The sequence below is a fragment of the Peromyscus californicus genome, unplaced genomic scaffold (genome assembly GCF_007827085.1).
Source record: "Peromyscus californicus insignis strain IS unplaced genomic scaffold, ASM782708v3 Scaffold_23__1_contigs__length_62951481, whole genome shotgun sequence".
Taxonomy (NCBI): domain Eukaryota; kingdom Metazoa; phylum Chordata; class Mammalia; order Rodentia; family Cricetidae; genus Peromyscus; species Peromyscus californicus.
The window spans coordinates 57,283,742-57,847,303 of record NW_026294534.1 but is presented as its reverse complement, the minus strand read 5'-3'; the positions used below and the strand labels follow the sequence as shown (position 1 = coordinate 57,847,303).

General features: G+C 42.7%; 3 protein-coding genes, 1 long non-coding RNA gene and 1 pseudogene across 20 annotated transcripts; 1 reads left to right on the top strand and 4 right to left on the bottom strand.

Annotated features, from left to right (window-relative positions):
* Positions 1-10,230: 10,230 nt before the first annotated feature.
* Positions 10,231-34,611, bottom strand: LOC128119176 (uncharacterized). Of its 2 annotated transcripts, none has more exons than XR_008221486.1 (3): positions 33,252-34,611; positions 18,260-18,551; positions 10,231-17,597 (listed from the first exon to the last, which is right to left on the bottom strand). It is a non-coding gene; the product is annotated as an uncharacterized LOC128119176 (long non-coding RNA). The 2 variants fall into 2 exon arrangements; XR_008221487.1 differs by lacking the exon at positions 33,252-34,611 and adding an exon at positions 32,145-33,245.
* An 11,848-nt stretch (positions 34,612-46,459) lies between these two features.
* On the bottom strand, positions 46,460-76,530 carry Ints10 (integrator complex subunit 10). 13 transcript variants are annotated; one of them, XM_052752425.1, is made up of 19 exons: positions 76,336-76,530; positions 75,843-75,910; positions 74,119-74,222; positions 73,323-73,462; positions 71,451-71,532; positions 70,845-70,985; positions 66,340-66,511; positions 63,804-63,973; positions 62,831-62,964; positions 60,650-60,803; positions 59,314-59,396; positions 58,270-58,422; positions 57,168-57,276; positions 54,943-55,022; positions 53,209-53,371; positions 51,944-52,037; positions 49,856-49,948; positions 49,007-49,084; positions 46,460-46,849 (listed from the first exon to the last, which is right to left on the bottom strand). In XM_052752425.1, the coding sequence occupies exons 1-19, from the start codon at positions 76,462-76,464 to the stop codon at positions 46,693-46,695; spliced, it is 2,304 nt and encodes a 767-aa protein (XP_052608385.1). In that variant the 5' UTR covers positions 76,465-76,530; the 3' UTR covers positions 46,460-46,692. The 13 variants fall into 13 exon arrangements, with proteins under 13 accessions (XP_052608385.1, XP_052608375.1, XP_052608376.1 ...); XM_052752415.1 differs by lacking the exon at positions 49,856-49,948 and having other exon boundaries at positions 60,650-60,806; XM_052752416.1 differs by lacking the exon at positions 49,856-49,948.
* Positions 76,531-131,853: 55,323 nt separating this feature from the next.
* Csgalnact1 (chondroitin sulfate N-acetylgalactosaminyltransferase 1) lies at positions 131,854-466,742 on the top strand. Of its 4 annotated transcripts, XM_052752407.1 has the most exons (12): positions 131,854-133,140; positions 214,542-214,656; positions 284,963-285,112; positions 285,418-285,494; positions 311,877-311,965; positions 373,761-374,682; positions 423,426-423,642; positions 437,086-437,187; positions 451,549-451,727; positions 452,583-452,677; positions 462,142-462,223; positions 464,869-466,742. In XM_052752407.1, exons 6-12 carry the CDS (start codon positions 374,055-374,057, stop codon positions 465,156-465,158), a joined length of 1,593 nt encoding a protein of 530 aa, XP_052608367.1. In that variant the 5' UTR covers positions 131,854-133,140; positions 214,542-214,656; positions 284,963-285,112; positions 285,418-285,494; positions 311,877-311,965; positions 373,761-374,054; the 3' UTR covers positions 465,159-466,742. The 4 variants fall into 4 exon arrangements, with proteins under 4 accessions (XP_052608367.1, XP_052608369.1, XP_052608368.1 ...); XM_052752409.1 differs by lacking the exons at positions 284,963-285,112; positions 285,418-285,494 and adding an exon at positions 250,844-250,995; XM_052752408.1 differs by lacking the exons at positions 284,963-285,112; positions 285,418-285,494.
* Positions 185,644-185,984, bottom strand: LOC128119174 (60S acidic ribosomal protein P1-like; annotated as a pseudogene).
* Positions 466,743-473,792: 7,050 nt separating the features above from the next.
* On the bottom strand, positions 473,793-540,670 carry Sh2d4a (SH2 domain containing 4A). The gene is made up of 9 exons (XM_052752406.1): positions 540,299-540,670; positions 534,569-534,966; positions 523,924-524,080; positions 521,996-522,167; positions 501,078-501,189; positions 498,953-499,154; positions 495,073-495,203; positions 478,478-478,698; positions 473,793-478,062 (listed from the first exon to the last, which is right to left on the bottom strand). Exons 2-9 carry the CDS (start codon positions 534,747-534,749, stop codon positions 477,970-477,972), a joined length of 1,269 nt encoding a protein of 422 aa, XP_052608366.1. The 5' UTR covers positions 534,750-534,966; positions 540,299-540,670; the 3' UTR covers positions 473,793-477,969.
* Positions 540,671-563,562: the final 22,892 nt, after the last annotated feature.

Sequence of the window (563,562 nt, the reverse complement as noted above, 5' to 3'; positions counted from 1 at the left end):
TTCTTTGACCTGACTGAAAGATGTCAAAGGTACAAATGAATGTATTTAGCCAGTTTCCTGCAAGCCTAGCCCCCCATCATGGTTGTGTTTGATTGGGGCTGCTGAGTGTGGTGGATTGTGAAGTTATGGTGTAAAATGATCTGTACACATCCTAGGGATTTTGTTTTCCTTGAGTTGTGGATAGTCATGCAATCTCCACTTCCTAAAGACAACAATAATAGCAAATATATAGACATAAACACATGTACACACACATAATAAGGAAGGATATCAGTACCCAGTTTTGTTTGAATAAAGAATAAACGTCTATTTTTAAAAAGAGAACAAAGCTTCCCCCAGAGCCAGTGTATTGCAATGGTGCTGTTAATCAAGGCTGTGTGGTGGGAGAAAGAGGCAGAACATTCCAGATAGGGATGATGCAGCCTTTCCTAGGAGACAGTTCATAAGAACTGAAAAGGATGTCCCACTAGTGACAGCTTCTAGCCCATGTCCATTTATAATCAGATTCATTCTCTTTTCTGAAACTCAAAAATTAAAACAAAAATAAATCTATGTAGGAAGCCTAGTTAATAATGTGAATACACAAAGTCACAAATGCTTTCTACAGTGATGTCACTGTTAGAGATAGCATTGGACCCCACCCAAAACCCTGGCCAGCCAAGCTTGGCTTCACACAGCAAAGGAGGTGTTTGTGGCGCCCCCTGCTGACTTCATGGTTACACTACCAAATCTCAAAAAGTAAGTTTAGAACTTTTGACTTGATTATTCTACATCTTTAATTTAGAATACAAACTAATGACTTTTATTATAGAGTTTTAATACAAATGTGCCATTATAATTTGCTTCAATTTTTCTTCATCCTCACTGCTCTCCCCATCTTCCTTGACCCTTTGCCTCTTAGTGGTCTCTTCCCCCTCAAATGATGCCCCCTTCTGCTCTCATCTCTCATATACTCTATTACCCTCTCTTTTCCTCCCTCCCCACTTCCTGAAAGTCTCTTCCTCCCCTCTAATGATTTTCTTTCTCAGTTAATGATACACACACACACACACACACACACACACACACACACACACACACACTTAAAGCTAGATTCTGAAATGAAACAAAACACGGTGTTTGTCTTTCTAAGCCTGGCTTATTTTGTTTAACATAGTGATTTCTAGTTCCATCCATTTTCCTGAAAATGTCATGAGTTCATTGTTTATTGCTGAGATTCTGATATATATCAAAATATATGTATGTATATATAAAAATATATTGTAGTTACTTGCAAATTTTACAGAAAATAAAGCAAAGAACAATATGTAGAATGCCAACTAAAGACTTCTTAGGAACAGAGGATTTTATTGCCACAGTTCAAAGTGTAAACTCTTATATATGTGAAGGGCAAGGGGAACACATTTAAGTGGCAATCTTGTTTAAAAAAAAAGGTTTTTGCTCTATGATTGAAATTTTAGCATTGTCAAATCAGAAGTGCAATTTAAAAGATTGCTTGAAGTAACTTAAGCCTTCACAGAAATCTTCTAGTAAACAGGGAAAAGTAGCCTCCAGTATCTTAAAACAGAATTATTCCGACGTTCTAGGGCCTCTTACAGTTTGTGAGGCTCTCTCTCATCATGCACTGTTCCATCAGCCCTCTGTAATAGTGAGGACCCGAGACTCTCTTTGTGGCATGGCTCCATCCTACACTGTGATGCTCAGGACTTTTGGTATACTTGTGGAGTACGTCTATAGCAGTGTCAACTCCACCTATCTAAAAACAGTGACTGCCAAATTTCTAGATGATATCTGACCAAACTTGTACATTCAGAAGACTTGAGGGTGCTCTTAAAATTCTTAAAATAGGGCTGAGGAGATGGCTTAGTGGGTGAGGTGCTTGATGTGTGGGCCTAAGGGCCTGTGTTCTGATCTCCAGCAGCCATATAAAAAGTTGCTTGTAATGGCACACACCTGTAACTCCAGTACTGCAGAGAAGGGGAAGAAGCAAGGGTGACCTGGGAGCTGCTGGCCAGCCATCCTAGATGAAACTGAATTCTGGATTCAGTGAAAGACAGTGTCTCAAAAACTAGTAAGGTAGAGAGCAAAGGAGGAAGATGACTGTTCTATTTGTGCCCTTTGCTTCACAGGCATAGGCAAGTGCACCTGCACACACACACACACACACACACACACACACACACACACACACACACACACACACACCCCCACATGCATGTGCACAGACAATTTACATATAATATTTAGTGCTACATGAAAATAATAAACTGAAATATATAACCATAATAATTCAGTATTTGATTTAACAAAACTTGTTTCTCTTAACATCTATAACTTCTTGCAACACAATTGTGATGTCTTCCACAGGATAAGCAGAATCCAGTGTTCTTACTGTACAATTAAAGGAGGAGTTGAGAATGAAAGGTACACATCATTGGTGGTTTTTGTGGGGATGACAAATAGATCTGACTAAAATACTAGTGTAGGGTAACCAAGTCAACACAACATTTTCCTCTTTGCTTAATATAGACACTGATTTGTTATTTGCAATGATGCATCAGGAAAACTGGATGACGCCAAAGCATGGATAACTCAGACATCGTCATGAAGACAGTTTGGGTAACTGCAGCACCCTGCTGGTCAGCTGTTACATCATCGCCACAAACCCAGCCACAGAAGGAGTCCTTTACAGCTTTGCGTCGTATCACTCATTTGGAGAAAAGCTTGTTAGGGTCTCGAAACAATGAATGTAGATTGCCATTGAACATGAGGCCCATGTTTAAAAATTAGTCTTCCTATATTAGCACAAGACATTATGTGTAGTTGTTCAGCTTTCTACAGTCCCACATTGGGTGCCAACTGTTGTTGGTTGTTTTTTTTTACTCTTTTGGGGGGCCTGCCACCCAGCTATCAAATAAATCACACACACAGGCTTATTCTTAATTATAAATGCCTAGCCTTAGCTTGGTTTATGCCTAACTAGCTTTCCTTAACTTAAATTATCCCGTTTTTCTTTTACCTCTGGGCTTTTATCTTTCTCTTACTTCTGTAAATTTTACTTTTACTCTTACTCTGTGACTGGCTGGGTGGCTAGCCTCTGATGTCCTCCTCCTTTTCTGGCTACTTTCCTCCCAGATTTCTCCTTCTATATATTCTCTGTGCCTGCCAACCCCACCTATCCTTTCTCCTGCCTTGCAATAGGCTGTTCAGTTCTTTATTAAACCATCAAATGTTTTAGATAGGCAAAGGATCACAGCTTCACAGAGTTAAACAAATGCAGCATAAACACAAGTAACACACCTTCAAATAATATTTCCCAACTGTAGTCTGCTAATAATGTTCAACATTAAGCAGCTATAACTGATGATGCAACTACTCTCTTGTGTATTTCAGCAAACAATAAACTTGTCAGTGATATGCCCATAGTGAAAAGTGGATAAATTAAGTAGCTATGTGAAGGAACGGTACCTTCTGTGTCTCGGGAATCTATTAACTAGTTACAGACACCAATAGCTATTCAGACACCACTGTAGAAAGCATCCTGAAATGTCCAGTGGCAGGCTTCCAGCATGACAATACCCTGTAGGTCTTCTCTCAAAAGCCTTGAGATCTTCCACTTGCTGCAGTGTGTCTGTGTCAGGTTACCATGCTGGTCACCACTATGGCCCAACCTATCACAGCCCTCAGGTCCTGGACACCAACGTCTAGTATTGGTAATTGAGCTGTTCTCTTCCCTTTGTTAGTTCATAAGTGATAAGAAGAGAAATATGTCTGGTGAGGTACTTATCATAGCGCTGAAGGGCATGTGGAACATTAGAAAATCCTAGTCAATGTGCGAGTCAGTCCACTGAGGAAAGTGTGACCAGATGCCAATTCATTTGGTTTGAAGTTTTGCTAACCTCAATTCCTTTTCTTCTTTCCTCTAATATATTTTCTAATTTGAAAAGTAGTGTTTTATTGGGGATGTGGATGTAGCTTAGTTGACAGAGTGCTTACCAGCAAGTACAAAGCCTTGGGTATCATTCCCAGCACCACATAAACTAAGTATGGTGACATATACCTATAATTCCAGTACTCAGGAGGTAAAGGCAGGAGGATCAGGAGTTCAAGATCCTCCTCAGCTACTTGGTGAGTTTGAAACTGGCTTGAGCTACATGACAATTTGTCTCAACAAGAGAAAAAGTAGTATGTTTTTTATTAAAACCAAAATTTCAAACAGTATAAAGCAAGTAGGATCAAATGAAAGTCTTTCTTTGGCATGGGATTTCCAGTCCCTACTAATTCCTTTTTGTTTCCTTCCACAAATTCCATGCAAATAAAAGCATAAATATGAATGTGAATGTGTGTGCATAAGCATCTATCATCACATACATAAATTACTTTTTGCAGTAATGTCAGTGCACCATAGTCTTATAATTTTTCTTAATAATATATCTTAAAGGTAAGTTCATTGTACAAAGTCCCTGTTTCCTTTTTATAGCCTCGAAAGGTTTCCTTCTGTGACTGCACAATCATTTATTTAACCAGACACATATTAATAATTCTTTGGGCCTTTTGGTAATTTAAACCTTGCCAGAAGGAGCAGAGAGAAATTCTCTTAAATTATTGAACCAAAATATGAATATTTATTATTTGATAAGTAAAGCCATGAGACAACACAATTTACATTTCCACGTGCTGTGCAGGAGACTCCAAGTACAGATATTCTAGCCATGACTGCATGTTACTGAAGTATTTAATATTTCCTAATCTAGCAAGTGAACAACGGTCTCTTGATTTTATACGACATCAATAATAACAAGCCAATCTTCAAGCAGCAGTTATGGTGTGCCAGACATTGTTCTGAGAGCATTGTGTAGAGGAACCAGTTGCTACACAGCAGCTTTATGCATTAAGATTATTCTCACACACAGGTCAGCTGTTTAAAGTGTATAATTATGCAGCTGTGGAAATGACTTAGTGGATAAAGTGTGATGATGGGAGCCTAGGTCTCCAGAGAACACATGCCTTCAGGTAGACATAATGGTTGCCTGTAATTCTGGGGCTGGAAGGTGGAGACAGAGTCTCCTTAGAACAAGATGACTAACTAGACTATGCCATATCTGTGAGTTCTGGGTTCAACCAAGAGATGATGCCTCAGTGAATCACATGGAGACTGATCCAGGAAGATTCCCAATGTCAATCTTGGGCCTCCATAATCATGCACATACAGTGCACCCACACATGTGTGAATGTGTATAACCCACACACAGGTTTCCCCCCCATACATATAAAAACAGATATGAAACTATATAACTATGGAGCTGGATACGGTGGGATACACTTGTAATCCCAACTAGTCAGGGTTTCAAGATCAGGCTGGGAAACTTAGCAAGACCCTGTCTCAAAATAAATAATAGAAAAAAACTGATGACTAAATGGCTCTTAGTATATTCACAGAAATGTGTGTGCTGGCTAGTTTTATGTCAACTTGACACAAGCCAGAGTCATTGGAGAGGAGGGAGCCTCAATTGAGAAAATACCTCAATAAAATCAGACTATAAGCAAGCCTTAGGGAATTTTCTTAATTGGTGATTGATGTTGGAGGGCCCAGTCAATTGTAGGTGGTTCCATCTCTGGGCAAGTGGCCCTGGGTTCTATAAGAAGGCAGGCTGAGCAAGCCATGGGGAGCAAGCCAGTGAACAGCACCCTTACATAGTTTTTGAATCAGCTCTTGTCTCCAGGTTCCTGCCCTGTTTTGAGTTCCTGTCCTGACTTCCATCAATGATTAACAGGGATGTGGAGGCATAAGCCAAATAAACCGTTTCCTCTCCCAGTTTCTTTTGATCATGGTATTTCATCATAGCAATAGTCACCCTGACTAAGACAATATTCAATTGTCCTTGGCCTTAGAATGAATAATTTAGTCATCTCCGGGGAAATGCCATAAACAATAACTGTCAACCACTTAGTACTCTTCCACTCAGAAGCCTTAGTCAACTCTGCCCATAGATTTGCCTGAGTTAGCCGTCTTGTGGACATGAGATTTTATATATACATATGTATATATTTATATATGTATATATATAAATGATATATATATATGTGAGTTTTGTAACTGACTTCTTTTACTGAGTCAAATATTTCCAACTGAAACATGCATCAGTTCTTCTTTCCTATAGTAGTCTATTCTTATAGCACCTCATTATTATAAAAAAAATGCTGTGTTGTATTGACTCATAAGTTAAGGGACATCTAGGATGTTTGGGCTATCTAAATAATACTACTTCTCAAGTGTAGTGTGATCAATGTAGTTCACTTGTCTGCACAGCAAGGAGGAGTCACTAGGCTATAGAGTGAGTAAATGGAAGTTTAAGTGAGTGATGACTGCCAAGGCTTTCCCCCTGGAATTTACGGAAGTTCCTTCTGAGAGTGTGTTATCAGCCCTCATTCATGAGCGCTGCACTTATGTATCGTTTCGTGTTTGTCTACTTCATGACATTACAATCTCCAAAAGTAGAGACTGACCCAGTCTCCATGTATTCATCACCACAGAGCTGGTACAGAGGATGGAACTGGGAGGAAGGGAGCTGACTTCTTTCACTTGGCAAATGAAGCATTTAAGAGATGGAAGCAGACATATGCGACAAGGTAGTTAGTTCATCTTTAAAATAATGTCATGTTGTAGTTTCCTTGGCAAGATAGTTAAAATAAAAGGCCAGAATGAAAGAATAAACAAAACTCATTGCCACCCTAAAGAAGCTTAGGTATGAATGAAAACAGCAGTGTGCTCCTACTCATTAGTGAAGTCAGTGTAAGCAGGTAGAAACCAGTTAGGAACTCCATCAGGTCCTTACATTGTCATAGGCATATGTGATTACACCAGCAATACTTTCTAACATCTAAAAGCTTTTATTGGCATATATTAACTATACATATAATAGGTTTTATTATAACATTTTCACACAGCATCTGATATACTTCCACAGGCATCATTCACTTCTCTTTGAATAGGTGTTTGAGTGAAACATTATTAAAACTTACCCTTTTGTAAGTGTTTAATGGATTTTTGTCATCCTTGGTAAAGCCAAAGCATTGTTTTGTCAAAATTATCTCTATATTTTACAGAACCAACTCCCCACACTGTCCACTCACATATTGAAATAGTTTAATGATAATGCAATGCATTGCCTGTGATCAGGCTCCACAGCATTGAGGACACAGGCCTCCAGCTCAGGGCGGAGCTTTGCCTACCTTTGATGCTCAGCCCCTCAGAAACATGAGCACACGGGTGGATCTTCAGAATCATCCCTAAAGACCCTGCTTTCTGCTTCTGCACCTGCATCATTACATTTCCTTCCAGAACACAGAGACAGGATTGGCCCATGTCCAGACAGCCATCTCAAGCCTGCCACACATGCTCTCCTCAAGACCTCTTCTTTGGACCATTTCATGCTACAGAAGCTCAACCCAGTTGACTGATTACTCAATAACAATGTAAGAGGGGCAGAATCTGCCAAGACCTTCAGCCTACATGATTAAGAGTTTTCTCTAGAGGCCTTGAACTCAATTTGTTAGCTTAACTGGCCAGGAGAAAATAAGCAGCCTCGTGAGCTCAGTCCTGCTGGAATCAAGGGGTGGATGGGTGGGGATATGTGTGTCTTTTCCATTTCAGACTTGGGCTCTGGAAGTTTCTGTGAAGAAAAATTCAAATGAAAAACACATCTGGTTAGACCCACGGGGAATCCTGAGAACAGGAGGCAAGGTCCACAGTTAATGGAGACCATGGAAGTTGGAGTTTTGGGTCCAGGGATCATGCTGACATCAGTAGCAGCAGATATTCTAGGATAGAATGTTCTCTCAGAACGCTCTGCCTTATCTGTAATGTGCTGGAGCTGGCTAATGTTGGCTAGTAAAAGTTGGCTGTTAACTCCATGGTCATTTTGCAAGCCAGAATGACAGTATTAGTAGGCACTGAGGGAGTATTTACGCCATGCAAATCAACAAGCATTCTAAACAAAGGCTTTTGGCCCCTCTAAGGAGCTGGCTAGCTAAATATTTACTATTAAAACCATTTATAGCCACTTATAAAAACATACATATAAACTTGTAGTTCTCAACCAGAAGGGTCTAAGTATCCAAGTGACATTTGGGTTCAGACATAATTGGTTGTCAAACTGAAGGAAGAGGTATGTTGTGGTCTGAATACTAAATGTCCCCATAGGCCCAGGTATTTGAACAGTTGGCTCCCAGCTGGTGGTGCTGTTTTGAGAGATTCTAGAATCCTTAGGAAGGGAGCCTCACTGCAACCACTGTCTTAGTTAAAGTTTCTATTGCTGTGAAGAGACACCATGACCACTGAAACTCTTATGAAGGAAAACATTTAACTGGGGGCTAGCTTACAGTTCAGAGGTTTAGTCCACTGTCATCACAGAAGGAAGCATGGTGGCATGCAGGCAGATATGGTGCAGGAGAAGTACCTGAGAGTTCTACATCTAGTTCTGAAGGCATCAGGAAGAGACAGTGGCACTGGGCCTGGCTTGAGCTTCTGAAACCTCAAAGCCCACCCCCAGTGACACACTTCCTCCAACAAGGCCACACCTACTCCAACAAGGCCACACCTACTCCAATAAGGCCACACCTCCTAACAGTGCCACTCCCTATGGGCCTATGGGGGCCATTTTCATTCAGATCACCATAGCCTCTGTGGGCCATGCTTTAGAGGTGTTATAGCCTGAGTCCACTTCCTAGCTGCTTTCTACTTCCTGGTTGCTACAGGAATGTGACAGGCTACCTCATGTTCTTGCTGTCCGGCCTTCTCTGCCATGATGGATTATGTCCCCTCAAAGTGCCAGTCAAAAGAAATCGTTCCTCCCTAAGCAGCTTCTTCTCAGCTATCTGGTTACAGCATAGAGAAAAGTAAGTACTGTAGGGTGCGCCTGAGATCTCACGGGTAGAAAGGAGATCCCACTGAACATTGCAGCAGGCGTACACGCACACACACACAACAAAGGGCGAGAAGTCTCCAGCTCCTTGAGTCATGGTGCTAAGGCTGAGAAAGTTAGTGTAAATATGAATGAAGTGGAGCTTCTTGATGGGCCCTGCTTGTTCAGACTAAAATAAATCCCTGGGGGAACTGATAATCTCTGTAGCTTCTCTCTCCGTCCCTTGAAAAGTCTCAAAAGACCACATTGCAGCCATTGCTAAAGCTCCTACTATTGAAAGTCCGCCTGGCAGGTAGTCAGTCCTTCATACCTCTGCTTTTGGTCATCCAGTACAATTCAGATTTGCAGCCCTGCCCAGCACTTTGTGCCATGTGCTGTATCCTGAAGCCCCTTTCTCTCTGCTCCAGTGGCACAAGGCTACCATAACCAGCTCTCATCCACCTGATCTGCATGCAATTTAAATTTCCCTCTCTGTCTCTGCTTCTGCCTCTGTCTTCTCTCTCCCTCCCTTTCTCCCTCCATTCCTCCCTCCCTTTCCCCCTCCTGTGTGTGTGTGTGTGTGTGTGTGTGTGTGTGTGCCATGTGTGTACAGGTGCCTACAGAGCTCAGAAGAAGAAGTCATATGCCCTGGAGCTGGAGTTATAGGCAGCTGTGAGGTACCCTGCATGAGTGCTGGGAACCAAATTTGGGTCCTCTGCAAGTAAAGTACGTACTCTTAACTGCTAAGCCATCTCTCTACCCCTGCCCTTTTAAAATACTTGATTGACATATGGACATATCATTCCCAGGAACCATTTATCTGCTTTCTGTCTTGCAGTTGGAGCTTTCCTGTGTCCCGCCCAATCTGCAGCCACTCAGACCCAAGTAAACACACAGAGGCTTATATTAATTAAAACTGCTTGGCCATTAGCTCAAGCTTACTACTGACTAGCTTTTACATTTAAATTCAGCCAATTTCTGTTAATCTATATGTTGCCACATGTTCTGTGGCTTTACCTGTGTGCCATTACATGCTGTTCCCTGGACGGCGGGCTTATGTCTCCTGACTCAGCTTTCCTCTTCCCAGAATTTTCATTGTCTGCTTATCCTGCCTATACTTCTGCCTGGCTACTGGCCAATCAGCATTTTATTTATCAACCAATCAGAGCAACACAGTCACAGCATACAGAACATCCAACAGCACTGTCTCTATAGATTTGTCTATTCTGAACATTGTGTATGAATGGAAGCTATATATATATATTTTGTTTTGTGATTAACTCTTTACAGTTAGCATGTTTCGAGATTCAGCCTGCTGAACCATGTGTCAATTCTTCATCCCTTTTTATTGCCAAATAATATTCCATTATAAGGATATGCTACCTTTTATTTATTCATTTTTCAGTGGATGAACAGGTGGATTCTGCCCCACCTCCTTTTAAACTACTATGAAAAATGCTACTGATGTTCCTGTACACATGTTTTGTGTTGATTGGTGTTTTTTTTCTTGGTGTTAAAAGTGAGCCTAAGTTGAATCACTTGAGGAATCACAGAGTCTTTTCCAAAATGACTGTATCATGTGCCATTCCCCCACCCCTGTTTGAACATTCTGATTTCAGCACATCCTCACCAATACTTGTTATCACCTGTCTTTGATTATAGACTTCCTAACTGGTGAAAAATGAAATAGCATTATAATTTTGATTTACATTGACCTGAAAACTGACATTAAGTTGCTTCAGTGTTATTTGTTAGAAATACACCTTTCTGGGGCCAACAAGATGTCTCAGTAGGTAGGGGCACATGCTGTTCACATCTAATGACCTGAGTTCAATCCCTAAAATCCATAGTGGAAGGAGAGAACCAACTCTCAAAAGTTCCCTTACCTTCACACACAAGCCATGGCATGTACCCACATTCCCCCACCCCAGAACTGCCCCCCCACATTACACTCACACACAACTCACACATATGTACACACATTACACACACATATACACATCATACACAATAAATAAGTCTCTTCCCTCCCTTTCTTCATTCCTTCCTTTTCTTTCTTCCTTCAATTCTGAATGTTATTTTCTTATTTATTTTGTAATACTTAATCATATGTTTCATTGCATATATAACTTAGGAAAGAAGAAAGATTATATACCTATCTCCCCACTCAGACATGACTACTAACAGCACCTGTGTGCATTTCCTTCCGGTCTTTTTTCTGTTTGTTCGCGTCTAGAGTGACACTTCTATACCCAGGACTTGGAAATCTGACAGCTCTGCGTGAACCATCTTACCTCACAACACGCTGCTTTCTGTCAAGTTTCCAAAGAGTGTATTTCCTTTCATTATGTATATTTTCTCTTTTATTATATTTCATTTATTTATTTGTGGTATGTGCATGTTAGTATACAGGTGTGTGTGTGTGTGTGTGTGTGTGTGTGTGTGTGTGTGTGTGTGTGATGTGTATAGGTATAGTGTGGGTTCATGCACACCACAGTCAGAGGACAATTTGTGGGCATCTGTTCTCTCCTTCTACTATGTGGGTCCTAGATTGACTTGGTCATCAGGGTTGGTGGCAGATCCCTTTACAGGCCGAGTCATCTTGCCCACTGGCTGTTATCCTTTCTTGCTTCCCTCTCCTTTCCTACTTTCGTGACTTCTTTTTTCCTTGGGTTTAAGTAGGCGCTTGCTTCAGTATGGGTAGCAGGCTATTTGCTGGAGCATGGACAACTCGAAGTGGTTACACCACACCACAGAAGAAAATGCCTTCCTGTAACCACTAACCGCTAACAGGTCCTCAGGAGGTGTGGTGTCCCGTGGGCACTGCCTCCTCTCCCTAATGGAGTGCTGAATGGCTCAGTCTTGTGCAGGTGTGCATAGCCGCTGTGTGTGCATGACTGCAAAGGCCCTGTTGACTCCAGACAGAAGTGTTATGTAGCACTTGTTCACATCCTCTGACTTCTACATTCTTTCCATTCCTTAACACTCCTGGCCTCTGAGGCACTGATCCCCAGAGTGTTTTGTGCTGGAGACTTGTTCTTCCTTGAGGTGATGGAAGATTAGAGACGTTGGTGGGAGGTGGTCAGATCATTAGCAGGACTGTCCTTGGTAGAGTTTAATGCAGTTAACCTCGTGACATGTCTTTTTCAATATACATTCCCCTCATTGTGATGTTATCTGCTATAAGGCTTTACCAAATACCTTAGAGATAAAAAAAAAAAAATCCTGATATTGGCCTTCACTTTCTAATACTATGAGCTAAATAAAATCTCCCTTCTCTTTTGTTATAGCTATAGGAAATGGACTAGCTCAGAAAACTTTTATCAAGATCGAGTTGTTTGCTCTAGCAATGCCCTAAAGTGTGGACTCAGATTTCTAACTAGGTAATGAGCAGGCACAGGAAGAATTTGAGAGTTGGACTTTTAAGAGCCTAAATAGCTGCACATGGAGTCTTATAGATGCTTTTGGTGGGGCCTTAAAGAGCAAGACTAAGAATTGAAATTGGAGGGGAAAAAAATCACCATATAAGGTGATTTGTTATAAATTTATAAACAAACATTTATTTATTTTAAATAAAGCAATGTAGAACATAGCTGAAGTTTGCATATGCTCAGGAAAGATGAAGTTTAAGAGTGCTAAAAACCTAGTGGGCGAAATCTCTAGCCATCCAAGCCTTGAATTGGCTGCTTTGTTACTTCTTACTGTGTGCGGTAGGATTTGGGAGCAATGTCCTGAGGCAGAGGGAAAATGAAAAAGAACACAGCAAGCCCGGCAGTGGTGGTGGTGCACGCCTTTAATCCCAATACTTGGGAGGCAGAAGCAGGTGGTATAAGGATTATGTCCTTAATTATGTCACCAGCCTGTGACGGCGTCCCAGCCTAAAAAGCGGGCGTGCCCTCTCTGTACCCTCTCTTTCCGCACTCTCTCCTTCCATATTCTCTCCCCTCTGTGCGGTCTCTCTCTCTCTCTCTCTCTCTCTCTCTCTCTCTCTCTCTCTCTCTCTCTCTCTCTCTCTCTCTCTCTCCTTCTCTCCCAGTAAAGCTCTAGAAAGGTAACCATGACTGATGAGTCTTCCGCCACCACAACATCTGTTGGCATGCCCACCGCAGGCGGTGCCGCTTAACCAACAGGTGGATCACTGTGAGTTTGAGGCCAGCCTGGTCTACACAGCGAGTTCCAAGACAGCCACCCCTACACAGAGAATTCCTGTCTCCAAACAAACAAAAACAAAAAAGAACACAGCAAAAATATTTAGAAAAATCACAGCCTATCCAGAAAAGGCCAAAAAACAGATGCTGAGGAGAAAAGAGTCTGGTCAGCAGTTGTTCACTAAAGAGATTAGCCAAGAGAAAGAAAGCCAAAGTCCTGAACACAAGAAAACTGGGAAAGAAAGATGCCCAGCTGTCACCCCGGGAATCTGTGAGGCAGCCTTGTCCATAACAGAGCAGGGGCCCAAGTGTTTCAGAGGCCGGCCTCTGTGCTGTCCATGGGCTCCCTGCCTGATCCCTCGTGTCCAGCAAGGCACTCGAAGGCTACTCCAGGGTGGCTGATGTTACTGCTCCAATGGGTGTCTTCAGTTAGCTTTGGCATCTCCGAGTGCCGATTCTGCAAGCAGGCGACACACAAGAGTTACAGGGTCAGAGTGGTTCACACTGAGATTTCAAAAGAGAGCCTGCTGGGCCTGGAAGAGGTCTGCTTCAGGGGCAGAGTTGTTCTCCACAGGGATGCCAACTGCAGCTGAGCGCCATTGTTATTCTCGAGACTCCAGGAAGGAAGAGCCACCAGCTGTATATAATGTCAGCCTCTGAAAGCCACAGGTGTCAGTGTACAATTGAGAAAGCTGCCACACAGGTCGGCCAGCATTTATGGAGTGGGTCCTTCCAAGGCCTCTGGGCCACGCCCACCTTGGTGTGCACCATCGGATGCTGGAGGTCGAGCTTCACTGTCTCTGCTGCTGGGCTTCAGTCTGGAATTATACACAGTACTCTTCCCTCTTTTGAAATAGGAACGCTTGTCCTAGCCTTGTCTCACCTTTGAATTACAGAACTAAAAAGAAAGGAAGAGAAGAGAAAAGAAGAAAGGGTCTCTCTCATACCATAGCCCAGGGTCTCCTAAAACCTATCACTATGTAGCCCAGATTGGCCTGAGATTCACAGCAATCCTCCTGCCTCAGCTTCCCAAGTGCTGTGATTACAGGCATGAGCTACCCACCCTGCTTCAGATTTTTCTTTTGATTCTACTGTCTCACAGATCAAAGGAGTTTGCCTTGAGTTTCAAATGAGACTTTGGACCTGAATGTTGAGAGATTTCTTCATTCGGTTGGGACTTTGGGGATGGAGGTGAATGTCTCTTGTGTGTGACATGGATGTGGACACTGGGCTAGTGGAGGTGCTTTGGAAATTTGGGGATGCTGGTTTTAGAATAGATTGACATGTTCTCTCCGAGCCCTGGGGAGTTCCTGCAGAGTAAATTGCTCTAAGAAGACTAGCCTAACAACAGGTCTCTATCTTCCTGCCCTCTTCCTTCTATGGAGAACTTCTCCTTCACTCAAACCCGTTTTTCAGTCTGTCTTTACTGACAGTTTTTTTTTTCCCCTAATAATTGTTTGAATGGGCATGGTTCAGTCCCTTTATCTCTCTATTAAGTTCTTATCATAGAAATGACACAGGCTTTCATGGTTTTTGTGTTTTGTTTCATTCTGACGCTACTAAACATGTTTCCTATTTTAACAGACTTCATTGCTGCTGCCGCTGCTGCTGTGTGTTACTGTCCTCTCCACACTTGATCATGCCCTCTGCAAGCAAGGATAATTTTACTTCTTCCTGTTTTCTTGAGAGTCATTTTTTTTCTTGCCTTGTTGCTCTGACTAGTCTCTCTAGCACTGTGTTGAGCAGGAGTAGTGAGAGTAGAAGTTATCACCTTGTACTTAGAGAGGAATGGTTCAGATTCTCTACTGTAGTTACATTGTAGTTAGCTGTGGACTCTATATACAGCTAGTATTCTGGTGAGGGGAGTTTCTCTTATACTTACTTTGTTTGGGGATTGTGTTTTCTTATCTTGAATGATGTCTCATTTTGTCATTGTCCTGCACCTACTGGGATGAGCATCCATTCTGCGAAGCTATCACGTTTATGGATTCGTAAATGTTGAACACCCTAATGATCGGTTCTCGTCAGCCATGGCTTGTAACACTTCCAATGTGCAGCTGGGTTCTTGTTTCAGGATTTTCTTGGTTTCAGCATCTATATCCATTAGTGATACTGACTGTTGGTTTCCTTGTGGTGTCTTCCAAAATCCCTACTCCACACTGAGTTCGTAAATCTTTGCTGATCACATCCTAGCTTGTTTCCATCTAGTCATTGATTAACAGGGAAATCACTTTCCCTGTGGTTATCTCTCTCTTCCTCCTCCCCCCAAAACAAATACACAGAATTCCACAGGTTGAGGCAACTCAACCAGAGCACTATATTCCAGCCTTTTCTCATTATCTCTTCAAATTTTTTTCCATTGTGTCCTTTACAAACCTTTCCCCTAAAGCCACCTCCCCCTGTGAGCATTTAGAATACCTTTGTTCTGTATTTCTCTTTATGAAGATTGGTCCTCTAGAAGAACAGAAGCCACCACAGAGCTGACATTTTTTTCATTGTACTCCTTAAAACCTGCTACTGCCTGAGAGTGGCCTTGCTGTCATTAAGAGTGCATGGTCCTCTATTGTCCCTCTTGTCAGGTCCCCCCTTCCCAGTAGTTGCCCTGTTCCCTAGACAATTCACTCTCCTTTCATGTCATCCACACATACATGATTTTATGTATCTGTCTGCAATCACGGAACCACATGAAAGAAAACATACAGTACCTGGCCTTCTTGGGTCACCTTAATTCAGTCATCTGACTTAATGCAGTCATCTCCAGTTGCATCCACGTCCCCACTTCTCTCTTTCTGTCATGGCAGTATACAGCATGAACACAGAGGAAGCCTGTAGCCACATGCTTATGTATTCAATGGATGACTTTCAAAAACAGTTACTGACCATCAACTAGTGATTAACAATAAACTTAAATTTTGAGTTAAGTATTGAAAGGGGCTGGAAATACAAAAAGAAAATCACTGGAATTGATTTTCCAGCTCTTTGACTAAATGAAGACAGAAGTCAGTCTCATCCCTGAGTGGATGAGAAGGCTGGGTGAGGCACGTGCCACTGGGTGAGGCCCCCAGAAATGTGAGGGAGTAACTTACATTTGAAGAGGGAAGCTGTTGGTTATGTGTGCTAGGCCCAGCTTCTGTCCCTCTTCCCAGTTCTGTCCCTCTTCCCAGTTCTGTGCTTCCTGCCTCACCTAGTAGCCTTGCTGATTGGCCAGAATGTTCTAGAAATGGCTCATGCTGCTGCTATCATTATGTGGCCACTGACAAGGAAAGACCACCACACCTGTGCTTTGCTTGGACGAGACCACAGGGCAGCTGTAAATCCCAGTAGGTGTGTGTGGGGACTGGGTAACATAAGCCAGAAGTGTGTTAGCCAAGGAGACAGGAAAATTGGAAGAAAACAGTAGGCATTGCTCACTTCTCCTGCCCCATAAATGACTCATTTCAGATGCTCCCAAAAGCAGTGATTTTATATTCTCAAGAGACATCCTTCAAGCCTAAGCAATCAGCTTATCAATTACACAGTGCCCAATTCACTTTTTGTTACACTTCCCGTTTTTATTTCCCAGGGACTATCCAATCACCTAGCATCAAAGTAACAACACATATGTTTTTGTCTTACACATTGTTTTCTGGGGCAAAGTCTTCAGGGAATTCATGACCCATCTCTGTAGGGGTAGAAATTATTCTGACATTCATTCAGCAAAGCAGGCACAAAAGAATTTCATTTCTAAGTTTCCCACTTTCAAAATGTCATCTATTGCAGAAGTAATAAAAAAAAGAAAACTGTGAGACTGTGTTTCTGGCTTATTGCTACTACAGAGATGATTAAAAAGTAGTGTTTGTGATGAGGTATCAAATCTTATTCTTGCCTTACAAGGGAAATCCTCTGCCTTTTTATATTAAAATGAAAAGGCACTCAGTACCAGCACAGCTGTATCCAGACTGTTCTTTCAGTGGATTTCCGGAATGCTGAAGAGGAAGCATCATGTTGGATGATGGCCAAGATAAGCAAGCTTCCACCAGTTCAGGCACAAATACCACCGAAACACTTTTTCTATTTTCCTCGTGTGTGTGTGTGTGTGTGTGTGTGTGTGTGTGTGTGTGTGTGTGTGTACACGTGCATGTATGTATGCATATTTTGCATAACGTGAGAGCACCTGTATGGGAGGTGCACATGTGCATGCATTTATGTGGATCCTTGATTGCTCTTTCATTAAATTCACTGAGGCAAGATCTTGGCAGTCAAACCAAGAGTTCACCTCTATGCTACCAGCTTGCTCAGAGGGAGGATCTCCTGTGTCTTCTGACGTTGGAACTGCAGATGGACTTCCATGCCCACCTAACATCTGTGTGGGCTCTGGGGATATGAAAAGTAGTTCTCACACCTGCACTCCAGCAGATCCCAAGGAGTTGATGTCCAGTCGGCCTGGCCTAAGTGGTGAGCTCCAGGCCAATGAAGAGTATTTCAGAAAAAGAAAGAAAAAAAAAAGAAAAGAAAATGAAATGAAAACAAAAAAGAAACCCAAGGTGCTCTCTCTCTCTCCCTCTCTCTGTGTATATTTGAGAGAGAGAGAAGAGAGAGAGAGAGAGAGAGAGAGAGAGAGAGAGAGAGAGAGAGAGAATATTAAAACATACTATGGACAAATTCCCAGGACTGGATTCAAACCAGGCTCTTTACATATAAACTTAATAGTATGAGGTTCACTGTGAAATGCATATATCAAGGTATCAAGGATCTCTTTTCTTTAGGTCAGTTAAGTACATTGAGATAAGTGAGATCTGCTAGGCCTCAGAGGACCCTACCTTTGCCAATAGTGAGGTAGGTCTATGTCTTCCTGAACATACTATACTGAGTTATTACTGTTGTATTTCCTTTCTTTTTAACAGGTCAATCCCTGAATTTTTCTTTACTAATTTTATTATTACCAAATTTTTATTTATTTTCTTTTTTTTTTTTACATCTATTTTATTAGTAGTAATTTTCTTTTAGTAATTCTGGTAGGAACATCTCCTTTTTTAGACTGTCTCAACATGGGTCAGTGTTTGAGGGTAGGATAAGCCCTCACTTTTGGGTCTAGGGACAGACACTAGACGAATATCTAGCCAGTTAGTATGTCTCATCCCTTGGTCAGGGTGTCGTGGGGGCTGGTCACATGACCTGAGTGAAGCCAATGATTATTGAGTGTGGATGGCTGAGGAGGGTAAGTGCTACCTGAACAAACCCAGCACAGAAGGAAGCCAAATCAACAGGTGGTCACAGCTGAGGTCCTGGGCTCTTCCTGCATTCCTGGGTCTGGCTGTGAATTTACCAACTCTGTAGTTCGATCAACTCCAGTTTGTTGCTTTCGTTAGAAACGATGGAGCTAGGCTCCCTCTCTGCATCCCAGAGTCTTGAGGATTCCCGGAGGTGGGGCACGCGGATGACACAATCCCAACTGTAGATTGTGGACGTGACCAGGAGTGACTGTCATGGTGGTCACTTTTCCATCGCAGCAGCAAAATACCTGATAAAGTCAAATACGGGAGGAAGTGGTTTCAGAGATTTCAGTCCACAGCCACTTGACTCTGGTGTTTTGGGGCCAGTGGTGAGACACATGACTGTAATCGGGGTCTGTGTTTGTGTGTGTTTGTATGTGTATGTGTGTTTGTGCATGTTGTGTCTTGTGTTGTATTTACGTCCTTGTGTGTGTTGTCAGTGTTTGTCTTTTTGTCTTGTGTGAGTTTATGTGTATAGAGTATACTTGTGTTTATGTTCCTATGTGTATTATGTGTATACATTTGTATAAGCTGTCTTTGTACATATTTGTTTACCTTTGTGTGTGCTCATGCATGTTTGTATCTGTGACTGTGTGCATGTATGCATGTGCATGGTTTTGTTTATGTGTGTGTTTGTAACTTTGTGTGTGTGTGTGTGTGTGTGTGTGTGTGTGTGTGTTGTTAAGTAGGCAGGCAGGGTGTGTGAGATGATTGACAGTATCCTTCAGTCACAGGCTGCCAGGCCATGAGTTCCCATCCTGACACAGCAGACAGGAGGAATATCTGCCATTGGGAGCAGCCAGGTATTTGCAGGAGAGCCCTGGTGTCCTGCTGCTCGTGGGTCACTTTCAAAAAGCCCATTGAGTGATAAGCCTGTTTGGTACTTCCCCCTCTGTAATGGTGAGGGAACTGGGTAGTACCGAGGGAAGACTGTCTGCCCTGTGGCTCTGTGTGAGGCAGGCCATTTTCAGGCTTTCCTTGACACTATTATCTTTTTCAAGTGCACTGCAGCATGCATCCCCCAGTGTTCTTTCTATCATATGAGACCTTTAGTGGGAGGGTAGGGGATGGGGAGCCCAGGACGATTCTCTTCTTCAGTCTTTCTATGTAAACTGGGAATACATCTGAAGGAAACGTGAAAGCAAATGTAGTCACTGATTTGGGTTAGCTTTCGATGTTGATACATAAATCCACAATTGTTCTATACAATTCTCAGGTTACCATTCCTGTCATTAGCCACATTAAAAGCCTTTTACTATATCCAGGGCAGAGACATCAGGGAAGGGAGGCAGCTTGGAGAAACAACTGAGACTAAATGTATTGAAAATACCATATGGGAGCTTTTTAGTTGTATGTTAATTTTAAAAAGTAAATAAAAGGGGGAGAGCCATCAGAAAATGCTTGCTGATTTTGCTCTGTGCAACATTTGGCTGAGGAAAGAAAAAAAATCATACGTTGCTCTTCTAGGTCTAGTCTGAAGTGGACTGCAGCTCACTTGAAAGGCACCATGAATGGAACAGGAGACAGTAGGTGGTTCCCAGGGCTGCTGAGGAGGGGAGGGTGACCTTGGAGACCTGGAGTCTACAATTTCTCTAACCAGTCCAAGTCCCTAAGTTCCTTCCTCTGTAAATATGACAGAAATATCCTCCTTCTTATATCACAGGGCGTTTTGAAATCAAATGGAATCCTTGTGTGTATGTATGATGAAGGCACACGCGTGCATGCAGAGACACAGATGGATGTACTGGTTCATGGAGGCCAGAGGAGGTGTCAGGTGCTGTTCACTGCCCTAGTCCCTTGAGACAGGGTCTCTCACTAAACCTGGAGCTAGGCTGGTGGCCCGAAAGGCCCAGTAGATCCTCCTGTTTCTGCCTTCTCCAGCTCCAGAATTGCAGGTGCTTGGCCGTTCCTAGTGTTTTACATGGTTGCTCAGAGTCTGAACTCAGTCCTCAAGCTTGCACAGTGAGTGTCCTTATCTACTGAGCCATCGCCCCAGCTTTGGGCATCATTTTTGAAAGGAATTGGTGACCTGAACATATATAAATGCTGGAGTTAGGGATTGTCTGTCCCTTCTTAATGATGTTGTTTCCTACCCAAGGCATGATAAAATAGTGCTATGAAATGTACTTTTGCTTCCCCCCAAACCAGTCTTTGGGGCTAATGATTTAAAAGGTGGAGAAACCAGTTGCACTGCACATTTACCCAAATAGACTATGTTTCTGAAACTGTGCTGACGTCTGAATGAGAACTGTGTTTCACGCAATTTCTTGGCTTCATTTCTACTGTGGTGACATGTGAGAGCTTTTCCTAATGCTCAGAATTTTACCCCTGAAAACTCACAGTTCTGAGAAGTGCAGCAGGAAATGGCTTTGGAGCCCAGAGTCAGGAGGTCTCTTCCCTGTGTGGGGACTGAGAACTGAGACATAATGTGTCCTGTGTATTCGGTGCCAATCACCTGGGGGGGGGGGGGGGGGGCTGGCCCTTAAATGGAGCCACTTAGGTGCTGGTGGCTTTCCTGGATCCTGGCATTTGCAGGAGAGTTCTGGTGTCCTGCTGCTCTTGGATCACTTTCAAAAAGCCCATTGAGTGATGAACCTGTTTTGTACTTTACCCTCTTTAATGGTTAGTAATAGTTTCTTTTGAGGGTCTTGTTATGCAGCTCAGGCTAGCCTAGAACACAAGATCTTTTGTCCACCATGTCCCTTCCTAAATGGTGGGTTTATAGGCATGTACACCCTCCAGTTAGTTTCTTATGTACTGTAGCTAGAGTTTTCCTGCCTGGCCCACAGTCATGAAAAATCTCTGTCACCCGCCAGTCCCACAGCCGCTCAGATCCAACCAAGTAAACACAGAGACTTATATTGCTTACAAACTGTATGGCCGTGGCAGGCTTCTGCTAACTGTTCTTACATCTTAAATTAATCCATTTCTATAAATCTATACCTTGCCACGTGGCTCGTGGCTTACCGGCGTCTTCACATGCTGCTTGTCTCCTCCCACCTTCCTGTCCTCTCAATTCTCCTCTGTTACTCCCGCCTATACTTCCTGCCTGGCCACTGGACAATCAGTGTTTTATTTATTGACCAATCAGAGCATTTGACATACAGACCATCCCACAGCAATGTACATTTTCTTTAAGATGCTCTGAAGATATCTGTTTAGCTGGAATTGACAATACAACTTCAGCAGGGCGGTGATGGTGCATGCCTTTAATCCCAGCACTCAGGAGGCAGAGCCAGGCGAATCTCTGTGAGTTTGAGGCCAGCCTGGTCTACAGAGCGAGATCCAGGACAGGCACCAAATAGACACAGAGAAACCCTGTCTCAAAAACAACCAAAAAAAAAAAAAAAAAAAAAAAGAAAGAAAGGAAGAAAAAAAGAAAGAAGGAAAGAAAATACAGCTTCAGAATAATTGACAAGTGGTTGGTGGCCACTAGTCTTTGTCTGTTCATTTTCTTGGCAGCTTGATGTCTAATGCCCAGTGATCTGGGTGATGGTGAGACATGGTGCCACCTGCACTGATTGCTAAGACAGGCTTTGTCAGTGCCAACCCGCCACTGCTTTCACACTGTTTGCTTTTTCTTACAAACCAGTTTGTGGATATAAATGATCCAAACCTTAAATTCCTTGAACAGAGTCACCAGGAGAATAGAGCTGGGAGGTTTGCGTCCAGAGAGGACTACCCTCTACTCCCAAGTCTGAGTTTTCAGTCCTCAGTGATTCTTGCATGACTGTCCATCTCCTAAGATCATCCTGAGGAGAAAGCTTCCTTTCAAAGAGCTGGTTGGGAAGGAATAGAACGGTCTGCACTATTTAGGGTTTTCCTCTAGTTTAAAATGGGATCAATATTTGGAAGTCAATAGTTTTATTAGATGAAAAAAATACTACTCTGGTTTGTTTTGTCTTCAAAACTCAGAGTTGGTGCGTTGTGATGGGGTCTGTCCATGGCTTTAGTTTCTGTTTAGAATTCTCAAAGGGGCACTCATATTTTCTAGGTTGATTTTGCTGTGGCTATGAAATCATTTTGTGCTTTGAAATATATTTTCCTATGAGAATAAGTAGATATTTAGTAGAAAAAAATTGTTAATTTTTCCAAATACTATAGAGTGAGGTGTTTTGTTTTTTGGGTTTTTTTTGTTTTGTTTTTCTTTTCTTTTTCTTTTTTTTTTTTTTTTTTGCTTGTTTGTTTGTTGAGACATGTAGTTCCAGCTGTCCTGGAACTCACTATGTAGACCAGACTGTCCTCGAACTCACAGAGATTTGCCTGCCTCTGCCTCTGCCTTCCAAATGCTGGAAATAAAGGTGTGTGCCACAATCCTTAGCCTGAGTTGACTTTTCAATGATTGGAATTTTTTTTTACCCAAAACTCCCCTGAAGATTTATTGCATTTGAACTTAACATACAGTTTTGAACCAATAGTTTTGTGAGGTCTCTTCCACTTAACACTCTTCAATAGGGATCATCACCTTTGTTTGGAAAGGCAGGCTCTAGGGCAGTGGTTCTCAACATGTGGGCCATGAGCCCTTTGGGGGTTGCATATCAGATATCCTGCATATCAGATATTTATATTGCAATGAATAAGAGTAGCAAAATTACAGTTACAAAGTAGCAACAAAATAACTTTGTGGTTGGGGTCACCAGAACATGAGAAACTATATGAAAGGGTCGCAGCATTAGGAAGGTTGAGAACCAATGGTCTAGAAAGATGGGAATATCAATGTTCTTACACAATATGTTTCACTGATTACACGATGGTTTAGAGAGATGGAATATTAGTGTTTTTATACAATATGTTTCATCGTTTACATGTTCACAGGTGGAAACTATCTGCATTATACCAAATACTTGGATATTTGAAAACTTTCCAATAGCTTTGAACTGTAATCAGTCTTGAATCAAGAAACAACATATTATAGTGAACCCAACATTGAAACCCTGATGCACAATGAAAATTCCTTAAATAATAGGGATGTGTTTGTGTGTAGGTGCATGTGAGAGGGGTGTGCACATGTGTAGACGTGCATGTGAAGACCAGAGGACAACATCAAGGGTTGCTCCTGAGGCACACCCCACCTATGTTTATTTGGGGAGGGTCTCTAGCCGGCTTGGAACTCAGGTAGGCTGGGGGTCCTCTTGTCCCCGGCTTCCTGGTGCTGGGATTAGAGCTGCACTCACCATAAACTTCTAGCTCTGCCTAACTGCAGGCACACTGTGCTTCCCTTACACACTTTACCACCACTGCCCCCATACACTGTGCTTCCCTTACACACTTCACTACCGCTGCCCCCATACACTGTGCTTCCCTTACACACTTTACCACCACAGCCCTTACAATCACATGATTGTCAGTGAGGCTTGGATAGGCATCTTGAGGAAGTTTCCAAATAACCAGAAGCATCAAGTGAACCAGTTCTGAGTAGACTTCAGGTTCATTTTCTGAGAACTTCTCTTTATTTTCCAATTACTTCACCAGGATCCATGCTTCCAGTCTAAGATGATGAAGAAAATGTGAGGAACTGCTCACCATCATATAAAGGTTTCAGAAGCTTGTTGCCTATCTATCTTCATCCCTACTGCTCTACCAAAGGTCTCCCTCACTTTAGTCTCTAAAGGAAATTCAAACTTTAATCTGACAGAAACTTTATGAGAGTCCTTCCTATGTGCCTTCCCACAAGCTGCCCTCTCATATAAGCCCCCCACTTAATTATTTTTAATTATTATTTTAAGTGTGTGGGTGTTTTGTCTGCATGTATGTCTGTGTACCCCATGAATGCAGTGCCTGAGGAGGCCAGAAGAGGCATCAGATTCCCCTGGAATGAGGGATGGTGATGAGCTACCTTGTGGGTGCTGGGAATTGAACCTGGGTTATTAGGAACAGCAGCCAATGCTCTTAACTACTGAGCCATCTCTCCAGTCCCCAATAAATTATTTTTGTGACTGGCCATTTAGAAATAGTAACTTTTCCAAGAGTGATAACACATATATTGGCATATTGCTAGAAAGTTGAGGATTTGAGAATGGCAACGACTGTGGAAAGTTGGCAAAATGAGAGTTTGGGCAGCAGGGAGACCAAAACATGGTCCCTGTCCTCGTGCTATCACAGAAGACTCTCTGTGTTAGAACCACAGTCTATTTGTCTTTCAACAAAGCAAATGATTAGAGGAACCAACTAATGTAAAGGAACCCTGCTGCTCCTTTGATTCTAGGGCTATAAATATACACTTCCCTTTCTACAGTGCAAAGACCACTTATAATTTCTATACTCGTCAAGACCTGTTAAAAACGGGGCATAAAGTAATGACGTCCTCCCCTGACTGTCCTGGTTGCTGGGGTGGGGGGAGGTACGTGCAGATGTCATTCTCCCCTGCATCGAGTGCTATGAAAGCAAGCCCTCTTCAAAGGTTCATGTGCTGGGCATAACAAGGCAAAGCTTGGTTCTAACTCATAACCAACTTGGAGGACTCTAAGCCCACCCTCCCCACCCGACCCAAGGAGTGACTGGTAACCCAGGGAACCCATCAATGCTGGTGAGGGTGGCACAAGAGGCCTTAGGAATGAGGGCTCCTGTCCCTTGCTCTCCTTTCTCACTGAAGTTTGAATTGTTGTTTAGAGCTCACAGAACATTCCTGGATCATCCTCTTTGTTCTCACAATGCATTCAAGAGCAAACAAAATGTATACGGTGCATTCATTTTGCATGGTAGCAAAGTGAAGATCATCGATGTTCAGGATTCACTTAAAACCATTGCAAGGTGGCTAAACACCATCTCTTTTCTCTCCGGGGCTGCTTTGGGGGATTCCTCTTAGAAACACCTGAGGGACTTGAATCAAGACTTTGGAGAGGCATCCACTAAAGAACTCCAATGCTGGGGTAGGGACTGTCTGGATCTGTTTTCTGTTATATGTCTGACACTGGGGATTTATAATGGAAAGAGGTTTGTTTTGGCTCACATTTCTGAAATCTCAGAGCATGGCATTGGCGTTTATTCAGCTTCTTGTGAGGGCCTCCTGCTGCTCCATGTGCAATGGAAAAAGAGGAAGGAAAACAGACCCACGTGAGACAGAAGCACAGGCTGGAGACAGAGGGAGCAGGGGTCCAAGCTCATTTTGTAACAGCCTGCTCTCGAGTGACTAATGAAGTCCCAGGAGACCTCACTCACGGCTGGAGATGAACCCAGTCTCTCAAAAAGCAGGAATCTACTCATGAGATCAAATGTATTTTATTTTTTTAAGTGGCACCAATTTTATTATTTTATTTATTTATTTGGTTTTTCGAGACAGGGTTTCTTTGTGTAGCCCTGGCTGTCCTAGAACTCACTTTGTAGTGAATATAACAGAGCCATCACTGGGATCAAACTCACAGAGATCCACCTGTTTCTGCCTCCTGAGTGCTGGGATCAAACTCACAGAGATCCACCTGTTTCTGCCTCCTGAGTGCTAGGATTAAGGCATGTGCCACCACTGGTGGGCTATTTTATTTTTCAAATAACTTTCACTAAATGTTAAAATTATTTCACTTTCTCTCCTTTTCTTCCTCCTCCCAGCACTTTCCAGCTACCCTTCCTCAAGCTCCTCCCATGCCCTACACAAGTTAATAGCCTCTTTTCCTTTGATTATCGTACATATATGTATCTATATGTGTATACACAAATAGTTACATACATATTTCACACAGTTAAAATATGCTGAAGGGGTGACGTTTTAGAACAGTCATGATGTTTGAATTATGCTGTCTTCATGTAGTCATAACTTACAAGGCCAGAGGGGCTCATGACTACTGTCTGCCTAAGTTCCATCATTTTACAGAGCTGGAGACTGAGGCCCATGTGATGGCTCTGTTATATTCAAGCTGGATCCTTCTATGCCTGCCTTCTTACTCTTTGTACCACACCACAGCAGGCTACGGAGGAACCAGAGGGATGGCTGACAGTGTGACGGAGTCAAGCAAACAGAGGGGCCTTGCATTTCAGGGCCTGGCTTGGAAGCCAGGCCCCAGTGGTCCATTATTCTGCTGTTGCCTCTGGTCTATCTGCTGTTCCACTTGTTCATCTTTATGGCTACTACCACATATCTCTCCTCCAACACTTCTGATTTTTGCCTTAGGTATTTCTACTAGTGGATATGTAATGCTGTAATTATGAGGGACATTAGAATTTGACACCTCAGAGTTAAAGAACAGTATGGATGTTACTTCAGCAAGCTACGTTTCTGGGGAGCCTTTTCACTCATATTTTTATTTCATCCAAACCGTGTTTTATGGGTGGAGAGTGGCTAGGCTTGCTTCATTCTTTGGACCAGACAAAGTGTGGCTCCGGAGTTCACATGACCAAATGCAAAAATACCCAGGCCACACTTATATAACAACCTCCCTTGCAAAACAAGCTACAGTCATCAATCAAATGCTCAGACTCGGTATAGGCCAAGGCCAAGTTAGGGGCTCCTGTGAGCAGAAAGGTGGGCAAGAGCCATGACAGGAGCCTTTGGAAGCCCACTTCCTTTTCCTTCTTTTGCCATTTGAACCAAGTACATCTTCCCCATCTCCAGTGAGTTAGAAGGATTTCCTATCCTTCTCTTCTTTCTGACAAAGTCCTGGAAGAAGGGTCTCTGCCCTGCATTACCTCCAGACCTATGGTGCCTGGTTGGGGCCAGCACACAGTAGGACATCAGTAAACCTTGAATAACTGTTGTTAACAATATCTTATATAAGAGCAAACAGTCTCTCAGAGCTCTGGCTTGGAAGTGCAGCCCTCTGATAATGAAGACCTCATTTGTCCTCTGACCTCTGGACACCTATAACGGACGTGCACCTGAACTGGAGTCTGTCAGTTGATTCTTTCTGGGTCTAGGAAATAGGAAGGTGGCTGTCAGCTGACCTCACAATACACACAGTCACGTGCCCTGTAGGGTTTTTGTTGCCTTCTGTGACCTATGGCCATTGCTATCGGTAGGATGTTGGGACAGGTGCTTCACCGGGTAAGACTCCCCTACCTACCTCGAGGTTCATGAGTCTCCAGACAATGTATGAGCATGCTTTTTCAATGATAGAGCAATAGAGGGAAAAAGCACTGCTAATAATGGTTAATAATAATAATAATAAGAAGAAGAATAGATAAGAATAATACATCATGAAGCTGATTTGCCCTTAGGCTTCTGTGCTGTTCACATACGCCATAGACTCACCAAAAGAGCTCCCACTTCCTTAGTTCATGTTGGAGATTTACATGTTTGTGCCACCACTGGGCTCCAGCAGACGCTTTTTTCCCTTTCATTTCAGAACTTCCTGGGTTCAGATAATTGCCATATGTGCCTTCGTGGTTTGGAGAGGAAGAGTCTTAGGCAATTTGTTCCTCTTATTTAACCTTTTCTACGACTATTGGGAAACTATAAGAAATGCTTCTCTGCTGTTTCTCAGTCTTCACAGTGACACAAGTTCTATGGGGCAAGATTGTTCTATTTTAAAATAAGCCCTTATCTTACTCAATTCACAGGGGTTGCTGTTTGCCTTATTGGCGAGGCACTGGAAGGCTGGGGACAGCATTTTCACAATGGTTTGACATTTCAAACTCCGTGCGTGTATTGAAAACGAAGAAATTGCCAGACGACCCCAATGTTGGAGCAAAATTTAACGTAAAATACTAACATACTAGCTCCAGAGCTGTGACCAGGTTTATCCCCAAATCCGCTCCAGGACCTTGAATGTTTCTCATGGCAGGTGGGAAGGAAGGGAGTTTCGCAGAGGCTGTTTAAGGTCATGCCCTCAGGTGCAAGGAGAACCCTGGAGCCCTGCCTGACTCTCTCTGAGTACTGCCATCTGCCCTGCAGTGACCTGGGACCCTGCAGTTGCAAAGAGCGCCCAAGCCCGAATGTAGCAGGTCTCTGTCGCCAAGCACGGGCCTAATCTTAAGTCTCTTTCTGCACCGGCGGACTTCATGGCCGGTTCTGAACTCCCGTTTGGTTAGACTCTGAAAACTTCCAGGGACTCATGTCCCTGGTAAGTCCAGGCCTGACTAGGACATCTAAAATATACAAATATAAAGCAGAAGTTCTATTTCTTGCTTTTTGTAATCTTTTACAATTTAGATGAATTTCCTTCGTATACTCTCTAACCAGAGAATAAGAAAAAAGGAAAACAACAACAAAAAACCCACGCTGACCATTTGGGAGTTGTTTGGTCCTGGGGATCAGACCCAGGCCTCCCATTTGCTAGGCAAGCACTTTATCATTGAGGTACATCTCCAGCCCTTTTGTTTTTATTTGTTTGCTACATAGCCCAGGCTAGCCTAGAACTCCAAGTCCTTCTGCTCAGCCTGGGATTACAGGCCCACACCACAACACCCAGATAATTTAGGTTCTTTTGACTTGTAATAGCTTTTAGTAACAGTGAAACTTTGTTTGAATATATTATTAAGTTGAATATATTGAATTATATATCATTCTAGAGACTTTATTTGAATATATGAATTCTAAAAAATCCCTCATATAAGAAATTCATTCCTCAACATTGTCTGTTAGTATTAGTTAGAACTTCTTGGCCATGAAGGAAAAGTGAGCAGAGGAGGCTGAGTAGGACCAGAAGGGCAGGGGTTCCCTAGCTGCCCACAGTGCTCTGTATTTGTAAACATCTCCTCAGTCTTCCCACGTCTTTGGGCAAACTCTCAAGTAAGTCTTATTTGGGACCTTCGTAAATGCCATTAAAGGTGATTTGGAACTACTCTGCTGTCTGCGTAAGCCACCCTTGCTCCACTGGGCACCTGGTCCACCCAGGGGCAGCAGTGATTCTGAACTATTTCCTGATGCTAAAATCTAAGTCAGTTTTCCTAGTGTTATTTACTGAGGAAAAGAATCTATTGTGGCAGCTTCTAGATGTATAGAGAGCATCTAATTATAGAGGTCACCAAAATGCTAGAGATGATGAAATCGTTTCAAATTCACCAGAAGGTAGCAGGTCTGGGGTGGTCTGAGTTTCTAAGAAGATTTTTGGTACATGCCTTTAATCCCAGCAGACAGAAACAGGCAGACCTCTGTGAGCTCAAGGCCACTCTGGTCTACATAGAGAGTTCCAGGCCAGCCAGAGCTACATGATGAGATCCTGTCTCAAAACAAAACACACACACACACACACACACACACACACACACACACACACACACACACACACAAACCAAAAGGAGTCACATTCCAGCTTTGTGCATTGGTCTCGCCTGGATATAGAGAACCAGAGGAAAATAGGCGCTTGGCCCTGAGACCAGCTCTGCTCCTGCATTTGATGTCATGTTTTCTCTCACTCGGCCCCTGGATTTTCAAACAACTTTGTTATCGTCATGGGATCCTAGAAATTTCTGAAACCAAGTCTTGGCCATAAGATCAGGGTAATAAAGTCTCTCAGGCATCGTGTACGGAAGAAATGAACTAAATGTGGTAAGGCTACTGTGTTAAAGGACAAAAGCAAGAATATATAAAGCATAAAGTAGGCGAGCTGTAAAAATCAGATCAATAGGCTAAGAGCTGTCAGCTGTGGGGCTCAAACAGCTCAGATGTTCTTAAGGAAGCTCAAGAAATTGTTGTATTTTGAATGCATGGGGAGGTGCTTAGTCTTACTGCAACTTGATATGCCATGTTTTGTTGACATCCATGGGAAGCCTGCCCCTTCCTAAACAGAAACAGAGGAGTGGATTGGGGGTGAGGACAGAAGGAGTAGAGGGAGGTAAAATTTAAAAAAATTATACACATACACATATATGAAGAAATTGTTGCATTTTTAATCCTTATTCCTCTTGTAAGTTTCAAGCCATGGAAATGACAAGTCAGGAAATGCCTATAAAACCTTTGGTTGTGTTAGAAATCTCAACTAGATTATTAAAATATATTTATTTTATTATATGTGTGTATCTGTGTATAGGTATGTGCTTGTGGGTGCCAGTGTTTGCTGAGGGGGCCATAGGTGTCTGGTCCCCCAGTGCTGGAGCTCTAGGCAGTTGTGAGCTGCCCAAAAGGGATGCTGGGAATTGAACTCAGGTTCTCTACAAGTATAGTCAGTGCTCTTGACCACCCTGCTTGCTCTCTAGCCCCTTAACTAAATCATTCAAAGCAGGTATTTGTTACATTCTTGAGATGTCTTTGAGTTCTGTGTTACCAGAAACAGAGGGAAGGGTTTGAGTTCAAGAATTGTTGGGAGATGTGCTAAGCTGGATTTCAAAGACAACACCCCAAGATTTCCCACCCTGACCTGTGGGGCAGAATACGACGAGGGAGCATGATTGAGAGTATGCGACTCTATGACACTGTAGAAGGGGAGGAAAAAGTCAGTTGGGTTTAATCCAAAGAGCAGGATTACTCAAATCAGTTTAATCTAATTACACAAGCCCTTTAATAGTAGAAAGTTTTCTCTAGCTCTTGGCAGAAGGAGATGTTACACAAACACCAGTGTTGAGAGACTTTAGCGCAGGCTTTGAAAATAGAGTTAGGTGGGAAAGAACTGTGTGTAGTGGGTGGGGACGATCATGAATGAGCGCTGCCTGAAGGCAAAAGGAAGAGGGGTTGTTTACCAGCAGAAAGGTGACCAGAAAGGGGGCTAGTGGTGGGGATGGGGTGCTATGGGCAGAGGCGGCATTTGGAGAAGAGGACGAACAATTATAGAGTACATTGTTTCATCCACATACCAGGATACATACACACACATAGCATATGTCATGAGAAACCCATTAATTTGTATTCTAACTTTAAATTGATTAAAAAGAAAATAAGACCTGGGCATGGCTTTCAAAAACTATGAACAACCCTAGCTGACAGTTGATTTGCAAGGACTTGCCTATCCAAATGGTGTAGGCTCATATTTCCAGCAACTTGGGAGGCTGAAGGCAGAACTTACAAATTTAAGGCCTGTCTGGGTGCAGAATTCAGTCAATTCTACCTGACCTCTGACTTACGGGTAGGTGATTACTTTTATTATAGGTAATAAAGGTTTGGTGACAAGTTGGATTTGTTATGCAGCAATAAAATCTAATACAGGAAGGGGCCTCAGGAAGTAGAGTAAGGGGTGCAAGGGGAAGAGGGAAAATGGAAAGCAAGAGTGGGAGTGGCCAATGTAAGGCTGTGATTGGACTAAAGAGGGCTCTGTTGTTCTGTGACTTCCTAGGATCATGTGACAACAGCCAGAATCATCACCACAAGGTCACAGCATCCACCTGCTTACTCCCTTGGGCTAGTTCTGCTTCCAAATGCCCTTCGTTGGGGGCTCTAACTTATCAGCATTTCAAGGATGTGATAGTGAATACTGTCAGCTTGGCAGGATTTGGCCTCACCTGTGAAGCAGGCCTCTGGGGATGTTTGGGGGAAATTATTTAGAGCAGTGGTTCCCAACCTTCCTAAAGCTTCCACCCTTAATACAGTTCCTCATGTTGAGGTGACCCCAACCATAAAATTATTTTGTTGCTACTTCATAAGTGTAATTTTGCCACTGTTAGGAATCATCATGTAAATATATGATATGCAGGATATTTGATATATGATATGCAACCCCTGGAAAAGGGTCATTCAACCCCCAAAGGGGTCATGACCCACAGGTTGCAAATCACGGATCCAGATTAATCTCTGGACATGCCTGTGAAGGATTTTCTTGATGACATTAACTGAAGTGGGAAGACCCATTTTGGACGTGATGGTACCTTCTGACAGTGAGGGGCAGGGGATAATTGTGGAGGCAGATGTAAGAAGGTCGAACAGCAACTTTTCCTTTTGAACTGCTGGTTTTCATGTCTTACTGGGAAGTTCATCTGCCCTGTTCCTGAGTTTATTGACCCTCTGGCTGTCATTAATGTCACCCCTTGATGACATTAGAACCCACCTTCTTCAATGTGGTAAAGGAATCCTCCAGGCCTTTGATGCAGATTGGGACTGCAGAGGCCTCCAGCATCATGTATTGAGCAGTTACCATTTCCAGCTTCTGGATATAAAGACAGCTGCTGTTAGACTGCCCGGACCATACTGTATAAGCTAATCTAATAAATCTTCTTTTAATCTAATAAATCCTTTTAATATAGGGTTCCATTCCTCTAGAGAACCTTGGCCAATACAAATACCTTGCAGCTTAGTTTAAGACAGTCCAAGGTGGGCTAGAGTTAGGCTCTGTGGCAAAGGGCAGAAAGGCGTCATAAGCCTTTTGGTGTGAAAAGCAAGTCCAACAAAATGAGCCTGAGCTTACACTGGAAATTCTAGAAAGCTGTGGTTGAAAGCAAAACTAAGCCAAGGAGATGAATGTGCATTCACGGTCAAGTATAGTGATTACAGATAAATGGTGATCTTCTGAGTGTCTGACGTGAGGCTTAGGGAGGGAGGGATATCTCAATGGACCTGGGAGTGCCTGGCAGGGTGGGAATAACTGCAGAAGTCTCACAGTCAACCCCGCAGCCTCTCTCTGCCCCTTCTAGTGCTGCTGCCCTGCTGGCCGAACAGTGTTAAATCATGAACAGAGTTCTCAGTGACTTTCTAAATTCTACCCACGACTTGAGCCTATGTACCAAACAAAACTACAGGGCCACGTCTGTCTTAGCTAATTTTAACCCCCTTAGCATGAGGAGCTTTAGATAAGCAATTAATGTCAGCAAAACAAAACAAAACCACCCTGTAGCTCAGGGGTGCTAGGAATCAACTACAAAGTTAGCTGGGAAAGGTTGACACAACTGATATTTTCAAGCTTGGAATCTCTCTGCAGCTGATTTTAAAAATACTGTTGCTTTTCCTGACTTGTGTATATGCATGGATATTTTCGCTCTGCCTCTGCCTCATTCAATAGGAACTGAATGAGAGATGAATGAGCAAACCAACCCCATCTCCAGACTTCTTGCTAACATCTTGTTTCCTGCTCTAACACAGTCATTCTGATTTCCATGTATTTCTTAAAGACACAAATCTACTATTTCTAACAGCTACAACTTACGTTTGAACAACTGACCTTGCACAGCTGATAAGGATTCTACCAAGTTCCTGATACAGACTTGGTTTTTACTGGGAAAAGGCAGCTTCTGAGCATCTTTTCATTTCTTTTTCAGTCTCAAGGATTTAGACTTGGGTTTTGGTGCTCCAATGACTTTTCATCTGTTGGCCACACTGGGCAAGAATTCTCAGCATATTGGAACTTTCACTCTAAGTACCTAGATTTATAACAAGGGGAAGTAAGGAAGAGACAGACACTTCTCAAAAGAAGGGACAGAGGGAACTGAAGCTGCACCCCAAGTGAACCGACCCCAAACATTCCATATTCAACTCAGCATCTAAGCACGGCAACTTACTAAGTCCAAATCCTACCCTTTCTATGTTTCAACAACTCTGAACTCAGGATGCCTCTTACAGTGCTAGGGAACATTTGTGATATATTTAGTTTCACGTACACATGTAACTCATTTCAAAACTACCAACACCCAAGAAACTCACAGCGGCTCCCGTAAGTAAGCCTTGCACGGCCACACTTCAGTCTGCTCCCTGCCGGTTTCTCCTGCATCTCTCCCTTTGTGAAGCTGCGCAGAGCTCCAGCTTGTCTGAAGCTGTGAGTCTCTGGCTGGGCATGAGAGCATTTGTGCCACTAATTCAGTTTGCCCAGAGCATCCTTTCCTCCAACTTCAGAAAGATTACCATTCCTCTTCTCAGTCAAATGGCAGCTGGAAGTGTATCTTTAAATACCTATATACATAAAATAGCTTCCAGTCATTGTGAATCTCTGTTTACTCACACTAGCTGCATTTTTCCTCATTGGTTTGCTTATTGATTTATCAACTGATCAACTGATTATCTTCCCTTCCCCACTTTATAAGGTCTGTACCCCTGACACACAACATGGAGTAGATGCTCAGTATGTCGAACAATGACTATATGACAATGTTACTTTAATCTTGTAATACACAAGGTTGGTATTACCAATACAAGTTTTGTCCAAAATATTTTATTATACTGAGTGAAAGAAAGGAGGAGGCATAAACAGTAGCTGGGATAGACCTGGCTGGTGCAATGTGCTATGTTAGATCTCAGGGTTAGAAACCCCATCCCCCACTCTCCATTTCCAGTTTTCAAGGCTCTAAATTGGCGCTAGTTTGTTAAACCCCTCTCTGCTTCATGAAGCAAGACAAGAAGTGAGCAAAGTACCTGCACATTTATTATTACTGTGTGTGTGTCGGGGGTGGGGGGAAGAGCACACCTATGTGCCGTAGCGCATGACTTAAAGGCAGCGGACAGCCAGCAGAGGTTGGTTCTGTCCTTCCACTGTGGGGTCCGTGGCTCAAACTCAAGTGGTCAGGCCTGCACTGCGAGCGCTCCCAGCTTCCAAGCCATCTCAGCAGCCCACCACAGACTTGTTTTTTTTTTTTTTTTTTTTTTTTTTTTTTTTTTTTTTTTTAGCATGAATAAGTGTATCTTTGCTAAGGAATGACTTAATCATCCCACACATTGTGACAGGAGGAAAAAAATGCAGAATTCCAAACAACCCTCTGGATCAACTCCCTTCTTTCCTACTATGTTATGGACTCCTCAATTTTATTGTATTGGTACAAACAATGCCCTTAATTATCTATCACATCCTGTCAATCACTGAGCAAATGCCATATCAAGTTCCTTTCTTCCCAGACTCTCTTTATTGTCAATTTGCTTAACAGAACTGTAAGAACTGTTTGATAAAATTAGAGACCTTAAAAACGGACAAGGAACCCTGTTTAGTGCTAGGGCTCCAACATGGATATTATGGTGTCTCTTTTATAGAGAAAGACATTGAGCTTAGGGGGAAGCAGGGAGGTCCTTGGTCTCATAAGTCTCTACTCTTTCATTCCAATCCCAGCTGGTGCTTTTCCAGCCTGGACTATTGAGAGATGGGACTTGTCATGTTCAAATCTCACTTATGCTGAGAGCATGGTAGACCTCTGTCATTGCCCAGTTGTTTAAAAACAGAAAATAAAAACTAGTTTCTTTTGGTTTCTATACTCTTCAAATGTCTGGTGTGCACACTGTATTAATATTCATTCATTAACTCTTTCCTATTTTCAGTGTTCTACTGTATAGCCTCTCTCTGTGGGAGGTGAAATGTTAGCACTGAACTCCCAGAAAGCACCAAATGATACAGAGAATGAATGGAATAGTTTGGAGTGTTCACTAACAGAAAGGCACACAGGAATCCTCACTCACTTCTTAATCCATAGAACAAGACTAAGACACAGTTTCCCACATAGAGGAAAGAATGGACTGGAAGAAAAAGTCAGCAGAGGAGTTCCAGCAGAAACAAACCATCTGGAAAAAACAGTTTGCTAATTGAAGTCAGGAGTGGGTGAGACAAAGAAACTGACGTGAGTGGGTGCATGGGAGGTAACATTCGAAAGCTGTCACGGGTGGGTGGGAAGATATGCTGATGGGCTCCTGAAGCACAGAGATCCTAAGACTAAGAGTAAGCGTGGGCAGGGGGGAGAGACAGCCGACTTCAGGGACCAAAGAGGAATTGAGAAGGCCATTGTGGGTGAACGAGATTTAGGAACTACTGTGCACAAACTCATTCCTTAAGTTGCTGCACGAGCCAAACTTGAAGAAAAAAGGGCTGTGGAGATGATTCAGTTGATCCTGAGTTTGATCCCAGCACCCACCTAAGAGCTCGGTGTGCCCACAACCCCAGTGCTCAGAAGGCAGAGGCAGAAGGATCTCTGCTAGTGTAGGCAAGTCAGCAAGCTCCAGATTCAACACGAGACTTTGTCTCAGAAATAAAAATGAGGTGGAGTTAGATTGAAGAAGATACCAGATATCAACCTCTGGCTTCCATACACATGTGTAGATACACACAAAAACCATGCACACACGTGCAAATAAACAAAACAGATGTAGGTGGTGGCGACAAACCTACTCAGTCCCTTTCTCCTGCCTAGAATCAGTGTCTATTCTGTTCTCATAGCCAGTAACCTTTGTGTTTTCAAATGCTGTACATTTAAACAAGCTCCCAAAAGTCAGTAAGTAAATGAGCTGGCTCTGTGGCAATGTGCTGGGCCTTCCTGCATGCAGGGACCTCTGTGGAAATGTGCTGGGCTGTCCTGCATGCAGGGACCTCTGTGGAAATGTGCTGGGCTGTCCTGCATGCAGGGATCTCTGTGGAAATGTGCTGGGTCATTCTGCAGGCAGAGATCTCTGGGAAAGAGAAGAGCTTAAGTAGTTTACCTTTGCTTTACAAACAAATGCCCAAGAAAAATGGACCATATCAGAGAATTTGATGATTTCAGTTTAGTGTGGCCAGTATGGAGCTATTTGTGGTTACGAAGACTCTGCAGAAATAAACAATTTTCTTGCTAAAGATCGATCCACTTGAGCTTCTGGTCCCTGAAGAAAAACACTACACCCAGACCCCAAGTGGGTGAGAAGAGCCGGCCGGCTCATGCTCTGAGAAGAGGATAGTGCCACCTGCTGGCAGTCATACAACTTCTTTAAGTTTGCCTTTAAAGGCAAGAAGAGTATTTAAAAAATAATTTTTATTTAAGTTTAAAACTAAAAACAAAACAAGAGTGCGTTTAAAAGCTGCAAATAATCAATGACACATGACACCAGTCTGCTCCTCTCCTCTTCTCCACATCCCCTTGTTTCTACAGGGAAGCCATTTCTACCCTCTTTCGGCTGTTGCCATGTATCATTTTGGAAAGGGATTAGCCTGCTTTTGATCAATCACTCATAGGCTTTTCACTGGAGAACTCTTAAGTATGAATAGCCCTGTCTTTTCTCTTGGCCACTCAGTGTCCCCGGAGACAAACTCATCACTTTCTGACATGTGGCGGGGCAGCTGTCCCTCCTAGACCAGGATTATAAAAGAGCTTGGAATGTCCCAGTGGTGCAGTATGAAGATTCACGTAATCCTTTCTTTAAAATTAATTTTTTATATCAGCCTACCAAGTAATGGGTTTCAACATGGCCTCCTCATGCATGCGTGCCGTTATCCTTTGCTCTTATTCCCTCTCCTGACCCTCTTCCATCCCCCCATCAGGCCCCTTTCTCTCCCTGTTAGTCCCCCTTGTTTTCTTTCACACATCTCTACCATCCTCTCCAATTCCCACCTTCCGTAAACACACACGGACGGTTACATACATATACACATAGAAGCATAGGATTTGGAATTTAGGTTCCGAGTATGAAAGAACAAATTCTGTTTGTCTTTTCGAGCTGGCTTATTTTGCTCAACACAGTGATTTCTGGTGGTAGCCTATTTCTTGTAACTGTCATGATATCCTTTTTCCTTAGAGTTGTGTAAAATTCCATGTGCGTCTGTACCACATTTTCTACAGCAACCACACGGTCATCTAGACTGACTCAGGAAATCTCCAACAAACTCAATCTCCTCTTGTGAAGAAAGTCCTGAAGAAACTAGGAACAGAGTGCACATGACTCAGTACAAGAAAGGACATACACAGCATGTATACCTGTAGCCAACGTTATCTTAAATAGGGAGAAAACTGAGAGCTTTTCTTCTAAAATCTAGAATACAAGGGTTCCCACTCCCTCTGCTCCTATCCAACATAATGTTCAAAGCCTTGCCTAGAATAATAATGGGAGGAAACAAAAGATAAAAATAGGAAGGAACGAAGTCAGATTATCCTTCTTTGCAGATGACATGCTCTCACAGTTAAAGCGTTTAACTATTCTGCCAGAAGACTCTTTCTTCTTCTTCTTCTTCTTCTTTTTTTTTTTTTTTGGTTTTTGAGGCAAGGTTTTTTTATGTAGCACTGGCTATCCTGGAACTCACTCTGTAGATCAGGCTGGCCTTGAACTCAAAGATCTGCCTGCCTCTGCCTCCCAAGATCTGGGATTAAAGGTATGTGCCACCACTGCCCATTTTTTTTTCCCAGAAGACTCTTAAATCTGATAAACACCCTCACCAAACTAGTAGAATACAAAATCCATACATAAAACAATAAAAACAACCAGGGAAATTCCTTTTCTTTGTAGCTTCAAGAAATAATAAAATACTAGGAATAAACCTCTACAACAAAAACTTCACAATACTGGTGAAAGAAATTGAAGACACCATTAGAAGGAAAGACTTCCCAGGCTCACGGACAGGCATAATTAGTACTGTGGAAATGACTATATTACTGAAAGCAATCTACAGATTAAGGGTAAGCTCCATTAAAATGCCAATGATGTTCTTCACAGACCTAGAAAAAACATCCTAAAATTTATAGGGAAGTACAGAAGTCCTGAACCTAAAGCAAAACTCACAGAAAGAGAAAATGTTATAGATATCACAAACCTGATCTCAAATTTTATCATGGAACTGCAGTAGCAAAAACAGTATGGTACTGGCATAAAAACAGACCCACAAACGGAATAGACTCGAGAGCCCAGGATGAGCCACAGCTACAACCCCTAATTTCTGATCGAGTCCTCAGGAATGTGTTGCCCCTGTCGGCTTCCGGCTCTGACATGAGTGACAGAAGCTTCTCCTCCACGCCTTCCTCAAGACACCCTGGATCCTCGGAAGCCATCAGCCATAACGTGTCTTTCTTCCCTGAAGCTGCTCCTGTCAGACACTGTGTCTCAGTGACACGAACGTAACACATGGGTCAAAAACAACGTGTCACTCTACAATCATGTTAACTAGCAAGAACTGGTTGTGTTCATTTCTTGGCCACACTTCAGTCAGTGTCCCTTGGGTCCTGCTGTCTCCACTAGGCCTTGGACTTAGTCTGCTGAATCCAGATTCTGAAAAGAACTTCCCTAGGCCAGTTTTCTAAAATCTACCCCTGGCCTCAGTATCTAGTTAACCCCCCACCCCCACCCTGACCCTAGTTAACATGCAGTCAGTTTGCTCTGCTCCACCTCAAGCCTCATACCTAGCCCAAGTTCCTCTTAGCTCCACAGCTTCCTCACTTGCCTACTGGTTACCATCTCCATTTGAATCCAATCTCTTCCACACTGCAACAGGCTTGAATAAAATCTGTCTTGCTATTTTTAACAAGTACTGAAAAATAGGCTTCCCAGAATAGTACCCGGGGAATTATTTCTTTTCTAAAGCTCAGTAGCCCTCACAAAATGATGAATAGAAATAGAGTTTTAAAGCAGAATAGACCAAATGCCTAAAGGATAATTGCTTCTTTTTGTTTAAAATAAACTGCACCTTGTGAGAAATGAGGATGCTTGTGAGAAACCTGTGAATCCTGAAATGAGAATAAACTTCCTGGAGATAAATAAAGATAATTTACATGAGGAACTGACATAATTTCTGCTTCATCTTTGCATTCTAATGGCAGAGTGGAGTAAATACAGTGAAAGCTGAAATGTGCGCCCCAGAAGCTCCAAAGATTTATCACTTAGCCATTTATATAATAAACACTTCCAAATGTACAGTATGAATGATATTACAAGACAAAATGCAGACAGGGAGATCAGAAATTCAGGAAGGTGGAACTAGGCTGTGTGTCCACAGTGAGAACTGTGGCTGGCTTTGGAACAAGACAGCAGGTAAGAGAGAGGCCTCCGCGGAGCCAGGGGTTCCCTTTGTGACAGGAACACTGAATTCATCGGGTTAAATTGGAAAATCCACTGTGTCATAGATTCATGATGTACAGTTTTGAGTTCTGTATTTTAAATTTACTTTAAAAACTCACGTGCTGGAAGTTCTGAAGTTTAAGTAAAAATCAGAGGTAGAAATGGTGTCATCAGGTCTTTAAGTTTTCCAGGATTTTCGGTCCCCATATGATTAAATTCTTTTTTGAACAAGGGGTATTAGGTATCTAAACCTAGTATGAGAAAGAAAAAAAAAAATACCGTTTCAGGCAACTTTGTAATTCTTTGAGGCCGTTAAAACAGTATAAATCAGTTGACAGCCCAGGGCACTTGCGTTGTAGTATAAGCATCACAGTGGCTGGAACTCCCATTGCTTCCACAGAAACTCTCACCGTATCCGCAACGACGCAATCTTTCCTGCAGAAGGAACTGAACGTGTGAGCTGCTGCAAAGACCACTTTACATGCTCACACAAACAGGCTGGCACACCTTGTAATTAAGGACTGTATGTCCCCGAGAGTCACAGCATCGAGGTTGAAATCATTAGGTGAGCCTGGTAAATGGTTTTCTTCAATTTTCAGCAGAAGGAAGACAACGTCAACCCTTCCAATTTATTGTTGTCTTTTTTTTTTTTTATTACATCTAACCTCTTACCCTTTTTTTTTTCACATAGTAGAGTTGGGATTTAAATAATTTTAATATAGGCTTAAGCACGAGAGTTAGAGAAGTGCTCCAAGAGTAAGGCAGACAGGAGAGCGCAGGGCTCTCCAAGAAGAGTTTTCTTCAGTTTCATTAGCAAGTTCTTAGGTTTAATTGGTGGTGGCAGCCCTGGGGAGGTGTTTTGTTTTCTGATGCTGCTTATCTCCTAACTGTTCCAAAATCTTTGCAATTTTGGTCTTTGGTTTCAACTATATACACAGACTTCTTGGAAAGTAAAGTAAGACAAACTTCATCATCTAGTTCATAAAGGAGGATCCAATTATTCATTCAAGGAGGAGGCTAAAGTTTTAGAAAGGCCAGTTAGAAATGTATCTTGGACTGACGAGGAGGCTCAGCAGTGAAAGCCCCTGTCACCGAGCCTGACAAATAGAGTTTAATCCCCAGGAGGACCCACGTGGTGAAAGTAGAGAAACTACCCCAGCAAGCTGTCCACTGATGCCCCATGTATGCGGTGGCATGTGTACACCCACACACATAAACAAATATAATTGAAAACTTTTTTGTTTTGAGGGTTTCACTCTGTAGTCTTGGCTGATCTGATACCTTGTTATATAAACCAGGCTGGTCTTGAACTCACAGCCTCTGTCTTCAGAGTGTGCTGGGATTAATGGCATGTACCGCCACGCCTAATATGATAATTTAAAAAAGAAGTTAATCTTGTGCCTTAAATATGCATGTTAAATAAAAATATCAACAATCACCAAATAAATAAATTCTGACCACTTACACAATCAGTTGTGATAATGTGAATCAATTGCCTTTTTTAGCAACTATAAGTAGATTACATCTACAATTTCTAAATACTCTTTATAATGCTTCTATGAGATAGCATGATAAATGCTTTATATTACACATTCTAAAAGGTAACAGCTCTATTACTTTATGGGTAAGGAAACCTGTAAGGAATGGCTTGTCATTGCTCTCAGGACACTCATATCATCTCTGCCCCCAAATGTCATGCTTTCTTTGATTTTCTGCTGAGTGACAGGGAATTTGAATGGACTCCTGATCAACAGTGGCTATCCTTCCTTAAGTGATGTGAAGGGTCCAAAGAAGTTCTGTCAGTTCCTGCACTGCAGTGTCTTAGGGTAATGAGTGCTAAAGACATCCTTCCCCTTTGGTGAAGGAACATGGTGGTGAGATCAGTAGACATCAATACAGCTTCCACTTGTGTGTGTCCTCATTCCTCTTTCTACGGCAGTCTGGGATCTATGGGAGGTCAAGTCTGGCCGGTATAAAATAAGAAGACAATCTCAGAGTCAGGGAATGGGCTGACAAGGGCTGAGGAAGTCATTTGAGGGGACAGTGGATTTAACTCGGAATGTCTCATTTGTATGTCTGTTGGATCCTGTCCTACCTCCACATGCAAGCACCACAGCCATAGCCTCTTTGCTTATAGAGGACACAGGCTGCAGAAGTACTTATTGCCACCTGGAAGCCATCAAACATTTCTTGCTTACTGGCCCCTTTGCAATGCCCCAACTCTAAGTAAATAATTGATTTAAAAAAACTTACATTGTTCATTTCTTCCATTGATCACGATGTACCCAATGGATTGCCTGCCAATATTTTTAACAAGTCCATTTGACCATTACAATTTTGCCTCCTTAGTTGCTAACAAAATAAACAGAGTCAAACAAGGTGTTTTAAGTATAAGCTTCAATCATTAAGGCAAAGAAAAATCTATTAAAATCATCATATTCTTTTCCTTAACTCATTGAAATAGCTTTCAGTTTCCAAAGGTGTTATAAGAAACAAAGGTAGCAATTATTTTATAAGGAGAACATCTCTCCCTAGATAATGGTTTGATTTTTAATCATGAGCTAGAAATACTTCATTACCTTTGTCTTTACTTCTAGGAGGTATCCTTGAGGGAAAATGATTAACATGTCAGTCTAAATTTACATCCTCCCACCCTAGTGAATTTATATGTTGGTCTAAAGTGAGACATAGGGCACCTACAGTTGTATATTCAAGAGAGATATTCAATGCATAAATTCTCTAAACGCAAGCTCTTGCTTCTGCGTTGTGCTGTTTGCCTTATGTGAAAACTTATAGACTACAAGTAGACAGTGCTAAAGAAGCGAAATGTCTTTGTGAGGCATAGGAGAGCATATATTCTGTTGTTCAAATAGGAAATTTCTCCCAGAGGTTCAAGTTGCTTGCACACTGGCCCAGCTGGTGGTGCTGTTAGGGAAGGTTGTAGAGCCTTAGGATTTGGAGTCTCACAGAGGAAGTGAGGTCTTAAAGCCAGGCCCCATTTCCGGTTTACTGTTTCCCATTCCTGCTGCCATGCTTTCCCTGTCATAAGACTGTATTGCCTCAAACTTTAGGTCAAAATGAACTCACCTCCCTTGTGCTGCCTGTATCAGCTATTCTGTCAAAGCAATGAGAAACATAACTAATACGTCCTGAAGATGATACAAACAGATACCAATGAAGATCATCCCGGGGTTCCTGGGCTATTATTGAATTGTTTCTCCCCAAAATGCATGTTAAAATCTCACAGACCAGTTAGTTTTGGTGAGGTCATAATGGAGTATGACTGTTGTCCTTCTGGAAGGGAATATGTCAGGAGACAAGGAGAGACTAGGAAAGTGGGGATTACTGTTCGCCAGATGCTCGTCCAAGGCAAAGGACTCAACTGTAAGTAACAGGAGAGCAACCCTGAGATTGGATCTGTATCTCTACAACTGTGAGATAATAGACTTCTGTCTTTGACACCCAGTTTGTTATCCTGTTATAACACTCTCGGATGCAAATACCCAGGGTCTGAGCAATGTGTACAGAAGTGATTTAAAAAAAAATCATCTGAGCAATTTGTGAAGTGTTAACAATTTCAAAAAAAAAAAAAAAAAAAAAAAAAGCCCTCACGAGGACGGGATAAAAAAGGGAGGTTGAAAGTGGGATGAGGACCATTCTGCTGGATTCCATCTATGTGGTATGACTACAGCAGACACATGGAGCTGCCATCTGTTTGGAGAACTCCCCATCAGGGCACTGGAATTTCACCATGACAAGCAGATGGTCAATCATCTTTGGAGAGGCAGAAATGAAGCCCCTTTTACGAAGATGTGTGAGTCAGCTACTGGTTCCTTCTGACGGGGATGAGCTCTGAGCCACCACAGAAGCTAAAGCCAGAAAGAAAAAGGGGTTGCGGGGGAGGCCAAGATTAGAACTTTGAGTCTACGGAGATGCAATGACCATGAGCTGTTAACTCGGTGAATGTAGGAATGGAGCCCGTCTTGTTCATAAGCACGCATCAACAGCACAACTAAAAGCATTTCTTCCACCATCTTTGTACACATATGTAACTTGCATTGATCATACTCACCTTTTCCGCAGTGCTAGGAATCAAAGCCAGGGCTTTTGAAGATGCTAAGCAAGATTCCACCACTAAGTGAGGTCCCCAGTCCTTTGTGTGTGTGTGTGTGTGTTATTATACCTCTATGTGCCTGAATGCCTTCTTTCTACAAGCATACAAGAGGATTTGATACTTCTCAATCCAATAAAGTCAACTTCATCTTTCTGGGTCTAATAATAACCTCTATGTACCTGAATGTGTTCTTTCTACGAGCATACAACAGGATTTGATACTTCTCAATCCAACAAAGTCAACTTCATCTTTCCGGGTCTATTTAGCAGGTCCTGTCTCTGGAAGGCCTCATCAACACCTCCCTCCGCTCTTCTTTCATGTTTCATCTCTAAATATCATTGACTCAGGCTTTTAGTCTCAGGGATCTAATGGTGGTCTCCCACTTGTCAAGCTCTGTAGGTACAGACAGCATCCTTAGTCTCTCCTCTTCTCTTTAGATAGCTATTCCCAAAGCACAACACAACACCAGCATGGGGAGCTCTCAGAGAAGGCAACAGAATGGCCGGGTCTCATTCCCACACCAGAAACACGAATCAAGCACAGATCACAAGTCCCGTGACCTCAGTGCGGAGACAGAACCTAAGTCGCAGGTCCTCACCCACTTATTAAACCCACTTCACAGTTTTGTCCTGAGAAAAATATATGTGAGATACACAGCATAAAGCCTAGAATAGAGCTAGCAAATGTTAGTACTATTTATTATGATTAAATTAATAGCTGACCAATGAGACTCTGAGACATTAAAAAAGCTAACAGCCGCTTCTACAGCTTGGCCTATCAACGTTAATTTTCACCCAATTTGTGGTGAACTGATCTCAGCTCCAGCATGACCCTTACCTCAGGTTCCAGTTCTCGGGAAAGAGTCACTCACAGCATCCTGAGTCACAGAAGTGTATTCCAGGCAAAAAGCCACTTCAGGGCTTAGATTGGAAGGGAAGTAGGGCCAGGCTGTGGGAAAGGCCATCCAGACCCTATTCCTTTTACTTTTGCTTAAAACCATTGAGGTACTCTGTTTAGTATTATCTTGAGTTCCAAATTTAACAAGAAAACAAACAAGAACTCTAAGGAGTCAATGCTGTATTGAATTGATGACATAACTTTCTGCCATACTGGGCTAAGCAGCATTCCAAAGCATGGCAACAGAACCCCAGGACAGACGCTGGGCCACAACATGTGGTTATTGACTGTGCCCTAAGAAGTTAACTCAGGCTCTTGGAGGCCTGGCGCTACCTTCCTTGACAAGCAAGTCTCTGGGCAGCTGGCTGGTTGACTGAGTTCTGATTAAATAAAGACCTGTCATATCCTTCTTCATCAGTCAGTTTTCTAAGGGGTAACTTACCACGAGGTTGCCCCTTGACAAAAGGAAAGACTCTCCACTGTGCTCAAGGTGACCCTGAAATGTCGCTCAGATCTTACCTTGGCACCCCATTAGGAATGTAACTTTAAATACAAACTATTGCATGACTGTGGTCCTTTTTTTTTATCCATTTTTTCACTCCTTTTTATTCTTTTTATTAATGGAATATGGACAATGATACTCAAATCACGAAATCACTTTATTTTTCTCCCAGATTACTATATTTTAAAGGTACTTGCTGGGACCCATAAAGGCTTTTCAACAGGAAATAGTTAAATGAAATAAAAAATAGAAACCTCTACTGACAGTCTATGAACAATCACCTTTAACTGTATGAAACACTAAATTAACACAGAGTTAGAACCCGTGTGAACATAATGAATGATCTTTAGGTGACACTATTCAAACCATGATAGTTGATTTAGCAAGAAAATCCCTTATGCTTCAGTAGCTTGTCGTTTTTAGAAAACACCTGCACTGGGCAGTGGTGGCGCATGCCTTTAATCCCAGCACTCGGGAGGCAGAGCCAGGAGGATCTCTGTGAGTTCGAGGCCAGCCTGGTCTACAGAGCGAGATCCAGCACAGGCACCAAAACTACACGGTGAAACCCTGTCTCGGAAAACCAAAAAAAAAAAAAAAAAAAAGAAAGGAAGAACACACCTGTAAAACCACCTACTCTGTGGCATTATACAGCACCCAGGAAACGTAATTCTGGATATGAGGGGTGTGTCTGTCTGTCTGTCTGTCTCTCTGTCTGCACATCCAGGGCAGGGCAGGGGTACAGGTGACTGCCAAGCAGTGTTGTCTGGCTCCGAAGGGCCAGGAGGGCCCACTGGGCCACAATGACTTCCTGAGGCCTCAGCAGAGCCCCACACCTTTGCTCTTCTCCCCTATTTCCTGGCCTAGCTTTTCAGAGACTCTGGAGCACCATACCTTTAGTGGACTGTCAGCAGGCACCGGACAGGCTCGAGTTCAGTTTTGCATAAAACGAAAGGTCAAATGTTATCTTGTATGTAACACTTACCCAAGTGTAGCAATGAAAACACACCTGTGGTCATGGGAGACATCGTCCGTTGTGTATATAATAAAATGCATTCCTCCATTCAGTTGTAGTGGATTTCTGCCCCCTTGCTGTATGCTTAGAAAAATAGAAGACAAATGTACCCTACTTGAAACTAGAAAAAAGTTTTTTTTAAACTTCAAATTTTAGGATTTTTTATTTACAAAATGGATTGATTCTTGTTTTATACAAATTAAAAAACCTGAACTCTTAAAAATAGAACTAATTTCCCACACCCTTGAGATAGACTTCTAAGCAACCCAGGAAGTTAGAACTTGGTGTTTTCCTTCTTCATCAGTCCTGGTCAGGCAGCACTTGTCACAGCTGTGTCTTCGGGTCACACAGCTGAGCTGAGGGCGGCCAAAGGTCTCTCAGGTCAGGGTCTGAAGGAGCAAGATCTTCTCATTAATGCAGAAGCGATGCAGGACCACCATCAGGTTCTCACCACAGCGGGAGACCTGGCGCTCCATGGCCAGGCGGAAGTCCTCCTTCACGCCTTTGGTGATGCCGCGAGTGACTGTGTGGTGCCTGAGGTCAGCGACAGGGAAACAGAGAGAGACCCCGGTTAGAAGCAGCAGCATGGCCTACTGTTACCTGGGTAGGAATCAACCTGCCTCACAGCTAAGTGTAGTCACACATTTAAACCACATTTAAAAAGAAGAGCTGCAACCAGATAACCACTCCTGTCCATTCTTCTCGGTCTCAACACTACGCAGATATCTTTCCTGCCCTAGACTAGGTCATTTTACACAGCCAATGGTCAGTGAAATGTCACCTGCTTCACCTCTGAACTCCTGAAGCTCACACAATTCAGTGCCCCGGGTTGCTTTAGGTTCCATCCTGACTAGCCTCACCGTGCTGGAGACCAGGCCACAGACCACAGAGAGGCAACAGTAGGAAGAGGGACCCAGCATGTCCTAGCCACCAAGGAGCTCTCTGGCAGGGCCTTGGTCCAGAAAAGCTCAGGCTTCCACACAACTGCTGGGGTCCTGAGTCAGGCCTATCCCCATGGAGCTAGGACAGGGCAGACCCATGAGTGCTGTGTCCATCCAGACTACTGTAGAAAAAGCAGGGGGACCTGGGACCCTGACACAGAACTGTGTCACAGAAGAGTAGAGTTGTTGAGGTGCTTGCTAGTCTGTGGGTGGGTTAGTGGGAGCAAAAGCCAAGAGGTGTCTAACTGGGCCCCAAGAGCCGTGCGTTAGGACAGAAAGGACAAACAGAACCCCATAGAGTGAGGACAACAAAATGAACAGAGGAAAAGAAAAGTCCAGCGAAACTCAGTGGACTCAACCACAAACAGAGGAGTTTTGGCTGCTAGTTTGGTAATGTAACAGTTTTAGATGAACAAAACCCACCTCTGTTCCCCACCCCCACCCCCTAACTCTCCTGCAAGTCACAAGGTTTTCATGTAGTGAGAAAACAGAGGCTGTGACTATCACCCTAAATGCTTCTGTTTCTAACACACATTATTATGTAGAAAGTGATCAGGAGTCACCACACTGCAGTGCAGTAGTAAAAGATGTCATGTGACATCTTCTTTTGGACTAATGAACACAGAACAGTGTGCAACAGCCCACAGCCACTGTAAAAGGCTGTAGGAAGCCAGCAGGGACCTGAGAAAACACAGTTCTGCGTGGACGCTTTAAGTCTGGCTGGTTAATTCAGTTAGGTGTCAGTAAGGCTGACGGGCTGGGTGCTGCTGGGCACAGATAGATGCACACTGCTTTATGTTGACTTGAGATACTGCTATTCTGGGTTCCCGGGCTGCAACCCAAGACTGGACCAAGTACAAGTTACATGCAACTGCAGGCCATATTTCAGAGGACAAATTCTCCCCTAATACTACTAAAGACAGTTAAATGTTATACTCTGCTTGCCAGAGGATTGTTTCTGTACATTCACAGATGCACAACTCAATTATATATGCATCAGAGTCCCTCTACGCAGGTCTGGATGATGTCAATGACAGTCATGCTCCACACGCAATGACGGACTGCACTGGTCCCCTACAGCCTGGGTACGTAGCAGATAGGTTTGAGTAAATGCACACTATGATGTCCATGCAATAGCACAGTGCATGACATGTGTGTCCCTGGTGTAAGTGGTACATGACTGCAGATAGCTCTTGTGGTTTAAGAACAGGAGAATCTAGCTAAATAAAATGGCATCATTTTAGCTCATTAAATATTGCCAATTCAGAAGGTAAGGTCTGAAACTAAGCAGCCTGCTTTAAGGCAGGGAAAACTGTGTGAATGTCTGTTTAGAGCAAAAATGTCCTGATCATTAATATGGAAATCCACAATAAAAGTTTACTTGTGGTACATGTATGTCAACGTATTTAAATATTCATGACCCCAAACCCTGAATTTTATCCCAAAAGAATCGCAGCTTAGCACTTCCTCTAACATTCACTTAGTCTAATTCAGTTTTAGCAAACTTGTTTCTTCCCCCCAGATCCATAATGATTTTTAAATTCGACACAAACACACTGGCAACTCATGGAAAAAATTAAAAATGTTACAGTATTTACAACCAGATGGTTTGCCAAGGAATGCAGAACAAATTAAAAACAAATAAATAAAGCATGAAAAAGAGCACCGAGGGACAACGAGCTGAAAACCATGGGCGGGAAAGCATGTTGACAAACAGCACACTATGAGCAGGTGTTTTTCCACTTGGTACCTGTCAGCAGTCTGTATGCTGGGCTGAAGCACAGGTAAGAATTCCTGCTGCAGTAACCCCATGGGAGGGCTAGAAGGCCTTTAAAAAACAGCAAACAGCAGCATTCAAACACCCACACCAGCTCACCCTGCACTGCAAAAACAACACTCCGGAGAGGATACACAAGACTGGAAAGCGGACTGTACAGAAACTTGGACCTCCACAAGCCCCTGGCCGTGCTGTGTCTTCAGGGGGACTGGGAGAAGCTGAGGGCCCCACCGCACCCGCTGCTGGTGCCAGTCTAGAGGCATCTTGGCTCCTGGTCCCAGAGCTCTTCCCACTTGTGATTTGGAGTATAAAGGCATCAGTGAGGAAGATGGAGATGAGATGGTAGTGGGGAGGGGTAACATCTGAGAAGATAGGACTCAAAATCCAGCCTGCTTCACTCACTCTTCTCCTGCCCACGCCGGTCCCAGAAGCACACCTGGGGACACTGGCTAGCCGCCTTAGCAGGACTGAAGCCCCAAACTGAGAGGCCCTTCAAAGAGGACTCAGAAGGGCTGGCAATGTTTTCGATAAAGAAAGGGTGTTTGAGACTTTGGGGAAAACAAGGCTGGGAGCCATGGTTTTGCAGAACTCTGTAATGAAGATTTAGTATGTTAGCTGGTAATGCCCAGAGATTTTTTTCCATTTTGATCCAGTCTAGTGCGACTATGGTTCTGCGGCTATCAGCATGGAAACAGTTCTCTAATGAACACACGTCAGAACAACATATCTAGCGAACAGCGAAGACCTCTGTCTCCTTCTGGCCTGGCACCAGGTGCCGTGCTGTACTGTACCTGCTCGCATCCGAGATGGTACAGCTAGGACGGTCTCACAACCTTACCCCAGGGGAGGAGAGGCACACTGCTCCCAACATCTCTGCCACTCCTCTGGAGGGACCACCCAAAAGGTCTGCAATGGCTTCAGAGAATTTGTTTGGAACCCAAAGGGAAAAGGAATATAGATAGTTTTATTCAAGAGTCTAATCACACCTCAGTCAGTCAAATCTCTGTCTTACGCAGTTTGATTCTCTTGGCGTCATTTAGATAGAGGTTATCTGAAATACAGATTCAAATCCATGGTGAGACCCTCACAGAGAACATTCCTACAAGGTCAGGTCACTAGTTAACAATCCCTAATACTTTTTCCAAGCTGAATCAACCATGGTTTTTTAGGAGGCTTATCTTCTACAGAAAGTTCAAGGAAGTTCAAGTTAGGTTGATCAAGGTGGGAGAGCCCTGGAAAGCAGGACGGATGCCTCCTTGGACAAGCAACCTCTTCCAGTGCCATTATCTGGGCAAGTGATAGGTCCTCATTTTAAATTCCAAGTCCTAGGGACCATGAGCAAGTTAACACTATTCAAGTTAAGAAAATATGGACAAAGAAGAAAGGCCTAGTTACACTGAAACCAGAGATTCAACTGCTGAGGACTGTAGATGCATTCCTTATACTGCCACAGACAGCTAAGCATTCTGTAAGTCATGTGGCAATCCTCTGCAGATTGATCCCTCTGTTGAAAGAGTTTGCCTCTAAGACCATATATATTATGACAACTTGAATGGTCAGCTTTTAATGAACTAAAAAGCTTTCTTAAAGATATGTTTGTATAATCAATTTTGGGACCCAGATGGCCCTATCGAAAACGGTTTACATGGGTTTCCATATATAGAAGCAATCTATTCTCACACATGGTTAACCACACTTGGAAGCATGTAGTTACTATTCTCCATGACTTTGGTTCATAGTCAAAGTAGTCGATGGAGAAGTGGAGAGGACAGTGTCTAGGACATCCTGATTGAGCAGTCTACAAAGGGCCTCTGATGCTCCTAAACACCACCTCAGTTCCTTATTGGAAATGTCTAAGACAAGCAATATCACTTAGAAGATAGGGAGGGGATCTTGTGTTCTTTAGGGCAGATTCTACTGGGCCCTACTCTTGCTAAGTCATAATAAGGAAGGAATGCTCACCATGGGCCAAATTCCTGAGCTACAGAAATCCAATATAAGCATTTCTTACCTCACTCCTCCAACACCCTTAGGAGTCTACAAAGGCAGAGCAAAGTAAGGGCTATCTATGGCTTTTAAAACCTAAAAAACTTGCTTCTGCCAAAACTGAGGGATGACCGAGAAGATTTCCAGTCTCAGCAATGCATTCTTCCTGCTCTGGGTTCAGTCTCTTGGCCTAACTCTGACACTGACTTACAGACACACTGACTATGCAGGAAGCGAAGAAGGAAGTGTACAAACTGCACATGGCACTCACAGGAGAGAGGCTCCATGAACCAAACTGCAATGAGGACTGAGGATAGAAGCAAGATTTATGAGCTATTTAAAAATCATGAATGGTCGCTAACTTGGTACTTCCACTTGAGACAACCTGGGGTTTCTGTAGTGTCCTACGGGCTAGGGGCACACCCGGGACCAAGCACGCCCACAATCATTTTGGGGGGCAGGTGTGTTTTAGAGGCACTAGAACCAGCTAATTCACTTTGTGCTACATAAGCCACGATGAAGCTTAGAAGGTTTTAAGACAGAGTTCTAAATAAAACCTGTACGTTCCCCCAATCCAGTACAATGTTAAGCATGGCTGCTTTCAATTAAAATCTCTTTATGCCTAACCAGAAATGAATATTAAATTTTGGAAAGGAAAAAGCATATAGAAAATTCTCTAATAAAGGATTTCAAAAGTAACAAAAATATCCCAATTGTAGCAACATTTTTTTTCCAGAAATGTAGCTAAGAAATGTAGCTAAGCTTTTAAAAGACACCTCGAATCAAGCAGCCCTTCTAAAACAGAGACCAGGTTTGGATTCCTTTCCATTAAATTTCTGAAAGGTACAGAAATTTACAAATAAATCATGCAAGCACATGAAAGGGGAGCATACAGCTTCAAGCAACAAAAGAACATCTGCTTACTTGATCAGCATTCCTTGATTTGGGAGTAATTCCAGGTGAATCTTCCCTCCTTCCTGGGTTCTTAAATAAGCAAATTCCTCCAGCATATCAATGTCTTCGGCCACATTCAGGTCAACCAACATGTAACAAGTTGCCCTGTTCTCCCAGGTGAGGAAACAGGCTCTCAGCAGATGAAGGACCTGCCTATTATTGCCCTCCAACTAACAACCAGTCAGTTCTGGAACCAGGTACTGATCTTTACATTAACCAACCTGCCCTGTAAAAAGAACTCTTTGCATGAGTTCCGACAGTTACACAGCGGGGCTGGCTGTGTAACTCAGTGGCATCAATCTCCAGGCCCATCAGACTGAAAAGCATTAGCACATGATTTTCCTACGGAGATAGTTAAACAGATTCTACATGGCCGTAAGAGAAATTTCTTAGTAAAAAATCAGAGATAGTAGGAGTGGGGAGGATGGTCTGGCTGACAGGACATGAGTCATAAAAAGAAAGATTATTTCTTCAGACCCAGCACACAAGGTCTTGCAGATGCTTCAAGAAAGGTAGTGTCTGAGAACTCAGAAAATTCCATATGAAATGTAGATGATGCATCCTTCTGGGGGAAAGTTTTATAACTTTCATTAACCTTAAAAAAAAAAACCACTGCTCAGGCACTGGGATATATATAGTACATGTACCCTGAAAACTGAGAGGATGTATTATGAGAGGCAATGAAATGAAAGCCACCAAACTGGGGTGCACCCTCAATTCAAAGGTGGTCTGCCCCTTACAAACATGTGAAGTCAGGTGCTGCCCATCTCACAAAGCACCCCTGCCTCCTTAGCATAACCTCTGGCAGCTAACCTCATTAGCATAACCTGATGGCACAGGCCCAGCGCTAAGAACTGACCCCAGGGGCAGCCTCTGTCCAAGGAGAGGCCACAGGGGACACTCTTTCCATAGACAAAGGCCAAGAAACTATGGTAGTCTGTGCTGAACCAACTGCTCTAGGCTTGGCAAGAACTTGTAGGCTATTCTAACTGGAAGCTTCTAGGCTGCCTTCTTGGAAGTCAGCTAGAAGTGAACGACAGCCCTGATTCCTTGAACTCTTTGAAACGTCACTGACTTTCACAAAGCAACTGCCACAGCTCCATTTCTAGTGCTCAGTCCTTCTCCTTTCCCCACAAACAGGAAAAGCAGTATCTCTACTGAGAATGGTTCATCCTGTAGGATGCACTCGTGCTAAACCTTCAGAAGGGGTTGTGCTTCATCCAGAGAAAGGATACTTGTAACATAGCTGAAGAAGTTCTCATACTGGAAATTTCCTTGCTGGCAAATCTTACTGATGGCTTTCAGGAAAAGACTCTCCCCCCGCGGCCACTCCTGCTGGAGAAGTACAATCACGTGGCCCAACGCCATGTCATCTCTGTTGTCCGTAAAAGCCCTCAGCTGTAAGAGAAAATTTTATATACAAGAAATAAATCTAGGAAATCTAGGGCATACCAACTATCACTTCCAAAGAGGGGCTCCACATGTCAGTATATTCTATAAATCTTTATTATTAAGACAACAGAACTGTTGGTGAACACCATACCCTTCTAAGGAGGGTGGATTCTAAGGAAGCCCCAGGTTCCCTCTGAGGGCTCGGCACATGAGGCTGACAAGTCTTTAAACCAGAGCTGGACAAGAATAGGTGAGCTGGGAGTTTTTGAGTTTGAGAATGAGGGATAAAGTTGAGTATTCCTACACAATGAAGAGAATAAATAGGTACTTCTTGTTATTTTATTCTTTTTCTGTTCTATTCATCAGAGACAGGGTCTCATGAATCATAGGTTGGCCCTACATTTGTTAGATAGCTGAGGATATTCTTGATCTTCTGATCTTCCTACCCCTACCTCCCAAGTGCTGGGATTATAGGTATGTATCACCATGTCCAGTTTATGCCATCCTGGGAATTGAACCCAGGGCTCGTGGGTGCTGGGTAAGCACCCTACCAACTGAGCCATATTCTAACCCTATTAGTGATATCTTTTAGGAAACAACTGTGAGTAGAAAGATGGGCAAGAAGCTGTAACAGAGGGGCTTGAGAAGATGGTGCTGGGAAGGAAAGACAGCAAGCAATAGGTGTGAACTACAGGAAAGGCTAAAGGTCTGTTTGCTAGGACAGCTGCATAAAACCACACTTCAGATGGCTTCTTCGATGCCAGCAGCTCTAGCGCTCAGGTTAGTGTGGGACCATTGCATAAAGCGGAACCCAGCACAGTTACCTGTTGCACACAAGCCTATGAAACAGCGACAAGCCCACCCCAGGGCTCGACTCCACTGCAGCCAAGGCTTGCGGTGTCTTCAAGAGTCTCGGAAGCTTCCCCGTGCTACTGGGCCTTTGCTGGTGCTGACCCTCATGTCTAAAAGAATTAATTCCTCATACATTTACGACCCCAATATTTATTTTGCCTTCTTCTGTAGCTAATACATTCTGATTTACACGATGTCAAAAACTTTTTACTGTATACCAGCCGTAACAGGCAAGGGAATTTGTCTGTCCTCCCTACTACTTACTACCCATATCCTTCTCAAGGATGGGTCTTATTTTCTATTCACCTTTGCCTAGTGCAGTTGAACTAAAGAACAATCAAACAAACAACAAACAAAAAAAAAAAAAAATAAAAAACCCAAAACCAAAAGAACACTTGTTAATTCCTAGCCCACAAAATTTTCCCACCTAGCCGGGCGGTGGTGGCGCACGCCTTTAATCCCAGCACTCGGGAGGCAGAGCCAGGCAGATCTCTGTGAGTTCGAGGCCAGCCTGGTCTCCAAAGCGAGTTCCAGGAAAGGCGCAAAGCTACACAGAGAAACCCTGTCTCGAAAAACCAAAAAAAAAAAAAAAAAAAAAAAAAAAAATTTTCCCACCTGCCTGGTAAATTACAAAACAGTTGTGAGCAAAGCTCTTAAGTCATGCCATCTCATCAGGACATATTTCAGAGGGAATGTGCTTCCTGCTGCTCCCATTTTAAGCTCACCTTAAAGCATGCTAGCATCAAGTGCAGGCAGTACGGCATAATAGCCTTACTGGTACAGGGCAGAAGCTTCAGATCCAAACCTAACAGAAGGCCAGACTGTTAGTGACTGTTACCATCAACGAGAACAGCTTTGACAAACAAATGTTTCACTTGCTTCCTCAGGAAGATAAACAAGTTACAGAAATCGTGACCCAGCAGACAATTATATTGGTGATGAGGACTCTGGTTTTTGGTCTCTAGATTTCATTTCTCAATTTTCTTTCCTACCCTACTAAATAATTATTATACAATATTTCAAGTATGTAGAATATTACATAGAGGGAATCTCACAAACCCAATGTGCTTGTCACTCAGCTTGTGTGTGTGTATACATAGCTAGCCTGTATGTACACATGGGCATCACATGTGCAGCACCTGTAGAGGTAAGAGGGTCTTAGATCCCCTGGAGCTAGAGTTACAGATGATTATAAGCTGCTATGTGGGTGTTGGGAACCTAACCCAGATCATCTGCAAGACGCTGAGCCATCTCTCCAGCCCTGTCCCTCAGTTTTAGAAAATGCTAACATCTGGTTTTAATTTTTAAAGATTTTAACACAAATTATCACAAAACCAGTAGAAGATCCTTATAGCGTCCTGATGTCATCCTCTTTTCCTGCCCCGGACAGACACAATTCTGAGCGTGGTGATGGTCACTCCTGTGCAGTCTGCAGGCTACTGCCACAGCTGTTTGTATTTACAGACACCACACAGAAATGTTCGGCATGCTTTCAGTCTACTATGTCAAATGGTGCCATAACGGATGTATCTTCTGCTAACTGACTTGTGTACTCCACCTTCTGAGTTTCAGGTTTGTCAAAAATACATGAAGCGCTAGACAAGGAATTTCCAAGATTACATGGTATTCTATTGTTTACACACACACACACACACATACACATGCATACATAAGCACACACAAAAGCTGGTTCATGAGATTTCTGATTTTTCACTTTAAACAATGTTTTATCAAACATGTTTACACATGACTTCATGTGTACTTGTAGGAAAAACTTTAAGCAATGACTTCCAAACTAAGATGTCAATGTTTTTCCTCATGGCCTGTGCTCTTTGTATCTTAAATATTCCTCTCGGCAGAGGTAAGAAGTAGCAAGAAATCAATGCCTTTCTATACGGATCCCCCTTAACACATTGTACATCTAAAATGAAACGTTCGTTTACTTTCAGTATCTATCCTTCGTACCTTAAGTACTAGAATATTCCATTCCATCAAAAAGAACATTTCTGTTTGGAAGTCAGGACCCAGTGGGCAAAGGCCCAGTCTGGAAAGGCAGTGGCTCGGGAGGAGGCACGGCCGGGCAATGGGGTGCTCGCTCTTCCTGATAATGCTGACTTCTAGCATTTACTCACTTTCAGAAGCACAGCAATGGTGTGCTCCTTCGCCCTCACTCAGGACCACTGCTCAACAACTGCGCTTTCTGCAGTCTGTGCCTGTTTTTGCCTTTTTTTTTTATACCAAATTTAATGTCCTTTTGTTATAATAAAAGATTTCTATTTCATTTTGTCTTTTTTTAAAAGTTGTGCTTATCGAAAATTTTCCCACTGCATCTAATTTTTAAAACTTCTTGACATAAAGTTGTTCTCTTATTGCCCTTCTGACGTAACCAAGATTTGTTGTGGTGTTACCTTTTCATTCCTGATCTTGAAATTTGTGGCCACCGCGTTCGAGATCAGGTTCATTAGGATTTCGTCCATTTCATGCATATTTTCACAGAAATAACCTTTGACTTTTACTCATTTTCCCTACTGTGTTCATTCTGCTCTAATTATTCTTAGTTCTCTCCCACTAGCTTGCTTCATATTTAATTTGCATATCTATTTCTAAATCTTAGGTGGAAATTTAGATTACTCGCTATGCATTAGTTTTTCCAAGCAATGTGGAATCAGGTGAAGCTCAAAATGGCCCCAGGGGAATAGGGTGACATGGGGTCATGCTGATTAGTCCCTTGTTTCCCTAGTGCTAGGCAAAACAGGGAAGATGCTCTTCAGAGACAACAAACTCATGAAGTGGAACTCAGGGTTTGGAAAAGATGCAGATTGACTTAGGAACACAGCCTGGAGAGGGAGTAGTTTTCCACAGCGCACAGTGGCATGACCTCACTAGGAACTGTGACATCTTAGCCACAGGTCCTAAAACGCCTGTGACAAAGAACAAGACTTCATGGTACCTTTTCTAAACTTGGGCTTCACTTTGGAGGGCTCTTCCTGCGATTTCCCTCCATCTTGTATGGGTAGCACCATGTAGCACATCAGGTCCAGAACCTTCTCACATGTCATCTACGGGAGAGAAGACCACAGGACTAACGTGAAGCTCTGAACGGCAGCCGTCTACAGCGGAGAAGCAGACAGTGTGTGTGCATAGAGGGCTGTATTCCTGTGACCATCGCTGAGCACTCAACAGTGACCACAGGGAAAGGCACGGTCAGATGAAGTCGATGAGAAAGAAGGAACAACAACCTATTCTTCACTGTGAGAAAATACCCCGAATTTGTATACACTAATAAACATACACAGTGCCTATCTCAAACCACACAGCAAATTCAAAGACAGTCTGGGATACATGAGACCTTGTCTCAAAAAAGAGAAGAATAAGGAAATAGTACTGACGCCTAATTTCAGGGAAGTTACACTACAGAAACATTAAGTAAAACAAGATCATTGTGTTTTTCAGCAGCAAATTAAGTAACAGATCCAAGTGGTACGGTCAATCAAGGAAGCGTGCATTGACTTGAAAAATCACTACAGGAAAAAGACATCCCAGGGTGCCATGCAGCCTTCGAGAATGCACGTGAACCACCTAGCACTCACTCTATACGCCCCCAGTACAAACCCAGTACTCACTCTATACGCCCCCAGTGCAAACCCAGTACTCACTCTATACGCCCCCAGTGCAAACCCAGTACTCACTCTATACGACCCCAGTACAAACCCAGTACTCACTCTATACGCCCCCAGTGCAAACCCAGTACTCACGCTATACGACCCCAGTACAAACCCAGTACTCACTCTATACGCCCCCAGTGCAAACCCAGTACTCACTCTATACGCCCCCAGTGCAAACCCAGTACTCACGCTATACGACCCCAGTACAAACCCAGTACTCACTCTATACGCCCCCAGTGCAAACCCAGTACTCACTCTATACGCCCCCAGTGCAAACCCAGTACTCACTCTATACTCCCCCAGTGCAAACCCAGTACTCACTCTATACTCCCCCAGTGCAAACCCAGTACTCACTCTATACTCCCCCAGTGCAAACCCAGTACTCACTCTATACTCCCCCAGTGCAAAGTGACAGGTTGCCAGCTGGATGAGCGCCCTCTGGTGTTCTAACGTCCCCTGTCCTGTGATCTGTGGCTGAGAAAGGGATCCTTGGAGAGCTGCTAAGTGATGCAGACTGGCTATTGCCTTCTTATATTGACCCTTGGAAAGACACAAAGGCAAAGATGGAAAAGATCGACATTAAAATACACACACACACATACACAGCACAGAATCTCTGACACTTTAGATATCCCATTTCTATAGAACCAGCTCGGTACTTGTGAAGGACAGAAGCAGCCCGCTGTCCCTGTCCGCATCTTGGTAGCAACTGTCTGCTCTCCCATTCTGGCAGCTACAGAACAGTGCGCATGCTGGAGGGCAGCGGAGCAGAGGGAAGGAGGCTCCAGAAGGTCTTCATTCTACTGAAGGAATGCTGCTGTTGTAGGCAGCCCCTACTCAGCCAGACAGACACTACACGCTCTCTCACATGTGGATCCGAGCTCGAATGTTTCTACATGGGTACAACTGTAGGCAGACGAGAAAGGGGACCACAAGTGAGGAAGAAAAGGAGAGTTGGGGAAGGGAGGGTAACAGGCTTTTATGATGACAGAGGCAGAGACTGCTGGAGGTGGGAGAGCACAAAAGGGGGCTGGTGGATGTGGAGGATCAACCAAAGCAAATTATATTGAAATGCCCTAGGAAACCTAATATTCTGTATTGTAACTTTAAGTGGAAAATATTAATTAAGAAAACTGAGACGTATTTATGCTATCTTTAATGTGCAAGAGGGCAGAGATAAATAGGGGTGTGTGGGGTTTTACTTCTATACACAGGGAAAAGCAGGAACATGACTGGACACACTGAAAGTCACCAAGAAAGTGAGACACTTGGGGATGAAAGTGGACCTTAATCTCACAACCACAGAATACTCCAAGATGTGGATAGGCAGTGGACTAGCCCCCACGGAGCACAACACTTCTTATGCTAAGACCAGTTTGCAACAATCCCACCCTGCACAGACACAGCAGCTGGAAATGCCTGTCACAGTACCTGGTAGATGATCATATCTGTGAGGAAGATTCTTAGCCACAGCCATGTGTCCGTCTTCCAAGCCAAACAAATTCTTGTAAATTCTGTGTGAGAATGTGAAAGTAAATTCACTCCAAACTGGTGAACACAGAGGCAACGAAGGGAAAAACACACACATTAAAGAGAGATGGAAGGTGACCTTCGCCGAGGCGCTAGGCTTTCTGGTAGGTAGTAAAGCCAGGGATGCTCATCACTGATATGTGAGGATTCTTTTTTCACAGTTTATTTATTTTAGGTACGATTGCCCCATGGTGCAGGTGCGGAGGTCAAAGCACAACCCAGCAAGAGTCCCAGGTCATCAGGCCTGTGGGCAAGTGCCTTTCCTCACTGAGCCATCCCACCAGCCCACGAGAAGGATTTTTATACACCGTAAAAGTAAAAGCATATATTATATGCCAAGAACTACACTTTCCATGAGTTACTCCATGTATCTTGTCTCGTTTTTTAAGACAAGGTCTTACGTTGTCCCAGCTGCCCATTTACTGTTTTTAAAAAGGTCGATTTATGACTCAAGAAAATTTCTTCCAAAATAGTCCCATACATATCCACAATAAATACAACAAAAGAAACTGAGGCTACACTCCCTTAGAAAAGATAATACAGCACACCTGACCCGGGGCTGTCTGGCCATGTGATAGGAGGTCAAAGGATGCACGCTCACTGCCTAACAGGAAACGAATGGGCCCTGATTCCACAGGAAAGCAAAAATGATTGGTTAGCAAGAGGGAGTGAGTTCTAGAAAGCAGGCGCATGAATCATTTATGTCTTCATTCAAAAGGGAGCAGCCAGGTGTGGGCGAGGTGATGCACACTTCTGATCCCAGCACTTGGGAGGCAGACTCGGGAGGGTCTCTGAGTTCCAGGCCAGCCTGGTCTACACAGCAAGTTCCAGGCCAGCCAAAGCTACATATTGAGATCCTGTCTCAAAAAAGAAAAGAGGCCTTCTCCATTTCCAGGGCAACAGAGTTGGTGGCAGACAAAAGCCACACTGCCTATTGCAGAACACAGGCAGCTTGAGGAAAGGAGAAAGGGTAAGAACAAGAAAGGGGCAGTACACACACATGAGAAAGAGCAAGCGGCATCCTTCCCACACTGCCCCAACACTGACGGTCTAGGAGCAACTCAGAGATGAATGGTTAATTGATAGGCTTCCTCATCACAAGAGAATCCTATAAAACGCGTGATGGCTCGACCTGATTCAATAAGCCACGAGAGCTGACATTTCAAAGACCACACTGATCTTTCAGAGTTGATTTTACATGATTAAACAGTGTCAACGACGACGAGCACATGCTCACCTTTGTCAAGGAATTCCAGGGAATAGAGCAACTCCCAGCTCTCCCTGGCCAGTTTGAAGCTCTCCAGCACTTCGATGGAGTTGCTGAGCTCAGCTTTACTGACCACAATGTGCCGATTCCTTCCTTTTGCTGAACATTCTTCATCGTCTGAACTCTGCTTGAGGGATGGGAAAAGCATGATTCATTGAAGGTGATAAATGCCATCACGGACTGAAGCACTCAGTCATTGTCTTCTATAGAAGAACTCTGTCTCCTATAGCTTTTATATCAAAGAATATTATATGGACACAGCTTTTCCTATTTAACATTGATCAATATATGATTTTCATCTTGACATTCTCATGTTGTCAATCTGTACCTTTAAAATTAAGTTTGCTGGTTTCTTACAAGTTCAAAACACATCATTTTAATCAAAGTCAAATCAAAACAGATTTTTACACTGAGAGATATTGTGTGAGATGCACTCACTTTGGTTTCTCATTTCCTTACTATGTGACATTCATTACTTTGGTTCCTCACAGCAGTCTGCCACACAGTAGATAAACACAAGTCCGAGGCCCCTAAGACACAGAAGCAGCTGCCCCCCGTGAGTGCCCCTTTTGTTCTGTATGCACCTGTCCGGGGCCACACCCACCCCACCTTCAGCTCTGCTGCTGAGGTGTGATCTGGAATGCCCTCCGTGTTTCACAGTACAGACTTCTACTCTTCCCTTCATGTCATACACAGCCAACGAGAGCTGCAGAGAAAGGCCACTGCTGTGTATGTCACTGGGCATGTCTAGAGATGCTGCCAAACAGTCAAGGTCAAACAGGTCACTAACCATCATTCTGCCATGTCACTAGCCCCGGTGAAATCGCCCCTCACTTTCACCACACTGGGGTCACTGGAGTGTGCTCAGAGGTTTCAGTGAAGCATTTCACCCCCGCACTGATCTCACAGGACACTCTGCCTTGGATGCCTCCTTTCTTTAAAATTAAATACATAAAGATTTTCACTATTTTTAATTATGTACAAGTGTATAATTATGTATATGTGCCAGTGGGTACAGGTGCTCTCAGGTGACAGAACTGTTGAGTTCCCCAGGGCTAGAGTTACAGATGTTCTCCTGATGTGGGTGGTGGGAACTGAACTCGGGTCCTCTCGAAGAGCAGCAAGTGCTATTAACCACTGCGCCATCTCTTCAGACCCAGGCGCCTCCTTTCTACCAGCCTTCCTTCCTGCCTTCAGACCTCCTGCAGCCTCTTGTACCTGGAGAATCTACCCTACCACACTCAGCCACTTCAGGAGCGACACACACACAATCCGCTGGACATCCTAGTTTATCAGAGTTCTGGTTCATAGCAAGCAGTGGTGAACTAATACCCTATTTACTGTTGTAAATGGCGAGTTCATTAGTGTTGCAACTTATGGAAAACAGTTCTGCTTCCAATTTAGGTCAGACATGTATCAAAGAACTCCAATTTTCGGGGAAGACAGTATGGCATTCCCAACAGCTTGCAAAAGTTTGAGAACTCCATCTTGAAACACACATGGACACTGAAGCTCTGAGAGGAGGCTCTGATGGAGCAGTCATAACTGGAGGGAACACACACGTGTGCGTCTAAGAGGAGAGGACCACCAGTTGGTCAGCTCCTAGGCAGAGGATATGAGCTCTTCAGTGGGGCTGAGCGGAGACCTCTTCTAAAGCTTGACGAAAGCCTTCCTGTATCTTGTGGGGTGACCAGGCTGCCCTTTCCATCCTGAGGCCAACATCCATCACAGCATCCTACTCCAGCCAACAGTTTCCAGGTGGTTTTGTAAATTTATTCAATACCAATCAGTCAAAACATGGTTAAGGAACTCAAAACAGGGTTCATAGACCTTGACACTCCTGGGCTGCTCGGCTGTTCTGTATGGTGTATGATGTTTGGCCCTGTCCTGGCCTCTACCCACCAGATGGCAATTATCAATCCCTGCTCACAGAACCACAGCTGTGACAATAAAAATGTCCCCAGACACCATCAAATGAACCAGGGAGAAAGAAGGGTGCAAAGCTGCCCCCACTGAAGGCAACTAACTTATACTTTATTATACTGTCACCTAATAAGTTTTACTATTTTAGCTCTAAAATCACATTTTACAAAGATTCATCTCTGGTAAATGACATACACAATCTGTCAGTAATTAAGTGGAAAGGGTTACCATGGTTTTTTCTCTTCCCTCAGCTAGTTTCCTCTTCTTGTGTATGTGTTTACTGCGATCAATTTCGACATCACCATACACATTGGCTACATCTTCCAGAAGAACTAGTGGAACCTGGCTTGGGGCGTTAGGACCTACACAAAGAAGGACACATGAACATTAAAAATGAAGTAAGAGAAAGAGTAGTGAATATGAGCAGGAGGTAGGTACAGTGTCACACGAAAATAAAGTTCATAAAATGCATGCCCAGCGTGACCCTGACTAGGTAAACAACAGCATATACACACACAGGGAGAATGGCCAGATGAAGATCTACTGAATCGTTTATAAAGCCACCCTTTCAGTGTTGAAAATGGACAACTGTTCCTTTGCATTTGTTCTTATGTATCTGTAAGTGTTTAAACAATGACCACGAGATATAACATGATCATGAACACTACATGCTTCAAACAAAAGCAGAACATATGAAAACCCTAAGTCAGCACGCAATGCATATAACACAGAGCTTATTTAAATCTTTGTCTATTGTGCTGTCTTCATAAAATCTACACTTTCGGATTTTTCCCTTGATTTTGTGTTTCTGGTTTTTTTGAGAGAGGGTCTCATGTGTATCCCAGGCCTGGTCTCAAACTTAACATGTAGCCAAGGCTGTTCCTGACTGAACTCCTTAGCCTCCCTTCTCATCCTCCAAAGTGTTGACTTCCTTTTCAAACAGAGGCATTCAGTATCCCTATTTAATTTTGTATGACAACTATAGGTCTTAATACAGGAGTTCCTAGTGAGAAATAGTCACATAAAAACTTAACCAATCCAAACCAAATTAAATTATCAATGACAAAGCGCCCTGGTACCACCCTATAACTTTTTAATCCCACAGCAATGGTGAAAGTTGAATATTATAAAATACTTTTGTCTCCTTTTTATCCACACTAAACTAATAATCTGAGTTTTATACAAGACTATGTGCGCTAACCTTGGAAGAGAGATGGCTGTATGCTGCTGATGTACTGGAACGCACTCTTGAAGAAGACCAGCATCGTGGAGTAGAGCACCTGGTTCTTATAGTTGGCGTGAGCTTCACTGTCGAAGCTGCTCATGTACCTGCTGAGCTCCTTCATTCGGTGCAGTAGGTCGCTACAGCTTCTGAGGGGAGGGGACAAATTCACCTGACTGCCTCTCAGCAAAACGATGAAAGAAAAGGTCTGGGAGAAGCATGCACTTACCAGAGGCAGCTGTAGGTGTCTGGGTATATAAACTTCTGTGGTTTAAAGTAAAATGAAGCTTTAAAAATCATTTTATGTACATTGGTGTTTGGCCTGCATGTATGTCTGTGTGAAGGTGCCAGATCCCCTGGCGCTGGCATTACAGACAGTTGTGAGTTGCTATGTGGGTGCTGGGAATTGAACTGGGTCCTCTGGAAGATCAGCCAGTACTCTTAACTGCTGGGGTATCTCTTCAGCCCCTTAATAAATTATTTTAACTGTACAAATTCATACAATGCACTGTGATAATCTAATACAGTATACGATCAAATCAGGGTAATTAACATTACTATCTCCATAAACATTAAAAAATTATATATATTCACAAATGCCTAGTGTAACATTTTAATATATGTGTACCATATGCAGATCAAATCAGGGTGATTAAGTTTCTTTTTGAGACAGAGTTTACTATTATAGTCCTGGTCTGGAACACACTATGTAGACCAACTTGGCCTCAAACTCACAGAGATCTACCTGTTCTGCCTCCTGAGTGCTAGGACTAAAGGCGAGTGCCACCAGGCCTGGCCCTAGGGGAATTAAGTTTCTGCCTCCATACCATTACTTTGGAAACTTCAAGCTCCTCTATTCAAATTATGTGAGTTAAATGTATAATAAGCTATTATAGGGCTGTGGCTGTGGTTCAGCAGTGGAGAACCGGCCCATATAAGCAGAAGCTGGGTTCAATCTTCAGCACCACACACAAGGTAACTATGGGGTCAGCATGCACCTTTTATTCTGTAGAACACCAGAAGTTATTTCTCTGTAACAGTTATATGGATAGTGTTAGCTAATGTTTCACAACTTCCCTCCCCACCACCATTCACAGGCTCATACAATCACCATTCTACATTCCAAATGGCATTTATTAATGTCCGTGAGAGGGATCATGGCGAATTTGTCTGTGTCTGACTTACTTCACTTACGTCATCTAGGCCCATCCATTTTGCCAAAAATGATGTAATGTGATGCCTTATGGCTGAATAATATTGTAATATATCTGCATCACACTCACATTTTCTTTATCCATTCATGGGCATCTAGATTGATTCCATATCACAGCTACTGCAAACAGTATAACGAACATAAATATACAGAGGTCTCTTTGATATGTTAATTCCCCTTGGAAACGACAGCTGGCTTAGAACGTAGAGCTACTGTCGAGTTTGTGGACCCTGCACACTGCTTTGCATAATAGCTGCACTAATTTACATCCCTATCAACAGTTCAGTGTTAGCTTTCTCCACCCCAAGGGTTTATTACTTCTCATCTTCTCATCATTGGGTAAGTCACTTAAGTTCTTCTGAGACATGTTTATTCACATTAAGTTATTCGTTATTGTTTGCTTGACTGGTAAATTTCCCCTTCTGACCTGGAGCTGAGAACACAGACAACCTAAAGACAGAAGCATGCCAAGTCAATTTCTCTTTTCTCTGTGTGAAGAAGAAAGGGTCAAGATCTTAACATCATCTCTTTGTAAATTTATTTCTTTTATTTCTTTTTCACTTTTTTTTTTTTTTTGAGACAAGGTTTCTCTGTAAAGCCCTGGCTATCCTGAAACTTGCTCTGAAGACCCTGGCCTCAAACTCAAAAGATCCACCTGCCTCTGCTTCCCCTATGCTGGGATTAAACGTGTGTATCACCACACTCAGCACTGTCTTACTGTTTTTAATGTGTGCGTGCGTGTGTGTGTGTGTGTGTGTGTGTGTGTGTGTGTGTGTATGTTATGCACATTTGTGTGTGGCACACTATATTGTGGTACTGGAGTCATATACGTGCATGCACATGTGAAGTTGATGCCGGAAGTCTTTCTTGATTGCTTTCCACATTATTTATTAAGAAAAGAGCTCTCTCCCTCACTGAATCCAGAAAAAGCTGATTCAAGCTTGTCTAGATGGCCAGCTTCTCTGCCTGCTGAGTGCTGGGATTACAGGCAGCTGGCACGACTGCCCAGCTTTAGCCCTCTTCCTCAAACTTGTGCAGCAAACCCTTATCCATTGAGCAATCTCCCCAGCCCCACTCAATACCATTTTAGGAGTTTACCCTTCAGTTAGGAATCTTTGGATAAGATGAAGTACCCTCTTCTCTCGCATAAATGGTGACTATTACAAAATCCCCACTCCCAAATAAGGGTATCTATACATGATACTGATTTTTAAAAAAAAAATGGTTCTGTTTTCTACAAGGATTCTGAGATGATACAACCAAAGATTTAATAAGCAATTCTGGAAATAAACTACTCCTTACCGTCTCCCTTTATCCATCTGCCATTCGCATCTCATTCCAACAACATTCAGAATCTTAAACAACCTCTCCCAAGGGTCCACAATCTGGGATGACTTCTCAGTCAGTCCTTCTATTATGTACTTCTGGGAGCTACGTTTGCTGGGCGACATTAAATCAGATGAATCTTGTGCACCTGAGATGTGAGAAAAAGTAACCTACAATTAATATCACTACTTATTTATATGGTACTTATCAGAGAAAAAAAATCTGACTCTTCATTCAAAAGACAAAAGTACTGACCCTAAAACATCACAATAGAAAAAAAAAAGCTCAAAGGAATATTAAAAAAAACCAAAAAACTGCAAGCTACATTTTTTACTACTTAATTACATAGCACTAGATAGAGGAGACAAACATCTAAATCCTCACTCACAAGGATATGTACCAACCCTGGCACATCAGTCCCACAGTGCCCTGAAAGGGGCCCCTCAATGATGCCACTGCTTATACAACTGGAGCCTATAACGTCATGTGGGAACTGTAAAACTCCTATCGCCCAGGAGTAAAGAGCTACAGAAAAGATGAAGCTGCAGAAGAACCCCAGGACAGTTCACAGTGAAGGCCACAGAAACCTCAATGACACCCCACAAAGTCTAGAAACAGACACCAACACCCAAAGGTCCTCATTAGAGCAGAGTGTGATGAATGCTTGAGGTAAATCAGGGATTTAAAAAAAAAAAAAATCCCAGCAAAGCACCAAAAGCACAGTCCTGGGAAGGTAACAGTCCCCCAGGCACCCCAGGCAGGCCCTTCAGGCAGGATCTGGCAGTGTTGCTGGGGGCTAAAGACTCAGGAGGACAGGACCTGGGGGTGGAGGACAGTTTAGGAGTAGATCACGGTACATTTATGTTGCAAGTCACAATAATATGAAGCAGGATTTCCGCTGACTATGACAAGCTAATACCTGGAAGAATCCAAGGGCCTTTGTACCCCATGTGCTGCAGAATATTCTTTCACATTGTGAAGGTGTGTCCTTGCCAAGGCACCTTCTGATTGGTTTAATAAAGAGCTGAAAGGCCAATAGCTAGGCAGGGAGAGGTTAGGCAGGGCTTTCAGGCAGAGAGAAAAGAGGAGATGAATCTACACAGAGAGGAAACATGATGGAAAAGAAGTAAAAAGCCATGAGGCAAAATGTAGATTAATATAAATGGGTTAATTTAAGTTATCAGAGCTAGTGTAAGCCTAAACTATAGGCCAAGCTTTCATAATTATTAATAAGTCTCTGTGTTATTTTTGTGTGTGTGAGCTGGTGGCCCAAAGAAGAATATGTCAACATGGCGTCCAACATGGGGGCTCGAATATCCAAACACAGGACCTGAGAAATCTAAGAAAAGTTCTGGACAAGGAGCCGAATGTAGCTTCCTCGTCCTGCAGTCTTCTGGCTACAGGCTGCTGCCTGTGGGCTGGAGCCAGCTGCAAGCGCCATGCGCTAAGCTGACCCATGCTGCAGCTGACATGGCAGTTTAAGATTTGTCTTGAGTGGTCAGAGAATGCTGCAGGTGCTCAGTAAAGACAGATCCAGGTGGAAAAAAAAATTAACAAAACTCTAAACAGGTTACAGTGGATTTAAAATATGTGTGCAGGCTTGGCAACGAAAAGAAAATGGGTATAGACAGTCAGAGAAAAAGTTGATAAATAATAAAGTCTTTAAAGAGAAAATAAAATAATATAAAAGGATAAGCCATGTAAAGATGGAAAATACACAGGGAGTTTGGATCCTATATGGTGTCCTGTTGACTTGGAATTTTTGATTACTGATGAGTGAACAACAGCTGCTGAGAGACATGGGACTGTAAAGAGATTGCTGAATGGAGTTGATCAGGGGAGAGACCCCTAAAACTCCTGACTACAGACATAAAAAATAAACCTAAAAAAATCCTACAAGACAGGTGACATATATTTTACCTGCTCAAACATAAAACAAAAAACTCATCTTTGGCTGGCTTGTGTACAACACACAGTTCATACTTGTGTTAATGCAGATATGTACGTTGCCTTTGAAAGTGTGTGTGTTTTCGGAGTAAGGGGATGAGACACCAATGAAAATGGGTGGCCTAGGTGATCTAGTCTCTCAGAGCGCCTCTGTTGCAGTTTCCTCAGAGTTCTACATCCAGAACAGCTTCAAGGCAGTTAGTCAAGATGGTCCAGCCTCACTGACTATTCCAGCCAGGACCACAGATAAGCCTTACACTTTCCCATTACACAGTGACTGGACAACAAATGTTATGGCTAGTTTTTCCCAGGACTCGACCATTATCTCAGTTTTCTCAGGGTTCCCTAAAGATGCCATCACCTCCAGACAACAGGAAGCAGTCTAGAGAACACGATGCCCACATTCCCAAGAGGTGGGGTGGGTAGTAGTTCGGTGGGTTATGAATGTTGGTCATCATTTAGGGTAGTTGGTTATAAATTGTTACTGGTCATGGTCAGGGAGAAAGCTAAACAAAGGAAAAAGGAGATTAGATTCAGGGATCTCTTTCTGAAGGAAAAATGGGGGGATACAGTATAGAAGTGATGGGATAAAAAGGTAGATTGTTGAGTCTATTTTTGAACAACCACTAGTCTCAAATATTTTACATTGGTATGGATTTTTGTATATTGATACAAATTTAAGTTTATTTTTGTTATACTGTATATATGTTTCTATTCTTGCTTAAGGTATTGTACCTATGCAGTTCATTTAAAAAGGCAATGCAAAGTTTTAGTCCTTAAAAGCTATTTAGGATAATAAAGAAATACAGGATAATAGTTAGTCATCTATAACAATCAAACTTATAGTCATGTTAGGTATGTTTTCAAATCAAACAGAGATATATTTTAAATAGATAGATGGTTTTCAAACACTTCAAAGACCTACAGAATGTGGCATTTAAAATGTTTTAATAACCCAAGGCTTTTCATGACAATGAGACATGTCTGCCCCTAGCAGCACCAAACTACTTCATGAAAGGATGATAGGCATTGAAGAAACTCCATAGAGAGTTTCCTTCATTTGTGGCAAGGTTAGCCACTAGGCAAAGAAACTGTCCTTGCCTCAACTGCTCACAGAATGCTGTCCAAACTGGACAAGCAGGACACAAAAGAAAGTGACTGGCAAACTTTGCCAAGACAAGGTAGGACAGTCCTTCAAATTCCTACTTCATAGAAAAGTCTGTCATATATTTTAGGCCTATAGGCCAAAGATGGATGCCCCAATGTTACAGAAGAAACCTTGGGAAAACTGTCCTGGCAGCCAGATGCCTCTTCCATTTCTTAGTTTTGGAAGTTGTTTGCTCTGCACTTCCTGTTTACTCAGGTAATATATCCTTCTCTGGTCTCTGACAGAGTTGGAGGTGCAATAGTTACAGTTACAGTTTTCTTTGTTACAAAATTCAAAAAAGAAACTTACAAAAGAGATGTAAAATGTAAAATGTTGAGAGACATAAAAGCTTAAGTTGTTTATCTAAGAAAATGCTTTAAGGTCTAAAGTGATATTTCTCCAAATTTTCCAAATACATATGGACTGGAAATTGTAAATGTAATTTTTACTTAAAAATTGTTCTCACTGTATATGGTTTTACTTTGTTAAAGTTATAACCTTCCCTTTCTATTTGGTCAATCCCTGATAATTGTTCTTATTGTATACAGTTTTACTGTGTTAAGAGTTAAAACCTTTTCTTTCATTTAGACAAAAAGGGGGAAATGTTGTGGACTATTCCTTTACACTGTGAAGATGTGTCTCTGCCAAGGTGCCTTCTGACTGGTCTAATAAAGAGCTGAATGGCCAATAGTTAGGCAGGAAGAGGTTAGGTGGGATTTCCAAACAGAAAGAAAAGAAGAGATGAATCTAGGCACTGAAGAGACACCAGAGAAGACAAAGAGGAAGCAGGGCATGCAGGAGGAGAGGTAACAGCCATGAGCCACAGGGAAGCACATAGATGAATAGAAATGGGTTAAGTTGTGAGAGTTAGTTAAAAACAAGACTAAGCTAAGACTGCGCTTTCATAATTAATAACAAGTCTATGTGTCATGATCTAGGGGATGATGGTCCAAGGAAGTCTGCTACATCTACAGGCACTAGGCTGTACCATATAGACTTAATGAGTGGGAGACACCATCTAGCTTGGTATACCTACGATGTTCATACAGTAAAACTGCTAACAGCACACGTGTGAGATGACTGCGCTTGCTTTGCTCAGGGATCCATGATTGGTGGCTGGTCAAAGTGGCTTCTGAACTATGGCACCTGTGTGTTGTTCAAAGTACCTGTATGATGTTTAGGAACTGGACTATTTCAATCAAGGGGTAGAACTGATTACAGAAAAATCTCAACTCTTAATTATATACTTTTTTTTTCTTTCTAGAGGCATCTTTCGGGAAAACTATCAAACGAGCACACATCCAGAGAGGGACAGTCAATGTAACAAGCGACTTCGGAATGACTGTAGCAAATCCAGTCTGAGCAGGTGTGGGATGCTCCCACTTACCTTGATGCTGGTTTTCCAACTGTGTGGACCGAGTGACATAGTTGATGTAAAATTCAGCTGCTTTGTTCAAGTATTTATATAACAAGTTGGCAGGCAATCGAACATCATGGTTGTTAATTATTAGAGGAAGGACATCACAAACTGTTGCAAGGAGAAAACAAACTGTTCAGGTGTCTGTACGAGAGCTCTGACAGAAACTAATTCATCTTCCAGTTCACTGAATGTGGCATCTAAAATATAGGGGGAGTCGCTCTGGCACAACTCCTTAAACCAGCTATACAATCAGTGGAGGGAGGCAGAGAGGAAACATGCCTGTGGATCTGACACCATGGCTAGAGATCTGCTGGCCCTGGGAGGAGGCTGGAGTGTCCATGACTACATACAATTCATGTGTACACACATGCTATACACATTGTATCAGAGGTATCAAATGTTAAATAACACATAATTAATAGATTTTTTTGAATTCTTTGTAGGTAAAATCAAGATTAAATTTCATAATATAAAGAGTTCCTTTGCTTTGTACAAGTGACCTTACCCCTGAAATGACAATCCCAGATACTCTCCTTATCCCAAAGAAATAATACAAAATGCAGTGTTTCTTACCAAATAGCTTTCGAAAGCAGTTAACTGGAGACTCCTGCTCTTCAATGGTCTCAGCTTCTAGCAGTGCCTCCCCAAGGCCAACCTGTTTAAAAACAAAAATCACTTACTGTGCATAGTGTGAGACGTCAGAATCGCAGGAACAAACAGTAGTCCCTTATTTGTCACACAGATTTCTCAAAGAAACAAACAATTCCACTTTAAAGACTAGAAACATCAGAGTACATCAGCGACGTTGCCCAGAAGATCAAGTTCCCTGACTACCTGTCCACTCTGGTCTCATTCTCCTCTGAACTAGCACAGTTAAAGGGCTAACAAAATGTCTACAGAAACTCCAGCACGGCAGTGGAGGGACAGCACAAACAATGATCGCTGAAGAGATTTTCAAGAAACTGGAAACCAACTTTACACCTGTCAAGATACACAAGGACAACACTAACTCTCCAGAGTCCCCAGTGGATAATCACACAGTTTGGGAAGCACTGGGCAATAATGTCTGAGTTTTAAGGCCACCTTCCCTCACTGGTGTCCTGGCACAGCAAAAGGTCTCTAAACAAAATCCGCCCACACATTTATTTTATTCTCTTCGCAACACTGTAGTCTCGTTAGAACAGCATAAAAGATCACAGGACACACAAAGTTAAAAGCCACTGCAACAATCAAAGAATGTAAGGTCTGAACTGTGTCCCCCAAATTCATATCCACTGAAGACCTCAGAATGTGTCTGTATACAGGCATGCACGGCTTACAACAGGGAATGCATCTGTTGTAAGTATCACAGAGTATGTATCACAAACCAAGATGGCCATGCTGTCACTGGACAGTATGCCCTCATGGGACCACTATCATGTACAGTCCATTATTGACAAAATCTGTTTAAGGGCTGCATGACTGCACAGCTCACCTTTAAACAAGAGCACTGTCTATCTACATAGATAAAATTAGTTAAAATGAGGTCATTTTAGAGTAGGCCAGATGCCGTGACTGGCATCATAAAGAATGTGAAGTAAAGACGGAGATGTAGAGGAAAGGACCCTTTAACAACAGAGTTAAGACCTGGAGTGAAGCAGTGGAGTGACACCCACTGGAAGGAAGGTGTCCTAGAGCCTCTAGGGGGAATGCTCACACCTTTGTTTAGAACTGTGAGAAAACACCCCACTTCTGGTGCTCTGTAATGACAGACGTAGAAAACTAATACAAGGAAGTATGGAAAAAGTTAACTAGGCCAGACACCAGAAAGATGACATGGAAAAGGTAAGCAATAGCCTTTGGATAAAAAGAACCAGTCATTCGAATCGCGACTACCCACTGGCTACAGCAGGTTACTAGACAGTTAGAACTCGGTTTCTCTAGGGTACCTGACACCAACCCACCAACACCCGCCCACAGCACTCACTAGTCCTCACAGATTCAGAGATGGGACAACAGGGTGTGCAGGGCAGAACATTTGAAAATCTATCTGTTAAGACCATACACTATGACTCTTAGTTTCTTTATTTTCGATTTATTTATGTATGGGGGAGAAGAATATGCTCGGCACTCAAGTGGAGGCCAGAGGACAAGTTGCTGTAATCCGTTTCCTTCTCCCATCACGTGGGACCTAGGGATGGGATTCAGGTTGTCCGGCCGGGCAGCAAGCACTTTTACGTACTGAGCCGTCTGGCCAGTCCTCTGACTCTCACTGAAACTCGAATGCATTGTCAAAAACACCATGGAAATAAGCGACTTTCTACTGAACACCACTGTCAATATTTGGGGGGCTATAACCTTAGGTTGATAAGATGACAGCTCCTAGAGATGTGTAATCAGTGCCAAGGCATCACCTGATAAGCAACTGTAGTCTTTTCTTAAAGAAAAGGGAAGCGGCAGCCCTACCCCATGTTGCACCACTGTCTCAGGGAAGCGCCTCAGAAGCAACAGCAACATCTCTGATCGTTCCAACGTGTTGAAGCATTGTTCCGTCACCTTCAGTAACATCTCACACTGGACCCGACCCGGAAGAGTTTCAAATAAGCCTGGAAACAACATTTCATCTGTAAAGTTGTTTTTTCTTTCCCCCCACAAAGAAAATGTTGACCTGAAAGTAGTAAGTAAGGTATTTTCCATTCATAAAACTGTAAACACTCAGAATTCACCTGCACACTAGCAGACTTCTGAACTCCAGGGCATTTGGCATTTAGCTGTTTGCTGAATAATCATGAAACATTTGGAGGCCTGATGATCCAGAGGGCAGCGATGACCCATGTGATTTATCACCACAGAGCTAGCTACACTAAGATAAAGGCATGAGCTTACTTAAGTTGAAATAACCAAAATCATCTGTTTGCTAATTATCTAGAATTATAAGTCTTTGACTGGCTATAGTAACCAACACAGAAGTTTGAAGTTTTTCTCCTATTTGTGAAGATCTGGTTTATCTATAGATGCTTTCTGGTTATTGTAAAATATATCCAAAATGCAATCTCCCAATGACAGAATGCCATCCCCTAGGGACACTTAGAGTGTTCTAAGTAAATTCTGAAGGGACCAAGTGACATCACTATGGACTTTCATTGCCTAGAATAAAACATAATGTGGGTACCACTATGACAGGTGTGACTGAGATGTCTGTGACAGATAGGACATTCCAGAAGTGGTCATTTATAAACTATTCAACTGTTACTATACTCACTCCTTAAAAACTGGGTTTGCTTATCCTGTGAATCATTCCTCAGTGCTGATGTTATGATACTGATTTCTCTCCACACCACCGGCTGGTCTGGGAAATTCACAAACCTATTTTTAAAATGAATGCATTAAAGTAAGATGTCAGATCAACAAAATAAGAATGCTAGCTTTTAGAGAAAACCACTTTTCTTTAGGTGAATGTTTATATACATCAGAACAAACTGAAGTAAATACACAAAAATAATTTATTAGTAAAAGTAATTGAGAATACTCATAAAAGTCTTTACATCTTTTTATAATTGAGGGGCTGGGGATGTAGCTCAGTTGTTTGTAGAGTGCTTGCTTATCATGCACAAAGCCTTGGGTTCCATCCCTGTACCCCATAAACCAGATGTGGTAGTGAATGCTTATAATTTGGGAGGTAAAGGCAAGAGGATCAGAAGTTCAAGGTCATCCTCAGCAATCTGGATGAGAAACAAAAAGCTTAAGAAAACAAAGCAAGCTGAGAACCATCGTTCATCTTCTGCATGCACGTTGTGACCGGCCACCCAGCTCCTGTTGCCAAGCTTTCCCCACCAAGATGGACTGTATCCTCAAACCCAGAGAAAGAATACACTCTTCCTTTCTAAGTTGCTTTCTATCAATAACAGCAATGGAAAAAGTAAGTGATACAAGTAATACTCTATCTAAAAAAAAAAAAAGACAAAGGCAAATCACAGACCACAAATAACCAAGGAGTACAGTTGCAGTGATACTCAACATCGTTGGTAATATCAGGGACACAAACTTAAGAAACAATACAGCAAGATACGATTTTTCCCACATAGGCCAGGTGTGGTGGTATAGCCTGTGTCCCAGCTACAAAGGAGTCTAAGACAGGAGGAGCATGTGAGTCTTTTGGGTTCAAATCCATCCTGGCCAATAAAGTGAGAATCCTTTGTCTCAAGAGAAAGAAAGAAAAGAAAAAAAAGGGGGGGGGGGGGAGAGAAAGAAAAGGAGACAGAGAAGTTCATATAAAGGTTGGTGAGAGTGTAGAAAACTGGTACAGAATTACTGACATTCCAAACATAATTTAAAAAAACTGGAAATTAAATCTGCACCAAGAAAGGGGAGGCTGAGAAGTGCTACATGGGGATGAAGAACGACATCCATCTCCACAAAGTAGACATGGAGGGGTCCATCCCAGTGGGTGATGAAAGCAGGTTTCAGAGTAAGCAGAGCCGGGCGGTGGTGGCGCACGCCTTTAATCCCAGCGCTTGGGAGGCAGAGCCAGGTGGATCTCTGTGAGTTCGAGGCCAGCCTGGTCCACAGAGTGAGATCCAGGACAGGCACCAAAACTACACAGAGAAACCCTGTCTCAAAAAACAAAAAACAAACAGAGTAAGAGCAGAATGCCCTCACTTCTGTCAGCTCCCCAATGTACTGACGTGTTTACATAGAGATGCACAGATACACACAAAACTTACACCCTGGTTCAGAAGGGATTCACATTTCATTCTATCAATTACTATCCGAATGCTTGTAGTGAACGTATATTTCTTAAATAAACCACGGAATACAAATTTGGAGATTCAAGAATAAGTCGTCTCTGCAGAAGGTGTGTTGGCAATTAAGAGTTCTGGCTACCAGGGATGCAGAGTCCCAACTCCTATCAATTGTTGATCTCTGACGAGCCCCGTTAGGATGTCGACAAAAGGTCCTGGAAGGATCCCCAAACAGTTAACTCACATGTCATACAGCAACCTCCCCGCAGTGGCAGTCCTCTCTGCATTCCGTTCGATGGTGTACATCTCATACTGAAACAAGGCAGACAGGGTCACCACCTTCCACCGTGGTAGCGGATCCAGCTCCAGCCCACCTGCAGCACCGCTCAGAGCCGGGCCTTCACTCAAAATACCCCCAAATCCCCCAGCTCAGGACTGGGACTCTGGGCTCCCTCCATCCGCGGGGCTTCTGGGATCAGCTGGGATAACGCTTCAGAGCAGCAGGCATTGAACGGGTAGCTACCACCATGATCAATGAATGAGTAGTGGCCTGGGCCCTAATCTCCTGTGTGGTCTCCGCCTTTGCAGGCGCTAGGGAGAAGGATGGTCAACTGTGCAATGTGGAGCAGTGTAGGAGCGACGTGGGGACGGAGGAGCGGCCGTGCACTGCGCCCCGGGCCACCCTGCTCAGCTAAACGCTCCCTTCCGCGCGTGGGGACGCGTCGGGTCTGACTCACCTGGATGTTGAAGTCGGCCGGGTAGAGGCTGCGGGCCGTGATAAGCCACGCCTTGGCTGCCCACAGGTCCTGGGGCACGAGCTCCCGGGCTCGCTGCACCAGGAACTCACAGTCGCCCTGGGCCGACATGCCCCTCGGTCACTAAGCCCTTCCGGCAGGGGGACTCCCAAAGCCGCCAACACCCGCCCCCCCTCCCGCGGGCGACTACTGCGCATGCTCGGAGGCCAGCCAACCACAGGGCGCAGCGGCCCCGCGGAGTCCTCTGGAAACTGCGGAGAAGTGGATTTCAATCCCTCGGATTGCTTTCCCATGCGCCGGATCCCGCAACCCTTTGCTCCAGGTTCTTGCGTTCTCCTTGGACCCAAATGCGGTTCTACGGGTGCCGGATCGTGCAGACACCCGGCTGTGGCCCCCGAGTGTCCACAAGTTTCGTGCTCCAGGCTAGGGTGCAGTTGGAGAGAAAGCGCCGAGGAGTGCTGGGCTGTATGGTGCCGGGATGTCCTCACCCCTGCACACGTGAAGACCCAGGCTTGCCTATTGATTTTGAGCTTTGCTAAAGGCTTGTCTAGCCGCTCCCGCCTCTGCTCTGTGTTTGTTTCTCCCGCATCTATTACTTTTCTCAAATACTGAGCAATTAGCATTTAGAAAATACTCAGCTATGTGTCCGAATCGTCCAGCCAGTGTTAACATCTTTGGTTATTTGACCAACGGAAAAAACAGCTGCACTATAAATCGGTGACACTTTAACGAAACTCCGGCTTTGTTTTGCATTTGAGCCAAAGAAAAAATTGTCTTCCTGTTCTGTTGACAAGGTAATAATCATTTGCTGAATTGGAAGAGTGTCCCGAAAGTGAGTTTTCAATCTAAGTGCCATAGTATGTAATCTATCATCTATCTATCTATCTATCTATCTATCTAGTATGTAATCTATGCCTGTCTATCTATATTAAGTATCAACTCTTGTCACCAATTGCCACTTAAAACAAGGAGATAAAAGATTCAAAGCTGACTAAATAGTTTCTTTTCTCTGTTTTTCTCTGAGACACATTCTTCCATAGCCCAAATTGGCCTTAAACTTTGTAAGTATGTGAGGATGACTTTGAACTCCTGATCCTAAGCTTACATCTCCCAAGTGCTGGATGTGTGCCTGACCTGACTTAATTTTTTTAAATAAAAGAAACTGGCACATACTTATATAAGTATTTAAAGTAAATATGAATATATACTTTATAAGAGTGAACTGCAGCAGTTCTTGGATGAAGCTTTGTTTACATTAAAGATTCTGCAAACAACATAACTTTGGATGATTAGAATATTATTGTGGAGAGACGGAACATAGGCTGAGAACCAAAATTATTTGGGGCCTTTAATAGACATTTGCCTCAGCACTGATATCTGGCCTAACATTCTTCTAAAAGATAATCTTTATAGATGGGATCACTAAGCCTCAAAGACTCAAGGATCCACCAATCTTAAAGCTAAGAATGATATAACATCTGGACACCCAGCCTTAGTGTAGCCCAGGCACCTGATGCCCTTACAATGTAGCTGGCAAATACATTGTGCTATAACTCCTGTTTTTCTTCTGTGATTCTAGAAGCTCAAGTGCCTCCTCTACAGTGAACATGTCATTCAAAGCAAGGTGAATCCTTGCTCCTGGCCAAAGATGCCTCATTCATATTAAGCTCTGAATAAACTTTCTTTTAAGTTCCTTTATTGTTTTATGTCAATACTATTTATAGAATTATGAAAAGATACAGAATAAGCTAAATACAAATACAAAAAAGCTAATGAATAATTTATAAACAAGTAGTCAAAGTTTATGGTGAATTAGTGTGCTAATTAAAAAAGTGCGGAACAAAGAGACTATTTTCCCCCCTTTGGCTCAAATGCAAAACAAAGCCAGAGTTTCAGTAAAGTAGAACTGATTTATACTCCAGCTATTTTTCCACTGGTCAAATGACCAAAGATTTTAATAAAGTAATAGAACACTGTGTAAGACAGAAGTTGGTACCAGGAGTAGGATAGTGCTGTGACAGACCTGACCATGCTGCTTATTGGTGGAATATGGACTTAGGGACTTAGGACTAGAAAAGCAGTTGGACACTTTAAGCAGGGCTCAATGGGCCATACAAGTAGGATCATGGAAGACAGTGGTGTGGAGAGTGATGTAGATTATGACAGCCTGGCTCAAGAGGTTTCAGAGGAGAAGAATATTAGTAAGTGGCCTAGAAACTGTTGTTGGTGAAGAATGTGGCTGCTTTTTGCCCTTGTCTGAAAAAGCTGTCTGAGGCTAAATTGAATAATTTTGGAATAATGGTATTGGCAGAGGAGAGTTCAAGACAATGTATTGTTGTGTGGTTATTAGAGATCTTATGCAGATCTATAGTGAAATGGACCAAGTTGAGAAAGGAAAAATACAACATGTACAGTTTGAGGAGAAAAAGAGCATCAGAAAGTATAATGCAGCTAAGTCCAGTGCTCAAAGAGATAAAAAGGTTAAAGAAAAGTTTGATGCTAAATGGAATAAAGGGAGTGGTGACCTTACAGTGTGATTCCCCTGCAGGCTTTACAGCACACAGGGAAAGAACGATCCATGAAGAGAAAAGAATGAAACTCAGCTCAGCCCAATTTTATTGTAGCCAGTGCTGGACCAGAACTTCTAAGTTTGGTCCAGATCATTTTAATATAGTCATATTTAAGCACAGCATGATTTTGAAAAAAGTATTCAGATAACAACTCAGCCCCAAGTGCAGAACAATTCAAGGCATGTTTACATTAAGATTCCTTACAAAGTACATCTGGCTTCTTTCGTAAGAACTCAGAGATAGTGCCCAAGATTTAGGGTCTAGGAAATTTGACTGAGGTAAACATAATGGGTGTTAGGATTGGTCTGACCCTAAGATAACATAGAAGTCACTTAGGCTATAATAAAGTACAAGTGACCTCTCTCATAAGACTGGGTTTATGGTCTAAAAGCAATGTTCAAGATTTAGGTAAAAAGGTCTTGGATAAGTAAAAGAATAAATTCTGGGAGATAAGGAAGAGCCTGTCTAATCAGACAGCACAGGATCACCAGGTTGTATCACCAGGTTGTAAAATGACATCCTTCCTAGCATTCCAGAAGAGCAGCTTCCACCTTATTCCTTTGAAGAAGTGAGCTGTGTGTTTAACTTTCCTGGCTTCTTCAGTGCTTATCTGTGTGCATAAGGCCCTTTGCTCTCTAGATCAGGACAAGACTCCACCCACCTGAGCTTCCAACTTGTGAAATGTAATGTTAAAAAAGCATAAGCAGTGAAGGAAACCATTAAAGCCAGGAAGCTATTGAAATGTATTTGAACAGGGGAACCAACAAGCAGAAGACCTTGGTAGCTTTGGCCATGTGGTTCTGGCTTTAGAGTCAAGTATACAAGAAAGGGTCTGTAGAATCTCTCTCTGAGGTGAAGGAAAGCTGCTGAGGCCAGACATATATTAGGGGTGTCCCTGAATGGAGGCCCAGAGAGACCATTGTGTGAAGTGGTTTAAGTGAAGCCTGGATTTCATTGGAGACTAAGATGTTAGAGATTCTAGAATTCTCGGATACCTGCCAAGGAGAGTTGCTAATTGTGTGGAAACAGACCAAGAGAGCGAGGGAAGTATGTTGCAGTCAACAAAGTTGAAAGGAGTTGGAGATCTGAAGACTTCTTTGCCATCAGACATGGAGATGCAGAATTTGTTTGCCTTGATGATTTTCAGTCTTGCTTTAGTCCAGGATTTCCTCAGAATGCTCTCTTTCCTCCCCTTTGGAATGGTAAAGTATGTTCTGTGCCATTGTATGTTGGAAGTATGTGATCTGCTTTTTGATTTTGATTTTACAGCAGTAACAGTTAAGAGGTTGCCTTAAGTTTCAGAAGAGAGTTTGAATTTTGGACTTTCAAACAGTGTTGAGATTGTGATAGACTATGGTGACTTTTGAAGTTGGACTAAATGCATTTTGAATTAAGATATGGCTACAAGCCTATGAGGACCAGGCAGTGGAATGTGGTGGTTTGAAAGAGAATGGCCCCCATAGGCTCATAGACTTGAATCCTTGGTCACCAAGGAGTGGAACTATTTGAAAGGATTAGGATGTGTGGCCTTGTTGGAGAAAGTGTGTCAGTGGGGGTGGACTTTGAGGTTTCAAAAAGCCCATTCCAAGGCCAGAGTCTCTATTCCTGCTGCCTGTGGATCAGATGTAGAACTCTCAGCTACTATGACTCTAGCACCATGCCTGCCTGCCTGTCACCATGCTCCTTGCCATATAGACTAAGCCCCTGAAACTGTAAGCCAGTCCCAATTAAATATTTTCTAAGAGTTGCTGTGGTCATGGTGTCTCTTCACAGCAATAGAATATTGACTAAGATAATGCATAAACCCTTTCTGCTTTACTTGGATATTTTTCAGACTTGACTTAGTTTCATTAGCATCCTTCATCCAGAAGTGAGCTGATGTTAGCTATAGTTCACTGTGTTAACATGTTCACTCTCTGATGTATTGTGTCTGTTGGGGTATCAGTGTTTCTGAACCTTTATCGTCCTAGGGACGTTGCTTATTTTCTCCAATGATGCCAGGAGCAACCAAATTATGTGATGGCTGTGCAGGCCAATATTACTCAGTGATGGAGAACTTGGGATGTTGTAGAATGGACTAAAGCAGAAGACTGAATGTAGGTGGACTTTTCTGTCCCACCAGCCAGTTCCCAGATAACCACTTATATTAATTATAAATGCTTGGCCAATAGCTTAGTCTTGTCTTTAGCTATCTCTTATAACTTAAATTAACCCATTTCTATTAATCTATATGCTGCCTGAGGCTCATTTACCTCATCTATCTACTTCACATCCTGCTCACTCTGCATCTCATAGCATCTCCTCAGACTCCACCCTTCTCCCCTGCATTCTCTCTGTGGAGGCCCAAAGAGGCTTCCTAGTAAGACCTTCCTCAAGGTCAGAATCTGAGCTTGCTTTACCCAGCAGGGCTGCATAATGGGATGATTTGGCCACACGTATGGTTACCAGGTGTTTTGAAGGGTCTACACTTGGCTGTACATTGTGCTTTGATCTTGAAAGGGGAAGGTCTTTTGCCTTGCCTCTTGGCATTGTATAAAGAGCCCTTTGGAATAAACCTTGAGGTGACTGGGTATTGACCTAGGACCTTCCAGAAGCTATCCTGTGTCTCTGTCTTTTTCTCACCTATATTTCTATCTAATGCTTCCTCATTCCTCTCTCCTCTCCCCAAGAATGTTTAGAAAGGTGAGAGCAGGTTGGAGCTGGTCTCCCACGGACTCCAACACAAAACAAACAGTATAAGAGTCATATTATTACTTAGGTACCTAAAATTACATGTAATACATATAAAGTCTATGTGTATACACATATACATATATAGTTTAAGTGAAGTTATTCCATCTGGGATGATGTGGTGGTCTGAAAGAAAATGGTCCCCAAAGGGAGTGGCACTGTTAGGAGGTATGGCTTTGCTGGAGTAGGTATGGCCTTGTTGGAGAAAGTGTGTCACTGTGGGGGTGGACTTTGAGGTCCCCTTTACTCAAGCTACGCTCAGTATGACCCACAGTTGCTTCTGCTTCCTGTGAATTAAGGTATAGAACTCTCAGCTCCTTCTTCAGCACCATGTCTACCTGCACACTGCCATGAAAACAATAGACTAAACCTCTGAAACTGTAAGCCAGCCCCAATTAAATGTTTTTCTTTATAAGAGTTGCTGTGGTCATGGTGTCTCTTCACACCCTAACTAAAACAAAGCTCCTGCCAAGGCCATAGACTAACAAAATCCCCAATACTAGGCATGTGAAATGCACTTTCATGTTAGGAATCAGGGAAGCCTAAGAGATTCTCAAAATAATATAGGCTATTGCCGTTGCTCTTAGTTGCCTCCTGGAGGTTAAAGGTAAGTCTCTATTGCTGAAGACACCATGCATGTCAGACACAGGACTCAGAGGACTGCAGCTGGATCTGACCTGAAAGCTTCCTCCCTGTGGACTAGCTTTCATAGTACAGGAAAGTGCAATGCAAGCTTCTAAGGGAGGACTGATATTCCTATTCAGCTGTGACACCTATGAACTACAACAATGACCATCATGGCACAATAGCCTTAAGGGTACAAGAGTGGCACTCATATCAGTAGAAACCACCAACTGTGTGATTGGACTTACAGCTTTCTCAGCAGGTGGGAAATCATGCCTGGTCCTGGAAACTAGCCAGACTACTCAGAGCTAATAATGTCAAGGATCTTGGAGAAGAACCTACTATAGTCACTTTACTAAACCACCATAATTCTTAGCTGCCTTCTAAATACTTATCCTTATACCCACAGAGAACTGGAACTCTCACAGTCCATCAAAGGAACTTCTTTTAGCAATAGAAGCAGATCGTTACAGATTACAACTGGTCAAAATGCAGAGAATGGGATGCCTGGCCACAGTTAATATATCTGCAAAACAACACTGTACCTAGAGCTCAGGAAACATGGAGGAAGATTTTTAAGAGCTAGAGAACCAGGCAATCTGCTGTGAGATTGTCTTCTTGACAGAGAAGCTTCACCCATGATGCCTCAACAGTATAGCTGCCTAGACTAGACCCAAACAAGTACAGCACCAACAGACATGCTAACATGGGATGATTCCCCTCCCTAGACAAAGGACTATAGCAACTAGGAAATGATAAAAAGAGAAATAGTCTATCCTAGGGATTATCGCTAACTGTTTACCCAATACCAAGTGGTTGGCCCTGAAATCATATACAGATAAGCAACACTATATAGACTCAGCAGTTTGTGTTTGTATATTTAGAACTCTCTTTCTCTGGAGAGAGAGAGAGAGAGAGAGAGAGAGAGAGAGAGAGAGAGAGAGGAAGAAGAAGAAGAAGAAGAAGAAGAAGAGGAGAAGAAGAAGAAGAAGAAGAAGAAGAAGAAGAAGAAGAAGAAGAAGAAGAAGAAGAAGAAGAAGGAAAGAAAGAAAAAGAAAAAGAGGTTATGAATTCAAGACAGCAGAAGGTAGGAGGATTGGAGGAAAGAAATGGAAAGGGAAAAATCATGTAACTATATTTTAATGAAAAATTTAAAAATCTCTAAAATCAAAAACAAAAATACAGAAGAGAAGTATCAGTCAGTAAGAGGGTCAATTACCATAAAAATGACATAAGAAAGCTCCTTTGTTCTATAAGGTGAATGACTGAAAGGAGTGATCTGTTTTCCATTCCTCATTTCTATTTTCTTTGGATCCTTTCAGCCTGTGAAGTCATGGAGTCAGCTCCCTCTGCTAGGCTAATGGGAACACTCATTCTATTCTGTACAACCAAATGTTGCCCACTTTTGAAATCTCATATAAAAGTCAGAGCCTTGATCTATGTGCATCACCATTGTGCTTTTCAAAGTTTCTTAGAGTCCCCAGTTAAAGGTAGAAGGGCATTAAACAATGAAACCATGGTGGCGAGAGTCACGACCATGATTTCCAGCCTCTATCTGCCCTGCTGTGGAGTGTCCAACAGTGGTCAGAGCTCAGACCTGCCATTTGGAGAACAAAGTCTTTATCGCCCACTCTGACTCCTGTAAACTGTTTTAAGGACACTATGGCTGCTTGCCATAGGGCTGGGGGTTGGGGTGGGACTCTTCATAATTTCTCTACAGCATTAGCCTGAAATTTATCAAAAGCTGTAATTTACTGGCCACTCTCCTGGAAGCTGCAAACTTTTGAAGCAACCCCAGAGTTTCACAATTCTTACAGATTTTTTTTTTTCCGAGACAGGGTTTCTTTATGTAATTTGGGTGCCTGTCCTGGATCTCGCTCTGTAGACCAGGCTGGCCTCAAATTCACAAAGATCAGCCTGACGCTGCCTCCTGAGTGGTGGGATTATTGGCGTGTACCATCGCTGCCAGGCATGAGTGTCACAATTCTTAATCCAGACAGATCCTGCTGGTTGGCCTCACACTGTTACTTTCCTTAACACCCTAAGATCTTGCAATTCCGCTACAGTTTGTCCTAAATACTCAGTGTCAAAATTAATTTAACATTTATGAAAACTGACAGCAAGTTGCTGTGTGGAATTTAGGATCGTGAAGAGTCAGCAGGAAATGAATTTTTAATAATATTTCAAGGACTTCTTCATGGTATATTCTGGGTTATTCAAGGACCTCAGAAGGTGTAGTTTTGTACATAAATGAAATCTAGCTATAGAATCACACTGGAGAAAAAAAGTGTAAAAGTTTTGAGATTTCCTTACATCATACTAAAAGTAAAAAGGTATAGTATATTTAGATTAAACATTTTTTGATCTAGAAATGCAGCCCAGTTGGTAGAGTATTTGCCTAGAGAATACAAAGCCCTGGGTTCAATCCCCAGAACCATATAACAGAACCAGAACCAGAGACAGGCAAGAGGATCAGGAATTCAAGACTATGTCCAGCTACACAGCACATTTGAGGCTTCCCTGTGCTATATGAGACCCTTACCTTGCTGTCCAGTGCTTCTGTTGCAATACTACAGGCTCAAGAAGAATAATGGGAAAGAAATACCCAAAGTTTATGTTCTTTTGTATCAGGCTTCTTTTTTAATGCTTTATCTTCTTAGGTTAACATTTATTAATTTATTTATCTATTGATTTGTTTGTTTATTGCCAGCAGCCATTTATTAACATTTATTAATGGCTCAGATTCCAGACATACTTTAGCCAATCCTTACTTTGTCTTTTAGTCGGTCCAGTGATCTTATCTTCCTTATTTATCACAAGCATCCCAGCTTCTATACCGTGGGTTGTCTGTCTCTTCATTCTACCTCATTGATAAAGTATGTAAAGGGCCACAGGACCCTTTTCTAGACTTCTCCAGCAGTCTAGATCTCATAAAATCAGCTCCTCCATGCAGATGAGGCCATAGTTACCATGGGATCAACCAACCAACAAATTACCTTTTTAGGTAATTCCTCCTTACCGATTTTGCCGTCACTGTGTGTAGACCATTTCATTTATGGACTTCAGGCTCAGGCACACTGTATGATTTCACTCCAGCATCTTACCTGAAGCCTTGTTGAGCTTAATAGCACTGCCATCGAAGGACAGAGAAGGTGAAGGAGCTGCAGGGCCCATACCACAGATAGCTTTGGTTCTGATGACAAAGGTCAGCCTGGGTTCTGCAGTATGGAGATGCTGCCAGCTCGCCATACTGTCTTGGCCATTCAACTCTTAGCTCTGTAATTTGACTCTATTTCCTGTAATAGTGCTCAGCTTTCTCATAGACAAGCTTCCTGCTTGCCCCTTTGAAGCATCTTTCAGCCAGACTTTTTTGAAGTATTTTACCTTCTACTCTACACAATTCCTTCACCTTTTCATAAGGTTTCCTGCCACAGAACTACCTTTTTCTTATATGGTTCCATCTGAAAGAGGCCTTTAGTTCTACTTTTAATAAAATCTGTTTTATTCTATCCTTGACTAAGTCTGTTTTATTCTCTGAATCATCAATACGTTTAGTTTTTTTTTTTCCAAAAAGCCTTTTGTTTGCACCATTTTGTGTTGATGTCACAAAATACCTGGTGTGGAGTAAGTTATAAGCCCAAACAGCATGATGCTGGTACCTGGCCTGGGCCTGTTTCTGTATCAGTGTAGCAAATGACACTGTGATGCATGTATATGTAGTGTAGGAAATGACACTATATAGTGAAACCTGTGCTAGAGCATGCAGAAGAGATTGCATTATTATAAGGAGTGACATGAGAACAAGCTGAGAAGGTTGAAGTCATTTAAAAAAATCAATTTGTTCAAATAGCAAGCAAACTGTTGGGCCAGGCTTGATTATGGCATTTCAGCGTAGTTTGCGTCTGCTCGCCTCCTCCTTTTCCTCTGCAGTCCCTCGCCCTACTGTAGGTTCCCTTCCTTCCCTTGAGTTGTCCCCACGTCTACTTTGATGTCATATGTAGGTGATATCACACACACACACACACACACACACACACACACACACACACACACACACATACACACACACACACACACACACACACACACACACACACACACACACACACCTTTAAGTCTAGATATATGATCAATCATAAGATATTTGTCTTTCATAGTCTGGCTTGTTTTGTTTAGTTACTGACCTTCAATTCCATCCATTTTTCTGTGAATGAATTTGAATGAATGTGGATTTTATTCTTCTTTGTGGGTGAATAGAAATACCTACACATGCTAAAAATGAGGATGGAACTCAATACAGAAAGTGAAAAGAGTTGGAAAACAAAGGATCACTGTATGAGTGTCTAATAGAGTGGCCATCAAGCCAAAATTAACCATAGGAGATAGTGAAAGCACCCCTTAGGAATAAGGAGAACAATCCAGGAAGCAGATTTTAAAATATCAACAAAGACACTTCAGAGTTAAATGGCACCTCAGAGCAAATGGACTTAGCAGATATCAATAGAATATTCCACCTGATATCTGGGGAACACACATTTCTCTCCAAAGCTCATGAACTTCCTCTAAATAGCTCACCTTTTATAGTGTCTATCAAGTCTCAATAAAAACAAGAAAATTGAAATAATTTCTTGTGCCTTACCAGGTAAAAACGGAATGAAATTGAAATCAATAGCAGAACTCAGAAGCTGTACAGACACATGAACATGGAACCATCCACCACAGAACCATAGAAACTAGGGAGAGAATTTAAACATTACTAGTTTCAGGTGAGACTGAAAGAACAGCTGCCCACAACCTTGGAGCGAGGAGGGCTGGCTCCAGCTAGGAGTGTTCACATGAACTCCCTTCAGCACAACCCATTCTCCAGGAAGCTAACTCAGTCCCCCATACCTGCCTCACTCCTGGGAGACAAGACTAATGCCCCAGGCTCTCTGCCTTAAAGGTCTCATCACTTTCCAGCACTGTTACATTAGAGACTGAGTTTGGGGACAACCCATACCCAAACTACAGCAGTCCTATGTCTCCAAGTTCTTTGAAGTCAAGCATCACACTTAAAAGTCTTCTTAATGCTATGCACTTTTGAGTAGAGTTGTTACTTGACTAGTATTTGTTAATTATTTGAGATATGAGAAACCTATGACTTTTAATTTGTAATAGATGGATAAAGGGATTCTTTTATTTTAGAAGATGCTGTATTAATAAGAATTCTGATGGGACTGAAAGCTGGGATTTTTCTTGGTGTTCTTGTCCAAATTATGGCTCAAACTTCCTCCATAACTTTTATTGCTGCCAGAACCTGTTTGGCATGTTAATAATTCATTGGCATGTGTATAGGTTGATAACTTGGTGTTTCACATTTGGTTCTAAGTCATTAAACAAAATAAATGAAACTTTCAAATAGGAAAAGGCCACTATTACTCAATTTTAAATGTAGAGCACCTTGTAATAGTTTGTGAATCAGTACTATAAATCATCTAGATATCCCATAAATTTTACAGTTCCGCATTCAAATTTTATTCCCCAGGCCTTTGCAAAAGCCATTGCTTTTATTTGCCAGAATCAAGCAACGCTTAACTTTCCAAAAATAATTAATAATCATTATGGTAAATTAGAAAAGTGCAGAAAAGCACATGAAAGAAAATATAAATCATATCTCAGTCATTCAGAAATAAGCCTTTTTAACCATTGTAGATTACCATTCAGTGTGTGTGTGTGTGTGTGTGTGTGTGTGTGTGTTGGTATGTATGAAGGTCAGAGGCTGATGTCTGGTATCTTCAATTGTCATCTTATGTTTTGAGATGGAGCCTCTCACTAAACCTGCTGGCTAACAAGATCCAGGGATCTGCTTGCTTCTACCTTCCTGCTCTGCAATGATAGACTCATGTCTTCATCCCAGGCATTTAACACATGTGCTTGGTATCCAGACTTAAGTTTTGGTGCTTGTAAAGCCACAACTTCACACATGGAACTAGGTCCCCTCCCAAGATCCCCTCCCTTGTTTACTGAGACAGATTTTCATGCAGTTCAAGCTGGCTTTGAAATCACGACATTGTAGAGGATGATGCTGAACTCTTGATGCACCTGTACATCAGATACATCTTACATTGCTCCTAAATTTGAGACTTAAATTTATACTTAAATATTTCATATTGACTTTGAAAAGATAATTAAAAAACAAAAATATAATATTCTGATGTAATATTCATATAAACATAAAACTTTCTCTAGAGTACTTTTTATTTATATTTCTGATATTTTTAAAAATAACATCTTTGTTGTAAAAGAAATCATGACTATAGAAGATCACAAAAGGACTAGAGAGATGATTTGGTGGTTAAGAGCACTGGCTATATTTCCAAAGGACCCAGGTTTGATTCCCAGCACCTAAATGGTGGTTCAAAAATCATCTGTGACTCCAGTCTCAGGGTATCTGATGTGCTCCTCTGGCCTCTGCCAGCATTGAATACTCATGTTCCACAGACAGACATGCAGGCCAAACATCCATACACCTAAAATAAACATAAATGTTAAAAAAGGAAAGAAAACTGTCCACTCCTGCCAGAACCAGGTAGGCTGAGTGCATATCTTCACCTCTCTCTCAGCTTCTCCAGATCCAACCCTCCAATCTCATATCCAGCTCTATGTCAGACCTTTTGGGGTGACCTCCCTTCACAGTCTAACCCCCAATCCAAAGAAACTAAATAATCAGATCCTGTGGAACATCCTCTTCTTTTCCTTGTGAGTTCTTCCAGACCCCTATCCCCATTCCTTTAGGATTTTTACCTAAAGGAATTTTACCTGGAAGGCCCAGTGGCCAAACCTATCAGATCCACAGAAAAGTTCCTACCAGGCAACACACAGCCATTACACTCTCTTAAAACAGAAACAAAGGAACAAACACAACCCAACAAAGACAAGTCTAGAAATCAGCACCTAGAACTATAATCATCCTAATCCCAGATGTCTAGATGCCAGTATAAAAACACAACCAATAACAACCAGGACAATATGTCTTCATGAGAGCCCAGCTATCCTACCATAGTGCCCCACCCTGAATATTCCAACATAGCTGAAGCACAAGAGAAAGACCTTAAAACAGTTTATATGTTGATTAGAGATGATAGAGGTCTTTAAAGAGGAAATGAATAGATCCCTTAAAGAAATCCAGCAAACATTCCCCCCCCCCCACACACACACATGGGGAAAGGGGTGAATAAAACTGTTCATAACCTGAAAATAGAATCAATAAAGAAAACTCAAACTGAGGGAATTCTGGAAATGAAAAATATAGGAATTTGAACAAGAATTACAGAGTCAAACTTCACTGACAAAATACAGGAGATGGAAGAGATAACCTAAGGTATTGAAGATGTGGCAGAAGAAATGGATACCCTGGCCAAAGAAAATGTTAAGTCTAAAATGCTCCTGACACAAAACATTCAGAAAATCTGGGACTCTATGAAAAGACCAAATATAAGAATATTAAAAATAGAGGAAAGAGAAGAATCCTAGCTCAAAGACCCAGAAAATATTTTCAGTGAAATCATAGAAGAAAATTTCCCTAACCTAAAGGAGGAGATGCCTATAAAGGTACAAGGAGCATTCAGAACACCAAACAGATTGGATCAGAAAAGAAATCCTCTTTGCCCATAATTATTAAAACGCTAAATGAACAGAACAAAGAAAGAATATTAAAAGTTGCAAAGGAAAAGACCGAGTAACATATAAAGGCAGACCTATTGGAACAGAGGTTCTCAACCTCCCTAATGTTGTGACCCTTTAATACAGTTCCTCATGCTGTGGTGACACCCAACCATAAAATTATTTGTTGCTACTTCATAACTGTAATTTTGTTACTGTTATGAATTGTAATGCAAATATCTAATATGCAGGATATCAGATATGCAACCCCTTTGAAATGGTCATTTGATTCCCACCCCCACAGGGGTCACAACCCACAGGTTGGGAACTATTGTATTAGAATTACACCTGACTTCTCAATGGAGACTTTAAAAGTCAAAAGGGCTTGGACAGATGTGTTGAAGACTCTAAGAGATCACAGATTCCATCCCAGACTACTGTACCTAATAAAACTTTCCATTCCTCATAGATGGAGAAAACAAGATATTCCATGATAAAGCCAAATTTAAGAAATATTTATCTACAAATCCAGCCCTAGAGAAGATGCTAGAAGGAAAAATCCAACTTTTAAGGAGGTTAACTACACCCATGAAAACACAGAATAATAATCTCAGACCATCAAAATAGAAAGAAGGGAAACACACACACATACCACCACCACCACCACCATCACCACAAATAACAACAACAAAAACAAAATAACAGGAATCAACAATCATTGGTCATTGATATCTCTTAATATCAAGGGTCTCATTCCCTAATGAAAAGACACAGACTAACAGAATGGATGCAAAAACAAGATCTAGCCTTCTGCTGCATCCAAGAAACACACCTCATTATCAAGGATAGATATTATCTCAGTGTCAAGATTGGAAAAAGATATTCCAAGCAAATGGACCTAAGAAGCAAGCAGGTACTAGCCATTTTATTATCTGACAAAATAGACTAATATGACAAACTAAATCTAGTCAAAAGAGATAGAGAAGGATGCTACATACTCATCAAAGGAAAAAACCACCAAGATGACATTTCGATTCTTAACATCTATGCCCGAAACGCTATGTGTACAAGTTTGTGAAAAAAAACACTAATACAGCTTAAATCTCACATTAACCCTCACATACTGATACTGGGAGACTTAAATACCCCGCTGTCATCAATAGACAGGTCATCCAGAGAAAAACTAAACAGAGAAATGCTGGAGTTGACAGACATTATAAACCAAATGGACCTGACAGATATTTACAGAACATTTCACCCAAACACAAAAGAATATACATTCTTCTCTGCACTGCATGGAACTTTCTTCAAAATTGACCACATTACTTGGACACAAAGCAAGTCTGAACAGATATAAGAAAATAGAAATAACTCCCCACATCCTATCAGACCACTAGGGATGAAAGCTGGGTATCAACAACAACAGAAACAATGGAAAGATTTCAAACTCATAGAAAATTGAACAACTCACTATTGAATGAAAATGGGTCAAGACAGAAATAATGAAGAAATTAGAGAAGTTCTAAAATGGAGTGAAAATGAATATGCAAACTTATGGGACACGGTGAAAGTGATGTTAAGTGGAAAGATTATAACACTAAATGCCAACATAAAAAATTGAAGAGTTCTCATACTAGCAATTTAACAGCACACCTAAAGGCTCTAGAACAAAAAGAAGAAATAACACCTAAGAGGCAAGAAATAATCAAACTGAGGGCTGAGATCAGTAAAATAGAAGCAAAGAGAACAATACAAAGACTCAAAGAAACAAAGAGTTGGTTCTTTGAGAAAATCAAGATAGACAAATGCCTATTCAAACTAACTAAAAGACAGAAAAAGAATATCCATATTAATAAAATCAGAAACAAAAGGGGGACGTAATAACAGACACTCAGAAAATCCAGAGAATTATAAGGACATATTTTAAAAATCTGTACTCTACCAAATTGGAAAACCTAAAAGAAATGGATAATTTTCTCAGTAGGTACCACTTACCAAAGTTAAATCAAGATCAGATAAACAATTTAAATAGAATTATAACCTCCAGTGAAATAGAAGCAGTCATTCAAAGTCTCCCAACCAAAAAAAAAAAAAAAAGCCCAAGGCCAGATGATTTGGCAAAGAATTCTACTAGACTTTCAAAAAAGAGTTAATGCCAATACTCCTAAAATTATCTGGATATCAGCTATTAAATAAATGATAAGCAAGCTATAATCCATAGACCCAGAGAGGTTAGGTATAGAGGAACAGACTTGGGGGAGGGCCACATAGATCTCCCTGGGAAAGGGAAATAGAATAGATTTTATGGTGAATAGGGGTGGGGGAGACAGGAGCAGGAGGATCAGGTGGGGAGGGGAAGGGGAAATAGGGTTGAGTGAGGGAATGAGGGGAGAGACAGCTAGAACTGAGAGGTATTTGAGGGGTGAGGTGGAAACCTCCTGTAGTGGAAACTTTCTAAAATACATGAAGGTGATCCTAATGAAGTCTTCAAATAATGAAGGAGGAGTCCCAACTAGACATCTCTTGTCACTAAATGAAGCTTTGAGTACCAGGACTGGGTTACACAGAATTGAATATTTGGCTAAATGGGTCCTATGGGAATCTCCAAACAACCCAGGCTGTTGTGAAAGCAATAGATTACTCTCCACAAATTGACACCAAGGCCCCATTGCTGAATACATCACCCAAACACCTCCATGAACATGGATAAGTTGAGCTGGTGACTGTGTAGAACCTTCATCCCTACATTCTAGTGTCTTTAGTATGGAAAGGTACTCTGCAGGCTACTAAAAGAAAAAGGTAATCACCAGTCCAGCCACAAAACCTTTGATCTACAATCTACCCTGCTTACAAAATATGCTAGCACAAAGCTTGTGGGAGTAATCAACCAATGCCTGATTTGACTTAAGGCCCAGGCCACGAGATGGAACCCATACCCAGTTCTGCTTGGGTTACCAAGATCCAATGACTAGATAGCCCAGGGACCTAGGATTAAACCAAACACTACTGTATTTTTTGTTAAGTAACAATAAAATAACTCCTTTTAGTGCCTTATTCAGTCTTTCATCAGATAAGCTGTCTGTTGTTGTTTTTGCTTTTTTGGGGGGCCCGGCACCCAGTTCCCAAATAAATCACACATGGAGGCATATTCTTAATTATGAATGCCTGTCCTTAGCTTGGCTTATTTCTAGCCAGCTTTTCTTGACTTTAAATTATCCCCATCTGTCTTTTGCCTCTGGGCTTTTATCTTTCCCTATTCCTGTGTACCTTTCATTATTTCTTACTCCATGGCTGGCTGAGTGGCTAGGTGACTGGCCTCTGATGTCCTCCTCCTTTCTCTGGCTACTTGTTCCTCCTCCCAGATTTTTCCTTCTATATGTTCTCCCTGCCTGCCAGCCCCATTTATCCTTTCTCCTGCCTTGCTTTTGGCCATTCAGTTCTTTATTAGACCGGCAGGTGTTTTAGACAGGCATAATAACACAGCTTCACAGAGTTAAACAAATGCAACATAAACAAAAGTAACACATCTTAAAATAATAGTCTACAGCAGCTGTCTCTGCCAGACATTATACAGCGTGAGAGAGAGGTGGGAAATCACAGCTCTAAACAGGATGTCTGTCTCAAATCCCTCCCCTCAGAGCTCAGGGATCCCTGCAGAAGAGGAGATGGAGAGAGTGGAAGAGTGGGTGGAGGACATCAGGAGAACAAGGTCCTTTAAATCAAATGAGCAAAGCTCACATGAACTCACAGAGACCGAAGCAGCAAGCATAGAGCCTGCGTGGGTCTGCAGCAGGTCCTATGTATTAGAGTTTTCAGTTTAGTATTTTTATGGGACTCCTGAGTATGTGAGCAAAAGGGTCTCTGATTCTTGTGCCTTCTCTTGGATCTCTTTTCCTTCTGTCTGTTTGCCTTGTCCAACTTCAGTGTGATGATTTTTGTTTTTTCTTATTATATTGTATGTTGTTTAAATAAAGAAAATCACGTAAAACAAAATTCAGTCTTGTGATTTGTTCTAAAATCAGCATTCTGGATGAGGGGATAGTGGGCTAGAGAGATGGCTTGGCTGTCCAGAGGGCCTGTTGTGCGAACATGAGACCTGGAATTCTGATCCCAGCACTGATGCAACAAGTTGTAGGTGTTTCCTGCAAATGCCTGGATCCCCAGCTCCAAGCAGGGCCAGACAGGAGGACTTCTGGAGCTTTCTGGCTTCCCCCTGACTGGACACAGTAGTCCCAGGTTCTTCAGAGGAACAGGTGGAGAGTGATGGAAGAAGAGACCCAATACCCTCTTCTGGCACACACAAATAAATATATAAACTGTTTTTAAAAAATGAAAAAGCTCATTCACTGGCCCTTGCCCCATGTGTATTCACTATCCTACTTTTGAAAACAACTTCCATGTGTGTGGGTACAGAGATAGTATCCAAGTGTGTACTCCTACACATTGTATGGTCTGTTAAAAGTTAATATCTCATTCATTGTTATTTTGAAATTGAGGTGTGCTTCACCTGACATAAAACTCCCCCCGTGTGAAGTGTGCAACTTGCTGGTTTTGGGTACTTTCTCATGGATGAGCACGTAGGGTTAATATCCAACTCCAGAACACCTTAACCCTGAAGAGACGCTGCAACCGTTAGCACTCACTTCCTGATCCTTTCCCAGCAGCCTTGGCAACCACCATCCTATTTTCTGTTGCTATGGATTATCCTGCCCTCCACATTTCACATACATTGAATCAAAATGTGGCTATGTGTCTGGCTTTTTGCCCTGTGTATAATTTTTGCAAGTTCATCTATCTTATAGGGCATATGTTTTTAGTATTTCATTCCATTTATTATGGCCAACGTATAATCACATTTTGTTTATGCAGTCTCAGTGGCTTGTCACTCGTGTTGTTTCTGCATGTGGGCAGTATAAATGATTTTATTACAAACATTCTGGGCAAGTGTTTACGCGAGCATGTGTTTCTGTTCTCTTGGGTACATGCGTGAGAGCTGGAGTGCTGGATCACAGAGTCACTCTCTGCTTAACTTTTTGATGAGCTGCCAAATGGTTTACCCTAGCAGCTGCGCCATATTACATCCTCGCTAGCATAGGCTTAATACTCCTGGGCTTAATTCCATAAATTGAGATTTTCCTTAAAAAAAATCATTTTGAGGACAAAGGTTTTCCAATTTTCTTGTCAACCCTCATTATTCTGGAGTGCTTTCTACCCTATTTCTTCCTTCTCCTAACAATTTATCTATTAATAAAATTAAACTGTTCGACCTGGAGATTTTCCCCACACTTGGATTTTGCCGAATGTGTGCACAGTGAACACTAAAACATCATCTCACTTATGCAAATTGGTGGCTGTTTCCAAAAGCTGGCTCACTCTAGATTTGGTTCATTTGACAAGTAGAAGACTAGGAGGTGGAAATACAGGCGTGGTGGTACATGGCTGTAATTCTGGAATTGAGGAGGTTAAGATGGGAGAATTTCCAAAAGTTCAAGACAAGCCTGGGGTACACAGTGAGACTCTGTCTCAAAAAAAGGGGGAGTTGGAGAATGAGAGAATGTCAGTCCAGGGAGATACTTCAGTGGGCAAAGGTGCTTGCTGTAGATGTAACCAACCGTCTTATTAAATAAGAAACACAGAGCCAATTCAGAGAAGAAAGCCAAGAGGTCAGAGCTAAGAGCCTCACCCTTCCTGCTTCAGCGATCCTCTTCAGTCAAGAGAGCTCTCCGAAAGGGGCCTACTTCCTGTGTGTATGTCTTTATATACTCTAGCTGTTCTGCCTTCTCATTGGTTGTAAACCCAAACATGTGACTGCCTCATCACTGCCTGTATATACCGCCCTCCAGGTCCTTAAAGGCGTGCGCCACCGCCGCCATGCACTTGCTATGGCTCTAATAGCTCTGACCCCCAGGCAACTTTATTTATTAACATACAATTAAAATCACATTTCAGTACAAGTAAAATACCACCACAGCTTGCTGCCCAGCCTCATGACGGGCGTTCAAGTTCCTCAGGACCCACATGTTGGTAAGAGAGAACTAATTCCTACGAGTTGTCTTCTGACCTCCAACTTGTAAACAGCTCATGAGCAGGTGCATACATGCACACGAGAAATAAATAAACAGGTCTAACTTTTAAAGAGAAGGAGGCATATCGTTTCTTATTTTCTAGTGGTTGTCCTTGGTGTCATTTTGGGTTTTGACACTGTCTCATCTGTAATGCCAGCTGGCCTGTAACTTGCAAAGTACACTTGTCATTGGTAGTTGGGGTCTAAGTTGGGTGTTTCCAGGTTCCTGAATGAGATAAAAGCCCACAGAGAGAGCAAAATAGCCAGGAAACTTCATTCCAAGCAGAGTGATAGTACAGGTCCAAAAGTACACCACAGGAGAGCAGCAGGCCACGTGAGTGACAAAGCTTCCAGGGCTTGATTAACGTTTGGGGCTTGGTTTTATGGGGTTCAAGGGAAGAGGAGTTTGGTTACAAGGAGTAAAACTTCAGTGGTTCTCTACTCTGACTAATGGGCTTGGATTATGTAAGCCTTGCTCACATATGTTCTTTCCCATAATGCATCTGATTTTAACTATGTGCATACCCAGTTACTTATAGGTTTAGTTCTGTAAATTGAGATTTTTCCAAAGATTCACTTTGAGGATACAATTTGCCTTATCAGAGAGTGTATCCCAAACTAGTTTAGACAGAACTGCCTATAGACCCCAAATTGTCTTCTAGGACGTGCCTAAATGGAAACAGGGTGTTGTATTGGGGAGTAACCTATTTCTATTGTTTACAGCAGGAATCCATGCAGCTCTGTGCAGGTGGGGCTCCTAACAGGTTGCTAAGTGCATAGTATATGCAGGTAAAGGATCTCACGCTGTGTGGAGTGTGCATACAGCCAAAGTCATGTAGAGGCCCAGCATGCTAAACTATGCCTTATGCTTGCCTGCCTCAGTCTCCGATCAGCAGTGGTCCTCCTGCCTCTTCCTCCAAAGTATTGGGATTTTAGGAATGTACCTGCATGCCAGGCTCTGATGGTCTCATATGATGTGAAGTGACTTCAGACACCAGCAGCCGCAGCCGGTGCTTCCTGTCCAGGTATACTGGTCCACTGGGGGTTACAAAATGACAATATTCTAAGTCTAACATCTGATGTCACTCATTGGTTGGAATAGTTTGGTAACTATGGGGTATTTGTACACTGTGTGATAGTGTATTGCTGTGATCCGTGTACTAAAACACTGAATGGCCAATAGCTAGGCAGGAGGTATAGGCAGGATTTCTGGGCAGAGAGAGGAAGTAGGATGAGGAATCTAGACACGTGAGAGAGACACGAGGAGACATGGAAGAAGCAGGATGGGTGGTACACTACAAAATGTAGATGAATAGCAATCAGTTAAGTTATAAGAACTAGTTAATAACAAGCCTAAGCTAAGGCCAAGCTTTTGTAATTAATAAGTCTCCATGTCATTATTTGTGAGCTGGTGGCCCAAAGAAAAATCCAACTACGTTATAATTCAGTTCATATAGGATATGGTTTATGCTTGAGAGGACAAGTAGACAATCAATTTCTGTTTGTCAGTTTGTCAAGACACTTAGTAGCTTTCTTGTGACCTTTTAAAACTCACCACTTTCATTGGCTCTCTTAAAATATTATTTTGTAGTGTTACAAACTCTTGTGTAAGTCACTTTGTTGATTTCAACCCACTGAAATTAGGAACCTTAGTGAGTGTATATTGTCTCATCTTTGGCAGGTGGCTGCAGAACTTCTCAGTAGGCTGCAGTGATGTTCCCTCGTGACCTGAGGAGTCTTTTACAGCATTCTTTCTGCCTAGTGTAACAAAGTCCACTGGGTGTGTCCTCCGCATCTTCTGTTTTCCACCTTCCAGTCCTTGAGAGGCCTTTGTGGCTCTTCGTTTGTTCTGCTGTGTGGCGGACTGCCTTCCAATTTTAGCTTTTTTCTCCGAGGGTATCTACTGTGCTGCCTCACCTGTTGAGTATTTCATGGTAACTCCTTTTTCTCATCTGCCAGCTGCTGTGGTCCCTCTGCCTCCTCCCAGGAAGATGCTGGGAACCAAGCAGTACCGTAACCAAGGAGTGCTTATCCCTGGACGGACTACTGTGCATTGGGGCGGTGGAGATGCCTGTCTCCCAGAACCGCTGAAGACGTTGCCTGTGATTTGTTGTTGTTGTTTTTCCCTTTGCTGTGGTTTCATTGTCATTTCATTCTTTGCAATTCAGCAACTTCGAGAATCTGTTATTTGTGCCACTGATGTCTTCCCATAACCTTTTATGTTGTTTTCTTATTTTGATCTGCAGAAGTCTTAAGTTTCAATGCTGACAGATTTATTAATATTTAATGTTATAATTTTATGTAGGTTTCATCCTCATAAAGGCTTCATCCATTCTAAACTCAGAAAAGTAGTCTCTCCTATATTTTTAAGACTTTACTTTTGATTTTATCTTTTGTATATTAAAAACCAGAGTCAGACATGGTGGCTCATGCCTATAATTCTAATGCTTCAGAGGTCATGAGTTTAAGGTCAATTGGGGTACAGAATGAGACCTTGTCTTAACTATTTAAAAAAAGAAAGAGAAAAAGAGAAAAGAAAAACAGAAAGAATGCATTTGTAATTTATTTTGGAGTTTAGTGAAATTTAAGGTCCTGCATCTATTTTTCCAAATAGCTATTTCTAAAACCTATCATCCAGTGACCTAGGAACTGATTCAAGAGACCTCAGTTATCATGGAAGGCATTAGTTATTCTTCTGTTGCTGTGATAAAACGTCATGACCAAAAGACAACTTAAGATGTAGAGTTTATTTTGGCTTGTGGTTCCAGAGGGATGGGTCCACCTGGCGAGGAGGCATGGCAGCAAACAGAGCAGGAAGCCGAGAGGTCACATCTTTAACCTCAAGTCAAGCAGAGGCCAAACTGGGAGTAGGGCAGGTCTTTAAACCTTAAAGCCCATCCCCCAGGGACATACTTCCTCCAGTATGGCGGAACTTCCTCCTAACCTCTCTAAACAGAGCCACCAATTGGGGATCCTGTGCCTGAGCCAATGGGAGACAGTCAAACCATTCAATGGAATAAATAGTCTCTGTAGGTAAGTTTTTTATGAGACTCTGTAACCAATTATGTAAATATGTCTATTTCAGTGTCTGCATCACACTGCTTCAATAATCAAACTTTATTGGTGAGATGCCTCAGTAGATAAAGACAATGAATGGCCACTGAGCCTGGTTGACCTAAGTTCCTTCCTCATGGTAGAAGGAGAGAGCAGAATGTGACAACTTTTCATCCGACTTCCACATGCATGCTGCGCCTTTCACTCTCTCCTCCCTCCAAAAAAACGGAGTTTTCTGTACACACTAAGTTAAGAATTGTCCTTTTATTTATCACCCTTGACATTTTCTTAATTATTCCTTTTCACTTGTTCTTAATTATTTGAACAAATTTCATCAGTCTCATAGGTATTTTGACTGGAAAGTTGCCAAGAAGTTTTAGTCTTTTTTTTTTTTTTTTCAAAATTAAATTTATTTTACTTATGTAAATACATAAACACAAAAATTATAAAGATTTATGGGCTTCCACATGATATTTTGACACCAGCTGATAATGTTTAATTAGATAAATCTACAACCTATTTTTTTTTTAATTTATTTTGCAATACAATTCAGTTCTACATATCAGCCACAGATTCCCTTGTTCCCCCCCTCCCGTTCCCCTCACCTTCCCCCCAACCCCCCCCCCCCATTCCCATCTCCTCCAGGGCAAAGCCTTCCCCACAGACTGAGGTCAACCTGGTAGACTCAGTCCAGGTAGGTCTAGTCCCCTCCTCCCAGGCCGAGCCAAACAATCCTGCATAGGCCCCAGGTTTCAAACAGCCAACTCATGCAATGAGCACAAGATCTGGTCCCACTGCCTGGATGCCTCCCAAACAGATCAAGCCAATCAGCTGTCTCACCCATTCAGAGGGCCTGATCCAGTGGGGACCCCTCAGCCATTGGTTCATAGTTCATGTGTTTCCATTCATTTGGCTATTTGTCCCTGTGCTTTATCCAACCTTGGTCTCAACAATTCTCGCTCATATAAACCCTCCTCATTCTCGCTAATTGGACTCCCAGAGATCCACCCAGGGCCTAGTCATGGATCTCTGCATCCAGATCCCTCAGTAGTTGGATGAGGTTTCTAGCACAACAATTAGGGTGTTTGGCCATCCCATCACCAGAGTAGGTCAGTTCGGGCTGTCTCTCGACCATTGCCAGCAGTCTGTTGTGTGGGTATCTTTGTGGATTTCTGTGGGCCTCTCTAGCACTTTGCTTCTTCCTATTCTCATGTGGTCTTCATTTACCATGGTCTCCTATTCCTTGTTCTCCCTCTCTGTTGTTGATCCAGCTGGGATCTCCCGCTCCCCCAAGCTCTCTTTCCCTCAACCCTCGCCTTTCATTACCCCCACTCATGTCCAGGCTGTTCATGTAGATCTCATTCCATTTCTCTGTCATTGGGTGATCCCTGTGTCTTTCTTGGGGTCCTGTTTTCCAGGTAGCCTCCCTGGTGATGTGAGTAGCAGACAAGTCATCCTTGTTTCATGTCTAGTATCCTGCTATGAGTGAGTACATACCATGTTTGTCTTTCTGAGTCTGGGTTACCTCACTCAGGATGATTTTTTCTAGATCCATCCATTTGTCTGCAAACCTCATGATGCCATTGTTTTTCTCTGCTGAGTAGTATTCCATTGTGTATATGTACCACATTTTGTTTATCCATTCTTCAGTTGAAGGGCATCTGGGTTGTTTCCATGTTCTGGCTATTACAAGCAATGCTGATATGAACATAGCTGAACAAGTGCTCTTATGGTGTGGTTGAGCATTTCTTGGGTATATGCCCAAGAGTGGTATAGCTGGATCTTGGGGGAGATTGATTCCCAATTTTCTAAGAAAGCGCCATATTGATTTCCAAAGTGGTTGTACAAGCTTGCATTCCCACCAGCAGTGGAGGAGAGTTCCCCTAGCTCCACATCCTCTCCAGCATAAGGTGTCTTCAGTGTTTTTGATCTTAGCCATTCTGACAGGCGTAAGGTGGTATCTCAGAGTTGTTTTGATTTGCATTTCCCTGATGATTAGGGATGTTGAGCAGTTCCTTAAATGTCTTTCGGCCATTTGAGTTTCCTCTGTTGAGAATTCTCTGTTTAGTTCTATAGCCCATTTCTTAATTGGACTGTTGGGCATTTTGATGTCTAATTTCTTGAATTCCTTATATATTCTGGATATCAGTCCTCTGTCAGATGTGGGGTTGGTGAAGATCTTTTCCCATTCTGTAGGCTGTCGCTTTGCCTTGTTGACCGTATCCTTTGCTCTACAAAAGCTTCTCAGTTTCAAGAGGTCCCATTGATTGATTGTTTCTCTCAGAGTCTGTGCTACTGGTGTTCTATTTAGGAAGTGATCTCCTATGCCAATGCGTTCAAGACTACTTCCTACTTTCTCTTCTAGCAGGTTCAGAGTAGCTGGATTTATGTTGAGGTCCTTGATCCACTTGGACTTAAGTTTTGTGCACGGTGATAGATATGGATCTATTTGCAGCCTTCTACATGTTGATATCCAGTTTTGCCAGCACCATTTGTTGAAGATGCTTTCTTTTTTCCATTGTGCACTTTTGGCTTCTTTGTCAAAAATTATATGTTCATAGGTGTGCGGATTAATGTCAGGGTCTTCAATTCGATTCCATTGGTCCACATGTCGGTTTTTATGCCAGTACCAAGCTGTCTTTATTACTGTAGCTCTATAGTAGAGCTTGAAGTCAGGGATCGTGATGCCTCCAGAAGTTGTGTTATTGTACAGGATTCCTTTGGCTATCCTGGGTTTTTTGTTTTTCCATATGAAGTTGAGTATTATTTTTTCCAGGTCTGTGAAGAATTGTGTTGGTATTTTGATGGGGATTGCATTGAATCTGTAGATTGCTTTTGGTAAGATTGCCATTTTTACTATGTTAGTCCTGCCTATCCATGAGCATGGGAGATCTTTCCATTTTCTGACATCTTCTTCAATTTCTTTTTTCAGGGACTTAAAGTTCTTGTCATATAGGTCCTTCACTTGCTTGGTTAGTGTTACCCCAAGGTATTTTATGTCATTTGTGGCTATAGTAAAGGGTGATGTATCTCTGATTTCCTTCTCCGCTTCTTTGTCCATTGTATATAGGAGGGCTACTGATTTTTTTGAGTTGATCTTGTATCCTGCTATGTTGCTGAAGGTGTTTATAAGCTGTATCAGTTCCTTGGTGGAATCTTTGGGGTCGCTCAAGTATACTATCATGTCATCTGCAAATAGGGAAAGCTTGACTTCTTCCTTTCCAATTTGTATCCCCTTAATCTCCTTATGTTGTCTTATTGCTCTGGCTAGAACTTCAAGTACTATATTGAATAAGTATGGGGAGAGTGGACAGTCTTGCCTCGTTCCTGATTTTAGTGGAATTGCTTTGAGTTTCTCTCCATTTAATTTGATGTTGGCTGTTGGCTTGCTGTAAATTGCCTTTATTATGTTTAGGTATGTTCCCTGTATTCCTGATCGCTCCAATACCTTTATCATGAAGGGGTGTTGGATTTTGTCAAATGCCTTTTCTGCATCCAGTGAGATGATCATATGGTTTTTTTCTTTGAGTTTGTTTATATGGTGTATTACATTGACGGACTTTCGTATGTTGAACCACCCTTGCATCCCTGGAATGAATCCTACTTGATCATGGTGGATAATTGTTTTGATGTGTTCTTGGAGTCTGTTTGCCAGTATTTTATTGAGTATTTTTGCATCAATGTTCATGAGGGAGATCGGTCTGTAGTTCTCTTTCTTTGTTGTATTCTTGTTTGGTTTAGGAATTAGGGTAATTGTAGCCTCGTAGAAGGAGTTTGGTAATGTTCCTTCTGTTTCTATTGTGTGGAACAATTTAGAGAGTATTGGTATTAACTCTTCTTTGAAGATCTGGTAGAATTCTGCGCTGAAACCATCTGGTCCTGGGCTTTTTTTGGTTGGGAGACTTTTAATGACTGTTTCTATTTCGTTAGGGGTTATTGGACTATTTAAATAGTTTATCTGGTCTTGATTTAACTTAGGTATGTGGTACCTATCCAGAAAGTTATCCATTTCTTTTAGGTTTTCCAGTTTTGTCGAATAGAGGTTTTTGAAGTATGACCTGATGATTCTCTGGATTTCCTCAATGTCTGTTGTTATGTCCCCCTTTTCATTTCTGATTTTGTTGATTTGGATGCTCTCTCTCTGTCTTTTGGTTAGTTTGGATAAGGGCTTGTCTATCTTGTTGATTTTCTCAAAGAACCAACTCTTTGTTTCATTAATTTTTTGTATTGTTCTCTTTGTTTCTATTTGATTGATTTCAGCTCTCACTTTGATAATTTCCTGGCGTCTATTTTTCCTGGGAGACTGTGCTTCTTCTTGTTCTAGAGCTTTCAGGTATGCTGTTAAGTCTCTAGTGTGAGATTTCTCCAACTTATTTATGTGGGCATTTAGTGCTATGAATTTCCCTCTTAGTACTGCTTTCATAGTGTCCCATAAATTTGGATATGTGGTGTCTTCATTTTCATTGATCTCTAGGAAGTCTTTAATTTCTTTCTTTATTTCTTCCTTAACCCATTGGTGATTCAGTTGGGTATTATTCAGTTTCCATGAGTTTGCAGGTTTTCTGTAGTTTTTGTTGTTGTTGAAATCCAACTTTAGACCATGGTGGTCTGATAGAACACAGGAGGTTATTCCAATTGTTTTGTATCTGTTTAGATTTGTTTTGTGGCCAAGTATGTGGTCAATTTTAGAGAAGGTTCCATGGGGTGCTGAGAAGAAGGTATATTCTTTTTTGTTAGGATGGAATGTTCTGTAGATATCGATTAAGTCCATTTGAGTCATGACATCAGTTAAGTCCTTTATTTCTCTGTTAAGTTTCAATTTGGGAGATCTGTCCAGTGGTGAAAGTGGGGTGTTGAGGTCTCCCACTATTAATGTGTGAGGTTTTATATGTGATTTAAGCTTTAGTAATGTTTCTTTTACATATGTGGGTGCCCTTGTGTTTGGGTCATAAATATTCAGAATTGAGACTTCATCTTGGTGGATCTTTCCTGTGATGAGTATGTAATGCCCTTCTTGATCTCTTTTGATTGATTTTAGTTTGAAGTCTATTTTGCTGGATATCAGGATGGCTACACCCGCTTGTTTCTTAAGACCGTTTGATTGGAAAGTCTTTTCCCAGCCTTTTATTTTTAGATAGTGTCTATCTTTGAATTTGAGATGTGTTTCTTGTATGCAGCAGAAAGATGGGTCCTGCTTTTGTATCCATTCTGTAAGCCTATGTCTTTTTATAGGTGAATTAAGTCCATTGATATTGAGGGAAATTAATGACCAGTGATTGTTCATTCCTGTTAATTTTTGGTGGTGATGTGTGGGTACTTCTATACGTTGGGGTTTACTGCTGTGGCTTTATCTGTTGCCTGTGTTTTCGAGGGTGTATCTGACTTCCTTAGGTTGGAATTTTCCTTCTAGTGCTTTCTGTAGGGCTGGGTTTGGGGATAAGTATTGTTTAAATCTGGCTTTGTCATGGAATGTCTTGTTTACTCCATCTATGGTGATTGAAAGTTTTGCTGGGTATATTAGTCTAGGTTGACATCCATGGTCTCTTAGTGTCTGCATTACATCTGTCCAGGTTCTTCTGGCTTTCAAAGTCTCCATTGAGAAATCGGGTGTTATTCTGATGGGTTTGCCTTTATATGTCACTTGGCCTTTTTCCTTTGCTGCTCTTAATATTCTTTCTTTATTCTGTACGTTTAGTTGTTTAACTATTATGTGGCGAGGGGACTTTTTTTGGGGGTCTAGTCTGTTTGGTGTTCTATAAGCTTCTTGTATCTTCATAGGCATTTCCTTCTTTAAGTTGGGAAAGTTTTCTTCTATGATCTGGTTGAATATATTTTCTGTGCCCTTGAGTTGGTATTCTTCTCCTTCTTCGACCCCTATTATTCTTAGGTTTGGTCTTTTCATGGTGTCCCAAATTTCTTGGACATTTTGGTTCATGAATTTGTTGGCTTTAGTGTTTTCTTTGACTGATGAATGTATTTCTTCTACTGTATCTTCAACGCTAGAGATCCTCTCTTCCATCTCTTGCATTCTGTTGATTATACTTGCATCTGAAGTTCCCAATCGTTTTCTCAGATTTTCTATTTCCAGCATTCCCTCTGTTTGTGTCTTCTTCATTTTTTCTATTTCCCTTTTCAGGTCTTGGACTGTTTCCTTCATTTGTTTCATTGATTTTTCTTGATTTTCTCTCAGTATTTTATTGTTTTCTTCCAGGACTTTATTGATTTCTTCTAATTTGTTTGCCCTTTCCTCTAGTTGTTTACAGCGTTCTTCACATTTTTTTGTCTTTTCCTCTACACAAGCCTCTAGCTTCTTCATGATGTCATTCATAAGGCTGTTTTCTTCTGCTTCTTCCAATTTCTGATGTTCAGGTCTAGGTGTTGGAGGAGGGCTAGGGCCTGGTGATGCTGTATTGCTATTCATTTTGTTGTATATGTTTCTGCCTTGACGTCTGCCCATCTCCTTGTGGTTCGTTCTTGGCCTTATCCGCACACTTGGTTCAGACAGACCAGTGTTCCAAAAGGGAAGTCAGTGTTCCAAAAGGGAAGTCCGGAGCAAGATGGGAGCTGGGGGCCGGCCTCTAAGTCTCAGGAAGAGGCTTGGGGCTCAGGCGGATGGGCGTGGGGGCAGGGCGTGGAGACTCAGTTTTAGTCTTAAAACATGAGAGTTTTTCCATTCAGGGAAAGAGTGTATTTTTTCTGTCTGGTTGCCTCTTGTATTCCAAGTAAAGCTGTCTAAATTTTTTCCTGTCAATTCTCCAAGTCTCTTCCTAAGAGAAGGAACTCCATCTTAAACTTCGAGGACTGGTTCTGGAAGACACACAGCTGACTCCCAAACAGGGTTAAAATTCGTATTGCTCCCAACCGGAAACCTACAGAATCAGGGAGTCAACCCAGGGTGTCCATCAAGAGTGAGTGCACAGCGCTGTCAAATTCCAAGAGCCTCGCTGTGCCGGGGCAGGAGTTATCAGCCTCTGCTGCCCACCACAGCATTTGCAGGAGGCCTCACTTCCCTCAGGGAGCAGAATTCGATTTGATAATAAGAGAAATAACCGGAGTTGGGCTTGGTGCTTTGTACCTGTAATCCTAGCACTAGAGAGGCTGAGGCAGGAAGGCTGCTGTATGTAAGAGGCAACCTGGGCTACAGAGTGAGACAATGTCTCAGAAAGAAAGACAGTGGTGGGGGCAGTGGGGGTTGGGGAGAAGTCACCAGAAACTATCAAACCAAGGTGTACAGGCTTTACCTTTCCTGTATAGAAAGAAATTCAAATACTATGACTCCTGGGAAGCAGTCAGGTTTTCTTTCTCTATTTTCTTTGCCTTTTTATAAGGTCCTAATGACTCATAAGCTTCTCAAGTCTTCAGCTTTCAGGGGTGCACCACCAAGCCTGGCCTCAGAGTTTTTACACTGGATGTTTTTTTCGTTGAATTTTTTTCTTTTGACAAAGTACAGCTTTCAACAAAAACAAACAAACAAAACCTTACGAAGCCAATCTACCCTGGAAAGGATGTTGCTTTTTTATCTGATAGTTGTTTGAGGCTGAGGACCTCAGTGTTTCAGGTGCTGATGCTGACACTCCCAGCTGGGTTATGCGGTCACTGAAAAAAAGGCAGAAACAGAACTTGGAGACTCCTTCACACTCTCCAAGTTTCCTTTTTTAAAAGTTACATTTCCAGGTGTGGCAGCTCCCCCTGGCTTAGAACTAGGGAACCATCTAACCCAACCAAGGCCATGCCTATCTCCTTCCATCTCAGTTTCCTATGTATCGGTAGAATGCATGTGATTGGCTGCAGTCAGTTGTTTCAGAAAAGCCTTGTAGTATCTTGAAGGTTCCCGGCAAACAGTTCCACCAAACTTTTGTTTTCTTGACTGGGTTATACAGGATTAATGTTCCATTTTTAAAATTATTTATTCATTTTCATATGTGTGCGGAAACCAGAGGTCAACATTAGCGTCTTTCTCAGGTGGAGACCTTCTTCTGTTTTGAGACATGCTATCTTGCGGAAGTGATAGGTACTGCACCTGGCTTTTTTACACTGGTTCTGGGGATTGAGTTCAGGTCCTCACGCTGGTCCATGCCCTGGTTAGTTCTGATGGTCAACTTGAGACAACCTAGAGACACCTGGGAAGAGGGAACCTCAAATGAAGAAGTGCCTTAATCAGATTGGCCTGCGGGAATGTTCGTGGTGCCATTGACTTGACTGATGATTGACGCGGGAGGGTGTAGTCTACTGTGGGCGGTGCCATCACTAGGCAGGTGGTCCTGGACTGTGTAAGAAGGTAACTGAATCTAAGGCAGTCGAGCCAGCCAGTGGTTTTTTTTTCCCCATTAAGTTCCTGCTTGAGTTCCTGCCCTGACTTCACTCACTCAATGACGACTGTGATCTGGAAGTGTAAAAGGAACTGATTTCCCTTTCTCCCCTTTGTTGCTTTTGGTTGGGTGTTTTATCTCGGCAACAGAATACAGATTAGGACATCCAGCTAACACTTTACTGCCTGACCTGCCTCCTTAGCCCCAGTTTCCCATTTCAGACGCGGCTGTTGGAAATAGACTCGGGCGTGGAAGGCGTTATTCCATGAAGTCAGACTCTTCCCATTTTATAGCTTTTATCGGTGAAGTTTTATTCCTTTGTGTTAGTGGTTTTGGCACTAGGGACCTTTTCCCCACTCACTCTGGCTCAAAACTAAGCCACCTTAGATTGCGGCTTTGGAAATGGGGGCCTGTTGCAGGGTCTTTCATATGACTATGCTAAGGGAATGAAGCCTGCAATATAACAAACACTCTTGGTTTATAGTATTTTAGTTCTTTTGTTGGGGATTCTATCCTTTGTTATGTCCATTGGTGTTATTTTAATGGCTCGTTTTCAGAGAGATTAATTATCCCCTTGGCACATCTGCTTTCTCATTTTACATTTTTTCTTTCTGTGGCAGGATTGGAAAATAATAGAAAGCAGTTCCCACAGCTGCCTTAGTTACCAAGACAACAAAGCGATGCAGTAGGTGGCTACTTGAATGCCTTCCCTTTTTCTGTTATCCCTGTCCTAAAAGCTGCACATGTGTTAGAGAGGGCTAGCTGACAATTAATGGGTACGGTAATTTTCCTTTCTAGCAAGAACCTATATATCCTCATTATGGCTTAAGAACAAAGTCTTTTTAAAGAAATTCTTTAAGTTTTCTTTAGAATTATTTTTGAAGAATACCTACACAGGCGACACATTTATAAAAGTTGAGTAGAAGAATGTAAAAACTTTGGGGAGGCTGAGGCAGGAAATTCTTGCAAATTCCTAGGCCACTGTAAGCTAGGTACTGAGACAATGTTCTGGAAAAATAAAAACTTTAAACTCGAGAGTCTATGCCTATAATCCCAGCACTTGGGAGGCATGCACAGTAGTATCAAGAGTCCAAGGCTATCCTTGGCTGTATAACAAGTTTGAGGCCAGCCTGGACTACATGAGACCCTATCTCAAAAAAGAAAAAAGGACTGGAGAGATGCCTCAGCTGGTGAAGAGCTTTCAGTGCATGTATGAGGAGCTGAGTTCTGACTCCCAGGCACACAAGTAAAAGCTAGGTGCAGGTGTGCCCTTCTGTGTCTTAGTTATTTTCCATTGCCATGGTAAAACGCCATGAGCAAGGCAACTTAAAGAAGAAAGCATTTAATAGGGGCTTACACTTTCAGAGGGTGACTCGGTGACCATCATGGTGGGGAGGATGGCAGCAGGCAAGCATGGTGCTGGAGCAGTAGCTTACATCTGGTACACAGCTCTAGGAAAGAAAGCTAACTGGGAATGGCATGGGCTATTAAAACCTCAAAGCCTGCCCTCAGTACACACCTCCTCCAACCAGGTCACACCTCCTAATCCTTCTCAAACAGTTCTACCAACTGGAAACAAAGCATTTAAATATATGAGGCTATGAGGGCCAGTCTCATTCAAAACACCACATTCTGTAAACCCAGCTCTGGGAAGGTAGAAATAGGACAATCCAGGGAGCTCATTGGCTGCCCGTTTTAGCCAAATCTGTGAACTCCATCTTCCAAGAAAGACCCTGTTTCAAAAGCCAAGGTGAGTGACTGGGGAAGACTCTTGACATTGACATCTGGCCTCCGCACACAGGTGCCGGCACAAATGAGCATGGACACACATGCTCCCACATGGAGGTTGTGCATGTATAGTATAAAAAGTACAAGTCTCCTGGGGAGGAGCTCATGAAGCCCCACCCATCCCTGAGGACATTGTGCAGCTAATGGTTTCTGGAGAAGGAGAGACGTTCTGTTTAGTGTTGTAGCCACTGGTAAATTGCCCATGGTCCTGCAAATAGACCCTCCTTTGTGTTCCTGTAAATAACCCTCATTAAACACTCCAGCACAGAGAAGGGAGTGGTTCACAAGGCTCCACTGAGGAACCATTGGCAGTTGATGGCCTCTGTGGGCACCAGCATTTATGTGCACATACCCCAGCAGAGACACACACATACACACATAATTCAATCTAGTAAATAAACTACTAGAAATCAAGAAAACCAAATTCAACCGTTATACAATAAGAGAGCAACACGTAGGTGTGAGTTTAATTCCTATGCAGTGACAGTGAGCGATCGAAAAGGAGGTGAAGGAAACAGTTCTGGTTACTACAGCACCCAGGAAAGAAGTGCTTAGGTGAAAGCTTTATTAGAAAGGCAAATCACACCTTGTCGTTACAAAACTTTGTTTTTCTCCTTCCCCATGGGTCCCAGGGACTGAACTTAGGTGGTCAGGCTTGGCAGCAGGTGCCTTCTCACCCATGCCCTGTCCTCCTTTCCTTGCCTAGCTGTGCTACCAAAGACTTCCTACCACGGGAGATGTCAGACCTGTCTTACTCCTTTTGAGGAAAAACCTTTTAGCCTGAGTTACATTACTTGTAGGTTTTGTTGTTTTGCCTTTATCATGTCGAAAAAAAAAATGACTTCCATTCCTAATTCATGGAGTTTTTACCATGAAAATGGGTGAATTTTGTTAATAGCTGCTTTTTCTGCAGCTATTGAGATAGCTAGGTGGATTTCTCTGCTCCCTCCAATTAAATTGATATATTTAATTGATTTTCATAAACAAGACGTAAATATGATCAAAATATGTTTAAGTATGGCATGTTACAATGAAACTCCTTATTATATGGAAAGTGTGTGTGTGTGTGTGTGTGTGTGTGTGTGTGTGTGTGTGTGTGTGTGTATTTACAAAATCTTTCCTTTAAGGTAAATATCCTGCACAGGGTGGTGACACATGCCCAAAATTCCAGCACCTTTCCGGGGGAGGCAGGAAGATCAAGAGTTTGAAGCCATCTAGCTACACATGACTCTGTCTCAAAAAGAGGAAATATTTTCCCTTCCTTTGATTTGAGGAACACATCTGGCACAACCCTTTAATGTGCTGCTCAGTTTGGTTGGGTTGTATTTTGCTGAGGGCTACAGCTTCAGTATTCAAATGACATGTTGTTGGATAGCTTTCTTGTAATATCTCTGTCTGCCTTTGCTGTTGGGTTGACCATGGCCTCTACAGTTAGGAAATATACTCTCTCCTTTTTGGGTTTTGGGAAGAGTTCAGAAAATTGTGGAGTTAATTTTTTAATCTTTGGTAGAATTTATCAGTAAAACCATTTGGTCTTGGGCTTTTCTTTATATAATGTCTTTGATTTCTAGATCAATCTTACAAGTTGTAGGTCTGTCACTTTTTAAAAATTTCTCCTTGGGTCAGTTTTATTTGTTTAGAAAAATCTGTCCATTTGGTCTAATTTGTTGTCATATCATTTGAAAGTATTCTCCTACAATCCTTTTTATTTCCCTAATGTCAGTAACAATGTCTGTCTACTTGCCCCCTTAGATTTCTACAAATCTAAGAACATGGATAAGTTTTAAGAGGGAGACTATTGAATTTACATTTCTTGTTTTTGCCTTTTTGAGATGAGGTTTCATGTAGCCCCCACTGGCCTTGAACATGCTCCATAGCCAAGGATGACCTTGCATTTCTCATCCTCCTGCCTCGACATTCCAAGTTCTGAGATTATAGGTTCATGCTGCCACTCACAGCTCCCAGACCTCTTATTCTTAATCTGTGTAGTTTATGTGTCACGAGGACAATCTTAGAACCCAAAATTTAGAACTAAAACTCTTGAGTCTGGTTTGAGTCAGAGACAATGGCTTCAGATCTTTCTCCAAACCGTTCAGTGTTTTTGGAACATGGAATTCCCAGCACAGGAAGATTTGATAGGAGGGTTGCAATAGCATCCAGACCTGATGCTCCTGTTTTAGTAACGACATCAGGTATATAACATCCCTCGATGCTACAGTACTGCAGTCAGAGGAGTAAATGACAGCATCCCCAGTTCATGCTTCTGAAACTGCACCACTGCCCATTGTTGCTATTTTCCAGTTCATTCTATGTGCATACCTGATTCAACCTCATGGAAGATGTAAGTTAAACAAAAATCATAAAACAAGATTTCTACTTTTTAAAAGCAAGAATAGTTTCTAGAAATTAGAAAGCATTACAAAGTATGGAGAAGCCAATATCCTTTTTTTATTTTATAATTTTTTTATTGATTTTTATATACCAATCACAGTTTCCCCTCCCTCTCCACCTCCTGCTCCCCCAACCACCTTCCCCAACCCACCCCCATCCACTCCTCAGAACCACCCCCATCCATGTCTCAGAAAGGGTAAGACCTCCCATGGGGAGTCAACAATGCCTGGCATGTTCAGTTGAGGCAAGACCAAGGCCCTCCCACCCCCATCAAGGCTAAGCAAGGCATCCCACCAGATGAAATGGACTTCAAAAAGCCAGCTCGTGCACCAGGGATAGATCCTGTGGTCCCACAGAATAGATTTGTGGTCCCACTGTCATGGGTCCCACAAATAGACCAGACAACAAAACTGTTGCCCACATGCAGAGGTCCTAGTTCAGTCCCATGAAGGCTCAGTATGGTGACTTCTCAGAAAATTGGGAATCAATAATCTACCTCAAGACCGAGCAATATCACTCTTGGGTATATACTCAAAGGATGCTCAATCATACCACAAGGACACTTGCTCAACTATGTTCATAGCAGCATTATTCATAATAGCCAGAACCTGGAAATAACCTAGATACCCCTCAACAAAAGAACATATAAAGAAAATGTGGTACATTTGCACAATGGAGTGTTACTCAGCTGTAAAAAGCAATGTTATCATGAAATTTGATGGCAAATGGATGGAACTGGAAAATATCATCCTGAGTGAGATAACACAGACTCAGAAGGACAAACATGGTATGTACTCACTCATAAATGGACACTAGATGTAAAGCAAAGGATAACCAGATCACAATCCACAGTTCCAGAGAAGTCAATATCCTTTAAGATGGACAGAAATTTTATTGTTTCAATGAAGAGTCAAGACAGTGTTTCAAATGAGAGATAATGCTGGTATGAATTGGTACATTTAGTAATTTGCCAATACATTCATAACTTTGTGTCAATAATTGTTGATAAATACAGTCTGGGAAATAACCAATAAACATGTAGAGTTTTTTTTTTTTTTTTTTTTTTTTTTTTTTTTTTTTTTTTTTTGGTTTTTCGAGACAGGGTTTCTCTGTGTAGCTTTGCGCCTTTCCTGGATCTTGCGCTGTAGACCAGGCTGGCCTCGAACTCACAGAGATCCGCCTGGCTCTGCCTCCCGAGTGCTGGGATTAAAGGCGTGCGCCACCACCACCCGGCTCGAGTTTTTTTTTTATGGAAAAAAGAAAGCCTTTAGAATATACAGTAAAATAGATTCATTTGGCAAGATAGGGACGAAGTATAAAGAATAATTTGACTGTGGAGTATCTAGGTGTCGCTTGCATCAGGAATGTCCCAGAACAGTGTTTCTCAGCTTGTGGGTTCTGACCAAAGGGTTATTACTCGTGGCTATATCTGAGGACAGTTTTGATTGTCCTGACGGGGGTAGTACGTGGGGACGTGTTACTGACATCTAGTGGTCAAGGTGAGAAAGACATCCTGCTGACATTGCCCAGGCTTCTACCTTCACAACTGCTACTGTATGTAGACAAGAGGAGTTAAGAGCAATAGGTCAGTGTACCCATGCTTTGATTAGAGAATAAAATCACAAACGTACTAAATTTGAGCTGCAAGAGAAGAGAATTACATAATTACCACGTTCCGGGGACACATTCTATTCTCTTAAAGAACGTATAATTCTAATCCTATCACAACGTTATAGGGCTGGCAAGATGGCTCAGATGGTAAGCTTTATGGCTGGAGTTTAACACTTGGAACCCACATGGTGGGAAAAAGAAAAACAACTCTACAAGTTGTCCTCTGATTTCCACATATGTGTTATGGCCTGCGCGCGCGCGTGTGCGCACGTGCACACACACACACACACACACACACACACACACACACACACACAAATTAACAAATGTAAGTTTAAAAGAATTATCCTAGAAATGTAACAAGAAATCAAGATAACTATGAAATGATATGTTAGTACCAGATAGAACTATAGAAAATGCATTTTTATAAATTGCCACCAGGTGGCAACATCTGTACTCCGAGCATCTGGGATCTTGAGATTGCCACAAGTTCAAGGCCAGAGGTGTTATGGGGTCCCCTTGGGTCCAACACAACTCAACCACCAAGTCAATGCAGAGAAGCGAAGTTTATTGTAATCAAGCTGCTATTGGTCGATCAAGGATGCAAAACAGACTCAGGAGCTGAACAGCGACCCCGAGTCAGAACACTACGGAGCTTTTAAGCACAAAAGTCACGAAAACCACAGACATTGGTGCCATTTTCCACCAATCAGGTTTCAGGAATAGGGGACCTTCCTAGGGACATTTCTTCGTGTTACATTTATTCTGTTCTCATTGGTTGGCTTATTCAGCTGTGACTGAGCAGCTTGTCCAGCATTCACGTCTCAACTTGCCAACCAGGATGTCGGTCACCCAGGGAGGTCTTGGAAACTTAAGCTTTATTTGACCCATATTCAAAGTGGAAGTTTTACTCATGATAGCTTCAGTTTGGTTCCTTCTTACAGTGGGACTACATAGCAAGAACCTGTCTCAAGAAACAAAAGCAAAATGTGTCATTATTAAATTGTCACTAATAAATATAACGGTATCAACAAAAAAACTTTGTAATGACGGTGTGTAACATACCTTGATATATGTAAAAATTGTACAATGATTAAATCAATCTAATTAGCACACTCGTCTTCTCATATAACTAATTTATTTTTCTCTTAAGGCCACTTAAAGTGTAACCTCTTAGCAATTTTCTATTTTGCAACACATTTACCACATTGTACAGTAGATCTCCAGAATTTGTTCTTCCCAACTGAAACTTTGTACCCTTTAGCCTGTAACCTTTCACTCATCTCCTCTAGAACATTTTTCTTAAAGATGCTGAGGTCCTTCCATACATGTCAGGGAAACACTCTCTAAAACCAATAATATTTTTATATAAAATATGTAGGAGTAGTTATGCACAATACTTTACATATGTAAATATGATGATGGTAAAAATTCACGTCAACAATGATGTCTTAAGGAAATCCCCTGAAAATCACCACCAAATTATGACTAAGAACTTAACCGATACAATGGGCTCCTCCTGAGTTCCATGCCTGGTGTAACCACTTCTTTAAATAAGTATTTTTACCATATTTGTTTATTTTATGTGTGTATGGGTTTGTGTGTTGGAGTGTAAGCCCCAACATGTGTGGAGGTCAGAGGACAATTTGTGGGAGTCAGTTCTCTTCTTCAACCGTGGCGGTCCAGCTGACTGAACTCTGGTCATAAGGCTTATGGGCAAGTGCTTTTGCCACTAAGCCATCTTACTGGCCTTTTTAAAACCTAGCTTTGTCACTTTCTTGCCTTTTAAGGTAATGATTTCCTGTGGACGTATGTTGTTCTTTTAAGTTTCTTTCCTACTCCTATCTATATAAAACATCATCATAATTAAGGCTGTCCCACGTGACTTTGTTCTTTTTACTCAGTACTTTTCATCTCGTCACATGTGATCTATTCATGTTACTGCTGTAAAACATCCTTTGAGGAATTATTCCAAACGTTGTGAATGCCTGTATATTATACATGAATGTGGGGTTGTTGTGCCTTTGTAGGTTTAAGTAAGGTAAAACGAAGTCACTGGAGTGGACTCTACCCCCATCTGTATGCTTTAGGATCCTGAGGCCCTACATCATGGCTTTCCTTGGAGGCCTTTGTTTTACCTTCTGTTGTATCTCAGGGGATGCTCCTAATCCTGACTCCTTCAGAGGACTCAGCTCAGTGCTGGAGTCTCAGGTAACTGTCCAGACTCTGAGTCAGTAAAGGTGTCATCTGCTTCACCGTGTGGGTCTTTTGACTGTGATTTTGTGGTTTAGTGCTGTGTTATCTGGTAGACCCATGTAGGATTGTTATGCGGCCACCACAAACCTACCCTTTTCTTGGTGTAGCGACCCTCTGTGTCTCTAATAATAGTCTTTGTTCTAAAGCCTACTTTGCATATTCCAACTTGCTTTTGTGCATATTTTCCTACACTTTGACTTTTAACTTACCTGGTTTTTCTTTTTCTTTTCTCTTTGTTTGTCTCTTCTTCCTTTCTGGATGAGACTTAAGGTCTTTCTAGGTCAGTATTAAGTGCGTGTGTGTGTGTGTGTGTGTGTGTGTGTGTGTGTGTGTGTGTGTTTAGAGAGACTCTTAAACAGCCAGTCTGGACTCAAATTCACTAAGAATAACCATGAATTCCTGATTCTCTTCCTCAGTTTCCCTGGGGCTGAGATTGCAGGCATGTGCCACCATGCCTGGCTCTTATCTATGTCTTTAATGTTGGCTTCTTATAGAAAGAATTATTATTGCTTCTTGCTTTAAAACTTATTCTAATCTAGCAACTGCCTTTTAATTGAAGTTAATAGTTGAAAGTTAGACAAGAAGGTCCCAAACTGATCCTAAATTGAGTATTTTGTTATCCTTATTGATATATTAATAATGGGATGAATGAAAAATACTGAATTATGCCAAATACAAGTGGACTGGACATTGTGAATATAATTCTTTTTTTTTAAATTTATTTACATTTTATGTATGAGTGCTCTGCATGTATACCTGCATGCCAGAAGAGGGCATCAGATCTATTGTAGATGGCTGTGCACCACCATGTGGTTGATGGGAATTAAACTCAGGACCTCTGGAAGAGCAGCCAGTGCTCTTAACCTCTGAGCCTTCTCTCCAGCCCTGTGAATATAATTCTTACTAGATAATTGTTCTTATTGTATATAGTTTCACTTTTAAAGTTACTACTTTTTCTTTCTATTTAGACAATATCTGATAATTGTTCTTATTGTATATAGTTTTACTCTGTTAGAGTTAAAATCTTTCCTTTTTGTTTAGACAAGAAGGGGGAAATGTTGTGGAATAATCTTTTTTGTTTGTTTGTTTGTTTGTTTATCAAGACAGGGTTTCTCTGTGTAGCTTTGCACCTTTCCTGGAACTCACTCTGTAGCCCAGGCTGGCTTTGAACTCACAGAGATCTGCCTGACTCTGCCTCCCGAGTGCAGGGATGAAAGGCGTGTGCCATCACCGCCTAGCAGAATAATCTTTTTGTACACTGTGAAGATGTGTCACTTGGATTGGTTTAATAAAAAGCTGAATGGCCAATAGCTAGGTAGGATTTTGGGGGCAGAGAGGACACTGGGAAGAAGGGGGAGATGCCAGGAACATAGAGCAAGCAGGATGGACACTATGGAAATTAGGTAATAAAGCCACAAGACAGAAAGTAAATTAATAGAAAGTAAATTAAATCATTAAGTTATAAAAGCTAGTTAGAAATAAGCCTAAGCTACTGGCTGAGCTTTTATAATAAAAAAATACTAAATTATTTGAAATCATTGTTGCCTTGTACATGATAGAGATGTGTTTAGGGTTACCTAGATTCAGAAAAATGTGTTCATTGAATTTTTTCTATTTTCTAAACTCTATATAAGATAAAACAAAGAGAGTATGCTGTCAATTGGTGTGATTTCACCCTTTCTTATTTTCTGTCTGAAGTGACCGAGTTGCAAACAGTGACTGTGTGGTGCTTTGAAAGAAAATGGCCCCCCTAGGGAGTGGCACTATTAGGAGGTGTGACTTTGTTGAAGTGGGTGTGACACAGTTGTTTCTGCTGCCAACAGAGCAAGATGTGAAGCTCAGTTCCTTCTCCAGCACCATGTCTGCCTGCACACTGCTGTGAAGATATGGACTAAACCTCTGAAACTGTAAGCCAGCCCTAATTCAATGTTTTCCTTTGTAAGAGTTGTCATGATCATGGTGTCTCTTCACAGCAATAGAAACCCTAACTAAGACAGGCTGCTTTCCTCAGGCCCTAATCTGTTATTACTGAGTTTTTTTATTTTCCCCAATGATGTTTGTTCCTGGTTTTGCATGGAACTAAAAGTAGGATATGTTTCGAGTACTGAGGCTTGACTGAGTAGGTCTCCACCCATCCTCTGCCTCTTCTCCCAGCTCCTGTCCAGGAGAGGGGCAGCAGACCCTTTTGATGCTTAGTGTAGCTGAAGTGGCCCACAGGGACCTGTCGTCCAGAGGCTGTAAGAATCCTGGCTTAGTCACTGTATTTCTCTAAGACTGAAGTAGATTCAGATTCCTATGCAAACAATGTATAGTAAATCCCAATTTCTAACCTCTTGCTCCATTAAAAAAATTTAAATCTCAAAGACAATGTAAAACATTTTTAAGGACACAAAAAAAATCCTAGATCATTAATGACTTCCTCTTAAGATTTTTTTTTAAATGTGTATGTGTGTGTATCTGTGTGTTGGTGCCCATGTAGGCTAGAAGAGGGCACGAGATGCCATGGACTTGGAGTTATAGGTGGTTGTGAATAACAACACCATGTGGGTGCAGGGAACTTAAATCCTTTCTGCTCTTAACCATTGAGCCTTCTCTCCAGCCCCATTATTCATGACTTTCTAAGGTATTTATAATATGGAAAATTTCAAATGTGCTAAAAAATGGAGGCGATGTTACAGTAACCCCCTGTGTTCTCATTCCCTAAACACTTGATCAATTTTTTTTTTTTTGCTTACCTCTGAACCTAACTTTTTTCCTCTTTCACTCTCTGAATCATTTTAAAGAAAATTAGGGATACCAGGTCATTAAACCTATAAATATTTCAGTATTTAAGTGAATCTTTAATCGTTTCTTAGTTCTGCTCCCTCTTCATAAGATTAGGTAAGAAGTTAATGATTTGTCCAAGGCCATATGAGTGGCAGAAATGACATGAGAATTTCGATGTTCCTAATATTTAATGTGTTCTTTCCTTGTAACAGGCTGCCTTTAAAAAATTGTATTTATTAGCCTGCTCAGTCTAGGCAGGCTGCTATAACAAAATTCTATAGACTGGACAGCTTATAAACTATCGTTCCTGACAGTTCTGAGGCTGGGAGATCCAAGACCAAGGTGCCATGAGATTTGACATCTGATGAGGGCTGCTTTTTAGTTAATATGTGGCACCTTCAAACTGTATAGAGAAAAGAGCAGACGGGCTCCCTGCTGCCTCTTAAGGGCACTACCTCATTCATGACCTGGTGGCTACTCAATATCTCAGCACTCAAGACTATGTTTCAATGTATGTCTTTTTTTTGGGTGGGGGGGATGTGAATATTCAGACAATAACAACAACTTGAAAAATTAATGTAACTAGAAACACCAGGTGTGGTTGTGTACATCTTTAATCCAATCCCAGCACTTGGGAGGCAGAGACAGGTGGATCTCTGTGAGTTAGAGACCAGCCTGGCCTACACAGTAAGTTCCAGAACAGCCAGGGCTCCACAGAGAAACCCTGTCTTGAAAAAAAAAAAAAACAATAACAACAACATTAATCTAACTAGAACTTCTATCAGTATCTTAAATCAGAACCATCTAGGGAGATTTTTAAAATGCAAACTCCTGAGTCCAAAACCTAGAGGATTTTATTTCTTAAGGCTGGAGTGGAACATGCAGTATATATCTCTTCTTGGGAGCCAACTATGATATTTCAAAGAATTTTATTAGCTAATTACCCCAAATCATTAAAAATTAAATTGCATAAACTTATAGTTATAAAATTACATAAAACAGAGAAAACCAACATTCACGGTAGAGCATTTCTTGTGAACTTTTCTGTTCTTTATTGTTCTCTATACTGTTGAGGTTAGTCTGTTATGTATAAATGTTGGAAATACCCTAAAGATTTAATTTTTGTAGCTTGTCTGTTTTGAGTCTGGGTCTCACTTTGTAGCCCAGGGTGGCCTGAAATTCCCTGTGAAGCCCAGGCTGGCCTTATACTCACGGTAGTTCTTCTGCCTCCGCCTCTCAAGTGCTGGCATTGCAGGCATGCCCAGCTTGCGGAATGTTCAGGGCTGACACTGTGACATGATATCATTTACAGTCACAGCTACGCTGGGGCAGATGAGACCCAAGCATATATGGGAGGCAGGTTGAACACAAGCATGTGTGGTGTACCTCTATACATACAATACACAGAACACATAAGTTGTATTTATTTCATGTGCTCACATGTCTGCGTATGAGTGTGCGTGTACCATGGTGAGCATATGGAGGTCAGCGGGCAATTTTCTGGAGTTGGTTCTCCCTTTTCACCAGATAGGTCTTGAGGGGCAACTCAGGTCATCAGGCGCCTTTATCTGCTGAGCAATCTTGCTGGTGACCAATCTGTTAAGCTTTGGCTTGTACACTTTTGTAAAACAGTCACCCCCATCAAGATGTGAGCATACCCATCACCCCAAATGTCTCATGCCTATTGTAAGCCTTCCTTCCTGTCCTCTCTCCATCCCACACCAAAGCAACCACTGATCTGCTTCTGGTCATGGAGTTTGCATATGTTTGCATTTCCTGGAGTTTTACACAAATAAAATTAGCATTGCTTTTTTTTCTGGGGTGTTTTCTTTTATCCAGCATTGCTATTTTGAGATTAAGTCTTGTTGCTCAGTATCTGGGTTATTTTGTTTTATGATTTTTATTTCTTTTAGTTTTATTAGCATTATATTAATTATACGTAATAGTTGATTTAATTTTCATACATGTATACATTGCATTTTGAACATATTCACCTCCAGTTATCCTCTCCTATCTCTTTCTCCCTCTTGCTAATTCTCTTCCCTTACCCAAATGTTCCCTTTTTCTTCTTTCATGACTTTTTAAAAGTCTTACTTTATTTTACGTTTATGAATGTTTTGCCTACATGTATGTGTATGTACCACATATGTGCCCAGTGCCCATATGACCTCAGAGGTCATCAGGAGGTTTCGGATTGTTGGGGACTATGATTTTAAGGTGTGTTACTTTTGCTTATGTTCCATTTGTTTAACTCTGTGAAGCTGTGTTACTGTGCCTGTGTAAAACACCTGATGGTCTAATAAAGAGCTGAACGGCCAACAGCAAGGCAGGAGAAAGGACAGGCGGGGCTGGCAGGCAGAGAGGATATACAGGAGAAAACTGGGGAAAGAAGAGATGGAGGAGTAAAAAGAAGAGGTAGCCAGAGAAGGAGGAGGACCCTAGGGGCTAGCCACCCAGCTACCCAGCCAGCCATGGAGTAAGAGTAAGATTTACAGAAGTAAGAGAATGGGAAAATCTCAGAGGCAACAGGTAGATGGAATAGGTTAAGGAAATCTGCAAGGAACTAAGCGAAGATAAGGCCGGGCATTCATAAGTAAGAATACGCCTCCGTGTGTGATTTATTTGGGAGCTGGGTGGTACCCCCCCAAAAAAAAGCAAAAATAAACAACATCAGATCCCAAAGATACCCTGAAACTGGAGTTACAGAAGGTTTTGAATTGCCAAGGGGATGCTGGGAACTGAACTTGGGTCCTCTGCCTGAGCCATGAGTGTTCTTATCCACCGAGTCATCTCTCCAGCCCTTTTCATGACTTGCTTTTGGTACTCTTTATTTTGAGATTATAATAAAACTACAACATTTCTCTTTTCCTCCTCGCAGACTCTCCCATATAACCATCCTTGCTCTCTTCCACATTCGTCCTCTTTTTTTCATTAATCCTTATTGCATGCGTATATTTATATGCACATATGATGTGTTCCTAAATATAACCTGCTTAGCTTGTTCATGACTTTTTAGATTTTTGGTGAACTAATGAGTCTAGTTAAGATAACTAAAGCTACAGGAGCCATTTACTAGTGGCTACAGCAGTGAAGAAATTGTTTCTTATTCTTCCAAGCAAGTCTAAACTGCCTATGGATTCTCAGGGACAAGTGGGGCCTCACCCCCAGTCACCATTAGCACCATAAGTTCTTTATCCATTCAACCGCTGTGGACATTTTGTATAATTCTTTTGTATATATATTTACTTCCTTTTTTCCTAGGTCATTGATGGCTGGATTAAATGGGCAAATACTATAGGTTGAACCTTATAAAAGCTCTCACATTATTTTTCTGAGTAGTAGAGATTTATTTCCCCCTCTCCATCCTTTTCTTCTTCTCTTTCATTCCTCAGCCCTCTTTCCTCACTCCTTCCTTTTCTCTCTCAGTTCATTCTTTCCCTTTCTTCCTTTGACACGGGCTGAGGAATTTCATGAGAGCACCCCAAGCATGCTAGCCATGTAGCATAGCTCAAGTCCTCTTCTTTAAATGATTCCCCAACACTTATTTGGTGGCGATGGGGAAGAAACTCATTGATATCAAAGGCCTTTCCAGCGTTTGAATCGCTTAACTTACCTTATCGGCTGAAGACGAATTTGTTTTCCAGTTTTTCTGTAGTCTTTATTTGCAGTTCTATTTTCCATTGTTGGTCTTTTAATTTAGGCAACCTCTTAGGATGTATAGTAAAAGTTTTAAATTTATGTAATAAAAAGACATCATTTCAGTAAGCATTATGCCATACACTATCTGATTCCAGAAGTCAAGCAGATGCAATAATTACTATTTAGTACATACGTATGCATTGCCAGATCCGCAGCAGAGCTGTTTATGTGTCTGTGGTACTTGTTGCCAGCTCCAAATTATCCGTTTCCCGAATGTCTGTTTCAAAAGTTGTGAGGCCCATCACATTTTACTCAGCTTAATTGTGGCTATACTGCTAGTTTATTTCAATGATATGGTAGTTTCTTGTTCTAAATTGTTGCCCTTAGAAGCTGCTTGGTGGGCCTCTCAATTAATCTGCTCTGAGTGGTGTCATGGAAGGAGGGTCCAGCTAGGACTGGGCAGGCTTCTGTTTGTTAGTAGGCATTGCACACCTCCCGTCTCCACAGTAGAGCAGTTAACTTCCCACTACCTGCAACTAAGGAGTCTGAGCTGCACTGGGGTGTCAGGAAGGACATGATCTTGAGGACTCTGACTGAAAACCATTCTCTGTGTTCATGTGACAACTTGTATTCCAAGAAGTGGCTGCTGAGGCCTGATAGACCCTCACTGCCTAAATCTTGCGTGTAGATTGATTGATGGCAGGATTGGAAGAGAGGCTGAGTCTAGCTAATGGCTGATACACGGGAGCTTCAGACAGACAGACTTCAGAGGGAGTTGCTCCCAGAGGCCTCTTCCATATCTAAGAAAGAGGAAAAAGTGAACGGAAGTGTGCCCAGTTTTTTGGATGAATCTACGGGGCAGTATTATTACCATATTTACTTGGCTGCTTTATCATCACCATATCGCAGTGCAAACACAGAACTGTATGTGGAGTGACGGAGCTTTAGGATTTCCACCTTCCTCCTCGGCATTGTTCTCCAGAGCATGGCAGGAGTTCCGCAATGCTCTTCAAAAAAGTGCCTTACCAATGGGAGGGTGATCTGTCTTTCTCCTTCCAATCAAGATAAAGTCTGTGTCTGAAGGGAAGCCCTGTTTATACATTCCAGGACTGGTAGTCTTCCAACATGCTAGTTAAAAAAAAAAAATAGGTCGGGCGGTGGTGGCGCACGCCTTTAATCCCAGCACTCGGGAGGCAGAGGCAGGTGGATCTCTGTGAGTTCGAGGCCAGCCTGGGCTACAGAGTGAGTTCCAGGAGAGGCGCAAAGCTAGACAGAGAAACCCTACCTCGAAAAACCAAAAAAAAAAAAAAAAATAGGAAGGAGAAGCCTGTGCTCTGTGGGAGGAAAAGAAAGAAAGCTTCTTCATAAAGTTACAGATCTAGTTATGTAAGCACTGTGTGACCCTAGATGCTGGCTTAAGAAATTGAGAATACATTGAGGACATTGACTGTACCCTCGAAGCACAGAACATGGTACGATGAGATAGAAGAGGGGGTGCCTGAGGAAGTACTCACTCATTCACACCTGCGTGAACTTGAACTTTTCATTGTAATTCAGTCATCCCTCAGTCTCTGCGGGAGACTGGGATAGGGCACCCTGCACTCACCAGAACCCAAAGGGGCTTGTGTCCCTTGTATGAAGTTGGCAGAGAATTTGCATCGACTAACAAATGTCCTTCTGTGTGCTTTCAGTCACCTCTAAGTGACTTTTGGTGCCTATGTGACATCATTTATTGTACTATTAGATTGCTTAGAAAGTAATGACACGACATATGTCTGTATATGTTCAGTATAGATACACTTGAACATATTTTCTATTTGAGGTTAGTTGACCCTATGTATGTAGACGTCACAGACATAGACAGCCAGATATCCTGTTTCCCATAACATGAGTGAGACAAGGTGGAGAGTGTTGCCAAGTCACTAGAAGAGCTCGTGAAGTAGACAGCAGAGCACTGGTCTGGGAGCTCTGTGGGCTGCAGCTCTGTCCTGGATTTATCTTATTTTAAGAGGACAGCATTGGGGAGACAAATGGTTCTCAGATTTTTCCATCGTTAAGAACCCATTTGAACCTTGGATGGTGATCTATGCCTCTAACCCCAGCATTGAGGGAGTTGAGGTAGAGAGTTCAAGGCCAGCCTAGGCTACATAGTGATTTCTAGGCGAGCCTGGGCTGTCAAGTGAAAGCTTATTTCAAGAAAACAAAACAAAACAACCAAACACAGAAGCCAGGCTTGGTGACATGGACCTGTGAGCCCAGTACTTCGGAGGCTGAGGCAAGAAGATCAGGAGTTCAAGGCTAGCCTCAGGTACATAGTAAGCTTGAGGCCAAGCTGGAAAGGAGAATTGGCAGTTAACAGCACTTCTTGCTCTTTCAGAAGACCGGAGTTCAGTTCCCAGCACCACGTCAGGTGGCTCACAACCACCTGTATCTCTAGCTCCAGGGGGATCAAATGCTCTTTTCTGGCCTTTCTGGCCATGTCCCAACATTTGTGTGCAAATACACACGTGCACACACACATAAATGAAAAAAAAACCAACAACAAACCTGTAAATAAGCAATGTATACAATTTTGAAACAGAAGAACCTGTTTTGTTATTTTGGTCATATAGATACACTATTTTGAAAGACTTCGTGAGTTCTTTCGATTCCTTTATCTTTAGCTATAAGATATGGAAAGCCCAAGGGCATCTGTGGGAAGAAGTTGCAACTAACTTGAGTGTCAATATTGGCCCTGGGATGGCTGTCTCTGCTAAACTGTGGAAGCTATATGACCTCTTTGAGCCTCATTCCCTCCCCGCTTTCTCCCCCATTCTTTGCCCGTCTCTGTCTCTCTGTCCCTTGCTCCCATGTGTGTGTGTTTCAGACAGGGTCTCGTTCTGTAGACTCCGCCGGCCTGAAGCTCAAGCCTCAGTTTCTTCACAGAGCTGTGACAGAATTGTCAATGGCCACGTGACGAGAGCAGTAACATGGTAAAAACCAAAGGCTTTAGTACATAGCAATGGTGGTGATTATAACGAGAGCGCTTCCGCAGGTTGGGGACTAGAGTTAACAGCACAGAAGCACTGGCCTTTCTGGAGTCGCGGAACAAACTTGCCTCCAAAGGGATTCAGCAACTGTCGGTGTGAGCAGTGTTGCTGTAGTGTTGAGGGGATGCAGGAGTGAGAGACAGGTTTTGGGGGGCAGAGAAGATTCTGAGTCTTAGGTGTAGATGTAACCAACCGTCTTATTAAATAAGAAACACAGAGCCGATTCAGAGAAGAAAGCCAAGAGGTCAGAACTAAGAGCCTTACCCTTCCTGCTTCAGCCAAGAGAGTTCTCCGAAAAAGGGGCCTACTTCCTGTGTGTATGTCTTTAAATAGTCTTTCTGTTCTGCCTTTTCATTGGTTGTAAAACCAAACACTTAACTGCCTCATCACTGCCTGTATGTGCAGCCCTCCAGGTCCTCTATGGTATTGAGATTAAAGGCGTGTGTCTCCAATGTTGGTTGTATCCTTGAACACACAGAGATCTACCTAGCTCTGTCTACCAAGTGCTGGGATTAAAGGCGTGCACCACCACCGCCAAGCTCTTGCTATGGCTCTAATAGCTCTGACCCCCAGGCAACTTTATTTATTAACATACAATTAAAATCACATTTCAGTACAAGTAAAATACCACCACACTTAGGTGCAGACCTCTGTGTTAATTTTGTTTGTTGAGGTGAGAGCAGGGTTCAGGTGGGGAATAGTAGTAAAAAGGGGGATGAAAGTCAAGGAAGAAAAAGACACCAGGGCCAGGTTGGAGAGTCTAGAATTCAATGCAGAGATTGTTTCTGGATGGGAAATCTACTGGCAGAGTGGGTTGTTAGAGCTTCCTGAGGTAGGAAGGAGATAACAGGGGGTGGGGGGGGTGGGGGGTGAGGCGTGGGGTGGAGGGGGTGGGGGTGAGGGGTGGGGGGTGTACAGCTGACAGTAGGCGGAGACTCTGTGCGGGTCCAGACTGGGAGTACACACCCTGCTCCTAGGTGGTACTGTGGTTCTTAACATATGACTAGATGCATTTAGGGTAAACTCCAGACTTGTCATGGTCCTAAACTTACAGAAAAGGAGGAAGTGGCGTGAGCCCCAGTGTTAGTCACTGCACTTCCTGACGGCAGATGCAATATGACAGTTGCTTCAAGCTCTTGCTCTCAAGGCTTTACTGACCTCATGGACTGTAACCTTGAACTGAGAGCCAAAATAAACTTGGAAGTTTCTTTTGTCTGCTACTGTATCAAAACTGGGATGGGTGACTAATACAGCCCGAGACAGCCCTGCGGGTGGTTAAGGAAGGGACCTACCAGAGTTATTTTTCCCTATTCCCATTATTCTTCTCTTAAATCTCGGATATATGCAGATTTCAGTCAAAGGTTTAGTAACATGAAAGGCATATAACAAATTAGTGCATTGCTGAAATAGTTATTGTGCTGAACGCCATCAAAATAAATAAAGATTTAGTTTCTTATGAATTATTCCCTGCTTCTCATTGCTTATTTCTGGTTGCTATTGGTTTTCTAGGTCAAGACTGAAGCATGCCTGGAAATCTGTACGCAATGACAGGGTCACCACTCATAGTCCAGGAAGTCCTATGATTTCATTAACAGCAAATCAGGTTGGGCTCCTTGTGAAATGTCAGTGTAACCACACAGATGTTTATGACTGTAAAATTCAGAGCAACTTTTTCTGTAGTTAACTTGTGCAGCCACACTGTGTGTATCTGATGTGGCTTTTTGGAGGTCAGAAAAGGATGTCAGATCCTCTGGATTGGGAGTCACAGGCAGTTGTAAATCACAGGATATAGGTGCTGGGAACCACAATTGGGTCCTCTGCAAGATAGTATGTGCCCTGCACCATCGCTCTAGACCCATCTAGCTACAGAATGTTATGCTGTGACATCTCCCCACCTTCTGAAACTTCGTGGCTTCTAAGCATCTCACTTTTTAGTTTCCCTCTGTCCTTCCACTTTCCTCTGTGGAATCCTCTTTTTCTCTGAGCTGTGATGCCCATAGATTCACCCTCATCTTCCTCTGTCCTAGGATTCTCTTAGCTCATCTTTTCACTTATTGTTTAGATGGTATTTTGTCCGTGGAGGGTTTCCCATTCTTACTCTTCTCTCTAACCCTGGCCTTTCCTGAACTCATTTCCAACTTATAGCCATACCTCTCCTCTGAGGCATCCCACAGATTCTGTAAAGGTTTAGTCAGGTTTTCACACTGATTTTCTCTTTGACTTGAGCTAATCACGGTTCACCTTTCTCTCCCCTTCTACAGTCAGTGACATTTTTAATGATTTATTTTTAGAATTGTGTATATGTCTATGTGCCTCAGTGTGTGTACATATGAGTACAGAAGCCCATGAAGGCCAGAGACATTGAACTTCCCTGGAGCTGGAGTTATTGGCTATTGTGAGCTGCTTGCTGTGGGAGCTGGGAACCAAACTTGGGTCCTCTGCAAGGGAAGTAGGTGCTGCTGTTAACTGCTGTGTCGTCTCTCTAGCTCCAGGTGGTGGCAACTTAGACCTTCTTTTTAAGGCTTCATGGAGATGTGCTCTGAGTAAAAGCAGGACTCTCCCATCAATAAAGAAAGCTGATTAAGCAACCAACAGTATCCACTTCTAAGTATATATTGGCACTCCACAAAAATTCATATAATAAAGTCTTTATCTGGCAGTCAGAGTTCCACATAATCTAGATCCTGGCCACCGAGACTCTTCTCTTCTTTCTCCCTAAATGTCCCATATGTCCTGGTCATTTGGAATATTAATTATTTCCAGGACTTGCTCAGTCCTTTCTCTACTCTGCTTTATAGGTCAAGTGTGTCTTGGAGGTTGTCTCCCTCTTTTTTTCCTGCCTACCAAAGTCCTACATATCTTGTAAGGTCCCTCCAAAAAATCTATTCCTCACAGGAGGCTATCCAACTGCAGGTAACTCAGGGAACAGGCTTTCTTTTCTCTCCTCTGAACACTTAGATGCCAGGTTCAGACTGTTCCACTAGATGTAAGGTTCCTTGGTGAGGACGATGCTTAGTCACTGTGTTTTTCCCACAGTGGACGGCACACAGTAACTGTCTCACTTGCTGTGGGTAACTGAGTAATGATTTGACTAATGCATTTCCTGCTAAGTGTGTCTTTTGAAGTCAGGGAGACAGTATAATATCCTCAAGTTTGAAGGCAAAGTCCCTGCTGGGCTCCCTTTGTGTGTGGCTAAACTCGGTGAATTGTAGCTGTATCTAGAGCTGAATAAACAAGGAAACCAGAAATGGATGCTCTTTGCTGTTATCGGTAAAGCGTAGTCTCCTCATCTCTGCCTCTTTCATTTGGCACAGCCTCCCACTTGTTGCTTTCCTTAGGCTGTTTTTCTTTGAGGGGTTATTGATTCTGAACGTGCTTGCTCTTCCTGTCTCCAAGCTGCTTCCTCTGTTTAGTGCTGACATATCCTACAGTCGCTCTCCGAATATCCTCGAGCACTCCTCCACGTATCCTACTTTTCACTGTCAGTAATAAAGATCCTTACAATAATGTGTGTCATTGAAGCATATTTTATTAATGGAGAGTTTGCTACAGTGTATCTTTAGGCCAGTGGAAGGGTACAGAGTAAGGTCTTGAGAGCAGGACAGGGGTTTTATAGACATTGACCTAAATAATAAATGATCTAAGATGATGATAATCGTTAGAAAGATGATAATAATTTCAAATAAGCCTATCCACCAGTTTAAAACAAATCAGTGCTGAAGTGAGAGTTAGGGGAACCTTTCTGTGACCTTTAGAGACTTGAGTTACTAAAGGGAAAATATTTAATATTTGAAAATGACGGTTGGCAAGATGGCTCAGCCACTAAGCTTGATGACCTGATTTTGGTCCCTAGGACCCACGGAATAAATTGAGAGAAGTAATTCTATTAGGTTGTCCACAGATCTCCATACAAGTACTGTGGCTCACATGCACACACATGTACACAAAATAAAATTGTAATAAAAATTAAAAGGAAAACATGCTCACAAAGTAGCTTAAGATGTTATATGAAATTTAAAAGAAAAAAAAAGAAAGAGAGCGAGTGTTTGTAGTTGAGATGAAAGGCCTTGGGCGAGCTAGATCTCCAAACACTGGTGAGCAAATGCACGTAGCTTGACACGGGAAGGCCCTGCTTTGAGCAGCCCTGTGCTTGCCTATCTGGGTGATGGCACAGGGATACAGTCCGCTGTGGACCGCTCTCCGGCGCTCCACTCACCTTGTGTTTCTGAACGACCTTCTGCAGCTTGTTAACGTCCTCCAGAGTGAGAGGCCATGTAGCGCACAGAGATAGGGGTGGAAGAGCCACCCCTGAAGCACGGGCTGTGCCAGACAGATTTATTTGAGGTCTTAGCTGCACGGGTGGAAGTGTCACTTCCGAGAACGGCTCCTGCCTGTCATGTGGAGAAAAGATTAAAACGGAAGGGATATTTCCTCCTTTCAGACCTCCTGGATTGCTCTAGAAAGAAAAGCATGAATAATGTAAATTTGAAAGTATTGTAAAACAGCCGATTAACTAATTGCTGGGGGTCAGATCCAGGGCCTTGCACATGCTGGGTAAGTACACCCCCTCTAAACTGCCTCCCAGCCCTTGTTTATTTATTTATTTATTTTTAATGCTAGGATCTTACTGTGTAGCTCAGGCTGGCTTTGAACTTGTTAGGTAGCACAGGCTGGCCTTAAAGTTAAGATCCTCTGCCTTGTTCGTGCCCAGTCAAAATAAAAATTGTGATAAGATGTGCATTCAAAGATGTAAATATGGAGACAGCCAGAAGAAGTTCAAAGTATCCCTCATTCAGTTAACAGATATTTAGTTAAGCCCCTATTGTGTTTGGGTTAAGGAACATTCCCTAGGAAAATAAAATCTACTTATTTGGTCCATACATTATTTACTTTATTCATTTCACATGAAAAAGTACTTAGAATTCTATTTTATATTTCCAAGGTTGTTAAAAGTAGATTGTATAGAATATAATTAAACCCCATCTTAATGACTACCACCCACAACACTCTCTGGCTGATCTTTAATCTCTGCACAGAAACCCCTTGCACCTAATGACGCACCTCTGACTACACCGCCCATCTCTGTGATCTGAGAATCAGATAAACCTGATAGTGGAACTGAATTTAAAGGGAGAGGCAACACGACTTCAGTGTATCTCTGAGAAAGCAGAACAATTAAGCTTTAACGAATGAGTTTCACAACTGATGCTTCAGCTCCTGGATGGCCTGGCTCAAGTTTCTCAAGGATCCTGGTGAAGTTGAGACACCCGATCTAGAATTATGTGAAATATTCCTATACTTGGCACCTGACAGCTAAGCAGTATCTATTTAAGACAGGTGATCAGTAAAATGATGCTAGGTGTGATGTTCACACTTACACTCTCACACTTTGGGTGCTAAGGCAGGGGGGTTGCCACAAGTTTGAGACCACTCTGTCCTACCTAGTGAGGTCCAAGCCAACCTGGACACACATGGATATAATATTCACACTTGCCTTTTGTAACTACAAAGGCCTTCTACTTTGTCATTCTGCTATTATGTCTTCACTTATTTCTAAAACTGTCTCTGTATTTCGTTAGTGTTCCTATGTTGGCAACATGACACTGTTATATTTTTATTATGGCCTTGGAAATTCACACAGCTTAATTTAATTTCTAAATCATGCTTGTGAAAGATGTTTAACACTAAAACATTCAGGTACAAGCTAAAACTCAAGTAGTAGTAAGTTTTTTTTTTTTTTTTTTTTTTTTTTTTTTTTTTTTTTTTTTTTTTAAAGATTTATTTATTTATTATGTATACAGCATGTATGACCGCAGGTCAGAAGAGGGCGCCAGATCTCATTATAGATGGTTGTGAGCCACCATGTGGTTGCTGGGAATTGAACTCAGGACCTCTGGAAGAGCAGTCAGTGCTCTTAACCTCTAAGCCATCTCTCCAGCCCAAGTAGTAGTAAGTTTTAAAAATTGGTTTCAGCCAGGTAAGGCCCATGTCTATAATCCTAGTATACAGGAGGCCAAGGCAGGAGGGCTGTGAGTTCAAGGCCAATCCGGGCCACATATCAGGACTGTCTATAAAAGAAAACAGTTTTTGTTTACTTGTTTGTTTTTTGGCTTTCCTTATTCTTCCTTTTTTTTTTTTTTTCAACACAGGGTTTCTTTGTGTAGCCCTGGCTGTCCTGGAACTAGATCTATAGACCAGGCTGGCCTCAAACTCACAGAGATCTACCTGCCTCTGCCTTCCAAGTGCTGGAATTAAAGGCAAGTACCACCACTGCCTGGATGTTTTTACTTTTTCATCAAGTACTGACCTCAGTGGTGACTGTCCCTCTGCACTCCCAGCACTCAGGAGCCTGAGGCAGGAGGATCATAGGTTGAAAGCCATTCTTGGCTACCATGAGTTTGAGGTCATTCTGGGCTCGTGAGACCCTGTCTCTAAATAACAAAATAAAACTATGTTTAGGCTTAGTGTTCTGCTTATCTTTCTGGCCCTTGGCCCTGGGGTATGAGAACCCATCTTTCTGCTATTCTCACTGCTCAGTTTTGCAGGGCCTGCCTCTCCTGACGATGGAGACAAAGTGTGACTGTGACATCACCCTGTAAGAGAAGCTCCCGAGGAGACACGCCATTGTCAATCTACTGTCTTGTTCATTAGGGAAAGGTATCTTTTTTCAGAGATGTTGTTACTTGATTTCATAGTTTCATCACTTTCTCAGTTCACTTATTTTTCATATATTATGGATATATGAATGTAGTATTATAGTATTCATATAAGAACTGAGGGACACCAATCCCTTAAAACTGGATTTGGAATTGATGTGCAGCTATGCAGTGGCATCATATCCATTGGTATCCATTGCTGTGCTCGAGAGTCAATATCCAAACAGGAGAAGTTGGAAAGTGGTAACCCGAGGAGGTACCTCCATATATGAAGCACCCATAAAGTAACTGCAACCAACCCTGAAATGATTTCATTCTTTCTTTTACATAGAGTAATAGAGATTATTACAGCTCTAATGAATTTTCTCCATCTTCCTCCTCAGGCCTACAGGGCACATCTGTCGTGGGCCATGGCAACCTGTACTAAGTTTTCTAGCCCGTTTTCCAAACTAAAGTTTATGCTTTATTGCATGATTCTGGAGACATCATTGAATAGAGAGATGAGGGTTGCTTCAGTAGTCAAAAGCAACCAAAACTGTAACAACCTATTTATCACTAAGGCTCTGAAGAAGTTGCTTGGCTACCCACAGAGTGACTGAATATGAAATCGGAAAAATCTTAACACAACCTGTAACTAACCTAACCTCCATGTAGTGACTTCCATCTGCAAATGGAAGTTGCAGTATGATTGCCTTTTGAGGCTGTTAGGAGATAACCTGGGGGTAAGGACTTGTGTCCATATAGATATGCACATATGCATGCAGTGTTAACTGTTTATCATCTCCCTATCAGGCAGTGCTTTGATGCAGTCAGAGAAATTACACTGTATGTTTTGTTTGGTTGTTAAACACGGATTCTTTCTTCTATTTTCCACAAATCTTAGCTGAGCTGATGTGGTGATATGGCCACCAGAGGTCCTTGTAGGCATCGCTTAGCCACAGTGGGGCTGAAGGGTTAAAGGGGTTTCTGGTCTTCTGTAAATAAGAGCTTCTTAATGAAGGCATTATCACCACCACCCAGGGCAGTAAAAACAGCGACTAGCTTATTAATTCTCTCGAGGACAGTTTACAAAGTTTTGGATGCAAGCCGTCTTTGGAATTAGAGCAGTTTTAGCAAAGCAAATGACACAGGGGGATGAGTGGGGGAGTGGGTGGGGGGAATGAGGCAAACTTATAGGACAGACACTGAGCCACCTCTCCCTTGGGGCACAGCCTCCAGCAGTTGTCCCTTTCACCAACTTCTCTGGATGTCAGTGATCAGTTTAGGCTTGAAGGCTCCGTGGTGCAGAAGACCCTGCTCTCCACGCATGGTGTCTGCAGTGACAGTGCCCTGCTCTGCTCAGGAACCGGACGCACTGCAGAAGGGCCCTGGTGGAATCCGGTGACTGCAGCCAGGCGCGACCCCAGCCCTGAGGCCCACGCTGCCTCCACTCCGCGGGCTCGGGGGCTCCCACCCCGAGGCGGGCACTGTGCTTGGCTGCTGTTCAGTCGGCGCTGTCCCCCCCTCCCTCCCTCCCCCAGTCCCTGGAGGCTCCGTGGCTGCCGGAGCAGGAGGTGGAGCCCAGCCCTCGGCCGACTGGTAGAAGGGAAAGTTCGGCAGCAGCGGCGGGAGTAGCTTAGCAGCGGGAGCCCGGTCCGGCTGTCTGCGGGGCTGCCTGGGGTAAGTAGGGGTCCCTTACCCGGAGCACGGGCCGGGCGTGGCCGGCTGCGTGCGGCTGTGTTGCTGCCGCTCGCCTGTCCGCTCAGCCCAATGCCACTGCCCGCGCGACCTCAGGGTTGGCTCTCTGTCAGTGGCAGAGGACGACCACACCGCTGGTCTCCTGTGGATCACTGTTGTTATCCTAGGGCGGAGGACTCCGTGATCACTACCCGCTGTAGCCGGTGCTAGGTGGGTGGCGGGATCGGTGCCTCTAGATGGACACGCGAGCGCAGCTCTGAGAGAGGGTCCCCAGTGCCGCACCCCGTGGTCAGCCCGGCTTCCCCAGCGCTTTTGGAGTCCAGAGCTGCTGGCTTACTATCCAGAAACCCCCCTTCTTCAAAGTAGCTTTGGCAAGTGCTGGCACCCCTAGTTAGCTGTTCCCGGATTATTTTTTTTGCTGTGATGGAGAGGGTGGCCGGTGGGCAGCACGATCTCCTGCGTTGTACCAGGGCAATGGTGACTCTCTGGATCCCGAGGGTCTCCACCATCTGAGTGTGACCCGGTGCAAGTGTGTGCGCCAGGAGTGGAGGGAAGCTCTCCCGGGGCACGGTCTTGGGGGGCAGTGGGGCGTTCCGAAGGCTGGAGGCAAAGGAAAGCTGTGCTGGGCGAAGGCAAAGTTGTTTGTTTCTGCCACACTTCCTGCACCTGTACCTCTGTCGTCAGTGATTTTGAAATTATAGAGGAAAAGACATTAATAATACTGTACATACCCAAACACTGAGCCTTGGTGGTTGCTAAAATGAAATAGTAATGAATGATAAGGTGGCTGGTTTTTTTTTTTTTTGCAAACTCCATTTTCATTCTGATTGTAACGTCTTAGCACAATTTTCACTTAAATGTCATTAAAGATAACTAACTTCCAGTTCCATGTTTATAGGGAATTTAAATGTCTAGTAAATCCCAGTAATTCTACAGGGTTTCTTGGATTGTGTTAACACTTTTCATATAAGAGAGTCCCACTTAGTGTGAACTGTGAGCATTAATAAACTGTGGGGTTTGGCCACGTGGAGAGAAGTCTTTCAAATGTGGAAATAGAAGTATAAGGCAGAGAGTAACTGGTGCCCTAGGCATAAAAGGTCACCTGAACACACAGAAGAATGATTACTTTGATAGAGGGATCATGCGTTGAGCTTCCAGAAAGTGCCAATTCTGGGGAAAGATGAGATGGGCCATACCCACTGTAGGAAATTAATACCTGTATAATCATTTCCTCTGCATTGAGCTACCTATTGGGTGTGTCCAACCTGCAGCCTATGGTGTGCCCAAGACAAAATCATGAATTTATTTAAAACACTAGGGGTTTTTGTGATTAAATTTTTTTCAGCTTGGTGCAATTGTCAAGCTTGAATTTTGCAGCTTAGGACACACCTGCTGCCACTCCAAATCAAGAAATTACTTATTTTTTTTTTTCCTGAGACAGTGCTTCTTTTTGTACTTCTGGCTGTCCTGGAATTCACTCTGTAGACCAGGCTGGCCTAGAAATCAGAGATCTGTCTGCCTCTGTCTCCTGAGTGTTTGGATTAAAGGTATGTAACCACCAAATCATGATAACCCAATATTACTTTAATTCTCTCAATTTTCCTGTCTCAGATCTCATTGTAAACCATATTAGGGAACTTCAAAGAAATTATCCAATGTTTGGATTCACCTGAAGCGTTTATCTAATAATTCTTTATCAATAAAAAGCTGGGAGTCAGATATCGAGGTAAGAACCTGAAAGATCGGAGAACAGCCACCAGAGACTTCCTATCTTTTCTGTCCTTCCATCCAAAAGAGCCAAGATCCTCTCTAAGCCCCGCCTTACTACTTCCTCAGTCCTCCAAAACCTCAGCTAGCTCCGCCTTCTGATTCAAAACAAACTTTATTGTCAGAAAGCAATCAGCATTCACCCATTTATATTACTGTGAGATTGTGCTTTGCTGTTCCTGAAAGCTTTCCTCCAAGAGACTTGTCCTACTTTTTAACTGCCTGACCCTGGGCAAGTCACTTGCTCTTTCCAATACCAGAGTTCTAATGTGCAAAATGGTTGCAACACTCCTCACATGATAGAGATATTTGGAGAATTAAATAACATTCTTTTTTAAGTGCTCAGAACAGTTGACCCTTTCCTGAATGCTATCTCTTGTCTTTCTTAAATACTTTTAGATATGTTTTGACACTTAAAAACTTTAAAATTTGTAATTCTTCCTTTTATGTGATCTTTTGCCCATCCATCCATCCATAATACATCCATGAGGCTATTTCTCACTGAAGGTCATTGAATGTTGCCCTGCTTGGCTGTTTGAACCTAGGAGTTGGTGCTATGGAGGATGGTGGTAGGCAATACTTCAGGGGTTTCTTTTGGTTGAGAATCCATCATGAGGATGTGGGATGATGAACTGGACTTTCCAGTCTTCCTGTTTCCCAGTTCTGTGCTTAAAAAGAAGGTACCACACTGAACAGAAGAAAGAGCAGGCCGTGCATGACTGCTGCTTCTCCTGCTTCCCTTTGCCATCCAGCTCCATATTGGCGAGTAGTAAGGACTTAAGTGATTGTTGGTTTGAAATTCACAGTGTAATGAAGTTATTCTTCAGGTCACATTCTTCTTTTTGCATTCTTGGTGAAAGGACCTTGGGCTTGTAAATTATGGCCCTACCATATATTAAGGCTAACAGAGGTACTAAAGAGGCTGAGCTCAGGTAGACTTTATTGCCTATTGATTTTGGCCTCATGATAAAGTGGTCTTATAAAACTTATAAAAGCCGAGGTCTAGCAGTGGCTCCGCCACTAGGGGCCTCCTCTGCACACTGGATCACCCTGGGCTGTCATTTGCTCCCATCCTTCTGTCCTTTCAGACAGCAGAGAAACTGAGGTTCCTTCACCAGAAAAGAATACGTATATAAAAATCTTTAACAAAGGACTGAAAAGAAATGAAATCTCTCTTTGATGGATTCAGTGGGCTTTTTAAAAACAACTTTAGAGACTTAAATTTTTTTTTTACTTTATATATCATAATATTCAAATATGAAATTTCTTAAATTTAGAAACTAAACACATGATTCAGATGTAGAATTTTAATGTTTTTCTTTGTATACGTGTGTGTGTGTGTGTGTGTGTGTGTGTGTGTGTGTGTGTGTGTGTGTCTGTCCATCTGTTTTTGGTGCAACATTTTTTCTTAATCTTTTAATGTATTTAAAATAGCTTTTTCTCCTAAATGGATACTTGTTGCATTATGTATATGTCCTACATATACATTGTAATGTATTAATGTATTGTAGTAATATAAATCGCTTCTCAAGGGATTTTATGTAGCCAGTTGAAGCCCACCCGCCCCCCTTCTCTGCCTCTTTTTCTGTTTGGCACTGCATTAAAGCTTACCTTTAACAATGTTTTGTTACATTCTACTGTGCAGCATTAAAGGGCATCTTTCTTCTGTGTGAGCAGTGTTGTTTAAGGTAGGGCCTCATTATGTAGCAGGCTGGCTTCAAATCTTCAGTGATCCCCCAAGAGCTACCATACCCAACTATGAGTTTTGAAAAGCTCTTTTACTTGTAAATTCTGATTTTAATAAATTAGTCAGGCTTGAGAATATTTGTTGAACAACTTGAAGGTGCTTTTGTTTCCTAGACATAACTTGTTATTTGGTAGAAGCAATACTGACAGTGTATGTAAACAGGCATTATTACCCCCAATGTGGCCATATTGTTTGCAAATAAATAAGAGAATATTTTCAGGTTTCCAGTGAGATTTAATTTATTTTGGGAAACTAAACACCTTTATTCTGCACAGAAAAGGCAACTAAGGTAAGAGAATCCAACAGACTGAGACCCCAAACCTTACAAAAGGGTTTCTCTTCTTATTTATCAGAGCCTTTCTGAATTCAGAAAAATTTCAGACATTCGGTTCTGATTTCCACACGGTGTGATTCGAAAACAAGGAAATCTGATTGTTGTTTTTCTATGAAGGGCCAGCCAGTCCATGGCTGAGGCACAAAATAAGAGAACTAACTTTTATTGTGAAGGCCATAGATAATTTTTATTATCATTTCCCCCCATTAGGTGGAATTCTTTGGATTGCTTTTAGGGTTCTGGCATATCAAAGAGTTGTGCAGATCCTGTTTGTACAAAGGAAGGCTTTTCTAGAACCGGAAGAGGTTTTTAACCTCCGGCTAGGGAAGGGCTTGGCACCTCTAGCCTCTCCTTCCTCTTCCCAAGGCGGAAGTTGAGCCTCAACCAGAATGGCAGACATACAGCTTGCTGCAGGCTGTGATTTAGTTTGGGCAGGAGCCCTGAGCTGACAAAGATTATGGATGCCTGCCGGAGGTGCGGGAAATGGATGGCTCTTTATACCTGGGAGTCCTCTATAGGGACCTGCATTTGGGAGGAGCCACCTGTATGGAAATGACAACCGTGAGCTAGGATTCTTTGAACCTATCACTCAGCACAGGGTGCATGGATGATTTCTGTTGTTTTTAGGCAATGCAAAAACCAAACATTTGGTTATCCTGGGGTCACATTTGCTTCTTTGTTTTATTTGCACACATCAAGGACGTTTGAGTTCATGAAGTGGGAAGCAGGAAGCACAGTAGGGAGGTGTGAGCTGTCTGTTCATACTGAGCATTGGGATAACCTTGATTTTTGTATTCCCAAGGCATAGTTTAATTTGGCAATCTTCACCGATGGTTTTGGGAACGTCATCTATTCTGTTTCTGAAACTGAAGCCCTGGGTGCCCTCAAAAGTGACTTTTTTTCTTGTCTCTCCTTTGTTAGATACTTAAGAAAGTGTTCTTTAGAAAAAGTCTCCTAGTGCAGCTGAGGCTGACCTTGAACTTGTGAGTCTTTTCCTGCCTAAGCCTCCAGAATGCTGGGATTCACACACTGAGCTTAGGTACTTGCTATTAAATTGGCCAGTATGTTTTCATGGTGCTGCTGTTAGCCCATGAGTTGTCCTTGTACAATTTAGTGCTAGGTACTCCTTTCATGTGTGATTGACCATCCTGGGCTATGCCTGGTAAACACATAGCTCGTTAGAGTTCAGAGCCCCTTACCTCCCTGCTGGACTCTCCTGTGGCACATTCTACACCGCCATGTGTGAAGTGTTGTCTGTAGAAGTGCTGAGAAGAATGCCTACCACATAGTAAGTTGTATATGTACATGTGAATGTATCTCTGCTGGTGTTTATTATAATTATTGCCTAGGTTGCTTTTAATGTAGATCAAGATCACTCTAACCATTGAAATACTCTGACAAAGATTCAGTGAATTTAGTACCTCTGGTAATGCTTTCAAAGTCAGGTACTTCATTGAAGTTTTCTCATAATACTTCAGTACAATGTAATTCTTTCCATCATAAAACTGGCTAATGCTATGTTAAGTATGGGGCGTGAGATGCTCATTTTAGCTTGCACAGCCACTTTGAGGTATGGTCACTGTTATTATCTGCACATTACAGGTGAGAGTACTAAGGTTGTGGAGATGATACTTGTGTAAGGTTGGGTGGTAGAACTGGGTCTTAATCTATGTCTGCCTGGTTCCCACCTAGAACCCCTGCTGTTCCCAGCACCCCTCTCCCCGTGTGTGTGTGTGTGTGTGTGTGTATGTGTGTGTGTGTGTGTGTGTGTGTGTGTGTGTGTGTGTGTGTGTGTGTAAATGTGTGTAAGCCAGAGGTTGTTCCTTAGGAACCATCAAGCACTGGTTAGGCGGGGCTGTCTGGCTTGTGAGTCCTAGGGATTCATTTGTCTGTGTCTCCCCAGTACTGGTGTTACTCGTGCACACCACTGCACCCTGTGCTCTGTGGCTGCTGGGGACCAACCTAAGATCCTTACACTTGCATTGTAGGCAAGCTCTTTATTAACTGAGCAATTCCCCCAGCCTCTGCTGTTCCTTCCCCCCAGCATAAACTCCCTGAATTGGCAATTGGGAAAATGTCTTAGGGTTCTGAGGGTCGATGAAACACTAAGACATTGATTTTCATTAGGTTATTGTATTGGTATCTATTTCTGGACAGGCTAGAGCAAGATAACAAATGCAGTTTTATCAGTGTGACTGCTTCAGCACTTTTTATTTATGTTTGTACATCCAGGGATCTTTTTTCCTAGTAGCTTAACATATATTGTAGGTAACATTCCTATGTGATGGTGAACTTCTTCTCTTTCTTTCTTTCTTTCTTTCTTTCTTTCTTTCTTTCTTTCTTTCTTTCTTTCTTTCTTTTCTTTTTTGTTTGTTTGCTTTTTTTTTTTTTTACTTGGAGACAGGGTTTTGGTTTCTCTGTGTAGCTCTGGTCATTTTGGAACTTGTTCTGTAGACCAGGCTGACCTCAAACTCTGAGGTCCACTTGCCTCTGCCTCCCCAGTGCTGAGATTAAAGGCATGCACCACCTCCACCTGGCTGGCTGATGGTTAACTTCTTATCAAGGCACTTTGTAGGCAAGTTATAAGAAGAGATATGGACAAAAATCAAGTATGTGGGTTGCAAAATGCAAAGGTGTCAAGGCTGGGGCCAGCCATTCATGCATTCATTGGGCAAAGTGCTCATGTTCACGTTACGTAAAGGCTTCCCACCAGGCAATTCAAGGAATACAAAGAAGAGGTGAAAATGCAGTTAGAGGGTGTGTTTTGCACCTTGGAGCTGGGCAGTGCTGGGTTTGTTAGCCCCGCTGTATCTCTTCTTGGTTGGGGTGCCTGGACCCCCACCTCTTAGTTTCCTTGTATGAATTTTGCATGCATAATGGAGACAATGCATTTTGAACTTACTGCAAGAATTAATTGAAATCTCAGATAAAATGTCATGCCACTGTGTACCAATGACAGTACCTCCCTCTTTTCCCTCCTTAGCTGTCTCCTCTCATGGTCTCCCATCCCTTCCTTCTTCCATCTGGTCCTGACTGTTCAGGGAAGCATGAAAATAATAATACCTGAAATTCAAGGTAGAATGTAATCAACTCTTGAAAAATAGGTTCCTCTCTGGTTCCCTGCCACGAAGCTGGGACAGACTTGGCAATGGTGTCAAATGATCTGTGAACTGGCATTAGCCTAGGGTTCCTAGGCCATGTTGTCATTTTCTGAGCTGACCAGAAGAGGTGGATTTCTAGCAGCCCATGACAACTTAGTGCTTAGTGTAGATGCCCATGATATAGAAAAAGGCTGGGGCTTGAGGGCAAAAGAGAGAGTGTTTAGGGAAATTGGAACAAGTTAGGCATGAATTCGAGGTAGGCTAAGTAGCAAATATTCAGGTTTTAGGGGTGAGCAAGGCTGACTCTTGGCAGCTTGTACCTGAGGGCCCTGGGGCTGGCTTGATGGCTCTGAGTTACAGAGCTTACAGTCAGGCTCTGCTCAGAAGCTCACAAGAGAACGGAAGCCCTTCTGCACCCCCAGCTTGTTGTATCGACTAATAGACATGTCTACCTCCCTAGGTTCTGACTGTGGGGCTTTTCTGAAGGTGGTGCATCCTCTGCCAGCAAGAAGCTAAATCCAAATTGTTAGCTCTCTGCCAGTTCCCACTTGAGATTTCAAGGGTTAGTTGATATCACAGAAGAAATGAGCCTCTTGTTTTTTTTTTTTTTTCTTTTTTTCCATTTGGAGATTTGGTTAGAGACACCCATGTCTGCTTCACTGTGTGGCAGGGAGCCAGACCCACAGGGGCCTCTGGGTGTGTCTTCTTGGCACAGCCTGTATAGTGGGCTGTGTTGTAGAGCAGGGTGGGTTTTACCAAGATGTGCCTGGTGGTTTTATGATAATGAGCCACTTTGTTTGGTTTACAGAGGAGATGCTGTGTGTGGTGGGGCAGGAATCTGGGTTTTACAGCATCATTACAGTTCAGGACCAGCTCACTCAGCCACGGAGCAGGAGGCCTTGAGTTATTTATTGTGTGATGGCACATAGGCATAAACTGACCCTTCTGTGAATAAGTAAACAGGACCTGCCCAGGTGGGAGTGAAGCTTGAGTCAGGAGTTTTAAAAATTGGGGGAAAAATAAATGCAGAATAGGGTTGGAGAACCATTTATTTAGAGCAATTTGCTGTAATTTTCAAAATCCCATTTTTATGGGATTCATAGAGTGTATTAAAATGAAAGCAACAAGCCAGCTTTAAAAACACAACAGAGGGAGAGCTTTGAAAAAAAGATGAATAGTCCTTAAAGTGAAATTCAAGTTAGTTCACACGGGTTTGGGGAAGATTATCATAATGAAAACAATTGGAGACAGGTGATAATCAGGAATCATGGGAAGCAATGTCTGGAATGAAGAAGCAGTGTCCTTAACACCGAAGCTTTGGAACGTGGAGTGGGTTGCACAAAGCTCAAATTTGAACTGTTCGTGTGATTTTAGGCAAGTCAGTTCTTTAGGTTCTAGTTTCTCATTTAGAATATGAATCAGCTCGTCATGGTTTTCATGATGGGGGTTTGCTCATTAATGGAGATGTATGCAACCTTGGTTCTGCATGGCAGGTGCTTCATACATGGAAGAGATAAGAACTATTCTCTAGCTTTATTTTGGAGGAAATTTGGGAGACTAGAAGGAGACTGCTATGTTTGCCCTGGATCTTGAGTCTCTAAATTCTACTCTTGGATAGTTTTCTTATTGTCTTCAGTTCTTAGATTACTATAACCCAATATTTTTTTGGATTTCCACCAAGCATATGCTACTGTGATAAGTGAAATGAATTCCAGAAAACCATACTGGGTACCAGGATTAGTTACTTCCTTGTTGTTATGACAAGATACTATATACAGCACAAGGAAGGAAGAGGGTTTCTTTTGACTTACAGTTTGAGAGAAGAGTCCGTCATGGTGGGGAAGACACAGTGGTGGGCACATGTGGTTGGCTGGGCACCTTACACTTATAGTCAGGGAGCAAAGAGACATGGATGCTGATGCTCAGTTTATTTCTCCTTTTCATTCACTTTGGGACCACAATACCTAGAATGTTACGGGCAACATTCAGGGGTATTTCCTACTAAATTAAATTTTCTGGAACATTCTCACAGATATACCTAGAGGAATGTGACCGTGGTGATTGATTCTAAGTCCTGTCAAGTTAAGAGTCAAGATTGACCCTCATAGTATCGTTACACAGTTTTTGATTGACGGCAGTGGGACCAGGGCTTTCTGTTCAGCATCAGATGTCTAATGTCTCCTGTCAGTCTTTAGACTTCCATGGACATAAATAACTCAGATTACTCACAGTGCCTTTTGGTAACCCGTGTACCTAGGTTAGCATTCAGTAACCTCATGAACCAAGTGTAGAATTTCTTTGCTTATTGAGAATCAGGGCTGCATTTCTCCAACTTCTGCTCATCATTTCAAAATGGTGAATTTATTGGTGGTCAAGGGTAACAAGAGAGTGTTTTCATTTTTAACAAGGGAGGTGCAGTAGGGAGGTAGATATGAGTGGTTTGTAAATTTAATTGCCTGAAAGCATGAGAAAGTGTGTGTTTGATGTGGTGTTGGCTGGGCTTGGGCTGGAAAGAGCACTGAGAGGTGTTGTTGGCTACTCTTGGGGCTAGATGACAGTGCAAATAGCCAGGGATTGCAGCTGTTCTTCGTCACCAAAGAATGAAAGTTAGGGCATGAGCAGAGTAAGCTTAAATGAAGTTGGCTTTGTTCATTCAGTAAATTCATATGGATTAGAAATATTTGGAATGGCCACGCTGTGCATTTGAAAGAGTTGTTTTTCTTCCAGAGGGCTTTCAGAGTCCACACAACAGTATTCTTGAAGCTAGAGGTATTGAGAGACCATTGGTTAGTAAAACTATAGCCATTGAGACAGTAATATTTCTGAGATCATTGGTTTCATGTCAGTATGTTGCAGAAGTCCCAGCTCAATGGAGACATTCTGCAGACTATTGCTGCGGATATACAGAGAGCCAGGAGGGACTAGTCTAAGATGACTCAGCTACCAAGCAGCATGATGTTGTTAGGAACAGACCCAGGTGGTTTGCTTCCATCATGCTGTTACTGACGAGAATGCAGCATTATTAAGCATGGTGGCTGGTTAAAGGTAATTCTAGGTGCTCCTACAATAATGCAGCAGACAGAGCTAACTGTCTGCCCTCAAGTTCCTCGGAATCTTGTTACAGATGCGAATTGTGTGCTGAGTGTTTTGGTGCTGACACAGACTAACAAAGGGGGATTTCTGGCTTTAGAAGTTCAGAGGAGCAGAGTTCTACAAAGGAGGGGCTTCGTGCTGCATAGAATGTCTTCTCTTGGATGGTAAACACTCAGTGTCTGCATCAAGGATCTGTTTTCATTTCTTGCCGATTTCACAACATCAGAAGTGGAAATGGAAGGCTGGGGCAATGGTTAGTGAAGTGCTTGCTTGGCAACCATGAGGACCTGAGTTCAGCTCCCAGCATTTACAGAAAGCCCAAGCATGGGTACTTGTGACTCAGCTCTGGGTGACAGCGCAGATCTTTGTCATTCAGCCAGATTAGACAAACTGGTAAGCTCCAGATTTAGAGATTGATGGATTTCAGTTTTGATGACAGGACTTGTCAAACAAAAAATAAGCTGGGGAGAAATAGAAGAAGAAAACTAATGTAAACCTTTGGCTTTACGTGGTACCTGTTCTCACATCCTTATGTGTGTGTGTGCTTTAAATACTTTAAAATTACCCCTCTCTCTTTCTAAAATGAGCATGGTTTCATTGGTACAACTTGTAGTTAGGTGGTTTAAATGTGAAACCCTTTGTTCTCTGCACTGCAAATCCATGATCTTTCTGAAAATAACGAGATTTTATTTTTAAGAATAGTTCTGAGGAGTTGTTTGGGGGAAAAAATGGAATGCACATATGGAAAGACATAGATTGTGTGCCACTGGGGATTGTCAGGGCTTGAAGACTGGGCTTTTCAATTAAAAATAAGTCTCACTTTTCTCCTGATATACGGAGTGCAGAATGATCAGAGACATCTCCTAAAACCTAAGTACCATTGAAACAATTATTGTAGAATTCATTTACCACTGAGAAAACAGTTTCTGACAATTGGGTCTGATCACTGTGTAGACAGAACCTAGATTTGAACACATCTGCCTAGAGAAATTTGATCTCAAGTTTCCCATACTTAAAAAGTGAAAATAATGTTCTGGGCTGGGGGATGTAGATCAGTTAGCACAGGACTTGCCTAGCATACACGAATCTCCAAGTTTTGTCCCTGTATAAAATTAGAGATGCTGGTGCATGTTAGTAATCCCGGCACTAGGGAGGAATAGGCAAGAGGATCAAGAGTTCAAGGTCAGTAAATTCAAGGTTAACATACATTGATAAGCCTTATCAAAAAACAAGCCAAACCAAACAACTAACCGTGGTCTAGGACTATGGATACTTGAGTTGCCTTTATACCATCATTAGGTCAGTCTGTAGATTCCTGAGTGTAGGGACCATAGTTCAGTCCACCACCCCATTTTCGATATATTCTAATGCCTATGGTACGGTTAGCACAGAATGTCCACACATGAGGCTCTCCATAAATATAGATAGGTCAACAAATGCAGCAATTCCATCATCAACAGGGTTAGTAAGGAACTGTGCTCGTGAATGGGCAGATGACTCTGTAGGATCCCTGTATCTGATGTAAAGCTGAGTTGGGTGCACAAAGCAGAGAACCATGCTTATAAGTCTTTTATTATTACGTACAGCTTGCAACTATGCCTGTTTTCACTCTATCTCCACTTACTGTGTGTTTTCTTAAGGGTCACCTATGAGCAAATTATGTATTCATCATCTTGTGGCAGGCTGGATCTCATACAGTCAGGAAGGCTTCCAACATATTAAGTGCTCTTGAAGGTAATAAAAAAGGAGGGCTAATTACCTGACTGAAGTGATTACAAGAGAGATGTTGGACATCTTGACTCTCTGGGATTGTGACATCAGCAAAAGTGACTTACAAAAGACTGCTTTGAGAAACAGCCAGGATATATCGCTTTGAATGAAGTTATTTTACTAAATCCATGGTGTGGGTGTATCTGTAGTTGACAGAGCATGAGGACTGGACTAAATAATGCATCAAGTGTCTGTGGGTGAAGTAATTTTAAAGTATGTGGCTGGTGTTCACAGTTGGAGCCTGTGAGATTTTACATTTAATGATTATACCTTTCCCATGGCCATCTGTCTTTCTCTTTAATAAGCAATACTCCTTATCAGGCCTGATTTGTGTACATTGATTGCGCCATTATACTTGTTAAATATTAAAGCATTTTTCCCCGTGTGAAGTCTAATTAGGCAAAGTGTTCAGTGCAAGCCTGGAATTATCATTCAGAATAATAGCTCAGTCATTACCTGTGACACATACCTCAGTCTGCTGAATTGTGGACCTTTTATTCACCCCCTAAGAGAACACCAGTGTACTGATCTCTCACTCTCACTCTCGCTCTCTCTCTTTTTGGTCCTCGAGATTGAACCCAGGGCCTTGTGCATGCTAAGCAGGCACTATGACACTGAACTATATCCCCAGTCATCTTTTCACTCTTTATTTACTTTTTTATTGTAATATCTGTTATTAGTATTTTTGGGTGCATGTATGTGTGTGTTGGGTGTATGCATATGTATTTGCCTGTGTATTTGCATGTGTGTCGGCATTTGTGTGCTTGTGCATACAGAGACCTAAGGTTGATGTTAGGTGTCTTTTTCAAATGCTCTTCGCCTTATAATATGCTGAGACAGAGTCTTTTGCCAAACCTGGAACTCACCATTTTTGGCTAGCCAGCTTACTCTAGGAATTTCCAATTTCTGCCTCTCTTTAGCCAGGACTACAGGCAGCTGTCATATTCACCTGGATTTTATATGGTTTCTGGGGGTCCTAGTTCCAGTCTTCTTCCTTGCATGGCAAGCACTTCATCTGCTGGGTCATCTTCTGGTATTAATTAATTGACTAACAGGGCCTTATGTAGTCCAGGCTGACCCTGAAACTGCTGTGTAGCCAAGGATGGCGTTGAACTCCTGATCTTCCTGCTTTGCCTCTTGATCCCTGGACTCTTATACTTGTATCAACACACCTGGCTCTCGTTTCTTATTTACAATTCAGAAAACTACCTGTAGACCTCTGTGAAACTGTACATATAGACAGGTGCACACATACATGTGTCATATGAGGCTGATGGGTCTGAAGCAGATGAGGCCCAGCTTGTGCTTTGTTATTCTCTGAGAGGGAAGCTTTTAAGCCACAAGTTTCTTGCAATATCTGGTTATCAGGCTGATAGGTTCCCTCTCGGTGGTCCCAGTACATGCTGGGGTATTCGAAAGTGCCCGCATCCTTCAAAATTGCAAACATCAGCAATGTCGTGTTCCACTTATGAATTATGGGAATCAGTGTGCCTGAATCTTTAAAGTGAAAATTTATTTCCATTTGATTTTGAATGTGGTCAGATAAAAATGAAATTTGTCTCTCAATTAAAATATGGATATGAACCTCAAAGAATGGAGCAGTGACTCTAAATTTCCTCCTTTACAAATGGAGATGTGGAAGATCGGAGGACATGTGGCACACTGAGGTCCTCATGGGTGCTGGAGGTCGGAGCAGACCTGGGGTCCTGTACACCTGCACTTCCAACAGGGAGATCCCTGCCAGAGTGTGATGGGGAGGTATAATAGTATACCACATGGTATAATAGTAGCCTGGGGAGCTTGGGAAGTTTTTGAGGGCAAGATTCCTGCCTACAGCCAGCTGAAGACAGGGTCCGTATCATTTGAATTTATCTGGGTTTACAGAAGAATTTGTATTTTGTATTTGCTAATTGGCAGATTGCTGGGAACTGGAACTCAATGATTCAAAATCCAAGTGCAGCCTTAGAGAGTCTCAGTGTTCTGTAGCCAGTTAAATGAGCAGCAACAGCTGTCAGGCAGTGATCCCAGGGAGTGCTGGCTGCATCTGGCCAGTGTCAGGGCTCAGCTGGGGAACTGGGCTTCGATGACAAAAACCTCAGTGTCTTGCTTGATTGTTCACAGCCTGAAAGCACACTTCCTAGTTCTGCATATCTAACCTGAGATTGAAGAGGATCCAGAAGATTCATGGGCCAATTTGCCTTAACAGTCACCTGTTGGTTTATACAGTACAATGCATAAGCCCTTGAGCTCTGAGGTGTGATATGTCTGGGTTATACCAGCTGCCATTTACTAACTGTGAAACTATTACAGTGCCACTCTGCCCTGTCATCCTGGTCCCATTCTTTTGTCTGCAAAGCAGGAGCAATAGCAAGCATTTATGTTTAGTTTGCTGTGTGCCAGGGGCTATCTCAATGCTATCGGGGCAGAAATCATTCAATCTTTACAGCACATTGTTCTTCAGCTTCTCCTCTTCTCAGTGGGGGAAACTGAGGCCCAAAGAAGTGTAATGACTTGTTTAAGGTTGAGCTGGCATTTAAGTCTTGGCAACTGCTTCTCTTTATCTGCAGATAGAATTAAAATGACTGTCAGGATCAGATGGGATAAATGAACCAAAAATATGAGATCTCATCCTTGTTTGTTATCACATGCCCATGTTGCTTTCATAACAACTGGCGAGACCCTCTGAGGTAGCGTTTTCTCTTTTCATATGCAAGCTCTGTAAGGAACTGGATCAGAAACTGAGGGTTGCTTTGGCAATTTTAAAATCACCATAGAAAGAATCTAGCAAACTGTTGCATGTCCCTGGAGCTGATGGGACAAGTGGACCCTGCCCCAGGACAGGCACATCTGAGTCTGTCAGTCAAGGCTCCTTGTCTGCTCTCAGGGCTCCCCATGTGTTTCCTGGCAGAGAGTCTAAGGATCAGGTCTCAAGTTGGCTTCTCCCTCAGACAGTTAATCTTGTTAGCCATGTTCACACTGTTTCCTGTGCCCTGTAACCAGACACACCCCAAGAGCAATTCCCTGATGTCTTCAGGAAAGCTTGTGACTTTCTTGGATAGTTATTTTTCTATCCACTTCTTTCACTCTGTTAAGTCCACAGCCCAATTCACAGAGCTCAGTCATGGTTCCAGGTGATTTGGCCATGGAATGTAGGCATTGTCTTGTGCCTGTTGTTTTGTTTACTTCTAAATTAATAAATCATAAATACATATGTGTAGATGTAACATGCTCATTATACATGTTGTTACAATAATAATGCCAGTATTCCTCAGCATCTAGAACATTCCCTCGCAAGCCCTGGGCATGCCCTTCTGGTCACATTTCCTTCCTTCTTTTTCCTCCACTGCAAGGGCAGCAGATCTCTCAACACTATAAACTCCTTGCTGGATTTTCTTCAGCGCTCTACCACAGATGTACATTTCAAAGGAGTTCATCGTTTCTGAGACAGGTCACTGCAATAGGAAGTTTGACTGACACCTTAAGATAGACTAGTGAGAAGTTACTAAAATGAGTAGTGAGAAAGAAAAAAAATGGAGACTTTTCAGAGGAAGTAGTGAACTCCATCTTCACAGTCCATGAAAATCCTCCATATTCTAGAGGCATAAAATGCATCGATGTGGGATTTGTACCAGAGTTTGTGTGAAGAAGCCTGGCCTGTGAGGCTCTGCCAATCTGTCTTCCCAAGGAAGCTGTGTTGAAGTCTTCTGGACATGCAGTGCTTCATGGGTGGACGGACAGACAGACGCTGCACAGACAGCAGGCTCTGTGTCCCTTCAGGCTAGGAACCAGAGGGTTCTGTTGGTAGAGTCACAGAGCTGGTAGGAAGTGTGGTGACATGGCTTGTGTATGTGATTTCCCTCTCTCTCATTGTGTGTGTGTACTTCCTGGAACCAGACCTGGCCTTCTATGGTGATAGAGAAAGCCTGGAACTATCACCTCTGCCCAGGGGCTCCATGTTCAGAAGGCAGGGGAGTAAATTTCAGGAAAGGGGAAGGTGGGATGATGCAAAGGGAAAACTTGATTGTGTCACCACATCCCAGGGATGTAGGTCAGAGGGTCCCAGTGAGGGATCCACCAGAAACCTACAAAAGTGTCCAGGAGAAGGAAACAATCTTGGTTAAAATACGTGCTGGTCTAGAGAAAGTGAAGGTTTTTGTAGGAGTGAGGATGAAGTCCGCCTTCATATCAACACAGGAAAATGTAAAATAGAAGTTTCTTTCTCTCTTAGATAGAAGTAACCGAGTCATTCAGAGACGGAGCTTTCTCAAACAGGCTCCACGAAGAAACTGCTTACTTCACTGCGCCCATATCCTGTGTGCAATCCTTGGAAGAAATTTCTAGAGCTCCAGCAGTCACATCACACTCCAGGCACAGGAGGAAAGGAAGGACAGAGGAAGGGTAGGCCTCCTCCCTTTCAAGGAGGCCTTTAGGATAGCCTACCAGGTTTTTTTGCTTATATCTCATTCATCAGAGTTGAGTCACATGGTCACATTTGGCTGCAAGATTACCTAGGAAATGTAATGAGCCTGAGCCTGGGTAGTGGTGAGCCCAGCCAAACACTGTGATTCTTGTGTAAAATGCCAGAGGCAGTCAGTAACCTCTGTCACTCCATTTTCATGACACTGTCAAGAGGTCTTTCTCCATACCTGGAGGGACCAGTGCAGCAACTATGGAATGGAGACGGAAGTGGGTGGACAAGGAGGACGCTCTGGCTTGTCTGCGTAGACTCGGCAGGGTGAGGAGCTGAAGCCAGAAACTTGGTGGTCAGGATCCTCTTTGAAGGTCAGTCTACACGTTCAGCTTTCTGCTTGCTGTATTTTCTGACACAGCATCCTTAGGGACTTTCTACCCCAGGGACTTTTCAACCTTAGGGACTTTCTATCACCTCCCAGTGGTTGGTGAGTTTCGCTGCCTTCTAACCCTTTCCTTGCTTTTCAAGGGGACACGTGCTGCCAATAGTGAAGGTATTTTAACTTACTAACTTGACATATAGCTACTGTGCAATTTTAACAGTTCATTTTAATAACTATCCTTTAAAATGAGCCTGATAAGAACCAGACCGGGGTTACACTTTTGTTAGTTATCTCAAGAAGTGTCTGCTGGAATCAGGGTTCATAAGGGGTATTTACTTACGTTGAGCGGGTTAATCAGATCGAGTTTTTCTTCTCCTTTCCGCCGTATACCCGCCCCTTTCTGTTCCTCTTCCCTTACACCCTCCTGCCGTTGTACCAGTTTTGGAAGTGAAATGTTTCACTCTCTCTCTCCTGAGTTTGTCTTATAGGATCTTTTCCACATGTTTTGATGTTAACAAAATCATTAACCCGTATCTCCTCCAGCCTCCCAACCCCCTTTTCTTTTTAAGATAGAGTTTGCCACGTAGCCCGACTAGCCTGGGACTTGCTATGAGAATCAGGCTCAGCTTGAACTGGCAATAGTCCTCTTGTCTTCCAACCGCTGGGATTACAAGTGTGAGCCACCACATTTGACCTCATGCTGGTGCCTCTTCCGAAAAAACAATATGGAATATTTAAAAAAAATATGATCCTGGCTGTTTATCATTTAACAGTGCTGTTTGTTTTACAAAATTATCAAATTAGGTGCTATTGTATTTTGTAGTGAGCATTCACATATACTTGCTGCATTTGTGTGTGTGTGTGTGTGTGTGTGTGTGTGTGTGTGTGTGTGTGTGTTTTCACTCACTGCTCTTGCATTTCAGACATTCTGGGATGTATACACTTCTGATACATTATCTCAAGGTTCTTATATTAAGAGTCTGTTAGCAGCAAACTACCTATGATTTGAATGTGATTTGGATCCCAGCTCTTCTATGCCATTTGGCCTGGTTGACAGCAGGGGGTTATTGGGAGTGAACTTTGAGGGTTATAGTCAGCTCCTACTTCTGACCCATATTATCAGCTTCCTGAACCACCAGTACATGAGAAGGGGCAGTTCTAAACTCCTACCTTCCAGAGCCAGCTGCTTCCCCATGCCTTCCCTCCATGAGGGACTATATCCCCTGGAACTATGCACCAAAAACAAACAAACGAACGAACAAACCAACAAAAACAAAAAAAGCTCTCCTCCTTTAAGTTACTTTGTAAGGCTTAGAGTGGCGAGTAAAACACATGCTCCCTGGGTTTATTTTGCCAGTGGTGTGGTTTTATTCCTGTTTCCGAGGCATAACTCCATGAGGGACAGGGTTCTAGCCTGATGTTAGACTCTCCGGACTTCAGACATCATGTTCACTGGCTTTTCGGAAGCCAGTTGCAAACCGTTTTCTTTGTAGAGACACACCCTCTTCTCTGGGTGCTTGAAATGCCTCTCTTTTCCGACCACCACCTCTCGCTCCTCTTGAAAGTTTTGATGGTAAGGGAGGCTTCATTGTGTGGATTTGTTTAGCATTTTGTTGCTTTCTAAACTCATGGTAAATTGTTTTTCATTAACCCCAGAGAATTCTCAGCTGTTATTTCTTTGAAGAAAACCTCTTCTAATATTGCTGACTCTCTTCTGCAATTCCAGCAAAAAACACTACAGATTTTCCTCTTTCTTCCTTAGTCTATTTCCACCCCCTCTGAACTGTCCTCAGAGTCTTCTCTTTTAAACTAGAAATAGAAACAGTTTATTAAGAAAGAGAAAATGGCTGGGGGTGGTGGCGCACACCTTTAATCCCAGCACTCGCAAGCAGAGGCAGGCCGAGCTCTGTGCGTTAGGGACAGGACAGTCAGAGGGCTACATAGTGAGACCTGGTTAAAAAAAGAAAGAAAGAAACAGAGAGAGAGAGAGAGAGAGAGAGAGAGAGAGAGAGAGAGAGAGAGAGAGAGAGAGAGAGAGAGAGAGAGAGAAAGGAAGAAAAGGAGGAAGGAAGGAAGAAAGAAAGGAAAGGAAAGGAAAAGAAAAGTATTCTTGAGACTAGAAGGACCAATGAGCTAGGGAAAGGACTAAGCATGAAAAACCTATGGTAACGTCCTTAGTTCTGTCTCCTGTTTTATAATTCCTGTCTTAACCATATTTAATATGATTTGACCATGAAATATCCCCCATAGGCTCCCGTTTTGAAGCCTTGGTCTCACGTTAGTGACATTAATTTGGAGGTAGGTGGTGGGGTCCAGCTGGAGAAACTAGGGTACTGGGAACATGACTTGAAAGGTTATATGAGATCTCCAGTCTGCCTTCCCTGTCTCTTTCTGCTTCCTGGCACGAGCTTCAAAATCTAATCTTCCTGCTGGGCAGTTGTGGTGCACACATTTAATCGCAGCACAGCACTTGGGAGGCAGAGGCAGGAGGATCTCTGTGAGTTCGAGGCCATCCTGGTCTACAGAGCGAGATCCAGGACAGGCACCAAAACTACACAGAGAAACCCTGTCTCGGAAAAAAAAAAAAAGAATCTTCTCTTTCACATATGACCACTATGTTCCACCAAGTTCATGGGGATGAGCAACCACAGACTGAGCCTTCTGAAACTGTGAATCAAAACCAAATTATTCCTTTTTTTAAAGTTGTTCTTGAGTGTTTTGGTCACAGAACCTATAAAGCACAATGTCTAGATCATCAATTAGATTTCTAATTAGGCATGGATATGCTATGCATAAGGGTTGTCCAGTTAACAGATTTTGGTTCCATTTTTTTTTTTAGGCAATTCCTTTTTTATCTTTGTTTTTGAGCCTCTAGTGACTTTTAATCTGCTCCAAGCACACACAATGAACCTGCACGAAGTGATGCATGCACACTGTAATTGGAGGAAAAAGTCACAATCACTAGTTTACTCAATATAATAATTTCTAGCAAGACCACCCTGCAGTAACCTTTCCTGTAAAGGACTGTATGTTGACTACATTAGACACTGTGGCTAATCTGTGGATGCTGTCATTGTTTAACTGTGCGTTACGTGGTAAAAATCAATCACAGATAATATATAGGGATTGAGCCTAGCTGCATTCTAATGAAACATTATTTATAAAAGCAAATGGGCTCCACTTTTTGAATCCTGGTATGGAAATTTGAATTCTTCTCCATGTTTAGATGAATCAAAATATTTTGCACTGTAATTATTTTAATCAAGAGAAATTGCTTTTGTATGCTCTTTAGCCAATTTTATTTGTACCATTTCTATAAATCTCAACCATTATTGTTTTGTCTTAAAAATGTTTGTCTGTGGGGTAGGGGAAAATGCCTATATTCTGATGCCATTTTACACGAAGATGAGTGGAAAACACTCAACATTAAAAGTTGATAAAGAAAATTTTACAAAAGAGCAAGTTTTTGTTATACTGCATTTTATCTACTTAACATGATTTCTGTATTACATATTTACTTGTTTTCTAATTTCTCCTAAGTGTCAGGCTGCTTTTTGTTGTTTATCTCTCTCTCTCTCTCTCTCTCTCTCTCTCTCTCTCTCTCTCTCTCTCTCTCTCTCTCACACACACACACACACATACACACACACACACACACACACACACATTTATACTTGTAATGATGAACTGTCTTATGGTTTTTCTGTGACTAAAGATTATTCATATGAAATTGCTAATTGGGGTCTTTTTTCCTTCTTATATCTTCAATTTTTTCTTGTTCTCTTAAATATTTTTCCGAATTTTTGACACTTTTTTTCGTTACACTCTTGTATCTCTAAACCAAACATGTATATTTTTTTTCATGATTCTGATATGTATAACTTTTGTGAATAGGATTTTGCAAAATTTTTCTGTTTCTTGCTCATTGCAACTTTTCCCTTTAAGTGTTTTGTGGTATTTTAATTTGAGTGTTTGGTCACACAAACATTATCTTTGAGATTTTTGTGTGCATGTGGTCTATGTGTATGTATGTGTTTACGTATATATGAGTTTGTGTATATATGTGTTTGTGTGTGATATATGCATTTGTGTGTTTACGTGCAGGTGGGTTTGTGTGTGCTTGTGGAGGCTAGAGGTCAAGGTCAAAAGTCTTCTTCAGTTGCTTGTCTATCTTATTTTCTGAGACACCGTCTCTTGCTGAGCCTGGAGTTCACTGATTAGGCTGGACTGGCTGCCAGAGGGCCCTAGGAATTCTGTCTCTGCCTCCCCGGCTTTTATGCAGGTTTTGGGATTCTGAAGTCAGGTCCTCAAGTTTTTGAAGTAAGCCTCCTGACTGAGCCATCTTTCCAGCCCTGAAATGTTTTTGAGGCCTGTATTGAAAAAAAATTTTTTTCCAGAGAGAACTTAAAATGATTTCCTTTTTTAATTTTTATTTTATGTATATTGGTGTGAAGGTGTCAGATCCCCTGGAACTGGAGTTATAGATAATTATGAGCTGCCATGTGGGTGCTGGGAATTGAACACAGGTCCTCTGGAAGAACGGCCTGTGCTCTTAACCACTGAGCCATTTCTCCAGCCCTTGAAATGATTTCTTGGAGGAATCTGTGTTCTACCATTGTGTTTTGGTTTCAGTGTAGTCTGAAGATGTTCCTCAAAGGTTCAATGTTAGAAACCCATCTTTAGTCTGTGATATTGGTTTAAAAGGTAGGGCCTGTGGGGAGGCCATTAGACCATTGTGTGCATGCCTTCAGAAAATGTAAATACTGTTCTCACTGAATGGGTGTGTTCCTTTAGGAGTCGATTAATTTTGTTTTATTTATTTATTTTTTCTAATGAAGATCTTATTTTTAATCTTAAATTTGACTCAGAGGTTCATCATCTACAGAAGTTATTATAGTGTGCATCCAAATCTTTTTTTATGTTGTATTTTTTTATTTTATAATATAATTTAATTTTACATATCAGCCACGGATTCCCTTGTCCTCCCCCCTCCCACACCCACCCCCCCCACCTTCTCCCCAGCCCACCCCCCCATTCCCATCTCCTCCAGGGCAAAGACTCCCCTGGGGATTGAGTTCGACCTAGTAGATTCAGTTCAGGTAGGTCCAGTCCCCTCCTCCCAGGCTGAGCTGTGTCCCTGCATAAGCCCCAGGTTCCAAACAGCCAGCTCATGCACCGAGGACAGGTCCTGGTCCCACTGCCTGGATGCCTCCCAAACAGTTCAAGCTAATCAACTGTCTCACTTATCCAGAGGGCCTGATCCAGTTGGGGGTTCCTCAGCTATTGGTTCATAGTTCATGTGTTTCCATTCATTTGGCTATTTGTCCCTGTGCTTTTTCCAATCTTGGTCTCAACAATTCTCGCTCATACAAACCCTCCTCTTTCTCACCAATTGGACTCCTGGAGCTCCACCTGGGGCCTGGCTGTGGATCTCTGCATCCGGTTCCCTCAGTCATTGGATGAGATTTCTAACAGGACAATTAGGGTGTTTGGCCATCCTATCACCAGAGTAGGTCAGTTCGGGCTTTCTCTCACCCATTGCCAGTAGTCTATTGTGGGGGTATCTTTGTGGATTTCTGTGGACCTCTCTAGCACTTTGCTTCTTCCTATTCTTATGTGGTCTTCATTTATCATGGTCTCTTATTTCTTGTTCTCCCTCTCTGTTCTTGATCCTGCTCCCCTAAGCTCTCTTTCCCTCGCCCCTCGCCCTTCATTGCCCCCATTCATGTCCAGGTTGTTCATGTAGATCTCATCCATTTCTCTGTCATTGGGCAATCCTGGTGTCTTTCTTGGGGTCCTGTTTTCTAGGTAGCCTCCCTGGAGTTGTTAGTAGCAGTCTAGTCATTTTTTTTTACATCTAGTATCCTCCTATGAGTGAGTAGATACCATGTTTGTCTTTCTGAGTCTGGGTTATCTCACTCAGGATGATTTTTTTCTAGATCCATCCATTTGCCTACAAACCTCATGATGTCATTGTTTTTCTCTGCTGAGTAGTATTCCATTGTGGATATGTACCATATTTTATTTATCCATTCTTTAGTTACGGGGCATTTAGGTTGTTTCCAGGTTCTGGCTATTACAAAAAATGCTGATATGAACATAGCTGGGCAAATGCCCTTGTGGTATGATTGAGCATTCCTTGGGTATATGACCAAGAGTTATGGTTTCAGCACAGAATTCTACCAGATCTTCAAAGAAGAGTTAATACCAATACTCTTTAAATTGTTCCACATAATAGAAACAGAAGGAACATTACCAAACTCCTTCTATGAGGCTACAATTACCCTGATTCCTAAACCAAACAAAGATGCAACAAAGAAAGAGAACTACAGACCAATCTCCCTCATGAACACGGATACAAAAATACTCAATAAAATACTAGCAAACAGACTCCAAGAACACATCAAAACAATTATCCACCATGATCAAGTAGGCTTCATCCCAGGGATGCAAGGATGGTTCAACATACGAAAGTCCGTCAATGTAATACACCATATAAACAAACTGAAAGAAAAAACCATATGATCATCTCACTAGAGGCTGAAAAGACGTTTGACAAAATCCAATACCCCTTCATGATAAAGGTCTTGGAGCGATCAGGAATAAAGGAAACATACCTAAACATAATAAAAGCAATTTACAGCAGACCAACAGCCAACATCAAATTAAATGGAGAGAAACTCAAAGCAATTCCACTAAAATCAGGAACAAGGCAAGGTTGGCCGCTCTCCCCATACTTATTCAATATAGTACCTGAAGTTCTAGCCAGAGCAATAAGACAACATAAGGAGATTAAGGGGATGCAAATCGGAAAGGAAGAAGTCAAGCTTTCCCTACTTGCCGATGACATGATAGTGTACTTGAGTGACCCCAAAGATTCAACCAAGGAACTGATACAGCTTATAAACACTTTCAGCAACATAGGAGTGGATTAATTTTAAAGCAAGGTCATCCCATACACATGCTTGGATTCTTCTTTTTTTTTTTTTTTGGTTTTTCAAGACAGGGTTTCTCTGTGTAGCTTTGCGCCTTTTCTGGAACTCACTTGGTAGCCCAGACTGGCCTCCAACTCACAGAGATCTGCCGGCCTCTGCCTCCCGAGTGCTGGGATTAAAGGTGTGCGCCACCACCGCCCGGCAATGCTTGGATTCTTCTAAATGTGGTCCTTCCCCTTTCTGTTCCTCTGCCACACTGTCCCTCAGCCAACATGATGCCCACCAGAGGCAGAGCACATGGGGCTATCTCATCTTGAATTTTCAGCCTCCAAAACTGTAAGTTAGAAGAACCTCTTTCCTTTATAAGTACCCAGCCTCAGATTCCTTATTGTAGCAACAGAAAACAGCATTACGACTTTCAAAAGTCCTTCAGAGCAAAATCTTTGGTATTTGGAGTGACAGTCCATCACTGTTTGAAAGAACACTCTAGTTAGGCATCGAGGAAGGGTGTCTTCTCACTTTTATATCTGGAGCCATAGGTGAGCTATGCAATATTCTATATCCTTCATTTAAGCCACATTTTTCTAGTTCAGTTCTTAACACTGTGTTTTCATTGAGGGAGGGTTCTGTGCATGGAATCCCTATGGCAACTTTTATGTCCAGTGTATGACAAAAGTATTGTCTCCTGTCCCATCTACCTGGCTCACTAAAACAGATTTCTAGGCTGTAAGATTGGTACATGCCCCAATAGCAAACCCAATTCTCTTATTTCTTTGGATCCTTGATTTCCTATTGTTTTGAGGCTCTGAAGATCTTCCTATTTTTCCTATAATGGTACCACAATTCAAATGTTCATTATAATACATAGAATATATATATATATATACACACATATATACACACGCATATATCTACATATACATACACATATAAGTGCATATGTTGTGTTTGTGTTTGTTTTTTAAACTTCAGTAACTAGATATTTTATACAGATTATTTTTGCCTGTCTAGTCTGCTGTATTATTGGCAATGGGATTCTGTGTTTTCTTCTTCCCCAGATATTCTTGTGACCTCTCAGACATTGAGTCCAAAGTAACACTCATTGAGAGAGGGTCATTTTCTAACTCTCTCACCTGTGTCAAAAGGCAAGATGTAGACAGGTTAAATCTAGCAGAATTTATTTGAGCAAAGAATTATTCAGAGTCAGTCAGCATCCTGGATCTGTGGAGGTTCAGAGAACTCCACCTAGCAATGGTGGCCAGCAGTGCTCATAGCTAGAGAAAGGTGACATTCAGGAAGAGCTTAGGTGGGTATAACTCAGAGAGTTCATTATTTGGGTATGGCCTGATTGTTTGGCTGTCTGTAAACGGCTGAGGCTCAGGTGCTATGATTTCCTGAGACTTGGCTATTTGCTGCTAGAATCACCCTTAAGTTGGGTTGCATGTTGTTTCAATAGGAAGTTGCCACGGCAACATAGTGACTCAAAGTATGGAGGTAGCTTTAGGCTAAATTTCATTTAGTTTAACAGTTGATAGGTACCAAGGTGTGGCTTTCCTGTGTGGGGCAGAGCCTACTACAACTTTTGGTACTTTTTAATGTCTTTTTGATAGAGAAAACGTTTTGATAGAGAAATGTTGATACTGAGTTAGAAAGGACTCAGGTGGTTATAGTTCTGAAGTCCTGGCACCAGCTTGGTCCCAGGCTATCACTTGAGTGTGTGGCCCCAGGAGCAATTGCAGAGGTGGGCATATGGACCTGGATCCCTGGTGTTCCAGTGGAATTGACACAAGTGCTTTTTAGAGACATTCAGGCCTCCTGCATGGCTTGGGTGTGCCCTTCAGATTTGGGCATGCACACTGTTATGCTGATGCAAGGGGTATCTAGAGTGATAACTGAGGTTCCTCCCCAGTTACTTCCAGGTGCATTAAAATAAATTGAAAACTGATGGTCATTAGTGACGACAAATAAAGCTTAGTCTTTGCTCACAGTGGGGAAGCACTGTGTAGAATTCTCACATCATCTCAGATTGTCGCTGAAGGTCAGTGTGCACGCAGGTGCATAAAAATGACATGCATAATTTAGCACAGGATGCTTCTGTGTCAGCAGAAGGATGTAGGCTGTTCAGCACACACAGTCCGTTGTGCAGCACCATTGTTACCCTTTGATTAAAATTCTGTCTTAGGGACTCTGGGCGGAGGTGAGTGATAATCCACATTGGCATCCAACTTCACATGTCATACAGCTGCTGCCTCCGAACTGAGAATTTGAGACAATGGGGTTTGATTTGGTAGTTATCCTAGAGAGGGAATTGATTTATTCTTTCTAATGGAAAGTACAAGGCTTTGGAGTGGGAAACAATGGAAACTCTTTTACACCTAAATAGAATTTCACATGGACAGTGGGTGGCATGTGGGCTACAGATATGGTCATGGAGTGGAAGTATGTTGCAAGGAGCGTGTGCCAGATGGCCAAGGTGCTTGTTAAAATTGTGGGATTAAAATACACAGATACGATTTTATGTATATTTAGCTCACACGTACTGATATCTATCCTAAAAGCATTTCAGAGCCAAAGTACAAAACTCTGAGGTAGGTGGTAGTTGAGTATTCATTTGTCTACCCCAAATTTCTATTCTTTATCCAGCTAGCTATTGATCTCACACAGCCTTCCTTTTTCAACACTGTTGGAATGGTCTCCAACAGAAGAATGGGGCACTTTGGTAATATAACCATTGGAAAGTATAAGCATCACATTTCCTAGTTGACATTTTGCCTGCCCGTTTTCCAAAATGTATTTGTGATGGCTACTTGTTTTACTTTCAAAATGGACAAACTGACAATAACAAATGTGCATCGAAGTTATAAGATAGCGTGTTAGGGAATTATTTCATTGTATGCGTATACATGCGTGTGTATGTGTAAGCATGTTTGTGTGAAGCTCAGAGGACAACTTGGCTGTTTGAGACAGCATCTCTCATTAACCCGGGGCTCACTCCATAGGCAAAGCTGACTGGCTAGTGAAGCCTGCGACATAATTGATAAAGCCATTAGGTTATGCCGTACGCTGCCCTCTGACCATAGTTGCCAAAGATAAAATTTGTGCATTTTTTGCTCTTTCATTCTAGGTTTATTATAAAGTTATGAACCGTAATACTATTTTACCTGGTTGTTCTTTTAACATGTCACATACATACACACATACACTCACATGCATGCATACATGCACAGCCTCCACAAATGCAAACACTTGCTCCATATGCATCATGTGTGTGCGCGCGTGTGCACACACACACACACACACACACACACACACACACACACACACATGAGACAAGTCCTTGCTGGTGCTGGGAAGAAGTCTCATGAAGGTCCGGCTGCTTTTTATTTAAATTTTCAGTCGTTGGAGAAGACTTAATATCAAGTGAAAGGTCAATTACTAGTGAGTCAGAGTTTGTTTGTGCGTTCTTATCTTCAAGAGATGGTTTCTGAATCTAGCTACTGGTTCTGGGATGTGCTTCATGGCAGCTGATAAATGACGCTTACCATAGCTGACATTTATTGATTTTAAATGGATGTATTTTGTTGCAGGAATGCCGTTAAGAACTCTTCACCCCTGCAGCTATCAGGAAATTAAAAACAATGTTTTTGAGTGCAGATCTTTCTTGTTAGTAAACATCCATCAAAGACAGCTTGAGGAATACAATTAGCATTGCACTAGTTCGTCTGAAGCCATACCAGCGGCAGCACGTTAATTTCTAGAAGGAGAGAACTGAGTCAAGACAGCAGATTAAGACTGCAATGTTCGCGGGGCTGGAGAGATGGTTCAGCGGTTAAGAGCACTGGCTGTTCTTACAGTGGACCTGGGTTCAATTCCCAGTGCTCATATGGCAGCTCACAACTGTCTGTAACTCTAGTTCCAGGGGATCTGACACCCTCACTCCAATGCACATAAAGTAAAGTTAAAAAAGTATTTTTAAAAAGACTTATTTGTTTTTTTTTTAAAAAAAGACTGCAATGTTCACTTACATTACCTGATTCTTTCAACTCAGAAAACTTAGAATTGACTCTAAGGAAGCATCTGGCGAATATACTGCATTTCCAGGAACAGTCTTGTTTTCTCTGTATTGTCCACGTATTATGGTGATCAAAACCCCTATCAGATATAACTAAGATGCCAGGATGGAATCTGAGCATAGCCTGACCACTCAGCTGTTCCTTGATACAGCATTTTAATTTGTTCTCTAGATGTTCATTTTATGGGACTAGGGATTCACTCCAAGACCTTGTGCATCTAGGCAAAGTCTAAATCAGAGATGTATCCCTGGCTGGCTGAGCTCTTAATGTAAGATTACAGATATGAACAGGAAAACACCGAGAGTTGCTTCATTAAGAAGTAAACTTCAGCCGGGCGGTGGTGGCGCACGCCTTTAATCCCAGCACTCGGGAGGCAGAGCCAGGCGGATCTCTGTGAGTTCCAGGAAAGGCGCAAAGCTACACAGAGAAACCCTGTCTCGAAAAACCAAAAAAAGAAAAAAAAAAAAAGTAAACTTCAGCAGAAACTTTAAACATTTTTATTTTAGTAAAAAAAAATACATATATATAGCATGTTTCTAAAAACCCAAATAAAATAAATTTATTAACAAAATAAATTCCCACTTGAAACAAAACAACCTCATCCATTTTTTCAAAATAAAAGTTTTTTAATTTAAGTTTTTATTTTATGCATATGAGTGTTTTACCTGAATGTATGTCTATGCAGCATGGAAATACAATGCCTTCAGAGGTTAGAAGAGGGCATTGGATCACCGGGAACTGGAATTACAGATGCTTGTGAGGCAGCTGGCATGTGCTTGGAATTGAACCCAGGTCCTCTAGAAGAACAGTAGTGCTCAGATGAGTCACCTCTTAGCTCCTCACCCATTTTTTTAAGGGTCTCTGAACCACCCTCACAAGGGATCTGCTCCACACCCCCATGGAGGAGACCTATCTAATCCTGGGAGATATCTGCCCATCCCCCAATGCATCAAGTCATTCTTGTCTTCCCTCCCTGGACATTTCCCAGCTGTCCTGGTGGCACAGAGAATGCAAGGCTGGGGAAAGCTAGTGTCAGCCTTCCTGGGGAGCAATGACTTGGGGTCAGTGGAGAAGCTTGGGCTTGCAGGTTGCATTCTGGTTTGCAAGATTTCTACATGACAGGACACAGGAAAATTATATCAGTGTCACTGGCCAATGAAACCCCAGGACAGTGTCAAAGCACACTTGGCTCTAGGAAGACAGTCAGGGACCATTAGGGATCAGTTTGCTCCAGTTCTAGGGCTGTTTAGTTCACTGGGAAATACCCATGGCTTTGCATTCATGAACAGACAGCACTCTGCTGAGCACGATGACCTACTTATTCCTTTCTTAGACATTTTACTGGTTTTGCTCACCTTTGAGTTGATTATTTTAAAAGGCCATTCAAAATCGCAGCCTGCTTAGATATTATGACTCTGATCTTAGCACACACAGGTTTAACCCAGCAGAATGTTTTCAGTCACCCAGTGTAAGCAGTTTCTTTACGCGTGCAGGTGTGCGAATTCTGTTAGCAGCAGCATTTTGTTTGTTTGTTTGTTTTTCTTAAGTCCCTTCTTCTTAAGTCCCAGGCTGGGATGGCATATGGGTCATGTGACCTAACTCCCAGGATTTGTTCTGTGCTTGCCACCGTAGTCCTTTGGTTGGTCCCGGGAGTTGGGGTTCCAGGGTGATGACAGTGAGATTTTGAAAGAGGGAGCATGGGGACTGTTAGTGTAGGTATTTTATTTTATTATTTTTTTATTTCTCAAGGAATGTGCTGTTCCTTTTCTGTCCGCTGTGCCAGCCAGAGTTTTGATGAGGTTAGAAGTCTCGCCATTTTGTGTGGCTCAGCAGGATTTGGAAGACTTTGACAGCTGAACACTTTGATGAGCCCTATGGACATTCTTTCTTTTGGACTTTACCTCCCCTGTACACAGAAGGAACGGTGGGTGACATCACCCTCCCTGCTCCTGCTTACACCCTGATGTCTCCTGCTTGACAGTGTCAGCAGGAGACACAGCCCAATACAGTCACCAGTAATCTGAGGAGTGCCCTGCCTCCCTTTCAAGCCTTTTGATCTGGTGAGAATATTTATTTCATTTATTTTTTTCCATGACAGGGTCTCATTCTTTAAGCCTAGGCTTGCCTTGAACTCATAGTTATCCTCATGTTGTAGCCTCCCAAATGCTGGGATCACAGATGTAAGTTGGTGGCCAAGCTGAGGATTTTGATGATGCCACAGGAAGAAATGTCACTGAGAGTCACTAGGAAGCATAGTAGAGCTCACAAGCTAAAGACAGACAAGAAGATAGTACACACTTTGGATTTAAGTATGGGTGTTGAGACAGAGGGATGTGCTCAAATGTCTTGACAATAGCTGTAGTGTTTTGTGACTTTTGAAGTCACATTGTTCACTGAACACATTTTAGAACCAGGTTTGAGGATTAAGCAGAGTTTACGCATTAAGTGAGCTGATTTACTTGCTTTCCTTATCTAGAAGAAACTCCTTTGTAGATAAAACTGTACAGTGGGTTGTGAGGGACATTGTCCAGGTTTGGGGATGGGAGAAAGGTGTTGGCAAGGCTGAACTCAAGGTCACACAGGTTTCTGCTTTAAGCAACTGTGGCCTACTTGTTTTAACATTCTTGGTGGTGGTATTGCTCCAAAAAGCGAGTAATCTCTGATTTTCTTAGTTTTGCTGAAGTTCTGGACTAACAGTCAAAGAGATATTCAAGCTAGATCTTGAGGCGTCTTTCCTTTCCCAGGTCCATTTACTTTGTGGTCTTTGTTCTGCCTTGTGCTGATGGGGAGAGGTCTTGGGGAAATGAAGAAAAGATGCTTTCTCACCTGGACGGAGCTGGTGCTCTGCTGTTAGGGAGCTTGTGACATTCTTCCTGGGACTCTAGACCACCCGTTCTTCTAAGTAATGCAACCTGTGTGAAACCAAGGATCCTCCCAGCATTCTTCTCTGTGTGGCCAGGATAGAGGACCAGGAAGGGGACAGACAACTCTTTTCACAGTCTTCATCCTATGACTCGACTCCTGTAACCAGACGCTGTAGGAGAAAACAATGTTAGCGTGCCATGAATTGAGTGTAAGTCTGTGATGTGTGGTGACAAGGGCTGAGGATCTCCCATTGGATGGTGTCTGTTTCTAGTCTAGCTGGCCGTCTGGTACTTGAAGTCTCCACAGCATCCCAGTTTGCCCACCTGTGCCTGGACACTCCAGGAGTCAGCAAACTCCTATTTTACAAGTCAGGCAGCTCAACGCGAACCATTCCCTATGATTTCTACTGCTTCCCCTTGTTGATCTTCAATTCTATCCCTGAGACAGTTGAACAGCACTGAAATGAGTAAGGGGTAGGTAACCACTCCCACAAAAGCATTGTCTACAAATATTCATGAAAACACGTAAGAAGCAAGCAAGCAAATGAATAAATGTATAGAGTGAGCTCAGAGGCGCCTTGAGCTCTGTGTTGTTTAGTTTCCTTGGCTTCTCATACCTAAGGCCTTGCTTTTCAAAAGATATCATTGGTTGTCTTTGCCAAAGTAGTAGATTTCAAAGGACGCAAGTGAGTCACATTTAACTGTTGAGATATCCATGGGATGTCTTGGGAGAGAAAATGAGAGGACATTGTATTCATTGCCTTTGGGAAGTCTATCGGCTAAAAACAAAACAAAACAAAACAAACAAACAAACAAAAAGACCAAAAGAGAAGCAGATAAAAAAATTACCATTTTCTTCGGTAAATTTTTTAGGAATCTATTCTGTACCTCAAGACTCTAGCAATCAGGTTGCTTGCTTGGAGTTGATTGCGTTTTAACTTCCATTTCCATTCATCTCTCCTTGAATGGCCCAGGATTCTCCCTGGTGAGCAAGTTAAGTCTTCTGGGGGTGAGGAAAGGTTTAGATTTTTTTTTTTTTATTCCCATAGTGCAGTAATATACACCTAAAAGCATTTCAGAACTTTTGGTAAAAATTCTAAGAGAGTATTAACACTCAAGAAGTGAATTAACAAGCCACCTTTTTATGCAGCTTGTGACATGCCTCTTTAGTGAATGAATAGTACTTTATTCTGTCAAGGCACAAATCATGGGCTGAACTATGGAATGAGCAAGGGGTACCTAAATCATTGAGTGTGTGTGTGTGTGTGTGTGTGTGTGTGTGTGTGTGTGTGTGTGTGCTCAGATTAGAACGAGCCTGTGCAAATAAGATTAAGAGTTAGACCTAAACTCACAGAACCTGAGACAGGATGGAATTCTGACTTTAGCTCCCACCAGTGTGGGAGTGAAAGAACATCTTTGGATTTGTCAAACACATCATTCTGGTGATTGTGGCAATAATACTGGCAGCACAAACCTCTGTAGCCTTGATCCTAACTTGCCATTTATTTTTAGGGCTGATCTGAGTGTGTATTCATTTTTTCCCAATAGCTGAACTATGACTGTAAAAAGCGAGACTTCTTTTGAAATGATGTAGAAATTACTACAAGGCTTCCTGCCTGCAAGTTATAAGGAATATTTTCCATGGACACATCTTTTAATCCTCATGACCACCCTGTGAGATAGGTGCTGCCATTAGCTCAGTTTTACCAATGGGAAAACCGAGGCAATGAATGACTAAATTACCCATCCTGATGGTGTGGCTGGAAAGTGCTGGAACACAGATTTAAGAACCAGTGTTTGGTCCCTAGGTGTGGGCTCTGAATCAACACGTGACACCTCTTGCTTCACTTCTCTTAAGACAAAGCCTAATAGGGTGTTACAACAAAGAGACTAGCCAGTTTCAGAGTCTTAAAGAAGTATACATTAATTTCCCTTCTATTTGATGTCCCTAGAGCAGGCAGGGTGAAGGAGGTCTTCCAGGAAGGCAGGGGTGGGCAGGGCAGTGTGCTGCACGTCTTCAGGAAGCCATGTGGCAGTTACGAGCAGATTTCACCTGTAAGGAGGGCAAGGAAGTAGAGTTGGTTCTTTTGCCCTCAGCCCCCCTGGACTTACCACACAGTACTTTCTATCACCTTCTACCAAAGAGAACTTAGTTCCGCCCACCTTGGTTGCACTGTCACAACTTACCCGCAGAGAAGAATGGGAGGAATCCATCATTGGTGTTAGGGAAAAGGGAGTGAAGTGGGTAACCAGCGCTCTCTACCATGTATGAAGGAAAGGAGAATACGGTTAACTTGGTAAAAAATAACCTGTTGTCACTACAAGAGACCTGGGAGAAAATAGGAACTTAAAAAGTGGAAGTAAAACTCACACAATTCTACTGATTAGGGCCTGCTTTTTTAAAACTGTCAATCATCTCCTTCCCCTAAAACGTTCAGTTTCTGTCGGGGGAACTATGTCTCTCTCCTGTCAGGTGGTGTCTAGCAGGACTGAGAAGCAGGTGTTGGTTCTCTCTTGTCCTCCAGATGAGTGCCTGGCCCAGGCTGGGCCCACAGAGGACCTCCTTCCGAGGATCTCCAGCAATTAAAAAGGCTGACAGTCATTTCCCCCTTGTGCTAGCACTTGGCCAATATGCCCACCTGTGTGAAAAAGTTCTTGAAATTGCTGCCTAAGAGTCTTTAGAACTACCAAAGTTCTAACTTATTTTGAAACTTGGCCTCTTAGCTCCCAGTCTCCTGAGCCCCTCGGGGTCCCAATGAGACTGCTCCTGTTGAAGGAGGTCTGCCCTGGCTCCCGTGGTGTTCAGATAAGGGACCTGTGACAACTGCAATCCCAAGGAGGCCTCTGCCAATGAGTGACATACTTTCCATCCCCTGTCTTTTATTCTGTTGTTTTCACAGGGTATTATACGGTTCATACAGTTTCATACCGTTCCAAACTGTTTTTACACCATGACTATAACTAATAACAGTAATATATTGGAAAATTACTAGGAGACTAGTTGGCAAATGTTCTTATAGGCAAAAATATGTAAGCACGCGCAGTGATTAAAGAGGTTGGTTATCTCTTAAAAATTAACAGAAATTGTACGTGTTCATGTTGTGTTATGTGGGTGCACATTCGTGGGGGTCAGAGGACAATCTTGTGGCACTATTTCTCTTCTTCCACTTTTTTATGGGTTTGGGGGGTCAGACTTGGTCATCAGGCTTTGCAGAAAGTGCCTTTACACACGGAGACACTTGGTTGGCCCAGAAAATATGGTAATCTTGATGTAGTCACTCCACAATATATACATCTATCAAAACATCATGCTGTGCATTCTAAACGTACACAAAGGGAAAGGACTTCTTCCCTGAAAAGAAAGTATTTTATCAATTTCATGGGAGTGGTTTTATAATATTAGATTAAATGAGTATTTCATATTTATTAATCTAGTTATTTTTGTCATAATTAGCCATTTTTTCTTTCTTAGATATCATTTTAGGACAGCAGGAATATTTGATTTATTAAATGTTGTAAAAAACATTTATCGGTCTGTCTAGCTCTGTGTGTATGTATGTGCCTGTGTGATATGTGCACATGTGTGCAGGTGCCTGTGGAAGTCAGAAGAGGGCATCAGAACCTTCTGGTGCTGGAGTGACAGGTGGTTGTGAGCTGCCTGACGTGGGTTCCAAGAACTGAATTTGGTCTTTCTGCAGGAGTGGCAAGTGCTTTTAACTGCTGAACCATCTCTCCAGTCTCTAAAGATCTTATATTTCATAGAAAAAAGTCCACTTATCTTTCAGTTTCAATCATTTACAATGCATTTAACATCCATGCACTTTCTCTGCTTTCTGACTTCCAGGTATATTGGACAGAATTACCAGTATTTTGTTGGAAACTTTCAATTCCCACACATTCCCCAGGTGCTCTGACTTGAATCTGAGGTATTCCACCCTGGCTCATGCTTTGGGTACCTGTTTCCTGGCTGGTGGCTGCTGTTGTGGCTGCAGAATCATTAGGGGATGAAGCCTAGCTGGAGGAAGTGAGTCACCGGGGCTATGACTTGCAGGTTATAGTTTGGCCTCTGGTTCTGGTCATTCCCTGCCTCCTGGTCCACCACTAAATGCTGCCAGGAGCTGAGCTGCTCTGGGTCCATTCCTTTCTCACTGTGATGGACTGACACCTCTAAAGCCATGAGCCAAAGTTTATACATGTGCACACACACACACACACACACACACACACACACACACACACACACAGACATGCACACACATAGAGAAACACACACAGGCACACACACACACACACACACACACACACACACACACACATCACAGTCCATTGCATTAGTCACCCTTCTGTCATTATAATAACACACTGAAGTCCTCTAGTGAAACAGTGTATCATGGCAGGGGTGTGAAGCATAGGCAGCCTCTACGATCTGGAAAAGGCAAAGGAATGGATGGATTCCTCTTTCAGCCTTCAGAAGGGAAATCTAGCTCAGACAGAGCAAAGCCATTCACCCTATCATCCAGGAAGGTACTAGGGTACAACCCCCTTCAATGCCCTCCAGAACCCAAGAATATCCCTGAGGCTCACCTCCTACAGATACACAGCAGCTCTTAATAATGCCACCCGGGGGAACAAAGCCTTTAATTCACAGATCTGTGATTGACAATCCAAACCATAGCACCAATAGGGTGTTCAATACTGAGACTAAGTTTTAATATAATGTAGGCAGTTTGGTTGATTAAAATGTGTCAGAGTGTGTTCATCAGTTGTCAAAAGCATAGCACTCTAGTGGGTGATAATGATAATGAGGGAGGCTGGGCATATGTTGACTAGGGTAAGTGATATGCTGGAAATCTCCATACTTTCAATTTCCCTATGAACCCAAGTCTGCCCCCTCATGAACCTTAATAAATTCAGAGATTATGGCGCATCATCTTAGGCTTGTATCAAGCTGCTTTCCAGCAGCACCCCTGTGCGTTGGACGTGCAGTGGGCAATGATTTGGATTGCTGTGCATTCTGGAACTCACCCATCTCTAACTGGTTTGGAATATAGATTTCATTAAGAAATTCCTAAAGCTTAGTGCCCAGATTTCTGCACCAGTGATACATGGTCCATCCTATTAGAACTCATTTCTGCTCTGAAGTAGTCACCTGGATTAGGATGGAATCAGGGTCAAAACACACAGAAGCAAACAGAGATGAGTAGATGGAGTGTGAACAAGGTTAGCATTTCAAGATACCTGATTTTACACAGGTGCAAATGAGGAGACCCACGAGAGTCCAGCATCCTGCTCATGCAGACTGGGTCTGGAAGGCTGTCTATTGCTAGCTAAAGGATACAACATGGTGTGACACAGACATGCCGCACAGGGGACAGTGTATTTCTGTACATTAAGCCCATAAGACTACAGTGCCTGGAATATCAGAAAAACGCTGTCTCTGTGGCTTGTTTTGAACCCTTAGCTCCTTTAGTGCATTTTATGAACACTTATTTATTAGATGTCAGTTTTGTGAAGGGCAGAATCCTGGCCTCCCAGTGATGGCTACACCCTAATTCTCATAATCTGTAATATTACTTTAGGTATCAAAAGAAATCTTTCAAGGTGTGACTGGGTGGGAATGGGATAATCACAAGACTTCTAAAAAGAGTCAAAAGAAGACAAGATGATGAAATCAGAGAACAGTAGTGCTGTAGGGTGAGAAAAATTCAGCCCGTCGCTGCTGACTTTGGGAAAGGGGTGATGAGTTATTGGCCAGGAAGCATAGGCAACCTCTAGGATCTGAGAAAGGCAAAAGAATGGATGGATTCCTCTTCTAGGCCTCAGAAGGGAAATCTAGCTCAGACAGTGAGACCCACCTTAGACTTCTGACCTCCAGAATTAGAAGATAGTCCATGGTTTTTTGTTTGTTTTTAAGCTGCTAAGTTTATGGAAATTACTACAGATGTGCTTTTGGATAGTGGCTGTCTTGGATCCTTGGGCAGTTCTTGGTCAGTTGACTGGGAAATGCCAAACTAGCATGGAGGTATATGCAGAAACCCCATTTTGGATCAGGTGTGGTGGTGATGTGAGCTTATAATTCTAGCACTCAGGAGGCCAAGACAGGAGCTTTGTGAGTTCAAAGAAAGCCTGTGAAGGCTACACAGTGAAATCCTGCATTAGGCACAAATAGCCAGGAAACTGTACAGTTTTTTTAAATGGGACATTGGAGTCCTTCCCTGAAACAAAGAGAAGGCAGTGTGTTCTTAAGGCCTACTGCTTGAAAAATGTCTCTTCCTTGTTAAAGATAGAATCTGATTACAAGGGAAAGTATAGGTTAGAGGTCTATTTCAAACTAAATGTTTATGTTTTCACTTAAATTTGGAGCCAGGACTGTTTATGGCTCCTAATATAGCCACTTGGACTTTCCAAAGTGTTTTTAGAATTTTCTCATGTAAGGTACCATTCAATGATGCAACTGTATCATTAAAATAATTATAAACTTTTCAGAAGAGGCTCTTTTTCCAAAAAGAAGGTTGCAGTGTGCAAGGAGCTAGCTGTGACCTTTGCACTCCTTCAGCAAAGAGCGAGATTGTTGGCTCACCTTCCCAACCCTCATATTTTCTATCATGGTGGCACTTTATAAGTCAGCGGTGACAGCTTTATAAGTCCTGTTCCATTGTCTACTCTCAATGACCTGAGAAATAATTGTCACCTAGTCTTGTGGTTTATAGATAAACATTTATGCACACCATTTACCGTATACTACATGCATTCGGAGAGCATAAAAACAAGTCGCTTCTCAGTGAACCCAGCAATAATGAGACCTTTCTTAATGCCATCATGTTAAAAAATTTCCTGTTCTGGACCACTACTCTATTGTTAGCATGTTAAATATATTAAACACATACGATGTTTTCAACTCTTTAGAATTATACAAAAAGACCCCCTCCCAATTAGGAGGGCTTGAAAAATAAGGGAAATAAGATTGACCTTGATCTCTCTGTGTGTGTGTACATGGGTGCATGTTTGCGTGTGTGCAGGTACATATGTGCATTTGGGTATGTGCACATGTGTGCATGTGGGGGCCAGAGGTCAACCTCTGGTGTCACTCCTGAGGAGCTCTCTACCCTGTTTTTTTATTTTGAGACACTGTGTTTGGGGCTCTCACATTTGTCAAGGCTGGTTAGCCAGTGAGCTGCAAGTAACCTCTTTCCTCAGCCTTTCCAATGGTGGGATCACAAGTGTACACCACGGTGCTGGGCTTTTTATGTGAGTGTCAGGGCTTGAACCCAGGTCCTCGTGCTTGTGTGGCATGTGCTTTACCAGCTGAGCTATCTCCCCAGTCCTTGATCTTAAATTTTAATCTTAATTCATTCAGCCTTTGTCCAGAACACCTCTCCCTTTAAAGATGGAGGGTTCCAGAACGTGGGTTTGAGAATAACTCAATTAGTTGGATATTAAATTGATATACACTGACATTCACATGAATGTGAATGGACATACACACAGATGGGCATGTGCACAAATGAACATGCGCATAGATGGATATGTGCATAGATGGACATGTGCATAGATGGACATGCACATAGATGGACATGCGCATAGATGGACATACGCATAGATGGACATGCACATAGATGGACATGCACATAGAGGTTTTTTCTAAAATAGAGATGATGAAAACCATTCAGCTTTTAGAGGTTGGAATTTCCCATTTAATTTTTGTCCCCAGAAGAGAAGCCAATGGCAGATAGTGGCAGCCAATAAAACCTAAATATTCTAGTTGCTTTGAAGAGCTCTGTAAAATGGCGTCACCTATCCTCATTCTTCTTTTCCAATCAGTGCTCTCATATTGACTTGGTTTCCCATGTTGCAGATCCTGCCCGTGGGAGAAATTGCTCCTGTGATGTTATTTACCACAGAAGCCAGACTTAAGTCACTGAGTGACAATTTTGAATTGTTGAGAACACAGGGCCAGTGTTCTTTCTACCTTGCCTCTTGACTGTGAGAAATCCCTCAGGACCAGAGAGACTGATGCTAGGCAAAAACCAGATTTTATCAGGTGCGTGTAGATACCTATGTGCACATGTTCCAGTAATCAGCCTTGGGAACTAGGCTGGAGAAGTGCTGTCCAAGTAGGGTTGGGTAGCTTTGTAGCTATACCAGCATTTGTATTTTGGCCCTGCTATCTATCCACTGTCCTCACTGGCTTTTTTTTTTTTTTTTTTTTTTTTTTTTGTAGACTTTACACAAGTTAGGATAATTTGGGAAGTGGGAACCTTAATTGAGAAATGTCCTCATCAGACTGGCCTGTGGGGCATTTTCTTGATTAAGGATTGATATGAGAGGGCCAGGTTCACCATGGGTGGTTCCCGCCTGGGAAGGTGGTCCTGAACTGTATAGGAAAGCAGGCTGAACAGGCCATGAGGAGAAAGCCAATGTCAGAGTGTTTCTATGGCTTCTGCCTTGAGTTCTTGCTCTGACTTCCTCCAATGATGAACTGTGATGTGGAAAGGTAAACTGAAATACACCCTTTCCTTCTCAAGTTGATTTGGTTACGATGTTTAATCACAGCAACAGAAACCCGAATTTAGACTCTTTATTCTGGGCTTGTAAGCTGAACTTATCAGGCCCTGTTTCCTTAGCAGTAAATGTCCAAATGCTTTCAGTTGCTATTATTATTTTAATTAGCTAAAGGCATCATAAGATATTGCAAGCAGTTAATCAAATAATTGATTTATTTACCTATATAAAATGTCGATTATGGCCTTCTGTGTCACAGGCACTGTATTGTGTCTTCCTGGGAAAGCAATAGTTAACAGGGCAGGCAGAGCTGCCTCAGGCTGTATTACTTTTGCTGCCTTCTTGGTTTTTATGTTCTTCTCACATCTAATTATGAAACAAGTAGATAAATAAATGCTCATTTTAAACCCATTTGAAATGTAAGCAAATTACTTTCATTGAACTGAACTTAAGGCAGACTCAATTAATCAGCTTTAAATTATGGGTAAAAAAATCAATGTAGAATTTCTATCTTTGCTTGCATTCAAGAGTTACTCTGTACTGGTAGCCAGTGTCTGAAGACTGTTAACTATAACATTTTAGATATGTGTTTCTTCAACTCACGTGTGCCAAGAAATTTGTTTCTATAGCCATTATGTTTTCTTTTGAAATTAATATGCCAAGGGATACATTGAGTGATCCATGGAAATATTGACTTTATGCAAAAGAAATAGACAAAACTAAGTTGCATATATTAATTTATGTGTGAAGCCCATCTCATTAGACAGAAATATGTTTTCTTTGTTATGATGAGAAGATGTGGTTATCTTTTCAAATTTAACCTTTTAGATTACAGATGTTGAATTCAGTTGATTTCTTGTGGTCCGTTTGTTTAAGGTTAAAGCATTTTTTTTTGTAGTTATTGATTTTGCAATGAGAATGATGGTTTCCAACATGTTGACTGAAGTCCAGGGATCAGGATAGGCAGAGGGCTTCAGATTCTGGAGGGACTCAGGTGTGATCAACATGTCCTCAGGACATGATCTCCTGGGTGTTGTTTACAGGGAAGACCAAGTAGCCTTTGAAGAAAGGCTGCAGATCAGGATAGGTGGCCCTGACGCTGCCACAGATGCTCATATCTTTTTTAAAACATTAACTTATAAATGCTTGGCCAGTAGCTCAGGCTTATTACTAACTAGCTCTTGCCCTTCTTTGAGGAGGAAGGAAAAGTTGACAGCCTGATTCTGTGGGGGCCTGGCCTGGTGAAAACAACCCAAGTCTCCCCAACCATGATGTGGACTCATGGATAGCCTTACAGGGGTTCTGATGGCATGGGCATTCTGCTTTGAAGCCTGTGTGGTTTCAGCAGAATGTGAGTTTGGCTCCTTCAGTTGAAGTGACTGGTAGTTGGGGACTTGAAGTGTAAGAGGGAAAGAGGTCAGCATGCAGCCAGCAGCAGGTTTTCGAAGTTTAGTCAGCAAGCAAGGCCTAAGATGAGGAGTTTGAAAAGCAATAATACCCTCTTCATAGTAATAGTACTGGAACTCAGAGTGCTGAATGGGAGACAGATTTATTTTGAGGTCTGAAGAAGTTGGGTCAGCCTGGACAAAAGGCAAAAGTGGCTGGCAATGAATTTTATGTTCCTGATTGCACATCCCTGTCCCCTGAATTCCTCTTTGGCTGAGTTGTTCAGGGAGGTATGATCTCTGTGTCTAGTGATGCCCTCTCCCCAGCTTTCCCATCCTTTAGTTCAGGACACCAAGGTTTATCTAATAAATACCCTGGGGCTCGAGCTTCCCTCCTTTTCTGATACTTGTGCTCAGACACTCAGACTGCCTGTACCATCTCAATCCCAGGGTGAACCGGGAGCTTGTCATCGACAAGCAGGCACCAGCCGCCAGCTAGGAAAGACAGGGGTTTAGTGCCCCTGCTTATTTGTGGTTCTTTAATGAGCTCTCTAAACATACCTCATAATGAAAATGGCCATAATGATCTATTTCTTATGAGAGGAAGACATGGCAAATATCCCCCACATAGCTTTTAGGTGCCATCCTTGACTGAACAACCCAATGGGGACTTTTATATGGTGGCAGGATTACCAACAGAGTGGGAAGAGGCTAGCTGCACTGTTTGATTGATGTATCTGATGATTCATATTTCAGACCTTGGCCTATTGTGGACCAAAAAAAAAAAAAAAAAAAAAAAAGGCTGCTTTACAGTACTGCATGCTTCCTTGGCTCTGCAGGCCCTCTGTATAGCCATTCTAGGACATGAGGTTTGAGGTCTGAGGCCTGGATGGAGGTCTGCTCGCAGCTGCTATTCTCATTGAAATGGAACCATTCAGGACAGGCCCTAGGTCCAGGCTCCTTACCAAATCTTTGACTGCATGGTTTAACCTTGTTACTCAAACTCTGCTGTGTGATGTTGCGTGGCTCAGGGTACCTAAAGGCATAAGCCAGCAGCATCAGTATCTCCTAGAGAGAGATGGAAGAAAGCCTTTCCTCTAAGGACACTAAGACCACATGTTTAGGACATTCTTTGAAAGGAAGGGAGAGAAGCGTCAGGGAGCGGGAATCCAAATGAAACATGCCCACATCTGGCCCAGCTGCTCTCTCCAGCCCCATGTGGAGAATGATAGTAGCTGCTTGACAGGACTCCCTAAGATGTGTGTTTTGTAGAGTTCTCCCCACAGAGACTTACCCTCTTAGACTGCACAGTGTCTCTCCAGGTGGGACAAATGTGGTGTTTTCCTGCCATGTGGCCCAATTTAAATGCTTTCAACTCCACATCATTTCTCCCCCTTTTAGTCTCCCTTGATCTCTCCAGCTATGGCTCACGCACCTGTCACGTCACATTTTGAATTATGAAAATTACTCTTGAGCTTCTTATCACCATTCATAAATGACAACTGTTACAGACTTGGATCATGTCTTATTTATCTCTCTCATTACCAAGCACAGACCCCCGTCATTGCTAGGGATGGAGGTTGGTTGTGTACAATGCTAAATCTAAACTGTTGAGTGGAAATCCAGGGCTCTTTCCCCCCTGACTGTGGGGGATACTGGGTGGTGGCCTGGCTCCAGTGCAGCAGTTTTTCAACATCATCAGGTCCCAGGATCCTTCTTGTGTTTGCGCTGCATTCTTTACCATCCACCTCCCGGGTGACATGAGTAGATACAGGCCAGTGCCTGTGTTCTAATTGTAGGACAGGTATCCTTTATCCAAAATGTTTACGACCAGAAGTATTTCAGACTTAGTTTGTTTTAGATTTTGGAATAATAGTATGTTTTGATGATTTAAGCAATACTTTTGTATTTGTGTTTGCTGTGTGTGCATGTGGTGTGTGTGTGTGTGTATGTGTATGTGTGTATCTATGTGTGTATGTATGTGCATGTATGTGTGTGTATTTGTGTGTATGTGTGTGTGTATATATCTATGTATGTGTGTATGTGTGTGTGAAGGCCAGAGGTTGATGTTGAATGTCTGCTACTATCTTTCAACCTTATTTTTTTAAAAAGTGCGATTATTTATTATGCAAATGCATGTATTGTGTGTGTGTGTGTAAAGGTCAGCCGCTAGCTTGTGGAAGTTGATCTCTCTTTCCACCATATGGGTCCTGGGGATCAAACTCAGGTCGTCAGACTTGGCAACAAGCCTCCTTAACTACTGAGCCATCTTGTCAGCCCTCCATCTTATCCTTTGAGACAGGATTTCTCACTGAACCTAGAGCTCACTAGTCAACTAGATTGGCTGGCCAGTGAGCTCTGGGCTGAGAATTCACCTGTCTTTGCCTCTGTAGCATCCAGGTTATGGAAGTGTGTGAACACACTTGTTTTTATGTGGGCTGGATGTCTGAATTGAGGTTCTCATATTTCTGAGTCAGGCACTTTACCAACTAACTGAGCCATCTGCCCTGCCAACTTTTCAATAACATCTTTATACCCTAGAGTAGAGACTAAACAAATCAAAATCAAACCAAGCCAGGACACCACTCTGAGTGATGTACATAGAGCCTGGCCCTGACCTTGTACAGGGTATTATGAGGAGCCTGATGTTGTTATATGGTCCTGAACACATGCCATTTTATTACTTTTTGTGGGTGTGCATATGTATGTGTGTAGGGGGAATCTGGACGTATACAGAAAAGATATATTACAGTCATCGAGGTCTGGGAGATTGCTTTTTTTTTTTTTATCCAGAATAGTAACTACATTGTTTTAAGCCTGCTTTTTGGATTGTGAAATTTTATACTCATGTCACATCAGTATACGGTTTAAAAAGCTTTAGGATTTTGGAGCATTTCAGATTTCAAAGTTTTTGATAAACAGTGTTGAACATTTATTGGAACATTTATTGTCTGAAGGTCCCACAAAGGAGGCTTCTGCAGATCATTCACTGGCCAGAAGTGTGGCACATGACCATCCTCCTTGACAGGCCGCTCTCACCTGCAGAGAGGAAGTGTTCATTGTTGTTAGGATTTTATTATGTATTTTTATGTTTTCGCATATGCATGTGGCGTGAGTGTGTGTGTGCATGTGTGCGTGTGTGCGTGTGTGTGTGTGTGTGTGTGTGTGTGTGTGTGTGTGTGTGTGTGTGAAAGCCAGTCTGCATGTTTGGGGGCACATGTGTATGTGGTCATATGTGTCCATATGTGTGTGTGGAGATGTGTGTGGATGCCAGGGGTTGATGCAGGATGTGCTCTATGATTGCTCTCCACTTTCTATGGGAATGCATGGTCTCTCATGTGAACTCAGAGCTGGCTTGTTTGTTTAAACTAGCTGGTCATCTTCTCTAGGGATCTCATCTTAACCTCCCAAGCACTGGGTTGTAGGTGTGCTGTCATACCCACTTTGTATTTACATGGGTGCTGGGGATCTGAACTCTAGTCCTCACACTTGTTGCAGCAAGTACTTAATGCCCTCAACCATCTCCTTAACTCTTTCGTATATTTTCTTTTTCAAAGGGTATATTGCTGCCTGGAGCAAAGACGCATTCTCTTGGGAAAGAAGGAAGGGAAACACCGTGTGGGATTCTAGCATTGTATAGCACACTCCCACACAGAAGTGACTCACATCAGCCCATGCAGTTCGAACAACAAGCTTCACTGTCGTTGCTCACAGGCAATGCTGAGGTCCCTGTGAGTCAGGACAGCGGTGGCCAGAAGAACTTGTGAATCCTTCTAGGCCTCTCTTTCTGTAACAACAACCCCCAACATGTGAAGGTCTTTCTTGCCGACTTTGCATCCAGGGACTAAAAGGCTGTCTATGCCAGGAATGGTTAGGAATGAATGGAGCTTTCTCTTACTGCCTCCCTCCATCCAAATAAAAATGCAAGCAACATAGCCAGAAAAAATATATTAAGTCAGAAAGACATGTGAGTCAAAAAGAAAATAATGTGGAAAGCTATGATAAGAGCCAGGATTGGAGCTGAGGTTCATTATAAATATGTACTGTCAGGTCCTTTACACTTCCTGGGAGTAAGATGCGAGTGAAATTCTCCGCTTTTTAGCAGTTATCAGGTAAAGGAAAGAATCCAGCTTAATGTCTGCTTGTCCAAAGACAGGACACTCAGGAGACAGCACTCTTTTCAAACCTGAGATTTTGTCAGGTGGAAAGAGAGCCTGCTCATAGCCAGAATAGCCAAGGACAGCTTCTGATACGAGAAGGGTTTCAGGTTCTAGGAAACCAAGAGACTTAGCAAATTCATGGTGGTCTGAAGGGGTTCACGGGGCCCAGGACACTTACAGGAGAGAGCAGAGATGATGTGACACAAACAGGTTCTGACTTGGTTTGTTTTGTTTGTTTGGTGGTTTGTTTGTTTGTTTGTTTATCACCTTGACACAAACTAAAGTTATTTGGGAAGAGGAACCTTAATTTTCTATATACACATACTATATATATATATATATATATATATATATATATATATATATTTTTAATTTAAGAAATTTTTTATTCATTTTACATACCAACCACAGATCCCCCTCTCATCCCTCCTCCCATTCCTCCCCAGCCTTCCTCACACCCCAGTCCATCCCCATCCCCTCCTCCAAAGGGGTAATGGCTCACATGGGGAGTCAGCAAGCCTGGTACATTCAGTTGAGACAGGACCAAGTTCCTCCCCCTGCATCAAGGCTTAGCAAGTCATCCCACCATAGGTAATGGGCTCCAAAAAGCCAGTTCACACACCAGGGATAAGAGGGACTTTTCTTGATTAATGATTGATGTGGGAGGGCCCAGCCAAATCTGGGCCATGCCATTGCTGGGTTGTATAAGAAAGCAAACCGAGCAAGTCAAAAAGCAGTGTTCCTCTATGGCCTCTGCTTCAGTCTTGCCTCTACGTCCCTGTCTTGAATTCCCAACCTGAATTCCCTCCATGATGAACTATACTCTATGAGGTGAAATAAACCATTTCTTCTCCAAGCTGCTTTTGGTCATGGTGTTTATTACAGCAATAGAAACTTACCTAAGACAGGTGCTGCGTGCCCACGTGCTTGAAGTGAGGTAGTGTGAAGGGGGTTGAGGTGGGATGGCAAGTCCTGGGAGGAACTGGGTAAGTTTAGAGATGGCTTAAACAGTCTGGACGTTATCAGGTAAATGAGGTAACAGGGTCAGAACAGTTGCTTGTGGAGATTACTAAGCACCCCATATAATAATGATTGCTTCATACAGAATAGAAACAGAACATAGATTGCCAAACTAAAAGAAAAGAAAGCGTCTTCACCGTCTGGTTCTTAAGCCATAGTAGTGCGGCACAGGGTGGGGACTGCACACACTGGTTTCTAACTTCAGTCTTGGGCGTCAACTCTTTAAACAGGAAGATGGCTATAAGATAGGAAGCATGTTGCTTCAGAACTTTAGACATGGCAGATTAGAGCTCTCAGCAGGGAGCTCTAGCACTCCAAGCGGAAGGTGTGCAGACATCCACCCATCAAGGGCAAGCCTTGGGATGGGAGTGTGGTGCTGGCAGATGTGTGAATGGGGGGCACTTGTCAGGCTTCTTAGTCACAGGAATACTTGGTGCCTGTCTCAAAGGAGTCTCGATCTGACTGGGGCTAAAAATCAAATTACAACAGACTGGCCACTGAGTCAGTCACTGGGGCTGTTGCTGAACTGGCTCGGGGACTTGGGTCCTGTGGAGTTAAGTGTGTTTGCTCTCTGGTCTGAGCCTCATTCCCAAACCACACAATGTAGGAGCAAAGGGGAGGTTGGGAGCAGGGAGCTACTCTTGGTGACTCTGATGTGATCGTCCACAGCAGTTGGACAAACTCAGGCTTAGGATGTAGCTCAGTTGGCGGAGTGCCAGTTGGCAAAAAGCCCTGGTTTAGTCCCTAACACCACGGAAAGTGGGCGCTGATAGGTCCAATTCAAAGTCACCCCCAGCTACATGATGTGTTTGAGGCCAGCTTCAGATCTGTGTGATTCTGCCTTAAACAACAGCAGCAGCAACAGCAGAAACAAACCCCAACCCCTAAATTTAAATTAAAAGCGCAAGTGTACATGCACTCTGAGAGCCAAGGGTGGAGGCCTGGCAGGTATTTACAGCCTTGGAATGTCCCCGGGCTCCCATCTCTCTTGGTAACATTGTAAGTTATGGATTTTAACATGGGTAGACAATGTAGGAACACTGAGCCTGGTACACGGGACTCAGTGAATGCTAATCCCTTTCCTTCTCTCTGCCAAAAGCAATTATTTTCAAGTGATACTTATAAAAAAAAAAGCCAATCTCTGCACAGTGCTTAGCATGTACAGTATCTCAATTAATCTTTACAGTAATCCTGTGAATTATTATTTTTCCTTCAGTTTATCCCCACTGAAGCTTAGAAGTTTCAGTCTTGTGCTTGAGGACACAAAGCTACTAAGAGGAGAATGAAAGGTCTAATGTAGGACTTCTGACCTTTAGTTGCATATAATTATAACTATGTTCTGATGATGAGTGCCATAAGAGGGTCCAGTTAATCTTTATTTTCATTCCTTTTTGGGTCTTTTCTGTGGGATGAGAATATAGGAAACTGTAAATGTGAAATATTAATCCTTCAAAAGGAAAGTCTGCTATTATTGAAGAATAAATTACTTTGCTTAAGGTACAAGGTAATAATGCATAACAGTTACATAATAATAAACCATGATTGACATAATAGGAAAACCTTGTATTCTGTTAGGTGAGGTGAAACATATTTAGAAATAGACTACCTTCAAGACAGGACAAACCCTGTGCAAAGAATGACTAATCAAGCAATACTCTGGGCATACAGGAAAGAGGGCTGACCTAAAGGTGAGGAATGAGGAATACTTTAAATGGAGTGCTGAGATTTAGGCTCCACTGAAATAAAAGACAGGCCCTCAGCATTACCTCAGCTGAATGGCCCTCCACCAATCACAAAGGGCTGCAACAGGATTTTGAACATTCTCTCCACAAAGAAGCAATACATGTACAAAAGATGGATGAGCTGGTTAACCTGCTTGGATCATTACAAATCATATACGTGGATTAACGTATCACAGTACAGCAGGTCCAATCTCTAGGCACACCCACACTCAGTGACCCCCAGTCCGTTGTTTCCTCTTTTTCCTGCTGCTCATGGTGCACACCCCCCCCCCCCCCCCCCCCCGCGCTCCCCTCATCCCAGCGGGCTGGTGCCTCCATCAGGGTTAAGAGATGAGATTCGGGGAAAGTAAGCTCATGGCTGTGTCTGGCAGGTCTGTGACACCACACGTGGTTAATTTATCACTTTCTAGACTGGAGAATATGGGACCACAGAGCAAAGAACAGGAAAGCAAGCCCCGTGGGCACGCCAGTTTGTCAGCCTGCTCCACAAGCAATCGGTGTGGTCTGTCAGGACCCTGCACGTCAGCCGTTTAATCTGCAGGGTGCGAGGCAGCGCTTTCGCCTCCATGTTCGTTCTTTTTATAGCTTATGACACATTTGGCAATTAAGCTTCTGAAAAAAATGTGAATTTTTAAGTGTGCTAGTATTGCTGATTTGGGGTTTATGCTGGAAAAGCTTCCAGATAAGGTTAAGCTTTATTTGGCAGTATTCATTTCTTTAAATAGAAGCCATAGTGTACACTATTTCTTGTCAGTCAGCACACAGGATTCAATCTACGGGATCCCATCACAGCAGCTACCTCTCATGCAATTTATTACTGAGTTGCTTAAAATGCCTTCCTCGGCCTCTTTTTCTACGTCTTCTCTGTCCCACCTTCTTGAAGGAGAGAAATATCCATGAGTGCTATGAAATTGATTGATAAACATTATTGGGTAAAAATATGAGTTCTTGAACTTACAGATTCCATCTCTTTTTCATTCCCTGGAGCACAACTCAGCTGTGTTACTGGATGACAATGTACCTTGTCTTGGGCTAGACGTAGTACGACTGTCAGTTGTCTTTTATAGAACATATAAGAACCAAATATTGTTACCTATTTATGCCAAAAACACATATTAAGAAGGAAAAGGACTATATAAAGACTGCCTCCACCCTTCTTGGATACTGGCAGAGATCTGAAGGAAGCAGAGCCCCATAGCCAGTTTTCCTTGAAGATAAACAGTGTCTTAGTCCTCTGTTTTTCTGGAAGTATTTCTGGGAACCAAATTCCACCCGATAGTGTAGCAATGGAATAAGGGAGGAAGCATGCGATAGATAAACCAGAAAGCATTTGACAGCACCCTGGTTGGTTCCCCAGTATTAATAAAACAGAACAAACTCTGAGGATGAGTTCAGGAGAACTGCTTCTCAAACTGGCAAACAGCACTGTGAAGAAGTAATTATAGGCCTCCTACCCAATTTAACACATTTTGCAAGAAATGTTAAATGAAGCATTTCCCACCCTCCAAACAGTTCTCTCTTCTTGGATTTTTTTCCCTACAGAAAAGCACAGAGAAAGACAACAGATACTCATTTTCCCCTCCCTGGACTTAATAAGTACTAGTGTTGTGCCCTTCATTTCCAGATTGTTTTAAAAATGAAAGGAATAAAATATCTCAGCTAACTGGACCCCTTGCCCCGCCTCCCTCTTCTGAAGAAGACTCGGTGGTAAGCTTGGTGTGCCTCCTGTCCCCAAGCATATTATTGTTAAGCTGACCTATGTCTTTTATGGGAGCCATCCTTCTTAGAGATGATCTTACTGCCTGATGATATGTGCCATAAAGTACACCAGATGTCAGGCTGCAGCAGCCTTGCTGAATGGACTCTCAGTGGGTAATTATATCCTGATACATGGATTATAAACCCTGCCTACTCTTCCTATATAGTCAAGCTGTGTTAATTTTTAATTATGCATTTTATAGAATGACAGAGACAATTATATCAATTTATAGTTTTTCTTGAGGTTTTTAATATTTCATATCGTAAGTCACAGATCACTTCCAGGGATATAGATTAAGCTGGTTAATTAGGATATTTTCCCAGAAGTACTCGTTAAGGAGGAAGAATCCAGGCTATGGGAATGCACAGCTTGTCTCCATGCAGGCTGTGATGTGAGAATGGAAGGAACTGGTGTATGAGTCAATTGTGGACCTAACCAAGCTATGAGCATATGTTTGGCCAGGTTGCTGACTTGAGTGAATATTCTCTAGCGGTCTTTGGAAAATGGAAGGCCTTCACTCTGAATTACCCCAGGGAATCCCCTAGTCTCTATGGGCTGACACCTGAGATAAACATCCCAAATACATAGAGAACCTGAAGAATCCCCTGTGCCTAAGCCCTCCAGATCGCTGCTTTAGAATGTTCTAAGGCAAGCTGAACCTTGGAGGTCCAATCGTCTCTTAGTGAGAGTGCTGAGCCCCATTGGGAAGCTGTGCTTTGAGCACCCAGCCCCTCCTCCCCGAGACTTCTTCCTGCTTCACAAGTTCAGCGCATGTTTCCCAGCTGCAAGGGCACTTGAACTTCCCTTGCTATGGGACACACATGCATGTGCATACCATACCCCCCCCCCCACACACACATGTACACACACACACATTTGCAAAGAACTTGACAGACAATGTTGAATAACTCTAGTACTGGGAAGGCAGTAAGCAGGAGTCAAGGCCATGATCACTTCAGTGCAGGGTGGGGAAAATTTTTGATAGTTTTGTTTTTTTTGAGATAGGGTTTCTTCATGTAGCCTTGGCTGCCCTAGAACTAGCTCTGTAGAACTGGCTGGCCTTGAACTCAGAGATCTGCGTGCCTCTGCCTCCTAAGTGCTGGGATTAGAGGCATGCACCACTACCACCTGGCTTATTTTGGGGAATATTTGAAAGGGACATTAAGGAACTTTTTGAGATGTGGTTTGAACTAGGAGATTCTAGTGTCCCATAGCAAGGGTAAAAGAACATGAGGGTAGATTGTAGGGAGGTAGGGGAGGATCCAGGAAGATTTAGCAGAGGTGAAATACTATAATCCAAATATATTGTATGAACAAACTTAAAAATAAATGAATGTAATAAGAATAATTAAATACATAAAACCAAGTATGGTGGCATGCACTACACACATGCACATGTTCTCTCTTCCTTTCAAAATAAAACAAAAACCAAACAAACAAAAATACCAAACCATAACAACAACAACAAAAATAATGTTTTCTCCCATGGAGCAATACTGGGTGTAGCAACCACACTCCAGGGCAGGCGTCATGCTCAGGAGTGGTCGATGAACACAAAGTGACTTCATGCTTATGGGGTGATGGTGATAGTTTCTTAGTTTTGTTTGGATCCTCACACCTTCAAGGCAGGTGTTTTACTGACTGAGCCATCTCCCCAACCCCTGTTTAGGTTTTAGTTGTTTGCTCCTCTTCCCAGAGCATGAGCTCATTGAATGCAAGGCTTTGCTTCCTATCACTGGACTCCTTGCTCTGAGGATGGTGCTTAGCATGACAGGTGTAGTTAAATGCCACAGCATGATCTGTGGGTGAATGACAAGCTGTGTGTGTGATGATGGCACCATTGAATTCTGTCCGTAGCAATGGTATAGCTGTCTTAGCTTGTGCAAGTACACAGTATGATGTTTCTACAAAAATGAAGTCACCCTGTGAGGCTTTTTTGGAATGCGTCCCTGGATAAGGGACCCATGATTGTAGAAGTAAACATTTGTTACATGAGAATGATTAAGAACATCAAGATTCTTGAATTGTCACTAAGCAGAAGGTTAAGTCCTCTTCCAGAGACTTAAAGATGGAGTTAACATCTCTCCTTAAGAATATACGTACTTGTCTTCAAACTTTTCATCAGAACACAAAGCAGCATCTCCTTGAATCCAGGCCTCACTCTGTTTCCTTAACAGTGTCTTAAAAATATTGAAAATAGGACCAAGCAAATTGGCATAGTCAGGAAAGTGTTTGAGGTACAGGCATGAGGCTTGGGTTTGGATTCCTGGAACCCATGTGAAAAAGCTGGGCATGGTGGCATGTGCCCATAGTCCTAGCACCAGGGAGGTAGATACAAAAGATCCCTGGGGATTACTGGCCAGTCTGTCTACCCAATTTCGTAAGCTCCAGGTTCAGTAAGAGATCCTGTAACAAAAACATAAGGTACAGTGTGATTGAAGAAAACATTCTACATTGACCTCTGGTCTTCTTCACCTGCAAGTACACACACATACATATGTATACACATACATGCATACCCACATACACCTTAGAGAAAAGAATGATAACAAAAATATTGACAAGCATAAATCCAACAACAGTCACCTTCCCCTTGACTCAGACAGAGTTTTTCTTGAATTTGTAATCCCCCTGCCTTAGCCTCCTAAGTGCTGGAGTTACAGGCATGCAAACAGCATACATGGTTAGCTTTAATATATTCTTGTATTGCCATTTGCTCTTTCCTGAGGGACGGAGATGACCAGGTATAGATGAGGAAACAAACTCAGAGCAGCTAAATAATGACATGTCGGTGGAGTCTGCATATGTGGTAGGTGATGGGATCAGATATTATGCCTTTGTTTGGACATCATGAGAGTGGAGGGGTCTTGCCGCCCCCCCCCCCACCCAGTGTTATTGCTGTGCCCATTCTCCCTGGGAAAGAATTTTAGTTTGTTTCACGATTCTAGAAGTTAAAGGGCATGGTGCTGGCATTTGCCTGGCTTCTGATGAGGGTCACAAGTTGAGTTATAATATTGTGCAGGGCAAAGGGGCCACAGAAGAGCTGAGGAAGCCGAGCTCATCCTTTTTAATATTAAACATTTATTTATTTGTTGATTGATTATGTGTACATGGCAAGTGCCACGATTCTCGGGTGGAGGTCAGAGCACAACTTTCGGGAGTCAGTTGTCACCTCCACCTCATGGGTCCCCGGGGGCAAGCACCTCCACCAGCTGATATCTTGCCATCTCTCAATCTGCTCTTTTAGTAGCAGAACCCTTCCCAAGAGAACTAACTCACTCTCGTGAGGAAAACATGAATCTTTCCATGACAATGAAGCCATGTGGCCCAGGCACCTCTCAACACTATAGCATTGAGGACCAAATTTCAAAATGAAGGCTTTTTTGTGTGCATTTTTAAAAACCAGTTTCAGCTTTTTATTGCACATGTTAACAAAAGATTTAGTCAAATAGACCAAAGCCCATGTCATCATCAGATTCCTCAAACTCTTCCTTCTTTGCTTCCACCTTCTCCTCAGCTGGGGAAGCAGCGGTGGAGCCGGCCGGACCACCTACTGGTGCGGCTCCAGCTGTGGAGTGGGCTTACCAGCCCATAGGTTGCAGATGATGCTTCCAATGCTGACGTTGGTCAGGGCCTTTGCAAACAAGCCAGACCAGAAAGGTCCAACACTGACACCAGCTGCTTTGATGAGGGCACTGATCTTATCCTCCATGACCCTCATCTTGTCCTCGTGCAGGATGAGGGCAGAGTAGATGCTGGCCAGCTCAGAGATGGAGGCCATGTTGATGACTGCCGGCACGTGCTAGTTGCCCGGGGTGAAGTGAGGGCCTCATTCAAATGCAGCCTTGGCTTCCTCGGAAGCACTGAGCACCATGGCGGCAGCTGAGGGAAAGCCAAAATGACGTTTTTAAGGGTGACAAACTATAGCAGCGCCATAACTCATATGCATGTACCTTGCATGGAGCACACCGTTTCATAATTCAACTTTTAAAATCTAAAAATGAGGGCTGGGGTAATAATAACTCTGTGGTAAAACACTTGCCTAGCATGGGTGAACCCCTAGGTTCAGTCTCCAGTACTAAACCAAACCAAACAAAATGCCCTAAGAGAGGACTGTGACTAGTTAGTTTGACTTCAGAGCCAAAGTGACCTGCTTCCTTCCTCCTCAGTCCCTTTCTCTGCTTATCTTATCTTATCTCAGTACGAAGCTGGATTAGTTTTCTTTTTTGTTGGCTGTGGTTAAAATTCTCTGGCAAAAGTAGCTTAGGGAGGCATGGTTCAGTTTATCCCATAGTTCACTGAGGAAAAGTCTTTTCACTACGAGGTCCTATAAAATAAAAACCTGTATACTTCTAGCATGTAATAACATTCTTATTTTAAGAGGGAAAATTTTGGATAAAACAATCATACCAGTGCAAAACCAAACTCTGGCAGGGTAAACACCAAATCCTGTATCTCTACGGCAGAGTATTTGAGATTGTAATCTGTGCTGCAAATAGCTGGGGTAGTCATATTCCTCCAGCTGGGCTACCTACAGCAGCCACAGTTTCTCTCTCTCTCTCTCTCTCTCTCTCTCTCTCTCTCTCTCTCTCTCTCTCTCTCTCTCTCTCTTTTGTTTTTTTGTTTTTTTTTCAGACAGGGTTTCTCTGTGTAGTTTTGGTGCCTGTCCTGGATCTCGCTCTATAGACCAGGCTGGCCTTGACCTCACAGAGATCCACCTGCCTCTGCCTCCCGAGTGCTGGGATTAAAGGTGTGTGCCATCACCATCCAGCTTCATAGTTTCTCTCTTAAGGCTAGGTTGGCTCTACTCCACAGCTGAGGTTCTCTTGGATGGATGTCCCATGGTTCTGGACTCTCCAATATTTTGGGGTCTCTTCTGTAGCTTAGGCCTCACCTTTACAGCTCCATACAATAACCTCTCAGGGTCTCTTTGTGGAGACTTCAGCTCTGCCACCCAGAGCCTGGCCCCAGCTGCTCTTCATGACCCCCTCAATCTTAGATCCTTCATGTCTTCAAAACCAGTACGGCATGGGTGACTCTTAAGATATCGCCAAGTTGTGCTGCCAGCCTGGGATGTAGCTGGCCCCCACCCCAGCTGTATCAGCTCCTGTGTGTTGATCCTGAGGAAACACAGGCCAGTTGTCAAAGTGTAGTGTGGAAAGCCCCTTTGCAATAGTGTTGATCTGTGAATTATAATTGTTTCTTCGGCACTAGCTTGAATATCATTCTGCCTTAAAATTTCTTCTGCCAAACAAATCAGTCCATGATCTTTAAATTTACCTTCACATCGTATCTCAGGAGGTGGACAGAATGAAGCCAGGTTCTTGGCTCAAATATCACACAAATGGCTCCTATCCAAGGTCGCGATAGAGTCCGTGTCCCTCTTTGCAGCATCATGAGTCAGGCCTCCCCTGTCCTTCTTTCTCTCAGCATTACTGTCTTCAAGCTCCCACTAGACTCCCCCATTAAACCCTTCTTCCTGCATTTAAAAGCTTCTCTAGCTCAATGAATCAAGCACTTCCCTATTCCTTTAACAAAATAGTTCCCGAGCCTTAGTTCATCATGGCAGTCACCACATTCCTGCTACTGCAATCTGTGTTACAGTTCTTAGAGGACTAGAACCCATAGGATTAATAGACATTGTGAATTAGATTGGCTTACACGATCCAGTCTGGGTAATCCGACAATAGCTGTCTCCCACTGGAAATCCAACAACTGGCAATCCATCAATAGCTGTCTCACACTGGAAAGGCCAAGAATCCAGTAGTTGCTTACTTCACAAGACTGGGTGCCGGGCTGGAGGGATAGCTCAGCTGTTAAATATACAAACACCAAATATAAATATAAACAACCAAAAATATAAGGCTGGGTGCCTTAGCAGTCTCAATCTAGCGCCAAAGGTCTGGAAAATTCCTTGAGAGGTGCAGGTCTTCAGTCTGCACTGGGAGCCTGAAGGAGCAGGGATTTGGGATCAGGGAAGGAATAGAGCAGCAACAGAGTAGAAGAAATTGCCAGTAAGTGTGAAGGCGAGCAGGCATGAAACACACATTCCTTCTTCCGTCTCCTCTTACCTGAGATGCCACTGGAAGGTGTCACCCATGTTTAAGGTGGGTCTTACCACTCCACATAATTTTATCAAGAGAACCCCTCACAGGAAGGCCCAGCTGCTTGCCTGTTAGTTGGTTCCAGATTGAGTCAAGCTTAACTATCACGGGATCTGTGAAAATTTTTATCACTTACATCCCTCACATGGTTTTAAGATCATTTTGAGACCTATAAAATCATGTTAGTTAAGCTTGTCTAGTTCTCCATTACAGGTTTTGTTTTTTAGGTAGCACTGGAGAGGGTGCCTTTACACATTATTTGTGACAGTCTCATTTGTACTAATAGTATCAGTACAATGATTAACAGGGACTTCTTTTAGAAGTATAATGGTTTTATAATAATTGCAGAGTCCTCCCTCAACAAACACCAGAATGAGCCCTATTCTGTGAGTATGTGCATTTTGCATATGTGTTCATATGGGTGTATGGACATGTGTGGAACATGTGTCTGTGTTGCCCATGTGTTCATTTGGGTGAGTGGACTTATGTGGAGGCCAAATTTGAAAGTGGGTATCTCCACTTATTGCTCTCCATGTTATATTTTGAAACCAGGTTGTCACTGAACCTGGAGCTCCTTAGTTTGATGAGGCCAGCCGACAGCGACTTCAAGGGATCCTCCTGTTTTCACCCCTCCCAGTACTACTAGGGAAACAGATGTGCTGCTGCACCTGGGTTTTAAGGAGAGTGCTAGGGATTTAAACTCATGCTTGTTCAACCGGCTCTTAACCTACAGAGCCATCTTCCTATTCACTTATCTGCCTTTGATCATTGCCTAAAGTCAAAATGACTCCCGCCTCTGAGACATGCATTAGAAAGATGCTTCCTCCTCCTTCTGACCTACTGAGCACGTGTGTCCTTATTTTACATTGGGCAATGTTAAAGGAAGTAAGGGGTAGATAGGAAGCCTGCTGTAATTTTATTGGGTCCCTGAGTTCACAGACTTATTCATTTGGATTAAATATTGTAATTTGCTATTCTTAATTATACAGTGTTTTTGGACATAGAACCAAGAATTTCCTGGATTCAGCACCAGTATTTTCATTGACATTCTTGTTCTTAAATCCAATTTAACCTTTTGATATTTTCTCTTGAACTGCCTTCTGGTTTCCTGATGGGTTATTTTGGGTCATAGATGAAAACATCAGTGACCTCATATCGAACAGTCCCCTTGGTGCCGGTAAGATTTCTCCTGCCTCCTCTTTCCTGTTTCTCATACATCTTTAGGGTTGCGAGTTTTCCTTTTGTGGAGTATTTTTAGCCGATGGCCTGTCCTTGTGTTGAGAGGAAGGGGAACTTAGCTGCACAATGCTTTTGCTGGGGCTTCCCACTCTGGGGAAGCCCTCAATCCCGGAATGGCCTGCTGCCCTCTGCTGACATTGGCGACTGATGTTTACACTTCCCAGTAAAAATGCTTCCTCCGAGGGTAAACTGAGGTGCGTCTGGGTTCTTTGTGGACTCTGAGCTGGGGAAAGACACTGCTTTAAAGCTGATTCAGTGTCTTCCAGCTTCTGATTTGAGCACCTGCAACTTTCAGCTCCACGGCTGCCTGCACTGCAGTGGCTGAAGTGCTCCCCGAGGATTCATTTGTCAACATTGCCACTTTCCTCTTAGGAAGTAACACTCCCTTGGAGGATGTAGAGGGATTTATGCTTTGACAACAGAGACATGCACAGAGCCAAGCTTTTGTCCTATACTGCAGGGGTGACAGTTCTTAGCCCTCTGGCAGAATCCCTTTAGAGCATGAAACAGCATTCTCCTTAATTTTAATGAACTAAATTGTTAAATGGAGAAGGGTTGATGGTTCATAGACAAAGAGCAAAAGCTACAGATAACTCCCCAGTTATTCTCGCATGCTCTTATTTATTTGTGAGTGTCCCTTATGATTGGTGTAGAGTCAACCATTTTTATTTGATTAAAAAAAAACCCCAAAACTTCCATGTCTGAGTTTATTTGCGACCACTGTACTCTCAAACCTATGCCTTCATCCTCATGTTGGGACTTAGTTCAAAGTAGTCTCTGACCATTTAAGGAAATGGTAGAAAATGAATTGTCATTCAACATTGGGCAGTGTCAACAAAGTGGCATCAAGATTAGATTAGGGTGTGTGTGTGTGTGTGTGTGTGTGTGTGTGTGTGTGTGTATGTAGTAATAGTAGTAGTAGTAGTAGTAGTAGTAACTAGTAGTAGTAGTAGTAGTAGTAGTAGTAGTAGTAGTAGCTTGTTAGTGCATATTAGTCTTTTGTGTTTGATATTATCGACTTGTAAGTGCCTAAAAGTAAGGACTCTGGTCCCATACCCTCCAGATTGAAAGGCCAGTTTCATCAATTAGAGATTATAGTGCCTTGGGCAAATTTCTTAAATTTTTCAGCCTCCCTCCATGCATAACATCTGGGGTATCAATATCTCCTCCTCCTTTTCCTCCTTCTCCTTCTTGTTCTTCCTCTTGTTTTTGCTCTTCTTCTTCTTCTCCTCCTCCTCCTCCTCCTCCTCCTCCTCCTCCTCCTCCTCCTCCTCCTTCTTCATCCACTGTCATTTATTTATAACAGATAATCTCACTTTATAAGATACAGGCTCTTTCCTGTATCTTCAGTATTCTTTCATGGGGATTTGTATTTGGCTTAGAACAATAGACCCTCTACTACTACGGATTCTTATACTCCTGAGGAATTGTTTTTCAATAAGATAAGGGGAGAGAGGCAGTTTGGAGGCACTGCTTTATTTATTGTCTTAACGATACCAGGGTAATTGAAATTCTTTTGGGCTCCTTTGTGCATGGGCTCAAGATAACCGAGCTGGTTCCAGCCCCTTGTTTCAAAGGTGAAAAGAGGAGGCAGGTAGATGATCACATGGGTTCCTGCAAACTGAAGAAACTTTTAGCAAAATTCCTTGTTTGGAAAGCTAACTGAAAGGCTTCTACTGATATGTCACTAGTCAGTCCTGTTTTCTTTTCTCTTCTCCTCCTTCACCTCCACCTCCTCCTCCTCCTCTTCTTTTTGGTTTGGTTTTTGATATAGCCCTTTTTTGCTGTGTAGCCCTTGCTGCTCTGGAATTCACTCTGTAGACTAAGCTGGCCTCGAACTCAAAGATCTACCTACCTCTGCCTCCCAGAGTTCTGGGAATAAAGGCATGTACCATCATCCCTGGCCCCATTTTCAGTGGATCTTGGGAAAGGAAATTTTTCTCTAGGAACTTTTCTTCTTTCAAAAGTATAAACATTCTGTCACTGAAAGGGAGAATAGGTACCATCCTAACAGCAACTACTGGTTTTGGCCACAGTGAATCCTACCTTTGGGTTTCAAGAAATGTTTATGTTTTGTTTAACTCAATTTTTAAATTTATCTTGTATGTTTGTACACATGTAGCCACACATGTGAAAGAGGGATATGTGCATGCCAGCTTTTGGGAGTCGGTTCTCTCTTTCCAGCATGTGGGGCTTGGAGATCAAATGAGGTCATCAGGCTCAGAAGCAGGCACTTGTACCTGATGAGTCACCTTGAGATGTAGAGGCAGAGGGTGATTTACGGATGGGAAAGAATGCCGAATGCCACATTAAGTTGATATTGACAAAAGAACATCATGGCAACAGAGCACCAAGACTTGCTGTCCTTGAGTTCAGTCAGAGTGGAAAGCACACCTCCCTGTGAGTCTGAGGTCTAATACCACAACTCAGAAGCGGAAAGATGCGCTATCAGTGATTTATAGAAGAGGAAAAATGACTTAATCTTTTTATGCTTCATTTACCATTTTAAAATAAATTATATCTATCAAAGCTTTTAAAAATTGTGATAAAATGCCTTCAACATTTACCCGGTTAGTAGAGAGTTCTCTGGCATACTATATATTCATGCTGTCCAGTGATCATTACCACCCAATCTCTAGAAGGCTCCATCCTGGAAGACTGAAACTCTGTCCCCATTCAGCAATAATTCTCTCTTTCCCACCCCCAGCAGCCTGGCAACCACCATTCTACTTTTGGTCTCTCTCTGACTGTCCATAGTGCCTTATATAAGTGGGGTCTCCCAGCATTTGTCTTTTTTTTTTTTTGACCGGCCTACTTCATTTAGCACAGTGTTTCCAGGGTTAATCCACATTGTAGCATGTGTCAAAATATCTTTCCTTTGTAAGGCTGAATACTATTTTGTTGTGTGTCTACTATACTTTTTATCCTTTATTGATAGACACCTGGTTCGTTTCCACCCTTTGGCATTGTGAGTAGCACTACAATGAACATGGGTGTTAAATATTGTCTTCAAGAGTCTGCTTTCAAACAGATGTGGGTGGAATGGCTGGACTCCCGATGTTGCATATGCTCTTTTCTGGCTACATGTTAAATGTTACTCTTTCGTAGTGAACAGTGAGTCCTGGAGAGCAGCCTGATTTCAACTCATTCTCACACCGTTGGTGTGGTCACCCTACTTGTCTCCTCCATTTCCTCATGTTTCCATGAAGAATGTGTCACATAGCGCACACAAATATTCCTAGAAGGAATGGCTGAAGGAACATGATTATGTTGGTGGATGAATGACTACTGAAAGAATCTCATAATGGTCTAAAGCAGTGGCCAATAAACTACATGCCAGACTTGTCTATCACCTGTTTGGGGGTGTGGCCAGCTAAGAGTGGTTTTTAAGATGAACATTTTAAGTCTGACAATAAGGAACACTAATTTTGAACCCCAGTTAAGTGAGATGTTGTCTACCCCCAAAAAGCAGTCTTCATTTGTCCTAATTGAGGTGGCCATTTCTGGCATTTCATCAACAACATTTTAGGAAATGGTTTGCTCCTTTTTGTCTGTAAGTACCTATATATTTGCCTAGATTGTGTTACTTGGTCCACAAGCTCTGCTCATATTAAGCACCTAACAAATGATGCAATTTTCCTCTCTTAAACTTAACTCTTCCGTTCCTAAACTGAATTTCATAGAAAGAGTAGTCAATTGGATTAAGTAAGGGTACTGGCTTTAAAAAGAGGCTATTCAATGACTTACTTTACTAGGTTATACATAATAGGAACTGTAATTTGGGTTGGGGACAAACTTATTTCATATTTCGAAGTCTCCAGATTCCCTATGACAGTGACTTGGGCCACAAGCTGACTAAATTTGTGGTGTCTTAGAGAAAAGAAGACTCAATATTTGCCTTTGGCAGTGCTTTGAGCACATTAAAAACAAAGCCTGGGCCTACACACATGTTTTTCCTACTGGTCTTGTATCTCTAAAATCTTTAAAATTTTATGTTCAGAGTGTTTTCCTGTTCATTTTTCATTTTATTAAGAAGAAACTATAAATGAAGCATAACAATGCCATCATTTTTCATTATTGCTAATGGTTTCATGACAGGATGAAGTCTTATGCAATATAATGCTTTTTTTTGGTGCCTCAAATGTTGGCAGGAAAATCATTTAGAAATATTACTGAATTTTCTCTAGCAAAAGAAAAAGCTTTTGACTCCACAAATTTTTCAAATATGAAATATGGTGCATTACATTGTGTGAAATCTCAGTAATTTTTGGAGGCAATCCCACACCTCCTACATTTCTGTCCTGACATTGTAATTCACAATCTCTACCCCAAAGTGCAACACAGCCTTTAAAATACTAGGAGTCTAAAAGCTAATTGTTTTACTTTTTCGTGCTTCGATCATACCCTGAGTTAAATCTGCACTTCTTAGGTTATTGTGGAATTAGTATGTTATTTATTTGTTTGTTTGTTTGTTTGTTTACTGCATTTATGCTCTTATGTGTGCTAGTGTACTTGTATACAGGGACATATGGAGGCCAGAGGTGATGCTGATGGTCCTTCCTTGGGAGCCTTCCATCATGTCTTTTGAGACAGGGTCTCTCACTGGTCTGGAACTCTCCAGGTAGGCTAAAGTGACTGGCCAGCAAGTCCCAGTGACTTTATTCAATCTAACCTCCTCACTTTAAAAGGAGAAACTGAGGCCAGGAGAAAGGAGTCAGTGTCAAAGCAGAGAAGGAACCAGGATGACTTTTGAGCTGTTTTCCTCTTGGATGTTTTCAGTTAAAGGAAAATAAATACAGTGTGTATGACAGAGACTCGGGTACTGCCGACTTCCCATTCCAGACCCACGAATGGAAGAGCTAACAGGAGTCAAAAGTAAAGTACAGTGATTCAAATTATCTCTAGTTGTGTAGAAGCTTGAGCTTAAATGAGCAGTGTTAGGAAACTAACCATCTCTTTAAAACGTGCTGTAGTTCACACTGTTTGTATAGATGGGCTTTTTTTGTGGGGGAGGGGGTTTCTACATCATGGTGGATAATGCTGAAATAACAGAATTTCTCAGCATACAAACCTAAGTGACCAGAGGAGCAGCAGGCTTTAGGTATCCTAGGGCACCTCTGTGTCGTCTTGGGGCCCTTTGTACTTATTTTGTAGACCTGGTAACTTTGGGTGCCATCTCTGCTGCCCGGGCATCCTGGCACAAACTCTTGGCACTCTTGGGTATTTGTACAGTGGATACTTTGGAAAGGGACCCAGCTAGCCTTTTTCTTTATTTTATTTTTAATTTTTACTAATGTCCTTTTTCTTAAGATAGCTGCGTGAATTCCTGTAAGGAAAGACTGAGAATAGTTGAGCAAGAATGGAAGATTTCAAAAGCCCACATTAAGACAGTTTAATCAGTTGTTTCAATTTACTTCACATTCACAGAAACCCATGTTCATCAGTCTGTAAGATCTCACGAGCACTAGTTGAGTATTTCTAGAAGCCTCAGTGCAGACCGAAACATGTACAAATCTATTGTTGTGTGCTTAGGAGCGTCTTTGCCCTAGCGTGCTGTCTCCAATCCCAAGTCAGCAGTATCAGAGTCTTCACTACATGCTGTTTCTTTAACTTTTAGAACACTCATTAAGAGCCAGATGTTCTAAGCTTGGTTGTTAAGGATAATTCAGTGATTTCTTCTGAAATGCAAGTCATGGCATGGGGTCAGTCTGCCTACAAAATGAGAAGCACCGAGGAAGGAAGGCCTGTTGTTACACTGTCCTCACTGCACTCATGTGGGCAGTTGTCCAAAACATAGTCATTTTCTGGAACATTGTGTTCTGACTCTCGATTGTACATCTGTTGTGTCTCTGTTGCCAAAAGGAAACCGAGAGTTGTGAAAATATCAGGTGAGTTTGGAGCCAGTTACTTAGGGATTTTAAACTTTATTTTTGCCTGGTTAGCTTAGACACTCACTTAATGGCATATACCAAGTTCAGGGTGAAGTGAACTGCAGATACCACAGGGACCAGCTAGTCCTAGAAGATCGGTAGTGTGGTGGGTGGTTGGGGCTTGAGCTGGTACTCGAGCATAGTTGCATGGTCCAGTGTGTGAACTGAGGATGTAGATGTGAGCAGGGGCTCCTTGGAGGAGAAGATGGTCAAGATTGAAGACATGAAAGGAGGCTCATGAGTCATGGCCTGCAGAATTAAACAAGAATGTTAAGACAAGGACTTAGATAGGAAGATCTTTGGAGGATGTGAAAAGCCAAATAAGAGATGATGAGGTCATTCAGAGATTAACAACTGAAACTCCCCATACCACAAAGGCTGGTGGAACAAAGGAGAGATGCAGAATAGCTAGAGAACAGGAGCTGTGTGACAGCTCCCAGAAGCACCTGGAACCACAAATAGAAGATGCCTGATAAAAACGGAGCCACAGAAAGCATAAAGCCACATGTCTTAGTCTCTCTTTTGTGCTTGGGTAACTTATAATGGACATCATTTCTTTGACGGCTCTGGTGTCCAGATAATCCAAGGTCAGGGAGCTAGTATCCCATGATGGGAAAGAGAGGGAAGGAACTGAATTGGACTCCTGTGGTAATGGCATTGATTCATTCATGAGGGCACTGAATGAATCACCTCTTAGAGATATCCTGCCTCTCAGCAAATGCAGCACGGGAGGAAGTTTCCCATGCCTGGACTTGACATTCAAACCTTAGCACCACCTCTGGTGAGATCATCTACAGCAGAGAGAGGAAGGGGGTTTGGGGGGAGGGGGTTTCTACATCATGGTGGATAATGCTGAAATAACAGAATTTCTCAGCATACAAACCTAAGTGACCAGAGGAGCAGCAGGCTTTAGAAGACTAGAAGATGAGTTCTGTCTTCTTCTGACCTCTCATCTTCTAGTCTTCTACTGAATATGGCTGGAGTTAGTTGACAACTGATACTGGAAAAGGTAGTTTTTAGATCAAGGGCAGGGGTGGATCACAGAGTGAATAGGTGCATGACTAGTGTGTAAGCATGGAGTAGGGGCAGGACTGAATATACTCTTGGCAAGTGTACTGATGGGAGTCGGTGGCATTACAGAGCCTCCTGGTGTTAAGACCTTAGATGTGGCATCCATGGTTTCCAAGGCATAGGCTTAGGTCCTAGCTATACAGAGACCGGTGTTAGGTGACTGCCTATTCTCAGGCCAGTTAGAAGGTGAGCCAGATTTTAGGATTCTGGTGAGTTCTTTTTGGAATCCAGGTATTCTTGTTAACATCCTCTTGTCAGAGCTGACCCCTCAATCCATTTTAAGTGACTGAACTTTTCTAGATGAGCAATAGAAGATTCTACTATGATAAATGTAAAATAAAACTCTCTCTCTGAAAAGAAGCTCATCCTAATGTTTCAATGTCCTGAATGGCTGCAAAAGTGACACTTTTTTCTGAGTTAGTCATATAAACTCTAAACCAGGAGTTAGGGCATCTTCTGGCCCTTGTCCCCCTTCCAGATGGTCTAGATAGAAAAATTTCTACTTGAGTCATCCCCATTATTGTGATGGCTGTCCTCACAGCTGTATCATGGGTACAGCATCCGTGAGGAGAACACTGTGTTATCTGCATTATAGAGAAGAAACAAGGTAAGCTGTCTGTAACAATGCTTTCAGCTGCTCAATGGTCCTCAAACTTTTGGGTGACTCACCCAGAGGGCCTGTTAAAATGCAGATGGCTCTAGTCCCCAACTTCTTGCACTCCGTTTATGATTAAGCATGTCTCAGTGGGCCTAGACATTTGCATTGCCTACTGGTTCCCAGATGTCATTGTCACTCAGGAGATATCCTCAGAGAGTTGCTACACTAGCACCTTGGCTAGTCACTAGGTTCCAGGCAGGTATTCTTATTTCCACCCTTCCACAGCTGAGGCTTCCAGAAGCCAAGTCACCGGTTCATAGCCACATGGCAAGGGAGAAGTAGTGGAAGGCCTTTACTGGGTGCTGGTCTTATCCTCGTTCATCTGTGTTTGATTGTCAAGCCTGGACCACCATCAGGACGACTATGCTGCAAGACTGGGTAGACTCCACCCTCTGGGCCTTCTGTGGAATGTGTGGTTTTGTCTTAGCCCTAAGGCATTATCCTTTAAGAAATGAGACGAGGCTACATATTTTAAGGAATTTGGCCTTGTTCATGTAGTGGGCATTGACTTTTTGGTGCAAATGCCCCTGCTAGCTGATGCTGGTTGGGCTGACAGAGACTGTGAGATGGGGAAGTCCCAGTCACCTGCAGTCAGGGAGAGAATTCATGCATGACTGGCTAAGCTGTTTGGGGCACTCCCAAGGCTGGACTGGACACCTGGGACTACCTCATGCACGCAGTGTGGGACATTTGCCTTCACAATCAGCCCTGTATATTCCTGCTCAGAATGTGCCTGTTCCATCTGGTTCCATAAGAAGCCAATAGGATTATTAGTAAATCAGTTGTTTAGTTTGAGGGCAACTGTGGTCCAAACCAATGATCTTGACAGAGGATGGAACATGTCTTCATCTTCCATCACAGATCTCTCACTTACAAACTCTACCTAATTTCCCACATCACCCATTGAACAAGGATGATCTAAGACTTGGTAGATAAAAAGGGCAGCTTTGCACAGCTTGCTACCTTCTTCTGCATGAATTTCAGTAACATATTAATTATTGATCCAGAGTATCTTTATTGTTCCATCTGCAAACTGCAAATGTGAATTCTAGCCATGTATTTTTAAACATCTCTATTATGATCAAGCAAATTTGAATATCACAATGTAGTTTATTACAAGTGAGTTTTGTTTACAGAGGAAAAATCTGCTTAATATATGGTTTCTAGATTTTCATTTTTGCTAACTATAGCCAAATTCTGACTTAGGAGAAACATGAGCTATTTTACTACTTAATAGTTCCATATATCTTATTTCCAGAAGCTTCTATTGTGTTTGCTTTATAGAGACAGAGAATTAAGATTGAAAGTAGAAAAAAAATCTATGTTCTGGGACCTGGAGTAAATGATAGGAAATCAATAAATTTATAATGATACAACTAAATCATAGATGATTTTACCTGGATAATAATGTTTGTGTGTACGTGTTGTGTGTACAAGTGTGTGCTTGCCTGTGTGTGTGTGTGTGTGTGTGTGTGTGTGTGTGTGTGTGTGTGTAGGACAAAGGTTGATTTCAGGTGATTTTGCCATCACTTTCCACCTTCTGTTCAAGTTCTCTACATTTGTTTGTGTGTTTGCATGTGGAGGGCGAGGACACTTGCAGGAGTCCATCCTTTCCTTCCACTCTGTAGATTTCTAAGGATGGAACTCAAGCCGCCAGGCTTGGTGTTAACTGCCTTTATTGCCGAGCTACTTCTTCAACTCCACGTTTTTTGAGACAAGGTCTCTCACTGCACCTGAAGCTTGCCATTTTTGTTAGACTGGCTGGCCATCAAACCCTGGGAATCTGCCTGACTCTGTCACCCCATCCAGGCCAGTCATGAACCTCCATGCATGGCTTTTATGTGGGTGCTGGGGATCTGAGCTCAGGTCCTCATGTGTAAGCAGTGAGCATTTTACTCATGGAGCATCTCCCCTGTCTTCCTGGATAATAACATTTAAAAGCAGCTTACATGGTTATAAATTCAATTAGCACTGCCTTCTGAGAAAATAAAATTATAAGCTTGCATGTTCTGAAAACAAGTCCCCAAAGTCTTCATATACTAATTGTCTAATCAATATTAGGAACTCTTTTAGAAATATACTTGCAACTTTTTGCTGCAAGGTACCATTCTACAATTCCGTTAAGTTTGAGACTGCACTTTTCCAGTCAAGTAAAATATATAGTATTATATTTCATATATTGGCTTTGTTAAAAAACGAACTTTCAAGAAGAGATGGTAGTATATACTATAATTCCAGGACTGTGGTGGCATGTAGGGTAGGGGGTTGTGAAGTTGAGTGGGGGAAGGGGACAGCAGAGGCTGAGGCAGGAGGACACTGAGTTTAAAGCCAGCTTGAGTTATATAGTGAGGCTCTTTGTAAACAGAGGCTTTTCTGTCCTGCCCTGTCCCGTAAATAATCATTCAGAAACTTAATATTATTTATAAATGCTTGACCTATTGCTCAGGCTTATCATTAATTAGCTCTTACAACTTAAATTAGCCAATTTCTATTAATCTATGTATTGCCATGTGTCCATGGCATTACTGGTCTGCTGGCATCTTGCTACTTGGGTGGCTGGATGGCATCTGTCAGACTTCGCCCTTCTTCTCCTGTATCTCTGCTTGGATTTCCCATCTGACTCTATCCTGTCTTGCCATAGGCCAAAGCAGCTTTATTCATCAACCAATGATATCAACACATATTTACAGTGTACAGAAGATTGGGTGCCAGGTGAAGTGAGAACCTACAAAAGTCTGGTCAATAATTAAGGAGTGCAATAGAAAAACAGACTCAGGAATACAGACAAAGTGGACAGCGCTGCTGATCCACCTGCCGTTGTCCTGTCGTTCTGACCAAGGGCAATGAGGACCAACCGCAAGCCATGCTCCAACCACCCGAGAGAACACATGACCCCTTCCTCAGTTTTATCCAGTCATGTATCCAGAGAAAACCACTCTCATAGGACTAGTCACCCCAAATGTCATTGACTAAACAGATTAAACTCCTACAACAGCTCTTCCTTAAAAAATCCCAAAACAGGTATGCCAAGATGATTCAGAAGTAATGGAGCTTGCTGCCAAGTTAGCTTGTAAGTTGAGTTTGATCCCTGGGATTCAAGTAGTAGAATGAAGGAGTGAGCCTGCTCCTGCAAGTTGTCCTCTGACATTCCCATTCACACCATCACACACACACGCACACACACACACACACACACACACACACACACACACACACACACACACTAAAGTGTACAAAACAATCCCAGAACCCACTCCCCACTGAAAATCCCTTAACCCACACATTTTTGTCAGTACAACAGTGTACTTTGCTTTGACCATGAGTGACTTGCGAGTTGGAAGCATTTCATCTGTAGCAGAAAGAAAGGCAATCTCTCCTGGGCAGGGCACAGTGCCATTTGATTTTTTCATAAAGTAGCCTGAGCAGGAACAAGGAAACAAAACAATACAAAGATTCAAGAACTGGATGGTTGATATCTGGTCATCCCAGCCTTCCTTCCATGATAAAATCAGCCAGTTTGGGGTTGATGTCTCCTGGGTTCTGGGAAGGTCAGAAAAACAAGTTAGTTTGGATTTGGTTGTAGCTAGAGTTTTCCTGCCTGGCCCACAGTCAGGACAAATCTTTGTCACCCACCAGTCCCACAGCCGCTCAGACCCAACCAAGTAAACCCAGAGACTTATATTGCTTACAAACTGTATGGCTGTGGCAGGCTTCTTGCTAACTGTTCTTATATCTTAAATTATCCCATTTCTATAAATCTATACTTTGCCACGTGGCTCGTGGCTTACTGGCATCTTCACATGCTGCTTGTTATGGCGGCGGCTGGCAGTCTCTCTGACTCAGCCTTCCACTTCCCAGAATTCTCTCCTCCTTGTCCCACCTGTACTTCCTCCTGCCTGGCTACTGGCCAATCAGTGTTTTATTTATTAACCAATCAGAGCAACACATTTGACATACAGAACATCCCACAGCACTTGGTGACATGGAACTTGAGCAGTTTTTGTTTGGTCTGTTGGGGTCTTCCTAAAGAAGTCTGTCTAAATCAGGGTCTTCCCATAAGTCTTATTCAACAGTTTAGCATGTAGAAAACTCTTGGCATGCCCTTCCTTTCCCGATTACGACCCAGAGGTAAGTAGACTCTAGCTGTCGGCAGAGTTTCCTGCTGTATAGTCAACCTTTCCCAAACAGTGGCTTGACACCGAGTTAGGTATTGAGCTCAGGACAGGTGACTAGGACACAGCTTGGCTTGGAAGATTTAGGTTCTTTGTATAGTAGGCTGGAAAATCCAATGGGGTGCTAGATACTCCATTTCTAAGATGGCCACTCATGTGACTATTTGGTCAGCACTATATTCAGACTAGAAGCCCAGGAAGGACTGATAGCCATAGGACCAAATAGATATCCCTCCAATCCCCCTTGGGACACACTGTGGGCTGCCATGGTAGCTGGGCTTAGCGAGGATCTATCCTAAAAGAACCAGCTGCAGAGCTATATTACAGCTGTTTGGACTGGGTCTGGGAAGTTATCTAGTGTCACTTCTGTAGTTTTCTATGGGTCCATGTATGCACGGTTTGTGCCTACCTGAGCACACAGATGAACAAACATGAACATATACATCTCACACAGAGAGATTAAAAAAATAAGAATTTAGCTGAGGCAAAAAGATAAGAGCAATTACAAGAAGGAAGGAAGTGGGTAGACACATATTGATGTTCTTTTCTTTTTCTTCTTTCTTTTTGTAAAGAGAGTGAGAATAAAGTCAGTATGAAGAAGAACATGGTGTTTTCCCCGTTCACATATGTGACCTAATTTCCTTTCTACATTTTCCAAAGCACAAGTTGTTGTAACGCCATATACAAGATACTTGAATAATCCTTTTCTGTACAGCCAGGGAATCTCAGTATGGCTCAAGGGATTGCCTACCCTCTGCTTTGCCTCTCTCCTTCTTTGGGATGCCATCTTGTTTCCTAATAAACTGAGAAGATTTGTACATTAAAGTTGGGAGATGATATGACTGTCCCCAGTGGCATCCATATGGGAACAGCTTCTTCCCACCATTCTGTCCCCAATTAGAACTGTCTTATCATCCAGCATCAACTGGCCACCTACAAACTGAGGCACAAACTCTCAGAGGGATGTTGTAAGGTGAGTATTGTCAGGTCCCTCACTCTTGAATTCTTCTCACATGTTCTAAACTGACAAAGTTGTCAACAACAACACATGGTAGAAATGCAGGAGGTGATCGCCTGTAGCCTTGCTGGCTGGCTCAGGCTCTACCATAAGCCTGAGCTTTCTCTTAAAGGTCACAAGAATCTCCTGTAGTCATTTCCTTATGATTTTTACTAAACAAGAAATTGGTCTGGAAGTATCAGTGACTGAAAATGCATTTTTTTCTCTTCCCGATCTGACGCTGTAATAGAGTAACAGCTCTCTCTCTCTCTCTCTCTCTCTCTCTCTCTCTCTCTCTCTCTCTCTCTCTCGTTGTTTTCTTCTTTCTAAGAAGTGAAAACCACTGGTTAGATTAAACACTAAGCGAGTGGTGCTTCCGTTCTCTGACACATGAGAAATGTTGGACAGTCTTTCAGGAAAATTATTCCCATTAGCATGGTAATGATCCAAAGCTATAACATACAGAGAGAGTAATGGTATCTAGTTTGTAATTTGTGCTAATTAACTGCTACAGAAAGAATTTCAGCTTAGTTAATTTCATCTTTCAATAATTTGTATCACATTTGTGCCACCCAACATAGCACTGTGCATGAAGATTATTGCCATGAGATAATCAAAGGGGACATTCTTTAAGAGGGACTTGCAACTTGCATTTCTAAAGCAAAACTTTTAATTGCCACAGAGGGTAAGCCTTCAATTGTGCATGCATTTACCAAGTTTTTCTGCTTTAAATAGACTAGCTATGGACCAAGTGTTCAAATGTACAGACAAGCTTGTGGACAAAATTTCAGATTTAAACCACAACACTAGTATGCTGGCTTATTCATTCTATATGATTTTGTCTTAGGTGGAAATCATGTGCCAAATCTAAGAGGTAGGTGTTCAGCTAACTAGTTGGATGCAGAGTCACTAAAGGGAAAGAGATGTCTATTCTGATGACCATGATGACTTCTGGAACATTCCCTGTTACTTTCCCAGGGTAGTTGCTGAATTAATAGCAATAGGGGTATAGAGTTGTTACTTCCATGAATGTTCTGGCTGTGACCAGCTTGTCTTCCCTTAGGCAGAGGGGATTAAAGCTCCACCTAAGCTCCATGTGACAAGTGTGTCCACCGGAACTGAGCACAGCATGCAGAATATAGTAGACTACTTCTGCTCTACGTGTAGGCTTGTCAGACATTCCCTCTGATGAGTCAGACACACTTCCTCGGGCAGTCAAGTCAGTCCAATGTACCTCCCTGGAGTACTGGATCTTGAGCAAGCAACACACACACAAAAGATGGTTACAAGTTACTTGCAGCAGCAGCAGCAGCAGCAGCAGCAGTAGCAGCAGCAGCAGCAGCAGCAGCAGCAGCAGCAGCTTCCCCTGTTATTTCTGAGACTGGTGATCTCCCTTGATCCTCTGGAGTGCTACCTCTGGGGATAAAGTGATGGTCATCTTTGCCTATTCAAAATGGTGCCAGAGGAGGCAAAGATTAGTTCCATCCCTTATTCTCAAAGGAATCCTGACCAGATAGACAACTTCATACTTCATAGTTGTCTCTGGGCTGCCACTTGTCTCCAGCTTTCTCTCGGGTCCTTTTTGTCTGGTCATCTTTGTCAGCCTCCTGGGTGAGTGCAAATCTAAGTGCTGACTTTCCCACTTTCCATTAACCAGGGTTGGTGCCCTGGTGATAAAGAGTGAGCTGTGCTCTTGTTTTTGTTGTGTGGCATTCCTGGAAAATCTGCATCACTGTAAGTTTTAGGCCTGTGGCACACACACACACAGGGTATGAATGGCCATGCTAACTTTGATGAAGGAGCATGGGTGGACCTTATTACCAAGTATTACCAAATAGCCTCAGTGTAGTCAGGTGAGTTGCTCCGGGTCACCTGGCTGTTAACTGGGAACGCAGAGCTTTAAAGCCTGTGCCTCCTGCCTCTAAAACCTCCTTCCTTTCCTGCTGATCTGTGTGTCAAAGTCAGCCTATCGTGAAATACCCTCTCAGAGATGTCACACCCACCAGATCCAGAGTCTCTGCAGAGAAGGCCTGCAGAGGACCAGCGGTGCTATGTGCCTCTGCAGATGGTCCTGAGCTGTTAGAGGCACAGGTCACTCATTCCCAGTTCCACGGCTTGAAGATCCTTGTCTCACACCTCTATCGAGACCACACTGAGCTCAGCAATAATGATGGTACCCAACTTACAATTGTAGTGTTTTGACTTAACAGCAATGTAAAAGCAGTACACATCTGCTAGACAATGTACTGCAAATGGTTTGATTTTGGCCTTTTCTCTGATTAGTAATACGTGTTCTTTCCTATGGTACTCGACTGCTAGATGCTCTTCTTAGCATGTTTCCATATGTTATCTTAAGTTATCTTAACTTCAAGCCTACTCAACCCTGCCCTGCCCTGCTCTGCCTTACCCTACCCTACCCCACCCCATCCTGCCCTTTCTTTCATTCACATTTTGAGAGTCTCATTATGCTCCCCAGGCTAGTTTTAAACTTACAATCCTCCTGACTAAGCTCCAAGAGTGCTAGAATTATAGACTTGTATCACGATGACTAGAACTTGAATTCAAAGCTTGTGCTCTGAGTCGTCACACTAAGTACTTGCTCTTATTTGCTATATATGATGTTATTATATATGATTACATGCAGAATTATTTAATGAGCACTTACTGAGGCTTCCTTCTGACTATGTTCCTTCTCGTCGGGTAAGTTGTATACAAAACGTATAGTGTTAGAGTTGAATACGTAGGGGGAGGGATGGAACCAGTTTGTGGGGCATGAAGTGTAGGCAAATTGGCTTCTCAAACAAGCAAACAAGCCCAAACCACACACACATGAGGGATAGGCAGAGTTCTCAGGGAGTAATAGCACTCGCCTTGTAAGCCTGATGACCTAAGTTTGATCTCTAGCTGCAGAACCACAGTAGAGGAGAGAACTCACTCTGGAAAGTTCTCTGGTCTACTTGCATGTGCCCATGACATATCCATTCCCACAATCACACACATACACATGAACACACACACACACACACACACACACACACACACACACACACACACACTAAAACTTAAAAAAAAGACACAAATATGAAACTAGGTATTAAGTGAAGAGAAATCAAAACCATATCAAGGGTTTGAAGAAATTCTTGAAGTTTGGAGATTTGGTGCCTTCTTTTTCTTCTGAGAGCTTTCTTCGGCAGTTACCAGCATAACTGATGCAGCAGGCTTTCAGACAAGAACCTGGCTTTCCCTCTCTTTTCAGAAGCCTAAACATTCAGAGGGGCTGTTGCAAGTGGATGGCCTTGCTTTAAGCTTCTCCAGCCTCTAAGAGGAGGGAGCAAACAGCTGGAGTCTACAGGGGACAGACGTGGGGTCTAGGGTGGAGCAAGATGCCCTGGGATTATGGAGAACCACTTCCCGACATTTTCCTCTCCAAATGTTATCATTTCTTGCCCTGGGTTTGTTAGAGCTACAGTTAACTACAGTATAATCTTGTAAATAGAGTAGTGATTTCTACTATAAGATTTTTTTTTTTTGCTTTAAATAGCTGATCCAATGCCATTTGTTAACCCACCCAGATTTCTCCATTAATTTGAAATTATTTCTTGGATTTGATTCTTGGTTTTTAATTCTGACCCACTGATCTTCCCGTCTATTGCTGAGCCATTATCCAATCACTGCACTTTCACGTGTGTGTTTTTGCTTGGCTTGTTTGTTTGTTTGTTTGTTCTAGTTTCTGAGACAGTGCCTCACTCTGTAGCTAGGTTACCTAGAACCCACTGTGGAGCTCAGGCTGGCCTTGAACTCATGCTTGAACCTTCCAAGTGCTGGGATTATAAGCACACACCACCATGCTCAGCTCAATCACTGAACTTTATTATATATTTTTACATGTGATGGGAGCCAGCCTCTCTCTGGGTAGTTTTTCCTTTTTTCTTTTGAAAAAAGTCTTAATTTTTCTCTCAAATTTACTAATCAGAAGCTCATAAGGATGATTTTTTTCAAGTTCTAGAAAGGAAATTCTATTGGGATTTAATTGGCTTGATATCCATTCTTGATTAAATGTAAATACTTAGTTTATAAAGATCTGAAATCTGTATAGTATTAAGTTACGTCTTCAGAAATATGGTGTGCCTCTACAATCTATTTTTGTTGGCTGTTCAGCATACTCTTTTGGTCTCCTTGTCAAAATTTTTATGTTCAACTTCATGCAGTTACTTTAGTGTTTGTTATGAAAGGCATCATATACATTTCCCCCCTAATCTTTTCTGACTGAATCTGCTTAAGTATATAGAAATGATCTATTTATACATACATGTAGAGATGTACATATGTGCATATTTCAGTACTGGATTAAATCCAGGGCCATGCACATGCTAGGCAAGTTCTCTACTTCTGAACTACATCTCTGGCCCTAGAAAGACTACTTTTGAAAGAATTTAATGTCTTCCCCAACCAAATACTTTTGGTATTTGATCACAAACAATCAGGCCCCTTTACCTTTTCCTTCCCTTTTGAAACCCATTTTTGAAGTGGTTTCTGGAAATAAAATCTTGATACTATAAGAACTGGATGTTGTCAATGGCCTTGGCCATTCCTGGTAGAGTTTCTCATCACAATGATTGTGATTCAGGGAAAGCAGGGTAAACCAAGGTAGAGATGCACAGTCTGCAAAAATTGTTATTGAAAGCCAAAGTGTGAATCATAGAGCACAAATGTGTCTATGGCATAGATCTGACTCTGTAACTTGATCTCTCATTGAATTTGATAGCTGCTTATCAGGGGTGTCTTAGGGGATGCTGTCTTCATAGGAGACTAACTGAGTTTCACTGTATGACATTCACAGGCAAGCTCATGAACGGGGGATTTCCTTGAGGTTTGCATGTTTGCCTGGCAGCCTTCTACTGTGGACATGGGAGGCCCTCCTGCATCCATCTGCAGAGCAGGCTTGTGCTTATCCCTACCTGTGTTTTCAGAAAAGACTGCTTAAACCACATCCCTACTGCGGACAGAGTGGCATGTCTTGGGCTCAGCTGCCACACTCAGGCTTTGTTGTGGTGTGTCCTTGAATCACACAGAAAAACCGAATCTGCATCTGTGACTTATCCAAGGTCCAGGCTGCTCTTGCTTGAATATGGTTTTGCATTTCAGTAGTGTGATCTGTGGGTTCTCAGCCCCAGGTGTCTTAATGAGTACTTCTGTGAACTCTCGGGCCAGCGCGCTAAGTAAGGAGGGCTCAGAAGGGTGATCCCAGGTCTGAGGTGGTGAGAGCAGTATTCTTCTGGATCTCCTGTATGGGTGTGGAACACAAACATTATTCCCAATGGGTATAATACTGCTCAGTACTGGTTGACAGCTTGTTTCTAGTTAAGAAGAGTCTTTGGAGAGGGAAGAATGTTAGTTTGAGAATCCATTACCAACTTTCTGATTCCTTTCTTGGCATACTACTCAGAGATGGGACCACCCCTAACACTTGCTCCTATTTAATCTCTCTCTCTCTCTCTCTCTCTCTCTCTCTCTCTCTCTCTCTCTCTCTCTCTCTCTCCCCCTCTCTCCCTCTCTCTCTCTCTGCATGCATGTGCGTGGGGGAGGGGAGTATGTATACATATCTGTGACCATAGGTCCCCAGTTTACGTACATATGATTCCAAATGGCTCCCCTTTCCAACCCGATGATGTGGTTTAGGCCTCAAAGAATTGGCAGGTGCTGTAACAAGTATTAGGGAGGGTAATGTGGCCTAGAAGATGGAGTGGAATCTGCTGGGCTCATCCCGAAAGCTCTGTACATAGATATGGTATAGCTGGAGGAGGTATCAATGGGACCCATGATGCCTGTTGCCTAGAGCATGGGCATAGCCTCTTGGCCAACCTAAGATATACAGATTAGTGTCTCTATGTGAGCGGAGAGAGCAGGTGTGAGGTTGGAGCTGTGTCTGGGAGGTGAGAAGCTAAAAGTAGTGAGGTCCATCGCTCCAGACTTGAGAATGGTGGAATGTGCCAAACTGATTTTAGGTACAAACTTTCATGGTTCTGGATTTGGGCTATGTACTGACAAATTTATCACTTATCTCATGTAGGCCGAGAGGATGCATCCTATATCTTTCTTTCTCCCCTCTCATCTCTGTCTCTCCTGGGCCCCTCATGCCTCCTGCAATGCTGATCCAGTGGTGACAGAGTGCTGCTGTGATGGAAGGCCTGGGGAGCACCAAGGGCAGAGGGCCCCCCCTTCCTCTCTGCACATCTGTTGTCCTCTGAGTCGACCTTCTGCTCCAGGCAATGCCATCTTTTTACTCAGTTTCCATTCTCATTTGCTGGACTTCCCTTGCCTGAGAGTTTCTTTCTTCAGCTGCCCTGGCATGGGCAGTAGAGGTCTTTACAGGGAGGTGGGGGATGCTTGCCTCGTTAGGTCATTGCCATATCTGGATCCTTTAATGGTAGAAAGAATTCTGTGGGTTCACACGGAAACTATCTCCAACAACACTTTCCCTGGAGAAGGCGCATGTCTAGTTTCAAATACCTGATTTATGAGCGAGCTTTGGAATAAAACGCGCTTGCCATTGTGCCGGTGCTTTTAGACTATTTTAGCATCTGCGAAGGTGCTCGGCATACTCGGGTTTCATAGCTGCACTAAGTCTGCTTTGAGTTGGAGACGCCTGTTCCAGCTCCAAACACCTGAGATTTTAGTTCACCTCTCTCAGTTTTACAGGTTAGGAAACAAAGATCAGAAACCACAGAACGTCAAACAGAATCATCTTGGGAACCAGCTTTCCAACCCCATCGTGCCCCTCGTTATTACCATCAGACTCCAAGGCTGCCATTTGGGTCTCTTGAAGGGTCTGTGTGAGGCCCTGTTTGTGGGTCAATAGCACAGGGAGGTGGGGAGGGGGACATGAAGGCCTGAGCTGCACACGGGGATGCCCAGGGCTGATGCTGGGCTCATCTGTGTGTGAGGGTGGAGGGTGAAGGGTGGGGAAGTGCCATCAGAAACAGCTTCTTGAGTTTAAATGTGGCCTGTGGGCCATTTGATGAGTCATGCCATTCTTGTCAGTATATTAAAATGAGAGTCTTCTGTCTATGGAGTGAAATTGCTACAATTTTTTTTATTGCTTTGCAGCACTTTTGCATATATACCTGTTGTGGAATATTTGTTTAATTAGGCAAAGATGTGTTACATTTGTTTATGTTGCAGAGTATTACTTTAACTATGTGAGGGTGTGTTGTGTTCGTTTGTGCTGCATTTGTTTAATTATGTAAAGTTATGATGCATTTGTTTCACCCCGTCTGCTTAAAGCACCTGATTGGTCTAATAAAAAGCTGAACAGCCAATAGCTAGGCAGGAGAGGGATAGGCGGGGCTGGCGGGCAGAGAGAATAAGTAGGAGGAGAAATCTGGGCTTGAGAGAAGAGAAGGAGGAAGAGAGAACAAGGGAGAAAGAGAGGGACATGCCTGGGGCCTGAAGCCAGGCAGCCGCCAGCCAGCCAGACATGCGGAGCAGTGAAAGTAAGATACACAGAAAAAAAGGTAAAAGACAAAATGTAGATGAAGAGAAGCAGGTTAAGGAATAAGAGCTAGTGGGACAAGCATAAGATAAGGCTGAGCATTCACAACTAATAAAAGTCTCCTTGTCATGATTTGGGAGCTGGTTGGTGGTCCAAAAGAAAGTCCGCTCCATATATCATTACTGGGAATGACAACATCCATTCCTCTGAGCTTTGTGGAATCATTTCCCATGCTTCCAATTGCATAACATCTATGTGGTTGTTTCCTCCTCTGTAAACAGGGATAATGAGAAGGCCTATTTAATCCGTTTCTCGGGACATGACAGTAGAAATGGAAGATGTCCAGCTCTAGACTGGTCCCTAATAGGCAGGCATCCCTTACCCTGTGGCTTCTATCAGTGTTGAAGCTGTTATTGTAACCAGGGCTTCTTGCTTACTGCCAGGAGTCTCTCTCCACTCCCTCACAGGCTTCCTTGACTCCCTGGAACCTCCTCAAGCATTTGGGGGTATTTGCTGCTGTCCCAGAGGAATGTGTATCATGTTCTGAAGTTCTTTTCTTCATGGGGCAAGAAGTATAGAAGTTTTCCTTTTTTTCATTTGTCACAAAATAAGACACAGCTGTGATACTTCCCTGTTGCCATGGAATCCTATCATCAGGCTTTTATCTTGATGTATCTTTTGATAGTAGAAGGATCTTCCTTGACCTCACTTACCCTCTCCATTGAGTGCCTTATTGGTGTCTACTTCCTCCAGACATAACCAGTGACTGCTTACCCATGAGCATGAGATGAGGTCAAGCTTTACAGAGGGGGCTGCCTACCCTTCTTAAACATTTGCTGAGCTAGGGCCAGAGATGGTTAGAAGAACTTTCTGTTTTTACAGAGGACCTGGGTTCAGTTCTCAGCACCCACATGACCACTTACAACCATCCATAACTCCAGTTCCAGGGGATTCAGGGTCCTCTTCTGGCTTCAGTGGGCATCAGGCACACATGTGGTACATATACATACATGCTGGCAAAACATTCATATGCATAAAATAAATTAAGTGGATTCTAAAAATAAATAAAAACACTTACTGAAATGAAATTCTTTTTTAGACAATTTGAATATTTTGGTCATCTGTAAGTTTTAACATTCCATACAAAGGAATCCTACCTAACTCCCATCAGTTGGCAAGGCCCCAATGCTGAAGAAAACATCTACATAACTCATTGACCATTAGGATGTAGAGTTGGTGCTTACATAGAGCCTTCGCTCCCTATGTTTTAGAATCTATGATACACAAAGGTACTCTGCATACTACCAAAAGAGAAATTTATACACCAAACCAGCTATAAACCCTTTGATCTACAGTAGTGTCCCGCCTGCAAGATATGCTAGGGCAATGGTGGCACAAAGCTTGTGGGAATCATCAACCAATACATGATCTCACTTAAGGCCCACTCCATGAGATGGAACCCATATCCACCTACCACTGCTTGGTTGACCAAGAACCTGAGACTAGATAGTCCAGGGACCTAAGGTAAAATCAAATACTACTGGTCAAACAATCAAAACAAAACAAAAACAAGAAAAATGTAGTAATAAAGTGACTCCTAATGACATTTTGCCATACTCATAGATCAGTGCCGGTTCAGCCATCATCAGAGATGCTTCCTCCTGAAGCAGATGGCAACAAATGACTTGGAGCCAGACAAAATACAGAGAGTGAGAGACCTCAGAACACATAGCCCTACATAGGATATCTCCATCAAATCCCTCCTCTCAGAGCTTGGGGAAGCCCACGGAAAAGGAAGCAGAAAAAGTGTAAGAGTCAGAGGGGATGAGGACACCAAGGAAACAAGGCCGTCTAAATCAACATGAGCAAAGCTCATAGGAAATCAGAGAAACCGAGGCAGCACGCACGGGACCTGCATGGCTCTGCACCAGGTCCTCTGTATATATTTTATGGCTTCCAGTTCAGTGTTTTTATGGGATTCCTGAGTGTGCAAACAAGTGGGTGTCCGATTCTTCTGTCTTTTCTTTTTTCCTCCCTTTGGTTGGTTTGTTTTTTCAATTCTGATGTATTAGTTTTTGTTTTATCTTATTTTATTTCACTATTGGCCCCTTAGAAGCCTGCTTGTTTTCTAAGGGGAGACAGGAAGGGAGTGGTTCTGGATGGGAGAGGAGGTTGGGGGTGCTGGGAGGGGAACCAGAATCAGAATATATTATTTAAAAAAAAACTACTTTCAACAAAGGTAAAAAAAGAAAAATGCCGTCAGTTTTCCAGTCTAAACACTGCCACACTTTGTGACTTCTTCCTCAAACTGTCCACATCTCACCACCCTCCACGTTAGTGTGACTTCTTCCTCAAACTGTGCACATCTTACCACTCTCCATGTTAGCTGGTGGCCTTGCTTCTTACTTCACGGATGAAGAGAAAACATTCTGAAGACTCCAGTCTGTCCAGGGAACGCTAACTCACAACCCATCCGTATCCCTCCTGCCAGACACCGATTTTCTCCTTGCCGTCTTTTCTCCCCCCTCTCTGAGCCCACCCCATCCTGCTCGGTCCTCTCCCCTCACACAGATCCCTCTTACCTTTCCACCATTGATTTTCATGGTTTTATGGATCAGTCTCTTCAGAATAAACAAATAATTTTCACCTTCAAAAATAATTCCATTTGAGTGAAACCTCCATTTTCTTTCCTGAGTTCCTAGTCAAAATCATGGGGAGGAAGATGATCCTGGGGGCACTCACCATATTGTTCTGGTAGCTTCAAAGTTGATACTTTCTGTTTAGACTTTTCCCCAGAACTCAACATCTTCTGCATGTTGAATATGTGTTTCAACTTTCTATGTCCAAAGATGAATTCTGTTTTCTTTTTTGCCAGCTCTTGTGATGTGAGCCTGGCTGGCTTACCTGGTACTCCCTTTGTGGTCCGGGCCAGTCTCAAATGCCCAGCTGTTCTCCTGTCTACCAAGGGCTAAAATATAGGCATGCACCACCATGCCTGCCATCCAAGGATAAAAGCTTGTTTCTTGACTTTTACTCCCTCCCATGGTGTGTTAGTTATTTTTTCCCATTGCTCTCAAATATTTGACAAAAGCAACTTAGGGATGAGGAGTTTATTTGGGCTTACAGTTTGAGGGTACAGTCCAACCTGGTAAGAAGTTGTGGTGACAGGAATCCAAGGGAGCAGGTCACATTGCATCTACCAGAAAACAGATATAGATGAATGTTGTGTGCCCAGATCCTTCCTTTAAATGTAAAGGATGAATGCAGTCTGGGACTCCAGGTCATGGAATGGTACCATCCACATTTAGGGTGAGTCTTCCCTCCTCAGTAAACCCAGTCTTGAAATTTCTTCACAGACATCCTAGAGGATTGTCTCCTAAGTGATTCAAGAGCCTGTCGAGTTGACAATCAATTTTAACTATCACAGGTGGTCTTTTCCCATCTTAGCAATGGGCCCTGCCATTCCTCCACTGTTTAGGACCGGAAACTAGGAGTCATCTTTGACTTTTCTCTTTACCTTACATTTCATTTCCAATCCACTAGCAAATCTTGGTTGTTTTTTCAAAATATGTATCTAAAATGTGTATTTGACACACTGTCATTTTCTTTTACTCACAGAGCCGTAATTGCTCCTACCTGTCCCCTGCTTCCAGTCTTTCCCTCAGTCTGTTCTTCCCTCTGCAGTCAGCTCACATCAAACTTTATTTAGCCCTCTCCCCTGCTGATGACTTCTCTCCCTGTGTAGAGAGGTGAAGTTGCCACAGTGCCTTGTAGCGTCGTTGGAGATCTCTAGCCATCCCTGTTCCCACATCACCCCATTTCTTATCTTCCTCATTTGACTCTGGTCATAGCGCTCTAGCCATTCTTTGACTCTTTGATTGTGTCCCTGTAGGTTTTTGTCCATGCTGTTCCCCTAACTGTTTCTAAGGACGTTCTGCCAGCTGTCTGTAGGGCTGGCCCTTTGACCTGTCTCCTAATCTCTGCTCAAACATCTCCACAGAAACCCTGCCCCTCCCTTACTCCCTTTCTTCTCTTACTTGTCAGTATTCACAGCACTCATGGAACTTGCATTGTATATGTTTGTCTGCCTCCTGTTATTAACTCTTTGATAATAAGCTATTTGAGTTTCTTTATTCAATGCTGTATTTTGGGTTCCTAGAATAGCACCTAGTATAGAATAGACTGTACATACTTGGTGAATGAATGACCTGAAAGACAAATGGTATAATCTTAACCAAAGGACAATGGTGCAGTTATTTCTAATCTTTTCCAAAACACTGTATTTTAGGAGGAGTGAAGACATGAATAATAACAAGTGCCCTTGGGGTTATCACCATAGGTCTGCCTCTGTAGTCCCCAGTAGGAACCACCTACTTGAAGGAGATGAGTTCATTTCTGGCTCCTACATACTTTAACTTGGTTGTTTGGGTCCCATAAGACCATTTCTAAGGATAGATTTGAAAATTAAAGATGGGAATACCCAACTTTCATTCTTGTGTCCCATAGTACATCTTGAAGGAGGTTAGGGCAAAGCAGTTCTGAAGTCAGTGTGGACCACATTGTCCATAATGAGGATGCTCACTGTATTTTCTCTTAATCACGGAGCCATAACTGTTCCTATCTGCCCTTTTCTCCCAGAGATTCTTCCTAATGCTATCTGTTTTATTGTGAACAGGTCCCTTGAGCACGAATGGCAGATTGAAGAGTTGTCATGTGAGAAACTCTAAACAATCGTTTCTGTGTCTGGAATCCTCAAATCTTCCACTTCATTGCCTCTGGAGCATAACCAGGTTGGTGGTGAAGGTTTTGTCTTCATGGTTTTTCTCATTGGTATGACAAAGTACCTGACAGTTTAAAGGAGGAAGCGTTTATTTCAGCTCACAGTCTGAGGGTACAGTCCACCAGGACAGCAAAGTAATGGCAGCTAGTCACTTTGCATCCACAATCAGGAAACAGTGAGAAAGGAACCCTACACTTTCCCTTTTATTCCAGACAGGCCCCCAGCCTGTGGAATGGTGCAACTCATACTGATGATGGGTCTTTCCACCTCAATGAATGCAATCTAGAAACTACCGCCGAGGCATATTTAAGAGTTTGTTTCCATGGTGATTCTAATCCTATCCAGATGGCAGTCAATATTAATCATCATAGATTTAGTAGATACACAGCTAAAAGACTTAAACCCAGATACCCAGTGTGGACTCTCAAACCCTCTTTATCTTGTAGCTAAGTCCATTTGCAGTGAGTGTGTAAATTGACCAACTGAATCATCCATAGAAAGGACAATTGGCCTGCCAGGGTCGGCTTCTCTGTACTTGGTCAGGAGGATGTTTGCTTCCCGCCTCTCCTAAGGCTGCATTGTACAGGAAGAAATAGTTTCAGAAGGCTTTTACTTCCAGTTAGCACTGGACTGGAGGGTTCTGACGATGTTAGAAGCATGAAAGGCAGTACTTACAACTCAATGTCTCCTATTGCCTCCACAGAGAAGCTATTATTATTCAGTAGCATGTGCCCATAATGAACCATCTTATACGACAAATAAATGCTGTATTCTGTTGACATTTTTCTTTTTATTTTTGGAGTGTAGACTTCTCTCATTTGCCAAGCTTTGTACGAGTCTTATTTAGGCTTTCTCTTTTTTTTTTTTTTTTTTTTTGGCAGTATAACTTGTTTCTTTTAAAAATAAGAAGTTTAATAATGCTACGACTAGAATTTAAGATGCTTAGTTTATAAACTATTAAAATCTATTTCTCTTTTAGATTTCAAGACCAAAGCATTATGTAATTGTCACTTTCACATGACTAGGAAGAGGAATGATAATGAAAGTGTTTCCTGTATTGTCTCTACAGGCTACTTAGCATTTATTCAGATATTCATAGTATTCTTTAGCTATACAGATTGCATGGTGGTTTCCGTATCTTAAGGCATTAAGAGATGCATTGCCACCTTATAAAGAAGGTGCTAAATATGTCTGAGATATGACTCACCCTCTTCATAGAAGGAAGCTTCAGTGGGAGGAAATGTTTCCAGGCATCTCTAAAGCTGGATGGAAGGCAGCATTCTTCATGAACACCCTGCAATTTTTTGTTATTTATTAACCCAGTGGGTAGTCATGGTTTGTTCCTCTTTGTACCAGTCTGTGTGCTATGCAGGCACTTAGGGTAGACTTCTCTACTATAAGGAGTATTTCTGCTACAGAAAGAAGCCGATGGTAGAGCAATGGGGAAGCCAGAGCACTTCTGTGGAGGCTGATGAAAAGATTGTCATGTGTGGGTGGTTGAAAACCTTCACAGGAGAGAGAGAGAGAAAGAAGTCTGAATTGGAGCTCATTTGAGAAACTTCTGACTTGTGTATTAAAGTATTGATATACGTAACTCCATGCTCCTGAGTTTGTATTAACTCACATCTTTACTTTTCTCATTACACACACACACACACACACACACACACACACACACACACACACTCAAAAATAAGAAAAATCTAATTGCCTTGTAGAGCAGAACAGTTAAATAATATTGTGTGCTTATGAAATGGAATTCTCCAGAGTCATTAAAAATCATATTGTAAAATAATATTTAATGATTTGGAGATATGATTACCGTATTTTAAGTGCAAAATAAAAAGTATGACACAGAAATAAGACACCGGTTTGTTAATGTTGTGCTCTCAGTTTGTCTCACTGAATACGGTAATAATCTGTGCTTGTCCTTCCCGCTGTTCCTGCACCCCCAGTGCGCCTGTCCTGCCTGGCCCTTCATCTTCCTGCAGTATCTACCACGTTCTAACAAGCTGCCAAGTTCACTTGTTTCTACCAATTTTTACCATCTTTATCTTCTGATGGAATATAAATTATTAGAGGCAGAAGTTTATATATTTTGTTCACAGTGACTCCCCCAAAGCAAAGGACAGTCAATGTCCTATACATAGCAGCTAGAATAAATATTGATGAGCAAACTCACGGAGGAAATGTGGTTAAAGTATAATATGATTGGCCATACTTTCATTTTTCTGAATTTTACATTTTCCTATGATAAGCATTTTTTTCTATAATTAGAGGGGAGGAAGGCTACACATAAATTCTTCATATAGATCTAAAGAGGTAGTTTTTGGGAAATGTCTGAATGTATGATTAAAGATGGCAGAGTCAAATCCTTGGATGCAGAGAAATTTTAGTACCTTTTGTGTCAGGTCTGGGTTCTGGGCTTGTCTAGCCACCTGGTCTTAAATCTACCTCTGTTTTCTCTATCCACCGCCTCCATCATCTCCCTCTCCTGTGCCCACATGCAGGTCCTTGGACCCTCTGCTGAGGCCTGCCCCTAAACCTTTGTCCATGCCTTCTCCTTCCTAGGTTTTTGTTGTTGTGCTAATTATCATTTCACTTTCTGCATTTTCTTCGAATGTCAGTTTGTATCCTGCTCTTTTTTTTTTTTTATGTCTTTCTGTGCTGATTCTTGCTTCATCAATTTTTGAAGTTCCCTGGCAGCTGTGGAGTATGCCAGGCCCTCAGAGCGATGCCTCCAGCTGTAAGGCAACCATGTTTATCACCGCGTTAGCTAAAGAGGCCAAAAATCTGCCACCAGTGGGAGCCCAGTGGAATCTGGCTCCATCTATTTTAAGCCAGAAACCAACCATAGAAACACTTAGAGCACATATGCTTTTCTTGTCTCATGTGTTACTTTTTATTTTTTTTTCCCTCGGTGAGCACATGACAAGCTGTTTAAGAAAAAGCTTTCTATTTTCTACTTTTCTTGTCTTCAGGAGTGCGGAAGCCCTTCTGGTCTCAGAGTTACTTCCATGTGTTTTAGTTAGTGGATACTTGGATTCCCATATAGAAAATAGACGTTGTTTCTGACCTTTCTCAGATGGCATTAGAGTAGTTTAGGGGGACTTGAGTGCCTTTGGAGACTGTATATATATACATATATATATAATATCAGATTCTTATTAATATTTTAAACACTAATAAACTAAAGTGAAATATTCAAGATCAAACTTGGTTGCTACAACCTCCTATTAAAATTGTATCATTTTGTTCAGAGGTATAGATTGATTTTGAGGAAGAAGGATATTACATAACAGAGTTCTCAATTGAATAAGGACTTATTGAGATTCTGCTGTTTATTACTGCAGCAGGCAGTGAAGGAAATTGTAGAGATCAGCTAAAAATGGTCCACGAACAATACAAGCAAGAAAGATCTATTGTTGAATATTTCAAAGAGGAAGAGATTACTCAGGTAAGCGTGCGTGGATGTTGTGATAAAGACAGAATTATGAAAAGGTTAGTAGGTGTAGGCTGTAGACTGGAGGAAACAAAGGATTCCACATGTGGATGAGGAAATCAAGAGAGGAGGGGAAAAGGGCATTCATGGGAGGCGGCCTGTTGCTCGTGGGCAGGACTTCAGGGAACAGGCAGATGAGGCGGAGGGAGATGAGATGGAAAGGCAGGTTTCCTAGTGTCATCTCTGTTGCTATGATGAAATACCTTGATCAAAAGCAACTTAGGGGAGAAGGGGTTTATTTTATCTCACAATTCCAGGCTGTATGCTATCACTTTAGGAGAGTCACAGCTGCAGGCGCTGGAAATATCACATCATATCTAATGTCACCAGCAGAGAGAATGCATGCACACATACCTAGTACTCAGAGTCTTTTCTACTCTTATACAATACAGTGCCCCAAGCCTGGGATAGTACTGCCCAGAGTTGGCTGGGTCTTCCCACATCAATTAAGGAAATCAAGACAATCCCTCGCAGATATTCCCATGAGCCAAGTGATCTGGATAGTCCTTCATCAAGACTCTCTTTGGAAGTGATTCCAAGTTGTGTCAAGTTGACAAAACTAACCATTTCCACAGAGTTAGGAAGCAGATGGAAGGAGGGCTTTCAGGCTGAGGAAGCACCTCTATGTTCAGCCTCGTAAGGGACCTTTGTAGGTTCAACACCAGAAATGAGGTTTGAAAGAGAAGGTTTACAGGTTTCACTGTGTTTGACAAAACAGCTAGAGGCTCAGTGTTGTTGGTGTTTGACAGTGTCTTTCACCTCATAATTCAATTATTAAAGGAAGGCCCAAAACCCGAGGGCAAGAGCTGTTCATATTCAGCATTATAAGGCTTCTCCCTGCCTTCTGTGATCCTGATAACACAGTCAGACTACAACCTGGATCCGCAAATTTACTCAAACGACTATTAAGAAAGCAGGCATTAATTTTAAATGGCTGTTTTATCAAAGCTATGTAGTAAGAAATCAATATGCTTTTAACAAGAGTTGGTGAATCTGGATGCTAAAAAATCCACTAGAGCTGGGACTATGTGGTGATTTCAGAATGGTGTCAATATGATCAATAGGGTATAGATGTTCAGCCAGTGTTCTGATATGGACGCTACTTTAGTGTATTTCTTTGTGCACAAGTTGTTTCATAAGCAATAAATAGTCATCTGCACCATTTTGAAATGTATTGATGAAAGTCTAAACATGGTTACTGGAAGAATATAAATTAGGTTTATATTATTATTATTATTATTATTATTATTATTATAGTTTTCATAGTATTTCAGTAGGGTATTCCTGTCAAAGGTTATTTATAATAATTTTATTATTTCAAGTAGATTAGCCACTTAGATGTGTCGAAGTAAGTCTCTGAATTTGGTTTTATTCATGAAGTCATGTGTCAGTTAAAATTTTCTTGTATTATTTAAAATTTGACCATATTCATTACCTTTTTAAAAATTCTATTTGAAAGAAGTGTATTTTAGAATATTTAGTGGTATATTTAGAAAAATAATTAGGGGACTCATGTCAAATGATGATTATCTTTCTAGAAGTGTGTGTGCATGTGTACATGTGTACTATGTGTATGTGTGTGTGTGTGTGTGTGTGTGTGTGTGTGTGTGTGTGTGTGTGTGTGTGTGTGTATCTGAGATGGGGACTGAGTGAGCAGAAAAACAGGCTGAGATGTGACTGACCCTATCTTAGGGTAGTTCTAGAGAAGAGGTGACATTGAAGGACTGGAGGAAGGGTGACTTCCTACTACTTTACAAACCTTGAGAAGAGAAGCTGGACCAGCAGTGGCCCAATGGGTAAGAAGATACTGCTTCCAAGCCTGATGACCTGAGTTCAATCCCCAGAACCCATGCGGTGGAAGGACATAACCAATTTCTTCAAGTTCTCCTCTGACCCCCACATGAGAACTTTGCTACACACAAATAAGTAAGTAAGTAGATAAATAAATATAATAAAAATGAATGGTGGCCTTTTACCATACCGTGTTTGTAGTTTTAAAGAAAGATAGAAAAGTGTGCTCGTCCAAACCACTTTTCCTCATGTAGGTTAGCATGTGCACACCCCGGTTAGTTTTTCCTCTCTTACAGTGTTTCCAGATTCCATTTCTAATATTTGAAATTTAAAAATTTTTTACTTCAACTTTACTAGTTCCATTTTCAGAGATTTTTCACTCTGATCCACACTTTAATTACATTTGTTTTAAATATTTAGTTGGAGAAAAGTCCCATGATCACTCATAGAGTTTAATACTTTTTTCACATGTTTTGTTGAATGTTTGAATTCATGCCCATGCTTAATGCTCCTGTAATGAAAATATATGGATGGAATAATCTTCCATTCCATGCTCTGTTCTGTGAGTTATCGTGATTTATGGCCCATGATTTTCACATTCTGTCTGATGAGGCAGTAAATGATCTTTTCAGCTTTTTGAAAGTGCTCCTCACTCGAGGGGCAGACATTAGGTTTTGAGTTTCAAATACCTTTTCCTTACTGTCATTTAGTGATTGTGCTGCCTGAAAGGCCTTGACCCCTTGCTGTATCAATCATACACGGCTCAAGGGAGGTGTCACAGACAGAAGTCTTTCACTGTCGTTCATTATTGCTCTCGCATTGTGTCGATCAAAAGTTAAATCACCCCATTCATAATATTCTGAAGTAGGCTAGAAATTAGCACACTTTGGAAAGAACGTTTTGGCAAATGGAGTGAAAGGCTGAGTGGAATAGGGAGAAGCATAAGAAATTTTGATGTTTTTCATGGAAACCGGAGCATGTTATTTAACTTTTCTGGGGTTCTCTTCCCGTACTGTGAGGTAAAGGCAATAGATGGGACACTTTTCATCCCCACCAGATCTCCAGCTCTGCCATTCTGTGGCTGCTGACAGCTGGTGGTGGTGGTGGGGCTTTGAGCTGTGGAGAGTCCTAGGCATCTTCACTGCCTCCAGCTTGGAGACATGGCTGCATAAGCCTCAGAGGGCAGCAAGAACTTCCCGGTATTTGCAGGGACAAAGAACCGAATTTTAAAGGCAGCGGAGTTATACTTGTGAAACAACTTGAAGTAACTCTAAAAGGAGTTAAAATAACCTAGATATGGACTGCCACACAAGAGCCATCATGAAAAAAATACCTAAAGTGGAATCTTCAACCAGAAAGATGAAAAGTGAAGAAATACAAAGTCCTGGAAATTTCTGGAATGTGGTTTTATGAGCATGGGTGCTGTTGACCTTGTCCTGGGGAGGGGGTAAGATATGGGGAAGTTGAAGTCTTGTATTTGATTGGACAGTGGGGATGTTCTTTCTACCTGGCAATTATTCATTATCACCAATGCAACAAATCCACTGCTTCATGTGATATGTTGAACTGGTGCATTCGGGACCATCCATGTCTTCTGTGGGGAGAACAAGGGCTGCGTCTTCTTAGGTTCCTGGTTCACTCTTGGTTCTGGTGGCATATGGAATTCTGTGCTAGACTGCAGTTCTACCCCTATGTTGTAGCTCAGTTGTGAAGTCTGGAAGACATTAGACTCAGGCAGGGGGATTTCAACATTGGCCATGAGAAAAGAACAAATGTCTACTCAAAGTCTGAGCATCTTTCCTTGTTCCTTTCTGTTGAGTTTTTTCTTCTATTTGTTGTCTTAGGAAGCAAACTGTTTATAAACACACATCTTATAAGCAGTTAAAACACTATATTAAAAGCGTGAAAGAGCCATTTTGTTTTTAAAAGCTCAATTCAGCAGTGAATATTTTACAAATAAATTTGCCTTTTATTTCCACAAATCTTCAAATTGATCCATCAAGGTGATTTGAAGCAGAGTAGAAACGCTATTTCTTTATCTAGGAATTCCATAAAAGCCAGTGATATCTTCATTCTGCTCTTAGATTTACAGCTCTGAAAAACGTTTTCAGTGTAAAATGTCAGTGGGAGTTACTTTTGGGGCAAGCAGATAAGTTTCAAGAACGACTGGGATAAAATAGCTTCATTTCTGAGAACCTAGACTGAGCCATTGTGCAGGTACCTGGCAAGGTCCAGCCTGTGACCTGGCAGTGACTTCCTTGGCCAGCTAGGAGAAGTCCTTGAGATGAGAACTGGGAGTCTCAAGAGTGAGTAGTATCAGTTCTTGTCTTGTATACAAAGTGACATTGCCCATCATTTTAACATTGCCAGGATCTGCTCAAATCTGAGCCTGGAAATGATGTTTAGGACCATAATCAGAATCAGACGGAGAGAGCTGATCCATGGTAGGAAGAAAAGGAGGATTAAGAGCAGAACAAGGATGTGGAAGGAGGGAGAGGCGAAGGAGAAGGAAAGAAAAAAGGAGGAGGAGGAGGAGGAGCTTTGTGTCTGGTGCTCAATCAGTTCTCATATCTCAGATTCCTTACTCAAGGACTGAAACCTTTCACACAATAAAAATACAGCAACACACACACATACACAGACATACACATACACAGACACTCACATACTTATGCACACATACAGAGACACACGCTTGCACACACACAGACACAGACACACAGACAGACACACACACACACACACACACACTCACACACTTCCCCCTAAGGCTTCAGACAACACACAGGTTCCCTACCTTCCTCTGATTCCAACTGGGGACCAGGCCTCATCCTTTGATCCAGGTTAGAGCTGCAGAAGCTCAGGGGAGTGTGGCCACCCCAGGCACACCATGCCTGGTGTGTCAAGAAAGCTTCTGCATTCTTCAGGACACTCTCTCCCCAGCCTGCGGAAGTGTGTACTGTGCCATTTGGAAGGGAGTTCAACATAGGAACCGCTCACTTGAGGGATAAAGAAAAATTAGGATGTTCAGTAATCAGCTGTTTTAAAATTTAAGATTTTCTCTGAATATATTTACTTGTAATGAGTGATTTTCAGTAATTTTTGTTTTTAAGATTTTTAAAGATGGGAGAATTAAAGGGAAAAAAAACCACCCAAAGGAAACAGTTTTTATAGCATCTTATCCTTAAACTACATCAGAAAAAAAAACTTTTTATTACTAGTTTTTAAAATTAGCATATAAAGTGATGGATTTCATTACAACATTTGCATATATTCTTTGTTCCTGTTGATTACCCCTACGAGCCTCCCCTGTTCTCCACCCCTTCCCTCTGGTCCCCTCCTCCTTCAATGACCCCTCTGCTTTGATGCCACGTGTATTCTATTACTCCTCCACCTTTATAGCCCTCCTCCGCCCGCTTTCATATCTCATGCCCCATATATATATATATATATATATATATACATATATATATATATATATATATATATATTTATAAAGCACAAGCTCTAGGATCCCCACCCGAGGAAGTGTGTGAAACTGTTCTCTGGAGTCTGGCTGAGTTAACATAATGATTTCCAGGTCCACTCACTTTTCTGCAAATGTCATGATGTCATTTTCTTCACGGCTTAACAAAATTCCACTGTGCACGTGTACCACATTTTCTTTATCTATTTATGTGTTGATAGACCTCCTGGCAGGTTCCATTTCTTACCTATTGTGAAGAGTTCTGTAATAAACATGGATGTGCAAGTACTCTGTGGTAGGTCTGAAAACTTCTTTGGGTATATATCCAGCAGTAGTGAGCTGGGACATATGGTAGTTTCAGTTGAATTTTTTAAAGAAACCTCTATACTAATTTCCACACTTGGTGGAAATTACACCAGTTTATACCCCGACTAGCAACGGGTAAGGGTATTCTTTTCTAGCAGCGTTGTCAGCATTGGTTGAGATTCACTAGGAGATGAACATAACCTATAGTAAGTGCAGGCCTCATCTTAAGTCATGGAGGATAGAAAACAAAATCTGTCTTCAGGATGCCGTTCTCTTTTTAAGGTGCTGACTTGCCTGTGGGGAGGAAACCGCGATGAGTCACGGGAACCTTAACAGGCTCAGAAAGCACATCCCTTTGTTCTGTGCTTCCCTTTCCAGGCATCTGTAGGACTGGGATGTTTTTCCTTTCCTCACAGTACATGTGCCCAACACAAGAGTTTCTGCCCCTGGGGTCACCAAATTCTCTCTTGGGAGTGGTCATGTTGTAGGGGGGAATGACATTAATTGGGTGGGGGTGGCATGGTAGCTCCCTCACTCCACATGAATAACCTCATCAGCTCCCATTTGCTCCCAGTGGATGGCAATGGAGCCAAAGGAGAACATTGCTAGTGTTGGCCATTGTCACTGAAGGGTGGTAACCAAACGAAGGGCTCCAGATGTGTTTATTGCCGTACTTCAGCGGCCATCTGCAAAGGCAGCTGCTTTCCTTTTCACTTACGGTTTCCTATCAGGAAGCAGAAACTCAGAGCTCACTAGTAGGCTTCCTCTCCGAGGGCAGTATTGTCCAGAGCAGTCCTAGCTGTCAGCTGTTGAGGATGATGTGAACCTTTTAACCTCGGTGTCACACCTGCCATGTGGCTTTGACCTCTAAATCAGCAAGAACACCAAGGCCAGGAGGTGATGCTGCAATTGTTTTGGTTGATGAATCTCAGCAAAGAGCTGGGGTTGGGGAGAATGGGGAAAGGTCATTTTAAAGTAACAGTAGAAAGGAGGTTGATATTATGGGGGACAACCTCAAAACACCTAACCTCTACTCCTAGAAAGTTAGAGTGAAAGTTAGTGCTGTGGGATGTTCTGTATGGCAAATGCGTTGCTGATTGGTCAATAAATAAAACACTGATTGGCCATTGGCTAGGCAGGAAGTGTAGGCGGGACAAGGAGGAGAATAAAGCTGGGAAGTGGAAGGCTGAGTCAGAGAGACACTGCCAGCCGCCATGATGACAAACAGCATGTGAAGATGCCGGTAAGCCACGAGCCATGTGGCAAGGTATAGATTAATAGAAATGGATTAATTTAAGCTGTAAGAACAGTTAGCAAGAAGCCTGCCACGGCCATACAGTTTGTAACCAATATAAGTCTCTGTGTTTACGTGGTTGGGTTTGAGCGGCTGTGGGACTGGCAGGTGAGAGAGATTTGTCCTGACTGTGGGCCAGGCAGGAAAACTCTAGCTACAAGTTAGGAAGAAGAGTGAGGACTTATTTACTAGACCTTGAAAGATCAGGATGAAGTTAATTATGAAGAGACATATCCCACCAAGAGGCCCAGAGCTGGCCTATGAATGTTGAAGAGGGTCAAGACACGGCCATGAGTTTATTTGTGAGTGACAGATGCATGACTCCTGGAAGAGGCATGGATGCACCTCTCAGTTTCATAGAAAGTGGTTGCCAGATAGTTTCTCTTGCTAACAGAATCTTCCATGTGTTTATCACATTAGTTTTATAGAGTGTAACATGAGAACAGAGCACGAACATCCCTAGACTCCTTACAGTTCAGGCTGCATGTGGCTGTAGCATCCCTAGCGCTATCTGAAAGGTTGTTTGGAAAGTCCTAACTGAAGCATGAGCCATGGTCCTGGCCCTTCTACATATACTATCAGGCTGCTGCATTCCTTAGATGCCAGGCAGATTTCCACTTTCAGTTTTTCTTTTCACTTTATAAATAACTTTTTTTGGTGCTTCATGGCAAGCATGCAGGAGACTTTTGCAGCATTTTATTGAGATTCTGGGCTGGGTGGTAGATATCAGGAGGGACCTTCCACTCAGTGACGCATCTTCATATTCTCTGAGCAGAGTCTTTACCGGCTCTCTAGGCACCACAAGGCCAATGGAATGAGACTCCGTGACCTCCAGCTCTTGATTAGCAGAGTGACCTGTGTTCCCTCCCTGGGAAATGAAGACATTGCACCATGTTGTGGGGAAGTACCCCACTCTTTTCCTGCATGCAGAAGGGAGAATTTTCTTCCGGGAAAATAACACATGGATGTCTCTGGGCTCCTACTTCTCATCTCCATTGCCACTCCAGGTGACATTGAGTATACAGGGAAGACACAGTTGCCTTTAGCTACCTAGAGCCCATCATGAGCAAGAGGAGGGCCTTCCTTCAATACCTACTATGCCCTGTATGCTGACATATCAATTAATTCAGAATGTCAGGCATTTTAGGTATACTGAGACCAGGAGATTCTGGTTTGTTGTACGGTGACCCCTCTACAATCAGATGGCAACTGGGAAGTGTTGGCTTTTCCCACAGTTTTGAAAGATTGTAATCTTCAGGAGGATGTGGCACCGTGGTATTACATAAAGATTATGTAGCTGAACCCTCCTTCTGCCTCTCATCAGCAGTAATGGAAGGCTATAATTATCCCCAATTTATAGATGAAGAAATTGAGGCTTAGGGAGATTGAGTAATTTGCCTGCAGGTTCCATAGTTAATAGCTAGGTCTGTAACTCCAGTTTATCTGGTGCCCAGACTAGATAGACTCTTAGATCTGCTGAATCTTCTCATCTTTATACTCTGTTTCTCTTTGGCCCCACAGCAGGATGTATTGGATAACACAGTAGGTCCTTTAAAGATGTCTGTATGGAATTATGGGTAGGAAGATGAACTTCAGAGATCAGCAGATTGACCAGTTCCTAAGCCATCACCTGGCTATCCCAGCTGTAAGATGTATTGTCTTGTGACTCAATTTCTCCATCTATAGCAGAGGGGCAATAACAGTGCCTACCCTAGAGTTAGTTGTTAAAACATTCAATGAAGTTCTACATAGAATGCAGTTAGAATGAATCAAGTTTTTGATTAACATTCAATAAATGTGAGCTATTATTGTTATTTTTTTTAACCATAGTTTGTTGTCATCTCAGGCAAGAGAATAGGTAGGCACTTTGTGGATGGTAAGAAACACAACTCTGTCCCCTTCTGAACATGCAGTATTGGAAGGTCATGTTCTCCTGGTGTCATGGCCAGGAAGACAATTCTCCAAGCAGCATATTAAGTAGGTGCCCTGATGCCCTCAAGTCAACTACAACAGGAGAAGCTGAAGGACTTGCCAGTTTTCAGCCCACAACTAAGACATAGATTAGCTTGGGGTGTGTGTGTGTGTGTGTGTGTGTGTGTGTGTGTGTGTGTGTGTGTGTGATACTCTTAACATGAAAAAGGAAAATTATCCTTAAAACCAATACCCAATTTTGTTGAAAAAGACCTTTATGGTAATTTATAACATCCAGGAAGATTTTGTTCAAAGATTTTCAGAGTCATTGCCAGTACAGTGATACAAGTTCTGGGAATTCATATGACGAATTGTTTATTCCTAGCAAACATTCAATTTATTAGAAGTCCGATTTGTTGGAGAAGGCTTCATAAGAGGTTGAACTGGCAAGGAGGATGAATGACTCCTGCTGGCACAGCAGAGTATGAGGACACCCAGACAGCGCGGGGAGCCCGAGAAGAGTCTGGCCGAGTTCGTTCTCAGCGATTCCTCTTCTTGGCTTTTCTTGGTAACTACTACCTTGAAACACATCTTAAAAAAAAAAAAGTATTGTGAGCTGAGTGTGGTGGCGCATGGCTGTAATTACGGTACCTGTGTGCTAGACAATGAGGAAATCAAGTCAACCTTGGCAACATAGACAGTTCCAAGCCAGCCTGGGCTATATAAGACCCTGAGACAAACAAATCAAAACAGCAAACAAAGTATTAAGAATAGTTTTATGAATCATTTCTGCTGTATTGAACATGGAGTGGCTGAAACACAGTTTGGAGGCCAAGAAGCATATACCTAAATGCTGGTGGTGGACTCTGTCTGGTAGGGCTCTGATGAGTGCTGTTAGTGCCTACAGAGGAGATGGCTTGCCAAAACATCTGTCCTCTCCTGATAATGCCAGAGATGAGTGCTGCAGAGGAAAGGCTTTCATTTATTCCAGGAAAATGATTTCTACCAATCATTATTTTTCAAAGAGATTGAACCATACCGTTCTATAAAAATCATTGCCCTGAAATTTATTTGATTCTTACTCAGTGTATTTTATTCAATTTGTTAGCTTACTGAAGACATGTCATACTTTTTTTTTCTTTCTTTCCAATTCCTCATACTCAGATGATTTTTAGATTTTATTTTTTCAGAGGAACTACAGAAATAATTTTTTAAAAGTCTCTGCCTTGGGACTGGAGAGATGGCCCAGGAGTTAAGAGTGTGTACTGCTCTTGTAGAGGATCTGAGCGCAGTTCCCATCACGCATATCAGACTGCTCAGAACTGCCTGTAGCCCCAGCTCTAGGGGATCTGATCCCTCCACAGACACTTGCACTCAGGTGCACATACCAACACACAGACCAAGCTATACACATAATTAAAAATAAACTAAATTAAAAGTTCTCTACCATACAATCATTCGGTCACATTTGATGGCTGTAGAAAACAAATTGTCTACTTGACACTTTTCATTTTACATTTAAAAATTATCTTTCGTTTTACATTTATGAGTGTTTTGCCTGAATGAATATCTGTTTGCCACTTGCCTGCCTGGTGCCTGTGGAGGCCAGAAGAGGGCATTGTATTGCCTGAAACTGGAGTTATAGAGAGTTGGGAGCCACCATGTAGATGCTGGGAATTGAACCTGTGTCCTTTGGAAGAGCAGCCAGTGTTCTTACTTGCTGAACCATTATCTTTCTAGCCTCTGTTCTTGGCACTTTCTAAAAATAAGTGACTTGATTTAAATATTTGAAGATTATTTACATTTTCCATTTTAAAGATGGAGACACTGAGGAAAAGTAACTCCTCCTGGTTGCTTAACCCTGAGTGGGTGGGGTCACTGTGATTGGACTTAGGTATGTGTGGTGGGATGTTTTCTCTCTTTCCACTGAGCCATAAATTCATGGTATAAACTGGCTCCCATTTCAGTGTTAAACATTTAGTATACTTAAATGCATTTCCCTTTTGTTTTCAATTCAAAGTTCACTACTGTATTAACAGAACACGTCCTTGTAGGAAAATGGTGAGCATGTCCGGTTTCTGTTATTCATTTTTCATTTGGAGGAACAGCTGGGAAACATTATGTCCAATGACTGCCTCTGACTTAATGACTCAGGTTTGTGTCATAGTGTGGGGCTTCTCACACCCTCTCCAAGCCATCACGAGGAGTGCTTTTGGAGACTGCTGAAGAAGGCATGTTTTTGTGAGAGGAGCACACCAGGAATTTCAGAACTCACTGCTCAGGAGAGGAGCTTATATCCCTGTGGGAGGAACTGAGCCTCATCTTGTGTGAACCATCTAGACTGATTTCTCACAAGGAAGCAAAATTCCCCTAGAGAGGAAGAAGGAGGAATCTGGGTTACATGTCAGACTATCACAACTACAGCCGTTGTGATGGCTATTTTTTCGTGGTCAACTTGAGTACATCTGAAATGAACTAAAACCCAATTATCCGGGTACACATGTGAGGGATTTTCGTCTTAATTTAATCATTTGAAGTAGGAAGGCCAACTTTTAATCTGGACCTTTGGAGGTATGAAGATACACCTTTAGTCCAGATCTTTTGAGGTGGTAAGATCCACACCTTCTGCTGGCAGCCTACATAAAGGACGTGGAAGAAGGAAGCTTTAGTTCTTGGATTGCTCTCTCGCACTCTCCCTTTCAAGTCCATTCCTTCACTGGTATCAGAGCCTACTTCTCTGGGATTCTGAGGTGTACTGAAGACTAGCTAAGATGTCCAGCCTTGTGGACTGAACAACTCCTGGATGTTTGGACCTTTAATTGGTAGACAGCCATTGTTGGAGTAGCGGGACCACAGTCTATAAGCCATTCTAATATGTGTGTGTGTGTTCAATATATATTTATACTATAAATTCCATTTCTCTTGAGAACCATGACTAGTACAGCCTTTATTATGTTCTTAATAACTACATGGAGATATGGGTGAGCGACTGGGTGGAAACATAGAAGCTCTAGAGAAATGTGTGGCGGAAGATCTCATTAGATTCTAAAATTGTTTAGGTGGAACATAAAGAAATGGGGCTGGATGAAGGCCAAGAGCAGGACCCCGAGGCACACACAGCCATAAAAATGGAGACTGCAAGGCAAAGAACAGGCCCCAAAATTCAGAGATGAGAAAGTTACAGCTGAAGGAACACCCATAATGTTCATGAAGCAAGATCCTCAGGCCCTAGCAAGCAACAAAGTATTTGTTAGATTCATTTATAAAGATTTCATAATATGAAAACCGACAGAAGATGACCACTGACTGGAATTGTAGGTAAAGGAGGAGCAAACTAGAGAAGTGTTTTGATTTGGCTGAGGAGGAGGGCTCATGGTTTCATGATGTGGAGCAACAGATCTGGGAGGTGGGACATGTTAGAAGACTGGAAGGCTTCAGCTGTCATCAGGTCATAATTCATTTCTATGGTTGTAATAAAAAGGGTGAGCTTGGGCACTCTCTAAACTATCTAGAGATACCACATCTAGAGAGAGGAAGCTAATGCAGAGAGCTGGTTGATAGAAACTGTCAGAGTTCCTGCTCTGTTGCTGTGATAAAACACCATGACTAAAAAAAAAAAAAAAAAAAAAAAACAAAAACAAAAAAACCTCATAAAAGAAGGCATGTAACTTGGCTTGTGGTTTCAGGGGGTTAGAGTTCATGATGGTGGAGTAAAGGAAGAGATACGAGTTCACATCTCGATCCACAAGCAAGAGTCACAGAGAAACACGGAGCATAGTGAGTCTTTTGAAACCTCAAAGCCCATTCCCAGTGATATACCTCATCTAACAAGGCCACACCTCCTAATCCTTCCCAACAAGTTCCACCAAGTATTCAAGCATAGGAACCTATAGGGGCCATTCTCATTCAAGTCACCACAGAAACATTTGAGGGTACAGGGACACATAACTAGAAGGCCATGGGTCAATAGACATTGACATCTGGTTAGCTGAGTGGGGAGCATGTTTGAAGGAAAACCAGGACTTTTCTTTGCTGAGAAAGGGGTCAAGGGTCCACTGATTTTGCTTAAGATTATTACAATAAATGAATGGTAGATACCTAAGTACATGGTCAAAATATGATGGAAAGAGGGAATTGAGAGAAATTAGAGAGGAAAAACTGAAGGAGTGAGATTCCGAAGGGGTATATGAGAGGAGTGAAGCATCCTATGAATTAGCCAGGATGGAATCAAGACTGGTGAGATGCATCTGCTTCTAGAGATGTGCAGATGGTCACAGTCAGGGAATACTTGATTTGGTACATAATGGCCCATAAGTTATATCAGCTCACCCACTTTGACCTAGAGCTTTGAAATATGTAACATTGGAAAGTTCCTGCTGGAGTTTGATGTAATTTTTATTAGAACATTATCTGTGTGTGTTTTGGGTTACAAGAATAAGACTAAACTTTTCATCCGGTGGACCCTAGACCACCTGATAAAACTAAGACAGGGAATGGCAGCTTCAGAGTACTCCACCCCTGTACTCTGTCTAGCCCTGGGACCATGTTTCCCTCTGCATTCCTTGGTATTCTGGTGCTGTTGATTCTTTTAGAATCACTTAGTAACTCCTTTTCTCAAGGATTTTCAATAGTCCATTTTTAACATACAATTGGACATTTACACAAACTCACACCACTTGCTGCCCAACTTTGCTGAAGACACACAAGCTAGGCACAGGGATGTGCATTGTGGTTTTCATGAGTCTTTACTCTCCATGTCCCAGAAGGCACAGGTTTGCATTGCTTTACTTATATGGAGTTTCTTTATCTGCACCCCAACTTAATGCTTTTATTAATTATTTGGGGATTTCATACAATGCACCCCAATCACACTTGCTTCCCATTCCTCCCAGATGCACCCACCCTTGTGACAACCCCCCCAAAAAAACCCTCCCAAGTCCAATTTGTGTTTCCCATATACTAACTGGATCATGGTCAAACTCCCAGTGGCCAGCACCTTAAAGAAAACTGAGTGTCCTGTGCCCCACCCGACCCCCAGAAACCATCAACTTGGAAGAGCTGCACTTTTGAATCTTTATCACAATTTTCAAGGACGCTCTTCAAAAATTGTCATGTCTGAACTGTTTCTTTTTGGGGGTGAGAATGGGTGAGAGGTTGGCACAGAAGCCTTCACTGTCTCTCATTCTCAATTATGAGTCTGCAGTCATGAGTACCACCGCAAAAGAAGTTCCCCTGACCACAGCAGCATGGCCTCTGGTGGCAGCACAGATCATGAACTTCAACATGGTTTCCATTGACATGGTTTCTGGTGACAGCATTGTAGTCGGATGGTTTCCTGTGTCCCCACCTGCTGGCGGTCAGTCAGGACAAATCTCTCCCACTTGCTTCCCCCAAGTAAACACACAGAGGCTTACATTAATGCACGGCCATGGCTCAAGCTTTTTGCTATCTAGCTCTATATCTTAAATTAGCCCATAACTATTAATCTATGTATCGCCACATTTACCATGTTGCTCCTTGAGCGGATTGCTGGTGTCTCCCCTCGCCTTCTACCTGTCTCTCTCTTTGAATTTCCCGCCTGCCTCTAAGCTGCTTTGCCATAGTTTATTTATCAACCAATCAGAGCAACACATATTCACAGCATACAGAAAGGCATTCCCCCGTCACAGCATGGATCACAGAAAGTCTTTCGAGTAGGCTTAACCCAGGAAAGGAACCATTCTTCATCTTGGATATCTTGCTGTTGCTCAGAGTCAGGGTGATTATGTGGTTTGGTCAGCATGTCCAGGGACTGGATGTTCTAGAGCTGCAAGCTGCTCTACACTACCTGACCCTTGGCCCTGCCAGTACCCCAGGCACGGCCAGTATGTTTGCAGCCTGTGGGCAATGCTGCACCCCATGCTCCCCTCCCCCAAGCAGGGCAAGTGGTGCAATTATCAGCAGCAGTGCCAGCTCCAGGAGGGCCTGGTGGTGGCCCAGGCCTCGCAATGGCTGAGGACTGGCTCTACCCAGTAATGACATTCTCTTCCCCTCTCCTCCACTCCCACCGTACCTGTCACTGCTGCCACGTCCCTGGTTCCACCTGCCACATCTCTAGTTCCACCAGCAGCAATGGCTCCATGCTGCAGGCTTGGACTGGGGGCTGAGTGGCACGCTGACATTCCCGTCACTGTCTTGCCACTCCATTCCACCATCTTTTCCCCCTCTCCTTGTTTTTATTTTAAATTGGGGTCTCACTATGTATCCCAAGCTTGCCTGGAACTTACCTCTCCTCCTTCTTAGTCCTGACTCCTGAAATTCCAGGTGTGTCCCAGCATGCCAGCTACAGCTCGTGTGTGTGTGTGTGTGTGTGTGTGTGTGTGTGTGTGTGTGTGTTCTTCACCTTTTCTAAGAAGCCACCTCTCACTTCCACTCTGAAATCATTATCCGCACCCCCCCCCCCCCCCCCCGCCACGTGTTCCTTGTTCCATGTCCTGTGCTTTAGTCGCTTTAATGGGAACTTCCTCATTGTTTCAGTGTGTAGTTTTCAATCTTACACGCATTTTCCAGTATAGCCTGTCTCTACATCATGGTGCAGATTTCACGAAGGCCACCAGAGGACAGGGACAACCCCACTGACCCTGTCTTCAACTTCTTATGTTTTACGATTCCTAGCACGCTGTTTATGCTCATCAGATGAATTTTAAGTTAAAAAATATAAGTGCTTCAAAACTGCTCACTCATACATACAATGATAGACTAATTCCTAGGCCTTCTAAACTATTCATGAAATCAGAACCCTCCTGAATCTTTTGAAAACTATGTGGAGTTACTTTGGGTTATTGTTCAGATTTGAAAGCAAAGGACTCACAGGCAACTATTCTCCCCGAAGCTCACACTGCTCAGTTTCTAAGAGAAAAATCCATTTCCTTTCCTGCCTTTGAAGGATCACAACAGTTGCAATTTAGTTCTTCAGCTTGATTCCTCAGAGTTGTGTTTGATTAGACATCATCTGGCATGTTTCAGTTCAGGCTGTTGCCTGTCACCATTGGTGTCTCAGTCACTAGGGAGCTTGTGAGAAGTGCAGAATCTTGGTGCACCTGCTGAACCTGTGCATTTGAACAGTGTCCCCAGTGCTGGCTCATGTCCAGACTTCACAAGTTCCATGCTGTGCTATGGATCTTGTGTTACAGAAGAGTACATGTACATCACAACTCTATGGCACTCTTCTGTGTTCTTCATATATTCTAATGATGTAACTTCTGTATCTATAAATATTTTACATAAAATGTTGTATTTCTCTGTTATTGTTGGTAATAGATGGGGCAATGTGCTTTTATTTTCACTACCTGGAATGCATTTAACTTCATCCTTTATGTAGAAATAAAGTAAAAAGTTTCTACTGTCCTGATTAATCTGTAGTGGATAAACAACCTCAACCCTCACCTGTAGCAATAGGCATAATGTGTGTGTGTGCATGTGCATGCACACATGTGTGCAACATGTGTATATATGTATGTATATGTGCATGTATGTGTACATATGCATATGTATATGGGTGTATATGTACATATATATATGTGTGTATGTACGTATGTGTATATTTATAAGAGTGTGTATATTTTGTCATTTCTCTATGATTGCTTTGGAAATTTCTCATGCTCCTAACTATGGATTCTGTTTACAATGAATTGTATTTTTCATTTTCAAGTCCCTTAAAAAAACAGAGGGCTTAATTATACAAGTAAATATGGGAATAAAAATTCATTTTGTTAAAAATGCATTATTCATATGTGGTGCAGTTTGCATGGTCCTTCTTGACAATTTATTCAAGCAAACAATGACAAGTGAGTGGATTATTAATTTTAGACAGCTTATGCTTATGACAGAATTCCAAAGATTTGGGTAGAAGTAAGTCTTTTGCCTCCACCTTCTATCCATGCTGAACTGACTCTCCTCTTTTAAGGTGGCTTTCCCTTTTTAAAAATTTTTAAATTAATTCTATTCTCATATATTAGATCCTGATTGAAGTCTCCCCTCCCCTCTCCGCTCCAAGTCCCACCCACCCATCCACCTCTCCTCCATTGTTTCTCTTCAGAAAAGGGCAGGCCTTCCATGGATATCAGCCAGCCAAGGTATATCAAGTTGTAGTGAGATGAGGCACTTTCCCTCATATTAAGGCTAGATAAGGCAACCCAATAGGAGAAAAGGGTCCCCAAAGCAGGCAAAAGAGTCAGAGACAGCCCCTGCTCCCACTATTAGGAGTCCCACAAGAAGACCAAGCTACACAACTGTCACATATATGCAGAGGGCCTAGGTCAGTCCCATGCAGGTTCCCTGGTTGTCGGCTCAGTCTCTCAGCCTCTATGAACTCAGGTTAGTTGATTCTGTGGGTTTTCTTGTGGCTCCCACAATCCTTCCTCCCCCTTTTCCACAGGATTCCCCAAGCTTCACCTAATGTTTGGCTGTGGGTCTCTGCATCTGTTTCCATTGGTTGCTGGGTGCAGCCTCTCTGATGAAAACTAGGCTAGGCACTGATCTATGAGTAGAGTAGAATATCATTTGGAATCATGTCATTGACTTTTTTTTTCTCCAGTCACATTTGGTTCTACTCTAGGTCTCTGAGCAATCCAGCGTCTGGGTCCTGGCCCTCCAGGCAATGTCTGGGTGGGCTCTCTCTCATGGCATGGATCTCAAGCTGGACCAGTCGTTGGTTGGTCACTCCCACAATCTCTGAACCACCTTTACCCCAGCACATCTTGTAGGCAGGACAAATTGTAGGTTGAAGTTTTTGTGGCTGGGTTGGTGTCCCAATCCCTCCACTGGAAGTCTTGTCTGGTTACAGAAGATGGCCAGTTCAGACCTCCTACCCCCCACTGCTAGGAGTCTTAGCTAGGGTCACCCACATAGATTTCTGGGACTTTCTATTGCATTAGGTTTCTAGCTTGGCCCAGAGATGCACCCCCACCCCCAGTTCTAGTTGTTTCTCCAAGTACTCTCTCCCTCCATCCTTCCCCGACCTGATACCTCCTGTTCCCATCCCCACACTCCCATCCACTCTAGATATCTATTCTATTTCCCCATCCCAGGGAGTTTCATGTGTCACCCCTTGAGCCCTCCTTGTTACGGAGCTTCTCTGGGTCTGTGGATTGTAGCTTGGGTATCCTTTACTTTGTAGCTAATATCCACTCATAAGTGAGTACATACCATCTTGTCTTACATACCTAACTCAGAATGATTTTTTTCTAGTCCATCCATTTGTCTGAAAATTTCCTGATGTTATTTTTTTCACAGTTGAGAAATACTCCATTGTGTGAATGTATCACATTTTCTTTATACATTCTTTGGTTGAGGGACATAGAGATTGTTTCCAGGTTCTGATTATTACAAATAAAGCTGTTATGAATATAGATGAGTAAGTGTCTTTGTGGAATGATGGAGCATCCTTTGGGTATATGCCCAGGACTGGTATATAGTTGGGTCTTGAGTTAGGTTGATTCCCAATTTTCTAAGAAACCACATATTGATTTCTAAAGTAGACATACAAGTTTGCACTCCCACCAGCAATGGAGGAGTGTTCCCCTTGCTCCACATGCTTTCCAGCATGAGCTGTCACTTGTGGTTTTGATTTTATCCATTCTGACAGGTATAAGATGGAATCTCAGAGTCATTTTGATTTGCATTTCTCTGACAGCTAAGGATGTTGAACATTTCTATAAGTGCTTCTTAGTAATTTGAGATTCTTCTGTTGAGAATGCTCCATTTAGATCTGTACTCCATCTTTTAATTGGATTATTTGATTTGTTGATGTCTAGTTTCTTGAGTACTTTATATATTTTGGAAATTATACCCCTGTCAGATATAGGGTTAGTGAATATCTTTTCCAAATTTTATAGACTGCCATTTTGTCCTATTGACAGTGACTTTTGCCTTACAGAAGCTTTTCAGTTTCATGAGGTTACATTTATTAATTGTAGATCTTAGTGTCTGTGCTTATTGGTGTTCAATTCAGGAAGTTGTCTCCTGTGCCAATGCCTTAAAGGCTATTCCCAACTTTCTCTTCTCTCAGGTTCAGTGTTTTATGTTGAGGTCTTTGATCCACTTGGACTTGAGTTTTGTGCAGGGTGGTAGATATGGATCTATTTGCATTGTTCTACTTGTTGACATCCAGTTGGACCAGCACCATGGTTAAAGATGCTTTCTTTTTTCCATTGTATAATTTTGGCTTTTTTGTCAAAAATTAGGTGTCTATAGGTGTGTTGACTTACATCTGGGTATTTGATTTGATTCTATTGAAAAACCTGTTTTGTTTTAATGCAAATACTATGTGGATTTTATTACTATAGCTCTGTAGTAGAACTTAAAATTAGAAAAATTTTTTCTAACCCTTTACTCTGAGGTAATGTCTATTTTGTGTTAAGGTATGTTTTTGGAGGCAGCATAAAACTAGATCCTGTTTTTGCATCCAATCTATTAGCTTGTGTCTTTTTATTGGGGAATTGAGTCCACTGATGTTGAGAGATATTAATGACCAATGATTGTTAATTCTGGTTATTTTGTATTTTGTTGTTGTTGTGTGTGTGTGTGTGTGTGTGTGTGTGTGTGTGTGTGTGTGTGTGTGTGCATGTGTATGTGTGTGTATGTGTATATGTGTGTATGTGTGGTGTGCTTCTTTTAGTTTTGCTGGTGTGAAATTATTTATTCCCTGTGTTTTCACAGGTGTCGTTAACCTCCTCTGGTTGGAATTTTCTTTCTAGTATTTTTTATAGGGCTGCATTTGTGGATAGATATTGTTTTAATTCAACTTCATCATGAAAGTTTGATGTAGTCAGGGCTAAGATGGTGGGCTCTGAGACCATGTAAGACTTTGAATCCCAGCCAGTTGCTCTGTGGAGAAGCTGCTAGACTTCACTGTGCCTTGGTTTTGTCACCTGAAGAGTGGAAACCACTGAGAGTAGGAGTTCCTGAGAGGAACAAATAAGATAACTCATGTGACATGCTGAAAATCAACTCTTGGCATGCAACAGTTAACAAGTACAAGTTAAACTGTGTGGGTATTTTGTTAAATCCTTGTCATTTTCATTCATAATAGTAAGTAGTATTTGTTTAAATCTGTTGCTTTTAGAAACCCAGGAACATGGAGATTGTTCACTTTAGCATATGGAGATTGGCTGTCTTATGGATCAAACTGTCTCATTTTTTGGCTCCAGAGCATTCAACTTTGTGGATAAAGTTATTAATTCTGATATACAAATTTTTATTATTTGTTGAATTTATATAACTTTAAAATACTTTAATGTAAAATTTTAATATGAATGTATTTGATTTATATAATTCACATATCCAGGTTTCAACTGGTGGCTAGTCAGGCTGCTTTTATTCTTAAGATATGAGGAAGCCCTGGAAGTAAGCTGTGAGCCCATGCAGTGCAGTGTCTGACCATAGGTTTCTAGAGACAGAATCAAATCAAATCAGGAAATGGTCACAGCATAGGTTCCAGGACAATGTACTTCATCTACAAAGTGTGAAAATGCTCACTTTTGACCGTCACATTTCAACCTAATGTTCAAAAATTCAGTTTTCTTTTCAGGTGTAATAAGAATTCCTATTTGGAAATTGGATCAGGATTCCTAGGTTCTCTGGAACAGTTAGTGGGTAGAGGCAGGGAGATGGTGCTTACTCCTTAAGTACTGTTAGAAGGGACAACAGATTTCTATGGGAATTCCTGTGAAATCCACAGCACATTGTCCCCATAGTCACAACTGCTAAGGATTCCTGAACTATGGGGAAAAAGCAAAGAGTTTGGGAAGAGAACATGAACAACGGTGCATTTCATTAGTTTGCATCAGAGCCTGGCCTCTCTCTGCCCCTTGAACTTGTCTTGGCTGAGTAGAGCTGTCTGTTGGTCCAGTTTCTGAGAGAGCCTTTCTCGTTCCTTTGCACAAACAGGCCATTGTGCAGATCTTATTGCTTCCCAAACGGACCATATAGCTCTTGTCAGGAGGTAGGTGGGCAGCTTTCTCTGTTTTCAGATAAAATCTCTCAAGTAAGACGTGTTGATTTCAGCTTCCAGTATCTTATATTATATGACCTTCAGTAGTACTTTTTAGACAGCCTAAAATATTTTCAATGCCTTCTTACATATTTTATAGTTTATAATAAATTTAGCCACTGTGTTTTATATACTTCATGACACACTGCCCTTCTGACACATAACTCTAGTCTCTGGTGAGAATTAGGATTTATAATGAAATATATATTTTTTAGTCCATTTGGCAAGTGCTCAAGGCTATATTTGCATATACAAATGAGCTGAGGAAGTGAAAACTGAAAAAACAAAAAAATTAGCATTCTAAGAGGAAACAAACACTTGGACATTTTTTTGGTTACTGACATTGATCCAAAAACACTTGTTGGCTATTCAATGTGTTGATCATGACACACTGTCAAGGGTGAAAGCAGTGCGGTGGCTGACCTCTCGGAACCTAGTAGAAATGTCCCTGATGCTTCAGAACACCTGGTCTGTGAGGCTGAACTTGGCAGTCTTGAGCTTGTGCGGGGGTTGTTCTCTGCCCAGACGGATTCTTATTAAAGGACCAGACAGACAAGGTTCACAGGTGCTTGGGGTGAGCGAAGTCACTTAACTGCCTCCCTCCACTTACCATTTTTAAGGACCAAAGGAAACTTTTTGTGTATTTCTGAGGAACTGAGCACCAAACAGTACTTGCCAACATTGTGGTCATTTATTGTTTAGAAATTTGATAGCATCTCAACCGGCAGTGGGAACTTGTGTCTTTTCCCCTTTCTTTAGAATCTACTCAAAACAATTGATGCTATCATGTATCAAATAGCTGTCGTGGATAGCTCCTGCTGTGTGCTGTCTTTTGTCAATTAACTATGAATAGTCACATGCGTCAAGAATAGAGATATTCATGTATTCACTTATCTTCTACATATCTACGTGATTTAGATAAAATAGCAGTAGAGAATTTAAGTGGTATGTAAGGGACAACTGAAACTCACACCCATGTCTTTCTCTCTCACTCAGTACAAAGGTGCCTTTACTAACATAAACATCCACCATGCCTGTTACATACATTTTTTCTCAAAATAAGAGCTCATTATTACTCCAAGTTCAATGACCCTTAATGTTAATTATGATCAATTTTAATGTTGCTATTGATTCTCAGTGGCTCTGTAAATTGTCTTTATTACTTCTCTGCAGACTGAGACTTTATGACTTCTCTGCAGACTCACTGGCAGGTTGTCAGAACTGCCTTTTCTCTTTCCTGTGATCGCTGGTAGCCACAGAGTCTTTCATCAGCATCTGGTGATGGCCAGAACTTAGCATGCCTGCTTCTTCCCGCAAGGTCATCGTGTAATTCTCTCAGCATCATGGTACATGCCATGTGGCGCCCACTTATTACACACACTTACCTTGTGTTTCTAGCATCTGTCTCTTATCTTGTTACTGAGTAATATTGATTTCTGTCTTCATGAATTCTTCCCAGCACTGCCAATTTTCTTCCCTCTTTGTCTTTGACATCTCTTTTAAAGTCGTGTTCAATAGGCTTATCCTAGATTTGCTGAGATCTCACTGAATTTATTTTCCTTTTACTTAGAAGTTTTATTGAATTTTCTCTGACATACTCCCCCACCTTCTGTGGTTTCACCAATCCTGCTCTGACAGGATTTTTTTTTTAACTTTCTTTCATCCCCAATTTTATGCAGACTCAGGGCTTGGGACATAGTAGGCACAGTGTAAGCCAACTCTTACACTCAGTCCAGACACTCATTGTCCTGGGAGCTGTACCTCGGCAACACCCACATCATCAGTTAGGTTGCTGACCCAGCATTTTTTTATGCCTCTTCCAGCCTCCCCCTAGCATCAAGCAAGGCCTTTCCCCATGCTTTCCATTGGGCCAGAAAAGCAAAAATGATGCCCACGGCACCAGAGACACTGGTGACTGGCTTTTCTTCATGGAGTTATTGGTAGTTCAGCAAGTTTTCCATTGCTTTCCATGAGATTATTTCCCTTGGCTCTAGGTAAAGAGGGCAACAAAAGATCCAAGAAACGATTCCCCCAAGTCCAGCAAGATGAACCAGTGAGTTCATTTGGGTTGCTTACAGGAGCTTGGATCTTTGTTTATTTACAAGAGGATGGGTGTCTCGAAGGCACCTGCATCACTAAAAGGCTCATGCCATCAGTAACAACATACAAAAGTCATGTCCTTTGTGCAACTGCGGGGTGCCTCCTTGCTGAAGAATCTCCTCTCTCACAGCAATGACTTATTGTTTATATAGCCTCAGTAAGGGGATCTGTGACCTTCATGAGCCTCTTGAATCTCCCCACTCACTGTAGAAGGTAATGCTCCAATCCACAGGACACAGTTACAGAACGGAAATCTATGATTTTCATTGTAAGACTTTGAACCAGCTGTCCTATATCTATTTTTTCACTCCACACTCACCCTTCAAGGTTAGCTGCTTCTGCGCTTGATAGTGGAGAAGGAGATGGACACCATGGGAGGTTAATGATCTCACACAGTTTGTAAGCATCTGTACTGGGTGGGTTCTACTCCTAGTCTCTGGGACAGTCTAAACTAGTCTATACCAAAGCTATTCAGTACTAAAGTATGTTTTATCGCTTTGGTCTTCTTCAGTTGAACCATCTCCTTCATATCTTAATTAGAGGGTTTCTGGATTATTCCCTGCTGTTATATCTTAATACTCTTGCATCATACTCCATGGGGTTATTCATTTCCCCCAGATGATTTGTTAATAACCCCAGTATATTATTTCCTTTGTTCATTATATTAGAAGCAAGTGACTAGCAAGTCCTGTTTCCCAACTTCCTGCTCTAATAAGGACAGGCCCCCATTAATTATAGTGTTTTGCTCTAACAATCTAATAATGTCCAAATCAAGGTTATTGATCTTGTTTCTTTTAGTGAATCTGGCTTTGCTGTTACAGAATATTTATTGGATCTTGTCATTTGTGTACAAACTGTGTATTTACTCTTTAATGTGGATGAGCATTGTGCTGGTGTTTATGCCAGCGTATTTTTAAGAAATGTCTGGCTCATGTTGGGATAAGATCATGAGAAATTAGGGCTGGAGAGATGGCTCAGCTGTTAAAGGCTAGGCTCACAACCAAAAATGTAAGAGAAATTTAGGATATGTCTTAGTCTCATAAGATACCATAAAATATGTCTTGCATGTGCCCATGTGTGTGTATGTGCCTTTGGAGGTCAGAGGTCAATAGGTGTCTTTCTACATCGCTCTTTATGTTATATTTTGAGACAGCATCTCTCATTAAACCTGGAGCTCACCAGTTTTGCCAGCCTTGCCTGGCTAGAAAGTCCTAGGATCTGCCAGTCTCTGCCTTCAGAACTGGGATTATAGATGTGAACTGCCACACCTGGCTTTTATGTGAGTGCTGGGTATCAAACTCAGGTCCTCATGGTTTCACAGCAAACACCTTGCCAACTGAACCATCTCTCTAATGACTTGATAATGATTTTTAATCTGCATTATGAAGTCTTATATTACATGCCAGAAGTCATTATCAGTTGTGTTTTCTGGTTGAGAATGAACTTCGGCTTACTGAGCCTCAACATTTTGCTTTCTTTGTCTTTTTATGAGAGGTTAAGGGTTGTCTTCCAAGTTTGTTTTTTCTGACTAAGAAATTAGGTATTGCCAATGGTGGAAAGCATAGAAAAGTATTTAAATAATAAAATACTATAATCTATCTTCTAGGGAAATTATAGTGATGATCACTAGTGACCATTTTGGTATATTTATTTTAAATCCTGTATGTGAACACACACACACACACACACACACACACACACACACACACACACACACACACACGTTTCCTGAGCTGGGAAGCTGGCTTCGTGGGTAAAGGGCACTTTATATGCAAGCCTGATTGAGGCCTGATGATCGAGTTTGATCCCAGGCACCTACAGTAGGAGAGAGACAACAAATTGTCCTCTGACCTCTACACATACTCACGGCATTTGTACACCTGCACTCATACTCATACTATACAGATACAACTACCCACCACAACAACAATATTAAACAAGTAAAAAGACACTTTTGCTAGGCATAATTTAAATAGGAATGTAGAATATTGGAATATGGATTTGTCATAATTTATCAGCCATTCCATTCCTTAGAGTTAGGTATTCAAACCCTGCATTATGTATCATGGCCCAGTGTACATCTTAATACACTTACATCTTCATATATACATTCGTGACTGTTTTGTCTAGATTTGTACTTTTAGGAATTGTATTTATTATTGTGTGTGTATGATGTGTGTCTGTGTGTCATGATGTGTGTGTTGTGTGGAGGTCTGAGGACAACTTTGTAGGATTGGTTCTTTCCTTCTACTGCAGCAGGCTTTCTTTTGGGTCACCAACCAGCTCCCAGATAATGACACAGAGACTTATTATTGGTTATGAATGCTCGGCCTCATCTTAGCTCTTACTTTAATCTGTTTCTCTTAATCTGTATTTTGCCTTGGGGCTTTTACTGTTCTTTCTTTCTGTATGTCCTACTTTCACTGTTTCTAGTGTTTGCTGGCTGGTGGCTGCCTGGCTTCCGGCCCTGGGTGTGTTCCTTTCTTTTTCTCTCTTTCTCTTCTCCCTCTTCTCTATCAAGCTTAGATTTCTCCTACTTATTCTCTCTGCTCACCAGCCCCATCTATCCCTCCCCTGCCTAGCTATTGGCTCTTCAACTTCTTATTAGACCAATCAGGTGCCTTAGGCAGGCAAGGGGAAACAAATGCAACACATCTTTACATAATTAAACAAATACAGCACAAACAAATGTAACACGTCTTGACATCATTAACAAAGGCAACAGAAACAAACATAACACACCTTCACATAGTTAAAGTAACATTCCACAGCATAAACAAATGTAACACTTCTTTGCTTAGTTAAAATAATATTCCACCACATTCCACTGTTCTGTGTGGTTTGGGAATCACACTCAGGTTATTAAGTGTTTACCCACCAAACCATCTCTCCAGCCCCTACATTGACTTTTCTGAAGGAAAATTGTTCAATCAAAAATCAAGGCCACTGGAAGTATGCTTGATATAATTTACAGAAGGGAAATGGGTCCATTTTTGTTTCATTCATAGATGAGTTGGAACCTGTATTGTGTACTCAGAGGGCTAATTTGATCACCTAAACCTAATGATGCTGTCTTCATTTGCAAACTCCAAAAGTATTTCTTACAGTCTCAAAGCAGTCATTGTTGGCTTGTAAATGGCTAATTTTATTTAATATTTAAAAATACTATATAATAATATTATATAATAATATGCTTACTATATTAACATTATAGGTAACATATGATTGTAAGTTTAGAAGGCTGAGCCCAGGGCCTTGAGACACACTATCCAAGTGCTCTACTACTGAGCTACATCTCTAGCCCCAAAATTTATTAATTGAATTTATTAAATTTATTTTCAAGTATTCATGTATATTGTATGTGTGTGTGCATGTATTAATACTATGGTTTTAGAATGCTGTTCCCCACAAAGGGAGAGGAGAAATATTTAATTATGTTTTCTATAATAGAATTTTTAGAATTATTTAAGAATATAATTTATTCTAAATATTACAAAATACTGAACTTAATTTTTATCCCACAAATAATCAGTTGGCCTACAAATTCTTGTTAATTGAGCCTTTCTGTACCTCTTTCCCACACACTTTTTCAACATTTTGTCATGTGCTAATTTCTTATATGTATTAAGATCTCCTTCAGTTTTCTGTTACTTTGTGTTATTGGTCTGGTTTAGGTTTATTCTCTCTCTCTCTCTCTCTCTCTCTCTCTCTCTCTCTCTCTCTCGTGTGTGTGTGTGTGTGTGTGTGTGTGTGTGTGTGTGTGTGATGCTCCTCAATTTCTATTGACCTTGGTTTTGGAGACAGTATCTCATGGCCTGGAGCTCATTGAGTTGTCTAGGCTTGCTGGCCAGCAAGTCCCAGGGCCCTGCCTGTTTCTGTCTCCCGAGTCCTGGGGATTAGAGATATGTGCCACTATGCCTATTGTTGTTTTAAAAGTAAATTTTAGTTACTGTGTGCCTAAGTATTGTCTAAGTATATGTGCAAGTGTGTAGGCACCTGTGTGGGCATGTTCGCATTCGGAGGACAGAAGAGGGCATCAGATTCCTCAGGGCTGAAGCTACAGGTGTTTTCAGGATTTCTGACTTGTTACATTGGTTCTGGGATCCAAACTCCGGTACTCATGATGAACTGCCAAGCTATCTCTAAACTTTTCCTTTTTTTTTTTTTTTTTTAAAGTGGATTCTTAGGGTCAAACTCTGGTCCTCATGCTTTCATTAGAAACAATTTATCCTTTGAGTCATCTCCCAAGCTACTTATACTCCTAATTATTATAGCTTTCACAATTTTTTGGGGGGGGATTTCCCCTTCTGACTTTTTTCAAAAACTCTTTCATGGTCTTTGTATGGATCTGAATAATTCACCAAATTCTTTAACCCTATCACCTTTACCTCCGTTTTCTTACTGTAAATCAAAGACAAAATAAAAACAAACAAAAGATACACAAACAGCTCTGGGCTTTTTATTAGAATTGTTTAAACCCAGCCCATTGACTTGGGGCAGATTAGAGCTCTGCTTACTCCCTGTCCACCAAGGTATTGTCCTTTTCCACAGAAGGCCCTGGGTTTTCTCTATTTTAGTAATTTTGTCTGGTTGCATGGCCAGTGCGCTTGGCTCAGGCAGGGATGTGGCAGAAGCAGCCTGTGGGACAGATGCTGCCAGCGAGTGGTCCTCACACACAGAATGGATTTCACACTCTTAAAGGGCTGCGCAACGCCCTTTAAGGAGGAGAACATACAATAGAACCTGCATAGCACACAGTGCCTGAACTATTTCACTCTCTTATCCTTTTCTTTGCTTGGAGGCTGTGGCCCTCGAGAAATGGTTTCACTGTACAGTCCAGGCTGGCTTTGAACTTACAGTCCTCCTGTCTCAGATCCCTGAGTGCTGGGATTACAGGTTTGTATTACTAAGTGTAGGTTTTATCAAGCCCTTTTCAGGAAAAGTGTGTTCAAGGCATGGGGTCCTCAGAGCAGTGTCATAGGTGCAGAGGGCATTTGGAGGTCATAAATGGATGATAGTCATCATTTCCATCCACTTTCCACCTCTTCAGCATCTTGTCTAAGAAGCTGTTGCTTGTTTAATGCGTTGAAGGCAATGTTTTAAAAGATATGGGTGAGTGAATGCCTGTGGGTTTGTTTCTTCCTAACTGTGCTTTCTTCTCAACATTTTAAATGATCTTTTCATATACTTAAAAAATGCCTTGAGTACACATTGTAAAATTCTTTAAAAATGTTTTCCATTTGGAAGGGGCCTGTTGACTCATGTGAAAATCTCGTTTTCATCACCTGCCCCATGCAGCTGCACTGCTGTTAGTCAGCATCTGTCCAGATGGAAGGCCTCTCAACAGGAAGGGTTCTCAACGTGGTTTCCCACTCTGCCTGCTGCACCCAGTCCAGAGCAGGGTTGTGTCATAGACATCGTCTTAATTACACTGAAGTGTTTTTGAAACTTGATGTGATCTGGCCTATTATCCAATTAACTTCCATCTGTTATCATCAGACAAAACGCCAGGCTCCCAGGAATAGGATAATATGTATGTGTGTAGAGGGGGAGGGGTTTAGGGAGGTGAAATCAGTGGTTTCACTGTGGGTATCCTGAAGGGTCTTGAAGACTTTTCCAAGATCTTGTTGGAGGGAGAGTCAAGATAAAGTTTAGGAAAAAATAGGCAAGTTTTTAGGTAGCCAATACCAATCACAGGGGCCATGGCCTTTGGGAGAACCCCACAGGAGGGGAGATGTAAGAGATAAGCAGGGAAATGCACTTGTTTCACACTGAGATTTCAATCTTGAAGGATGGGTCCACCGTCTAAGCAGTTTCATGCAGGTCTCTCTGCTGCGTCTCAGAGACTGTGGTTGTTCGTGCACTTTGGATAACATGGGAGGAAAACATCCAAAGTTTATGTCTTATGTCCCCAAGTTTACTTTCTGAAATATTGAAAACATTTTCTAGAAGTTTCATAGTTTCTCTCTCTCTCTCTCTCTCTCTCTCTCTCTCTCTCTCTCTCTCTCTCTCTCTCTCTCTCAAGTGTATAATTATTCAAGATGGACATAAGGCTTTGTAGAGTCTGGCTAGTAGAACTGATAGCCTACAAGTTGGCAAAGACTTGAAATTTCTTGAAAAACTTCTAAAGAAAAGATACTGGGATTAAATTAGATTCACAGGTGACAGATCAAGTATTGAGAAACATGATGGCACCTCACTGTTTAATTCTGTTGGAATCTGCTTAAAATTAATAGAGATTTTCTGATGCAGCTGCGGACTGATTTGAGTTTTGAGTCCAAGTATGTACATTTTCCAGATGTAATCATTTTACCCAATAAATGAAAGGATAGCTGTCTCCAAGAATCAAGCCATCACATCAGGAATGTGTCTGGCTGTACTTGGATATTCAGTAAAGAACATTCTAGTCACTCAATTCTGAAGAGTTTTTAGGGAATTTCCTATTTAGAAAAAGTTAGTTTTAGGAATGAAGGGGAAAAAATGATCATTTAAAATTGGGAGATTTACATGCATGCATCATATACATTAGAGTCTTCTTTTTTTCTTCCAGATATACTTAACATTTTTTTTGCTAAGGCAATCTCAGTTTATTGAACATAAATAATAATGACCAAATAGCAATTAATACAAAAGTTTTAGTACATAGTGCATATAAGTATATATATTTCATAAAGTAGGCTTGACATATAAGTATTTCCTACTCTATTATTTCACAGCTAGCAAGTTCCATAGGATGTGAGGTAAGGTGCTGATGCTAAGTAGCCATCAGTTTGCTAAACTACCATGGTAGGATTAGCATCCTTGTGCATCTTTATTCTTTCACTCCAGTGCACTGACCTCTGGATGCTCTCATTAGCAGATGATGATGATGCTCTCATCATCATTGTCCAGTGAGTCCTATGGACAGAGCAGAGGTCTTGGTAGCTTCTGGTGGGTACTATGCTACCTTACCTCCTTGCTACATGGTATTCCATTCCTTTCCAGGTCTCTAGAACATAGCTCTATGTATTTTTGAAGAATTGTACCTGGGCCCTCCCAGACAGTACATCTCAACCCTTTGAAGGGCATTGCCTGAATCTTGGTGGTATATGAGTTACTGTAACATCTGACATCATTAGGTCATCAGCTCCTTGTACTTCATCCTGCCCATGGTGGACCCTCAGCCCATGTTTGTTGAGAGAACTACTGGACAATCAAGTTGGCACCTTGTGATTATGACCTTAATTGGACACTGCACAATGATAATAAAAGTGATGACATTTATGAATTGGTGGCTTCACAAGAACTTTGTCTATTTGTTTTTGTTTTTCTAGACAGAGTCTCATGGCAAGAACATCTTACATAATGGCATTTAATTTCACACAAACACTTGAATTACATTAGTCAGAATATGCCAGGCTGTGCCTCACTGTTCCCATGTCTGTACTCCACAGATTAGACAAGATGATTGGAGGCTACTTCAAACTCATCATGACTCTGTTTCTCAAGTCTAGGCAAGATCATAGGGAGGACAGAGCATCATATGTGGACTTTTCATTGTCTAGACCAAGTAGTAGCAAGTCAAATACCGGTTCCTATTTCAGTGTCAGAACCAAAGAGGAGGGACATTCATCAGCAGGGGGTCTGAGGTGGTCTTCCGTGTCCTGGAAAGGAGAGGAAGACTAAACATTGGTGTGCAACAATGATACTGGCTATTGCAAGTTGTACAATGCCATTATACAATGACTCCCACTTTATAGATAATAAAGCTAAGGCCCAGGGCTGAGAAGATAACTCATCTGATAAAGTGATTGCTTCACACATATGAGGACCTGAGTTCATTCTGAGTGATGATTTACATTCAGATACCAAGCACCTAAGTGAAAAACTGGTGTGCTAGCACATGTTTGTAACCCCAGGGATGGGGAGAGGTGGAGGTAGGCAGACTCACAGGGCTAGCTGACCAGCCAGTCTAACCAATCAGTGGAGAGACCTTGTCTCAAAAAATAAGGTGGACAGCAGCTGAAGAAGATTGAACATTGGCTTTTGGTACACACACACACACACACACACACACACACACACACACACACACACACACACACACACACTAAGGCCCAGAAAGTTTATGCTACTTGTTCAGTGTTAGACTACACACATAAGGCAAATTAAGGTCTGGATTTTCAGATTCCATGATCCTAATAAACCACGGAGCATTCCTTTTAAAAGGAAATTTATTTTTTTTCTTAGAATAGCCTGGCTTTAGTGAGGACGAGAATAATAGCAGCACTGGGTTTGGGCTTGGAGAAGCCAGTTTTATAAGACCAATTTCTATCATTCACTTACCAGTCCAGGTATGAGAGTCACTTCTCTGGGATGATATCCCCACAGGGATAATGGCTGTGATGGCGATGTGAAGTGGTGTATCTGTTGGTACCTTGAGAGGTGTGATATATAAACATAATGTCAGTACTGAATGACACCTGCTTTCTGAACTGGCCCTGTGCAGATCCCTCAAACATCACCATCCATGCTACCTACAAGAAAGTTTCTTCTCCTGTAAAAAATAGAACCTGTAAAGTTATTATGGCTCATTTAGTTATTTCCCTTGTAAAAGTCTACACCATATAGAGTGTAACAGGAACGCTCACTTCATTGGCACGAGCTCTTCAGTGGGCAGCAGCGTGGAATCTTGACAGGATTGATTAACTCTGGCATTCATTTCCCTTGCCCTATTCTTGAAATCATACTTTGTTTTGAAGATAAATTTATTTTATGTGTGTGAGTGTTTTGCCTGCCTGCATGCATATACGCCTGCCTGGTGCCCACAGAGGTCAGAAGAGGGCAATGGGTACCCTAGAACTGGAGTTGCAGAAGGTTGTAAATGACATGTGGGCACTGGGAGAGGAACCTGGGTCCTCTGCAAGAGCAATAGGTGCTCTTAAGCCTTGAGTCATCTCTCCAGGCCCCTTGAAATCACACTTTAACAGTCCATTCTTGATAGTAAGTGTTCCTGTGTGTATTCTCTCTGACACACATGAATATGTCACTGTGAATTCAGGAAACGCTTCACATTGTTTCTGTGGGTCAAGCAGCTGTGTGTTGCCTAAGACTTAAGTGAAGGAGCCCTTTCCTGGAGGGGGAAGGAAAGGAAACACTTGTCAGGTCTGCCGTCAGCAGCCTCGGCTTTCTGCCTGCCAAAGGACTTGTGAGGCTGGACTTCCCAGTCTTTGTCTCCTGATTTGAGAATCTCCCAAGCTCTACAATTTAGGTGTGCTCACTGTGTCTCCTGAGCCTGCCGAGTGCCTCTCACTTAGGCAGGAACTGGGGAACTGGGCCTCTAGGGTGTTTTGTGCAGTCCAGCCTCCACATTGCTTCAGATGTGATGACATAGGTTTAATAGCCCTTTGACCTCCTCTTTCCTGGCACAGGTTTCTGCGCAATAAATTAATGGGATCAGAAAGGAAAAATATTTCTGTGGCAATTTGTGAGTAAAAACATTCATTCATTAATTAAACAAATAAACAAAAAGGCAGCATGTTTTCCGCAGACCCTGTCTTTTGGGTATGCCTACCCCTGTTGTCTCAATATGGCCCCTACTAACCAAGGGCGAGCATGCCACACCTTCCTCCTGCTCTCCCGTTTGGATGGACAGAAAGCCTGTTATTATTGATAGTTCAGCAGTTGGTCCTCTTGAAAATGAGATTTCATTTAAGTAAGACATTTTCATTACTGGATAGTGGGACTCTTTAATTTTATTCTTTTAGGGAGGCTAGGAAAACATTTACATTTGCTCCCATTTATTTTTCCTTTTCAGAGTCATAAAGAGTCATAGAGAACTCATTAGGGAATGGACTACCACAACAGCCTTAGGGAATGGACTACCACAACAGCCTTCTTTACTGCTTGAACCACAAAACTCGGGAGGAATAGGTGGACATTTGTTGTATTAGAAGCTTTCGTCTAATTGTAAGTGGTGCTTTTGACTGACCTTGGAAGTTACCTGTCTTTTTAGTGCTCTCATGCCAGCCTGTGGTCCACAGAAGTGTTAATAATCTGTTGGATTTACACAGTATCTTCCCAGAGGCTTGGTTGGACTCCTTTGTAATGGGGTTGATGGATTCACCCTGTACCTCTTGGCTTGCACAGGTAGCATTTCTTCTCTGTCCTTTCCCTTACATAACCAGCCTTTGCATAGGTCTCCTACAGCTATTTGTGTTCCAGTTCTTTTGTGCATTTGGATTTCCGTGCCAACTGCAGCTCCAACACTCCTTTCCGCTTCATTGTTCCCCCTCTATTGTTCCTGCTCCTCTAGTCAATGATTTACTCTGGGGTTTGATAACTTTCCTTGTGCTATTGAAAACCATAACTAATTAGGACAATGAGCTAGTTTAAAATCTTACAGCACAGAAAGCAGAAGGGTGGGTCTGAGGTGCGGTTGAATCTAGAAACAAGTTAGAGGCATTGGTGGGGACTGACAGGAGAGCGGGGCCCTGTCCTCTCCTCTGCAGATGGTCTTGCCTGCTTCTGTTTTCTGCCCAGGCCTTGGGAATCCTGGAGACAGTTCCGGCAGAAGTTGATCCCGGGGTGCCTTTCTTAGTTGAAGCCTGAAGGGTGTGGTGGATGAAGTGACACAGAGAACCAGGGAAGGGGCCTGCAGGTGGCTCAGCGCATGCTAAAGCTGGGTAGCTAGGACTGAATCCTAATGCAATGATTCTTGGTCTCCAGTAATTAACAGTCTAGGCTGGCTGTCAAGGTTTTCCTGTACCTTCTTCTCCAGCTTCCTCCTAAAAGCTGACAGAAGGCAGTGAGTCCCATCTACTGACACTTCCTGTGACCCTGTCTAGTGTCTGCCTTCTGTTTTAAACTGATAGCCTGCAGGGGGGCTGTATAAGCATCCTTTTGAATTTAGCTAATATTTGCATCAGGCACCTGGTTTCTGGCATGTTATACATGAATAACAATATAATGTCTTCTAGTCTGTCCATCTTGTTATAAGTGACAAGATGTCATCTTTTTTATAGCCACGTAGCTTTCCATTGTGTATATGTGTACCATACACCATTAGTGGGTCCTTGGGATGACTTCATCCAATAACTGTAAACAGTGATGTCATAAACATGAGAATGGGATCTTTTTGAGATTTGGTTCAGGTATTTGTTCACTTTTGATTGACTTAAGTTTTACAACTACATTATAACTCCTGCACCTGAAGCTCACAGATCCCTGTGGGAAAAGGAGTGGAAAGAGTGTAAAAGCCAGAGAATCAGGGAGTTTGCTATGGGATTGTGTCTCCTAAAATGTCAGAAGCTCCACCTGTGAAGTCTCATCAACAGGGCTGTATAAACATGACCTGAATAAGGATGACACCAGTGCACATGCAGATGTAGAAGGGGAAAGCTCATGAGATCTTAATCCTACACAAAGAACTACAGGCATCTAGGGAGTGCCAAGAGCTGGAGAAATAGTCTTCCTCAGGGAAGAGCACACCACTTGATTATCCAATACCAAACGGTCAGCTCTGAAAAAACATACATGCAAGTACCATTATACAGACTGAGCAAATTGTATTTATGTATTAATGCATGTGTGTGTGTGTGTGTGTGTGTGTGTGTGTGTGTGTGTGTGTGTGTAAGAAAAGTTAAAGAAAAAAAGAGGTCATGAATTTGAAAGGAAGCAAGGGGGCAGGAGACACATGGGCAGGTTTAGAGGGAGAAAGGGTAGGGGAAAATGATGTAATTATAATCTCAAAAAATAAAATATTTAAAAAATTGTACACAAAGTACACATGAATCAAAACATCATTTTGTATCCATAAATATGTAGTTAGTATAGGTAATTGACAAAGCAATGAAGACAAAAATAACAGAATTAATTTAGACTTGACTCTTTCTTTCTCTTCTTCTTCCTTCTTTTTTTTTTTTTTTTTTTTTTTTTGAGACAGGGTTTCTCTGTGTAGCCCTGGCTGTCCTGGAACTCACTTTGTAGACCAGGCTGGCCTCGAACTCACAGAGATCCGCCTGCTTCTGACTCCCGAGTGCTGCGACTAAAGGCATGCACCACCACCGTCCAGCTTAGAGTTGACTCTTATATAGTAGGTGTAATACTTTGGTTGTTATATTTTCTGTTAAATGCAAATGACCCTTAGAAGTTAGCCCTGCCCTGACAGTGATAAGCTGAATTTCCCATCCTCTTATTTATTTTACCTTTTAAAAACCAAAATCTTAGCCTTACTATATAGATCAGCCGTTAAAGGGATGCTGCTAGCTGGATGAGCTGCATTAGACTTAGTGTGTGTGTGTGTGTGTGTGTGTGTGTGTGTGTGTGTGTGTGTGTGTGTGTGATAATATTAACAGTGTCTGTAGGCTTATTTTCCCTTCTATGCATACAATCACATAAAGTGTTATGCTAACATAAAGTTTTAAATGCTTTTATTTTAAGTATCAGCCTGTGGGGGAATAATCAAGACCTAACAGAAGGGAAAATGAGGCTTATGACATTATCATGCAAAAAAGGAACATTATCATAGACTAGAGAGAAAAGCCATAAAAGAAGAGTCCTATCAACTTCATATGGTAAATAAAAAAGAACAATCGCTGCTATTAGTAAAGTACTAAAGTCGCTAACTCTAAATGGATCGACGGAAGATTGTTGAGTGGAAAAGGAGGTGGTTTGGTTTATCTGTTGACCTGGAAAATGAGTTTTCAGGGAAGAACATTCTGCTGAATGCTTTGAGAGCAGATGGCATGAACTGAGAAGTCATTGCTCTCCCTAACGGACGGCACACTGGGAATGTTGCTCCCAGGACTCTGGTTAGCTGATGACAGCATGGCCACAAAGCATTTCATAATCAAGGAAGGACCGTAGAAAACTCTGAAGAGAGAGACTGTAATTACATATATTCAATAGAGAATTCTAGAAGAATTCTGCCAAGTTCTCAAGGTGAGGATGCCTCTGTCGTCTGTGTGGATGTAACATAAGCAAACTTCAGAAGCTGCGGTTGTGGCCTTGGGGAAAACAAAACCAAGTGTATAAAACCTGTAAACCACGGGCTGGGAGATGACTCAGGTGGTAAAGTTCTTGTTGCACAAACCTATGGAGTCGAGATCAGTTTGCAGAATAAAGGAGAAAAGCCGTGTGGGCAGCAGGTACCCGTAATCACAGTGCTGGGGAGTCAGACAGGAGGATCCTGGAGCTGGCTTGATGACTAGCCTAACTGAATTGGTGAACTCTAGGCCAATGAGACATCATGTCTCAAAACATAAGGGGGAGTGACTGAGGAAGACACTCAATGTCGACCTTTATCCTTCTTGTGCACCTGTACACACATACATATACATGTGTATGCACACCAATTGGGTCATATGGAACCTGTCAATACTTTCAGCCATAGAGGAACACAGAACTTAGAGATCAGCCCTTCTCTTTGAAGTAACCCCAACGTATCAAGGGGGTCAAGATGGTTCCAGAGAGTCTTGCAGCTGTGCAGGTAGGAGTTTTGTCTACCTGGTGGTACCAAAGATCAGAGGACATAACAAAGAAGGGGAAAAGGGAGCAACCTAGATCCACTGCTCCACCGTACTCCCCTCCAACCCCAGGGAACTTGCACATTGTGAGGCATGCTAGATGTGCTGATTTTCTCCGGACACAGGCAAGTAGAACTTGCCATCAGAGCTGGCAGCAGTAGGAACATCTGGAGGTATTAGGGGTGAAAATGGGCATCGGGGAAGCTGAGCAGAGAAGCAACCTGAGACCACCCTGCCCCTTGACTCCAGCAGGCTTTACAAAGGCATGAACAACCTTGGGGTTCAGGCAGGTGCTTAGTTATAGCCCCTTGCTTTCCCAGCACCAGAAGACAAGAGAACTCTTTACCCTCCTCTCCTGTTCCCAATTTTCAGGCAGCCAGGCACAGGAGGAATCACATTGCCATGAAATGTGAAGTAAACTGATTTTATTTATTATTGAATGCAAAAGAGCACAGCTACTTCACACAAATGTAATCATGTAAACATTTTGTGGAACTTGAAACATTTAGTTTCCAGAGAGTAAAGTCCTTACGCAGATGATGACTGATAGCCCTGTCATTAAATTGCATATGTAAATTCCTTCATTTACATATGATGGTTGTTCTAGTCAGCCCAAACAAAATACTATACATTAGGTAACATAAACAATGAGCATTCATTTCTTCATAGCTCTGGAGGCTCTAGATCACAGTTCTCAACCTGTGGGTCACGACCCTTTGACAAACATTCATCTCTAAAAATATTTACATTACGATTCATAACAGTAGAAAAAGTAGCAACAAAAATAATTTTATGTTTGGGGGTCACCACCATAAACATGAGGGACTAGATTAAGGGGTGCAGCATTAGCAAGGTTGAGAAAACACTGTTCTAGATAAAAATGTGGAGTGATTGAGGTCTGGGTGAGGGCTCCCTTCAGGACCACACATGGAGGTTTTCTCTTTGTGTACTCACATGGCTGGAACAAAGAACAAACTCTGTGGTGTCCCTCCTCACAAAGGCTCTGATCCCTTCCTGGGCACTCCACCCTCATGACCTCACTGAAGCTGCCTGCATCCCTGAGGTCCTAATTCCATCTCACTGGGATTTCTTCAAGTGAGAACTTGGAGAAATAACTGATTCATCAACAAATGTCATCTCAAAGCTGTTTCATACAGACATAAATAACAAAGTTGTTTTAGGAATAATAAATAGGACATAAAGCATCAAATGCATATTTTAATTTTAAGTGAAATCGTAATGTCCTAGATCATTTTTTTTTTTTTTTTTTTTTTTTTTTTGGTTTTTCGAGACAGGGTTTCTCTGTGTAGCTTTGCGCCTTTTCCTGGAACTCACTTGGTAGCCCAGGCTGGCCTCGAACTCACAGAGATCCGCCTGGCTCTGCCTCCCGAGTGCTGGGATTAAAGGCGTGCGCCACCACCGCCCGGCTGTCCTAGATCATTTTTATAGTCATTAAAATGAGATAAAAATAAGCATTTCTATTTCCTGAAGGGGCGCCCACAGGTCATGTTCCTATGTCTGTAGAGTTTTGGGCAATATCCCTAGAGACTGTGCTTCTGCCCAGGGAAGTGTAGGGACAAACAGGAAGGTGTTCTTCCAGTGTCTGGGCAGGATGCTGTTTCCTGAGTATGATTTACTACAGCACGGCAGGGTCCCCAACCCAGGGAAGAGTAAACCCCCCTTAGAGTTTGTTCAGTAGCAGAATGCCAAACTCCGACTCCAGCACCTATTTTACAAGACTACTACAGCGATTGCCACAACCTGAGAGGATTAAATAATAAAAGTGTGTTGTTTTTAGCCAGGGAGATGGCTCAGCGGGTTAAGGAATCTCCCTCCAACACCAACAACCCGAGTTCAGCTCCTAGGTCCTCCAAAATGGAAGGAGAGAACCAAGTCCCTCAGGCTGTCCTCTGACCTTGACTCATGGGCCTTGGCCCATGTGCGATCACACGCATTATAAACACACAAACAGTAAGTAAGTGTAAGAGTGTATTATCTCATGGATGTGAGCGTTAGATGTCTTAGACCTGAGAAAGTCTGAAAGGTGAAAACAGGCCCTTTGAAAACTACAGGGCAAAACCATTTCTTGTCTTTCTAGCTCCAGGTGGTGGCTGTGGGTTCTCAGCCTTCCTTTGATTGGGGCAGAGACTGTAGGGGTGCTGAAATCTCCAAACCTATGAACTACCTTTCCTTTTTATAAGTCTTAAGTATTTTGTAACAGAATGGAAAGCTGACTAATAACTTATGAGGATACCAACTATAAAAGTTTAAGGAACCCTTCTCCAGTATGGCTTCATATTGGCTAATTACGTCTGTAACCATCTTTATATCCTATAAAGTCTTATTCTGGGATACCAGAGACTGGGATTTCAACATATGTCCCTTTATAAAAAGATTTTACTTTATCATACAGAATTACATAAGGGCACACACACAGACACACAGACACACACACACACACACACACACACACACACACACACACACACACACACACACACACATATTTGAAACAATCTATCCCCAAATCTGGCTCCCCTCTCTTCCTTGGATCTTCCTGCTCCTTATTGCTCCCCTGGACCATCTCGTCTGATTGTATCTATAAACTCTAGGATCCACAAATGATCTTTCAGAGACTGACTTAGTTGCTCTGTGTGGCTACCTGTAGTTCCATCCATTTTCCCACAAATGACATGCTTCATTCTTCTTTACGCTTTATCCCTTATCTGGTCCTTCATTGATGGACATGTAGTTTGGTTCCATATGTTAACTGTTGTAGGTCATGCTACAATCAACATTGATGTACAAGTGTTCCTGCTTTTTTCAGGGACACCATTCAGCACCTGACAGAACATTATACAACTTTATATCTTTGGTGAAGGTTGGGACTTTTTTTCTTAAGTTTTCTCAGTCTCCAACTCCTTTTAAAGGAGGCCCCAGCAGAACAAAGATCACTCTGTGTGGATCTTTGAATAACAGGGGTGAGAATTTCCTTAGTGCTGGGGAGGCTTGAGTGCTTTGTTTTGCTGGAAGCTTCTTACACCAAAGGAAGTTGCCGTGTGAGATACAGGAACACCTAGATGCATTCTAGGTTAAAAACAGAAGCACTGGAGGGTACTCCACACAATGCAGCCATCAGAACCAAAGAGAAGCTATTCCAAATGCTATGCTTATTTCTGCTTGGCGCTCTTTTGGGTTTGCTTTGCCATTCGGTTTGGAAAAGCTTTCAGGCATCTTTGCCACCTAATTATGGACCACTTCCAAAACCTTTCGGGGAGCTGTCATAAACAGCAGATATGCAGTCGAGGAGAAAGATTTGCTTTATAGGGTTTGATTTTTGCCTGTTAAGAATGAGCACATAAAACAGGCCATTTACAATGGCAAGAACTTTGCCAGTATTCTTTTCAGGGTAGATGTGTTATGTGACTTTTGATTATGTTAAGTCTCACAGACATGAAGTCATAACGATGGAAAGTTCACATTTAAGAAAAATGTCAAATGGAATGGCTGCTTTTCAAGAACCTCTCCCCTCCACTCCCGCACATTATTGCCTGAATCTTTATGGAGTTAACGAACATCAAAACCACCATGTAAACATGCAGGTGTGAAATGTAGCTCTGAGAACCACTAAGAAAACATTACTATTTGAAAAATTAAGCCACAGCAGGTGTGGTAATACATAGCAAAAATGTTCTTCCCATTATTCTGTTTCTCCAATTTCAAAAAAAAAGGTGTTAGAATCTGGATATGGCAGTAAGAGAAGGAAAACCCAGACCCCGCCCCCACCCCTCCACACGGCCCCACTCCACATCTCTTTGTGTCCTAGAATAGTGTGAACTAATTTAGGGTGCCACAAATGCTTGTTTAAAGCCGAGTAGAGCTTGTAAAACAAAGTCCAATCCATAAGTGTCAAGTGCCTTGTGAAACTAGTTTTTAATCTCTGTGCCTTAGGTGTCTGCTGCCACTGAAAGCTCTTTAGTGTGTCAGGCGTGGAAGGACAATCTTGATCTGGCTCTCTGAGGCTCCCCATGCTTCAGTCCTGCCTTTAGCACTATGAATTAATTGATTTAAATAAGTTTGCTCTTTTGGGAGAGATGGGGTTTCCAAGAATGATGATTATGGGATGAATTTAAAAGATTGTCTTTGGACAGTTGAACTAGCATGCTTTAGGAAAGATACATTTATTTAAAACAAGATACCACTATAACCCTATGGCAGAAATCTAAGTACTGACAATGTCCAGTTCTTCATGGATATGGGGCAGGATGCGCTCTTGTTCACAGCTGGGGGTGATGGAAAGTGCACAGCTGCTTCAAATGTAATCTGTCCCTCCTCTGCTCTCACTGGCTCGCTTCCTCCCTCCCTCCCTTCCTCTCTCCCTCCTTCCCTCCATCCCTTCCTCTCTCTCTTCTTCCCATCTTCCTTCCTTCCTTCCTTCCTTCCTTCCTTCCTTCCTTCCTTCCTTCCTTCCTTCCTTCCTTCTTTCCTTCCTTCCTTCTTTCCTTCCTTCCTTCCTTTCATTTTTTTGAAATAAGGTCTCATATAATCCAGGCTGGACTTGAACTTGCTATATAGCCAAGGATGACCATCAACTCTTGGTCCTCCTGTCTCTACTTCTACGTGCTGGGATTACAGGCATGTATTGCTATCCCTTTCTAATTTGGCAGTTTCTTACAAAACCAAACACAGTCTGAACCAGTAACTGTGATCCTTGATATTTATACAAACATGTTAATGATATGTCTACCCCCAAGCTTGCATATAATTCATAGCTTGTACATAATTCATAAATAGTGATATTGGGAGCATCCAAAATGTCCTTTAGTATGAGAGTGGATACATAAGTAGTGACATCCTCCCTCAGTGGAATATTAGATAGTAATGAATTAAACCTGTAACCCTGTATTTATCAAATCTCATTGAGCCTGAAATAAGCTATACACATTTAAAATAGCAACATATCAATATTGATATATCCACTGTAAAAAAAAAAGTATACCACACTAATGAAGATATAACCCCTGGGTAAATATGTGTGAAGAGAAGGGACAAGTGAATATTCTATGCTTTCTACTCAATGTATCTAACAACTTAAAACTGCTCTTTGGGAACGAATGTCTATGAAAGAAAGAACTATGAAGCCATAAGAAGATATAAAAGAAACTTAAAAAAATATATCTGCTAAATGAAAGAGATCAGCCTGAAAAGCTATTTACTGTGTGATTCTGACTGAATGAGAAAACAGGAAAACAAAACTATTTTGACTAAAACATTTGGTGGTAAGAGGGATGGCTGTGGGAAGTACAGGGCAGTTGTAGGGCGGTGACACTAGCAGTCATCATGGGGACATGCCCTTGCAGCAGAGCGCATGCGTCTGCTACAAAGAGTCCAGACTAGAGTGTGTGCTTTGTGAATTCGAATGACTTGACATTGGCCTGTCAATTGTAATGAATGTCCTAAGCCAATGGGATATATGAATAGTAATGAAACCCAGGGGAGGTGCTTGGGAATTTATGAAAGCTTTGTCGTTTCTGCTCAGTTTTTCATAAACCTACATGTCTAGAAAAGTCTATTTTTCACTTAAACATTTAGCAAAGTCATATGATCCCATTTTAGTTTCCACAAATACAATTTCAATAGAGTACACAAACACCCCACTTGGAGAACTTTGGTGATAGCCCTTTTCTGGTGCTTTACCCATCGTTATCTATAACTGTCCGCATAAGCTTAGTCTGGGAGGCAGCGTCCTCTTTTGGATCCTGTTGGCCTGGATGGGAAGAGCCCTTCCTTCCCACTGGTATACTTACTGTTTCGCGGCTTTCTCTGTACTGCTCTGCGTTTGGTTTTGAAATCTCCGGAGGCTGGGCTGCTCAGCAGCCCAAGTCTTCTTTCACGCTTACTCAATGTCTACTTTATACCTGGATTGCTGGGCAACTCAGTGTTTCCCTCTATAAGAAGGGGGCCCTGAACTTCCTCTTCCTCTTTGGTTTCTTCTAATTGCATTTGTCATCCCCTTCAGGGATGTTCAAGGGAGGAGGATGCAGTAGAAACAAAGGTGAACTTGCTGGACCAAACAGAGTTCCCTTTAGAATAGCCTAATGGAGATGAGGGCAGGAGTTGGTGTAAAATCTGTTAGTGACGCTGGCAGGTACTGATATGTCTCCACCTGGAAGGGAGCGCATTTGATCATTTGATCTGGTCCGATGCTAGTAGGTAGGGGCCTCTGCATACCCTTTACTTTATAATTTTTATAGTGAAAAGGTCTAAGAGGTAAAGGCAGACAACAGAGGTTTGAACCTGTTCCAGGGTGGGTGACTGGGTTGTCTTAGGTAGGCCTCACTTCACGCTCCTTAAGTGTAAGAGAATGACCAACCTCATCTGCTCTACGTTTAGCTACAGGGATGGAGCAGCTAACACACATGAAGCACCTTACATGGGGCCTAGTCATGTGCTGGCATGTGCCATGCCTTCCCCGCTGGTTTAATTTCACTCTTGGCTTTTTTTCTTTTAGTGATGGGCATCAAACTAAGGACCTTACTCACGGCAGGCTTCATTCCCAGTGCCCACCCCTGACTCTGTTTTTCCTTTTTATTACCTCAAAAGGAAGAATATAAGCCAGGCAGTGAACATTCCTTTCATCTCAGCACTCAGGAGGCAGAGGCCAGTGGATCTCTAAGTTTGAGGCCAGCCTGGTCTACACAGAATGTTCCAGGACAGCCAGGGAGACACAGAGAAACCTTGTCTTGAAAAACCAAAAAGAAAAAAAAAGAAAAAGAAAAAGAAACGTGTAATGTGTCCCAGTTTTATTCTTGCTTAGAAGGTTATAAAAACACTTTTTAATGTCAAACTAAACTCTACTTTTTCAATTCAGTTTCTGTCACTTGTCCTATATCCTCTGGACATGCTCTCAAAAGCTGTCACAAAAGGTGGCAATTACAATCCTTCCTGACTTGATTAAATAGCCCCAATTACTCTGACCTATTCAAAGAGAAGCTGCGAGCATCCCTTTGAAATGGTCCTTACCTCTGTCAGCGCTCTTCTGCCTTTCAGAACTGCAGGTTGCTGATCAGCATGCATGCACTCTGTGGCTTTCCTGTGGGACTGACTGATGCAGAATGTGCTAGAATGATTGCTTCCTAGCTTTGTGCATGCCCTGGTTCGTTCACTCCAGCATTCTGTAATGTCTTTCTTTCCCTCTATTTGACTGCTTCTGAGTCCTACCCTTTCTTTGTTTTTCCTAAAACAAACAACAAACAAACAAACAAACCAAAATATTACTTTATTCCAGGCTTGGTAGTACAAATCCCAGCACTCAAAAGGCCGAGACAGGATTTGAGTCCAGTCTTAGTTTATGGTAAGAGTCTGTGTAGAAACAAACAAACAAACAAACAAATACTTCTTGTTAAGATCAAGTCTCTGGAACTGGGATTTCCGGGTGTGACTACTATGTTATCCACTTAGCAACGGTGTCCTGGCCCACATTTCTTCATTTTTCTGAAACTTGGTTTCTTCACCTGTTAAATGGGTTGAACACAGAATCGTCTCTAAAGATCTAGGGATTTAATGTGTTGCTAGATACACAGTTCTCTGCCGTGTGGATACATGGAACACACAACAAATATTAGTTATTTAAAAATCTTTTTATTTTGAAATTATTTTAGACTGTCAAGAAGCTAAAAATACCTACTTACATGTACCCCAAGATAGCTAAGAATGCAGCCCACCACAAAATTATAAACTTACTTAAAATGGTATGAGAATTTGTTTGAATGATATTTTTGTAACTTGATTGCATAGTTCTTGATTGTGAATTTTGAAGATGACACATGGAAGAAAATTGGATACTAACTCCATGAGGTCATCTCTAGATGATATATAACACCTGATGTGATAGAAGTACCCTATAAATAGTTGTCACATTGTAATGTTTAGAGAGTAATTACAAACAAAACATTTCTCCCCATATTCAGTTTGGACACAACCACCATAGACCCAACTATGTAGCAGAGGTCAGCAATAATGCAACTCTTCCCCCTCAAGCATTTTGGAGTGCCTCCTTATTGCATGCGAAGATGGAGACCATTAGATCTGGAGGCCAACTGTACTTCCAAGATCCACTGAGCTTACATAGTGTCATGTGATTTGTTCTGGCCAATTACAGTGGAGTGGAGCTGACATGTCATTCCTACATTGAGATAACTGAGTGATTCTCACAGTGCTCCTCTGTTTCTGCTGCCCAAGTGACATCACATCAATTCTGAAGCCAGAGGAAAGCAGCCCAATGTCCCTAGTCATCACTTCAAACTCTATTAACTGTTAGGTTGTGATTGAAAGAAGTAAAGCTTTCTTGTGTTAAAGCATTGGAATTGGGGGATGTGTGTCAAGGCACTTAGTGTTAATTATTCCAATAAGCAGTCAGTTGCATTTCTGAAAACGAATCCTTTGATTCACAGTCTCCAGGAAGCATGTGAAAGCATGTAAGCAACTTCAGAAAGCAAGAGCATGAGGAAAGCTTCATTTCTGGTGTGCAATAAATAAATGAGATAAAATAAATGTGGGTATTATGTGTATAATCTCAAGTAGCAGAGAGGGTCTCTTCATCTTATTCGAGCCTGAGAAGGATTGTCAGCAACAGATGTGTCAAAAGATATAAATACAGAACCTCAGAGGGTCTGGTCAGTTGAGGGGCTGTCCCTGCAGTGTAGGGTGGGTAAGCTTTCCCCCATTGGGAGGGTAGAGCCAGACACTAGAGGAAAGGGTCAAGGGTCTGTAGCATACAACTACTGACTCCATTTCTCACTATGAAATAGAATACTCTTGTGTTCAATGAGGTAGTTTTCCAGGACCCAGATTTAAGATATTTCACCATTTGCCTCAAATGACCTCTTAGACCAAGGAGCAGGTGGAAATCTTCTGTTTTGAAATGTTTTATTCATTTTTTTAATTGTTAATTTTTAGAATTTTTATCAAAATGTACTGTGTGGTGGGGGGTACATGTGAAGGTCAGAGAAGGACTTTGTGAAGTTCTTCCCTCTCGTCACCTGCCTTTATGTGGGCCTCTAGGGATCAAATTCCGATTTCTAGGTCTGCGTGTCAAACACGTTTACCCACTGAGCATCTCACCTGTCCTCAAGGTCCCTTCAAGTGAATGCAAACTGTCCTTTAATGAAAGAGGACGTATTTCAGGCCATCCTAGAGCAGTGAGCATTCAGCAAGACTCTTGGCTCCAATGTTCCCTTTTGAAAGGGCTTCTGTTTTTATTGACTCCAAGTTCTTAATAAATAACTGTAGACTCACGAATCATTTAAACATTCATTGGTTAATACCCATCACCTGGGGACATCCTTTTGTCTTTTCATTAATTGATTATTGGCTTAATTCTACTGAGTTCACAGGGAACCCCCTCTGTATAAAGCTCAGTCTTTAGAGATTAATAGAAATCATTCTGATCCTACAGATAGTCAGTTGCTGTGAAAATTCTTGTGTCCTTGAACGTGATATAAATACAGTGTACCTGTATATGAAATTCTCAAAAAATGGTTTACAAATTTTAAAAACTGTGATTTCTTTTCATCTGTTCTCATGATTTTTTTCTTTTCTTTTTTAAAAAAATTTAATTAAATTCTGAAATTCATCCTTCTCCCCAAATGTGATTGTACTGACCTCAGGGTAGAAATTCCAGATAATGAAATTAATGCTTCAGAGTTTAAAGAAGAATCTGAGGAATAAAAATGAAACACATCAGCGACGGATTTAGCTAAGTCCAGTCACCCCAGAACTAGTTAACTGCGCTGTCATGTATTTTTGTCTGGTATCAAAGTAATTACTGTGGTGGATATTTAAAATGAATGAGGTAGCCAGGTGGCGGTGGTGCACACTTTTAATCCCAGCACTCTGGAGGCAGAGCCGGGTGGATCTCTGTGAGTTCGAGGCCAGCCTGGTCTACAGAGTGAGATCCAGAACAGGCACCAAAACTACGCAGAGAAACCCTGTCTTGAAAAAACAAAACAAAACAAAAAAACAAAACAAAACAAAACAACAACAACAACAAAAAGAATGAGGTGACTTATTCACACAACAAAATACTTCCTGTGGGAAAAATGTTGTGTTTTTAATATACAAGTTTTGTGGAATATGTTCTGTGCCCCTAAAAAGCCCACAATCTAATGTGCTAGGTACTATTCTTTTAGTGAATAGATTTTTTTAAAAACATAATACGATAGTTTCTTTTTCTGGGATGAATGTTCTTGCATTGTTCTAGTGACTGGTGAGCAGGTGGTACCTGTTACATCCATGCACCTTCATAAAATTTATTTTTAAACAATGGTTAGCATTAAGAGCTATTTCAGGAGTTGGGGAGATGGCTCAGCTGTTAAGAGCACTGGCTTCTTCTATAGAGGACCAGGATTTTGCTCCTAGCACCCTCATGGTGGTTCAAAATTGCCTATAACCCCAGTTCCAGGGGAATCTAACACCTTCTGGCTTACCAGTAGCACCAAGCATACACAAGAGGCACACATACATGCATGTAGAAAAATATTCATATACATGAAATAAAGATAAATCTTAAAAAAGGCCTACTTCATATGTAGCACTGAATGACAGAATTTCATAGAAATGTATCCAAGTTTAATAACAACAATAATAATGAAATCTTCGGAATTACTTCCCAGACTGTATACATGGATATTTAAGATCTCTAAATAATAAAAGGCCATGTTTCATCCAGTTCAGTACACAGGAGTATATCTGTCCGAGGGACACAAACTAGGAACTGGGAGGATGTGTCAATAAATGTACCGCAGGGAGGTACTTGGAGGAAATTCTGTTTAAGGGTGTGCTGCTACTGTACATTTCCCACAAGTTCAGTGATAAGCAGTGATTGTGCTACAGCCCAAATTAGGCCACAGTGGACTGTTTACCTCACATAGTATTGACTACATATCAAGACTTGATTTATTGTTTTGTCGTCTAGACTTAAGATGATGAAGATTGAAGGTTAAAGTGGATCGTGTCTTCTGTCTGCAGCACTATGTCATGAATGGTGCAAGCACTTCACTGAACAGTCTTCTGATACTGGAAAGTGATCAGGCCTAGAAGGGTCGGTCACTCAGCAACCTTGGGTGAATGACATGCTTTAGTGTCAACATGAAGGAGAATATCAGAAAGCATTCATGTCTGAACTCTACTCACATACTCATACGTTCATTTCAACCATGGGCTTTCTGTTGGTAGAATGTGGCAAAAGTTAAAGAATCAAAAGGCTATTCAAATTTAGGATAAATATATTACATGTTTTGTTATTCATAAGTTGTGTGCAACACATAGGTCCTATCAGTCAGGTTTGCAGAGAGCCTATGTCGTGCTGGTAGATAAGCATGTTTCCTTCTCTGAAGAGCCGGATGGTCCACATCCATCAGGACACCACCACTCTCCTTCCCCTGGAACTGCAAGGAGATGGCTTGTTATTGTATCTATGGACTTTCTGAGAATCTTAGGTTGAAACTTAACAATTGTTCCTGACTTAAATATGACAATGGCTTCTTTATTAATTTCTCTATGAAAGTTTTCTTACAACTTGAATTTTTCCTCTTGTTGTTCCCATAAAAGCTACCGGGCCTCTATTTTTTCACAGAATTTTTACCTCTTTAAGAGTTTCTCTGTCTTTTTATAATACCACATATATTGTTCTCTACCTTTGGCCAGAAAGCTTTTCTTATTAATGTGACATCCCCCTTGAAGCTCCTCCCAGGGTTCTTCTGTCTGATTTGGGTACAAGAATGTCTTGTACTCTCCATCTGAGGTACCTTTGCTCCTCCTGATGATCCTGGTAGGAATTGAAAGGAAACATCTGGAGACACTCTTCACCTCCCTGGGTGTTGCTGCATTGATTCTTGCCCAGTACTCATAACAGAGTATTTTCAAAACAAAATTAATATTTTAAATTTTAAATCAAGGCTTTATTCCTTTTCAGTGCTACAAATAATCTTACTACATGAAAATAGAATTTATCTAGTGAGTGCTTAATGGTTGGGTTATACACAGCCATTTGCATTATTTCCTGATACCTCATGTTTGTGTCAGTTTCTTTTCCTCATTATAAAGGTTATGTAAGACAAGGAACTTGTAAAGAGAAATGATTTACTTTGGTTCACGTTTGGGAGCCTCCAGTCCATGATTGGTTGGCCCCGCATCTTCGGTTTGTGTTGAAGCATCACATCGTGGCGGGGCACCCAGTAGAGCAAGGTGACTTTCTTCATGGCCAGGAAACAAAAGAGAACACGGAGGCGGGGAGGGCCCCACAATTCCCTTTAGTGCCACGGCATCAGTGAATGAAAGAGTACCCACTAGGTTTCCTGTCTGAAAGGCTTCATGGCCTCTTCATAGGAAGAGAACGCCACTACCTAAGCAGTAGCTGCACTGTTCTCTGAGGTTTACAAAGAACACACTGAGAAGGAAAAGACTGCTTGCTCAGAGTCTCAAGGGGCCAAACTCAGACTGAGAGCAAACTCATCTGGCGCCGTGAGTGTCACATGGTACCTATTGTCCCTCGCCAAGATCTTGTGCTGTTTTCTTTTGTGTCGACTCATTTGCCTCGACTCCAGTTTTTAGTATCAGTGTTTCAATCGTTTTCCTTGAAACTGAGTCTGAAGTCAGGGCTGTTTTATCACTATGACACTGAGATAATGTGTTTTAAAAATAAACAGTAGTGAAAGGATCCTTGGGCTTCTCTCAGCCCATGTCACCATGGCCACCAAACCCTGACTCTAGTCTCTTCATCTTATCCCTCACCTAATACTCGGATTCCTCAGGTCAGGCTCTCCCATCTCTATTGGTTCCATACGAAGTGACTCTGTCACCTTTAAGATGTAGCTCCTTCTTTGCCAGTAGGTTTCCCAACTTCTATGTCCCCACAGGTGTCTGGAGCTCCAGCCACACCGAATGCCTTACAGGTCCCGTCATGATTTCCCACAAGCTCTCTGTCTAGAGCCCTCATTCCCCATCTCTCCTTTCTTCTCTCATCTGTACTTCCACCTGTTTGCCCTGACTGCTTTTGAGCTGGATCAGCCTGACCAAGTTAGATGCCCTTCCCATGCCCATGACTTCTCAAGGCCCATGGTCTTCTACTTTGAGCATTGTAGGGATAGTGGTGCTTTCTTTTTCTCTATTTTCAATGGTGGGAGGTAATCCATGAGCTCTGGAGAGGGAGAGTGACTGAACACAACCCCTTTAGAGAAGGTGACTCAGGACATTTCTGTGAGATGAATAAGGTTTGCCTGTTCAATCACTCACATCGACTGTGAAAATTGTCTGTTCTTCCTTAGAGGCAAAGAGTTCTGTGGGTAGAAGGAAATGGATGGTGGTGATAATTACATTATGAAATGCAGCAGCAGGGAGAAATGTCGAGAGTAATTACAGATGCAACTGTGCCAGGAAAAAGTACCTGCTGAGAACTTGGGCATTCTAGTCCTTTGGACCATGCCTTCCAAGAAAATGGAAGATTGGATATTAGGATCATCCTTTCAGGGCTGTGTACCACAGAGTTTATTCACACTTACCTGTATTATCATTCTTAACATACTTTCATATAGTTCTGAGATATAGAGGCTCCTGGAAGATCTGATTATTCCCCAATCATAGTAATATGTGTAAATTCATTTTAAGAACATAGGTGTAAAATTATTTTAAGATTTTATTTGGAGGCATATCATTATTCTTCCTACCAGGAAATAAATAAATGAAATGTTAACATAAGGTAATGCAACTTTATTTGCAGACACCTTAACACATAAAAAAATGTAAGTCAAAATGAATGCAAAGTAACTCAGTGAAGGAACTTCAGGAAGCCATTCTCAGGAGGCTGCCTGTGTTTGAAATGTCTTTGGGACTTCTTATTCAGAATTATCTTGGAGCATGTGGCATAGAATTTTTACTAGCATTGGCAAATTGATGTCTATGTACAAAGGTCTGTGAATAGAATGAATATCTGTCTGAACTATATTATTGCCCTCTTTATTTAATGTGATCATTCTATTTATGATAGAAATTTATGTTCCTTTGGAGGACAGAAAAGACTATTTTAAAAATTTCACGTAAGTATTCTGTATCTACATCTTTTGGCCCCTCCTCATCTCTCTAACCCCTTCTGAGCTTGGCATCAAACTCATGAATTTATGTGTTGTTATTTCACACACACACACACACACACACACACACACACACACACACACACACCATATATATATAAACATTAACATAAAAATATATAATATTAATCTACTGAGTCCATTTAGAGTTGCTTCTTTGTATATGATTTTAGGGTTGACATTGGTATTGGATAATCAGTTGGGGGTTGATCCCTGCGGAAGATAAGTTCTCCCTCTCACAGTAGTGGTTAACTGTCAGTAGTCTTCATTTAGGGGAAGGCCTAGGGAGATTTCCCCTTACATGTTGGCATGTCAACTGGTGGTGTCATTGTCCAGGTCTTGTTTAGGTTACCACATTGTTGAAGTATCATGGGAAAAGCTTCCATGTTGTTACTAGAAGATAAAATTATATATTTATATATATATATATATATATTTACTATCATCTTTATTAGTGAGATTTCAGACAAATGTCACAGTGGATTTCCTGGTCCTCTGGCTCTTACAGTCTTTGTGCTCTGTCTTGTGAGATGTTCCCAGAGCTTTAGGTATAGGAGTTGTGTTGTAATGTATCCTCTGGAGCTGGGCTCCCCATGATCCCTTGTTCTCTACATTTCGACCAGTTGTAGCTTTCCGTAATGATCTCCATCTGCTAAAAGAAGCTTCTGTAAAAAAGAATATTAACACGGTCTGTCTTTTAGGTTAGTAAGCATTCTTGGAAAAAAGCAACCAACCAAACAAACAACAAATCACGTGGGTTGAGAGCCTGGAGATGATGGAAGGTTAGGAATTCTCACCCAGTGACTGCTCTGAGATTCATATGTCAGTTCCGTGGGGTGGAATTTCCCCATTCCCATTTCTGGATCCTGTAATCACTTGGGGGAAGCTGTGGCTTCAAAGGTTATCTTTGATTTATTTTAGACTTCTGATCATCCCCCTTTCTAAGTAAAGAAAAGTAGCACAATGATTAACCAAAAAATATCCCTTAATGTAAGTAGAATATTACTTTAAAATGCCCCTTTTTCCAGTGTGAAGAAAGCCATAGAACAACTTTTTGAGCTGAAAACTAATCAAAATAAATGAAAATCATTCTATATTACATTTATAGAACCTTATAATATGCTATAATATTTTACTATCTTCTATATTAGTGAGAATATTTCAGGCTAAACCCAGTATCGTGAATACAGTGTGTGATATTTTATGTCAAAAAAGAACCACACAAAACATGGAACCTCCCTTGATGGTCAAGGAAAGAGAATATCTCATAGCATGTGCATATTACACTAAGATGAAATTCTATTTTATGTGCCTTATGCTTTACCTGTTTGTACTTAATATCACATCATTAATACATTGCCATTTCATTAAATATTTTATTACATTTGAATATTTTATTGAGAATTTCATGCAATGTGTTTTAATTATGCTCACCCTCTTCCTCGACAACTCTTCAAGACCCAACCCCCTTCCCTCCTCACCCGTCCCATCAAGGTCAATTTATATTGCCCAAATATTTCTGAGTATGTGGCCTTCTACTAGAGTATGCTCTATTTATTAGGGCTTAGCTCTTAGAGAAAAATTACCTTCCCTCTCCCAGAAGCTGACGATGTCCAAACTCTCCTTGGTTAGGGGTAAGACTTCATTCCCTACTCCCCTTTCCTTTTTTTAAAGTTGTTTTATTTTATATTTTATTTGTTATTTTATTTTAAATTTATTAATTTATTTAATTACACTCATGATATTAATTACATTTATAGTATTCATTGATTACATTCACAGTATTCATTCAATAATTACATTTATGATATTCATTAATTACATTAATTGCATTGATTTATTACATTCATGATATTATGTCCTGATGCTACTGTCTATTTGTGGGGTTTTTCCATCATACAAAACAGAGATTCTGTATGTACTGTATCAAGCTGATGAAAGAAAATGCTGGCTGTACTTTCAGAAGGGGAGGCTAAAATCATTTTAGATTATGGATTAGCCTATAGAAAAATGTCTGCCATAAATCAAACAGTGAAGGGGAAGATGAATAGGAATCTCACTTATACAACTTAAGTAAAACATAGCTTTCTGAACAGATGAAGATAGGTTTCATCTGTATCCCAGAATTTAATCAATATTTATATGTATAATTCAGCTATCATTTGGCTTAAAAGGGCTTATTAGGAAATGTTGTCATTTTTACTATTTTCTACAGAGAAAATATTTTACTGTTTAAAACAACCCTGGACTTTTGAATTATAACCTGTTTTTATGTTCAAGCTATCTGTGTATTATTTCTCCTGAAGTTGTACATAAAATGTTTTTACATTTAAAAAAGGACAAATACTATAGAATTGTATTACATGAAATATATAGAATATACAAATTCATAGAGACAGAAAGATTAGACGTTATCTCAAGATGGAGAAGAAAGGAATATAGAGCAACGATATCCTCCTCCCCTTTCCATGCTGGGGTTTGGTCTGGCTTAAGCTTGCACAGATGTTATACATGCTGTTGTAACCACTGAGTTCGTATGTGCAGCTGCCTTGCTCTGTGCAGAAGATACTCTTTCCTGGTAGTCATCTACCTCTTCTGGCTCTTCCACCCCTTCCGCCCCTTTTCCACAATGATCCCTGAGCCTTGGGAGGAGGGGTGTGGTGTATATGTAGGGCTGAACAGTCTGCCATCTTGTCTTTTTCTCTGCACCTTGACTACTTTTGGGTCTTTGTATTAATCACTCTCTACTGCAAAGCTTCTTTGATGAAGGTTAAGAGATCCCTTAATTTATGGGTGTAACGATGACTCATTAGGAGTTGGTTTAATACTATGTCCATTTGGTTTTCAGTGGCTGCATTCCATTCCATCATGTATATCCACACTGTATGGAGGGCTTCCCTACTCACAGCAGATAGTACGGCTGCACCCTTAATGCTAAAACTATCATTAAAATGAACTGCCCAGTTGTGGAATGAGGTTTGTATCTAGGTGAAGTTGGAGAGAGGTGGTGAATATCATTATGAAACAATGTACAAAATTCTTAAAGAATTAATAAAAATATTATAAAATGAAAACTACTAAAACATATTGCCCAGGGCTGGGTTGTAGCTCAGCAACAGGGATTTCCTTAGCATCTGCAAGGCTCCGAGTTCACTCTTCAGCACCAACCACCAAAATAAATCAACAAATAAACAAAAATTTACAAAATTTATTGTCTATGTATGCTAATTCACTAATATTGTAAGCGTTCACATAAAACACATTTAGCCAATTTAAGGTAAACTACTTTATTAAAAAAAATGGAATTTTTACTTTTAGCAAAGTTGACATTTTTCACGTATTTGTCATGCTATTTTCTTCAGTCTCAAATTCTGCTCTATTTAATATAAATATTGTCCCCTAAATGTTCTGGTCATTCCTGTTTTTCTAGATATATTGTCTTCTCCTTTTTTCTTATGCTTTCAAGCCATGTGGTTGTAGGCCTCCCTATAAGCAGCATGGAACTTGGTGTCCAGAAGTTCTGTCTTTCACTGAGGTGTTAACCTGTTGACATTCATCATTATGCTTTGGTCTTTCAAAACCTTTTGACTTTAAATGTTTCTTGCTAGTCTCTATTGCTCATTACCTAGATTATATTTGTGTTTCTTTTTTTTTGGTAATGTGAAAGGTACAGAGATGATGCTCAATGTAATGGTGTTAACTTACTGTTTTAAAAAGTAAAAATGGAGTTGGATGTGGTAGTACCTGCTTATAATCCTCTATTTGGGAGTGATGAGAGAGGACTTAGAATTTCATGGCTAGTCTTGACTACACAGTGAGTTTGAGGCTGGCCTGGGCTATATGATACCCCCCCCCCCCCCATCTTACACCACAAAATAAACAAAAATTGGATTGACTCATATTAGCTCTGAAGGTTAATCTCAAAAAAGGAGTAAAAGAAAAAAAAGCCAAAAAACCCAGGAGCATTGCTGGAATACGCACTGATTGTCACAGAAGTCTGCTCTAAAGGTCAAAACTCATTTGATTTAAAACTGTTGACATTTTTATGTAAAAAAACATAGGGGTATATATCAGGCTTCTTGAAATTTTCCTACTTAGGTCTCCTTTTCATCCCATAAATTTTTACATGACTCCAGGTAAACACATGGATAACATAGGCATGCAAGCAAAATGTTATTGGTGATTAATCATAAAGAAATGTGGTTTAAAGCAATTTTTGGTAGATCATATAATTTTCCAAAATGAGATGGCTGTGCTTGTTTATATTTACATAACAAATTAAACCTTTAATGGCCTTAGAAAGTCTTGAACGTTTTTCAGTTGATTGATACCTTTATAATTGGTAGTGCTGAGAACAATGCTCTGGATATACACACAGTAAAAAGTTATGGTAGTATGAAATCCTTTTCCAGTCTCAATCAAAATTATTTTAGCAATTTGTTTTCATGAGCCTTAATTCAGCCATTCAAACAACAGTTTTAAAAACCAGACATCTAATGCATATGCTTTGGAGATATATTGACTTGATGCTTACATGCTGAGAAATGACAGTAGGAAAATATTAAAAGTCTTGCTTTCCATAATTAAACCATTATGTTTCCACATGAGCAAAAATATTTGATATGTACAATAAAAATCACTGCAATTCATAGCATACTACAATCTTAAATCTAGTTGAAGTTGTAGGCAGAAGTTTCTGTCCCTCCAGCAACTCTCAAATACCCAGTAGCTGCTTCCCAAAATACCACACAGAGGCTTGTATTAATTATAGATGCTCAGCCAGCAGCTCAGGCTTATTACTAGCTCTTACACTTAATTGACCTGTAATTCTTATCTACGTTTAACCATACTGCTTGGCACCTTTTCTCAGTACACATTCTCATCTTGCTTCCTCTGTGGCTAGCTGGCGACTCCTGACTCCACCCTTCCTCTTCCCAGTATTCTTTTTGGTCAACCTGCCTGTACTTCCTGCCTGGCTACTGGCCAATGTTTTATTAAACCAGTTCGAGTGACAAATCTTTACAGAGTACAAGAGAGTTATTCCACAGCATGAGGTGATTCAGACAGTGTTTGTTGGCAATGTTGGGCTTGAAGGAATCCACTGTACAAAGTGCTGAAGCCCTGTGCTCAGAACCAAGGTTCCAGTGAGGTCATGCCAGGGACACTTCAGATTCACTTTGGGGTTGATTTAGAATTAATTTTTGATTATTCTATATTCAGAAACCTTTTACAGTTGTCAGATTTTGTGACTTGTATTCAGTGTCATGACCTCATGTAGGGTCACTGTTATTTACTAAGCTGCGCAATGTTATTCATTAAGCAGCGCTGTTTACAGTGTGAGAAAAGCCATGAGGTACAATAAACACACTTAAGAGTTTATTAAGGGGAGGAAATAAAAGGGGGTGCTTAGGCCTATGGGAAGATCATGCAGGAAGAGAAGGAGGGATATGTGGAACCCGCTTTTATAGGTTCCCCCTGCACATGCGCATATGGGCTTAGGTAGCTACGCCATGCATGTGCATAGATTGCATGGTCATGTTGCGTGCAAGTTACATGATCACACAGTGCACAGATTACGTAGGACATAAGGCCCTGGGATGACTAAGCATCTTGCCAGCACATGCACAGTCATGGAGGAGTGGCTAGGAATTCTAACAGTCACGATGCACAATTTAAAAAGCGGTGTATATTAAGGTCATTTTAAAAACATGTGGCTCCACCAATTTGACCCCTTGTTTACTTCAGAACTCTAAAATGAAAGTGATGATTATGAAACCCTTTTCCAGGCCCCTGTCTCTGCTGTGTACCCACTGACCACTCGATCATACAGAGATGAACAGTAACAATGAAGGACTAGCAAGGACATTCATTGGCATGTTAGACCTTTCATGAATCATTTTTCTTCTTGGATTCAGTTTCTCATTTCAGAGTTTAAGAGTGTAGGACATATCTGTCACTTATTGTGTCACAGAGGTTTTAATCTTCTGGGATGAAAAACATTATTACGTATGTATTGGAACAGCTTTGGGATCAAACCTCATATAGAACAAGAAGCACAAAGGCAATATAATGCATATAAATTATTTTATTTTAAATGCGTGTGTGCGCAGGCAGGGGAGTGCAGGTGCCCTCAGAGGCCAGACATATCCGATCCCCCTGAAGTTAGAGTTACAGGCAGCAGTGGATCACCTGACATAGAAATCTGGGTCCTAGACAAGAGCAGTAAGTCTGTTAAGTACCGAGACATCTCTCTAGCCACTCCAATGTTTTAAAAGAAAGGGATGAAAGAGTGTGAGCTGACCCAAGACTATGTGTCTTGATCCAAAAGGTGGCTATGCACTTATAACAATGCGTAAAATGCCACTAAGCTAAGGAGGTGTGCTTTATAGACTCATGCTAAAAATGAATTGCAAGGTGTTGAAGGTAGTGTTTTGAGGCTGGATGGTACCATGAGAATCCCACAGGGAAAGGCTGGTAAGATAGCAGCCCTTAGTATACTTGGCTTCTCAGCTGGTGAGTTACAGTTGTAAAAGATGAATTTATCATATCTACTTAGTGAAGCCGTAGGGAGTACTGAATGAGTGACAGGGTACAGAGAGCACCTGGTACTAAGTGATTGAGATTTACTTTTAAAAAGAAACAGAAAGAGTATCACACAGGTAAGTCAGTTTCAAGGAACTTAGAGACTCCCATCACTCTCTTGAAATCACCCCATCATCAATAAAGTATAGACATCTCAGTGTTAGAGAGACTGGAGGAAAAGGCAGACGTATTTTATTGATGATATCGCAAATTCTTATTTTTTTTTGAGAATCACCTGGCAATTTGTAATAAGTCACATAGTTGATTATGGTTTTTAAGTTGCTAATTCCCTACTTCAGACTGTAGACTAAGGAAATAGCTCAACAAAACCCACAAGATTTATTTACTTAAAAATGCTTGACTGGGTTATGATAAAGTATGGAAACAACTAGCTGAAAGACGGCTAATTAAACATTCTTTTAGCAACATGGTGGGATATTGCTCCATTGAAAATGGCAGATATATGGACTAGGTAGATACATAGTGAAGTCCAGCAAAAAATTAGGAAATAGCGTGCCTATGGTGAATGTTGAACACATAAAACATATTTACACCATGATAAAGGTTGGCAGTAAACTGTCAACCACTGCTGTAATACAGGAAAGATGGAATCTACATTTTGAGGGTTAGTTCATAATAGTATCATGATTGCTAAATAAGCCCATCAAGGATTGCAAACACATAAATCATATATTCAGAGACAAAACAGTGTTTATGAAAATGGTATGCAAAGGACAGAACAAGACATCTGTGTAGGTAGAGGATAGGACAGAGATTATGTTCCTTGTGATTTTAGAGCTTGAGCAAACCGTGTGTCGTGAAAGTAGTTACCACACAGAAAAAAAAATGCTTTTTCCAAGAATAATTTTCAGTTTGGCTAAATTCCCAAAATAGTGAAATGAAAATTCATGAGAGAAGTTCTTCCAGAGATAGCAAGTTCCTAGTCAGCTGCTCTGTTATTTTTTACTCAAGTTGTCTTTCCTTCTTTCCCCCTTTTCATGATGAAAGGGAAGGCTTTCTACATGCTGAGATGTTTTACAACCCCCTTATTTTGTCTGTCTCTCTCTGTCTGTCTGTCTCTCTCTGTGCCTTTCCAAAGGGCCACAAAATCCATTCACTTTAAAAGAGAAAATGATTCATTTTTTCATGCAAAGAGCAAATGCTCATGTTAGAGCCCCAGCAGGACTGGAACTATAGGGCAACCATAGCCACAATCCCCCAAGCACCAGTGTTCTTTCCAGATGCAGGGGGCATGGGATGAGCTGGCTGGAGTGGTAACGGGGGTGGGGAAGTGATGGGTGTGGGGTGGGGTGGGGTGAGGTGTGGGATTGGGTTCAGGTCAGACTTTTCTTTTTTTCTATCGACAGAAGGTTCAAATCAGCACTTGAGTGATTTTGAAATGAAAAATATTGTGAGGGTATCAGAATAACATGGCAGCCCCTGGATGGGGGCCCCTCTTCCTTTTGGTTTGTTCATGGGGAACAGACTATGTTTGAAAAATGGTGAGGAATCTTGCTAAGTTTGAGAGGGCTCCAGGTCTTTCAGGGAAGGGAGAAAGCTTTGAACTTGACATGTTATGTATTGTTATCCTGGTGACCCCAAAACTTGTTGACTCAAGTAACAGAGATAAGAAGGATTTCCTGAAGAAGTCTTGAACTGTTAGTCTAAAACTTTAGTTTTGCTAAAGAGAAAATAGATCCAAGGATGAAAATTGGCTTGCCCACATTTACAGCCACTAGATCGGGTGTGGCCCAGAGCGTTTCTGAGGATTTCTGCCCATTCTGTTGCCTCCGCTCTTGCTGTGGCCCCCCAGTCTTCCAGGATTGCTTCATTGGTCTCTTCGAGAACCACACAAATGACTAACGTCCAACTTTGAAGTGTAGCTGGTGGCTATTTGGTGCACAAAGAGCCTCTTGAAGCCATGAGAGGCATGAGTCAGCAAGTCATAAAACACAGCACCACTCCAGGATCCCATGTGTGCTCTCTTTGATTGTCTACCAGAAGGCAGAAGTTTCATCACCAGCATCCCAACTGTGGCGTCATACTACCTGGGATGGTGTGGGACCCTATCAAGCTATTTGAACTCTCTGAACTGGAGAGTCCTCCCCTGCACCCTGGAGTTCTGTGTCTGTCCCTACTTTCTAGATTTGTTAGCTGAAATTATTAGAAAAAAATCTTTTTTGATGGGGCCCTGCCTTATCAAAAGCATTAAATATAAATGCTAGTTGCTGTTTCACTCAAGAGGGCAGTTAGAATTACTTAGGCCTACGTCTTAGAAAAAAAGGAGCACTATATTTTAAAAAAGTTATTATATTCACGTATTATTGGAGGGGGTAGGAGACCACTTGTCATAGTGGAGGTCAGAGGACAAATTGCAGGGAGACAGTTCTTTCCTTCCACCAAATGTGTCCTGAGGGTCACACTCGGATCATAAAGCTTGGCATCAAGAACTTTTACCCACTGAGCCATCTCAACAGCCCCCAGCTCTGTACATGTTGTGGGGGCAGAGTATTGTTTAGGCACAGTTAGTTGGTGCTTTAAAAGACTTTTCTGGGGTTCCCTCTTACCTCATATTTTTAACAGGACACAGCAAGGACTAAAAGCATATTTTAATGATTTAAAAATGTATTGATTAAGCATCTGTGGTCCCTGCACTTATATGTAATTTCATTGCTATCTTCTATGCATAGTAAGCAGTATACAGAAATTATAGATTCCCTATGGCAATATTCATTTGCATTTTGTGGGCAGTTTTGTTAAATGATGCGTATGTATAAGCAATATTACTGTTTATTTATTTGAAACTTGAGATAAATATTTTTTTCTGCATCTCTGGTTTAAACTCTACCCCTCTATAAGTCCTTCCACCAGCCCAATCCAGTGGAGTAATTGAATAAATCTATTACATAAACATTTACACAAGGTTTATATTTTCATGGTGGAATATTAATTTGTAATGTCACAATCCGTATCTGAAAATGTGATGGTGTGTTCTCAATCCTCGTGTAGTGGAACAGGGCCTGGAATATACTGGGAAATGGATACAGCAAATCTAATGCATGTTCAGGATAATGAGGGCTCATCAGGATGCAAGTATATTGCTGCACGGACTTGTTTGTTTCTTCTTATCATGGTATCTCTCAACATGGACATTCTCACATCTGGCAAGATGACAAAATTGCCACTCCCCCGCCCCCCAAAAAATGTCTGTTCTGCTTTGATGAAAGGTGGAATTTCTTCATCTATCAGTGTCACAAGCCCTGTGAGTACAATAGATCAAGCTTCAGTGCCAGCCATAGAGTCTTGGCTGAAACCAGACAGAATCATCAAGAAGCCAGAGAAAACAAACTTTATCCGTTCTACCTCACACTCACGTTCTGGGCCCTTGTCCCGAGTGCTCCCACCTGAGAAGGCTGGGATTACGGCATCTGGAAGGCACGGCACTGATGGAGATGCCTTCATTGCCGTGATCGGAGCGATGCGGCAAGGACTCCAGCAGCAGATGGACTTTATGTGGAGTCATAAAGAGCCAGTGTTTTTTCTGTCCTGTAAGGGAATTTGAGGATGATCTATCTGATTCCAGTTGTAGTTTGTAGGTGATTTACTCAATGTCGTCTGATGACCTAAGAGCCAACCTGAAAATGCTTCGACTTCTAGCGTTTGTTTCATGATTTTATGTGTCTGGTGTGTATGCACGGCTGTTCAGCTGTCTGTGGAAGGCAGAGGTCAATGCTCGGTGTCTTCCTCAAAACCTCTCTCCACCTCACTTTTTGAAACAGGGTTTCTCATGGAACCTGGAGCCAGCAAGCTGCAGGGCTCTTCCTGTCTCCGTCTCACCAGGGCCAGGATTATAGGCATATACGCCTCCCCCTCGCTTTTGTGTGTGTGCTGAGGAGCTGAAGTGGTCCTTGTGCTTCTGTGGCGAGTACTTTGTCAACCGAGCAGTCTCTGAAGCCCAGGCCTGGTGGACTCCAACCACAGTCCTGTGCCCTCTCCCCATTGTGCCCCCTTCTGTTTTAGTGCCCTATCTGGGTGCATTGTGTATTTTGTTTTCTTTGGGTTGTCTCTGTTGCCTGGGTCTCTGCATGCCCCATGAACTGTTGTTGATCGGTGTGTCTTCTGTGGGATGACTTGTCTTTGTGACATGGAGAAAGTCCACCCTGAGAGGTGTATTTGGTCAATGGAAAAATGTATTAGAATCGCCTGCTCTGCATTAGTGAATCTGAATAAACTGTTTTACTCAGAAAGTCCATAACCTTAGATTTTCTTCAAGCCCCTCCTCTCTCCTAGTCTTCACAGCTAAGCTATACTGCCGTGCATCTCTCTTGTTCTTTCAACTTGTTCCCCTCTGTAACTAATCTTAGACAAGAATTCTCAGCTGGGCGGGGGGTCAAGAGTCAAGGCTCACACTCCCTCACTGAGAACCACTGATGCCCCACCCTTCCTTTCACAGATCCTGAACTGGACACCCATAGATGTTTAGGACTTGCAGGAAGCCTTAGTCACCCACACAAGAGGACAGGCCAGATTTCTTATTCTGTATGGGATTAAATGTTGCTGACTCCCTGGGGCATTGTTCATGTCTCATTGGCATCTTGGATGCCATCAAGCTGAGCAGGGCCAGCCCAGAAGGGTTCCCTGGAAGAGTGTGTCTAGTACAGTGAATATATGTGAATATAGCTATGTTATTACAGACTGTCTGCTGGGAAACAGCTCTCATTAGAAGGAAGGGCAGTCTGTACTTACACGTCTCTATCTTAACTGACTTGGGAGAAAGATTGTGTTGTTGGTCTTAACTAAAGCAAGCAGAAAAACTTAAGTTTCTTGAGAAAACTAGTTATAACTCCAACTCTGGTTTTCATTAGTGTCTCTTTCTTTATGCACCCCCCCCAAGCCCCACTGTTTGTGTTTCTAGTTGTCATGTGATCTGAAACACTTTCATTTTCTACACATTCATGGTTTGTTCATACATTGAAAGTATGAAGATAGTTCACACTCGGGGATTAAGGGATTCCCATGCAACTAATCATGTACATTTTATTATTTTATTTTTAGATTTACTTACTTTATTTCATGAGAATGAATGTTTCGCTTGTGTATATGTATGTGTGCCATATGTATGCCTGGTGCCTGCAGAGGCCAGGAGAGGGAATCAGATTCTCTAGACTGGAGTTGTGAATGGTTCGGAGTCACCAGAGAGGTGCTGGGAACTGAATGCAGGTCCTCTGCAAGGGCAACAAGTGCTCTTCCCTGCCAGGTATCTGGCTCCTAACGCTGTGTGTACTAAAGGAACACAGATGATTAGACAGCGTAATTGTGTAACACACGGTATCTCCATTGACCAAAGTGAGAAGCTGAAGTGAAGAAATTAAGCGTGGCATACTTCAGCGGAAGGATTATGAAGAAGATATTTTTTTCAATGTGCATCTGTGCTTTCTGGACTAGGGACACAAAGTTCATCCTGTTTTTTTATTTCACAGAATGACAAAAAAGTAACCTCTGGGATGGGGATCATGGCTTTAGAAATCAGTTATGCCCTAAAACACTATTTACAGTCAAATTATTCAATGTGGAAGGAATGCAGTTAAGAATATGGTGGCATGCTTCTTGCAATGCCTAGCGTCCCAGCGTGCTTTCTTTTCTGAAACATAGTGTTGAAAAAGATGATAATTTTAGAAGCTGGACACACAGTGCTGATCCTGTTCCCAGCTCTGGCTCTCAGTACCAACAGGCAGAGAACTCCACTGACTCATATTTAAAAAGTTGTCACTCAGCCGGGCAATGGTGGCACACGCCCTTAATCCCAGCACTCGGGAGGCAGAGCCAGGCAGATCTGTGAGTTGGAGGCCAGCCTGGTCTACAGAGTGAGATCCAGGACAGGCACCAAAACAACACAGAGAAACCTTGTCTCGAAAAAAAAAACAAACAAAAATAAAACCAAAACAAAGCAAAAAGTTGTCACTCAGGATTCAAAGTGTATGCTTTTATCTACATGTGTGCAATGGAAATCTCAGTGGGATGCTTGGGTGGGTTATTGGTATGTGTGTGTGTGTGTGTGTGTGTGTGTGTGTGTGTGTGTGTGTGTGTGTGTGTGTTTCTGCTATATTGACCATGTTTAGGGAAAGAGGACTAGAACTCCTTCGTCCTTATTGTACCAATCAGTGAGTCTAACATCCATGATTGTTTAGATGAATAGAAGGTGTGAATATTTAATTTGAGGGAAGTGCAGATGTCTTATAGCTTCAGGCATCTACATTCTTGAGCAAGTTGTGTTTTCGCCCTTGGAAGCAAGTAGTGGGATGAACATTGTCTTGGGTATGATGTATTGACTAGCCTGGTTCCTAGGTTATGAAGATATTATTGCTTTCAATGTATTCAGTGTCACAGTTTTTAGGTAGTCTTCTTGTAACAGGACTAAAAGCTAGCTTATTTCAGGAGATGTGCTAATGAATGGATGCCAAATTCTACTCTTTTGGTTGAGATGGTAGATATCCTGATCTGTTAGAGTCCCAGATGGAAAACCTCTAAAATCCACATACATGTTTTTTTCTGTGATTTCTCCCATCCACTCTCAGGTACACCAGCTCTTTTCTACCTTCTTCTTAGCATCTCTTAAGCAACTGAGGCCACAACAGGTCCGTGTTAATCCTCACTCTCAGTGCCGAACTGTCCAAAACACAGTGAGCTAACAACTGATAAGGAAGGGAACCTGAACCGAGACAAAGGTACTGAGACTCAGGGATATTTCCTTGCAACTTTCATGAATGGCATAGCAAGGTTCTGTATCTGTACTTTTCAGTTGTTAACTGGATTCCATTTTTTGCTTTTAGTATATTCTCATCCTGTCTTATTCTTTAATAGTCAGGAAGACTTACCCAAAGATTTATTTTTGTCATTGAGATTTCCATCTATTTATTTTTTTGGTTGAGGAGGGCAAGATCTCATGCATCACAGGCAGGTGTCAAACTCACTATGCTGAGAAAAGCGGGCCTGGAACTCCTGCCCTTCATGACTCCGTGTCAAATGCTATGTCATTGATATTTCTTATGAAGAAAGATCAGGTAGATCCAGGGAAGACTGTGTTCTAACGGCCTCGGTGACAATCTTTGGATGCTGGTGGCATATCTACTTGGTCACTGCTCTTCTACAACTACTAGTCTACAGACCATATCTCCATTACTAAAGACCCACACAGGAGACTAGTGTCTCAGTTCTTTTCTAGTTCCTGAGGTAAAACGCCCTGACAGAAGCAATTTAAGGGAGAATGGTTTCTTTTGGTTTGTAGTTCCGAGGTACTACATGGAGTCATCATGGTGGGCGAGTCATGACAACAGGCAGAGGAAACCTGGTGGTAGGAGCTAGCTGCTAGCTGGTCACATTTCATCCACACTAAAAAAGCAGAGGGAACAGGAAATGGAGCTGGGTCATAAAACCTCAAGTACCATACACAGTGATCCATTTCCTCTAGTGAGGCCCTACTTCCTGAAAGTTCCACAACCTTCCGCAATAGAGTTGACAGCCGGTATTAAGTATTTAGATATGTCAGCCAATGAGGGGGCAGTTCATGTTCCTCTCACAGCCAGGACCTTCATGGGCAGGGTCAAGTACTGGAAAGAGGGAGCTTTGCTTTTCTCTTCAGTGTTTTTGGGTTTGAAAGTTAAAAAAACATAACAAAACAAGACAAAACAAATAAAAAACCCTGTCTTTACCATATATTAGCCATGGAGATTTCTGAACCTTCTTCCACCACCCCTCTGTAAAAAATAGAAACTATTAATACGTGTGTCCTTAGTGTTGTTGTGGCTGTTGAACAGCTTCCTAAGCAATGCAGAAGTGTTGCAGAGGGCCCGTTGCCTGGGTCTGGTTGAACACACCCCTTTCTCTTCAGCATCTCTACTGTTTATCTTCTTAAAATTTTCACGATGCTGCTTTGTTTCCACCCTGGTCACACTCTTGGTTTTGCTGGCGATTCTGCATTCTTGTGTTGTCCTTTCCTTTACCAGCTTGAGAGGGCTCATCTTTGGAGGAACAAGAGGTTGGGATTACTAAGGGGACTATGCACTTCCCAGAGCCCAGGAGCAGAGTTTTAATGAGTTCTTTGACTGGAAGCGGAGGAAGGAGCTGAGCTGTCCTCCAATTCCAACCTGCCTACTACCAGGGTCTCAAAGCTGGCTGAATGTGGATGGCTGTGTGCATATGAAATGACTGAAGGTTTCTGTTCTAGCCGCTGGCATGAGAGAAGAATGACTGGGTTTATTAATGATCTTGCAGAGCTATGAGCTGACAGTCTATTTGTTTTCATTATGTAAACCAGCGTGGTTTGGGATTATGCAGATTTCTACCTTTTTACTTAGAAGCCAAAGAATATTCATTAAGGATATCAATAAAGACCAAGCCAGTGATTGAATCTCCAAAGCTGTCCCCTGCATGCTGAAAGACAGAAAACTTAAGGGTTTGAGAGGATGAGAGATTGATTGGAAGGCAAATTATAAACCCATTTCAGCTCTTGGCCTGCAGGCTGGGAAGTAACATTATTTGTTGTCAGGGATGGAAAACAACCCAGATTCAGGTCCAAGCGATTATTCCACGTTGACACTGCTGTCTCTCTGCCAACTGCGGCTCCGTTTAGACATAGATTAATTAGGCTGGCAGAGGGGGAAGTGGGCTGTGAGAGCAGGGCTGAAGCAGGCTGCTCTGCCATCGTCTCCGCTTTGGAGGTCTTTTAGATGTGCCCCCCAGGAAGACGACAACCCACTTTCATTGCTAAACCCACAGCAAACCCGGGTGAGAGAGTGTGGATGGCAAACACTCTGAACTTCTATAGTAATACACTGTACGACGTGTCTACTGACTTCCTTAATGCCAGAGAGTCAGAAAAAAAAATCTCCAAACTTAGTTACTGGCAGGCTGTCCCCATGGAGACAGGGGGACCAGCTAGCAATCTGTAGACTTGAGTGGCTTATCCATCTTTCCTCTGGCCTTGTATAAACCATGCAGGACTTTTTATTATTCCTGCATGTGAAATAGAAATGGTAGTGTATACACACACGTGGATATATTATGCCCATTATCTGAATTATGGGACAGATGGGATAAAAATAAGGAAAACTCTTGGGGGGAGTGAGCCCCGAGTTAGTTCATTGAAAACAGTATATTACAGACTTGACAAGAGGGCTTTAGTTCCTCACCGGCATCCTTCTCAGCGGCTTTCTCACGGGGAGTCTTTGACCTGGACGTCTTTCATATTCTGCTTGTATCTCAGCTGACAACATCTGCTTCCTCAAGGGCCGGGACAGTGTGGGGTCCCATTTGTAACTCACTCCACCACCACCTACCTTAGTGAGGGCAAGGTTAGAGTGGAGAGCTGGGGGCTGGGCAGGAGTTCCTGCCCTCGGGTGGGGGTGGGGAGCCTGGAGATTATCAACAGCACCCAGTTCATCCTCTCCAGCATTCTGGGCACCGCGGCAGGCGCCCAAACCGCCAGCATAGCATCCCCCGTGGGCATTCTGCAGCCACAGCAGCCTGTGTTGGTGCTGCTCGGGGCTGTGGTGAGCGCCGGCAATACGCCTCCAAGAGGGAACCCTTGCAGTGTGTGGATTCTTGCCTCTCCACGAAAACTCAGACGAGGAATTTTCTCTTTTACTGTTAACACTTCATGGCACGGATTTTTCTCCCCCCCAGTGGTGGCGCTGAGCTGAGCGCGGTGCTAGCAGAAGGGGGCGGTACTTTCCGTCTGGACCCTGACTTGGAAGCCAAGTGCGACTCCAGGGCAGTCACCACCAGAAGCAGATGTGCGATCGGGAGCAGCTGTGTGCCTTTCTTTCTGCGGAGGTTAGCTTGTTTGGGGTTGTTCTTTTCCACGTGGAAGTGCGGTGTTTGGCCTTCCTCCTTCCTCAGCGGGGCTTTCGTGCGTTTAAATATTGATGGTTTCATTTTAAAAGCACATATTTTGCATTTACTTATTAAAAGAGGAAGGGGAGATACTCTACTGCTTTGGGGTGGGGTAATAATGTTCAGATGAATTGTGAATGATATACTACATCACATGCATTTTACCGTTATTAAATCTCACCTACATTTAAAGCATGGAAATTTACAGGGGTTACCTCCTATTTCTTTTCCTCTTACCATTTTAGACTCTTTTCCATTACAAGAAGAGAAGCCAAGATCGTTTTTAGCCACTGAAGGACTTATGTAGCACTTATTCTTACAGGTAAGTGGTCTGTTTATCACAGGTGACTTAGAAAACTTACCTGGTCTGCTCCGTTCGACCTCCCCAGCTACGTATGGCACGTGTTCAATTCATTTTACTTTTAATAGTTATAGTAATGAAGTTATTTCAAGGTATTAATATTTTTTAAGTAGCTCAATTGCTTTGCTTTGAATCTTCTCACCCACTGGCTACAATCTCTATCCCACTATCAAGACTCTCAGTATTTCTGTCTTCTTAGAATGTCAACCAACAGCATAGCTGAAAGGCTTTGTAATTCTCTCTCTCTCTCTCTCTCTCTCTCTCTCTCTCTCTCATATATATATATATATATGTATATATATATATATATATATATATATATATATATGTGTGTGTGTGTGTGTGTGTGTGTGTGTGTGTGTATAAAACTGTCTACTTAATCAGGAACAAGTTGAGGCAGAATATTAACCTTTCTGAAAGATTCATTCTGCTACCAAATGGGTACAGTGATTTTTTTGATCAAGCTACAAAATAGTTGTTCAAGCAAAATGGTTTGGGAAGATGAATGCCCCCTTGTAACACCCCAAGGGTGTTTAATTGGAACTATTTGAGAATAGCTTCCTTATGAATATATACTGTTGGTTTAGGCCTTGGAATAAGTGTAAAATCTCTGATAGCTTGTTTTGCTCTTATATCCAGTAATTTTGGGTTTTTTTGCTCTAAGATATTTAACTACAACTGGGAAGATTAATGTTTAAAAATGTAATTTCAGAACTTCAGAAATGAAGGCAAGAGAATTAGAAGTTCAGGGTCATCCTTACCTACCTAGCAAGGTCCAGGGTAGCCTGGGCTATAAGAGATCCTACCTCAATACAAATAAGAGCCTATGAGAAATTGTTAATGTTGGAGAGTGAATGGGGAGTTGTACACATGAAACCTTTTTTTTCTTCAGTTTTCTCTAGAAATACAAATGAAAAGTAGACAGAAATGAAGACACCTGTCTTCTGGGTGTCTTTCAAAAAGAGCTGTTTCCTCTTAACACATTTTAATAGAGGTTTTGTTCATGATTTTGCATTATTGAGAATGGGGGCAGTGTTCCAGCATTTTTATCCTGATTAAGATAAAAAAGTAGAAGTTAAGTTACATGACTTAATTTTACATGAGTGAACTGCCTTGTATGAAGATGATAGGAAATATGGAATTTTAACAGGGACCACATTTGAATTGTTTATAAAGAAAACATATAAACAACCTCAGCCAAAAGTGAGTAATATGAACACAATAATGGAGATTACATCTTCACAAACTCTTCTCTGAGTAGCAAGTCAAGCAGCTATGAAGACTGATTGGGGCCAACTTCAGGGCACAGAGAATGGCTCTCATCTTGAGTCTTAGGATGCTTAATGTTCTCAAGAATGACTTGGAGGATGTAAAAGAGAACACTGTCATTTAAAAATCACATGTGCCGTAACTGCTAAAGCCTTAAGATGATAGTAGAAAGGAGCCAGGGTGAAAATTAGCAGGAGAATTAATCAAAAGCTGATCAAAGTCTATGTGGGGAAAATGCAAAGTCAGGGGGTGTTTGTGTTCTAAAGCTGTTGGGGTAGTAAGACAGGGCAGTGCCTGGGTAGTGGAGGGCAGGTAGTGTGGGGCATCCATTGGATATGAATACCAGTTATAGTTCTGTTAAAACCTAGGACAGCACCAGGAGACATGGCCCTGGAGCCAGGAGGCTTGCTAGGTGGGTGCTAGCTTGGGAGAGTTGCCAACTGCTCTGTACTTCACTGTACTGACTCAGGCTTAGCATCTGGCAGCAGTGATGGACAGGTCCTCCGCATAGCACAGGGCTGCTAAACATGGACTTAACCGTGTGTGGAAATGTCTTGCTTCAGACATTTAATAGCAGTAGGCTCTTCATACCTTACAGTACAAATACCCTTGTGTCCTGTATTGTTTTTCTTGTTGTGATGGAGTAACTGTCCAAACATCTTAAGAGAGGGAGGACTGGTTCTGGCACACAGTTCTGGACATACAGTCTGTCCTGCTGGTGAAGGTGGCAGAAGCTGCTACAGCTGTGGCGGTAAGAGTGGGAAGTAGATGGCTGTGTCATGGGGCAGTCAGGAAGCCGAGAATGGGGGCAGGAACTCGAGAGATTTATAACCCATAAGCCCCATTCCCTAGAGATCCAAATCAAGAGTCTGTAGCCAAAAGATCCCAAACCTTCCATAATGACAGAGTCCTGGAAGGAAGAATAGTGTGGAGGTGAACAGCTTCAAGCAGTCGTAGTGAGTTGAGGAGGAATGGACAGGAACAGGGATCAGAAGGCGTGACCTTACTCGAAGGGTCAGATTAGTTAAGGACCAAGTTTTCAGACACACGAGCTGATGGGGGCCACTGCACAGTCAAACCGTGATTAAGTCCGACATGCCTTCATCCTGGAGGCTGTCCCAACATGGTCCCTTCTCGGTGAATTAACCCTTGCCACAGTTTTATCCTCACTTGGTGCTTGCCACAGCTCCTGACATATTCCCTGCATCTGCATTTCCATACCCATAATTCTCTCCTTAAGGAAGAGCTTTGCTCTTCCCCCTGAGTGCAGCCTCTACCCCTCTTTACACCTTCACGCCCTTGGTCACACTGGTCTGGTCTTCCCACCTCCTGACCTCTTGTTCATCCCTCCCTTACTCACTATGACTGTCTGAAGCTGTTGACCTCCAGACTATTCTTCCTGCCAGGATGCTGTCATCTTGTAACCCCTCAGGGAACTCTTACTCACCCTTCAAAGCCCAATTCCACAGCAGTCCACATAGCAAAGCACCCTGCATTGACCTTGCTTAGCTCTGGCAACCAGGCTATAGGTTCTGTGTGGAGTCACGTGGAAAGGGTGAATGAGTGAATGGAAGAGTTAATGAAGGGACAACTCATACCTGAAAGTGTCTCCTCTCATTGTATTCCCTGGACACCTTTGTCGTGACTTTTCCTGGGGAGACATTAATAAACACCTGTTCACCCCAGGTGAAGCAACAATGGCAGAACATGTAGCGGATTCCACTGAAGTCCTGCTGGGTGAGCCAGTGAGTTTATCGGGGACATTTACAGGAATAAGGATGAGAGGTCACACACATGGGTGACTCACGTGGAGCTACATCACCAAATAGGTCAACCCAGTAAGAGTGGTGACTCACGGAAGCTACATCCGGGGGGTTTCCTGCACAAGTAGCAGTCGTCTCCGTGGAAGAGTCTCCCGTCCCTCAGCATTTGCTTACTGTTTACATAACCTTATGGAGGGGCACTTGTGAATTTTATTGACTTTCCCAAGGCTGGTAAGTGTTCTTAGTTTTCTGAGTCTTCAGAGCTCCTCTCAGCCCTCCAGGAGAGAATGTTTCAGTTCAGAGGAAACATCTGTGTAACATCCTTTTGCATTCTGTTCATGGGCATGTCATCTCCCTGCTTCACACAATGCTGTTCTCAGCTCACCCTGGCCTTTCTCATTTCAGTGGTTCGGCTCTTCCGGCAATGTCTTGGGAACAGGGATTCTGTTTGTAGATATCTAACTTGTAAGTCTTTGCTGTTCTTCTACAAGTTCAAAAAAACACAACTGCCATGTAGCATAAGGTGGAAAACAAATCGAGTATCAGAAGTAAGCATAACTGCATTCTTCATGATGACATTGTCACTAATGACAAAGGTGGTCCTGGGAGATTACTTTACCTGGGGGCTGGGAAGATGGCTCAATGGGTAGAGAGGGCTTGCGGCACAGGTATCCCAGTTTGGATCCTTCGCAGCACCCACATATGAGTCAGGCATGAAACTGTGTAGCTCTAACCCCAGGACTTTCTGACTAACAAGTCGAGCCAAAAGAACAAGTCTCTCGGTTTAATGAGGTACCCTGTCTCAAAAACGAAAGGAGAGAACAACAGAGGAAGATATTCAAAGTTCAGCGGGTGGGTTTGTGGAGATGACGGGCATCTCCTACTAGACGTTCGTTTATTCCAGTTGACACGTGATTGGGTCCGGCTTCTCACCTTTCCTGCTCTGACTGGGGACTGCTTCTTGAAGCTCCATGAGGATAACTTCTGGCTTCAAGGTTGTGCTTCACGCTCATCTTCAGGGCGTGTTCTGATGTCTCCTGTCTGTGGGACACCCCTCCCTCTTTATGCTTGTCTCTCTCTAGTCTTTCTTAGGAATCAACTGATAAGGAGTGACGGAGGTTGTAGCAGGAGCGTTTTCTGAATCCTCTGTGGGTAGGGCTGTTGTGCCTCTCTTATTTATTTTTGTTGCTGCTATTCATCTACTCATTATATACCATAGTTTGGACATCATTGACCTCTGAAAAGACATGGTCTCTGTTTTTAGGATCTAGTAAATATCTGTTGAGATCTATCTTAGAATGATTTATGGTACCTGAAAATTCTTTTCAGCTCCTAGCACCGTCAGCATTTTTGATTGCTCAGTTTGGTACTGTGCCCACCTGTCCTCTTCCATTCTTTTTTTTTTGGTTTTTCGAGACAGGGTTTCTCTGTGTAGCTTTGCGCCTTTCCTGGAACTCACTTGGTAGCCCAGGCTGGCCTCGAACTCACAGCGATCCGCCTGGCTCTGCCTCCCGAGTGCTGGGATTAAAGGCGTGCGCCACCACCGCCCGGCCTCTTTTTTTTTTTTTTTTTTTTTTTTGAATCCCTCTGTGAGAGTCTAGTTATTTGAACCAGGCAACCTAACCCCAGCCCCAGAGCTTCTGAGTTAAACATGTTTGAAGGGAAGTCAAAAAAGTGGAGGCAACCCCAGACCTATTTTCAGATAAATAAAATATGGTCTGCCCTCACATTGGAGTATTATCTAATTTTCAGAGGGGTAGCCACATGCTATTGATGAGCCTTGCAGACATTATGTTAAGTGAAATAAGCCAGAAAGAAGGCAACAGATTCTATATGATGCCACACAGCTTTGAGGTACCTAGAATAGCCATATTGACAGGAAGTAGGATGTAATGCCAGAGGCAGGGGAGAAGATTGGTTACAGTGAATGTACTGGGTACCTTAAGTTGTGGATGTGGTTTATAGTCTTCAACTTACAGATGGCTAAAATGATCAGTTTTATGTTGTATACAGTTTGTCACAATTAAAAAAAATCAAAGAACCTGTTTCCACAGTGATACCCTTTAAAAGGAAAAAAAAATGAAAGGAGTTTCTTTGATGTAGCTCCTTTTTTCCCTTTTAGTTTTATTCCTTTATATTTAAGCAAATAAATCTATCTTTGAATTGAAATATATTACATATTTTTTCAAACCCATAGTTCCATGGGTAAGATCTTTGAATTTTATTTTAGATCTTGTTCCTTTTCTTATTGATTTTTTTGCAGATAAGATGTGATTGTGATTCATTCTCTCGCCTCTTTTTCTTCATCAAAGATAATAGGGTCTCAGTGCTCATCTAGAAATACTTGTATGACACCTTAAAAATTACTTTCAAGAGAGAAATAGTTGGGCGGTGGTGCACACCTTTAGTCCCAGCACTTGGAAGGCAGAGGCAGGTGATCTGTGTGAGTTCAAGGTCAGCCCGGTCTACAGAGCAAGTTCTGGGGCAGCCAGGGCTACACACAGAGAAACCCTGTCTCAAAAAACCAAGAGGGAGGGAGAGAGGGAGAGAGAGAGGGAGGGAGAGGGGGAACCAGGCTTAGAAAGATAAATACCACATTCCCTCTCATCTACACTCTAGATTTAAACTTACACACAAGTATGCATGTTTATATGGCAGAAAAATAGAATGAAGAACAGAAAATGGAAGGAAGAAGTCTTCAGCATGTGTGGGGGGAGTGGTAGAAGTGTGATGTGACATGAAAGCCAAAGAGGGGACCCCTGGGAAGGGAGAAGGGGACTGGCAGGGGAAGGGCAGGGAGGATGGGGGCTGCATAAGAACACGCCCATATATTTATGTGTGCTTATATTAAAATATCACAAGGAAGCCCATCACTTTTTATGGTGACTAAAGATGAGAAGGCATAGTTTGATGACCAAGAGCAGAAGTATTTGTTCTGTCACAAGTAGGGAGCATGAAAATCACATTTCAGGATGTGATTTAACATATCACAAGAAGCCGCTATTTTAGTCTTTTTCCCCCTATTTCCCCCTCTAATCACATTAATATTCCGTCTTTGTGGAAAACCATGCGTTGAAAGTGTAACTCACTCCGAATGCCCAGAAACCCTGAGGAAGCTGTTCTTTTTACTCAGTTTCTGACCTACTATTTTTCCTGCAGAATTTATAGCAAAGCCAGAATCCCATCAGCCGAGGAACATGTTATCTAAGAAGGGGAGGAGCATCAGAGTGTGATGGAGTGGTGTAGACGGGGCAGGAGTGGGGGCGAAAATCTGAGCGTGTGGGGTGGGCGAGGAAGGCTATATTTTTCTTGCTGAATGTTTAGGCTTTTTCATATTACAAATATGATTGTGAAGTCAATTCCTCCTTCCCAGAAATAATAAACAAACAAATAAATAATAAAGAAATCCATCTCTTCTACTTGGCAAAACATCCAATCCGAGGTGAGATTTAAACTCTTTTCTAAAGTTCCTTAAAAAATATACTGCAAACAGAAATATGATTTACTGTTTCGACTTCAGTGTTTCATGAAGAGTCATACATGATCTACTCAACCAGTACAGAGAGAGGCCTACTGTGTGTTTGGCTTTCAGAGCCTGTTCTGGTCACCCAGTGCTGGTTCCTGGACTCGAAGCCGGTCTGTGGCGAAGGTCTCCGCCATAGCGGTTGATGAGAAAAGTGTGTGCTGTTTACCGAAAGTTGGTGTTCCTTCCATGGAAAGCCTTTTACCCTGAGGGTCTGGCTTTTCCTTTCTATTAATCAGCATTTGAAATTTCTTTTAGGGTCACTCATTAATTGCATCATGATGGTCCGTTTTCATTTTTTATGCTTTGGAATATAAAATATCTAATATCATTTAGCATTTTTGGTTGCAAGAATCAGAAAATGAATTTATATTTTTATTTATTTTCCAATTTTTGTTCCATTTATTTACTGTGTGTGCGTGTGTGATTGTGTCCATGTGTGTGTCACAGGTGTGTGAAGGTCAAAGGACAACTTCCTGAGTTGGTTATAATCCTCCACATGGGGTCTAGGGATCAAAGTCAGGTTGTTAGGGTTGACAGCTGGTGCCTGGGCCATCTCAGGAGAAAAGGAATTTATTAGGGAAATACCCCCACAAAAGCGGTGGGAAGTTTAAGAAATCACAATCTCATACATAATCAAAACTTAAAGCAGGAGTGACTTGTCCCATCAGATGTGTTTGTAACTTTTGAAAACATGTCAATAGTCAACCTTGTCCTAAGTGTGTGAGATGATCTTCCTTATGACTGGGGGTAACTGACTTAAACACTATCACTTGTTTTATAATATTTAACTTTTATGATAATTTCCTTGCCATGAACTGAAATAAAGCCCTTCCCTATAGCTTTGGAAAAATTGTTTCTGTCCTAATTTGAGTCACAGCCTGATGCTGGATTGAAGGCTGTCCCTGAGTGTATATTAGCTGGGTGCCACCTTCCCAAGAGACAAGACTGCTTAGGCTTAATCTTTGAGAAATAAGTAAGAAATTGTCGAGTCAGTAAACTGAAAGAAGTTTCCATGGAAAAGCATTGGCTGGGGGTGGAGGACAGTGTCAGGGATCTGCATGAGATTTGATGTGATGAGCACACAGGAGCACAGGGATTGTGTAGAAGACAGGCCTCAGAGGTAACCCCAAGGGTGAGGTTATGATATCTGACCAAGAGCGGCATGAACCAAGGCCACTGTGACAGCAGGGCAGAGGAGGGAGCACAGGGATTGTGTAGAAGACAGGCCTCAGAGGTAACCCCAAGGGTGAGGTTATGATATCTGACCAAGAGCTGCATGAACCAAGGCCACTGTGACAGCAGGGCAGAGGAGGGAGCACAGGGATTGTGTAGTAGACAGGCCTCAGAGGCAACCCCAAGGGTGAGGTTATGATATCTGACCAAGAGCAGCATGAACCAAGGCCACTGGGACAGCAGGGCAGAGGAGGGGCCTGGAGAGTAGAGAAACATGATTACAGGAAAGAGGAGTTGAAGAGGATCTTGCCACATGCAGCTCAGAGCAGTAAGGACTGGAGTGAACCAGCAAAGAAGGAGAAGACAGGAGGCACGTGGCAGCGGACTTCTAGGCTAACTTGCCCTCTTAAGTCAATTGCAAAGTCAGTTGTGCTTTTAACATCATTTGGTTTCGCTGTTGTTTTGTTTTCTCTTTTTTATTAGCTGTGAGCTCTTGAGGGTGATGGATCCTGTTGGTACAATGCTCCATCATTAGAGCCTAGCATGATGCCTGGAACATAGGAGGGGTTTGCCAATACTTCGTGTATAATGCTAACTAGGGATGGGCAATGAGTGGGGCCTTGTGCTCTTCTAATTGGGATGGTGGCAAAATGCACAACAAAGGATGGAAACTTCAATCAATGTCAAGCAGTGTCTGTTTTCTCATGCTTCTTTTGATAATCTCTTTCTTTGTTCCTCTCTCAGGAGGAATGTGACATACTTGTCTTGAAGGAGCATCCTAGAGGGAGAGACAGAGAGAGCTTAGTTTCAGCACAAGGTGGAGAAACCTGGAGGGAAGAAACTGGAGGGCTCAGTTTCCCAGGGTGCTTACACCAAATTCCTAGGAAGTGTGTAGTAATGAGCTATGTAGACCAGTAGGGGCTGCAGGTAGCTTTAACTACAGGTGTCATTTTCTCTGTGGTGGGTCCTAACTCTCTTTGTCCATAACCCATAAACAAATATAGAGTACTTTACAGAATAAACCATTGTCCTTTAAGTACAACTTTGTGGCTGCAGTTTCCCAGGGTGGAAAGGGCCAGCTGAAAGCAGCAAGCCACAGAATGGCCCTTTGACCAACTTGTAGCTGTCTTCAAAGGTATCAGAGAACGTTGGGAACCCTTAGCTGCACTCACCATCACAGTACAGAATCACTGGGAAGTCATGTGGCCCTGCCACAAGGCTACCAGGATGATTCTGACTTCCCTTCCCTGTGGCAAGCCCCATCACTCATGGCTCCTGTCAGGGTGGTTGGTAGGATGGCTCTTTTCAGGCTTGACATCATTAGGTGTTTTCATGAGTTCTGTTGGCTATGCATTACAGCATGTGCAGCAGGCTAGGTCTGACAATCTGCTCTGTATGGTTTGGTACTACCACAGTGGACTTTTTGGCGTAGGTGGTGTAGTTAAGATCCTGTTCCGTTAAGCGTCTGGCTTCTTGCGCTCAAATGCAGCACGCACGACCCTTTGATTTTGAACCTATTTTCTTTGGATATAGTTTCAAAGTATAGGAAAGCTGCAAATTAGGACTAGAGCAAATAATTTTCACACACCTTTTGCCCAGGCTAACCCACTGTTAGCATTTTGTGTCCATGTGTATTCTTTCCCCAGCGCCCTGTGTATAACACACACACACACACACACACACACACACACACACACACACACACACACACACTATAGATAGTATTTTAAACCACATGAGAATGAGTGTTTACATTATAGACCTTTTACCCGAAATATCCAGCATGGACTTCCTAATTCGAAGGCAAGTCCCTCACGTAACAACAGTGCAGTTTTAATATCAACAAACCTAACATTTCTTTAAACTTGCCTGACTTACTGTCTGTGTTCTGGGTTGTAAATCAGTGCAGTAATGACCTTTTTTTTTTTTTTTAAAGCGTGTTTCTCTTCAAGTACCAGCCTGGGTAGGGACTTTCATCATTGTGTCTCTGTGCTCCTTTAATCTGAAACATTTTCAGAGCCTTTCTTCATCGTTGTGGAGATGTTTTTGAAGAACATAATCTTTTGTTCTTTTTATATTATGTGTCTACCTGCAGAAGACCTACAAAAAACAAAACAAAAAACGAATGCCAGGGGGAGACTGACTGTGAAGAGGAAAGGGGTCAGAGGGAGAATGAAAGGAATGAGGAAGGATAATTTTGGGGGTGAATATTATCAAAACGTATTGCATACACACATGTCAAAAGTCACAAATGAGAAAATAAAGTTAAAGAAAGAACATTCCTCGCTTTTGCTTAGACGTGTAGGACACATTATTCCATTTAGGTCCTGCATTCTAGCCAGAAATCTCATTGGCAGTGATACCTGTTAACCAGCCGCCACACCTAAAGTCACGTGATGTCCATCTGTCTTTTATTGTGATATTCATTTTCCTAATCCATGCCTGATTTCTTCCCCATATAGTCACCATTTCCCCCTTAACTAATAAGAAACAGGTTGTTTTTCACACCCCATCTGTTTTGATACCTATCAGTCAGTTATTGCCCCACAGTGAAATCAGCATTCTTAAAGCCTCCTCTTTACAATTACCATGTCTGGCTCAGAGCGCAGCTCCCGCCTAATCTTATTATGTGGTGAGAGCTCAGGTGGGGAAACAGAAGATGAATGAATGTAAAGGGCTGAAAGGGAGCTAATGCAGCTATCACGAGCTGCACGGAATGCTTGTTTGCTATCATAGTGAGTGATTCTGAATAGCCCGCACTTGGGAGTTCATAATGAAGATTTGCAGTTTCACAACTACGAAAACATCCTTTAGCTGGCAGGTTGTCATGAGTGTGTATTTCAGTCTCTCTCCTTCAACCCTCGGCACCTCCCGCAGCACAGGTGGCCGGAGCCACACACGGAGACACAGTGTAGACTCACAGTTACAGGGGCTGCTCTGACTTCATGAGGCGCAGTCCAGGAGCAGGTGTCTTTGGCAAATATCTGCTCCTTGAAAAATGAAGCTCTCTTGTTCTTTGTCCTGTTTTGAGGATGAATCAAGAGGTTTCACAGGTTGGACATTCTGAAATGTCTTGGTTCATGCTGCCACTAGCGTCTCACTGACTTTCACAGAATCTCTCAACTAAAAGAAAAATCTGCTTTTAAAATTGTGTGATCAAGTCTGTCAGGCAAATGATTTTATGTCCTAATAACTTAGTGGCTGTTTGAAAAAACAAAGGAAAGTTACCCGCCTGAGCTCACTCTTCTCTAACAATTCCTTAACAATGGGAGGTGGCAGCCCTTAGGGATGGTTCATCCATGGAATACCCCCACCACCTCATTGTGTGTGGCAGTTTCTTTTTATTACAGAAACTTCCCAGCATTGTATGACAAAATGTTTCCTGGGGAGATGCAACACCTATGTCTACTCATCCCAGACAGTGATTCCCATGACAGACATGGGATCTGTCTGTCATGGGATCATGGCGGTACAGATACCACCGGAGTCCAATTTGGTGAACCATTAAGTTTTACTAGGGTTACTTACAGGAATATTGATGAGGGGTTACTTACAGGAGCAGAAATAATTCAAAGACAGCTGTATCACCAAGGGCTATCCCAGGATGAGTGACAGCTCACAAAGCTGGGAAATGCGGAGCACACTGAAGAGCCTGTAGGCAGCTCAACAGGGTGGAGCCTGTCTTTTCCAGGGGCCTCAGTTGCTCTAAACCTCTTCCAGGCAGCTCAGCTGGCTTCTCGTTTTTTTCCATGCAGCTGATGTGCTCTCAGAGTCTTCTTTGCAGATTTTCTCCTTGAGAGTCCTTGCTGTTTGACTTCACTGCCTAAGGGAAAGCCTCCCAGTTTTTATTGCTTAGTCTAGCCAGGAGGGGCCTAGTGAATCTGGTTAGTTTCAGGGACTTCCTGAAGCTATTTTGAATTGTTTACCTTCCTGCTTAAGGCGCTTCCTGTAGGATGGAATCTCTAAAGAAACTGTTAGACTATACCCAGGAAGCAATTTTTCAAGGCTCTAATGCCATCAAAGGGAATGTAGTTTGCTGTAACTTCAGAGGTGTGAACTGTCCTAAGCCAGTAGTTGTCATGGTGTCCAACAGATGTCCAACATCGCTACATTTTGCTCAAAATTCAAAATATCCTGAAGTACCTTTGTGGCACTCCATTGATGTCTCAGGTACCTTAATACATAGTTGGGAGCCACTGTTTAGGTTAAAGAGCGTTTCAGGGCAGTGCATATTCTATCATCCTTCCATAGCTTTCAGACAGCCCAACATGTGTGGTACAGGTTAGGAGCAAGAGAACTGTCAGAAGAGGTAAGGCCTCCGTGCATGGGTAGGAGGCAGAGATAACGGTATAGGATGATATTCCCACTAACTGACAGAAGGTAGAAATTCCTTCTTCTGTATATGACAGATGTCAGCTAACGGGGCCTAACTGCGGCCTCCTGGGTGATGCTCCATTGCATGCTGCTGAGCAAGAAAGAGAATGATGGCTGCTTTGCTCTGTTGTTGATGAGTTGAGATGATCTTACTTAACAGTTTTTTGTTTGGTTCGGATTTTAATTGGCCCTTCCCAGAGGTACTTATTTTCCTTGGATTAGTGATTTGTTTGTAAAACATTTCAGCGTCATCCGCTTCAGACTTTGGAAGAATGCTGTCCATTTTCAAGAAACTAGGATTGTAGAAAGATTTATGCCTTTTCCATTACAAGATGCAATTGCTGCAAATTAGCTGGGTTCCAGCAGCAGTCTGATCTGCTGATGCGATAATTTTGATTTTATGGATTCGAACATCAGCTATGGAAAGACTCCTGAGAGGAGACTTTTGAACATTTTAGCAGCTTTAGCGTACTACCTAGGCATGGCTGCTTTACCTGGCCTGCGGCTTTTAGAGGCAAGGGTTTTGGCAGATGTTTTTCCTACCAGAGCAGCAGTGTGCATGAATATGGGAACAGGAACTCAGGTCGCATGACACCTAGCAATTCTTCTAAGGGTGAGGTGGCTTGGCGTTCAGAGAAAGGGTTGAATGTCAGCAGATCTTGGCTCTCACAAGGTCCTGGATACCAGCCAGATCAAGTGTGTCCCTGTGGCATGTAGGGTATTCAGCCCTTCTGATCCACTCCAGAAAGGTCACAGAACACCCTTTCTCTCCCATGAATCTCTGGGCTCCACTTCTCCAGCCTGTGCTGGATTCAGAGTCTGACTCCATCCTTGTTTGATGATGAGGACAGTGAAGCTCAGAGACCTGAAAGAGTGGGTCATCTGAGGTTATATGGATCGGTACATGGGGCAAGGAAGCTGGCCCACACCACACACCAAGCTGCCAGAGCACTTCCTTTCAGCTCTCAACAGTTGAAGGATTTTTGTGACCGAAGAGACAGATGGATTATGACAGTGAACTTGCAAGAAAGTTGAAGTGGCACTTGTTAAATATTTGGATTCATCATAGATCTGGAATGAAAGATTCATAAGGACAAAGCCTTTTAATCTATTTGCTGCCCAGGACACAGTCCGGTGTTTGGGGAACTCCGTGAATTTGTCAACAGAGAACATAGTGGACTATAATTTATGTTTTTGAAAATTATTTACACTTACTGTATGGAAGAAGTACTAAATTCTTTCTAATTTTTTGTAGATGAGCTTTATTTAATAACTTACTAAAATCAAGTAACAAACCAAAATGTTAATGTTTATAAGAATTCCCAGGGGCTGGAGCAATGGCTGTTGTTGGTGGTTTTTACTCCTTTTTACCCTTTTGGGGGGCCCACCACCCAGCTCCCAAATAAATCACACAGGGAGGCTTATTATTACTTATGAATACCTGGCCTTAGCTTGGCTTAGTTTCCAGCCAGCTTTCCTTATCATAAATTATCCCGTCTGCCTTTTGCCTCTGGGCTTTTCCTGTTCTCTTACTTCTGTAAAACTTACTCTTACTGCATGGCTTGCTGTGTAGCTGGGTGGCTGCCCCTGGAGTCCTTCTCCTTTTTTGGCTCCTAGTTCTCCAATCCTTCTTCCCAGATTTCTCCTATTTGTACGCTCTGCCTGCCAGCCCTGCCTATCCTTTCTCCAGCCTTGCTACTGGTGAATTCTTTATTAAACCATCAGATACTTTAGACAGGAACAATAGCACAGCTTCACAGAATTAAACAAGTACAACATAAACAAAAGTAACACACCTTAAAATAATATGATTCTACAGATGGTTCAGCGTTTAAGAGCACTGCTTGCTCTTCCAGAGGTCCTGAGTTCAATTCCCAGTAATCACATGGTGGCTCACAACCATCTGTAATGAGATCTGTTGCCCTCTTCTGGCCTGCAGGCATATATGCAGGCAGAACACTGTATACATAATAAATAAATAAATCTTTAAATAAAAAAAAAATCGTCCCCATCAGCAATAGTTATACTTCGAGTGTAATCATGATATCAATAATCTTGTGAGACATCTAGCTGTTATTTTTAGCTATGTATATGTATGTGAGGCTGTATGAATTCATGTGCATCATGTGTGTGCAAGCAGCCAGAGGGCACTGGATCCCCAAGAACTGGAGTTACAGATACTTGTAAGCTGCCTGATGGGGTGCTGGGGACTGAACCCCAGTTCTCTACAAGAGAAGTATGTCCGGTTAACTGTTGCCCCATCTCTCCATGTCCCAATAATCTTATTGTCAGTAACTGAATACCTTGTCTATGGTACTTTGTGCATGTCTGTATGTATACATTTTAATATAATGTTTTTTATTTATTCTTTGGAAATTTGATATATACATACAGTGAATTTGGTTTACTTTCCTCCTTCAAATCCTCCCTAACTTCATGTGCTTAAAAAATAAATCACCCTTTGAGACCGATTAGAGCTGTCCATGCAGGAGTAGGTATGGTGCTGTCCACTGAGCATGGTCAACTTACTGTGTACTTCACCCTTAAGGAAGCTGACTCTCTTTTCCATTTTGCTGTATGTTTTTAATATTGGTCACGAATGGAATGCAGATACGAAATGGATTGTAGATACAACTTTTACTTGTGTTGAACATTTAAAATTCTGACTCCCCCAAGAGGAAAGCATGAGAGGATAGCCTGTCCTTGATAATTAGGGCATCAAACAACCTTCAGGTTGGAAGGTACCATGCCTTCTGGCATTCTGTTGTGAAGCATGGACAAGAAATCATTGCTTTTAATTAAGATGTACAGCACGTGGGGCTTCTATATCTCCTCTATGTCAAGACCGAGCTACTGCTGAGAATATGGATTATCTGGCAACACTATCCCATCAGTAATATGTGTCCAGTTTCATTTTATTACTTGTGTTTGTTTCTATGGGGAATAAATTAGGAAAGTGCTGTGGGGTTTGGAGGACCTTCACAGGTGGGTGATATGAGAAACTGGATTCTCACCCCTTGGTTCTGAACTAGTCTGCAAATGGAAGTAGTTTTTTAGCAAATTGCTCTTGGGATCCTACAGCGCATAGTGAAATCCAAAGGTCAAGAACATGAACACGGTTTTAAACGAATATTTTCACTGCACTGTCTTTCCAGGAAATCTGTAGAGGCAACTAATGAGGAGTCATTACATTATATTCCCAAAGGTGTCCTCCAGGGATTGCCAGTGTTGTGGGAGCATTCCAGAGCTTTTATGAGCAGATGAACTTGGCAATAACTTATGTGGCATACCTTTAGCCCATAAAAGTTTGGAGAATTCTAAAGGAAAAGTAGACACATTGTTTAACTGCAGGTTCTCCAGATTTCCTTAGCGTCTTTCTAGAATGATGTCTGTTTCTTTACTTGTTAGTGAATCCCACCCCACCTCAGCAGCCTTTGAGCAATGCACCGGGGGGATCCAGGCTCTGATCACCTCTCTAGGAGTCGTAAGCTGAAAGTGCTTCCCTCTGACTTGGAGCTTTAAGAAGACAGGGATGCAAAGGTGCACCCCCAGAGACTGTATGTATGTCTAGGGCTGGTGCTACCTGCAGCTTTGGTGAACGCAGCAGATGGTATTTTATGATCTAGAGCCGAGAATTACTGCATTTGGAAGAGGTTTCTAGGGACCATTTCATTCCTATAAGACTAAGACAGGCATCTTCATCTTGTAAGCCTCTCTCTGTGTGTGGGTGTTTGTAGGGGGTTCAAGTGTGCACTATATATAACACGTGTGCACTTGTACGTGGAGGTCAGATGTCAATTTCCAGTGGTCTTCAGAGTCCATCTACCTTGTTTTCTAAGACATGATCTCTTGTTGGTCTGGTACTCACCTGCCAGGCTAGGCTAGCTGGCCAGTGTGCTCCAGGGACCTGCCTGTTTCTCCCTCTTCAACATTGAAATTACAAACACACACCACTATATCCATTCCCCTCCTTTCTTGCTTCCTCCCTTCCTTCCTCCCTCCCTCACCTCCCCTCCTTCCTTTTTTCCTATCTTCCTTCCTTCCTTTCTAACACAGGTTTTGGGATTGACCTCAGGTCCTCACGCTCTCATGGCAAACACTTTACTGACTGAGCTGTTTTCCGGTGCCATCTTGTAAAATCTTTTAGATACCAAGTATATTTGCTAAAGGGAATTGGCCTTTGGGTGGTAGAGAGGTCCTCTGCCTCCCCGAGCCTCTCCGTGTTCTCTAGTTGGGGCTCTGGCATAGCTCTTTGGCAAGTCTGGACTTGAAGGCCACCAGAAGGCTGTAAATAAGTAGTTAAGAATGATACCAATGCCAAGGGGCTTTCCAAAGCCAGTGCAGCTGAGGCCTGAGGCTCTGCTTTGTCAATACAACTGGGTGATTGGGTAAGGCATAGGCAGGTTGAATGTTCTCTTAGAGAAATGGGCTTTGTTGTGGTTCTTTTCATCTTGGACTTCATGTTTTACTGTTCTCTAGGATCTCCCCCATTGGCCTGTTGCCATGAGAAACCAGGTAGGAAACAGTGTAGCTAATTAGCAGGTTTTCATAGTCACCTAACAGGTAATTGATACAAAGACAGCAAAATGTTGATCTTTTCCAAGAAGGCTCACAGGTGGGAATACATACTCGCAGTGGTTACAGGGATTGACTTTAGCTGCAAGACTTTTGTTAACATTTTTAGAAAATGCACAAGCAGCGAAATATTTTATCAGAGGAAGGAGAATGAAGTTTGGGTTTATGTGGTTAATAATGTGCTTTGATGAGGGCAATTTATGTTTAGCCTGCGGTCATATGTGGTCACTAGCTGCCACTGTTTCCATGTGTCCCTAAAAGTTCACATGTTGGAAACACAGTCCCCCCAAAAATCATATGTTAAGGATATTTTTGCAAGTTATAAGTTGTTGAGTCTCAGGTATTTTGTTATAGCAATAGAAAATGGACTGAGATACTAACTAACCTTGGAAGCAGCCCCTTCTTTTAAACATGAGGCTGGAAGAGAGACCCTTTGCTGGTCTGCATTCTTTTAGTGGAGTTATGGAGTGATTGGCCTTAGGGTAGGCCAGAAGAAAGGAAGACAGTCAGTTGCTGTAGAGTGTTCCAAGTGCTGTGTGACCTATTTTACATATAACTCCCTCTTTATGCTCTTCTACAGCCCTTGAGGGATAGTTCTTACTCCTTAACTGAAGATGAGCTATGGAGACCTGAGATAAAATAGCTTGTCCAAGGGTACATAGCTAGAGAGTGGTGGGAATAGAATTTAAATTTAAATCTACTCAGTTCCAAAGTCTACTTTGATGTCTGCTGCTCTGTCCTGCAGTCAACGGCTGTCATCCATCTTCGTGGCTGCCAGTCTTGCTTCAGAAGATCTTTGCAATAGAATGGAGTGGTAAACTCATAGTTCTGATATGAAAAAAGAAAGAGCTGCCTTATTATAATGCTTGACTGCTGATTATATATAGTGACTAGCCATGAATGGAGACTGAGTTATGGCTGCAGTCATGATGCATCCCTCTGAAAGACAAAAATGCAGTACCACATCAGAGGACCTGGTTAGTTTATCTCATTTAGTTTATACTTCCTCTGATTTTCGAATAGGCAGTTAATGGTGTTCATTAGCTCTGTGTCTGAAGTCTAGAATTTAGTGGCATTAACTAGAATTTTATAATGGTGTAAACAATTCCTTGGAGGAGATAAACGATCGCTGTGTGACATAAAGCTAATATCAGTATAATAAATATTAATTTAGTAAGGTTAAGTGTTATGTTAGCCTAGGCTTTCTGGTAAGTCAAATATCCAGGTAATTCTTAATCTGTCAGAAGTATTTTATTTTAACCTTGTTTGTGCTTTAATGTGAAAATAAACATAGACTTGTGTGGAAGCCCACAAAGGTCCCTAGTGAGATCTGAGCTTGCTTTACACAGCAGAGCTGCATTAGAGGATTGCTTGACCATATGCATGGTTACCAGGTGATTGGAAGGGTCTACACTTGGCTGTGTGGTTTGCTTTGATCTAGCAAGGGGAGGTCTTTTGGTCCACTCCTTGGCATTCCTTTAAAAAGTCCTTTAGAAGAGACAGAAGGGGCTGGTGGATGTTGATCCAGGCCCTCCCGAGCCATCCTGTGCTTCTATCTGTTTCTCTCCTTTCTCTCCTATCTAAATATTTCTCACTTCTCCCTCCTCAAGAGTACCCTGGGGTAAAAGTGGGAGTGGGTCTCCCACAGACTTGAAAATCATGGTATGAATAATATTAAGTATCTCCAAAGTCTAATTACAAAATACCAAATAACATTACTTAGGAGGCACATGAATCTAAATATACCAGTTTAGAGATCACAAGACTTCTCAAAAGTTAGCTCTGAGAGGTCACTATTTGGTTTGATTCTGTCAGGTGGACAATCTTCAAATCTTTCACAGCTAGTGGATGGGAGACATGGACTCCTCATTGTAGATAGTGTCAAATTACACTGGACCACTGTGTGTGCGTGGGTGTATGTTGGTATGGTTGTGCATGTCTGAGAGTATATACAGATACTGTGTTACATTGGAGCATTGCGTGCGTCAGTGTGCTTATGCGTGTGTGTGAGTGTATGTAGATAGTGTTGATTATATTTGAGTGGTGTGTGTGTCCAGTGTGCTTATGCATGTGTGTGAGTGTATATAGATAGTGTTGATTACATTTGAGTGGTGTGTGTGTCAGTGTGCTTATGCGTGTGTGTGAGTGTATGTAGATAGTGTTGATTACATTTGAGTGGTGTGTGTGTCAGTGTGCTTATGCGTGTGTGTGAGTGTATGTAGATAGTGTTGATTACATTTGAGTGGTGTGTGTGTCCAGTGTGCTTATGCGTGTGTGTGAGTGTATGTAGATAGTGTTGATTACATTTGAGTGGTGTGTGTGTCAGTGTGCTTATGCGTGTGTGTGAGTGTATGTAGATAGTGTTGATTACATTTGAGTGGTGTGTGTGTCAGTATGCTTGCATATTTGTACATTGCATGTGAAGATCAGTGGATGACCTCAAGTATTATTCCTCAACTACTGTCTACTTTTATTTCTCTAAGACAGGGTCTCTTACTGGCCCAGAACTGATCAAGTAGGCTAGGCTGGCTGGCCAACAAGCTCCAGATATGAAACCATCTCTGCCCCCAGTACGGTGATCACAAGAGTACGCCAGCACACCTGGCTTTTTTTTTTTTTTTTTTTTAACACAGGTTCTGGGGAATCAAACTCAAGTCCTTCTGCTTGTTAGGAGAGAACTTTACTGAGTAAGTGCCCCCTGCCCCATGGAGCATTTTAAAGAAACAGTATAGTCAAGCCTCTCCTGTGCAGGCTGTTAGACTTGACCTGGTTTATGCTTCTAACGTGTCAGCCAATCACAAGCAAGGAATACAGACACACCCTGCGGGCTGCAGTGTGGTGGTGGCTCATGCTCAGATCACTGGCCTGAGTCCTTGCAAACATCTTTTTTTTCATGTGAGCCCAGCCTTTAATGGCTGAGCCATCCAGCTCATGTTTTCACAGACTCAGTGCAGAAGCAGGTGGCCAGCTGATTCCGGAAGCATTTGATTCCCACGATTGAGTTATTGCAGAGTAATGATCAGTTTAAACCCGAATGTGGAGGCTCTGTGGCTTGTCCCCAGGCAGTCGGGGACGCCTGAAGAAGGAAAGAAGCCGCTGCTGAATGACTGCTCTGGAGTATAAACTCAGCAAGGCCTGTTATCAAAATTATAACAGAGAGTTGTAACAGTTGAGAGTCTTAATGAAAACATAGCTCTCTGCTGAAATATCTGTTTATCACTACTAGGAAGGTCTGAGAAAATTTGGTATCTTGGTAAGTTTATGGAAAGGATCACTTGCAATTGTGTCCGGCAGTTTTATTTTTTATTATCATTCAGGCTGCTCTGGCATCATATATAAACAACACTTTTCACTGGATACAGCGTAGCTCAGACTTGACCCATCTCCAAAACACATACATCACTGTCAGCCGTTGCCCTCCAGCTAGAATCTAGTTCCTCATTCCAGATTTCTAGATGGGAAATCGTTTGAGGCGATTCAAAAGGTACCATAATGATGGCAAAATGATAGCAAAACATGGTAGTCATTTTTGTTATGATGCTGCCATTCTCCAGAGTTAGCATACACAGGGGGACTCATTTAGTGATAAAGTGTTAAAAAATTTACCACTTACCAGGTCAAGAAAATAAGGGGAAATACTGGCTTATATAAACAAACATGGGCCACCTGGCTTCTGGTGTGCCTTGATCTGGGAACTCAGATCTCATGGCTCTCTCCTTCTTGTTGTTGGCTTCACTTTAAGGAGTAAAAATGCTATAGCATCTTAAGACTTGGGTGAAAAATGAGCATACTTCTTTCTCAGTAGTCCTTGCAGAGTTCAAGAATGACTCCCCTTGGAGGTGACTGGGTCATACATCCATTTCTATGCCAATCACCACAGTCAGGGGGGTCTCATTACTCAGCTCACCAGGGCTGGAGGTGTGTGTCATTCCTGAAACAGATGATTTCCTCCGAACAGATGCCATAGAAAGTTGTGAACATAAGAGGTGTTTCCAGGCTCTTCAAAATGCCCACACCTTAAGGAAAACAAGACAGAGTCGCTAGTGTACATTTAGGGTCTGAATGGCCTAAGCAGTCAGTCTTGTAGTAGAAGTATTGATTTTCCTTTCATAAATCAAATCTCTAGCTTTTTATGAAACTTTAATCTTTTCTTTTATTCACTAGAACAGTATCTAAAATGTCCCCAGCCCCCAGATGAAGGCATATGTAGTACCTGATAACAGCCATTGTCTGAGGGCAGTGTTCTGGCACAGATGTATTTATTATTCTAATTATTTTAGTCCTATCATTTCCAAGACATGTTTGGATAACAGAGAGAACTGAAGCAGAGCTTGGACCACTAAGCAGTAACCTTTAAACATAGTTATGTGGATGCTTTTCCACTTAGGCTCTTTTTCTGTCAATAAAGATAAATAATGTTCTAAGCTGAGAGAAGCATAATAGACTGTGGAATCATTTGAAGTTATAAGCTAAATGCCTACTGTCTATGTGATAAGAAATCAGTCTAACCATACAAGATAATGGTTGACTTTTATTTCCTACCTTAAGGAGCTAGAGTTCTAGAAATTGAAATGATGAATATGGATTGCTGTGTTGTTGGTCCTCAGCAAAGGTTGCATTTTCTAGGTTCATTTTCTGAGTTGAGGGGTCATTAGATTTCAAGATAATATTTTCCTCCTTATGCAATGAATCACAGATTTCTAAAACAGAGCAAAAAAAAAAGATTTTGTATGTTAAAACCGATATCTAGTAGAATTTTTCCTAAATTGACATAACATTTCGAGTTGGGGCCTTTAGGAGAGACTCACCTGCACTGCACTTTTGTCCTTACTTGAATCATAGCAACATGGATAAGAGAGGCTTCGTGTTTCCACAGTGGAGCTTGGAGCTCCGAGTCAAGCGTGAACACGCCATTTCCCCAACCTGCCGCCCTCCCTTTCAGCTCAGCTGTTCTGTTATTTGGGGAGGGGTATAACTTTGATTTTAATGTTAAAGTCCTATTCCTTTTTTTATTAAGAGATTTTCTATTCGTTTCACATATCAGCCACAGATTCCCCTGTCCTCCCTCCTCCCACTGCCCCCAGCCTTCCTCCCCAACTCACCCCCCATTCCCACCTCCTCCAAGGCAAGGTCTCCCCTGGGGAGTCAGCAGAGCCTGGTACATTCAGTTGAGGCAGTTCCAAGCCCCTCCTCCCTGCACCAAGGTTGAGCAAAATGTCTCAGCATAGGCCCTAGGTTCCAAAAAGCCGGTTCATGCACCAATATTTTTTTATCTGAATAGTTTCCCCTACCTCTACACCTCCTGGTTGCTGGATATCTCTCTCCTATTCAGATCCACTCCCTCTCTGTCTCTCTTTGGAAAAGAACAGGCTTCTAGGAGATAACAACCAAACATGACAAAATAAAATAGAGTAAGATAAAACAAAAACCATCGCATTAAAGATGGACAAGCCAAGCCAAGCCAATAGAAAAATGAAAGATACCCATGAGAAGGCACAAGAATCAGAGACCCACTTGTTTGCATACATGGGAGTCATTGGAGTCCCATAAAAGTACTAACCCAAAAGCTATAGTTTATGTACAGAAACAAAAACCATCACATTAAAGATGGCCAAGCCAAGCCAACAGAAAAATAAAAGAACCCCATGAGAAGGCACAAGAATCAGAGATCCACTTGTTTGCATACATGGGAGTCCCGTTAAAGTACTAAACCAAGAGCTACAGTATATGTGCAGAGGACCTGGTGCAGACCTGTGTGGGCCCTGTGCCTGCTGCCTCAGTCTCTGTGAGTTCCTTCCCCTCTGGCTCTTGCCCCCTCTCTGTCTTTTCTTCTGTAGGCTCCCGGGGGGTGAGGGCGGGATGTGATGGAGACATCCCGTTTAGAGCGGTGTGTTCTATGGTCTCTCTCTCTGCACCGTGTCTTGCTGTGGGTCTCTCTATTTGTTCCTATCTAGTCCTAGCTGTTCTTGAGTTGTTTTTCTTTAGGTAAAATACTCACCTTAAGTTTTTCTTGTAATTGTTATAGCTCCCTTTGATTTTTTTTTAAGATACAGATGACTAGTATCCGGTACAAAATTTCCATCTTTATTTCTCAAGCATAGAAATGATAGCATTTGATTTTGGTCATTGCGACACATAGGTCAGCTGTGATCCTCTCTTGCCTGTCTTCCCTCCTCTTGCTTTTGGCCATTTGCTCCCCTTTGTTGTTGTTATTTGTAATTTTTTAATCAGACATTCTACATTTTATATATAAAATTGTAGAGGGCTATAGAGGCACGGCTGGTAGGAGCACTGGAGACCTGAGCTCCATTCCCAGGTCCACACGGCAGCTCACAAGCATCTGTAACGCCGTCCCCGGGTGTCTGATGTCCTCCTCTGGCCACGGCACAGGCGCTCCATTCACATGGCACACAGACGTACCTGCAGGTGAAGCACCCATCCATACACATTAAAGAACAAGAGAAGAAAAAGCAGAAATAAAGGTCGAGTGCCTGCATGCCGGTGTCCTCCTCGGGAAAGGGTTTAATCTTTCCCCGTGGAAGACAGCAGAATAAAGCTGTTCATTCAGAACCATTCAGTTATTTCAAAGATCAGAGGAGGAATTTGATTTTGATTTCGGTCTTGTTTTCTTGACTCCCAAGGCACAGCCCATTGAGACCTTGCCTGAAATCACAGGATGCTTACTAGGGCCCTTTGTCTATGGTAGACCTTAAAGTTCAACTCCCAGGTAGACTAAGATAGCCACAACTTGTCCTTGGGGCTTTCGACCCTTGACAGCAGCTTTCTCATAGCTTTAGATTTATCAAATCCTTTAAGTCAAAGGTGGAGACGAAGGCTCGGGTTGTTTCTAAGGGTTCCTTTAGGTCCTCAGCACTTCAAGTCCTTGTTGAACTGGCTGACCTCAATTTCACTTTGGTCTCCTCAGCTAGGGGAGGCTCCTAAGCTACGGGCCATGTAGAAATTGATTGATGAAGGAAGCAAGAAGCAAAGGGAGAGCTCTGTGCTCTGTGTTTCCTCCGTTCCCTCAAGTCCGTTTGTCTTGATTGAAGATGAGGTCTTGAGCCAGCACTTCCTCCTTTTGCTTCGGCTTTTCCTTCTCTTTCATCCGACTTTTGTAATTGTTCTCAGTGGATAACTCAGTGGAGTTTTCCAATTATAGTTTGGAATTACGCAATCTAAGGTTTTCCATAACTGCAGGGTATGCGGGAGTATTATGTGTTTGTAACAAAGGTTTACTTTAGGAATGGAAGGTATGTGAAATATTCTAACTCTATTCAAGTTAAAATCATGATATTTTTATTTAGTTGCTGTCTTTTTCTTCTTTGTAGCTGAATAGGCTAGAGGTTGAGATAATGGTAGAATCCCTACCACTGAGGACATCTCTGTCCTGTAGTAGAGATACAGACCTGTTTATCACTTATCTCCATCTATATGTACACCTCCCTCTCTGTGGAATTACAGGTTGTCCTAAGTTCTTCAGAGGGAAGTAAAGGATGTTATAAAAGGGAGTAAGAAAACAATGCAACCAGGAGAAACAGTTTTAGAGAACGTGTCCACTTAGCAGTGTTGCCCAAGAACTAAAGATTGGAAGGAATTATCCAAGCAGAGAGGGCTTTCTAGAAGCAATGGTCCGTGCTCAGGCTCAGAAGCAAGAACTTGGTTTATGTGATAACTGATAGCATGTCAGTGTGTCCCTGGCATTTCTGGAGTGAAGAAGAGGGACATGTGGGCAGTGGGGGATAGAAGAAAGGAATGGGGAGGGGGTGAATCTGAGCCTTTATAATTTCTCCTAAATGCAGTTGCAATCACTCCATGCTTGGGTGCTCAGGTTCTTCTTCTATACCTAAATCACTCCAGAAGCTATGTGGGCATTGCAAGACCAGAAGAGAAGGTCCATTTAGGAATTTTTAATAGAAAGAACATGTTAAGCTGGCAAGAACAGGCTTGATCCTAACTGAAAGGCAGAGACATAAACAATAACATAAAGAATGTAGGTGGTGGTTCAGTCTAAATGTGAGAGGCACTGGCATGAGAAACATCTTCTCCCTCTTGGGTGAGATGGCTGATTTATAAATATAGGGAGGGTCTCAGGAAGCTCCTGAGTGTGATATGTGCTTCCTGCCCTGGATTATCACGGCCCTTGCTGCTGACCACATGCTGGCCCAACTCATGTAACATGGCTGGGATGTTAAGAGACATTAAAAAAAAAAGTCTATATGATAAATTCTTGCTCTAAATGCCAGTGGCAAACTATTTACCTATAGGCAAATACAATTTAGCAGGCATCTATGGCCTGATTGTTGCACTGTGCCTCAGAGGTGGCCTCTGCCTGCATGCTGCCCACACCTGAACTTGAAGGCAGTATCTGATCTGGAGGCAGGCACCAGCCCTTTGCTGAGTGGAAGCGAGCTAGCACACTGCGTCATTTTTTCCGCCGCTCCGCTCTGTGCAGCCACACCTACACGATCCAATGGTGTTGGACTCCACCAGGCCCTTTATTTCACATTTGAACTGTGGCAAGGGGCTGGGTAACTGCTGTGAGCCCATACTAGCAGCTTCATTTAGCCCTTGGCTGTGAGTGCTCCAGAGGAGCTGGGAGTCATCTCAGCCACCTCTCTCGTTTTACAGTTAAAGTCACAACAGCTTAACTCCAAACACTGTTCCTGTTTCTCAGTCAGATGTCTGGGAAGTGGCAGGGCCTGGCCCCATCCCCATTCCATGTCATTTTTAAATCCAGTGGGGGTGTGTTCTGTTTGATTTAGTGTTTTCCCTGCCTAAAGCAGAAACCTGATCCCACACACACAACAGGATGGCCTGTGCTGCTAACTGCCTGCTTTAGCGAACTCATTGCCAACTTCTCGTTGCTGTGACCAGATGCCTGACAAGAAGCAGTTTAAGGGAGGGTTTGTTTTGTCTCATGGTTGGAGGGTACCATACCGGCCTATCATGGCGGGAAGGGCATCTCAGCGGGAGTGTGAGGCAGCTGATCACCCTGTGTCTGAAGTCAGGAAGGAGAGAGATGAATGCTGGTGCTCAGCTTGCTTTGTGTGTGTGTGTGTGTGTGTGTGTGTGTGTGTGTGTGTGTGTGTGTGTGCAAAGGGTAATCTTTGGCATCACCCTATCTCCTGGAGCTTGCTGATTACTTAGACTGGCTGGCCAGTGAGCCCCAGGGATCCTCCTCCCCTGAGCTGGGCTTATAAGCACCCTGGAGTAAAGATCAGATGATGCTTGAGAGGCAAACTCTTAACTGAACTGTCTCCATAGCTTAATTTCCTTCTTTTTTCTTTCAATCTTGGACCCCACCCCACAGGGTCCTGTCTATACTCAGGGTGACTTTGGCTCACCAGTGAAGCCTCTCTGGAGACACCCTCATGAACATGCCCAGAGGGGTGTCTTCTAGGTGATTCTTCATCTGGTCAAGTCTTTGGGGAAGCATCACATCACTGTCAGGTCATTCCGCACCCCCAGCCCTGAGAGTAGAAATGGTGTACACTTCAGCAAGGCTGGTGACAACTCCAGAACTATTGCTAGGTGGAAAAAAAAGCTTAGCCAAACTTTTCCTAGTTAGAAATAGAAGGAAGCCCTAGACAGAGGGGGCAATGGGCTTTTTCTTCTCAGAGCAATCTTTGTGAGTGAAGTTTACCCCTCTCTCTTTTCTACCAGGAACTGCAGAGTTTAGTAGAGATTGGATGGTCCCAGGCTTCTGACCTAAGTAAAGATGGAGGACAAGTGGATGTTCACATAACCCACGGGTAAGTGAGTCGGTTGTGTATTCTCTAACTGGATGTCAACTCAGAGGTTGTGTGTTCCGGCCTGCCCCAGTGTGGATGGAGCATGGAGAGGAACGCTGATGAGCGAAGCTGTGGTGATTGCCAGTGATAGAGGATAAAACCCAAATGCATGGGCTCTGGGAGAGCCGCGGATGGCATCCCACTCATTGACATGCCCCTGCATTGCCCTTGTTTGGTCAGACTAGCTTGCACTCTTTAGCAGGTGAGATAGGAAGATGCTTCTGTCAAAGTGAAGGGGCTTCTGGCTGCCAGCTGGAAGTGTGCTGGAAGATGCAACCAGATGTGGCAAGAGATCATCACAACTTACAGTGTGGCCGCTCAGGATTGAGATCCCTGCCAGCAAGACTTGCTGGGTCCCTCTCCATATCAGTTGTGTTAACCAATGGACAAACAGTGACAGTCTTACCGTGTGGAGTAGTGGCCCGTCTGATCAAAGAATGGGTCACAAGGAAATGACTCCTAACAGCTGAGGTTGGGATCTCCCCAGGCTTGGCTCTTCTCCATCATCAGAGAAGAAGAAGAAGTACCCTTCTTTTCCCTCTGCCCACCTCCTTCTGCCCACCTCCCTCTGCCCACCTCCCTCTGCCCACCTCCCTCTGCCCACCTCCCTCTGCCCACCTCCCTCTGCCCATCTGGGCCCTTAGCTCACTAGTCTGAGATCCCTACCAAACAGAAGTGAACAGTCATGGGCATGACATTGACATATGGTCCTTTATAAAAGAAAAACTTATTTTTATTTATGTGAATATGTCTATATGGGTATATGCCATATGTCTGCTGGTGTCTATGAAGCCAGAAAAGGCATTGGATCCCCTGGAGCTGGGATTATAGGCGGTTATGAATCACTTTACGTGGTGCTTGGAACTAAATGTGGGTCCTCTGAAAGGGTAGGAAGCACTCTTTATCCCTCAGTCATCTCACAGAACCGGGGGTTCTTTTTTCTTCTTTTTTAGTTACTTAAAAAATTACCTTTATTTTTTAATTAAAATCTAATACCTCATTTCTTCATTTCCAGTTCCTCATCAACTCTTCCCACATACTCCTTTGCTCCTTTTTGAATTAAAGGCCTTTTTCTTTAATTATATATGTATATTACATGTAAATATAACATACATTTACATGTAATATACATATATGTGCCTAAATGTATAAATACAACCTGCTCAGTCTGTTTAGTGTTACCTGTGATTTCAAGACTGATAAGTTGGTATTGGATACCAAGTGGAGGCTCATCCCTGGGGAACACAGTTTCTCCTATTCCCAGCATTCCTAAGTTTCCTGTAGTTCTTTGTCTAGGGTTGGGTGGGGCCCCATGAGATTTCCTACTTCCACATTGGCATGTCTGTTGATGTTGTGCCTATTTGGGTCTCTTTTAGGCAGCCAGATAGTTAAGGTTTTACGAGTGAAGCTTCTTTGTCGTTTTCAGGATACAGTCAATGGTCCTTATGAAGACTTTTGATTCTTAAATTCTTCCCATCACACAAATAAAATCTAATGAACTTCCATGAACCTGTCACCCAGCCCCGATGAATACTGACACTTTGCCAGTCTTACTTCATCTGTCCCTTTCAAGCTCTCAGTTGTTAAAAACATTTGTGTGGGGGGTCTTACTTCAGGGGCCCAGACGGACTTGAACTCAAAGCGCTCTTCACCTACCTCCTATTCCTAGCTTGTCTTCCTGAGTGCGGAGGCACAGGCATGTGCCACCATCCCTGGCTATTTAAAAACTTTTGTAGAACTACTTTAAGGCAATTATCAGGCATTATACCATTTCACACATAAATACGGCCGTATACATTTCTAATTGAAAAAGACTTTTATTTTCTCAACCATTACAGCATTATTGTTCCCAAGTGTATTGGTTCCTCATACCGTGCAATGCCTAATCCATATTCAAATTTCCCCAGAGGCTTCAAAGTTATCTTTTTATTGTTTCTTTTCAAATTCATATGTGAACACAGCCCTCACTTTACATTTTATCACTGTATCTTGTAACTTTATTTTATTATGCATTCAGACTCTCATTCCTCTTTCTTTCTCATGGCTTGCTTTGATGGAGATGTAGTTTCATTTTTCCTATGGCAGTTCACCCTTTTGATGGATAGCATCTGAAAGGAATCCTGTAACTCACTTCTCTGTCTTGGGTATAATCTGTGAGTTGTCACGTTGTCTCAGCAACCTGGTTAAATTCAGTGTAATTTCTGTTAGACAAGAGTGTTTAAGTAACAGTGGTGTGTGTGTGTGTGTGTGTGTGTGTGTGTGTGTGTGTGTGTGTGTGTATCAGGCTATTTTAATTATCAATATGGATTAATATTTTTGGATGCACTGAAATTAAGGTCCTTCACTTTCCAAGGGGAAAGGATATCCAGAGTGTAGCCAGGGGTAACAGTTACTGGAAAAAGTAGAACCTCTGGGTTTAACAGTCAGCCGAGTCTCTTGGGCTGCTCTGGCTGAGGTGTAATGGAATTTCTCACCAGGGATCCAAATTCAATACATGTGTGAGTTGGCAGACAAGATGGTTTTGAAAATAAGCCACAAGCTCTGAATGATCAGACTATGGACAAGAGGCAGGGCTGTAAAGAGAAGATTCTGGACACAGCCTGGCCTCTTATCCTTAGTCTTTCTGGGACTTCCCGGGGATGTAATTGTGCTGGGCTCCCTCAATTGCGGGGAACCAAGCAGAGGCTGGAATCTTGTAGTTCAGGTGGAGATTTGTGCATGGCTGCTCTGTGGATTCTGGCGCCATGAGCGAGGCTTTCCTGTCAGAGTCTGCCTGCCCTGCCAGTGTTTGTGAAGAAAGTGAAACTAAGTGATTTCTGTTTGTGTGCCAGCGATGGACTGCCTCTGAGAGCAACTGGCATGCTCTCTTTGCTCTGTCTAGTAAATTGACCTCTGTGGAAGGGACCCCTGTAGTTTTTTTCTTTCTTTTTTACTCTTTGCTCTTTGGGGCCCTGCAACCAAGCTCCCAACTAAATACATGGAGGCTTATTCTTACCTATGAATGCCTGGCCTTAGCTTGGCTTGTTTCTAACCAGCTTTTCTTAAATTATCCCATCTACTTTTTGCCTCTGGGCTTTTACCTTTATTCTATTTCTTTCTTTTTTACTCCATGACAGGGTGAGTGGCTCAGCAGCTGGCCCCTGGCATCCTCCTCTCCTTTTCCTTTTCTCGTTCTTCCCTCTTCTCTTTTTCTCCTTCTATTTATTCTCTCTGCCTGGCAGCCCTGCCTATCCCCCTCCAGCCTAGCTATTGGCTGTTCAGCTCTTTATTAGACCAATCAGGTATTTTAGACAGGCAAAATAACAGAGTTATTAGAGTTAAACGAATGAACATAAAAGAATGCAATACATCTTTGCATCATTAAACAAACATTCCAAAGCATGAATGAACGTAACACATCTTAAACTAATATTCCACAACAGACCCCAGGAGCCAGAAATGGATGCCAGATTCCAAGGGCTATAGAGGTGGTTTTAAGACAGCATGGCCTTAAACTGCATTCACCAAAGGCCTGGGGATTGGCAAGAGAGATGCCTCCTGGATTGGAAGAGGATTGTTTTGTTTTGTAGTGATAAGGATGGAATCCAGGTCCTTGCACAGGCTAGGCGAGAGCTAAACAACTGAGCTACACCCCAGCTCCATCTCCAGGATGGAGACACTCTTTCAAGGCTACTATCCAGCAGCTCACGCAGGGCGGAGCAAGCATTAAGCACTCTGGGCCCATAGAATTGGTTGACAGAATTGGTTGCCAGCTTTTTTTTTTTTATTTATTTTTATTTTTTTTATTTTTATTTTTTAATTTATTTTGCAATACAATTCAGTTCTACATTTTAGCCACGGATTCCCTTGTTCTCCCCCCTCCCGTCCCCCTCACCTTCCCCCCAACCGCCCCCCCCCCCCATTCCCATCTCCTCCAGGGCAAAGCCTTCCCCACAGACTGAGGTCAACCTGGTAGACTCAGTCCAGGTAGGTCTAGTCCCCTCCTCCCAGGTTGCCAGCTTTTGATAACATCAGCTCCAGTAAGAGCTGTTTCCTCCTCCTCCTCCTTCCTCTTTCCTTGAGTATTCAAAAGCCTGTGGGGATTAACAGCTGTTGAAGGCAATCCTGATGCTCAGCCTACTTTAAGGCTTGGTCCGAAACCCATCTAGACTTGGAAGGAAGAGTTGGAATTCTAAATATTACTATAAAAATGGTTGGAGTATTTAATAAGTTTAAGTGATTCCTAATGACCTCAAGTTGAGCAGGAAGGTCCTGGCACCTGCTGAAGTTTTCATACAGAACAAAAGAAAGGTCACCTTCCAACCCCTCCAATGGGACTCTTCAAAGAGCAAAGGGAACATAAGATGTTTTGATCATGTCCTTGCAGCCTGTTTGCCTAGCTTTCTGGTAGCTTAGCTGGTTAGTGCTTGAATGATAAAAGTGGCAAAGGCTAACGTGCTGGGTGAGGAGAAGGTGAACCAAGCTGACTTCATCTCTTTCCTGCGTTCAGATCAAAGGGCAGCCTCAGAGCTCTGTAGCCAGGGGCACAGATCCTTCAGACGGCCTGTCAGTGCCAAGTGGAAAACTGGCGTTCAGTCATTTCAGCCTTGTTATCATCTTGTGACATTCCAGCTGGCTAAACAAGTGTGCTTTTGACTCAAAATGCCTCATGCTGTCTTCTGATTCTTTCAATGTGACTTTCAGGGTCACGGAAATTTAGTAGAGAAAAGTACTCCAGTATGTCTTTAGAGGGTATTCACCTTTACTGAGGTAGAGTGAACCGCTGCTTCCTTTACTTCTTTGAGAATGATTATTATGATGAAAAAATGGCCACACATAACAAACTTTTTCATTGCTGCACCCAAAATATGTGATAGGAACAAGAAAAGAAAATTTTATTCTGCCTCATGGTTTTAAAGGTTTTAGTCCTTTATAGAGGGGAAAGCGTCCAACAGACTGGCGTGGTCTGTGGTGTCGGGAACATGGATTAGAGGCTCTACAGTACAACAGGAAGCAGGGACCAGGCTAAAACCTTTAAAGGTCCATTCCAGCCTTCCACAAGTGAGGCCCCAAACCCTAAGATCTTACAGCCCCCCAAATTAGCACCACCCACTGAAGAACAAGCATTCATGAAATGAACATGGCCAGGGGAAAATTTCAGATTCCAGCCACACAATCTATAAGCATTTAATAATCCTACTTCTGCTGGTTTGCTTTGTTTTAAAACCCAAAGCCCCTTTTCAATGTTATCTAACCAAAGGGCACAATACTCAATGATTTTATTTACAGTTGGGTAAACAAAGTTAGCACTGTAGGAATACTATACTGTGTGTGCTGAGTGAGAGGTTGTTCGTCATGGGTAGAGCATACGTGACTCTTCTGCTGGTCCAAGTAGCTTCAGCTGATTTGTTGGTGTTTGAGCCTTAATTATTTTTCAGATCAGGTTTTCCCAAGAAACTCATGAATATTGATGCTTTTTTGATATCCTGGCCCAACCAGTTCCAAAAGCTACTGTAATTTTTCTATCAGTCTCACTGTCTGGCCCACTATCCTATTCTTTCATCGACTACCCACAGAGAATGACAAGAAAAGGAGGAAACTGATAGTGTAGATTTTAAGGTTTTTATTCATTCGATTTGGGAAGTTGAAATTCTGTAAACTTTTAGGTCTTCTAGGAGAGATGCTGAGCTGTAGGGAAACTGTTCTCTGAAAGTGAAAAAAAAGTTTATGAAAACATTATTATTTTTGAGGGAAAATAGGTGTTTAACTTCTTGCTGCTGATTTTTTTCTGGTTACTGGGCCAATTTTGCTATTTCTAATACAAGAAAAACACTTAATGGTGAATAATTTGCTCGTCAGATAAAACACAAAATTATAATGTATGATAGATGTATTTCCATTCGTGTGGAGAGTCATACTGAAGACCATCCAAAGTGCAGTAGTGAGTTGTTGGTAAAAATGGGGCAGGCAGTTTTAATCCACATTTTGAATGAATCATACTTCTTTGGAAGTCCTTCAGGGGTCATGTGGCATCTTCTAAGAGATTGATGGTGGTCCTCTGATACTGGTTCTCATGGAAGCAAGCATGGAGGGCAGAGGTTTTTGCTCCATTTTGCTGAAGGATTGAGGATTTTCTTTAAAGCTCTCTGAAAGGTTCTTGGCTAATTTTCAAGAGTGGCTGTGACAACTGAGGTAATGTTATTTAACATGACTTGCCAGAATTTTTCAAATGCTGGAGATTTCATCTAGAGATACTTATATAAATATAACTTCATTTCTGCTTTAGCTATTAATAATGTATTCGGTCTCTCTTTTAATGCAAATGATATATTAACCATATCAGTCTCCAGAGGAAGAGGTAGCAGCTGCAAGTGGTTGATTCGGTGGTCTTTATTTTTGGCTGCTTCCATTGTCTTTAGACTTTGACGTAATATTGCTCACATAGCTCCCACCGCTGGCTTCTGTAATGTTTAAGTGGTGGCTTGATAGCTCTCTAGTTAGGGGCTGGCCCAGATAGGATAGAGGGTTTAGCAAATGGGCGTATAATGTGTATCAACCGTAGAGTTCCATGAATTAGATACATCTCTATATGTGTCTTATTGACCACACGGAGCCCTCAGTGATAGCTATTGGTTGGAACAGACTGAGGACTTTCATGTAAAGACATGGGGGTGCTATTGTTTTTAAAAGCAGGGCTAAGGATCGAACCTAGGGTCTTGTACATACTTGCTCTTGCCACTGCACTGCATCCCTGGTAGATACCCATCTCTGTGTTGGTCCTGTTACCTCTGGCTGTCCTCTTTTGTCTGTGTTTTGAATGGGTTCATTTTAGATGTTACCAGGGAGCAAACAGTTGATACAGAAACTATGTAGGGTAGAGTAAGATCCATATTTGACTGGCTGAAGAATTCTTTCAGATGATCCAATGTCCAAGTTATAACTAATAACAAAAGTATGTTTAATGATGATTGGCTTCCCATAATTAAAGTGATTAAAACAAATATTAAGCCGTTGAGAAACAGTATTTTTTAAATTTTTACCTTTTTAATGAAGTATCAGAAAACAAAGCACAGAAATCTTCAACCTACAATCCAGTGAAAATTTACATATGATGCACATGTTTGCTTTCCATATAGATCAAGATACAAGTGCCAAGTATGATGGGACATGTCTAAATCACAGCACTTGGGAGGCCAAGGGGGACTGTTAGTGTGAAACTAATATGGACTGCATTACAAGGCCCTATCTAAATAAATACCGAAATAATTTCTAACACACACACACACACACACACACACATACACACACACACGGACGGACAGACGGACATACATACACAACGACTTAAGATTTGTTTGTTGCTTTATGAGTTTGTGTGAACTTCTCAGTATGCTTGTATACCACTTGAGTTCAGATGCCCATGGAGGTCAGAAGAGGCCATCAGATTCCCAAGAATTAGTGTTTCAGGCAGTTGTGAGGCACCTGGCATAGGTGCTGGGAACTGATCCTTGGTCTTCTGCAAGAGCAGCAGGCGCTCTTAACTGTGGAGTCATTTCTTTGGCACCCCACAGTGATTTCTTACTTGCCTCTCTCTCATATTTTATAGCTCCTTGCCAAAAGAAAACCACTATTCTGCCTTCTAGTCTCAACTAGCATCCTGAGGACATCTTGTCTATTCTGGAACTTCACACGAATGGCACCATGAAACATATACTCCTTCTTTCTGGAGTGTATACTGGAGTAAAAATATCTTTTCTGTTGCAGGGCCATTCCATTGAGTGAATATACTACCATTTAATTGTCCATAACTTTACTGATGGACAGTCTTCTAGTTTTAATAAGTTTGTATTAGTGTGTGCGTATTATGGGGGGCGTGAACATGTGGAGGTCAAAGGTTACTTTTGTAGAGCCATTTCTCTCTTTGGACCTTTACGTAGATTCTGGGGGTTGAACTCAGGTCATCAGGTTTACACTGTAGCAAGGAAAGAAATGTCTTATCCACTAAGCCATCTCACTAGTCCTTCAGTTTTTTCTTTATTATTTTGAATAAAGCGTCTCTGAACATCATGTGCATGTTTTTTGGTGGTCATGTCTGTTATTGTTATAGAGTAGACAGACACTTACTTTTTAGGACACACTGATAGACAGTTTTCCAAATTGATTATGTCAAATTAGACTCCATCAGCCAGGTATGTGAATTCTAGTTGATTGTCAAACTTGCCAACACTTGGTATTGTTGAGGATCAATTTTGAACACTTTAAAAAATGCTAGCTCTAAATCTGAAATACAAAGTTCACATCAGTTCATTTTATTTAACATTTATTTAAATAAAAATTTCAATCACAAGTGTCATTATTGTTGCATGCTTTCTGGGTTCCGCATGCTTTACTGTGGCATGAGACCTCTAGAGAATAAAATATAACCTCTTCTTTCAAGATTTCTGTATTTCAGGCATAGGGTGCCATAGACAACAACTCGCCAGCAGAACAAGTCATGTCCTTACTCCCCTGTCAAGTGTGTCCTGCATGTTTCCAGCACCTTTTCACTTTTCCTGTGGCCCTGGGAGGTCATTAACACTGTACTTTCCAAGATATGTCCCTGTGTCAACTTGTCTGGCTAATGGTGATGTGCATGATGATATGTTGCAGATCTGTCTCCCTAAAAGCACCCAACACTCTCCTCTACCCATCAGGATTTATTCCCCAAAACCTTGTTTGCGAATGAAGTAAATTAAGTTGTAGTATTAAAGCAGGATAATGGCTTGTTTATCTCTTCCCAGAAGTATTTTCATTTTAATAGTGGATTCTAGGAGACAGTATCTCACTCAGCTCCAGGGAATTAATGAATACATGTTTTGTGTGTTTCAGGCTAATGGAAAAAATTAAGAATTTTTTAAACAACATTTATTTATATATATTTTTGTGTGAAAACTTCATGCAAGTGTGCAGTTATCTTGGTCATATCCTCCCTATGACCTCCCTCCCCTCATCCCCTCACTACCCCTCCTTCCCCACTTCATATCCTCTTTATATTCTATAACCCATGGAGTCCAGTTAGTGCTGATCATATGTTCATGAATGTGGAGGTCATCCCTTGGAGCATGGGCACCCTGCTAATGTCCACTCCTTAGCTGAAACATGCTACCACCCCTTCCTCCACATCTGTCAACAGCTCTTCACCTAGGGTTAGGGCTTTGGGGGACACTCTCTGTTCTGTGATGGATTTTTAACTTGATTCATTTTGCGCGGATCACATGCAGGTTTGAGTTCATGCGAGCAACAACCATGTCATGTTCAGAGGGCAGCATTTCACAACACCCCTCCACATCCTGCATCTCTTACATTCTTCTGACTCTTCTTCCACAATGGTCTCTGAGATTTCCTTATAAATATGACCATAAATGATGCTGTGTATTTTGCCTACATGTGAGGCATAAAATAAGGCAGAAATGTCAAATCAGTCCAATGTAAGGATGAACTGACATGAACATATATGTATTGGCTTTGGCCATTTAAATCTGAGTGGACTGACTGAAGAATGTCTCAGATGCATTCATTTTATAGGTCTTATCCGATAAGATAATTTTTTCAAACAGATGCTTCGTTATGCTCACAATATAATTGAAACATTTAAAGTATTTCCATATGTCACAGATATATAGTACTTAATATGGAAATTCAAATGAATAGGACGGCTGTGGCGTCCTTCGACAAGAGGAGTGACCTGATCTGATGGGAGGGTCCCAGCGCCTCTGGTGTGGAGAGGGTGATGGGATGCAGAATGAAAGTATGGAGGTGGGAGAGGTCGGCAGCCATGATCCCAGAAGCAGCTGCAGCAATAGGAGATGTCATCAGCAGTGCCGATAGGATTCCAGCTGGAAGATAGCCAAGAGATCAGGAAGATAATCGGGAAGATTTCTCTCCTGGTCTGGGCAGGGCTGTGGATAGTATCTTCCTTTTCTGAGATGGGACAGACTGAGGAAAGAGAAGTCTTGGAAAGGAAAACTAAGAGGTTATTTGTAGGTACGTTAAGTGAAAAGGGTGCTGTATCTGAAGTTTAACCGAAGTCTTGTGGACAGGGGGATCGTTATGGTATTTGACGGTGCTAATGTAACATTGCCGGGAGCGGTAGAGACGGACTTCCAGGCTCAGAAACAGCTCCTGTGTGAAGCTGTGAGTGTTGATGAGATGAACTTGGCAGAGGGCAAGGAGAGCACCATAGTAGCAGTCTAGGGTTTGGGGGGAATATGATTGGAAAGAGCTGAGTGTAGGCTGAGGCCCTGCACTGTTATGCAAGAAGGCTTAGCACTCACTCGTTACAAACTCCTGGGAGTTCCTGTAGACTTCTGTCGATGAGGAGTTCTGAGCAGACTTGTGGGCAGAAGGCAGGACCCACAACTTTGATGGGTAGATTAAAGGCGTGAGAGGGACAGGGAGACCTTGGGAAGTTGTTGTGCTAAGTCACAAAAGGGGTCATGAAGCAGGATCTGAAGTAGGACAGTGGCAGTTGGAAGAGAAACAGACAGCTCTAAAAGACATGATAATGACACACTGACTCCTTTGACACCAATGTGGAAGTGGGGATTGACGAGGTAGGAGCAGCTATAGGTGACTCCAGGCCAGTTAGGAGCAGCTAGTGGCTTCTGCATACTAAATACCTTTTTTATTACTATTTTTATTGTACAAGCAGCTTCAAAATCATTTTTATGTGTCTAAAGAATTTTGATGATGTAAGTTAACTTAATAGCAGTTTCAGTGACCACAAAGGGCCTCACCATGAGCATGTTAAAGCTCTGGATCTGTAGGATATAGTCCATCAGGATTCCAGCCTCTGGCGGAGCTGTGGGAAGACTCAGGTTTGTGGTAGTGGAGAGCTCCGCACAGCCCACAGCTGTTCTCCTTCCGTGTGATCCGTGTTTGCTGCCAGACACCTCCCCGTAGGAGTTCCAACCAAAAGGGCTCAGGGCATAGAGGTCTAGGGATGGCCCTTCCAGGTGATCAGACACAAGGGATGTGGGAACTGAGAGGACTTGTGGGGAGAGATGACCCTTCGCCAACCGATCTGGGCCCTGTTCCAGCTCTGATGCTCCTCATCTGTCTATCAGCCCCGGGACACTACTCTCTTGTCCTCTCCCTGTAGCCTTCCTTCACTGCCAAGGCCTTCCTCACTCTTGGCTCACTGCAAGTCAAGACAGATTCACAGCTTGTTCCTCCTGCTCTTGGCCCTGTCATAGGTTTGGTGACAAAGCAAATGGGTTTAGAGAGTCCCGATTCGCATGCTTCCTGCCTTTTCTTACTTATCTGTTTGTCTTGGGAAGGAAGGCAAGAGTCTCAATCCTGTCCCATCATCCGACCTTTGGTGCAACAATGCAGAGTGACTTGAGCCACAGGTCAAAGTCACACTCAGCACTGGACTTATTCACAGGCTCTGGGGCAGAGCAGAGTGGAAGGGTCCCAAGCAAAGAGCCCAGCGGGGTCACAAGAGGAGCTAATGAATAGACAAAAGCCACCATATTATTTTCAGTGTTTCTTAGTACTCTCCATTTCTACTGAGTTTGTTTATGATAATGAAATATTTGTTCAATATCTTCCTAAATTCTTAAATTTACATATTTGATTTGCTTATTTTTATTATCAGTTACAGCATACATACTCAAAACTCCACAGATCATGAGTTATAAACTAATAAACAATAAGATTATCAATGCTCCATTAACTTAGGATGTGGCCAGCCTAACAAAGCCCTCCATAGTTTCCTTCTTGGCTACCTTCCTCCTTCACAGACATACACTGCACTAATTTTTAAAGTGATTTTCTTACTGCCCGCAATTATCCCATTACTCTCTAAACATATCATTTTATTTGTGTTGAACTATGTATCATTGGAGAATGCTTGTTCTTGCTCTCCAGGGTGTTATTTTTCTGTTTTTGACTATTCTTGTCGCTTTGCATTTTCATATAAACTTTTAGGATCAACTTAGTCAAGCCTACAACCCTAACATAAAGTTTGTGGGATTATGCTGAAAGCTTAAATTAATTTGGAGAGAACTGACATTTTTACAAGATGGGTCCTCATTTGAGTCCATTTAAATGTCTTACAAAGCTGGACTTGTTTGTGTGTTTGTTGTTCTCACAGACTTCGTGTGCCTTTTGTTAGAATCATTACCAGGCACTCTGTATGTTTAGAAGCTGATGAAATTGTTAGCTCTTTTAGGATTTGACTTTTTGTGTGAGGCTGTTGAAGAATTTCATTGGTCTTTTTGCTTTCTCCTGCTGTGGCAGCTTCTGGGACCATTCTGAGTGCTCCATGAACTCAGTCTTCCATTTAGGAACAATGCTGGCTTGTTTCTTGCTTTCTAATCTTTATACCATTTGCTTGTGCCTTCATATCCTGCCTGGGCCCCAAAGGGATGCTGAAGGCTGATGGCTGGCCTTCCTCTTGCTTTTGATAATGAAGGAAGTTCACAGCATTTAACCATTAAGTATGATGTACACATAGTAATTTTTCATGTGTAATTTAATAATGGGGGATGGGAGCAGCCTTCTGTTCTGACTTTTCTAGGAGCTTCAAGTCATGAAGGTTGTAGTTTATCAAGTGTATTTTCTATGTGTGTTGAAATGGTTATATAGTTTTTCTGTTTTCAGTTCTTAATTAGAGAAGTTAAATTCATGCTTTTGGTGTGTTACCTAGTTAGTAATTATAAAATCAACTTTCTCACAATGTTATTTTATGTATTACCAGATTCAGTTTGATAAAACACTGAATAGGGTCTTTGTATCTACATTCATGAGAGAAATTAGCCTGTGATTTACCTTTTCATACCATTTCTGTTGTTTGTTAAAATGGGGCACTGGAATATTTTTATCTCATTCTGAAGTTTCCCAAAGAATAAAAATTAAGTTTAAAAAGCATACTTGAGTAATTTTGTTTAAAAACCTGTTGTCTTGGCATAGAGCTATTTGCCTGTGCACATGACTCAAGGAATGTTAGATACTTAGAATTTGTCTTCCTTTGGGAAACTTCAAGTCATGTTCAGAATGTTTTCGGTTTGACAAATATCAGTTATTTCATGGAAAAAAAAACAGTATGTTCTTTCAAAACTTCTTCAAAGAAATGCTGGTGACTTGCCTCTGATGGCCTCATCTTTGGATGAAACATTATTTTTTTAAAGATAGCTGTAGTAACAAGTTTCTCAATAGTGTACTCCAGTTTCTAAATTAAAGGTCAGTGTGGAAAGAGTGTTTCTCATCATGAAGAACCCATGACACTAATAGTTTAAGTATTGAGTCATTGCTTGAACAGTGCCTTGTCTAGACCAAATTTTCACTTCGGGAAGAGAAAGACAAGTATTTTAAGCTAAAATTCAAAATCTAGGTTAAAGACACATGATGTAAAATATACAGTGTTGACCAATGTTAATTAGCTTTTGGATCCATATATGTGTATTTATCTATACATATATGATACAAGTACATAGATATAATGACAGCTATGTATATAAGGATCCTTCTCTCTACTGACACATTTTCAAGAGTTTTCAGAAACCACTTGGAAGGCCAAATGGTGCAATTTCCTCAGCTGGAGGCAACCTTGGCTCTCTAATTATAGAAAACCATTTGTTCTGTAAGGACTGAGCCCAGGACATCTTATAGACTAGGCAAGTGTTCTTAGAACATTGTTTCTGCTGGGCATGAGTAGAGCATGCTTTCCTGCTCTTGGGAGGCAGAGGCAGGTGGATCTCTATGAGTTCAAGGCTAGCATGGTTTACATAAAGAATTGCAGACCAGCAGGGTAATGCTGTGAGAGCTGGTATAAGCAAACGAACAAGCAAACAAAGGAAAAATGAGTATTATTTTTGCTGCTATAAAAAGAAAACCAAAACACTCAAGTCTCAGGGCTTAACATAAACAGGAGCTTATTTGTCTCACAGTTTCTAGCACTCTCAAAGTACAGTACTGCCACCCACTCATCTGATGAGGTCCTTCTGGATAGCAATGTGGTGGTATGGTGTGTGAGAGGGGCAGATGACAGGAAAAGGAAGGAAGGAAGGGATGAAGAGAGGAAGGGAGGGGAGAAGGAGGCTGAATTGAGAAAGAACTACATCCTTCATTACCCATTCTCGTGAGAACTAAAGCATTTTGAGAGCTCTGTGCTAATTCCTTATGAAGACAACTCTGCCATCAGGGCCTTGGCTCTTAATGGTTGCACCACCTCGGTACCAGCACATGGGTGAGGAGGCCTCAAGCATGTGAACTTTTGAAGAACACATAACAAACCATAGCTAGTCATGAGAAGGAGGTGCGCAAGGAAGAAAACAGAGATGGCAGGAAAAGTTGTATTAGGCAGGATAGTTTGTAAAAGATCATTGAGGGGCTGGAAAGACGGCTCAGTAGTTAAAGGCACTGACTGCTTTCCCAAAGAACAGGGTTCAAATCCTAGCACCCACATGGCAGCTAACAACTGTCTGTAACTCCAAGATCTGACACTCACACACAGACAAAACACCAGGCAAAACACCAATGCACATAAAATAAAAGTAAGTAAATTTAAAAAAAATCATTGAGTAGGTAACTTTTGAGCAAAGCCTGAATGAAAAGAGGAGAGAAGTCCTATGGGTAGCTGGGAGAAGACTCTGAGAAAAAGAGAGCAGAAGGTGCATAGCATTCTCCAAGCATTTGCTCCTTTCCAGGAACAGCAGGGGGCCTATTTGCTAAAGCAAAATTAGTAAGGGCAGATCTCAAATTGCAAGGCAGGCTATGACACCAGTTGTCAGATCACCCAGGGGCTTGTAGATCAAGGGTAGAACTTTTAGGCTTATTTTAAGTGTGGCAGGAAGACATTGGCAAGGTTGGACCATTAAGTCAAGCTGAATATTCTGCCTAGAGTAATCTGAGAAGAGACATAATGGAAGAGGTACAGAGGTGACTGCCCATTGCAGTTTTACAGAGAGGGACCAAGGACACAAGGATGGGGAAATGCAGGGGATGCAAGGTACAATGGAGGCAGCTTGTTTCTTTTCCCCTCTGCCCTTTTAAAATTAATTTTTAAGTCAGCATCCAGACTAACAGATCTTATCATGGACGTCTTGACGTATCTTAGGAGTGAAGGCAAACAATATTTACAGAAGACTCAGGTCCAGGATAGCAGGCCGACTCCTGGGTCACTGCATTTATGTAAATGCTCTGGATGAACAGTGCTTGATTCCAGGCTAAGTCTTTTTTGTAGTTAGACTTGTTTAAGTTTAAGGGCACATCACTATGACCACGGGGTAACTCTGAGTGATGATCCAAGGAAATTATCCTATAAGAAATAAACAGGAAAGAAGGCGGCAGGGAGAATCTCTTAGCTAGTGGCTGGGTGCAGCAGATAGAAGCTTGCATACAGAACAGATCCAATAATGCTGAGTTCTCCTTGTGCCAACTCATTAAGTTGCCAAGTGACAAGCAGCACTGTTTGCCAGCCGTCCCCGTTGCCGTGGTGTGCTGACACCAAATACTGATTCTGTATTGATACAAAAGGCAAATCCATTGGATTTCAATAGTACTGATTGTCATTCATTTTTTTCCCTTCTGAAACAAAAAGCACATGTTGAAATAGCATCTTATTCAGAAATTAAATACGTGTTTTCATGTAAATTGTTAAAGGGAAGCGGGGACATGCATTACAGACCACTCCAGATGACATGTTTTAAAAAGGGACAAGTGATAATGAGCGCTTCTCTTACATAGTTTCTGTGACTCCTCCTGTGACCATGTCTCCAAGGGGGATAAATGTTTCAGCAAATGTGTTTCTAGAACATTACATTTCTAGTAGTTTCCATGTCAGCTTGACATGGTACACCCTAGTTCAGGCAAAGGTGATACAGGTGACTGGAGATTGAATTTTGTAAGCAAATTGAAAAGCTAGATCTATTTCCCTGGTATTGGCTGTCTAGTACATGCCCAGTGAAGTCTAAGACAGCTACACAGTGTCACACCGCACAGATAGATTTGAATGCCACAGATATTCCCTGTAGCCAGTGTCAAGGTCTTCCTTGCTTTCTGTATTGAATTCATTAGGAATTGTGCTGCATTTAACTGAGTGGACTTTGAATATATAATCTCAGTACTCAGCCTGGGTCCTTCCTGAGCTCTGCCCTTTGGAGCGGAACTCGTGCATCTGAGTTTCTCTCTTTCTTCAACCTCTACCCACTTGGCTTCCGGAAGACTAAGTGTTCTGGTTCTTTTCTTGCTGTGTTTGTGTGTTTGTGTGTGTGTGTGTGTGTGTGTGTGTGTGTGTGTGTGTGTGTGTGTGTGCATGGAGGGGACAGGGGGTCCATGTGCACACATGTACAAGTCCATGTAGGGGCAAGAGAACAACCTGGGGTGTTATGTGTCAGGAGCCATTCATCTGCTTGACACAGAGTCTCTCATTGGCATGGAATTGGCCAAGCAGTCTTGGCTGGCTTGCTGGTGATCCCTAGGGATCAGCCTGGCTCCACATCCGCAGCACTGGGATCACAAGACTGGGACACCATGCTCAGCATTAAAAAAAAAAGTTTGTTTGTTTGTTTTAAACATGAGTTCTGGGGATTGAACTCAGATCCTTGTGCTCGCAAGGGAAAGCACCACACTGGCTGAGCCATCTCCTTAGCCCTATCCCAGCCCTTTTGCATACCCCTTCCTCCCTTCAAGATTGAGTTTTCTCTGGGGTTTCATCCTTGGATCACTCGTTAATCCTACCACTTGATTGCTAGACAACCTCACTCACAGGTTTGGTTTGAACCTATGGACTGTCAAACTGTGATCTCTAAGCCAAATCAGTGCTGTGAGCTTTAACCTTTATACCATGGACACAGCAGACTCTGGAGGGTCTGTGCTGCCTGCTCTGTTTTATCCCTAGTGTGCTTGGTAGCTCCTCTTATCCATCTATCTACTTATAATCTTCCCTACAACACAATGATAACAAAATCCTACTTTTCATTCTGAATGTATTTCGTGCTCTGTCTTCTTTCGGGTGTTTATCACAGTAGCTCACACCTGTGATTAGAGAGGCAACCAGTACAGAATGGTTTATGATGAAAGCCATCAGGAGGATTCCCTTGCCTCACTCCTCCCTGCCCCCTGCCCACCCTGTTCTTTAACTCCTACAACTACTTCTTGACTATCATCATCACGTCCCTGGGTGTGGTGCTCACTCTGTCATTTCATGATTAGCAGTTTGGGCCACTACAGGCTCCTCCCACCCACTTCTGGTCCTTCTCCCCCCTTTAATCAACACTGTCTCCTGACCGTCATCAGTCCCTCTGCTTAGTGAACTTGCACTGTTTAGATATAGTCTATGCTTTGTTTTATTGCCCAAACACAGATACCATCCCTTGGCTCCTGATCCAGAGGATGCAAATATTGGTGTTTCTGCCTTCAGCTTCTCTCCTTACTTTCTTTATCATCTTCTGTGAAGAGCAATGACATTCTGCTTACCAAAATGGACATTTCTTTGACACATTGGTCAACTTATTTTCCCTCAAAGCCTTGAAGACATCACTCCACTGTCCTTGACATCCATTGTGGCTGATGATAAATCTGACCTGCATCTAATTTTCCTTCACTCTTGGGTGATTCTTGCTTTCTCTTTGGAAAACACAAAGTTGTTCTCTTTGGATCTGAACTTCTGAGACGTTCCTGTCTTCTGTTCACACATACGAGTTTTCTTCTAGTATTTTCTTAATTCTTCACTTTCCAGGGTTTCTATACCTTGGTGAACAATGGGTAAACTGGAAGTTATACTTTAGCTGACCATCCTAGTCTCATTTCCATTGCTGTGATAAATACCCTGACAAGAGCAAAAACCTTTGTCCAGCTGACAGTTGTGGCTGCAGTCTATCCTTGCAGGGAAGTCAAGGCAGGAGCTTGAAGCAGCTAATCACACCCATAGTCAAGAGCAGAGACAATACATGCATGAATGTTTACTCTCAGCTCATTTTCTCCTCTTTTTAATAGAGTGCTGCTGCCCAAAGTAGGTGTATTAGTTAACATAATCAAGACACTTCCCCACACAGATACCCACAGACCAACTTGATCTGCACAATCCCTTATTGAGACTCTTCCTATGTTATGTCAAGGGGACAAAATTAACTGTAAAAATGAGTATATTTTCTCATCTGTATTCTGTAAGATTTCTTCTGCTGTATCTGCAAACCATTTATTTGTTTATGCATTTTATTTATTTATTGAATTGTATGTGGAGAGGGAAATTCAACTAGCTTTTTCTTGTTGTATAATTATTTTTCCATAACATCTTATAATTGCAGTGTTTTCTTAGCCCACTAAGGATTTTAATTATATTTTTAAAATTCTGTAGTTTAATTTTCTGAAAATTTGTATTTAGAGCTTCTTTTGTTTATTGTATCTTCTCTGTTTTGTTGACATTTGAAATTCTGGGCTGGTTCCTGTCTTGCCATGCTGTGGTGTTTCTTCAGTCGTAAGATACACTAGGAAAGCTGTGTGTTGGGCCTCTGACTGGTGGGCTTTGCTTTAGAGCGGTGGGGTGAGGTGGGAAACCCTTCTACGCCAGGACTACTCATCAGTAGAGTGCAGAGGCCTTTCTCTAGGCTGTCTATTCTCTACACCAGGTGCCCAGTACAGTGTTTATTCACTAAGGGAAAGGGTACATCCTTCATCCCTCTGGCTTGCTGTTAGCTATGTCCTCCCTCCCAGCTCAATGTTGAAAACTGGAGTTTGGAAGTTTGGACACAATGGGAGGTTTGGGGTCATGAGGTGGAATCCTTATGAGTGAATGGATGCCTTTTGGGGGGCAAATAACCATTCGGGGAATTTGGTCCCCTTTTCCCTCCTTTGCATGTGCCCATTTGCCATTCTGCTTTTAGTCTTTGTTGAAGTAACATAAACCTTCTCTAGAAGCTGAGCAGATGCTGGCACTCTGTATTTGAGTGTCTGGCACCATAAGTGAAAATTAATTTTTATCCTTTATAAGTCATGCAGGTTCAGGTATTTTATGGGGACATACCACTTTTTACTTCATTTAGAACATCCTTTAGTATATGTAAGTTTTCCTTTATTTTAACATGATCCAATTGATCAGTCTTTATGGTTAGTGCTTTGTACATCTTTAAGGGATCTCCTCCCAACCTGAAATGAATGAGATAGGAATTTGTTCATCTCTATCTGGAATTGGTTTCAGTGTGTAGGTAATATAAAGTCTGGTCAAATTTCTGTGCTACTAATGAGTGGGCACAAACCTAGATTTTCTTAATAAAATATAAGTCAAGTAGGCCAGTTGGGTGTGTCTTCTGTCTTCTCCATCTGTCCTCCATCTGTCCTGTGTGCTTCCTCCCCGGCTGTGCCCTGCTCCATGACCTCCTGCTGTTCATTGGTGAATTCCCAAGAAGGAGCCTCTGTGTGTCATTTGTTGAGGGCAGTAACTGGTAAAGGAAAATATAACTTGTTGATCTATTTGGCTACAGTCTGTCTATTTTCATGACACTTTTTTATGCAAGGAAGTTACTATATTTGAAAAATACATTTACACAACACATAGTTATTCACAGAATAAATAAAAACTCAAAGGGTAAACATTTCATCTTAGAATCATACAGCTCACCACATCTAGGTTCACAATGCAAGTGAGTCCATGTCCACTATTGTTAGCTTGTCCTCTACCCCTGGGTTAGGGAGTTGAGGAATCATTGTTGGGGGAAATAATTGGGTGACCAACAAAGCCAGATGAACATGCCTCATCAAATAGCTGAACTGTCCAATCATGTCACATATGCTCTGCTGTTTGAGGTCTCAGGGTGGACAGCCAAGTCCAGTCGTTCACTGGAGGGTGGCCTCCCATAGCAATGAATGTGAACCAGTTAAGTGAGGATCTGGGAGGGGCTTCTGAGAGCCTGGATCTAGGGGGAGAGAAACCTTAAAAACAATAACTGATGTTCTTTGAGGTTACAGAAAATACATACATGATGTCCACAAAAGGAGACTTGGAAATGGAAACTAGGGGGACATAAATGAAAAGTTCAGAGAGGAGATGGACCGCTGATGAAATTTCCCAGGCAACAGAACAAAAAGAAGCCGGAGATAGAAGAGAGAGCAGGAGGCTATGGAGACTCCCCTTGCAGAGTCCTAACTAATGAATTTCAGAAAGAGAACAAGTAAAATGCTAGGGGAGAACATGCTGAAAGAAGCCATAATGAACCCCAACACACATTTGATAAAGTCTGTGAATAAAATATCTATTTCTTTCGAAAAGTTTTGACAGAGAAAAAAGTAGGTCACATTTAGAGTCTCAGGGAGCCAACAAGTCTCCGACTTCTCAAACACAGCAGTTGACGCCAAAGATAACTGAGATATACCTTGAGGCATAGGTTATGAAAACCTAATGCAGTAGAAGCTTCCTGAAATATAGACACATGTGAAGGCAAGCTAAATGAAATTGCCAAATAATAGGGAGACAGAGCCCCAATTGGACATCTCTTTTCACCAAGTGAAGCTTCCAGAACCAGGATTGAGTTACATCTAATTGAGTTGTTGGCCAAAAGGGTCCCATGGACACTCCCAATAACCCAGGCTGTTGCCAAGACTACAGCTTACTCTCCACATACAGATGGCAAGGTCCCACTGCTCAAGACAACACCTGCACAATTCACTGAACATGGAGACGTCAAACTGATGCCTACCTAGAGCCTGCACCACCACAGGCTAGTATTCTTGGTACACTGAGAGGTACTCTTCATGCTACCAAAAAAGAAATGTAAACACCAGCCTAGCTAGCCATAAACCCTTCCACCTACATTGGTGTCCAGCCTACAAGATATGCTAGTGCAATGGGGGCACAAAGTTTGCAGGAATAACCAACTGATACTGATTTGACTGATAGGAGATGGAATCCATACCCAGTACTGCTTGGATGACCAAGAACCTGAGACTAAATGGCCCAGGGACTAGGGTAAAACCAAGAACTACTGTACTACTGAAGGCATGTAGCAATGCAGTGAGTCTTAATGGCATTCTGCTGTACTCATAGATCAGTGCCTTGTTTAGCCATCATCAGAGACGCTTCCTGCTCCAGCAGATGGGAACAAATACAGAGATCCACAGCCAGAAACTATGCAGAGAGTGAGAGACCTGGGAACACTCAGCCCTAAACAGGATGTCTCCATCAAATCCCTCCCTTCAGGGCTCAGGAAACTCTGTGGAACAGGAGGAGGAAAGAATGTAAGAGCCAGAGGGGTTGGAGAACACCAAGGAAATAAGGCCTTCTAAATGCAACAGGACCAACATGCACATGAACTCACAGACTGGGGCAGCATGCACGGGGCATGCACAGATCTGCACCAGATGGGCTCTTATAGCTCAAAGAAGTGGACACATTCCTCTATCCCTAACCCCAACGCTATCTTCAATTGATAACCACCTGTAAATGAAAATTCAGTTTTCTTAAAGGGAGTCTCATTGGGGGAACAAACTACTCTTAAGTATAGGCTGCATGGCCAGCATTAGATGGCCAACAGAAAACAAAATCAATGGCATCTTTGGTGTTCCTTGTCTCATAATGTCATGTCAGGGCTTTTAAAAAATTTTTATCTTTTTTTCATTATTTTTTTTCTTTCCTCTTCTCTTTTCTTTGTTTTTAACTCTTCAAGTCACACACACACACACACACACACACACACACACACACACACACACACACTCACACATGGCTTCTGGTGATTGTGCAAATGAGTGGATCTCTGTGTCTATTGTGTGTCTTTTGTCTTTTCTTGGACTGTTTTCCTTCTGTTTATTTATTTTGTCCTATTCCAATGTGTTGTTTTTTGTTTTTATCTTATTATAATTCATTATTATCCCTTAGATGTCTGTTTGTTTTCTAGTGAGAGTCAGAAAGGGGATGGATTGGCATGGGAGGTGAGGTGGAGAGAAATAAAGGGATTGAAAGTCATAATCAGAATATGTTATGTGAGAAAATGCCTTTTCAATAAAAGGAAAATTGCAATAAGTAAGCAATAAAATAAATCTGAGGGAAATCCGAGCCTACCTGGAGTCCTGTGCCTGATCACATGCGATCAAATGCAGGGTAGAACAGTCATGGCTGCAGAGTGACTTACTTAAGGTCTCCAAAGTTCTCTTCCCTTTCCTGGGAGACTCTGGGGAAAGCTGCTCTCTCCAAAGGAGACAAGACTAAAAAGCATTTGGGATACCAGTGAAATCTCTCTGCTGAGGGCTGTGCAGAGGTTTGAGAGCCTGGGAGGCTGATGGGGGCAACTCGCTATCCTAGTCTGGAAACCCCAAGAACCTGGAGTTCTGAAGTCCAAGCATGGCTGCAGATGGTCCCTGCTCCAGAGGAGGAAGGGAAAGATGGATTTGCCCTGCTTCTTTGTTCTGTCTAGGCTGACATGCTTACCCACACTGTGTAAGGCAGAGTCTTCATTCCAGTGTGCACTGGGTCAAATGTCAATCTTCTCTGGAAATGAAATCGCAGTCAAACCTCAAATAGTGCTTTGCAGTCATCTGAGTATCCATTCATCCAGTCAACTCGACAGCTAAAATCCACGGTCATGTGACATAAAGTTCAGGTTGACATCTGGGTATCACCTGTGTCAGCCCTGGAAGTCAGGAGGATGGCCCAAGGAAATCAGAACAAAACAAAACAAAAATGCAAAGCACTGGAAAGATCACCTGGTGTATTTATCCATCATGAGATTGTCTTCTAGATATGCTTAAGTATGGGGAAAATAGATACATTTAAAAAACACCAACCAAATAAAAATGTGAGACAGTTATTGACATGAGAAATAAATGCAAAAGATTATACAAGAACTAGTGTACTATTGTACTAATATGAATGGTATCAAACCATTGTAACAGTACAAATACTCAATTTTATTATAATCAAAAGTTATGATATGATTAAATTGAGAGAATTTGGCTGAGCTGTGTGAGCATGTGTGGAAGGTTAGGGATCTGGACCTTCATCTTCCATGGAAGAATCTCATACGGTATTAAAGAGGACTAAAAGCAGTTGAATATTATTTTAACTGTGAATGTCAGCACTAAACATCTGAAAGAGCTGGAAATTACTACCTTTGGACTTTGGGACTTAAGGTTGGTGTGGGTGAGAACTATTGATTGTTTAAGTTCAATTTGATTTTTGCTTTTACAATTATGTGCGTATACTGTTTTGAAATATAACAATACTTTTTTTCACTTATAAAATTTTAATATATTTCCAGAAATATTGTTTAAAGTCATATTTATTTGAAAAAAACTGACAGAAATATGTTTTGGGCCTGTTATGGGGAGGACTATATTTTAGTTTAGTATAGTTGTGAGTTTAGATGCACATTTAGCTGGATGTTTGACAGTGGAGTTTGTGAGAATGTGTTATTTTATTCCCATATGTAATATCCAGCTCTTCCACACTATTTATCAAGTATTTGGAAAAGGTGCTAGAACAGTTGGGAACTAATTTCTTGTCCCTGAGGGGATTTGCTGCGGTGACGAAATAGGCATGCAGTGTCTTCTTACTTTAGTTTATCACTGTTGATTAGTGTTTGGCTGAAACCTAAAACAACGTTTATTCGAAACATTTAATTCTTGAACTTCTAATAACCTGCTTCCGGCACTATGTGTCAGAAGACTCTCAGCATCACATGATTATCATGAAAAAAATGGGTTATAATATACATATGAGTTTATTGATACAGAGCTTGGAATATTTTAGAGACAGCAAAATGGTAGAAGCTTTCATCTTTCCTCCCTCCTTACCCCCCTCTTCCCTCCTCACCACACTCACCCCCCTCTTCCCTCCTCACTACACTCACCTTCCTCTTCCCTCCTCACCACACTCACCCCCCTCTTCCCTCCTCACCACACTCACCCTCCTCTTCCCTCCTCACCACACTCACCCCCCTCCTCCCTCCCTCCTCACCACACTCACCCATGCCTCTAGGGGTCTCACCATATATCAACCCTTCTGCTCTTTATGTAAGCTTTTCTCTTACTTAACCTCTCAGTATTTTTTTTTAACCAGGAAGAGATTTGTTTTAGAAACTGGTGATCCCATCTCCCCCTTTCCAGTAAGTTTTTAGGTACTGTTCTTGATGCAAAAGAAATTCATAGAACACATTGTTCTCCCAAGAGCTTAATGCATTCCTGATCCCGAATGGGTGATGGCATAGGCCATTAGGAGTTAGAGATTTTACACCTGTCCCGTGTTAGAGTGTATGTCAGGTTACACTTCAAAAATGGTCTGCAAATATCAAGCAGATGCCCAGCACATCCAAGCCTTCATTGTTACATCATCATTTGCCATGCTCTGCAGAACACTTCCTCTCCTGGCTGCCTTTCCCAGCCAGGAGGAGTAGGGATATCATTTTCTGCCTGCCATATTCCTGAGGGTAGAAATACCTTGAGAGAGTACTCTGAGGCACTGGCAAGCTTTCTGGTATTTCTAGAAAACTACTGGTGAATGTTTCTAGAGAGAAGATTTCTGCTGATGGAATACTGTCAGCTCTCTCTGGGAAGAGTGTTGTCTTGATTAGTAGGAAGACTAAAGAATGTCTCTCAGATAACTGAATCAGGATGTCAGCTAAAGTATCAAGTCTCAGGTTGCTCTAGAATCCAAGAGATTTGCAGTCAACAGCACACCTAGCTGCTTGTGTATGCTTTTTAGTTTTCATCCAAACTTGTATAGAGACTCAAGGAAGCTTAAGATATTATTTGATTAGCAATTTGGAAGGACTGTATAAATAATCACACAATGAACAAGGACAAATGGTGGGTCAGGTAGGAAGAAACAATGGGAACTTGGACAGTCCTTTAAACCGGCTGATTTGGTAATAGTCCTCCCCATCAAGTGGACATGAGCTCATTAACATGATCTCTGTGGGGGACTTCCATTGCCAGTTTATTGAATTAAATTGGAAATGTAGCATATTGGAAGACTCACACTTACTTTCTTAAAAAAAATATTAAAATGCAAGTTCACATACCATAAAGATCACCTATTTAAGGTATGTAATTCAATGGTTTTAACATAAGGTACTTTTCATTTTAAAAATATTGTTGTAAAATATATGTACCAAATCTTTTTAATGTTGTAACATAAAAATTGCCATTTGTATCAGTCCAAGTTCTTAGAGGAGCAGAACCAAGAGAATATGTGTGAATGCATACGTGTATAATTGAAAAGGAGATTTTTAGTAGAGTTACACGATTGGAGACTAGATAGTACAGCAATGGCTGTCTATATAATGTGGAGACGTGGGGCTCAGTAGATGCTCAGTCTAAGGATCCAGAAGCCTCAGAACAAGGAGGACCAGTGCTGCAGCCTGAGTCTGAGGCTGTAGGCTTAGAAGCTCACTGGAAAGTCGTTAGTGTGAACTGATGTTGGAAGGCAGGAGAGTCTAAATTCTGATGTCCAGAGGTGGTGGAAAGAGACACTTTGCTCAAGACTTGTGCTTCTGCACACTTGCTGGCTCCTCCCTTCCGCTTTCATTCCTTCTGTTCTTGCACTGGATTGGACAGTATGACCGACATTCAGGGCACATCTAACCCCTTAAGCTTCTGTTCTACATGCCAGTCATCTCTAGAAATGCCCCTATAGACACATCTAGAGGTATGCTTCTCTAATACTTAAGTGTTTTTCAGTCCAATCAGGACTATCCATGGAGCCATTTTAACTATTTATAAGTACATATGTGTTCAGCAGTGTTAGGACAGTCACATTATTGTGTAACTGTTGCTACCATCCAGCTTTGACACTCTTTTAATCTTGCAAAACTGAACTTCTCTGTACCTATAAATAATAAACCCATACCCTACCCCCACCCTAGCATCATTAACCAGGGTTTTGCTTTATATATATATATATATATATATATATATATATATATATATATATATATGATTTTGTCCACAACATTTGCCTTTTGCATTTGACTTATTCACTAGCATTAATAGTCTCAGAGTTTATCCATGTTGTAGCATGCAGAAGAATTTTATTCCTTTTCAAAGATGAATAGTATTTCATTGTTTATCAATTAATCTACTAATGTACGTTTGAATTCTCTCTCCTTTTGGCTACATGTGAACAAGTATTTGTTCAAATCCAGAAGGGCTAAATTCTAACCCATTCTTTCAAGTTCATATAACCTAACATGGAGGGGAAAAGAATTTCACTTGCTTTTTGTATAACTGTCATTCAGGAATCAGTATGATTCAAAAGGACTCCGTGGGATAGATGCTTGGAGAGTGCCTTAGTTAGAGTTTCATTCACTGTGAAGAGGTACCATGACCACAGCAACTCTTATAAAGGAAGACTTTTAACTGGGACTGGCTTATAATGTCAGAGGTTTAGTCCATTATCATCATGGTAGGACATGGTGGTACGCACGCAGACATGGTGCTGGAGAAGGAGCTGAGAGTTCTACATTTTGATCCACAAGCATCATGAAGTGAACTGAAACACTGGGAGTGTCCTGAGCATAGGAGACCTCAACACCCACCTCCACAGCTCCTCGAACAAGGCTACACCTACCCACATCTCCTAATAGTGCTGCTCCCTATGGGGGCCACTTTCTTTCAATCTGTCAGAGAGCTTATCAAGACGCGGTGATAAAAAAAAAAGGTGGAAGTGCAGAAAATCAGAAGACAGTGACAAGCAGAAAAGGTTGTGTTGTGTCTTTTCCCCATTGCTAACACCGTAAGGTTTGAGCAGAAAGCTAAGCTTACACAGTGGTCATGTGATCCACGGTTTCTGAATGGCCTACCATTGAGGCCCATAACCATACCTCATGAAGGAAGACAGCTCAAACCCTAATGATTCAGGGACCTACAGAGGACTTTGCACTTGCAGGGAAAGAATATAAAACGCCTCTAGTCTATTGGATTTTATTAAATGTGTAAAATATATTAAGCTACTCCTTGTCTCTAAAATGCCATAGTGATGTTTAAATACTTTGGCACCTACACATTCTCCATGCCGCTATCACAATCATATATCTATGCTTGCACTTTGTAGACTACATGCCTTGCTTACATTCTTTTTGTGTAACTTTCTTTCCTGCTTAAGGAAGACACCGCATATCTTTTCTCCAACTCTCCTCAGACTTTTCTTCCCTTAGCCTCCTGGAGACGTTGGGAGGATACACACATGGTAATTCAGTGTGCTAATTTGAGTACTTTTGTTCTTTGGAGCTTGCTTTGTTCTTTAAGCTAAAAATTTAATTTTAGTAGATAAATAATTGTAGATATTTATGAAGCATAGAGTGTTATTTTGACACGTTTAGAATGTGGAATAAATAAAACAGAGTAATTAACAAACCTATCACCATATAGAGTTATTTTTCTGGATGACATTAAAAATTTCTCTTAGCAATTTTGGAATATTTATTTTTTTATTTATTATATCCACCATGCAATAATGTGGATAAACTCAGAGGACATTATGCTAAGTAAAACATATACTTATATGCTCATTTCATTCATCTAGAAATCGTTATTGGGTGCTTTCTATGTCTGAAGTGCTGTACTAGATATTGAGGATAAATGAAAAACTCTGATGCAGTCCTGGCCTACAGGAAATGGGCCAGTCAAGTCAATCATGGAGCAAATTCAATGGTAGTGGTCCCTGATCCCTCAATGTCAGTTACATACCAGGTGTTGCTTTCCCAGACTAAGTCCTTGTGAAAATCCTCCCAGTCTTATCTTCCATGAAAAAATCTGCCTGGCCACTGGGCATGGAGTTTGGAGAAGAGTTGAGGCAAAAAGATTGCTGTGCATTTTGAGTCTCGCCTGGACTACATAGTGAGTTCTAGACTAGCCTGGGTTACAGAGAGAATTCCAGGCAATCTAGGCTTGTAGAACAAGCCCCTACTCCCTTCCAAAGTCTCCTAGTAATCTAAAGCTCCATTTGAATATGATTTTTTTCTGCAGAAAAGTGGTTTTCTAGGGTGTCTATTAATTTAAGAAGACTTTCTAGACACAGCTACGGCACAGGTGACAGTAATATGGCAACTGCTAACCTATGTGAGAAAGCCCTTCTCTGGATACGGGTGAAATTTAGACCAGTCTAGAAACATGACTATTTCAGTTCCCTTGGAGAAGAATGTATGGATGATCTAGATCCCTGGAGCTCTTGAGTTCCTGTGTAGTCATAGCCTACCTTTATCCTGGGAGCTGAGTTACTGAGAGTAAAAGTGTAGAAGAGTGGACTGATTCTTCCAGTTTTGTTTGTTTGCTTTGGCAGGGTCTCCAATGCTGGGGGGCTTGAATTCTTTTTCTCCTGTGTATTGGGAGGTCAGGTTTGCATCATCCTGTCTCACACTCCTGCTCCAGAAGTTCCTTCTGTGAGCCCTATTCTATATCTTGTCTTCTTTCCTACAGACTTTCTCTTTTCTCTTCCTAGCTCATGCGGCTTCCCTTTGCATGATGAGGTGGTCTGTGTACAGTTTTCCTAGAACATCGAGTGATGATGGGACCCACTGTAGAGTTAAAACCCCACACAAGAGATACTTGAACGTTTCTGCTAAAGATATATGAATTTACTCATGGCATTTTCCCAGGATAGCTGTGGGGCCATATCCCATATTTACCTTAGAAATGTAACAAAGTATTTGGATAAAGCTGTTTCAGATCTTCTCTGCCATTTTTTATATCAAAGAGGTTACTAGAGGAAGAGAGTTGTTCATCCTGGTGCATATCTATTTGGAATTGCTTTGGACTAGGTTTATGTATTTATAAAGAAGTTAAGAAATGAAACGGGGCTTTCCTCATCCAGAGTAACCAAAAGGCCGGACAGTTTTCCTTCTTCACTGGGAAAAAAAATCTAAATTCTTGTATTTTTATTAAACATCTGTTTTTCGTGTCTAATGTGCTCAGCACTTCAGTAATAAATGTTACTTGGTGATAATTTATTCCTAATATTTTTGAAGCTGTATACATTTGAAAAGTGGAAGGGAGGTGTATTCAATTATATTTTGTTAAAATTGAATTGAGAAGTGAAGGCCTGGTCTCCCTGGTGGTAGCACACAGCACAGCTGTTTTCTCTGCTTTATTTGGTTGCCTCTGGGCAGAAAGCAGATTTATTGTTTGGGGCTCTCTCTAAATTCATCGTTTGACAGTCACATCCTTGCAGCCACCAAACTGTTCTGTTCCCTTTTATTAAATGGCAGCAAAGCAGCCTAGAAGTCACAGTTGTGTCTCCGTCACAGAAAACCCATCTCATCAGCCCTGCTTGATTGTCCCATCTTTCCTGAAGGGCAAATGAACACCTTTCTACCTCTCTCCTAAAAATCCAAACTGATGGGCAGACAGACGGGAGTTGCTAACTCTGCGGTTCCCCTTTGGGAAATTAGCCATTCTTACAGAAGAGGGAATATTGTGCTTTGGGATGAGAGGATGGAGTGGGAGCATTCCCACATTCTCAATGGTTCACTAGAAGGGCTCAGGATCAGTGTGTAGGGGCACAGACAAGATTAACGGTGGTGTGACAGCAAGGACACACAGCTAGGTGGCAAGCAGAAGAGACAGCAGTGGCGTGTGGAGCACGTGCGTGCCTCTTCCTTTGTGAAGCTCATAAGGCACATACCCACCTCTGCCATGAAAAATACAGCAGTATGAGTCCAGGGTTCCTTCCCAGGCAAACACATTTGAGTCTTGGGGTGTAGGGAGAACACGTAGGCCTTCTCTGCCTAGAACCACTGTTCAATACCAGGCTTTCAGAAAGAAGGTAGATGCCCACCGTGAATCACATTGTTGGTACAAACGATCAAGGCACAGAAAACTGATCTTATCGGTTAGACTGTCCTTCTTATCTGCCTAGGAAACTTTCTGCAGGCCGCGTTCCCAGAGCCGGTCAGGGCAGCCTTGTCAGGAGACCGTTCGGAAGACAGCCACAGGCAGCTTCTCTGGAGCTCACCTCTGCAGGCTTGTGCTTGGGCTCTTGTAAACCGTTGGTGAAAACGCACCGAAGCCTGAGTGACAGGGATGAGGGATGGCCTTGTGAGCTGGACTATTAGAGGTCAGACTTTACACTTGATAAAGACATTTAGAACTGAAGATAAATTTGGAGAATTCTCTGTAAAAAAAATTCTATGTTTAAAACCAACAACTTAGGAGTATGATTTTTTAAATTACAGTTTATCATAATTTGTATTATATTTTGTGCATATAAGGAGACTGCTTTCAGAATTTTCAGACTTAGTTACTGTACAGTTGAAATTGGGTCTTGTTGCCAACAACTTAAATTAGACCATGCTGCCTGCTTATTGAACAATTATATCTGTGGGTGAATATTTCTGGAATAGCTGGGACCTTTCTATTACCTTATTGGAAGTATGAATACCAAACTGGATTCACTCAGAAATGGAATTAGAAGTTAGTGACAGGCAACAGTGTTTCTTTTATAAAAATAATTTGACTATTTTAGAACCACTTAGTCAAGTAAAGTAGTTGAGAAATTACAGCATCTCCCTGTTTTGAGTCATAACTGTTCTTTTTAAAAGTCCAGTGAATTAAGAGGTGTTAGGTAGGTGAATGAACAAAGATGACAGGATGGTGGAGAAGGGGCTAGAAGCCACCTGTTTCCTTCCCACTGAGGGGCAGGAGTGTGGTTTCTCCTGCATACAAGTTCAAAGCTGCCTCCGTACAAAGTAGCCATCATTTCCTGTCTCTATTCTGTAAGAATGTCATTCAAAATCTGGGGAGGGCAGTTCCTTTAATGGAGGGAAAGGAAAAGAAGTTGAGAGTCCTGGAACTCGACTTGGGAGACTCATAAGAAGCCATAGCGCTGAGCCGGTTACCTGAGGTGTTGAATGGTTCCTTTGCCACTAACAGGGGTTTGATCTCATGTGACACGAGCATTCTTCCCTTGGTGTTGTGGCTCAACTGTTGACTGACAGTGTTTTATACCAGGAATTTAAATTTCATTTTCTTAGTAGGGCTTAGCTAACAGGCACCAGTGCAAAACACACACACGCACACACACGTGCACACACACACACACACACACAGAGTGTATGTTTGTGTATGTACGTGTATATATTTGTGTGTGGGCGCCTTGTGTTTGCTCCCTGTCTCTCACTCGCTTTTTCTTGCTCATTTTCATTCCTGGAGTGAAAGTCCTGTCAACATTGAGCAGCTCACAGAAGATGGCATTTGAAAAAGCATTCCTTGTCACCTGCTCTTTTTCATCCCAAACTAGACAGTCTCCTTGGCTAGAGAAGTTCCTGTAATGAGATCTACACACACCAGCACCCCTCTTCTTTCACATAAACACATCTTGTCTGCATTCCAGGATTTGTTGATAACTGAAGACCTTTGCTGTCAAATGTTATAGTAGTCAAGCAAGAACTGCCAGAAGCAGTGTTTGACGGGAGCCTAAGGGGCTGGTGTAAAGGTGCTCTCGTCTTTCTCCAGGCCAGACATAGAAGGGATGATGGGAACATCCAAAGACGGAATCTTGTATTCTACAATATGTGTTTATTGAAACAAACAATGGGAATGTATACGGTCAGGACTAATGAAGGTAAAAATCATTTCATAAGGTATCATCTGCCAGTCAGAGAAAACAGTCACATAATTGTGTCATTTATGCCCCAGGCATAATTTATGGGGAGTTAATAACGAACAGTACATGATTCCTTATTAATTAACCCTCACTCTGAGAAGAGGCAAGAGTGTAGATAATGGGGATGAGTGGGCAGGCAAAATGAGTGCACTGTGACGTGCTGGTGGGCATTGAATCTGGACCCAGACAAGCTGTCCTGGAAGGGGGCATACATGCTGCCGTGCTGATGCTGAAGATGTGTAGGTATAGCTCAGGCAAAGGGAAAAGATCCTCTAGCTTGGAGGACAGGGACAGGGGACTTGACACATAATTCTGCACAAGCAAGAAGAATCAAGGACTCACCCAAGACCTGCAGCACCCTGAGTATGGGTCAGGTTTGGGTGGCTGAGGCAGAGAGACCGGGAGTTAGTGGGGGTTAGAATTGAGGAGCCAGACAGAACAGGAGATCTGATCACGAAGAACCTGGCCACCATGTTTACAAGGTTGGAATTTCCTCTCATCTTGATATTTTCCCTCCACTCTCTCAGCCATGCTGAATGGTCTCCTCGTAGTCATATAGGAGGTGCTGGAAGCCATGAGCCCACATGTAGTCATTTTTGTGTCTACAGTGTAGTAAGCATCTAGGGAAGAAGGAGTAGATGGCAGAGGTAGAACGTTTGTGTTACAATCCCCCCTAGGGAATGTTGGGGCTAAAATGTCATGAATATCTCTATAATAATCCAGCAGACAAAGGGAGCATAGTTAGCTGGACAAGTCATGAAATCCTGTTTATAGATTTAGGTTTATGACTTTTAGTCATGTGACATCTGTGTATATATACACATATATTTAATTGAAATGAACACAGAAGTTTTGAATTTCAGTGAAGTTTATTTTTTCAACATTTCTCGCCACTGATCATGCTTTTGGTGAGGAAAAAAAAAAAAAACAAAAAAACTCTGTCTAGTGTTATCTCCCGAAGATTTCCTATTTTCTAAATATTTTAGAAGTTTAACCTTGTGCATTTAAATCTGCAATCCATTTTGAGTTAATCTTTGTATACACTGAGATGTAGAATGAATACTCCTTTACTCTTCTCAGTTGTCTGGAACAGTACCTGTGCTGGTAACATCCCTGCCTCCTGTGACATGATCCCAACACCTTGGTAAAAAGTCACTGGTGCATCTCAACTGGGCCTTGATTCTCTGTTCTGAACAGTCCACATGCCGTTCTTTCTATCGGTATTACGTGACTTTGCCTACCACTGCTATTCCGTAATTCCTGAAGTGGACAGACTGCTTCCTCCCACTTCATTCTTTGTCAAATTGCCTTGAGTATAGCCACTGCTTTCTCATACAAAATTTAGGATAATCTTATTCATATTTGTACAGCAATCCTCCTCAGATATTTTGGGTTTTTTTTGTTTTGTTTTGTTTTTTTTTGAGACAGGGTTTCTCTGTGTAGCTTTGCGCCTTTTCCTGGAGCTCACTTGGTAGCCCAGGCTGGCCTCGAACTCACAGAGATCCACCTGGCTCTGCCTCCCGAGTGCTGGGATTAAAGGCATGTGCCACCATCGCTTGGCCCCTCCTCAGATATTTTATAGGAGTTCTGTTAAATCTTGTACCCAGTTGGGAAGAATTTTTGTATTCTCTGTATTGACTCTTAATTCATGAATATATTTTCCATAAATACACTTATTTACAGCTTTGAATTCTTTCATCAATGTTTTTATTAGTGTTTTCAGCAGACACATCTTATGATTTTTAGATTTATAGCTCTATGTATTTCAATTTTTAGGTAGTTGTGTTACTGTATTTTTAATATATCGTATGTGCATCAGTAGTACATGGACATATAATTGGGTAGTTTTCATTTTTTAGGTTCAGAGAAACCTAAGAAGGTAGAGAGATATCTCACATACCTCCACCTGCTCCCTAACATATAGTCTCCACACTAAACGATGGCTACTTTCTACTGTCCAGAGTGGTAAATCCATCAAAATTAATAAACCTGCACAGATTCATCATAATCACCCAAATTAGCACATTTAATATAATTGACTTTTGTATCTTTTGACTTTGCTGACCTTACTTACTTGCTCTTCTTCTTGGAGGTTTGGGTACCAGTTTGGATTATCTATCTAGATGATTACACCATCTTCAAATATTGACATTTTAACTTCTTTACTTCTATTTTATACACTTTTATTTCCTTTCTTTTCTATTTTTTTAAACCAGCCAGAATTTCTACAACAGCTACTAGGAGTTGGAAGATAGCATATCTTTGCTCTTTTCCTAATATCATAAGGAAAGCATTTGGTATTTCAGCATTAATATAAATAATATTAGCTGTAGGGGTTTTGTAGGTGTTTTTGTTCAAACAGAGGAAATTTCCCGTATTCATCTTATCTGAGGCTTTTAAACACAAGTGGGTCTGAGGAGTTTTATGAGTTTCACTCTTTTTTTCCATGAGACTACGCGACATCTCGTCTGTAGCTCGTTAGCACTATAAGCTGCATTGAAGGTTAAGTGTAAGAGCTCACTGTTTAAAAATTCTATTCACGCTTAGCTTGTTTGTTCCACTCTCATTCCCAAAAGAGTAAGTGGAACACTGTTTTTGTCTGTTATAACCAAAAGTCCTACTTTACAACTGCTAATAAGTCCATCAACTATTGTTTAAGACATTTCAAAGGTGTAAAATTGTACTGTTAGTATTAATGGTCATTTAATTGACTGAGCAGTTGTAAGAATGAGTATATAATGTATATTTTTCTTGAGCATTGTTTTTAATCACAAGACTTCAGTTGATGAATCATCCATTCAAGGAGGTCAAGCCTAAGCATGTATCAACTCTTATTCCATGGCTCATTGATGTCACTGGGGCAGAAATTGCAGGTTATTAATTATCTCAGACCATTGGTTCGAAAGCAGTTTAACTGGCGACTTGGTTAATGAATGAATCCTTCTCAAAGGTGCTGAGAGAACATTCCTTGATTCCCTTCTCCTCCCTTCTTTCTCTTTCTCCTCCTCTCTTGAAAGCTGTTAGAGAGCTGGAAAACTTAACTAATTAGTCCATATAGTTAAACAGAAGAGACAATGGCATTTTTAGTTATGTTTTGGTGTAATCCACAAGACAGTAATAGCCTTAGGAACTATAATTTAGAAATGTTAAATGTATGTTAAAATGTATGAGAAACATATCTTTTTTGCCCATTCCCTCCTGCATCACAGATGGTTTGAGCTTTCGCTGTGTTCCATGTGATTGTGCCTCTAGCCCGAACTGCTGATTCTATTTCCCCACTGACTTTAAACCAAGCAGCTGTGTGCCTTGCAGTGCCCAATGCTTCTGTGGTTTGCAGAGGTCCCTACTTCCGGAGGCAATAGTGTGATATCAACAGACACACACAAAACATACCGCTCTGCTTACCAGGACTGCGCTGATTACAAATTCTCCCTGTTGGGTCTGCACATGAGAACATGGCGTCCAGTGCAGGAGACATTCTGAGAAGCAGCTAACGGTTATTATTTGAATCTCTTGGGCATTTTTATGCCTACTTTAATTGTCATTCCCAGAGTATTTTCGACATTTTCAGGAGAGTTTAGGTCACTTGGGGCTTTTTCATTTCAGATTCAATTTTCTATTTCTTCTACTTTTAGACCTTCCAAGAAATAGTTTTTGGTGGATTTCATCTAATCTTCCTCAGACCTTGGCTTAATGACTTCTGAGAGGTCATCGTGTGTGTTGTTCTCACTTTTGCATCCCTGAGCACAGCAACGAGAATGCAGGGGCTCCACTCCCCAGGAATTTTCCTCTTCATTATGCTCCAGGGAGCTCAACGTTATATCCAACTGTCTGCTTGCTAATATATAGTATTTTTTCAATCTTTACTCTTCTTCATAAATTACTGGATAAGATGCATTCTCGATGTTAGTTTTTAAAACCATATATTCTTGTTTTTAATTAAGTCTACGAGTGTGGGCAGTACTTGCACATGAGTGCAGATGTGTGTAGATGCAGAAGCATCCACTCTCCCTGGATCTGGACATACAGTTGATTCTGAGCCACTGGGCCTGGTGAGTCCACAGTGCTGAGAATTAACCTCATGGCCTCTACAAGAGCAATACATGCTTTGGACCCCTGAGAGATGGCTCCAGCCATTTCAGTGCTCCTTTTAAGTTTCGATTTTTGAAAAGAAGACCAAATGCTAACATCTGAGCACCTAGAGCAATTGAGTTAGTATCAGTGCTGGCCAGAGGGGACTTAGAAGACTTGGGGAAGGCTGAATTTTGGCAGAAGAGTTAAGCTTTTCTTCACATGCCCTCATAGTTTGACATGTCTTATCATTTTGGCCTTTTGAAGAAGTTTTTCCTAAGCATTATACTTATGATATATCTAGTTTGTTTCCCCAACTAGATTGTGTCTTCTTACAGGAAAGTATCTCTGAGGATTTCTTCCAGGGTCCCAAAGCAGGGAGTCTGCTGTGCATGGACCAATTGAAGACATCCGCTCCTTGTTCTCCGAGACCTTCTAGTGCTTTAGAAGGAGGGAAAATGCAGGAAAGTGTGTGATCAGGTGAGAGTGTAGCTCAGGAGAGTGCTTACCTAGTGTGTGCTGGAACTAACTGGGCTCATTCCCCAGAAGCACAAACAGCAGGAGCCATAGCAACAAATATGAAAATATATGATCCGAGTCACTTGATGGCAAATCAGGATAGAAATAGAGTCATAGAGTAAATTTTTGTAAATAAATTGATATTTATTTACAAAAGGTAAGTCTGTGAGAAAGAATAAGGTAAGGATTTGGAAAGGGGGGATGTTAAAAGTAAAGAAAGAAGAGCATTTGAGGCAAACCATTGCAACATGATCATAGAAATTGCCATCAAAATACCAAGGATGACAGACAAGGGGCCCATTTTCAGATCAGATATAGTTTAGAGAAGTAGAGCATCTATGTGAGCACTCCCCTGCGGTTCAGATGGTTCTGAGATAGACATGCTAGGTGACACCATTTTTCCTGGGGTCTAAGATGGCACACATGGCCTCTGGCTTTTGCTGATGGTTGGGATACTGTAGGAAACAGGACTGAAAGGTGAGGAGAAGACCAAGGTAGAAGGATGTTGAGGGTTGGAATGGGACTTACTTTGGTATAGTTATCATTGAAGCTGTATCTTAGTAAAACTAAGGCAGTTGTGGAGGAGCATCTGGAGTGGGAAGGCCAGTCTGGGAGCTCTTCCTTGGAACATGAAGCAGAGAAATGTTTAAGGAGATAAGAAAGAGGAGGCAAAGCAGATAATAGACTTTTGTAATATGGAAAAGGTATATATATAGAGATATATATATTGATATATATATATCTCTATCTCTATCTATATCTATATCTATATCTATCTATCTATCATCTATCTATCTATCTATATATATATATCAGTCTTGTATGTTCTCATTTCCAGCAATCCTCAATTGTTTATTGCTTCTCAAGTAGGATGGATTCAGACAGCATAAAGCAGCCATGACTGGTTCAATAAGAGTGTGTTTTAAACACTACATTGCAACAGTAATCTGGCTGTAAACATTCTATGTTTCTAAAAGTTGACAAGAAGGAGCAAAGCAATAACACAAAAGACCTGTGCCTTCCCATAAGCCTAAGATAACAAACTAGCATAGAATTCCCAGCACACAACAATGCTGAAACAGTATGAATGTCAGGACCATCTTCCCAAAAGTGGAAAAGAAAAACTCTGGCTGAATATGGGAAGTTAGGAGGTTCAGAAGGATACTGTCTTCTGCTCCTGTCCAGGAGGCTCTGCACACAGAGGGAAGGAAGAGCAGGCAGAAGAAATCTTGGTCTGTTGTCTGCCGAAAAGTCATGGAGTTTATAACAGGGCTCTGATGGGCACAACAGTGTGAGGATCTGACAGGAGGGAAGGCGGCAGTGGATGGTGGTGAGTACACAGAACGAGATAGGATCAGTGGTCCGCTCCATGCCCACTGGGCATGAGGGCCAAGCTGAATTTGAACATGGAAAATCAAGTTCTTTCTTTTTCAAAGAAGTTATAGTTGACCTACAATTTCACCTTGCCTCAACTGTGAAGAGGGGAGACAGATGAAGCTGAACTCTTGGTGTGCCTAAGATCCTACCTTCGCTTCCTTTGTATTGAGAGGCTGGGAGCAGAAAAGGGTGGTACTGACCAATGTGATTTACTCGGGAAGTGGTGAGTGGTGGGAACATGACATAAGATTCTATTGGATTGTAGGTTTTGACATTATCTTTCCAAATGACAGCATATAAGTAGTACACTCAAAGCTGTCCCAGCTGTTACCGAACTGAGCTTTCCACCGCCTGCCTGGGAGTTTCTTTCCTATCCAAGAGACATCTGATTAGCATAGAAAAACGCATGCCCTTTCCTTTTGGCCCAGATTCGCTTTCTAAATTAAATGCAGAAGGAGTGAAAATTTTAGCAGATGGATTAATTAGCTAATTGTTTTTACAATAATCTAGAAGGCGTGAGCTTTGGGGTTTAAGTCTTTCCAACTCTAAAATAAGGATGCTAGCTAGCTACTTGCCTCCTGTACTGGAATGTCATGGTGAGCTAGTGAGAAATTGGTAAGGGGTTTCAAGCTTTCTGAAATCAGTCTAAGGGCTTTATTCCTTTAATTTATCATTATGGTCTTCTGCAATAGGACATGACAGCCTTATCATTACCAGTGATTTGGGTTCTTGGGCATTCAGACTGAGGTTTGGAGCTTAGAAAATAGCTGGTATCTGTTGTGTGATGGGAGCTGCTCTGGGGAATGGCAGAAAACATGGCTGAGGCTCAGCAGCATTGTTCTAGAAGCAGTATCAGGTTGCAGTGAAATGTTGAGCAGAACTGTCCCATTGCTCATTGCATGTGACACATTTCTTGTCACCAATCCTTTTCTCATTAGAATATCTTTGAAGTGAGATGTGAAGTTTTGCCAACCTTGTGGGTAATTGATTTTTTTTTCTGCTTTGCTTTTTGGAAGCAAGAATTTAGCACCTCAGTTATAGCAGTGTTTATATATCCTCATTTATAATTTATAAATGCAGAGAGCAAATCCTCAGTACAAACTCTGCTGCTTATCGACAATAATGAATGAAAGGGCTTATAGATACTGTGAAATCATATGGATCTATAGTCAAGGGAGGGTTGGTGAATAGCCATCATTTCCTTTATGATCTGTTTATCTATTCTTATTCTTGAAACTTACTAGTAAATGATAAAAGGGTCACAAAATGATTAATGAGATGTGAAGAACTCAAACCTTTTACAGTTTACCTGTGCGTATGTATGCTGTGTGCACATGTGCATTTTTCTGTGTGAAAATGCACATACAGGTAAAAGGAAAATCGAGGATGGCCCTTGCCTTGCGCTTTCTTTGAGGTATGGTCTCATGTTCTATACCACTGTGTATACCAGCCTAGCTGGCTAGTTAGCTTCTGGGGATTCCCCCCTTCCCTTCCTTCTTACCTTAGGCAGACTGGGATCACCGACACCCACTACTGCATCCTGCTTTATGTAGATTCCGGGCTCCGAACTCAGGTCCTTAGCAGTTGCATAGCAAGTGATTTGCCACAGTGTCTTGTTTCCCGCCTAGGCGCCTGAGTCTCAAAGTCAAAAGAAACGGAAGGTGACAGATCGTTTTCTGGATCTAACGCCTGTGCACCTGCCACCAGTTTTGAGCAGGACTTGGGGAGCTGTAGGGAAAGTTGATGTCTAGGAAGAACCATGTGCCACAGTCTTCCCACCTAAACCAGTGCAGTGGATATCCACCTGTTACATAGTTTTCTGCCTCTCCATTGCCCACCCTTCCCTTACCTCACACACACTCTCCTCTCCTTGGAGCTAACCTACTTCAAAGTATTTCTTGTATTCATTGTCTCCATTTCCTTCACACATATGCTTTAACTTACTCCAATGTCTTCCATGCTCACTCTCCGCCACACTGGACAGTGCTATTGCATCCTTTCTATAAGTGTATTGTTAAAATTTTCATTCTTAATATTTTTATTAAGAATGAAAATTAATATTTTTATTAAGAATGACAACCCCATAAACTCACCCTTTGGCTTAAGAAGTAAAATCTTAAGAACAACTGTTCCCTGATGCCATTCCCATAGGCTCCACTCCCGCCCACATCATTCTACCTCTCTCCCAAGGGACAAGTACTGTCCTAAGACAGGTAAGTGTATGTGGACGTTAAGACTCAATTTGTCTTTCACGTCTGTGGTCCACCAATTCCTTCCAGACAAAGACCATTAGGAGTATGCCACACAGAACATGGGATTATTACCTGTAGCAAAGGTTAGGTTAACACACACTATGGAGGTTAACAAAGTTCATAAACGCTAAGAATGGTTAAGAAACCTATTACTTGGATTTGGGCTTTGGTGGGGAAAGGCCTGAAGGAGAGAGTTCTCTCTAGGTTGAATGTAGGATTATTTCTTTCAATAAATCTTATCTATGAGGGAGCTAGGTGGCTAAGGTAAGAAGTAGCTGACAAATAGTTTTGGCTGAGAGATGTTTGATAATTTATAGTGTTTTTGTCTATGTTTAAACAAAATTATAAGATGACCTTATTTTCTCTCTTTAAATCATGTCCTCAGAGCGACCTTGCTGAAGGTTTATATTTATGGTGATGTTCATACCAAACAACAGGATAGTGTGTCTCTGTTGTAAATGTCAGGGCAGCTTATAAACGCAAAGGTGGCTGGTCCCCCTTTCTTTTTGGATTTGAACGAGCTGAGAGAGTGTATTTAGACATAGGGAACTGAAATACCAGCTAATACAGAGAACATGCCTCAGGTAAGTGGCACAGTGGCCTTCCTAATTCGTTCTGTGTTCTGTAACAAAACTCCTGTCATAGGCAGTGCACAGAGAAAGCGGGCTTATTTGACTCGATATTCTGATTTGAAAGTCCAATGAGCGAGTGCCATGAGGGCTCCCCTTGCTGTATCACAAGGCAGACAGCTTCATACTGCAGATCTGCATGCAAGAGACAGAAAGAAAAGGGGCAAAAGATAGGGAGAGAGGAGGGAAAGAGAGATCATACAGTGAAAGAAGTAGGAAGGAACCCAAGAGGGGCCAGGCTCATGTTCCATGATATCACCACGCACGCACGCACGCACGCACGCACGCACGCACGCACACGGTGTGTCTGTTTCTTTGTATCTCTATCATCTCTCTCTGAGGAAATGACTCAGTTCTGAGAGAACTATGTTAATTTCTTTCTATGGGGTGCCCCTGTGACCTGACATAGAAGTCCCCACTAAAAGCTTAGCACGTGAGCACCAATAAGCACACGAGCCTGTGGGAGGCATGCTCCAACCGAATCACCAGAACACAAGTACTGAACACAGAACTGCAGAGCTTCCCACTCCAGTCATGCGTGGCCCTACTACCGCTCCTTTGGGGAAACCACTCCAAGTTGAGGCAACACAGAACTGCTCTGGAAATGCCTCTTGATTTCCTTCACAGTTTATCTCCTTTTCTTGCCCATGACATTGAAGATGTCTACAGCTGAAGCACCTCATTTGCCCATCACTCTCCAGCACACCCATGGACCCCTCCATCATCATCTTTTGCCTAGTTTCAACATGCCATGGACCCTTGATCGCTCTCCAGCCTTGACTGGGCTTCTCTGATGTGCTCATCCATCTCTCCCTGGATATCTCTAGGTACTTCCACTTGCCTTATCAACTTATTATCCATATCCTGAATTTAATGTTTCTGGTACCAAAACCTTGATCCCACTGCCCCATGTCAGCAGCCTACCTGCACTCAGACATGATGTTGCTTCATGCCTCCTAGCCACTGCCACTCATAATTTAGTTATTTTGTCTGTCAGAAAGATCCTCCCCCCTTTCTCTTTCTGGATGAACCCTTCCTCAGAGTCTTAGCTGTCTTCCCCTGCACAGAGCCTTCCCTGACTCCTCTGGAGATGGACTATTCCTCCTGGATAACCGTCAGCCCATTTGTTCCTCTGTTACCACAGCTGCCTCATTCCTTCCCTTACTTCTCACCTCCAGCATCCTGCAGCAAACTTTAAACTCTTTGAGTTCAGGAACCTTATCCTAGTACTCTTTATGTACTGAGACCTGTGTATCTAGCATAAATAGGTTGGAATATATATATATATATATATATATATATATATATATATATATATATGCATCTTACCTCTTAAATGAGACCTGGCCCTAAGTGTGGCATTAATCAATATTTGTTAAACGTCTTGCTGTCTAAGGATCCCCGCCCCCATATGTGTGTGTGTGTGTGTGTGTGTGTGTGTGTGTGTGTGTGTGTGTACTATGACATGTGTACAGAGGAGAGGACAACTTTTGGGAGCTGGTTATCTCCTTTCAGCACATGAGGCCCAAGATCTAACCCGGGTTGTCAGACATGAATGAGAAGCAAGCATCTGAGTCATCTTGCTGGTCTTATCTAAGAAATTCTGTTAGAATTTTTCGAGTCCTAAAATAACCAGGAATTTGATCTTTCAATAAAAACACTAAGCCAAGTATGTTATGTGCTTGTATTTTGCTTTACTGAGAAAATGCATTTCTCCAAAGTATTGAAATTGATGTTAGGTGATCTAGGCAGTGTTTTTTCTTTTAAATTACATATTCTCAGAAACAGTTGTTTTTATTTGGGCTGTGACTCCTAATCATTTCCGCAGTATCTTTCTCAGGGAAATACAAATGTTCTATTTTACTCTTAATTTTCACCTACAAATCATGGTTCTTCTGCTCTTGCACTTGAGGAGATGTCAGCCCTGAGATGGGAACCAGGACTCCTGCTTTCCAACCCTGTCTTGTTTTCCCCAGACCTGGCTGGACTTTGTGAGGGAGATGAGTTTGGGTGAAGTATAGTATAAGGTGAGAACTGGCAATGCTCGGCCTACAGAGTTGGGCAGATTTTTCTGTCTTCCCCTTCCTCCTCCTCTTGTTCCTCTTTGTTTTTGTTTTTCTAGACATGGTTTCTCTGTGTACCTCTGGCTGTCCTGGAACTCACTGTATAAACCAGGCTGGCCTCTAACTTGAAGATCCACCTGCCTCTGCTTCCCAAGTGCTTGGTTTAAAGGTGTACACCACCATGCCCAGCTTATTATTTACTTCCAAAAGGCTTTTGTTTAGAAATAATTATGTATTAATTGGACGTTGCAAAGGTCCTTTTTATGTCTTATTTTGCTTCCCTGTTCCCATGAATATGATAAATGAAATAGAATGTCAAAAACACACACTAAATACTTCCTGTGACCTTCCTAAATTTGACCTTGTAAGTAGCTCTGAAAAAGATGTAAACATCAGAAGTATTTTAACGGGCACTGACAGTGTTCCTCAGTAGGCATAGGAGGAGCCAGGTAGAGTCAATGTGGATGTCTGGGCAGGTGACCAGCTAGTCCAGAGGGTAAGCAAGGCATAGGTGAGGTGTGTATAAGGGAATTGCCAGGACTGGGCAGCTGGGAGAGGAAGGCAGAGTGCTGATCAGAGACAGATCATTGTTTGCACATGTTTCCTATATAAATAAGGATTTCCCCAGCCCCTCCGATTATCACCTTTGATTTTTTTTCCTCAAGCTAGAGTCCTTTGAAATGTCTGCAGGTTCTTGGTGTCAGTCACAGGGAAGATAAAAGCTGGCGTGGCCCTTTAACTCTGTAAAGCATTTGCAAGGTTGTTAATAGAAAACTGGCAAACTTTTCATCAGCTTTATAACTAAGATGGGGTGTTCTCGGAAGAGAACTCAGCCTGGCAAGTAAGTTGGACAAAGTACACAGTTTCCGTACTGAAGACCTATCCTTGGTTAATTGAACCCCTAGCACAAAGACACCGAAGTCTGTAAATGGTATGCAACACAGAGGCCTGGGGATGTGGTCTGCTTGTGTCTTACACTGTTTCTAGATGGACTAGGTCTTCTCAGGGCACAGATGCTGGCTATGTGTCATGGTGGGGACAGTCTCCTCATGTGCTGTTACAGCACCTTCCAGCTGGTTCCTGAAGCAGGGCTCTGGGCTGTCGGATGAAGTGATACTCCAGTATGACCTTGTTGCTCATGCCAGTCACATCACTGAGCCAGAACACAGGAAATAAACAAGTGAGGGACTTCAGGGACACCCTGGTTAGCCTCCTCTGGCTAAGGAAACTTCTAAAACTCTTGATCATATTGTAAAGCCTTTAATGGAGATTAAGTGATGTTTGTTAAATACCGAACCCTTCTCGGATTCTCTGTTCCAAAGGATAATTGCACTTTTATCAGTCTTGAGACCCATAAAGTTGGTTCTAGGGGGAAAAAGTCTCACCTTTTCTTCCTACAGAGAGGGAGCTAATATTAAAAAATAATAAAGTAGAAGGGACTGCAACAAGTCCATTGTATTTTCAGCTTTCCCTGGGGCCATATAAAAAAGGTTTCATAGCTCAGAGACAGTCAAGCTAGGAAAAAATATAGAAAAAAATTATATGGTCAATAAAATGGTGAAATTTTAGATTTCCCTGCTTTTTATTAAGAATTGGATGAGAATGGGGGATAGTCAGATGTACAACACATCTTAGGTTTATGATCATTTAGATCATGTGTCCCCATCTCTATCTAATAAAAATGTGCACTTCAATAGGATCCGTGGAAACTTCTCTGATCTTTTAGTTCAACATGGTCCTTTTTACATAGTAAGCATTTCGTACATATTTGGTAGTCAGTTGGATATGACTTGTGTCCTGTCACATGAGCTGGATTTGAGAATAGATACTTCATAGTGACACAGACATGCTACCTCACATATGCTCTGTGGAAGAGTCCCACATGTGACACCTTGCACAGCCTTAGTGCAGGGGGGAGGGGCTTGGACCTGCCTCAACTGAATATACTGCTGACTCCCCATGGGAGACCTTGCCTTGGAGGATATGGGAATGGGGGGTGGGTTGGGGGGAAAAGGCTGGAGGGGGCGGGAGGAGGGAGGAGACAGGGGTCTGTGGTTGGTATGTAAAATGAATAGAAAATTTCTTAATAATAAAAATAAAAAAGAGTCCCACATGCTGGGCTGGGGGGGGATAGCTCTCGCCTTGCAAGCCTAAGGATCTAAGTTTGCTTCCCAGAACCTCCATTTTAAAAAGCCCTGTATAGTGGCATGCTCTTGTAGTCAAGGGTGGGTGGATCTCTTGGTCTCGTTGGACTATTTGGCAGATTCTAGGCCAATGAGAGACCCTGTCTCAAAAAACACCCGAGGAATGATGACCGAGATTGTCTCTACCTATGTACAACTGTATAAACACCACACACACACACACTCCCACATAGCATCTTTCAGTAAGTGTGGGTGGGGTGATGAGCATGCTGTGACTTCAGAGCCTGTCCCTTGCTTTCCTCAGTCGCCTGCTACAAGGTTAGTCACTCCAGCATGAGATAGAATGTTTCATTATTTTGTTCCTTGGAGATTATTCAAAAGCAGTTCTAATTTCAACAATCATTGCAGTTTCATGTATATAATCAAAGGACCATTTTCCAATTTTATTTTTCATGTGGAAGCATTTTATGTCCACCCTGAGAAGAAGCTTTTCAGTGAGACTCATAAAACTAGGGGAGTGACATGCTGTTGAAAGAAGGGATCAAAGAATCCTTTCTCTTCCTGCACACATCTGGATGCTTAGTTGGGAATGCCTAAGGTCGTTCTGAACCCTGGGAATATGTGTAGTAGCAGCAGCTGAAATAAGAACACTGGCGAATCAATCATGTCATTTTGACCTGCTGACAAATTGCAATTCAGAAGTATGCTGGAGACTGAGATTCCACCCATGTTACTTGCTGTCTGCTGCTGCTGGGCAGTGAGCGTTCAGTGGAACCATGCCTAGGCGTCTAGTGAGTTCTCAGGTGCAGAAAAACTTGCTCGATGCTTACAGTCTCATGTCTACAGCCATAACATATATTGTCCTGAGGTCCACTGTGTCCGCCTCCATGCCAGGCACCTTCACATCCATGGCCCTTTTCATCTCCCGGGTACCATTCTGTTCAAATGGGAATGTGAGGGGAACTTTTCAGGTTAGCTGCTTATCTTCCCTCTGTCCTTCTCCCTGAAACCGTAAGATTCCCTTTGATCCTCTAACCAAAAGCCATATTCCCTTCCCTCTCCTTTCCTCTTCCCTCCCGCCTACTTCCCCTCCATTCATTCCCTTTCCCCTTTTAAAAATAAACTAGGGCTGGGGGATTCTAAGGCTATGAGTTACAGATCTCTCTCAGAATCTGTAGACTGTTAGCTCTAGGGCCCCAATGATGCCAAAATTTGGAGATGCTTATGTCCCTTTTACAAAATGACATCATATTTTGCATGTAATAAATATCTTCCCTTATATTTTAAATAATTTTTAGATTATTCAGAATACCTAGTACAATGTATTATTTAAACATTTTTCCTGGTGAGGGAATAAGAATAAGTAAAAATAATCTGTGCCTGTTCAATATAAGCACAACTTTTTTTTTTTTTTTTTTTTTTTGGTTTTTTTCGAGACAGGGTTTCTCTGTGTAGCTTTGCGCCTTTTCCTGGAACTCACTTGGTAGCCCAGGCTGGCCTCGAACTCACAGAGATCCGCCTGGCTCTGCCTCCCGAGTGCTGGGATTAAAGGCATGCGCCACCACCGCCCGGCTTAAGCACAACTTTTAAAGAATATTTCAATCTATTGTTTGAATCCACAGACATGGAACCAGTGAATACAGAAGGTTGAATGTTTGATTTAAATTCTAAGGTGCAGTTTAGAGGTCAGGGACAGGGTCTTGAGTTTGGGGTCCTGGTGATCATCATGCTTTTACCCAGCTCTGTGGCTTTGCACAACCATCATTCCATTTCTTGTCCCTGACGACCCTGCCATTCCAGCCCCTCTCCTATTGATTACGAGTTGAGCTCCCAATGATGGAAAACTGACTTTGCTCTAAAAGCTATGACAAGTGCTTTGCATGCACTATCTCAGTTTTCAACACAAAACCTCTTCAGGGAAGACCCTTTAGAGTTTGGGAGACAAAGGAAGAGAGAAACCAAGTAAGGCAGGACTCACATGACCGGACCCCAGGAACCCTGCTCTCAACTGCTAAACTGTATCCTGAGGAAAAAGAATATAAAAGATATGTAAATGCTTAGCAAACCACAATTTGACACAGGAGGTTTCATTTAGTGTCCAGAATTGGAAGGTGCTTCCCTGGGCAGATAGTTTGAAGAATGTAGGCAGAACTCTCTTGCCAAAGCCCCACCCCCTGTGTCCAGTTCAGAATCAGCACTTCCAAAACCACACTAGCCTTTCTTGTGAGTCTTCAGATGTGTGTGCTGTTGTTTAAAATGGGAGCTCCATCTCCTGAGTCATACAAACCAGACCCCAGGCCCCATTTCTGGTGGATAGTCTGTCACCTCATGTAATGAGTCTCCTAGTCTTGTGGATAGTGTCTGTCTGTGGTGGCCTGGCGAGTATGTCCCCCATCAACTCACGCATTTTTACACCTGGCCCCCAGATGGTGGTGCTGTTTGGGGAGGCTTGGGAGGTAGAGCCTGGCTGAAGAAAGAGACATGCCACTGGGGCAGTCTTGCTGAGTTTAAGATCCTGCCCCATCCTCACTTTGTTCTCTCTGCTCCAAGCTTATAGTGAAGGATGTGAGCCCTCAGCTCCTGGACCAGCCCACCATGTCTGCTGCCTATTGCCTTGTCTTCTGGCCATGATTGACTCTTACCCCTCTGCAACCATAATCCAAAATAAATTCTTTCTTCTATTTATTTATTTATTCATGACAGAAGTAGAACAGTAACTAATACAGTATCCAAGAAATAATTCCTGGGCCCCCGTCTCTCCTTTTCTTTGGTCCTATTGCCTTGATTCAAATCCTTTCTTATCTGTAATAGTGTAATGATTGCAGATCTGCTATTCGTAATGCCAGTCTCTGATTTATTCTCATATGCCCATGTGCTAAAAGTCGACTCTTACCATGTGGACTTTCAGTTTAAAAATCCCACCACGGTATAGGAGTCCTTTGCTGTAACCCTTTCCCACTACGTTTCTGTTGTCCCTTTCGCACTCCATCTCTTCTTTGGTTGGTCATTCTGACTTCCAGGTCATCCGGCATAGCCAGGAAGGTGAAGTTGGCAGGAAGCACATGCAGTGTCCCAAGGGTGATGCAGAGAGAACACATTTGGGAAACGTTAAATGGTATTGAATTGGAAAACAAGTATGCATTAAATATAAGCTGTATGCAATCTCTTTGGGTGTACAAACAATAACTTCCATTTCAGAAAACTCTGTTTGCAACCACAATATTATGAAATGTTTTCAGCTACTATCATAATCTTTGCTCTCTGAGCAGAGATAGTTGGCCTTGGGCTTAATGGCAGGAGTCCGGTGTGAGACTCTGAAGGAAACATAGGCAATACCAGGAAGGACACTCAGGATGAGTGGGCTGGAGCCATGACATTAATAAATATTGTCTGCAATATTGAATTTTATTTTGTCAAAGAGGAATATAAATACATTTATTTGTTGTTGGGCTTCCTATTGTATTTTTCTACAATCTATCTATCATCTATCTATCTATCTATCTATCTATCTATCTATCTATCTATCTATCTTGGTTTTTCAAAACAGGGTTTCTCTGTGTACCACTGACTGTCCTGGATCTCACTCTGAGGACCAGTCTGGCCTCAAACTCAGAGATCCGCCTGCCTGTGCCTCCCAAGTTCTGGGATTAAAGGCATGCGCCACCACCGCCCAGCATTATTTTTCTACACATTTTGACTCTGTTTCCATTCTCAGAGATAAGCTACAAAGAGAGGTGGCTTTGTTAAACTTCTTTTATGGAGTTTCTAAAATAATTCTTCACAATGTGTACTTTCTCTAGTCCTCTTAGGTAATTACAACCTTCCAAAAGAAAGCCCCTCCTTTGTGTGCTGATGGCTGCCTTGTAAATGGGGAAGGGGAGAAGAGGGAGATGTTAGGCTGTTAATTTTGTATCGACTAACAGCAACAGTTTCCTTCTTAACCTCTTTCACGTCACTCAGCTAACAAAACTCTTCCAAAACCCATGAGGGCAGGTCTGACCTCCTTCCGTTTGGGATGTTCCCTGTTGGTTTGTTCTGGGGCATGGAACTAGGGGCCAGTAAGCTGGTTGATGTCTGGGATGGAGAATGGGATGCCAGATGCTAACCGCAGAGAAGAAAAACACATGACCCTTATGTGGCCACAGGTATCTGAGATGGCCCTACCTTCTCAGGTCGTCATTGCTTATACCAAGCAGAGTGTCCTACCTAGGGGTCCCCAAGATGGAGGCAGGAAATGTTCCATGCTCACCTTTAAGTGTGAGCCCTATCCAGGTCTAATATTTGTAGGTTGTCTGTTCAATTGGGACACTATGTCCTTTCTCTAGATGTCCTGGCTTCTTTGCTCTTCCCTCTTGCCCTGCTTTAGAATGCTGCCATACATACATACATGCATACATACATACATACATGCATGCATGCATACACACACACACACACACACACACACAATGTTCCCATATTATCATTTTGTTTTTTTTTAAATTCTGTATACGCTGAGTTGTTCTCTATGCTCTCTAAAATGTAAAGCTGACTGCAGAAAGTCATTGTAATATTTTAGAATTAGAAAGCCTTCCATCCTTCTGGGGAATATGATAGCCAGCTTTATGTCCCTGTGATAGATGCCTGAGATCATCACCTCATTGAGTTGGTTGATTTTGGCCAATGGTTTTGCACACTCCAGTTCATGTGTGATTGTCCCTTTGCTTTGGGGCTGTGCCGAGGCATGTCAAGACCGCACAGGGGAATAAAACCACGTGTCTCATGGCTGAGATGCAAAAGAGAGAAGCAAGCGTCAAGGTTCCGTTATCTCCTTTCAGAATGTGACTCCCTCACCAACCTGAAGCCCTCCCACTGGGCTCTTCCTCTTAAAGGTTATAGTACCTCCTAATAGTGCCAAGCGGAGAACCAAGATATTAACACATGGGCTTTGGAAAGCATGCCAGACCCCCTAACCACCTGAACCTGTTTTCTGGCCTTGGAAAATGGAGATCAGTGGCTTGCTATTGAGAGTATCACAAGAGTGCAGTCAATCTCCAGTAATACAGGAGGCTCAGCTTTCACCTACTGCCCTGTGCAAAGCCTTTTCTGAGACTCCCAAAGAGACCATACTCCCGGGGTAGCTTTCTTTGTCTCTGAGCCGGCTTATTTCTCTTTACCTTTATTGTAGTGGTTTCTATAGTTTGCTTTGCTCTCAGAGATCTGAGGCCCTTGGTCAACAGTGTTTCCCACTCTGCGCTTCCCTTGTCTCTGCTGACAAGACCTGTAGCACATTTTATCTGAAAGGCAAGAGCTCCAGTTTGCTTCTTTCTGTGTTGTTTTTCACTGAATGAAATTGAAAACATTTTGCCCAGAGCAACCAGACCCTATACAGCACAGCACGGCGTGATTCATACTCTGATCTCACCTTGCGGCTAATACTTAGCACTCAGCACTCAGCAGCTCCACCTGCAATTTGTGTATGACATTGTGCTTATTGAATAGCTTCGAGCATTGCCTAGATTCTAAGCATTGTTTACATTTAATTAGTCCCCTAATGTTAATCATGTTAATTAGCCAACATGAATTTCTCTGGAAAGCCGTGCTGCATGATATCAGGACTGGATCCCTCTAAGCATTTGCTTCTCTGTGTCTCCCCCAGCGCCAGGCTGGCTTTGGCTGCAGGAAGGATGCTAAAGCAACACCATGGTGCATGACCATGGCCATGGCTTGATTCTCAAGAGGAAAGGAAAGAACACAGTGCTTGGCATCTAAGTGCTCCTATTGCTGCCAGCCACCATGCTCACTGACCTAGAGCTGTTTCCTTTTACTTTTGAAGAGACGACTGTCTCTCAGTTAATTAAAAATTCCACTTGCCAGGGTGCCTTTTAATTAAGATGTCTTAAAATTGATAGGCGTGTATAATCTTCGGGCCTCTGCTCAGAAACACTTGAATGCTGCAGACATCGTGTCCCGGGTCCAATTGTGGAACAACAATAACCAAAAGGCTCACACCGTTATACTTGGATATACGATGTTTGATATTGGAGTGTGCGTTTGTTAGCCAGTGACAAAAATGGAAATGTGAAGCCCAGCTGACTGAGAAGCAAACAGCTCGAACTAGAGAAGCAACTCTTCTCTCCTTGGGGATGCTGGGAGTTCTCGTAAATGGAAAGTTTCACCCTAAGCTCAGAAACTGGAAAACTGAGGTGCATTGGGTCTGCAATGAGGAGCGTGTGCCGGCAAGCAGTTTGGATTATTGAGGATGCTGGGCAGTACGGTCTAGTGGGTACACACTGAGGCTGAGAGTCAGCTGGAGTGGTGCCGGGCTGTGCGCCTTGGACAAGTCACTTCACTGCTCTAAGCTTCAATTTTCTTATCTTTAATTGACATAATAAGACTTACCTCATGGGATTAAATGAGATAATGTTTGTAAAGTGCTTAGTCTGGTGTCTGGCCCAAAGAAAGTGCTCACTAAGTGGCCGTAATTATGAGAAGTAGGAGGGTGTAGGAAGCCTTGCTGTAGGGGTTCTTGTTTCGCAGTGCCAGGGTGACTCCCAACAGCACTGAGGAAAAAGCAAGCTAGGCAGATCCTTCTGCAAGGGTTCACAGCTGACTCAGCTTCCATCTCTGACTGAGACATCCTACTTCTGGAAGGAGGGTCTCCATTCTACCCAGGTCCCTTGAGTAGGGTTCTATTATTCTGTCTTTGCACCCTATTGACTCCACATCTGCTGCCTATGCCAATTGATTGCCTCAAAGCTCCCTGAAGCCTGAATGAAGATGGTAAGGGGTGGGAATGGAAGATACTTGCAACAGAGAGGACCCCTTCTAGAAAGTTTTCTTTACCAAGATCTACCAGTAAATGAAAAATCAAAAGCACAAAGGGAGAAGAGCTAAGGTGGCTGGGAGAATTTCATATCTTCGCACGCAGTATGTGCCATTATCATGATTAATCTGTATACCTTCGTTTTCTGATTAGCCAACCTCAATTTATTTTCTACCTTTCTCTTGTTCTGTATCTACATATGAGAAAATGGTATAGGATGATTATTTAAGGAAATGGGCTTACAGAGGAGGGGCTGGAGGGTGCCACCAAGCTTGGGAGTCCTTAACTGAGGAGTAAGCAGTAAGCCAGTCCCATTGGGCTATGTGTGTGCTGAGAACCAGCTCTCAGAGACTGGACACAGGGAAACCTCACAGGGCAGACCCCTGAGAACCATCTTAAAGCTGTGTCTGGGTCCTCTCAGTTAGGAGGGAAGAGAAGTGAGCTCCTGGTCTAAGTGTGTGGCTGAGCCGCAGATGTTGGGACTCCTGGGAGGAGACAGCGGAGCCCAGAGCAGGAACATGCCCCTGAACCCAAGGTTCCCTGTAGAGGAAGGGAACAAAGCAGAGCCTGCTGGGCCTCCAGACTCAGTCCTGGCAGGAACTCTGTCCTGTGAGTGACTCAGAACCTTAAGCAGCACTCCTGGGTTTAGTGGGTCCACCTGTGAGAAAATGTTTTAAAATATTTCATACATCATTATTTTAGACATGCTGCTTTGTAAACACACACACAAAACAACATTGTAAAACTTGATTGTAACTTGCAAGTGAGTATATTTACATATACATTACTTATTCAAAAGCTACTTACTGAGCTAGGGGAATGGCTCCATTAGTAAAATACCTACCATGCAAGCATGAGCCAGGCATGGGTCCACATGTCTGTAACCCCAGGGTTGCAGGGGTGAGCATATGCAGGTCTTTGTGACTGGCTAGACTGGCTATCTCAAAACCAAGGTATAGAGAAGTTGAGGAAGATGTCTTATGTCAACCCCTGGTTCCCACACATGTGTATATGCATATATAGGCACCTATATGCATGTGTGTGTGTGTGTGTGTGTGTGTGTGTACACATCCCATCCACACACTGGATGCCTGGAATATGCTATTTATTTTTAATAAGTTTAGGGGCATCTGTTCTCTACCGGGGCTAAGGGGGAGGTAACCGACTACACAGACCCTTCTCAGTGTGAGGTCTGAGCCACGGCTCTGTGTGAAGCCACCTGGTGTCATCCCTGAGAGAGTCAAAGAGTGTGCTGGACTCTATCACAGCCAAGGTGAAATGTTTGCGGATTGATTATTGATTTTTCTCTGAAAAGCTCATGTCTCGCTGAGATCTGGCTTAAGCATCTCTTAATTTATTCAGTGGTAGCTGATGTACACCCCTCCCGATAGCCTCTTCTGCAGTCCCTTCCAGGGGCACACCTAAGACTAAAGCACTTGGCACATGTCTATACGCTGACCAATGACTCCATGGAGCATGAACACCTGTAATCCAGAAGGAGGTGTGGGGAACTGAGAAGCCCTTGATTAAGCTTTCAGTTGGACTGGGAAAATAACAAGGCATCTGTCTGTTTTCAGATTATTTTACCTACTATGAAAGTACTCTTGGCCTTGAACTAATTAAGTATACATACCATGCCGATTTTTATAAATGTCATACAACAGTTGCTAGGGTGGTTGAGTACTCTTATTTCTGGAAAATGCAGATGTAAACATGCATTTTTATGTGCACACGTGCATGCACTGAGAGCAGCATCTGGAAACTTTAGGGTCTTTCAACCCTAATAAAGGTTTCTTTTTATCTGACTTCAGTTGACTCTCCCATTGCTTTCTTCTACAGAGACCTTTCCCATCCTTTACTGAGCCATACTGGCTTCTCCTGCTGTGTCTCAGGCTCTCCGTCCCTGCTGTTAGGCTCGGGGGTCAGTGCAGTGTCTAACAGGAGATGGTGGGAAGTGGAAGAGAAAACTCTGCTGTGGGAGCTGTTCTGCCCTACACGATAAAGTAGAACCATGTGTCCTCAGCGACAAGTCAAAAGCAAAAGATGATAGAACAGATGGCCCAGGGATGGTTTCTGCATGTCTCTTCTGAGCACCACAGGGGTGTTTGGTGCTACTTCATTCTAGGCACAGAGGCACTTGTGGCATGCTCCACCAGCCTTGAGTCATGTGACCTGCGGCTCATGATAGTCACCTACTTCTAAGCAATACTCCATTGTTGACTCCAGGGTTTTGGACAAGGTTCCCCTAGAACATTATTAAATTCTACTCAAAGTTTACTATTTCCCCACAGTCCTTGATGTTAAAAATAAAAGAGAGCTGGTTTGTCATAATCACAAATTGCTTGCCAGTGAAATCTTGGGCTTTGGAAACAGGTGCTATGGCAGAGAGGACATTGAGATTCACATCAGAGAAGGGTTTGGGTGCCAGCCATTTGGCTTTAGGTTGTGAGGGCAGGCTAACAGCTTCTTTGAGTCTTCTGTTTCCAAATGGAGGTGTGATTACAGTAGCACCTTTCTGACCACATAAGATTACTATATCATAGGAAATAAGCATGTTAAAAACATATCACAAAGTAAAAAAACAAAAAACATGCTATTTGTGAGTTTCCATTTTGTGTGAGTTTTCAAGCCTGTAATTCTATGCATCAACTCTCTAGTTATACATAACAAATTATCCCCAGACCTGGAAGTTTAAAGCCTAGGGACTTATCACGTCTCACAAGAGCTTGAGAGTAGTTGCTTAACTCGGTGGTCTGGTTCCGTCTCTCGTGAGGTGGCCCTGAAGCTGTCATGCTCCTGTCGATTCAAGGTTTGTCTATGGCTGAGGAATCCGTATCTATCCCCACTGGCTGGCCCGTCTCAGTTCCCCGCTGGATATTGCCTGGAGGTTTCAGTTTATCATCTCATGCCCTGTCCCAGCAGGCCTCCTGAAAAGAAGGAAGGAAGAATACATTGTGGAGGGGAGAGGTTGGGAGGGCAGGAGAGAGAGAGAGAGAGAACATGGGAGAGAGAGTACCCAAAGTAGAAGCTGCTGTCTTTTAAGACATAATGTGACAAATGCCACATCACCTTTTCTGCCCCGTTTGGCTGGTGACTCACTTCAAACAGCAGGTACATGTGGGACAAATCAGATGGTTGTGGGAATACTAGGAGCATTTGCAAGCCCTGAATAAGAATGAGAATCCTTACATACTCTCCTTTCCGTGCTTACCCAGGATGTTGTGTTTATCCCCGAGATGTGATTTGGTGTACGTTCTATTGGTCCAGTTGGTCCTTTGCCTGGAGCCTCATTTGCTTCCTGGCAATCAATCAAAGAGCTTGCTGTACACTCCGGAGTGGAGCTGACTGGCACGGTGGTGTTGGGCTTCGGCCTACCACTTCCTGACCCAGCAGACACTGCCTGTTTCTTTCCTCCATCTCCTGGCTTGCCTGCACATGGGGTGGAGAGGTCTTCTTGGATTTATTGCCTCTCCTTGAATGGTTCCCTTTATCACTCACAAGGCCTCTCATTATGCAGCACTATGCTGCCTGACCTGGTCTCTTCACGAACCCACCATCTTTTCTGTGTGCTACAGAATCTGACAGCATTTTATCCACAGGGCTTGTCCTGGAGTCCTTCATGATTTATGAGCTTCTTGTAGACACAAATCGACCTTTGCAGGTGTTCTGTCATGGTGCATATCTCTCGTGACCAAAAAGTCTACTGAGAAGGAAATGTCAACACCCTTCCTAATAGCAATGCCCACCCCGAGTACAGAAATTCTAATATCTACTGCATCTCTGGGGCAGCTTGTAGGCTCTGTTTGGTTTCATCGCCTGGGAGCTGAATGGTAACGGTACTGGAATATCTTAACCAATATTGATCATTCCTATCATTGCCCTACCCCAGTTTTATTAATTTTTAGTTATTTTCTTAGGGCTCATTCTCACTCTGACATAATAATAATAGATGTGAATAGGCACGGATACTTTACATCTGTTTTAATAGCATTTGTCTGTTTGGGGTTCAAATTATAGTTCTTTAAAAAGATATCAGTTTCTACAAACTGACTAAAGATGGTATTTGTAGTTAACTCATTTGTTCTCTCTTCCTCCCTCTCCGCCCACCCCGTGTGTGTGTGTGTGTGTGTGTGTGTGTGTGTGTGTGTGTGTGTGTGTGTGTATGCGCGCGCATGCACGTGCATGCACGTGCGCGCATCTGCATGTGCATCAGCATCTGTGTCTATGTGTCTGTTTAGAAGTCAGAGAGCCAGCAACCTTGAATGTCAGGAGTCATGCATCCACCTTTATAATACAAAGTCCCTCACTGGGGCCTGAGACTCACAAATTAGGCTAGACTGGCTGGCCAGCAAGCCCTGGAAATCTGCCTGTTTATGCCTTCCCAGGGCTACACCAAGCTTTTCACTCGAGGGCTGGGAGTCAGACTCAGGTCCTCATGCCTGTACAGCAGACACTTTTCCAACAGAGTCGTCTGCTATCCTCTCACCTGCTATTTTTGGGGGGATGGGTTGTCTGTTTGTTTATATATAAAGACAATCCTAGACAGAATGAACCGAAACTAATGTTGTTGGGTCACTGCTGTGTTCACCTGGGGAAGTCCCCAGATGTTCCTTAGTCTGGGTGGGTTGTCAGAGCTGTTGTCCACCTTATTCTTGGAGTCTGGAGAAACTCATTCTGTGGCTAGATTCCTTGGCATGGGCCCATATGTCCTCCAGAATGCCTGTCTTCAAAACTCAGGAAGAGCTGCCATTTCCTTAAGCACCCTCTAGCTATGTCTTGCAGGTATAAAGCTCTTAGGATTATTCTAATGTGGAGGGATAGAGCCTCACCCTCGCTGAGAACACGCTGAGTGTGAGAGCCCTGGTCCTATTCAACAGGCTCACACACTTCACAGGAGACTATGGAGAAGCCTCTCCCCAAAACGGTGCCACGCTCAGAGCTCTTAAGAATGACAGCAAAGCTCATAAGAATGGTATTGTGTTTCGTGTTTCTGTCAGTCCAATTGGTAAATACAGTGGCAAGATTTGGCTTTTGGTAAATACAGTGGCAATATTTGGCACATCTCAGACTCATCCTTGGGGGCTAGCCAGGAGGGAGAAAGTGTTGGGTAAAAGCCATCAATGAGGCTGAGTGAATAAACATGTAAGTGTCAGGAAGCCTGACAAACGCGAGGATTTCTGACAATAATAAAACCCAAGTACCCACTTCTTTTTGTCCAAGCATCCCAAATCAGTTAATGACAGGGTTGTCTTCTTCCTCCACATTCCCTCCCTGTCCTAGAGATTTCACAAGAGACTTCGCTAGGCTGAAAAGCTGAGTTCCCTGTCTTTTTCAAACAATAGCACAGTGTGACTGTGATCTCATGAAGCTATATTTTTACTGTCATCTGGAAAGTGTAGTAGTCCTTGGTAATTACATGGTACTTTCCATCTGTGAGAGAGTAAACACTTTATATACGTTAAATCGAATGCTCCAACTCCTCTGCCAAGACCAGAGAGGGTGCTGTGCCTTCACAGACCCACTGGTCCGCTTGGGTCTTGCTGGATTGCCTTTTCTGAAGTGGGCAGAGCTGGTAAAGTGACCCCTGTCACTTACTGTGGGGCTAAGTAAACTGTCTGGGTTTTCCACAGAAGCAAGAGCTCAGAGGACCAGTGTTTCCTAACTGTAGCAAGCAAATACTCGTCTACAGAGTATCAGCCTCGGCATCATCACCAGTTACTATGTTTGATCACAGATTCGATTTCTAGAAACATTAGGAAATATTTTGTCTGTTTAAGGGTGCAGAATGTTGTTTCTGATGCATTGTCTGCTCCCAACATTTTACAAAGAAAAAAGAATTGCCGACTCTTTGGCAGCAGGCTTTGGTATCCTGTTTTGTTCTCTCTAAATGTCTGTGCTTCCATTCTGTAGTCTGTTCACTCTGCTGAGAATTTCCTTTGCAGTGAAGAAGTTTCTAATTCCACATAATAATAGTTGTCAATTCTTAAGGCTATTTTCGTGCTTTCAGGATTCTATCCAGATTTTTTTCTTCCCCATACCTGTGTCTTGTTTTCTATGTTTATTTCTAGTGATTTCATCATTTCAGCTTTAATTTGATGTCTGTTCACTTTAACTTAATGTCCACTTTGAACCGATTTTTGTACAGGCTGAGAGACACCGATACGATTTCTTTCTTCTTCATGTCAATGTCTGGTTTTGCCTGCATCGTTTAATTAAATAAGATAGGTGTTTCCAGGGGATGTTCGTGACAATTTTGTCAAAAATTTGGTGTCCGTAGCTGTGAGGGTTTATTTCCGGGTCGTTTGTGTTCCGTGGTCTGCACGTCTGTGCTTTGTGTGAGTATCATGCTGTCTTTGTCACTGTGGCTCTGGACAACAGTTTGAAGTCACGTGTTGCGGTAATTCCGGCACCATTCTTTTTGCACAGGATTGCTTGACCATCCGTGATCTCTGTGTTCCCATATGAAGTTTAGGATTTCCACCCCCTCCCTCCCACACACACACTAATTCTACGGGGAATGTCATTTGAATTTTGATAGAACCTGAATCTGCACATTAATTTTGGTAGCGTAGCCATTTAAATATATTTTAATGAAGGGCGGGCAGGGTACTAGAGCACATGCGGTGTGTGACTGGAAAGGGGAAGACTGGGGGCCACAGTGGGGAGAGGAGCAGCAAGTTGGGGTCGTGAGTGATTGGGGGAAATCAAGCAAAACCAGGTATGCATGAAAATACGGCAATGAAACCTGCTACTTGGTTTGCTGACTAAAATTGAAAAAGTCTGTTGTTTCACAAGATAATTTTGGTTCCCTTGGCTCCTTTTCCTCTTTTTCTCTGATGAGTGGAGTCCAGATAACCTAATGAATTTCCAAAGTTAAACTAACTAGACTTTAAAACGTATTTTATATGTGTGTGTATTGGTGAAATTATTAAGGCCACTCCACGTAGTTAAAAGGGAGGTTTATTTTGTGGGGTAACTTACAAGTAAAGGGGTAGGTAACAGGGTCTGGGAAAGGTGTGGCGCAGTCCAGCAGTGTTCTCTGGAGAACTCTGCTCGGTTCCTGCGTCCAGGGTCCAGGAACCAAGAGAGCCGGTGCATCCGGATCTCAGGTCTTCAGCGTCCTCTCTCAGCCCCGCTTTGTAGGCGTGACAGTTACCAAAGCCTCAATGGAGGTTGGAACTTCCAGGTCAAAGCTGGAATGGCTACCCACTACATGTGTGCATGTGTGCCTGCGTGTGTGTGTGTGTGTGTGTGTGTGTGTGTGTGTGTGTGTGTGTACAAACACAAGAAAGTTGGTTTCCTCATTCTATCACATGGGTCCACGGCATCAAACTAATCAGGTCCAGGCTTGGCGGAAGGTGCCTTTACCCACTGACTCATCTCACTGCAAACCCCAATACTTGTAAGCAAAGGACTTATGGGTACAACAGATAGCCTATAGTTTTAATTTTCTGCTAGTCTTTGTTGTTTGAGATAGGGTCTATCTACATAGCCCTAGCTGTCCTCAAATCCACTGTAGACTAGGTTGGACTCAAATTCAGAGATCTGCCTGTCTCTGCCTTTGGAGCACAAGGATTAAAGGTGTGTACTACCACTGCCCTAGTTTTAATTTTCTTAACCATAGTCTTAACGCATTGCTACAGTTAAACCAACATGACTTCAATCCATTATGCAAATGAAACATTTATTCCATTAAAATTTGTTAGCATGATTGCATCTCTTAAGTTTTCACAGCACAATAAATTGTGTTGAATGTTCCATTTCTTTGTTTTTTGATTTTCTTATTTTGTCTGTAATGACAACGTATTTAAAATAAAAGTCTCTAAAATGGCAGAATAATGTGATAACATGTCCTCACTGATAATTTAATACTTGGCTATAATGAGTTCGTCTGAAAGATTTCATTAAAAACAGCAAGGTGCCTGAACATCGAAACCAAGATGGTTTTAATCACAGAATTATAGTAATTATACAAATCCTGAGGTTTTCATCAGACATAAAAGGCTTCCAAGGGCAAGCATGCACTTTAAACCTTATACTAATAGCCATGTATTGTTCTAAATTATAGTTGAGAGACTCCTTGGGGCTATCGAAATACTAGACAGAAATATCAGAGAGAAAACGTTATATATTAAACTTTTACAATTCTGGTGGTGTGGGGACATTGGTAAGAGGCTTGTCTCCTGGGCAGTGCTAGAGGACCTCCCCTGGGCGAACATTGAATGTAGCAGGTGCACAATACATTCAGGACAGGCCAGAGAGCCTGGATCATCATCATGCTTGAGTGCAGAGAATGTCAGTGGAACCTCTTTCCACCAGGGGAGCTGGAGGTGCAATTTGCCTGGACTCTTTCTTCCCATCAAGACTGGGACACAGCACTAGGAAAAGAAGAACTGAGACTGCTGAGGTTGAGAAAGGATACTGTAAAAATTATTTCATCATCATAGGGATTATTGAAAATGCCATTTTCATAAAGTGGCCAAGTGAAGGTCCTCTTTGGTTTTAAGAGACCTGGTATGTAAAGATACACAAGGAAGGTTTTCTAAAGATATCCCTAAACGAAAATATTTATTTCATCTACTTTTATTGGCTCATTGATTAATTTATGGCTATGAATGCAAGGATGATTAAAAAAAAGGGGGGAACACTTCAAAATTAATGTGTCAAGGGATGTTGTCTGTGGCAGAGGAGGGAGGAAGAGTGGCCTTGGGGACATGGAGATGGTGAGTGTGGCTTGATCCCCCTTTATTACGAGGATTAGGTGTTAGCGGGGAGACACAGAAGTCCTCATGTAGGCTGGAAGAGGTGTGCCTAGATCACTTGAGTCCTGACAAGGTAGCATCTCATCCCTGCTCTCCTCACCCATCCCTGGCTGTGGTAAGCTCCTCGTTGCCACTTGCAGGAGTGACTGGAGATTTGGTGGGACAGCTGTCGGAGAATCCCTCTTTGTATTTGTGTTTGAACTTCTGGATACTTCCCTACTTGTTCAGGAAGCTCAACGTCTATTCTGATGGCCACTGGGCCTGCCTCAGAGGTATACACACATGACTGCAGTCCTCTCCCTGCTGGACAGCACCAGTGGAGAAGTCTGCCACCAGTAATTTCAGTGTCATTGAAGTTTTGCTTTTGTGCATTAAAATAAGTGTCATCGTGAGTAATTACAACATACAGAGAAATAGAGATGAGTCAAAAAGTCAGTCTCAATTCTCAGCAGAAGTACTGTCTGCATTTAGCAGTGGTTCCCACCTATCTTTTCATGCTCTTTGATGAACATTGTGTTCTGATATACAAACACACTTATACTTAATTATTATCTGCCATAAAAATTTCAATAAATCTTGGGAGGGCAGTCAATTGATTATTGGTTGCCATAGTGAATGAGCCCTTGGTGTCTTAAGCAGTGGACTGCAACTTCATGTAACTGAATGTGGGGTTCATGAGAAATTCAGCAACGGTAAGGTTTCTGAACATACAGTGACCAGAACTGCTTTAAAATCAAATGCCCAATGAATCCATGTGTTTCTAGGAGTCCTCACCCAAGCTGCACTGGGAGACTTCACGGAAGCCTTGATTCTCAAGACAAAACATGTGCACTTTGCACTGCACATACTATTACACCATACAACAGCGAATGCCCAAAACACCTCAGTCCGGAATTATGTTATGAACTGCAGTGTATTTATTGCCCATGCAAATTTTTCCACTCTGGTAGATACATGATGGCTTGATTATAGTAAACAAAGTCTTTTAGTGTTTTCCTTCTGCTGTTCCTCAGAATGTAAGTATCAAATTAGTATACCTTGAATTTGACTGGGTTGAAATATTTGGTTTAAATAATTTCTATATGAGTTTTCCACTAGGGTTTCATAAATAATGGCTAAACAAATGTTGACTTGGGATCAGGGCAGCATTTTCAACAATTTCTGAAAACACTTTAAATAGACTTCTACTGTTTTTCATTACATATTTATGCAAAGTGCTTTTCTTAGCATCAGTGATTATAGAATCAAAATATTGATCAGTTCTGCAAAATGAGGAAGATGAGTTTTCCATCCTGCAGTATCAAATATTCAGCCAAGATTGAATTATGTCAGGTAATCACATACACCTCATTAATATGCACATTTGCTTAATCTTCAATAAATGTTGAAATTGTATGTATATAAAAGAATTGCTTTAAATAAATGTATGATTTGTGGTGACTAAATACTTGACTTGTGTGCTTATTTTATATACCTATATACTTTGGATCAAGTGAAAATTTCTCAGGTGAAAAGGGATCCTGAGTGGGAAAAGTTCAAGTCTAAGTGGAAACACTAAGGGTCCCTATCCTTTGTGTCTTCTCAGGTTTCCCCTCGTCTTCGGTGCATCAGGAAGGCTATGATGGGAACAAATGAAAGAACTTGGAGGTTCCATTTAACTGGTTGTTTCTGCCTAGAAGATCTTCCCTTGAAAGCAGGACAGCGGTCCTGTGGAATGGTTGACTTCCAAAGGCAGGCTGCGTTCTAGAAGGAAATGGATAAAATTGGTCCAGGGGACTTCAGAGGCACTGTGGTCTAATCAGGAAAGCCCTTGTGTAGGGCCTTCCCGGCGCCCTGGGATGCTGCACACGCTGGACGCATGGCCTGCACCTGAGTGAGGATGGTCCGTCGTGGGCTGCTGGGGTGGATTTCTCGGGTAGTGATTCTGCTGGTGCTGCTCTGCTGTGCCATCTCTGTCCTCTACATGTTAGCCTGCACCCCAAAAGGTGACCAGGAGCAGCTGGGACTGCCACGGGCCAATGGTCCCACAGGCAAAGATGGCTACCAAGCGGTGCTGCAAGAGCGTGAGGAACAGCATCGCAACTACGTGAATAGCCTTAAGCGACAGATCGCACAGCTCAAGGATGAACTGCAGGCACGCAGTGAGCAGCTCCGCAAAGGGCAGGACCAGGCCAGTGATGCCACCGGCCTGCGCTCAGGCTGGGACCCTGCACCCAAAGCCCAAGCCGATCTGCTGGCCTTCCTGCGCGGTCAGGTGGACAAGGCCGAGGTCCATGCAGGTGTCAAGCTGGCCACCGAGTATGCTGCTGTGCCTTTTGATAGCTTCACCCTGCAGAAAGTGTACCAGCTGGAAACCGGCCTGACCCGCCACCCTGAGGAGAAGCCGGTGAGGAAGGACAAGCGCGATGAGCTGGTGGAAGCTGTCGAATCAGCCCTAGAGAGTCTGAACAGCCCTGTGGAGAGCAGCCCACACCAGCGTCCTTACACGGCTGCGGACTTCATAGAAGGTATGCTTGGAGATTTTGGGGTGCGGGGAGGGGGATTGAGAAAACACTTCTGAAGTACCTCAGAGCCTAGGTAGGTCTCTGGGGTGACTGGTGGCGAGTTTCATGAGGGAGACACCAAAGGTGTATTGGAGAGTTTGTTGTTTGTGTCCCCCCCCCCCCCCCCCCGGAAACTCTTGCTTCTCCTCACTTTCTGTTGGAAACTGCACTAAATACAGTTCAGTTGTTCTGTGTTAGTACTTGCCTGGAAGGCACGAAGACTTGGAGTTCAGGTTCTCTGCATCCAGATAGGCAGCTCAGTTTTAATCAAAGACCTTGTATGGAAGGTGGAGATCAGCTGAGGAAGACACTCATTGTCATCCTCCGGTTTCCACAGGCAAACTCACGTGTGCACATTATCAGACACACCCACCCTCCCCCACAGAAGAAAACAGATAAAACAAAATATAGATACGAAACTCTGAAACCCAAATAGGATGTACGAGTAACTCCGTTGTGTCCTTTACCCTAGACACTTGTAGGAATTGGGTTGGGCTATGAGACCCAGAAGAAAACACAGAGCAAAGCATTTACATGTGCCAGACCCATGTGGGAAGACTGCTGCATGGACCCTTTGTGTTCAGCAGGACCCTGATAGGAAGTACTTATTAATTAAGGGAAATGCTGGTGCTACAGATCACAAATTGACAGAGCCAGGATTCGAACCCAAGAAGACTGAGCCTTGAGTGCACGTCCTTAACTACAGTGTCACGTGCCGAAGGTTATGGCTGATGGAGATGAGAAGGGAGGCTCACTTTTTGCATCGGCACAAGTCAGTCTGGGACTGACTGTGTTTGTGTTTGATTCTTTAGGAGACACTCTCCTTATCTACTTTCTTGGAAGACTCGTTGGTATCTTATGAATGGGCACATTATTACTGGTTCAGAAACATCTACTCATTTGGGATAAGTCATTGAGGGCATCTAGTTTCATTACTTGACTTCTGGATAGAATCTTATTCAACATGGCCCACAATACAGCTGTGTCTTTTTAATTGTTACCTTTTCTGTCGGGAAACCATACCATTGCCCCCAGGAAAGACAGTTTCTCTTCAGTCAAAAATCCTCACAGGCAAGGGTGACAGCTAAAATGATCAAATGTTTGCATTAGAAGTGTAAGGACCTGAGTTCGATCCCCCAGGACCCCACTACCACCACCACCGCACACAAAGCCAGGTGTGGTGGTGCACACTTGTAATCCCCATTCTAGGGAGGCGGAGACAGGCCCATCACTGATGCTCACTAGCGAGCTAGCCTAGAGTACTTGGCAAATTCCAGGCCTCTACATGCATGCAGACATGCACCTACACATATGAGAGCACCCAGGCATGTGTGCCCATGCACATATGCATATGTGTGCATATACACACAATCCTCTGCTATTTCCTATTCCCTGTATATACTTGACTATCTTGTGGGTTTTTTTTAACTTTATATTTGAGCTGTAAATTCATGAACTTTCAATATATAATCATTTTTCACATACTTAGAGCCTGGTAAAGAAATCATTTACAAGGTCAATCTTTTGGAGAGAGGATTTTTGTAATTCATGCATTCAAGATACAAAAAAAGATAATGCATCTCTAGCCACTAACTAGAGTAATAATAAGCATATGATGAGCATTCAGTAAGAGTTCAGGTTAGGATGAGGCAGCATCACATTTGATGGTGCTTTATAGTTTATGAGGTGCTTCTACATTTATTATTTTACTAGCTGACCCTCGGGGGATATCATTAAACATCATTTTAAAGAAACCACTGCTCTGCCACGCTCCCTTGAGTGTGCTATAGATTGCTGCCCACATACAAAGCAATTTGAAAAGAACTTGATTACAAATCAATGCCTGCAGCTTGGAAAGTTTGCCCTTTTGATTTCCAATCTGCCTTCATTTTTGAAATCTCCATCTGCTTTTCTTTATCTGGTCTTGATATTGTAAGACCAGCCTTTCTCAGTCAGCAGGGACAACAACCCGAGTTTGTTTGCTCTGAGATCTGGCTGACTGTCAGTGAGAGATATTCTCACCCAAGCTGCCTGGTGTTGGTTCCATGTATAAAACACAGCTGATATTCCTAGGGAGACCAACTCACATGTAACTTCTGAATTCTAGATAATTGTTCTCATGTGCTGTATAAATGAATATAAGACACTTTACATGTATTTGTGTGTAATCAATAGTTACAAACAGCTCAGGTTATTTAATTTTTTAAAAAATTGTTATCCATACCAAAGCAATCTGGGGGCCACCTTTTATGGTCACGGGAAGTGAGGCCTTTGGGAAGAGTCTCCAAGTCAGAAGAAGATGCAGGAAGTAGAATTTAAGTTCAGCATAAGGAAGAAGTTGAAAACGGTGTTGCCTCCGAACTGAGTGAAATTCCTGTCAGTATAGGAATCAGCTGGAAGACCATAGAGCTGGAGCTGTAAATTGTGATTCTTGTTGCAGAGAGCTGTTTGGATGGAATTTCATTTGCTCTTCTCAGTCTTGGCTCACTTTTCTTTCATCTACACCTATTCAAAGTGAGAGAAGCAAATGGAAAAAGTCCGTGTGAGATCTGTTTTCTGGAAGGAGTTTGAGCCGTAATAAGGACTTTGCTGGGAGTAATATATTTTAAACAACTTCTTTGCATTTCTAAACATAACTGGAGAGAAAATGACTTTGTCTGATGTATGAGACTTTGGTGGTCCAAAGTTGGAGTCATTTAGCAAAAATCCATGGGAAATTAAGTTAAACAGGAATGTTCTGTGTGCTCAGGAGATTCTAAATGCAGTGAGCAAATTGCCTGCTGCTGGACTAGCAAGGCAAGGATGGGGTTGCTTGTGGGTGTACTAGTGTCTGGTCCTGTTGCTATGACCAGATACTTCACAAGAAGCAACTTAAACGTTTATTTGGACTTACAAGGTTTAGGGAATATAGTCCACCACGGAGGAAGAGGCATGATGAGAGGCAGATCCACAGCTCAGGTGGGAACTCCTCACCTCACATTTTAGTGCAACAAGAAGCAGAGAGTATACAGGAAGTATGCTGGGGCCATAATGCCTCAAGGCACACCCCCCCCCCGCCTCGAATTACCCTCTTCTTCCAGCTAGACTCTACCTCCTAAAGGTTCCACAACATTCCAAAGACAGTACCTTTCACTGGGGACTAAGTGTTCGGATACACGAGGCTATGGGGACATTTCACATTCAAACCACAACAGTATTTAAAGAAATAATAAAACACTACAGCATGGAATGCTCTCAGGTAACAGTGGTATAAAACTGAAGGTGAGGCAGGCGACATGAGCATGGGGCTCTGTATGATTTCCAATGAGACCCTTAGGCTCCTTGAGAAACGGCTTGCTCCTCTGTCAGTAAGAAACTCAGTGTGCATGTCTGCCCAGGCTTTTCCCAGACCCGGACGGAAGAATGCTCCACCATCTACTCACTAGGTGACCCAAGGCAAGTCACCTACCCTACAAAAGGAGAAACTGAGAATGAACACTGACTTCTGCTGTGCAGTGACAATTCTGTACTTCTATAGAGCTTGCAGAAGGAGAAGAGCACACTTCTGCCTACATAATTTATATCTATAGGATTTATTGTTTGTCTCTAAAATCTAAGGGGAACAATAGTTATCTCTGGGTTCAGGGTGTCTCAGAGGCATTGAGTTTTTTGTTGGATTCTCATTTAATAGCATTAATTTTTGCAGCTATTTGGAAAGAGAAGCGAACATCAAGCTGTAATTAAGCCCCTACCTCAGAATGTCTATTTGCTCGTCTCCTTGTTTCTTTACATTTTATTACTTATTCCTTCAGAGGAAGATACCCACACTGGCACGCCACTGGCATTTGTCTTTGATTTTATGTTTCTTTAAGAGAGTAGTGAACATGATTGGCGTCATTCCACGAAGCCATTTACTTTTCTAAATCTTCTGCAATCCAAATATGTGACAGTGGGACCCCTAGGTGAACTTGTAATGTCTGTTGTCACAGTAGGGTTTCTCTGTCACTAACCGGTGATGCTCTCCTTCCTGCAGCTACTGCAGGGTTAATGGCTTGGCAAGAGAGTTGAAACGCCAAATGACTCCAATTGGGGGTGTGACGGAGTCAAAAGTTGGAGGGTGTAGTGGTTTGAATGTACCCCTTCAAAAATTCAGATGTTGATAATATGCCAGTCTTGAGGGCTTGGGCACTGAGGGAGTAGAGCTTCATGAAGGTGATTGAGGCCTTTACAAAAGAGTCTTCTTGCAGCATCCTGTAGCTGCCCTTCTGCCTCCTTCACCATATGGGTCACAACATCCCTTCCTGAGAGGATGCAGGACTCCATAGACAATGAACCTGTAGCAGGGTCATCTTGAGCTTACAGGAGCCCAACACTGTGAAGAAGTACATTTCTATCCTTTACAAATTAGCCTGCTTCAGGAATTTTCTTATAGTAACAAAATTGACTATGAGAGGGGTACCCGGAGATGTATTTTAAAACCAGGCAATTTGGAGGTTACTATATGACTTTGTAGGTTGTTGTTCAGTCAGTCCTCACCTTCTGTCCATTACAATCAGGACTTCGGGGAGCTTTTGAGGTTTGGAGATCCACTGGTTATCTGTCACCATACGACTTCTAGTGACTTCTGTGGTCACTTCGTTCAAGCTTGCCTGGTCAAGTCAAATGTAACTCTATGTCTGGATTTTAGCAGCCTACTGGTAAGCAATATATCAGGGATGACACTAGGCAGGAAAGAGATTCCTCCCGCAGCACTCCTGCCAGGGACATGCTTCTTGTTAGCCACTTGGTGATGGGGTAGAAATGACAAGATGCATTCTAATGAATTACTGCACATCTAGGGATCCAGCTGCAGAAATAGGTAAGAGTGGAGACTCTGCACCCTGGGTGACCCTTGACTTGGTTTTAGGGTGGTACATGGCGGGGGGGCTGTGGTAGATATGGAAGCAAAGTATATAAGGTCTTGAGTTATACCTCCGAGTGTCTACAGGAAATTGGAGGCATAGAACTCTTGATATCAGTTCTGCTGGAAGAACAGCATTGGTTTGTGCTTAAGTTATGAGCAGGTCTGTGAGGTATCAGGCTCCCCTCTCACTCACTTATCTACCCTCTACTGCTCTCAAATCTCGTTTGTTTGCTGATGCTTTAATTTCCTTCACTAAGGGATAAATGATATAAATTCTGGAATTAGAGATAAGAGGCTTAAATATAGGTAAACGGCTCAGAGCTACACGTGGTGGAGTAAATTCCTCCTGCAATGGTGTCAAAAAGGAAAGCAGCTTTGGTTTCTTTCCAGTGGGCAGGAATCCAACTTCTAGGCATTCCATCCAGACTCTCAATCCAGGAGGGCTCATGCTGGAAGAATACACTGCTATTGCCCAATTATTTGCTATCCTGCACTTTTATTTTGTTCTGGGCTTTGCAACTATGTGGCTGACCCTAGCTCTCACATTGAGAGGGTAGGAAAGGATAGTTAAGAAGGAAGGACATTCGTATCAGACAATCAACTCTACAGTTCTAACACTTTTGCAGAGGGCCAACTCCATTGACTTCCAAGGGACCGGGAAGAAGGGAACCTGTGCAAGATGTGTATTTTGTTATAAGATTAAGGGACTGGTGAGAATAGCTTTCCATTGTGATTTTGTGACTGGCAATTTGATTATCCTTATTTGAGGTAAGTTAGTTCCCATTGAGCTTTTAAAAGTGAGCTTGCACTGTTCCTGACTTACCTTCTACCTTCAGAATATGTCATGAGAGACTCTAGGGTGCAGCTCAGGGGAGGAGCACTTTCTTAATATTTGTGAGCTCTAAGGTTCTAGCCTCATAAAAAAAAAGGAAAAAAGAAAAGAGGAAGAGAAGGGACGGAGGGAGGGAGGGAAGGAGGGAGGGAGAGAATGAATAGTCTAAAGGGGAATTTGCAATATTATGGGAGAACCAGGATGGAGGATGAGGGAACTGGGTCATGGCACAGGTTGGAAGGACATGTGAACTATGAGGGTTAGGGGGACAGGCAAAGGCACCTTCACACACATGTGTAGCTGGGGGTGTGCCGGGCCTTCTGCTCAGACCTCAGCTTTCTAAGCCATGCTGGATGGAAAGTGTTGCTTCTGGGAAAGGAGTCATTTGGAACTTGGCTTCTGGCTTCTCCAGTTAGGGAGTAGTTAGGTCCTCGCCCTCAGACTTTATCAGCATGCATAGATGAAGTGCCTCCTCTGTGTACAGAATGTCCCAGCTGTTTGAGAGCTAATAAAGGATAAAGCTAGTTATCAGGCTTAAAGACCTAATAAGTTGTTTATGCAGAGAGACAAAACTTTGAGTGAGGGAGACTTGAGAGGAGGGAACTGAGCCTTGGTGCCATGAGCTTTAGAATCAGTAGCTGATAGTAGCTGAGAGGTCAAGGGAGAGGTTGAAGGTGGTGGGGTATGAGTTGAGCTTCAAGGACAAGAATGGGCACCTGAAGAGGAGAGATGAATTAGATGCTAAAGGTAGCAGAGAATGGAACACCATACTTCTGGAAGACAGACCGACTTGAACATGGGCTTAAGGCGATGATTGGAAGAAGAGGATTGTAGCTCATGAGCCTGGGGGTGGGGCACAGGGATGCTTTGGATCTGGAAGTGTACTACAGCTAGAAGAGGCTCTTGAGCCCCAGATAGCCTCCTCCTCACAATTCTGCAGGCTTCTAATGTTCCACAACTGCAACATCCTGAGGACCACTGTAACCTGTGATGGTGATTGCTATGGCTTGTTCCAGCTGGGTGTATGTTGGAACACATTCTGACATTTCGTAAGCACAATCTCATGCCAATTCCTCTTTTCCTGTGATGAGAGGCTCTCATTATCTCCATTTAGCCCAGGTGGAAGCTGAAATTGGAAGAGGTTGAGGACCCTAAGGTTGCACAGCTGCTGAGCAAGAGCATCACCATTGCAGAGCCTGAGAATTTTGCTGCTCTGCTCAGAAGGTGGCCGGCTAAATATACTAGACAGCTTTAGGATGATGTTAGGCAGCTTTCTTAAAACAGGTGCAGGGCTGAAAAACATGCTGGGTAGGGACCTCATAGTTGTGACTTGTGAAAACATGCTTGGGAAACTTCATTCAAAGCAAAGGAAAAATGTGTGTTGGGGAGACGAACAGAAAGAGGCCCAGAAAAGAAAATAGGCTGAAGACAAAGTCTTTAACTTTATGTTGTTTTATTTTGTTTGAGCCAGGTTGGTTTCATGTGGCCCAGGCTAGCCTCAAATTCACTGTACAAATGGGTATGATCTTGAATTCCTCATCTTAAAGACTCTACTTCCCATGTTCAGGGATAACAATTCATTAATTTAACCAAAGGAAGATGTAGTGCCATCATAATCTATTTTCCTTGGCTGTAACAGAATACCACAGATTGGGGAACAGTACAAACAGCAGGAAAACAGTAGTAAAAACAGTAGAAATTTGTTATATGACTAGAGGCTGGGAAGTCCAAACCAAAAGAAAATCTAGCCAAGCTCATTGTATCAGGAATGCCCTCGGAAGGAAGGACTATGAATCCACTGTTGGCCCGGTTGTCTCTTGAATACACCACCCCATAACATTGTTACAGTGAGATTTCAGCAGGTGTTAGAGGCGGCAGTGAAACCACAGAATGGTTCATAGAAGCCGTTGACACTGAAAACTTGATTTGAACTGCTGGGACTCTTTCTCTCGGAACGAAAGGAAAAGGAAGCAGGGAATATATTGAAATCGGGACGTCTCACAGAAACATCTCAAGAGCTGTGTGCCTTGCTAGTCGGTTCCTTAAGGGCATAGCAAAGGTTTGCATTGCTGTCAGAGTCTGCAAAGCCTGCTTTCCATCTACTTTGCCTGGGAGGTTGATTTCTGATGTAGAGAGCCCTGGGGTTTCTCACCCACCCTCCCCTGGCACTTTTGCTTCCTGTTGCCCCTCCCTTCTTTCTCCAGCTGCTGATGCTCATCATGATGTGCACATCTTGACCTTCCTCCTCTGCACAGTGCCTCACCAAGACAGCCCTGCATCCCTGTCTATCCAGAAATTTATGCTGTTTCCTCTCAGAAATATTTTCTGAGCCTTCTAGCTGGAAGTCTTTCCTTACTCTTTGCAAAGGAGCATCTCAGGTGTGAGGTCATTGCTCAAATCTCTCCAGCTACTTTATCAGTCCTTTGTTCAAATTTAACTGACAGCTGACCCTGACCACTTTTAGAAACAGTAATTGAAAAGCTAGATTTCTCTGTTCATGGAATGCGAACTGTCACAGCCGTCTTTTCATTCTGTCTTATCCTATTTGGAGTTCTGCTAAGTGAGGCTTTGAGAAGTGTAACTGTTGCTGGTCCTGTTGTGGGGGAGCGGAGGAGCCTTGTCTCCTGGTCTTCTTTTGCTTCCTTGTATGCAGTAGCCTTGAGGGGGTGTGACCTATGTCTCAATCAGCTTTCACCTCTCATATCCTATTGTACGCGCTACACAGCCCTTAAAAAAGAAATCGCTTGGAACTCTTTGGAAGACATACTTATCTAAAATATGAGGTTACACACAGTGTTCACATTTGGCAATTTGCTCTGCCCTTACAGTTTTACTGTAAGCTGGCAATTTGGATGGGAGGAAGCTTTCCATAGTAGTATCCACTATGAACAGGTTTCCAGCTTGAACCACAAATCTGAAAATACAAACTCAAATACTGAGAGCACAGGATACATGGGTGTGGAAACAGCTTTCTTAGTAAACGACTTTCTTTTTCTGTATTAAGGTTTGCTAGTTCCTTCTTGATATGGCATTTAAGAATTAAGGCACTTTTTAAAGACTTTAGTTTGAAATAATTTTAGAACTGTGGGGGAAATGCAAACACAGTATGAGATGCCAACCATGACACAGTCACCCAGACTGGGAAAGGAGCCTTACCTGAGAGTTTGATCTCTGTACTTTCAAACTTCTTTCAGCCAACCACAAGCTGAAAACATTAGATGGAAAATTCCAGGAAAAAATTAAAATTAAAATTGTCTGTTTTATTATCTCTTACTGTGCCTAATTTAAATATTAAGCTTTATCATAAATGAGCATGTATATGTAGGGTAAAATCAGCTGTGTACAGGGTTCTGTAACCTCTCTTGGGTCTCAGAATTCATGGACAATGGGGAGCTACTGTACAATGCTATTAAATTAAAGCTTTTTGTTGTTGTTGTTGTTTCATACTTTCACACTGGGTGGCTCTGAACTTCTGTCTGCTCTTGATGGCCGTCCTTCATTTTGCCATATCCTGTATCAGTACTTTTGCAAACATGTCTTTCCCTGTCCCCTATCTTTCCGGAATGTTGGCGGTGGATGTGTGACACTGCTTGGATGTTCTTGCATGCTCTGTTTCCGTTACCTTTCTACCCGGGGTTTTAGTTGAAGGCTTTTGCGTTGACCTGTCTCCTTCGTGAAGGAGTGAGCCAGCGAGAGCATCGTTTACTGTATTGCCGCATTTGTCTTTCTGGAATTTCCATTTGATTCTTCCCATTGCCGCCTCTCAGCTGAGGTGGCCTGTGAGTCTGTGTGCTTCCACTTTCTCTGCTGGAGCTTTTAGCTGGTCAACCCATGTCGTTTAAATTCTCTGGTGCATGGTTCTACTGTCTGTGGCATACCTGGGTTTGGTTCTGATTAATGTTTCTTGGTAGGGGATTGGTTTTTCCCCCTTGCTTTTCTGATACCTCATTTTTTTTCTGCCCCATACCAGACATCTTGTATAGAAATAGAGGCTGAGGTAACTGAATATGGCTCCCCCACCCTTTGCCTTTAGTGTGTGTTGGGGGAGGTAAGGTCATCCACATGTTCCTCAACATAGGAAATGGTTATATCCAATACATTCATTTTCACAGGTTGAAATCATTATAGGTTGAAAATGCATGCAATTCACTAAAGTCATAGCTCATTCTAGCTTGCCTTAAACATATTCATAAAACTTACATTAGTCTAGTATTGTATGAAATCACCTATTTTCTAATACAGTATTGAAAGTTTCATGTAACTTATTAAATATATTGCTGTAAGTGGAAAACAAAGTGGCTATACAGATTCCTTCCTCTAGTAAGGTAAGAGAAGGTTCAATCAACCATCATATGTTGTAGACCAGACTCTGTAGTCAGGATATAAGTGGGCTTGAAGTTTGTTGTTGCTATGGTTACTCTTAGTGAAATGGAGGCTTCAGATACCTCAATGGTATGGGTTTGTTTGTGTTTAGGGTGAGGGTTGCTTTAACTGAGTATGGCCTTTGGGGTCCTGAAATTTAGGTCTCCTATGTACTCTATATCTTAGAGGATATCTCCTTAAATCTTTCTCCTGCAAAATGTATTGCTGTCAAAAATGTCTACCGCTATTCTACTGTGACTTGTTTCCTGAAACTTGTTAGCTTGGCTAAACAGAGGAGTGCAGAGCTGTGGGGTGAGATTGATGCTAATGTTTCATTATATCTCAATCTCAGGCAGGTACCATGACACTGGATTTTGGGAAAGTCCCGATCTTACCCTAAGAGGAAGACTACTTTATCTCTTCATTCCCCAAGAGAGAGAATATATGATACACTTTTCCACTCAAGTAAGACTCCTTCTCTAGGGGAGAGACAAGGGTTGAGGACTTTCTTGTCCCCCCCCTCCCCAGGTGGCTGCTTCCCCTCACCAGGTCACATGATGTGGCCTTTGGAGGTTCCTTTTGGTCATTTCTGTGAATAGTCAATGACAATCCAGGAGAAAAACCATGGAAAACTAAACTTTTCTCCAAGAGACAGAACCAAGCCAAAATGCCTCCCAAGGAACTTCACTGTCCTATGGCTCTGGACCTCCATCATTTTGATCTTTCCTTTTTGTGGCTGGCTATGTACTCCACAAAACAAGTTCTCATGTTCCAACCTCAAACTTAGAGCCAGTTTTTTGTTCTGTGAAGTTAACTGTGATTAAGTATTTCTTGTTTAATTCTTGCTTTTAAAGTTATTCTGACTCTTTTTACTGTGAGAAATACCTCTACTTCATTAAACTTGGCATGGAAACAGAAGTGTGAAACCCCCTTTTAAAATAATAATTTAAACCCTATTAATTCCTTCATTGGCCTGCATTGTGCTACACACCAATCATCTCGTCTCACACCTCCCGACCTGGTCTCTCCCATTGCACACAGTTCACCGGTCTGTAACAAATACATCTCATTGATTTCCCTCTTGCGTTTTGCGGTGGTCACACCCCTGAATCTGGAAGACTATTAATAAAAGACTTACTCTGAGCAAAACCTCAATTCCTATGATCTATAGCCATGGGGCAAAGGAATGCCGTTTTTTGTATTGTTGAACTTTGGGGTTTCAGTGACAACTTAAGAAGAGGAAGGATTTATTTCACTCAGTCTTTCAGAGGCTCAGTCCATCATGGTATGAAAGTATAGTGGAGCAAATCACATTGCAGGAGCTTAGAAGCCAAGAGAGAAAGCACCTGTGCTAATAAGGGCTTTCTCCATTTTCCCTTTTATACCACCTAAGCCCCTTTCCAATGGGATAGTGCCACCCAAATCCAGAGGTGAGTAAAGCACCCCCTCCTCACACAGAAAGTGCCTTTTGACAATCTCCTACATGCTTCTTAATCTAGTCAAATTGACAATCAAGATAAGCCATCACTTTTTTCTTAACATTCCCCACCCCCTTTTTTTATAACCCTGTCTTAAGCCAGGCTCTTAGTCTTTGGGTTTTAATGTGTAAACACTGGCTCCTGGATTTTTTTCTCTCAAGTGCTGTATTCTCACAAGGATAACTATACATTTTAAAAGAGACCATTCTTTGAGAATTTCATACAGTGTATTTTTTTATCATATTCTTTCTCATCCCCAACTCCTCCTGGATCTTACCCTCTCCTTACTCACCCAACTTCATCCTCTTTTACTCTTATGGAAAGAAAGAAAGACAAAAAGAAAGACAGAAAGAAAGACAGAAAGAAAGAAAGAAAGAAAGAAAGAAAGAAAGAAAGAAAGAAAGAAAGAAAGAAAGGGGAATGTCACTTTGACTAGACTAAGAAGCATGTAGGAGATTATTAAAAATCACTTTCTGTGTGAGTGGGGGAGGGCTTTATCCAGCTCTGGATTTGGATAGCATTATCCCATTGGATGGGGGCCCAGGTAGTATAAAAGGGAAATGGCATTTCATCAGGAAATGAAGCCAAGACTTTAAAGCCTTAAGAGGCATCTTTCCGAATCCTGTCATGCTTCTTCCTCTGAAACCCTGTCACAGGGAATTGCCTCTGTTCCTTTCCTTTCCCTGTGCCCATCCCATTGGGCCCTAGAGCATCACCAGCAGCTCATAGCTAACTCCTGGGTTCCCATTCTACTGCTAGCCTGTAAAAGAAGTAGTTCCTTCCTCAGTGCCCCTGGTGATACGTTATTCTGAGTTTCCAAGTTACAACTGAATGGACTTCACAGTTACAGTTCGGGAGGGTTTATGGAGAGTTAGCAATGCCATGTCTCAGGTGCGTAGTGGGTTCAAGAGGCAGGATGGAGGGAGAGAGCTAAGATGGTACTGTAAGGATATGAATTTGATCTCAGCACCCAAACAAAAAGCCAGGTGTAGTGGTATACATTTGTAATTCCAGTGCTGAGGAGGTGGCAAAAGAGATCTCTAGGGCTTGCTGGCCAAGCAGCCTAGAAAAATTGGTGATTCCAAGCCAGGAAAGACCATGTCTCTAAAACAAGGTACATAGGTGTATGAGAAAATACACCCAAGGTTGATCCATGATTTCAAAATGCATATGCTCACACATGCACATATGTGCACACATATGAACACACCAAAAGACATGTCTATGGGATAGTCTGAGTATCTCACCATAGCCAAGGATCTTTCTTCTGTACTTTCAAGTGACTTATGAATATAGTTTTGACCAGAACCCATTTGTAAACAAAGGACGGTGTCCCTGTATTTCCTCGCTTTATCCATGTCATTGTCAGAATCTGTATTACTTTCCTAGGGAAAAGGACCTCATTATTACCAAATAGTGAGATAATTTTGGCCATTAGCAAGAGACTGGGTCTGTGTGCCACATTCCTCCCCCCCTCCATTCATCAGAGTGGACATCCACAGAGAGAGCATTAGTTGGCTTTGTGTCAGTGAGATACAATATCTGATTAAAAGGAGAAAGGGTTTAATTTGACCCACAGTTTCAGAGGTTTTACACTATGTTCCCTTGGCTCCATTGCTGCTGGGTCTGTGGGGGAAGCAGAGCATCATGGTTGGTGATACATAGAACAGAACTGCTTCCCTCATGGTAGCTGGGAAGAAGAGCACAAGAGACTAGAAGAGGCTGGGATTATATATATTCATCAAGAGCAAACCTCATGGACTATTTCTTCTAGTCTCCTAAAGTGTCTACCCCCTCTCAATCACAGCACCACCAGCTGAGCACTAAGTTTTCAACAGGTGACTCATTGAGTGACATGCCTGATAGGAACTATAACAGAAGGTTCCGACCTTGTTCTACGCTTGAGTGAGAGAGTACCCGAGGAAGCTGATTCCTATTACACAGGGGTAGTGGGAGCTGAGTGGTAAAGGGATAAATGAAGGAAGAGGCTCCGTCATAAAGCTTTCCCTAAGTCTCATGTTTAACTCTTTCTGCCTCAAGATTCTTGTTTATATTGTGGACAGAGATGAAAGGAATAAACAGGCCTTTCCGACTATGGAGGGCGACAGATGATTTATCAATTCATATGGAAAAACGAAATTTTGAGAGGTGAGTTCATCTGCTTTTGTGGGAAGGACACTGATGCACAGAGTGGAGCCAAGGGAAATTAAATTGCACGAGGAAGTGATTAAGTGTTACTTGAACTTCTCAGCTACTTATATGTCTGAATAGATGTGTGGTTGAAAATAGTGAGATTTCTGCTGTTACAGTTTCAAAGACTTATTCATGGGTCTCTACTCATTGAATGTGCCTTAGACATTGTCAGTGCTGGCTATAGACAAGTTAGACAATATAATTCCTACTCCAGAGTCTAGTAGACAGACAGCAAGTACATGGATAATGACATCACAGGGCTATCCAATGAGAAAGTGATATAGAGGAGGCAGAGAATTTGTCCTGTCCAGGTGGAAATAGCCAGGAAGGACATATCGAGAAAGAATACCCTCGAACACAGCTTTTAAAGAGAAGTATGAATTTGTTCAGGCCGAGAGAGAGAGAGAGAGAGAGAGAGAGAGAGAGAGAGAGAGAGAGAGTGTGTGTGTGTGTGTGTGTGTGTGTGTGTGTTGAGTGGAGAGAGAGAAAAAAGAGACACAAACACAGAGAGACAGAGAGAGACAGAAAGTTTAGGCAGTCAGAATAATACGTGTAAAACAGATGTTTGCCAGCTTCCTGTATATAGACAACTATGAGTGATAAGATAAAACTTGAATATAAAGTAGAAGTATCATAAGAGGAAGTGGAGGGAGGGGACATGGCAAGGTAAGAACCCTGAAGAATTAGACAGATCAATATGATTGTGTAAAAAAGCAAAAACAAAACAAAAAATAAATTTAAAAAAGATCATGCTGATATGATATATAAATAGTTTATTCTGCAAGACCCGGAGGCTATGTACCATTCAACATGCCATGATGGATTTACTTTCTAACTGGGTCACTCAGATAGCAAGATAGAGCATCTGTTTAACAGAATTAGGTGGAGGCAGGACTAAAGAGCAGTCTGGAAGTTCTTCAAAATGTTAACTATAACATAATCATATGATCCAACTTTTATACTCCTATGTGTCTGACAATGAAAAACAAAATACACAGTCACCCCAAATCTGTATGCAAATGTTCATACTAACACTGTTTATCACAAATAGAAGATGAAAGTAACCTAAATATCCATTAGTAGGTGATTGAATAGTAAACTATGAGACATTCACACAGTGGGAAATAATTGAGCCTTAGAAAGAAATAAAGTAGGCTGGAGAGATGTCTCAGCAGTTAAGAGCATGTGTTGATCTTGTAGAGGATCTAGGTTCAGTTCCCAACACCCACATGGTAGATCACAACCATCCACAACTCCAATTTCAAGGGATCCAGTGTCTTCTTCTAACCACCTCCCCTCACCCTGCACCCCGTCACTATACAGTGTATGTACTCAGGCAAAACACTCAATACTTACAAAATTAAATAACTCTATAAAAGAGAAAGAAAGTAATGATGTGCTGGTGCTTGCTACTTGAAAATATTACACTGAGTGGAAGAAACTAAATAAAATGCCATATGCTGCATAATTCCAGTTAAGGGAAATGTCCAGAATTGGCTATTCTATCAGGGCAGAGAGGAGATTAGTGACTGATAGGTTTTCCCTGGTGCATGGATGGAATGGGGGTGATGCGGATGGGGAGAGTTTCCTTTGGAGGAGATGGCATGCTCTAAATTTAGTTGTAGTGGTTACAGAACTCTGAATACACTTAGATAACTGGCTTGTATACTGAAAATGGTAGATTGCTTGGCATTAACATCTCAGCAAAATGATTAAAATTAAAAGATACAGCCTCTGCCATCAAAGAAAAAGCAAAAAGACTGAAGCTGGAAGATTAATTTAGAAGTTTTTAAAATAGTGAGGTGACTAAGGGGCTCCTGAGTGGATACAGTAGGAAGCATGTAAGCTAAGTATGTTCTGGACATCGTTTTCTTTAGGGTACATATGATCTGGGATTTTCCATAGAACATTTTCAGTGGAGTTTAATGGAGAATCTAATAAACATACTTATATGAGAGGTTTAAAAAACGAATTTAAGGCAACTATCATATTTCTTGATGTCAGGATTCTTTGCACTTACGGAATTGCTAACACATATCCTTCTCTCATAAGACATTAATGTGATCATGAGAGGTGGGGCATTGTCTAAAAGAAGGGAATCTCAAATATTTTTACTATATATAGGAAACAAAATTCAGTAGAGAAAATGATGAAAAATCTCTCCTTACATTGTTGTGATAATACTCAATTGACTACCACAAAGATGAATTTCCAACTTGCAAGTAATTTTCCTAATATGCTATCACTAGTTGGAGGCTAAATAGTCCAGCATAATAACCAAAATCACATACCCATTCGTTGACTGCTGTCTGTTGGCACTGGGGCTCAGGTGAGGGCTGGCGGGATGGGCTAGAAAATGCAGCTGAGCCTCCAGATGATGTTGAAGTGAACAGTGCCATTACCATGAAAGTCTGTAAAACAGGACTCATGTGAGATGGAAGCACTATGCCTCATATAGGTGAGGCTTGGAGCAACTGGGCAGCCCAGCAGGGCAGATGGTACAGGTTTTAATACTGAAACAGGGAGTAAGGCTGGAGGTTGAAAGTACAGATAGCTGATGTGATCTAACAGGATCAGTGTGCTGGAACCTGAAGACAAACAGGAGTTCGCCACTCTTGGATGATTACTTATTCAGCAAATATCGACTGAATCCCACAACATGCCTGGAATAGCCCAAGGACCTCAGCGTGAGGGCTGTGTGCCCTTGACCCTGGATAAGTACTCATTTAGAAGGAACCTACATGACTTCTCATGTAGTTAGTGACTTATTAACTAAATGCTATAAATTTCTAGGTGTTTTCTGAGAGTCTCAGCAGTTATCAATGATCCTTTAAGGCTAGAGTGTAAGCCCAGTATTCATTTTCAAAGTTTGAATTGTGAGCATTTCTGGTCAATGAGTAGAGTTTATGAGCAATGCTGAGTGTACTTTGGCTTCCCTTCCATGTTTAATGAAACCATTAATCTCTGTAACCTCCGCCCACAAACTATGGTTCATGGAATTCAAGAAAACTTGCAGATTATTTGGCCTAATATAGCATGCGTGGAACATAAAAGTATGCTTTAGTACCCTTTAAGCATGAGCCAAAAATACTTCGAACAAGTCATGTCCTTTTGACACTGTTGGATAACAGAAAGACTGAGAATAGAATGGAAAAGAGACTATTTTGATTAAATATGCACATAAAAATGGGTTGTTATTTAAGCTCTGACAAACATCACTAAAGATAATTGAGTGAAAAATAGGAACTGATAGATACACAAGCATCTGGTTTATGCGAGAGAGAGAGAGAGAGAGAGAGAGAGAGAGAGAGAGAGAGAGAGAGAGAGAGAGAGAGAGGAGAGACAGAGACAGAGAGACAGAGAGAGACAGAGAGAGAGACAGAGTTTAATTTTTCCTACCAGAGAAGAAGAGAAAAAAATGAAAGTACAAATTGGGCATCAAATAGTCACAATATAGAAAGTGAATAGATATATAATAAATATATGATATTGGTAAGGATAGGTGAATTAAAATGTATATGTAATAATGATAGTACAAATTGGTACAACTATTATGTGAGGTGATTTTTTTAATCAAGAACCTTTAAAATGTTGAAACATTTTACTAGTGTTTTCCACTCTAAAAATGTATTCTGAAGAATATCATGAATATTTATATCAAGATTATTCATCATGAGGCTGGAGAGATGGCTCAGTGATTAAGAGCACATACTACTCATAAAAATCAGAATTCAGTTCCCAGCACGCACGTTGTACATCTCCCAGCTACCTGTATCTCCACTTCCAGGGGTGTCTGATATCTCTGACCTTCATAGGCACCTGCACTCATACATATCCCCCACACATATACACACATATACAGACACACACATGCACATGCACGTGCATGCACATGCATGTAGAGTATTCGTCATAATCAGAAACAATTCTTATATCTAGCAAGAGGAGACTGGTAAAGTCGTTCAGTGTCTGGACAGAAGCATAGTGTAATTTTAAGTAACATAGAGGAAAGCCTTATTGTGAGAAAAACTATCATTTTAATTATGAAAAGTAGAAAATATAACTATTAAGGAGAAAAGATTAAGAGGATAAGCATTAAATAGTTTTTTAAAATTTTATATGTGTTAGAATACCAATACTGTGTTTACCAGACATTCTACTTTAAGCAACTGATATCTTTCTACTTTCTGATAGGGTATGAAAATTTTCAAATTATGATGGTTCACTCAAAATAAAATACTTATTTCATATTTAATTATTTTAATTTTATGTATCTATGTTAGTGTCTGTGTGTATGCATACCATGTTGTGTGGTGCCAAAGGAGGCCAGAGTTGTGCATCAGGTATTTTGGAAGTAGAGTTACAAGTGGTTATGAGTCACTATGTGGGTGCTGGAAACCAAACCTAGGTTCTCTGCAAGACCAGCAAGTGACCTTAACTCCTGAGCCATCTCTATAGACCAAAAAGAATGTTTGACTTCCTAAACAGGACAAAACAATGTAGTTGGAACAGACAATATCACAGGAGTTCTGTCCTAAGCTTTTCCTGTTGTCCACTTCATCTCAAGAACCCAGAAAAGAAGGACATAAAATTACAGGTCACCCCTCAACTTTACTGGCTTACAAGGAGACCGTCTGAAGAACTGAAGCTCTTTACAGGAAGGTGACCATCTGCTGTGTCCTTGTGCCCTGAACTGCACTTTGCTAGCCTCCCAAGTGCAAGTCAACCATGCAGTTCAGACCAGCCAGGTCTACCAGATAGCTATTCCTACATGTATCATGGGTTAGCTGAAATAGTAGCTCTGGTTCCCTTGCAGATTCCTTTTCCTCCTGCATCTGACAATGCTTTCTCACTGTTTCACGACTTCAGAGAGTCTTGTGAGATGAATGAGTTTGAACTGGTAAGATGAAAACAAACAAACAAAAGACCCACCAAACACCTCTTCTTCCTGCCCTTAGGGAGTAAAAAATAAATAAGTAAAAAGACCCTTTCCCAACAACACCATTTTCGTTTTTTTAAGTTTATTTTTTGTAGACTGTCTCTTTTCTCTTTCCTTCTCAACAATATGTGTCACAGTCAGTTTGTGAAAACCAGAGTGTGTTGCAGCTGCCTGTCCTGTGCTGCTTCCCATCTGTGGCCTGTTCTGTACTCAGCAGTATATTTAGAATGCCTCAATTCCTAGCGATTCCCAAGCTATCTCAAGAGGGGCTAGAAAGTCAGATGAAAAAGCAGAACCATGGATCAGGACTGCTCTCTAAATGTGCCTGGCTCTAATTCTCAGCTCCTAGAAATTAGAGATATTTTGGGGACATCAAGAGAACAGATGGCCAGTGAAGGCAGCTCGCCCATGTGGTAATTAGTCTACACAGGCAAATTGGTCATTTTATGACTCTGGAGTAGAAATGGTCTTGTTTGTGCCACTCTAGGAAAGACACATTGGCTATAATGGACAGAGCTGGAATGTGTGTGCAAAAATAACACGGTAGTTGATAGATCACCAATTTACTAAAGATTTCGTTGCAATTAGGCTGAAGGAGAGCGTTTTTTGTTTGTTTCATAATTGAAATTAGAAATAATTGAAATTGAAATTTGGACTCACTTATGTTTAATAGTTAATAGTACTTTAATAACTAATAAAATATATTATTATGACTAGAACAAGAGAAAAATGACTTAATTGTTCAATGATGCCAAGTGGCACACCCTGTGCTCATTGTATTTGTGTCCTGTCATTGTGGATTAAGTTTTCTGGATCCCTTGCTGGGATATGATAGAGAACCTTTTCTCACACTACTAACTCCAAGGTGAAGTAAAGTGTCTGGTACACACACACACACACACACACACACACACACACACACACACACACACCAGTTAAATATTGAATGAATAAATGAACTCATAAAAGGGGACCACTGTTTAGTCATGCTGATTCTACACACCTTTTTTTCTTCTGTATCTCCATGAATTTTGATTTCACTGTCCAGTGAGGAACTGATTTGATTGTAGGCAAGGGTTTCTATTTTTATAACCAACCCAAATACCTCACTTGGTTCACTAGTTTTCCTCTCTTCTATGGATGCCTGACAACACTTCCCAGTGTGTGCTCACACTGCTCTTCGCTATGAACCCTTCTTAGGTGACCTGGTCTCCCCATCTCCATCTCCATTTTCTTCTTGGAGGAAGTACATCCTCATCTCTTCCAGTTGGAGGCTCTTGTTTCTTCTTGGACTTCTTTTCATGTCATCATAACTGCGTATAAGTAATTTCTCAAACTCTCCAGTCATCACTTGTGGACAGGAAAGTTTTATTAGACAACCTTCTCCCACTGCTGCTTCTCCTTTGAGTTTGATTTCAAGTCAGGCTGCCTAGGTTTAAACACCAGCTGAATACTTTAACTGTCATATATCCAGGGCAGTTAGTTTTTTTTTACTTCTTAGTTGTTTAACCTGTGTTTTTCAGTTTATCTGCAAAATTGAAATCATTAATATCAAAGTATGAGATTATTGTAAGCAATGTCTAGGCTATTCTATATACTACTTTATAACAATTAATGCATAGCAGACCCTATCAATTATTGTTGCTGTTTATGTAACTTATTGGCTTTGGAAGAAATCATTTTTTATGGCATCAGAAATTCTTTAGACCCTTTCTTTGGTCTCTGGAGAAAGTTTGTCCTTTGGAGAAAGAGTATTCACGCACTCCTGAATTATTGTTGATTTTCTCTAAGATACCATTGGTTAATGATTAGTTCATTTTCCTTTCTAAACTTATCTCCAAAAATACCATTTAATGCAAATAAAACTAAGCATTTTCAGGAAGGAAGTTAAAATTCTTACTTAACTCTATTTTAATGTTAAAGTCACCAGCAGTTGTAATGAAAATTATAGTACATAAATCACATTTTTTCTCAACCATGTTCATTATGGCTTTTTTCATAATAGCCAGAAACTGAAAACATTCTAAATATCCCTCAATAGAAGAATGGGTAAAAAAAAAATGTAGTGCACTTACACAATGGAGTATTTTACTCAGTAATTACTCAGATGTTTTAAAAAATGACATCATGAAATTTGTAGGCAAATGAAATGGAACTAGAAAAAAATCTGAGTGAGGTAACCAATGAAGATAAATATGGATCCACTTATAAGGGGATATTAGTTGTTAAGTAAGTGATACCCAAGCTGTAATCCATAGACCCAGAGAGGTTAGTTAAAGAGGAGGGGTCTGAGGCACTCAGGGATCTCCCTGGAGGGGGAAATAGAATAGATTTTGTGGGTAGATTGGGAGTGGGGAGAGGAGGAGGAGGCGGAGAAAGCAGGTGGGTGAAGATGGAGTAGAGGGAAGAGAGTGAGGGGGGAGATGGATGGAATTGGGGGCACTTGTGGGTTGTATGGAAACCTAGTGCAGGAGAAACTTCCTGGAATGTGTGAATGTGATCCTCATGAAGACTCCTAGTAATGGGGATGTGGAGTCTCAACCGGCCATCTCTTGTCACCAGGTGACAAAATTTAAAAAAGAAAAAAAGAATCACATTTATATACATACACACACACACACACACACACACACACACACACACACACACACACACACACACATATCATATCTGTTTGCATGCAAGGCTGTCTCTTGAGAAGGATATGACAAGGAGCGTTTTGGATTTAGGATACACATCAAGCTTCACTAATGTTTGAGCACCTCTCAAAATGTGTGCTTCTGCTTTCTCCTGTCAGTAATTGAACCGCTGATGCCATCCTAGAATTCTAAGGCTTCCTCCAATAAAGAGCTCAGTGTTATCCTGGTCCCCACAGTGTTATTTTCTCATTAAAATTCACACTGTGGGGATGGGTGACTTACAAGGGATGCTCCACTGCTTGTGAAGGATGCTTCTCTGGTGAGAACTACTTTGAAGAACAGAGATGTCCAAAGCACCTAAGCTGTGGCACAGGAGATGTATTTAGGCAATAGCTTCTTACCTGTTGGAATTTTGTCAACAGGTGGCCTTTCAAAGCCTGATCATTTTTCTTCCCTGGAACTTGACTCATTAGTCTTATCGACTTTCCACTCATCCTGCTAATTGCTATTAGATTCCAGTTTCTGCAGACCAGAGCTCCCTTTCTTCACCCATTCTTCTAAGTGGAGACTCCGCAATGATTTGCCCCTTCCATGGTTTTCCCCTGACTATGTCCAGGAACCTGCCGGTCCTAGAATGGCTGTCCAGGAACTTCATATCTAAGCAAGAGAAGCAGTGAAAGATGCTTGTCCTTTGCCTTCCAGACCCCACAGCTATGGCTAGGCAGTGAAATGTTTTTTGCAGGGGATGCTGGTTAGAGCGAAATGGTTTGTCTTTTAAAAGTGGTGCTGTGTAGCGGAATATTAACATGATAGATGAGTCTCTGGTGCAGAGTCTGAGCAAATGTTAAAGCAAAAGCTTTTAGGAATAAAATTTAAGCTCTTTAGAGTTGTCAGTTGGAGAAAAAAACTTGAGGTAATTCTTCAAAATGGAAGCTGTATATAAAAGTGCAAGTTGGCACCTGAATGTTGTTTGACTCTCTTTCCCAAAACTAATGGGTAAAGGATTTCTCTTCACCTGTGCCTCCTAAGAGGCGTGGTACTAAATCCTGCTTTCCTGTCACGGGGCCTTTAAGTAGTAGATAGCATTTTTAGTTACCATTCCTTCAAGTATTGTACCCAGCACATGTCAGCTGCTGTTGTTAGCATGGAGGAACCCAGCAGCGAACCCCACACCAATCCAGACTTACAGGGTATATTAATTAACTTTTCTAATTACTGTCACAAAATATCTGGCAGGAAGACCTAAAGGTTTAGAAGATGATTTTAACTCACGGACTCAGGGATTTTCCAGTCCATTATGGCGGAGAAGGCATGACATCAGAAGTAGTTAGATATCCTCAGGAGCCTGAGGCAGCTAGCTGGCCACACAGAAACTTGGACCAGAATGGCTCCCTGGCAGTTCCATTTCCTGGCACCTGACACAGAAGCAAAAAGTGGGACCAAAATCAGAGACAGGTAGAGCCCCCAAAGTCCTATCCTTAATGGGCTACATCCATCGGTTAGGACCCCTGTGCCTAAGGCTTCATAACCTCAGATACAGTTAACACCAGCTGGGAGCCAATTCTTAATGGCTTGTGGGTAATGCTCCAGATTCAAATCACAAAATGGATGGGAGAAGTAAATACAAACTCAGAAAGCCATTCACATAGCCTTGGAAGAGTTGATTCCCTTTGCAGAAGAAACTCAAAGTTGTTGAGAGCGACATGGGTTCCCGGGAAGAGTATTACAGTCTTGAATGAGACATAGAGGTCTAGCTTTCCTGAGAAGGTAACATCGGAGCGTGCAATTGAAGAGGGAGGGAGCCATTTCTGTATCTGCAGGGAGAGGTTTCCAGATGGGAGGAATGGCTACCGCACAAGCCCTAGGCAAGGTTACAGCTGCTCTAATGAATGAAGGTGTGAGATTCCAGTGTAGACAAGGAGGGTCGGATGGAGAAAAGAAGAGGAAGTGAAGTCAGGGAAGTAGAACCATGTCAAGTGGTCAATAAGAACAGAGAAGGAGCTACAACTCAGTGAGATAGAAAGGCACCAACTGGCATTAGAGAAAGGGCAGTATATTAGTCAGGGTTCTCTAGAGGAACAGAACTTATAGAATGAAATATGTGTGTGTATATATTATTCTAATATTCATTCATATTTATCAACATATCAACTCATATACATATCATTCATATATATACACACACATATATACATACATATATATATATACATACATATACATACATACATACATACATATATACATACATACATACATACATATGGATGACCTATTGGAATGGCTTACAGGCTGTATAAGGTCCATATAGTACAATGATAACTGTCTACCAAGGGAAGGTCCGAGAATCCGGTAGTCATTCAGTCCATGAGGCTGGATGTCTCAGCTGGTCTTCAGTGTATGTTGGAATCCCAAAACAGTAGTCTCTAATGCCAGTGAAGGAATGAACTTGCCAGTGAGAGTGAGGGCAAGCAAGCAACAAGAGCAAGCTTCCTTCTTCCGTGTTCTCTATATAGGCTGCCAGTGGAAGGTGTGGCCCAGATTAAAAGTGGATCGTCTCACCTCAAAAGTCCAGGTTAGAAGTGAGTCTTCTCACTTCAAATGATTTAACTGAGAATCATCCCTCACAGAGGTACCTGTTCATTTGGATTTTGGTTAACTCCAGACGTAGTCCAGTTGACAACCAAGAACAGCCATCACAGGTAGCATGAGCTGACTTAAGTTTTCAAAACATTACTGAATGCTGTACTGAGAAGAGACTGTAGAGAGTCAAGGCAGCAGCAAGGACACCATTAGGTAGCCTGGGCAGTTCCTGGGCGGGAGTGAGAGTACTCAGACAATGCTGGCGGCAGAGGAGATGGTTAGCAGTGATCAGTGTCTGGTCAGATCCTGAAGTTAGAACTGACGTGGTTTGCAAAAAGGTGGCAGGAGAAACAGATGAAATGTTAAAGACGGTGGTTATGCCACCCTGCATCATGACATGAGGGAGCTGAGCTGCTGTTGACAGAGGTAGGAAGAGTGAGTGCGTGCGTGTGTCACATGAAAATATGTGCATATGGACTCAAGCCATGTTCGAGAATGGTGAGCCCTGGGTGACTGAGGTGGTCGTTTCTAATTGTATTAGTTTTCCTGGCCCACCGTAACAAAGCATCATAGACCAAAGTGGCTTAAACCGAAATTGACTTTCTCACACTTTGGGATACTGCACAAGTCCAAGATCATGGGGTCATTGGGCTTGGTTTGTTTTGAAGTGTCTCTCTTTGCCACGCAGGTGACCACATTCTTGCTGTGGTCCTCACGGAGGCCTTCCTCTGTAAGTGTACATTTTTGGATCTCTCTTCTGTGTTCAGCATTTTTTTTCTTTCAGCAACACCAATTGGATTGGATTTGAATCCATCCTATGGTCTTATTTCAGGAAGATCATCAAACCTACCCTTGCAGGGTATAGGATGGAATGATATCCAGGGTAAGATATTCTGAGCTGAGTTATAACGAGTAAATGGGAACTGGCGGAGGAGGTAGAACAGTGGACTGGGAAGGGGCAGGAAGCCGTGTGCAGCAATATTTGCAGAGCAGAATTTGGTCAATTCATGGATGTGAAGCACATTTTGATTGGAGCTTTGAGCCTGGGGTCTGGATGTGTTCAGATGAGGTTGTTGACGTCATTGACAGAAATTGAGCAGTAAGTGTACTGTGCTCCTCTCTGTCTCTCTGTCCCTCTGTCCGTCTCTGTATTTCTGTCTCTGTCTGTCTCTCTGTCTCTGTCTCTCTGTCTCTCTGTCTCTCTGTCTCTCTCTCTGCTCTCCATAAGGGGGATGCACATGTTTAAAGTCTACAAAGAGCTCACATGTGGATGTATGCTTGGGGCTATATATCAAGCTATCAAGCTGCTGTAGAATATAGATGAAAGATCCATCAACTCCTGTGATCATTTTGAAATCTTAAAAATGTATTTCCAAAGTTACTATGAGGTGTGGTATTCCAACATCACTATAAATTTTAGCTTCGTGCCAAAAATGGTGAAGACACAGACTTGTTCATATAAATTCTGAATTGCTTTCATGATGGCAGTGTTTAGAGATGCAACACATTGTATACTTATATCAGCACTTTTTCCCCATGCTCTAACTACTGTATTGGGCATTCAAGATAAAGAAAGTATAATATTAGCTATGAAATTTTAGCTCTCAGTATATGTGCTTTTCTCTAATCTCGAACCTCTTTCCTCTGAGTTGTTCTGAGGTTCCTATGTGTGTGTTCTGTGATATGATTTTGGAGTCTTTGATAGAGACATTGGCAAGCACAGTTAACTAGAGCCCTATGACCACACCCCCTATACACACACAATTACACACACACCCTAATGTCAAAATTGTCCATGAGTATGCTTTTGTGAGCCCTCCAGGTTTCTCTATTCCTTTGTCAAGATGTAAGACAGAGAAATGATTTGAAAATAAGATGCAATCTTTACTGTAGGTGATAAAATATAATATCAGATACATGAAGATAAAAACAGGACAGATATGAACAAGTTGTTGTTGATGATGACAGACACCTGGGGCAGGAGGCCAAATGGGCACCAGGTATTCAGGAGATAGAAGAAGCAGCCCGTTGGGTTGGCAACACCAGCCAGTAAAGTTAGGTAAGAGTAAAATGGGATTGGAAAGAGTGTGGTTTCATTAGCCACACAGAGGAACTGATGTCCTTACAAAGCTAATGTTTGACCCACTGGAATAAGACTATCGGTGTGGCATTGCAACAGTAGGAACATTTTAGGAATGTGTGCAGGTGATGTCCTGACACAAATGAGGACCATCCCAAGGACAGATTTGAGAGCCCTTCTCTTGTGTAGGAGACCAAGCACAGCAGTGTGGGGGTGGATTGTGTGGAAAGTTGCTATGTGGGAATTTTGGAGTGATCATTCATTGGGAATACAGATCCCTCGTGTTTCCACCCATGATGTCCCTGTCAATTCTAATTGCAAAGAATTCATTCCTGGGGTAAGCTCAGTGGGGATGTCGGACAGGAAGAGAAAGACTCTCCTATTTTTAAGGATACATTTTATATCATCAGTGCAAAACATTTCTGATCTCCTAACCTCAGGGAATTTGACTTTCCCATGATGCCCCAACAGCTGAGCATTGGGCTTTGATTTTGTAATGCACACTAACATATTCATATTCTGCAGTAGGGAGGCAACTGAAATAAGTATGGCTGAGTTCATTTATAATCCAAACCTAAGAAAATAAGCATATTGTGTTGTGAGAGGTGTTCTTCCAGAGCTGGGCCTCTACAAAGGAGTGGCGGTCTTCCTGCTGTTTATGACTTGCCTGGCTCTATTTATTCAGCATAATATTTTTTATCAATTCTTTGGGAATTTCATATCATGCACCCTGGTCACACTTACTTCCCAGCCCTTCCCCTACCCTTGGGATTTCCCTCCCCAACAAAAGAAAAAAGAAAAAAGAAAAAAAAGAAGTCCAATTTGTGATATGTATATACTCACTGGAGTGTAGTCAAATTCTCAGTGGCCTGCCCTTTAAATGGAACCGGGTCCTCCCCATCCTGCACCCTGGCCAGAAGCCCTCAATTGTGGAGAGCTACACTTCAGCATCCTTATCAGACTTTTTATTGCCTGGTTCTTTGAGGGGCAAAGTTCTTTTCTAAAGACAGACAGACAATCATGTTCGTCACACAGGGAGCTTTTTACCTGACAAGAAATCAACATTTCTCTCTCTCTCTCTCTCTCTCTCTCTCTCTCTCTCTCTCTCTCTCTCTCTCTCTCTCTCTCTCTCTTTCTCTCTCTCTCTCTCTTTCTCCCCTCTCTCTCTGCTAAGTCTCTCAACTTCTGAAAGCAATTGATAAATATTAACAGCCCAAGACTTTGGCACTGGCAGCTGTGTGAGGATCCCTTCATTCTGGAGAGTTGCCAGGATAGAACAATAATTCTTTCACAGTTTTGGTGGCACTGGAATTTTTTATAAGCCTCTAATACTATCATCAAGACAATAAATCCACAAAAGAGAATAAGATAGAATAAATGAGAGAGATGAAGTGCTTTCCACGTTTTATTGTATGACAATGGGAGGGAAATGTTACCTTGGAAAGCTGAGGAGATAGCTCAGTCAGTAAAGTCCTTGCCCTGTGTACATGAAGACCTGAGTCTGCAGCACCTCCATAAGAAGCCAGATGCTAGGATGTGAGCTGTAATCCCATTGCTGGGCAGGCAGATGAAAGAGGGTCCCTGGGGCTTGGTGACTGGCAGTCTAGCTGAATTGGTGAGCTCCAATTTCAATGGGAGACTCTATCTAAGAAAAAGAAAGAAAGAAAGAGACAAGAGCAATTGAGGAGGACACGGATGTTGATCTCTGGACTACACACACACACACACACACACACACACACACACACACACACACACGTGCACAGGTACCAAAAACACTCAAACCAACAACAACAAAACAAAGCACACATACATAAATGTTGAACTGTATCAAATTATTAACACTTTCAAAGCAAAAGCCAGCATTCAGGAGACTATGGGAGGAGTCTTTCAAGAATAAATATTTAATTAGTGATGAAAGTCACATTTCTCAATGTGCCACTTTGAGGGGAAGGGTGTATCAGCAATCTCAAGGTCCTGAACACTGGCCTTTGAAAGTGTCAATAACTTGATATAGCTCAACATGAATGAGTGCATGCATGCACACACACAAACACACACACACACACACACATACACACACACACACACACACACACACACACACACACACACACACACACACGGAGCTCAGAGATCAACATCTGGTGTTCTCTTCAATTGTTCTCATCTTATTCTTTTTTTTAGACATACTCTCCTATTGAAAATGGAGCACACCGCCGGGCGGTGGTGGCGCACGCCTTTAATCCCAGCACTCGGGAGGCAGAGCCAGGCGGATCTCTGTGAGTTCGAGGCCAGCCTGGTCTACCAAGTGAGTTCCAGGAAAAGGCGCAAAGCTACACAGAGAAACCCTGTCTTGAAAAACCAAAAAAAAAAAAAGAAAATGGAGCACACCAATTCAGCTAGACTGTCAGTGTATGCAAGGAAGGAATGGATAGTGAAGTGTTTTGGGTTTTGTTTATTTGATTCTGTGGCTTTTGAGGTGTCTTTGTGTTATAGACAGTTGTAAGGAGTTTGCATGTGAATCCCTACCCTACTGCTTGCTTATACTTCTCCCACTTCCTTCCCCTCACATCTTGACAACTCATGTCCTGTAATAGCTGTTGCCATTAATAAGACCGTCTAAGCTTTGAGGTTTTAACTTTGCATTCCACCACCCAATCATTCACTCACTAGACACCTAAGACGTCTCCTTATTCCCTGTAAGTGTTTTTCTCATAGAAATTTCCACCACCAAACATTACTAATCTAAGATGGCAAGGATTTTACGAACAAGGGCAAGCCGAGCCTGGGACTACCTGGGAGGAGTAGCTGCAGAAGGCACCGGGGAGCCTTTTAAGGAGAACAATGAGCGCCGAAGTCTGGAAGTGCTTGAGATTTTACTGCTGTTCCTGCCTGTTTGCTCTGAAAGCCAGCTTTTAAAGGACAAATGCCTCTGTCACACTAGGCCTTGGCAACATTAACACTACTTTACCAGTGCAATTTATTGTAATAGAGCAACTCAATGATAGAGAAAAAGGAGGCATTTTTCATCACTTAACTCCTACATTTGACTTGAAAAGTAACAGTATGTTTATTGGCCAAGTACTTGTACCCCGAGACTGGCTGGGAATGCCTTTGGTTCCATACGGAAGTTGCTAGCTTATGGGAGTGTTGAAATCATATTCCCCAAATCAATGCCTTCCAAACCTGACTGCACATTACAGTCTCCTGGGGAGCACAAGCCACACTACAAAGTAATTAAATCAGAATCTGTGGGAGCACGGTCAGCCTGTCGATGTTTTTAAAGCTCCCAGGTGATTGTACTGGCCAGCCACAGATGTGAACGGACACTTCAATCGCCAGACCGAGATGTGGCTGGACCTTACAGCTAATAATGTCCAAGCCTGTAAGCATGGGACTCAGGCATTCTTGATTGGATGCCATGAAAATTGGTTGACCACATCTGTTTAACAATTACAGGGCTTTAGACCATTTTGGGGAAAACTGAGTCTTTCTTCCCACAGCCTGAAATATTCTTCTGACACTTATTGAGTGCTTGAGATGTTTTGTGCATTGCTGGAGGTGTTTCAGATGTGTCTCAGTCCTCACACTATCCCTACCGCACAGCTGGAGGTGCTTCAGATGTGTCTCAGTCCTCACACTATCCCTACCCCACAGCTGGAGGTGCTTCAGATGTGTCTCAGTCCTCACACTATCGCTACCACACAGCTGGAGGTGCTTCAGATGTGTCTCAGTCCTCACACTGTCCCTACCACACAGCTGGAGGTGCTTCAGATGTGTCTCAGTCCTCACACTGTCCCTACCACACAGCTGGAGGTGCTTCAGATATGTCTAAGTCCTCACACTGTCCCTACTGCACAACTGTTGTATTAGGAATAGGTTTATCCTAGGAATGAGATCACGGAGACAAAGAAAGGATAAGTCTTTCCCAAGAGTACTCAACTGGGACTTGAACTCAGCACACTGTGTTCTCTGAGAGTTCCTGTTTCATGACTTCCCCATAAAAAGAGAGACAGTGAAGACCTGTTTTATCTGACACATACTCTCTGAACACCGTACTCAAGTGGACAGTATTCTACGATGTTCAGGGACATCTCCTATTTGTACCTCAGTAGGTAGCAGGTCTACATATTGATTGTCAGAAAAATGACTTAAAAGCAATTGCTTTAAAATAATAAGTCTTGGCAGGTGGCCTGTGGTGCTTATCTCCTTGGATAGCAACTTAATTATTTAGTTTGTATATTAAAAATTTTAAGAGAACTTCTTTGGCCCAGGGATTAAAGTATGTTGTTATTAAAGAGTTTGTAAAGATTGCCTTATCTCCCTTTTGTTTTTTAAAGATCTATTTTTATTTTGTGTATATGGATGTTTTACCTGCATGTATGTTTGCACCACATACATGAGGTACCTGAGGAGGCCAGAAGAGGTCATGAGATTCCATTGGGACTGGAGTTGCAGAGAGATGTGAGCAGTCATGTAGATGCTGGGAACAGAACCCAGGTCCTTTGAAAGAGCAGCTAGTGCTCTTAACCACTGAGCCATCTCTCCAGGCCCTGTCTTTCTATTTCAGGTTTCTGTTGTGATTCCATTACAATCACAAAACACATTGCTTTTATTTCAATTCTTTTAAAACTGTGGTTTGTTCTGTGTCCCCAGTTACATTTCTAAGAGTGCTTGGAGATGTGTGTTTTATGCTGTTAGAGTGACATATTCTCCAACCGTTGATTAGACCTTGTTTGTTGATTAGATTGTTCACATCTTCTATGTTCTTCCTGACATTATGTCCAACATGTCTGTCAGTTGCTGAAAGGGTGAGTGAAATCCCCAGATATTATTAAAGATCTATATATTCTTTCAGCAGTTCATTTTCATTTTATGTATTTTGAGGCTTGATCATTTCATGTCTATATGTTTAACATTATGTCTTCCTGAATTGATCTTTGCATCATTTTATAACATTTGTTTTGGCTTTGTCTCTATATTAATATTCTTTGTTCTAAACTTGCTTTGTAAAAAATACTGTTTTCTGGTATTTCTTTCTTCATCACTTTCCCCACGAACATACCTGTATCACTAAATGTGAAGTGAATTCCCTATAGACATCCTGTTTTCACAATGTTTTATTTTTTATCCACTGTGCCATTGTTTGTGTCTGTGCATGTGTAGGTACATATGTTTATATATATGGCATACATGTAATGGTTGTGGAGGCACCAGTTCACCCTTACTTGCTGATTTTCAAGTACTGTCCACCTTATTTTTTGAGACAGGGTCTCTCACTCACCTGGAACTTGCCAAGTAAGTCCAGCCTGGCTGGTAAGTCCCAGGGATTCTCCAGCTCTGTTTTACCAGCTTCGGGATCACAAGTTCTTCCATGACCAGCTTTTTCATATGGGCTCTGGGGATTTAATTTTGTTCCTCCTGCTTGTATGACAAGCACTTAATAGACTCAGCTCTCTCCATAACTCCTTTCCTTTTAATTTGTACCTGTAAGTATATCTTAAGATAATTATTGATTTATTAGAATTTGTTTCCTGGATTAACTAGCTACAGAATGGATGTACGTTTTCATTGGCAAGCTATATTCTCTGACAAGCGTATGGTCTGTAAGCATGTTATGCTCAGAACTATTCTATTCTATTCTATTCTATTCTATTCTATTCTATTCTATTTATTATACCTGAAAACTGAAGCTCTAATGTTATGTCAACATTATAACATAATTTCATTCATAAACCAAGGGGTTAGAATAAATATAGCTATCAATGAGAGCTTGACCAAGGGGCTGTCTCTGTTGTTGACAGTGTAGCCAAAATACAAGTTTAACATCATCAACTTGAAAACTTTTCTAGGCTGAATTAATTGTGGCCATGTGCAACTACATGAGATTTTGTTGTCTCAGCCAAATACTTCTTGCTGTGTTTGTGGATTTAGACGTTTTTATTCTGAGGGAAGTGAAGGTCCTACCAAGATACTCCCACTGTCCAGCTCCATGTGGAGGTTGAGTGGTCTCATGTTCTGTGTAGTATGTCGTAAGAGTCTATCAATAAAGCAGAGTGCACAGTCACTGGTGCCTTATGATGTCGGCATACCGTTAGAGCTTCCATTTTCAGGTGCAATGCAATCTGGAAGTTCTGAGAATAGCATGCTTACCTGCCATAAGTTTGTCATAGAATGTAATAAAAGCAAAACCTCTACCCACCAGCAATTACCAGGCACTCATGCCCTAGCAATAATGGCTACATTGCCCCCTCTGTCTAGAAAGCTTAGAAAGCTGGGAGGGGATTTGACATCTAGGGGGTAAAATCACCTGAACCACTGTTTACCCCCAGATCCGGCACTTGAACTGTGGGGACACAAAGATCAGCAGTGTCTGCATATGATCTGTCCATGGCTTATGCCTTTATGCTTTAAGATATCGTGGGGCTATTGGAACCTGTTCCATAGCATTCCGGGATCCCAGAGAAGACTGTCCAACGAAGAAGGTGGACACTGCATCACTTCACTTTCCTCCCTGCTCAAAGCACAGCCAGATCTCAGGGAACAGCAAAGACAGAAATCTTTTCTGATGAGCATTTTGTCTAAGGATCTGGAGGTCATGACTCATTTAAGGAAAAAAATAGGAAATATATTTACTTCCTATATGGGTTCAATATTATTTAATCCTATGGGTTCACTTAAGTTTGAGGAAAAAAATCCTTTTATTAAATTAGCATCTGAAAACTGAAGTTGTGTTCTGTTGGCATCTTATGAAATTCTTTTGATTCTTCAGTGTACTATGGAATCATGTCATGCTAGTCAAAAGGCTGTGGAGATTTTGTAGAAGCAACGGCTGTCATACCCCAAAGTTGCAGTACTCTTTGGGCTTGCTGCCATGTCATGAGTACTGAAAGTTATTATTGTTTAATTCCTATGCTGTGCAGATGGGGAAACTGAGGCTTTGGGGATAGATTTTTGCCCAAAGTCACAGAACAAGTAAATGATGAAATGGAATTTAAAAATCATGCATCTCTTTGCCCCAGGCCAGTATGGCTCTGTGAGAACTTTCTTTGGCTTTGTCACTTTCTGACTTACCACCACACAGATTAGCATGGCTAAAACATAGCTTGGCATTCTGAGCAGACATTTTATGTTCAATAAGAAAACCCCTTTTGAGTGATAAATCTTCCATTTGCCAGTATTTAGCATTTTAAATTATTTCCAGCTATGCTTTTTGACTCCAAAGGAAACACAATTTTTACTTTATTCTTGTGCTTTGTATATTCCCATTGAATCAATGTGTGTGTGAGTGTGTGCGTGTGTATGCGCGTGCAGAGTGTGAGGGAAGGGATGAGAATGTGAACATATTTGAGTTTGTAAGGACCTGGAAGAAAGTGTGGCTCAGGATGCAGACTTCTGGCAGAACATTAATCTCCAGGGAAGCTACTTAAGGCCTTTATGCTGATTAGAACTTATTTATCTTAGTCACTGTTCTATTGCTGTCGAGAGAAATCATGACCATGGCAACTCTTACAAAAGGAAGCATCTATTTGGGACTGCCTTACAATTTCAGAGGGTTAGTCCATTATTATCGTGGCAGGAAGCATGGCAGTATGCATGCAGACATGGTGCCGGAGGAGCTGAGAGTCCTACATCTGGATCAGCAGGTAGCAGGAAGAGAGGGTGACCCTGGGCCTGGCTTGAGCATCTGAAACCTCAAAACCCGCCCCCAGTGACACACCTCCTGCACTGGGGCCACACCTCCTAATCCTTTCAAACTAGTGCCACTCCCTGCTGACTAACTAGTCAATTATTTGAGCCCATGGAGGCCATTCTTACTCAAAGGACCACAGTACTTTTAGCAACTTAACATTTACATTGTTATAAGTTATATTTCAGCTATAGTAGTTGTCAAAAATAAATAAAACACCTAAAGCAATATCAAATAAAGCCAACAACTCCTAATGTAGCAAATAGTAAGGCCTGCTCTGTGATCCTGACAAGGTTTCTGTGAACTAGAACCTCCCAGGTCTCTCAATTCCATATCTGATTGCATAGGAATACACTTCATTCCACTTGGCTTACTGGACTCCCATGGTTTCTTGAATGTTCTTTATGAGTCTTCTGTACTCTCATATTTTCTGATCATCCTGTGTCAAGTTGTTATGCTGTACAACTCAACCTTGTTAATTCAATTCAGACATTTCCCTGTCTGGATGAACTTCCAGAATACTTTCCATCAGGGCTGTGGTATTCTCTCAGAGTCCTCAGCCCCCCACTACAGTGACATAACTAAGGGACTGTGATGAGTTAGTGGGTTGACGAAGTGATTCTAGGCATCACCATCTTATCTTCACCTAGCGGCCTGTGAATTTAGAATATTTGCAAGAAATGATACCTTATCCTGATTGTGTTTAAAAGCCACCAGTGTTTGAGCCACATCTTACAACTTTCTCTACATTAGGAAGTGGGTATTTGGGGAAGGGTAGAGGCAATGGGTTCTACCAGTAAGCTTTGCCTGATGATTTTCTAAGTTGGTGTGGACATCAGTTTCTCTGCTTATGTGTGAGACTGAAACCAATAGAGACAGCACCTCCTTGTACTTGCTCATAAATTCTGCTAGATTGGATCATTACTGTTGTGTGTGATAATGACTAGTTATTCTTTTTTATTTTCTGGCCCCAAAGACTCAAATGTTATCAGTTTGGAATTAAAATGGTGGTCCCCAAAAGACAGTGTCCCATCCTGTGATAGTCTAAATGAAAATGACCCACATAGGCTCATATGTTTGAATGCTTGGCCCCCAGTCAGTGCAACTGTTTAGGAAGGATTAGGAGGTGTTTCCTTGTTAGAGTAGGTTTGGCCTTGTAGGAGGAAATGTGTAACTGGGAGTGGGCTTGGAGGTTTCAGAAGCCCAAGCCAGGTCAAGTCTCTCTCTCTCTCTGCTTGCTGCCTATGGATCAGATTAAAAAATTCTCAGCTATAGCATCAGCAACATGCCTACCAACCACCATGCTCCCTGCCATGATGATCATGGACTAACCCTCTGAAACTGTAAGCAAGCCCCCAATTAAAAGCTTTCTTTTAAAATTGCCTTAGTCATGGTGTCTTCTCACAGCAATGGAACAATTGCTAAGACATACCCTAATTCAATAGGTAGATTTTGGAGCCCAGGAACTTTGTATTTTATAAAGCTTACCAGTTTCTACTGGAAAAGATGAATCCAGTCAACTAATATCTATTATAGCAGAAAATGTAACCCATTTTCTAGACTTACTATTTATTTCTTGGTCTTTCTGTAGTTACAGCTTATCTGTTCTTAGAAATTCCTCAGAAGTGCATATAATTTTCCCCCAGATGACTAGTGGATTCAAGCTTATAGCTTACTTGTGAAACTAAAATGAATTCCTACTACTGGTTAATTAAATCACTCAGTCAAACACAAGATATGTAACATGACATTCCTTGAAGTACAAAGCCGTTGATGTTGATGCTTTGAGAGTTCAAAGAGATCCATTTCTTAGAACCAGGAAGTAGAAATCCTGGGATATTAAATGGCTTGATTAAGGTACAAAGTATAAAAGTATAAGAACTGAGACTCTCTGGCATGGATGTTGACCGGTCTCAGAAGTTTGTCCAGAAGGACTGGAAGACTCAGTGTATCCGGCAGAGGGAAGTGATCTATTCTAATTGTATTAGTGATTGTGAGCAAGCATTCAGGCATCACATGATATGGAATTTTGCTAACTAGTATGGTTGATTAAAGAAGAGAGTAGTAAGATGAAAGGACCCAATAGTTCAACATTTTCAGCTAATGTTATGAATTAAAAATGGATTTCATAAGACACTTTAAATGTATCACTGTATTATTGTTGAAACTTTACATTGACTCAAATATTACACAGATGAATATATATTACAAAACTCTTTAACAGAAAAAAATCTTGACGGCAATAATAGGAAAAAGAAGATGCTCCACCCCTACCCAATACCACCTGTGGCAGGTGAGAGAGCTGGCCCTGGGGTCATAAGAGTGGGAGAGCTAGACCTGACCCTCACTGACTACAATGTTTCCCCTCTGGGCAGCACAATAGAGCAGACCTCATTGTTGAGGAAGCAGGTGAGAGAATCAGAGTTAACCCTGCCCTCCTCGTCTGCCATGAGGTAGCATAAGTGAGGAAAAGATGCCCTCCCCTCTCTGCTGCATGCTACCTGTGGCAGACAAGAGAGCTGGCCCCCAGCCACAACAGTGAGAGAACTAACCCCACCGTACACCAGCTGTAGTACACAGGAGAACAGGTCCTGCACCCTGCCTGGGGAACACACTAGAGCTGATCCTGTTGTTGAGGATGCAGGGGAACCCATCCTGAGGGCATGAGAGCAGAAGAGCTCCCCCCACTGCCCCCTCATATGCTCCCTGCAGCAATCAGGAGAGGGGCCTGCACCTTGCCTGGGCAAAAGAGTAGAGCTGGCCCTGGTGGTATGAGTGAGTGGACCTGGGGCATTGGCTCTCAGGGCTTAAGAGCAGGAGAACTGGCCCTGCTCCTTGCTGTAGGCTGCATTGGGTGAGCTAGCCAAGGCAGTGTTGGAGAGCTCATCTGGGTAGTGAAGATGAGGGAAAGCCAGCAAGCTGACCAACCCAACTATCACCCAGGCCCAGCACAAGGCCTATGAGTTAGCCCACCCCAATATCCACCAAATCTATGAACTGTTGGAGCATGTGGAGGAGGTGACCCTGCAGATCCAAACAGCAGGATCTCCATGACACAGGACAACAATAGGTTATCCAAGAGGAACAACAGGATATCCCCCAGTGAGAGCCCATTATCAGTGTTGCAGCAGCCAGACCAATGACTCATGGCAATGAACACTTGCAAGTAAAATGAATGGACTAAAGGGTAGACTGTGTGTCACAATGGACCACCATACAGCTTCCACAAGATGCTTTTTCCTTTTTTTTTTGTTCTTGTTTTTGGGGTGTGTGTGTGTGTGTGTGTGTGTGTGTGTGTGTGTGTGTGTGTTTTGTTTGTTTTTTGTTTTTGTTTGTTGTTTGTCCTTTCTTTTAACTTTGGTTTTCATTTGGGGGGAGGTCAGCAAGGGCAGAGGGCATATGCGAGGGGACTGGGAGAGAAGTGGGATCAAAATGCATGATGTGAAATTCACAAAGAATGAATAAAAGTAAAAAGAAAAACCAACAAATACTAGGAAAAGCATCTAGGTCTACAATGGTAACTTTTAAAAATATCAGTAATTGGGTTCTGCCTTCAAGACCATTTAATGCCAGCGCAGTGAGCAGACACGCTTTTTCTGACGTCTCGGCCTGTGTAACTAAAAGCAATCAGCTGTTCAGTGACTAATGGCACAGACTGAATTGACACAATGGTAATAGCAATGACACTTATCCTGGGAGTGCTAACGTCGCTGAGTGCTGCTTATCCACCAGATATGCATATTTTACACACATTGATTTGATCTTCATAGTATCTCTTAGAAAAATGAAATATTACTACTAACCACATCTGAAAGACAAATAAATATTGATTTCTAGCAATCAATAACACATTATCTTACCTTTCAAAGATCAATTTTTAGGGCTGGCTTTCTGATTCACTTTAGAGAGCTGGTTAGCTTTTTGAAGCACTGTAATTTTCTCTAGTCTCAAAAGTCAGTTTCAATGAGAAAGAACAGAACAGCATTAAAAATCATCCTTTTTATGGTAAGGTTGATCTACTTGGAAGAGCTGAACCATGGCATGGCTCTTCAATTCACAATCATATGTCCATCCATCTGTGAGCACATCGTGTATAACCTTGATTAAGTTATGTATTTAATGCTTCAAAGGCCTCTATTTGCCCACATGTAACAAGAAAAGTCTTATCTATTTGAAAACTACTTTAAAAATCAAGAGAGTACTTGTGAACACGGTTGGAAAGCCAAATGTGAATTGGAGTAAATGTAAATCTCAGTTAAGACATGCACCTGCTATTTAGGTAGCAAGTTGATTGGATAGAAAGAAATGTGTAGACAAAGTCAGCGGTTGGCCACAGACAACAGCTGGGCCACACATCCCTTGGGCTCTGATCCTTTAACTCCTGCTTCTGCTTGCTCGCGTCTTAAGTTTTCAGCTTTTCCATAGCATTCTGAGTAGATGGTTGTACTCTATTTTGAGAAAAAGCCTTGGCAGTTGTTCGGAAGCAAACCTTGCTAATGGCAGCTCTGACTTCCCTTCCATGATTATTTAGTCCAGAATCTCCGAAGAGTTCTCCACTAGCTTTACCTGCCCCCGACACCTGACTTCTTCAATTTCAATGTGTCTAGGTGCATATTCGTAACTTCTGATCACTGGTTTCTTAAAATAAGGTCAGAGAAAGAATAGCCAGTCCTTCCTATGAAACTGGAATTCTCAAATAAGGAGAATTGAATGCAAAAAAAAAAAAAAAAAAAAAAAAAAAGAGTTCTTAGGGCCTTGGGCAGGGCAGCTTGTTGTGTGGGTCTGAGATAAAAATGTCCAGTTCCCAGTGAGGCTACATTCTCAGCCTTTGTCTCTCCTGGAACAGGTTGAACTCAAAATCTCAATGATCTTAACATCTTCAAGTTGACTCTTCCTCCATGCTTCGGTTAGTATTTCTGTCTTTGGTCACACCTTACTCGTTCTTTCTGCGTGTACACTGTGAGCCTTCCTTGTTCTTTAACTCTGCCCTTTCTTAGGTGTCACGGCTCCTCCTGCAGCCCAGCCCCCACTGTGTCCCTGCAGGCACTTGCTCGGTAGGTAGTGTATGACTCTGTGCCCTCCCTCCATCGCTGCCTTATGGAGCTCCACCCTAAACAACGGGGCACTATCTCGGTGCTTTCTCTGCCAGCTGCTTTTGGCTGCTGGAAGACAGGCCCTGAAGGAGCTGGGGAGAAGGCTCGATGGATGACAGCAAATGCACTATAAGCAGAAGGACTGGAGACTGAGTGCCCAGCACCCATGTAGAAAGCTGGGCCTGGCTCCCTAGGCCTGGAACCCCAGCGTCCGGGGGCGGAAGCAGGTGGATCTCAGCAGCTTGCTAGATAGCCAGACTGTGCAGAACTGTGAGCTTCTGGTACAGTAAGAGATGCGGTCTCCAGGAAACAAGGCAGCGAGTGACCCAGGGGAACACCTGGCATCCTGCTCTGGCCTTTGCATGGGTACTTGTACCTGAGTGTCACATGCGTGCGTCACACATTAGAAGAAGAAAAAGAAGGAGAAGGAGGAGGAGAAATGAAAGAAGGGAGGGAGGGAAGAGGGAGGGAGGGAGAGAGAGAGAGGGAGGAGTGGCGGAAGGACCCCTGAACTCCCACACTGACATTGTAGTCTTCTGATCTCCAGCCCGGGGTACCAATCTGATGTTTTAGGATGCCTTCCCTGCATGCTTCCTCAGCTTCATTTCCCCTCTACACCGTCACCATCCCAATCCACCGCAGCACTCCTCTTAAGCCTGTTACTCCCCCTTTAATTCCTTACTCTGTTGCTCCCAACACTGGATCCCCGTTCTTCATTTCTGTCCTCTTTGGGGATCTAGATAAATTCCGTGTCTTTGCCGATCCTTTTCTGGGTTGAGGATCTATCCACCTCTCAGTTCCTCATCCCATCCACGTGTTCTCGTTACCTACTCTTTGTTCCTTTCCTTCCATGTAAGAAATTGTCTCTCCATCTGTCTTTTCGTAAGCCCCTCTGCTTTCTGCCCAAATGTATGTATTCCCTTCCTAGTCCAGCACATCTACTGGTCAAGCTGTCTACTCCATCCCCTCTGTGCAGCAAACCTTCACTGCATCATGGAAACACAGCACCAGCTCCGCTTTTTAAAGTGCTGGCCTTCGAGTAGGGAGAGCAGTGATGAGCAGGCAGGTGGACTGGGCATGCAGATGGCTTGCAGTGAAGAAGCTTGAATAATATGGAAGAGATGGTGGAGTAGCTGGGGCAGGGACCTGGAGGGTGCAGAGGGTTAAATGGAGGATGCAGAGGGTGAAATGGAGGCCTGGAGGGTGCAGAGGGTGAAATGGAGGCCTGGAGGATGCAGAGGGTGAAATGGAGTCCTAGAGGATGCAGGGGTTAAATGGAGGATGCAGAGGGTGAAATGGAGGCCTGGAGGATGCAGGGGTGAAATGGAGGCCTGGAGGATGCAGAGGGTGAAATGGAGGCCTGGAGGATGCAGGAGTGAAATGGAGGCCTGGAGGATGCAGAGGGTGAAATGGAGGCCTGGAGGATGCAGAGGGTGAAATGGAGGCCTGGAGGATGCAGGAGTGAAATGGAGGTCTGGAGGACGCAGGGGTGAAATGGAGGTCTGGAGGATGCAGAGGGTGAAATGGAAGCCTGTCTGGGGAAGTAGCTGCAGAGTTGAGGCCTACATTAGAGGAAGACTCTAGCTAGGTTGGCACCTGGGGAAGATCTCAGACACCGAAGGAAGGGGACAACGGTCCTGAGGTAAGAATAAACTTGACAGTTGCAAAATGAAAGAGAAGCTCTTGTCTCTTGTCTGCTACTGAAGTGCCCATGAGCGTTCAGATTGACCCCCTCGTGGCTTGCATCCATCCCCACCACTTCTCTGAAGCCACAATTGGTGTGGTCACTAACGAGCTACCCGCCCCATTCCCTGGGCTATCTGGATCCTCCTCTTGCCAGACCTTGAAGCAGTGTTTTGTATTTAACACTGGCTCTCTGACATGACTCTCTTCTGTCCCTGAGTCCTTCGGTCACTGACACTTCTCAGCCCTCTTGTGCAGATCCATGTACACTGTGTCTGAAGGTGTGTATACCCCACGTCTGCATCCTGGGTTCTCTGTCTGTCTGTCTGTTCTTCCATGTATCTATTTTAAGTGACTAACAGTAATTGTGTGTGTTTATGGCATATAATGTAATATTTTGATCTTTGTATACATTATAGATTTAACAAAGATGATTGGCATCCGAGTACCTGGTGTGTGTGTGTGTGTGTGTGTGTGTGTGTGTGTGTGTGTGTGTGTGATAAGAATTAAAAATAAAAACTATTTTATCTAATTTGAAATACATAGGATTGTTGATCATGATCACCGTACAAAACAACTGGTCACTAAAACATCTCCAGTCTGAGACTTGGTACTTTTAACCTCTAACTTCCCTTTTCGCATCCCTTCCTCGCCTTCCAGACCCTGGTAATCACCATTCTCTCTGTCCCTTTTTTGTTTTTTGTTTTTTATTTTTGTTTTAGATTCCACATAGAAGTGAGAATTCAATATTTGTCTTATAGGATTTGACTGATTTTCCTCAGCAAAATTTCAACTCCATCCACGTTGTCACAAATGGCACCGTATCTTCCTTTTCAAGACCAAAGGACACTGAGGTTGCCTCCATGTCATGGATGTTAGGAACAGCGCTCTGGACATACTAAGCTCCTGCTTCATTGTCTAATGGCTCTCTAGATTATCTCACCCATACCCAAAGCTTTAATTTATAGGGTGGGAATACGTGGATCAGTATCTCTATAGAAGTCTCCCTAGTGACTTCAAACCTACTTACTCAGCTGCTAAAGTCCGTATGTCCAATGCTTACCTGAGTTCTCCCCTGTAGCTGCAATTTTGTTACATGTCTCCCTGACTCGCCCCCAGTATCCCAATCACCAGCCAAGTTCTTTTCTGCTTCTTCCTTCCCTATCTTATCTGTGACCACCAATTTGGGTAGGACCTTTACCACTTCCTGTTGTTCCTGGTAGTTCCTTCCTGATGATTCCTGATCTCATTTCCCGTCATCTGCCCGTGTGTTACACTGCTGTGAGGTGATTATCCTAAGACCGTTATCTCTCCCCTGTTAAAACAATAAACTGGTTTCGCTGTGGCCCAGGACAAAGCCATGCTTGTGAGGACGACCAAGTGGGCATGTGTGGCATGGCTTCCAGTGAGTCCCCAGCCTCGTCTTCCACTTCTCTCACACACCTGTATCCTTCTGCACTCCATCCTTGCTCACACCTGTCAAACCTGCCTACCCTGCAGACATTGGCTTGTGGTTGGTTGTTTTGCTCTTTTCAATGTCTTCCTGTACGCTGCTATCTTTCTTCGGCGTTCCCTCTGATTTTAGTCTCAGGAAACACCCACTCAGTTTTCAGTTCTGGTAAAACACCTACCAAACTGCCCTCAACTTTCTTCAGGTGGGGATGCATTTCTGTCTACTCTCTGATGGCTCAGGCTGATTCAGTGACGTGCCTATTACATAGTTTATTTTGTTTACCTCTGTGCTTTCTTCTCTAGTATGTAAATTCAGAATCAGGATTCTTTCATCAGAAGTTTTAATCTCTCTCTCTCTCTCTCTCTCTCTCTCTCTCTCTCTCTCTCTTTCTGTGTGTGTGTGTGTATGTGTGTGTGTGTTAGCTACATGTGTGCAGGTGCCTATGGAGGCCAGAAGAGGGTGTGTGAGCCACTGAGTCTGATGTTACAGATAGTTGTGAGCTGTCTGATGTGAATACTGTAAACCCAGATCCTTTGGAAGACCATCCTTTGAGTGTTGACGGTGTCCTTGCTTAGCAGCATCTCTTATGATGTGGGGCAGGGTCAGTGAGCCCCAGCTTTCACTGAGCCTGGCGATCAGAAGGGAAACATGACGGCTTCCATTGAAACACTGGACTCTTCCATGCACCTGCATTGTCTCCTGTTGCCTAATCCCAGCGGGCTTGTTGTGGTAGGACAAAGACAGTTGCTAGAGCCTCTGAGGAAGCAAGAAGCAGCTCAGCTAAGTGAGGCTCCCAGAAGGTCTGGGGAGAGTAAGAACTTGCCTACTTCAATCTGTGACACAACCAAATGCACTATGGAGAAATTGAAAAAGGTGAATTTTATGAGGTCTAGAAATGACATGTCATCTAAGTGGAATTGTTTAGATAGGTGAAATAGGAAGTAGCAAAAAGGGGAATATTATCATTTTAGAGGGAAATCTCTGCACTTGGCTCATTTTCTCCCTGAGCAGAATAGGTAGCGGAATAGTTCCTCTAGAGGTGGAGAGAAGCAGGTGTGTAGTCTTTAAAGGCAGTTTACAGCGGTGGGTTTCATAAAATGGGAAAGTACCGTACGCATACATAATTTTTAAAATTATGTTCTGTCTTATCCTCTGTTGACAGTTCATCTGTCTCTGCTTTCTCCTGCCGGGCCTCCTCTTCCTCCCCTGAAGTCGGTCCTCTGTATCCACAGCCTCAGCACCTGTGCATTGAACCAAACTTGGATTGAAACTACTCAAAAATAATCACAGATTTACTGAGCATGTGCAGACCTTTTCATGTCATTAGTCCCTGAATGATAGAGGGAAACAATTATTTATATAAATTCTGCTCTTTGGGGGATTATGAGCAACCAAAATTATCTAAAGCATAGAGGTTATATGTAAATTTTATGCTATTTAATATAAGGGATTTGAGCATCTTCCTCTACTTTGGTACCCTAGTGGGATCCTAGAATGCCTTTGTAGATCCTGAGGGATGACTATAGTCTTCTTAGTGGAAAATCTTTTCCCCTATAAAAGTCATGCTTTTTAAGACTCACTACCTCAGTGTTTCCCAGGCTGGAGCGCAGATTATTTAGTAACTGTCAAAATTATATGGAAAGTGAAGAAAAAGCAGAGTGTGCAAGGGTCACCCATGAGTATGGGAGACAAGTACAGCAGCTTTCTCTGCCCTCTGTGCTGTTTATTCTGACTTCCAGGCAGCAATTTCCCATGATCCTCATTCTGCTAGTCCAGTTGTCAGTGTTATGTGTGAACAGTAACTCCAGGGAGTCAGGACTATGAGCCAGATAACCAGTAACAAATGGGTCCTTGAGACAAACAATGGCTTCTCTGGGTCTCTGGGTCTCATATGTCTGGAACAGTCAATTTCCACATCCTTTTTTTTTTTTCTCAAGTACTGAGAAAGTGGTTTAGTAAAGGAAAGTTTAAGGGCTGTGGGAAAAAAAAAAGTCTGGAGGATGAAGGATCACTTTAGATTGAGAATGTGGCAGAAAATTTCCCATGGGAGAGAAGGTGAGATTAGAAAGGCTAAGAGGTAGACACGGTACCACTGAAACTTGTGTGCCTCTGACAAAGCGTTAGAGCCTTTCAGAGGAGAGCAGCATGGTGGAAAACTCACAGACCATTAAACTGATCAGGAGCAACTTCGAATTATTTAGCATTCAGTAATGCTAAGAATATTCACGTAATTTGTCAGCCATCACCATCATCCATCTCCAGAATAGTTTTATCTTCCCAAATAAAAACCTTGGGCTCATGGATGTAGCTCAATGTTCCATTGCTTTCCTAGCATGTACAACGCCCTGAGTTCAATGCCTAGCGGTACAAAAAACAAAACAAAGAAAACTCACAACCATATCTGTGAGCCGGTAACTCCTCATTTCTCACCCTCCTGCCTCCTGGTCACCCCCATTCTACTTTCTGTTTCTTCTTTTGACTGTCTGGGTGTCTTATTAAAGTGAATTATGCAATATTTCTCACTGTGTGACATGCATACTTCACCTAACACAGTGTTCTCAAAATCCACCTTTGTAGGACACGTCAAATTACATTCCGTTCTCATATTGAATAATATTCCATCGTATGCGTACATCACATTTTGTTTATCCATCTCTCAATGGAGAGTTGCGCTGTCTTTCTTAGCTGTTCTGAACCATATGGCCGCGAACATATATCTAGCTCTTTTGAGGGATTTCCAAACGTTTTTGAACAGCAGCTGCACCATTTAACATCCCCACTGAGAATGTACAAGGGTTTCTTGTAGATTCTCCATGGGGACAAGTGGCTGTGTCTTCAATCTAAATCAGCCTGACTGTAGCTCAGACTGCACTTGAGGCAGTGAAAAATATGACAACAGATTGGTGCCAGACTTTGGGTCTTGAAGCCAGGATGTGGCACTGGTGCTTATTCTGCAGGTTTTGGGAAGCTGGTGAGGCAAGGACAAATTACAGCGGTACCACAGGCAGCTTAAGAACCAAAGGCTGCGTGTAATGTGAACTGAGACCTGGAGGCCTGGACACTGGTCAACATTTGATTACAGCCAACTATCTAGGTTAAAGATATATTCTAGGTGAGAGTCCTGGGTTCCATGTGGGAAAGCTGGAAAGGTAGGGATGAATGCAGAGAGAGTGAATGGAATTCTTGAGAATAAAGAAGGTGTTTTGCTGGTGATAGGTTTGAGGAATTCTGCATGGGCTCAGCCAGCCATTCAACATTGGTCATCTTAAGCATATGCATGTGGAATGATAGTAAGAAGTGGTACACCCCTTATCCTTTGTCATTTTGATTTCCGAGGTGACTATAGCACACAGAGAAGGAAGAGAACCAGTTAGCTGGGTGATTCTTGGCCTAGTCAGGAATCGGCTTTGCAGCAGGGCTGGAAGTGTGGCTGGATGGTAGACTACTGCTTACTCTGCCTCCATGAGTCATAGCGGAGGAATGGGGCAGAGGAAGAGAGGGAGAGCACAGACAGCAGCTGTGGAGCTGTTTCTTTCACAGAGAGCATCCTATTGCTGTGGGTTACAAGGCTGGGCCCTGAGTAAGAAAAACATTGCATTAAGATGTTTGCACAGAGAGCTGAAACCCAATCCCAAAGTAAGGAATGGACTGCAGGCACCAGAGGTGTGTCTAAACAAGGTCCAAGCTGGAGCTACAAAAGTCTTATTTTCATGCTTAATTTGCATAATAATAAAATGACTGTATTATGACAGCCCACAAGTAGTATATCTTTTATCTAGAATGATTGGCACCAGACATGGTTCAGATTTTGGAGGATTTTAGATCTTGGAATATTTGCAGACATTTTACCAACTAGACCAGAAAATACTAAATCGAAAATGGTTTAAAATGGAAAACTTATGAGCATTGTTTATACGTAAGTTTCACATTTTGAGTTTTCCAATTAGGAATGCCCAACCTGTGTCACAAAGGTGTTTGTGTGGCCCTTGGTTCTGTGTTGGCTATGTGTCATGCTAAAAACACCCCTGCCTCTTGGTGTTCCTGACCCCTTTTCTCTGGTCCACTGTGTTTTGATTACTGAAGATTCCACAGAGCAAGGGCTCCATTGGGTGTTGTCCTCTGAGTTAATATAAGGCAGACTATAGTACCTCCTCATGCAGCTGTGCAAGGGTATGTATGTGCTTGACGATGATGGCTGGGTGGTAAGTGTGGATCTCAGTTCGGTGGATCTCAGATTAAGGAAGGTTTTAACTAACTTATTTTTAAAATAAATACAGTTGAGAGGTCTAAAATCAGGTTTGTAAGATGTAAGTGTGATGATAAGCATGGGCAACCACCCCTGTCTTTTTTATATGAGTTCTGGCGATCAAACAGTTCCCCTTGCAAGCAACAAAATCCCTGCTGCCCTGTATGTTTTTTATCTGCAAGTTAAACTGAAAACAGCCTTTCCCAGGATTATGGCTGGTGCTGAATCTATACTGCTGACATCAAATAACAAAAGCGTTTGTCGCTGGGCAGTGGTGGTGCACACCTTTAATCCCAGCACTCGGGAGGCAGAGCCAGATGAATCTCTGTGAGTTCGAGGCCAGCCTGGTCTACAGAGTGAGATCCAGGAAAGGTACCAAAGCAACACAGAGAAACCCTGTCTCAAAAAAACAAAAAAGAAGAAGAAGAAGAAGAAGAAGAAGAAGAAGAAGAAGAAGAAGAAGAAGAAGAAGAAGAAGAAGAAGAAACATTTGTCAAGGCTTAGACACCAACCTCAAGGACTGTTCAAGTGTGTAGATATACCTCTGTGACTATTGGACTTCTGTGTGACTCAGCAGGGCCTCATTTGGGCTGTATGAAGATGCTGTGGTCTAACCCAGTGCTGTAGACATCATTAGAGTCCTCTTTCCTTACTTGGGACTAATTGCCTAAAAGAATTAACAGACTTTGAAGGCACTATTTGATGTTTCCAAAGAAGTCCTTTGAGCCTCCAAAGGAATAAATCTTTTCCTCTATTCTTTAATTGGCTGAAGAAAGATACTGAGTTCTTTACCAACAGGAGCTCAGCTATTCTCCCAGCATCCCTCACATTGTAGGTAGCAGAGCAGGATGTCCCATTGTGGTACCCCAGGAAGCAGCAAAGGCTTCAGAAGAGAACTGATTCCTTCAGTCACCCTTGCTCACTGCCAGTACACTGTGCCTTTTGAATTTTAATCAGGCCAATTGGATGACTGCAAGAAATGAGAACACATTGAAAATTCACAGTACCAGACTCTTCTACACCTCAGAGAGATCTAAACTTTGGATGAAATCAAAGAAGCTACAAGACCAGAGCTCTAGGATGAAAAAGTTCCCAAAAGTCAAAACACAGGAAAGAGAACTAGGCAATGTGTGTGGAGAAGATGTGTGTTTCCCACAGAAGAAACGAAGAAGGAGCATGAGGAAGAAAAGGGAAATGGTTTGTTAGATGCCCTCGAGAGACATAACTCACCATCAGCCAGAACGTTCCCTTGGAGATTTATTTTTGTAGCTAATCAGAGACACAGAGGTACATTTTCAGCTAATGTGGGACTTAAGAATAAGACGAAGATGTGGAATGGGAAATACGGCGTAAGTCAAAGATAAAAGCTTCTCTCCTAATTTGTTGGATGTTACTAACTTTTGTGTACTTTTAAGAAAACACCCACAATGCCAGGGGTCCTAAGGAAGAACATGGGCCTATGGAGTTGTTTAGTCTTTAGATGTGGTGGTTCTGTCAGGTGGGCCTTAATGAGCATCCTTCTGAGAGCTGAGTGAGATGGTAAGGCTTCATCTTCAATCTGACAGGTGACACTCAGTGGCGTGAGACTCAACACAGATCGAAGGCAACATAAATAAACTTCTCCGTTTCTCTTCCTCCCTAATATACCGTGTTTCATCAGCACCGACAGGAGAAGGGAGGGTAACGATGAGGGAAACACACATGCATGCTTTACTATGTGCCAAGCACTGTGGGGACCTGTCGGTAAACACTCCAGCATTTGGTGATGGTGGTGCTGGAGGTGGAACCCAGGGCCTGGCACATGCTAAGCAAGCTTTCTATCACTGAGGCACTTCAGTGATTCACCAAGCAATAAAGGTTAGCCTTGAACTCACTCTGTAACCCAGGCAAGCCTTCAACTTGTGATCTTCCTGCGTCAGCCTCCAGATTATGCCACTAAGATACTGTTTATTCTGAGAGGTAAATGAGGTATGGGAAGGTGAAATAGTTTTCCACAGTACTACCATGGAGCCAGAATTTTACCATAGGTTTAAGTGTTGTCTTAGTACTTCTGGAAGCTTTGGGATGGGATGGGCACATGCTTATAGCCCTATTTGCTTCCAAGATACCCCTATAAATCACTATAGTTGACTCATCAGAAAAGAATATAATTGCACAGAGATAATTTTAGTGTACAGTTTTAAGTTAAATAAACAGTAATGTTCATATTATAATGCTTTATAAAATGTATACAATAGCAGTAAAGAACACATCCTAATCTACATTATATCAGACTTATTCTACATTTCTAATAGTATTTTTTCAATGATCCTAAATATATAAATAGTTTTGTATCTAATATTACAAACATTCCCTGTGGCTTTATGAGGGTTTTATAACTGATTTTTAGACTGATGGGGTTTTTTTAATATTAATTATATTTCAGGTTTTCTAATCACAGAATATGAAGATCTAATATTAATTTTAAAGGCATTTGTGGTAGATCTTGGTTATAGAAAGAATAGCCAAAGCTCACTTTTCTGAAACCATCTTTCCTTGTTCTGCCTTGTAGGGATCTACCGGACAGAAAGGGATAAAGGCACTTTGTATGAGCTCACCTTCAAAGGGGACCACAAACATGAATTCCAGCGACTTGTCCTATTTCGACCCTTTGGCCCCATCATGAAAGTGAAAAAGGAGAAACTCAACATGGCTAACACACTTATCAACATTATCGTGCCCCTAGCGAGGAGGGTGGACAAGTTCCGGCACTTCATGCAGAACTTCAGGTGCGTGTGTTTGCAGGGAGCCCTGCTCCTTTCCTGCCATGTCCTTCATTTCCTTCCAGGTGCAAAGGCTCCTTTTCCTCTCTTCCACTCAGGTTTCTTCATGAAGTTTGCCACTTGTATTTGCCTTTCCCTAAAGCAATTAGAAAGGCCTTGCTGTAGTGCATTTTCCTTAGAAGGAAAGTCTAGGGAGGGTGGGCGATCAACAGGGCTACACATCACCTTCATCCTGACTTGATGAACCAGTTCTGCACACATCACCTTCATTCCGACTTGAGCCTGGGCTCCCCAGCTGAAAATGAAATTCTCAGAGGCAAGCGAATGAGGTTCAGAGTCATCTGTAGCAGGCAGGAACTGATGGTGACAATCCCCGCATTGGTGATGACTCTGGACGAAAAAGAGGCCCTGGCTCAGCAGAAGACTGGCTTCATTTGCTGTGCTGCTCTGACTGCATCTGGAGTAGATTGAATCACACTCTGTTTCTCATTCTTAGCTGCATGCCCTAAGAGACTGAGTTTAACACTGTGGCAGGATTGCTTCAGGGCTCCTCTTTACAGGTGCTCAGTAAGTAGACCTTTATTCCAGGGTGTACTGGTAGAGCTGATGTGTACATAACTGGAAACCTCTACTGAGCAACAGTGGGTCTCATTATCTTTTATGTATGGAATCTGCCTATAGGCCGAGGTTAACCAGCTAAATGACTAAGTCACTTTGTTTTAAAGAAGCCAGCTTATTTTATCCAATTATAAATCTTGAAAGATTTAGTTGATTTTTTAAATCTCGTATCATTAAGTTCCTATTATTAAGAAGTCAGTAGAAGAGTATGATTGGTAGTTCTCAAAATTCTAGCTCAAGAGCACAAGAGGGATCCTTTTGTAATTAAGCTATTTGTGTCAGGATCAAATCATCTTTGAAGAGACCATTGAATCATCTGGTAATGGAAGACAGAAGCCACATCTGAGAGCCAGAGGCTGGAAAGGATAGTGTGTACAAAGACAGATTCCCAGCACAGGTGGGCACTGGGGCAGAGACTGAGTGGAGTATCTGCTGTGCAGTCACGGAGCTTCTGAGTACGTGTAGGGCTCTGAAAAAGTGGAATGTAAAATCACAAGTACCTAGGGCATTTAATTCTACATAGGAACATGATAAAAAGATGATTTTCAAAACACAATCAAAAGGGGGATTATACAAAACATAGTGCTAGAACAAATGACCAAGCAGAGCTGGAAAAAGTAATTCTTTTTTCACACCTAAATTTAAAATCTGGCCAACCAAGCCAAAGAGGTCCCATGGGAACCCCCAAACAATGCAAGCTGTTACCAAGTCACTAGGCTTCTCTCCACAAACTGATGGCAAGTCCCTGTTGCTGAGGACAACACCTGCACAGTTCCCTGGACACGGAGAAGTCGAGTCGACCTGGAGCCCACATCCTTTCATGCTGACATCTTTGGTACAGGACAGTACTCTGCACACTACCAAAGGAGAGACTTCAATACCAGCCCATCCATCAACTCTTAGAACTACAACAGTGTCCTGCCTGTAAGACAGGCTAGTGCAATGACGGCACAAAGTTTGTGGGAGTCACCAACCAATATCTGTTTTGACTGAAGGCCCATTCTAAGAGATGAAATGGTATACTGCTTGAGTGACTAAGAATCTGAGACTAGATAGCACAGGGACCTAGGGTAAAACAAAGACTACTTTTCCAAAAAAAAAAATGTAGCAATAAAATGACTCCTAATGACATCCTGCTATACTCATAGATTGGTGCCTTGCTCAGCCATCATCAGAGAAGCTTCCTCCTGCATCAGATGGGAACAAATACAGAGATCCACAGCCAGACATTATGCAGAGAGAGAGAGATCTTGGAATACTCAGGAGATATCAAATCCCTCCTCTCGGGGCTCAGGGAACCCTGTGGAAGAGGAGGCAGAAAGACTCTAAGAGTTGTCAGAGGGGATAGGAGACACTAAGAAAACAAGGCCCTCTAAATCAACATATGAACCCACAGAGATCGAGGCAGCATGTACCAGGCCTGCAGGAATCTGTACTAATTGGGGTCTAGAGCTAAAAAGAAAAGTAGTCACATGCCTTTAATCCTTAACCCAGAAGCAATCTGCAATTGAAAACCACTTGTACATGAAAACTGAGTTTTCTACAAAGGGAGTCTCACTGGGGAGACAAAACTACTCTTAAGGGTAGGCTGCATGCCCAGCAGTAGCTGACCAATCGAAAATGAACTCAATTGGCAGCTTTGGAGGTGCCTTGACTCATAATGTTGTGTTGGGGTTCTTCCTTTTTAAAAACATCTTCTTTTTTTAATATTGTACATTCATTTTTACTATGTCTATATTCTTCTTCTCTCTTTTTTTTTTACCTTACGGGTCCTTTGCATATATATTATGATTTCCAGTTTAGTAGTTTTATGGGATTCCTGAGTGTGTAACAAGTGGGTCTTTATTTCTTGTGCCTTCTCTTGGGCTCTTTTCCCTGTATTTGTTTGTTTTGTCCAAATCCAATGCATCAGTTTTGCTTTATCTATTCTATTCTGTTCTGTTCTGTTCCCATAGAAGACTGTTTTCTAATGAAAGGCAGAAAGGGATGATCTGTATGGGAGGGGAGGTGGGGAGGAGCTGGAAGGGGTAGAGGGAGGGGAGCTGGAATCACAGTATATTACATGAGAAAAAAATGATATTTTCAACCAAAAGGGGGGAAACATCTGGCCAACTAAATGTTTAGACACAATTAATCTGATCATAAAATAACTGGGAGAACATGTAGGGACTATTTATTAATGATGACTATTGCTATGATGTCCTTTTCAACTTCAGATTGGAACATATCAGCTCTAGTTGACACTGAAGTGATTGATTTTATACTGTGAGTGATTTTATACCCTCTACCTGTTGTGTACATTACCTCATAATGTCCCAATATTTTATATTTGTTTTAAAATTCAGGGCCAGGGAAATGGCTCGGGGATTAAAAAAAAAGTCTTTCTGCACAAGCTTGATGACCTGAGTTCATTCCTGGAGACCCCATAATGGTGGAGGGAGAGAACAAAGTCCATGGAGAAGTCCTTTGCCCTATACACTCTAACTATGGCACATACCACATACATTATGTCTATACCCATAACAGTATGAAAAAAAATTATTTAAAAATTCAACAAAAGATCATCTTGGAGTTTCCAACTTAGAATGGATACTTAGCTTCTAGAAGTGATTACTTGGCTGCTACAATATATTCAAGCAATGTAGAATGAAACAAGGAATAGATTATTTTAAAAGCAACTCACAGCTAAACATTATTTACTTTAATTCAATACCATTTCATGCAACCTTTCTTAACACATATGCTATGGAAAGGATGGTTCACTGGCTATGAATAATTCAGTACTGCATGAGATATTTTACTTGTTCCATTTTTAATGAATTAAATTTTACCTCCTTAAATTTGTAGTAAAAAATCTGAGTATGTTAGAAGGAACTGCTGAGCTTCTAGCAAATGTGTCTTCACTCTGAAGCGATGTTAATGCATAAGAGATCTTTCTCATGGTGAAAAGGTTACTCACAGGACAAACTATAATTATAATGTCCTTGAATCACATTTTAGTATCACACCGAATTGACGAAGGATTTACAGTAGGAAAAAAGAATCCACACATTCCAGGTGCTCTCTTTCCTCTGTCATCCCTCCACACTCCAAGTTTAGTCCCCTGTGTTTTTACCTAGTTGGGGGATGCAAGCCTTTGTTTCTGTTTTGCAAAAGGCAAATTCTATATTCAGATATTCAGATTTGTTGCATTTACCTTGTGTTCTTAAAATAACATCCCCATCCCTCAGTTCTTGGTTGTGTTTAATGGGTAAGAAACACAAGGACAGCCATAAATGCTTTAACACCGACTGTCTGCTGCTACCTTTGTAGTGTTAACAGGACAGGTTGGCTGGCTGGGCTTAAGGGATTGGAGAATACTTTACTTAAGACTTTATGGGCTTTCTTTTAACATTGAGTGATGCCATGGAAATGTATTAAGAATCTTTAATTTATCTCTTCTAAAAGTGACTTTTGCCTCAAGGCCAAAAGAATCCTTCTTTAGTCTTAAATTAGAGTAACTTAATCAGGATATGTCTCTTCTTGGTATTGAGTGTTCTTAACCATTTGCCAGGAACATAGCTGCTATGTTGTTTTATGGACTCTTTTGTGTTAAGGAGTGATGATGGTTTGAATGAGAATGGCCCCCATAGGCTCATATATTTGAATGTTTGGTCCATAGTTGGTAGAACTGTTTGGGAAGGATTGGGAGGTGTGGACTTGTTGGAGGAGGTAAGTCATAGAGATGGACTTTGATGTTTCAGAAGCTTATATCATTCCCAGCTCGCTCTCACTTTCTCTTTCTCTTTCTTTCTCTCTCTGTCTGTCTCTGTCTGTCTCTGTCTGTCTCTCTGTCTGTCTGTCTCTCTCTCTCTCCTCTCTCTCTCTCTCTCTCTCTCTCTCTCTCTCTCTCTCTCTCTCTCTCTCTCTCTCTCTCTCTCTCTCTCTCTCTTTCCCTCCCTGCCTCATGCCTGTGGATCAGGATGTAAGCTCTCAGCTACTGCTCCATGGCTGCCTACTGCCATGTTTCCCACCATGATGATCAAAGACTCTAACTTTCTAGAACCATGGGCCCCAATAAACTCTTGTTTTGTAAGTTTCCTTGATCATGGTGTCTCTTCACAGCAATAGGAATATAATTAATATAGGGGTTTTATGGTGAATGCATGACTTGTTCAGTTCTGTGCTACATGGGAACAAGTTGTCTGTTTTATAACTTGTATCCATTTATTAACAGCTCCATTTTTCTTGTGTGTATATGTTGTGTTTATGTGGCATATGTGTATATGGTATGTGTATGTATGTGTGTGTATGAGGTATGTTTGTGAATTTTATGTGTATAGTATGTATGTAAATGGTGTGTATGTGGTGTGTACAGGATGTGTGTGTTGTGTGTGTGTGTGGTGCATTCATATGAATATGCCAGAACGCAGGCCCATGGGTGGACATGCAGAGGCAAGAGGAGATGTCTTCCTCTTTGTTCTCCACCTTACTGTCTTGAGACAGGGTCTCTCATAGAACCGAAAGCTTCCCTTCTGGCTGGAATAGCAGCTACTGAACTCTTGTGATATGCCTGTCTTTGCCCCATAGTGCTGGGCTTAGAGTCATGTGCAGCCATGCCCATGTCTTTCTAGAGATGCTGGATTTAGATCCTCATGCTTTCTGAGCAAGCACACTTACTCACTGGGTCATCTACCCAGCCCTTCTCTCTGTCTTTAGTTCCTTTACCTGCGTGCATGTGAGCCTTCTCTTTGATCTTTTACAAATGTGCCCTGTATCTTTCTAAGACACCTCTGTTTGTCTTGACATTGATTTATTTCCTGAGTATACACTGTGCCTGGTACTATTATTTTCTTTTGTTTTAAAATTAACTTTGTAAAATTGAATTCATATTTTGTGAAAGTGGAGCAATCATAAGAAAGTTTCTTTTGTTTGATCCTGATTTCCTTTGAGACTATATTTTCTTCCTACTTTGAATGCCATTAAAAAACCAAAAGAACCCTATCTCTGTCCCCCTTCACCCTTCTGCCCACACCCTCTTTCTTTCTCTTCTTGCCCCAAGGGTGCAGTTGCTGTGCTGTTTCACAATCAAAAGCCTGCCTGGGCTTCTGCCTCATCTGAGGGCCGCTGTACCCACCCCTAGCTGTATTCTGAAGGCAGAAGAGTGTTCTGTTGACCTCTGGGATGTGAGAGCTCAGGTGGAGGAGAGGAGCCTAGCGGGCTGGGTGCAGCCTCTGTTGGCCGTTCCTGGTTGCTGTGGCCCTTCTCGGCTGTGGGATGGTATGGAGCTTTACCAGGCCACCTTCTTAGTCAGATCTCAGCACCGCTCCTGTGCGCCACTTCACTCCTCACAAACCAGAGCCATACAGAGGCTTGCTTTTGTGGGTGACGAGCTTGAGAAATGCTAACTTTCTCACCCGTGTTGTTTGGGCTTGATAGAAAGTGCTTAGAAGCTGTAGGGATGGAAGCAAGGACAAAGCCTGGGCAGGCCTTTGGCTCAGATACAATGCAAACTCATCCGGGTGCTCGTTTTCTGAACTTCCAAGCAGACAGGGAGACAAGAAGGAAACAAGGGTTAGTTTATATTAGCCTTCGTATGTAATGAGAAAAAGCCATTGTTGGGTGAGGCAAGCTTATTTCCAGCAGTGGACCTTCAGGGCCTTCATTTAAGAGGTAATGGATGCCAGGTGATGATATTCCTAGCCAGCCCAACAATTACGATGGCAAGAGTTAGGTCTTTCCATCTCCTGACAAAGAATCAAAAATCCCACTTTGCCTTTTGGGACCAATATAGATGACTCTGGTCTTGGTGATGCCGGGCTTCCGGGTGTGAACTCATCTTGGATCCTGGCGGTCATTGGCTGGCACTTACGAAGGCTCCTTTGTTGCTGCCATCAGGTTGGCCTGCATGTGAAAGGCAGAGTCCTCACGTGCCATTCCATCACCCATGAATAGCTCCCATCCCTTGGGATGACGGGATATCTGGGGCTCCCAGGGGAACTCCGCTGGAGTCAGGTCATGTTTGCACGGGTACTCTTGGCCCAGGAGCTATGGCTTTAACCTGCCTCCTCTTCTTGGCTTTGGTTAACCACCTCGTTTTGCCTTTGAAGCTATCTCACATTTGGCTGTGACTCTGAGTTTCTCTCATCTGTGTTATGGCTTTTAGGCTCATCTGGTCTTTCCTCGTGTGCTTTGTTTGATATCAGGAACACTCTCACAATAACAAAGCTATAGATCTTCAGATCGTTATCTCTGCCACTCCCAGCAGGGAGGGGGGATTTTAATGGGAAATAGTCTTTGTAACTTTTTTCAAACCTTTTTCTATTTCTTCCAAGCTTGCTTGCTTTTTGTTTTGACTGCTTCCAGCTGGAGTGAACCCTTTTTCTTGTCAAGTTCCTCTTCAGACTGGGTGGGTTATGTTTGTTTGAATGTCCTTCGTTTTCTCCTTCCGGCTCTTCTCATCTCTCTCAAGGCATTCTTGATGTTTTAATGGACTATCAGGGTCATTTTCTACTTGACTTTCTTTAGAAATTTTCTCTTTCTTTCCGTTTTGGCCTAGAACCAATCTTTAAGAAGGCTCCGGAAATTTCTGGGGGGAAAAATTAAAGCAGGAATTATATATTTCAATTGAAACAATCCTTCAGCATTTGGCTAAGCTGATATAGGTGACTAAAAGCCCTCTAGTCACCAGGACTGTGACAGAGATAGATTCCTGTGCCCTCCGTATTCCTTAAGGAAAGTACGCTGTCTCGTGTAATACAGTCATCTTTCTAATCCGTGTCCCGACACCAGTCCTGTGAGCCATTTCACTACTCACAAAGCAGAGCTACACCAAGAAGCTTTCATAGCTGACGAGCTTGAGAAATGCTAAACTTCGTCAGTCATGTTGTTTTAATAGCTGTCCTTAGGGACCTAATAGAAGAGGTGTTTAGTTTGAGCTACACGTTGTATAGAGATGTCTAGTCAAGAGACTGAAACATGGTCCATTGGAAGAGTGGTGTTTTCTGTATTGTAACGAAAATCAGGAAAGTTGCTTGATTACAGGTCAGAATCCACCATCACGTCCTAACAAGGAGTAGAACACCCAAATAACAGAACAGTAGAATTGTTTGCTAATTCACGTTGGCAAAGGGGTAAGGGGAAGGATGCACCAAACCCAGAACAGAATGCCGGGATATACGCAGAGGCCAGAGTGCACCAATAACCCTCTGTCCCTCTCCAGGATGGAATCTCTTCCTTACAGTTTTCCCAGTTCCTTTATCACTGAGCGACTTCCCTCCTGTTGACATTATAAACCATTGGCAGACTGGGGGCTGTTGTGTGAAGCACCCCAATTCCTGATACATTTTCCCCTTCCTGTTATGTTTGAGGAGAAGCTGACTTAGAAAAGAGTAGCAATGAGATTCCTCACAGCTAAGCCTTTTCTTAGCTGTGGAAGTCTCCTTCTGCTCCTCCTCACCTATGGTGCTGACCTGAGATGATGTCTCCTCCTCAGAACCCATCAGCCTCCTGAAGTTAGCTCTCCTTGCTGTCCTCTTGACTCAGCAGCCTCCATAACTGTGGTTATTCCACACCATACTACGTGTGAGCTCTTCGGTTATCCCAGTTTTCCTGGAACTTAAGCATCTCCTTACACATGGGAATTTCACTGGTAAAACATGGAGACTCTGGAGTGAACCTGGATTGTTATTCTCCTGGAGGGAATTATACGTGATAACCCTTTGCTAATCCTTCTCCAAGGGAAAAAATGCATCGCATAACCCAGGTGCTCACTGAATGTGGATTCTTGAGTTTGTGTGTTGATCTTATTTATGTTGCCCCAACATAGTATTCACAGATAAGTATGATAAAATTGATTAAGGTAGGCATGGTGGCTTATGACTACAATCTCAGCCCTTGGGAGATGTTCTTGATGAGGGAGGATTAATGCCATTTTGAAGTCAGCCTGGGCCACATAAGAAGTTCCAGGCTAGCCTGGGCTATAGAATGAGAGACCTCAGAAAAATAAATAAATAAAAATTAGAACCCCAAAGACTAAAAAGGTAGCTTACTTAGGTCATGGTGTTAAAGGTTTAAGACTTGGTCCTAACACTGACTTGTTCCTGGTGAGGGTGTCCTTGTGACTGGATCAGGATGAGGACACATCAGACAAGGAGAAGCAGCAGCAGGAAGGAGAGAAGCCTTCAGGAGCCGGATAATGCCTGGCTCTCCCAGATCTGCCCTCCCCCTCTCCTCTTCTTTTCTCTCCCTTCCCCTCCCTTCCTCTCCCCTCTTCATCTCCCTTCACCTCCCTTTCCATCCCCTTCTCTCACCTCCTCTCTTACCCTGCCTGCACTTTTCTTGCCTTCCCTTCCTCTCCCCTTCCTTACCCACCTTCCCCTTGTCCTCCCTGTCCCTTCCCCCTCCTTTTCCCTTCCCCCTCCCTGTCCCCTTTCTATGTCTCTCCCCCCCCCCCCCCCCCCCCCCCCCTCCTTTCTTCTGAGACAGGATCTGGCTCAGAACCGTAGTCTGTTTCCCAAGTGGCATGTATCACCATGTCTAGGTAACGACACAGGAACACGCCAAGGTCTCAGGAAACCCAAAGTAACTCCTTCCAATGGCAGTGTCCCCGGTGACCTACTCACCTTATACTAAACCCTACCTCCTAATATCACCACGCTGAAAGCCAAGCTACCACCACAGTGATTCCTTTTTCATGAAAACCACAGTATAGCACTTCCCCAGGCCACTCAGCATGGGGTGTAAAAACTGACATCCCCAACTTCATGACACAGTTTCCTGCTTTCTCTCATCCAGTACAAGAGCACTCATCTTCCATGACTCTGCCAGTCTTTCCTGGTGTTCTCAGGGGCGTCTCAAATGGGCGAGGCCATGTGTTTAGCGTACACTGCCAACCCAAGTGTCACAGAACAGGCGACCTCCCTGCTTCTGATTGACAGCTGAAGCGGCTGCTGCTCACTGGTGCCTCAGAGGCTGCTGCTGTCACTGTCCTCACCCTCAGCGCCCAACCCCCATTGTGCTTACACTGCCATGCTAATGTTGATTCCCTTCAAGTCCCCGCCTAGATGACCAATGTCATTTGAAGGCTTCCTGTTCTGTAAAGAAAGCTTGCAGGGTTGCTTCAGCACCCTGTCTTCCCTGGTCTCACATGGGATTTCACAAGGTATCCGAGGGGTGCTTTCTTCCTGCCTTCCATGCTCCCCTGTCACAAATCAAGTGTTTTTACCAAACCGGATTCTTCAGACAGGGGCTCAGAACTGAGGACATTCTACAACTCACTCTTCCCAGCCCTGAGTCCATTTGGCAAAGTGTGGACATACTTTTGGTTATGACAATTAATTGGGTTAGGGGAATGCTGTTAGCACAAAGTTGGTGGAGGCCTGGGATGATGCTGAACACCCTTCGGCACACAGGACACTCTTCCCACATGTTCCAAGCTCAGTTCTGTGGTGAGTTTGAGAATCCATGCCTGAGGTGAGTTCTCTGTCTAGGGATACAACATCTCCCGCAAACAGGCCTACGGAAGCCTTCTGCAGACAATCGGATCTGTTTGACTGTACCTGACCAGCTTCCATATTAGGAACCTAAGACAATCAGTCCTTCTACACAACGATTTCCATGCGGAGTTTTGTTGAGGTTTCCTCTACCCCACATCTGTCTAAACACAGCACTGCACTGTACTTAGCAGTGAATCCTATACAGTGAAGCCCAAGCTGTCAGGTCTGATAGACCACCCTCCCACCTCCCACCCCCCCACCCCCCGTTGCTAAGGTTGCCCTGGAGACAGATACTATCAATCCTTATAGAACCAGATGTGTGTATAGCTCCCTACACAGCTCTCAGAGGCTGCTGGAATGCTTTCTTACCTCTAAACTAAGACTTTGAGCAATGGACTCCACACTCTATATACGGAGCAGTCCTACAGACTAATGACAGAACTTTGACCTCTCAGGAAATAAAAATATAGCTATGCATAAAGGACGCATATTTCCACATTTTCTGCCTAAATATGTATCCTAACTAGTCCCTGCACTCTGTGTGATAACGACTCAGGGAGGAGCAAACTGTTTTCTAGAAAAATCATTCTAAAAAGATACGGTATTTGTGAAGTGGAAAAAGAATGTTCAGTTTCCAGTTTGAGGTCAAGGAATTGGGGCTGTTGAGGTAATGGGAAGCATTTGTGGACATAATGTGCTCCCTAAGAGGGACTCATGAGGTCGGGGGTTCCCTGGAATCATTTTATAGTTTCACTTACCACTCAACCACAGTGTCCCTGGAGACATGCTTACAGAAGCGGGACTATTGCCTCAGTAATACAGATAGCATTGTCCAAATACAAGTAATTAACGTCGTAAAGCTAGAAGTCTATATGCAGCATGAATCAGTTGTTTAGGACTTCCTTTTAAATTTATCTCTGAAACAAAGATCTATCTGCACATGGCCATGACCACACATATTCCCATACACTCTCAAGGGTGGGGTAGTCAAATGGGCAAGATTTTGGAAAACACAAAGACCATTCACACAGCAATAGTGGGATCTGCACAATCCCATATTCTCAAGGAGCATTGAATGGTTTCATTGTGGGTAGCTTGAGTCCTGCCTAGGAGGTAGGAAACTTCTTCCAAGGCAGACAATCCAGTCTCACTTGTTTAAGATCCCCTGGTAGAGTGTCTAGCATGTGGTACATTGTCAACAAATACTTGTTGAGCGAATGAAGCAAAGACTTCACAAACATCTAAAGTGGAGAGCTGGAGACAGACACCAGGGCAAGCTTGGATTTGCCTTTCTGAGATCCCTAACCTGGCCATTTAAGGGTTGGGCCTGACCCATCTCCCTGATTTAAAAACACCAACGAGACAGAGGCAGCAAAGATGTTACTGGAAAACCCAGAAGGCTTTAGTTCAGGCCCAGCAGGTGACTGGCTCCTGATTCTGGGATGGATTCCCCTGCACCCCACACACTCTCACTCACACTCACACACTTTTGAAGCACAATTTCTCCAGCACTTGACCTATGCACATGGTTTCCTTCTACTTAGCTGGCAGGTTTGGCAAGGGGACCTATGCGCACAGAGACTTTGTCAGAAGCACGTCTACAGCGAGGCTGAGGCTTCCATCCCCATTGGTGTCAGGGTGACCTTCCTTCTTGACCCCAGCTTTCTGAACTCTCCCCATCCTCCAAGTCCCAATCCAGCCTGAGAACTCGCCATGACTCCAACGTTCTCCTTCTCTGATGCCTTCATCTGTGCTTGTTTTATCTGCTCAGTCCATTTTTCTAGGGCAGGAGCCGTGTCTTCTGTTGTTTCCAATGCTTCCCAGCAACCCCGGGAAAGTGGCTCTCCCCTTTTGATGTTATAACAAAAAATATCTACTAACTTGACCCCTGTCAGTAGGGCCAAGATACTTCTGGAGTCTATGATTTGGATTATTGTATAAATGTCAACAGTGGATGGAGGGCACAGGAAATACCCAAATATTTCAAAATAGCATCTCACCAGCAGGATTTCTGTAACAACTGGCTCCCAGGAAACATCAGTTCACATTATCTATGTACTAATATACACATGTATGAATGCATGCCTGCCTGTATACATAAATATTTGTGTGTATGTATATTTACATTTACAGGTATGCGCACATACAGTTGCACACACATGTATTTGAAGAGCAAACCCTCAGAAGAACTTAGCAGATCAGCTAGATGTTATGTTTGAAAGAATAGGACATGGCAAACAACACATAAGCTTTGGTGAGAATAGTCTAGACTAGTCAAGAGCCAAAGACCTGGCCCTGAGATGAACCAAATGGCTTCTCTGTCAGGACCATGAGTCACCAGGTGCTGGGGTAAGTGGTTGTAACGGAGCAATGGGGCAGTGGCGGCTTTTGTATATGGAGACTTTTGCTGTAAATAGGTAAAGACTCGCCGGGCGGTGGTGGCGCACGCCTTTAATCCCAGCACTCGGGAGGCAGAGCCAGGCGGATCTCTGTGAGTTCGAGGCCAGCCTGGGCTACCAAGTGAGTTCCAGAAAGGCGCAAAGCTACACAGAGAAACCCTGTCTCGAAAAACCAAAAAAAAAAAAAAAAAAAAAAAAAATAGGTAAAGACTCCCTACAGGAACAATGGCCATGAGGCAACTCTCAGTTTTAAGTCATACTGTCACACACCAGGCTCCTCTTCCCAGGCCTTTGCTCCTTCCAGCTGTACAGAAATCTTTTGATCAAAACTTTTGGGCCTAGGGTTGTATATTTCTACTTCATTAACTCATGAGGAGTTATAATGGTGGGAACCTGCTTGGAAGGGTAGGGTGCACACACAATGCTGGAATTCCTCGACAGTCATATAACACTGGATGTTTCCAAGGCTTCCCACAGTCCTAAACCAAAGAGTGATGGTTTATTGTGGGCCATTTGGGAATGAGGACTGTGTTGTTTGTCCCACACCAGGGAAATATCCACAGACAAATCCTCTTGTTTCCCCCTCTCTGGACATTAGATTTCTCACAGAACTAATGTCTTATATCCCAGAGACTTCCCAGAACTCTTTCCAGGACAACCTGAGGGCCCCAAGTGGGCTATTCCAATGGCAGGTTGACTCTAAGGTGTCTTTCATCTGATGTTTTATTTCCCACATCTGCATATTTAAATTTAATGATTTTCCTGATAAGATAAATAAAAATTGAGTGGCCAATCAGGGTGCTCATCTCTTCTGTCTTGAGTTTACTTCAAGCCTCTTTGCACTTTACAAAAAAAAAAAATGAGGAAAAAGAAGGAGGAGGAGGGAGGGGGGGTCAGTTTGTGTCTTCCTGTAAATGTACAGACAGGACCAGACATACATGTGTTTTGTTTTCCAGGGAGATGTGTATCCAACAGGATGGGAGAGTTCACCTCACTGTTGTGTACTTTGGGAAAGAAGAAATGAATGAAGTCAAAGGAATACTTGAAAACACTTCCAAGTAAGTGCGTCTGGTTAGTTTTCCTTTCCTTAACACAGGATATCCGGGGAAGTTCACTGTTGGCTGTGCACAGGAGAATTAAGAACCGCCCCTCCCCAGGAGACCACCCTGTCTGACACTGTTGTGTTGGGGTGGTAAGTTTGACAGTAGACATAAACTGCCCTTTTTGGCAAAGGTTTAGAACATGGGCTTCTGGGAACTCATGCATAACTGAAGGCAATCTCTCTCAGCACCACAGGTTGAAGACTTTCATGTTTGCAGAGTCAGATTTAGGGAGAACACAACTGTGCGGTGAGCTCCAACTCAGCCACTGCTTGACAGTCTAAGAGTAATTCTCAGGCTCAAATCCCATCCATGGAGCAAATGTTCTCACCCTTTCATCTCTGCCTTTCATCCATTATTCATTTAAAGACATCAGGGGACACCCAGAAGGGGTGGCTGAGGCAGGATCCTTGATTAAACCCATCCAGCGAACAGAAATTACTTAATCAAAGCCTTTAGGCCTAGGGTTATATGTTTATAACTCATTGATCAGTTGCAGAGTGTAAAAGGGTATTCAGAAGCAGCAAAGATGGATTCTTTTTTTTTCTTCCAAGATAAATAACCCATGGCATCCTGTGCAAATGAGGAGGCCAGCATGGTACGCCTGTGTGCCCCATTTGCTTGCCATAGAGGTGTGCAGACTCAGCTGAGAAGTCAGCTGGACAACTGGGATAGATGTGAAACTTTGGCGGCTTTAATAGTACTCAGTGGCAGAACTAGTCTGAGCAGGCCCATATGGTTTAGATAGAAACAGGACTGTCTGCTTTGAGTTTCTGGTACGTGGTAATTGGATGACAGTTGAAGGAAAAGCTTCTAAGGTGGAGAACACTTTCAGCGTTGGTCCATGCTGTTACCAGACTTGTGTGAACGGGCACAATTAAAATTTCAAACACCCTGAAAGGAGAGGTCATCATCTGTAGCTCTCTGACCAAGCACCCCACCACATCTGTTTTTGTAAATAAAGTTTAATTGGATATAAGAAGGTCTGTGGATGTATGTGTTATTTATGGCTGTAAGACTCACAAAGCCTAACCAATTTACTATCTGGTTCTTTATAGAAGAAAATTGTTTACCTGTATCCTAAAGGAATGGGAGTTAAAAAGTGGTAAAGAACCGTGTGTGAGGATCATCAAATGGGAGAAAATAATTGGATACACTGAATGTGGTTGAAATAGAAATCTCTCAGGTCTAATCCTTCCCTCTCTGCTCAGCAGTGGGGAGCACAGATGGTTAGGACTCGTGTTCTCTGCCCAATGGGTAGCTGCAAACATCTTTGCTAATATCCATTCCTGGACAAAATGGTTTTTAAAGTTTTCCAGGCGCCTCAAACCTGCAATCAGGATAGAAAAGTACTGTAAGAAAAAGTGGTGGCCTCCCCTGGGGCTGCACCCTGAACTGCAGGTCACTGCATCATTCCAAGTCACTCCAACATATTTAAGTGTCTGTCCAGGCAGGTGATTCCAGTGTGCAAACAGAATTGGCAAGTCCCATCCCCTTGGGTTTGGCACTTTTTTTCATGTCGCAAAGGACGCTGGGACATTTGCTGATAGTTACACAGATTCAGATTTATAGAAACCTTACGTACAAGTGGCAGGCGAGTTTAAACATGCTATAAGAAATATTCTTTCTAAGGACTGGAAGGCTTAAGTACTTTTATCAAGTAAGTCTTCCCCACATCAAGTTTCCGGGGTTACTAAATGTCATAAGCATGTGATGCCACAGACATTGACTAACACATTTGTGTCTTTCCACGATGTTCAAACTTATTGAAAGGCAATAAATTCATAAGATGTAATGATTTTAAGATTTATTTTTACGATATATGTGTGCGTGTTTTGCCTGCATGTATTTGTGTGTACTTTGTGGTGCTCTCAGAGGTCAGAGGAGGGTGTCAGATCCCCTGGAACTTGAGTTATAGCAGTTGTAAGGTGCCACGTGGGTGCTCGTAATCGAACCTGAGTCTTCGGCAAGAGCAGAAAGTGCTCTTAACCATCGAGCCATCTCTCTACCCCAAGGTATCTATTGATTCTAATTATATCCATTAGTCAGATAATCTTGTCTACCTTGGTAATCTGACTGAGGCAAATACATGTTTTTTTATTTTAATCTTAATTTCTAATATGAACACTCAACGTCACAGAGCACATAGCATGCAGTAAGTCCATTTATATTCATATACAGTGGCTACATAATGGACACAAGAGGCTAAAGCAGATGTTAGGAGGTTTTAGAAGTGGGCTGAGAAAAGTGTAAGTAGAGTCTGTGTTCACAAGACAAAAGAACACAGTACGGTAAAGAGGCTGATGCTGTAGGGGTCAAAGGGTGGGAGAGTTAGGTTTGGGAGTGAAGATGTTGTCAGCTGTGGAGACAAGTGGGTAGAAACTGGTCTGAGCAAGAAATGGTGGATTCAAGTCCAGATAGGAAGGAAGTGGACGGGTAGGCAGTCAAGTAGGCCATGTCAACAGCCATAGACAGAGCCAATTCAAGGACCTTGAAATATGAGTTTGTTCATTAAAGGAAAGATAGTATCAAGTAATTATTGGATTTGGATTTACGATAAAGCATGCACGCACACACACACGCACACACGCACACTCACAGACAGACAGACACCTAAGGCTTTAATATCTTCACTGTTCTTTTAAGATGGTTATAATATTTGTTCAATGCCCTTTAATTTTCAATTATTATTTTTACGAATGATATCATTGGCTATTCATAGCAACTTTTGATGTGTGCATGTACGTGTGATATGCATGTGTATATGCATTTTCACATGTGTACATATGGGTATATACACACATGTGTGCATATATGTGAACACCTGAGGTGGACATTGGGCATCTTTTTCAAATGCTCTTCACCTTGTGTACAGATGTAAACCATCTCTGACTGAACTTCAAGCTAGAAGTCTGCAAAAGTCTGGTTAGCTGATTGTCCTAGGATTCCCTGTCTGTGCCTCCCACTTGCTAGGACTGCAGATGGGCTACCACATGGCTTCTGGGACTGTGGTTCACATGCTCTCACAGCGAGTGTTTTTCCTGCTAAGTCTTCTGCCCAGGCTCTTTGGCCCTTTGTGTCTGGCTTTTTGAGGTAGGTATCGTTATCAGCCCTGTTTTATAGATGAAGAAACTGGGCCTTAGGGAGATTGTCCCTGAGGCCTTCACTCCAGTCACATGAGAGAGCAAAAGCCCCCCGCACCCCCCTGTACCCTCCTAAGATTCATAATTGTTAGTTGAAGGTAATGAGATTTGTAATCAGACGAAATGACATTCGCTTCATTTGGAGACCAGTATTGTAATTAAAGTGTTCTAAATCCAGCTAAATGTAAACATTTTAAGAATAGCTAAAAATACAGCCTTGTTTAATGACTAGTTTGCAGTGTTTTATGTTCTCTTTCCTTGAGTTTGTACTTCCTCAATTGAGCTTTGTATTTCAGTTGATTGCTACAGACTGGTGGTTTGCAAACCCTGGTTGTGATTCATTAGAGGATTTCAAAATCGATTCAGTGGACTTAGCCCAGGGTTTTTGAACACGGCATAGAGCAGGGTGCAAATTTTCAGCATGAATCACAGGTAATAAGGATACATATCATTTCCTGAAATACTAATTTCATCGTGCATGCCTATGTGCCTGCACATATGCTTGTCCTGCGATATGAAGACAGCGTTGTTGCTTTGTAAAGATTGTGGTTCAGATGTTTACAAGCCACGGTCACAGAAAACAACACAAATTACTTCCAAGTCCCTGATCCTTAATCTACAGATTTTCGCAGGATTCATCTATTCTCAAATAAAAGCTTAACTCGGGAGCTCTCAGATATGTGTAAGCTTTGGTATAACCTTGGATACTTTCTAACATACTTGGACCCAGCCCCGGATACTGAGTCCACAGGCTGGAGTTGCAGCCTGGAAACCAGTGTTTCAATTTCCATGTGCACTGCGGTGTCTGGTCATAGCTCACTTTGAGCAGCACCATCTGATTGGAACTGTAGAAGAGGATATTTAAAAAACTGTAACTTATAGCTGAATTATTATGCATTGACAAGTTCATCTTTGTTTGATCATCAGGACACAGGGGCATCTTTCAGAGGAATCATCTCTGAGAATTGAGGCATTAACAATGAGACACTGAGGACAGGGAACTAGCTGCACAGACATAAAGAGCAGACTTTGGATCTCCAGCACTCATGTAAACTCTGGGTGTGGTCAAATGTGTCTATAACTCTGGAACTGGAGGTGGTAGAGGAGACAGGAAGATCTGCAGAGCTTATTGTACAACTTATTTAGCCAAGCAGTGAATACTAGCCTTACTGAGAGATTCTGTTTCAAAAGATAAGACGAACATCAATTGTGAAAGACACCTGATGTTGACTTCTGGCTTCCATAAACACACTCACACACATGTACATGCAATCCCATACACCTGTACACACACAAACATGCATGTACATATATGATGCATGAATGTACACACACACACACACACACACACACACACACACACACACACACACACTAGATTGCTCTACCACATGTGGGTGAGGAGAAGAGAAACTTGTCATTATAGTGCTGGTGGTATTATCATGGACCTGTCTTACCAGTGTGTGTTAGCATATCATGCCTCTTTGAAGTCATTTCATGAAGATTTCATTCAGATAACTGAGGGGAGAATTTGTGTGTGTCTCAGGTAAGGAAGACCACATGTAAATTCCTGCCCTCTAGTGTGGCAAACATCGAAAGTCAGACAATCACAAATGTAAATGGGGATGTGAAAAAACTGGAACTCTTGCCCACTGATGGCAGAAATGGGAAATGGTGCTACTGGATAAGATTTCCACGGTTCTTTAAATGGTTTAGAATAGAATTAACATCTAAACTAGAAATTTCGTTCCCAGGTAAATCCAAAAATAATTGAAAATCAGCATTTAAACAACTGTGCACAAGCATTCAGTGATATTATGATCAATTTGCCAAATGAAGACAACCCAAATGTTCATTTTGAGTTAATCTTATATCCAGCCACTTCACTAAAGGTGTTTATTACCTTTAGGAGTTCCCTGATAAAAATTTTGGGGTCACTTACATATACTATCATATCACCTGTGAGTAGCAGAAGTTTGACTTCTTCCTTTCCAATTGGTATCCCCTGATCTCTTTCTGTTGTCTTTTAGCTCTAGCTAGAACTTCAAGTACTACACTGAATAAATATGGAGAGAGTAGACAGCCTTGTCTTGTTCCTGATTTTAGTGGAATAGTTTTGAGTTTCTCTCCATGTAATATAGTATTGGCTATTGGCTTGCTGTATATTGCTTTCATTATGTTTAGTTATGTCCCTTGTATCACTGATCTCTCCAAGACTTTTATTATGAAAGAATGTTAGATCTTGTCAAAGACCTTTTCAACATCTAATGAGATGATCTGATCATGTGGACTTTTTTCCTCCAGTTTGTTTATTGCAGGTTACATTGACATATTTTCATATGTTGAACAATCCCTGCACCTCTGAGATGAAGCTTACTTGATCATGGTGGATGATCTTATTGATGTGTTCTTGGATTCAGTCTGCAAGTATTTTATTGAGTATTTTTGCATCGATGTTCATGATGGAAATTGGCCTGTAATTTTCTTTCTTTGTTGAGTCTTTATGTGGTTTTGGTATCAGGGTGACTGTGGCCTCATAGAAAGAATTTGGTGATGTTCCTTCTGTTTCTATTGTGTGGAATATTTTGAGGAGCATTGGTATTAGCTCTTCTTTGAAAGTCTGGTAAAATTCTGTACCAAAACTGGCCCTGGGCTTCTTGTTGTTGTTGTTGGGAGACTTTTAATGACTGCTTCTATTTCCTCAGGGGTTATAGGTCTATTTAAATTGTTTATCTGATCTGGACTTTGGTAAGTGGTATCTACCAAGAAAATTGTCTATTTCTTTTAGATTTTCCAATTTGGGGGAGTACAAGTTTTTGAAGTATGACCTGATGATTCTCTGGATTTTCTCAGTATCTGTTGTTATGTCCCCCTTTTTATTTCTGATTTTGTTAATTTGGATATTTTCTTTCTGCCTTTTGGTTAGTTTGGATAAGAGTTTGTCTATCTTGTTGATTTTCTCAAAGAACCAAGTCTTTGTTTCATTGATTCTTTGTATTGTTCTCTTTGTTTCTATTTTATTGATTTCAGATCTCAGTTTGATTACTTCCTAGTGTCTATTCCTCCTGGGTGACTTTGCTTCTTTTTGTTCTAGAGCTTTCAGGTGTGCTGTTAAGCTGCTAATATGAGACGCTTCTAAATTCTTTATGCAGGCACTTAACTTTTCTCTTAGCACTGCTTTCATTTTGTCCCATAAGTTTGGGTATGTTGTACACTTGTTTTCATTGAATTCTGGGAAGACTTTCATTTCTTCCTTTACTTCTTCCTTGACCCATTGGTAATTCAGTAGAGAGTTGTTCAGTTTCCATGAGTTGTAGGCTTTCTGTTGTTTCTGTTGCTGTTGAAATCCAGCTTTAATCTGTGGTGGTCTATTAAGACACAGGGGGTTATTTCAATTTTCTTCTATCTGTTGAGACTTGCTTTGTGATTGAGTATATGGTCGATTTTTGAGACTGTTCTGTGAGGTGTTGAGTAGAAGGTGTATTCTTTTGTCTTTGGGTGAAATATTCTGTAGATATATGTTAGGTCATTTGAGTCATAACATCTGTTAGTTCTGTTACTTCTTTGTTTAATTTCTGTCCATTAGTGAGAGTGGGGTGTTGAAGTCTCACACTAATAATGTGTGGGTTTGATGTGTGATTTAAGCTTTAGTAATGTTTCTATTACTAATGTGGGTGCCTTTGTATTTGGGGCAAAAGTGTTCAAAATGGAGACATTATCTTGGTGAATTTTTCCTTTAATGAGTATAAATGTCCATCTCCATCTGTTTTGATTAATTTTGGTTGGAAGTTTGTTTTGTTAGATATAAGAATAGCTTATACCAGCTTGCTTCTTGGGACCATTTTCTTGGAAAATCTTTCTCCAACACTTTACTCGGAGGTAATGTCTATCTTTGATGTTGAGGTATGTTTCTTGTATACAGCAGAAAGCTGGATCCTGTTTCAAATCCATTCTGTTAGCATGTGTCTTTTTATTGGTAAATTGATATTGAGAATATTAATGACCAATGATTATTAATTCCTGCTTTTTTTTTTTTTGGTGGTGGTGGTGGTGGTGACAGTCATAGTAATAGTAGTAGTAGTGGTGGTGGTGTGTGTGTGTGTGTGTTTTCCTTTGGGTTTTGCTGGTGTGAGATTATCTATTGCCTGTGTTTTGTGGGTGCAGCTAACTTCCTTGGGTTGGAGTTTTCCTTCCAGTACCTTCTGTAGAGCTATATTTGTGGATAGATATTGTTTAAATTTGACTTTGTCATGAAATATCTTTTTTCTCCATCTATGGTGATTGAAAGTTTTTCTGGGTATAGTAGTCTAGGCTGGCATCTGTGATCTCTTAGAGTCTGCAGGACACCAGCCCAGGCCCTTCTGGCTTTTAGTCTCTATTGAGAATTACGTTGTAATTCTAATAGTTCTGCCTTTATATGTTACTTGGCCTTTTTCCCTTGCAGCTTTTAATATTCTTTCTTTATTCTGTATGTTTAGTGTTTTGATTATTATGTGGCATGGAGATTCTCTTTTCTGATCCAATCTATTTGGTGTTCTATAAGCTTCTTGTATGTTTATAGGCATGTCCTTTCGGTTAGGAAAACTTCTTCTATGATTTTGTTAAATATATTCTCTCTCTCTTTTTGAGCTGGGATTCTTTGCTTTCTTCTATTTCTATTATTCTTAGGTTTGGTCTTTTTCATGTATTGCAGATTTCCTTGATTTTCTATGTTAAGAATATTTTAGATTTAACATTTTCTTTGACTGATGAATCTATTTCTTCTATTGTATCTTCAACCCCTGAGATTTTCTCTTCCATCTCTTGTATTCTGTTGGTGATGATTGCATCTGTAGTTCCTGTTCACTTATCCAGATTTTCCACTTCCAGAATTCCTTCCATTTGTGTTTTCTTTATTGCTTCTGTATCAATTTTCAGGGCTTGAATAGTTTCCTTCCCCTATTTGTTTTTTTCTTGGTTTTCTTGGCATTCTTTAAGGGATTTATTGAATTCCTACAACTTTTTTATTATCTTTTCCTCAATTTCTTTAAGGGATTTTTTTGTTTGTTTGTTTTTTGAGACAGGGTTTCTCTGTGTAGCTTTGCACCTTTCCTGGAACTCACTCTGTAGCCCAGGCTGGCCTCAAATTCACAGAGATTCACCTGCCTCTGCCTCCTTAGTGCTGGGAATAAAGGTGTGCAACACCACCGCCTGGCTCTTTAAGGGAGTTTTTAATTTCCTCTTTAAGGACCTCGATCATCTTCATAAAGTTGTTTTTCAGGTCACTTCAGCTGCTTTGGAATATCCATGTCTTGCTGTTGTAGGATAGCTGGGGTCTTGTGGTGCCATATTGCCATGGCTGTTGTTGACTGTGTTCTCACACTGGTGAATAGGCATCTGGTTTGGGGATGATTATAGGTCTAGGTGCTGATTTCTGGGTTTGTCTTTTTTGAATGGGTATTTTGCTCCTTAGTTTCTGTTTCCTTTTTGGTCTTCTAGTCTTTGTGTCCTGGATTTCTAGTGGCTGTCTGATCTAGTAGGGAGCCTCTGCCCAAGTTTGAGCTAATGTTCTGGTGGCTAGCTTGGTCTTTGATGCAGCAGTGGGTCTCTGTACTTCTGATTGGTGTGCCCTGTTTTTCTGACTATTGTGATTTGCCCCTGTTCTCCCAACTGGTGTGGTCTGTACCTGAGCAGTAGGATTCCGCAGGAGTAGAGGGTGCAGGACCTAGCAGAGGTATTAGTGATGAGGCAGGAGAAGGAGGGTCACAGGATGGGTCCAGGGGGTCAGAATCTGGGGAGTGGGGCCGGTTGGCTGGCAGGCAGTCACTCACCTGTTCTTCCACCTGGTGTGGACTGTACCTGAGACAGTGAAGTCTGCCGGACTTGGGTGGAAAGGCTGGCCACAGGGAAGATGATGAAGTGAGAGAGCTTGGAAAGTGGAATGGGTCTTGGAGAAAGAGATTCAGGAAATGGGGTATCCCAGCTGACAGGCAGGTCACTCATCTGTTCCTCTGACTGGTGTGGCCTGTATCTGAGCAGTGGAATTCTGCTAGAGTTTAGGGCTAACGTATTTTTTTTTAAATAAAGGGCTATCATGGGAAGTGTCGCATAAAGGCAATTTCTTTGCAGTTGTAAGAAAATGTCTGTATTAGAAACAACCATACTAGGCAGAAAGGGCTTTAACCACATTTAATCCTCTCATCTGAGAAACGCAAGGCAATTAGGGGAATTAGAAGCAGCAGAAGCAGCAGCTTTCTCAGGTCATCATAACCGCTACAAACTGACTACTTGGAACTGAGAAGGCCCCACGCAGCAGGTTTATCATATCGAAGAAAGGAATCAAGTGGGAGATTCAAGAGCTTTGTTAATTAATAATGCAATTCAAGAAGTAATTAGGAATGAATCATGTACCCTCTTGTATGTCCGTGCTAGGAATTCCCATAGTAGTGACATGGAGAGTCCCCATTCTACCGTCCTCAATGCCTGCTTCTTGCTAGGCCACAGCTATAGGAAAGTCACCACATATTACATTTCATTGAAAGGGTAAATTAAATATTTCAAAACAAACTGCAAGCTATTTTTCTCTGCTCTGTTTTCTGTTACTCTGCATTTACCTTATCTTGAAAGCTAAGGTTTTTATTTATCCATCCAAGTCTACTGGGCCCAAACTCTTTCAGATGTGGGTAGTGGGCTTATATAAGTTAGGGATAACTAAGGGTTTCCTGGTTACCACTGGAGGGGACTGGACTCTCCTTGTAGGAGAAGCTTTCTCCAGACAGCAAGTCCTTCGGGAAGTACCCGAAGAGCCTCAGTCATTTCTATCACTCGCCTCTAGCTGTGTCGAGTGTTTTTCGTCTCCCCTTTGTCCTCGGGTGTGCCCCTTACCACCCAGTACTGGATAATTTCTGCAGGGGTGTGTGTGTGTGGAGCTGCTGCCTTGAAAGGGTCGGAACCTGCAAAAGCCTCTTGTGCATTGGTACATTTGATAGCATAAGGTGTCAAGACACAAGAGGGACAGTGGCAGGACTCGATAGAACGCTCAGAGAGGGCTCTTCCGTTTGCCAGGAAGCAGCCGAAAGGTGATACTCAAGTATGAAGCTTGAAGAACGAGAGCCCCTTTCACAGAAATAGATGAAGATCGTGTGTAGTAGAAAAGGATCACCGAGGAGCGAGAGGAGGTCCCCGTCATAGGCACACCTTTTGACTTGACTATCATGACCATCTATGGCTTGTCACCAGAGTTGGGCCATGGACAGAAGAACAAACAGGGTGCTAGCATGGGCCTCAGTGGTCTGCACTCAGGGCCAGAGGGGTTTTTCCAGTTCCATCACTCCACAGTGGACTTTGAGGCTTTGCTATCCTGGCAGCCAGGGGGGAACCGTAGATGGACGACAGAGGTAGCACAGTTCTTCCCCGGCCACGGATGGCTGACCACACTCTGCTTTCTTTGTGCGTTAGTGTCCCACTAATCAGGGCCTGGAGAACTGTCAGGATTTCTGAGGATGCTAGAGGAAACTTGTCCCCTGGCTTCCATGCCCAAGATAGATAAAGGGGGCAAGAAGGACTGTAGAGGACAGAGTGCTGTGGGGCATGGGCAGAGGCTGCTGGGACTTCATGTGTTTGTACCCCAGTAGTGCCCTGCTGTGTAACAATGTGTGCACAGAGGGGATGCCCTCCTGGGGCTGCCAGTTTTCACATCGTGAGTGCTGTAGCCTGTGGGGGAAATGCACACTGGAGAGGGAGTGAGGTGCACATTGGGAATGGGTGGTACCCTGGGAATAGCACAGACTGCCTTATCTTCATAGAAAGCCTGGGTGGAAAGGAAAAGCAAATTGCCGCTGTGTGAGGGCAGACAAAGGGTTTCCAGGAACAGTTCCCTGAGTAATCTTTATTGAGAAGCAACACACTCATGCATACAGTTCGATGTTCAAGTACTTTTTCTAAAGGTCTTTCAAATTAAGAACATCTCAAGCACTAGTACCTTGGATGCCCCTCCTCTTTTTCCAAAGACTGTCCTGTAAGCCCAGGCCCCTCCCCTTCCTTCTGCTGCTGTGGAGCAGATGATGGTGTTTATTAGGGCAACCAGCTGGAGCCAGGGTGTTCTCACAGTAGATTTATTTGTGCATTGGGCAGGCAGAAGCATCAGATGTTTGGTCTCTTCTTGAACTCTGTAGCACCCAGCTTTTTGCTGTCTCTTTGCTGTTAGTTTGCCAATATGCCTCCTATAGGTTGTTGTATCTTTCACACTGTTAGCTCAGACGTTCACTCATCCATTCTTCTACTCAAGGTGAGCTGACTTCTTGGAGTACCTCTGCCAGTGGACTGGCTGCAGGCTATCCCAGGCAGAGGTAGCAGCGTGACTGCTCTCCCACGCTAACATTAACAAAAGTGTACCTCTTGCCTTAGGAAATGTTACTTGCTATAATGCATATGGAAAGCATGTTTAAGCCAAGTGTGGTGACGCATTCCTGTAACCCCAAAACTTAGAAGGCGGATTGTCAGTTGGAGCCTAACCTGGTCTATATAATAAGACCCTATCTCATTAAACCTAGTACATAAACAAATGAATAAATAAATAAGCTTTTATATTTAAAATCTTTCATGATAGATTTTTGAAATTCTCTTTGGAAAGTTGCCTTTTAAATGATGAGTCTGATACAACCTGAGTGAGTACTGTGTTTTGAAATGACAACCTTCCTACTCTGTAAACCAGATAACAAATACCCTTGTGGTCCAGGAGACAGGGTCTCAGAGGATATAAAAGCTGAAACAATTGAACAAAACAGACCCTGGATGAAGCATCTGAGAGATCTGGCTGAAAAGCCCCTAAGATGAACAGGTGAAATCCAGGCTTCTCCCTCGGGTGAAGTTTCCCTTGGGCAGGAGGACATGGGCTGTGCCAACTTAGAACAGTTGGGACTGTAGAAATCTCTAGGAGCTGGAGGCTGCCTGCCAGGTCCTCACAGCGCTTGTGTGTCTGTGGAGCCAGAGTTGTGCTTTCCTTAACCAGTGCCAGGTGTGATTCTGGAAAGGATTGGAACATGGCCTCAGTGCTAATTGAAGAGGCTGTGGGCTGGAGCCACCACCCCTGAGCAGAGGATCAAAGATAAAGCTCTGAAGGCGGAGGCGAATCACAGTACTGAAGTAAATGAAGACTCGCAGTCCAGGGGGATGTCAGAGCTGAAGGGGCCTTGGAACTTGGTGAACAAGGTTTAGGAGAAAGACAGCAGAGGCAAGAGAATAAATAAATCAGAAGTACACTGAGAGCTAGAACGACTCTAACTTCTAGTCCTAAATCTGTATTCACACATCTTTACAGACATCCAGTGTTTACCTGGATGACCAGGCACAGTGCTGGCCCTGGATCTGGGTTTGCTGACTCAGAAAGCAGGGCTCTTCACATACTGAGGTCTTCCACCCAGATCTCAGGCTGTAGGTCCTGCCTGGCGTCAGACGGAGGCTAGGCTGCACCCATAGATTCCTGAGATAAAATACCAAGCTTCCTCCAAGATCTGAAAGAAGACAGTAAGTCACAGAAGAGTAGCCAAACTGGTTTCTGTGATTAAACCCCCAGATACTAGCACTACTTAGCATGTGAGAAGCTTAGGACTCTGGTAATTTGTGTTGACCTTCAGCCAAGAGACTTGCAAGGAATATAAACTATTAATAATGGAAATAGTTTTCCTCCTGTATCTGCTGAATATATCAAGACAGGAGAAGTTGGGGAGTGGTGGGGCTGGGCTAAGATAGGAAAGGCAGGGAGTGAGAGTAGAGCAAGCCATGATCAAAGACAGATGGAGTCAACAAGAAGGAGAACTGCCAGATGCCAGCCCCTGGGCACACAGACGCTAAATCAGGACTGAATGAGGCCTTTCATTCTACCTGATGGAAGGCTGTCTAGGACCCATTTGCACCAAGTAAATTACGTTTTCCCCAGATGAGTCCTGTTTTAGAAGGTTCTGCTACTTCTGGGGAAGTTCAGCAACTAAAGAATCTTCAGCAGCCTAGGCTTGGAAATCCTTCTGCTGATGGTGGCAGGAGCCAGTGCTTACATCGTGAGATTCCCTTGCTACCACTTACAAAGTCACTTTAAAAGGCTAGGGAGGCTGTTATTACTCCCTTTATGCAAATGAAGCAAGTAAAGAATGAGCTTGTCCTCCTCACATAGCTAGTCAACAGTGCAGCCAGGTCTGATGCATTATTGTCTTCCAACTGCAAGGTAGTCAGTCCTCTTTCTTACCATGCAATGCTGCTGTTCCTATGCTAGGAAGGAAGGGAGGGAGGGAGGGAGGGAGGGAGGGAGGGAGGGAGGGAGGGAGGGAGGGAAGGAAGGAAGGAAGGAAGGAAGGAAGGAAGGAAGGAAGGAAGGAAGGAAGGAAGGAAGGAAGATTTCAGCCTGTCTTGGGCAGCACATATTGAGAACATGTTGCATGGCTCCTGGGCTTGAAACAGAAAAAAAGATGCCGGGAAGTTACATTCTACAGGGACTGAGCTTTAGGCACCGGGTTTATTTGAGTGGTCCAGAAAGCATGGGGATGTGTTTGGGTTCTGTTTCTACTTAACTAATTCTAAATTCTGCCACAAAGAATGTGCATTGGTGATAACAATAGCCATCTTAATATACAAGAATTAGCAGAAATAGAAAAAATAAATTCATATTGCAACTTCATTAGGGGGCAGGAGAGATAGCTCAGTGGTTAAGAGCACGTACTGTTCTTGTAGAGGACTGATTTTTTTTTTCCAGCATACATGTGTGGCTCACAACTACCTCTAACTCCAGCTCCAGGGGAATCACACATCCTCTTCTGGTTTCCATGAGCAACTACACACACAAATACACATAATTAATTTTTTTAAATTAAGTTCAGTAGAAACTGGGCATGGTAGCATATACCTGTAATGTCAGCAGAGGTAGGAAGATCATGAAATCAAGCTTAGCCTGGGCTGGACAGCAAGACCTTTTCACAAAACAAAACAAAATAACCAAGTTTGCTAGGTGTTCTCTGTCCTTTGAACCCCAGTGGTGTCTATTCAGTCTGGCTATTCTGTCCTTGCCTGGGTGGCCCCACCCCCCTCAGGGCTGCAGAATGTTCAGAGGGGGATGGTCCCAGCTGTGCATTGTCTGGGGGATTCTGTCCTCCTGGGTAGTGTGGTGGTGAGCAGTGCTCCCTGACCTTCTGCTCCCTGCACCTTCTAGAGCTGCCAACTTCAGGAACTTCACCTTCATCCAGCTGAATGGAGAATTTTCCCGGGGGAAGGGACTGGACGTCGGAGCCCGCTTCTGGAAGGGAAGCAATGTCCTGCTCTTTTTCTGTGACGTGGACATCTACTTCACCTCCGAGTTCCTCAACACGTGCAGGCTGAACACACAGCCAGGTTTGCGGTGACTCTTTCTCACCTCTTTCAGGTGCCCCTCTCTCTTTCCCTTAGGCTCTGCCGTCCGCACGGTCCACTCTGCCGTTCTGCTGAGGGGTCAGAACCACTTCCCTTCCAGTCACAAAGACAAGGAAGGTGACCTTGTTCAACTCATCCTTAGGTGCTGTGCAGCAGGCATGCCAGTCACACTGACTCTGGGACTGTCTTGGGCCCCTGTGCAGAACCCCTTTCTGTTTCCCCCTGGGAGGGCGGATGAGTGTGACGTCCACAGGAGACAGTGGGCCGGAGGACATGGGCCTGGGAAAGCCATTCAAATATGAAAGGGAAAAAATTTAGCTATGGGCCGTTAGCAAGGCCATCACTGGAAGAAACCCCACATACACAAACGATGTCTGTGGAGTTAGGCACAGCTGATAGACAGCTAAGAGTCCTGGTGTGGACATTTGCTGTTAAAATATGGCAAAGGGCAGCTGTTCTGAGCCCTCTGCTGCCCAGGGTCTCCTTGCCTTCCTTTGCCTGTCTTTAAGGTTGTGCTAGACACTGACATTCAAGGGCATTGTGCATGCAGGACAGGGACACTGGGACCCTCTTCTACACTCATTGCTTTGGGGAATGCAGTTCCAGCCACTGGCTGTCAACAACTTCCATATCATTCTCATCCTGGGAGGACAGAAAGGTTCGAGAATCAGACTACCTAGTCTAGCTGGTGCAATATGTCTAAGATCTAGTCTAGAATTGAGTAAAGGGAGAAGAAAGGATAGGCGAAAATGCCTGGGCCGATGGCTGGACGCGTACGAACAAGCCCAGCCGTGGAGCGAGTCTCTTGTAAGCAGCTGTTTGCTTTCTGATTTGCAGGGAAGAAGGTATTTTATCCGGTTCTTTTCAGCCAGTATAACCCTGGCATAATCTACGGTCATCATGATGCAGTCCCACCCCTAGAACAGCAGCTGGTGAGTAATTACTCTGCAGATGCCTGTGGGTGGCTGTTTCATGTCGCTCATTACTGGGGCACCTGACCATGAGGAAAGGTGAGTGGGATCCGCAGACCAAGCCCCGTAGTGGTTTTTAAGTTTGGCAGATGTTCTGGCCTTTGCTCCAATGTGCCATGTTGATTAAAAGTGCTTGCAATATTTAAAAGTGGAAATAAATAGGAACCATATCTTATAAGAGGGTAATTTCACACCTTCCTAGTTTTCTTCTATGGTTTTAGGAATTGCTATTATTGGATTATAGCTAGAGCATACTTTTTCTTTATCATTACAAAATCTAGCAAGAAGAGTGAGGCTGGTGTTAAACTAAAATGAAAAAATGGGAACACCTAAAATGGTAGGGAACGGGTGATAGAAAGGGGTGACTTACCCCATGGTTGCAGTGAGTCAGTGGGGAACAAGGACCCATCCTGTCCCCTGGCCCTTCACCCATCCCATCGCATCCCATTGCAACACCGCTGCTACACTCCCCTGTATTGGAGCAGATGTTGGCATCAGTGGTGACACCAGAAAGGTAGCTTTCAAAGAAATAGTGGAGGGACTTCTCTGCTAAGATCTTGGCTGCACAAGTGAGAGGTCGTGGAACCACAGAGACCCTAGGGCCTGTTCAATCTCTCATCACCAGAGACAGCTGAAGCAGAATGGAAAATGGGAACAGAGGCAATCCAGGAGAGTATCCCCATGCCCCTCCAAGGCTGTTGGACTAGTACCCGTTGCCCATGTGGAGTATGCTCCAAGACCCTCACCGGATGCCTGGGATAAGGAATAATACCAAGCCATAAATAACACCAAGCCCTGTCCATAGTGTGGCTTTTTTTATACTTCCACCCATGGTAATATTAATTATAAATTAGCAATGAGAGACTAACAACAATGACCAATGATAATATAGAACCCAACAATATCCTAAAATAAGCATTATGTAAACACAACTTACTCCTTTCTGGAATTACCCATTTAGTATTTTCAGGCCTCAGCTGATAGCAGTAAATAAAGCCATGGAGTGCATGTGGTAGGTACTACATGTGGCTGCCTGGGCATAGAACAGACCCTCCTCTCACCCCACTCAGGGTGATCTTTCCATCAGTGAGAGTATTTTGGACACCTCTGCCTCTTGTTAGCAAGCCTGGAAATGGGATGCAGACATATAGATGTGATGGGATTAAGTCTCCTCATGCCCCATGTCATGGAAGAACAGTGCTCTGCAAAGTTCATTTGGGTAGCTGACCATGATAAATTTTCAGAAGTAACAGAACCCTTTCCCTCTAGGCCTGACCCATGCCCTTCACCCTCCCCCAGGTCACCTCTGACAGCCGATGTGATTCTTCTGGAGAACACTGAAGCTGTGGGTGTTTTTGGAATGGAGGATGTTCATGGCTCATGCTTGTCCTAGCATGATTTTTGTGGGCTCAAGCCAGAAAGTACAAAAACAGTCCCCTCTCCTTCCATTGGATTTTAACACGGCAGATGTAGTGTGTTGCTGTGTATGGTCTACATCTCTATCTGTGCTCTGCAGATGAAAACAATACAGTCCCACAGCCGAAGCACCAGTTTTCTACCCATGAGAGATAAGTCTCCTGTGAGGACAGAGGCTTCTGGCTTCCCTTCCCAGGAGTTGTAAGCTTCTCATGGGATGTTACAGGAAAAGGGATCAAGTATTTGTTTTCTTTCAACCAATGAGAATAAAAATTCCTTTGGTTTTAAATAATGCTTTGTTTTACATTTGACATTGGAAATGATTAATGTTTCTAGTTCAAATTCATAAAGGCCCTATTTGCTAGCAAGGACTTCTTTTCATTTCATAATCTAAAGGCTCTGTCCTTTCTAGTTCATCCTGCTGAGAGCAGGTTGGATGGGAGGCAGACAGACAGACAGCACAGAGGCAGGTCTGCCAGACCCACAGAATAAGCAGTCCAGGTGGGAATAGCTCAGATCCCTCAGATCCCAGTGGCCACAGCTAGAAGCTGAATCACCCTGCATCCTTTGAGATTTGCTTCCTAAAGCATCATTGACCTCTCCTCCAGTCCATAAAGATGATGTTTCAGAGTTCAGTATTTACAATTATTTAGTTCAGTGAAATACAGCGATTTCAAGGTTCCCCAGATGCCAGAGAAATGCAGGATTGTATCCTTCATTAGACAAGGCATTTATTTTATTTTATTTTTACTTATGTATGTAAAGTCAGGTGAGGGCGTGAGATCTCTTGAAGCTGAAGTTACATCTAATGCAGGTGCTGGAAACCAAGCTCAGTTCCTCTGCAAGAACAGCAAGACCGCTTAGCCCTGGAGCCATGTGTACAATCCCAAGACAGATTGTATCTTGATCACTTGCTGCCCACAAAGGTCTGCTCCAGGTCCTGTTACTGGAGTCAGAAGAACTGTGATTGTTTCATACACTCAGGCATGATTGATCAGCGATCCCTCAACCAACCACTCTTCACAGAGGCTGAATGAATGGTCCAAGGCTGCAGTCAGGAGCTAGGGAGATGGCTCAGCAAATAAAGAGCTTGCTGTGCAAGCTTGAGAACCTGAGTGCAGGTCCCCCACCCCACCCCAGACAGGTGGGTGGCACATACATGAAATCCCCTGCACCGGGAGAGTGACGGAGACAGGTAGATTCCCAAAGGGAGAGGTTGGACAGTCACTAGCCAGAAAGTCTAGCCAAACTGCCAGCTCCAGGTTCCTTAGAGACATTGTCTCAAAAAATAATGTGAAGAGTGACAGAGAAAGACACCCAAAGTTAACCTCTGGTCTCTACACAGGCACAGTTGAGCACCCATACATAAATGTGCAAGCACAGGTGCACACCAGCACCCGCACACGTGTGCACATGTGCACACGTACACACACATACACACACTCATGCACACTTCTGAGCCCAAAATTAAGATTGAAAGATGTCTGAGTGACAAAGCTGAGCCCATGCCAAGGTGTCCTTCCTCTTGAGCAATGGGGTTAGATCTGCCAAGCATTCCCAAGAGAGCTGAGGCATAAAGAAAATGGCCTAACAAGAATTCTAGAGGCAAACATCAAACTACAGAAATTAATACAGTGGGGACAGAATGTGTAGGTGGCAAGGCACCAGAAAACAAAAAGAAATGGCTGGAGATGGGGAAATTAGGAGAGATTTCCCCTGAGATTGCATTTTGGCTCAGTCTAGACTGTGTATGTATTAACAAATCCTTCATAGCCCTCCCTGGGACACAGCGGAACCTCAGATGAGGTGGGGAACATAGGTTCAGAATGGGGCTGTAATGAAGGTTACCTGTGCAAATGAGATGACGTTTCCCAGCAGCCCCGCAAACACAGCCTCCTGCTCAATGTTTCAGGGATGAGTCTCCATGCCTATCATGTCCTGGCGTTTCCATGTTGCCTGCAGATGAAAGCAAGGATTTTTGTGTGTGTTCAGATGACTTCTTATTTTCTTAACCTCTGCATACAAATCATTAGTAATAAGTGACACAGTGGGATTTTCGTGCTAATATTTAATTTTTGAGTTTTAAGCTATAAAACTTGCTGGTGCCTTAATGCAGAAACAGCATACAGAGAAGGGAATGACTGTAATTTAAATCAATGTTCGCTTTAGACATTCTACCTTGCTGGCTCAGCCTGTTAGTCTCTGCTGAGATCCCTGCAGAAGCCTCCTACTTCTCCTATCTTTAGATTTGGACCTTCCCCACACTCCAGTCTTTCCTCACCCTCTGCCAGAGACTGGTTTTGAATAAACAAATTAATTCCACTTTTTAAAAAAAAAAATGTTTATGGTATAAAGCCAGTGGCATGCTTGCAAATGTTTAGCAACCCACTCTTGGAAAGAAGAAGAAAGAAAAAAAAAAAAAAGCCCTGGTGATGGTTTTCGCCAATTTCTATGGTGTAAATAATCCCACTGTGGCTTATTTGGGGCTCACCAGTGTATGACCACAGGGCATGCAGCTGGGAAGAGATGTGTGCAAATCTGGTGAGCCAGTTTAGGCTGTCCCGAGCACAGGGCTGCAAACTCTGATTTCTTGTTGGGACTAATTGTTCTCCATAAACCAACTCAACCTGGTTGCAAAGAAGATGTCAGCTAATCCCAGCACCCCGCAGATGACGCCAGCTCCACAGATACCCCAGGCAGCCTGTCGCCATCACGCAGCACAGCTGCTCACAGTCTCTGAGTGCTGTCCTGTTCCTCCAGGCTGCCCCCTTCCCAGTTTTAGTCTCTCGGAGTTTGATGCAGACTGCGATGTCCGCTGTGCAGTGACACCCGTGGCTTGGGGACACTGTTGAGCGTCTGTGACTGTGCTTCTCACTGCCCTCATCCTCTCTTGAGTACACCAGCACTGTTTTACCTGCCTCAAGTAGTTTGTGTGTGTGAACCCAGAGGCTGATAGCAAGTGTCTTCCTTAATCCTCCTTAATTTTTTTTTACAATTTCATACATATATTAATGTATTCAGTCCTTTTTTCCTTCCTGTTACCCTCTTATGTTATTCCTATTCCCTGTGGGTCTCTGCTTCTTCCCTGAACCTTATTATTTGAGACATGATCTCTCTCTCTTTCTCTCCCTCCCTCCTTCCCTCTCTCCCTCCCCCTTCCCTCCCTCCCTCTCTCCTTTCCTCCTTCTTCCCCTTCTTCACCGTGCCCTGACTATGTAGCTCCCCGATCTATCTAGTCTGCCTGGACAATGAACAGTAGGGTTAGGGACACACACTTCACTGCACCTAGCTTTTTATGTGAGTTTCTAGGGATCCGAACACTGGACTCCACACTTGTGATGCAATCACTTTACCAGAAGCCATTTCTCAGCTCCTCAATCAGTTGAGCTCTTTTATTTGGCAGTTTGAGTTACTGAGCATTTTAACCACTGACATGTGCTCCAGTTTTTAGCGCTGTCTGCTGAGCATAGTATATGCAGTGCACGCTCGCAGACTGGTTCTGTTTATGCAGAAAACATACACTTACTGAGTAACAAAAGTAACTTGAGAATCCTTCACTGTGACTATGCAATCTCCCATAATTCTCAGCAAGGGTAAGTGACATCAACATCTCAGTTCACACATGCAGAAGTCCAGGTTCAGAGGACATAAGTTCACTAACTCCAATTCCTGCAACTGCTGACTGGGAGCGGGACAGATGTGAGTGCCACACTGTGAGGCTAAGCTTGACTGAGGATGATGAGCTGAAGGAACTGTATCCTTTGGCTTCAGTGTGCTTCAAGGAGGACCAAGATTCTAGATCCCAGAAATGAAAGATCTAGTGGGTCTGTGTCCAGCGTGAACCCCTTAGAAGACACTGTCATCCTTTATCCAGAAACTAATAAGATGTGTGAAAATGAGACTCTGTGGAGATATAGAAGGAGATGAGATTTGAGACTATTATTAAATAAATTCTGGGGCCCTGTGGCTCCAGAATGCATTATATCTTAAGAAATTAAACCAGGATCTTCATGGGAATCCTAGCCCCGAGCTCTGTTGCAGCAGGCTGAGTGAACTTGAGCAAATCATTCTGCCTCCATTTGCAGAGGTCTCAAGAAGAGGGCACATAGCCTTCACCCTCAGAACCCTCTGCAGTGTGATCACCAGCCCTTCAGTTCCCAGATAATAAAGAGTACACAATACGTAGTCAGACCCAGAAATTGCTGCAATTCAGTGTATCTAGTACTCATGGGCAGGGCTTGTTATATCAGTAGAATATCTCAGAACAAAACCAAAATGCAGACCCTTGTTCCAAAAGTGTTCAGAATTTAAAGAGAGCTGCAATAAGTATGGGGGCTCTGAGTTTGTGGGCCACATGCGTGTGAACATGCCCAGCTCCTGGGCATTCCTAGGACATAGAAGGCTGATCAGATCTAGCTTCGGTTCTAGGGAGACACTCTTTGATTCAGAGAGAATAGTCTGTCCAAAGTCTTTGCTACTGACTTAATTTTAAGATCCAGATTACTTCATAGGCAGCTGCCCAACCCAACACCATTAAATCAGACAGGCAACTGCCTATACTCCAGGCTGCCTGTGCAGCTGTGAGGCCACTGTGTTCCCCTCAACTCTAGAGGGAGTTGCTGATTTGTGTTTCGTGTTTTGATCCTAATAAAAAATAAATAGCCCCTGTCACATGACTGGCCCACAAAGCTGCAATTCTAGAAACTTCCTTTGGGAGATCCCAGCCTGAAACCCATGAGAACGTGGCATACTTGGTCCCACAGTCTTTTGCAAACTTCTGTGGAGTAGGAAGGTGCTACAGAAAGAGTGGGCAGGAGGCTAGCACCAGAGGACATCTTTAAAGTGACAGTGGTGCCTGTCAATAGATCAAGGGAATTTAGAAATAGAGGAAGAGGTCAGTCAGGAACTTTTAAGTTTTAGTCTTTACCCCGTGGAAGAGCCATTGGAATAGATATTTTAACACTTGTGCAGAATGGTGGGACTCCTTGTGCCTGACTCAATGTGTATGAGTCACACTTGGTGCCTTAGGCCTCAAGAACATGAGGACACTTTTGCCTATTGGTCTCGATCCACGCCACCCTGACAGTTGTCCCCACCGGTCCACCTATGCTTTTGCTGAGGTTCTTGGTGACAAGTGTCTCTCACTTGAAGCATGTTTGTCTCCACAGGCTAGGGGCCATGGTCACCTCAGAACTGTTCCTCCTCCATCCACTAAGGAAGTATCTATTAATTGCACAGCTGTGTGGTGAGCGGTGTTCTGGGTGCTGGCGACACAGGGGACTAGGATTCTGGCTGATATTCCCCAAGGGTGATAGGTGAAGACCGCAGACTGAGAAACAAATGCACCCACGGGATCATCTCACTGCTAGTGTTATAAGGAAGTTGAGCCAGGGTCACGGTGCAGAGGGGAAATGGGGACTGGCAATTGTATGGCATTGGTCAGAAGAGGCAGACAAGAGTCTGGCACCCTGAGCAGAGACTGTAGGGACACCTTAGATGCCTGGGAGTCTGGGGAGCTTGGCAGTCAGGAAATGGGCCTGTGTAGAGCAGCAATTCTCAACCTGTGAGTCCTTATAAAACTACAGTAGCAATGAAAATAATTTTATGGTTGGGGGTCACCGCAACATGAGGGACTGTATTAAAGGGCTGCAGCGTTAGGAAGATTGAGAGCCACTGGTGTAGAGGCTCAAAGGAGAGAAGGGGGAAGCAGGCAGGCCTGCGGGTGGATTGGTAACACTTTGTGGCCCTTGTAGGGTCTTCAGCAGTGACCTGATGCTATCCCACCAGAAGAGAACATAAGGAGCATTCATTTCTGCCAGGCTGCTCTCCAAAGGCAATGTTGGGGAGCAACGGTTAGCAACTTGGCCCAGTTCTGGTGGTAGAAACTTAGTAAGTGACACTCATCTTACCCTGAAATGACATGCTGTGACACAACCAAGCCCGTTTCCACAAGACTGTATATTTCAATGACTTTTTCCCAGAGTGGCTTTCTGTGGCTTACCAGCTTTAAACCCAACTTAATAACTATTTCTACACCTCAACCCCTGCCCTTAAATCGGGGTGTTGCTGTCACATCTTTCCAGGAAAGGATCACCCTTCTTTTTATGTCCTTCAGCACAACATTGATTCAGCCCAGAATCTTGGGACAGTGGCTTCCTGGGAGCACACCCATGCTTCCTCCTCAGGTCTCCCGATGATTGCTCTTCCAGTAGGGAGCTGTCTCTTTTAAATCTATGTAAAGTACAGCCAAGAATTTGGAGCTTGGGTACTGGCTTCTCTTCTTCTCCGTGTCTGTGAGATAGCCAGAACCCCGGACAGTAGCCATTACCTGCAACAGAAAGAGTTTACCTGATTGACAGAGAAGGAACAAAATTCATCTCAAATTTATTCAGTGGACGTTTCTCCAGACTTTCCTGCCTCACACAGTCCTCCCAAACTTCTCTGCCTCCTACTTTTACATCTGTTGTGTTTGGTGACCTGACGAGTTCAGCCAGGGTTGCATGCATGGGTGGGCATTATTTTCAGGAGTGTGGGCACCTTGGCAGTGCCTACACCACTAGTAAAGTTCTCCTTTCCTCCCCCAGCAACCAGGAACTGCCTATAAATCCTTGGAGAAGGGTGGGTGGGACTTCCTGAGTCCCTCCCACTCCATGACAGGTTGTTCAGGAGCCTCATCATGAGCAAGGTCTTGTTCCCATAGCATGACATAAGTAACCTTTGCACTATTGAATTCTGGGATACAAGAAGTTTTAAGATTCATTAACTGTTTTGCAAGACATGTATCCAATATAACTTAGGCTGTGGGAAGGTTCTAGAACACGGAATAACGGTGATGTAATAAATGAGCTAGAAGACTCTCCAGCTGGGATTTAGCTCAACTCTTCATTGTATAGAGAAGAAAACTTGAATAGGGGCTGGAAATCAAGAGGCCAGCCTGAGGTGGAAAGAGTGGCCAGTAGTGCAGCTGCTCCCCTCCCTTTCTCCTGAGCTGTTAGAGATGAGCAGCAAACAGAGCCAGGCTTCCTTAACAGGGACTCTCCTAGGCCCTCTGCTTCCCTCTCCCGGGGAGGCGACTTCCTGTCTTCTAAGCCCCTATGGAAATGACAAAGATCATGGGGAAAAGGAGCTAAAAGGATTTCAGACCCATTTCCAGACTCACTTAGGACAAATCTGTGTGTACATATGTGTGTGTGTGCATGTGTCTCTGTGTGTGCCTGTGTGTACGAAAATTCATGTATGTGTGCGTGTGTGCGTGTGTGCGTGTGTGTGTGTGTGTGTGTGTGTGTGTGTGTGTGCGCGCGCGCGCACATGCTGATCTCTATTATTTTTTAAGTTTTGTTGCCTCAGCAAATTTGCTGGTAATTTTCTTCAAGGGAAGAAACCAAGCAGAAGTGTGTTGCCCTGATTTTTTTTTTCAGCAACTGGTTGGCCGGCCCCTCGGCCACCCTGCAGGCTGGCACCTCCAGCAGGAGCTTCCTGGAGCAGCTTCATCCTTTAGACCTACCCTTTCCTCAGCCAGCCAGAGGGAGCAGGGCCAGTGAGCCAGGACCAATCTTGGGTATTTCCTCTCTCTCCCTGTAGTTGGACTGTGAATTCTAAGCTGTTCCCGAGGCCTTGTCTCAACTTCCTGAGCCCTTTGCTGGCTCTGTGCCCAGGCCTGTGTAAGGGGCCCAACCTCACTTCTCTTTAGCACGAGGACCAAGCACAAGATTATGTAGGTGGCTTTTCCATGGCACCAACTACTCAAAAACCCTGCTCTCTGAGATTGTTTTTGGTTGTGTGCGAGAGAGTGTGTGCATGTTTTCATGCCTACACCCTAAAAACATCCTGGCCAAAGGTGCCCAAACTCAATTCTTTTTGGTATACACACACGCACACGCACACGCACACACACACCTCCATCTTGCCTATTTGTTGGCAGGGGGGAGTCAGTATTGAGCACTGCTCACCTAAGTGTGTGAATATCAGTTTTATAATCTCTTTCTCTTACAGTTGTTTTTTCCTTGCAGGTTATAAAGAAGGAGACTGGATTTTGGAGGGATTTTGGATTTGGGATGACTTGTCAGTACCGGTCAGACTTCATCAACATAGGTGAGATTAAAGCTTGAGTCTACTGCCACCTGGAGGCCACTGTCCTGCAGGCTTTGAGCAGTCTGCAGGTTCCTCTGGGTAAAGATGCTGCCATTTCCCCAAACAGTACTGCCCCTCGGGTCACAGGCAGCAGCACTTGGGACCTTGTCACATGCACCAGCGTCTCTCAGGTGTACACGGTAACACTGATAGGACACAGTGAGCCCCCAGGAATGAGGAAAAGAGGAGACTCTGGGAAAAGCACGTGCAAAGAAGACCCATGTTTCACTCTGGTGACCCTTATTTAAAGTCCCCATATGTCACTTTAAGCTCTGAGTATGCAGTTGCTGTCAACATGAGCACACATGTTACAAGCACCTCTACATATATAGACACACAGATATGCATGGACACAGAGATGCAGACAGGTTTATACACACGCGCTCAATGACACATGTTTGAACAGAGACACACATGCACACACAGAGATGTACACGCACACATATCCACATAGATACAGATATACACACTCACTTATATATACAGACGTGCATACATTTACATACACATATACAGGGACACACACAAAAATGTACACAGGCACACACATACATGTGTGTGCACATAGAAGGTTAAATGAACATATTTGCAAATACATTTGAGCTTGCCTGAGAACTCAGAAAGGAAAAGCCAATGGATTCCAGCAGAACAGAACACAGTGCTCAGAGGCACAGGGACCTCCTGAGGCCTCAGAGTAAGTGGAAAATGAGGAATAGGCTTAACTCTACACACCTAGGGCAAGAAGGAACAGGTCCCAAACCTTGGCTTGCACTCTGAGGAAGCCCTTCTCTCTGAGAAGTGATGGAGAGACTCAGGTACCTCATCCTTCTCTCTCATACGCCTACCCCGGGTCTGAGCTGAAAGCTCCCCATTTTGAAAGCAGGCAGCAGAGGCAGGCCCAAGTACATGTTGTTCCATAGATATCACCAGGTTAAAATAAGAATATTGTCAAGCCACCTGGATTTGTGTCCCCGAGGAGGCGGCAGAAGGCCAGGGTGCCAGCTCTTGAGTGGCAGCTACTCTGAAGACCCAGCAGGCCTTCTTTCCTGTCTCTAGGCAAACGTTCCTAGGTGACTGTATGCATATCAGATTCCCAAAAACAATATTCAAATTTTAAAAATAATTCCCATTTCAAGAAACTATTGTTTCCTTGCTTTGTGTGCAGAAGGTGATATTATGCGCCAGGGCTCTTATGTTTATCACATTTGGATTCATATTGCAGTGAGTTCTGAAGAGAGATGTGGGGGCACAATGAGCTGGAGAGGGTGTTCTTCCTCAGGGGGCGACTGCATGACCTCAGAGCTCTTCAGTCGCCTTGGATGCCATTCTTTGCAACGGTGTCCTTATTTGCAAGTTTGTGTGTGTGTGTGTGTGTGTGTGTGTGTGTGTGTGTGTGTGTGTGTGTGTGTGTGTGTGTGTGTGTGACCCTGGTATTTAATAAGAGATGCTAAGGACGATATTCTAGTTTATTTGGTTATGCTATCTACTTCACTAAAGGATTTAAAAACACCAAAGGTCAGGCAGGCATCATCCTGTAGCCTCATTCTTGTATTCCCTGTATTTAAGAGGCAAAGACAGTAGAAATAAAAACTCAAGGCCCTGGCTGTATAGCAAGAGACTGTCTCAGAAAAACAGAACAAAACAAAACAAAAACACCTTGTCAAGTTCAGCAGCAACTTTGCTAGAAAAAAAAAATGGATCTAAATTCTGACTGTCCAGCTTGTGATCTCCCTCTTCTTGCTGTCCCCTACTGCAGGGACACAGTCACTCACAAACCAACACCACTCAGTGTTGGTTAGCTGGGATTTCTGGTCTTGAGTTTGTCTAGTCTGAGCTGGCCCTGAGCAGAGCAGTGTAGGTAGGGCATGGGGGCAGGGATAAAGAGGCCACATGAGAATGTTTGGGACAGGATGCAGTGATAGAAGGAAGCCACACCCAGACAGAAAATACAGGGTTTGCCTTGCAAGGTGTCAAGTTCAAAAGGAGGGATGCCCTTGAAGCTCTTAATCCTGGGCCAGAGCTACTCATATATACTACTGATGGCTCTTTCAAGCAGCCCAATTCTTAGAATCCTGTCCAACAGCCTGTTATGTGAAGAAGTTTTTGTGGTCTGCCATGAAGATCATTCCTGTTGGCCATGCCCATCCAAAGTCTATGACACTGGGAACTTGGATAAATGTGCTTCAAATGGCATCTCCCCTGAATATTTCCTTATTGTGTGTATGGGGGCATGGAGGCCAGGGGACAACTTTAAATATCACTCCTCAGGTATCATCCACATTTTTAATTTTGGGACAGCCTCCCATTGGCCTGGAACTTGTCAAGCAGGCTAGGTTGACTGACCAGCAAGGCCCGGTCATTCACCTGTCTCTGCCTCCTTGGTGCTGGACTTGAAAGTGCAAGCCACCAGTCAGGTATCCATTCTTGGGTTTTAAATTTTTTTTAATGTGTGTTCTGGGGGGTTGAACTTAGTTCCTCAGGCTTACAAAGCAAGTACTCCACCAATCAAGTTATCTCCCTATCCACCCCCCGCCATGCTCTTGATGAAAAATCCGCGGAGGCCGAGTGTGTGCCACACAATTCAGTAGCGTGTTCTGTTCCCACAGGTGGATTTGACCTGGACATCAAAGGCTGGGGTGGTGAAGATGTACACCTGTACCGGAAGTATCTCCACAGCAACCTCATAGTGGTACGCACACCTGTACGGGGACTTTTCCACCTCTGGCATGAGAAGCGCTGTATGGATGAACTGACCCCTGAGCAGTACAAGATGTGCATGCAATCCAAGGCCATGAATGAGGCATCCCACGGGCAGCTGGGGATGCTTGTCTTCCGGCATGAAATAGAGGCTCACCTTCGCAAACAGAAGCAGAAAGCGGGCAGTAAAAAAACATGATCTCCCAGGCACAGATCAACAGGGACTTCCAGTTGTTTGCCGTTGGCTGTTCTGAAAAAGCAGATGCAACAAGGTATACACTTCCACAAAGGGTGACCAAGAATCTGATGAGTAAGAGAGATGGAAGTAGAGAGTCTCCGGTTTCTGTTGGCTCTACGTAGGGTGACAGTGACCGTGTTTACAGCAAAATGATCTCTCTGTCCCTGCTCACCGAAATAGTCACAGCCTCAGACCAGTTCTGTAAAAAGTTCACTAGAAGAGACGCGTGCATACTGGCTTCTCTTCTTAGGAATGGTTGCATCAGAGGGCCTTGGTATCCAGGACTACCCACATCTCAGAAGGAGCAAAGGACCTGTGAGAAATGCGGAGACCCGACAGGAGCACCCTCCAGGGGACAATGAGCAAAATCAAAGAGACCTGGAAACAAACTGTCAACACTGTCATCCCCCCAATATTAACCAAAAAATAACCCTCTCGTTTCAGTTATCTTTAGTCACTATTCTAAAAATGCACTTTTTGCTTTGCTTGTATCGTGCTTATTTAATTACCTATTGGCAAGCCTTGGTAGGAGCACATTGTAGTATATACACTTGTACCATTTCTAAGATTTGTTTTTATTTTTTGTTGTTTTTGTTGGTATGTTTATTTGAGACAGTCTGGACACAGAGCCTGAGCTAACTTTGAAATCATGGTCCTCCTGCCTCAGCAGCCCGAGTGCTGAAATTACAGGTGTGCACCACCACCACTGGCAAGAAGGTACCTATGGAGGTGTGTGAGAGAACCTTCAGGTGCCAACATCTGGGCACAAATCTGAGGACGTGCCAAACTCAAAGATAAGGCTATGTGTGGGGCTGCCAAAAGAAAGGTATATCGAAACTGTCTAGGACTGTCCGAAGAGGAACAATCAAACACTACAGAAAGGAAAAGACACTGTCATCCTCACCATCAAGGGACACTAAGACCTTGGTATGTTTCCTAGAGAACATGCCTTCTCCTCAGGAGAAACGGGGACCACTTTCTTACCTGTTTGAATAAACCAAAGTTATGAACCAAACTATCGCTTTTCAAAGCAGGGTGCTCTTCCTGGTCTCTGGCTTCCATAAGAAGAAAATGCAGGAAAAATATACATATATTTTGTGAAAGACCAGTCCATCAACCCAGCGAGATGGGAAAATTTTGCTACATTTTCACTCACTCCTGGCCATGTGGAAACAACTTATTTTTAAAATAAGCAATGTTGCTTGGTTGCCAAGATGCTTCTGAAGCTCTCATTTTCTTACAACTTCAAACTCTTTTTAAAAAAAAATAAATATGGTTACCATCGAGTGGTTTCTACATCCATGTGCAAATAATTTATTTATTAGCCAGCACCAGATGCATGAGCTAATTACCTCCTCTGTCTCCGTGCCTTCTGTTTGCCCACAGTGAATTCATTGTTTAAACGCTTCAAGAACACTCAAGCTGTGTGTTTAAGAAAAAAAAAAGCATTGTATTGATTTGTACTGGTAGTTTATAAAGTTTAATTAAAACATGAGACATGAATGAAAGGTGGCATTGCACAGCTAATAAAATGTGTGAATGTGATTTCTTCCTGGAATAAGGATGCAGTGCCTTGAGTTTGGGGAGATTCTTTTGTGCATAGATCAGGGCTTTTTGGTGTTAGCGCTGTTGACATTTGGGGCTTGATCACTTAGCGGGGGAAGTGACTGTCCTGTGCAACATCCCTATAGTACCTCTACACACTGAATGCCAGGGGCATCTCCCCATCAGTTTTTGACAACCAAAATGTCTCCAATCATTGTCAAATACTCAAGGAAAGGGAGCATGACTCCTGGCTGAGAACAACTAAGATAGAAGGAAACTTTTGACATTTCATTCATGCTAATTTTTAGTTAGATGAAATTGAAAAATGATTTCTAAAACCCATTTCTATGCTGCCTTTTCAATATTCACATACTCTTGTGATTTTAGAGCTTTCAGGGCATGTGGTTGTTGCCTCCCAGTAGTGGTCCTTATGGATTTGTGACTGACTCTTGATGATATTCTCATCAAGGCAGGGGGATTGCTATCCCGCAAGGGTAGAGGCAGCCATCAAATGTTCGGATGTTGCAGTTGGTGTTGCAGTCCCTGGATGACTCCAGGATAATCAGCATTTGAACTTGTTCACACCGTATACGTTACAGATGTCTATGGTACCCAATAAGAGTTTTGTTTGTTTCTTGAGACAAGGTCTCATTTTGTAGCCCAGAATGGGCTGAAACTCACCCTGCTCCCTCTGCCTCAGACTCTCTCTCAAGTGCCTGGGTTAGAGTTGTGTACAAGCACGCCTCACTAAGAATTGATTTCAACAGTTGCTGAAAGGACTAGGAAAAGGCCTCCGCGGGCAAAGTGAACTCAGATCCCTTCTAGCCCCAACACTATATGGATGGAAAGCAAAGCTGAGAGAAGCCTGGGGGCCTGTGTCTAGCCAGACTGGCTGAACCAGAATGCTCCAGGTTTCATGAGAGACCTTCTCTTAAAAACTAAAGTGGAGAGCAGTAGACCAAGACACACAATGTGTGCACACATGTTGAGGGCCCATAGTGAAGCCCATTATTATGTATGATAACTTGAAAAAAGTCTAATTTCAAACATCACTGAGGGTAAGTGAAGAGGACAGGAGACAATTTCCTTCATCTTAAAGCTTGGCTTAGCTGCCGTTTCAGTCTGAAATGTCTCCTGAAGGCTCATCCGTTACAGATGTGGCTGCCAGTGGATGGGATCTTGGGCAGTGATTGGCTCCTGGGGTCTCTAACTTCATTAGTGGATCTATCCCTCCACGCATTCACAGTTTCATGACATTCCTAATTTGATGGTGGTAGGAAGCCAGGAGGCGAGGGCTCTGGAGGAAGATCCAGTCCCGGTCCTCTGAACCCTCCCTAGCTCTCCTTACTTCCTGTCCACCTGGAAGGAGATGGAACCCCAAGCGTATATAGATGAAGGTGGAGGAGGCTCACTAAACCTAAAAGGGGGCTGGAATTCAAACTTACACAGCAAAGGAAAGCGGAAATGAAACTGAAGAACTCAGGTTCATTACCTCTTGCAAAGAAAGGACACACACCTAGGATGCCTGCCTAGTCAAAGGCCTCTTTGGACTTCATGAAGACTTACTCTATTCCTTGTCCCTGCACCTTGCTTAGTAAGCAGTCCAGTTACCTTATAATATACTTGGGGTCCCAACCAAGTACTATTAATGATGCTGTTGTGGGAGAGCTGTTAGCAGCTCTTCGCAACTCTTTGATGACGACAGATTGAATCTAGAATGAGACTTGACGGTTACTGCTACAGATCAGGTCTCCCAAACTCTATCCACCACACCTACCTAGCCTTCTGTTAAATATTTGTCAACAAACAATGACTCCCAGTGACATCCCTCACATCCTTGTGCTGGGTCTCTCCAATCCTGTGCTTTCCAGCACTCATAAGTGTGGACACCTTGCCTTCCTCCACACTAGGTAAGTAGCTCCAAGAATTTTAACTCTGTTTCAGGAAAAACCCTCTATTATTTTATCTAATCATACCAGGACTTGAGCCCACATGGTAGGTGTTATAGCTTCTGCATTGAGACCACCAGGACCTAAATTCTCATTCTTACACTCAAAACTGGTTTAGCCAAGCAGGGGTGGCACACACCTTTAATCCCTCCACTGGGGAAGCAGAGGCAGGTGGATCTCTGTGAGTTTGAAGCCAGCTTGATCTACAGAGTGGGTTCCAGGACAGCCAGGGCTAAACCTTGCCTCAAAAAAAGGTTCTTAAAAAAAGAAAGAAAAGAAAACTTACATGGTTTAAGATGGGTCACTCCATGTCTCTATGTACCCCAGTTTCTTTAGGGTGAGGAATACAGTCACATCTATAGCCTACAATTGTTTCAGCGTTAGATGAGTCAATGCAGATACAGTACTGATGACGTGACCAGGACATAGAATTTGTTTAACAGTATGCCCCACACATCTTGGACATAATCAGGGGGCCACCGTGGGCCATCCATTTGAGATTATGAAACGACCATGCACTTCTGTCCTTTGTTTTGCTGTTCTGAAAAGACTGTGAATGAAAAGATGTGCTAGGAACGTGAACTGTAATACATAGCGACCACCTTCAATTCCAATTCGTGCTTAGAAATCTAGGGTTGCTGAGACAGCTGGGCTAAAACTCTTACATCCAGAATAATTTCTAAGGTGAGTAATGGTAGGGCTTCCATTTTCCAGGTGCGGACAATTGAGGCCATGAAATGTTAAGAGAGTGGCTCATAAACTGACCGACTCCAGGGTTTCCTGTCTTCATTCCAGCCTGGGGCAAGCTCCAGGTTGGTATGATGGCCCAAGAGAAAGAAGTCTGAGTCAGGCAAGTCCAGACCTCCATGTGTGTTCTTCCCACTGTGCTGCTCCTCCAGCCCCACATAAGAAACACAGAGGAGTGAAGCTTGTTGACCCAGCAGACCAGGAAGAGCCACACAGTCCCGCCACCTGCATCTCTCCAGCTGCAGAGAGATGAGCCTCAGAGCCAGGCTCTTAAGCAGGACCCCAAAAGGTGAGGTTTAAAGACTCTCAAGTAGAAGGTCAGTTGGGGGAATCCATGTTTTTAAAGAGAGACTTTTCCTGGGAGTTGCTGATGAGATCATGACCTTGGGCAGTTTCCTAGGAGGGCAGGTGTGCTTTGCTCCTGTGCCCACTGATGCCTGAGCTCCCCGTGATTACACTCTGCCTAGCTACGTATTATCATTCAAAGCTGTTTCTCCTGGCAAGATTCAGGCTTTGTTGTTACTGCCAAAAAGTTGTGGGGTCTGTGCCAGTTGGTTTGGGGGATTTGGTTTTCCCCCAACACACAGAATATGTTATTTCCTGTCCACAGAGATACCTTTTAAAATGTCTCTGCTTTGCTTAGCCTTTGAAGGTTCCCTCTGCAGAAGTCAATCCCAGTATCCCCTGGGGCTTATCTTTTGACAGTTCCAGTAAGGAAGAGGACAGAGACCATGAGGGAGGTAATAGGAAGGGAGGCCGTGGTGAATGTCACAGCCTGGGAGGGCAGGACACCAGTGGAGAGAGAAGCCAGGTCATGTCCCTCCCTTCACTGATTCCCCAACATGCATCAAGAGCCAGGATGTGGGGGTGCTCTGCCAGAAATAACCAAATGTCTGTGAGTCTGGTGTGGGTGGTTAGGAGACTGACTGTGTTCCCTATTCTGCAGCCACACTTGTGCACACTGAGAGTGCACAGTGCTTCTGGGAGCTCCCTCTATTTCCGACCTTAGTCCTTGCAGCATCCACATCTACCACCAATCTCAGCCTCCAACCCGTGTTGAAAACCTGCAAGAAGATCTTTCTCCACTGAGGTCTTAAAGACATTTTAAATGCATTTAAATGTTTGGAATACAGACAAAAAGTAGAATATCACCCAAATTAAATTTAAAACCTGAAGGATTTTTTTTTTAATTTCTCTTTTTTATCCCCTGGAACGACTCTCATATAAAGTTGAGCCGTACAAAGATGACATCCAGTGTGGAGGGTGTTATGCCCAGATTGTGACCGCAAAGAGACCACTGAAGACCGTGGATGTCCAGAATGCAACAGCAAGGTTTATTCTACAGATACAAGTCTAGATAGGGAACTCATTCCTGCATCCAATACAGTGAGGCAGGGAGGAGTCGCTCTTTCTTTGTGAGGCTAGCTTTTTAAAGGCAAAAACCGCAAGCCCTTCAGGGCGGTTGGGGGTTTGACACGGATGCAGCTCAGATTGGTTTAATTTTATCTCTGTTCTCTTTTAATTGGGTGAGGGTATGTAACCTTTGAATTTACTGGTTGGGGGTTACAATTATCATTTTGGGGGCTGTCTTGGACAAGTCCCAGGCTTTGTCCTTGAGCTGCCGTGGGGGCTGGCTGGCCTAGCACGTACTGGCTGTGGGGGCTGGCTCAGTGGTCCAGGCTCTGTCCTTGACTCACGCACATAGCTCTAAGTTGGTGAGGGGTCCCAGACAGTAAACAACTGGCTGAACCTTGAGCAGTCAGAGTACGTGCAGAAAGGAAGCTACTGCAAGGACTATGTCTTTTGTTCATGACCCTCCTAGAAACTGCTTGCTCAAGTCTCAGGAAACTGAAATTGAGGCCTGATCTCTGAGAGAAGACTGAGCAGCCTGTTATGGCTTCTGCCTGGTCCTTTCCGAGGACTGTCAGAAGTAGCCAGAATGGCCTGGCTGAGAAGCTGTGTAAGACTCCTTCACACCATTGAGAAAGACCCCCAAGGAGGAGAAGAAGGCATTGCCACTTTGGGTGTTGTGACACAGTGCTGGGGTGGGGGTGTTACCGGGATTTTGACTTGCTGGGGAGTCTTCAGAACAGAACAACCTTCCCACTGAGGAAAACGCACAACTGACTTAGCTGGACGTGTGCACTGGGCCTAATCTGCACCCCTAGCATAGGGTAGAGTCTTGGCCCCATGTGACCTAACAGGGAGACAGGCAGAGTCGGTTCCAAATTCATAAGTCTTCTCCTCAAAAAGGAGAAGACTTAATAACTTGTTAATAACTTGGAGGTTATGATTAGGCATGTCTTGGCCACTGAGTCAATTTGACAACTGCCAATTTAGAGATAAAAGATGGCTACTGCTAACCTCGGGGTTGTCAAAATCACTAGGAAATAACCCTCCTCTCCCTTGCCACTTCAAATCCCAAGCTAACTGTTCCATTTTGCTTTAGATCAACTAGCTGGCATTCTGTCTAGATCATTATATCCTCAACATTTCAAAAACGTCCCTTGTACCCTTAAAATAGTTCCCCAAATTCCAGGAAATTGGCCATTATGCTGCATGGCCCAGTTGATTATATAAGCTGGGTTCATGAAGGAACACTCAAATGGAGTGGTAACACTTAGGAGGGCTTTCGCTATGCTGGGCACTTAACGTGACTCTTTTCTAATCTTCAGAACCCAGGCGACTTCCATAACTCATTTTAGAAGTTGAAACTCATGCAGGTTCAGCAATTTTTTCCTTTTTATGATTCCACATGGCTAATTGATGATCTAGGCAGAACACAATCCTAAGCCCACTGGGCTTTCTTTCTGCTATGTCAAGCTGCTTCATTATCCAATGTTTTTTTGAGACAGGGTTTCTCTGTGTAGTTTTGGTGCCTGTCCTGGATCTCGCTTTGTAGACCAGACTGGCCTCAAACTCACAGAGCTCCACCTGGCTCTGCCTCTCCAGTGCTGGGATTAAAGGCATGTGCCACTGCCCAGCTTCAATAATATATTTTTAATCATAAATTAAAGGGAGAGACATTTCATCACTTAAGCTCCCTGATAGTTTTCAATCTGGAGCAACACAGGTAAGCCTCTACCATAGAGAGAAGTTACTCATCACCCTACAGACAAACTCGAAGTTTAACTGTGGTGCTATCCACAGTAGAGCATAGAATTAACATGGCTGTGTTACTGTGGAGTGGACACTGTAGAACACAGAATTAACATGTCCGTGTTACTGTGGAGTGGTCACATAGAACACAGAATTAACATGGCTGTGTTACTGTGGAGTGGTCACATAGAACATAGAATTTACATGACTGTGTTACTGTGGAATAGTTACAGTAGAGTATAGAATTAACATGGCTGTGTTACTGTGGAATAGTCACAGTAGAACACAGAATTAGCATGGCTGTGTTACTGTGGAGTGGCCACATAGAACACAGAATTAACATGGCTGTGTTACTGTGGAGTGGTCACATAGAACACAGAATTAACATGGCTGTGTTACTGTGGAATAGTCACAGTAGAACACAGAATTAACATGGCTGTGTTACTGTGGAGTGGTCACATAGAACACAGAATTAACATGGCTGTGTTACTGTGGAATAGTCACAGTAGAACACAGAATTAACATGGCTGTGTTACTGTGGAGTGGCCACATAGAACACAGAATTAACATGGCTGTGTTACTGTGGAGTGGTCACATAGAACACAGAATTAACATGGCTGTGTTACTGTGGAATAGTCACAGTAGAACACAGAATTAACATGGCTGTGTTACTGTGGAGTGGTCACATAGAACACAGAATTAACATGGCTGTGTTACTGTGGAGTGGCCACAGTAGAACATAGAATTAACATGGCTGTGTTACTGTGGAGTGGCCACAGTAGAACACAGAATTAACATGGCTGTGTTACTGTGGAGTGGTCACATAGAACACAGAATTAACATGGCTGTGTTACTGTGGAGTGGCCACAGTAGAACACAGAATTAACATGGCTGTGTTACTGTGGAGTGGTCACATAGAACACAGAATTAACATGGCTGTGTTACTGTGGAATAGTCACAGTAGAACACAGAATTAACATGGCTGTGTTACTGTGGAGTGGTCACATAGAACACAGAATTAACATGGCTGTGTTACTGTGGAGTGGCCACAGTAGAACACAGAATTAACATGGCTGTGTTACTGTGAAATGGTCACATAGAACATAGAATTAACATGGCTGTGTTACTGTGGAGTGGCCACAGTAGAACATAGAATTAACATGGCTGTGTTACTGTGGAGTGGCCACAGTAGAACACAGAATTAACATGGCTGTGTTACTGTGGAGTGGTCACATAGAACACAGAATTCACAGGGCAGGAAATCCAGTCTCGCCTTCTTCAGGGTCAGGCATGAGTGGCTCTCCTAATACACAGCAGAAAGGAGGGATAAGCACAATGGAAAGATTGTAAAGATAGAAGGCAAGGAAGAGAAACCCAAGTATCTATCCCTAAAGGACAGGAAAGCACAATTAAACAAAACTATTAAAGATATAATTGTGGAAAAGCTGTAATTATAAGAAAAAAACTGCATTCTAAGAAAGATGAGTATAATGCTCCCTGAAATAAAATCATTTGCCTGACTGGAGTCCTACTTTGTCCTGGTATGGTCGGACTATTGCACACTAGCCCAACCTGGTCGGGGAGAGGGTGAGCGGTCAAAGCACATCAGGGTGCAGGAGGATCCTGGGCATCGGTGAGTGTGATGGCAAAGAACTCCTGGGAAACTGTGTGTGAAAACAGCTCGTTTATTAGGAGGGGACAGGGAACAATTATACCCCAGGAAGAATGGCCAGTTGGATCCATGTGGTGGTATGTTATTGGTTGAGGCAAGAACATGGACGGTGATTCATTTGCATACTCAGGAGCAGCAGGGAACGTACCTTATAAGGTCATATAGAAAAGAAAGGAAGTCCAGCCTAGGATGTTTCAGTGGTCAGACAAGCAAGCAACCATTCCTCCGAGCCTTGAGATGCAAGCGCTTATCAGTTGCTACGTGTACCAGGGCATGTCCCCACCTGGGGAAGCTAACTGCTGGGGTCTGTTGGTGCCCAGGCAAGGTGGGGGAGCAGCCATCAAAATAGAAGCAAAGAAGCTCCATGGATATGTTGCTGTCATTCTATAAATATTTTGTGTGTAATCTGTACTCAAACTAGTGGGAGCCCCAAACTACATGTGTGCAAGGGTCACAAATGTGCCTTAATTAAGAAGATGCTTGCATTGGATGGACCCGTAGGGAAGTCTATGGGGTATTTTCTTGATTGATGATTGATGTGGGAGGCCCCAGCTCACTGTGGTTCCTGCCAGGTCTGGGAAGGTGATCCTGGGAAGTGTAAGAAAGGTAGCTGAATGCAAGCCTGAGAACAAACCAGCAAGTAGCATCGCTCACTGCCTTCTGCCTCAGTTCCTGCCTTGACTTCCTCCAGTAATTGAAGATGATTGGGATGTGTAAGCCAACAAGTAAACCTTTTTTCCTCCGGGTTGCTTCAGTCATGGTGTTTATCACAGCAACAGAAAGCAGACTAGAACAATGCTAGTCCACCAAAGAATGACTAATGGCAAAGCCTTGGCTCAAATAGGAAATTCTGGGTATAGATGCCCTGAGATAGCTGCGGGGGACATATTCATGATCTGCCCCTTCGGTTCTTTTTGGTCTAATTGTTCCTGTGTTCTTCCTTAGCCTAGGTAATGTTTGAGCCGACACATCTTCACCTGGCTTGCCATGGCAATATAAAGGCCAGAAAATTTGAGATGACTGTAGCAGGGACTTTCCAAAGTCTTACTGATAGAAAGAAGAATCAGTGTGGGCCGGGGATGGCACTTGGCTCTAACCCAAGACACAAGTGTCCACAGGCCTGATTCCCTGGGATTGGAAAGCTGTATGACAGTCTAAAGGTGACACCTGGATTAAAAAACCTTGAGCAGAAAGGGCAGGACTCTAGGCTTGTTGACACAGCAGAAACAGGAGACCAGGGCCAGGATTGGACCCCACCTCAGACCATATCTAGTATGAGACACTCTCAGGACAATGAGGATGAGTATTCAGGTTCCTCAGCCCATTTAGTTGAAATTCCCAATTCTGTAAACCATTTCCTGCCTTCAAAACTTCAATATTCCTCCTGGCCATTGTATCACCAAACACTAGACAGTTTATTCCTTTGTGTGTCGATAACCAATAAGATGAAAGAGTATAGAACTCAAATATAGTCCTCTTGCTATTATATTAGGTTAACCGGGTTGAGTTCTTTCTTAATCTTCTTCCGGTCACTTAACACAGAGCGATATATTTGGACACAGCCATACTTATTGCCTACATAAGTATTTCAGCACCCTACCATCAGCTGTGTCCCACGCTGAGTAAAGCGGAGAGAGCTAGTTGAGTACCATCATTCGTCTCTCTCTACTTCCTAACTGTGGTTCTACGTGACCAGCTGCGGCAGGCTCCTGCCACCGTGGGTTCCCCGTCATGATGGACTGCACGCTCACACTGTGAGAGGAAATAAACCCTTCCTTCCTTCCTTCCTTCCTTCCTTCCTTCCTTCCTTCCTTCCTTCCTTCCTTCCTTCCTTACCTTGTTTTTGGCAGGTATTTTGGTCACCTCAACGAGAAAAGTAACTAGTATAGATAGGTAAAGGGCCCATTCAAGATAACCAGGAAAGCAGTGGAGAGAGATGAGAACAGAACAAAGATTCTGAGTAATGTCCTAACCACTGAGTCATGGAAACAAAGCTAAAGGGCGTACCTTATAAAAAATTTCACATTATGAACCACATGGAAAATTTTAAGAACCAATCTGAATTTCAAAGTTTTCTTCTCATGGGCGTGCACACCAGCCTCTACCTCAGTTCATTGTGCGTTTGACTGCTGCACACAAGGAACAACTGTAGCGCCTTTCTACTTTGGATAAAAAGGCAAGTTCAAAAACAGCTAGCACAGATAGGCTTAGCTATGGACAAAGTTCCTTCCTCCCAGGAAAACATGACACGGAATGACTCACACACTCTTTGGTTGCCATCCAGAGGTTGGCCCCACCTCATCCATCTGAGCTAAAAATGGCTGGAGATTTGATTTAAGGATGATGTAGGGCAGGACATTCCTGGCTGAGTAAATCTGTGTCCCAGGGCTAGACAGCATTGCTTGGAATGTTCTTCCCATATCCAAGTTTTATTTCATAGTGAGGGTGCAGACCGTAACAAGAAACAAGTCCATGAAATGTGTGTGGGATCTGCGGCTACATAAACTCTTGCACTAGTTTTCTGAGAGTGCTGTAAAAAGTTACCATATATCCAGTGGCTTTGACGTTTATTACCTCACAGTTCTAAAGGCTAGCAGGCAGCAGTGACAGTGCAAACAAGTATGAACAGGGCCATGTTTTTGTCTTCTAGAGTTCCGGGGAGAATCTACCCTGAGTCCTGTCATCTTCCACCATCCCTGGCAGCCTCTGATCACGGCTTCATCACCCACTCTCCTTCTCTGTGGTCTCTTAGCCTTCATCTTTCTGTGTGTCTATCTCTAAATCTCTCTTCCCTGTCTAGATGCCAGTCATTAGAGTCAGGGCCTACCCTACCCATCTTGTCTGCAAAGACCCTATTTCCATATCCGGTCACACCCCCGTACAGGGAGGTCAGTACTTCATGTTTTTTTTTGACGTGGGACACAATTCAACTTTCAATAGGTGGTATCCAAGACTCTCACTCTGTTCTTCTCTTTGGACCATGAATACATGAGTCCTTCCACGGCTGTGCACAGCATCTTTTGTATTTATTCATAGTTAGAGGCGAGGGAGGCAGAGCAAAAGGAGGAGCAAGCTATAAGATGCTGCAGGTCCCTCCTGTCACCGTGTGCTGTATCTAGTAGTTATTGTTTGTATCTGTTTGTTTGTTTGTACATGGTACGTCCCTCTCCCCAGGTACTGAAACTTCTCTTTCAGTTCCCAACCGGGAATTGCTTTTCTGTCTCTTAAATCCTGGTTCCAACACATACAGAATAGGTTGTCTTTTGGGGATAATCTCAGTCCTGAGTTAGGACATTTTTTCCCCAGCATAATAAAGCCAAGATGGAAGTTCACATAAGCAGGAGACTGAGACCTTTGACTGGATACCAAAGACGGAGCATATGATCACAAAATAGTTCACTTTTTTTTTTACAGTAACACCTTAATTGCTAAAAAGATTTCAATTTACACTTGCTATTTTATCTTATATACATCATTAGGGTCATATCCTTCAAGGTCCTATCTTCGTATTAGGATGTTGTTGAAATGGGTACACTTCTCCCTTTCTTTTCAGAATGAGGACGAGGGAGAGGTCATGTCCCCTTGAATTGAACTCCAGCATTTATGCAGAATAGAGGATTCAATTTAGACCTCACAGACATTGTTCGCTGTTGGCTCTGTCACAGAGTGATTTTGGCATCACATGCAAATGTCCACCTCAGAGGTGTCTGTCCAGAGGAGAACCCAGCTGGAGGCTGGAGACTGATCTGGGGGAGAGATGTCACTCAAAAAGCTCCAGGTAGTCGGGTGGCTTGTCTTGTTGACCACAGGGGTACATCAGGAGTTCCTTCCCCAGGGAGGTTATGGGCTCTTCCTGTCAATCAAAGCACAGAGTCAGGCGGCAGCTGTGTGGTAGATGGCCTTGCTAGCTCCTCAGAGAATATCACTCCTCTATTCTAGATTTATGCAAACCTATATTGGCTTAAAACTGTTTTCCTCCTGCTAGCTTCCCTTCTCCTGCTGAAGCCCAAGTTCTAGCATAGAACCTTCCACAGATGTGATCAGTATGAGCATCTCCAGTATTCTCAGCTCCAGTAGGATATGTCTGAGTATGTCAGGAGGATAGGATAAAGGACAGAGAATTAAGATTCCTTATTATCGGGGGGAAATAATGTGCCACCCCCTCCCGCTGCTTGCTCTTGAGCTATATGCCTAAGCCATGCCTTTCTTTATTATATATCTGAATGACACTAATTCCCAAGGCAAATTAAGCATATGAACGTCTTCACCTTGTGATATTCCACCAAATCTGCCAGGGTGGCGTGCTGCAGCTGGTCCACACCCAGGAAGCTGTAAGAGTCGGCAGATGCATCTATGAGGAAATGTTTGCAGCCCTCCTCAGACAGGTAGGACAGGGCATAGCCCTTGATCTTCTCACTGACTCGGATCAGAAAACTGCCCGGCACGCCTGTGCTCAGAAGTTCATTTGCTTTCTTTAGTGTGAGAATCCCTGTGGAAAGGGGAAAAAAAAAAGTCATTGCAGCAAAGTCCCTATAGACCACTCCTCTGTTGCCCCTCCCTGTATGAGTAGAGTTTGGTGAAAGGCAGAGCTATTCTGTGTGTGTTTTGAGGTCCTCGGGAATCAGTAGAAACAAACAGACAGACAAAACCCTTGGTATTTGATAACTGGACAAACACAAAACAAATAGTTCGTCAACTTGCAACAAGCTAGGTCATACTGGAGGAAGGGCCTTCAGCTGAAGAATTTCCTCCATCAAGCTGGTCTGTAGGTCATTTGCTTGAGTACTGATTGATTGGGAGGGCCCATCCCTCTTTGGGTGGTGCCACCCCTGGCGGGTAGTCCTGAGTTGTATAAGAAACCGATGTGAGCAAGCCAGTAAGCAGCACTCCTTCTTGGTCCCTGCTTCAGTTTCTGCCTCCGGATTCCTGCCATAAGTTCCCACCCTGCCCTCGATGACGTGTTGTGATTTGGGAGTTACAAGCTGGAATATACGCTTTCCTCCCCAAGTTGCTTTTGGTCACTGTTTTAATCATAGCAACAGGGAAGCAAGCTAGGAGCGACAATGAAAGAACTGTAATTACAAACAGTTTCACTTAGACCACTTAAGAAAGTCTGGTGTGTTATCTTGATGGCAGTGTTGGGATTTGTCAGATCCGAAGTGAACTTCGGATGCTCTTATAGGACCACCACTGTCTAATTACCAAGGAGAACTCTGGTCTGGGAAGTGACCTGACTTGGTCTAAAATAGTAAGTAGTTCTCCAACAGAAGCACATGGGAGATTAAAGCCCCCCTGCTGTGAAGTTAAGGTGGCTTGCATAGAGGATGAACTAGGAGAAAGACCCACCCTGAATGTGGGTAGCATTGTCCCATTGGCTAGTAGATGAGATGGAAAGAATGAGAAGAAAACTAGTTGAGGGCTTGAATTCTCTTTTCTCCACTTCCACATCCAATATGATGTGACTAGTCTCTCCCACATACTCCCCATGTCAGTGTTTCCTGGTCACCATGATGAGAAGAGCCTCCCTCTCACTCCCACTGCCAGTGTTTCTCTGTCATGGAACCAAATAAATCTTCTCTCTCACGGTATTACTGTCAGGTACTGTGTTCACAATGATGTAAGAAGTAACAGATACAGTTGTCGTGGGTGTGGGTGATACTTCTATTCACAGGGGAGAGGCCAGGGCTGCTACTGATCATGCACAAGGCAGTCTGGCACTGTAAAAAGTCATCCAGCACAAAGCATCAATGGTGATAAAGTTGATACAGCCTAGTCTAGGAGGCCCTACAGGTTAGTCACAGAATCAGAAGATACTCTGGTCTACTGAGTGCCAGATCCCAGTACCAGGTCTTCCGAATTCTACTAAAACTAATTCACTGGTCTTTGAAAGGCTAGAGCTTATATATATATATAAGCTTATGTATATATACGTATATATGTATATACACAAAGGGGTAAGCTCTACATACAGACATATATGAGGCTTTATGTAGAGAGGTATAATTAAGATGTCTCCTGAATTCCCACTCTCATTTCCCAGTTCATAGGCTTTGACTCATCCTCCATTTGACTCATCCTTCAAAATTCCCTTCTTATTTCTATTATAGTTCATGAAATGAATGGACAGCATTGTAAACATACAGAAAATAATCAACAGCACAGCTTGCTGAATTACCCCGTGGACTCTGATTTGGGAGGGAGGAGCAATGTTCTTTTCATGTTCACTCTGCTTTGCAGCAGACAGAAGCTCCTGGCTTCTCTTGTTCCACCCTTACTTTGCTGCTGATATTCAAGTTCTGACTATTAAGGAAACAAATAGAAGCCTTCCTCGTGGAAAGGAAATGGGTTTTCACAGCCCTTCTAATTGCTAGTGATTTTTTTAGTTCACTAAGTAAGCCTCAGCCACCCAGAGCACAATGTTAACAAACAAACAAACAAAAACCTCTGTAAATAAATCTTCAATGAGAGGAAGAATTTAAAAAACCCCATTTCCCCCAAGTCAAGATCAACCCACCAACACTTCTCCTACCTGCTCTTTGCCCATCACTGTTCAGGAAGATGATGGCCCCAGTCCTATACCACAAAGCCCAGCATGAGAGCTTGTATCAAGCACTGGGGTTGGGAAAGTGTGGATAGATCCCTCTACTCAGATAAGAAATGGCATCCAAAGGGAAAGAAACCAGGGCATCTCTCCCAGAGAGCACAGCTCTATTGCTGTGCCTCTCGGAAAGGCTGCTGATTCATGTCGATCATAAACATCCACCATAGTTGAAATATGAAATAGCCTCTCCCCCAACTCTTCCCAGCTCACGTCTCCAATGCTTGCTTTCTGGATGCTGGTGCCATTTGGGGGAGATTGTAAAACTTTGGGAGGTAGAGCCTAGCTGGAGGAAGTAACTAGAGGGATGTCCTTAGGGGCTGTGTCTTACACTGCTCTTTTGCTTCTTCTCTTCCTCTCCTTCCTGTCTTCCCTGAGATTAGATCTTCTGCACATGCTCCTGTCCTCAGGATGTTCTACCTATGTGCATGGTGCCAAACACCAGGCTTGAACCCTCCAAGATGAGGAATGGATACTGTCTCCTTTCAGTTGTTCTTGATGGAATTTTGGTCACAGCAATACCAAGTATGAACATTCTACCTGTCAGTCACTGTTCTAAACTTTCTCTGTGGCACCCAGGCAACAGTGACTCCATAGTGACTGAGTGAGCGTCTCAGTTCAGAAGCTGCACTGTCTGTGTCCAAAGCTCTAATAACGGCCCAGCAGACACAGGCTACTGATTTCACTGTCTCTTCTGACTTTCTATACATCTCTGGTTCCATGGATAAATTGTCTAAAAGACAGCTGTAAGTTGTAAGAAGGCCACCAACAACCATTCTCTGCCAGGACTACCCCATGACGGAAGTTAGAAGACGCCATATTACATTGCCTAGGAAAGGAGGACTATTTTTCACGGACACTGCAAATCTCCCTTCAGAAACAAGGACTTATTAAACTCCTGTCTGGAGGGAAAGTAGTATTACGGAAAATCATTTCTTATTACAACCAAACTTACTGACAGATGAAGTCTTTAGTTCTAAGTTCCTTCAACAGAATGGATAGATGTGTATAGTCAATGATATCTAAGTAGTACCCAGATGTATATGGATTCATAAAAAGAAAGATCTTCTGGAAAATTAAAGAGGCTATTTTTTTCCCTAAAATCAGGTGGTTTAGTAAGACTAAATCAAAGTATCTACAGGCCCTCTGACCTCTGCAATCATCACCCATTACACACTATCTTAGCACTATCTAATCTCCTAAGACACCAGAACACAATAAAGTGATTTTGCAGTAAATGCCAGGTCATAATGCAATCTCCTTGCAGATCACAGGGGTGAGGACAGGCTCAAAGGTGAGGGCCGTGTGCAAGAGGGTGGTTGCTTTCTACATGCTTAGCCATGTAGTTCACTTTACTTAGCACAGGCTCTTGCATCTAAAAACATAGGTTAATGTAAATGTTTCTTCACAGAGGTCCTCAGGGGACAAGGGAAGTGGATGCTTTGAGGAGCCATGGCCACTGCTAGCTTCATGAGAGCCATGTCTGTGAAAGATAGGAATTCTTGAGTACAAAGCCAAGTTCGAAAGTCAGGTATACTGGTCAGTGTGGTGTGAGCAATGTCCTCACAGACTTTGAATTTGCACACTGCATGTCTCTAAGAATTATGAAAGAAGCAGTCTTCACCCCACCTCTCAATTCATGACACTTGGGGGGCTGCCTCTGGGAATCAGCAATCTTCACACATTGTAAAGAAACCAAAGCAATCTGAGGTCCTGGAAGGGGGAGGGGAGTTCTGTGAGGGCAGAGAAAGAGAATGCCATATTGCTTTTATTTATTTGTTGGTTTGTTTATTGAGACAACTTCTCTCTAACAGCCTAGGCTGGCCTGGAGCTCACAGAGATCTGTCTGCCTTTGCAGGTATTAAAGTCATATGCTACCATGTCTGGCTAGTATTCAGTAAGTTTAATGGGATAGATTTCTACCAGGAAAATAGTCCATATATTTTAAGAGTAGAATCTAGCTAGAAAGTAGCAGATGGATGTGAGATGTCGCTGCATGAGGTCTCATGGGCAGCAACTGTCCCTAAAGGGTAGGGGCACAGCTAGAACTGAAACTTCTGGGAGTGTGAACATTGGTATACAGGCCCAATAAGTGGACGTGAAACCAGAAGGAAGTGGAACATGTTGTGGGACATTTTGATCACATTCTGACACTCCCGAGATTGCCAATAAAGTTTGCTTTGAATCAGAGGGCAAAGCTAACTACTACTGACCAAAATTAGCCATAGAGATTTTGGAGGACTGAGGACAGATAGAGAGACACAGGAAGTAGTAGGGAATGGTTTGGAGAGAGTCTCTGCCCTTTTTGGATCGAGGAAAGAGAGTGAGGAGGAGGAGGTCACTGGTCACTTCTCCACTGCTTCTCTGATCATTCATGTTCTTACCCAGACATCTGACTCTCAAGTTTTTATTGATAAAGAATAACTAGAAAAATGCTACATTTGGTGCTCCAACACATGGCATGACCATATGGACAGAGAAGTCATGCCAGCCTGTACCTCTCTGCAGTTGTCCCATGGACCTCTCCAGGAGCACTCACAATAGTCAGCTGCTGCTTGCAGGGACTCTGGAAAGTGGGCTCAGCAACTTCCAAGAGCTGGAGCAGTAAACAAAGCTCCCCTCCCATACCTGCCTACATGAGGCTGGCTCTCAGGAAACCAAAGAGGTGGAGCCAGCTGCCAGAGCTGAGTGGCACAGGGCCTATTCACTGCCTAGCAGTTTAAATTTTGGCTCACATGGTCAGAGGATGCTTCAGATGCTTAGTAAAGCCAGGTCCAGGCCAAAAAAAAAAAACAAAAAACAAAACTCTAAATAGCTACAGAATGCTTTAAAAATGTGCTTAAATGCTAAAGAAAAAAAGAAAATGGGTATAGACAGTCATAGAAAAAATATAGTTTAAAAATAATAAAGTGAAGTCTTTAAAGAAAGAATAAGTAATAAAAAATAAGCCACGTAAGGTTAGGAAATAAACAGGGCATCTGGATCCTGTATGGTGATTTATTGACTTTGAAGTTTTGAATGCTGGTAAGCAAGCGGCAGCTGCTGAGAGACATTGGATTATAGAGGGACTGCTGAATTAAACCAGCCTATAAACTTCAGAGATATCTTGGCTTTAGAATGGAAGTCAAGAAACATGTTACATTGGGGGAAAGGTTTGTTTCCACAGGAAACCAAAAGCTCGGATCCCTTCAAGTTTAGTAAAGATCAGACCAGGGGAGACCTCCTAAGGATCGTGGATGCAGACATGAGGGGAAAAGCCAGGAAGTCAGTGATGTGTATGCTGACTGACATGGGAACAGCTCTCAGACTGGATGAGGCATGATAAATCTAATTCGTCACAGAGTCTTCATGACAGTTTGGTTATAAAGTCCAAATGGACTTATAAAATTGACAGATGCCTTTTACTTGCTCAAACAGAAAACAGAAAATCATCTTTAGTTGACTTGTCACAGCACAAATTCTATACTTATATTAATACGGATATGTATGTTACCTTTAAAAGCTTGTGTGTTTTCAGAAAAGAAAGGACTTAGAAACTGATGAAAACAAGTAGCCCAGGTGATCCAGCCTCTCACAATGCCTATGTTGCAGTTTCCTCAAAATTCTGCATTCAGAACAACTTCAAAACTGCTAGCTGAGATGGTCCAGCCTCACAGACTACTCCAACCATGACTTCAGATAAGCTCTGGACTTTCCCATTGCATAGAGATTGGACAACAAATAATACAGCAGCTCTCCCAGGACTTGACCATTATCTCAATTTTCTCAGGGTCTCCTAAAGATGCCATCACCCCCAGACAACAGGAAGCAGTCTAGAAAACATGATGCCCACATTTCTAAGAGGTGGGGTAGGTGGTTTTGGCTTATTTGTGGAGTATAGATGTCATTTGGCGAGATTGATAGCAAGTTGTTATTGGTCATAGTCAGGGAGGAAACTAAGCAAAGGAGATTAGATTCAGGGATCTTGTTCTAAAAAGAAAAAGGAGGATATGGGAATGGTAGGATAAAAGGGTAGATTATTGAACCTACTTTTAAACTAAAAAAGCAACTACTAGTCTTAAATATCTTACATTGGTATGGATTTTTGTATATTGATACAAATTTAAGGTTATTTTTGTTTTAACATTGTATATATGTTTCTACTCTTGTTTAAGATGTTGTGCCTATGCAGCTCATTTTATTTTTATTATTATTATTTTTTTTTTGGTTTTTCGAGACAGGGTTTCTCTGTGTAGCTTTGCGCCTTTCCTGGAACTCACTTGGTAGTCCAGGCTGGCCTCGAACTCACAGAGATCCACCTGCCTCTGCCTCCCGAGTGCTGGGATTAAAGGCGTGCACCACCACCGCCCGGCTTAGCAGCTCATTTTAAAATATAATATAAAGTTTTAGTCCCTAAATTCTATTATTACAAACTGTTCAACATAATTAAGAAATGTAGGTTAGTAGTTAGTCATCTACAATAATCAAATTTGTGGCCATGTTAGGTATGTTTTCAAAGTCAAACAGATATATTTTAGATAGACAGACGGTCTTCAAACACTTTAGATATTACAGAATATGGCATGTAAGATATTTTAATAACATAAGACTTTTCATGACAATGAGACCTGTCTGCTCCTGGCAGCACCAATCTACTTCTGACAAGATGATGATCATCGAAGATCCTCCATAAGGAATTTGCTTTCTTTGTGGCAAAAGTTAGCCACTGGGCAAGAAATTGCCCTCACCTCGATGGCTGAAAGTATGCTGTCCAAATTGGACAAGCAGGACACAAAAGAAAGTGACTGCTGGACTTTGCCAAGACAAGGTAAGACAGTCCTTCAAAATTCCTGCTTCAAAGAAAAGTCTTTCAGATAGTCTAGGCCTATAGGTTAAAGATGGATCCCCTGACATTGTAAAGGAACCTTGGGTGACTGTCCAGGCAGCCAAATGTTTCTGCCATTTCTATAGTTTTGAAAGTTGTTTGCTCTGCACTTCCTATTTACTCAGATAATGTATCCTTCTCAGGTCTCTGATAGAGTTGAAGACTAGACAGTCATAGTTACAGTTTTTCTTGTTACCAAATTCAGAAAAGAAACTCACAAAGAGGTGTAAAGTGTATAAGGTTGAGAGACATAAAATCTTAAATTGTTTATCGAAAAAGTGTTTTGAAGTCTAAAAAAATAGTTCTGGGTTGGTAATACATGTTAAGATAGAAAGTGAATTAGGTACAAAACTTTGGACTCACCAAGGTAGGATAGATAATGGAGTATTTTCTCTGAATTTTCCAAATGCAAATGGACTAGAAATTGTGAATGTAATTCTTACCTGATGATTGTTCTTATTGTATATAGTTTTACTATGTTAGAGTTAAAGCCTTCCCTTTTAATTTTAATAAAAAGGGAAAATGTTATGAGATATTTTTATTGCATTCTGATGCTCCCAAGACCGATAATAAAGTTTGTTCTAATCAGAGGGCAGAGCTGGCTACTAGCTGACAAAATACAGTCCCCCACACTCCTCTCTGTATAATGATAGGGATGGGAACCTTCCATAGCAGCACCATGAAACAGAATATCCTGCAATGAGGGAAATGTCCTGTGTTGGCCAGATGATTGCTGCCAACCCCAGGTATTTATTGAGATTTGAACTAGAGTGAATATGCCTGTGAACTCAAACTTCAGCTTTATTTTGTTCCCTTAGTTATTTGGCATGTGTGGTCAATAGCTACTTCATTGGACTGTGTTGTTTTTAGACTTCTCTGGAATGAAGGTGTGACCAAAACAGCCCTAAGAAAACTCATTTCTGCCCAGAAGAGACAGACCTGAAGGGACTCAAAGTAACTTGAAAAACCTTGCAGGGCTCTAGTTAGAAATCCAGTGGGCAGAGAGTACTCCACAGGAAGAAGTTGGTAGGATGATTATTCCCATAGCACCTTCTGGAAAATTCCCACTCAATCTGCAATCAGAGAACATGAGGCATTTGGATGACTCCTGAGCTATTTCCTCTGACGCTGCAGAGCACCTACCTGGCACCCATCACCCATGAGTGCTCACCTGGTCTCAGCTGTGTGGGCTCGTGTACAGCACATTCCATAAGGACCATCTTGTCCTTCCCCACTTCCTTATGACCTTCTAGCAGTCAGGCAGCTCCCACACTGACATACTTTATATCTTCAGCACCCACCCCTGGAAAAGACCTAGCCAACTGATTCCATCTCATAATCGATACTTCTGTGAATCTACTGCCTCTGGTCTGAGATCTGTTAGATAGAGTCAAGGGATGTGTGCCCTTCTGTATGAAGTGCCACCAACTGTATCTGGAAAAATGTATGTTTGGATGAAATGAAAGATTACCAAATAATGGCACGATGTATTGCTTCATTGATCCCTTAAAGCAACCCTACAAAAGAGTAATATGACTACTTTGAAGGAAGCCTTAAGGGGATGGAGAGATAGCTCAGCGGTTAAGAGCAGCTGCAAGGGACCCGAAGTTGCATTCCCAGTGCACACATGGCTTACAACCATCTGTAACTCCAAGCATCCATATGGCAGCTCACAGTTCCCTGTAATTCCAGTCCCAGACGATCTAATTAATACTCTCTCCAGGCCTCCATAGGCACTGGGCATGCATGCGGTACAAATACATATATGCAGGCAAACATTCATTTAGTTAAAATAAAAATAAAAAATAAATAATTTTAAAAATACCTCCAAGTGTGGTCACAGAGACCTACATAGCACTATAGGGTCCTTAAGAAGATCATGGTAAGTGTGTCACTGGCTCTAGGCATTGAGCCTATAACCAAACTCTTACCCACTCAACCAGGATAACTCCTCCCGTGATGATACAATGTGCTTCTGTTTATATTTCACCTTTTATTTAATCTTCAAAGTGTTCTAAATAAGGAGAGCTGGTACTACTGTCATCCCATTTTGTAGACAGGCAAGCTAATCAGGGAGAAGTCAAGGCCAAGGTTGCAGGATCAGGGTCTGTTCTGGGTCCTCAGCTCTGGTATTTTGCTCTCAACTCATTATTCTCATGAAATTTTACAAATGTGTATTCCACGAAGAGGTGCTCGTATCTACCCTGAGCCAGTTACAGGAGATGCGTGTCTCTTGAAACACTAAGTGTGGTCAGGCTGGGTGTTCAGATCCTACTAGGGTGCTATTTATCATGCTCTTCAGCTCAGGCTTTGTGCTATAGATACTTCAGGCTGCACTCGGGGCTGTTACAATGCTACAGGAGGCTGCAGGTCGCCAGTGTCCTGGGCTGCCCTCCCATGCCTCACCTTCTTCCTTTGCCATATGTGCTACACTGCTGCCTCTGGGCTTCCCCAAAACTATGCATAGGTAGAGGCTGCTAGAAAACAGCATTTGCAAAGGGACACGTCTCTGCGGTTAGGGTACCCTGGAGTCTCCTGTGCCAATCTGCCTGCAGCAACTGTTTCTACAGTCTCCAGCTGCACCTGGAAGAGGGTTTGCGGCTTCACAGCCTCTCCTTTCTACCCCATGCACTTCAGCTCCTTCTGCACTAAAAGCAGTATTCCTGAGAGCTCTGGGACCTGCCCTGAGTCCCAGCTCAGAAAAGATGACCATGACCAAAGCTCTGAAAAAATCACTCAAATGTTTCCCTCATAGTTAAAGGACAGAATTATTAGCATTCCTATTCTCACTCGCTCTCTTGATGGTGACAATTACCACCCAGTGCTTAGTGTGCACCTCACACAGTTGTGAGTACTCTATATCTATTAAAAGATTTGGTCCTTAGTCATCCTGCATCAACAGAAAAGTGACAGAAACACAGAAGTCAGGTCATCTGGTCAAGGCCACATGGCTTCAGATATGAAGCCTTTCAACCGACCTCCATGAGTGTGCTCTTAACCACCACTTATTTCTTTAGGTTTCTTTCCCTGACATAAAGAAACGGTGTCCAACATTATATGGTTGTGGTAAGAAAACGTGTGCTGACCAAGAAAAGTCTAAGGACAAAAATCATTATTTCTTCAATGCTCTAGAATTCCCCTTCTACACAGATCCTAAGCAGGATCCCTCAAAGCAGAGGTATTCACTCTTGCTTCTACTATAACCACTCTGCTGACCACTGGTTTCTGGATAACCTTGAAGCTCCAAAAACATGATGGAAAACTATAAGACTACATCCTGAATCATAGGTACAGTGCATGCCTAACATACTGGGTTCCATCCCTATGCATGTGAGCATGTGCGCATGTGCGCGCGCGCGCGCGCGCGCGCACACACACACACACACACACACACACACACACACACACACACACACAAAACTGCCATCTTGGACATTTGTAACTCAAGTACATCATTTGCAACATATTAGTAATGGAGAATTTGAAGTCCAAGGTCTTCTCTATTCTCAACATCATTAAAAATCACATTGACATCTGTGCAGATAGCACTGAGTCATTGATAAGAAAGATCAGAGTATTCCAGAAAAGAACAGCAGTGCACAGCATTCTCTGCAGAAGAACTAAAACATCCCTGAATGAACCTGTGCAGCTTTAACCCCTTTCTGTTTCATCCACTCCAGTTCCTTAAAAATTTGCACAAACCCAAAATCTGTATACAGCCAATAAAGAAATATAGATAATAATGATGAAAAGTGTCTTGATGCCACTAATGTAAGTTTACATGCTAAACAGAGCCATGCTGGTTCCTCCAAGGGCACACAGTGACCTCCAGGGAATGGGCTTCCAGTTGCCTGCCACACACAGTGGTGATGCATTTTTTTGCTTCTTAGTCATTTAGTGGAAGATGAGTCCACTACTCCATTACTAATATGTTGCAAATGATGTACTTGAGTTACAAATTCCAAGATGCCAGTTGTGTGTGTGTGTGTGTGTGTGTGTGTGTGTGTGTGTGTGTGTGTGTGTGTGTGCGCGCACATGCGCACATGCTCACATGCATAGGGATGGAACCCAGTATGTTAGTTCTTAGTCTTTGTGGAAGATGAGCAGAATTTGATGTCCTACATTAAGAAATCTCTCCTCTGAAGCAAGATGGTCAAAGTATAGGTCACTAATGGGCACTAACTGGCAGGTCTGCTGAGGCATATCTACGAGCCTTTCTTAATGAGATCAGTTGCCTACACCAGCTATGATGGTGTCTTGTCCCCTTGCAGAAGGAACTGAGGATATGACAAAAGCTGAAGAAATGGAGAAACATACAAGACCTCACTCTGATGTCTGTCTGCAGGCAACTTGAATCCCAGGAATAACTGCTCCCATAAAAGATGGAGAAAGTTTACCAGAGGCAGAGAGCTGTATCAAACTAGAAGCAATGTAAACATCTGTAGCATGATCCAACAATGTCAAATCCCACTAAAAGTAGAGAATTTGCTTCCAGAGTGGCCTAAAGTATAAATTCTTGGGACTACAGTGTCTAGGAGGCAGGCTCGGTTACATGCCACATCAGCAAAAGGCATCCACAAGGAATAAACAAGGATGGGGCTACTTCACGGAGCTCAGTCATATTCTATTTGGTAACTGTTAACAATTTCAAAACTAACTTTCAACCTGATATGAAAAGCAAGTGTGTGAGTGAAATTACCCAGCAACAAAGACTGCTGAGGAAACCCTCAAAGAGAAATGGGTTCCTGTTAGGATTCTGTACATGCGCAACTCGCAACTTGGGGGTCTTGTCTGTCGCCTTATTACATCATCAGTGGGCAACTGTGTCCCAGCCTACAAGCCAGACATGCACCCCCACTCTCTCTCTCTGCACCTCTCTTTCTGTTTCCTCTCTGTCAGCCTGGCTTCTCCTGTCCTATCCCCTCTTCTCTCTAATAAAGCCCGTTCTAACTCTGGTAGCCATGGCCTGTGACTCCTCCACCGAACAACCAGCGCCATTTATCCTTTCAGTTCCTACCTTCCTTCTGTGTTTTTACACTTGTTTTTATACTTCAGTCTCTGGCAGCTTCTAAGACACCTACACTGTTACAGTTTTGTCTACTCAGGAGAGGTGAGGAAATGTTGGTAGAGTGAAGAAATGAACTTGTGGTAGAACTTCAAACCTGAGCTGTGTTTATTCATTGACTCTCTCAGTGAGTCCACAAAGCATGTTAGTGGGTATAATGCATTATGTATCAATACATTCTGGAGACTCAGAACCTGGGGTTAGCTTGTGCTCGGTGACTTTGCTGGTCAGGTGGGCAGGAGGACTCTCTGGAGTTTATCCATATACTTCATAAACACCAGAGACTGAACAGTGTGGTTGAAAGACTGCAGGACTCTGGTGCTAGCTGCAAGAATCAAATGGATTAGAAACTGGCATTGTACTCAAGGGACAAGACACTTGAGCAGAGAATTACAGTCTAGAAGAGCAGGATGGGAAGAGATAAAAATAACACAGACAAGAAGAAATAATCCCTTTTGTTGAGGAAACCAAAAATCAGACTTAATGTCAGTATTTGGAAGATCATGAGTGTCGGGGACCTAAGAGTTTACTTCCACAGTTCCAGACCACTTGGTGGTTGCATCCTCTCCCACAGGCTCAGCCTTGACAGGCCAACTTCCCAAACAGCCAAACCCTCTGAGCCTTTGTGGTGGCTTCTCTCCCATGTCACTATCGCCTTCTGAGAGGAGCTGACTTCTTAAGAACAGGCCCTTAGTCAGTACTTGCAAAGGAGACAGCGTGAAGAACCACACGCTCCCTGTGTAACTGTTGCTCAGGACGCTGAGACCGTGATGAAGGGGAGAGCGAAAGCAAAGGCAGGGCCAAGGCATCCCTCTGAGGAGCCAGAACGGAAGCCTTGTTCTCCGGGGCTCCTCTGAACTCTTCCCACACGAGCTCATTTGCTCTCTATAGAAACCCCTGCGCATATTTACCCTCTCCCCATTCACAAGGGAGAAAGTGCAACTCACAGCTTGATGTTCTGGAAATTAAGTTTCCAAACTCCTTGCCTCTTTCATTTTCACCCTTGGGGAGCAGAATTAAAGACTAGGACATTCAAAAACAATGGTGTATATGGTATAAAATTAGAAAGTCATCACAGATACCCAGATATAGGGCAGGCCCAGGAAAGACATGAAAAGACCTCATGCTTACACCTCACACTGATCCTTGGCACAGAGACCGCCTATACCTAAAACAAACACCAACGCATTTAACGGCAGTGAAAGGGCTGAGGAGGTGGCTAAAGTACCTAATACACAATCAAAAGACCCGCGTTCCTATTCTTAGCACCCACACCGAAGCTGGGTGCTAAGTACTGAGGCTCAGTACTGGAGAAGTGGAGAGAGCCAGCAAGCTCCAGGATCAGTGATAACCCTGTCTCAAAGGTCAAAGTGGAGAGTGACAGAGGAAGAAGCCTGACACTGACCTCTACACACTCATGCACAGGCATGGAGGCCAGCACACGCGTGCACCCATAAATAGATAGCATTGCTAAGACAGGACAGGGAGGCAGAACAGGGGAAGCTGATGGGGCGGGATAAATATCAGTAAAGTGAAATACACAAATGTATGAAATATCGTAAGAAAAACCATTATTCCTATGCTTCCTAAAAAGTGTTTTCTTTTTAAAAAAGCAATAAAAATGGTTAAGGTGGTGAATTTTAAGTAATGTGAAGTTTAACACAATAATAAACAGAAAGATATCTGTATACCTTGTATCTAAGAAAAAAATAAATTGCATGCCGGTTGTACGTGCTACAAGCAGAAAATCATAAAAGAGAAAAACCACACTGAACAGTGCTGAAATGAAACTGTGTGCCTCAAAATGTGCCAGGGTGTTAAAAGGTAAATCATAGACTGAAAGAAAGTATAGCTAGCCCATATAATTGATAAATTATGAGTATTTAGAATATATACAATTCTACAAATCAAAACAGAAATTCAATAAATATCCTGGAAAATGATCAAAACATCTGAAGAACTGTTGCAGCAAACACTCACCCAACCAATACACGAGGGGCCCAGGCTCACTGCACATCAGGGCAAGCCCAATCCTCACAGTTCCACTGTGGACCCACAAGACAGAAGGAAATGAAGTCAGGCAACATCCAGCATGGGCAAGCACGGAGAAGAGCAGAAACTCGGGAATGGACGGACGGACGGACGGAGGCGTATGCATTGGAGTCATCACGTCAGGGGCATTTGGTAACACTCAGTGTGGACTGAGTGTACCTTGTTCAACACGCTTATCCACAAGTGCTTCCGATTTTGGAGGTTGTTTTCATGATAACGTACTTCAGTAGACCCACAAGTTGAGCATTTAGAACCAAAAAATATAGGACATGACATGTTCTAAAATCTGAAGTATTTGAGCAACATGGTAGCTCAAGTTCTGGAGTGTTTCTGATTTTGTTTGGATTAGGAATGTTCAACATGCATACTTAAACATATATATGTCTCTCCTTTCCAGAAATTCTATATCTGGATAAAGCCTGAGGAAATTATGCTATGTGGGTGTGATGAGATGTACTCCAGAGTTATATCAGGCCATTTCTATATTACTAACTAGGAAACACATGAGCAGTTGTATTTCAGAGAGACAAAGTGTGCTCCACCCTCTCTCCATCATGGAAATGTGAAACTCAGTCTTCCTAAAATGGAAGATGAGGATATATGCTGACTGCATATTTATCATCACATTATTTATTTATCATATTATTTATTTTGCTTATAACCATGATAAATATTTGTAGAACAAAACAACAATGTCATATTTATAAAGTATTATATGTAACACTCTGGATTTGTATTTTCTAAGCAAAGCTACCTGGGGATTGTTAGTCCTGCTGTGTCTTCTAGCTTCCCACGACTCTTTCAGACAGAACTGAAGAAGTTCATATATCAGAATTCTCAATGACATCAGCTAACACTTCCAATAACACTTTCATACCCTGCTGTTTAAAAAAACAAAACCACAGAAACGAAAGTGTGACTGCTCTCGTAATCAGGGATGGGATACAGCAGCTGCCCAAGGCCACAGGAACTACAAACGCTGATTTCCTCTGCTTATCTTAGAAAGGAAACCATGGACAGCGGACAATGGAGGTGGCCCTGGCGGAGGTATGCAGAGTCAGCAGAGTTCTCTGTTAGTCTCTGATGGCAGCACACCTGCACAGAGGGGAGAGACACTTGCCACCCTGCCCCTGGAGGGGGTAGCAGTCCTTCAGGAATGATCAAAACCAATGTCTGACCTTCAAACACATTCAAGGACAGCTGGCAGGTCTGCTGAGACACAGGCTACAAAAGCAGCTGTCAGGCAAAAGCCATCACGCACGAGCTGGGGGCTTTAGAAGTGGTTGCTCACGCTGTGTGTTGGGGAACTTCTTTTCTGTGGTGTATTTATGTGTGCAATGACACTACTGAAAAGTGAGATGCCTTAAACATAGTTCAAACCAAGACACTCTATTTGCTAAGTGGGAGAGAATGCCTTGGATGCAATTCAACTACGGGTAATTCCTTCTTTTCTTTTCTTTTCTTTTCTTTTCTTTTCTTTTCTTTTCTTTTCTTTTCTCTGTTGGGATTAGAATAGCACTTCATACATTCTCAGCAAATAACTCTGTCAGAGCTATACCCCAGTCACCTAACCACAGGCCATAAAGAAACAGCCGACTTTTCTTAAAATGAAGCAGCCAGTGAGAATGACCTGGGTCGACAGAGGAGCCTCAGTTAACCGTCTCTTAAGGCAAATGCTGAAATGATCAGCTAATACTATCCCAGGACTCAAAGAATTCTATCTTGCAGACGATGTACTAGAGCATCAAAAAAGAAGGATCAAAGTCACAGGATTCTTTAAGATCAAAAAAGCTTCAGATTCTCATTTAGCAGATGAGGAAATTGGGGTTCAAGTGGGTTGAGCAGCTATAGAAAGAGAACTGTTTTTTCGGGGTAGTTCAACTAGTTAAGAAAGCTGACCTTCTGCCTGCCGACCCGGCCCCACTACATCAAACAGCCCCCACTGAGGTTCTAGTGGAGGAGGAAGACAGTGGTGTTTGCTGAAGTTACACTCTCTCCTCTGAGTCCCTATGAAGCCCTGCTTTTCCCATCTATCTTGGAGTGTTGTATTTGTGGTGAAGAACTAACCCTAACCCGCATCATGCACAGTGGCCATGAATGCTGACTACTTTCTAAGTAGGCACAAGAAAGCAGCCCTCTGGAAAGAACTGAGAAAATGCTTCATGAGAATAATGCGCAAGACTCTTAGTACAGCACGAAGAAGAAGGGAGGGGAAAGTCCTCATTGTTTGTCTTTCTTGGAGCAAACATGTCTGATCTGCCACAGAGATGGTCTCGGTACTCACCGTGGAACCAGGGAGCGATGGTGTCTGAGTTTTTCTGGAAACCTGCACGGAATGGCAGCTGCTCCTCTTTGAACCATCGAATGATGTCCTCCTGGGTGGAGCTGGACTCTGCCCTTATCACTCCCTGATTCCTGTGATGGGTAAGACGATTCTCAAGTTAAAGCTAACTATTTTGAAATAATGTCCTCCATGCTGCTATATTCATAGATCAGAGTCTGGCTCAGCTACTATCAGAGAAGCTTCTTTCTACAGCAGAGGGGAACAAATACAGAGACCCGCAGCCAGACATTATCCAGAGAGTGAGAGACCTTGGAATACTCAGCCATAAATGTCTCCATCAAATCCCTACCCTCAGGGCTCAGGAAGCTGTGTGGAAAAGGACACCAGAAGAGTGGAATAGCCAGGGGGTATGGATGACACCAAGAAAAAGATCTTCTAGACACAGCACACAGGAACTCACAGAGACTGTGGCATCATGCACAGGGTCTGCACAGGTCTGAATCAGCTAGGATCTAGTGCTGAGAGGGGGAAGTGGACATGGGCTCTCATTACTAATCCAGACCAACTGACACCTGCTTACAAAGGAAAAAAAATAGTTTTCTCATTGGGTGTACAAACTTAAAGGAAGCCCCATGCCCAGCAGTAAATGCCTACACAAAATGAACTCAATGGTGTTTTGGGGGAAAAAATTGTCTTATAATATTTTGTTTGGGCATTTTTTTAAATCTCACTGGTCTTTTGATTGTTTATTATGATTTCTAATTGTGTGTTTTTATGGGTTTTATTTTTTGTGTGTTTGTCTTATATTTTTTTACTGTTTCTTTTAAGTTATTTTTTTATGCTGATTTGTTTGCTTTTCTATTTGCCTGCTTGTTTTCTAAAGACAGAGAGAAAGAAGGTAAGGAGTTGGATGGATGGAGATGTTGGGGGGACCTGGGAGGAAATGGAGGGGGAACTGTGATCAGAATAGAGTGTATACATTTTCAATAAAAAACAAGCTTATGGGAATTTATGATAATCTGAGTATAGATGTGATATTTTTATCTGTGCTAAAGGAGAATTAAAGTTTTAATTGTAATTTAAGGGAAAAATAATGATCCATTATGTGTATGCATATATGTATATAGCCTTACACATATACATATGTGTGTGTGTATGTGTGTGTGTGTGTGTGTATACATATGCACACACAAACTGACTTGTATCAACTCAAACAATGAAGGACTGGAAATATTCAAGAAAAAATTTCTACTATATTAAGCATGTACAGACATGTTTGTCATTATTCCCCAAACAATACCATATAAGGATTTACTTGTTTGTATAGCACTTACATTATATTAGTCATCATAAGTGATTTAGAGATTATTTAAAGTACAGGGAGACTATGCATGCATTATATGCAAACATTGCACCATTTTATACAAGGGACTTGAGCATCTTTCACATTTTGGTCTCTTCAAGGGGTCTTGGGAATTGTTGCCATAGATATTGATGGCTGACTTTATACAGAGAGGGAGAGGGGAGAGGAAGAAGGAAAGGGTGAGGGAGAAGACAAGGGAGGAAGAGGTGGGAGGAGAGAATTACATTCATTTCCATTTCCAACATCTAATCACAAGGAAGAGTTAATGGTAGGTTGGGCCCCCTACATGCCACCATTATATGGTTCTTCAAGGTCAGAGAAGGAGAAACACATTCATCTGTCTGGTCCTAAAGGACCAGTTAGAGCAATAACCACTACTGTGTTAGATTCAAATTCACTTTACTATGGGTTGGGAGATCCACTAACTTCCAATTAACAATGGGAGGAAAGAAGCGTTCAGAAGTGGGAGCTGTTTTCCCGGAGAGGATGGGTGTGCGAACAAAGGCAAGCACACGTAATCTAATGAGCTAGCTGCCTCCCTAACTCGCTCATCACTTGCTTTTCCTCTTCTTCCTCGGTTTCTGCTCACCTCCTTCTCCTGTTTCTTCTCTCACATTCTGAGCAGGTTTATTTCTACTAAAAGATGCTCTTGGAAGAAGAAGGTAAAGGGAGTAAGTCTGCAGACCAGGAAGGAAAGACAAACAACAGCACCATCTTGAAATCCACTCGGCATCGGAAGGGGGATCCCGGGTGGGTGGGTCCCACCACAGAAGGCAGAACCGCAAGGTAATAAACATTATTCCCAAATCCTGCTCAACCGACCTCTGGATGAGCAGAGGAAACTTTCATGCATATATGCAAATACAGTTATGTATTATCATTTATGACATTCAGAGGATTTGAGAGAAAATGTCTTATAATATTTGACTTCTCCAGGAAGCAGACCTGGCATATACATGTGAGATTATAAGACAAATTATCACACTAGTTTCCACATTAGCTTCCTTTTCTCCACAAAATCCTCAGAGATGGAGTAAAATTCCACATACATGGGACAGGCTAGCATCTGTGTTTCTCTGGGCTGGCTCCTGACTGACCTGTGTCATAGCTGCCCAGAGTCCCAAGCCTCGCCCCATCCATTCTGACACACAGAGAGCTCTTCATACAGTGTCTTAAGTTGGAAAAAAATGATCTGAGCACAACTGACAAGAACCGTTTCCTTCCCTTTAAAGGCCACCTACACTGCCATCCATTAAATACACTAAAAACTACAGGAAAGAGACATCATGTGAGCCGCATCCATACTATCCCATGAAGGTGCTAGAAAACAAGAAAAAGCTGTTCATGAAGCTCTGTGGCCAGAGTTACACTAGGCAGAGCCATGTGCAGGAGTTTATTTGAGACCTGTTACAAAGATAACAGGAGATACGTATTTCCTGACTTTTATTTTTAACTGTAAGGGGAAAAATAAAAAATAAAACCTCACTTCCCATAGTGTTGGTCACCACGTCTCAATATGGAACTTTCAGGGCAGTGGGAAGAAACAATTACAGAAAAAGAAACAAGTCACCCTTGTGTTTCCTCTGAGGTCATAATCCCTATTTAGAAAAAACTAATTTTTTTAAATTAAAAAAAAAAACCCAAAGATCGTTTGTTTCATTTTGCCGAACTCTTAATGGAGAAGTATTTTTAGTTTTTATTTCAGAAGACAATGCTAGCTGCAGTCTGGATCATGAAATCAAAAATTGATCTTAAGTATTTCTTTCTAAATATTGGAATATTAGGGCTGAAGATGTAGCTTAGTAGTATAGTATTTACCTAACATGTGAGAGGCCCTGGGTTTGATCCCTACTACAAGCAATAAAAAAATATTAGAATATTAACAAGTCTATAGATCAGTAGTCATTCGGGAAAAAGAAGAATTTGATAGTCAGTAAACCTAAGGGATGGGGTTTTATTACAGTTATCAGTATTTTCTTTTTCAGCCTACCAGCATGTGTTATGCCTAGAAGGTAAAGGTGCCTTCATCACCAAATGGAGACTTGGATCCAGGATGGAGCATTTCAAACTTCTGAAACTATGACCTCGGTTCTGCATCTTAGAAAGAGAATTGCCCTCAAACCCTGACTCTTCAGCAGTCAATGGCAGTCCCAGGCTTGCGGATAGAGTCTGCTTGTTTGCAGGATCCTACTTTGTTATTCTTTTTTTTACCACTAGAGGCAATGTTGAGCATCATCCATCCTCCCACCCCACCCCCCATGCTCCCTTTTTCTCTTTCCTGTAAGCTTACTGCCACTGGGTGGAGGCGGGGAACAGGAAATCACCTATCTAGACTTCTTCTCCCTGTGGTTGGGTTATAATTATAGCCACTGTGGATATCTTAGAGCGAAGAAGGCAAGGCTAGAGGCGAGCCTGCATTGACCTAAGCAGTGAGCCAGCTCCTGGTGTCCCAAGATATATAGCTTTAATCGACCCATCCCAGGGCTTGTGATGAAATCCATACATGTGGTTTCTTACCCTACAGACTTTGGAGGGTTTCCTAGTGGGTGTAGGAACTGGGGCTTCGGGGGAAGAGGAGGTCTTCTAGGCTTCTGTGGGCCAGCCAAAGGGCTCTGCAGCCCCTCTCCACTCCTTCCCCTTTGGGATAGCCTCTTGTAGTCTTCCCGAGCTTGTTTGGCTAAGGAGCGCCTCTTCTCATCGGCTGCCTTGGATTTTCGCACTAGAAAGACAAAAGCATCTGAGGAAGTCCATCAGGCTTGCCAAAGGTCACAGTCAGATCCCACAGACACAGGAGACTCAGCACTGAACAGTGGTGCCCTGGGAAGGATCCTGGCAGAGATGGTCTTGTGCACATATTAACAATCACTTCCCTGTACCTAGGATAACATTTTAAGAGCTCTCCCATGCTTGCTGCGGCATTCCTATCTGCATTTGGGAGCTGAGGACTTCCTGAGAAGGAGAGGAAAGAAAGACAAAGGGGAAGGAGGGAGGTGGAAGTGGAAATGCATAGCAAGATGGCTACTTCACTTTGCAGGAAGGAGCTGTGAGGCTGGAGAGACTAGGAACAGCAGAGGCCAGAACCACATTCCTGATAGAGGCTTGGCCAGGATGCTGTGCATTCAAAGTCATGAGCAGAGACTAGGAAGGCAGGACTTCGCCATCACAGGTGACCTAGGAAAAGAACAGCTAGGCCGGTCACATCTAGAGCCCACTAGAGGCTTCACTGAATGTGAATTGGCCCAAAAGACAGAAAGTAAAGGAATTTTACCCAGAACACCTTAGTAAATGTACAAAGCACTTCCCAGTGTGTCCTTGAACATTAATTACTTTCTAAAATAGAGGGCATTGTCATGTTCTAGCCATATAGTGTTAAAGAGTAACACAGGACGCAATAACCATTTTTTCAGGGAAGGGAGGGCTGTTCGAGACAGAATTTCTCTGAGTAGCCTTAGCTGTCTTTGAACTTGCTCTGTAGATCAGGCTGACCTTCAACTCACAGAGATCTGTTTGCCTCTGCTTCCCCAGTGCTGGGGTTAAAGGCATGTATCATTTCTGCCCAACTTCAAAGTTTCCAGGATTTTGTTTTGTTCGCAATAACCATTTTCATTGAGGGTTTTTTAAAATAATTGAGGCATTATGGGTTAAATATTGTCATGTTTGACATTGTAGACATACTAAAAACATTTCATCATACCAGAGTTTCAGTGCTTAGCACAAGAAGGCCACAGATTGGATCTTGCAAATATTTTTTGTTTCACAAAAACTTTCAGCATAGTGGAATGTAACAGAACTGCAGACCAATTTAGGACCCTTAGAATCCTGAAAATCTTGATGTTTAGGTTCTGCCTCTCTCCCTGTCTCAAGCAACTATCAGGCAGTCGAGTCTTCTCTGTTGATGCCAAGGGAAGACTCTAATCCATTCTTAAGCCTGGGTAGACCATCCTCTGCCTGACCTGTCTTCTTGGTTTGGCCCTGGCAGTACAAGCTCAAAAGAGGGTCAATGTTGGGTCAGAGGCATAGAGCCATGAGGATCATGCAAATATACCCCACCTGTCAATTCTGTATACTTTGTAGTACAAAGTTACATGGTGGACATTTCACAGTATACCTCATACTCAACTGAGATAGGTCAGTTTAAAAAAAACTGTTTAAAAGCATATGCACTATTGAGAACTTGGGAGAAAACCAAAACAGAGTAACAAGAAGTAAAATTCAAATGAATAATTTAAAATCCAGCTTCTCCAAGAAAATCAAGTTTCACATGTTAATAATCTCCCTATTCTCTCCATCATAATTTAGAATTTTAAAATAGTGATATTTTATACTACCTATAATTTTTTCCTTCTACAAGAAAAAGACATATTTTAATGTCAATGGACATTCCTCCATGGGATATTTTTCATAATGATATACAATTCTACCATACAGAAGCATTATAATGTAATGGTCTAAAGATGAATGCAAAGCCTTCTGCTACCCAGGCATCTGAGCAGTTATCACTTACTGATCACATTTGAGTGACTACTCAATGGAAAGACACTTCTCAAGGATGCACTTCCTGTGCCCCCTGGCTGAATCATTTCACTGGAAGACGGTCCAGCTGAGAGCCTGGATGGTGTTTCTGAAACCCCCGGGTACTCACAAGATGCCTGCCATTCTGAATCCTCTTTCCAACTCTTGTATATCTGCTTGGCTTTTTCATCCTCTATTTGTTTTATTTCTTCATCTTCCTTTTTCTTGACGGGCTCTTTAGTCTGTTTGAAAATAAAAATAGAGATGGGAAGTGGTAAATGAATGTGGCCATTTCTTTAGAGGACAAAGGCACCATGCCTTCTATTTAACCATCTCTGGCCCACTAGGGAGGTACTTGGTATACCTTGGGTCAGAGGCATAGAGTCATGAGGATGATGCAAATATACCCCACCTGTCAATCCTGTATACTTTGTGTTACAAAGTTATATGGTGGGCATTTCATAGTATACCTCATACTCAACTGAGATGTGTCAGTTTAAAAAAAAAAAAAAAACAACTGTTTAAAAACATATGCACTATTGAGAACTTGGGGAGAAAACCAAAACAGAGTAACAAGAAGTAAAATTCAAATGAATAATTTAAAATCCAGCTTCTCCAAGAAAATCAAGTTTCACGTGTTAATAATCTCCAAGAGCTTCAGCTACCTCTGTGTGGGACTCTAGACTCTGTTCCTGATCCTCTCACAGGCTGTTCCTGATCCTCTTACAGAAGTGAGAAAGAAGAACATAACACAGAGTTACTGTGAGCATCCATGTTTTTAGGAGTGCCTAGCACATCGCACGGCACCTAAGACCTTTCTAAGCAGTCCTTCCCCAGATGTGGCATTTAGCTATTCCAAATATACTTCTCTGAAGTAAAGAAGTCAGGTCATGGGGCCAGTGTAGACACTGACCTGCTGTAGCTAACAGGATCCCAAGAGCAATCTCAGCTGTGTGGGGTCTAAATATTCTCCAACCTTGTATCCAAATAGGAGAATGTGATATGTGATTTGGGGTGCTCAAAAAAGGAATAAATGTTCTTTTTTTTCTTAAAAACACACAAAAATATCACCTTTGAAAAAGGGAAATACACTCCAGAGTGAGTTCAAGTTCAGCACAAACAATTTTCTAACACCATGTCTCAAAATGAAAAGAGGGCTGTGGCCACAGCTTGGACATAGACCAGCTCTGTGAAAGCTTTATTCTTGGCTTGCTTAGCATGTGAGAAGCTCCAAGCTCAGTCCCCTGTGCCACAAGAGGAGGAGGACCATGAAAATGACAATGTTGACTTTCCAGCTACAAAGATGGATTCAATGTGTCAAGTGCCAGCTGTCCCAGCATCAGGACCTGAGTTTGAATGCCTAGTATCCATCTAGTAGCTGGGTCTTGCGGCATGTGCCTGTAATCCCAGTGCTGGCAGGGTAAAGACAGGGGGGCAAACAGCATGTTCTAGGCTAAGTGAGAGACCAAGTCTCAAAAAATATGCAATGCCACAGAGGAAGACATCCACACACGGGCTTCTGCATGCTCGTATATTGGCAAGCAAATCCTCTCCCAGGTAGATATCACACATACCACCCTATCCCCAAGTGTGCACAAAGATTGCCTTGCGATGAAAGTATTTTACCGCAATTAAAATACAAATTGTGGTGGGAACCCGCTTTTGGGTCGCCGTAGGAAACCATAAACCACCACAAAGGCAGTCATACTCTGAAACTGTGCTTTGAGCACATCTTTTATTTTTACCTTTTTCTTACATTGCTTTCCTGTCAAGAGCCAAGCTCCTACCGTTTGTGGCACAGTGTTTTATAAAATCCAAAGAACAGCTTTTGGTTTCTGAAATGACTGCTAAAACTTGCCGTCTTTTGCTGAAGTTGTTTATGAGCCTGAAGTACATCAGAGCACAGCTGGCGATTTTCAGACTTGAACAGGAGGGAAAACAAAACCCCTTCAAAGAGGAACTCTGTCCATGGGGTACACCTCTTCCCGGGGAGAAGTAAACAAACTAGTTATGAAGAAAACATTCTCCCCACGTCAAGACTGAGGAAATAGTGAGGTCACTGGGGATGCTGACAGCAACACAGACCCCCGAAAGACTGGGGGTATCGCCAAACCCACCCCAGCACAGTGACCACTCAGTTCCTGGAATTGTTGGCCCAACTTCCAGACAGAGCCACTGAAAAGCTTCCTCCAACCTACCAATTACTTATGGCTTACCTAACTTTGGACCGGGTTAGGAGTGCTTACAACTTCTTGTAACTTCTCCATTTTGTATCCTTCCTTCCCTCCCCCCTCCTGGATGGAATGTCTCAGCGGAGGAACCAGCTAACGCAGCACATGCGTATGTATTTATTTAATCTCTCGGTCTCTTCGTTCCTGGCTGTCTTTCTCTATGTGTGTTCATATGTGGGGGCACATCTGTGCAGGAGTGAGAGGGTGTGTAGAGGCTAGTGTTCAACATCAAGTGTGTTCCCCAATCATCTCCTCACCTACTTTTTGAGACAAGTTCTTTCATTGAGCCTGGAGCTCCTTGATTGTCTAGATCCGACTGGCCAGCAAGTGCCAGATATCCACCTGTCTCTGCCTTCCTGGTTCTGAGATTATAGGCACGCACATTTTTATCCGGGGATCAGAATTCGTGTCCCAATGCTTGCACAGCAAGCAAGTTACCAACTGAGCTATCTCCCAAGGCCCTGCATTTATTTTTAAATAACCTCAAAACACAGTCACAACATCAAATTAGGATGCTCAGTATGAACAAGAAGCTGGACAATGTATTTTACTTTTGTTAACGTGTATGCATGTACACACATGTGTGCAGGTGCCCTTGTTGGACAGAAGAAGGTATTAAATTCCTTGGAGTCTGGGGGAGTTGTGAGCTGCCTAATGTTGATGGTTGGTGGGAATCAAACTCAGGTCCTCTTCAAGAGCATAGGGTTCACTGCAGCCAAGCCCTCTGCTGCCCCCTGCCCAGGTCATTGTTTACAAGAAGTTTCAAAAGTGAACCCACCGAAGGAAAAATATTGAGAAAATAACACGGAGAGTGCTTGGTTGATAGCTGATAATCAGATGCTTGGGAGTGCTCTATTTAGTAAACCCAATCCTTTCTTCCCTACAGTGTAATTATATGGGCACAGTGGGGAAGGAGAGAAAATGAATAAGCCTCACAAGTTAATAGCAGATGAGATCTGGCCCTGACCTTTCTGTTTATCCCAAGAAGCTAGGAAAGTAAAGAACTCTTTCCAAGCTAACGTCTAAGAGGGCAAGCCTTGTTCTATCACCTTTATTCGATGGGATCTGGGGGGGTGACCTTCTCATTCTCTCCAAATACCTGTCATCATGTTTTGAGCACATCAAGCATGCCTTCTCCTCTGTGTCTTTGTGCCTGGAATTCCCTCTGCCTGGACCACACTTCCCTCTCATCCATCCACATTGCCTCTCCAGGGCTCTGCTCCAGCATCACCTCCTCAGAATGGTCTTCTCCAACCACTACCCACATCCCAGCATCCCTCAGCCTCTACATTCTGCTTTATTTTTTTTTCCAGATTTCTTATGATCAGCAGACTTCACAGAGAAATTTACCTTTTCTCACCCCCCTATCCAGAACATAAGCTCTCTGAAGGGAAGAAATTTTATCTAATTTTATGATAAAATATGTCTTCAATTTTCACACCCATACCGGGTGCCTAGCAGGCATTCAGCAAATATTTCTTGAATGAATATACGGCTTGACTTTTTTGGCTTTCATCATTTAAGCTGATATGATGTAATTAGGGACAATAATACTGAATTTTTTTTCCACTGATTTCCAGCATGTAGTCATTCCTCAGTGTCTAGGAACCCCTGGCAACACTGAAAATCTCCAGATACTTAAGTCTCTCATATAAGGAAGCACAGTGTTTGTGGTTAACCTATATACTTCCTTGTATTTACATCAAATCACCTATCATAATGCAAGGTAAATACTTTCCAAGTATTTATTGCACATGGCCAGTACAAATGCAGTGATTTTCAAGTGCTTGTGATACATGGTTAGTTGAATTCCTAGATGTAGGGTAGAGATGCCCTCCATTGTCAATACACACATGAGGACGAACGTTCCAAAAACACAACAGCATTTCTCTAAAAGACTTTATTCATTCGTGTGTGTGTGTGTGTGTGTGTGTGTGTGTGTGTGTGTGTGTGTGTTCGGGTACATGTACCTGCACACACATGCAGAGGCCAGAAGAGAGCACCTCCATTACTCTCCATCTATTCCTTTGAGAAGGGATCTTCCCTGAACCTGGAGCTTGCGTTTTCTTTGCTAAGCTAGAAGCCAGGAACACAGAAATAGTTCTTCTGCTTCCACCCCTCTTGGAGAGGGCTACAGGTGTGGTGTGGTGTGTGTGTATGTGTGTGTATGTGTGTGCGTGTGCATGTGTGTGTATGAGACTCCCAGCTTCTTATGTGGATGCTGGGAACCCAGCTCCAGTCCTCGTGACCGCACAGAAAGCAGGCATTCTGAATTGTTGAGCCATCCTTCCAGCCCTGAATTCAGTGCGATTTCTTGATGTTCCACAACTGTAAGCTGTCTCCATTAGTGGGGGTCACTAAAGAAGAGTTAGGGAGTAGACCACATGGCCCACAGGAACTTCTAGGCAGCCTCTTCGAAAGCCCATTCTTAGGCCTGGACCCATTAGAAAACTTCTCCTCTTGGCCTTGCGCTTTACCGTGAATTTTCAGACCTATTGTGCATCAAATCCTACCACAGTCTATCCCTAATTTATTGTGAACAGTCTGTGATCTGACAGCAATCTAATGTAGTGGGAAAAGCAGTGTGCTGCGGGATATTCAATTACACTGTGAATCCCGAGTTTGCGTTTGCTTTAATTAAATACAACCAACCTTGGGCCAGGAAGCCGAGTCAGCACCTAGTTGACAGAAGCAATCATAGAGAATCAGAGGGTGTCTGTAGGATGATAGACAGATGCACAGGAAGTAGTAGGGAGGGACTTTGTGTGGTGTGTGTTTTGGGTTTTGACAGAGCAGAAGGACACCTGCTTTAGGAGATGCCAGGCTAAGATAGTTGCTGTTCAACCTTTCTGAGCCAGCAGATATTCATCCCAGCCTTCGACTCTGAGTCTCATTAATACATAGAATGAGAGAGATTTAATTAAAAGCTATATTTGGCGGCAGCAACATAGCTGCTGCCTTCGGGAACAGAAATCCCACCAGGCTAGGGTGGAAGTGGCGTGGCCACTACCAGAGAAGCAGACCGACCGGTAACTGCGGAGCCGCAATTGCTGACTGAAACAGCCGTAGGTTATGATTAAAGCCCAGCCTCTGCACCGATGGAAAAGCAATAGCAGGCCTTGCTCTTTAAGGACAAGGTTGTGTCTGGATGGATGGAAAAGCAATCCCAGGCTCAAAGACGTTCTCGGCTCAATGGACAGTGGCAGCAGAAGCCGCTGCTCCTTCCCAGCAGTGAGGCTCACCGAGACAGCAAGCACACAAGCCTCTTGAGCAGGAGTCCCAGTTGATGCCAGGCTTGATAGGCTATTTGTCACTCTCTAGAACCAGTCTTCCCTGGATGCTCCCAGCCGCTGGGGATGCTGCCTCTGTTTTGGCTCTTCGGTGAGAAGTTCAGCAGATACATCTTGGCATCTGTTCCTTGCATGACATCCAAGACGTTCCCAACTCAAGATAAATGGGGAAAGACGAATAGCTGTGCTTGTGGCTTTCAAGACAGATTCCACATTCTGCTGCCTAATTTCATGTCTGCATGATCCCAATTAACTAATTTGTGAAACATTAGTGGAAATGGCTATGCATCTAGCTCCCTGAAGACAGAATGCAAATCTATTTTACCTGGTGGAATCCATATGCCTGCATATGATTGATGGAATCTGCCAACTTTTGTTGAGTACATCTTGGAAAAACTGCATTGTGACTAAAAATTAGAAACACACACATGTGGTTATATTTTATTTGTGCCAAAATGTGGTGATATTTTATTTGTGATTTGATAAATAAAGCTTGCCTGGAGATCAGAGGAAATAGCAAGCCATTTTAAGTAAACACAAAAGTCAGGCAGTGGTAGCACATGCCCTTAATCCAATCACTTAGCAGACAGGGTCTCTGTGTGTTCAAGGCCATATGAGGGAACAGAGCCAAGTATGGTGACACATGTCTTAAATCCCAGTATCAACCATAGAGACCTGGAGGTCTGTACAGACAGGCAGTGACAAGGAAGTGAGGTAGCTGGGCTAAGAGCCAATGAGAGGGCAGAACAGCAAGGCAATAAAGGCAGGGGTAAGACAGAAAGAAGCTCACATTTGGAAGCTGTGGCGTGGTGAGGTTGGCTGGTGACTATTCCTATTTCCCTGATCTCTCTAAGGCTTTCACACCTATATTTGGTTCCATGTTTTTTATTTAGTAAGAACATTTAGAAATTCATCTACACACACACATTTTTGTAGCGTTTAGAATTGTGAAGTAATTTCAGAAGTTGATCTATCAGTGTTTCCCAGAGATCTGGAGCCACCAAGTCTCCCTTCCCACTGGCACCCAAGTTCCTGAGCCAAGCTGCCTGGCAGCATGTGAAAGCACTGTGTCACCATTCAGTAGAGCATAGAGATGGATGAATGACCAGAAGTCAGGAGCTGATGGTTTGGTCTGTCTCATTCCTATGATGCCCTGGGGGAACTTGGATGTCTTCTAGATGTCAACAAGATTCCTTAGTTTAAGGAGTGACCCTGTGGAGCTCAGCCCTACTGAGAACAAACAACCATCCAGGAATGTTAAAAACGAAAAGTAACCTTGTGTGTGTGTGTGTGTGTGTGTGTGTGTGTGTGTGTGTGTGTGTGTGTGTGTTACATCTTGGGTCTATTTTTTTTTCCAAAGGTTTCACTGCCCTAAGCTGATAAAATAGGCCATTACAAACTGACAGCACAGTCCAAGCTTTCTGCTGAGAATTTGTATTACTTGTGATGTGTAGTTGAATTTATGGTAACTTTACTAGTGCTTGCTGGCCACTTGGAGGTCTACAATGGTACAGTGTTGCATTAGGGATTTAGTATTGGGTTAACTCTGGGTGATATCTTTGATGGCAGAACTCATTTTCAGGTGAAGAAACTGTGTCTCAGGGTTGTGTGGGAGCACACACTGGCTTTTGTTAATGTATATGATTTCTGTGCTGCTGACATTGCAGCCACAGGAAAACCAGATGCAGGCCAAAAGATCATTTATGCTGATGACTTGAAAGTGAATAAAGCCCATAGGCTTCCCAATCCCCACTTGCATATTCATATGCATTAAGGAACACTTAGCTGCTCGGCATCAGAAATAGTCCAGAGACCAGTTCCCTCACCACAAGTTAGAACTGTTTCTTCAACTGCCTCTGATGACTTTGAAAAAATCATTGAATTCTTTCCTGTCCTCAGAGATGTGGACTTTGAGGATAGGCTCAAGCTCCCTTTCCTCGTTGGTCTAAGACCCCCATGGAGCCTTACATTCCAAACAGGGTCAGTTTCTTGTGTTGAAAGCTAGGAGGCAGATAGGCACCCCACCTTGATCCCTCCTCAAGGGATATAGATGATGTCCCAAATGTGCTGAGCTATACTCTTAAAATAAGGACTTGACCCATTTATACTCCAAGTTTTGAAAATCTCTAAAGCCGCGTATCATAATGGCTTGGCCCTTAAGTTGACTGATACATCCACGAAACAAGAGATCTTTGAACCAACATTCTGTTAGAGACACCATCACTCTCCCAGCTATTGAACTCCCAAGCCTTAAGTGTTCCCTGAACTAGCATAAAGCCACCAGACATCTAGTAGTGACCCACTTATTCAGAAGTGTCATGTCCTTTATCAAATACCACCACCCCATCACTTCATCTCTTGCTGGGTGATGTGACCTGCATGGGTAACACTTCAAACCTCTTGTATGAGTTGCCTTGAGTCTCTCGGAACCACTTACCTAGCGCACAATACAGCATTGTTTTCTCAGCACTCACCACTTAAAATTTACCTTAAACTTTTTCTTTTCTTCTTTCACTGGCATTTTCAACCTGCTCACTGGTTGTGAACTTATCAGCTATGACAGGGTTGTTAATAGTCTTGAAATAACTGAGAGCTAGGCACACACAATGTGCCAGACAGTGTCAACTGAAGCAAGTATGCCAGAGACGAGAGAGAGAGCCCTGAGGTCATGAATACAAACCACCCAGTGATGAGCTCAGAGTGTCAGAGAGTCTTTGTCTTTAAAATTCTAGGTTCAGTTTTCAAAACCAAGATGCACACATTGGATCTCAAGTAGACTTATTTTGGTATGGACCTGAATTTTATTAAGCACCCTAGAGCTGAATAATTCTGTTCGAATACTTTTATATATTGAAATTATGCCATAAAGCTCTTCATACATACTAACAACCATGTTTATAAAAAGTCTGCTTTTCAAGGTGATCCAAGGTTTGACATTTTTCAAAGGATTGAAGCAAAATGAAGGACTTAAGACTTATATAAAGCATGTCCACTCAGATACACTGACATATATTTTACCAACCCAGGAAATGCACTGTGTATAATGTAATAGGCTGAAAAAAATGCATCCAATAAATTTATTTATTAATAACCATCCAGCTTGACAGGCTCAAACATAATGGTTTATGATGTCTATACAAGAGGAAGACAATCTCAAAAAAGTGCCTTCCACTTAAGCACTTGAAGGAAGAATGAGCTGCTTGGAGATGGTACTGGCCCTCTCTGAAGATGATCAGTATGCTCTGCACTTATTCCTATACAAAAGAAGTAGAAGAAAAGTGCCCTCTACCATAATAACTTAAGCTTACAAAGCACTTTCCTGTTCAATGCATCATTTGACCTTTATATCACGTGTCAGAGCCGGTATATGCCTTTACTAAAGAGGTGGGGTATGAGGGCAGAGACTCAAGCCCATGTCCTTTCTGTATCTAAAGTTTGTTCCATTCATTCTCCCAGAGGGAACAAGAAGGTCTTCTCACACACACATCAGCCTCCACAGCCATCTTCTACCTGTTACCCTAAATAAATGTAGCAGATACTGAAAAATTTATAGTCAGAGTTAAAGCAATCACATCAACTTCATGTTTGCTGTTTTTAAAAAAAAAATGCCTCCAAGAGTAGCTACACAAAATTTTCCCAAATAAAGAGGGAACTAGAAAGCTAATAGAACAGGAACTACAGAGTTTCCTGCAGCCCAAGTCAGAATGGAGGTCTCCATTAAATCTGGGAGTGTAGCTCATCCAGTTGGACAGATGAGAGTATATTTTAAAAGCTATTAGACCTGGAAGTATGGCAATTTCATCTACATAAGCAACTGGGTTATGGATTGGTGCTGCTGATGCTATAGTTATTATAAAGCTGCAAACTGCAATCCCCCAAGAGAATAGATGTCATACAAGAAGGATTATTCTAATTATATTCACTTGTAAAATTGATTTGCAAATCATTCATTTAGCATTCACTTTATTTAAAAACAGGGTTATACGATCAAACAAATGCCAGGGACACTTCATTTCAACTAAATCAGAAGACTCCAATAAACGAAATGTTTTCTGCATTCACATTTTGGGAACAAAGATAAAAATAATGAGTTAATATAAAACTGAGATCTTATTTTTTTAAAGCAAATGACTACACTTTCAACTATCCTATTCTCCTATACTTCTTAACTATGATACTTTATAATAGAAGGATATTTAGAATAATAACTTCCATAAGGGTAAATACCATGCCAGCTTGGTCCAGCATCACTGAGTCTTCTACAAAAAACAGAACATTGACCCACACTTAATAGGGCTCATAAATATTGGGTGAATAAACAAATACACAAGAAATTCACAAAATGCTTTCTCAATCACTTAAAGATATGTAATCTAGTTTTGTTAGTAATCAAGACAGAGTGACTTCAAGTGCTGTAAAAATCAGCAGTTTCTCTTATTTCACTAACTAGTCAATGAAGTAACCAGACTATCCTCCTCCCCATCACTTTAATAGATACCTACAATATTTAGCTTTTGAGCATACTGGGATTTAGCCTTTTGCTTATGAAATACCAGGCAAGAAAGAGATTTCCCAAGGCAAGCAGACTAACAGGGTGAAAATAAAATCAATTTTATTGCTGAAAATACCTATGTGCTCCTTAAAAAGACATCTTACCAAAACATTCTTCAGGACAATGGAAACCAAGGAATATTTTCCTCACTTGTCTTATTTGTTTTTCTAGCAAATCATTTTAGACTATTGAATGCTTTAAATGAAAAATACAATAAGCTCTAACACAGTGGTTCTCAACCTTCCTAATGATGCGACCCTTTACTGCAGTCCCTCGTGTTGTGGTGACCCCAACCATAAAATTATTTTCATTGCTACTTCATAATTGTAATTTTGCTACCTTTATGAATCGTTATGTAACTATCTGTGTTTTCTGATGGTCTTAGGCTACCCCTGTGAAAGGATCAGTCAATCTCCAGAGAGGTCACAACCCATGGGTTGAGAATAACTGCTCTAACACGACATTTGATTTAAGGACACACCTTTACATAAAATATCATGTTTACTCTCTAGTTTTTTTCTGCACATTAGAGTATGAATGGTTATGTCAGGAGAACTTCAGTCATTGCTCTTGAACCTTCCTTCCTACAGTCCTATACGGCAATGTGGAGACCACAGAAAGTGCAATCGGCGAGGAAGGGTTGTCAAGGCAAAGCATTTCAGATGCAAAGTTTTAAAGGCTGTTCTTGCATTCACATCTATGAAGCAGCTTTAAAAGCAGGCAAGAAAGACAAAGAAGTTGTTCAAGCACAAGATATAAAACAATGAACTATGGTTGAGAGGATAGTCAAGCTTTGAAGCATGATTGATTCAAGAAGTCTTGATCAATGGGGTGGAGGAAAGTATAAATAATTGTAGAACATGGCTTTTCCTATCATGCAGGATACTCTGTAAAACACTTCCCTGTACAGTTATATTTGTTTCATACATTAGTCCAGTGACACACAGCTACTGTCATCCCCATCTCAGAGATCATGAAACCCAGCTCCAAAGAGTTAATAACTGATTCCAAGTGCTCAACTTGACCTTTGGTCCACTGACTCAAAATTCCTTCTTACTTTCCCCCAATTCTACCAATGAGTTGGGTGGGCAAATCACTGAAAATGGCACCTAAAACATCTATTGTCACTAGGAACTTTGAAAGCAAAACTGTTTGAAAGTTGTTACCAACTTCATCACATACAATACCCCAGACTGTGTTTCTCTGTTGTGTTAGAGACATTATATTTCCTCTTTTCTAATTTATTTTACATTAGTGTCTTATGCCAGATGCTTTCTGTTTATTTATTTTTGTCTTTTTAAAAAGAACAGCTTAAGTGACTTATAAAGTGTTAGCATTTTGTGAGTGTGTCTTATACAAAATCATATTCTGTAAAGTGTCCTGAATTCTATTAGCTAAAATCGAAAGTACTTGGGTCACCACATTAGGCTCCAATTATAGCTCTTCTCTTGGTTCGTGAATTAGATAAGCACACTTGTTCTTTCTCTGTCTTTATCTGTCATGCCAGTATTTTATCTTTCACAAAAAAAAAAATACTGAAATGCATCCTCCATATATTCTGTGAAGGAGTCTACATCAAAAGAAACAGTTACTGGTTTGGGGGTAGGATTATTTCTCTTCTCTGTTCACAGCTAGTTCTGTCCTCCAAATTCTAGCTTGAACTTCAGAAATGGGTTTCCTTGTGCTATTTATACTGCCCCTCACTGTGAGTGTGTCCTCAACTCCCTGGCCTCCCAAGACTTGTGATATGACTCATGATAATGCCAACTGCTGCAGGAAGCTGGTCCACACCTTGATGTTTCCAGGGACCTTGGCCTCAGATGACTACTTTAGGACAGGCACGAGCTTCTCAACCTTGCCACACACACACAACATCAATACATATTTCTGTTTGCTCACCTACTTTTCAGAAGATCCAAGGCTACAGAAAATCTAAAAATTGTGGTTGCTCAACTACAACATTTTGAGGCATCTATGTTTAAAACAAAACAAATTAAAAAAACAGTTCAGCACATACTTTTTAGGCTCCTTCAGAGAAATAGTCCATATTAGGCTCTCACTTTCTCTGTGTGTGTGTGTGTGTGTGTGTGTGTGTGTGTGTGTGTGTGTGTGTGTGTATTCATCATGTGTGTGAGTAGGTTCACCTGCACCTTGTACACACACATGTAGAAGCCAGAGGATAACCTCACAGTTCTTCCTCCGTTCTCTTGGGAGAACCAAAGTTATGTTTTAAGTTTTAATTGCTGTGCCTAAGAGGTCCATAAAACAAAAATGCCTCTGACCTGTAAGCCACTTCCCAAGGACAGATACTGAAATGCTGTAGGATGTTGTTCAAAAAGATAACAAGCCACATATTTTCGATCCCCTAAACAAGTTTCTTAGACCCAACTGTACTGGATTTGCTTAATCACATGTAGATGGGAAGATGAGAGGTAGACAAGCAAGAAATATGTCAGGGTGTATGCTTGTCTCTGTTTGGATGTAGGTGGGAGGTACATAGGCAGGAAGTACATCAGGATATATGCTTGTTCCTGATTAGGAAATATGTAGGCTTATGGGTTTACCTGTATAAGCCTCTGCAAAATGTGACTTGTGGCCATTTTGAATGGACCTGGCCAGAGTCCATCATCCTGGACAGTATTTAATTAAAGCTTGCTTCAAATTTGGCTCAAAATTGTGTATTGGTCTTATTCTTGCCCAGTGGGATTAACACTCTCTATCTTGCTTTTTAAGATAGGGTTTCTCACTGGTCCCCAAATGAGCCAAGTAGGCTATAATGGGTAGCATGCAAGCTCCAGGGATCCATACATCTCTTTCACTCTGGAGTTAGAATTACAAAAGAGCACTACCATGCCCAGATTTAAAAATAATTAAAGAGTAGGTTCTAAAGATCAAATTAAGGTTCTCTTGCTAGCAAGGCATGCACTTACCGGGTAAGCTATCTCCTCAGCCTTAGCCTTCCACTTCTGAAGCATCCTTTGTAAAAGCAATCAGTTAAAATCCAGTTCAGATAATTGCTGGTTTCAGAGAAGATAGAGGCTTAGCTTTGGTTTGGAAGGGCAGTATAGAAGACAGAAGAGCTAGGTGGAAGATTTCCACTATGCTTTTACAGGTAACTGCTGTGCACTGGTAAGTAGCACTCATACTATGTGAATGCAAAGCACATAGTGTGTCTTGTGGGGACACATACTGTTGAGAGCTACTCTAACTCCTTTCGATTAAAGAAAATAAGACACAGAAGACTCTTGTTGGCTTTGTGATCTGCTGTCTGAGAGGTTTTATTTTTTTTTTCTTTTTACTTTGTGGTACTTCTTTGAACCCAGATGTTTATGAGAGGCAGAGAGACTCACTGAGTTTATTTAGGTGCTTGCATGAATGTGGGTGGGAGATTAACTAGAGCAGGAGGAACCAATGGACCAGAGGATGTACCAAGGGAAAAAATGACACCCATTTCCCCCAGCCACCACTGTCTACAGTCCCTCAGGGAGGGGTGGGGCCTCATAAGCCCTTACCCCTTCCATGATGGAATTTTGAGGTGATTAATCTTGTGTAGCTCTTAGACACATAATCCCTAATTTTAATCTCCTGTTTTGCTGTGTGGCTCTGAAGGTCATCTCTGCAGAACTAGTAGGATAATTCTCTAGAGATAAAAATGTAAAAGGGAGCAAATATAGTCTTATTCAAGGTTCTTTTTAGGAACAAGGACAGTCAGTTTCCTGATATTAATGAGTTCCCAAACTACACTCTGCATTCAAGCAGAGAACCACAAAGGACTTATCTTAAAAATTATCATAGTCTGGCATCCCCCTGTTCTGTCTTCTCAGATTCTCTTGCAGGAAGTGGGAAGAAACACAGAGACTGTTCAGACAGCTGTCTCTATTGAGTGACCCCAAGGAGCTCTAGCAGCTGCAGGATCCAGCTAGTTCCCACTTGACTCCCTGGGCCAGGGGTTCACACAGTGTCTCATCTACCATCCTGTGTCCTATTAACCCCTCACCGTACTTGTATTTGCCTGGCATCTGGTTCCCAACCTGTCTATCTCGGAACCCAGCTCAATGACAGCGAAGTACTACCACTAACTATCCCCTCCAGTTCAGTGACAGGCACCCACAAACACTGAGTGTTCACTCAGGCACCCACAAACCTGACTTGGACTAACATGGAGCATTTGTAATATTTATAATATTTGACTATAGGGTGCTTCCGCAAAGCTTTCTGAGGGGCATTATCCATTGTAGAGTATAGGAGTTTATAAACTTTTCCACCTGTGACTCCCTTTCACCTGAGAAACTGCTCTGTGACCCCATGTTTATAAATATGCAAAATCGGAATACAAATCAAACATTTGCAGATAACAAATCATGAGGAAATTTATTTTAAACTAATTCTTTGGTACACATTTTACCAATGATTAAAGATGAAAGTAAAATTTCACACTAATGAGATTTATTATTATTGTGCATACATAATTCAATATAGGCTGAATATTTGCTTCTTCAGGTTGGAGAGCATCCTCAGTGTTCTTCAGGGTTAAACACTATTTTTATTTTATGATCATCAATACCAAGAACATTGCTTCACATAAGTACAAGAGGCAGGGGTTCTTTTAAGGCCATTTCAGAAATCACTCAATATTCTGTTCTAATCCCAAGCCAAATTTTTTTAAGTATGAAACTGAAGTCAGCAACTCAAACAGCAATTTTTAAAATCTAACATTCTAATAATATAATCCGAAGATAAGCTAATTTATAGATATTGAGGGATGACTATAGGAAAATAGTGAAAATCTTTGTTTTCCGTAGTTAAGCCATCATGTTTCTATAAGAACAGACAATTTTGTACATACAGTAAGAACTGAAATTCACAGCACCTAATGCTCTCAAATTTGAGCTAAGATATTCCAATCAGCGCCCACGGTCTCACAGAGTGATGGGAGTACAGTGGTCACGTGGTATGTTCACCGAAGTCATATGACACAACCAAATCAAGTACTATCAGAAGCTCCTTGGATTCGTTAGACATTTGATTTTTTTTTTTTTTTTTTTTTTTTTTTTTTTTTTTGGTTTTTTGAGACAGGGTTTCTCTGTGTAGCTTTGCGCCTTTCCTGGGACTCACTTGGTAGCCCAGGCTGGCCTTGAACTCACAGAGATCCGCCTGGCTCTGCCTCCCGAGTGCTGGGATTAAAGGCGTGCGCCACCACCGCCCGGCTTAGACATTTGATTTTTAATTAATCTTTGTTCAATGTCAATTCAGAAACCTTGCACTATTGCCAAAATTTGCATCTCCTGCATTCAGTCATGTGACCCAATATGGGGTCATGTATCACATTTCCTGTATAAAGTCTGAGATAATCTGAATTCTGAAACACATCTTAGCCTAGATGTTTTGATTGATGAGTGAAAGGCATATACTATTGAGCCCCATCCTTACAGGCATGATAGATAGAATGACCTCTAAAGTAGCCACATGGTAACTCCTAGAACCTGGGTTAGATGGCAACAAGAACTTCATAGACATTAATGACAAACAATGAGTTTAAGTGGAGAAATGACCCTGGATTGTCCCCATAGGACACATGAGCTGTTAAAAAGCAGAGCACTTGCTCCAATGAGAGTCAGAGAGACAGAGCAGAAGAGAAACCAGAGAGATTCTGAGCTAGAAACAGATTTCATCATCCTGGAAGGGCCACATAGAAAGAGAAAGGCTGCAAGCCACCTCCAGGAGCCAATTGTCCCCTAACTGATACCATCAGCTAACTGTGCCCTGGTTGGCAGAGGTAAAACGTGGCTTTTAGGTGGCCCACTTGGCCAAGAGTCCTAACAGGTGTAGATTCTTCTCAAGAACCACCAGATAACAGACCATGTGGCATGATTTCAGCCTTGCGAGACCTTAAACACGCCACACCAGGCTTCGGTACTGTTTTAGTGCATTAAGTGCATTGCTATTTGTTTTTACAGTAACAAAACCAACCCCCAAGACCAGCCTGTTTCCACCTGCAGAATGCAGCCTCTTGGCATCACTCCCCTCCTGGGTCCTAGCCTCTGTGCCTGATCCCAGTCAGGCTGTTCTCTTCCCTGGCTCTCCCACAGAACACATTCTGTGCTTTCACACCATTGACACTCTGCTCCGCAAACCTCTCCTTCACCCACCTGCCGTTCTAGCATGCCATCTTCCCCCCATTATCCTACTCATCCCACACCAGTGCACCACTCCCCTCCTGAAATTTGATGAAGCCCTGCCTCATCCTTGGCTTCTAGCTGCTTCCCTTCTCCCAGGTGGAATTAAAACCCTGGAAGGGGGAAGATCTTGTTTTCTGCCCCCCTGCAGGCTCCCTAAGGGCCTGCCTTTACATGTGCTGAACCATGGAAAAGTAGTCACTCAGGGAAGGAGTGAGCCAGGTAAACCAGCCCAGGAGTGCCAGGCAGTGAAGCGTGGAGTCAGGGGGGACGTGGGCAGCCAGCGCAGGCCAGTGTTTCTACTGAAAATAACCCCTCCTAGTCGTCACTGGGACTTGCAGTTTTCAAAGCGCCTCTGAATCCATTACCTCATATGGTTTGTACCCACAACCCATGAGATAAACAGTGCAGGTATTTGAATAAAGTCTTTAAATTCGAATATAAAGAAATGGGGTTCACTGTGACATTTTCATATCTCACCTTTTGCTTATTCTCCACCTTACTATTCTCTCCTGTCCCCTCTGTCTCCTTTTACTGTCCCCTTTCTCCTGTTTTCATGACACACGTATTCCATTACTTCCCCACTTTTTTTTTTTTTTTTTTTTTGGTTTTTCGAGACAGGGTTTCTCTGTGTAGCTTTGCGCCTTTTCCTGGAACTCACTTGGTAGCCCAGGCTGGCCTCGAACTCACAGAGATCCACCTGGCTCTGCCTCCCGAGTGCTGGGATTAAAGGCGTGCGCCACCACCGCCCGGCTTTACTTCCCCACTTTTATAGACGAAAAACCAGAGGCCCCAAAATTTTATGGGATTTCCCCAGACGTCCCAGGAACAAACTCTACCACATGTTCTCAGCTTCTCAGCCTCATGTGGAACAACCAGGCAGCTCTAACGATCCATGCAAAGCTCACAAGGAGTGAGAAGCAAAAGGCTAGAGCCTAGCCATGGACAAACAACCCCTGTGTGAATAAGTCTCAAAGGAATAGTATAGCGAACCATGGGGCAGCACACCTGCCATCCTCCTCTGGCCTCAGTGGAGTGTGAGCACATATATCTGCATATATATCATACACACACACACACACACACACACACACACACACACAAAATGCATTTGGAGATATTTTTCTTCATAATAGATTTTAGGCCTAGTAAGACCCTGGAGTTTTAACGACAATCTCCTTTCATTCCAGAGTTAGAATATACTACAGCTAAAACTTGAAAATCTTTGCTGGGAAACGGATTTCAGTTAGAAACATATAGGATGACTCTCCTTTCTCTAGCCCCTTCCCACAGGCATTCTCATCTGAAGGAAAAGGTCTGGAAACAGTGGCAAATGTTTTTGTCGTGTCTAAAAGCATACCAAAGTTATTATGAGGCTGGGGACTGAGGTAGATATGCAGAACAAGGCCGTTCCGATCTGTGATTTGGAGGCATATCTTATCATCTCCTTGACCATCAATTTCTTCACTTTATAAAAGAATCTCTTGTAGGTGCCTTGTTCATACATCAGAAGAAGTTATGAAATGAATGGGAATGAAAAGTCAGCCTGAGGAAAAGCTCTAAGGCAAACCGCACGTGGTTATGTATAAGATAGGCTCCTACCCCATCAACCGCTGTGGGCAGCATGAGAAACCCTTCCTGTGTCCAAACCACAGCTCCTCTTGCAGGAGATGCTGGTGGCTTCCTGCTCCCTAGACAGGAAGTGTGCAGGCTTGGCTGTGCTACCTGTCCCTGCACTCACAGCAATGCAAGACTAATTCTTTTCAAAATATAAAGCTGCTCAATATTCATTGATGATTTCCAACTATTTCCAAAAATAGAGTAAAACACTGACACACCCCTTCCTATCTGTCCTTGCTCACCTCCAGAGTAACAAGACATTCACACTTCCCCTTCTACTTGATCCCCTCAAAGGCTTTTTCCATGCTGCCATTGGCTGGAACTGTAGCCCCCAAGAGTCCTTCGTTGACCATCTCACACTCAAGTCCTCACAGAGGCCATTCTGGAAGCCCTGGCCCAAGTCCTAATGTAATGGGGATGCATGGAAACCCATAATTTCCCTCAGAGCATTCATTATCATTCGAAATTAAACATTAGTTAAATCTCTGCCTACCTCCACATCAGTAAAGCTCCTGATGGTGTGGTTATTTTGACTCCAACTTTATTATCCTGATGCTTTAGTAATTAGTAATTAAATCAGGCTTGGGGCCCTGTCCTTGTTCTCTATAAGTTAAAAATACTATTGAGAAAGAGGAACAGGAACCAACCAAACACCTGGCAGGTGTTGGGGATTGACTTGGTGCATTTGTATTTATTATCTCTTTCACTCATCCCAAAATTCTACTAGATAGTATTATTCTCCCTTTGCTGCTATACCAAACCATGACCGACTCGGTAGTTTATGCTGTAGTAACATAGGCAGGGTTTACGAGCAAAATATAAATAGGCCATTAAGTAGATTCCACATATTACCCAGGACTCTGCCATTCAAACGTAAAGGTCCCACTGCTAGAGGGAACTTCAGGAAACATCACAGCAGAACTTGGCAGGACTCCCAAGCCCAACATAGGAATAACAGACATAAAGAAAAAAAAGCTTTCACCAACATCCACATTTCTTGGATCTAAATGTTTCCTTTTCTCCCCCCTCATCACTTTCCACTTGAAACTTTAGCAGACAAAGGAGTAAGACAGTGCCACTCTACGCTTATGATATGTTTGAACAAGATGGATGTTTAGTTTCTCTTTTATTCTTTCATCCTAGTTTTGAAAAGTGTGATACTCTGACAATGGAATTCAAGCACAAAGATAAGCGTGCATACCTGGTGTTCCCTGAGGTTTTTGTTGTTGCTGCAGCTCTTCATTTCAGGGGTCTGAGAAACAGAGTAGCTTGGAGAGGGTTTAGTGTAAAGCATGTTGAGTGCACACTGAGTATCATGTTGAGTGCACACTAAGTATGAGAAAGCTTGGGAGCCTCACTGAGAAGATGAGGGGGAGTCCTCAGGGCTGGTGTGAGGATTCAAAACAAATTTTAGAACTTTGGACTAAAGACTACAAGTCTTATATTTGTGGAGTTTCTTCATAGTCTTCAGAGTAAGGACACAGTCACTGGTAAGAGTCAACAGTTGAGAGGGCCGGAGAGACAGCTCGGCACTTAAGAGCAATGGCTGCTCTTCCAGAGGACCTGGGTTTGACTCCCAGCACCCTCAATGGCAGCTCACCACTGTCTGTAACTCCAGAGGCTATGACGCCCTCTTCTGGCCTCCTTAGGCAATGCATATACACGATGCATATACATACACACAGACGCACACATAAAACAAAAACAGACAAATAAGTCTCTGAAGAAGAACTGACAATTAAGGAGTAACTTAGGGATCAAGACGACCTCGGTCTGAGTGAGATCTTCAGCGTGTCGCTTGTCCAAGCCTACCTCACTTGTAAGACAAACAAAGATAGAGGGAGAGGGCTGAGTCAGTAAGGCGCTTGCTCTGCAAGTGTGAGGATTTAAGTTCAGTCCTCAGAACCCATGTAGAGAGGTTAAGGAGCGCATGCTCGCAATCCCAGAACTGCAGAAGCAGGAACAGGAGAATATCTTGCTCACTGCCCCCCTCTTCCCCCCCCCCCCCCCCCCCCCCGCCCAGTCTAATCTGACTGGTGAGCTTCAAGCTAATGAGAGACCTTATCTAAATTGAGGTAGATGATTTCCTTCACAATGACACTGAAGATTGTCTTCTGGGCTCCACATACATACACACATTCCTGTACTCACATGTGAACAGAAGTACATTAAAAAATAAGTAGAGTGGACAAAGATAAGCAGTAGCTAATTCACAGTATTGTGAGCATGAAAGGAGATATTCTGCAGCCTGATCTGCCTTTGCCCACGTAATAACCCTTGAGTCCTGTTAATGATTAGAATATTATCAGACTCAGAAAGTGGGCAGGACAGAGATAACCGTATCCCCATGGGCCAGCCTCAAAGGGAGCTTCAGGCAGCTGCCCTAGTCACATGTAACCCACGTGGACTTGAACGTAAGTCAAACAACAGCCAATCCTCTGGTAATTCACACTGTAATTAAATTTCTGGCAGAATAGTGTACTTTGTAACACAGTTTATTGTTCTTCCAAACTAGAATCCAAGAAGCAAATTATATTTGAGCTTTCTAAAGCATCTGCTCCATAAAAGAATTCATACCAGTTCTTAGCGTAAAATTCTGTTTTGTGGAGAAGGCAGCTATTGCTACATTGCATGCAGAATCCAGAAGCCGAAACTCATGTTTAGAGCCCGTGCATTAAAAAGGAAGACTCCACAGAACGTACTCTAACTCGGGAATGGGCTGAGTCCTGCCTGCATGGATCTGTGAGTAAAGTGTTACTGGACCACAGCCATACTTGCTCATTTGTGTGCAGTCACGACAAGGATTATTTGGCCCACAAAGCCTGCCTTATTTTCTATGTGATTTTTACTGAGAAGACAAAAGAAAACAAAAACCAAACAAACGAGTGGTTATAGTCTTCTGTTATATAAGTGGGGAAAATTTGAAAACATAGTAAAATGTCAAACTTTACTAGAGTTTCTTGTCAGTACCAGCCCCACTGGGGAAAAGGTGATACTTAACTGTACTCATGAAGTATAAGGTAAAAAATGCCCCCACCCCCAATATAAGGTGACTGATGGGATCTCAAAGGTTGGAGGTGTCTGAGCTTCCAGGGCACGGCTCTGTCTGTGTCGGTGGCCACTTCCCTTGCCCTCCCTGGCTGTGGGATTCTGCACATTGGTGTGCAGGTAAGACTCACACGGGCTTTGTCCTCACTCTTGGTCGGTGTTGCTCTGGGTCCTTGCCCTGGTGTCTCCTCTGCCGCTGCTTTCCTGGTGACATTCTGCGGCTCCAGCTTCTCTAGTGCCTGCTGACCACAGCTCTGTGACTTTGTTCTCAAGCTATTGGTGAATTCCACAGACTGGGCTTTCCTGCAGAGAAACAAAGGGTAAATGATCAAACCCTTCTTCAACAGGCTTTCCAAGGCAGGTGTCTACAATCAAACTATGTGAAAAGCAGCAGCAGCTCGCGTATTATAACACTTATCATCTGATAGGTCTTTGCCTAGAACTTTAAAAATATTAACTAAATCTTTCTTTATAACAACCACCTGAGGTTATCCTCGTGTTACAATAAAAGGTTCAAAGAAATACTATAATTTACACAAGACCACATAACAGTTTTGTCAGGATTTGAACCCAGGGTTACCCAGCTCCTGATTCAGCTAGGCTACCGGTATATGCTGCCTTCCTATGGCCATTCAAAGAATATCCCCTGCATCGCTGTATGTTCATTTATAGTTTTAACATCATGAGAATTGGAGTGAGATACTATTAGCCTTTGAGCGCTGAAGTTAGGTCCACACATCTTTTCCAGTTTCAGCTCACCAGCTCAATAGTGGAGCTGCCCAGAACTCGAGGAGGATACCCAGCAGAGGTGATCATCACCTGCCTCTGTTCCAAGTCTCTTATGTGTCCAGTTGACTATGTCAATTCACCATGAAAATCTCACTGTCCCTAAAAGAGGTTCAGACTCCCATGCCTAGCCTTCAAAGTACCTTAAAGCATCATTCCCCGTCTCCCAGGATTCACCTGATACTGTACCCCAAGCACTGAGAAGGTTTCACCACTCCCCACAGAGCTGTGCAAAACCAAGTTGAGGAATCCTGATTGCGTCCTCTACTTGAATTTCTCTCCTAACCTTCTATAGCTGGATACCCAACTCTTCCTTAAGGCTCAACTCACATTTCCCTTCTTCTAGCATCAGAATGCTGGGCTTCCACCTGGACCAGGGGGATTCTGTTTACACCTTAACCAAGTCTCCCTCTGGACACAGCCTGCATTGTGACAGCTGCTTGTGTATCTTGCCTTGTTTCCTTCGTGGGCCGGGATGAATTCTTCTGATTCTCTTGGCATTCCTGATGCCTGGCATGGCACAAGCACCTGAGGACTCTGCCATTCAGCGGCCCGCAGCTGGTGCAGTTCTCCCAAACACACCTGACACGTGGCTGCATCCTGTGGTGCTGCTCCAGGAAGATGCTGATAGAGCAGTGGAGGAGGAGGAGGAGGAGGAGGAGGAGGAGGAGGAGGAGGAGGAGGAGGAGGAGGAGCCAGCATATTCATGCAAATCAGCATTGGGATGTCTGTCAGAGCCACGAAGCAGTTGCCTGGCAGCATTGCAGGCAAGAAGGGTATTGCTGAAAGCTCAAGTGAACTTTCTAGAAAGATCTAACGTGATCTTTTGACCCTCAGATTTCACTGTGTTCTCCTACCAGATGCTGTGAGCAAGAGGTGTCTCTCCAGAGTGCTGTTGTTGAATGTGAAATACCCCCAGAAGCTCATGTGTCTGCATACTTGGTCTGTAGCTGATGGGAATGTTGTAGAACCTTTGGGAGGTGGAGTCTCACTGGAGGAAGTGAGTCATTGGGGGCGGGTCTTATGTGTTATACTCCAGCCCCACTTTCCGTTCACCCTGCTGTTTGACTGTAGGTGCCATGTGACCAGGTTCCTGCCACCATGCCTTCCTGGCCATGATGTACTATATTCCTTTTTAATTTTGAGACAAAGAAACCTTTACTTCCCTGAGTTGCTTTTGTTAAGTATCCTGTCACAGCAATGAAAAGAAGTAACTGATACACACTGCCTTCGTAAATGCGGCCAGTCTCTGGCTGGGGTGCAGGGCTCCTACCTGAGCTCTGAGTCCTGTGCTGCTCTCAGACGCGCCCTCTCAGCCAGGATCTCATCACACAGCACATCGTAGGGCTTGTCGAGATGGTGTTCGCCCATCACCCAAACCCACACCTTCTTATCAGCGCCCAGCTTCCAGTGGACAGATTTGCCATTCTCTGCAAACAAAACAAAATTTGGGTTGAACAAATTATTTATAGGGTATTATGTGTCCCAATCACTTTAGTATTTTCTGTCTTGGGGGCGTGGGGGTTAAACAAAACACTTCCAACCTGCTCAGGAGCAAATAGTAATGTTAGGGGCTGCAAAGGTTTCTTTACAAATATAATGGGCCTGGTGCTCGCACCTGCCAGATGCTGAGAGAGGATGCAAGCAAAGAGAGTGAGCTAGCATCAGGTACCACGTCTTAAGCCTAAGAATTTCCCCATTACCCAGAACTGAGCAGCTGCTCAAGCATCTGGTGTTTCCACTACCATTACAGGGCCTTCAACGCATGTGTTTTAGAGTTAGACCGGTTTCATTCTAATACTAGCCTTGCTACCCACCAGCTATGTGACTTAGAAAAATTCATACTTTTAAGACTCTATTTCCTCATCTGTCAAATGGGAATACTGACATCCATCACAATGATGGCTGTAAGAACAGGTATGCTAAGGATGTCCTTGTACCTGCCACATAATAGGAGTTCAACAGAGGTTAACTGCTATCACCAGCCAGCCTATTATTTACTTATGGGGCTGCCTGGAGATTCACACCAGCATGTGAGAAGATAATACTACCTGGGTAGTATGACACTTGGTGAAGCTACTTAAATAACCCTTGTTTACAATTGGTCCAGGGGTTGTATTTCATCTAGTTTCTAAGCTCCAGAAATGTAGCCAGATGGGAGCTTGGTCCCAGAGCCCAGGGAAATGTGACATGTGATTAGGAGAGGCCAAAAATATAGTCCATAAACTAAAGGGACAGACCTGGGATCTGCGCAGGTCATTATGGTCCAAAGTTATGTGTAGCCAATACTATCAAACCAGCCAAGGGTGCTGAGCATGTGAATGGGATGTCGCATATGCTGATCATGTGGTATTCCTTAGAAATCCACACTGGATTTGCTCTGGTCTTATGCTAAGTGGAGGAAGCTTTTCAGTTTGAAGGTTCATGTACTATTGGCCCATTTCAGCGTGCTATCTCAGGTTGCATTACAAAAGCAGGCAGCCAAAATTGATCTCTGTTTTCTGCTCTTCTCCAGATAAATGATCTCATCCTGGAGTGTTCAAATCTTAAGTGGTCTTATAATAAAAAACCCAGAGCCAGATATCAGGGTGAAAGCTCAAAGATCAGAGAAGCAGAACAGCCAGCCACTAACTCTTACCTCTATGAAATCCTCAGTCTAAAAAGAGTGAGTTCTTGCTTCTTCATGCCTTATATACCGTTCTCTGTCCTGCCATCTTACTTCCTGGGACCAAAGGCATATGTGCTTCCCAAGCAAAGGCATGAGATCTCAAGTGCTGGGATTAAAGGTGTGTGCCACCACTGCCTGGCCTCTGTGTCTAATCTAGTGGCTGGTTCTGTCCTCTGATCCTCAGGTAAGTTTATTAGGGTACACAATATATCACCACACCGCAGTCTTGGGGAGTTCTAAAAAACACTGGGGAGAGTGGGGCACATTTGTACAATCTTCACCGCAGGACCTAAGGCAGAAGGAACTGCCTTGACCCTGCTTTCACAGGCAGAGACACAGCAAAGGTGGAACCCAGGTAGAAAGGGAGATGGTACCCCGAGAACTCTTCTAGGGAAAGGCCCTGGGGCCAGCCCTCACTGGTCTTGCAGTTTCAGGCCATGTCAAATGTTTCATTAACTCCAGAAAGCTATCATACCTCATAAAACTACCTCTGTTACACACTCCCGAGTCCAACTATAATATTTTTATTATGCCCATCTCTCAAACTTCACTTAAATAACTCTCTGCTGACATTCTTTGGCAACAGGAGGCTGACACCTCGGGCAGACAGTGGTAGGATGCCAAGAGAGGCAAAGACTCAGAGCCCAGAGAGTCATTGTTCACCTGGGACACCAGATGAATGTCCCCCAAACCATTTTCATCGAGGCTGCAGGCTGCAGGTGGCTGTGACGGGGTGGAACAGACAAAACCCAGAACTGGAGGTGTGCCGTGGAGAGTGCGCCAGGAACTGAAAGCAGAGAGGGACCGAGAGATGGTAAGACCTCAGCAAACTGAAGAGGGTTAGGAAGTACCGTGGCCACAAAGAAACACTCGCAAGTAGTGTAAGGACGAGATTCAAAATGTCACACTTAGCCAGGCTCTCGCCAGTGAGTAGCCTGTGTTCTGTCCCCCCATCTCCAGAGTCCCTTGAGTAGGTACAGAAAGCAAATGAGGTGGAGACTGGCCAGGTGGACTTGGAAATTACCTTACACGTACTATCATTGAAATCGCTGGAATAGCTGGACTCACAGAGAGAAGGAAGCCAAGAAGAGAGCCTGGGAGAAACACGGCTTCATTTAGGGGCAGAGGAAAAGAATCCGATTTGTTTATAAATAATATGAAAGCGGAGAATTCGGATTCCCCAAATAATGAGGTTAAGATAGAAGATGACTGGGAAAGTGCACAGCCATGCAGATGAGAGGGGAAAGAAAGGTGGTATTCAATGATGCTGAGGGGACCAGGCATGTCCGGGATACAGGAGGAGGCAGGAGACTCGGAATGGTGAGGACTGGCTTAGACAGCAGGTGTGCATTCTAGAGTCCGTCAGTGAAGAGAAAAGAGGGTGCAGCTGTCTGTTCAGCAGACATTTCCAGAATATCTGTACACTCCAGCACTGCTCCAAGGGCCTCGGGACAGAGAGAACAGTGGAAGAGCAAAGCCCCATGAGAGAGCTCCTTGAATTGAGGAAACAGGGCGGGGCTTCTACCTGGGCTGTTGGGAGGTGAACCGGTAAGAATGCCAGGAAAGGTCAGAAGGGGAATGATGGATGGAAGGGCTGCAGAGGTAGGTAAAAAGAAAGCATTGGCTGGGGGTGTAGCACATCTGAGACCCTGGGCTCGATTTCAAGCACAACTATAAAATCAGGCATGGTGGTTCATGCCTGTACCCACGGCACTTGGGAGATGGAGGCAGGAAAGTCTGTTTAATGACATCCTTGGCTACCTAGGGAATGGGAGTTCAGCCTGGGATATGTGGGACCTTGTAACTAAAGGAGGAGAAGAAAGAGGAGGAGGAGGGGGAGGGAGCAAGAGGGGGAGCAGGAGGGGGAGGAGGAAAGAGAAAAGCAGAGAACAGGCACGCACAGGGCCGTGTAGCTCCTGACACACCTCTTTAAAGAAAGGCTATAAACTTAGGAATTCTAAATGAGACATGTGTAATATCTCTTTTACAGTCTAACACTACCCCGTCATTCTGGATTTTCCGTCTACCTCTCCTTGAAATTATATGTACTCTTAAACTTGAACACGTGGAGGGAGGGAGTTTGTGTAGCACTTCCAGATAATTATAAGGTCTTTTGCTTCTCTAGTCTTTTAAGTGTGACTCTACAGCCACAGGTCTCTTTCTGATTGTTATCTCAGGGGATCTTACAAAATTATTCTAAAACCAGCTTTTCTAGAAAAGTAGGTCCGTCCTGCTCGGGGACTACATCATAAGAACTGCCACGCAGAGGCCTGTAGTCATTCCTGGTCCTTCGGAGAAGTCTTTTCTCTAGACTAAGAGATTTTCCCTACTCAGAGCCACATGCAAACCCTCTCACGAGGCAGGGCTGTAAAATGTCATATAAAACGGAGCGGCACATCTCTTTGTCAGGGAAATGGCCAGACTAACTCCAGTCTTATATTCCTGTTTATAACCTAACACTGTTGTGTTTGCTGCTTCCTATATGATGGGTCCAGCAGGAATACAAGCTTCTCGTGACAAGTCAGGGATGTATTACAGCAACCCCTTCCTGGGACATTGGTGGGTGCTTATACTAATCATTACACATAACCCTACTTTATTGTGAGTCCATGAGTTCCAGGGAAAATATTTCCCCAAGATAATAAACTACTGCACATTGAAAGAATTCAGTACTGGTCTGTGTGACTGCCAGAAGGAAGGCTCCTACAGCAATACCAAGACAGTCAACAATCCCAAGGTTCTTCTGCACACTGCCACCCCAGAGGCCCCTGGAGTATTTTCACCACTCTGTGTTTCTTCTAAGAAATCTCATCCTCAAGTAGACACCAAACGATGACCATCAGCTGCTCGTGACCTCTGAGTCCTCACGCTATGGCCAATGTCCCTTCTGACTGGGGGATGCCTACACCATACTCATTTTTACACACTACCCTAGGCCATTCTTAACCATATTTTATTGTGAGGCCATGGCAGCTCAGAGAAGGAACTTCTTCAAGATGAAACAGCCACTGCATACTGAGAGGGGAATTCAAAACTGATCTGTGTGACTAAAGCCTGTATTGAAAGAATATTTCTAATGTGTGATCCAAACTGAGACACAGAGAGTAAAGAGAGAGCCAACAGGATAACAGGTAAGCTGGGGTGGCCTACATTAAGGTCAATATGGTGCTCTTTCTCATCTCGTAGGGTGAAATGGGGGCATGAACAGGCCAGATCTGTCTCTATTTTTTAATGAAGGCCAAGGCCAATTTCTATCAAGTCTTCCTCAAATTACTTGTTTTTTCCCCCCTATAATTTCTAATCCTGATAAATGTGCTGGAGTTCTTAACACCAAAGTCTAAAATGCATAGTTTAGAGAGCAGAAAGTTGGGTGACATGCCTGATGCCACAGTCCCAGGAAGTGACTGGTGGATGGGTAAGTGAGACTCCCAATCAAAAGAGTAGACAGAAGCAATAAATCAAGATGGGAGAGCGTAGGATTTAAGGGCAGCAAGAGGGATGGAAAATGCAGCAATTGCCTGGAAGACATGCAATACCAGGGAATTCAAAGCTAGCTAGACAGACAAAATGTTAAGGCAAGAGGTTCAGTCAATCTGCTCAGAAAAGACTAGGGATTTAACTGGACTCAAATTCAAATGATGGTTCCAGTTTGGGTTTATACAAATTGCATCTTTCCACTTGTTTCTTTATTTGTAAGAATAAAGGAGACAATGCTGACCTCACTGAGTTCTCACAATAATTAAGTGAAATGATTTCCATGTAAAGCTTTAGCCTGCCACATGATAACAGGTCAATAGGTAGGTAGGGGGAATAGGTAGGGAGAATCTCCATAGAATAGAAAAGGCAAAGTAAAAATCTATAAGATTTAATGGCTGGGGATAGGTAAGGGCAGAGAGGAGCCACAATGCCTCCTAACCATTTGGCTTTAGTGACTAGGCAGAGAGCAGAGCTGCCATCATGACAGAGTGACAGACAGGACCAGGGACTGACACGGAACCATAGGAAAACTTGGGAAGAATTTTCTTTGTGGCAATCTTGCAGGGCTCATGGGCCATGTGAACAGAAATTCTCATGAGATAATAACAATCAGACCAAAGCTTGGCGAAAAGTCTCTTGGCAATATGGGTTTGAGTCACTGCTGTATAGAAGAAAAAGGATTCAGCTATTTGTCTAGCTATCATTTCCAGAGGCCCCGCTGCATTCCAGCTCAGCTCTATGGAACCATTGCTTCCTGGAAACAGAAGACTAGCTAAAGGAACGCGCCTGCGGTAACAATAAGAATCCAGCAAATGGAGATGAATTCGAGACTTAGTCATTACTCTATAACTGTGAAGAGATACCAGGGCCAAGGCAACTCTTACAAAAGAAACTATTTAATGGGGCCTTGCTTACAGTTTCCGAGGGTTAGTCTGTTTTTATCATGGTGGGGAGCACGGTGGCGTGCATGGTGCTGGAGCTGTCGCTGAGAACTGCATTGTGATCCACAGGCAGATAAGAGGGGGCTGGTAATGCTGGGACTGGCATGGGCCTTTGAAACCTCAAAGCCCCTGCTAGTTATGCATCTCCTCCAGCAAGGAATGTGGGGGTGAGGGGGTGGGGGACATGGGGAGAGGGAGAGATTTTTAAAAAAGAGTGAAGAGGGGCCACAGTGCTTTTATGACACAGCCTCAGAAGTCAGGCTCTGTATTGAGCATAGTAATCCTTTCAAACAGTTATATTCCCTGGTGACTAAACATTCAAATATATCAGCCCATGGCGGCCATTCTCATTCAAAACACCATGTGTATCTCAAGCACACATATCTCAAGGGCAGATGAGGACATGCCATCCCAGCCACCAGATCTTCACCTGGGCTTTGAGCTCCTGTCCTCTGCTTCATTAAGAGCCAATAAAAAAAAAAGTGCAGGGTAACCATATATTCTGTGTTAATGTGACAAAGCACACAGGAAAAGTGCCAACTTCTGTCTTAGATACAGGCAAGGTGTCTTTAGAAACTGCTCCCAAACCCCAGTTACACTTGCCACGTACCACATTTGTTCATAGCACCAGTTTGGGGAGAATCAAAGTCATGGTCTATTCCAGCTGTCATTTAACAGCTATTTGTCCAAGGCAAGTTAATTAATGACTGACCTTCACTTTCCCCATCCATAAAATGTAAACAGTACTTCGTGCCACAAGCTTGGTTGTTATTATTCAGTGAGATGATATACTGAAGCACTCAGCTCAGAGTCTGAACAAAACAGCCAGCCTGAAACACACTGGCTGGGGTTCCTATGAAAGTCTAGAGCAGAGAGCAGTACTGTCCAAATGGGACCACATCCACAATGACGACTTTTCTAACATTCTAACACCTAAAAACTGGTGACATGTATTCAAATCTTGCATCCAACCCAAGAAATCTAATAGCAAACTTCCATGTCTACTTTTTTTTTTATATTTTCCTACTACCCAAGTCTTTAAAATCTGGTGATTTATACCCTTTCCCCCCTAAGCACTGGAAATTAAACCCAGTTTATTCTCCTGCTAGGTGACTACTCTGAGCTGTAGTCCCATCCCCAGCCCCTTATACTTTAAAGCATTTTTCCATTTTCAAGTGTGTGTGTGTGAGGGGGGGGGTATATGTATGTATACATATTTGCATGTGTGTGTACATACATGTAGGTTCTCTTGCACATGTGCACATGTCCATGATCCAAGGTTGAGGTCAGGAATCATCTTGAATGGCTCTTCTACGTTCTTAAGTGAGACAGGGACTCCGAGAAACCCAGAGCTTACCAATACAGTTTGTCTAGCTAGCCAGTTTACTCTGGGGGTCCCCTGGCTTTGCCTTTCAAGGTTAAACTTACAGATGGGCTGACAAGACCACTCAGAATTTACACAGATTCTGGAGATCTGAGTTCAAGTCCTCACATGGGTACAGTAAGTACTTTAGTCACTAGGCCATCTTCCAGCCCACATTTTACTTTTTATTTGAGGCAGGGTCTCACAAAGGTCTCCAGGTTGGACTCGAACTCACTCTGTAGCCTAGGCAGGTAACCCTTCTCAAGCTCCCAAGAAGCTTCAATTACACATCTGTGCCACCAAGACCTTCATTACGCGTTCATCAAACCTCAATTCAGAGTTGTGGTACAGCCATGTGTGGCTCCTTGCTACAATATTCAGACCTCTTAGCTATCACATAGCAAAAACAGTCAGTCCATAATTATCTCCTGCTTTATGAAGGACAATTGTGGTGGTATTGTGTTCCCCAAAATATTGTGTACCTTAATAAACTTATCTGGGGTCAGAGAACAGAAAAGCCACAAGATACTTAGGCTAGAAAATGTTAGCACTCGCCTTTAATCCTAGCATTCCAGAGACAGAAATCCCTCTGGATCTCTGTGAGTTCAAGGCTGCATTGGAAACAGTCAGGCATGGTGACTCACGCCTTTAATCCCAGAAAGCAGCCTTTAATCCCAGGGAGTGGTGGTAGAAAGCAGAAAGGTTTATAAGGCGTGAGGACCAGAAACTGGAAGCATTTGGCTGGTTAAGCATTTGGCTGGTTAAGCATTCAGGCTTTCGAGCAGCAGTTCAGCTGAGAGCCATTGGGATGAGGACACAGAGGCTTCCAGTCTGAGGAAACAGGACCAGCCAAGGAACTGGCAAGGTGAGATAGCTGTGGCTTGTTCTGTCTCTCTGATCTACCAGCATTGACCCCAATAACTGGCCTTGGGTTTGATTTTATTAATAAGAACTTTTAAGATTCATGCTACAGACAATGTCTCACGAGAATTCAGAAAGCATCTAATCTATTGTTGGTTCAATCCCTGCTGCCAATGATTTTCTCAGCCATTCTTGCATTCACCTTAAGATTATAGAAAGTCAGGAGAGTTCCACAGTGGTTTGTGCTTTTCTAGAGAAAAGAACTTTTAGCACAATGAAGACAATAGTATAAAGGAATGGGGGTGGGCATAAGAGCGATACAATAAAAAGGAACAACCTCCAAAGCCATGGTTGGGCTGTGAACTGTGGCCAGGAAGAGCCTGTAGTCCAGGAAAAGATGGAGGCAGGCAGGGCTGGGGGCAGGTAGGACACACATGTCAGTAAGGTGGAGATAAACGTGGGGGGCCAAGACATGATGGCTACAGGCTCAGTGGGTCCACAGCACAGACAGTGCCCTGGGCAACCGCTAGGCACCTTGCTGCTGCTTTGGACCACTTGTGGTTTGGGCTCCAAAGGCTGGGCAAGATCAAATATGAGAAGCACTTGCTTTCTAGAGGAAGTGGAGAATTTTTTCCTGCTCTCTGCTTACGAGAGGAACTAGGTAAATGTCAGTCATCTTTCTCCAAGTGCTAAAGGATTTCAAGGGATAATAAACATCTGATAAGCAATATTGATAGAACTTCCACTGTTTTCATTATATTTATATTAGCATACTTCTTCTACCATCATTTAACTAAAAAGGTAATGTGGATTTCTTTTGAAAGCTATATTCAAAACTCTACAAGGAAACACTTAAGCAAAGAAATTGAGATAATTGCCTCAGGTTAGCACAAGGAAAACAACTCAGCAAACTTGAGAAGCCCACAATTTAGTAAAGGACCCAGGGGCAAGCACTCTTTTGGTCTCAACAGTTCCCAAAGTCACCCCACTATACCAGCATATCAGGTTTTCAATGAGCACGGTGTCCTAGAGGAGCCCAGCTGTTTGATAAACTTCCTGGAGATGCAAGGAGATGAACAGCTAAGCCTTCCCCCAATGCTTCAGCTCACCATGACTTTTTTGAAGGAAAAGTTGTAATCAGAATAGTGCAATGAAAATTCCACAGATGTGAGCATCTGTACCGGGTATAGCTTTCCATATAGAAGATCTCTAAGGGTTATATTTTGTTTGTTTGTCTGTCTTGGCCTATAACAGTGGACAGTTAATACCAACATTGCACAAATTTGGGGAGAATAAGACATAAGGTATGTGTTTCACAGAGCATCTAAAATACCAGTAAGATATTACCATGTTCTTTTTTTTTTAATATTATGTCCAGGACTTTTTGGTTATTGGTTTGTTGCTGATGTGGTAGGGGTACTTGATGTTGACCCTAGTGCTTCCTGTATGCCCATGCAGGCACCCTCACCCTGATCTACACCCAGCCCTTAAACTGTCTATGTTGTATAAGATAATAATAATCGAAATACCCATAGTTGTTTTTCTTATCAGTATATAGACCTCATAAAAAGAATTTAGTTACAGTACGAGGCAAAGGCCACTAACCTGATTTCCACTTTGAATCTGTGTATCTGGTGAGGATGCCAGTGGGATTTTCTCAACTACTGAAATCTTGAGCAGTTTTGTAAAATTTTACTTTTCCTGGCTTAATAAAAAAAAAAAAGTGAAGAGAAATTGAGTGTGAATACCTCAGTAAGTGACCTTGAAAACTGTGTGCATGTGTGTAGGAGTGTGTGTGTGTGTACATGTATACGTGTTTAGTTAAGTACTGATCCATGACCGAGCCTATATGTGTGGGGGAGTGGGGGAGTTAATGCGCACTTTCCATATTTGTGCATGTATACATTTAGGTCATAGTGAACAAAGAATTCCTCCCCTGATGATTTCAAAAGAACTCTTTCAAACTCCTAGGGATTCATTCAGCCATGAAGAAGTACATCTGAGAATCATTCCACACTAAGCATTTGCACTATAGAGATTTGCTTTCTTTAAGCAAGTTCCTTACATTTTAACAGGCATGCCCTTAAAATGGTAACTTCAAAAAGTGCCTGAAGTTGATGACGCATAGTCACACTTGCTGTCCAAGCACTTTGTATTATGATGGCAAAATGCTAAGCCAAATGCTAGGGGGGGGGGGGGGGAGCGCGGTAAAGACCTTCCTTAATGCCCCACAAGTCAAAATCTAGGATGGCTTTTTGTTTTTTGGAGGTGCTGGGATGGAGATGAGGGGCTCATGTACTTTGGCAAGTGCTCTGCCACTCAGCTACACCCCCATTCCTCAGCACCGGCTTCACCGTACTTTAAGGATAATCTGATTTTAGACAAAATACTTAAACCACATATACTGCATGGCGGGCATTCTATGTGTTTACGTGTGAGCAGAGGCAGACTTCCACTTGAAAACCTGGCTTAAGAAGTAACATAGGATCTAGCCGCAAAGTCACGGTTCATACCTGGCCAGCCAGTGAGTGGTGTGAGCCCTTCCAGTGAGGCAGCAGGCCTCCTGCCGCCCCATTCACAGCACAGAGGAGGAGGAGGCTAGACTTACCTTTCTTTGGTCTGGATTTCACTGGCAAGGACTCCTTTCTTTCCATGGCGGCTTCTCTTTCTTTCCACCTCCGGATCTGTTCCTCCCTCATCTTGTAGAACAAGATCTGTTTCTGCTCTTCGCTGAGCTCTGCCAGCAGGTCAGGGTCTATGAACATATCCGCCAGTATCTGTCTCAGCATCGTTGCTGATCACAAGAACCTCTGCACCTGTAGCAGAGGCTTCTGGAATCTCTGCACCTGTAGCAGAGGCTTCCGGAAATGACTTGCTCCCAGCAGGCTGGCGCTTGGGCACCTCCACAGGCCTTCCCAGAGGCTGGAACACCCCAGCAGTAATGACCCGCTGGGACTGGAACTCAGCAGAGTGGTTTCTTTCGTAAATGCTGTTCAGTGGACAAACCTGCCAAGAGCGACAGACCAAATCAGGCAATAAAATGTATAGATTCTGTACGGGAGCAGGCTAGTAAAGAAAGCCAGGAGGAAATACAATCTCGTTCTTTATTTTAAAGAGAAAGAGGAGAAATGTCATGGTATGTTTTGATAAGAGTTTGTATAACCTCTATCCCATAATAGATACTTTATCGGAAAAACCCTAACTTTGTACAGGCCGGCCTCAGGGAAACAGAAATTTAACAGAGGTTTGTCTGGCCTCCTCCCAACCGAACAAACACATTATTATCTCAGAGCCTCCCAAATGCCAGTAGCATGGCTGAAAAGCACCAACAACAATAACAATAACAAAAGGTCACAAAAGGAAATTAAAATACCCTCCCCAAACTCCAAAGGAAAATATCACATTGGAGATACTTTTAGAGGAACAGAGCCATTCTCAAAGAAGTAAAAAGAAGGGATAAAACTGAGAGAGCATTGTCTTTCTTTTCCTTTCTCTTAGGCACTGCATGAATACAACCATGTGCTTTCTCCTTCACAAAGGACATTTCCAGACAACCCAGCAGAGCCATGAGAGCAGCGCAAGTACAAAAGAGAACATGCACGAACATTCTGGAAGGTTACCAGCTCATAGGTGTCTCCTTTCCAGGAACCTAATTTAGTAAAATAGAAGTTTCAGGCCAGATACCTGGGGGGGGGGGATGCGGGGGGAGGTCACTGGGTTTTGTCTTTGGTTTATAAGTTTATCAGGAGGTTCCTTCAGACAGAGGCTGTGGACTCGGTCAAGCATGGTGTCAAGAAGGTAGCGCTTCCTCTAGTTCTGCTTAGTTTACATAGTTTTATGTGGGTTAATGCTTTTAGATGCCAAACCTTCAGACTTTCTGTGAGTACGACACACACATGTATTATGAATGCATGTATGTACACACCTGTGCTGTGGGATGGTCTGTATATCAAAAGTGTTGCTCTGATTGGTCAATAAATAAAACACTGATTGGCCAGTGGCTAGGCAGGAAGTATAGGCGGGACGAACAGAGAGGAGAATTGAGAGAACAGGAAGGCGGAGGGAGACACTGCCAGCCAGCTGCCATGACAAGCAGCATGTGAAGATACCGGTAAGCCATGAGCCACATGGCAAGGTATAGATTTATAGAAATGGATTAAGATATAAGAACAGTTAGCAAGAAGCCTGCCACGGCCATACAGTTTGTAAGCAATATAAGTCTCTGTGTTTACTTGGTTGAGTCTGAGTGGCTGAGGGACTGGTGGGTGACAGAGATTTGTCCTGACTGTGGGCAAGGCAGGAAAACTCTAGCTACACACATATATGCCACAGGGAATAATCTAAGGCCTTCCATTTCGTTTGGGACAAGATTTCTCTTTTTCTTGTTTGACACTTTGTAGACCAACCATGCTAGATGACTGGAAAGCTCTGGGGAGCCTCCTGATTCCACCTTTTGCAGAGGGGCACTGGGATTAGATGCCACTGCATGTGGGGTCCTAATGCACCCTCGTGCTTTATTTACCCACCCATCTCTCCGGCCCCGAACCCTTACACTTTTATCAGCAGGAGGAAATACTACATATGTATATGCACATATGTATATATGTTGAGAAAAGACATTCGATTTGTCCCAAATGTCATGGGAAGTACAAAAGTCTCACTATGACATTTCAGAATCATCTATGTTCTAAAAGATCAACTATAATTTTCATGCCTACAGTGCTTCAGTAATCCTGCTTCTAGCCATACCCGCTCAAACTTCTTGTTTCTCCACGGGGAGCAAAACACGCTTCAATTGAGAACAGTTAGTAGGCCACATCGTGACCACAGTAGTCTTGACTCCCCCGGCCTCCTCCCCATCTGTGTGAGTTTTAATCCTGCTTCCTTCCCTTCCTCTTCCGATTCCTTGTAAAGTGGCTTCTTGAACACAGTCCTTTCAGACACGCTCACTCAGTAGTGAGGTGCCACAGGACATCAGCAGCATTCAGACTCACTAATTATTCATTGTACAGCAGGGCCTTGGAGATACGTGTACTGTTCCTACCTGCACCCTATTTTCTCCCACAGCACTTAACTACTGGAAATCAAATGGAACATACTGATATGAGGAAGGTTAAGCAGCATTAAAATGAATGCCAAGGGTGTAACTTGGCCAGGCATACCTCTGTCAGGACCCCTAGTTAAGCTTGCATATTGCTTTGAGACAGTCCTCAAAGGGTTAGACGGCACAGAGTCAATGTCTTGTGATATTTTGGTTCTAGCACATTCTCATGCAATAGAGCAATTCCACCCTAAAGGAAGTGTTTATACAAGATATTCTTCTCCCACAGAAAGACTCTGGCTCTTTGGCCCATGTGACTCCGAGGTCCTGAGGTAAAGTAGTAGGTAAATAAAGTAAATGACTCCTTGAAATTCCAGGAAACAGCCAAAATGGCTACATTCCATGACCTCAGTGGTTGGTGCCCATAGAACAGGATAGAAAAATTAGCAACTGATGAGGTCTGCAGCTTCTATTCTACCCCCAATCTTTAATCAAGTGAACAGTATTAGAGGGTCAGAGAGAGCTGAAAATTAACTCCCTCAAAGAGCCAAGGGCACATTCCTCCCTGAGTACTCTGATAACAGAACCAACACTTAACTGTTGCAAGCACTGACTCAAACACTCAGCATAAGTCAACTCCCTCCCTCCACTCCCTAACTCCAAGAGGCCAGCCCCGTTTCACAGCTGAGGCAGACAGTGATAGCTGGGAGGCTGCAAAGCATGGCAGGTACCATGTCCACTGCATTGACTGGAGGCTACAAGTTTACTCAGGAGCCCAGAATCAGGGTGTGATGCCGCTTTTAGAATTTCAGAATGAAGACCAGAAAATATCCCTGGGAAGGGAGCTGCAGATGAGGAGATAGATATCTCAGCAAGTGCAGAAGCCCAACCCATCAACTATAGATAAGATTAGAGGAGGCCACAGAAGCAAACACCCCACCCAGGAAGGAGCACAGCACTGCCTGCCACACTGGCCCAGTGGTGCGTTTGTCTTCCTCGGGCTCACTACTAGGCAGATACTTTGTCTCCCCAATATTCCCTTCCGTGGCACCCCTGTAAAGAGCTGTGCAAACTTTTTGTTTTGCCTTGTGTCGCAAACATGGACTTCAAGCATTGAGGTTAGTTAGTCAGTTTTGGTGTGCAGTCCTGAGAAGTAAACCCTGTCCCTTGTACGTGCTGGACAATCCCTCTGTTGCTGAGCTACATCCCCAGGCCTCTTTTTGCTTTATATACTTTGAGACCGAGTCTAAGTTGCCCAGGCCAGTTTTGAATATACTCTAGGCTAGGTAGGCTTTTGACTTTCTACACTGATTGCCTCTGCTCTCACATAACAGGGAATGTAGAGCCTGACCACCAGAGCCAGCTTAATCATTCTTGAAAAAAGGACAAGTGGGTCCTGGTGTCCCCAGAGAATACCAAGGAAACCCAGCTAACAAGTGTCTTTGGCTGTTGACTATGGGCACCAAACTGGACTGCTGATTCACTCTGGATGAACCTCCTGCCACCGTCCTCAAGGCTGTCCTATAGCACCCCCCAACACAGCAGTTTGTTCATGGACTACCTCAAGGGACACCAGCCCAGCCTGGATTCCCAGCTTCGCCTCCAGTGAGCTGTGACTTTGGGAGGCCACTTCCCATCTTCGGACTCAGTTTCCCAATCAGTAAAATCAATCTGGGAATCTTTGTGACTCGTGGATTGTGAGATAAAAATCTACCTTGAAGTTTTTGAGACAAGCACAGGAAATAAAAACAAGGAAATTAACCAGTCAGGGGTTTTCCTACTTTCACTCCGACCGACGGGACATTCACTGCTGATTCACCCAGTTGTGTTTGGGTCTCACATGGAGGGCAGTTATTCAAGATTCAACACAACATGCAGCTCAGCTGACTTGTTTTTCTTCTCCTGCGACACTTTTCTTGAAAAGGACAAATAAGAAGCCACAAGCCCATACCTGTTGCTCACTCTAAAAATTTCTAAAGAGTCTAAGTTTGGTTAAATTTCCAGGATGTCTGAAGATCTCTGGTCTGACTTGAATACTTTCTGCTTTTCTACAGCACAATTGTGTTTTTAATTAATATGGGGCCTAATAAATAATAATAACACCCTAGCTACAGCCCAGTCCATCATAAAAATAATGTGGTGTGTATAGTAAATATATCCCTAAAACTAAGAATCTAGTTTAAATTCTATTTATCCTTTAAACATTTACCTTTGTCTTCAGGCTTTGAGTTGCTTTATTCAGTTTTTTTTCTTATTTTTATGATGATTTTGAGAATAAAATAAATTGCAAGTAGTGAGATCAGCTGGATGGTTTATAAATGCTTTCAAGTAACTAGAAAAATTTGTCCACACCAAATCTTCACCTAAGTATTCCTCCCACTTATTTATTAAATTAAAAAAAAATTATAAGCACCTTGTTTTGTTACAGAAGCAAAGAGAAGCTTGTAGGAGAGCTGCGGAAGAGGCTGTCATGCTACTTCTCTGAGACCATAGGAAAGGGAGACACGATTGAGAAAACCTACAAAAAGACCCAAAAAGACAGGAGCGGCCAGGAAGCCTTGGCCCAGCTGACTGGAGCTGGTTCTGAATTGAGCCTTGACCCAGAACCGCGAGGAGGCGACACCGCCCGCCCCTCCCTGTACCACGTGGGGGCGCCGGCACAAGGGTGTCCCGGAGCTGGGAAGGAACTCATGGAGTTCTGCGTGGGCTGAAACCGGCTTTCAGGGCTCTCTGCCTGGAAGGTCTCCCGGCCAGGAGAGACCCCTGGACACGAGCTGATTGGCCAGCACAGCTGCCAGCACCCAGCAACTGCAGCGTGACCCAAACCCTCGCAGGTGGCTTCCTCCGGCTGCACCTGCCCCAGTCCGGTGTACACATTCATCGCGTGTGCATGCACACTGCCCGAACCCCACAACTTCCCCGAAAGACGCCAAGCCGACGCCTATTCTCCTCCCACTGGAGGCACCGGGTATATCGATCACAAACCCCCTGTCTTCCGGCCGCGACTCACCCTGCCGCGGCTGCTGACTCTGGACACCCTACACCGGACACCGGACACCACCGGCCGCAGGTTCCGCTGGGCACCTGAGCCCGCCCTGCGCGCGGTGGAGGAGGGACCCGAGGGACAGATGCGCGGAGACCAGGGTCTCACCACCCTCCTAGCCCTGGCCCCTGTGCTGCTCCCCTCGCCCTGGAGACCCACCTCCCGGGTCCCACTGCCCACTCGCTCCCCCTTCTCCCTGGCTCCGTGCTCCAGCGTCCCACCCCATCCACCACCGCCGCCACCGGGTCGCCTACCTGCTCAGGACCCCCGAGCAAGGTGGCCCAAGCACCTGCCACCTTCAGATTGCCTCCGGCAGCTGTCCAGGAAGAGAAGGGAGGACAGGCTGAGACCCAGCCGGGAGGGCTGGCTGGACAAACACTCGGGCCCAGAAGGAGCTCAGCGTCCAGCTCGGAGCCCTGGCCCGCCCCGCCGCGCCCACATGCCGGGGTGACTGACTGGGCGCTCCCTCCGGGGCCCCACCCTGGTGCTGGAGACGCTCCAGGGCCACTAGGCTAGGCTTGGCTGCCTTGGTCCAGCGACAGTAAGGCAATCCTTGGTTAATCTAGAGCGCTGTCTGCAGTCCAGGATGGTTTGTCCCGCCATCTCAGAGGGGTCCGAGCGATTTATTAATGACAACAGCCCAGCCCTTTCCACACTTAACTTGCTAGGTGGAGCCTGTGGAGGCGGGCAGGCCCTTCTGGGAACCTGGGTCCTGCAGGCCAAGTTGGCTCTCTCCAGTTCTACGCCTGCATTTCTACAGCTTACTTTTCCCTTTCTCTTTTGTTGACATTAAGTAAATTATCAAACTCTGAAGCATTTGTTACTCCAGGTGGGCACGATCAAGGAAGAGAAAGGCTGGAATGTGGGAGTCTGAAGACACCAGAGACAGGGACAGCCAGGGAGAGAAACCTGAAAGGGGAGTTGTGTGTGTGTGTGTGGGGGTGGGGGGTGGGGGGGGGGTGGAAAAACCCTGTGATTAACAGAAGAGGACCAGGGTGGTGCAGGGCACAGCCAGGGCACACATCTGGGAGGAAAGCTTAGCAGAGTGGAACACTGGACGGGCCTTTTCCATCGGAAAGGAATGTCAAGGATGTGTGGAGGAAAACAGTGCTGGGTGGCGAGGCTGATGGATGCAGGACCCCAGACTGTGAGTGTTGGAGAGAAGTGCTATAAACAAGAATCATGGTGTGACTTTGTACAGCCCATCCAATCATTTTAGAAGCCTGACATGCTGTGCCCAAGCGTTGTTTATCTTAGGCTTTCCCAACTGCAGAAAACTCTGGAATTGAAAAGCCTTAAGGCAGGGGCCATACCCTACATTCTCAGGAAACAGAATCAGCTGTTGAGGAATGGTGCTTGGAATCCATTCAGGGAAGGATTCCTGGCCCAAGGCTTAGTCTCCAAAGCATTGAGCTGCATGGCCAGTGAGGTGCTTTAGGCTGGCATGTCCTCCTCTGCTTAGTGGCTGTATCTGCTCAGCCAGTGTCCTCACACTCCCTGGATGGAAGTTAAGGAACTGCACGAGCGGCCCCTGAGCCGGCTAAAAGTCTCATGGGACACTGATGCTATCATCAGTTATCCTCCTCCACACTCCTTCTGTCTCCTTGTCCTGGCAAGCCCGTCTTAACAGCAACTCTCCCCCTGTACTATCCACCTTGCAGTTTCCCACTCAGGACAGTAACGGTGCCTGGCCCATTCAGATGTCACGAGAGTGAAGTGAGATAGTGCAAGCAAAGTGCTCAGAGCGTGGCTGGCTGATATGTGTGAATACGCACTGCATGCCAGAGACTATTGAGCAGACAGAGGTTTTTGCGCAAAGTATTCAGGAGAGATTCCGACATGGAATACATATTCAAACACATTAGTTCATATTATTCCAGACCACACATTATAACTTCATATTCCTTCCATCTCATACCAAGGCTATGAATTTTGTCTCCCACCTTGACTCCAGGCTCTCCTGAGTCATCCTAGTCAAAACATGAAGCCCTTGCTGAACCAGCATTGATCTGTGTGTCCAGGAGAACATAGCAGAAGTGATGGTATGCCATTTCCTAGACTAGCTTGTGGCGGTGGCAAAGTTCCGTTACCCCAGCACCCAGGATGCTGAAATAGAAAGAAAGTAGTTCAAGGCCAATGTGAGCTGATTAGTTGCAGGCCAGCCTGGATTCATAGTGAAAGCATATAACAATGTAAAAGAAGTCTGCAGCTCTGTCTTAGCCTGTATATCTGTCTCTTCCTCCACCATCCCTTCTCCTTCCCACTCTGTGTCTCCCATACCCTTAAAACATTCATGCCGGGAGATAAGAATTTCCATATCAAGTGATCCATTGGAGAAATCCACCCAGAGAGACACTAAGGCCAAACCCACACAAATTAGCTCGGAAGATCCTCAGCTGCCCTCAAGCTTGTCGGTAACTACAATTCTGGCCTATAGCTTCTCTGAAAATTCATGCTACTGCTCAGTTAAGCTAAACTCCTTGATCTGTATATACTTAAAGATAAACCATCTGCATTGTAGTAAGTCAGTAATTCGGAGGTCATTTGTTACACAGAAGTGAATAACCAATGCACCCCCGCACTGGTCTTATTTCTAACCCAAATTTAATTTAGCACTCGTGTAGAAAATGACCTGGATAGACCATTTAAACACTGAGCCCATACCTCAGCCCAGAGCTAAGAAATAGAACATTGCAGGGCCCTGGCATCTGCACGTCAAACAAGTACCTCGGGTGATCCAGTCAAAGGAAAGGCCTCAGAGTCTGTGCCCCAGGCTGTCCAGACTGAGAGTGGAGCTGTCAAGTTACATCTTTTCCATAAATAATTGATCTATCTCTTATCCACCATTCAGTTGCTGAAACATTTTCAATGCCTACCCTCTCTCCTGCTCGGTGATTAAGACCAAACCGCAGGCCAACTTTTAGCAGCCCGGACAGCCCAACACTGAGCTCTTTCAGCCATATCACCTTGCTATGATACCCTACCTTCCTGTAATCTCGTTGTTACAAGCTTTAACCCACAGGCTCTGCAGCTTCACACTGGGTCCATTGTCTAAAATGCCTTACTCTACAGCTCACCTTAGGAAAATTTCACCTCTCCTGAGGTGTCAGCCTTTAGGACATTTCTTCGCTTACATCTCTTCCTCCCACTCAAAAACAGTCCTTATTGTACCCACTGATATCAAATTTAGCAACTAACTCACCTGGGAACTTTTCGCACACACCTGGTAGAGGCTAGGCCATGTGGAGACAATTGAGGGGCAGTAGAGTCCATGGCTTGGGTCCCTGACACAATGGCACTGCCACATACAGTGCCTACATGCAGACTCCAGGTCTCCTTTGAAATCATGAATGTCATCAACGCCTTGATGGCAGGGACTAACACCTAAGGGAAGCATTGGTATCCAAAAAGTGGTAGTTGAATGAATGCCAGTCCAAATAACATAGACTGTACAAAAATATGGTAACAATTTATTCAGCGCAGAACCAAGACTCTCATTGTCCCTCTTCATGCCATGAGCCTCTTTCCTGTGCTTGTTACCATCTCTTCTCCCAGGCATTTGCTTTGGGTTGAGGAATCTTGCTGCTCAGTACTGCCAAGTACAGCACACAGCACAGCGTGGGTATAATTGTGTGGAGGCCAGGCACAGATTATGGTATGTAAGGTGACCGCTGGAGTTGTGCAAACTGGAAGTCCTGTTGTCTCCAGGAAGATACTTTGTCATTTTTCTAAATTAAACAATTTATGTTTAAGTTCTCCAGGAAAGGGAAGTTACCCATTCTTTATAAAACACAATATAATAAGCATCAATAATATTTTCCTGTCATAGTATATTATCAGCATTAGAAACCCAGACAACTTTTGGGGACTCTTTAAGATGCGAGTTCTATTTGTCCCACAGTGACTGTGAAGTAGACAGGAAAGAGAAATACTAAACACTTAAAGTTTGCTGAAATCTGATCAAACCCTAAAATCAATCTCATTTAGTTCATCAGTCTGAAGTAACAATCTCGTGAACCGAGTGTTCCTAGTGCAGTGTCTGCAGTTAGATGTCATGTTGGTTTATTTTAGTTTCTTCATGGCTGGGGGTGGGACTTTCTCTCCTTGTCATAAAGAGCAAGATAAACTGTTGGCCTTTCATCCACTTACAAAGTCAATTGACTATTTCCTTTTCCGTGAGCTACCTCCACATCCCCAGCTTCTCAAACACCCAGTCTCATTTGTTGGGATCCACACATCGTGTCTTGTGCTTCTGTGATGTCATGGAAATGACCTGTGACCCAGAACTGCTGAGCTGAGGCTTAAGCTTGGAATTAGACAATAACCCAAGTTGTAAGAAACACCTTCCAAAAGCCTCTGGTGACCAGTGCTTTTTTTACAACCCAAAGCTGTAATGGACAAGCAGAAGCAAGTTCTCCCTAGTCTCCTGACACACCCCCGGGTCTTCCAAGATTCTGTTGAGTTGAAAAATCAATCTTCTACCAGATTCAAAACTGATTTGCAACAATATAACTAATCTCTGAATGCAGTTTTGCAAAAAACACACAAATTTCTACTAGTTTTGTGCTGGGATTAATGCAAATGAATACTTATAAGTGATTCTTAAACAATGCTTAAAGCAACTCAGGGACATCTTTCTTAAAGCTTATTTCTTTGCACCCCTTCACTCCGCACCCCAAGAAGTTCTTATATGGTGGGAATGAGCACAGACATCAACATTTTCTCACAGTATACATGAAAAACCCAGTCTGGCTATGGCTGAGAACCTTTAAATTTCAGAGCCAGCAAGATGGCCTTTATCCAGTGGATAAAGGCACTTGCCACACAAGCATGGAGGCCTGAGATTGATCCCCCAAACCCGTGTAGAGTGCATGGAGAAAACTGACTCTACAATGATGTCTTCTGACCTCCACAGAAACGTTATGGTTTAAGTGCACCCCCAATCATATATACACATGTGCATGCAAACACAATAACAATAAAGATTTTTCAATAGTTTAAATGAAAGCTATAGAAACAGAACTTTGAAGAGGTAGTATCAACCTTTATTATCATGGTCATCTTCTTGGTTCTGGTCCTCAGGCATGTTTCCCAGCCCTATCTGGGGTAGATGCCCTCCACCCGGCCTGTCATCCAATAAGGTGGGAATTAAATGATCCCTGAATTCAGTGTCTGGCTCTTCACAGATGCCCACTTATGTACATGCTGATCTTCTTTTACTGCTTTCTGGTGATGAAATTCCAGTGTTCCCTCTGACCCTGGAACTGGGGAAAACATTTCCTAAGGTCACATACCCATGTTCTAGTTTGCGTCCTATCTTTCCTGAAGGTATCTGACATTCTGTCTTCCAGGACATCAGTGGTTCCCAACAAACCATTTCTCAAAGAGATACTCATTTGCCTGAGCACTCTTTTCTATCTGCAAATCCTGCCTGTGAGCAAAGACAAGTTCAATGTGTGTTCGAGTAGAGAGAGCCATCTTATGGCCTCTGTGGTAAGAGCTATTGTTTGAGTTTGAGACAGAGTTGAGTTTTACTGGTATGTTGGTATTTAAATGAGAAGGGCATGTTCACACCATACACATAGGCTTCTGGTAAGAGGACCCAGCCAGTAAATGGCAGATCATGCTCCAGAAATGGAGAAATATAGACCCTTGAGCCCCTCAGAGAAAGGAATCTATCTCCATAGAGGATTTATGTAGCCACACTTCTCAACCCTAAATAAGGAAAAGCACCTACCATAAACTTCCCGAGATATCATTCAAAGAGGAGATGTTTTATGAGATTTAGGGCTAGGAAGAATCTAGATATTATTTAGACTTCTTTTACAGTTGGAGAGAAATACAAAGGAAAAAAAGATTAAACATCACAAAGTCAGTTGGAGGCTTATACCTAAATGAAAGAATTTGGGGTTCCTATGACAAAGTTGTCACTCTTTTGGCAATAAACTCAGGGGGCAGACTGAAGACTACTACCATCTCATCTCATTTTCACACAGAGCACCTCTGAACACATTCTCTCCCCCCTTTTTTTCTTCCACTTACTTTGAGACAGAATGTCACAGGATAGCCTAGGCTAGACTCAAACTCATGATCTTCTTGTCTCGTTCTCAAAGTGCTGTGGTATTAAAGGCATGTACCACCATGCCCAGTTCTGCCTCCATCTCCTGTTAAGGCCACTGGGGACCACATCCAGAGCTTCAAGGTTGGCTGAAGGTATATAGGCTGAACGCTGGTCTAGGCCCGCAGTTGCAGACCCACAGTTCAGACATCAAGCTTTGGAGCTCTTTCTGGAAAAAGACAAAGCCTAGGCCATGACTTCTCAGTATGCTAGACAAATAGGGATTAACAACCTATCAATTTTAAGTGTTTGCCTGGGTCAACTCTAAACAAGAGAAGAAGTATAAAGAAACGATAAAGAAGGAGAAAACAGTGAGGCACAGAATTGCCATCAGAAGGTTCAAGAAGGTGGAGAAGATTTAAAAGTACTTTGAAGTTTGGACTGTTGCTCTTAATTGATAAGAGAACGTGTGGGTACAAAGGGATTCAAGAATTTGCCTGGATTAGCACAATAGTTTGGACCATGGCAGGACCAAGGCTAGGTCTAAAGACTTCTAACATCGGTTCAGACTCATTCCAATGCCCAACACTGTCTACAGAATTCCCTCATTCCTTCCCGCTAAACTATATCAAGAAGGGTAGATATGAGACATGATGGGCACACCTGTAATTTAAGTGCCATGTGGTAGAAGCAAGATGCTAGCAAGTTGGAGGCCAGTCTGGGCTACACGGTAAGTGCCTGTCTCAAAATAATGCAGGCTAGGGATGTAGCTCAGTAGTGGAGTGTTTGCCTAGTATATGCAAGGCGGGGAGTTCAATCCCCAGCAATACACACACACACACACACACACACACACACACAGAGAGAGAGAGAGAGAGAGAGAGAGAGAGAGAGAGAGAGAGAGGGAGAGAGAGGTACAGAGACACAGACAGAGAGAGACAGAGAGTGACAGACAGAGACAGAGAGAGAGAGACAAAGCAGGAATTGGTCTCATTAGGTTTGTATTGCCAGAGCCTAACTTAGAGTAAGTCATATGGAAAGCTCTTAGTCATGTTTTTTGAATTAATTAATTAATTTAAACTTGGCCTAGCCCTAGAGAAAGAAACATTGCCTCCTGGAATGGTCTAGACAAGCTCAATTTTTAAAAATTAAATCGTTTTACCTGTAAAGATTATTGATATTTTCTGTGGAATTCTCTTCAACCAAGGAATGTTTCTGAAGCTTGAATGTTCTGAAATAGGGTGCATTATGTAAGAATAGTGGGGGACCTCCTGGAGAGTATACCAGCAGCCCGCTGAAGTTTTACACTTCCAATTTTACTTTCTACTGGTTTTTGAAATATACTTTATTATAAAAATTATGAATAAATAAAATTTATTTTGAATGCCAATTCTAACTACATATAAGTTCATCAAGCTGTATAGTCTTTGAGTCTGCTTAGTTTTAATGTGTAGTGTTTTCTGTACTTGGATGCTGCACAGCTTTTCAAATTGCCATCTACTCCATGCACGATAAAAATCTTTTATGTGTTTAGACCCATAGCAATGGAACCTGCATGGGACCGGACTAAACTGTCTGCATACGGGAGACAGTTGTGTAGCTGGGTCTGTTTGAGGGGCCCCTGGCAGTGGGATCAGGATCTATCCCTGGTGCATGAACTGGCTTCCTGGAGCCCAGTGCCTATGGTTGGACACCTTGCTCATCCTTGATGCAGCGGGGAGGGGCTTGATCCTACCTCAACTGAATGTACCAGGCTTTGCTGTCCTCCCATGGGAGGACTTATCCTTTTGGAGGAAGGGATGGGAGGTGGGCCAGAGAAGAAGGCAGAGGGGAGGGAGGATGGGAAGAAAGATGAGAGGGGGATCTGTGATTGGTATGAAAATGAATTAAAAAATTTAAAAAAATCTTTTATCTGCAGGATGTGAGTGACACAATTTTAAGTAAAAACGTTGTCTTGAGATACAGCCTTTCTAGAACACTAACAGAACAATTATCATTTCTATGATTAGTGTTATGATTTTAATTATATATCATCTTAGGTTGTTATTCAACAGTTTCATTGTTCATGGCTAATTGTAAATTACACCCTTTGTGCATTGTATTTGTTTTATACCTTTCTTCTGGCAATCAACGGGCACATGGAGCACAGACGAGTTCCTGTGTTTAGAAGACGAGGCAAAGGAGGCAGAGTTCCTTCGCTGCTGCTCCTCGGTGTGACTAACTGCTGAGAGAGAACTTCCCCTGACTCCCTCTTGATCCACCTTAACATATTGACTGCAATTCTGTTTGATTTAATGCCTCCTACTTCTTCTTAAGAGACATATTTCTTTCTTTTTAACTCACATAGTTTTTCCAGTAGGATAAAAAAAAATAGACAAAATTGAGATCACCATTTCCAGTTTTCTCTTCCTACTTAACATACAACCTCTGGGTGTGGAGCATCCATTGATAAGGTAAAAGGAAAATGAGTGTAGTGCACGCTTCTTGACTCTGGGTGAGAGTAATGAGTCAGTCCATGGTGACCTTGACTAGAGGACTCAAAAGGAGAAAATATCACGAATAGAAATCATTACAATGATTTTTAATAAGAAGTGGGATGTGTGGACGCTGTATAGGCTACAGAGTCAAAGCTATGGGTGTTGCAGGAATATTTCAGATTGCTCTCAAGGAGGAATGTGCCTGATTGGGGCAGAAATAAGGAAGGCAAAAAGATTCTAAACGCGAAGGCAAGAAAGAAAGTAAGAAAGACAATCCTCTATAGAGAACTGATATTCAAGCACAATAGGGTTAGAGAAGAAGTGGCAACTTTGGGACTAGACTGAGATGAGCCAAGAGTGTAAGACCCAAGATAAGGTTTTTTTCGTCAGCAGTTGGTGATGTTGTAGTAGAGTGTGCTGAGTTTTGGGGTGGTTAACATGGCAGTGTATGGGCATGGAGTGAAACTAAAGGCGGGGTGAGCTTGCATAGTCAGTAGTAAGACGAGTGTGAATTAAGATAGCAGGAATGGAGAGGCAAGAACACATATGGAAGACATTGATGGATAAAAATGTGTGCTTCAATAATAGTTACAAGTGGGGAAGGAGGGCCATTAGGAGAAAGAACACAGACATGGTTTTAGCTCATATACTTAAGTTAGCACAGTAGAGAACTCCTGAACAGAGTTCTACAACCACCTTATTTTCCAACCATTTGGTTTCAAGGGAAGCCACTGAAGGCACAATGCAGGAAAGGGCCAGTGACCAGCTGTAATTCATTCTCCTTTTCTCTGCATGAAGTTCTTACTTCTTCCTTGGTTCATAAAATCATTTCCTTCCACAGCTTCCCACCAAGCTAGATGACCTGGTCAAATCTGCTGCTGAGTGTGTGAAGCAATGTTGACTCCGTTGTCATCTAGCTCAGTCATCGCAATAGCCCAAGCATGGAGCAGCCTTGTAAATCCTAGAAAATCCCAGGCTCAAAGGATTCAAACCTCACAGAGGCTGTCCTGCTGGGAGACAAACAGAACATTTCCAACTCAGCAATTCTTGGCCTTCAGTTTGGTTATATGTTATACCTGTTTGAATTTTCCTTACACTCTACGAATAACCCTCCACACTAAACCTCCTGATACAGTATGTTCTGGAAGGAAAACTGTCTTGAACACCAATAGATATTTGTCATGTTTTGTTGTTGTTATCACTAAATTTTATTTCATAGTAGATGGAAATGTATGTCATGTTTATTATATTAAATCTCAGTGGTTAATACAATTTCTTTACATTTTTAATTACTTTAAATTCTCTTTGTCTTACATCTTATTGGTAAAAGGATAGTTGAAACTTATGAAACAGAGTCCCAGAGGTATCTAGTGTTGTCTGTGATGCCAAACACAGTACATTTTTAAGGCTCTAGGGTTTTAGAAACACGATCTTCATTAGAATTTTCTATTTTTTCAGGGCTGGTGGGGGATGGTTTAGTGGGTAAAGAGCTTTGCTGTGCAAGCATGAGAACCTGAGTTTGGATCCCCAACATCTATATTAAAAATCAAATATGTTATTATTGATGATTGTGTGTGTGTGGTGTAGTGCACGTGTATATGTGTATGCTTGTGCACTCACATTGTTGTTTTTACATGTGGAAACCAGAGGTTGGCGTTGCGTATCTTCCTTAATTACTCTCCATCTTATTTATTTATTTATTTATTTATTTTTGGTTTTTCGAGACAGGGTTTCTCTGTGTAGCTTTGCGCCTTTCCTGGAACTCGCTTTGGAGACCAGGCTGGTCTCGAACTCACAGAGATCCGCCTGGCTCTGCCTCCCGAGTGCTGGGATTAAAGGCGTGTGCCACCACTGCCCGGCTCCATCTTATTTTTTGACACGAGATCTTTCATCGAACCTGGTGCTCACTAACTGGCTAGACTCTGGCCAATAAGCTCCACGTATCTTCATTTCTTCTTCCTCTTTCTGGTAATTGGGGTATAGACACACACCACCACATCTGACTTTCACGTGGACATACTTAGTTCCTCGTGTTTTCATGGCAAGAACTTATGAACTGATCCATCTCCCCAGCCTCCTCAAAACAGGGTTATTTTGAACAGATTTTATTTCTCATTAAACCTAATGGCATAATTTAATAAACAATAGAATGCAGAGTTCCAGGATATTAAGTGTTTCTATTTCCAATGATTCAGAATCTCTGGCATGCTAGCCTTTATGTGCAAATAACATAGGCATCTCTGAAATCCACATTAACATTCTTAGCTTGAGACATCTGACTTAAACCAGGAAGTAGCTTGGGCATTAGGATAATAGGTCACTAAGTCAGTCATTTATTCTCTGTTTTGTTTATAAGGTTCAGGTTAGGTTAACAGTTGAAACAAAACTCAAGCAAATTCCTTACCTATTCATTATGTAGCTCATGAATGCCAGGCAATTGTCACCCAGAGTTTGCTTTGAGTTTCATCATTGTCTTAGTTAGGATTTCTATTGCTGTGAAGAGACACAATAACAACAACGTTTATGCAGGAAAACATTTCACTGGAGCTGGCTTCCAGTTCAGAGGATTAGTCCATTATCATCACAGCAGGAAGCTTCGTGGCATACAGGCAGCCAGTGCTGGTGAGGTGGCTGAGAGTTCTACATCTGGATCTTCAGGCAGCAGGAAGAGAGTGATACTGGGCCTGGCTTGAGCATCTGAAACATCAAAGCCTATTGCACGAATCCTAATTGGTCTTAATAAAAACCCAGAGCCAGATATCAGGGTGAAAGCTGAAAGATCAGAGAAGCAGAGCAAGCCACAGCCACCACCTCTTACCTCACCAACTCCTCAGCCTGAAAAGAGCACCAGTTCCTGTCTCCTCCTGCCTTATATTCCTTTCTCTGCCCAGCCATATCACTTCCTGTCTCAACCTTCCTAGTGCTGGGATTAAAGGTGTGTGATCCCAAGAGCTGGAATTAAAGGTGTGTGCCACCACTGCCTGGCTTTGTTTCTCTTTTATACTGGATTAATCTCATGTAGCCCAGTGTGGCCTTGAACTCACAGAAATCCAGATGGATCTCTGCCTCTGCCTCCCAAGTGCTTGGATTGAAGGTGTGTGCCACCACTGCCTGGCCTCTATGTGTAATCTAGTGGCTTGTTCTCTCCTCTGATCTTCAGGCAAATTTTATTTCCTAAGAGTACAAACAAAATATCACTACAAAGCCCACTCCCAGTGACATACTTCCTCCAACAAGGCCACAGCTCTTAACCGTGCCCCTCCCTAGGGGGGGCGTTTTCAGTCAAAGCACCACAATCACCATCATTATCATTCCATACCATTCTCCCGATCATCAAAACCTACATTTTTATATGTGCACAAGTACATAGGAAGGGAATGCAGGAGGGAGGAACTAGAAAGAGAGTGAGTTCAAGATCTCAGCCGAAGGAACTCAGTATAGGGGAAAGACAAGTTAGCCAGTCCAGCTCATTTTCCTCAACTATGTCTGCCTTCAGCACTTGTATTTAATATTGAGGACATGCTATAAGATGATGTTGACCAAAGCCAAGTATAGGCCTTTACTGAGGAAGATAAACAAGTCAAGTGAGTCGAGCAAATGGAGGCTTGCAATCTGAAGAAGTCTCACACAGCTGTCACTTTTAGTCCTAGAAATACCCTAGACAAAGTAAGGTCATCAGAGGTTCAAATCAAGTCTGTTGTGGCAATTGCCCTTCACCAAGTAAAGGCCAGCGAGGATTCTTACTTCTGTGTGTCATTATCCTTAGCACAGGCTGCATCTCCCTTCCAAGTCTTTCACCCTCCAGGGGCCATTGCTTCTGCCTTATCATCCCCAGCTCTCGTCATCCTTAGCATCCTAAAGCTCATTCCACGTGTATTTGAGAGGATCGGGATCAGCCATGTCCCTCCGCACCGTCATCTACTGAATTTCTGACCTCTGAACTTGAGGACCTAATGCAAAGTTGTACTCTTTACTCCATTCCTGGGAAGTTCTACCACCCATGCAGGCAGAGGACTTACCAAACAGCATAGCTTACAGACTCCCAGGTCCCTTCCATTCCAGAGCTATTCTGTAGTAACTAAGATGTCTCTGGGGCCTGGATTTTTCTCTACCTTTGCGGTCTAATATTTGAACACCGCAACTTCTGAAGAAAGACTCCAACCCTCTTGCATGTCTTACTAATTCACTCATATGAAAGCTGCTCTTTGGAATTTTGAGGCTTGGATACAGACATGCCGAAAGGACCTGCCAAGTGAACATTCCACCTGAGCATCAATGCAATACTGTCTGCGTTGTCTTTTTTTCTTCTAGCCCTGTGGCTGTTTGTAACAGCCCATCCCCGTGTTATTCTCGCTTCTCCCTCTCCTGTAGGACCTGTCACCCTTGCTGATTTTAAGGAGTCTTTGTCCACTCAGCTTGTGGCTGTTTGAGCTAATAGCGTCAGCATTTTTCTGAATTCTTCCTTCAGCTTCGATGCTTTGGTTCAGGGTCTCAGCACCTCATTTTGGATTTTTATTGTAGTCTGCTAACTGGTCTCTCTTACTGTCATCTTTGCTTCTTCAACTTATCTTCTTCTTTCACACAAAAAGAGTACATTAGTCATGTCAAGCCAACAGTATCATGTCATCTCAGAACTCATCACTGCCAGACACATGACTGTGATTCTAGCACTCAAGAAATTAAGTTGGAGACCAGTAATGAGATACTGTCCAAGAAGAAACAAACAAACAAAATCCCAAACCCATCACTGACAACGTGAATAAAATCTATATTCCCAAGAGAAGCTTCTTCCCTCTTTTCTTGCTTTATCTCTTACGTCATTTCATATTTTTGGCTCAAAAACACTAGGTAATTTGATTGTTGCACTTCCATGATAGTTTGGCTTCTCTCTCTTTATACACACCATCTCTTTTGCCTAGAATATTCTTTCCTTTTTCTTTTCTGGGTGGTTATTACCCCACACTTAACAAAAACAAAAAGTAAATAGCACTAGCTAACACCCTCTTTGATACTTAACTCCGACTTGGATTCCAAAAAAAACCCCAAGCCTTTCCTGGTCTTTTTCCCCTCCCTATAAAGTAGTCTTTAGTTCTTGTGTACTCTCTGAAGGACTTGCGCTCTGGTGACGTGTCTGACAGAAGACACATTGTTAACATCTGACTGACCAATAAAGTAGCAGCTCGTCATTTCCAAGCCTGGAATCGGGTCAGAGGCTGACCTCATCCTCCTCTCTCTCACAGCCCTGACCTTAAGACTTGTAAGGCCACCAGAATCCATTTCTTCTGGCGCTCAGAGCTGTTTACAGAGCTTTACTGTCAGGATCCGAAGCCAGCAGAGAAAAGTCTACTCTTTGACTACCATTAAAGAGCAACTGTAACAAAGCCCAGGGTCTTCTTGGCATGTCCAAGACTGGAAACCAAAGAAAAGGCTGCCAAGGGAAAGACAAATACCCGATATGTTGCAATCTTTGAAATTTGAGCAGCTGAGTGATGAAAGGATCAGTTATTATTCAACTGCAAGATCTATGAATCATTAGGAAGGGGGGATGGGATGGGTGATACACCGTGGAAATTGTGTTTCCTTAGGTGTAAAAAGCAATAAAAGTGTCTCTACTGCCTGCAACCACCAACTACAAGTTCAAAAGCCTGGGGAGCAGAGTCCTGAATGCTGTGGGATGCTCTGTATGTTAAATGTGTTGCTCTGATTGGTTAATAAATAAAACACTGTTTGGCCAGTAGCTAGGCAGGAAGTATAGGCGGGACAAGGAGAGAGGAAAATTCTGGGAAGTGGAAGGCTGAGGCAGGGAGACGCTGCCAGCCGCCGCCATGGAAAGGGAGATGTAAGGTACTGGTAAGCCACGAGCCACGTGGCAACATATAGACTAATAGATATGGGTTGATTTAAGATATAAGAACTAGTTAACAAGAAGCCTGCTGTGGCCATACAGTTTGTAAGTAATATAAATCTGTGTGTTTACTCAGTTGGGTCTAAGTGGCTGCGGGACTGGCGGGTGAGAGAGATTTGTCCTGACTGTGGGCCAGGCAGGACCAGAAAAACTCCAGCTACACCTGAATGTTCTGTCTTTGTATGGTCTAATGCTTATTTGAGGGATTATTTGATAATCTTCAAAGCAATCACCAAGCAGAGCTAAAGGCCACCAGGTAAGTCACCAGAAGCCAGTTGACCAAGTAAGAGTCACAAAAACGACCGTGCTCCATCCCTCTCTGCCACTAAACAAAATAACAACAGGATTCCTGAACCACCAGGCCAGGAATTACAGAAAGTTGTTTGTTTAGTTCATTAATATTGAACTTTGAACTCTTTGTTTGTCTCCACGTGAGTCCCAGGGGCAAACCCTTTCATTCATGGAATCTGAATTCTCCGTGCGCATGCCACCAGGTACAAGAACTTTGTGTTTTGTTCTGTTTGTGTTGTTTTAAAATGGTTTTGTTTGGTTGGTTGGTTTTTGTTGTTGTTGTTTTGTTTTGTTTTTCAAGATAGGTTTTCAGTGTGTAACAAAATGTTTGTTTTTTTAAAGGTAAAATCAGAAGAAAATATCATAATACATAAAGGGTATTATAAAGACACAATTGACTTCTTGGCTAGTAAGAACTAATTAACACCATCTCAAGGAGGCTGGGTGGCTTTTTAAACAGCCTAAACACTGGTGAATGTACTGTCCCCTTTTGCAAGCTGTGGTATAATAAAGATAAAAGAATGTATTACAGGGTAGAAATAGAGATCTGTTGGATACATATGCTAGCTGTAAATTACACACGTGAAACTGGCCTTGATTGAGACATGAAGGATTGGCAGGTTCTTTTTAAATCTGTGAGCTGTGTAGCTAATGATGGACTGATCACTCTCATAAGAGCCATAACTATGTTTACCAGTCCTAGAACTAAGAGAATCGCTGGTTCTCTTCTGCTGCATTATTATGGTTTGGATGTGAAATGTTCCCCCATGGGCTCATGTGTTTAAAATACTTAGTTCCCAGTAGGTAAGGCTGTGTTGGGGATTGTGGATCCTTTAGGAGGTGGAGCCTCACTGGAGGAAGTGGCTCACTGGAGGAAGTGGCTCACTGGCTAGGGGAGTAGGCTTTATGGATACTGGTACTGGCCCTGGTTCACGCTCTGCTTCCTGGATGTTGCTGGGCTGTAACCTGCTACCTCTTGTTCCGCCAAAAGTTGTCCTTCTTGTCATGCCTTTCCTGCAGTGATGGATTGTATTTCCTTCAAGTGTGAGCCAAAACAAATCCTTCGCCCCTTAAGGTGTTTCGGTCACATTTCCTATCTTAGCAATAAGAAAGGTAACTAACACAAACATCCTAGGCACAGCGGACCCCAGTTCCTGCTCTTTTGTTAAACTGATCAGAACGCTGTGGAACTTTGTCCTTCCCTGCCTGAGACATGCCCCGCTGCTGTTTGAGCCCAATGCTCTCCTACTCACACTGCCAGCCTGGGCTTCCCCAGCCTCAGGGGCTTCTCAGCTAGGGAGCCTTCTCTCTCCCCGCAAGAGGGCCTCTGTGTGATGGCAGGCACCACTGAGAGAGCCTGGGGACTGGCATTCTTTTCCCACTAAAGTACAAAAGAAGTTTTTCACAGTTCCACTTTTGGGAGAAACAAGTAAATCATTAGCTACTGTACACCTGTGATTTGGGAAATGGGACCCTGTCAGCAGATTTTTTGAGAGATGGCTCACAGTTGAAAGATTGATACGATAACAGCTTGGGGCAGAATAAAGACCAAGTGAAGACAGGGGCTGGGACTGCATGCACAAGGCCTCCACAAAATCAAGTCAGTCAGAAAGGTCTCAGCAGTGATGGGGGCAGTGAGGGTTAAGAGACTCCCCACTCCTAGCTGAGAGGCTATTGGCAATTGGCGGCTGCTCAGGAGAGAGAGTAAATTTCCTTCAGGCAGTGAACATACAGGAGAAGTGAGTGGACTCTGGATATTTTTAAAAGAGAGCACTTTTTGTTAGTCAATTTTTAAATTCATTAATTTTTTCCATGTAATATATATATATATATATATATATATATATATATATATATATATATATATCCTGAGCATATCATTTCTCCTTTTCTATATTGGTTTTAGACTCTCAAGTGAGTGGGAAATAAATGATTCCTCTACCTAGAAAGAGAAGGTGTGTTTTGTGGAGTTAGTAGTTAGAGTTAATGCTGGCTCCACTTCAGGAACTCTTTGAGTAGATTAAGAATTTCCCCCAGAACTAATCATTTGAGTCATATATAATTAGGGAAAAATAATATGCAGTAGTAAGCCAAAACTAATATTGCCAGAATAAATTATATATCAATTTAGACAAAAGAAAGAGTGAGGCTACCTGGGGACTTCTTCAGACCCTTACAGACAGGAACCCACTTTCCCCAGTGAGGCCCTACCTCCTAAAGTCTTCACAGCCTTCCAGAACAGCAGCTCCTGCTGGGAATCAAGTGTTTCAAAGATGGAGGCCTTATGAGATACAATCTACACTCTGACCATGTCAGTACATTGGAAAGAGAAGCAAGGAATCCCTCAGTTATAAAGCTAATGGATGTGGTCAGGGTTCTATTGAGAGTCATCCATTCATCTTGCTACACAAGCTCATAGATTTATAACCTACCAAGCCATTTCTAGCTCCGTTTCGTTATTTATACAAGGAAAGACTTGTAAGGAAATGACCCAAAGGTCCCAAATTCTACAGTTCCCTGAATCTTGAAAAATAGAAAAACATGCAAATAATTTCCCCAATTTTAACCGTCTGTTTATACTTACAATAAACAGGGAAGATCTTGAAATGCCAACAACCTAATTTTCCTAGTCTGTAACAAGATTTATTCAGAAGTCAGTCTATTTTTTTTTTTTTGAGGCACTTTGCAGCTTAACATTTTAGTGTGGAAAGGACTAAGACTTGAAGTTCTGGTTGTATCAGTAAGGGCAGAGGGATGTTTCTTTAATCATTTAACTTCTTGCTTTTCCTTCCTTAAAGTCAGCCTGAAATCCTAAATCAGGCCAGTTGTATTTAGCCTTTGTTATGGTTCAGGTATACTTTGTGGTCCTACAAGTTTGTGTCATGGAAGCTTGGTCCCCAGTGCAGCAGTGTTGAGACACTTGTGGCTTAAGAAGTAGAGCTCAGTAAAAGACAATTGGTCATGAGTGCTCCACCCTCGGTGATGGACTAAAGCTGTCTTTGGAGGGGCGGATCAGGGCTCTCTGAAGAGGTTCTCTTGAAAGTGGGTTGTTAGGAAGTGAAGCCATTCTATGTACTTAGCCCTCTCTGAATGCACCCACTCCACTTTCGCTTTCTCTACCATGTGGAGACACAGCCCAGGATCACAGCCATCATACCACCAGGTGCCAATGCAAGCTTCGAGGATCTTCCAGCTACCACAGGACTGAGCCAAATAAACTTCTTTACTTCATAGGGTCCCCAGCCTATATGTATGTGACTGTCAGAGCACGTGTGTGAGTGTGTGTGTACATATGTGCAAGCGTGTATGCAGGCAAGAGGACATCCTCAGGTGTTACATTTTATTTTTTTCATCCATTTATTTATTTATTTCATATGTGTGTTGTGTGTATGTATGTGCACATGCTATGAGGCATGTGTTGAAGTCTGAGGACAACTTGATGGAATCCATTCTTTCCATCCATCATGTGGGTCCTGGAATCAAAACCAGGCCATCATGCTTGGCAGCCGGTGCCCTTCCCCCACAGAACCATCTCACCAGCCGAGCCTCAGATTTTGTTCTTCGGGTTCATCTACCTTGTTTTTTGCATTGACCTGGTGCTCCCTGGTTAGGTTAGGCTGGCTGACCAGGGAGATCCAGGGATCTGCCTGCTTCACCTCCCAAGGGCTGGGATTACATGCGCCCACCACTACGCCTGGCTTGTTTTATCTGGGTTCTGGGAACTGAACCCAGTTCCTCCTGCTTGTGTGGTAAGTAGCTTACCAACTACATCATCTCCTCAGCTCTCAAGTTATTCTGATAAAATAACATGAAATAGACTAAGACACAGGGATGGCATGTTTTGTAGGTGCCTCACTTAAGCCTAAGGGGCCAGTAGGAATGTGAGAGTCCCCTTGATGTTTCTCTGGGTCAACTGTGAAACTACTCTGCTGTCTGCTGTGGGTAAAATCGAGTGAGGTCAGCCGCACTTCCCATTGTACCGTGATGACTAGTGAGGGTTGGGGATACAGGAGGTTTTGCAGATGGGATTCCCACATCTGGATAGCCTTCCCAAATTCACTGTGCGTTTGCGACTTGTCCTCCGGCACTTCCAAAGCAGGTGGGAGCAATGCGTGGGCACCCATGTGGAGCTGAACTATGGGAAATATTCTAGTGACGAGTTCTCTGAACCCATTTCAGCTGTTTAAAAGTGCTAGGTGCTATTATGTTGTGAACACAGTGCTCAGCCGGAGAGTAGAGGGGAAAAAAAGCTAAGATTCATAAGTTTTTACTCAGGAAGCAGATTTCCCCACGTGACCTAGCAAAGATTTTTAGTAGTTTTGTTGTAGGGTTCTAGACAGAGTGATTTAGGAAAAACAGTCAGACAAAGTTCAAAAACAGTCCTACTGCCCCTGAGGTGGCTATCTGGGAATTCACAGGAGGTCAAAGGATCCATGAGCCATGAGACTGATTCAAGGCCGGTTTCTTTGCTTATCTCTGGGAAGCATGTCCCTGGTTGTTTTGGTTTTTTCCCCCCTCTGGCTACTATAAACTTAAAAATTACAAACAAGGACTGTTGACCATAGTTTATTCCTTCTCTCCTGGAGGTTATTTACTTTGAGACTTGGATGACTCTGGATAGCTGAGCACAGACGGACAGAAGAACAAACATGTAGACAGAACTGTATCATTCATTGTCCATTCTATTCTCTGGCTGGTTTAAACTGGGTATGATCATGTGAAGACCACTGCTTTGTGTGGAACCATGTATCCTTTAAGAAATAATTCAAGGGTTTGAGGCCTTATACTAGACTGGTGGTAGCTCAGTGGTAGAGCACATGTCTAGCGAGCACAGGTCCTAGGTTTGGTCCTCAGCGCTGAAAAAAAAAAAAGAGGTAAACAATTCTAAGGGCTGCTTAAGAAGAAGAAATCAACTTACAGTGATTCTTCTCTATGTAGCAGAGTCTAGGGTCCTAGAAACTTACACTGACTTAACCACCATATAAACTTTTTGTCATATTTGCATTTTGGATGAGGAAACAGGCTGGAGGGGAAGTCCCTTGCTCAAGATCCAATACAGGTTGTTGGAACCACAAGTTTGTACCTTTCACATTCCGCCTTGTTGGCGTGAAAACCGATTGGAAGCCATCTTTGTCACATCTCACATTCCTCTAGAATTTGTATCAAGCTGGTTGCCGAGCAGAGGTATGCTTGGCATCCACACAATCCTCCATCTGCACTTCTGGCTTGTCTGTCACTGAGCAGTGAGCCTGGCCATGAATCACTCCTAGCTTGAGAATCTGGCTGGGGCTCACTCCCTCTCAGCCAGCGTGCATGTCTGGAAGACAAGCTGCCTAACTGGCTTTTCAACTTACATCAAACCGGAAAACAGTTTTTAAGGTGTCCTTGTATTTTTGTAACTGCTTTAACGATGCTGTTACTCAAGAGCTTATGAAATGTTTCCTGATAAATATTCTTTTATTTAAATATTTAGATCTAATTAATGAATCATATTGATTTTTAAAAGCATTGAATACAGTATTGCTTACTTTAAGTGTACTTTGTAATCTGTGTTGTTGAATAGTAGTCAGAGTAAGAGCTTATCATAAGAGGAAAATCATGCTCAGAAAATCATAAACATATTTATATGATCATCTCCCACTTCTTGACCCTGTTGATGGAAATCCATTCTGCTTTGATCTGTTGTTTGATTGGGGTAATTTGAATGAGAATGTCCCTCATAGGCTCAGGTATTGGAACACTTGTTTCCTGGTTGGTAGTGCTGTTCAGGGAGATGATGTAGGCTTGTTGGAGGAAGTATGTCACTGGGAGCTGGCTTGGAGAGTTCGTAGCCCTGCCCCTTCACCAGTTTGCTCTGCTTCATGGTTTTGGTTGAAGATGTGATGGCTCAGCTTCCTGCTCCTGCCAGTGCCTGTCACCTGCTGCCATAGCTCCCTTCCATGATGGAGTCTTATCCATGGACTCTGAATGCCAACCACAGCCAAAATAAACTCTTCCTTCTATGAGTTGCCTTGGTCATGGTGTCTTATCACAGCAACAGAAAGGTAAATAACATATTTTACATGTATAATTCTTGTGTTGATGTTAATATTTTAATTTACTTGAGGATATATACACAGTATCTGTAAAGCTTAATAAATACCCTTGCTAACATGAATAAAAACTATACCGATAGTAAATTCTCACTAGGTGAGAATTCAGGTCTTAAGTGGTGAATAAAACTTCATAATTTATTTTGAGTGAAAAAAAAACTTGTTCACCAAGAAAAGGGAATTTTCTGTTCATAAGTTAAAATTATATTAAATTAAATCATTGTGATTATAGTGGAGTTCTTACTTTTCAGAGCTGTCTGAAAACTGCATCAAACCGCAACTAACATGGCTTCCAAAAGGCACAAAACCCCATAAGCCAATGTTCTAACTTTTCTTACAGTACAAATTCAAATAAAAATTCAAAGTTTCTATTTGTCTGAGCTTCGTTTCTGTTGCTGTGATAAAATACTCTGATCAAAAGCAACTTAGGAGAAAAAGGTCTCCATGACTTAAAATTCTAGGTTATAACCCATCACTGTGGGGATGTTGAGGCAGGAACTTAGTCTCATACACATAGTCAGGAAGAAAGAGATGCATGGATCCTTTTTTGTTTGTTTGCTATTCAGCTAGCTTTCTCAGCATTTATACAGTTCAGGACTCAGCCCAGGAAATGGTGCCACCACAGTAGGCTGGGTTTTCTTACATCAATATAACAGTCCAGACAATTCCCCACAGACATGCTCATAGGCCAATATGGTGATATTTTATTTGTATTAAAATGTTATTTGTATGTTAATAAATAAAGTTGCCCGGGGGTCAGAGCTATTAGCAAGCCACAGGAAAGCTGGGCAGTGGTGGCGTACGCTTGTAATCCCAGCATTTGGTAGGCAGAGCTAGGTAAGTCTCTGTGTGTTCAGGGATACAGCCAGCATTGAATACACATGCCTTTAATCTCAATACCAACCATAGAAGACCTGGAGGTCTATACAGACTGGCAGTGACGAGGTGGTCATGTGGTTGGGTTTACAACCAATGAGAAGGCAGAACAGAAGGTCTATATAAAGACTTTAACACAGGAAGTAGCTCTTTTTTGGAGAGGTAGGACCACCGCAGGAGGAAGGGTAAGGTTTTAGCTCTTAGCTCTGACCTCTTGGCTTTCTTCTTTGCATTGGTTCTGTGTTTCTTATTTAATAAGACATTACTATTGAATATTTCACTGAAGCACTTCCGAAAAGTTAGTCTTCCTTGTTTACAACAAATTTCAAAGAGACGTGGTGAGCTCATCTGACAGGACGGCATTGTTTCTTCACAAGTCTTTCATGTGGGCATCTCAGAAATTCAGGTCTCTTAGATGCCATGTCATGTGAACATCATCAAGTGAGTAGCTGAGACTGTGGTAGGCCACTCTGCATACAGTTGGCTACTGTGCATAATGTTAGTAGTTGAGTTGTAAGATTGAAACTTTCATCTAGTAAACCTAATTTAAGACTATCCTGGAAATAAGGCCTTATTTCCTTCTACATGTGATTTTCATAAGAGAATGTAGCACAAAATATTTTAAATGGTAATATGTGTGATCTCACCACAACAAAGCTGATAAAAAATTTTGATTTACAATGTGTTCAAGCATATTCAAGTATGTATGCTCATTTTACTTATATAATTCTTTTGCTGATATTCATGGTCAAATTTGCTGCAAAGACAGACTATAAGAAGAATTTGGTTAATTTTGGCAATATGTCTTGGGAATTACCTTCCTCTGTGTTATTTCATCATTTAAAAGTTAATACAGTGTTTATGAAAAATGTTAACTGATGGCCGAGGAATAGCTCAGTGGTAGAGAACTTTCTGGCATGTGCAAGACTCTGGGATTGATCCTCAGCACTGAAAAAAAAAAAGAAGAAGAAAAGAAAAGAAAATGAAGCCGGACATAGTGGTGCATGCCTTTAATCTCACCACTCAGGAGGCAGAGGCAGGCAGATCTTTGTGAGTTCGAAGCCAGCCTGATCTACAAAGCAAGTTCCAGGACAGCCAGAGTTGTTACACAGGGAAACCCTGTCTAGAAAGCAAACAAAAAAGAAAAGAAAAGGAAATGAAGCAGTTCTGTCAGAATTCTCTTCAAATACTCAGATAATGGCCTTTTTAGTTATATATTATAAGTCTTTGGTTCAACTAGACAGTAATAAATCCAGGTAATTTTCCTTAACAAAATAAAAATTTGTTTGTAAAATGTTTGTAATAATATAAAACTGGATCTTATACGTGTTCAATACAAAAAGAATGTCTCAAAAATTAGGAGAGAAAGAGAGAGAGAGAGAGAGAGAGAGAGAGAGAGAGAGAGAAGGGAAGGAAGAAAGGTAAGAAGGAAGGAAGGGAGGATAGGAGGAAGGAAGGAAGGAAGGAAGGAAGGAAGGAAGGAAGGAAGGAAGGAAGGAAGGGAGCTACAAGTAAAATCTAAATCTTTCAGCTGGATCACCACAGATCACCTTCCATTGTTGAACCCAGAGTTTCAGGTCTTGAGCTTTGTATGGCAAAGTTCACACAGACATCAACAATTAGTACCAAATAACCAGAGATGGATGGCGGAGAGGAGAACAAGGTCAAAAGTCATAAGGCAACATGTACTCTATATCACTTTCAAAACAGATAAGATGGTTGATTTCCATGGTCAACTTGGCTAGGTTTAGAATCGTCTAGGAGAATGTTGAGGTTCATTATGAGTGTCCTGATCAAGGGTCAGGCATTTCCAGAGAGG

Coding starts and splice junctions, on each gene's coding strand:
- Ints10 (XM_052752425.1), bottom strand. CDS start 76,464: ATGTCGGCCCAGGGCGACTGTGAGTTCCTGGTGCAGCGAGCCCGGGAG. Junction 70,986..71,450: donor CTGCTTTCGAAAGCTATTTG/GTAAGAAACACT, acceptor TCCTTGCAACAG/TTTGTGATGTCCTTCCTCTA. Junction 55,023..57,167: donor GAAGCCCAAGTTTAGAAAAG/GTACCATGAAGT, acceptor GCCTTCTGTTAG/GTTTGGATCTGAAGCTTCTG.
- Csgalnact1 (XM_052752410.1), top strand. CDS start 374,055: ATGGTCCGTCGTGGGCTGCTGGGGTGGATTTCTCGGGTAGTGATTCTG. Junction 374,683..423,425: donor GGCTGCGGACTTCATAGAAG/GTATGCTTGGAG, acceptor TCTGCCTTGTAG/GGATCTACCGGACAGAAAGG. Junction 452,678..462,141: donor CACCCCTAGAACAGCAGCTG/GTGAGTAATTAC, acceptor TTTTCCTTGCAG/GTTATAAAGAAGGAGACTGG.
- Sh2d4a (XM_052752406.1), bottom strand. CDS start 534,749: ATGCTGAGACAGATACTGGCGGATATGTTCATAGACCCTGACCTGCTG. Junction 501,190..521,995: donor AGAGTGAGGACAAAGCCCGT/GTGAGTCTTACC, acceptor ATTTTCAAACAG/ACTAAAGAGCCCGTCAAGAA. Junction 478,699..495,072: donor CATCGCTCCCTGGTTCCACG/GTGAGTACCGAG, acceptor CCCTTTCCACAG/GGATTCTCACACTAAAGAAA.